The 553,559-nt window shown below is 37.6% G+C and overlaps 13 protein-coding genes and 1 pseudogene across 23 annotated transcripts; 6 read left to right on the top strand and 8 right to left on the bottom strand.

Moving 5' to 3' along the window:
- Window positions 1-34,340: 34,340 nt before the first annotated feature.
- On the top strand, window positions 34,341-108,482 carry LOC129245422 (putative fatty acyl-CoA reductase CG5065). Of its 3 annotated transcripts, XM_054883579.1 has the most exons (9): window positions 34,341-34,616; window positions 68,621-68,905; window positions 73,101-73,526; window positions 102,659-102,857; window positions 107,254-107,404; window positions 107,470-107,558; window positions 107,633-107,764; window positions 107,824-107,949; window positions 108,019-108,482. In XM_054883579.1, exons 2-9 carry the CDS (start codon window positions 68,629-68,631, stop codon window positions 108,137-108,139), a joined length of 1,521 nt encoding a protein of 506 aa, XP_054739554.1. In that variant the 5' UTR covers window positions 34,341-34,616; window positions 68,621-68,628; the 3' UTR covers window positions 108,140-108,482. The 3 variants fall into 3 exon arrangements, with proteins under 3 accessions (XP_054739554.1, XP_054739555.1, XP_054739556.1); XM_054883580.1 differs by lacking the exons at window positions 102,659-102,857; window positions 107,254-107,404; window positions 107,470-107,558; ... (1 more) ...; window positions 107,824-107,949; window positions 108,019-108,482 and adding exons at window positions 89,395-89,593; window positions 89,834-90,073; window positions 95,046-95,177; window positions 95,258-95,386; window positions 96,917-97,161; XM_054883581.1 differs by lacking the exons at window positions 102,659-102,857; window positions 107,254-107,404; window positions 107,470-107,558; ... (1 more) ...; window positions 107,824-107,949; window positions 108,019-108,482 and adding exons at window positions 80,881-81,079; window positions 89,834-90,073; window positions 95,046-95,177; window positions 95,258-95,386; window positions 96,917-97,161.
- Window positions 108,483-141,527: 33,045 nt separating this feature from the next.
- On the top strand, window positions 141,528-173,591 carry LOC129244544 (probable cytochrome P450 4aa1). The gene is made up of 5 exons (XM_054882231.1): window positions 141,528-141,831; window positions 169,514-169,685; window positions 172,011-172,391; window positions 172,462-172,531; window positions 172,612-173,591. Exons 1-5 carry the CDS (start codon window positions 141,814-141,816, stop codon window positions 173,486-173,488), a joined length of 1,518 nt encoding a protein of 505 aa, XP_054738206.1. The 5' UTR covers window positions 141,528-141,813; the 3' UTR covers window positions 173,489-173,591.
- A 678-nt stretch (window positions 173,592-174,269) lies between these two features.
- Window positions 174,270-174,935, bottom strand: LOC129244069 (histone-lysine N-methyltransferase SETMAR-like). The gene has a single exon (XM_054881684.1). The coding sequence runs from the start codon at window positions 174,933-174,935 to the stop codon at window positions 174,270-174,272; it is 666 nt and encodes a 221-aa protein (XP_054737659.1).
- A 10,771-nt stretch (window positions 174,936-185,706) lies between these two features.
- LOC129246318 (myosin light chain kinase, smooth muscle) lies at window positions 185,707-279,765 on the bottom strand. 5 transcript variants are annotated; one of them, XM_054885038.1, is made up of 21 exons: window positions 278,005-279,765; window positions 277,155-277,934; window positions 275,974-276,756; window positions 274,261-275,856; window positions 265,736-266,446; window positions 265,485-265,657; window positions 261,021-261,108; window positions 257,365-258,694; window positions 257,169-257,301; window positions 237,081-237,249; window positions 227,449-227,494; window positions 226,073-227,377; window positions 225,647-226,007; window positions 207,431-207,802; window positions 198,434-198,708; window positions 198,089-198,327; window positions 195,476-195,758; window positions 195,027-195,368; window positions 194,677-194,953; window positions 186,886-188,020; window positions 185,707-186,795 (listed from the first exon to the last, which is right to left on the bottom strand). In XM_054885038.1, the coding sequence occupies exons 1-21, from the start codon at window positions 279,755-279,757 to the stop codon at window positions 186,566-186,568; spliced, it is 12,381 nt and encodes a 4,126-aa protein (XP_054741013.1). In that variant the 5' UTR covers window positions 279,758-279,765; the 3' UTR covers window positions 185,707-186,565. The 5 variants fall into 5 exon arrangements, with proteins under 5 accessions (XP_054741013.1, XP_054741016.1, XP_054741017.1 ...); XM_054885041.1 differs by lacking the exons at window positions 225,647-226,007; window positions 226,073-227,377; window positions 227,449-227,494; ... (8 more) ...; window positions 277,155-277,934; window positions 278,005-279,765 and adding an exon at window positions 215,869-216,012; XM_054885042.1 differs by lacking the exons at window positions 225,647-226,007; window positions 226,073-227,377; window positions 227,449-227,494; ... (8 more) ...; window positions 277,155-277,934; window positions 278,005-279,765 and adding an exon at window positions 215,869-216,012 and having other exon boundaries at window positions 207,431-207,799.
- On the top strand, window positions 235,017-236,741 carry LOC129246319 (uncharacterized). The gene is made up of 3 exons (XM_054885043.1): window positions 235,017-235,284; window positions 235,356-235,549; window positions 235,616-236,741. The coding sequence occupies exons 1-3, from the start codon at window positions 235,136-235,138 to the stop codon at window positions 236,647-236,649; spliced, it is 1,377 nt and encodes a 458-aa protein (XP_054741018.1). The 5' UTR covers window positions 235,017-235,135; the 3' UTR covers window positions 236,650-236,741.
- A 910-nt stretch (window positions 279,766-280,675) lies between the features above and the next one.
- Window positions 280,676-357,059, bottom strand: LOC129244068 (titin-like). Its single transcript, XM_054881683.1, has 10 exons — window positions 356,874-357,059; window positions 336,357-336,528; window positions 310,252-310,543; window positions 309,688-310,172; window positions 309,420-309,511; window positions 305,284-305,496; window positions 291,793-305,216; window positions 284,577-291,531; window positions 280,814-280,865; window positions 280,676-280,715 (listed from the first exon to the last, which is right to left on the bottom strand). Exons 1-10 carry the CDS (start codon window positions 356,959-356,961, stop codon window positions 280,676-280,678), a joined length of 21,813 nt encoding a protein of 7,270 aa, XP_054737658.1. The 5' UTR covers window positions 356,962-357,059.
- Window positions 313,365-313,691, bottom strand: LOC129246320 (cytochrome c-2-like; annotated as a pseudogene).
- A 9,682-nt stretch (window positions 357,060-366,741) lies between the features above and the next one.
- Window positions 366,742-369,630, bottom strand: LOC129245210 (palmitoyltransferase ZDHHC3). The gene is made up of 4 exons (XM_054883248.1): window positions 369,422-369,630; window positions 368,931-369,338; window positions 368,652-368,864; window positions 366,742-368,269 (listed from the first exon to the last, which is right to left on the bottom strand). Exons 1-4 carry the CDS (start codon window positions 369,503-369,505, stop codon window positions 368,111-368,113), a joined length of 864 nt encoding a protein of 287 aa, XP_054739223.1. The 5' UTR covers window positions 369,506-369,630; the 3' UTR covers window positions 366,742-368,110.
- A 3,127-nt stretch (window positions 369,631-372,757) lies between these two features.
- Window positions 372,758-373,766, top strand: LOC129245211 (ubiquitin-fold modifier-conjugating enzyme 1). Its single transcript, XM_054883249.1, has 3 exons — window positions 372,758-373,153; window positions 373,245-373,412; window positions 373,562-373,766. Exons 1-3 carry the CDS (start codon window positions 372,899-372,901, stop codon window positions 373,631-373,633), a joined length of 495 nt encoding a protein of 164 aa, XP_054739224.1. The 5' UTR covers window positions 372,758-372,898; the 3' UTR covers window positions 373,634-373,766.
- Window positions 373,767-377,273: 3,507 nt separating this feature from the next.
- LOC129243764 (transmembrane protein 131 homolog) lies at window positions 377,274-384,722 on the bottom strand. Its single transcript, XM_054881048.1, has 4 exons — window positions 383,818-384,722; window positions 382,340-383,752; window positions 379,112-382,214; window positions 377,274-379,051 (listed from the first exon to the last, which is right to left on the bottom strand). The coding sequence occupies exons 1-4, from the start codon at window positions 384,430-384,432 to the stop codon at window positions 378,372-378,374; spliced, it is 5,811 nt and encodes a 1,936-aa protein (XP_054737023.1). The 5' UTR covers window positions 384,433-384,722; the 3' UTR covers window positions 377,274-378,371.
- Window positions 384,723-389,597: 4,875 nt separating this feature from the next.
- On the bottom strand, window positions 389,598-390,560 carry LOC129244941 (transmembrane protein 18). Its single transcript, XM_054882864.1, has 4 exons — window positions 390,418-390,560; window positions 390,235-390,352; window positions 390,021-390,169; window positions 389,598-389,961 (listed from the first exon to the last, which is right to left on the bottom strand). The coding sequence occupies exons 1-4, from the start codon at window positions 390,478-390,480 to the stop codon at window positions 389,818-389,820; spliced, it is 474 nt and encodes a 157-aa protein (XP_054738839.1). The 5' UTR covers window positions 390,481-390,560; the 3' UTR covers window positions 389,598-389,817.
- A 1,240-nt stretch (window positions 390,561-391,800) lies between these two features.
- Window positions 391,801-400,005, top strand: LOC129243898 (ubiquitin carboxyl-terminal hydrolase 35). Its single transcript, XM_054881326.1, has 5 exons — window positions 391,801-393,508; window positions 393,567-393,728; window positions 393,785-393,975; window positions 394,028-394,967; window positions 397,586-400,005. Exons 1-5 carry the CDS (start codon window positions 392,492-392,494, stop codon window positions 398,171-398,173), a joined length of 2,898 nt encoding a protein of 965 aa, XP_054737301.1. The 5' UTR covers window positions 391,801-392,491; the 3' UTR covers window positions 398,174-400,005.
- A 5,704-nt stretch (window positions 400,006-405,709) lies between these two features.
- LOC129243939 (pyruvate dehydrogenase (acetyl-transferring) kinase, mitochondrial) lies at window positions 405,710-473,097 on the top strand. The gene is made up of 6 exons (XM_054881420.1): window positions 405,710-407,400; window positions 460,052-460,259; window positions 466,999-467,189; window positions 467,262-467,611; window positions 467,688-467,912; window positions 471,330-473,097. Exons 1-6 carry the CDS (start codon window positions 407,298-407,300, stop codon window positions 471,477-471,479), a joined length of 1,227 nt encoding a protein of 408 aa, XP_054737395.1. The 5' UTR covers window positions 405,710-407,297; the 3' UTR covers window positions 471,480-473,097.
- Window positions 473,098-490,952: 17,855 nt separating this feature from the next.
- On the bottom strand, window positions 490,953-551,172 carry LOC129243635 (PTB domain-containing adapter protein ced-6). 5 transcript variants are annotated; one of them, XM_054880815.1, is made up of 7 exons: window positions 550,976-551,172; window positions 508,490-508,846; window positions 502,992-503,440; window positions 500,389-500,618; window positions 499,841-500,308; window positions 499,320-499,480; window positions 490,953-492,432 (listed from the first exon to the last, which is right to left on the bottom strand). In XM_054880815.1, exons 2-7 carry the CDS (start codon window positions 508,664-508,666, stop codon window positions 492,373-492,375), a joined length of 1,545 nt encoding a protein of 514 aa, XP_054736790.1. In that variant the 5' UTR covers window positions 508,667-508,846; window positions 550,976-551,172; the 3' UTR covers window positions 490,953-492,372. The 5 variants fall into 5 exon arrangements, with proteins under 5 accessions (XP_054736790.1, XP_054736791.1, XP_054736789.1 ...); XM_054880816.1 differs by lacking the exon at window positions 550,976-551,172 and adding an exon at window positions 550,191-550,615; XM_054880814.1 differs by lacking the exon at window positions 550,976-551,172 and adding an exon at window positions 549,567-550,118.
- Window positions 551,173-553,559: the final 2,387 nt, after the last annotated feature.

Raw genomic sequence — 553,559 nt, 5'->3', positions numbered from 1 at the left:
TCGAGCTCTCACACATCGGCTCAAACAACTGCATTTTTGAGCACCCAAAACATCGAATTATTGGGCCATCCGCCGTATAGTCCTGACTTGGCACCGAATGACTTCTTTTTATTCCCGTACGTAAAAAACAAACTGAGAGGTCAACGTTTTTCGACACTTGAAGAAGCGGTTGCGGCATTCAGAATGCATGTTTTGGAGGTACCTCTTCAGAGTGGTAAAAGCGTTTCGACAATTGGTTCAAACGCATACAAAAGTCTATAGATCTTCATGGAGAATATTTTGAAAAACAATAAAGTGATTTTCGATGATTAAAATTAGTTTTTGTTCTCTAATCCCGACATATAAAAGGCACCCTTCGTACTTCCGAGGCTAACATAAGACATTCGAATGTCCATTGGCATGGAGAACAGTATGTACGGCTCCGAAAACTGGTGGCATAGCTGACAGTGGCCAGTATTTTCGTCGTTTCTCCAGATTCCGTTCAGCTTGAATCTGTGCGCTGCCTTTATCGCTTCCTTTCGAGGGTCGTTCGAAAAGTTGATGCAACGTCAGAGAGATGTCACTACTGGCGCATATCGAGGTTATATTTAATTAGTAGCAGCTCTTGGAAGAAAACACACCAAGTTGCAAACAGATTGGTCTATTTCTTTGGTTTGAATCGAGGAAGTCGAGTGATTTTCCTTTTCATCTTCGACAACGCACCAGCTCATGATTCAGCAGTTGTGGTCGCAAACCTAATGGAGATATGGTTCTAACTCGCTTCACATCTCCCCCATTCCTGGCTCCCTATTTGCTATTTGTTCCCCTATTTGAATCTCCGTGCATGAAACTGCAAAATGACAGAACAAGTTTTTTCTAATAGCGGGCGGCCCTCGGCAGGCAATGGTAAACCTCCGAGTGTATTTCCGCCATGAAGAAGCTCCTCATAAAACCATTTGCCGTTCGGTGTCGGCTTAAAACTGTAGGTCTCTCCATTTGTGGAAAAATATCAAGCCGCACGCCACAAAATAGGAGGGGAGCTCGGCCAAACACCTAACAGAAGTGTACGCGCCAATTATTTATTTTTTTGATGAAATGGTTTATTTGAAGAAATGGTTGGCGAGAACAGATTTTTTCAAGGAGGAGGTTATTGCAGAAATGAATAGCTATTTTTCAGGGTTGCACCCATCCTACTATTCGGAAGATATTAACAATCTAGCGCTGGCGAAGTGTGTAAACGTATAAGAATATTATACGAAAAACAAAAAAAGGTTTACATTTAAGTAGTTTTTATTTTTGCATGGACCTTTCAAATGACCCTCATATGTAAATGGCACAATTCGACAATGGGTAAAATTGTATTTTTGATAACATCTAAAATTATTATTATTGAAGTGAAACTTCTTAGGCGTTGATGGACGAGCGATAATGGAGAGTAAAATTTCAAATTTCAAGGCTATGCAACGTTTTGGGCATTTTTGTTCCGCGAGAGAGAAAAAAGATGTAACGTAGAGGAAAAGGACAGAGAGAGCTATATCTTATATATATCTTGGATACACTTTAGGCTATTTTTCTTGAGTTTTTCCTTGTGGTTGCTAATTTCTAGTGAGAAATAGCACTGCCTACTTTTTGGCGCTTGCTTGTTGGTGCAAACTTGTAGGAAATATATTTTTGGTGCCTACGTTTTGGAGTTATATTTCCCAATTTCCCAATTTTTTTGGCGTTTTGTTTTTTTTTAGTGCCTGATTTTTGGCGTTATATTTCCTTGGTGCCTACTGTTTGGGGCGTTTTTTGGTCCCATTTTTTTTGGCGTTTATGTTTGGTGCCTACTTTTTGGCGTTTTGGCGCTAATTTCCGTTTCCTGGCTAGCGCTTGTGCGTACTATAAAGTGCTATCCATTGCGGCGTCGGATTTATTGGTATTGCCTTGCGGCAATTTGTGCAGTTGCTGCGGTCCTGGAATCGCTGCGTTTATGCGGGTGATAAACGTTCGGAGTAGTGAGTGTTGTTGCCACGGTTTGTGTCCGGCGTTTAACTACACCGGTCGACCCTTCTTCGTTTTTTGTAAATTTTGTCTATTTGTATTCTCCGCAAATGTTGTGAATTTATTTAGATACATATTCTTTTTCTCTCTCTCTCTCTCTCTCTCATCTCGCTCGGGTCTATCCCTCTTTCTTTGTCTGCCTTGAAAGTTTCACTTCTGTTATGTGTATATCGCTACACGCCCTTTCTTATGTTATCACTCGTAAAACAGTATGCATTTTTTTTGTTATTTAATCTTAACATAAGTCGACATATAATTTTTAATATTCTAAGCGCCGGGAATTTTAAAATTCTATGCACGGCATGTCACCACAGAATCTTCCCCAAAAAATCTTGCCCATTACCCTACCTTCTGTTGTTGTTGTTGTTGAGGTGGTTGAACATTTCTTAGCTGAAACGCTCCTAATTAGTGACCAGCACCGTTTTAATACCACTATCTCGTGAAATGATGAGTTGTGTTTTTTTTTTTTTTGTTTTTTGGTGTTTCCGAGTCAGATCCATTTAGTGAGGTCCAAGTATAGGAGCAAATCCTTTATCTCGATGACTGAGATCTCCTTAATTTGCTTGGGGAAGGCTTACCGAAGGATCGGAGTCGTGCCCTGGCTAGTCCCGGACATTCACATAAATAGTGGAACAGACTTTCCTTTACCCCTTCCGCTTGACAGCTTCTACAGATAGGATTGAAGGGTAGGTTGAGTCTAGCTGCATGATCCCCTACTTTCCAATGTCCTGTAAGGGTTGCAGTGATACGTGAAATGTTTGGCCGAGAACATCCTAACAGGTCATTCGTCCTTTGGATTTTATATGACGGCCATGTGTTTTTTGTTGTGATACATGTAGGTATTTGCTTCCATCTTCTTTCGGCTAAAGCATGATAGTGTGAAGCAATAGATGCTTTTAGTGTGTTCAGTGGGGTGGAAACTGCCACCGCCTCTGCTATGTCTAATGTTGAGCCCTTTCTTGCTAGCTCATCCGCTATCTCATTGCCTCGTATGTTCCTATGGCCGGGAACCCATATCAGGGTAATTTCAAGCCAATGGCTGAGCAGTTTCAGTTTCTCTCTACACTGTAGGACCAGTTTGGATGAAATGTAGTTGGAGTCTAAGGCCTTAATAGCTGCTTGACTGTCTGAGAAGATAGCTACTCTTGCACCAACTACCTTGTAGAGTTCTAGGGATTTGCATGCTTCTCTGATCGCTAACAGTTCTGTCTGGAACACGCTGGCATAATCAGGAAGACGAATTGATTGAGATAGGTTGAGTGGCTCCGAATGGAAGCCAGCTCCCACACCACAGTTCATCTTAGAACCATCGGTATAAATTTCGATATCGTGTCTTCCAATCACCTCTCCTTTGCTCCACTCGACTCTCGGTGGAAAACGTACCGTAAAGCCTTTCTTGAAGTTGAGGTCGGGGACTGTGTAGTCTGATCCGTTTTTGAGCAGCGGGGGTCCCTATAGGAGGATCTTGCTGTGACCGTACGGCCTTGTTGTCCAGCTTCCTATGTCTCTGAGTCTCACCGCGCTGCAAGTAGCTATTGTTTTAATATGTAAATCTAATGGCAATAGATGTGTTAGTACATTGAGCGCTTCAGTAGGACTGGTGCTAAGCGCTCCTGTAGTTAAGATACACGCTGTTCTTTGTATCTTGTTCAGCTTAGTTTTGTTGTATTTCCTTTCTGTTGCAGGCCACCAAACTAGTGCCGCATATGTTAGTATTGGCCTTACAATGGCTGTGTAGGTAGTTGGATAATTTTGGTTGGATACCCCATTTTTTTCCCAACATTCTCTTACATGTGTAAAGTGCTATGTTCGCTTTCTTTACCCTGTACTCTACGTTGGACTTCCAGCTGAGTTTGGGGTCCAGGATAACCCCTAGGTATTTTGCCTGTTTGGTTAGCGTGAGGCTGACGCCGTTTAGTTTTGGGAGATTAAAGTTTGGCACCTTGGTTTTCTTGGTGAATAGCATCAGTTCCGTTTTACTCGGGTTTACACTTAAACCACAGTCCGTGGCCCAATTGCTGAGTAATACCAGAGCTCCTTCCATAATCTCACTGATTGTGGTTGGAAACATTCCTGAAACCATAAGCACTATGTCGTCCGCGTACGCCACCACTTTAATTCCTTTTTGGTTAAATTTGGTGAGGATGTTGTTGGCGACTAGTAACCATAGCAGAGGGGATAAGACTCCTCCCTGAGGCGTTCCCCTGTTGACAGAGCGTTTTATCGTGCTGCTGCCTACCTCACCGATGATTATTCTAGTTTTGAGCATATTCTCTATCCATTCGTTGAGACCCATGTCTATGCCTAACATGTTAAGAGCCTCAATTATAGATCTTGTGGTAACATTGTTGAAGGCCCCCTCTATGTCGAGAAAAGCGACTAGTGAGTATTGCTTGTATTCTATGCTCCTCTCAATCTCACTTACAACCTCATGAAGAGCTGTCTCTGTGGATTTTCCTTTGAGATAGGCATGTTGAGATGGTGAAATCGTTGAGTTTGTAATGTTTTCCCTGAGATATACATCCAACAATCGCTCGAGAGTTTTGAGGATGAAGGAGGATAAGCTGATGGGTCTGAAATCTTTCGCTGTATCAAGACCGCGTCTACCAGCTTTAGGGATAAAGATTACCTTAACCCTCCTCCAGCTTTTTGGTATGTGCCCCAGCGTAAGGCTTTTCCTGAAAAAGACCTCCAGCCAAGGAATCGTCGTTTCTCGAGTGTTCCACAGCATGGCTGGGAATATCCCATCTGGATCGGCTGCCTTATATGATTCAAAGTTTTTTATCGCCCATAATATTCTATCTTGGGATACGATGTGGTTGATTATAATGGGTGATATTTTGGATGTTTGAACACTGTCAGTATTGTTCTCAATGTATTCTGTGTTGCCTGGGAAGTGTGTGTTTATAAGATGTTCTAGTGTGTCGGCCGATGATTTTGTCCACTCTCCGGTGTCTTTCTTCAAGAAGGAAGGGCAGGGCAACAACAACCCTACCTTCTAAATAGTTTGAAAGAGACTCTTTATTTTAATATTAGACTACAAAAAAAAACACCCTGTAAAATATACAAACATCAAATACTTATTATTTAAATTTTTATTCAACGTCGCCAAATCTCAAAGTAATACCTTGAATTAAGCACATAAATTATAAAATTAAAATAGAAAAACAATAATCAAATGTCGAAATCGAAACTCAGTTGCTACCAGTGATTGCAAATTGCAGAATATTTACTACCGCAAATGTTTATCTATTTATGATATATTTAATGGTGTGCGTGCGGTGGTCGTGCCAATTTGTATACAAAAATTTGTATCTTCATAAGTTGGCAACGCATTTCTAGTTCTAGTCACATCTGCACCACGTTAAAAGTGTGTCTGTATGTCATTTGCTAGACTTGGCGACAACAACTGAGCCAACAGCAGCCTGGTTTCCGCTTCATTTTCATGTGCAACCGACCAGCATTAAACATCCGCCCGTACGCAAAAAATGATCTTAACGACAGACTAAGCTAACTTGCAGAATGACCTTGACTAAAATAAAAATCTAAGTCAGTTTTTATACAGGGCCTCTAGAATTTTAATATTTTTTTTCTTTTTTGAGATTTGAGTTAAAAGGGGCGGTACAGCAGGTTATTATCTTCTGTGTAATAATTCTACTAGTTTTTATTTTGATTATTTGTTACTGGGACTCGCTTGTTGGTTAAATGCAGAGTTGCTTTTCTGCTGCGATTTTTCTCTATGTAATAGCTAATTGTTTCATTTGATATTCTACGTTAATTCACCAAGTTTTCTGATCTTTCAGATAGTCACACAGAAAGCGTTCAATCGGTGGCAGTTATGAGAAGTAACCATTTTCCAAATTTAGCGAAATGCTTTTTTCACAGATTCACCATTTTCGTAGTAAATTACTTTTTTCAACTCATTTCAGTAAACTGTAGATTATTTTTTATAATATTCAGTAAAAGAGATGCCATCGAAAAGAAGCCCGAACTGGAAAGACCCTATACAAATTGAGATCAGGTTATGTGATTTATGCGGCAGCCGAATACAGTCACAAGATAATTTTGGAAGTGGCAGTCCGGCAGGCAAGCAGGTTAGTAGACCAAACTTTAGATGAAGAAAGGAGGCAAAGGCGCAGGCGGTTAATACCAGCTCTAGATTTTATTATAATATTTTCTGTTTTGAAGTGCAAATAATTAATAAGCAGTGAATGATTGCAAACGTTTTTGGAAAGACTGATCACCGTCAGCAGGCAAATATGAGGAGAATGTGTCATAAAACCATATGTTTAGGAAAAAATCAAGTAGCAGTCCACAAATTGGAGGCGTTTGTGCAGATTCAAGGACGAAAGTATTCTGGAAATTAAATGTTAACTTATCATCCTGTCTTGAGAATGACGACACTGCAGAGCATTTCCTCTATAGCTGTCCGGCGTTTTCCAGAATCAGACTTAGGATATTGGGTTGGGATATATATATATTTTCCCGAGGCTCCTAGATGGAGCATAGGGCCTCAATAAACAAATAATAATTAATTTTATCTAAGGCTAAACATTTAATTTCGTTCCACGCACGGCCTGCTTTTCTTGCTTCTGCGTCGACCTGACGCCTCCACGTATTGGCTGACCTCCCACGTCTGCGGCTGGTTGCGATATACTGAATATACTACTGTGGGCAGAAAGTAAGGTGAATTTGGTTGTAAAATGAAAAATCTTTATTTATTCTTGTAAATCAATTTTATCCCTTTCAAAATAATCCCCTCTCGATGAAATACACTTATGCCAACGATTTTTCCATTCCCCGAAACATGCCAAATAGTATATACATTTCCGGTATAGCCATCCCACCTTCTTGGATTCAGCTTTTTAGCTCCTCAATCGACTCGAAACGCGTTCCCCGGAGTGGTCTCTTGAGTTTTGGGAATAGCCAGAAGTCACACGGAGCCAAATCAGGCGAATACGGTGGTTGCGGAATGATATGCGTGGAATTTTTGGCGAAATGGTCACGAAGAACGAGTGCAGTGTGAGACGGTGCATTATCGTTATGCAAAAACCAAGAGTTGTTGGCCCATAATTCTGGTCTTTTTAGACGAATTGCTTCACGTAAACGACGCATAACGGTCAAATAATATTCCTTATTAACAGTTTGGTCAGGTGGAAGGAATTCATCGTGCACCACACCACGAAAATCGAAAAAACTGTCATCATGACCTTTATTTTTGAACAACTTTGACGTGTTCTGGCCTCGCTTTTAGCACGATATTCGCTTGATTGGTCGGTTGTTTCAGGGTCGTAAGCATAAATCCAAGTCTCATCTCCCATAGTGATGCATTTGAGCTTGTCCTGATAGTCTGAAAGCATTGTTTCACACACATCAACGCGACGACTTTTTTCCAAGAAATTGAGAGTTTTCGGTACCAAACGAGATTTGATTTGATTCGTAGGCCCAAATGGTCTTTCAAAATGGTTTTCACAGATCCTTCTGATATTCCGATCATATCAGTAAGGTGTTTAACAGTCAACCGACGATTTTTGAGAACTAACTCCTTCACTTTATTGACGTGTTGGTCATCTGTTGACGTCGATGGTCGTCCGGAGCGCTCCAAGTCATCAACACGTTCTCGACCCTCTTGAAGTCTTTGTATCACTTATAAACATTTTTCTGGGACATGGTCGAATCACCAAATGCCTTCTGCAACATGCTAAACGTTTCCGCAGCCGAAATTTCATTCCGCGAACAATATTTGATGACACTTCTCTGCTCAATCAAATCAGACATTGTAAAAATCGAAAAATGCACAAGTTTGACAAATAAATGCACCTTACTTTTTGCCCACAGTAGTAGATAAAGTTCATATTCTTCCTCTTACGGATCTCTTAAGATTCATCAATGAATACAAGAGATTTGTGAAAGAGTGACCTCAAACTAATTTTTCCGTCTTACCACCCACATTGTATTTTTCTATTCTTTCTACAGAAATCTATCCGGGTGTAGTACAATGGTCTCCTGACTGAGCGCTTGGACTTGCCCAACCTCCCACAAATATAATCTAATCTATCATCTTAAGTACAGTAAAATTTAACGTTATGCGCAGTCTTTATAGCCTGAGATTTTTCATTAGTTTTTCCATAAACCCATCATTCCAATAACCGTAATCTCTAATAACGGATGCAAATACTATGTTTCACACCATTTTGGTGAAAAAATATCTCAAAAGGAACAAAAAATAAAAAAGATCTTAAGCCAGCCAGAAAAATGAAAACCCAGAAACAAAAAATTCCCTGGTTTTTGGATTATGCTGCGTTATCATCCATCTAAAAGAAGTAAATCTAAGTAGCGCAATACAAAGACTGATACAATGCCAACCTTGAAACCCAACGAAGAATCTCTCTTGCCAACAAGTGCTACTTTGGACTAAATAGGCAATTGAGTAGTAAACTCCTATCTCGACGAACAAGATTAACACTCTGCAAGGCTCTCATCATGCTCGTCTTAACGGATGGCGCAGAAGCTTCGACGATGACAATATCCGGTCCAATGGCGTCACTTGGAGTGTTTAAGAGAAAGATCCAGCGGAAGAGTTTTGGACTATTGCACGTTGGCGACGGCGAATATCGTAGGCGATGGAATTATGAGCTGTGTAAGCTTTACGACGACATAGACGTAGTGTAGCAAATAAAGATCCGACTGTGAAAGTATTTGATGCGGTACTAACTGGTGATAGCAGAGGAGGAAGAAAGTCTTCTATACGTTGGAAAGATCAGGGGGAGAAGGGAACTTGGCTTCACTTGGTGTGTCCAACTGACGCCGGTTAGCATGAGAAAGAAACGAAACTTGGCCAAAATCGCGCAAGCAGTTAGCGCGCCAATCTAGAAGAAGAAGCATGGGACAGAATGAAATTAATGAAATTTTACGGAATAAAAGTTGTGGTGGTCCAGTTAGTCCTAACGCCAGAGAGCAGCGCCGGCATCCAAAGACTTGGCAGAAATTATATTTTCGTAGGTGAGGCAGCTCTTAAGAATGTATGAAGAATATTTCGAAAATATATTTTCGAAGCAACTTAGTGTCATTCATAAAAATACACTGGCATTATCTCGCTATCTTTTGTTGCTTTACCATTTTTGCTCAGTCACAAACCTAATGAGTACCAACAATCAAGTGGTATCTCCCCTACCAGAAAAGTAGCGAAAACAGTAGTAAAAAAAAAAGTATTGACAAGAAATAACTGAATATGGGAAATTGAAACTCCAAAACCATGTGCAAAAAAAGCATATGAAATTCGATGTTAAAACCGTGCACACAATGATGCACAAAATAATAGAAAAAGATGAAAGGGGAGACGCAATAAAAATAACCTAATGAATAAATTTATTAGTAGGCGAGCGCACTCTTCTTAGTTTAGGTGTGTGCATGAGTATTTGTTGCTATTCAGCATTTAATTATTACTGTTCGAAAAATGATGAAAAAAATAAGACTTGAATAAACTAGATGCATATAAAGTGCAGCAGCAAGGCCTTGAGAGAACGTAGATCAAGGTCAGGCCGGTATGCATTTGAATTGATTAATAAATAAATTATCTTCATGAGAGTTGTTAGCCCATTTCAATCAGCGACTTGAACAAGATGCTCTTAAGTGCCACTTGGATAATTTAAAGAGGGAAAGTAATGAAAATATTAAATTAAATATAAAATATAATATATATATATAATATATATATATATATATATTTAATTCAATTAATAGTCTAAAAAATACAGTATTTCTTACAGACTATGAAAACAGACTAATGCTAAATTAATTAATCAAAGTTAAATTAAACTTATAATTAACTAGCTTCAATTGTAATGAGTAAAAGAAAGAGATAAAATTTCTTATAACTTACAGAGGAGGATTATTCATTTTAGTAAGTCAAGAAATACAAAGTTTCTTACAGACTACATAGAACTGAGAATATTTATATAGAAGTAATTAACAAAATTAAAGCTTAGGAAACTAAATTAACAAAATATACTAGGTAATTATTTAGAACTCTTACAAACGAAGAAATTTTTTAATTGGGTATTAAATACATGTTTCGCCCTGGAAAAGTCTAGATCCAAAAGGGAGGCGAGATAGCTAATGTCAGACAGCGTTCGAACAAGAGGCGCTTTGCCACTATATAATGTTCTCCTAACGCCAACATGAAAAATTTTGACACGGCGAAAGTTCCTGCAAGGAACATTAAAATGTATTCTTTCTAGAAGAAACGGGCAGTCAATTAGTCCATTAACGAGATCGAAAATAAAAGAAACTGCCAGAAACGTACCTCTGTCACTTAATGGAGAGAGACTAATCAAACGACAGCGTGAGTCGTATGATGGTTTGGGGTCTGAGAAATTAAGTGAATGTAGCGCGAAACGCACAAAAATTTTTTGAGCCCTCTCCACTCGATTTATATGAACTGCATGTAAGGTCTCCGAATAAAAGAGGCATAATCTAATTTGGACCGCACAAACGCAGAGTATAAAATCTTAAGAGTATATGGATCAGTGAAGTGCGATGAGTGACGTCTAACAAAAGCGAGCATAGCAAGAGAATTGGAAGCGGCATAATTTAGGTGCGCCATAAAATTAAGCTTTTAATCAAAGAAAACCCTAAATCTTTTATCACTTCAGACGAAGCAAGATATGTATAATTGATATGATAAGAGGTGTTGAGGGGGTTTTGAAGCTTAGAAAATGTGATTTTATGACATTTTTCAATATTAAGGGGTTACATCTAGTTAGAATTTTCAAAAAATCGATTTTTTTTTATTTCATTTTTGTAATGTACATATATTTAAGTAAACACTATGAAAATTTCAAGTCATTCCGAAGATTATTTTTGGAGTTATACGCATAAATGTAACGACGCGTCAGAGCACTTTAAATTAGCTTTTAAAACTTTAACCTTGTTTTTCTCAAAACTGTGTTTTGAAAGTCGGTGACCACGATTTCTCGGAAACGGCTAAACCGGTTAGTCTGAAATTTTTACACCGGCTTCTGAACTATATTTTCTAGTACTTAATCGAAGCTTTTTTAAAACCGATAAACATTTTTTTGTTTATACACAATTTAAGGCCAAAACTATTCCAAAAAATAGATTTTTTTTTTTTGAGAAGCCGCCATTTTGTCAATAAATTTTTTTTTGCTTATTCCTTCGATTAATTACAAGAATATACAATACTTTAATCAAATCCGTTAGGTTTTTTCATTTCAGATAATCCACTTCAGAGATATAGTGGTCACCGTAAAACGTCTTTTTTTGGAGGGGTTCCTGGAAATCTGCTGTAGCAGCTATAAAAACTGTTATTCTTGCAAATAAAATTTTTTTAAATATTATTCAAAGTTACCATAATCTGTGTACAAAGGCTAAAACAATTAATTCAGAAGTTTTCTCAGGAAAATTTTTTTAAAAACCTCATTTTTCAGGGTTTCTAACTAGATGTAACCCCTTAAGAAATATACGATTTATAAGGCACCAGGAAAATAAATTATTCAACTCGGACTGTAGGCTGAATCACTAAAATTTCTTATTTCAGCGTACACTTTTAGATCATCAGCATAGAGAAGAAAATTAGCGAAGGAAAAACACGAATAAATATCATTAATAAACAAAACAAATAACAAAGGGTCCTAAAATACTACCCTGAGGTACACCACAGGTGGCAGTGTAGTGTTTCGAAGAAACACCATCGATAACTACAGTGCAGCATCTCTTTATTAAATAGGACCGAATCCAATCAAGGAAAGTAGAATGAAAACCGAGACAAGTCAATTTAGTTACTAAAATCGTATGGGAGATTTTATCAAAGGCTTTAGAGAAATCCGTGTGTATCGCGTCAGTTTGGAAACCATTCTAGAAGCCTGCGTGGCAATCATCAGAAAAAACGGATAAGTTAGATAAGGTAGATCTTGCAGCTACAAAACCATGCTGACGTGGACTAACGTTTAACACTAAAATATTATATAACTTGTCTTTAACAACGCATTCAAAGAGTTTAGATACAGTAGATAATTTGGAAATTGGTCTGTAATTTACAATATCGCTTTTATTACCGCTTTTGAAAATAGGAGTGACTGAAGTCAGCTTCCAATCATCGATAAATATTCCTTCGGCCTAGGATTTGTTAAAAATTAGTTTAAGAGGTTGAACTAAAGAGCGACAGTTTTTAAACAAAGTTACAGAAAGCCCGTCTACATCCGAATGAGCCGAGTTTTTAATCTTTAACAATCCCTCAATGACATCATCATCTGATAGAACAAGCGAACCAAAGTCAACTGAAGAAGATACTTTCCCCAAGAAATTGTGGCGAATGGCTACCAAATGTTCTTCCTGAATATCTTCATCAGAGACGAAGTTAGAAGAAAAGAAATCAGCAAATAAATTAGCTGCATCGCTGACAGAGCACGCAGTTACGTCCCTATAAAAAACAGAATTAGGAATAGAAGAGGTCTTTTTAATCGATTTAATATATCGCCGAAAATTCTTCGGATTACCTTTTGTATTAAGCTCAAATTTGTGAATGAATTTGTTATACAAAGACTTATTTAAAGTACGAAACTTATTCCTGTGGAGGATAAAAAAATCATAATAGCGGGTTCGTTAGTTAACTTGAACTTCTTAAAAAACTTATTTCTCAAATTTTTATAATGTTTAAGTTCTTTCGTGCACCAAGGAATCTTATAATTTACACGCTTAAAAATTGGAACATGTTGAGAGCATATATCAAGGACTAAAGTTTTAAATATCTTAAAGCACTCAGCAACTTCAATATTGCCTAGAGATACTTCCCAATCAATTTCACGTAAGGCATTATCAAGAGTTTGGAAATCACAATTGGCAAAATTAAAGGGTCTGAATTCAAAAAATTCTAAAGATTCCAAGTCTAGCTTTAAAGGAATATGGTGAACGTTGATCGGCGATATAGAAGAAAAAGGCTGCGATAGAACAGAACTAATGTTGTCGCTTATAAAAATCAAATCTAATAAACGATTCATACTACTAGTTAACCCATTAATCTGAGTTAGACCCATGCCCAGTAAATTATCAATAAAAAAAGATTCAGTAGGACTATTGACGTTTGAAGGCGTTAGATATACGTTATTGTCTAAATATACCCAATTTATATTGCTTAAGTTAAAATCCCCTAAGACACATAATTGGTTATTCCCAATAACATCTTGAAGGGCTAACATGTTGTTCACATGCAACTTATATAAGTACTCATTACTTAAGGGTGGAATATAAGACACAAAAATATATATGTGTCAGAAAAAAGACACCGCGATTATTCATGAAGTATAAAAGATATATATTTAAACAATTTTTATATGAAAGTATGTACAAAACTACAATCAACTACTCAATAAGCCGTGTAGAGTCCATCGTTGTCGATTTTTTCGGCATGCTTTAAACCAATTTTTCTGCGTAGCTCGTCGACAAAGAGGACCAAATTTTGCGAACTTGACGCACGGGTTGCTTTGAATCGTGGACTAGCTTTCCGCAAAGATGCGTTTTCATAATTGCCCACACATTTTCAATGGGGTTGGCGTCTGACCATTACTGTGAGGCGATTTTCTTGTTTTGTTGTTTCTCAATATGTTTTTCTGAGAGCAGTGGCTTTAATGATGTGGGATGGTAGGATATGTTCGCCTCCTTCAGGCGACGTTCGATGATGTTGATACTCACATCTATTCACTTTTTACCAAGAACTGATCGTACTTGGCGTAGTCGCAAAGAAGAGCCCCGCTTAAAAAGTTGGACGATCACTTTATCCAGCTTTTTTGTCGTCAGTCGCTTCACGCCGCGCTCGGAAAAGTCATCAACACTTTTGTACGCCTTATATCGCTATTCCACATCACAACAAACGTTTTTGATTTTTTAATTACTTTTGCAGCCGTGGCACAAGATAATTTCGGCCCTTTCGAGTGCGCGCATAGAAATGCCGCCTCGAAACGCTTCGTGTACTTCTCACTCATTTTTGTTTGCGTTCCCTTACAGAAAATTTTCGAACGACACTAACCTGAGTTAGCAGCACTGGCGTCGTAGCCCTTGTGTGGGACTATTACGCCGAAAAAAGCAGAGCGAAATATATCTTGAAGTTACAAGAAACAAACTGGTTCTTTTCTTCTGACACAGACTGTAAATGTATGCATAGCCCTATTAATCCATTAAGGAGCAATAGGTCGAGCCTGTGTATTAGAGTTTCCGAAATCGCGGAGTTTTTTTCAGTTTTTTTCTTCTAGCTAAAGTATTATTTTTTATTTTTTTATTTAAGTTTATATTGCGACTAATCACAAAGAAAAAAATATTATTAACTAAAAAGCATTTTGTTTTGAATTTATAATATAAGGTATATACAACAACGTAAGGTGCGATTCCTTTTAGTCGGCCTTCACATTTGCGGGTTTTTTAATCTTTTATCGTAGACAACATGACCCAACTTAGCCGCTGGGTCTTTATTCGCAGCGCTATGTCTATGCCGTCTAAGGACTAAGTAGGCAACTGAGCAGTAAAGTCCTCTCTCGACGAACAAAACTAACACTCTACAAGACTCATGCCCGTCCTAACGTATGGTGCAGAGGCTTGGACGATGACAACATCCGATGAAGCGACGCTTGGAGTGTTCGAGAGAAAGATTCTGCGTAAGATTTTTGGACCTTTGCACGTTGGCAACGGTGAATATCGCAGACGATGGAACGATGAGCTATATGAGCTTTAGCATGAGAAAGAAACGACTGCGCGCTTGGTGGTTATCGCGCCAATTAAGAAGAGGAAAATGTCTATGTCGTCGTAAAGCTCGTACAGCTCATTTTTTCATCGCCTACGATACAAGCCGTCGCTAATGTGCACAGGTCCAAAAATCTTCCGCAGAATCTTTCTCTCAAACACTCCACGTGATGCGTCATCAGATATTGTCATCGTCGGTAGTACGGGCATGATGAGAGCCCCGTTGAGTGTTAGTTTTGTTCACCGAGATAGGAGTTTACTAGTCAATTGCCTAGTTAGTCCAAAGTAGCACTCGTTGGCAAGAAATATTATCCGTTGGTTTTCTGTACCTTATCCATGCATATCCACTCCCACAGAATTCGTTTTCCATATACATATACCCAAAAAGGGTGTACGCGCCAATTATATATTAATATAGTACACCCTTTTTGGGTGTTTGGCCGAGCTCATCTTCCTATTTGTGACGTGCGTCTTGATGTTGTTCCACAAATGGAGGGACCTACAGTAAAGCAAATATTTTTTATGAGGACCTTTTTCTTGGCAGAAATACACTCGGAGGCTTAGCATTGGGGGCTGAGGGGCGACCGCTACTGGAAAAATCATTTTCTTCATTTTGGTCTTTCACCGAGATTCGAACCTACGTTCTCTCTGTGAATTCCGAATGGTAGTCACTCACCAACCTACTCGGCTGCGGTGGCTTTTCTATAAAAGCAATTATTTAGTGATTATTTAGTGCATCATAAATGGCATCCACAACTATTTTGACCGCGTTATCCCTATTCTCACCTCGTCATCGTCGGGTAGCGGAACGACAGTTCCGTCTAAACGATTGAGGTGTCAGGGTCTTCACATTCCCTACGACATGCACAGTTATCACTATTTAACAGATTTGAGAAGTGTTCCCTCCATAATTTAAGCACGCTCTGGATGTCAGTCTCTAGATCACCGTCGTTTTTCTCAAAAAAACAAAAAGACCCCGGTCTTGAAACCTTTTGTAAGCTACCGAATTTTCTGGTAGAATTTTCGGGCGTTGTTTCTATTGGCCAGCATTTCAAGCTCCTCGCTCTCACGTATTTTAGTCTCTCATTTTTTCTTTTCTTCTTCCGATAATACGTCTCTCTTCCATTTTAGCTCCCGGTAACGATCTCACATAACTTGCGTTGCGTCCGATCGCAGCATGGCTCCTTTCTTTGCGCTCCAGCATAACATTCCTCGTCGTACCAATTGTTTTTTCGAACTCGCCGAATTCCGATTTGTTTTTCGGCGGTGGTACGTAAAAAACGAGAAATGCTGATCCAGGGATCGTGCATGCCGGATTGTTGGACAGTGCCCTCTGACCAACCACCCAACTAACTTTCTGAGAGAGTCGAGTGGCGAATCTTCTGGTTGTCAGTTCCGGTTGCAGCTTTCTAATGTCAAATATTCTTTAGGTAGTTGAGTCGATGTTCGGCCCTCGGATCCGACGTACATTTAAAACACTAAAAGTGTGTCTTCCATCCATCACAAAATGATCGATCTGGTTCTGCGTTTTTCCATCAGGAGACTGCCACGTAGCTTGGTGAACCTTCTTATGCTGGAATCTGGTGCTGCATACTACCATGTTTAGAGCCCCGGCAAAGTCGATCAGTCTCTGTCCGCTACCGGAACAAAAATTCACTCCTTGCCTACCCTAGCATTGAAGTTGCCAAGCACGTTTTTTATGTCGTGGCGTGGACATAATAAAAAAAGCTGCTCTAGTAAGCACCTATTCAAACGTGGTATGTTGTGAAAGAACGATCAATTCCTCCACTTATTCGGAATTCAGAGAGAACGTAGGTTCGAATCTCGGTGAAAAACCAAATAAAGAAAAAGTTTTTTCTAATAGCGGCCGCCCCTCGGCAGGCAATGGCAAACCTCCGAGTGTAGGTATTTCTGCCATGAAAAAGCTACTACTTCCGCTCGGAATCGGCTTGAAGCTGTATATCTGTCCACTTGTGGAACAACATCAAGACGCACACCACAAATAGGAGGAGCTCGGCCAAACACCTAAAAAGGCTGTCCGCGCTAACTACATATATACATACAGGGTTGCGCATATTCGAAGGACCCATCTGGCAACCCTGTATCTTTTGACAGAGACGTCAGATCGCTTAATGACATACCGCGTTGGAAGTGTCAGTCCAAGCAGATTTTTACCATGGAACAGTACACGCCACGCGAGCGCTCCCAAATTGTTGAAATTTACATTCAACAAAAGAAGTCAAAAATCATCATGTCCGATGAGGCTCATTTTTTATTGAATGGGATGGTAAACAAGCAAAATTGCCGTATTTATGCCACTGAAAATCCTCACGAAATTCAAGAGGTACCTCTTTATGACGAAAAAGTCACTGTTTGGTGCGGCGCTAATGCAAAAACGATTATTGGGCAGTTTTTCTTCGAAAATGAAGATGGTCAAGCTGTTACCGTCAATCAGGAGCGTTATCGCGATGTGATAACCACTTTTGTGATGCCAATTATTCGTCGAAACCGTATGAGGCAGTTCTGGTTTCAACAAGACGGCGCTCCACCACACACAGCTCGCACCACAATCGATTTTTTGACGAAATTGTTTCCTCGTCGTTTGATGTCGAAAAATGGCGATTTTGACTGGCCACCGCGTTCGCCCGACTTAAGGGGTTAGGCCACTCTAGGATTTTCAAAATATCGAAATTTTTTTTTTTTGCTTAAAAGATGCTTTAAACTCTTTAGAATATAAAACAAAAAGTCCTATGCGTGAAAAAATGTTTATCTCTAATATTTCGCACTTTTGCGCGAGCGCCTCTGACGTCTCTGAACCGACTATACAAATTTAAACCGTGTTTATCTCAAAACGTGATTTTTCAAAACGGCAAGCAGCATAACACAAACAATTTTTAATATTTTCACTTGTAATTGTACAAGGATCTTTAGAACATTATTCCGCACTGAAATACGTACGGATTTTTTTATTAATTGATTAGAAAAATTTTTATAAACAATTAACGGTTCCATTTTAGACGAAAAATTCTCCTTTTGACTTCAAACATCTGCAAAATACACAAATTTCAATATTTCTAAAATCCCGTACGTATTTCTACAGCTATACTCACGTCGATTGAGAAGAATGTTTTTAATTTGGTTTAGGTGGACATTTACGTCAGTTGTACTGCGTGCCGTGAAGTGCCTTTTTCGCAGGGCGCGTTCAGAGATTCACTCCAAAGGCGCCATTTTGTAATATTTTTCAATAAAAATATTTGTAATTACACTTAAATACATGCTTAATAATATACTTAAACAGTTTTTTCCTAGCACCTTTCTTTCAATGTAAAAAAAATCCTTAAAAAACTGCTTTTTTACAGTAGCTAGAGTGGCGTAACCCCTTAACGCCACCTGACTTCTTCTTGTGGGGATATTTCAAAGATTTATATTAATAAGCCAAAGACCATAGAAGAGCTCAGGAACAACATCAGTGAGGGAATAGCTGCTATTCCAGCCGAAATGTTAGCTAAAACTATGGAAAATGCTGCAAAACGGGCACAATACGCCGTACAGGCTCAAGGCGGCCATTTGAGAGACATCATATTCAAAAAGTGATGTGAACAAATCTACTTGAACCAAATAAAATGATTATTATCGTCAACATCAAAAAAATTGTGTTTTTCTTTGATTTAAAAAAAAAAACACATGGGTCCGTCGAATATGGGCAACCCAGTATATATACAGGGTGGCTGATGAATTTTGCTACATTAAGAAACTCAAATAACTTTTTTTTAGTGTATGGAATTCATTTATTTTTTTTTCAAGTTGAAGGTCATTAAATTTTATTAAATGTAGCTTAACTAGTTTTAAAAATAATTGAGTTTAAATGCTCCCCATGCTCGTTGACACAAGTGCGGAATCTTAGTAAAAAGTTGTTCATTGCTGCTTTGAGAGTTGCGACAGGAATAGCCGCAATTGTTGCCCGAATGGATTGTTTTAGTTCATCCAAATTTGTTGGCTTTGTTTTATAAACTTCTTGTTTACATAAACCCCACAAGAAAAAGTCAGGTGCAGTAAGGTCAGGCGACCTGGGGGGCCAACGAAATTCGGAGTTTCTTGAAATCAGTTTATTGGGAAATTTTCGTCGCAACTCTGTCATAACAGTCTGGGCTATGTGAGACGTTGCCCCATTTTGTTGAAACCACACAGAGTTGAAAGGAATTCTCTTTCGGCGTAGTTCTGGATAGAAAACTTCTTTCAGCATTTTTAAATAACGGTCTCCAGTAACCGTAACGGTGTGACCATTTTCTTCAAAAAAATAAGGCCCGACAATACAGCGTGAAGAAACCGCACACCACACTGTCACGCGAAGAGGATGCAATTCCGTCTCGTGGAGTATCTGTGGGTTAGAAGTACTCCATATTCGACAATTTTGTTTGTTCACATTGCCGTTTAAATCGAAATGGGCCTCATCAGACATGAAAAGGCAGTTTAACATGTTTTGGTCTTCTTCCACCATTTGCAGGATCTTCTGGCAAAATTCCAAGCGAATCGGCAAGTCTGCTGCATTCAGTTTGTCAACCATTTGAATTTTGTAGGGAAATAAGTCTAAATCTTTGTGCATTATTGTTTGCAAAGACTGTCGGCTGACACCAAGTTGAGCAGATAAGCTTCTTGTTGAAACCCTTGGATTGCTTTGTATAGCTGCAGCTACAGCAGCGATCGTTTCCTCCGTCCGAACTGGTGGGTTTCGATGATAAGGCCTTCTTGCGACTGTTCCTTGCTCAGCAAAATTATTCACCAGTCTCATTATGGTCCATCTGCTCGGGGGATCGCCGCCAAACATCCGCCTGTACTCTCTCTGTACCAAAACTACGGACTCCAGTGCGTGATAGCGGCGGACTATCCAAATTCTTGTTTGCGTGTCCCAGTTATCCATTTTAATAAATTTTAAAGATCAATCTGCAAATTAAAATAAAAATGGAACAGATAACTTAAAAAGAAAAAAAGTTATTCAATTTTTTTTGGTAGAGGCTTTCATCAGCCACCCTGTATTAAAAAAAAAGCCAAAAACTGTTAAAGTTTAGTCGTAACAAAAAAAAAAACTAAATAACGTCAAATTATACAACTTTAAAATCGATATCCTACAAATTGCCACATCTCATCTTTAATGTCACACAAAAAACAAAAACGGTTGACTTGTTTTACTTAACTCTTTTATTTTTAACTTTTTGCACAAAAACAAAACATACAAAGCATAGATACATAAATAATATATTCGCATCTATGCATATTAGGTTTGCCAAGGAAATGGCCAAAAGCTTGCAAAAATAGACACAAGTCGAATAAAGCGGAAAAAAATAAAAGCGTTAATATAATCGAAGACGCAAATAGTTAAAAACACAAATACATGCACAATGTAACCCAAAATAACTATGCAAATATAATTATGCTTTTGTTTGCTTGACAAAGTTTGCAAATTTCAAGTTAAGCAAATTTTCGTAAGAGTGAAAAACTAAGAGAATCGCGAGGCGCAAATACAACGCATAAACGCTTTCGCCACATTTGTTTTCTTACTATTGAAAATAATTATTGTAATTACTTTGTTTAAACCGAGAAAATGTCTGGAAGCGCGCCAAATGATTAACATTTTTTTAAATCAAATTGTGTTTTTATTCTTAGACAATTTTAAATATATTTTCACAGTGAAAATTATTATTATACGAAACCGGTGTCGCCTTAGACTAATCTAAGGCGGATTAGCGTAATTGATTTTTTTTATTTTTTTACTTCAAAGATATGTAATAAATACATAATTTATTCTATAAAAAATATCATATAATCAAAGGGTGCAAAACGTATAGAGATTCTAAAAATTTATATACAAATTTCAAACCTTTAATTTCGAATTTTTAAAAAATTTTGGGTATGCAGTTTTATAGCCTATTGAAATTTGACATAATAATGTGCTGAAAATAAGTAGCTGAAAATTCTCTTTGATTAATAATTTTTACCTGAAAAGAAAAAAAGACAAAGAATGTTAAATTTAAAGCCGACATCGGAAATCATACGAGTACAAATGCTTTGAAAAGTTCAGCGAATGCAACACAGATTTTATTTGTAACCAACTGAAAAAAATTATTTACAACCTAAACAAAATTTTTTTTTTCGAAATTTTACAGCTATCTATCTCCTTAAAAGAAAATAGTAAATAAAATTTTTGCCCGTTATGCTTAATTTTTTTTAGCAGGTTGTAAATAATTTTTTTTTTCATAAAATTTTAATATAATCCTTTAAAAATATGTCAAACAATTTAGATTTGTAATTAGAATGTAATTAGAATGTAAATTTAAGTATTTCTTATATTATAGATAGTCAACCGTGACGACTCTATTCTTTGCATTCGAGCGCTGGGAGAGGTATAGTTACGTAGTATTCAAACTTTAGACGCGTTTTTCTCAAAACTATATTTTTCGTAGCAAAAATAGTAGGAAAACTCGCCCCAAAATAAATTTTTTTTTAACATTTTATTCCGCGAATTTTTTTCTTTCTCCATTTTGGTTTAATTCATATAGAAATTATGACATTAATAAACAAAAAAATTTTTGGTTTTTTGTATTCAGGTCACTGACGCCGATGCTACAATACCCGCCGATTGAGAAGCCCCGCTGCGACCTTCCTGGAAGAATTGAGTGTACATCCGTCATTTTAAATGCTTAAAATAAAAAAAAAAAACAATTTATATATAAAAAAAAATATTTATTATTTTAATGTATAAATATACTGTATGCCAATTTTGAAAAAAATATATTCACTTCTTCATTTTAAATAATTTTAATGAAAATCAGGGAAAATATGGTCGTCTACAGGTGTCTGCCCCCTTAATAACTGATGATTGGGTTATGATCTTAGTCCAATTTTTTATGAGGATTTCAACAGTCACACAAGTCTTTCTTTAAAAAAACACACTAATATTTAAAGATAATCAAATTTTTTTTTAGTTTTAAGTTGAAAAAAAATTCTTTTGTTTAATTTTCTCGTTGAAGCTAAAGGCAGAAAGCTGTTCTGAATGCTCCAACAATAGTCAGTCACATGTGTGCGCGCCTGTAGCCTTGCCAGCGTTCCTTCATCGTACGAAGGTCCTGGTGAAACCATTCTCCTTGTTCTTCACTCAGATCCCCAAGATTGGCAGAGAAATAGTCGAGATGGTTATGCAGAAAGAGTAACTTGATGCTCATATTACATCCAAGACTTTGAAAGTGACTCATTCGTTTTTCGACGTGTTGGGAATAATCAGAACTTTTTTTTATTTCCCAAAAAATTTTGAACAAGCCAAACAGACTCATTCCATGCGTTTTTCTCGATCTCTATCATAACGTCCATAAAATTATTAATATTATTAATATATATAAAATATCTGAAAGACCGACCGTCAGCATTTGCATGTGACGAAGGTTTGAATGAAAGCATCTCCTTGAAAATGTCATCAGATGAGATGCCCAAATTTGGAAGTGAAGATATCTCAGATGAAAAGTCTACTTAGAGCCGAGGCATAGTTTCACATAAAAAAATTGCAAATAAATTAGCTGCTTCGACAGATGTATTGATTAGACTTTTCAACTTTGATAAAATTCCAAAACGACTTTGAAGTAGCTTTGATGTTCTACTTAGTGTTAAGAATACAATTTCGAGGCCGATTCCTGGCAGACCCCACAACACCAGTTCTTACGGATTAAAGCAAGTTTATTCTGATAGCAAAGGTCAGGCTAAAAACTACTAAATCAATCATTTTATGCAACATCTTCAGCTGTGAATAAATAATTTGCCTACTTAGCTGCGCGAGTTGATCTGTTTATTCAAGTGCTAAAATTGCAAATAGAAAAATATTTTAATACTAACTTTACTTACAAACGAAAATAAACCAGTCATTAACCGGATCGGAAAATGAAAAACAATTCCCATTACATTTAAATGTTAAATGTTTAATTAAACTTAATTATGACGCAGGCAGTGTAAACTTGTTTGCCCATAAATTAAATGGTACACTGAAACATGTAAAGTTGGCAGGCATTAACCGTAAGTACCTAATCACATGGACTGGATGTTTAAGTAGTTAAACATTATTTAATCAATACCTTATCTATGTCACTACATACATACAAATAATGATGGGGTCTTGTGAAGTTCTGCCCTCATAGCTAGAAAGCCATGAGTACACTAAGTAGCCTTGAGGCCATTCAAATACAAATAATAATAAAATTGAATTGAATTGCATTGAGGCAGTATTTAAATCCAAACGTCATAGAGCCGATTGCAGTAAGCTTTTGTTTTTTTAATAAATGCTGGAAGCTAACCTTTATAGTATTTATATAGCAAGCGACTTACCCCGTCGTTTTCATATAAAATATTTACTGAAATTATCAGTTAAAAATTATTACACTTTCATTTTGCTACTAAATACTTTTACCGTTTTAATTTTATGATTTTTAATTGAAGCTTATTTTTAATTCAAATTTGACTCTACTGTAACTGATCGCATGCAACTAAGTCTCGACATTAAGCAAAACTGGTGTCGGGAGACTTTCATTAAATACGAACAAATCTTGTGTGGTAACCTTCACCCGAAGGAGGAAATTAAGTCTTGAGACCATTAAACCTGGGGTTCGCCGACTTAACTCTATTTGGGGACATGAAATATTATATCTGGGAGTAATCCTTGATAAAACCTTGATCTGGAAAAATCGTACTTATCGTACATCGCATAAAGCCTTGAGAGCAATATATGTACCTACACTAGACAGAGCTAGTTTATTGGGGCGGCAGTCCTTCGTCGGGAAAAACCCGAGTCATTTCGGTACACACAGGACAAAACCGACAGAAATTTACTGGATCAGACAGTGTTTAGACAGTCAATAAACGACATTCACCGGGAGACCGTCACCACCTTCTTAAGCTCCCGTCCTGTGAATGGTGTAATCGGAGTCCAACCAGCACCTACAGCAGATGAAGCGCTCCAGCTTCCCCGTGAGACACGTGTAACACTGGGACAATTACGTTCTGGATACTGTAGCAGGTTAAACTCCTACTTATCCAGAATCGACCCCGACATACCAAACATGTGTCCGGCACGTCAAGGCACCCCGCACGACACTAACCACCTTTTCACATGCCCTCTAAAACCAACTCATCTAACAACCCTCTCCCTCTGGACCCAACCCCTCGAAACAGCATGTTTCCTGAGCCTACCTTTAGATGAGCTAGACGAAGACGACCGGTAATATGCCTTACACTGGCGGGGCTTCTATTACTGTTAACAAACAAACAAACAAGCAATATACGTATGCCAAAGGCTTAGAGAGACGATAAAACATGGGGTCTGCGGCCAAAGATGATGGCATGGTCTTATAAAACAATAATAGTGCCAATGATCACCTATGCTTCTCGGGTATGGTGGCCAAAAGTAGACCAAACTAAGGCTCAGATAGCACTTAACAGGGTATACACAATAGCCTGTCTGAGCGTAACGGTAGCAATGCGAACCTGTCCCACAGCGGCTTTAGGAATGGTCACTGGACTTATTCTACTCTATCTTGTAGCCAAAGGGACAGCAGTCAATGTAGGTCTAAGGCTTCTTCTATTCATCTCAAAGAAGGCAATTTTACAGGACATGTAAGAATTCTGGGTTCCATCCTGAGTGTACTTATGTACTTATGTCTCTCCGTGCCTGACAGTCCACGACAAGATGGAAAGGAAACTAGAATTCTCCTAGAAATTCAAAGTGGTCATTAGTGACCGCTCAGCGTGGAGAAACAAATCAATAGAATGAAATATCTTTAAAACAAGGCGCACAGGTGTGGTTTACTGATGGGACCAAAATGGAAGACGGGAGTGTCCGGCTGGCTGGAATTGTCGGACCACATTTCAATGAAGCAATTGCAATGGGAAAAACCCCCTCCATTTTCCAAACGGAAGTCAACGCCTTAGAGCTGTGTGCCAGAGAATGTCTACAGAGAGGCACGCGCGCTGCCAATATTAACATTTTCTCTGACAGTCAAGGAGATCTAAAATCGCTGGATAGCTTCTCATTCCAATCAAGGTTAGTCTGGGAATGTTTTAAAATCCTCAATGCCCTAGCATCAAGAAACTTTGTTACTTTGATGTGGATTCCAGGACATGAGGGCCACAAAGGGAATAAAATTGCGGACACTTTAGCAAAAAGGGGGACAAAAACTCCCTTCATAGGTTCTTAACCTTTCTGCAGGGTAAATAACAGCTTCAAAAGTGCCTTTAAGTGTGAGCAGGAACAACGAGGCCTTATCGATTGCTGAAGAGCCCAATCGGGCATCCGGCAATCGAAAATACTTACAGATCCAGAACAGATGAAGGCAGAAACAATCCTTAAAATAAGCAGAAAGAACATACAACTTTACACTGAACTACTAACAGGACACTGTAAACTTAATTATCACATGAAAAAGGTAGGCGGGATGAAAAACGATTCTTGTAGAGGCACAAGAAACGCCAGAACATATTCTATGCGTCTGCTCAGCAGTGGCACGACGCAGATTAAATCACATGGAAAATGAGGCTATAGATCCAAACCTCCTTGTAGAAATGAAGTCTACAGCAGTTTTAGGATTTATTAACAGCCTAAAAGTGTTTAAGTGGGCTACATGGCTGCACAATAGATCTTTTCAGGCCGCAGTGCACAAACAGGCTATCAACAATAATAACAGGTGATTTTTTAGCTATTATCTTTTTAAACAGTTGGTTTAAGCAGCTGACGCACGTTTCGTGTTTTGTTTCACTGTCAAACATCTTCAGTTTGGTCTATAATTTAACCATGAATCGTCTTACAAACGAACAACGCTTGCAAATCATTGAATTTTATTATAAAAATGCGTGTTCTGTTAAGAAAGTTTAAGATCCACTTTTTTATCGAAAAATTGTGTTCATCGACGAAGCTCATTTTTGGATCAATGGGTACGTAAATAAGCAGAATTGTCGATTTTGGAGTGAAGATCAGCCAGAAGAATTCCAAGAGCTGCCAATGTATCCAGAAAAGGTTACAGTTTGGTGTGGTTTATGGGCTGAAGGTATCATTGGGCCGTCCTTCTTCAAAGATGCTTGCGAATCGTAACGTAACTGTGAATGGTAAGCGCTACCGTGAAATGATATCCAACTTTTTTTTGCCCAAAATGCAAGAGCTTGACTTGCTTGACATGTGGTTTCAGCAAGACGGTGCCACATGCCACATCGCACGCGTAACAATGGACTTCTTGAGAGGCGAGTTCGGTGAACATTTTGTTTCACCTTCGGGACCTGTTAATTGGCCACCCAGATCGTGTGATACAGCGCCTTTAGATTATTTTTTATGTCTATTCAGACAAGTCTGCTTCAATTAACGCATTGGAAGACAATATTAAAGCATTTGTAAGTGAGATACCGGCCGAAACATTGGAAAGAGTATGCCAAAATTGGACTAAGCGGATGGACCATTTGAAGCGCAATCGCGGTCCACATTTGCATGAAATAATCTTCAAGCATTAAATTATATGGACTGTACTATCGATTCAAGTGAAAATTTCATGCATTTTTCTGAATTTTACGTGTGTTTTTCTTTTGAAAAACTTTCCTATAGCTCTTAAAAAATCACCCTTTATATTGGATGGGGGGATAGGTTCATGGAGCTTTTATATTTTCTTTTATTTTACAACCATTTGTTTGCTGTTTGGCGAAGGGTAAGTACTCATTAGTTAGAACTCTTTCTGCTCTACATACAAAACTATGTTAATTGTATTTTTGAGTTATTTAATTTTTTTATTAGTTTTGAGGTTTAGAAATGGAATACCCAGGCGGCAAAAATCAACATTTTCGACAACTGCTCTTCTTTGCTCTTAATCGAGGTCAAAAAGCTGTCGAAGCAGCCCGGAACAGTTGCGACGTGTAAGGAGGAGGTATCATAGACGAGTCTACAGTACGGAAATGGTTTGTAAAGTTCAAAAATTGCGACACGTCCCGCAGCGGAACGCCTTCTGAATTGGGTGAAGAACGTTTGAAATCACTTTTGAAGGAGAGCGATCTCCTAACCTGGTGTGAATTTACGGGAAAAATGAATTGCGATCATTAAACGATTCTCAATTATCTTCATCAATGGGGTTTACCGAAAAATTGGTAGTCTGGTAGAAAGTCGCCTTCAAATTACTTCTCAGCATCTTGCCCGTCATCGAGCAACACGCAGACATAAACAGGGCTTTTTGTACCGAATCGTCACGGAATATGAGAAATGGTGCCCATTCAACAATCTGAAGCAAAGAAATGAGTGCATGGCTCTAGGAGATATGTCAAAGCCGAGAGTTAAGCTGGATCTTCAAACAAAGAGGATCAGGATATGTATTTCGTGGACTGGAAGGGCATTGTGCACTGGGAAGTGCTCGAAAAGAATGTCACGGTCAACAGGGAGCTCTATATTGCTCAGCTGCACCGCGTGAATGAGGCTGTTCGACAGAAAGGACCTGATCGACATAGTCAAACCATACTCCTTCACGTAACTCCAAGCTCCATGTTGCACAAGCTGTCAAAACTGCACTTCAAGAGCTCGAATGGGAGGTCCTTCAGCATCCGCCGTATTCTCTGGACCTTGCACCGACCGATTACTATCTTTTCTATCATATGAAGGGCTTTACCTTCGATAACAAAGATGTCCTTAAAAACTGGCTCAACAACTTCTTTGACACCAGTCCAGCCGATTTTTTGTGGAACAGGAGCAACAAATTGATCGAGAATTGGGAAGAGGTTGTAAGCAGCACCGGCGAATTGATTAACTTATTGATATAATTATTGTTTTTTGGTTAAATAAAAGTTTTCGGTTAAAACGCTAGGAATTTATTCCCCAACCTAATAGAATATAAATAATTGAATACAAATAACAACACTTTGAATATAAATATTTATTCAATTATTTGAAATCAATACAAACAAAGATTTTATTAATTTTATATTTTTCGTCACTGGTTAATAATTAAACGAGCTGAAATTTGTTAAAAAGAAAACTAAAATCCGAAATCTGAAAAATGAAAAATGAGCTCGTAAATGCTCTGCAATAAACCACTATATTTCCGAGCCTTACTATACTGGTATCTGAGCCTATCATCAACTATTGCGACAAACGAAGCGTGACGTGCACACAACAAAAAAAAATAAAAACAAACATCTGAAGCCGCAGTACTTGTTCATATACTAAATATTAATGTCTGTATGTGATAAATCAATATTAAAACAACAAAATGAAATATATACACACAATCTTTCATATTTTCCCAGACAACAAAGTAAAAGATATATCAGAATAACAAACAAAGAGGCAAGCGTACAATCGGCCAAAGATACCTGTAGCTGAAAATCAATAACTCAATGGCTAATTATCAAACTGCCCGCTGGTAAAACAAAGTGTGGCACGAAACCTGCTGGAGCAGTGTGCAGCAACATGCCGCGCAATTGTACTTTCTGTAGCTGCTTTATGCAAGCAGGCCATTGCAGCGTTAACTGGTTCTATGCGATGGATCGGCGCTTGGAATTTCGACGTTCGAGCGCGTCAAATCACTGATTTCAACAGGCAAACGAATCGATTGGGTCAATAGATCGATTGGTTTAGTAGTAAAAGGCGCTAGGTGCAGGAATTTGGGAATGCAAAAACACTCGGGGCTACCACACATCAAATGGAGTTACATGCACAAATCAGGGAAATAAATGAATGCAATGTGCATTTTTATAATATTTCAGTTGATTTTTTCTGTGTAAATGATGATATAAATGTTTGTAGCTATGCCATTTTTGTTTGTTAAATTCTCTGATTAATTTCTATATGAAAATTCTTCTTTTTTTCATCCTTAGTACCGTTATCCTCAATTTGTGCAGAGATTCTTGTTTTGTTTAGGAAATAGTATGTAAAGGGTGTTTTTAAGAGCCTGCGAACTTAAAATGATAATACGAAGCAGAAATATTGTTGAAATGAATTTTGCTTTTATTATAATATCTGATATGTACAATGAATATGATATCCGGCATATGTCAGCCGCGGCTACGGGATGGACCATGTAAAATCGATCAGTCCAATTTTTGACTTCTGTTTCTCCTTCACCGGGGCGATCACTGCTTATGCGCTTTTGACCGAGTTTCTTTCTCGTGATAACCGCCGCCAGATGGGGACCCCAAATGAAGCCAAATCCTTCTCCACCCGATCTCTTCAACGCAGAGGACGCATTCCTCTTACTCTCATACCACCAGTTGCTACCGCATCGAATACTTTCAGAAACGGAGCGTTTGTATCCATTCTACTTCCAATAAATCTGGCCATAAGGCGTCAGTGGTGGCTTCAAAAACCCCAAAAAATTGGATTATGAAGCGCGCTGTATGGCAAGTTGCGTCACGTCGTTGGAACCAAATGCCGTCTATGTTCAGCTGATTAAGTTTTGGAAATAAAAATTCGGTAAATATGGCTCGATAGCGCTCACTATTCACTGTAACGGCAGCTCTTTCCTCATTTCGAAAGAAATAAGGACCGATGATGCCATCAGTGCTCTATGAACTAGCGAGCAGATTTATTGGGCTTGGGATTGAGTTTCCGTACTTTCTTAGCCAAAGTTACAAATTATTGAAGCAATTAAACCTTTGATATTATGTGAAAAATGTGCCATTGGAAGCTACAACTTTACTCCATCTTTCAGGCAGCATATGGATTCCTCTGATGAAAAATTCGAGTTCTTTTGTCTTGATCCATTCATTGAGCCAGTGTGCGATGCTCTCGTTAGAAGTGAACCGCGCTCCAAGAAGGGCTGACTGCATTGATCGGAACAGATGGTAATCCGAAGGTGCAATATCTCTAAATATTTCTGCGCCGATTTAGCAACGTGTGGCCTGGCGTTCGCATGCAGCAAAATCGGTTTGCCATGTCTACTGTCAGATTCCGGCCGCTTTTCTTTTCATTCAAACGCATTAGCAGTCGGTAACGATCGCCAATGATGGTTTCAGATGGTTTAAGGGGCTCATAATAGATGGCACACTTCTGATCCCACCAGATGCACAACATAACCTTTGAAGCATGAATATTTTATTCGTTGTCGATGGTCCTGGTTCACCTGGCTCTAACATTTTCGATGCTTAAGGTTATCATAATACATCCATTTTTCATCGCCAGTGACGATGCAGAAAACCTTGACTTTTCTACCATTCAAGAAGCATCTCATACGTCACCAAACATCTCTCGATATCCTTCTCCTTCAATTGATGTGGCACCCAATAACATGCTCTCTGCCATTCCCATCGCGTGCAAACGTTTACTGACGATTGATCTGTCAACATCCAACTCTTTAGACAAATCATCAAGGGTTCGCCATTGGTCTTCATCCAATAATTGTTGTAGTTGAGTATCTTCGAATTTTTTCGATGCCATTTCGCGATTTTTATCACTCAAATTTTGCCACTTTGGAAGCATCGAAACCACTTCTTAAAAGTGGTATTTGATGGAGCGTGATTACCGTAAATATTGATCAATATACGACACGTTTGGCTAGATACATCTGGCTGGTCTGAAGAGGGCTCATATAGATCACAAGAGTCCGTTGTGTGACCAGCGTGGTTGGAGTCGTGTTAAACATAGTTCGACAGCCTTGCTGAGTTTTAATAAGCAGTTTTGTCAGGAATATCCTTCAGAGATGAAAAGTATACCGATCACTGGATGTTTTAACGAGTTCTGCTTGCAGCAGGGCAGTTACAATGGAGGTATTCTAACGTACCCCTTTCTTCTTCACATAAGTTACACGCGTCGTTCTGAAACAATCCCATTTTAGCTGCGTGATATGGAGTAAGACAATGGCCCTTATTATGAGCAACATTCGATCTTCGACTGTAGTCGAAAGTGCTGATCGAACGAATTTTCATTTGGTATTATGGTGCTCATTCGTTGAAGAATAGGACTATTGTGAATTTCGATCGCTCGACGTATTTACAATAGATAGTTTTTTCTCAGCTGATATAGCAAATCAAAATAAAAGAACAGCCGATTGTGTTGAAATTCTTTGCTAACAACATTTTTAAAAGTTAAAAAAAGTATTTTTTGTGAAAATGAGTACAACGGAGTTATGATTCCACGATTCATCGGACGATAAAAGATTAGCGGAACTATTATAGCTAGAAGTAGAAAACAGTCGAGGGGCGCATCCAACCCCCTAGAAATGGCTTTCACTGAGTACGTTTAGAATTTTCAAAATGTGTTGACGCACTTAATATTACAGAAATTTCCTTACAGATTTTTAAAGAACTTTAGATTATATAAAGAGGCGTTTATGAACCTACTGTCCAGTAAAGAAAACCAGTTGCAGCAGTGCACCCGAGCCAAATCCATTCCAAATATTTTAAAGCTAGCCACAGTTCTGCGATTTTGTGCTCAGGGATCGTACCAATTGAGTATTGGTAATGAAGGTATGCTAGGACTTGCTCAATCCACTGTGTACGATGATGCTGAAGATATTGAAGTGGAGTCAAATAACGGAGAAGCAGAAAACATAAGAAATGAAATTCTTAGAATATTATAGAAAAATCTAAAAAGTATTAAATAGAAACCTTTACGCCACAGTTTCTGTTTTATTTTTGTTATAAATTTTCTTTATTCAATTATTCGTCATTCGAAAAAAATATGTATTTCAGTTCCTCTACGTATTTCAGTCCATACCTGCCAAGGGAAAATAAAAATGTATTTCTATAAACATCACAAAAAAAAAAACCATTATTAACCTTAATCCATTTTGCTGCCGTTCTAACTGGTGGTCCCAAGCAATTCAGCTCCGTTGTAAATTCCTTACATTTTTTTGCTGCTTGAACTTTGGTGCAAATTCCTTTTGCGTATTGTGGATTCTCTTCCATTAATGAAACTAGCCTTTCTAATTGCTGTTTGGTATTCAAGACTTTCGACCTGCATAAAATTAACAAAATTAGTATATATTTATTATTTGGTTACTATAAAACCATAAATAATCGCAAACAACTTACAATTTAACAAGTTTTCCCACAATACGCTACACAATCGAAAGCAAAATTGCATTCGACTCTAAATTCGGTATTCAACGAAAATTTCGACAGCATTGCACCGCTCATTTAGTATTAAATTGACATTCGATTTTCGATCTTCGACAACCAACGAATATCGAAGATCGAATGCAACTCATAATAGGGGCCAATGTCCCGTCAGTACTTCTACAAATATTTTACATTCCTTCCTTGGGAGTGGTAGAATAAAGTTGTTTGTTTTCGTGTTGCAAGTTCGTAGCACTTCTTTCGAAATCCTGTGGGAGGTCGAGGCTTTCCATATAGACTGTGTTTCTAGAGTTAGTTCCTAATCTTGTGCCGTTTTCAAAAGTGAAAGTGAGGGATGTAAGTTCGACGTACTCATTCTGGGCAAGCGTGTGCCTACCTTAGCAGGCTCATCAACTGTCTCATTTCCCTCTATTCCCTTGTGCCCTGGTACCCAGTAAATTATGACCTGTCTCGCACGTACATTTTGGACCTAAATACAGTGTTGTACGCATTCCGAGCTAGTCATTACAGGCATTGCTGATTTAATAGCAGCTTGATTATCGATGAAGATGTTTGTTGCCAATCCAAGAGTAAATTCCAACACTAATTTACTTGGTTTGGTTGCAGCATAAATCTCAGGTTCAAATATGCTACAGTGACTAAGAAGCCTGAAATACTTTTGGGGATCAAACTGCGGGCAGAAGGCAGCCGCCCCTACTCCTTGCGTCATTTTGGATCCATCTGTAAAAAAATGTATACCTGGGAATCGGATTCTAAGCACTTCTGCCAGCCATTCTGTTCTATAACAAAACCAGGCCTCTTGACAAAGTTTACTTGTAGAATAACGTAGTATGACCTTGCGTTTACGTCCTGTATGTCACTGTGATCAAAAAGCCTTTGTGAGAATTGTCCAGTCATCCTCAGTCTTAGTGCAGATCTTTTGGCTGAGTTTCTTACCACTAATTATTATTGGACTAAAATTGGATGAGCCATAAGACTGCATGTTCAGAAGAGTTTTAGAAGTTTTGATTACGTGAAAAAAGTCGGTCATTTGTTTGAATTTTCCTACATTTCGTACTCGTACAAAGTTGCGAATTTTGATTCGTATGACTTTTGTTATACCTCGAACTATATTTTTCTTGAAAATTTATTAAAATTAAATGCCAAAATTTATTATCACAAGGAGTGGACGGGTGTGTAATATTTGCACAAGAAGTGAGTTTAGGTTAAAGTTCCGCATGCTACACATTTATCAGAAGCGGAGCGTGGATTGGTAAGGGTTTCAGAGAAGCTGGTACAAAAATTCCGATACAGCTGCTAGAGTGAATGGACAAAAATATAGAATATCTAATTTTTTTTCAGGCGCCAATAATTATGGCAAAATTGCAGCTGTGGCAGACAGTTTGACATGGATGAAATTGTAGTTAAGAGAGAGAAAAAATACGCCTTACCTGGAGGTCAAGACTCATTGCAGCATGCCCAGAAGAATTTCGAAATCCCTCAGCTGCATTGATAAAACTTGCTGCTATTCTTATTGCTTTTTGTGAGCTTAACAGATATGAAAAGCCGGCGTAGACGAATGGTTTGGTGCGTGACTACTATTCGGAGTACGTAGGTTCGAATCTTCGTGCATGAAACACAAAAAAGAAGAAAAAGTTCTTTGTAAAAGCGATCCTCCCTCGGCAGGCAATGGTAAACCTCATAGTGTACATGGGGCATGCAAAAGATCCTAATATAAAATATCTGCCATTGGGAGTCGGCTTAAAACTGTAAGTCTCTCCATTTGTGGAACAACACGAAGACGCACAGCACGAATTGGAGGAGGAGCTTCGTGAAATACCTAACAGAAGTGGAAGCGCCAATTATATATTATTTTAATTTTTTATTTTTATTTTTAATTTTATTTTATTTTTTGTTTTTAGATATAAGTAAGCAATTGAGTAGATAACAGCTAAAATATAAAAAAAATAACAAACGGTTCTTATAAATTACTAAATTTTCAACATGCATTTTTTTGCTCTTTTTTGTGCCCATCTGTTGCAGCTACTGCCATTACATTTGCCATCAATCTTTGCAGCTTAAACCAGCCGCTTGCGGCGTTGCCTACAGCAAAGGCTCAGCACAACAACACTCAGTTTATTAACAGCGGTAATAAAATTAAATGGACACAATTTTAACTCAAACCACTCGCATGTTGGCCAAAAGCGGGGCAATCAAAATGGCAAATCCAAAACAAAAAAAAAAACGAAAAAAGAAACAAAAAACAAACAACTATCAAAAGCGCAGCACAGTTTTTGCGAGCGCGCTGATACGCACACACGCACACCCACACTCATGTATACGAGTACAAAGTAGTGGCGCATAGTTGCAGCAAATCGCTTGCGCTTATTTTTTGCAACGACTTGTAAACAAACCTGTTGTTTTTCATTTTGTTTTCGCCATAAAATCTGCGCCGCTGCTGGCTGCTACTTTGTTGCTCTGAAAATCCATTCATATTAGCCGGCAAGCTGTGGCTGAGGTTCAGTCTCCAATCGGACGTTGCTCGGTGCACAACTTTTATCTGCCAAAAAAGCCAAGTTACAGTGGAATTTGACGAAAAGAAAATTGTGAACAAATTTGTATACATTGTAAAAATTGTAGTTTAAAACTACTTTACAAACGTGAAAAGAAAAAAGAAGTTTAGCAAATTTGCAGTTAAAAAACTATTTTGCACTTCAAGCACATTTGTGGAGCTCAGCTTGATTCTATACAATACAGCAGCCGTCTGTCAAGCAAACGCAGTGTTTAGCCAACGCGTATGTACAATCCTAACTTTATATGCAAATACTTAGCAAGAAATAAGTAAATTACTGTCCTTATATTTATAAATTTATTTACGGCCTATTAGCGGTGTTGATTTTGTCGCGCGTCTGCTGTAATTACAGATTGCCAAGTGTCATCACACAAACGCGTATGTGTGACTTTCATGTGTGCATTGGGCAATTAATGCATGCGGCACTAAAAAATGAGCACGTAATAAGACTGGCGGAACTTTATTTACAATCGAAAAAATAAATATTTGCCATTGGCTTACATAAAAGGTGTAAAAATACAAAATAAAAAAATTGCCTAAAATTACAACAAAAAAAAACCAGTTTACATTTGTAAAATATTTGCCTATTTTGTATTGCCAAAAATCGTTTGAAAATGTTCAACTAGGTTTCGCGCAAGTGTGAGACACAAAATAATAAACTTGTTCATATTTCTTAAACACTTCATTGACGTTGGGTGCGAGAAGCCAGCTAACGCATAGTTGACATACACGCGCAGACGCTAAAATGACACGGCTTAACAGAATATAATATAATAAAGGATGGTTAAGTTTCCAGGGCCGGTGTTGATTTTGAATAAAATAAATTTTTTTTAGGAAATTATTGTCATTTCTCTTTATTATGATAATATTGGTATGGTTCAATTACGTATGGAGCAAAATATTGGCAAAATGGCTGCCGCGGTTTCGGCGGCACACCTCCATCCAATGGTCCAAATTTTCGATGACGCTGAGGCATAATTGAGGTTCTATGCCGTTAATGTTTTTAGCTCTTGAATTGTTGCTGACTTATCGACGTACACCTTTTCTTTCAAATAACTCCAAAGAAAGAAGTCCAACGGTGTCGTTGACATTTAGGTGTGGTTCACATTCAACATCAGCCGTTTAAATTTAATCACCCAAAAATATTTAAATAGAAAGGGTTGACAAATTTAGAGGTATCGAATTTTAAATAAATAATAAATAAAGCAACGAAAATCTAAATTAATTGGGCAGTTTGTATTATTTTAGTGTTGAACCATTTATGACATTTATTTTTTAAAGATAATCCCCTTGCATCGTATTTCGACCATCCGCAAACACCAATTTTGAATGACTCGCTGGACGGCTTCGGTCGGTATCTCGTGAATAATTTTAGTAGCGTTGGCTTCCAATGCCTGAATCGAAGCTGGTTTATCCACAAAGCATTTGGACTTTAGATACCCCCACAAATAAAATTTCAAAGGTGTGATATCACACCATCTTGGTGGTCTATTCACTACTTCGAGACAAAAAAAAATTGTCCACCGAAACGACGATGCAGTAAATCCATTGTTTCATGGGCTGTATGTCAAGTAGTGGCCATCCGCCGACCGCCATTATGTTGGCACAAAATGTTGTGAAGGTCACGGGCTTCCATTTTCGGCAGCATCGGCGTACGTCATAAGTTGACCTGAGCGCGCCATGAACAATTTCCATAGAGCGTGGATTTTCGTAATATAATTTTACGATTTATTAATGTTGTTGAGGCGTAAGTTTTTGCATGGTGAAAGGTCAATGAATCCTACAAAAAAATTGTGTATTTAGTTTGACAGTAGTCACGCGTAATCTTTCAAAAGCAACCCTATGGGGAAACCTTAACTCCAATCTGATTACCTTTTAAATGCATACTATTTAGTGTGATTTTTTAATATTATTTAGCACAGCCCCCGGCAAATGACAGCACTTGAATCGTTTCACTATTTTTCTTTTGTATTTTGAATATTAATAATTTTGTTTTTAAGTATAGCTTATTTTCCGTATAAATGAAGTTTGAAATTTTATACACCAATTTGAAAAATTCCACCATTCATCACAAGCTCAACGTTTTTAGTTAGAATTTCTATAAAAATTTCTGGTACACAACTTTATAAATTATTAAATTTTAACCTAATAAAGTGCAAGTTTGAAGTTGCTGAAAAATATCGTTGATTTTTTATAAATTTTTTAGCTGACGGTATAATACACTGTGCTTGCACGAAGCAATTTTTTATATTTTTCTGCTAAAAAGTGTGATATTTAAATGTATAATAAATTATATGGTTTTTGTTTGGCAATGGGGAAAAATGTACATTCAAGAAATGAAAAAAAAAACAAAAACTTTAAAACTATATTAATATAGTAAAAATATTGAGGTGCTATATTTTTATAGCAAGCAGTACGTGCACATATCGAGTTCGTTGCTTAAGTCTTTTGTTTTTCATTAGCTGGCTTCGCACTGCGTCTTTTAATAGCTTTTTTTCTAGCGCTAAATGTTAAACATGTTAAATATGACACAAATAAAATATGCCGTCTTGTTGTTTGAACTGCTCTAATGGCATATTCATACAAATGCAGTGAATGAAAAGCAAAGATAACAATAACGCGCATATGAATAAACAAGAGCAGTCAATAAGTCCCTCAAAATTTAAATGCGTAACATTCGGTTAGGCGAAAAACGTACTTTTAGCAAAATATACTTTATTTAACGTTTATTTGATAGTTTTTGGTTTTTTTTGCACTCCAGATAGAAGTGCAGTACAGGCGAGGTGGAGTGAACTAATTCGTGCTAAAGACCCTGAAAGTTAATTCATACTTTAAATAAACAAATTTCATTTAAAATGCCTTATCATATTCACATTTTCATAATTTAAACTAATATTTTCCAAAAAAAAATTTCAATATTGGCTCTCTCCTTTTTTCCTTTAAAATGCCCCTTTACAGCTTCATCACTGAAGTTTCGAGGTGCAAATATATTCGTGAGCTTTATCAAAAGCTGGGACAGATTCTGACGCTTTCAAAAATTCTTTATTCACTCTATAAAAAAATAAATAAATAAAGTTTACAATCTTTCCAAGTAGGTAGAATTAGAATGAGGGGAGTCACACAGCCCAGACACAATTAGCACAAAAGAAGCAATTTTGAAACACCACAGCCTTTTATTAGTCGACGTCGAAGTCTTGAATTGACTATGGATTTGCCTATGTCATCTATTTTCGTTTCTGCAATTTATTTCAAGTTAACCATTGAGAATTCCCCCAGCATTCTATGTCGTAGAACACCCAGACTTGAGCACTCACACTAAAAATAAAAGACTGTTTCCTAAGATTCTTCTTGATTGACTTCTAAAGGGTGGTTAAGTTTTAAGGGCCGGTGTTGATTTTGAATAAAATACAGTTTTTTTTTAAATTGTTGTAATTTCTCTTTATTATGATAATATTGGTATAGCTCAATTACATATAGAACAAAATATTGACCAAATAGCCGCCGCAGCCTCGGCGGCACACCTCCAAATACCACCAAATGCAAATAGTTGTTTATCTATTGTAAATATATCCTCCTGGCTTGGTCTCGCAAAAGCCAGTGACCAGTTATTGTTGACGTAATTGCAAATATGTCTGCTTCTTCATTTCTTAACAACTCACCAGTTCAGAATTTGTTGAAATTCTCCTACGTTTGTTTAGTTATTTTGTAGGTATCTGTGTTGGCTCATCTGCCAAAGGCCTGCTTCTGAAATAGCGAGAAGGTCACCCTTTTGCGCACGCCTTTCCTATCCATTTCTACTGCTTCGGGTTCATTATAAGATGCCCCCTTTTTTGCGGAATGTACTTCCTTAAATTTTACAAAAGTATCCGTTGGCGTTTATTTCAAAATGATTGTCACAACAAAACTAGCTCACAGGTCAATCAGAATCAATTAGGAGGCGTTGTTTTGAAAGCTATTTCTTGACTAGAAAATTGTTAGATAAGTCGTCCATTTGTGTTCTAATTTCCAGGGACCTATTGACACACCCTCGTGCGCTTCTAATCTATGCAACTGGCGAATTATTATCGATTTATACAAGCGGATGGACTTTGTTCACACTTGACTTATTATCTTAAATAAGGGTATTAACTGGTATAAATATTTCCAAGCTATAAATAAACTTTGTACTTAATAGCAGGCATTAAGTTTATTGCTGGATTAGTTGTAGTACGTGGATTATATTGTTGTTTGTTTACAATGAATAGTTAGTAACTAACTTTTTTCAATTTTATTAATGCACTTATTATCCTCAGTAATATTATTTTTTACGTATCAAAGCGATGCCATTTGCAGTTGTAGATAAAACAATGGGGAACAGCGCAATTAATGAGAACTATGAGATTTTTGTGATAAACGGCCAAACACTTGAAATAATTGCAGATTAAAATAAAACTATATTTACTTAATATGCAAGGTGACACCAAATTCATCAACCTGATGGTAATTTATAATTTTTGTAAATGACGTCGTACGCAAACACATTTGACACTTGGAATTAGACAGCTGCAGTACACAAACAGACAAGCAATGGAGTGCGTAAAGGTCAAAATGAAGATTTCCATCACTCAACAAATTTTTTTTATTCAGTAAAAGAGTTAATCAAAAACAAAATGGGTTGATGAATTTAACGCCACCTCTTATGTAATATTATGAATTGTTAGTGTGACATCTACAATGCGTTCCATAACTATAGCAAAGGGGTTTATTGACGAGTTTTGACAATTTATTGATTTCCTATTTAATTTTGCTTTCTTTTTTCTATCAAAATATAGTGCATTCTATTACAACAGCCATATAAATATAAGCATCAAACTTTGTCCAAATTAAAAAAAAAAATTAAAAACATTTTTTAGAAAAATCTCGGGTATGCAGTTTCATTGCCCATTGAATGTTAGTATAATAAAGTGCCAGTACCAAGGAGCTCAAACATTTTTGAATAAAAAAAATTCAACAAATTTAAATTTAATTTTTTTCAGAAATTTTAGAAACCTTCTTAGAAATTTTCTTAATATAAGGCACGCCCTAAATTTTACCCGAAAAAAGTCCCAACGCTGTCTACAAATCAATGCGATTTTTTAGCCGGTTGCAGCTCGCACTTTACTATACCGCAATTCGATGGGGAGTAATTATAATTCTTCTATAATTTTCGATTAAAAAGTTTGTTATTCGGATGAAAATTTGTAGAATTTTTTAAAATTTGCATAAAGCTGGAAACTTTGATTTATATGGTTTTAGGATAATGCACTATATTTTCATAAAAAGGTTGTTAAAATTAAGTGAGAAACAAACAAGTTGTCAGAACTTATCAATAAGCCCCTTTGCTGTAGGTGGGATAGGGTACACTAGACAGGGCTAGTTTACTGGGGTGGCAGCCCTTGGTCGGGAAAAACTCGAGTCATTCCGGGAACGTACATAGAACTGACTGCCATGGGAATGCTTGCTGTAGTTATTTGCCATAAAATGCATCGAACTCAATTTATGTTTCCCTTAATTTTATATCAGGTTATATTAATATATTGCCGCATATTCTGCAAAATGTATGTCCTCGCCATATAAAATATTATTTTCTAGAATAACAAAAAAAAAAAAAAATTTTTTTTTAGCTCTGCAATGCAATGTATGCTTCATAAAAAAAGTTTAAAAATTTAATTAAAATCCATTACAACGAAATTAAATCGCCAACAGCGAAAAAGCAATTACTCATATAAAATGGACAAATATAAAAATCAGGGGTTTTAGTTATTGTGAAATATTCTTCGAAATTCATTTGTAGCCGAGTTGAGTATTGACACAAAAGAAGAATAGTTGGAGTACTAAATGGCATTTTTTAAGTTATAAATGTTTTGATTAAAGAAGAAGTAAAACGAATGTGATTAAGCAAACGATTGCGATATATTGCTTTCGTGAAAAAAAAATCTATAATAAATCCATAAACTTGCATTTGTTAAGTTATACAATATTTTAATTAAAGAAGAAGTAACACCAATGTGATTGTTTTTTAAGCGATTGCGATATTTCAGTATGGGGACAAATTATTTTTGTGCAAAATTTTTGCGCCAATGGTTTCAAACTGTTTTATGGTGAAATTCTGGGCGATGCTATGACTACTATCATGCAGATCAACTTCAATTATTTCTGTGATTTTATGCACATTTTCGGCATTCTCTTTAACACCAAAAATGCCTGGGCAGATTCGACGAAACCAATATTGCAGAGGTTGCACGTAATTAGCTGTTACAGTATCGGCACCATAAACACCATTCACGATTTCAGCGGCCTGGCTTGCATTTTCTCATTTTCGCCTTTATCAAGGAAGAACTGTAAAATCTACCGAATTTTCTTTTTGTTGACTTTCATTCTTAACACTCTGTAACTCACAACTGAATGGAACAAAACAGAATTTTTTTAGTGTGAAATCTCACCTTGGCAATAAGCATAAACTTTAAATTGTTTGATCAATACTTCAGAAGACAACAAAAATGGGTCAAAATTGGCAAGATCCTGGAATAAATATAGTTTGCCATAAATCTGAAGCATATTCACCGAAGCGTATGACTCTTGTGCCGCACGTACAATCTTTACAACTACAACAGAAATCGTTACTTGGTCAACAGCTCCGCCAAGTGCCCGTTCTTATTTCTGTGAGAAGCAGTATGCTTGGCCACGAAAGTCTCAGCAAACTCAACTCATTCGTTCATGGAGTGATCATCAAAGTTAACTCGAAACTGTGTAAATATTCAGATTAGTACACCTGTCGTGCCACTGGGCTTTGGGAGATCAAGTCAGGATAATGGGGTGCCCATATAACGAGAGATGCAGAAGCTACAATCAAGAAGAGTATAAGAAAAAAGAATTTTACTACCTGTATGAGTACCCAAGTCTGGGTGCTCTATTACATAGAATGCTAGAGTTCACTTGAAAGAAATTGCAGAATGAAAATAGACAACATAGGCAGGTGCATAGTCAAGTCAAGTCGTAGACTTCGACTAATTAAAAGCAGTGGTTCTAGAAGTGGTGTATCAGAATAGCATCTTTTGTGCTAATTTGGTCTGGGCTGTGTTACTCAGGCAACAGCCTTCTCCTCCTAAGAGCAGACTCCGGAAGTTTTGTGTCAGTTCTTTTCCGCGCGTATTCATCTGCTTCCTTATTCCCCGAAACGCCATTATGCCTCGGAAGCAAGTATATATTTTAGAGATCTTTGACGTTATTGAAAGAATATAGATGATAATTGATCTTATATCTCCGATGTATTATCTATAGCCATAGTCTTCAATTTTCGTTCTCAATTGCACTCTTACGGAAAGGACTATCTAGTGACACTTTTCAACATTTCTTTTCCATGAAAGTTTCGAGTACTCCTTGCAGTTGACTTATACAACAATGTGAACTATGCTCGAGGTAGTGTGAAACAGAACTTCATTCAGCATGAGCCTCTAAAGCAAAAGATATGAACCCGCACTCCAAAAGGTGTCCCATATAGTCCATTTTCCTACTTCAGTGATTGCTCTCTACAGGCAAATGGGCTCCCTACCTCAATGATTGCCCGTTTCCCTTCAGTGGCTTGCCGTTTCCAAAGGGACAATTGAGGTTTATCCTTCTCAACATTCAGAGAATAATCAACAGGTGCATACAGACTACAGTCCACCAGCAACCATAGCGAAAAGAAACTTATGTAGTTAAAAACAGATGGCATTTAGTGCCAGTTCCATATAGCAAAAAACTTCATGCAGTGCCTGCCCTACCAATCTGCTATTCCGATGAGAATATTGAGCTGAAATTCTTGGCAGTAAGACAGCGCTTGATCTGTGTACACAGTATCCTCTCCATTAGGCCGATCGGCCGAAACTGTTTCTCAGTATTGTGACCCAAAGTGACCCTGCAAGTTGTGGTTATTCAAAGTATTACTGTGGCTTTTGTTCTTTGCAACAATACTGTTATGATACTTTATCTTCTATGATAATTTTATTGATTGAACCTTGCCTGTTTGTGTTAGGAGTTGGATGTCGTCTCTATATTACCACATCTAGTGCTTCAAACCCACTCTCTGTGCGACTTAGATAGATAGATAGATTTTCTTTGAGGTTTGCACATCGACCTCATGGCCATTTGTGCTCTCTGCTCATCACAATACCGCACCTAGATTCAATTCTCTTATTAAACTCAAGATAGAGCCGGGTTAGATTGAGCGTATGAGCCTTTCTATTGGCTACAATTGGTTGAGATGTCTCAATCTACACCGCACTATATCACTACATACAAGGAGAAGGTGCATTGCAGTCTCTTTAGATTAGTCACAGAAACTACAGGAAGCAGTGGACCACATACCGATCAAGTGCAGATGGCTACGCAGTCTGCAGTGGCATGTGAGAATGCCTGTGAGTACTCTCAGGTTATTCTTGAGGAGGGTTATGAGTCTTTTAAACCTCTTTTAGTTCTACCCTCCCAGTAGGGATTTCGCGTGGCGCAGTCCCATAGTTTGGCGCCTGCAAACCTGCCTTAAACTTAGTTTTTCCTTCCTAAGCTTCTCCTCGATGGTGTGTTTTCCCTTATAAAAGAAGTGCTCGGGTCCTACTTCGTCCCCAGTTATATCCCTGTATCGTGGGACCCAAATTAGCTGGATGCAATTGTGAGGTCCTAGTAGATTAAGTTTCTCGGTACATTGAAGGACCAGTGAGGACTTAATCGTACAGCACTAAGTCACACCTAAGCTTGTCAGAAAACTGGGAGGAGCAACGTTCTTGGAAAGATATCTACTCAATCGTTAGGCTTTGTAGTTGATGGGAGATATTCATAAAACTTGGGTCACCAAGCCCTTTTAACATTTTTTATCTATTTCTTTAATGTATTGACACTGTGACAAGAAACTTCTCAGTCCTCTGCATATCTAGTGAATTTGGCTCAGCTAGCTTTCTAGCAGGTGCTCTAGACAACTTAGCTCAGAGGCAACTTCACAGATAGGTATCACTAAGAGAGCTCGTAGGACTAACGACTGCTGCCTACAGATGGTCCGCTAAACAGTTTTTCTGAATATGAAATATATATTTTGGCTACCAGTTGATTGACCCTATTCCAATTTGCCTCGCGAAGATTCCTCAAATAATTTTTTGTCGGTCTGATAACGTGTAGGGGAAACACCATAAGACTAAGATCCAAAAAGTAGCATTTGGTAGTGGCGAATTTGTAGATTACAAAAAAAAAATATTAATAACAGTAAAACCAAACCCGTTTAGCAGTTATGTTATTCACTTCAAGTTATACTCAAAAGTAAACATTAGCATATTGAGGGCTAGGAAGTAGTCACAACTTAACCTTTTCAATTCAGTGAGCTTCGGTAGATACTAAAACAACAAAATGCTTTTATTAGAAATAAAAAAATCACAAAATATATGAAAATCATAAATGATACTTGCCACTGCTGTAGCAAAGAAATAGAGGCAAACAGCAGAAAGATGAATGTGCAGATATGTCGCTGGAGCAGCTTACAAACATAAACTTACCTAATACACAAGCTCGTACACATCTAAGGGCCTAGAAACATAGCAGGCAGTTGGGCGAGTTTATACCTACTTCGATATGTGCACAAGCAATTAAAAGCTGAAACGTTTAAGCTGTTGTGTAAATAACAAACTTTGATAGTCAGACGGTCTGGTGGTGAGCACGAGTTCATTTAGTTCGACTTGCCAGCCATTTTCGTTGTATTTACCCAATACAAAAAGTACAGTAAGTAAGACAAGGCCGTGTCATGAACTTGTGCCGCATCGTTGCATCATTTAAAAAGTGCTATTTAAGGGCATCGCGATCTCAGAAACGTTTAATCGTTAGCGCATCTGAGCAAGTTTTATCTTTCCTTATCCTCCTCTCCTGCCCCACTCGTTACAGAAATTGTTGGTTTTCAGCTGCCAATTAACTGAATTTTTAATGAATTATCGTTTTCAATATTTCTTTATATTTTTTTTTTATCTATTCTCACACTTCTCTTTCGTCAAATAACTGAATATTTAATGAATTGTTGTTTTCAATCTTTCTTTGTATTTCTCTACGCGTATTCTTCTCGCACCTCTCTTTCACAATCGTGCTTCATATGGGTCAGCATTTGTGGTTGTACAGTAATTATTTACAAAAAATCTTCGCCGCTTCTGCTCTGCTGCCAGTTAGCGAATGTGTGAGGCATTTTAGTGAATCAAAAAATGAATATTTAAAAAATTTTTTTTTCAGTAAGTAGCTGCTTAAGTTGTTTATAAATACAGGCTGCGTAGAGCTTAGTGACAGTTACGCGAATTTTTGGAGCCACGGTATAGGTTAGGTTAGGTTAGATTTGCCTAGGTGTCTAAGACAAGACACTCAGTGGCCCTAGGGACCATTGTGATATCAGCATTTGATTTTCGTCCCCTTACTTAGTTGCTCAAACCACTTAGATCTTTTTAAGAAGGTTACTAGTCCCTCCAGTGAAGTAGATAGGTGAAACGGTTGAATTGCCGGTCTGGCACTCCTCAAGTCCAGACAAACAAAATCTCAAACTTTTTATATTATAATTTATATATATGTAGCGGTATCGGATTTTAAACTGAAATAAAGCCACGGGACAATCTTTATTATTTTTGTGTAGAACCATTAATTACACTTATTTTTTAAGGGATGAGGGGTAGTCAGAGGCCCGAAAAAATGTTGATTTTCAATCATCTTTTTTTTTTGCTAGTCAATTGCTTTATTTTACAAAAATAAAAACATAGCACTAATACATCATGTTTCAACTTGACTTAAGCAAAATCTCAAAAAAAAAAATTTGTTTTTCTTTCCTTGTTAACTCCTCTCTGGAGCATAGGGCCTCGACAAGACTTGTCTTGCGTTGGTTTCGTTAATCCATTTGATTTCTGACAGGGTAGGTGATTGTCCTGCCTACTCTGGCTTCTCTTCAGTTGTCGAATAAATTTTTCGCCTTTTATTTCGCCTAGTTATCGCTGTTTGTGTAGAACCCGTTTCTCCAGAAATCTCTTGCGGTGATCATCACAAGTCCTTAGAGATTCATCTAAAATCAATCGGTCAAGAGAAATTAGTTTTATTAATAGATAATCTTGTGACTGAACGGAGCTCTTTTTTGTTTTCAAAATTAACAATGTGGCGGCCTGAGGAAATATTTTTCAGATTTTCGAGAAAAAAAACCAACAATTAAATGTTTAAAAAAATCGAAATTTTTGGAATAAAATCCTTCGATTAGGCACTAGTTTTTTATGTTTTTCAAATAATAAAAATTCAAAGTATGGAAATATACGAAGGGGTTTTAAAGTTACAGTCATCACCAGTTCAAAAACATAGTTTTGAGAAAAACGCATTTAAAGTTTTGCTATTGAGCTCCGGAGCGCCCGAGTGACCTTTGTTAATTGTTGTATAACTCGAAAAATATTTGTCGGATTCACTTCAAATTATTCACTTCATAAATTCAAAGATATTATACTTTAAGAAAATGCAAAAAAAAATTCAATTTTTTGAAAATTCTGACTACCCCTAACCCCTTAAAGATAATCCCTTTCAAATGTTGGCCGCAAGGGCGCAGTAAGCACCATTGTTAGCACCCTGTAACTCACAACTGAATCAAACAAACAAAAAACAGCAAAATATTTTTTTTAGTGTGAAATGCCAACTTGACAACGAACATAAACTTAAAATTGCTTGATCGCTAATTTCGATATCTCTCGCTGCAGCCATCTGCCGAGAAAACAATGGATTTCTTTTTCCCCAAACTAATAAATTGTCAAGTAGAGAAATAGTGAAACTTGTAAGAATCTAAATTTTTTCATATTTTATTTTAAAACAAAATGTAGGTGCGTCTTTTTAAAGATCCTCTAGTCAAACTACATTTAAAGTCACTCGCTTATGAAGAGTTGCAAAGCACGCCAGACATTAGCTGGTTTCTAATACATTTTTATTATTTCTATTATTACTTTTAAACATTTGTATTCTGCATATATTTGTGCAATATGTGTATTTATGTACATTAGGGTATATCGCTCTTGATTGACCTGCAGAAAGTTTGCTTTCTATCCCAGAAATAGCGCGGCAAAGTATAATATTTTTTGCCTTTGTCGTATGTTAAGAGACCAGACACCAATAATTAAAAAAAAAAAATACATCAAATTCACACTTTCCAGTTTTACCTCCCAAAATTGTGGACATACATACATGCGTACATATATTTGTATACTTGTATTCACTTCTGGTTGTTGTTAGCGTTCGAATTGATTTCAAAGCGTTGTCATTGTCTGTTTAGGTAACTCATAACGTTGCTTTGTGTTATAAGACGTATTTGGTGGCATCAAATGAATTTCAGGGACGAGTTGGCATTGTGGGTGATAGGTTGCACCTATTTGTATTATTTAATATTTAAATTATTTAAATTTAAAATCTTTGATATATGAAATAAAATTTCATTTTTTTTCCACCTCGAAACTTTATTCCAAGATGGTAATATTTTGTGATTTTTATTGACTCCAATAAAGGCAGCGTTTATTGTTGCTATGATATTCCAAAAAAAAACATTAAAAAAACAATTCCTTATATCATCGCTTCACCTTAATAAACATACATACATATATGGTTTTGCAAAATTAAATAAGATTAACTTTCAAAATCGAAACTAATTTGCAATGCAATTTTTAGTTGCCAAAAATAACACTGCGCAACACAAAAAAATAATCATGGCATAATATCAGCCAGACACCGTTTTTCAAGTTAACACACGAATTTATTTCCGGCGGAGCACCCCACTTACCTAACCATTAGTGCATTTAAGTTTAGTAAAGCGGATCGCTGGAAAGAAAAAATCGGTTGGTCATGCCCGTCTATTATTGCGACAAACTCAGTACAACTCGGAGAGAACTGATTACATCATCCCGACTGAAAAAGTTAAGTAGGAATTTTACCTCTTTTATCTCTTTCCATCTGAGGAGGAATGGAGTAAGGGATACTCACTAAACAGCTTCGAAATTATAGTCTCTACAGACGGCTCTCAAACGGATTGTGGTGTTCGAGCTGGTATACCATATGTTCTCATAGACTCAGAATTGAAAAATCTTTGCGACCTCCTAATGCTTGCAGGGTCTTCCAGGCGGAAGTACTCACAATTGGGGGCTCCTAATCGCAGATTTCTCTTTTAAGTGTAGCTATTCGCTATTCTTTTGGATAACCAAGCTGCAATCTAGGTACTAGAATAGGCTGCAGTAACCTATAAAACTCGGGGAAAGAAAGCAGGATTAGCCTTACCTCCTTGAGTGACATTCGGTCCCGGGACATCGGAACATTGGAGGTAACGAAAAAGCAGATAAACCAGCCAGATAGGGATGTGCCATCAATAACGTTCTTGCAGAATCAGTATTCACATGACTCGTGTGCAATCAAGAACACAACTTCCTCAAAATACCTACGGATCGCGGATTGTGGATGGAGTGATCAGACAACATGCAAAGTCTTTTGAAATATCAGCAGTACGTTATGGCCCATTATGGAGAATGTAAGAATGGTCTCATTGCAGTACGGATTTGAATTACCAAAAAGTCCGAATGGCTCAGGAATAGGGCGGGCAATACAATGACCCTCTCGGATAGCCAAGCTGCAATCCAGGCACAGGATTCGGCTATAACAATCTCTGAACTGGTGGAACAAAGCAGTAATAGCCTGGAATGAAAACTATAACGCCTGGGTACCGGGACATCGGAACATTGAAGGAAATGAAAAATCAGACGAATTAGCAAGATGATTGCACTAGGTGTAAACAAGAATGTAATGTCCTCAAAATATCTCCAAATCGTGAATTGTAGATGATTGATAAACGAGACTCATGGCAGTCATAACAGCCTTTTGGTCTATCGGCGAACAAGCAGCCAAAATTATTGTCATAGTTGTAAACAACCAGAGAAAAAGGAAACTATTTTCCATTTCTTCTGTGCATGCCCTGCCCTATGAACGCAGAGAAATTGAACTCTGCGCAAACCACTATTCGAGAGTCTCGAACAACTGTCTGGCTTAGACGTCCACAACCTAATAAGGTTCTTAAGAAACACATAACTGGACATTAAATAAGTTGGTAACGAGGATATGGCGACAAAATGGTACGGAAGTGCTAGGTGGATTCCGAATTAAGCACCACTTCAACTAACCAACCAACCCTCTTAGAATGAAATTTCAGATTCTTTGAATCTGAACATATTAACCCTCGAGGAAAATAACTAAAACTGCATACAACAGATGTATAGGAATTTGAAGTATAGATCACAAAATTGCAGCTCGTATCTTTTCAGGGTGCGTACAGTATTTGAGGACAACTTGAGAGTAAAACTAATTAGGTTTTATTTTGAAAAATATTTAATGAAACTTCACGAATTTTTTACACAACATTAGGTAGGGTAGGTAGGTAGGGTGGCTGTCGGAACGACACACTTAGACCTTTCGCAGGCCCATTGTGATACCACTGGAGCTTATCCTTACCCTAAGGGTTCCTTTTCAAACCATCCGGTAGCTTTAATAAACGAGCAAAGCTTCGTTAGTTTTATGTAGATGCGTTATGTCCGCTACATCAGTTAAAAATGCCGTACCAAGAGTGCGGGGCTTCCTTATAGCTAAACTTTCACACTCACATAAAAAGTGTCTGACTGTTTCCTCCTCTTCTGTATTAAGACAGCTTCAACAGAAATCAAAGTACGGGAATCCTAGCTTTCTAGCGTGGCTGCCTATTAAACAATGATCAGTTAATTACACAAAATTAACTGATTATTAGAGATCGGATTTTTATGCAAATTTAATATTTTATTATGATGAGTTTCTACCTAGGTGCGAACTTCATGTGATGTTAAACAAAAATATGCACTTGCATAAGAATCCGATGTCTACTTATTAATTATAAATCTATAAAATGGTTCAATAAAATTTCAAATAGCTACAATAACATCCTCGATCCGGGTCCAGAAATTATTGCATACCCGACTCAAATGCTCCTTCTTCATATTGACCATAACGGTATTAATTGTCGGCATAAGAAAAGAAATAGCGTTATGATGGTGCTTACTAGTTGCATGCTCAACCACGCCCCGTACCTAGTAGTCCAGGGGTTAAAGGACTGGGGATTTAGACGGCCATAAGTTGAGTGTTATGTAGTAATGGAAATTTTCAGCCATCCAATCTTGTATCGTCATCGCCTTGTGTGAAGGCTCAGAGTCTTGCTGAAAGATGTAGAAAGGCGTACACTATTAATCTAGAGTTTCACTAATGTCTCTAGAATCTCGATACACGCAGCAGAATTCACTCGAAATCCTTCATTAAAGAAGTGTAGCGGCGTGGCATGTCCTTTGCTGCTTATAACCATGTAAGCAATTTGCGTGATTGCACGAATCTCACTGGATATCTGAGTACGTGAACGAAACCGTCTGTATACAAGGCATGAAGCAAAACCAACAAGGGACCAAGGTTAGAACAGCGAATTGCATTAACGAATGGTGGCGAAGGTGGAATTTTGACCTTTCTAATTGGTAACGTTGAAGACATGGAGAAGTGGATTACTTCCTCTCTCAGATGCTGAGCGCATATGACTGCTTCCAGTGTTATCTGCATAGGCTTGGTCTCTCCGCTTCACCGCACTATCCTACCTGCCCAGAGGAGTTTGAAGACACGCGACAAAGTTCAGAAGGGTACGTGAGGAGTTAGCCACGATCTTTGGAAGACAGCCAAGTAAGACAAATTTAACTGTCATTTTGTCCAATTCAAAACATTAAAGGGATGATAGATGCAAGTTTGCCAAGCAAGTATTCCGTGTACTACGCAAGTGGGATGAAAAAAGACGAGACAAAGAGCTGTTTTTTAGCAGCAGCAGCTAGAGCTAAATAATATTAATGCCCTGGGCCGCGTCTGATCACAGCCGAGCTTAACAATAAGTGCTGAATTCAACACGAAACAGTGTTTCAGAGCAGGTTGACTCTGCCACCGAGGCCGTGGCGGCTATTTGGCCAATATTTTATTTTATACGTAATTGAGCTGCACCAATATTATCATAAAAAGAAAAATGATAATAATTTCTTAAAAAAATTGTATTTTATTCAAAATCGACACCGGCCCTTTAAACTTAACCACCCTTTAGATAAGGAACTATTTGCATTTGGTGCTCTTTGGAGGTGTGCGGCCGAGGCCGCGGCGGCCATTTGGCCAATATCTATGCGTAATTGAACGATACCAATTTTATCATAATAAAGAGAAATGACAATAATTTCTTAAAAAAATTGTATTTTATTTAAAATCAACACCGGCCCTTAAAACTTAACCACCCTTTATTTTGAAATATGCAAGAAATATGGGGTCTCGTCTTATTAAAAATATGTTGATAGATTAATTAATTAAGTAAAACTATTTTATGTTCAAAAAATTTAGTTCTTTTCAAACTTTTTAAAGTTTGAATTTCGCTATACCCTATGGTGCTATTATTTTCACCGCAGCTGTATATTTGGTAGATGGCTGCAGTGATCGATATCTAGTAGAGCATCAATCAAGCATTTTAAAGTTTATGCTCGTTGTTTGATGTTAAAGAATATGTCGGTACAATCGCAGAAATAATCAAAATATGCCGGCGTGTTAGTAGCTGCAGCATCGTCCAGAATCTAAAGGTCGACCATAAAACAGTTTTAAACAATTTGCACAAAATAAAAAAAATAATAGATTTCTTTTCCCCAAAATGTATTTCACTGCATTTGAATTGTGTTTGTTAAAGCTCATTTGCTACTAAAGCTATGGAATACAAAAATTAAAAAAGAAATCTATTTATGTAATTTTTTAAAACACCACAAATTTATACAATTCGATGACACCAAATTTACAATTTTACATTTTCACAAATTTTTTAGCAATAACGCATTTTTTCATTAACTTCCCCAGTAGTAAAATATCTACTCGTATGTTGAAGCATATTTTAAGCGCAGAAATATGTGCAAATCGTTATTGTTTTTTATAAATTAAGTATTAATTATATATGCAAATTGTTTTTTCGAAACTCAGTATATGCAAAATAGCAACAAAGAAAGGAAAGAAAAAACAGCAATACTTTGCGAGCTGACTAAAAACGAAAGTTTTGGCAACATAACGACAGACGTAATGATGAGATGCGCTGCTTTGGGTTTTCTTTGCGTTGTTTTGATTTTTTTTCTTTTGGTTTTGCTTGCATTCACTCCGAAAGTGGCTAAGTTTGTAATAGCTGTCAAAAACCCGATTTGCTTTTCTTTATTTGGCTATTTTTGGGGAGCTTCTCTTCTACTTGCTATTGATTTTTAATCGATGAACTTGAATAACCGGTGAGTTACACAGAGTTTAAGAAATAAAGATGTGGTTCAACGTAGCAACAAGCGAAATTAAAATATTTAATAACACTATACAACACAGTCAATCTTTTTTAAAAGTAGCAAGGCCAAGCAATAAATTCTGTCACACAGCGTTTTAAAATTTCCGTTTTTAGTTGTGTAAAATTTTGCCCCCTTTTAGGCTAAAATGTCATAAAATTTTATTTAAAATTACTATTTTATATATGTTTTTCCTTGAGAGCATATTAATTCTCTATTTTCTGCACGTAGGTGAAGATTCGCGACTTGAAAGTAAACAGAAAAAAATACAAAAAAACACACTTATATTTTATAAAGGGTTTTCCAATAACAGGTGTTAATGGTGAATGGATTGCGCTATCGAGAGATGATTAACGATTTTTATGGGTGGAATTGGATCGTATTGATCTGGACAACATTTATTTTCAACAAGACGGCGCTACGTGCCCCACAAGCAACAAAACCATTGATATTTTACGGCAAAAGTTTCCGGACCATGTTATCTCTCGAAGCGGTGATCACAATTGGCCACCGAGATCTTGTGATCTAACACCTTGTGACTTTCTTCTTTGGGGCCACGTTAAAGAGAAGGTCTAAGCCAACAGCCCAGGGTCGATTCAAGACCTCAAAGATGGAATTCGTGAGGCTATCGAGGACATAGGGCTGCCGCTTTGCAATTCGGTTATGGAAAATTTCATGAGAAGGATAAAGTCCTGTAAGCGTGGTCGTGGTGGTCATTTACCTGATGTTATTTTTGATTATTAACGGCATTCCTTCCTTTTTATAATGAAATAAACGTCCGATCATTTATATTAAAAAATAGCATTTTTCTTTGAATATCAAAATTACACCTCTTCAAACCCCAAAAACCCTTTATTATACGCATCTCAAATATAGAATTTTTGGATTGTTAGATATTCTGGGACCCACCTCAAATTTTTTATCGGTGTATATAACTATATACAGGGTGGCATATGGTAGTGGAGGACATGCGTTAATGTGGCTATAACTTTCCGAAACCATTATTTTTTTCAGATAAGACATGGAGGACTACCACAAACTCAGGAAATGAAGAGACATGCAGTAATCGATTCAGACACTGATTTAGAAATCTTTAATTCTATTATTCATTTTTAAAGATCGTCGTAAATGGGAAGCATCAGGCAGCAATGCGACATCCGTTTCAAAACTCAAAAAATACGAGGAATGTTCTGACACTGTTCGATCTGCTGAATTCACTCATTCAATAAGTGCAAGCGATCATTGATGAGAACTCCTCACAATCAATGAAGGCTTTTACAAGTGATGCTTCTGAGGGTATTATTCGCCAAGTTTCCCATGCAGATTTTCATGAAGATTTCAAACTCCTACGTTATGCCCAGCAGACAATTTATTTAGATCGAAGCAAATATGAGAATAGCGAGCGCTCGTTCCAATTCAAACGCCTTCTTTTTCTCACGAAAAACTTGTTGGCCAATACCAAACGACCAACCGCAGAAATGAGAGATGACTAAGCTCTAATCCTATAGAGATTTCTGCTGTCATGCAAACGTTCCTAGTCACTTCTTTTGTTTTTGGGACGGGGAGTATAAAAATGTCAGAAACATTCTGATTGACGCCGTTGCACAAATGATTTGTGGTACATGCTCCCGCTAAAACAAGCCTTCCTTCTTCAGCTGACTTCCATCCCAAGACCGCATTTGCACTACATCGAAGGTGAATCCTATCTATCACAAAAGAAACCTGCTCCAGGCTCCCTACCTATGACGTATGGAGGTTATACGTTGCTGATAGTCTCCATTATTTTCGTTATGAAGTAGATAAAACTTCAGTGAGCCGTTAACTCAAGCGTATGTAATTGTCGTCGGTACGTTTGAGTCCCATCCGATGGTCCAAATTTTCGATGACGGTGGGGCATAATTGAGGCTCTATGCCGTTAATGTACCGAATTATCTCATCCTTTAGCTCTTGAATTGTTGCTGGCTTATCGACGTACACCTTTTCTTTCAAATAACCCCAAAGAAAGAAGTCCAACGGTGTGAAATCACGTGATCTTGGCGGCCAATTGACATCGCCGCGACGTGAGATTATTCGGCCTTCAAATTTTTCGCGCAAAAGAGCCATTGTTTCGTTAGCTGCGTGACAAGTGGCACCGTCCTGTTGAAACCACATATCGTCCACATCCATATCTTCCAATTCGAGCCATAAAAAGTTCGTTATCATCTCACGATAGCGAACACTATTCACACCGGCCTCATTTTGGAAAAAATGCGGTCCAGTGATGCCACCGGCCCATAAATTGCACCAAAGAGTCACTCTTTGTGGGTGTATTGGTTTTTCGGCAATCACTCTTGGATTATCATTCGCCCAAATGCGGCAATTCTGCTTATTGACGAATCCACTGAGGTGAAAATGTGCCTCATCACTGAAGATGATTTTCTTCACGAAGTGCGCGATATGCATTTTGATTTGAACGCCCGTTTTCATAATAAGCCTGAATAACTTTAACTTATTTAACTCGTGGCTCGATTGTGCATCTTTCCATGGTTCAAATTGAGTTGGTCTGAAAATGTCAAATGAAATGCAGAAAAAAACTTGACGTTTGGGTGTGGTTCACATTCAACATCGGCCCTTGAAATTTTACATAGTTGGACTGCAAGTGTGAACTGCTTTTTTAACACTAGTCCACAAATTCTCAATTAGGTTGAGATCTGGAGACTGTAGGGGCCATTCCATTACGTTGATGGTGTTGTCCCCAAACCATTTTTTAGCCTTTTCGCCAATTCCGTTTGGTCAAGTTTTGCTGTGAAAAAAGTGAGCTGCTTGTTTTGGTGCTATTATTTTCACAGGCACTGTAAGTATATTTGACAAAAATAGTCCCCAAAAAATGCTTTTTACTCCCATTTCATCACACAGAGTGATTAAATAGCAAAAATATTTATTTACGAATGCGATAGCTTTGTAAGTTACGATCAGCTTTAAAAGTTTTTCAATTATATCTTTATATATATATTTCTTATGTTCGTGTGTTTGTCACTGAACTCCTCCTAAACGACTGAACCGATTTTGATGAAATTTTTTGTGTGTGTTCAATGGGATTCGAGAATGGTTTAGATTCACAATTTGCCGGGAAAATGGTCAAAACGTGGACCCGGGTAACCTTCGGATGTGTATATACAATATGGGTATCAAATGAAAGCTGTTGGTGAATGCTTTAGTTCAGAGTATTTTTCATGCCGCTCCGTGACTAGGGTCTCGAGATAGAGACCAAAACGTGGACCCTAGAATGTGTTTGTACAATATGGATATCAATTGGAAGCTGTTGGTGAATGCTTTACTACAGAGTATTTCTCATGCCGCTCCGTGACTGGGGTCTCGAGATATAGGTCAAAACGTGGACCCGGGTAACCTTCGGATGTGTATATACAATATGGGTATCAAATTGAAGCTGTTGGTGAATGCTTTAGTATAGAGTATTTTTCATGCCGCTCCGAGACTGGGGTCTCGAGATATAGGTCAAAACGTGGGCCTGGTTAACCTTCGGATGTGTATATACAATATGAGTATCAAATGGAAGCTGTTGGTGAATGCTTTAGTTCAGAGTATTTTTCATGCCGCTCCGTGACTAGGGTCCCGAGATAGAGACCAACACGTGGACCCTAGAATGTGTTTGTACAATATGGATATCAATTGGAAGCTGTTGGTGAATGCTTTACTACAGAGTATTTCTCATGCCGCTCCGTGACTGGGGTCTCGAGATATAGGTCAAAACGTGGACCCGGGTAACCTTCGGATGTGTATATACAATATGGGTATCAAATGAAAGCTGTTGGTGAATGCTTTAGTTCAGAGTATTTTTCATGCCGCTCCGTGACTAGGGTCTCGAGATAGAGACCAACACGTGGACCCTAGAATGTGTTTGTACAATATGACTGTCAAATTGAAGCTGTTGGTGAATGCTTTAGTACAGAGTATTTCTCATGCCGCTCCGTGACTGGGGTCTCGAGATATAGGTCAAAATGTGGGCCCGGGTAACCTTCGGATGTGTATATACAATATGGGTATCAAATGGAAGCTGTTGGTGAATGCTTTAGTTCAGAGTATTTTTCATGCGGCTCCGTGGCTAGCGTCCCGAGATAGAGACCAACACGTGGACCCTAGAATGTGTTTGTACAATATGGGTATCAAATGGAAGCTGTTGGTGAATGCTTTAGTTCAGAGTATTTTTCATGCCGCTCCGTGACTAGGGTCCCGAGATAGAGACCAACACGTGGACCCTAGAATGTGTTTGTACAATATGGATATCAATTGAAAGCTGTTGGTGAATGCTTTAGTACAGAGTATTTCTCATGCCGCTCCGTGACTGGGGTCTCGAGATATAGGTCAAAACGTGGGCCCGGGTAACCTTTGGTTGTGGATGTGCAATATGGGCATCAAATGAAAGCTGTCGATAAGTACTTTAATGTGGGGTAATTTTCATACCTATTGATGACTAGGGTCTCGAAATATATGCCAAAACGTGGACCCACCATGTCTTTGCCCAGCGAAGCGGGCCGGGTTTGCTAGTTAATATACAATTTTAGCATTTTTCAAGCAAATTGTTATTGTATTTTTCTTTGCGCGCTTTATCACCTCGATTTGGAACTCCAACAAATTGATTTATGCCTGATGCTACGCTATGTTGTTTAGGTCAAATATATTATAATATTTCAAATACTCGTAAATGAGTAGCGATTAATTGGAAGGCGAGTAGAAATCGTACAAAAACAATATACCGTAAGGTAATAATTTTGCTGCTCAACGCTAAGCCATGTAACTGATGGAAAACAGCGCTGCGCATAAAAAAGTTTTATAAAAATTTGCGGAAATTTTCCATGCGCCACAAATGCATGCAAAGAAAACAAAAACAAAATTATCCAAAATTTTCCATGCAATAAATACATTTATTTTTCAATTGAAATTCAATGCGTTTAAGGCCACGCATTTAAAAAGGCCAACTGAAATTGACTATATCGAATATGCGGGCTTGTGAGCAAGTAACTATGTGTGTGTGTGTGTGTGTTTGTGTGTATGTGTTATGATGCTAAACGAGTATTCTAACCAATTAAGCACACTTCCAATTCTACTTCTGTGTACGTACCTATGCGTGTATACTGCATTTCAATCTCCTTGCCACCGACTGGTTATTACAAACTTGACACTTGTGTTGCAAGCACGATTTGCAGGCAATGACTGCAAACAAACCAAACAAACTCTGTTGCAAGAGAATCGCTTATGAAACTTTGTAGTCATGGCATAGCGCCAAATTTGCTGAGCAATGCTGCAATTACCTGGCTGGTAGCGATTACCAGTAGCGATTAGCACGTGCGTGAAGTTCTTGGTTTCACACTGAAGTGGCGCCAAGGCAAAGTGGGAATTAAGAATTGAGTGTTGTTTGGTGCGATGAAAAGAAGTTTATCACTTAATCGCGCTGTTTGAAATGGTGACGATGAAAACGAGTTTTTTTGCTTGGGTTGTGCGCTTGAGATTCGCCATTGAAAAATCACTAATAATGAAAAAAAAACGCGCGAGGGGTAGGATGATAGCATCCCCAAGCGGCGGCGAATAACGCAAAAACATAGACACTCCATTAAGCTCCTTAGACGTAGTACGAATGTATGCCTGAATGGATTTTAGGGTACTCACTTTTTTGTTTTAAGCAAAACTTTTGGTTCAAAAAAAAAAAAACATGGAATGCTTCTGAGTGTATGCACGTTCCCTATACGTTTATGAATGTGACCAGGATAAATTAAATAAAATAAAAGGGTGAATGTTAAAAATCCTTGCACATTTCTGCCAAGAATAAGCACCAGAGAAAATTAAGGATATAGTTGTACTTCTCTACAGTGTTGAACACTTTAAGGCACGTACCCTAAATTTGAGGAGGAGCTGAACTAAAGACCAAGCAAAGTTGTATGCGGCCGCCGTAGTCGAATGGGTTGGTGCATGACTACCATTCGGCATTCAGAAAGGACGTAGGTTCGAGTCTCAGTAAAACACCAAAATTCAGAAAAAGTTTTATTCTAATAGCGGTCGCACCTCGGCAGGTAATAGCAAACATCCGAGTGTATTTCTGCCATGAAAAAGCTCCTCATAAAAAATATCAGTGGTTCAGTGGTTGCCTTCTAAAGGGATTCGAGTTTTTCTTCTTCCACGCACAGCCGCTCATTCTGAGTCAGACGCTGACCAAAGTGCCATTGAATCGATTTGTTTTCCCACTCGATGACAAAAATATTGCAATCGAGTAGATATTTGTCTGTTTTGTTTCACGGGTAGTATTTTATTATCCATCTACTCTACATATCTGCCGATCATTGTCCTGGAGACGCGTCTGATGGGAGACTGGCAACTTCACATGGAAGTGCAGCATGCAGCTTTATACCTCATTGCGTTTTAATACAATACTGTGTACGTTTTAAAAAGCCTTACAAATCTTGTTGATTTGGTTGATTTTATTCCAGAGGGTGTTGTGTGTTTCCATCCATCTAAGAAAATGTCGGGCTTTCGTTGTATGCAAAAAATGAAATAACAGCAGCAAAAAGAATTTGTCGAGCTGCACTTTACTATATCAAAATTCAATGGGCTATAGAACTGTATACTTGATTTTCTCTGAAAATCCTGATTTTAGGGCAAAATTTTTACCAAAAAATTTTGAATTTTTTTTTTGTAACTTGAATTTTTGAAAATTAGTAATCTTTCTAGAAGAACCTGGCAGTTAATTTTGCTATGGTCGGGATCAAAGATAAATGATACTACCTGAAGAGTACCCCTGTCACTTAATAGGAAAAGACTAATCAATCGACAGCGAGATTCGTAGGATGGTTTCGGGTCTGAGAAATTGGGTGAATGTAGTGCGAAAGAAGGTTTCCAAATAAAAGAAACATAATCTAATTTGGACCGAACCGCCGCAGAGTATAATATCTTAGGACTATATGGGCAAAGGGTTGTCGAGTGACGTCTTATGAAAGCGATCATAGCAAACGAATTGGAAACGGCATAATTAAACTGCGTGAGCCTTGAATAAGTCTTTAATTATAGCAGATGAAGCAATATATGTATAATTAAGATGGTAAAAGGTATTAAGGGAGGTTCTAGTCCAAAGGCCAAAAAATGTGTGTACTTTCATGATGGTTTTTTTAAGAGTACATTGGTATTTTTTTTTTAACTTTTGTGACATTTATTTTTCTATATTTTAAAAAGTTAAAAAAAAATGTTCGAGTAAAAATAATACAAAATGGCAGCTCCAGCCTTCACTGACGACGGTCGTGCGCGGATCACTCTACAGCCCTGCCAAGTGATCTGAAACGAAAAAACCAAAAAAAAAAAACTCAAGTTAGATGGAATTTTGGGCGCCTTATGAATTTCCGATTTAAAAAAAAACCTTTTTTGAAAAAAATGGGGACCCTCCTTTTATTTGTTTTAACTAAAAAAAAAAAAAACAATACTAAAAAATTTTTTTTGACAAAATAAATAAATAAATTGAATAAGCTTTAATTTGAGCCACCAAACGTCGAAATCGGTGTAGTCGTTTAAGCGAAATCGCACCGCGTGCGCAAAAAAATTGTGTTTCGAGAAAAATGCGTTTAAAGTTTGACGCCTTACCTCGAAGTGGCTCCGAGGGCGCGCTTCTACCTGTTTTTCGGCCGACGCGCTCTCTCTCATCTATAGGTACGCTATAGCTTGTAAAATCAATTAGATAGGGAAATATCCTTTTGCCTACACATTTTTAAGACCTTAGCGATGAAAATAAAGCAATACAAAAAATAAGTTTTTTTGGTCGATTTTGACTAGAACCTCCCCCTAAAGGGGTGTTAGAAACTTAGAAAAAGTGATTTGATGACATTTTTCAATATTAAGAAACATACAATTCATAAGGCACCAGGAGAATAAATTCTTTAACGCAGACTCTAGGACGGCGGAATCACTAGAATTTCTTATTTCAGCATAAACGTTTAGATCATCAGCCTAAAGAAGAAAATTAGCAAAAGTAAACATGAACAGATAACCTTAAGAAACAAACCAAATAACAAAGGTTCGAAAACACTACCCTGAGGTACATCAGAGGTGGCAATAAATTGTTGCGAAGAAGCCCCATCGATAACTACTGCGCTGCATCTCTTTTTTAAATAAGACCGAATCCATCAAGAAATGGCGCATGAGAGCCAAGAAATGCCAATTTAGTTACTAAAATCGTATGAGAGCTTTTATCGAAGGTTTTAGAGAAGTCCCTGTATATCGCCACTCTGCAAGCCTTTGTGACAATCTGCAGAAAAAACTGATTAGTTAGTAACGTAGATCTTGCAACTACAAAACCATGCCGCCTAGAACTAATCAGACTTTTTACCCTAAAATATAACTTGTCTTTGACAACACATTCAAAGAGTTTAAGTGCAGTAGATAATTTAGAAATTGGTCTGGAGCTCGCAATAATGCTCTTATTGCCGGTTTTGTGAATTGAAGTGACTGGAGTCAGCTTCCAATCATCAACAAAGTCAGCTTCAATATAAAGTGTACACCACAAATTGATAAGTTTTGACTATTTATTTATTTATTTTGTAACTGCAGCTATGGTTTTTTTATTTCTATACAGCTATTTTTATGCTACAACAACTATCATGTAACGCAAAGCTTCGAATTTTATTCGGCAAACTTTCATCAAAATTTTAAACCTTTTACTCAGTATTTCGATCATATTAATTAGATCATAGAATTTTTGTGTAAGTTTGAAGTAGCTCAAAAATCACACTGGTTTTTGCGAATTTTTTTCGAACACAGTTTTGTGTTTATTCTTCATTCAACGCTTACCTCAACACCGGCAGCAGAAATCAACGCGGCTTTTGACCCACTTTAAATTGAGTTTACAGTTTCATAATCCATTAGAGTTTAGTATAATAATGTGCAAGTTTGAAGTCGTCACGATTCAGCAGAATTTTTAAGAATTTTTTTCTTGCGCTGTTGTGAATTCCCTTCTTCATATTTAAATCTAATGTAATAAACTGTCAAGAATGTTGGCAATCCCACATGAATATATATGAAAAACGGTTTCCCTGTTTATGAAATTTCTTATTATTTATTGCTTTATCTCTTTCCGTTCGGCAGTAACAGACATTTTCCCACCCAATCAAGAAATACTCGCAAATATTGACGTCAGTTACTTGCTCAGGTTTGTTGCTTAAGTCTTTTGATTCGCTTTGTTTTGCTGCTTTAGTCTGTCTAATCGTACAATGAATGTTTAATTACGTCCACTTAACCATTTTAATGCAATTGCGTTAACATTATGGTGTAATCCACACATACATACATACACATTTCATATGAATGAAAAATTTCGTATTGCATTTCCTTTGGTAAACTCGAGCGTGCGTCAAAAATTGGACTACATAGCAAAGCAACTAAAATGTTGTTTGGCTTGAATTCCGTTTTAACCAAAAGACATTTCTAAACGAAAATTCTTTAATATAAGCTTTTGTCCTACATACCTCTGTACATATTGTCGAGTGATTTTACAATGCGCAAAAATTCCATGCGAGCAACGTAACGCAATTGGAGCATACCAAAGTGGTCGAGTGGCAATGCAGACAAACGAAAGTGGTAGCTGGTAGTCGCTTAGTCGCCCCTTAATAGTTGTCTGTATTCAACTAACCGGTGTGAGTAATGAAGCAATGTTTATATTTTATTAAGAAGAAAACGTGCATACGCACATACTTAAAAAAAACAAAAACAAATTGACTGCAGGTAATAGACTTTGAACGAGTCAGTGCAATAGCCTCACTTTAATACTCAAATATACTCGTACATACAGACATACATTCAAGCGCGCAGCTGTTATAAAAGTTGTGGCATCAGAGTTATAGCATTACAATTGAAGATAATAGTCATAAAGTCGTATTGTTGAATTGGACGTTAGTTACTTTGTAGTTGAATGACTTCGAGCATAGGCCTAGAGGCCAAAAAAAAAGTTCGGTTTTGTAATTTTTTATATTCATGTTTTCTGCCCCACAAGAAATTCAAAGGTTATATACTATTTTTGAACTGCCGACTTTAAATATTGTCACATTGTTGCTGTACCTGCTCTCTGAACTATACATTTTTTTTATTTTTCTATTTTTTTTTTTTACTTTTATTTTTTTATTTTTGTTTTTTGTAGTTTTATCTCAACAATACTGCCATTAAATTTAATTTTACACTATACTCGTATCTATAGATATCTATTATTCAGCAGTTTTCTGGCTGTCTCATTTACTGTGCCTAACAAGGCTCCTTAACCCTTAAGCATTATAAAAATTATAAAATAATTCAAGGTATTTTAATCAATCAAATATATATTCAGCAAAAATAAAACGCAAAAAAAAATTTTATGATTTTATGACATTTCCTAATAACCTCACTTTCATGCAAGTGGGTGAAAAGGCAGAATTGATGATTTGGTGGCTGCTAAAATACTCAGGCTAAAAAGTCCATTGTATTTAAAGCTCTGGAAAGGCGGTAGATAGTCAAGGAGGGAAGGAGAAAAGTATCTGAGAAAGAGATAGGAAAGAATAGAAACACAGATAGAGGTAGTTAGTCCTGTGAGAATTTTCTAGATTCTTTGGCAAATCTGTAAATATCCTCCAGTTTTAGAGAACGAATATTACTTATTCTCACGACATCGGAACCCAACCGTAGCCGTGCCCTAGCAAAGGCAGGACACTGGTGCAGTATTAAGCATCCACTTGAAGCACCGGAGGTTTGAATACTTGAATTTGTTTAATGTATTTCTACGGGTATAGGTGAAATTTCGTTCACCTGTTATTCAAATCAAGTTGAAGTTGCTTGCACGGGTTTCCTTCTCTTTACAATACCTTACTAGCAATACTTTACTTTAAAATGTGACGCTTCGAAGTCCATTAGTCTTCACTGATCTACAAAAGTTCATAAATCTTTAGCGGCCACTCTCCACCGAATACCCACCAAAACGGCTATAAAGAAGGCAAATATAAGTTTTTTTTTTAAATAAATTAATTGTGAATATCTGATTAATGGTATATTAACCAAATCAAATCAAATTAGTTGAAATCAGCTCACGCTAAGCTCTGATCTTTAGATCGATAGCACCTAATATGCAATATTAAGATTTCGGGGTAGTTGGCACAGAATACCGAATCATTCTTCTTACAAATAGGATTTAGTTGAATTTCAATACGCAGGTTTCTATTCGTATGCCCACATTTTACACTGGAGTTGATTTGCTAACTGCTTGCCTCAGAATTTGAATAACTCAGTTGGTGGTTCGTCAGCTCGCGCAGCCATTGATATCCATTTCACATCATAGTCGGGTAATCGTATACAATTTTTTTTTGTCAAATACAAGTATTAAGTGTTCGGAATATTAATTTTCCCCTCCCTCCTTTTCGCTGTTTCCGCCATTCAGCTGTGATTCTGTGTAAACTGTTTTTACAGACTATCCACAAAACTTGTGGCATTTGTGGCTAGGGATATTTAGGGGAAACGGAAGTAAATGAGGAACTGGCTTCGAACTATCCTTTTCTTATTATTTTTCGTCCTCCTTAAATCAGGTGCGTGTAAATGTGTGGTCTTTAAAAAGCTCCATATACTAACTAGTTTAAAATTCCCCGTATCCGCAATGTTGCACAGAAAAGACACTAAGCAATCTCAAGCGTCTTCTACACAGAGCCATGCACCCACATAGAATATCTTGACAGCTTCTACAATTTGATATATAAATAATAAACAGTTCATAACAAAATAATATTTATAAAAGACTTAAGCTATCTTTATGATAAAAAAAATTTTATAAAAAAAAAATTTGAAAAAAAATGCACAAGATCGCCAGTGAAAGGAATTTTTAAAATTAAGGCGATTTTCGAGCTTTTCAAATTTGCCCAAAATTGAATGGACATTAAAATTCCATATTTAAAATTTTTCTACACATTTCGAAATTTTTTTTATTAAATTTTGCGCAAAGTTTAAATTTTAAATTAAATGGTTTTTATTTTTTGAAATACAAACTGTATTAAAAAAAATTATTTTTATGGAAAATTTATTTTTATAAAATAATTAGTTTTATGAAAAAGATACTTTTATGCACAAATTACTTTTTTGGAAAAATGTTATTTTTATAGAGAAATTATTTTTATAAAAATTTATAAAAAATAAACTTATAAACATTATATTATTAAAAAAATTATCTTTAATTTTATGAAAAAAATATTCTTAAGAAAAAATTAATTTTATAAAAAAATATTTTTATCAAAAACATTATCTCTAAGAAAAAAATTATTTTTATAAAAAACAAAATTGAAATAACAAATGAATAAATGTCAAAACTTTGCAATATGTTTATATTTTTTCTTATGAAAAAAAATATTGTTGTGACAAATATTATTTTTATAAAAAAAAAAGAATTTTTATGAAAAAAAAAATAAAATTAAAAAAATTAATTTAATTAAAAAAAAAATTTGAAATTTCAAAGGGCACAAATTTTAGTTTGTTTTGGATACTTACGTATAAACATTTTAAACATTTTATGATATTAATAATGATATCAAACGAAAGAAGATATCCCGCTATTACACAATTTTTTTGTATATTTTTTTTTTCTTTGCATGCTTTATATCATAGGAGGAAAGTTCAACTTTTATCTTAACCTTTTTTTAAAACAGCAAGAAGAACGAAGTTAAGCTATGTACCACTACATATCCCATATATATGTACAAACCTTTATTTTATATAACATTTTTTCTACATAATTTATTAAGACATTTCAAGGAGATTTGGGAATAAATTTTCCAAAGAGCATTACTGCACTATTTTTGACCAGGCTAAAAGTAAATAAACATTTTTTTAAAAGTTGGATATATCTTCTTTCAATTGGTATTCATATTGATACCACAAACTGGGCAAAAGTATTTAAACCCATTTTTTGAAAAATGTAACTCTTTGAAATCTAAAAGTAATTAAAAAAATTATTAAATTGATGAGAGAATGAAAGAGTGAATATACAGCATATCCATGTAAAATCTATAGTTTCAGGCGCATATACAATTTTTCCTAAATAGCTTTTACTGTACAACCGTGTTGCAAGTAAATATATATGTATGAAACCGAAGCGCAATGCCTCACAGCGCCAATCTCGTTACTTCATAGCCACACCTTGCATACCGGCTGTGTGTTGGCACTAAAACCTAGCAATAAAAGTTTGAATGTGATCCTGGAATCCGCAATAGAACGTACATCGATAATTTCATACTTGCATGGGCGGGCATATTGCAACACCTGCACCACCAGCAAAGCCATCATGCAACTTTTACACATAAATTACAACATTTTCGTATCCATAAAGCAGATATTACACTCGCCGCAGCAGCAGGCAACGAGAAAAGCTGCGCAATAAATAGTAACGACTTCCCGCACCGCATGTTTTTGCAACTTCAATTGGCCATTTGTGCTGTGAACGGCGCGCGAAAATGCCGTCACTTCAGCGGCTAATTCTGCCAGACTCATAGCACACACAGCTGTGTGAAATATAGTCAGTTTACTTCATTGCGCACAAATTCTATTCACTTCAAAAGGGGATAGCAGCAGCCGATTCGCGCCACTTGTTGCTCACCCAATTCGCCAACTTCACCGCTGGACGAAAAACTGCTTTGCGGTTTACCTACATTTTGATTATTTGTAGTTTTTTTTTTTTCATTCATATATTGCCACTTTTCCAATTTAGCACTACTTTCGTTACATAATCTCGACGTAAATGCAATGCCGTAAAAGCAGCATGGAAATTGGCAATCGCGCGTGCAACTATCTGCCACTGCCAGACGATTACTTGTACTCGTTCATATTCGTCGCAACCTGTTTCACAGCTGCCACTACGCCGCGTGCGTATGTGCGCTTGTGCATTTTGTGCTATTTTGAAAGGAAAAGGCATTGTAAAATTTCAAAATGTTGCTACAATTGCACTCATATACAGTTAGCATATTTCTGCAATACCACGCGCAACGTTTGGTTGCAACCTTAGAAAATGTGATACCGCATGAATTGTAAATTCCGTTGTTATTAAATATAGTACAACAAGTACCTTTCATGCAGTGCCTCAAGTGCTTTGTAGTGCTACACTTTGCTGCTGCTTTTGCGTTTTCACTGCAGCCGAATATCACTTACAGCCGCATTAATGCCACTCAAAGGTAAGCATTCGTAATGCCTAATCAGTGACACTGGTTGAAGTGGCTCGTTGAAGTGGTCAGTGCCTTAAGTGGCAGTACTTTTGTGTGATTTTTGTGTTTAATTGTTGTGCCACTGTGCAGCCGATCATAGGCCATACATAAATCACCTGACAGCTGCTGCATTTAGTACTCATTCAGCCGAACCTTTCATTATGTGTCGTGACCTAAAGTGTTGTTGCAGGCAGCTGGTAGCCAGACCACAGGGCTTATAACAGGGTACTGTTAGCTCAGAGCGACAGTTGATTTATTTCAAAACTAACTGCTTTATTTATTCCTTGGAACATCTTAAAAGCATACAAACCATAACAATTCAACAAGTCGTGTATAAATTTAGAAGATACGCTCCTCTTAATTGGCGCATAGGGCGAAAACTAGTATCTTCCAACGGCTTCTATCATACACATAGTTCCTAATTTGACTTCAGAAACATAATCGCTTGCTTTCAGTGCGTACTGTCCTCACCCACATCATATTTGGGCTACGACCACCTCTTTTGCCTTGTGGATTCCATTCAAAGACCATTTTTGCGAATTTGCTGTAACGTAACGTGTAGGCAATCCAGCTACATTTTGCCTTTGTGATTTCCAGATTAGTGGATAGGTTGTTTGTGAGATCGTGAAGATTCTCGTTTGTGATGATAGCAGGCCAGAAAATCCGGCAGATTTTTCGGAGGCAGTTGTATACGAAAGCTTGTAGTTTATTGTAGTTTATTGCAGATTACTTCAGTCACTTTTCAAGTTTCTAATCCATACAGGAGACCAGGTTTGATGATTGTATTGAAGATTCTGAGTTTAGTCTTCCGCGATAAAACATTTGGCCTAAAAAAAGTCCCAAAAATAGCTTTATTATTTTTCAAAATATTACCCATGGAAGTCAATACACTTCCACATCGCATGAACTTAAAACCAATTTTCAAAGCACTTTTGCGACTTAGAAGTGGACACCTCCAAAACGAGCTGTTTAAATGTTCAACAGCTTCTACAGGCGTTGAAATCCTTTGACCTCGCATTTTTTGTTTTTTTTTTTTTTGTGAACGAAAAGAAGTAATTAAGTATCAAAGTTTGAGTGTTTGAGTGCTCAATAAACTCACTGGTGTGAGTCGATACGTGAGAGCTCGCATTGTGTTGGTGAAGGATGATTGGTCTTCGGCGGTTGGTTTTCCTTAATTCTCTGACAACTTTTGGCAAACAAATGATTGTGTATCACTCACAAAACTGACTATTTTAAGTTTCTCTGCGACATGACCAGATTTTTCGACAAAACAGGCGACCATTTGCTTTGAGGGGCTTCTTCCGCGAACAACTTTTGTTGCACTAACTGTCAAATTATGCGGTACTCAATGAGAACAAATCTTCTTTGCAGAACAATTGTTCATACAGACTTGAATATATGTTTGTCCCACTAATGCTCAAAGATGCCTCTATCTTCTATCCTGCACGGATCGACGACCCAGTTGGGGCTCATTATACCAGTATTTCACAGAGGCGAAGTGTGATGCATCAACGCCAAAAGCCGAAGTACGTTGATTAATGTTGCTCTTGCTCTTCTTTCGAATTTCCACGCCGAAAATCGTAATAAATTATCGCAAGAAAATTTTCACTAATTTATTCCATCTTCTGGCGAGTTGAATTTTTCAACTCACAGAAATAAGAACAAATAAAACTCGTGAGGAAAAATGTTCTATGTAAGTTAGTGCTCGCTCGCAGATCAACGAACGAGGAACCCATCCTTAGGCAAATCAAACGCAGAAAGTAGCGATGGATAGGTCACACATTGAGAAAACCACCAGATAGCATCACGAGAATGGCGCTGGACTGGAACCCGCAAGGGGGCAGAGGTCGCGGTCGACCAAAACACACTTGGAGAAGGTCGATTCTGCGCGAACTAGCAGATGCCGAGATCTCATAGGACCGTGCAAAAAACAACAGCATAGAACCGTGTACGATGGAAGAGTCTTGTCGAGGCCTTGTGCTTCCGAGAAGAGTGAACGAGGAACAACAACAAAAAAAAAATAACAGTTTGTGCTAAAAATACCAAAATTTTTAATAAAAATGCAAAGACGCAAAATATAAAAAGCAGCACTCGCATAAGTAATTTAAAAACAGTTGAATTTTCAGAATTCAAAATTTACATGGCAAGAACTACACACTTTTCACTGTAAATACGAATAAGAATCTGCTGGATTTGCAATACAGAGTGTGAACGTTGACATGAATGCTTTAACATTTAAATTTTCAAAATAGAGTAAAAGCGCGCTGGGTTTAAAAATGCAACAATTTTAATTTTTATGCAGATCTCAGATCTTTTTTTCTCATCTGAGCTCTAACAATATTTATACATCCTTTAAAAAACTAGCTTTAAAACCTTTTATTTTTTACAGATTTCTCAGTAAGAGAGTTTTTTTTTTTGCTTTTTTTTGATAATAACTTTTTTTCTCCACATAATTTCTTTTTACGGCTATATTCCTGCTACTTTTATTACTGTTGTATGTATTGTATGACCTATTACTGTTATTGTTATGGAAATGTTACACTATTGATTTACTCAATCCACTCTTATAAAATATCTTCTTTCTTTGTTTGCAGAATTCAAAATGCCCGAATTAACGCCAGTTCAGGAGTACTACAAAGGCAAAACCGTATTCATTACGGGTGCCTCTGGATTTATGGGCAAAGTTTTAGTCGAAAAGCTATTATACTCATGCTCTGCTTTAAAGGAGGTCATCATTATTGTACGTCCAAAGCGCGGAAAGAGCCCTGAAGTCCGTTTGGAGGAAATGTTCAAGTTGCCCATTTTCCAACGCATACGCGAGGAAAAACCAGAGGTGCTGAAGAAAGTTACCAGCTTCAATGGTGATGTGACTTATGAAAGTAAGTTGGGGGCTAAGGCAAATCTTTTTGCTTTCTTAGAAATAAGTATAGCTGCAAAAAAATGACATTGGTTTTATAAAGGGTGATCAATTTAGAGGTAGCAGATTTTAAATTGAAAGAAACCACGAAAATTTAAATTAATGTGACAATCCTTATTATTTTTAAAAATAATCCCTTCGAAATTTTGGCCGCAACTACACCGTAATTCGACCATCCGCAAGCACCAATTTTGAATGACTTGCTGGAGGACTTCGGTCGGTAACTCGTGAATAAATTTAGTAATGTTAGCTTCCAATGTCTCAATCGAAGCTGGTTTGTCCACAAAGCTCTTCAGCCCAAATACTATAAAAAAATTTGTATTTAGTTTTCCAGAAGTCACGCGTGATCTGTCAAAAAAACCTTATTAGAAAAAGTACCTCCAATCTGATCACCCGTTATATACCGGTATATACCTATGAAATGAGACTTTCAGCTATTAGTCCATAGATGTGGCTAGGAGTATTTTTAAACCTTCCCAAATGTCTTGTTTTTTTCGCCTGCCATCTGTCAACAATATTCAGTTCATTGTTTGCTACGTTTCATACAACAATGCATTTCTGTCGCTCTTAAAAATGTCGAATTTTGTGCCTTCAAACTATGATTTGCGGACATCGTTGATTTTCTGTTATCAATTGAGGAAAAACGCTTCCCAAGCTCATCAAATGCTTATAGAAGCTTATGGTGGACATGCTCTAAGTAGAGCACAGTGCTTCAGCTGGTTTGAAAAATTCCAAAGTGGTGATTTTAGCGTGGAGAACGAGGACTGTGGCCGGCCACCGAAAAAGTTTGAGGACGCCGAATTGCAAGCATTGTTGGATGAAGATGATGGTCAAACGCGAGAAATGATGGCAGCGCAGTTGGGACCATTTCAAAATGTTTGAAAGACATGGGCATGATTTTAAAGGTCGGAAGATGGGTGCCGCATGAACTGGCAATGTGACAATGCACCGCCACATCGAACAAGAGCGACCCGGGAATTGGTGGAGACGTACGATTGGGAACCGCTGGTGCATGCGGCTTACTCACCAGACTTGGCGCCTTCCGATTATCATTTGTTCGCATCGATGGGCCTCGCACTTTCCGAGCAGCGCTTCAATTCTCACTAAGAAACCAAAAAATGGCTCAATGATTGGTTTGCGGCCAAAGACGGCCAATTTTTTTTGGCGCGGCATCCGCAAATTGCCTGAGAGGTGGGAAAAATGTGTCGCTAGCGATGGCTATTATTTTGAAGATTAAATTTGCAACCATTTTTTGTTAATAAACGTTTGAAATTGAAAAAAAGTCTCATTTCATAGGTGTATACCGGTACAATGAAACTCCACACATATTTTCGTATAGGTGCCAATGAATGAAATATGTGTGGTTCCTTGCACAACCCACTTCTATATAAATGAGAGTATGCCTCCCACCAAATTTGTTAGATGTTTGATATTTGGCGCTATTAGGCATTAAATATTATTGAAATGATGAAATGAAGTGAAATAGAAGAATTTTCGGCCACCCGTCTTTCTACTTACAATTGCATGGCATAACTCGAACATTAATTGAGATGCCTTTACAGAAATGGCAATTTTAGTATGAAATGCCCTGCTATTTTGAAATCTTTTTGTAACACTGCAAGCTTTGTCATAGTATTTCAGTATTTTCGTAATCACACAAAGCTGATGCAAGTGACTTAAAATAACAAAACAACAAAAAAGAAAATAAATAGGAAAAGAAAGAAATATCATAGAAGAAATAAAAAGCCTCGGTCACTTTCAAATGTTGCTGTCGTCTAATCAAATTGCAGGTTAGGCTCGAAACAGGGACAGCGGGTAACGGATTGCTGGATGGTGATCAGCTGATCCACTTCCGTAGGAAAATTCGGTCGGTTAAGCACAATTGTGACGATGACGGTTTTCAGCCGTCATTTTTTGGTTACAAAAAAATTCATTTTGTAGTGAAATATTTTCGTTTGCTATATTTGTGACGCAAATCGTTGAAGCTCGTTGTTGTTTCTAAATTAGTGATAGTTTGCAGGGTTTCTTGTGCAAATCGAATATTATTGTTTCATCAAGGAATCAGAATCTTCAAGCAGTCGTAAAAAACAGAAATTAATTTAAGTATTTTGCCGCCGCAAAAATAACCGTTAGCAAGAAACCCGCTCCGCCGCAAAATCTGTGCCATTTCATGCTATAAAAATGTCTAATCTAATTTTGACAGCGACTACCCATTACCCGCTGCCCCTAACCCCTTAACAAAACGCACAGCTGTCTCGTTCTTGGTAAGCTCGTTTATTTTAGTGTTGTCTCTCTCTCTCTTTCTCTCTTAGCTTCACAGTCTGTGGTGGACCATAGCTTCATCAAAACTCCTCCTCCAATTCAGTCTCTCTCTTGCCTCATTTCTCCAATTACGAACGTTCATCGCTTTTAAATCTGCTTCTACGTCATCAAGCCATCTCTATCTTGGTCGATCTCTCTTTCTTCCTCCAATTGGATGCAAAGTAAACACCCTTTTTGGGGATTCTTTCGTTGGGCATTCTTATGATGTGGCCAATCCATCTAATCCGCTGCGTTTTTATAAAACGTATTACATTTTCACCACCAATAAGGTTTTCCATTTCGTTGTTATAACGGATGCGATTGGTGCCATTTTCACGCCGAATAGGACCATAGATTTTTCTCATTATGGATATTTCAAATCGCAATAGCTGGTTTACATCATTAGCTTTCAGTATGCTGATTTCAGCACCATAAGTAAGAACCGGACATATCAAAGTTTTATACATCATGATTATCGGCATTCGTGATAAAACCTTTGATCTGAACAATTTTATATTTGCATAGCATGTCTTAGTAGCAGTTCAGAGTTGTGTCGGATTCTAATCTTTCTTGAACATTTTCTTTCCATGCTAGCAATCAGCGCCCAGTCAGTAACTTTAAGAAGAGTCCATACCGCACATCCATACGTTAAGATTCTCCCGATAAGGGTCTTGTACTTAGGTAGCTTTGTAGTTTTAGACAAGAGCCGGGACTTGAACAAGTTAAGGTAGATAAAAAGGAACTATTTTTTGTTGGCGGCGTTGATGCGATTCCTGACTGCAGAAGTTCAATCACCGCTACATGCGAAAATAACTTCCAAAGACTTGAAATGTTGCACTGCTTCAAAAGGAGAAGCAGCTCCTACATGAAAATTTTGCACCTGTGTTGGCCGCCTCGACTTCATTTGGGTTTTACAAAAAAAGATTTCTTTTAAATTGTTCGTATTCCTCGAGAAAATAGCGTTGTCACCTGCGTAAGCACATATTTGGCTTGTTTTAATTAACAAGGTGTACCACTTTTGTTAACTTCCTTCACGACGAAGTGCAGCGTTCAATCGAATATGGAAGTTGAAAGGGCGTCACCTTGTTTTACACCTGTTTCAATAGAGAGAGAATCTGTGAGCTTCCCTTGAACGATCACTTTTCCTTTTGTATTTGTGAGCGTTGCCTTATTAGTTTCGCTGGTGTTCCAAGACTTAGCGGTCTCTTTTCACACTGTCGAAGGCTTGTTTAAAATCAACGAAAAGGCAGTGAACATATAGCCCGTATGCGTGATGTTTTTCAAACATTTGGCTAAGCACAAAGCATTGGTCGATTGTTGATTTTCCTCTACGAAATATTTAAAAATTGCACAGGCGTAAAATTTCTCACTTGTCTGAAAAACGCTTGCGAAATTACACAAAAATAAGCAGAAAATGGCAAAATTTAGCAAACGAGAGACCTTCGCGCGAACTGATTGAAGTATCTAATTTCAAGTTCTGACGGGCTGGTACTCAAACTGTTCCTCTAATATTAGTAAGCTAAATAGTGATAAATACTAGTGACTATCATTCAGTAGTGCTTGGTTTCGAATCTCCGCGCATGAAACACCAAAACGATAGAAAACGTTTTTTTCTAATAGCCGTCGTTCCTCGATAAACAGTGGCCAACCTCCAAGTGTGGAAAAATATCAAGGCGCACAAAAGCGAATTGGAAGAGGAACTCGGCCCGCCAACCCGTTACCCGCTATCTACTGCAATTTTGTTCAAGGAGTTTAAGTAGGATTTCAAACAAAAATCTATTATACAATACATTTCTTTTCTTTTGTTTTATCAGACAATTTAATACATGCATGCTGATATTCTTACTTTGTCCTAGATCTTGGTCTGAGTGGTGAAAACTTGAAGTATGTCACCGACAACACAAACATTGTTTTCCATATGGCAGCCACCCTGAAACTGGAAGGCAATCTCAAGGATGCCATTGACATGAACACCACCGGTACACGTCGCGCACTGGACATTGCCAAGCAAATGAAAGGCCTCGAAGCATTCGTACATGTTTCCACGGCCTTCTGCAACTGCGATCAAGAGGTAATGCACGAGAAGATCTACGAATATCCACACAAGCCAGAGGATCTTATGCGCATGGTCGAATGGATGGACGTTAAGACGCTGGACAGCATTACGCCCGAGCTGCTCAAACCGCACCCGAACACATACACTTACTCGAAGCGTTTAGCCGAAATATTGGTGCGTGATCACTATGAAACAATGCCGGTGATTATAGCACGTCCCAGTATTGGTGAGTACGAAGCATTCACTAAAAAGAAAGCAAATATTTTGAAATGACATTATTTTTGTATTCTACATATATTTGAATTTTACATTTAAAATGGGTTTGGCGCATAAAGCTTTATTTTACTTCTTAGCTGTTAAGCTCAAGTGCTTCAATGCTTTGCTGATTTTATTTTATTTTAGTGCATACATAAATAAGTAAATATACATTTTGGTTTTTACTAAAATACAGTTTAATGTGCAACACAGCTCTGGTAAAAACTCGTCTCCGCAGCATAAAAATGAATCCCATTACAAGTAAAAAAATCAAAAAACACTCATTCTGCTGCAGTAATACTAACTAATCTTAGCGCTTTTTATATTTCTCCAAATTACAAAATTGCATCTACAATCATTTGGAATAGACAGACAAAGCGAATGAATTATTCACTGCCAATTTTGAGCAAACCCCAGAGACGTACCATTTTCCTGATGCCAAATATCTTGATTGTGTCTTGAGCTGTCGCAACTACGAGTACTTTCACGAGTGGGTTGTTAGCAGTTGCGCAACATGTTGCTAAACATTGTTGCTGGTTGCGTTTATGCTACAATGAACGGCTGCTATGCCTTACAACATAAGCCCGTTTAGCAAATTAAATAGTAAATAACATAATTTTATGCAGCATTGCTTGTTTGATTGTGCATTTTTGCTCGATTTTGGTGCTTTTCGTTTTGCAATAAAAGGAAAAAATGAAAGTTGTGTATCACAGAAGGGTAACTTTTTTATTATAAAATTTTAAGTAAAAAAACTTATACTCTGGAGAACATTTTCTTTATTTTTTTATTTATCTTTTATTAACTATAATCAATTAATTTATTTGTCTTATTTATGTACATTTTCCTGCCAAATGTTTAGTATGTAAGTACCTGTGCTTCTTATCGAAGTTGATAGTCTAAAAATTTGGTAGTTATTCAATCTTGTGTGTTTTTATTTCTGACAGAAAAACAAGAAAAATACTTGCTATTGATATTTTATTGCTGTGCCAATGCTTTAATTTACTCCAACTGCATTAATATACATACTTATACATACAAGGTGGCTCAAAATTAATAACCCTATCAGAAAAAATGTCAATAATATTAGATTGGGGGAAAAGAAATGATTTTATGGTCGACCTTTAGCCCCTAGGTGATGCTATGACTACTCACATGCCGGTCAGCTTTCTGTGATTTTAACGACACTTCCGACATTTTTGATATTTTTGACATTATCGATATTTTCTTTAACATCAAAAATATCTCAACGGAACGGAAGAAACGAAAATTGCACGTAATTGGCTGTTAGAGTATCGGCACCATAAACACCATTTAAGTGGGAACACCCCTGTGAATGCGTGAAAATTATGTGATTTTCATGATTTTTTTTTATATGTAGGGATGATAATTTGAGGATCGAACGAACTATTATTTATTTAACATAGGTATACTCGTATTCAACTATACTGACACAAATTCTTATTAAAAATGTTAAAAAGTACAATTGTTATTAATATTTATGCAATGACGTCATAAAAAACTAATGCACCCTGGTGGCCACGATACAGCGGTGAAAAATCATTTGAAAGCAAAAAACCAAAAAAATTCTTAATCCATATAGCAATGGCTATCGTCGTACGTGGTGGCTTTTTTTTATTCTTTTTTTTTTTTGAGAAAATGGTGCAGGTTTGAAAAATGATTTTGTGTTTTTACCCTTTTTTGTTTTCGAAAGGTTTGAAAAAATATTATTTTTTGGAATTTTTAAAAACGGCTATGTACGACTGTAGCCAATACATGTACAAAAATTAAAAAAAAAAATTTAAATCGGTTCATAAGCCTTCGAGAAATCGAGGCCACCGTGTTCAGAATAGTCTTTTTGAGAAAAACGCGTTTAAAGCTGTTATTGGCCGTTGTAACTCACTACTTGCACTTATTGTATTGGGTATAACATCGTCAATTTTCAAGATTTTAAGTAAAAATTTTTTTACATATTTTTGAATATATCTACTTTAAGAAAATGCAAAACAAAAATCGATTTTTTTGAAAAAATCACAGTGGTGTTCCCCTTTAAGATTTCAGCGGTCTGGCTTGCATTTTCGCCTTTATCAAAGAAGAACTGTAAAATCTACCGAATTTTCTCTTTTTTGACTTCCATTGTTAACATCCTGTGACTCACAACTCGCAGAACGTAAATTTATAGAGAAGGCTCAGGCATGTTCACAATTAATTAATTTTCTACTGTTAACTTGTGGTGAAGTAATTTCTGAGTTGAATTTCTTACCCTTGTTTTGTTACTGCCCAAAATGAGGAACGGGCCAGGACTGAACCTTCTCTATAAATCTGCACAACTAAATGGAACAAACAAAAAACAGCAAAAGAGTTTTTTTAGTGTGAAATGTCACCTTGCCAACGAGCATAAACTTTAAATTAGTTGGCCGATACTTTACGAGATCTCGATCACTACAGCCATCTACCGAGAAAATAATGGATTTCCTTTGCCCCAAACTAATATTTGACACTTGTGAATTAATCTGCTGCAGTGTACAAACATATAAGCTGTCTCTATTGCTAAAAATAAATAAAGATTTTCATCCAAATAAAAATTTCCATCACTCAAAAAATGTTTGTTTTTTTTTAGTAAAAAAGTGATTTAAAAACTAAATCGATGCTTAATTTTGCGCCACCTTATATTCATATTTAATAGCCCCAAATTATATTTTACTTTCTTACATAATTTATATTAAAAAAAAAAACTATCAAAGCTTATTAGAAATTCTCTGAACAAAACTTCAAAAACCTTTTATTTCACCTCCTTTGCCATACGCTAACGAAATTCTGCGTGTATTTGTGTTAAGTGCTTTCGAACTAAAAATGCTTTACAAACTCCCAGGCTTCTTACTTGCTTGCCTTGTTTAACTAAGAAAAAATAAAACAAAAACAGAAACAAAAACAAAAAGCAAAAAAAAAAAAAAAAACAAAAAGTTAACACAAAGTGCTACATATATTTTTGCATCGGAATATAAAACCAAAAAATTGTGCATTACCAAATCGAAATCGGTTTGTGGACCCATTTGACATTTTTCATACATCAATCGAATATTTATTGCGCGACACAACATCAAATACTATTTTTTTATGTGCAAGTGCTGTTGAAATGCAGAAAAAAAATTAATTTGTTTTCAACATTCAAGATAAATCGATATGAAAATTAAAAGTTTCAATTGAAAGATAAAAAAAAAAACAAAAAAAATATTTATACATATTCATTTTGTGTCAGAGCTATCGTCACCGCAACGTCACACCGTCAAAATTGCTTATATACCAAACATGCAACATGCAACATGCTACATAATCCCCTACATGCATACATACATACATATGCGTACTATCGTAATCCTTCCGAGCTTACAAAATGCGCTTACAAATGACTTTTGTATGTTAAAAAGCTTCTGCTCATTTATACTTAAACATACAAACTAAAGCTTAAATACCGCCTCACAATCGCTCGCCCCACAACATCAGCATTCTTGTAACGGAATAAGAAAAAGTGTGAACCCTGCAAAAGTGCAAATGAAATCGCTGCCAATCTATGCCTACCCAGCTGATAACGCTAAATCGTACAATCACAATTACCAACAAAGACCTGTTCAGAGACAATTTACATTATCACCTATAAAAATAATCGTCGTTACCTATATTTGTTTTGCCCAGCGCGCAGTACAGTGCTTGATTTTTCTTTTTGAACCTCGCTGCCAGCTAATGCTTTCAATAAAATAAGAAAGAAACATTTGCAAAAAACGGTATGTTGAATGCCTAAAGAATATACAAAAAAAAAAAAACAAAAAAAAATCTTCCTTTTCCTACTCCTCTATTCCCCCGAAACCACATACTTTGTTTCTCTTTTTCTTACTCTATAAAAATCACTCACTATTTTCATAAAAACCACACCATCCGCCACACCTTTTTTCACCCGTTATTTTCTTTAAAATTTCCTAAACAACCGCAATTTCATTCTAAACAGTCGCATTTTCCTACACTTCTAATTTGAGAAAAATGCTGTTATTCATCACTTTAGAACCACCACAGCCCACTACAGCGACTCTACTAGAGTTCAAACAAACAACTAAGAAAACAACTGGCATCTATTAGAAACAGCTTATGAAGCAAAGTACATCTCCACGCAGAGGAACACCGCGTCATTCACTATCATCGCCAGCAGATACGAATACTTTGAGCGCTGCAGCGTTGTTTTTCACCCGCAGCTCATGACTTAAATAGCCCAGCTGAAAGATCTTCCTTTGTCGCCCATTGTGTCTTCGTAAATCTCAAAGGTGTACAGTTTGTTGTTCCATTGCCTGCGGTGCTTGTCGTTTTCCACCGTTCATGCAACTGCGACATGCTAAAGCATTGTCATGAGACAGATCTTTATTACTCAACTGCCAATTGAGCTCAAAGTCGAACTTATTTACCGGAGTCATTCTCAGATTTCAACGTGGACACCACAACCGGGGCAAAAGATGATTCCCAAATAAAAATTCCACATACAAGGAATACATTGTCAATATCCTTTAAGATTTTCTAGGAGTTATTTTTGCAAAGCATAGTAGTAGTCGTAGAAAAGGAAGGATGCCAAATTTAATACGAAAAGGTAGAGATTACAACTAGTAATAAAGTTTTGCTCCTTCGTTTGGTATAAAATAAGTCATGAGTCAACAGCGCGGCAAAGGAATCTATACAGCAAATTTTCATCCTCATAGATTTAGTTTATTCGACGTTGATTCGTTTTCTTACGTATTTTGCGTGTAAATCTATAATAGCTTGTTTAAATTTCGATCTGTAGATTATTAGTCTTGATTGGCGCGATAACTGCTTATACGATTTTGGCCGAGTTTAACAATGCGCGTCAGTCATTTCTTTCTCGTGCTAACCGGCGTCAGTTGGAAACACCAAGTGAAACTTAGTCTCTTTCCACCTGATCTCTCTAACGCTAAGAAAGCTTTCCTCGCATCGCAGCTGGTACCGCAGCAACTACTTTCAGAGCCGCATCATTTGTATCCATTCGGACGACATGACCCAGCCAACGAAGGCGCTGTACCTTTATCCGTGCACTATGCTTATATCATCGGAAATCTTATACAGCTCAATGTTGCATTACCTACGATACTCGCCGTCGCCAGCGTCCAATGGTCCCCACTCCAAAGAACGCCTTATCGGATATTGTCATCGTTCAAGCTGCGTCATACATCAGGTCGGGCATAATCAGAGCCTTTTGGAATGTTTGTTTTGTTTGTCGAGAGAGGCCTTTACTATTCAATTGTCTACTTAGTCCAAAACAGCATTTGTTGGCAAGAGATATTCTCTGTTGGATTTCGGTAATCCATGTAGAACGAGGGTAGTTCCTCTTCCATAGCTTGCATAAGAAACAACAGTTTAGGGCATCATAAACGACATCCACAACAGTTTTGCTTAGCTCTAGTCGTGGAACCGCTTCGCACTGTCGACAAAAACTCGAACGATCGCGATATTGAGGTTTTCCGATGGCCGCCGTAATCAAGTGGGATGGTGCAACTACCATTCAGGAATGCGTAGGATCGAATCTCCGTGTATGAAAAAGCAAAATTATACATAGAAAAAGTTTGTTCTTTTAGCGGCCATCCCTCGGCATGTATTTCTACCATGAAAAAGCTACTCATAAAAACCATTTGCGATTCGGAGTCGGCTTAAAACTGTAGGTCTCTCCATCTGTGGAAAAATATCAAGACGCACGCCACAAATGCGGGAAGGCTAGACGTACCTTTCCGAAGACGTTACAGCAGTCGAAGGGCTGTTATATAATATAGAAGGAAATTGTTCTGTTAGTACCTCGCTGCCTTTTTTTAGATCCTCAGTTTTGGTTTATCCCAATCAGATAAGGCATATTGATGTAAACAGATTTGATGAATTTGGTAAGAGGTACTTGTGATCCAATAAGAAGAGGCCGCGGGCTAATCAATGATCTTAGAATACGCCTCAGAGAGAGAGTACGCCCGTTTGTTATTAAATACACAAAAACCTAGTCTCAAAACTGTAAACTATTCTCCTTGATTAGTTTTGATAGTTACCCTGAGGTGTTATCGTTAGATCATAAATATCATAATCACATAGTGGCGGCAGCCATGTGTTATTAGCATTTAAGGTGCGTTTTTGTTTCACCTCTATTGAAAGTAATAAACTTCCGTCTTTCTTATTCGCCAAACCCTCGAAATGATGCGAGTTTTCTAAGGACGAGCTTGGATTTAGCGTTCTTAAAACAAGCAATGATGATGCTCTCATTCCCAATGTTTCTAAAAACTTAGCCTATTTTCCGTTTATCATCATCACAGAAATTACAGCTCGGGGTGAGCAAGTGTTTCCTGCACAATCGCGCTCCGTACGATTCGATTCATTGCGTCGCTTCTCCTAGCTTTTATAAGACGGTACTCTGCATCAACATCGTCTGCCCATCTTCTTGGCGGTCTTTCACGCTTTTTACTGCCTATAATAATAATGCCATCTATCTTGAGTAGGTGTCTACACCATTTCAGCCGCTGAGCCCCTTCGCGAAACGCACAATGTCTTGACCTGATATCAGCTGTTCGATCTCATCAATGATTCTCATCATCTAATTTTGTAAGATCCATCAGCTTCCCTTACTGGTCCAAATATCCTTCTTTGGATTTTACGCTCAAAGCGGAGAAGATAGTTCTTTATGTTAGATGTCAGTGCCCATGGTTCGCAGCTATATGTTGCTACTGGTCTTATTAGCATCCCGTAGATTTGTAGCTTACACGACCTCTATAGTAATTGATTTTTGAGAAATTTCAGGTGAGCAAAATAACTTCTATTGGCAACTTGCAGTCAGTCTATCATTCACGCCGATTAGAGGGTCTGCAGACTGCTAAGGTTTACACTCAGGTATTTAAAACTATCCACTTTGTGAAAAGAATATGGGCCGACCTCTCCAGGTTTCCACAGCGTGTGGCGCTTAAAGACCTAGTGAGGTATTTTGTCTTAACCATTTTCGGTTAGAAAACCAACATTTCATTAAAAATTCCTACTTACCACACTTTGTGTCAAAAGTTATTTTATTTTGCCATCCATTACATTTTCCAGCTATTTCATCGCATACATAAATATTTCACAAACATGATTTCTCCCTCATCGTCTTCATATAAGCCTTTCCTTCTCATATGCGCTTGCCATCCCTTTTACGCCACACAAATATTCCCATCCTCTTCTCTTTAAATATTATCCTATCCTCCTTACGTGGATTCCCTTCCTTTTAATCCAATTAACTAAATTTCGTTCCTAAATCTCCTACAATATAGTATCGCCTTCGGCGTATGAACCTGTTCCCGGTTGGGTTGACAATTTGAATGGGCCTACTGGTCTTTTAGTGGGCGCCGGTAAAGGTGTTATACGCTCTATGCTCATCGATACGCGTTTCAAATCCGAGGTTATTCCGGTCGATTATGCCATCAATGGACTTGTCGTTATGCCCTACGATTTCAATAAGCAGGAAACGCGGTATGCAAACCTCAGCATTGTCTGTAATTCATTTTGAAAGGAAAAAACCTAAACTTGTGCATTTACCAATTACTCTAGTCCGGCAACCGTACCAATTTTCAATATAACCGCAGCCGAGCATCGCAAATTGCAATGGGGTGAAGCCATCGAGATGGGCAAGAAAATTGGCTATGAATATCCTATGGAGCTGTGCTTGTGGTATCCGGATGGCTGTATTACCACAAATCGACTTCATCATCAGATCAACGTTATACTTTTCCATTGGTTGCCGGCATATTTGATCGATTTTCTACTGCTAATATTGGGTCAGAAACGTTTGTAAGTGGTAACCACTCTTTGAGAGAGAATCGATCGTAATAATCGCTCAACACTGACGAGATCTCAATCAATTTTAGCATGTTACGTGTACAGCGGCGTATTCAAATAGGGCTTGAAGTTCTGCAATTCTTCTCGATGCGTTCATGGGTATTCAAGTCTACGGCGTTCGATGGGCTCTGGAAATCACTAACTCCGGAAGATAAGAAAATGTATGTACCTAAGCGCTAAAAAGAACTATGAAATTTATATTTCCCAATGTGAGATGAATTAATGTGAGCAACTCTATACAGTTTCAACATGGATATGGATCCCAAGGAGTCTATTCAAGAATATATGCTCTCCTGCTTGCATGGTGGACGTCTATATCTGATGAAAGAGACACCTGAATCGCTGCCGCGTGCTCGTCGCAATCTCAAAATGTGAGCATAGAGAGTGGGAAATTAGAGAGTGTAACAGTGTCAATGAGCCCTAGAATGCATTAGGGTGGGTAAATTCTGTTTTCGACATACTGCCTAGCAGATTCGGATCCGATGTAATATTCAAAAAAAAAAAGTCTATTAGAGCACAACTCTAAAAGCAGTTTCGAGTCACTCAAAGCTATCTTTAATTTCCCGTTGGACACCGTTTTTAAAACCTTCGGTTGGACATTCGGATCTGGCCTTTTTTCGTTCTGTTCGAGGATCCTTTTTAAAAGGTTATATTCATAAATCGACAGAAAATTAAGTTTTAGGAAGCTACCTGGTACCTCAAGTCGTTAGCTATAATAGGAATAAGCTAAATTCACGACTAAAGTCGAAGAAGTCTGGTCAGACGCGGGTGCCGAAAGCAGGGTTAATTAATACGAAGTTGATATGAAAATTAATATTTACCAAAATAGTATGAATGTTAGCTTTTTGATACAAACCAGTTATTGGTGTTTTTTTAGAACGAAGTATTTATTTTTGATATTTTGATGACCTTAGAATGGCTGAACAAATCAAATTAAACGTAATTTTTCTATGTTTTTTGCGCATTCATTAAGTGCAACAACACCAAATAAAAAAAATATATAAAATCAGTTCATAGTCAGACTACTTTCGTACTTTGCGCCCCCGGCCAGCGCTCTAGCGAATAATAATAATAATAGTCAGACTTTTGGCAAACTTTCACTTTATCACAGAAACTTCTCCATGAAGTCCGCTTATCTTTCCTAACTTCTTACAAATAATAGTATATTCCTAATCCTGACTTCTACTCGTACCGTTCACTAGCTAAGGGTGACTTATTCGTTTTTGCTCTATTAAAAAAGCTACTAGTCGAAACCCTTAGTTCAGAGAGCTCAGTTGTCCCACGACAGTCAGTTCTACGTAACCGGAACAACTCGGTTTGATATTCCGCCAAGGATTGTCACTTCAGCAATAATTATGCTGCTACAACAACAACAACAATAACGGGTTGTTCTTAGGAGACGGTCTTACTGGGCAAGAGCTCTAAAAATCACTATTGCAAGCAGAGTTGGAAATCTCCACCAGCGTATCGATTCTATTCTTCAATATATGTAGATCCCAGTTCGCACACCTCAGAAGTATTTTTTTTGGCCGCGTTGTGTTGAGAGTGAATTTAGTAATCATCCGAAATGGAGAGAGCATTTAGCACCTTTCAGTTGGAGATTTGGTAGTTCATATGATTTGAAAATACCTTTTTTTTTAAATTGGTGCTTTTGAAATTGTCTTTAATGATTTTTTTTCATAGAATTTTGTGTTGCATCTGAATCTGCTTGAAAATATATCGAAATCGTTCCCTACAATTTAACCCGTCTTAATGCTCATACATAAAAAGAGAGTTTTAGCTCAGAGTAAATTTGTGTATGCTTAAAGAATTGCATAACTCCCGGATTCTTACTCATAATGAGAGCTCGTGCTCAAAGGGAGAGTTTGAATTTACGCTACATAGAAAAATGTTGAAAAAGAGTTAAGAAATTTGTATGCAAGCAAAATGCAAATTTAACTGAGAAAATGGAATCTTCGGCTCATTAACTTAGCACTTCTATGTATGTTTGTATGTATACATGTATGTATGTACATATTTGCCTTTTACAGCCTGTACGTGTTGGATCGCTTCTGTAAGACTGTGATATTAGGCCTGTTGGCTTATTGGCTGTATAACCGCATAGCATCCTTTATCAGCGGTTAGAAGTGCGTTGAGAGATTCGTGCATATGGAGAGAGCGAGAGCAGCTGATATGCTGAATGAATTTTGTTGTTATAAAATTTTACGCGCGGAATTTTTTGCTTCAATTTGCTTTATTTGCACAAAGTGAACATACTTAACAGTTATGCATATTATTATATCTTGGTATGTATGTATATAAATTTACTTGTATAGGTTGCATTGTTTAGGTTTAAGTGACACATACGTACGCACGTTTACACGTGCGATTATTTTTGATATGAATAAAAAAAAAAATGGCATATTTTTATGCAAATAAAATGAACAAACTTTTGATATATTTGTTTTTATGCGTACAAGTACATATATAAGTGATCTTTAAATGGTTTAATAAAGGTAATTTAAGCCTGAAAAATCTGTTCAAATATTTGTGAAACCTTTAATCGATTTTTTACTTGCCTACAAATTCAGTGAGTACGTGTAAAAATGCTTCAGAGTATGCATACCAATAAAAAGTGAAAGTGAAAAACGCGTGGCCAGAAGCACCGAGAGACTGGTACCTTCTACAACACTCAGACTAAAAAGCCCATTGCATTCGAAGCTCTGAAAAGTAAAAGGGTTGATAGTCGAGGAGAAAAAGAGAGAAGAGAAAGAGGTAGGATAGAATAGATTCAAAGAGAGAGAGATAGCTAGTTCTGTTAGAATTTTCCAGATTCTTTGGCAGATTTTACTCGTTCTCATGGCATCGCAACCAAAAATTCGTAGCCTTGCTTTAGCAACGGCAGGACACTCACAGAGAAAATGATCAGTGCCATCCGCCTCCTCCAAGCAAGACAGGCACATCGAGTCCCCAATGATTCCAATGGTGGTCATATACGGACCCCATGGATTGTTTCCTGTAATAATTCCACCCATCAATCGTAGGTATTTTCTAACAAGTTTTTTGAAGTGAGTCCGACAGTTTTCTGTTCGCGCTTGTCACAAAACACTTAACAGTTCTGCAGTGTTCTAGACTGGACCATCGCTCTTTATGTAAATTGCGTACATAATCGCTGATCCAATTCATGATTCTTGTAGAACTGATTCCGATAATTGGCTCTGGTCCCTGTGGGGGAACCGCTGCTGTGCAGTTGGCCAATTCATCAGCAATTTTATTCCCTTGAACATTGCGATTTCCTGGAACCGATATAAGTATTAGCTTATTCCGCCTTGGGAATAAGACCGTCCTTGTGTACTAAACTTCTAGTGAATTTAGAGCTGGTCTAGTTCGCAACTATCTCTTTCTAAATAAGCTATATTTAAGTTAGACGGCTGTCTTGCCGACAGTTAAGTAATGGTATCGTCCCTTAAGGTAACATACAAAACACACAATGAGGCAAGTAAAGGTTCGAGCTGTGAATATTAACTATAACGAAAATTAGCTTAAGGAGAGTGGAGGAACCGGTGATGGCAGGTCTGATACCTAAGCTTCTGGGTGAGCACTTTGTGGCTAAACATCTTTGGGTGAATTTATTGAGCCTTGGGGCTCGATAACTCTTGCGGAGCTTCTTGGTGAGCGCTCCCTCTAATTCCAATGTGTTGAAACCACTTCGTCTCTCTAATAAACGCTACAATACTGAGAATGGCTGCAGAATTTAAATCTACCAAACCTCTAAAGAAGTAAGAGTTTAGACAGCGATGTCGCGTTCAGGCAAGTGCCAGAACTTTTGAGCACTCTTCTGTTTCTCCTCGTCCCTGCAGCTGTGAGAGAAGTCATTATGGGAAAACCCATAAGTGAGTATGGAAAAAAGCTCTACTGGGCCCCAATGTAGAGGCATACAGGTCAATCCAGCATCCAAGTAGGAAGCTTTGTTTTCAAATAGTACATCCCCCCTCAAGCTTTCATTGAGGGAATGTGAGAAGGGAAAGATATGCGGTGGTCCAATGTAGATGTACACAGGCCAACCTAGCGGAAATGAGTTGGTAGGAAATATAGTAGTTCCTGTAGCAGAGTTACGGAGAGTTTAGGAATTTTATATTAAATCTGTAGCCCAGGTCTCATAGACTTATTACGGCAACGGCAGCCGCAAACTTGCCTGTAATGTCTTCTAATGAGAGTAACCAACGAAATCTTCTTCAGCGAATTTCACAACGCAAGCATTACATAAAAATGTATGATTTCATAATAGTTTCATATGGTCAATGTAACAAATTAGGGGTCTCAAGCCACGTGTCGTACTCTGGATATATATAATAACTTAAGGGTTCTGCCAATTTTGACAGATGGCTGCCTAGTCCGGTGGGTAGCTTTTCGGAAGGGCTATAAAAAAAAAAATAATTGGCGCGTACACTTCTGTTAGGTGTTTGGCCGAGCTCCTCCTCCTATTTGTGGTGTGCGTCCTGATGTTGTTCCACAAATGGAGTGACCTACAGTTTCAAGCCGACTTCGAACGGCAGATATTTTTATGAGGAGCTTTTTCATGGCAGAAATACACTCGGAGGTTTGCTATTGCCTGCCGAGGGGAGACCGCTATTAGAAAACTGTTTTTATTAATTTTGCTTCGGAAGGGCCATAACACCACTGAATTAGAGAAAGTGCAGAGAATTGCATGTATTGGCATCATCGGAGCGTGTAGAACCAGTCCCACTGTCGCCCTTAACGTCATTTTGTACTTACTTCCCGTTGATTTTGAAGTACAAACCATTGCTGCTCAGAATGCTATTAGGTTGAAGGGGGTTGGCCTCTGGAGGCAATCTCCGGTAGGGCATGGTTACATTTTGAAGCAGATTTCTTCTTCCTTCTCTGCACTTCGTACAGATGTCTCCATCCGCTGAGTTGGAGGGTTGTGCAATCCTAGGTTGTGCTTGGGCTATCTTTCCAAGAAGAGTAGATTGGAATTAGGGGACAGTCTGTACGAACATAGGTGCCTGTGTTTTCACCAACGGATTCAAGATGGAATCTGGAGTTGGAGTGGGTGTTTTCTCTAGATCAGCCAATATTTCAGTCTCCTGTAAACTGCCGAAAACTAGTAGCGTTTTTCAAGCAAAGGTTTTCGCGATCCTGTTAAAGAGAACTACACAATTTCTTTCTAAGACAAGCGCAAGACAGATGGAGGTCTGTCTCATAAAATTGTTGTTTTTTTTAAGGGTATTAGGATTTAAAATGCCTAACGCATCATCAAAACTCCTGCCCCAGCAATGACATGTCCGGAGACTGGACAGTTTTCAGATGCTGGTTAGTTAATTGTGATCGGAGTTTGGATTTTACGAATTTAAAATAGAACTCAGAGGAATCATTGTGAGACATTTTATTTGGATAGAAACGTAACAAATTCGTGACGATATAATAGCACAAAAATAAAAAGGGAACGCTCTATAGAATGGCTTGCGGAACGGTAGATGTGCCTTTACAACGATGTTGCAGGAATTTTGAGAGTAGGGCCCGCCATCTATCGTTACGGATTTGAACTAGGTATTATCTGAAGAATGGTAACACAACGCGTGACCGACCAAAAACCATGCGTACACCCGAAAATATTGCTGCTGTAGCCGAGAGTGTTCGTGAATCACCAGGAACATCAGTTCACCGTCGTTCTCAACAATTGGACATTTCGGAGACATCATTGAGACGAATTTTGCGTTAAGACCTTGGTATGACGCCGTACAAAGTCCATATGAATGAAGTTGTGTTCCATCATTAACCGGAACGATTGTACTTCAAAATACAAAAAACAGTTTGGAAATATATTGAGTAGTTTCTTTTTTATAGCGTTTTTAATTCCATAAAGTTATATGGCGGACCCTGTAGAAATAATAAAGAGGAGAAACGATTTCTTATCTTTTCTGTAATTATGTCGTTCTGGTTTTTAGCGAACTTAGGAACTGTGGTGAATATTTGTGTAAAATTATAGATCATTACTCAAACGGGGTACACCTCTTCAAACCATATAAAACACATTAAAAAAAATTTAAAAACCCGCCCAAAAATGTCACGGCTCTTGCTTCTTGTTCAGTAAGTTATTTCTAGCAGGCGCCTGTGTTGAGCAAATATTTTAGGCGAACTTGGACTTTTCCTATTTCGCGCTCTTCAAGATCGTCTCATTAGCTTAAGTTAATGTTTAAATTTAAAACAGGATGCAAGAAAAAAATATATGTAAATTAAAAAAAATTAAAATTCTTAACGCCGCGTTTTCTTACTATAGAAAAAAAAAAATTTCAGCTGAGCTCCTTCGCTTCTCTGTGAAAAGTTTTTAAAGAGCTACTGGCTGATTGACGATCGACTTTTTCTTATATCTAAGTTTATTGATTAAATTCTATTTTCGGTTGAAAACTTTTTTATTAATAGTTACGTGTCTGTTAGGCCGGGTCGATTTGTGGGGAGGCAAAAAAATCGGCCATTGCTCTGTGAAAATCATATTCTAGGGATCAAAATAAGAAACTTTGCCGAAGGAAGCATGCCTCTAAAACGAATTCTGATGTCCCCCAATTTGGGTCGAACTTTTTAGTTTCTTTTCTATAACTCACTTAAATTAATTTTTTCATTTACCGTCTCCGCTTCAAGTGTATGCTGTTCCAGAAGAAATGAACTTTGTTGTGGAAAACAGGTGGAGAGGCAGATCTGTACGTATCTGCAGCGACAGCAAAACTTGCGCTCCGGCCCTCCAACCACTTCAAGCGTAGTTGAGTCCTGTAAATCCAGGATGAATTATGCCGGTAGACATAATATCCTGATGCTAACATGGGTCCCGGGACACGTGGCTATCGTGGGTAACGAGACCTCTGACTCCTTAGGTCGGATGGGCTCTGAGGTCAACTTCTTTAGCTTGGAGCCCGTTCTGCTACTCCCTTCTGCAGCCTTTAAAGCCACGGTTAGGAAACGGGTTACTTCATCCCACAAGCGAGCTTGGCAGGCTGAGAGAGGCTGCAGATGGACAAAACTGATGTTACCTGTCATGTCTGACCGACTGGCGCAGTTCCTCCTGTCACTTAGCAGAAGGGATTGTAAGCAGTTGGTTGGACTGATGATGCGTCACTTTCTATGGGCATATCACAGTGCACTCTGCCTAGCATGTGGAGAGGAGAATGACACGGCGCACCACTTTCTGTGCGTCTGCCCGGCCTACGCTTGAATCAGGCTTGAGGTCTTTGGCACTGATGTGTTAAGAAGCAACCAACTTGGCTCCTTGGCACCACAAGATCTACTCAGATTTTTTCGGAGGTCGGGTAGATTTAAAAAGAATAGCAAAAAGGGCACCCGAGTGCAGTGCAATGGACTTAATGTGCTGTACTTGCTAGTTGTCTCGACAAAAAAAAATAATAATAATTGCGCGTTTCGTCTTTACTTGCGTGTTTACAAATAGTTTGCAATAATTCATGTAATAAAAAAAAAAAATAATCTTCTGTGAATGAAACTTCCCAAAAGCATTAAAATGGCTGCACTTCCACACAGAAATACCAACAAATACATAACAAATATTTTTCTTTTTTTTACAATATTTTTTTACCATTTTTATGCATAAACAGAAAAACTGTTACTTATTATTTTATACAAATACGCACACATACATACATAAACATATACTAGGAAAACCTCACACACTCTCAATAGACTCATGCATGGAAATTGAAACCAAACTCACACTAGCGCAATCCACATCTCACTCACACCCAACAACCACCTACTCACACAACCACACATACTTACATACATACATACATACATACATCTCTCAGCCAACTAATAAAATTATTGTGGCGCGGTTCACTGGTAAATATTTGTGTGTTTCAAGAAGTTTCAATGAAATGTTTTTAAAATAATTTTATTATTTTTAAATTTTTTCCAACAATCCTCTCACGACAACAAATGTGCAGTTTCTCCCGCTGCATTTGAGCCACAAAAAGGTTGGGTGGACAACTTAAATGGACCCACAGGTCTAATGATTGGCGTTGGCAAAGGTGTCATACGTTCGGTGCTCGTTGACGAGAAAAATCGATCCGAAGTCATACCCGTCGATTATGCCATCAACGGCCTGATTGTGATGCCATACGAATTTTACAAGAGCAGAAGACGGTTAGTGAAATCAACGCATAAAACACATATATAAGCAAATTATTTACCCCTGTTCTAGAGACAACGAACTAAAGTTTCCAATATTTTGGAGCGAAATTTTGTTTTTAATTGAAGACTTTTAATAAACTCAATGAAGAATTACGGTTAAAAGTGTTCAAAACGTGGTGCTGTTTGTACTCTGGAACTGGGGTGATGCATTGCAAATTCGTAATAATTATTTATTTGTACTATATTTTTTAGCCCTGCGGAGGTGCCAGTCTATAACATCACAAATGCCGATCATCGCAAGACGAAAATGGGTGAAGTTATTGGCATGTGCAAGCGTTTGGGGCGCGAATATCCACTCAATGTGGGTCTCTGGTATCCCGATGCTGTTATCACCACCAACAAGTTGTATCATCAATTCAATGTGCTAATGTTCCATTGGCTGCCTGCGTACTTTTTGGACTTTTTGCTTTTGATATTCGGACAGAAGCGATTGTAAGTCTGTTATTCGATTTGCGGTGTGTTTGAGTGGGATATTCAATTTAACAGAGTATTTTTATTAATACCAAAGTATGAAAGAGATGAGAAATTATGTAATATGGTACAATAGAGGGTGGTCCAAATACAAGTTTTTTTTTAAAACTTAGGTTTTTTGACAGCTCTTTGTGGTTCGAAATTTTGTTATAAATTTTCAGTATAATTTTTTGCTAAACGAAATGAGTTTGCCGCTAAAATCCATTCGAAGTTTAAGCAGGGTGCTAATTTAAAAGATGTCTTGCCTGAAACGAATCTTTGCACAACGTTAGTGAAACTACCCTGGTACTGAACAACACTCACGATCTTCGTCGTCATAAAGTGCTAGTGCCAAACTAGTTTCGCAGTGTAGAGAGGAAGTACAATTGTTTGGTCATTTGCTTCAAATTACTCTGGTATGGGTTCCCGGATGAGGGGGTTTAAACTGCTTAATGCATCATCAAAGCTGCCGTCGCATCAATGGTATGTCCGGGTACTAAAAAACTCTCCCTCGTTTGGCCCCGTCGCCCAGCCTGGAAACGCTTTCGCATTACTTCAGTATGGCGTTCCATCTTCCTTATTACAAAGATCTAAGTGCCTGTGTCCAGGTCCCTCCTTTTTTATAAGAATAATTCTTTCCGCAAAACCACTGATGATCTTCCACGTTTCCTCGCTACTTAGCATCTTGTCGATTACATTTCCAGTGGTTATGTGATCGACTGCATTCTCCAGCGTTCGACGTTCTTGTTCCCACCGCGTGCATTGGAAAAAGGTGTGTTCAGCGTCATCTTTGGCGGCATCCCCGTATATGCATTTGTGGTGCTCGCTTTTTCTTATTATGAACAGGTATTTCTGGAAACACCCGTGCCCCGGAAGCATTTGGGTTACATAAAAATTCACTTCATCGAAGGTCCTGCTGTTCCATGTGGCGACGTCTTTTATTAGCCTAGCCGTCCATCTGCCGCGTGTTTGGTTATTGCAGCGGTTTTTGCCCTATCGTTAACGTTTCATCCCTTAATTCACGCGCTGTAGGTTTGCTAACTCTCTATTCCATTCCTTCTTGCTTTAATTTTAGTGCCCTTAGCTTTTTCCTTTCAAATGATAGTAAGTCGGTCGGTATTGAATCGCTTATTACTTGAACACCTGGCCCTGATACTGTGCGATAGGCGGACACAACTCTCAGGATTGCCGTTCGTTGTACCAATGCTAAGAGCTTGCTTCGGTGATTTACCTTTAGCGCATTTGCCCACAGTTCAGCTCCGTATAAGAGAACGAAGACCGTGGTAGCCATCATTATTTCCCGTTTTATTTGGGTTGGACCCCATATGTTTGCCATCAGTCTACTGAGTAGGGATGCCATCTTAGCGGCTTTCTCTGCTGCGTGTTTCATTTGGGCCCAGAAGGTTAGTCCTGAGTCTTATGCCTAGGTACTTTAGGACTTTTTTTGTGATTAGCGTATTTGAGCAAGTTTCCACGCTAAATTCTAATGGGATCTGCTTCTTGATTAGAAGTATTAGTTCCGTTTTGTCTGTGCATAATTTGAGGCCACTAGAATCTAGCCACGTTTGAGTTCATATTATTATTTGGTTAAGTTTTCTACGAGCTTCGTCAAGATTTCATGCTGCGATGACTGCTGCGATATCGTAGAATATCTCTTCATAACTAGTGTTCTACAAGTCGGGACCGAGAATTGATAATTGGGCCGCTTCGGACGTAACGTTTATACAACGAGAACCCTCTGAAGTTTGATAGACGAGTTTCGTAAATAATTCTTCATTATGCGCTGTAGGTAAGCCGGAATTTTGAACTTTAGCTCTAACACCGCCCATCTTACGCTATTGGAAGCGTTCTTTACATCTAAGATAGCAAGAAGGACTATGCTTCTGGGTTGAATACTACCCTGTTCCGTTGCTTCTAAGCTGTTTAAGACAGTTTCGGTTGCCCCTATTGTAGACTTTTCACATCTCAAGCCGTACTGTCTTGCTAATTGTCCCCCAGTGTTATCTATAGCTACGGCCAGTCTAGGCTTGATCAATCTTTCAAGGAACTTGCCTGCTGATGCTGATGGGAGGTTCGGGTTGCCTTCTCCTTGCTTAATAGCACGAGCTGCTGTTTTTTTAGATTTCTAGGAATGTTCCATCTCTTAGGCAGGCGTTGTACATGTCTAATAAAACTTGTGGTCGCATTTTTGCGATTTACTTGAGGAGATAACCGGGACTTCCAACGACGGAGTATTCACTTGTAGCGTTCGATTCTACGAATTAATCTCTCCATCTATACAATTGCGCAGATTCGTTTTAGTTTACTTTTTTTTTATTTTTTTTATTCTATTTGAGTTTACTCCATCTCGGCTATGCCGGAGATTAACCATCCCAAATAAAATTGTCAAGGGATTGTGCGCTGGTGGAGCGCATCTCAAGTTCTACGCTACTGCTTATATATTTAAAAATCTTCTTTGGCAGTCCTACTTCTTCAAGTTTTTATTAGATGCTTAGGCACTAATGAGGCAAAGAAAACACGTCTCGCAGAAGATTGAAAAGGCTATAAAGATGCTCTGAGAATTTATAAGAAGGAAATCAGAAATGCCCAAAGGCAGATTGCTTTTTGCCATCCTTTTGCGAGGTTGAGGGGGCAACTGAGATCTCCAGACTTCGTTAGATATTAGCGGAAAGTCCTCATAATTGGAAACTGCTACAGAAAAGTGATGGCACTTTCACTACAACCAGTAAAGAGTCTTTAGAACTTTTACTCGACACTCATTTTTCAGGCTGCTCAGACATTACTGGGCATGACATGGAAGATACAGTACACTGTCGTGAAGTCAGAATAGACGCTATATCTGAGGATCGACTCTTATGGATGATTGAAAGTTTCAAACTTTTTAAATCACCTGGTCCAGATGGTATTTACCCAGTGGAACTGCAAAAGGCCGCCGGATATCTAGCACACTGGCTACTAGCAATCTTCAAAGGTTGCGGTCATATACCTCTTAAGTGGAGACAAGTCAAAATTGTTTTCATTCCAAAAGCTAGTAGAAATTCACATACCCATCCAAAAGACTTAAGACCGATATCTCTTTTTTCTTTCCTACTGAAAACTTTGGAGAGGTTGATAGAACTTCACTTAAGCCTAACTATAGATAGAAATCTTATCTCTACATCACAACATGCCTACACGAAAGGGAACTCGGTAGAGACAGCTCCACATAACCTTATTTACACGGCAGAGAGTTCATTGCACAAACAGGAAATAATTTTAGCTGCTTTTCTTGATATTGAAGGAGCCTTTAACAATGTTGAAGGGGAAACAATCACTGCAGCACTCACTGATTTTGGGGCTTGGTAGGCTTCATTGACAAAATGCTAAATAGCAAAATCATTGAAGCGAATCTAGGATAATCGGTACTCAGGAGATTGGATATCATATTACATTTACCATCTCTAGATCTCTTCTGCAAATACTCAACGGCCTGTTCCGCTTTGAGGCTCAGAGCGAGCTCACAATGGTAGACTGTCACACATGGATATTCAACCATCTTAGACTCCTATACGGATGTACCCAATGATTGTGATAATCTCACTCCCATTCTCTGCTTCGAAAGGAATTTCTTGATGAAAATCAGAATGGAACGGCTTGAAGAAGATCCATCATCCAACACACCCGTTAAGATCTACACGGGCGGATCTAAAATGGACACCGGTGCAGGATCAGAGTTATATTGCGAAGAGCTTTTTATCAGTGAATCCTTTAAACTACCGGAGCTTTGTAGTGTTTTTCAAGCGGAAATAAACGCTACTTATGCCGCCTTAAAATGGCTACAGATAAACAGAATATCATCAACGGATATCTGCATTCTATCAGACAGCCAAGCTGCCCTACGAGCCCTGGATGCATTCCAAATAACATTAAGGAGTGTCTTACGCTGTCGACAATATCTAAATGAGATGGCCAAGCAATATCGTATAATCTAATGCTAGGTGCCAGGCCACAGAGATATACCAGGGAACTGTAGGCTGACCAACTTGCAAGAGAAGGTACCTGTATGCCAGACATAAGTAATTTTATGGGGGTACCTCTCGCAGCTTGGAAGCTTCTTATTAAGGACGCACTATTCAGTTCTGTAAATCAAATATGGATTGGCGTTAACACCTGTGAAATTGCTAGGCAAACCCTAGCCAAGGCTAAATTTACGTCTGTCCAAGAGTATTATAAAACTAAATAGACTTCAAATCAGGACCTTAGTAGGGGCCCTTACAGGACATTGTCTCATAGGAAATCATGCAAGGAGATGAGGCGTTTACATGCATCTTTTCTGTCGTAGCTGCAGAAATGGGGAGGTGTGGAAGCAATTCAACACCTTTTTTGCACATACCCAGCAGTGCCAGTAGCCAGAAGCAGGAACCGATATTTAAGATACCACTTCTTAACGAATATAGATAATCTATACACTTTAGGTATCAACAACCTTTTACGCTTTGTCAAAAGCTCAGTATGGTTTAATATGCAAAGGGAAATGTAGCCCAGCCCCTGCGGCTCACAACGGATCCACTTCGTGGTCTAAATGGCATCGCTGTCTCTATGTGCGATGCAGCTGCCAAACCTAACTTAACCTAACTTAAGCACTACTCCAGTGGAAGATGTAATTATTGGAATTATGTTCACTTCCCTCGCTTTGTACATCCGTTTTAGTTCTATGGCCATCCGTTTTATTTTATGTTATCTTATCTTATTTAATTCAATTTAATTTTTTTTACCCTATTTACCCATTTTATTTATAAAAAGAAACTTGCATTTGTACCACTCTTCATCTACAGTAAATGTAGCCACTTAAACGTCAAAGAGTGACAACTCAAACTTGTCACATTAAAATAAAACTCTACACTGAAACCGCTGATATCCCTAGATTATATCTTCATCATCAAATTGATCATATTTTAATATTTCATCATTTCAGCATGGTGCGCGTTCAGAACAAAATCTCCACCGGTCTTGACGTTTTGCAATTTTTCACCCTCCATCCCTGGTACTTTAAGTCTGATAATTTTGCCAGTTTGTGGCAAAATCTATCGGTGGAGGATAAGGCCATGTAAGCATTACGAAAACTGGTTGCATATCGAAAAGTTAAATTTTGTATTATTATTTTCAATATTTATCTAAATAATTTAGCTTCAACATGGACATGAATTCCGATCACACCGAAGAAGAGTACATAATTAGTTGCATTAAGGGTGGACGTGAATACATTTTAAAAGAAAAGAATGAGGACTTGCCAAAGGCCAGATTCCATCAGAAGATGTGAGTATCGTTACCATTGTTTTGAATGATCATCTACATACGTATATTTATAACAGAGCACTTGTCGCCAAGGGTATTGTAATTTTATTAAATTTAAGATCAACTGCATGAAAAAATTGCTGAGAGGATTCGATTCCGCACGATAACTCAGACAAGAATTATTGTGATTAATTAAAATTTAGGTGTATACCTATGACTCCCTTTGTGGAACAAAATCAAGACGAACGCCTCAAATAGGAGGAGGAGCTCGGCCAAACACCCAATAAGGGTGTATGCGCCAATTATGCATACATATATACCTATGAAAAGAGACTTTTTTTCAATTTCAAACGTTTATTAACAAAAAATGGTTACAAATTTTATCTTCATAATAATAGCCATCGCTAGCGACACATTTTTCCCATCTCTCAGGCAATTTGTGGATGCCGCGCCAAAAAAATTGGCCGCAAACCAATCATCGAGCCATTTTTTTGCTTCTTCGTGGGAATTCAAGCGCTGCTCGGAAAGTGCGTGGCCCATCGATGCAAGCAAATGATACCCGGAAGGCGTCAAGTCTGCTGAGTAAGCCGCATGCACCAGCGGTTCCCAATCGTACGTCTCCGCCAATTCCCGGGTCGCTCTTGTTCGATGTGGCGGTGCATTGTCATCAAGAAAAATTACTTTGTGACGCCGATCGGCATATTCTGGGCGTTTCCGGTGAATAGCGCTGTTCAAAACGGCCAATTGGCGACGGGTAACGCGCACCGTCAACTGTTTCACCTGGTTTTAATAGTTCGTACCAAATCATACCACGCTGATCCCAGAAAACACACAGCATTGCTTTGCGGCCGAAGCGATTTGGTTTGGCCGTTGTTTTTGGCTTGTGGCCGGGCGGACCATATGATCGTTTACGCTTCGGATTGGAGAAATACACCCATTTTTCATCACCCGTAACGATTCGATGCAAAAAAGACTTCCTTTTGAACCGGGAGAGCAGCATTTCACAATCCGCAAATCGTAATTTGAAGGCGCGAAATTCGACCTTTTTAAGAGCGACAAAAATGCATTGTTGTATGAAACGTAACAAACAATGAACTGAATATTGTTGACAGATGACAGACGAAAAAACAAGACATTTGGGAAGGTTTAAAAATACTCTTAGCTACATCTATGGACCAATAGCTGAAAGTCTCACTTCATAGGTATATACGCTTTTTCTAAGGCAGTTTGGGACTGAAAATGTATCAGTAATGTATCAGTAATTTTCAGAAAGAAGTAAAACGTGATATCTCGGAAACAAAGCAAAATTACTTAAATTTGGTTTACAACTTTGAAAAAAAAAAACTTAAAATAGTTTGTAGTAAAACGTTGCCTATGATGTAAATGATGTATTTCCAACAGTTTCCATTTGACATTTTTTTTGTAATTCCATTGCAATCATACGTTTCAAGGCATACCTGTATATTTTATGAAATTTCAATTTATTCAAAAACTTGCGTTCTCTTTTATCCTTTAATTACTAAGACTAATTTTTACTCTCTTTACTTTCAGAATGTATGGCATCGATCGTTTCTGCAAAACCGTTATTGTGGGACTCTTCGTATATTATCTGCTCAAATGGACTGGCGTTTTGGCGCTGTTCTCAGGCAAAGAGCAATAAATTAAAAAAAATTACATATTTCCTTATCTTCCTGCCAGTTCGGAAAAATACTCCTTTTTAAAACAATTACTTGCCTACCTCTCTCTTAATACTCATACATATACATACATATTTGTACATACATATTTTACAACTCAGGTGAATGTATGTACTATATATGTATAGGTGAGGAAACTATATTAACACACATTTTTATAAAAAAGAACACACAGAGTTCCTCGTTGTTGATAATGAAATTTATATGTATGCATTTTTTGTAGGTTTTTTTACAAATAGGGTTTTATAATAAAATAAAAATTAATTATAAAAATTTATGTAAGCTTTGTTTTATTCCAATTAGAATTTGAAACTGATTTTCAGCACATAAAAGTTTTTCCAGAGGCAAATGTGCCTTGAAGGCGCTCGCCTCATTTAAAATGGTGTTTTTGAGTGTATCGTTAAAAGCGTGTAAAATGGAAAGGAAAAAAGATGTTTTATTTTGGTTTTGAGCATTTTATTTTTTGAGCTATTATTAAAAAATAAAAATTTTTCTTTGGCCATACGAGGTTCGTTCAAAAAGTTGTCAGCCTTTAAAAAATTGTCTTCCAAAAACGGTATGTCGCTGGCGACACGTATTCCGCGACTTACAGTTGTCTGAAATGAAAAAGACAAGAAGGTTATTGTTTAGCATAAATGATGTTTTCGTGTGAATTGCGAACTTTAAAAACAAAATAAAATTTGACAGAATGGCGGACGTTCAAAGATGAAAAACCGTTTTTGTACCCTATTTTTGACTTCAAAGGTCCGAAAAAAATACTAACATTTTATTTTTCGAAATAAATATCACACGATAACGACATCAATTCTACGTAATTTAAATTTTATTTCATCAAAATAGGTCCAGTAGAAAGGGCTATATTTGTACATTGCCCATGTGTAGACCATTTATTGGAGGCTGACAACTTTTTGAACGAGCCTCGTATGACCAAAAAATTTTTTATTTTTTAACAATAAATCAAAAAATAAAATACTGAAGACAAAAATAAAACATCTTTTTTCCTTTCCGTTTTACACGCTTTCAAAGAAACACCCAAAAAACAGCATTTCAAATGAGGCGAGGACTTTAAAGTAATATTTTATCTTATTACTTTAAACTAACAATTCTTTATATATAAATATTATATACTCGTATATATAAGTACACAGGTACATACGTACACAGGAAATCTTGGATATGATTCTAAAGATTTCATTTAAATAACATTTTATTATTTTTTAAGCTAATCTAAATGCGTATTATTCATGAAAATGCCTTTGAGCTTATTCAGTTTATTCACATAAATTTAGTCTACAGATACAAGTAAGAGGTACAAGTTTCCCACAGACTGGAGGCAAATAAAAAGTTATTACAAAAAGCACTAAAAATTAATTACAAATTGTTATGAAAGTAAGAGATTAAAGTAAAGTCCAAACTTATAACAAATTCATATTTCGCTTAAGTAAAATCAATGGATATTATAATAATGCGATCTTTTCGAAAGTTGCTTTATTAATGATTCCAAGATTGTATTATTCTTACAACGAAGTTCACAAATATTTATATAACTAGCTTCAACCCGCGGCCCCGCTCGCGTAGGAGAAGTTTTGAGGGATTTAGGATATGTATATAAAAGAATTACAAACAATAATTTCATAGAAAATAGTTTTTTATTAATAACCATAATATTACCATACCCGGCATCCGTTGCTATGCCTCGTTGAATAAAATCAAAACAACCAATCAGAAAAATATCAAGCAAAATTATTTTTATTAATTTTATATCTCAAACCGTTTTTGAACTTTGCATCATAGTTGGACTGCTTATGCGGATTATGAAGTCTAGAGTGTGCTATAAATAGTGGGAAATAGGAAAAACTAAGATTTTTTAAATTAAATTTAAGCAAATATTCGATTATTAGTGACGAATGAGAGTGGTGGCGCGGCCTGGGGGCTGTGGGAAGGGAGTTCCATCATAAAAAACATGCCTATAACCTTCATTGGGTGAAAATATGAATGTATAAAAATTTTTACGTCATTTGGTGTTGTCGTTTCGTAGTGATGCGCGGACAACGTACAGACATTCACCTTTATAGTACAGATTGGCACCCTTTTTGGGTGTTTGGCCGAGCTCCTCCTCCTATTTGTGACGTGCGTCTTGATGTTATTCCCCAAATGGATGTGAGCAACTAATAGCGAGAGTAAAAATGTAACTTGTTGTTTTTATATAGCAAAGAAAAATATATTTGTTTAGGTAATGCCATTAAAGAAAAGATGAGTTAGCAAGGGAGCAAATTAAAAAGCGTGAAGAAGAGACGTGAGAATATAAGCAGGAGAGATAAGGAGAGAATATGTAAGAAAGTGTGTGTTGTTGGTAGTGGGAGCATGGTTAGGTGACTATGCAAAGCTCGAGATCTTATTTAATTCACTGAGTGCGCGCGGAATTGGGGCATTACATACATACTCAGTAGGCTGGGTCGATTTGTGGGGAAGCAAAAAAATCGACAATTGCTCTGTGAAAATCGTATTCTAGGGATCCAAATAAGAAACTTTGCCGAAGGAACCATACCTCTAAAACGAATTCTGATGAGCAATGAGCGATTTTTAAATCGACCCGCCCTAATACTCAGCTTTCCAATTGGCAACATAAAACGGGAGCAATACACGTATGCTTTTTTGCGGAACATTAAAATTGACACGATCTAATGAAGAAAAACAATCTAAAGAGCTATTAACAGCATTAAACATGAAGCACAGTGAGAGTACAGTTCGCCTAGCTTGCAAGGTCTTAATGCTTATTAGAAGCAAGCGAGAGTTATAAGAAGGCTAAGGTTTAGAAAAATTCAAAGATCGTAAAGCAAATTTAAGAAAGACCTTCTGAACAGGCTCAGTACTCGGTATTAATAGAATTATTGCTACCTTTGCCGAGGTTAGCATCTATTTCAAATTATTAAGGGGACATATACCTGTAAACGGCCATATTTTCCTTGATTTCCATTAAAATTATTTAAAATGAAGAAGTCAATATATTTTTTTCAAAATTGGCATAGAGTTTATTTATACTCTAAAATAATATACAATTTTTTTTTATTTTAATCATTTGAAATGTCGGATGTACACTCAATTCTTCCAGGAAGGTCGCAGCAGGGCATCTCAATCGGAGGGCATTGTAGCATCGGTGTCAGTGACCTGAATACAAAAAACCAAAATTTTTTTTTGCTCATTAATGTCATAATTTCTATATGAATTAAACCAAAATGAAAAAAAATAGCGGAATAAAATGCTTAAAAAAAAAGAAATGAATTTTGGGCCAATTTTCCTACTATTTTTGCTTATTATTATTTTTTCGAAAAATTTTCGAATGGTAAATTCACATAGAAAGTAATATCATAAAAAAGATGTGTGCAAAATTTCAGAGAGATCGGTCAATTACTTTTCGAGTAATCGTGTACGCCAATTCGAAAAATATAGTTTTGAGCAAAACGCGCCTAAAGTTTGAATACAACGTCACTATACCTCTCCCAGCGCTCGAATGTAAAGAATAGAGTCGTCACGGTTGACTATCTATAATATAAGAAATACTTAAATTTACGTTCTAAAATGTTTTTGACATATTCTTAAAGGATTATATTAATATAACATTTTATGAAAAAACAAAATTTTTCTTTTGAAATTTTTCAGCTATCTGCTCCCTTAAAAAACTCATTAAAATATATGATTATGGAAATTATAGGAATTTTAAACAACTTCCAGTCGGAAATTCTTTTGAATAAGGTTACCTCAATTTTTATAATTATTAAAGCAGTAATGGAAAATAAGTATGCGTGGTTTAAGGGGTTACGGTGCTCTAGACTTCGAAAATTTAGGGTATTTTCAGGAATTTTTTTACGATAGAAAAAATGAAGAACGATATTTAAATTTTTTAGGCTTTTTATCAACTTCGTTTATATGAGAAAATGAGAAAAACAATTTTTTTTTAATTTAATAATTTAAAAAATGGCACTGAAGTTGACTCTCCCGAAAAATTTGACCTGGACGGTGTTGACCATTTTGGCTCCACTATTTATCTGAAACACAAAAACAAAAAAAAACAAAAATATGCTTGTAGCTATGCCCCCCTACTGGAAGAAAAATTTTGAATTCTAAAAATCGGGTTTTTTTCAGTTTTTTACTCAAAAAATACGAAATAATTGAAATAATAATATGATTCAAGTACTGGCGATAGCCATTGATGTTCTGAACAACATATTCAAAATTCAGACGATTCGGTTGTATAATTTTTTTTTGATAACACCAGGCCGAAAAAAGTCGTTTCGATATTAATGAGTTTAAAGTTTGAGGTACAGGAGCACGCGGACCGCCCTCTACCTAGTTAATGGGCTGTAGAAGTTTTAATATTGGGAATTTTCGCATGAAAATTAAGATACTACTCGTCTATTTTCGAAATATTGAAAAAAACAAAAAATCGATTTTTTGAAATTTCTAGACCACCGGGTCTGCCGTCTGTAGCCTACTTAAGGGTTGTAAGGGCCTTCCCGCTGTATATTCGCTGTCTGTGGAAATGTTAACAATTTTTAATAACACATTTTTTTTGATAGCGTTGCCACCGGATTTTTATTGCAAAGTTGCAAATTAACACTAATTTCAGTTCAATATTAAGGTATATGTATGATGTTATGTTAGGTATTAAATGAATAATATTAAACAAGCTTCAATACACAAATATTTTTAGCTGTTGTTGCCAGATATTTTTTTTTTGGAAATTAAAGAATTGATTACAAAAATATAATAATTGTAAAAGTTATATATACATACATCATTATAATGGCAAATAAAGCTTTAATTCAGTAAAAAAAATTAAACGGGGTTGCCACCTAATTTTAAATAAAAATTGAATTAACACTGTAATTTAAATAAAGGCTTGAACAAATGTGAAAATGCATGAACGAAGTTTCAACTAAAATTATTTCTTTATGGCGCTGCCATCTGTTTCTTAAGATGAAAATGGTAAATGACCTCAAATCATTCATTTGATGCCTATATCCTAATATTGAACTAAAATTTGTGATAAATTGCAACTTTGCCATAAATTTCCGGTGGCAACGCTCTCAAAAAATTTTTTTTGGAATAAATGTTACTTAAATAAATGAATTAAGTACCTAATAAAACATGGGTACGAGGAAAATTATGATTGAGAAAGTGGTATACAAAAATTATTTTTTGAATGGCGTTGCCACCTAATTTTAAATAAAAATTTAAATTAACACTGTTACTTAATTAGAGGCTTGAACAAATATAATGGTTAAAAAGAATAAACAAACATTTAATTAAAATTATTTCTTTATGGCGTTGCTACCTAATTCTTAAGATGAAAATGGTAAATGAACTCAAATCATTCATTCGAAGCCTATATCCTAATATTGAACTAAAGTTTATGATAAATTGCAACTTTGCACAAAACTTCCGGTGGCAACGCTCTCAAAAATTTTTTTTTGCAATATCTTCCTTATATTGTATATAAAAGTAATTTAAAGCTAAAAAAATTAATATATGTAAATTTAAAATTTCTATATTCAATTATTAATTAATTTCTATAAAATAAATATTCCACAAACAGTTACTCCAGCCGTACAAGAACCAGTCCCCGGTTGGGTGGACAATCTAAATGGACCCACTGGTGTTATGATTGGTGCTGGAAAGGGTGTCATACGTTCAATGCTGTGCAATGGTGAATTGAGGTCGGAGATAATACCGGTCGATATGGCCATAAATGGATTCATTTTGTTACCATATCGTTTCAGTACCATGGAGAAAAGGTAAACTTACATTGCTATGCTATTTCACAGGATAAATTACAGCACGCATTTTATATATTTGTAGTCACAAGCATTAACTGCATAAAACGACTTTAGAAAGAAATTATTTAAACTTATAATAAAAGCAAATATCAGATTAGCTATGGAATCCGCGTGACTTCAGTCATCGATAATTTCACTATCGCATCCATTTTTCTCGGTCATTCATTACAATATTTATTCGAATAATGGTCACCGCTCAGCAGACAATGCACATACATAAATAAATGCTACATGGCTAAAATATATAAATAACCCTCAGTTTCCATTTCTAAAAAATTGAAAATCGTTGATGTGTGCTCAAGTTCGTTTATGTTTATGTTGGTGCACAGGCTTGGGGTGTAGAAAAATACGAGCCAGTAGAGAGACTTTTGCGTTTCTTCATTGAAAAACTGATCTATTTGCCTGCAAACACGCCCTATTATATGATCCACATTGAAGGCAATCTGCTTCCGCAATATTTGCATACTCTTCGAGTTCTTATTTATTATGTTCATTCTTCAATAAATATCATATAATTCAAACTTTGTCTTAGATTTATAAAAAATAGAAAACTTTTAATTACAATTTCAAACCTTTTTAATGAGAGTTAAAAAAATAACTTGGGTTATCAATAGCCCATTAAATTTGAGCACAATAAAGTGTAAATTTCAAGTGGTTAAAAATTCTTATAGATTTAAAAAAATTTTTTTTTGTTGACGGAGTGGAGTGTTTTCTTCTATTATAAAAAAATGCAGATTAGGCATAAAATGAAGAGAATGCACAAAATCGCATCCGAAAAAAATACTCAAAAATCAGATTCATCTTCTTGAAACTCGCGCTTATTACACCGAAATTCAATGATTTATAAAACTGGGTACCAGAAATTTTTCTAAAAATTCTGTGTAAAAAGTTAGAAATTTTGATGAAAATTTGCCAAAGTTTTTTTTAATTTTGTATGTTTTTTTTAATGTTTTTTGGGTTTTTTTTTCATTTTTTTTATTTATTTAATCTTTCTTGTATAAGAAAGTGACAATAAGTTATCAAATCGTATGTGCTATTATGTGTTTTACGTTTCCTTGCCAGTGCTAACAAACTAATCAGAAAGTACCGAAAATATTTAAAATAAAAAGAGTTAAATTTCAGGCAAATTTATTTAATCTCCTTCAAAATATGACCCGTCTGAAGCAACACACATGTGCCGTTTAACCCGGTCCACCATACACCCCTGGTAGGTGAAGCGATGGCCTTCAGCCCCTTCGTGGCATTCTCTTTGATCTCCTCTATCGATTGAAATTTCCTTCCATGAAGTGGTAACTTCAACTTGGGAAACAAAAAAAAGTCGCACGGGGCAATATCAGGTGAATACGGTGCTTGCAAGATGGTATTTTCTTGGTGCTTGGTCAAATAATCCAGCACAATTTGGGCGTTATCATCATCCAAAATCCAAGAATTGTTTGCCCACATTCCCGACCGGCCAGGCAGACACTAATGATCCGACGTGGTATGTAAAGCGTTTTTCAGTAAGAGCGCTTCAACTTTTTTTTTTTGAATAAAACACAAACGGTTTGACTTTTTTAACTAATTTTTTTTTTTATTATCGAGTTTGAACATATACATTTAAGTATGAAATTCGATTTCTTTTGCATGACCACCGCGTGCACGTTTTACGAAGTCCAATCGTTGAACCCAATTTTCGACCACTCTTTTGCATAAATCGGCCGAAATTCCAGCAATTTCGCGTTCAATATTGGCTCTGAGCTCACAAACCGTCGCCGGCTTTTTACTGTAGACCAATGACTTTACATAACCCCAAAGAAAATAGTCTAGAGGCGTCAAATCACACGAGGGCGGCGGCCATTCGACCGGTCCATTTCTGGAAATAATGCGCTCATCGAACTTAGTCTTCAACAAATCAATTGTAGCGTGTGCTGTGTGGCTTGTGGCCCCGTCCTGTTGAAACCACATGCCATCTAAGTCCATACCATTCAATTGCGGCCAAAAATAATCGTTTATCATGTCGCGGTATCGATTTCCATTCACAGTAACGTGGCAATCGTTCTCGTCAACGAAAAAATATGGGGCAATTACGCCGCCGGCATGTAAACCGCACCAAACAGTGATTTTTTCGGGATGCAACGGTGCCTCATGAATCACGTGTGGATTGCTTTCTGCCCAGTAACGCATATTTTGCTTGTTGACAAAGCCATTGAGCCAAAAGTGAGCTTCATCACTGAAGATGATTTTTTGGAAAATCTGCTCTTAAAGTAGCAGCAACAGAATGATTATTTTCATAAAAAATTTGCACGATTTGCAATCGCTGCTCAAGTGTGTAGCGTTCCATGATGAAATGTATACTAATGAAGTTTAAAAATGACAAGCGAAAAATAAAAAATATTGCGTCGTTCGCCCTCCCTATCGGAAAAAAGTTGAAGCGCACCTATTGAAAAACACTATATATGCACAGAATTTTGTTTATGTACTCAGAAAATCGGCTGCCACATTATCTGTAAAAAATTGTTATAAGGAAGGAAGTCTTCTGGATTAGAGATTTAAAGAACTTGTTTAGTAAAAACGATGCCATTTGGCGAATAGATAACATATCATCAGAAAGCTGGATAGAAGATGCAAAATTGCTTTTAACAAACCACAACCAGGCTAGGATGAATGTGTACATACAAAAAAGCCGTAAGTATGAGTAGGATATATAAGGAATTAGATTGGTCAAAAGGTCTGGGTTATAGTAAAAAATATGATATAGAAAACATGCATGTTGAAGTCGATCGGTTGGTAAATGACAAAGTTATTCAACGTTTACATACCGGCATAAAAGATGGCGCACTCTGTATATTTTTTGTTGCTTTCCACAATGCATAATCTGTTTGGTCAGTAGGATTAAGATTAGAAAGACAGTCATGAAAATCCCTCTCCTTTTATTTTTTAAGAGCGCAACGCAACTTTACTGTGCAGTCAGACAATAATTTCTTGTATTTTGGAGAACGACATTGATGCCAAGACCTTCTCTGCTCTCGTTCTTCTAATCTTCTATAGTCTCATCAATGTTCCGCTTGGAAATAGGCCAACTTTTGCTATTTGTAGCCAGTGTTGCCCTAACAGCTCCATGCGTTCGTTCAGTCAATCTACATATATGCCTATCGATTTCTTTATCGTTCTTTAAGGAAACATTGGTTACAGGTGTTACAGGTGAATGGATTGCGCTATCAAGAGATGATTAACGATTTTTTATGGCCCAAATTGGATCGTATTGATCTGGACAACGTTTATTTTCAACAAGAGGGCGCTACGTACCACACAAGCAACGAAACCATTGATCTTTTACGGGAACAGTTTCCGGACAGTGTTATCTCTCGAAGAGGTGATCACAATTAGCCACCGAGATCTTGTGATTTAACACCTTGACTTTTTTCTTTGGGGCCACGTGAAAGAGAAGGTCTACGCCAACAGCCCAGGGTCGATTCAAGACCTCAAAGATGGAATTCGTGAGGCTATCGAGGACATAGGACAGCAACTTTCCAATTCGGTTATGGAAAATTTCATGAAAAGGATATTGTTCTGTTGTCCATTTGCCTGATGTTATTTTCCACTATTAACGGCATACCTTCCTCTTTATACTGAAATAAACATCCGATCATTTATATTAAAAAATAGCATTTTTCTTTGAATATCAAAATAACACCTCTTATTGGAAAACCCTTTATAAGTACTAATATATTTTCTGTACTTAAGCCAGTTTATATGATTGGGATTCGGGATCTCATTACTCGCTAAGAAATAAGTAGTCCATCTTATCAATATGTAGTGTGAACTTTATTTTGACGCTGACTGTAAATAAAAAAAAAAATAAATATAAAAAATTGGCACGTACACTTCTGTTAGGTTTTTGGCCGAACTCTTTCTCCTATATCTGGCGTGCATCTTGATGTTGTTCTACAAGTGGAGGTACCTACAGTTTTAAGCTGACTCCGAACGGCAGATATTTTTTATGAGAAGCCTTTTCATGGCAGAAATACACTCGGAGGTTTGCCATTGCCTGCCGAGGGACGAAGGATTTTAGAAAAAACTTTTTCGTTTTTCTGGTGTTTCATGCACGGAGACTCGAACCTACGCAGCCCCGTATGGTAGTCACGTACCAAACAATTCGAAGAAGGCGGTCGCTGACTTTACTCCTTTCATAAATATTAAATCTCAATCGGCTTTTTGGTGATTCACTTTCACTACAGAATGTCCCTTGCATTCATTCGTAAAATCATTCATTTGGAAAATCATAAATCTTGTTTTTCTTCATAATAACTCTCGCTTTATATCCAAAAGTTTCCATCATGACATTTAACTCTCAAACTTTCTAAAATTCATTTAGACCGCAAAATATACCAGTTTTCAATCTAACCGTACCGGACGCGAAGAAGCGCACTTGGAAATGGGTTATGGATGTTGGACGAGATTTGGGAATGAAGTATCCATTCGAAATCGGGCTTTGGTATCCGGATGGCAATTTGACCACCAACAAGGTAAGTAATTAACTTTCTGAATTATTATATTTTTCAATCTTCTCAATTGACCCCTTCATTTCTAGCTTTATCACTGGTTCTGCGTGGTCATGTTTATGTGGCTACCAGCCTACATCGTGGACTTATTGCTCACCATTTTCCGGCAGCGACGTTTGTAAGTGATAAATGTGACAATGAAGTTTTAACCAAAGCCGCTGCAGTTTTCAATTTGAATGTGTCTCCTTTTAGCATGGTCCGCGTACAAACACGCATCGCCATCGGCCTAGAAGTATTGCAGTTTTTCACAACGCGCAGTTGGAATTTCAAGTCACAAAACTTTGAAAAGATACAAGAAATCTTGAGCGCGCGCGATAAAATTATGTAAGTACTGCATTAAGGAATACATATAAACATATAAATGACTTTGCGTTTTTAAAAAGTTTCAAAATTGAAATGAATGATGTGGATGACTACGAATATTTGCGTACGTGCATTCTTGGCGGACGTCAGTACGTAATGAAAGAGCCTCTGTCCTCGCTGCCACGGTCGAGAACTCAACTGAAATTGTAAGCCTGCAAATTGAACTCATTACTCCCACATTTATTTAAAAAATCTATTCTCCTTTTATCTTCTAGTTTATACATTTTGGATCGGTTTTGCAAGTTCGTTTTTCTGGCTGGTCTGCTTTATTGGATTTGCTCCAAGTTTGGTGTGCTTGAGTACCTACGCGCCACCACGATGGAAAATATCAAATAAGCAAAAGAAAGCTATTCATTTTTTTTAAGTTTATATAATTTTATGTAATAATGCAATTTTGTGTATAAAAGTAGTATCCGTTTTTGTTATTTTTCTTTGTAAATAATTTTTGTGAGGTTACTAACCTTTGCTTGTTTTTAAATATTACATTTGTACAAAAGTAAATGAGTCAAAACGGGGCTAGAAAGTAGTTTGTAGTTGGTGTTATAAGTTTTCGCTGTTAGATCCCAAAACCTATGTAAAAAATACTTTATTTTAAGGTTCGGATATTACATTGTATTATTGCTGCCGTAGTGTTCCTAAATCATACCGAAATATACTTGAAATCGCTGAAAATGTAGAATGTCGATGTTTTTTCTTCAACTGTGTGCGACCACAAAGCTCTATGAAACAGTGTTATAGTATGGACCAAGTTCTTGGGTATGGGAATAAGTTTCCGCCCTCGTAAAAGAGGTGTCGTTGCTGTTACTATTATGTTCGCTCTAGTAATATAATATACTGGTGATTTGAAGGTGTATATGTGAGGTCTCGATCACACTAATTGACATTCGTTTGAAGCGTAAAGATCCTTTTTATCTGACGTCAAAAATGTCTTCGTTCGTCCAGAAAAAATAGCATTTGCGGAAAGTCATCACTGGCGAACGTTACTGACTGCAACTAATGCGTTTGAATTGAGCTCTCAAAGAAAAGCGGCTGAAATGGGACGGTAGACATGACAAACTGATTTTGCTGCATGGCCACGCCAGGTCACACGTTGCTAAATCGATCCAGAAGTATTTAGAGGAACTGAATTAGGAAATCGTGCCTCATCCGCCGTATTCCCCAGACATTGCACCTTCGGATTACCATTTGTTCCGATCAATGCAGTCAGCCATTATTGGAGAGCAGTTCACTTCTTACGAGAGCATCGCAAACTGGCTCAATGAATGGATGAAGTCAAAAGACTACGAATTTTTCGTCAGAGGAATCCGTATATTGCCTGAATGATGGAGTAAAGTTGTAGCTTCCAATTATTTAATTGTTTAAATAATTCGTAATTTTGGCTAAGAAAGAACGGAAACCTATTCCCATACCCAAAATTTCTTTTCAAAGCGGATCAAAAGTTCTAATAAGTATGTAAAAACGCGGGAAAAAAAATTTGAGCTCTATCGCCTAAAGTTACATTTTGGATACATAAAACAATTGTAAGGCCAATTTGTTGTACAGAGTCCCTGTCTGGTGGAACGCGCTGTAAAGGACGGCGGAGCAGTTAAGAAGCTGAAAAGGGTACAAAGGTCTGCCCTTATAGGAATCAGTGAGACGCTTCGGACCACTCTTACTCCAACGCGCAACGCTATGCTGAATGTGGCACCCATGGACATCGCAGGGCAAACTGCTGCTGCGCGAGCCGCAATCAGATTGAGCGGTTCGGACCAAAAGCTAGACTTAAGCTACGCACACTCTAGTACTCTTATAAACTTTGAGTTCATTCTCATCCTACTGGATCATTGTACACCCTCGCTGTGTCCGAGGGGTACTTTTTTTATTCATATTCCCTCAAGAGAGGAGTGGGCGATGTTCAGCATTTGGAGACAGGGCATGACAAATATGTTTGCGCATGGCGCGAAGTCGGATGAAAAAGTTGGTGGTGGAGTATTCTGCGAAAAGCTCCCTATTAAGCTCAAATTTAGGCATCCGGACGGTTACATTGTTTTCCAAGCGGAGGTGGCTGCAATTTAGGGAAGCAGTGGATTTGTTGCTTGCATCTGTAATTACAGTAAAGTACTTTAAATATCTACTACGACAGTCGAGCGTTAATTAGGGCCTTGGGCCCGTTGTTTATGCGTTTGGAATTAATTGGGGAACGCCTGACTTCTCTCTCGATTGCATCCGAATACTTCGATATAGAACTTATCTGGGCTCCCAGTCACGGTGACATAAAGAGGAACTACTGAGCTGATGAGCTGGCTAGACAGGCACCCTGGCGACGATTTCGTCGCAAAACGAGAGAATTGGAGTTCCCTTGAGAGCCTGTGCTCTACTCATGGAAAAATGGACTACGCATCAACTCAGCGAGCGCTGTGCTGGTGCGTAAACTTGCAAAGTTGCGCGTATTCTTTTGGCCACGGGTAGATCGAGGGCGCTCGAAGGAACTTCCAGGCTAATAAAGCCACGGCTTAAGAATTTGGTAGGTATCCTTGTCGGACATTGTTCGATAGGTGTACATGCGGTGAGACTTGAGATTGATTCAAGTCCTTTCTGCAGAAGCTGTCTTGAGGACGAGGTGGAATCATCTCAGCACTTTCTTCTCAGCTGCTCTGCTCTCGTCGGGCAAAGATTTAGACATCTGCGATGCGACTTTTTTGCTACACCCGCAGATATTGCAGCTTTAAATATCACACACCTTGTGAAATTCAAGCTTCAAGCTGTTAATAGAAACTTAATAAGCCACTGTTAGTCGTCATCCTCTCATCCAAAGCCCCTTCTTCCTTTTTCTAACTATTTGGTTCTTTTCCACCCCTCTTCCCCTATATGGTATCTCAACGGATGAATTTTGATTGAGAGGGGTGTACCTACAATCTCCATACCAAGAAGGAGTGCCCTCTCGTGCTTATTTGTTTGCCTTACAATTCCCTAGTATGTTACTATGACCAGGCACCCATATCAAATGGATGCGAAAATATTCGTTATTGTTTAGTTAAATCGCGCCGTTGATTACTTGCTGCAAGCCGATCTGCGGTGTTACCTGCATTCTGTTTAACAACCAAGTCTTTTAGAGGTAAGAAGAAACAAGTATTGAGAGTATTCAGTATGGCAGCTTGTGGTTCTAGGAGCGCCGCTATTACATATAAGCGCTATACGGTGAACTTTCTGAAGCCGGTTTCTAATCGTAGCAATAAGAGGCGAAACTTGAGTTCAAACTCGTGGTATCACAATGAACCTCCAGGCCTAAGTAGGCCCTTATGGCCTTATGGAGTGTGGCAACCACCGTAACCGAATCAAACCTATCGGTAGATGGCTTTACGAATAGTCGTAAGTATCACTGTCAGCAGTTACAACTTCGAGTCATGGTCAACATTAACAGCTTAAGTACTAGAAACCTCAAAATCTAACGGAATCCCACTTGTATATTGCTTTGTCGGATATCCTGTATATCTGGAAAGAAAGGTTCTCTACATGATTTAATCCTCTTTTCAAGTTGAATGCGGCGCATATTCCGAAGTTTCTATAGCGCCATCTTTTTAATGAATTAGTGCGTTCGTGCGTCCCCAGCCGGCTTCCAATGAAAGCTTGGTGACATTCGGTTCAGTGGAAACAAAGCTATTGCGTCTAAAGTGTCAGTATGTTTGCGTCTAAACAAGACTGAGCTAAAAAACAAACGACAGGAGCTTTGTTCTGATAACTTCGAGTTTATTTATTCACAATAGTCCCTCTGGCCTCGATACACTGTTTTGCGCGATCTAAAAGCTTTTTGAAAGAGACTTTCAGGTAATTGACGGGAATGTTCTTCAGGATGTCGGTGCAAGCCTTTTGGATGGCCTCTATGGGCGCAAAACGTTTTCCTTTCAAATGAATGAAACGTGCACAGACCTTTCGTAAGCCCAAATGATCAGTTAAAATGCGATAAATCGATGGTTTGCAGATATTCAACTCCGATTCCATGAATTTCAACGTTGATTTCAGTTCATTTTTGGTGATCACAACCATCTCTGAAACGTGTAAACCACACATGAACTCTGACACGAGATAGACAATCATCGCCATAGACTATTTTCATCAATTCAAATGTTTCGGTAAACGTTTTGCCGATTTTAAAATAAAATTTGGTATTAGCTGTTTGTTCGAAACTAATTTTTGTATCGATGACACAAGCATACTGAGACAGTAGGTGCAATAACTTCGCTTCCACTAAACCGAATCTCACCCAGCTTTCAGTGGAAGTCAGTTAAGGGTGTAACTTCCAAAGCACTAACTCATTAAAAAGATGGTGCCATCAAAAATATTTTTATGACACCAGCCTTGTTCATGACAGACAAACACAATTATGTGGATCTTAAGACTGAGCGATCAGTTTTTCATAGGAATTAGATGGTCTGGATCTTGAGTAAAAAAATCGTTAATTATTTCAAAATGTTATTAAATGTATTCTTTGACTTACTTGAATTTTACCGTTATGTGCAATTTTGGGCCTAATTATTGTCTGTTTGCTGTTGCTTAGGTTAAGTTAACGGTTGTCCACTATGGAATACACTCAGGCCCATAGGTCATTGTGATGTCGCGTAGGGAACTGGTCCTTATCTCTCTAGAAACCAATGTGAACTCTTTAGAAACTTTAGAAGGTCCCTGATTTCCATCGAGAAAAGATCCTTCAACTCATTGAAAAATTGTCTACCTCAAAGGGCATATTTGCATCTGGGTAGAGCAGGATAGTGGTACAGAAGATACAAAATCGTCTTTTCCTTTTCCTCATGTAGGCAGTTTGTGCGGAAGTCATGTGGCTGCACATGTATCTTCTAAGCATATCTGCCTATAAGGCAGTGCCTCGTTGTAATGGAAGTCAGCGTGCTTAGACTGTGCTTGGGCTGAGCACAGACTCTTTAGTATTCAGAGTCCGCCGCAATTGTTAGGCGATTCTGCAGATGGCTCCGATACAACATCGTTCGTTCGCTAATCTTACAATTTTCTCAAAAATAAGTAGCTTATATGGGTATTCTCTGGCCTATGGTACTCTCTGTGTATTCATCAGTCGGTTTGGTGCCAAGTCTAGCTGTAAATACAATATAAGGGGTGGTTAAGTTTCAAGGGCCGGTGTTGATTTTGAATAAAATACAACTTTTTTAAGAAATTATTATCATTTCTCTTTATTATGATAATATTGGTATGGCTCAATTACGTATAGAACAAAATATCGGTCAAATAGCCGCCGCGGCCTCGCCGACACTCCTCCATCCGATGGCCCAAATTTTCGATGACGCTGAGGCATAATTGAGGTTCTATGCCGTTAATGTACCGAATTATCTCATCCTTTAGCTCTTGAATTGTTGCTGACTTATCGACGTACACCTTTTCTTTCAAGTACCCCCAAAGAAAGAAGTCCAACGGTGTCGTTGACATTTAGGTGTGGTTCACATTCAACATCGGCCCTTGAAATTTAACCACCCTTTATAAGAAGCCATACCAACACCATACCAAAGGGCTGACACTTTCAGGCAGCCACAACTCTGTAACGATTAATCACACCAATACTACATTATTAAGTTGGTCTATGATTACATCGTAATGCAAGAAAATGTCTCCAGTCGATTTCTTATTCATCAACATTTATATGGTATATGATGAAAACATAGTATCACAAATCGTTTGACATCACGAAATTTCGGGTACCACGCATAAACCCATTTGGCTAAGGTTGCCACTTAGCACAAATGTGGAGAACAAAGATTCGTTTACTTAGCCATAGCTTCTTCTGCCTACACTTCACATTTCAACGCACTTTTCTGGTTTTCCTGTATGCTACACTTTTCTGTTTGTGCCGCATTTGCTGCCTTTGCCTCAAGTACTGTTGGCAACTTTGTTGTTGTGCGGGACTTTGCGCGTCTGTGTACAGAGGCCGCTATTTAGCAATGCGCAAGTGGCATTTGTGTTTAACGACCTGCCGTCGTGGGTCACTTGAGTTATTTTCGCAAATATTTAGTTGCATCTTCATTTGCCTTTCAATCATAGACTGTCAATAATTATACGGAGTTTTGCGTTTTACTTTGTCAACAAAATGAGTATTTGTTGCAGTTTGGCGCGTAATTGAATTGGCCAATAAAGCAAAACTAATATTTAAATCGATAATCATTTAATTTTTAACTTATTGCGAAAAAGGAAAACCTCAAAGCGGAGAAGTTTTTGTGCAACATATGGATCTTGGCTGCATGCGTGAGTGTATTAAAGTGACCGAGGGTACGTAAAAATTTCTTGAATTTCCATTTACGCGCCCATAAGCTCGTAGATTTATGTGGCGAAAACACCAGATCTCAGGATTTAAATGAATAAATAATTGGCACGTACACTTCTGTTAGGTGTTTGGCCAAGCTCCGCCTCCTATTTGTGGCGTGCGTCTTATTAATTGAAAATAGGCTCATCGGTATCAGATGAAAGAAGAATACTAAGGAAACTCAAAAATATATTTTTTCTCACAAAGAATCTTGCCAACAAGTGTGTAAATTGTTTTTGAAATTTTCGTCATAGACGAATTTAATTTTTTCCGATTATATTTTTTTATTAATTTCTTTTTATCATATATTAATTTTCCTTCTTCAATATCCGTGATGAATTTTCTTGGAATTATTCTAAAGAATATTACTACTTTACTATTAACTGAGAGATTAATGTTAGCCAGCCACTTTTCATTTCACAGTGTCAATGACTGCAGTCAACCGGTGTACATTAGGCCGCGTCGATTTGTGGGGAGGCAAAAAAATCGCCCATTGCTCTATGAAAATCATATTTTAGGGATCAAAATACGAAACTTTGCCGAAGGAACCATACCTCTAAAACGAATTCTGATGTCCCCCAATTTGGGGGGAAGAAGAAAAAGTTTATCTGTTAATATTTTTTTTTATTTTTTTATTATCGTTACTTCTTACAATTGCACCTTGTAGATATAAAAGGATACTTTTATTTGGTAATTTAACTTATTTTAGAAAGCATTTTACAATATAATCGCTACTCGCTCTCCATAAGGTCTATACGCTGAATGCGGAATCATTGACATGATTTCTTAGTCGCTCTTGGTGAGCTCTGGCAAATTGCTTCATTAGTTCAGCCACATTTGGTATGCCAAGATTACGATGAAGGTCGCTATTCCTTATCTAGCACGGCACGTTTACTACACCGTACGAAAAAACTCTAAGACCATGACCGTGACGGTAAAGCAATAGAAAAATGCCTCAGTATCGTTTCGTGGGTGGTATGTTTACAACGGTTTCTCAGAAGGGAAAGTAGTCCGCATTTATTACTTGTATTTTAGAAACATGCAAATTCTTGTTCTCTTTATCTCGTTTTTATATTTATGTGGCCGTTTTGGTTTAGAAATAAAAATATGTTGCTTCCGCGGTTTGTCTGAATATGAGCAGAGAAAAATTTGAGCATGGAGAGAAAGAGGCCTTAGAATGCGAGATATTGCTTCTTCATTTGGAAGAAAAGTACGAGTGTACCAAGTGATAGAAAACCAAAGCTTAGCGCTAGAGATGTTCGGGAAATTAAATGTTTACCTATAAACAAATCAAATTGCACAGCTGAAATTAAACACACTCTAGCATAGGCTCTAGCACGTCCGTGAATGAAATGCCAAAATGAGAGAAAAAGTCTAACAGCAGTCGCCCTTCGGTAGGCAATGGCCAACCTCCGAGTGTATTTATGCCATGAAAAAGCTCCTCATAAAAAATATCTGCCGATCGGAGTCGGCTTAAAACTGCAAGCCCCTCCATTTGTGGAATAACATCAAGACGCCCTCCACAAATAGGAGGAGGAGCTCGGCTAAACACCCAAAAAGGGTGTAAGCGCCAATTATGTATACATATATGTACCTATGTATTTTGAAATTACTACCCATCGTGTGCAATAAATATTGCTAGAGGATTCTAGTCTAGAATGTGTAAAACGAGTACCTAAACCTAAATTAACCACGACAAACAGGCCAGATTGACATTTGCAGAAAAGTACCAATTTTGGGAAGATGAATGCGAAAGAGTAATTTTTACGATGAAAAAAGAAAATTACTCTGGATAGACCAGATGATTGCCAAATGTATTGGCATGATTAACGGAAGAAAAGGAGGAGAGAATGGCTTTTATGGCGCTCTCTCAGGGTCGGGCAGCCATTAGTGTCAAAGTGTGTGAAATTTTAGTGTCAAAGGCAAAACGCCTATATATTTCATACCCACAAAAATAAGTAGTGTAAACTATGTACATAGAACTCCTAGACGAAGCACTTATTACGTTTTTTGATGATAGATTCGATGAGAAATGGATTTTCCAGCATAACAACGCAGCCGTTCATGCCTCCAAAGCAATAAAAGAGTTTTTGGCAACTCAAAAAATACCAATTTTAGAATGGCCTGCCCTGATCTTAACCCAATCGAAATATATGGACAATACTTTCTCAAATCGATTTTCAAAAATGGCAGCTCTAAAGCCCTTAGAAGTGCGATTATTGTCGATTCGTCAAAAATGTAACAAAATATTGTAAAAAATTGAATCAAATCGAAGCCTCGGCGACTTCAATAAGTTATAAGCAAAGGAGGCTCTAACTTAAATTATAAACTTATCACAAGAATTTTTTCCTTCTGTAGATTTTACTTTTCTTAATAATTAATTTAAGTTTTGTGAAATGTGTGCTTATTTCTGGACAGTTTTAAAATATTTATTATTAAAAGTTTAAATATTAAAAACATAAATTAAAAACGTAAAGCCCTAAACTGATCAAAAAATATAAGAAATTTAGCTGTTCTTAGAATTTAGATAAATAAATAGTGAAACAGATTTTAAATTTTCCTTATGTAAACACCGAATTCGTGAAATATACGTACGTATCTTCAGTTGAACATTAATTTTCAATTGTTTTGAGACAACATTGGAGCCTTTGACATTATTTCGTACTTAAAACAAGGAAAGCGTGGTTGTTCTTATATTCTTAATGAGCGAACAAAGCGTCGTATTAAACTTTTAGGAGTTCATAAGTCGTTAAGTGCAGGTGGCATTAAGTTCTAGTTATCATTAGAGGTCGCTTAACGTCAAATTCACCAAATTGTGAGTACTGACGATAACAACAAATACGCAAAAAGATACATAAACAAAAGTTAAAACCATGGCATAAATACGCTCGAACGCAATTCGCTGACAAATATAAATTTTGGTCGGAAGAGTGGCTTAACGTCATTTTTTAGTGATAAAATTTTGGTGACAGCTCTCTTATCGTTTGGGCAGCTTTTGGGCATCATGGGAAGTCACCTAATTGTTTTATTTCAAATCGAATGAACGCCCAAACGTATAGAGCGCTTCTTGATAATGTTTCAATCGAAGTTGGGGAAAGTTTTTGAGGAGAAAATTAGATATTTCAGCAAAGTAATGGTGAAATTCACGTGTCCCAACTGACTCTTAACTTCTTCGTTATGAGAAAAATCGACCGTTTGGATTGGATAGCTTGTAGCCCAGACTTAAACTCCATTGAGAGTGTTTGAAGACTACTACCTAGTAGACCGGAGTGAAATACGTAAATTTTTTCAAATCATATCGTAATAGCAGGGAAAAGTTGCTACATATCAATACAAATTTAGGAAAAAAAAGAAATTTCAAATCGGTTAATATCTTCCGTTCGCGCATTGCATTTAAAATTTACAAATTTTATCCCAAATCTAGCTGATTTACGAAAACTTGTAGAAGTTGTAAATGATTAAAGATCGAGCTCCCTTTTTATACATAGCACTTTCAGCATTGAGTAGTAGATTTTTAATTTACTAATCTATCCATTTCTGTGGTTCTGAGCGATTAACTTTTACCAATTTTACACCAAATCTACTAAGGAAGCCTATGCCAAATGAGGCTTGCGTGAAAGCGGCTTACGGCTACTACAACACGTCTGTGCTTTAGATCGTCTTCCACTTGGTTACTTGTATTCCATCGTCTTTCTTTTCATTTTGCTTTTGATTCTGGCATACCGATAAACGAAGTGCACGGAAGAGCTAGTACTCTCTGGTCATTACCAGTTCTGCTTTCACTCTTGTCGAACAGCGCTGCTTGGTCAAAAAAAATTCTATTCGATGTTCTTTTGAATTACATAGTTTACACAATTACTTAACATTAAATCTCTTGAAACATTTTATTCATGTCTCTTACTCGTAAGGACATACACTGCCCATTTTTTGGTGCACCTAAACCACTGCTGTCATCGGTCCTTCCCACTAATACCGACATTATACAATGTTGGCAAGAAGTGAGGTACAAAATGTCAGTAGAATCTTCTGCTGCCAGTTCTGGTCAGAAGTTAGGCTTCACAGTTGTAGCAGATACTGTAGCTCATCAGACTGAGTCCCTTTATTCCAAGGCTTCGATTCCAATAGTTTCCCACACAAGAGTTGTACAAAAGATTAAACATCTACATGATCGATACTACACTCTTCGTAAATCTTATTCAAGGGACAAAGACACACCTGAGAAACAAAAGAAGTACAATGATTTTATTGAACAATCTTCAAGTACATTATTTGACATTTCGTCCTGCAAGTGCGAGATGACACTCAATTGCTTTTGTCAAAGAAGCTTTGACAAGTGTATTTGTCCCAGGCCGGTAACTATCAACTGCACATGCCCTAAAGATAGAAAGATACCGCCATTAGAAATCAAATTTCTATATGCTCAAAGATATCTCGGACAAGGAAAGATTGGGACAGTAGATACCAAAGAAACTCAAAAGCTTACATTAAAATTGCAGAGAAAAGCTCGTCACTTAAAAAGGAAATAAACGTTATCAATCTATAAAAAAAGAAGAGCACATTTCAGTAATAGCAGAACCAGGCTCAAAGTACCTTTGTCATTTAGTACCTACTTCAAAAAGTGGAAAGGACACAGCATACAGCATTGTAAATTATTTTGAAGAAAATGGTATAAATAAATCTAGTGTTGTAGTGATTGGATGTGATGGTACGTCAACAAATACTGGGTGGAAGAATGGTGCAATAAAATTCATTGAAACGCGTTTAAAAAGACCAGTACAATGGGCTATCTGTCTCCTCCATTTTAATGAATTACCTCTGAGGCATCTAGTTGAAATACTTGATGGTAAAACAACAGGTCCTCAGTCTTTCAGTGGGCTTCTTGGCAAACAGCTGGCTAAATGTGAATCTTTGTCCATCGTTGCTTTTCAGAGGATCGAATGCTCTCTTCCACGAACGCTTGACGCAATAAGCTTAAGTAAAGATCAGAAATACTTACATGACATTGCCATTGCTATTGATGCTGGTTTTTGCTCCCCAGATCTAGCAAATCGAGATCCGGGACCAATATCACACTCTCGTTGGTTGACAATTGCAAACAGGTTCCTACGATTATACATTTCTTTGCAGGAGCCATCTAAAAATCTCATTCAAATTGTAAAATACATTTTGACTGTATACGCACCTCTATGGTTCGAAATCAAAACAAATTCGTCAATAGTTGACGGACCTAAACATATTTTAGAATGTATTAAAAAATGTAGAATCTTATCTTCAGAAGTCCAGGCAGTAGTTCATAAGGTTATTCAAACAAATTCCTTTTTTGCCCATCCAGAAAACATTCTTCTCTCGATGGTGGTAGATGACAGAGAGCATGTCCGCGATCTTGGATTGAGGCGAGTTCTGAAAATAAAAGAAATCCCTTCAAAAGACAAAAATATTAGAAACTTTTTGGTTCCTAAACTGAACTTTGGAGCAAATGAATATTTTGAGTTAATTAATTGGTTTGAAATGAAACTTACCTGCCCTCCAATTTTAGACAGCCTTTCTTCTGAAGATATCTTGCAATTAATTTCTGATAAAGAAAAACCTAAATTAACCATAGATTTAACAAATATTCCATGCCATACGCAAGCTGTGGAGCGTTGCGTAAAACTAGTAACTCAAGCGTCCTCAAAAGTGTATGGGAACGAGAGACATGATGGGTTTATAAGAGCAGCACTCACTTCTCGTACAGTTATGCCTCAATTTGGCACTAAAGCAGACTTTGCCACTCCCGAATAAATAATTTTTCATCTTTGGTTGGTTGGTTGGGAAGGGAGTGGGTGGAACTCGTCGTACAGTCACCTTCACGCGGTGAGTTCTGAGTCGTCCAAAAAGGGCGGGCCAAGAGCTGTACAAAACTTCTTTAAGATAGTGTGGTCAGTGGGCGCGCTAAGAGGGGAATAATTTATTCTACTTATATAAGTTAAGACCACCCGCACAAATTCGCTAACTATGTACAATTAGCTGATGTTATATTTTTTGTTAAAGCTCAGCTTACGCTTTACAGCACTACTTTTGCCTACGCGACCAAGATCGACTCAGCTTACGCTTTACAACACTACTTTTGCCTACGTGACCAAGATCGAGTGATTTTTTGATGGGGTACGCGCAGTAACAACCATTGCTCTCACACTTTACTCAAAACCAGTTTTGAGGAAAAACTAATGAATTATGGGTTGCATGGCCTAGCGGAAAACGTTGGTGAAATTCCATCGAGCTGGGGTTTGATTGAGCGAAGCATTTTAGTTAAAGAACAGAATAAAGATTGACATTGAAACCGAAGGTCCAACTTGACTTTTTATAAAGATATTAAGTGGCGCCCAACGTGGGGCCTGTCAAAGAAATATTTCGGATGCAAGAATAATTCCTATAAGGAAGGCCGTACAAGCGACAGGTCTCAAAAGAACCAGGAGGACCATCATCTACGGGAGCAGTGAATCATACATTTTACTTGGACAGTTGGGATACTGTGAAGCCTTTATCTTATCTTTATCTTTTCGTAATTACATATATATGTAAGTAATAATTAGATTTGATAATTATTTCATGTGAAAAAAAAAATATATATAAAATTTGAGACTAAAGTGTTAATAGTCCCTTATCGTGTCGTATTGAGGTGAAATTTTTTCCCAATTGCGTAACATACACGTGTTCAAAACTAAAAAAGGTTCAATATACTTGCGTAAGAAACAATAAAAAGTTATTTTTTCATCAATTGGTTTTTCCATCTTAAAAACGGCAAACTTGAAAAATTAAAAATCGCTATATCAGGCGATAACAAGATTTCACTGCATTTGTGCAAAGTTATTGAAACTTAGTTCCCAACTTACGTAACATACACGTGTTCTATTGTAACATTAGCTAAATATTTTCTTTCTGGAAAATTTCGCATAGAATTTTTCATTTCAATTAAAAACAAAAACTACAAAGTTTTCCATATTAAAAAATTGCTGTATCAGGCGAAAAGAAACATAGATTTCCGTGAATTATTTTGAAACATAGTAATATAATTTGTCAGATTACATAACATAATCTCGTTTAAAACAGTTAAAACAAATGGTACACCCAGTCTTTTAACTTTTACGGCTGTAAAAATACACATTTTCCATAGTGCGGAAAACGAACCATAGATTGTTCAGTTTACACATAGTTGTTTACAGCCACCAGAAATCATCGTGATATCTGTAGTTTCTGCAGAATGGAAATCACAAGAGAGCTAGTTTTAGATATCGTAAGAGTCTCAACCGAGCGTGCTAGGGCAGAGTTCACGGCCCAAATTCAAGAACTTACTCTAGCCTTAAATCGCCTTAAACCACCATGTGTTGAGCCCTACCAACCCGTTGCAATTAACCCTTTAACAGAGTCAGGAAATGCTAGTTTGGACTTAGTAAAGTCTTTACCCGAATTTAGTGGCGATGCCTCGTGTTATCCAGCCTGGCGCTCCGCTGCCGCCTTTGCCATTAATTACTACCCTGAAGGTTCCGAAAAATATTATGTGGCAATGGGCATTTTCCGGAATAAAATTACTGGTGCGGCGAATTCAACACTGTCGTCTTTCAATACGGTGCTAAATTTTAAGGCAATAATCGCCAGGTTAGACCAAACCTATGCAGATAAAAGACCAGTTCATGTTCTGGAAACTGAACTAAGTATTCTTAGGCAAGGTCATTTGTCAATTGCAGACTACTATGACTCGGTGGACAAACATTTGACGCTTATCATAAATAAGCAAATAATGACGAATAGTGGCAACGACGAAGTTATAAAGGCTCTAAACGATCGTGCAAGAGCAAACGCTCTACGAGTATTCATTTCAGGTCTTCGCCGTCCACTATGTGACATATTATTTTCCTCGTCACCAAAGGATCTGCCCACTGCCTTGGCCGTTGCACAGGAGCTTGAGATGAATCACAAGCGCTATGATTTCGCCCAAACCTTTGCAATGGGTAGTTCAGTTAAACCAAAAAAAGTAAGAGCGACAATGCCGCAATATAATTTTAATTCACAAAATGAACCAAATCGTTTACCAAATCACAACAATAGACCGAGTCCAATGGACGTTGACCATGGCACATCTATCTATCGAAAAATTAATGCCACTCAAAATAGTGCAATCATTTCTAAAACCCCCAATCAAGCAGTTGTATTTAAACGTTCTCGTGAGCCATCCGGTTCTTCCCAGAGACCTGGTGAAAAAGTATTTTTGAAGAGAAATAGACGTCTAGGAAATAAATTTAACAAGATATTTGTTGAAAAAGTTGTGGAAAAGGATCTAGGCAGCACGGTCTTGATCGATGGAAAAATCATTCATAAAAGCAACTTACGATAAGTGTTGTTGAGCCTTTTTTGTTTCGTATGAGAGTTTAAGTGGTGGAAGTTATATTGCTACAATGACGCGAAAAAGTTCGTAAGCGTAAAAAAAATTTATCTGAAAATGAAATATATTATCAGTTCTGATTATTTACAACTTCCTGATAAAATTAGAATTGTAAATAGACTCTTTAAACTAAGTTTAATTTTCACCATCCTTTGATGTGTTACATTCATTTTAATTTTAAGAAACGTAATCATAAGTATAATCATGTAATCATAGTATAAGAATCAAACAAATTTATTGTTCAAAAGTATGGAATTTAAGCTCAATCAAGCTTCAACATTAATAACGCTTTTAACTACCCATTTACAACTTTAACGTGCTGCGAATGACGATCCGGTCTACAAAGCCAACAAGTCGTATTTTGAACCTAACTATTCGAACCTCTGAGCCACAGCTTTTTAGTAGCTGAAACGGGGACGTTTCGAACTCGACAAGGAGAGTAGTTAAGACCACCCGCACAAATTCGCTAACTATGTACAATTAGCTGATGTTATATTTTTTGTTAAAGCTCAGCTTACGCTTTACAGCACTACTTTTGCCTACGCGACCAAGATCGACTCAGCTTACGCTTTACAACACTACTTTTGCCTACGTGACCAAGATCGAGTGATTTTTTGATGGGGTACGCGCAGTAACAACCATTGCTCTCACACTTTACTCAAAACCAGTTTTGAGGAAAAACTAATGAATTATGGGTTGCATGGCCTAGCGGAAAACGTTGGTGAAATTCCATCGAGCTGGGGTTTGATTGAGCGAAGCATTTTAGTTAAAGAACAGAATAAAGATTGACATTGAAACCGAAGGTCCAACTTGACTTTTTATAAAGATATTAAGTTATACTCAAGAAGACTTATACAAAAATTAAAATAGAGAAACTAACCACCCGCAATTACGTAAATTTATACAAAAAATGACATTTTCCACTTCTTTTCAGGGGCTGTAGGGGCTTTGATAGAGCGGTAGACGTTTTTCTTTTCAAACTATACCTGATGTTGTAATAGTCTACAAAAAATGAACTTTATCTAACATCATTTCCATCTCTTACAATTTTTCGAATATTTGTTCAATTTATTATAAAATTTGTAAATTTTAAATGCAATGCGCGAACGGAAGATATTAACCGATTTGAAATTTCTTTTTTTTCCTGAATTTGTATTGATATGTAGCAACTTTTCCCTGCTATTACGATATGATTTGAAAAAATTTACGTATTTCACTCCGGTCTACTACCTAGTAATGTTTACCAAAATGGGCGGCAATTTGAACGGTTGATTGACGTAAAAAAAGTAATTGTGCAAGAATGGGACAAAATTGAAGTTCATTTCATTAATGTCCGATCGATTAAATGAAGTTATTTCTAACAGAGGGGCACACACACTATGAAATATTTCGTTTATTATTTTTTTCTTTTATCAACTTTACAAATATCAGGTCAGTTCGTGTGATTTTTTCATACAAAAAATTATTCGCGGAATATAACGGAACTATTTATATTTTCTTTGATTATTGTGGATTCAACAAATGATTTTAATCGCGGATAGAAGCACGTGTTGTTAAAAAATAAAATGGAATCCCCGTACGCGCATAAGAGACATATTTTGTATTTTTTGTATAAAAGTGGTGTAAAAATTCAAGAACTGCTGCTGCAGAAATAAACACTGTTCACGGAGAGGATATCGTGAGTGTAAGGACTGCGCAAAAGTGGTTTTCAAAATTCTGGAATGGTAACTGCGACGTGGAGGATGCCCCGCGCGCTGGTCGTCCTTTAACTCCGACGCCTTGCTCGAACTCGTGGAAGCTGAGCCAAATTTGACAGACGATATGATAGCTCAGAGGTTAAATTTATCGCATGGAGCAGTTCACAGGCACCTGGTTCAGTTGGGAAATTTTTCAAAGCTGGGAAAATGGGTTCCGCATAGACTTTCCGTCGTGTGTGTTCTCAGCTGCTGTAACGGATTGAAAATGAAAGTTTTTTGTCCCGTATCGTTACTGGTGATGAAAAAAGGGTCCTTTACAATAATTATTATGCCGATTATTATTCCCATCAGCTATCAAATCTGAATGAGGCACTTAAAAAAATCGACTGTCTTTAGTGAATAGACGCAAAGTTTTGTTTCACCACGACAACGCAAGACCTCATACCGCAAGGCAAACATTAGGCAAGCTGAACGAGCTCGGATGGGAGCTGATGCCACATCCATCATACTCTCCGGATATTGCACCTTGTGATTATCACCTTTTCCGTGGACTTCAATCCCATATGAGTAACAAGAACTACTCCTCAAAAGAAGCTATAAAAAGGGATATCGAAGCGTATTTTGGCTCCAAGGACAAACAATTTTTTGGGCAGGGAATTACAATAAAAACTTGCCTAATCGTTGGGAAGACATTGTAAATAATGAAGGAAACTATGTTATTGATTAATAAATACTTTAAACATCTTTTTTATTAATTTTAAAACCACCTTTAAAAAACGCACGAACTGATGGACTGACCGATATTTGTTGCACTATTAATTTTGAATGGATATATTGTTTATTTATGTTTCACTTATGAAATGTAAAATGAATTTTTATGAAATGGTCCTCAAAGCCTTGTCCTTTGTTTCCTTTTTAATGTAAATTAGAATTAAAAAAAAATGAAGTACGTATTTTGGTTTCTTAAAAAAACTATTCGTTTCATTATTTATTTCGCTGAGGTACAATTTTGCTTTTAAACAAGTAATTTGTTGCGGATTGATAAGCTTGAGCGCCTACCAATAAGGTAATGTAGCTTATTTAATTTCAAGACCAGCGCTTTTCGTTTTCTCTTGAGATGAGCTCACCAACGCTGTTTGGCATCAAGTTTTATGCCCAGATATTTGGTCTAATTTCGAATGAACAATTTTAATGTCCGCAATATTTTAATCAAAATGGACATAAATTTGAACATTTCAGCTATTTAGATAAAATATCCATTTGTCTTTTTAAATTTTTATTTTTGTCTGTAGTTCATTTAAGTATAAATTCTTAAGTGCATGCATATACATTTTTGAGGGGAACGCCATATATAACCGAGCTTCTCTTCGAGGAGAAATCTATTGTTTGATGCCGACTGCGAAGCATTGAGAGGTGTGTTTTTTGTGAGCAGCTTTTCTATGACAGAAATACATTCAGAGCGATGCCTATTGGCAATTGTCTTACTGATGATAAGAATACTGAAATAGGCGTGCCAAATTAGCTCAAATTACAACAACCACTCCTCTGCTAACATCACTTTCCTTTATTATTCCATGTTGCATTATATTAACATGTGTTTGTATATATACATATGTATTTAAGTCTGTATGTATGTATATATGTATGCACATACCAGCATTCAGAAAATGATGAGACAGGCGTCATAAATTGACTTTCCCATTGAAAGCCATTAAATTTATAAAGTGTTTACTGTGGTGAGTGGCATAAATTCTAATGCAATCGAGATATGCAAACATATCATCGCATAAAGCAATGAAAATATCAATAAAACGGATATATTAATTAAACGAAAGTTAACTGTGCTTTTGCAATTGCTGAATTGAATGAAAAATAAATAAACAAACAAATAACAACAACGATCAATTTGCAATAGACATATCCATACATTCCTGCTTACAATAGGCATACATATATACAGGGTCTTCCAAGTTTGAGTTTCTGTAAGAAGAATATTTTACAAATTATTTATTTGTGAAATTTCGTTTAAAATTTAGCAATAATACTTCCTTTATGGTCTAAGTTCATAACAAATTTCCATATTGGCATCGATTAACGGCCAGCGTTCAATTGAGCATACGACAGAACGAAAGTGTATTTTTGCTTTTATATCTTAAAAATGTCCCCAATTTTGCGAAATGTACTTTTCACGGATCCACCATTTTTGTAGTAGATTTTAATTATTTTTACGTGGCAAAATTCTTCAGCAAAATTCAAATGTCATCAATCAAAAGGAATATCAACAGATTGTAGCAGTGACTGTGTGTTAAAAAAGTTATGTCTACAAAACAGTGTTAAAAAAGGTGTTCAAAAAACTCGCACTTCAATGACATTGTTTGCATTTTTAATTCGATATAAATAGCAATACAAAGAAAGCAACCAACTAGGACTTTTTTCCATAGCCCCTTGCAATGTAAGGTCGAACGCATGACGAGTGTTCAATGCAGCTCCGATGATAAAACATGCAGCTGAATTAAGTAAATAGATATTTATGAATAATTGGGTGTGGGATTGCATAGCTCCATTCATAAAAAACATTCCCTCGACGCATAGGCGCGTACGAGTACGCAGGTAACGTCACGTACATAAATATGTATGCGTGCTCAATAATTTGCGCCCTTAGCCGTGAAGCGTGTGCACGTTTAAATTTTGCGTCTATCACTGTGATGCAATTTTTTGTTTTAATCGTTTAATCATGCCGTCAATGCTTATTTATCACACTCCCAAATTAAGTATTTTATTCATCGCAAAAACATTTGCACTTTTTCTCTCATTCAAATCTCTATAATTAAAGTATTGAGTAAGCAATCAATGCTGAAAGCAATAGGTAAGCACAGAAGCCTGTGTGCATGTGTGTATGTACGTATGCATTTATATATGTATATACATATGTACTTATTTATGCGCATACTGAATATGCACGCATACGTTCAGTAACTAGGCGCAAAATTGAGAGGCAAACAAACATGAAGAAAATCCTCTATTCTTGTTGATGGATAAATAAATGTTCTAATGGTGTTGATGAATTAGCGATTATAGCACAAATAACAATGAAATAACAATACGCACATGTATGATACTTATATTTAGAAAAAAAAAACAGGTTGATCACTCTCACTTCGTTGGCTTTTGGCCGAGTTACTTCCCCTTTGCATGGTGTACGTTATGATTTCTCCTTACTTGTATTGTGTTTTTATGCCGCATTCGAAGAGGGACTTTTTTTCATGAGAAGCCTTTAAATAGCAAAATTGGGCTAAATTTGCCATAGGTTTTCGAGTGGCCACCACTTTAATAAAATTTTGATATTTAATATCTGAGATTCGATATTGAACCTACAACTTTCAGATTAATTTTCAATATTCTGCGCACAAGCTGTCTTGGCTTCGGCGATACAATATATTATAATTATGTATGTGCCCGTGCATACAATGTTTGTAAGGATGCCTACTTGTAATTACCCCGCAGAGATTAATTAAACAAGTTTCTCCTTCAACACTTGTACTATTTCGCCTACAACGAACCACGTTGATTTGTTGATTTTTAGCATTTTTTTAATAGCGGCCCTTCCATATAAAAAAATTCGAGTATGTAATATAGTAGACATGCATATTTACATTACAAATAGATACATACTTTGTATGGAAGAAAAATCGTGACACCGCAGCGAACGTTTTTGTTTTTTTAATTAACACGAAAACTTGCACTTTGTTATACTAAAGTTCTATGGGTTACAAAGCTGCATACCTTGAAAAAATCTTCTGATGAAATTTTAAAAAGTTCTGAAAAATGTTATGCTAAGTTTGAAACTTTGCTTTATATGGCTTTTGTTATAGTATGAACTATCTTATATATGATACTTATATATAAAAGCGTAGTGGTGGGTTTATAAGAAAAAAATTATAGGCATACAAATTAATAGTGGCTACCACAAGTAAAGGAACTTTCTTTAAACTGTGAGAAAAATAAAAGGTAAATTGTAAAAGTAAAAGATAATATCGCGTAATCGTAGAGAGCAGACATTTTGCAAGCAACGAATTACCTAATGTATTATTAAAATTCAAATAGAAAAATCGAATTGTGCCATTGGCGATATAGTCACCGAGACTAGGATAATCTCGGTGGTGAACACTTTTAAACCGTTCAAATCACCAGGTGCGGACGGATTCTTTCCGTCTCAAATATAAAACTCACTCAGCCAAATTATAGGGTAGTTAACTGATATATTTATGTGTTAAAGTTCCCTCATTCCTAAGGCAGGACAAAGTTAACATAAATCACCCAAAAACTTAAGGCCAATGAGCCTATCCTCATTTTTACTAAAAACTTTAGAAATAATCATATAAGAGTATATTAAAGCTAATATCAACTCCACTAAACGTAATATCTCGCAGCACGCGTATTGTAAAGGAAAATCTGCAGAAACGGCACTTAACTCACTTGATTTGGGTATTTTCGGGGCTCTGATTGATTTTATCAAAGACATGCTAATGAGCAGATTTGTTGCAAAACCCTTGGAGCCTCAAAATCTGAAAATAAGTTAGCAGAGGAGCACCTGAAGGCAGTGTGTTCTCCCCTCTTCTCTGGGTGCTAGCGATAAATGTTTCGCTAAAGAGACTGGAGAAAGTGGGCCCCACATCGTAGCCTACAGGAAGTGGTTGCTATTGCAGCAAGAGGATTTTTTTTTTTGGTGGGTGAGGTAGGGTTCAAAATGCTTCCGTACTTACAGTGGCCGTCGTCTACTGCGTCGAGTGGTGTTGCCACTAAAACAATTCCCCCACCTCTTCTGGGGAGACTCCCTTCACGGAAGGACTACTTTTTGCATTACTTCGGGAGGGCCCAGAATGACGCTCAAGAAATAAAACGTTGATACCCAGGAACGCATGGCAGTCTGTTCTATGTAACCGGAACGGCCCGTATTTATATCTGGGCAAGGACGGTCACCTCAGCAGTCTTCTCCGTATACGTATGGGGAATGTTTATGCTGCTACAACAACAATAACAACAATAACGTCCATGATATGGTCGAGTTCTATTCACTCATGTGTGGGTTCCCCGTGCGTGTAGCCAACTTCGTGCTATAGGCTCGTCTCTGTCTGTGAGGCTTCGCTTTGTTGTATTGCCCCGATGTCTATCTTTTTTCTCCATAATACTCCTTCAACGTATATTTTAGCCTCACTGCAGTTGTCCTCGCGTTCAAGCATCTTGCCGATCTCATTGGTCGGCACGATGTCGCCAATCCGCTCCCGCAGAGCATTTATTTGCACGAGCTATTCGTCGCAACTGAAGAATGTGTGTTCGGTGTCATGGCTCGGTGCTTCGCAGTATATGCACCTGGGATCGCTTACTTTACTCATGCGGTATAGGTCTTTCCGGAAGTATCAGTGGTCCGAGAAGAACTACGTCATGAAATATCCCAGTTTCTATAAGTTCCGTTGCGTCCATTTGCCTATTATAGGAATCAGCTTTGCCGCCCATCTGCTACTCGATTTACTGTACCATCGGCTTTGCCACCACTGCATGGTTTGGCATTTCCTTTTCGCTGGGCTAATGGTGGCATGATTGTTTTTTTTACCTGGAATCCCACGCATCCACTGGTTTCTGGGACATGCGGTCGATAGGTATCTCGTCACTGATCACAAAAACTGCTGCATCTGAGACAGTGAGGCTGAAGCAACTCTGAGTACCGGTGTTCGTGGTACAGCCTGCTTTTGTCTTGGTTTTGGACTTCTCCATATTTCGCTGCCGTACAGGAGTATTGCGTTGTCGCTATTATCAGCCTTTTTTACTTTGTGTTGGTCCACCTAAGTTCACCATTAGTCTGCTGGGAATTACCGTGGTCTTCGCAGCTTTAGTGGTCGCGTGCAGTATCTTGACCCAGAACGTAAGCCTGCAATGAAGTGGCCAGTTATTTGAATAAAATTGCATTGCGCGATTAATGGTAAAACTAACTGAGTATTTCCAATAAAAATCATTACACGATTTTCATGTGTCTTTTATTTTAAGTTGCATTAAATTAAATTCTTAAGTCTGCTTTGACTAACCTGGATAAATTATTAAATTAACAAAACTTTAGGGGTTAGAAAAATATAACTCTAAATTTGGTCCATTTATATTAGATAAAATATTAACTATAATAAAACTACATGTTTCAGGTTCGGTTACCCATGAGCAGGCACAGTTACACGGTAAATTACAAAATTTGTCCCTTGAGCCATTCCATTTTGCAATTTTGTTTTATTATTTAGAACAAAATATGCCTTTTTAAGTTTTGTTTGGTTGTTAAAAATTTTTGAGACAACATTTTTCTAATATATTTCCCAATCGTGATCCCAAATCGGTATTTCTAATAGCGGTCGCCCCTCGGCAGGCAATGGCAAGCCTCCGAGTGTATTTCTGCCATGAAAAAGCTCCTCATAAAAATATCTGCCGTTCGGAGTCGGCTTGAAACTGTAGGTCCCTCCATTTGTGGAAGAACATCAAGACGCACACCACATATAGGAGGAGGAGCTCGGCCAAACACCTAACAGAAGTGTACGCGCCAATTATTTATTTTTATTTATTTCAATCGTGAAAATCTTACCCACTCCGATTTTTTGCTATGCTCGTTAACCCTTTACTGCATAAATTTATAAAGCACTGAAAAAAAAAACAAAAAAAAAAATGGTTTCGCGGTGGAAATTCTTTATTTAATTATCAGTAAAACATATTAAATGGAAAATAATGAAAAAGTTTGTTTTTTTATATTTTTACGGATTCATACATAAAACCTAGTAGTAGAGTATAGAAAGCAGTTCAGAAGTCGATAAATTATTATCCGACGAGAAATATGAGTATATAGTCCCTATGAAAATATTTTTTTTTTATTAAAAAGTACTTACGTTTTAAGTTTATTGTATTTGTTACTCGCCCTTCATTTCTGCCTTTTCATCCTCTTTTAGAAAAGTGAGGTTATTTCGAAATTTCATAAAATCATACACATTTTTCTGCGTTTTATTATTGCTAAATATATATTTGACAGATTAAAATAGTTTGAATGATGTTATAATTTTTATAATGCTTAATTTGGAAATAAAATTGCATCAAAACTGCAATACCCTATATGGGCCCGTATGCTTTAAGCAGTTAATCCCAGAAATCACAGTGGGAGTCCATTACCTTTTTGAGTTATATTCAAATGAGTACAAGGAACTTGTTTTCTTTTTAAAAACATATATTTTGCCATAAAAACTAAAAAAATGTATAGGAATATTATAACGAATCGAAAATAAAGGGTTTCCAAACAGAGGTGTTATTTTGATATTCAAAGAAAAATTATATTTTTTAATATAAATGATCGGATTTTTATTTCATTATAAAGAGGAAGATATGCCGTTGATAGTGGAAAATATCATCAGGTAAATGACCACCACGACCGCGCTTACAGGACAATATCCTTCTCATGAAATTTTCCATTATCGAATTGCAAAGTGGCTGCCCTATGTCCTCGATAGCCTCACGAATTCCATCTTTGAGGTCTTGAATCGCCCCTGGGCTGTTGGCGTAGACCTTCTCTTTCACGTGGTCCCAAAGAAAAAAGTCACAAGATGTTAAATCATAAGATCTCGGTGGCCAATTGTGATCATCTCTTCGAGAGATAACACGGTCCAGAAATTTTTTCCGTAAAAAATCAATGGTGCTTGTGTGGCACGTAGCGCCGTATTGTTGAAAAAAAAAACGTTGTCCAGATCAATACCATCCGATTCCAGCCATAAAAAATCGTTAATTATCTCTCGATAGCGATAGATAACACCTGTTATTGGAAAACCCTTTATTTAAGTTTAAAAATTCCTTACCAAAAATATTCAACATTCAATAAATCAGAGAATTATACAATTATTTCGGCTGCTATATCAGCCGGTGTATCAAAAAAGCGAGAACTCTACAGCTGAGGAGAAGGTGCAGACAGCCGCTGAAGAAACGTCTCGAAGTAATACCATGTCTCACCATAAGGATGCTTTACTATTATAGTATTGCCCGAAAAGGGCAACCACATAGTTCGAGAACTGCAGCTTTTCCAAAATTATAAGTGCGCTCGAGCGTCTCTGATACACCCATGGCCAGAATGACTTTTCGCCCTTGCACGCTGATGCATTAGCCAGCACTCGCTGAGTTGGTACAACCAAATACGCTTACTTTGGAAGAATTTAACCTCGGGTCTGCAAAACTGCAGTGTTCGGTGTTGTTTCGTACTATCGAAAATTTACACTTCCTATGGTTTGTAGGGTATTTTGTTGAAGTTCTAAGTTCACTAGGAGCGTACAAGTTCGGTGCCAATGGATTTCCCTGCAAGGTATGTTTCTTTACGATTTCCTGCGAGTAAGTATTTATATGTTAAAAAAGTGAAGTGAACGGATTATTGACTTAGTTTTATGATTGCTCGTTTTATAATTACAAACTAATAGTTTATACGCACGCAGTAGAACTTTAAATAGCTGATTAACAGAATAATAACAATTTGAAGAACTAAGCTTAACAACTTCAAGTCACTAAGCAAATGTGCTGCTTAAAAGTGCCTGGATTTTGTTCCCAGAAATTGGCGTCTATGCACATACTCCAAGGTTCTTACAAATAGAGAGCTTAAGGGTTTTATGACACCTCCCAATAGGAGTTGGTTTTTTGTTAGATTAAAATTCATGCAGTGGAAGGCTTGTCGAGGGGTGGCGATTGATCATTTCATAACAACTTGGTATCGATCGTTCCCATGACAGTCGGCTTTACGTTACCAAAATGAGCCGGATTTACATCCAGCCAAGGAATGTCACTTCAACAGCATTTCCCATGCACGTATGGGGAATATTTAATGCAAAAAAATTAATATTTTTACATTTAGCGCCACATACGAATGTGTCAAAAAATAAGGTGAATTTTCATTTTTCTCTAAAAATATTTATTTATTCATCAATTTTTATTATATCTCCCTCAAAGTAGTCGCCCTCAGATATAATACACTTATGCCAGCATTTTTTCCATTCCTCGAAGCAGTTCTGATGCACCTTTAGGTATGTCATTCAGCTCTCTCAGCGATTCGGTTTTTATCTTCGCAATCGTCGCAAAACCCCGTCCTTTCGTGGGTCTGTTCAATCTTGGGAAAAAAGAAAAAGCGGTAGGGGGCCAAATGTGGTCAATACGGTAGCTGAGACATGATAACGGTGTTGGTTTTGGCCAAACGATCTCTCACAAGCAAAGATGAGTGAGCAGGTAATGCAAAAGTCATGCATTTTTTTCAAGATTCCTGGCGCGTTTTTCGTATTGCTTCACGCAAACGGCACATAACTTCAAGGTAATCCTCCTTATTTACCGTATGAACTTGTGATAAGAACTCCTGATGCACTACGCCTTGGTAATTGAAGAAAACAGTGAGCAAAACCTTGACATTTGATTGAACTTGGCGTGCTTTTATTGGTCTTGGCTCCCCTGGACTCTTCCATTGGGATGATTGGGCTTTGATTTCGATGTCATAATGATTCGTCACCAGTTATGACCCTTTCAAGCAAATCTGGACCATCGTTGACGTCATTCAATAATTCCTGAGCGATGCTCATTCGACGTTGTTTTTGGTCACAATTCAGCAATTTTGGAACGAACTTCGCTGCCATACGCTACATGCCCAAAATTTCAGAGAAGATTGCATGTCATGAGCCAACCGATATGCCGACATCCTCAGCAACTTCTCTAATTTGGATTCGACGATTTTCCATTATACTTTTCTGCACTTTCTCAATATTTTCCTCGGTTTTTGAAAATTCAACTTATTTTTTTGAACACACCCCGTACATATATTTTGGGTATTTGGCCGAGCTTCTCCTTCTCCTATTTGTGGCGTGTGTCTTGATTTTTCTAGAGTTTTAAGCCGACTCCGAAGAGATATTTTTTATGAGGAGCTTTTGCATAGCAGAAATACACTCGTAAGTTTGCCATTGCCTGCCGAGGGGCGACCGCTATTAGAAAATTTATTTCTTCATTTTGGTGTTTCACCGAGCTTCGAACCTACGTACTCTGATTGATAGTCACGCACCAACCCAATCAGCTACCGCGAGCAGCGCCTTATAAATAGGTAGATTTATAATTTTTGCAATTCGCGTCGTACGGCAATCATATTTGACACTTGTGACAGCTGTAGTATACGAACAAACAAGCAGTGGAGCCACGGTCCAAATAAAGATTTTCATCACTCAAAATGGTTTTTTTCATGTAGTAAAAAAGTTATTTAAAAACAAAAATGCATGATTAGTTTTGCGCCACCCTGTACATATATAATTGGCGCTAACACTATTTATTGGGTATTCGACCGAGCTCCTCCTCGCTCCTGGGAACTACATTTTGGTGCACCAAAAATGTTTACTTATCGCTTATCGACTTTCATAATTTTATCCATCATATCAATAGTAAGAAACATTTATTCCGTCTGAATTAATCAGCGATAAAATATTGATCCAAAAAAAAGCATATTGATAGGAAAAACAGCTAAATTTGTAACTGTAGATCGTCCACCAAGAAACCCATGCTGTCAAGGATCAATTAATCCTTTGATAGAAAAAGCTAGCTTGTCAAGAACAGATCAAGAATGGATCGATAATTTAGATATAAGCATACAATTTATTACGAGTTTTGAATATTGGAATGATGGGCGCCAACTTCCAACAGTCAATGAAAACGCCAGTAGATAGTGAAATGTTGAAGATGTAGCTTAATGGTGAGCAAAGTGAATAACTGCAGTTTTTAAGTAAAAAAGAAGATATTCCTTTAATGCCCTCTTCAATGGGGACTGTAAAGTTGGTACATCATTAATAATGTCTTGTTCAAATAACGACAAAAACTCAAAGGTTTTGGGTGCATCAAACAAAAATCATAGTTGGTGTTTACGGAATCCACGAAATAATTGGATTTCAAAAAGTCAGTAACAAGGTTTATGGAGTCAGCCAAACTCTCTGAAAAAGTGCTATTAAATTTCACGCTGGCTGGAGTTGGATTAGAAAAAAATTGGATTTTTTACATTTTTTTTAAGTATAATACCGTAAAAATATTGTGTGAAAATTTTAAGTGAATCCGACAAATACTTTTCGAGCTATTCAACAATTAATAAAGGGCGCTCGGGCGCTCCGGACCAAATCGGTATTTTGGAAGCTGCTATGATGCCTCAAGTACTATTGTATGGCCCAGGAATAGATGGCCCGGTGCAAGTAATTAAAAAAATCGTATAACTACATTAATCGATAGCAAAATTTTAAATGCGTTTTTCTCAAAACTCTGTTTTTTGAACTGGTGATCACTGTAACTTTTAAGCCGCTGGTTAGATTTCAATAAAATTTATACTGCTTTTGAAAAACATAAAAAACTCGTGCCTGATTGAAGGATTTTTTTTAACAATTAATTGACGGTTTTTTCTCGAAAGCCTGAAAAATATTTCCTGAAGCCGCCATATTGTTAATTTTGAAAAAAAAGCTACGATCAGGCAGAAGATTATCTATTAATAAAACTAATTCCTCTTGACCGATTGATTTAAGATGAATCTCCAAGGACTTGTGATGATCACCGCAAGGGACTTGTAGGGAAACGGGCTCCACACAAACAGCGATAATTTTCACAATTATTAATTTTTTTTTTTTTTAATTTTGCCAGCGATAACTTTTACATTTATTAATTTTTGTTTTTGAAATTTTGCCAAAGTCAAGTCGCAACATGATGTATTAATGCTAGGTTTTTATTTTTGTAAAATAAAGCAACTGACTAGAAAAAAAAAAATTATTGAAAAGCATCATTTTTTCGGGTCTCTGACTACCCCTAACTTCTTAAACAATCTTCGATAAAAATATTTGCAATTGTGTTTTGTAAATTAAGAAACTAATTATTGTATAAAGGTACATAATAGGTACTAATCGATCGGTCTTTTTTGCATGGAGTGTGTTTCTCCGCAATGTGCATTCATTTTTTTTATGAAACTGAAAGCTAATATTTTATAGCGAAGAAAAACGGAGGGTTATGTTGCATGTCATAGTCATAAATTTATTTTATGTCCGAGATGTACGGAGAACTTTTGCAGCATCCAGAAAGCAGCCCAAGCAAGTAGACTACGGGCTCACATTCAAATAAGTTTTCTGCAACTGCCACCACTTTCAAAATTGATACATTTAGCGCCGCATTTTTAACTTCCTTTAAAGTACCTTTTAGACTGAAATTGGTTGTCAGCGCCGAGACCGAAGTCAAGTTCATGCATAATTTGCGCTATCCGATGCTCAAAAAGTAAGAAACAAATAAAAGTTTCACTGATGATCCATTCCTGTTTGGGCATAGAAAATAAAAGAACAATGCTAGAAAATAACAAAGAGGTCGAAGAACAATAAACAATAAATAAATTGAAAATAAATTTGTTTACAAATCTCAGTTACAGTCTTGGAATTTTTATAAAATTGCTAATTTTATCCAACCCAACCTAGAAAACAATATTCTCTATCTTTCTCCATATATTTTATTCACATTTCTTAATTATAATGCTATCTTTTTTTGCAAAAATACTTGTTTTCAATGAAAGTCTCTAAGGTAACCATTGCAGAGTTTTTTACGCTTTCTGAGGTAGAATGATTTGGAATTAATAAAACATTCTGAGCGGCCGTGTCTAGACAGCGATCATCAATAACCAATATATATTTGTTTATAAATAATATTTGAAAAAGTAAAAAGTAAACAACTTAATAAATAAAATTAAACGCAATTATTTCAACTGAAAATGTACAAATATTGCGGTTTTTTTGTTGTCATTGTTTAGGGTTTGGTAATTTATGCAAATTCAAGCATCTAATCGCCGTTACACTTTCATTCTTTCCTTCTGCTTTGTTCGCCGTATTCCGGATGAACCGCTACTTCTGAATTCAGAATGGATGACTAAGCGGGTTGCATCGGGTTGAGAAATGCGCGAAAAAATTGGCATAAGCATCGGGTAAGCGCGGAGCACAGGGAGTCTTTTGGTGGTAATGCTTGAAGCAGGTACTGGTCTGGAACTTTGGTATTGGTAGCGACTTACCCGATTGCACATACGACACATATCTTACACCTTACAATAAGCCTTTTTTCGAAAAATAAATTGTTAAGCTTTGCGCTAATAAGGTGCGTTTCATAATCATAGGACACCTTTGGTATACAATTTTTGAACTACCATAAGTTCGCTTTTACTTTCCGGAGGAGCTTTTATTTGGTGTCATTTTAACAGTTACAGACTTAAGACTTCCATCAATTGTTTCTGATGCAAAAGCTCACTCTATTTTGTAGAACAGTTATATTTTTCCAAGAAGCTGCCCTTTTGCTAGTCTTTTCGGCGCAAGAGCCCTTTCTTATTTTTCAAGCGCAACTTCGGTGGAGCTTCTGTTATGGTTTGGGGTGCATTTACATCGAAAGCAAATCTTGACACACAGTTTACATCATCGTGAATGAATAGTGGCGACTACAAAAACGTTTTGAAAAATAGTCTCGTGCCTTTCATTCAGGATAATAGGGAAGTGCCATTCGATTTTCAGCAAAACCACGCCCGAATCCACCTAAGCAGGGAAACAAGGCAGTATTTTACCGATTATTCCATGGAAACCATAAACTGGCCGACGTGTTCTCCGGACCTAAACATTTGGGCTATATTAGTCCGAAGAGTTTACCCCAAAAATCGCCAATTTGACAACACTAACGAGCTTAAAGCGGCAACTAAGGCAGTATGGGTTTCTCCAAATGTAAATTTACTTAAAAAGTTAGCAGAATCGATGAAAAAAAGAATATTTTGTGTCACTAAAGCAAATGGTGCTTCCTGAGAATACTAAAATATTCTAGACGACAGAAAAAAAAATTCGAAAAAAGTATCCTTTTGTTAAACGATCACTTTAATTAAACAGTGTCTTATCATTTTGAAATGCCTGGAAATACATTTTTGGTAAAAATTTTCTTTATGTATTAAAAAAGTTCTAAATTCTGTAATGAAACAGATAACTTTTGTTACTTTAAACGATGTGTAAAATTTTTATTTTCCTCTGAAATCTATAAACTAAAATACTTTGAAAATTTAGCGGTGTCTTATGATTATGAAACGCACCTTATTTGCAATTCAGATATGAATCATGGACCTTTATCCTTATCCTTAGGGTCTTCTGAACTAGTGTCCAAAGTCAATATTAATCTCAACACTCGCTCTTGTAATTTCAAAAATCCTATTTTTAACTCTCTCAACTGCCACATCTCTGAAGTTTCTTGGAAGTCAATTTTCTATGCTAAAAATGTTTCGGAATGTTTTGAAGTGTTCTTGCATAAGTTGTTTGGAATATTTAGCAGGAATCACTCGTTACTCCCCCGTTAAATAGATATATAAACTACCCTGGTATACTGCGAATGATGAATTATGATTTTCAATATATTTTTTTTTTTTGCTATTACAAAAATAAAAACATAGCTTTAATACATCATGTTTCGACTTGACTTTGGCAAAATTTCGAAAAAAACAAATTAATAAATGTACAAAAGTTGTCGCTGTTTGTGTGAAGGCCGTTTCTCCAGAAGTCCCTTGATCATCACATGTCCTTGGAGTTTCACCTAAAATCAATCGGACAAGGGAAATTTTTTTTTTTAAATTAACAATATGGCGGCCCAGGAAATATTTTACAGATTTTCGAGAAAAAAACCGACAATTAATTGTCTCAAAAAATCGAAATTTAAAAAAAAATCCTTTGATTAGGCACGAGTTTTTTATGTTTTTCAAAAGCAGTATAAATCTTATTGAAATCTACCAAGCGATTTTTAAGTTACAGTGATCACCAGTTTAAAAAAAATAAGAAAAAACGCATTCAAAGCTTTGCTATCAATTTATGTAGAGTTATACGAGTTATTTAATTACATTCACTGGGTAATTTATTCCTGGGTCTCTAATAGTTCTTCAGCCATCATAGCGTCCTTTATTAATTGTTGAATAACTCGAAAAGTAAAGGGTGGTTAAGTTTTGAGGGCCGACGTTGATTTTGAATAAAATACAATCTTTTTAGCAAAATATTGTCATTTCTCTTTATTATGATAATATTGACGTATAGAACAAAATATTGGCCAAATAGCCGCCACGGCCTCGGCGGCACACCTCCATCCGATGGTCCAAATTTTTGATGACGCTGTGGCATAATTGAGGTTCTATGCCGTTAATGTGTCGAATTATCTCAACCTTTAGCTCTTGAATTGTTGCTGGCTTATTGACGTACACCTTTTCTTTCAAATAACCGCAAAAAAAGAAGTCCAACGGCGTCAAATCACATGACCTTGGCGGCCAATTGACATCGCCGCGATGTGAGATTATTCGGCTATCAAATTTTTCGCGCAAAAGAGCCATTGTTTCGTTAGCTGTGTGACAAGTGGCACCGTCCTGTTGGAACCACATATCGTCCACAACCATGTCTTCCAATTCGGGCCATAAAAAGTTCGTTGTCATCTCACGATAGCGAACACTATTCACAGTAACTGCCTGACCGACCTCATTTTGGAAAAAATACGGCTCAATGATGCCGCCGGCCCATAAACCGCACCAAACAGTCACTCTTTGTGGGTGCATTGGTTTTTCGGCAATCACTCTTGGATTATCATTTGCCCAAATGCGGCATTTCTGCTTATTGTCGAATCCACTGAGGTGAAAATGTACCTCATCACTGAAGATGATTTTCTTGACGAAGTGCGCGATATGCATTTTGATTTGAACGCCCGTTTTCATAATAAGCCTGAATAACTTTAACGCGTTGCTCGATTGTGTGTCTTTCCATGGTTTAAATTGAGTAAGTCTGAAATTGAAAATGTCAAATCAAATGCAGAAAAAAACTTGACTTTTAGGTGTGGTTCACATTCACCATCAGCTCTTGAAATTTAACCACTCTTTATTTGTGGGATTCACTTAAAATTTTTACACAATATTTTTATACTTAAAAAAAAAGCAAAAAAATCTAATTTTTTGAAAATTCTGACTACCCCTAACCCCTTAAAATTCCTTCATTTGATATATGTATCTTAGTGTTCAACAAAAATATCTGATCAATTGTTTATTTTGCAATAAAATTCTGGTGGCAACGCAATCAAGAAAAGTTGGTTTTGGAATAAATTTTTCTTAAAAATATTTGCTTCGATACGCATGCTGTAATACTTATGTTTGTTTATTTAATAACTTACTCTTTTTTCAAATCGAAACAGGTGGCAGCACCCTGCTAAAGTTAATGCTACACAAAAACCATCTACGACCAGGTTTTCGTAGGGTGTAAAAATTTAGGCAGTAGTGATGCTGAGTGTTGCTTTTTTGAAGAAATATTTTTCGTCTCTATATATACACACACACACATACATACGTATAAGTGGAGATAGGTCGAAATATTCCTTTACACTGCTTATTTTAATTAATGCAAAATAAAAATTACCAAATTTTCAGCGTTTATTATTCCAATTTAAATCGTTTTGCATACGTGCATACTCATATATGTATATATGTATGTATGTATGTATAAGTACATATATACGGGCATGCAGAATGAATTCTAATTGAGAATTTATACAAACAATTGTAATCCCAACTGTCTCAATGAGTTTGAGGAAAAAAAATTGTAAATAAAAAAATGTACGAGCGCAGAGCTAAATGCCTTTTAATGTTGTTGATTGTAATCTACAAGCGTAAATTTTCGGCATTGTTGTTTTTTATATCTCAATTTCCATTTCACTCCCGTACAACTAATTAAATGTGTGAAGTCCGTGATACCTGTATCTGTAAGTCCACAATAGCAGCCATGTGGGTATGAACATGCCGTAAAATGTCGTGAAAACTAAAATTTTCTTCCTGCAAATGTGATAATTTAACATTGTTAAGGGGATACTCGCTCACTGGAGAGCCGCCACTCTGTACAGCCCGCATGTTGCTCATACGCACAAGTACCCACTAGCACGCACGCACGCGCGAAATAAATTGCGGCAAATGACGGCGCTCTTCCTCCTCACATACAGCTAGCGCGTTGAAGTTGTGTTTTATTTACACTCACTTACTTACTTACTTACTTACAAACATACCTTCATACAGGCACGAGTGTAAGTACTTGTTGGTATAAGTACAAATGCACACTTTCGTCGCTGTATTGTATTTGTTGCCGCTGCTTCGCTTGCTGCTGAGATATTTCGTAGATTTTTTTGGGGTTATAAATAAGAGCAATGCCGGGTACTGTAGTTCATTTAAAGCCTTAAAGTCGCCGCGTATTGTACGAACAAGTTAGCGAGCCTAAGAAACGACGCAACGCAGCTAAAAAAGGGCAAACTCTAAAAACGAAACTGATTTTCTATAACTTAAGTGAAAAGGAATTATTGAATAATTGAGAAATGTGCTAATTAAATGATTTGAGTTAATTGATATGAAAAATACTGGGCACTCAAGCCTGAAGAGAAATAGAAATAAAATAACTGAAACTTAATTAACAGTTTTGAAAAAGTTTTAAAAAATTTTCATAGTTCACACAAAAAAAAAATATTTCAAATAAGCACGAAAATGCTTATACAAAAAATGGTGAGTGTTATGGCAGTGCAAGATTATGAATATTTTCAGTAACGAGTGGACTTAATTTATCAGTGGATTTGGGACATTTGACTGCGTTTTAAAATTATAAATGTATAGAAAATATAATTAAAAAATAATAACAAAAATAAAATAAAATAAAAAAAATAAAAAAATTTTAAAAAATTTAAAAAATAGAAGTAAATAAAATATAATAAATCAAAAATGTAAAAAAAATTACCAAATAAAATAAATTAAATTTAAATTAAAATTAAAATATCTTTAAGTTTTTATACAAATATACACACACACTCACACACATGCAAGTAAAGGGTGATTTTTTAAGAGCTATAGTAAAGTTTTTCAAAAAACCGCACGTAAAATTCAGAAAACTGCATAAAATTTTTATTTAAATCGATAGTACAGTCCATATAATTTAATGTTTGAAGATTATTTCATGCAAATGTTGACTGCGACTGCTCTTCAAACGGTCCATCCGCTTAGTCCAATTTTGGCATACTCTTTCCAATGTTTCGGCCGGTATCTCACATATAAATGCTTTAATGTTGTCTTCCAATGCGTTAATTGAAGCAGGCTTGTCTGAATTGACATGAGCTTTAACATAGTCCCACAAAAAATAATCTAAAGGCGTTATATCGCACGATCTGGGTGGCCAATTGACAGATTAACAGGTCCCCAACGTGAAATAAAATGTTCACCGAACTCGCCTCTCAACAAGTCCATTGTTACGCGTGCTGTGTGGCATCTGGCCCCGTCTTGCTGAAACCACATGTCGTGCAAGTCAAGCTCTTGCATTTTGGGCAAAAAAAAGTTGGATATCATTTCACGGTAGCGCTCACCATACACAGTTACGTTACGATTCGCAGCATCTTTGAAGAAGTACGGTCCAATGATATCTCCAGCCCATAAACTACACCAAACTGTAACCTTTTCTGGATACATTGGTAGCTCTAGCTCTTGCAATTCTTCTGGCTGATCTTCACTCCAAAGTCGACAATTCTGCTTATTTACGTACCCATTGATTCAAAAATGAGCTTCGTCGCTGAACACAATTTTTCGATAAAAAGTGGATCTTCGGCCAACTTTCCAATGGGCCAAGAGCCCATTCACCAAAAATTCTGCGTTGCGGTAGGTCGTTCGGCTTCAATTCTTGCACCAGCTGTATTTTGATAGGCTTCACACCTAAATCCTTTCGCAAAATTTTCCACGTTGTTGAGTAACAGAGGCCCAATTGCTGCGAACGGCGACGAATCGATAATTGATGGTCTCCATTAACACTGGCCGATACAGCTGCGATATTTTCTTCAGTTCGCACTCTACGTGTTCGTGGTTTGATGTCCAATAATGTAAATTTGGTTCTAAATTTAGTCACAATAGCTCGAATAGCCGCTTCGATTAAACTGACCATAAAATGGAAGAAGCGCGCGATAAACTTTCTTAACAGAACACGCATTTTTATAATAAAATTCAATGATTTACAAGCGTTGTTCGTTTGTAAGACGATTCATGGTTAAATTATAGACCAAACTGAAGATGTTTGACAGTGAAACAAAACACGAAACGTGCGTCAGCTATTTAAACCAACTGTTTAAAAAGATAATAGCTAAAAAATTACCCGTTATTTAAAAACTTCAAAACAAACAGCAGAAAAATATTTCACCAGCCTTTGATAAATTTAGAGTGGTGGTATTTAAAATACTTTCTAACTCTTCGAAAACTCATGAAACATTTGTGTTACTAACATAAATTTCGACTTGTTCCACGGCGCATTCATTAAAGGTGGTGGCACTAGGCCAACAACAATGTTTTGTACGTTTGATTGTCAAAGCAAAGTATTGGGAATTTAGAAAACAAATAATTAATTCGCCTTGTTTCTTTCGGGCAGACAGCCACATGGACACGGCGAAAGAAAAAAAAAAAACAAATCAGCTGATTTGAATTGAAATTTGAAAACGTCAAGCCAAAGAGCACCAGGAGATTTGGTGGCTCCTAAAACACTCAGGCCAAAAAGCCCATTGTATTTAAAACTCTGTAAAGGGGGTAGATAGTCAAGGAGGGAAGTAGAAAAGTATCAGAGAAAGAGGTAGGAAAGAATAGAGACAGAGATAGAGATAGTTAGTCCTGTGAGAATTTTCCATATTCTTTGATTCTTTGGCAAATCTGTAAATATCCTACAGTTTCAGAGAACGAATATTACTCATTCTCACGACATCGGAACCCAAAACTCGTAGCCGTGCTGATTTATCAACACCCGCTTTATTAGATTCGCTTTGACTTGATCGCAAACTTCTGTGAAAATTATATTTGGCATATTAATGCCTTACATTATCCCACGAACTGAATTCCCACCTTTTCAGAGATGTGTAATTCAAATTTATAATTCTCAAGTTTATATTCCACATCATTTTCCAGTCGATCTCATACCTTGTAGCAAATATTTTTGCCGGAATAAACTAAAATAAAAAACATATATTTTTTCTATCGCGCGCTTGAGAGCGAGAAGAAACCAAGTTTTGAAAATTGAAATGAAAATGACAGTTAAAGGTTAAAAGTTATCTTCTTTTTAGCATCACACTCCTTACCGAACCATTGCTTCATACACAACCTTGCGCCATCTCTCTCTATCTAAGGCTATCTCCTTTCACCGCTGCACGTTTAACGCTTTCAAGCTCAACTTCCACGTTTTTAAGCCATCTCTTTCTGCGCCATCTCTTTCGTCTTCTTCGGCCTCCAACAGAGCGTAATTCAACTGCCTTCCGAGTAGTTCTCTCCTTGGACACTCCAAACATGTATCCGTGTCCTTCTTACCCTCTGAGATTTTTAAAATCTTTTCACAGTTTCGTTTTTGCTACCGTCTTTTTCCGAAAATGAGACACTGTCGTACTTTCTTTTTTCGGCCAAAATACGCGCCAGAGGCTTATTTTCGGAGAAGGGCAAAAATAAAAGTATATTTCCATATTTTTATTCAATATTTATTTTACACAGAATACAAAAATTCAAATTTTTAATCAATTACATTCATATCATCTTCTTCTGGAACATCGTCGTGAATAAATTCTGAATTATATTCAGATTTTCTTCCAAATCCATCGCCTCTTAAATCATTGGCTCGAATCTTTCAAGTCTTGCGATTTAGCTATCGTTAAATGAATACTTCTTGTCTAAGTAATCTGTTCGTAGTGCATTGGAATCGTCAGTATCACTCATTTTGTTCCATGAATTTTTTACCCAATTCACATCTTCCTGTAAGCCTGGTTTTACAAAATTACCTCGATGATTTCTCACCATTCTGTTTTCAATATATTCATTGATTTCCATACGCAAATGATCCCTGAATGGCTTGTTTATTGCAATGCCAAGTGTCCGGAGGTAACCAGCCATCCCTGCCGTAATCATTATTTGATCAATCTTCCTCTCAGAAAGAAAGCTTTTCATGTCTTTAGCGCGGTGAGTACTGGCTGAATCCCAAACTAGTAATCCTCTATTCTGACCCCTCAACTGTGATGGCAGCATAAAACCGACCCACTTTCTTATAACTGCTTGGGTGCACCAAGTTTTTTCCCTTTCAATGACATAAACTCCCTGAAACACGTTGAATCTGGTCTTTTTCGTCTTTAGTGATTTAAAACATTATACTTTCTTGCCATCTAGACGAATCGCCAAAATACAGGCACCACGTGAACTATCGTAACCGGTAGAAGGAATGCAAATTAACGAAGAAGTCTTGTGGTGAACTGTCGTTTGAGCTCCTTGGCCTAGGAATACCGCGGCCTCATCCATAGCAATCATGTTGGAGAGTTGGTATTTCGAAAAATTATTGCCATCAACAAAAAGCTTAAGCGCAAGTGCACGCTTAACAACTTCATTGTCTTCCAGCTTAAACAATGTTGTTGATCTCCTTAGATACAGTTCAGATCGTTTAAGGAAGTTGTTCAACCGGTGTGTCGATGCTTTTCTAGGGCAATTTTTTTAATATCAGCCCTGCGCACAACCAAAGCCATTTTTCTCCTGCCTGCAATCCATTCCCAGATACAATCTTTTAACTCAGAATAACGGCTGCCGACCTGATCCGTCTTTTCTCATTTCATTGGTCCACCGAACCAATACGGAGATCCCGCATCTTCTAATCTAATTCTGATCTAATTCGTTAGGTACCGTCTTGCAGGCTTACAGGCCCATATATTTTTCGCAATATTTTTCTTTCAAATTTTAGCTTAGCTGATTAATCTCAGTAGTTTTTAGCGTCCATAGTCCGCAACCAAAGTAGGTACGCACGCGGCGGACCAAGGTTTTGTATATCCTAAACTTTTGGTCGCGAGGAAATAATTTAGACTTAAGCAGCTTCTTAGTCCAGGGAAGCCCTAGAGAGGACCTGGGAAGCCATAGAGAGACTAGCCGCAAGCAGACGGTTACACTTCTAAACGAAATTGTAGATGATATTGCCAAAATCGCTGTTTACTTTCAACGAACAAGAAAACGACATACTGAAACCTTTAAATACGGTATAAAATAACATCCTAATGACATCCATTTACCTACTTTCCCTGTTTCTATAGAAATAAAAATGAAAATCCTCCGATTCCATTCCTCAACCCCAAAAACTTAACCTTTCCATCCGTACTCCCGCACAATAGTCTGAGCATTATTTGCATTGTGGCTGCTAAAACAAACAAAAAACAAAGAAAAACAGACAGTAACACATCAGTGGTGCCAGCGAGAGGAAGCGGCCACTCGCGGTAATAGCGCAGACACACCAAATTTAGCGAAGTCCTCAACCATCTGTGTAATCCTTCTGCCAGAAACATGTGACACACAGATGGCGGCGCTTCAAGCAGTAAGAAGGCCTTGTTCCTATAAAACGACAGCTGGGCATTTCCACTACTTAGGACTGGTAGCGGCAGGCTAATCACCTACCCTGTCAGAAAGCAAAATAGATTAAGGAAACCAATGCAACACTGAGTCTTGCCGAGGCCCTATGCTCCCGAGTGAAGTGAAAAAGGAGAAAAAAATACAATGGCATCACTGCAGACATGAAAACACGGATAGACAGGAGGTGGAATGATCTAGCCACTTTTAAAACCGCGAAAATGATGTGCGCTCAGAACGTACTAGCCCTGTCCAGAAAGGACGGCAAAACTATCGTAGGTATACTGACAGGCTACAATTTGATAGCTGCAGATTTTTCAATGAACTAAATAACAGAGAAGGAAACTCTCGAACATCTTCTATGTTCTTGCCCTGCATTAGCTAGAACTCGAATTAAATGTTTAGGAGGTCTACAATATGAGTGGTTAAAATGTCTTTCGGGGTTAGAGCTTCAGAGCTTACTAAGATTCGCAAAAGACGCAGGCTTATTACAAGAAGCCTACGACAAGGAAACGTAAGGGTCAAGCTCCATCTGGTACCACTAAGGACCAATAGGTCTATGTGATGGCTTTCAGCCAGCCAGGTCAACCTAATCTAACCTAAGCAGCTTCAAATGAGAAAAGTAAGGCTGATTTGTTGCTAAAACTCTATCATTTATCGTCAATGATGTATCCTTTTTGGCTAATATTTTGATAGCGAGATAGATAAATTCTTGAATGCAAATTCTCGAATGCATAGTCTCCGATCGGCAGGCATTTTCTCTGTGTTAATGCTTAGCCCAGTATTTCGCATTATTTTTTCTAGTTTTAAAAACGCACTCTTTAAATCACTTCTGCTCTTCGCCATAATAAGCGTAGCATCCGCATAAGCACAAAGCTAGAATGGCTGGTTGTATTCACTCCCATTTGGATATATTTCAGTCATTGCTGCGTGTTGGACTAAGTAAAATTTATTTGTCGCTGGTGTTGATACATCAAAATTTGGCGTTCGAGTTTTGCAGCACTTTTTTCGAGTTCCCATGGAGTCAGTGAAAGTAAATTTTCCGTAGCCATAGTGGAGGGTCGTTTTCTAACTTCGCTACGACGAACTCAATGATAAGGCTGAATAACTTTTTAATAAACATTATTAGGCAGATAGGAATCTCAATAATAAATAATAATTTTATGAACAATTGAAAATTCAATAAAAATACCGCAAGACTTTTTTGACAACCTTATAATATAAATGTAACTTAATGCTTTCTTAAGCCGAGTGAAGCAGTTATTGCTTTGCAATTTCTTCAAACTGTATTTCTTGATTCGCTTAGTTTACTTGCTAAAATAAAAAAGAACGATTTGAGTAGAGGTGACTGATTACTTTCAATGCCTTTTCTGTGTTGGTGCTGGATGTAACGAAACCCTGTGAAATATCTGATCACATACAAGACTTTGCACCAACCCATTAGGTGCATGGAAGGCTTTAAGTCCATGTTTATGATTGTTCGATCCGGTTTTTCCAGTTAAATAGTCTTCTTTAGGATGGTTCCATGTGTAGAAGTCCACGCAAGTGGGGAAAGTTACTGATTGCCATTCACTTGGGAATGGTCAGGATGATTCATCTACATATGGTTCAAGCAGCTCACAATTTCCGGGATTAGCCCAAGTATCCTTTAGGTAACTTTCGAACTCCCGTTCGGGAGTGAACCAACGTGAAAAGGCGAAGCATCCTAAAATAGTTGGTTGTTGGTTGGGTTTGGGACCCCCTCAATTAAAAGACAACAAAGCCTCGAATGAGAACTTCTTATACTCATGACGACCCCTGCAAACGAACTAAGGACTACGATTTGAGGGCATGTATGGTCCCTTAATGAGGAAGGTGCCTCTACCCGGCTGGTTGATGTCCTCGTGAGAGTAAAGGTTGACATCACTGCCATTCAAAAGATGCGATGGACGGGGCAAGGCAAGAAAAACATATAACCTTGCGACGTCTACTACAGCTGCCATGTAAAGGAGCACAAATTCGGTGTCGGATTTGTTGTGGAAGAGAGACTTCGTCGCCAAATACTGTCGTTGACTCCGGTAGACGAGCGTCTCGTAATAATCCCCATCAAAGCGCGATTTTTTAGCATCTCGCTCATTTGCGACGGAAGAGAAGGACGCTCCGACCAAAGATTCCTGCTATGAGCGCCTGGAACGTTCCTATCAGCGCTGCCCCCACCACATCATAAAAATCGTGCTTAGCGACTTCAACGCCAGCCTGGGCCTGAAGGGAATTTTTGGTCCATTTGATTGGCGCGATAACCGCTCATCGATTTTGATCGTGTTTAACAAAGCGCGCCGTCGTTTCTTTCTCGTGCTAACCGGCAACATTTAACATTTAAATATCAAGTGAAACCAAGTTCTTCTCCACCCGATCTTTCCAATGTAGAGGAGATCTTTTTCTTCCTCTGCTATCATCAGCTGGTACCACATTGAATACTTTCAGAGCCGGGACGTTTTTTTTTTTACATTGACATGACCCAGCCAACGAAGACGCTGGATCTTTATTCCCTGCGCTATGTCTATGTCGTCGTAAAGCTCATACAGTTCATTGTACACTCAGCCTTATAGAGTGTTAGTTTTCTTCGTCGAGAGAACTTTACTACTCAATTGCTCACGTCGGTAATCGGTAAACCGAAAGGGAAATAATTTTGTGCAAGCAAAATACCGAACACCGAGTGCCAAGTTTGGTGTAAAGACACCTATTTTTTACATACTTATATACATAAACCTGGGGATACGTTTGGGTATTTTGAGTTTGCGGATTTTCATTGTGAGGATTCTGTGCTTGGGGATACTTTTCAAGCAGGGAATTTTGTGTGTGGGGATTAAATTTGAGAAGACTTCAAGCCTCTCCCTACTTGCATATATATTGAAACCTACAAATAAACCAATTTCAGTAAAATGGAGGACAATGTCCAAAATATTGTACTTGAATCACTTGACATGAAATCGCCCATTGGATCTTTTCATTCATCGAACGCTATCGAAGCCACGCCATCCAAGCTGTACAGCATTTTCTACTCGTTTGCGGTTGCTTCACAGAATCACTTAGGTTGTATTAAATAATAATTTATTTCTATTAGTACGAAAGTGTTAATTTCAAATGACAACAATGGAGCAGCAACTTCAAGGGAGATGCTTAGCGATAGCATTACAACAAAAACAATGCCATACGCATCGGCCGCAGCAACAATTGTTGCACAGCACACAGAATGTGTATACAGTAAGTAGCCAAAAAGCCAGAGTACAAAGGTGTAGAGTGTTTAGAGTTCTGCGGAAGACTGCATATTTTTAGCTTTTGCTGTTTACCTAACAAGTAAGCGCTACTTCTAAGCAAATAGGTGATGTTGATGATTTTCGATACATCGCAAAAACAGGAATAATTCTAAGAACGCCCGAGTAGTAATCAAGTGCGCGTTTACGCCTTTCGTGTGTTCGTGTTTGTCTGTGTGCTTGTGTGTTTGTGTATTTAAGTATTTTCCTGCTCATATTTTTCGGTTTCTTTATATTTGTCTTTTTTAGAAGTCAAATTCATACTCCCATGACACTGAACACTAATCGCTGCCAGTGTCATTGCCATTGCCGGTGTCAATAGCGCCTGGCTAAGGTATTAAATTTGCGCTCAATTCCAAGGCATGCAGAAAGACGCGATTATATTCCTGATTACCCAGAATTTTTAATGAAGTCAATAAATAAGTAATAGACACACATCTGCATGTGTATGTGTGTGTAAATATATTTTTTCTCTGTTTATATATTTAAAGGTACTTATACTCTTCTGCATTTAAATTTATGAACGAGTACAGTTTCTTCTCAATGTAAAAACAAATAAATGATTACTGCGCAGCTTACTCTTATAAATTAAAGGGTGATTAAAGCGCAAGTATTTCAAAGTCTTTTACTATTTATTACGTATTCTTCCAAAGCTATTTCGCAACCCTCAAAGTGGAAATCCTCAGATAAAATGCAGTACTCCAGAATTCTTCTTAATTGTAGCAACAGTAGTTAAACTCGATTTCTGAAATGGTTTTGAATCTATTCTTTGGGCTCCCAGTAGCACACACTTGATAGCGTGGAATGGTTTTTTATTTAATTGAATTCAGATGAATAGGGTGCTTGTAAACTTATGAAATGTGTCGGATTTTTGATCTTGGTCAGCTTAGGGAGAATGCTAAGAGGAGGACTGAGTGTTACCTGAGCTTCTGAATGAGCTTCTTTACGTTTTTCTTCATCAATGTGGTGTGGCTGAATATCTTTTGATAAATTCATTGAGCCTTGCGGCGCACAGTGCGGCCGATTCCCAAAAAGCTGGCCAAAAGTCGAAAAAAAAAAGTTTCTAGATAGAGTTTTTTTGTCTTTGGGTTGGCTACAGTAATGCCTTGAGTAGTGAAAACCGTTCATAGCAACGTCCTGTACCCTAAGTATCCTCTGTATTTTCATTCGCAACGTGGCCTTCGTTTGAGCATCGTATTACTGTCGATGAATAGTGAAAGTTGTACACATTTGAAAGATTTTGTAATGGAGTAAATTGAACAAAACCAAATGGAATCATCTTCGGAAGGTTAGTAAAATACGAGAAATCTTTAGTACATATCAATACCTCGACACAAATCTTGATTATGTTCTTGAATATACGCTATTTCACGTGAGGGGGTGGCCAATAGGGGTGGAAGGGGGTGGATTTTCAAAATTTTAAGATCAAATTCGTAATCAGCGACCCCGACAACCCCCGAGTAAGAAATTTTGAATCAATTACTTAATTTTTTGAGTTTTGGCCAGCTTTTCGGGAATCGGCCGCAATGTGCGGCGGTCGGCGACTCTTGGAAATAATCGTTCTTATTGGGATGATATTTTTGATGGCTCTAGAAGGTTCTCATCATGGACGCTCTAACGTATAGCGCACAAGCTTGATGACAACATCCGATGAGGCGTCCTTGAGAGTGTTTGAAAAAAAAATTCTGCGGAAGATTTTTGGACCATTGAGCTGCATGAGCTTTACGACGACATACACATATCTCAGCGACGAAAGATCCAGGGGCTACGTTGACTGGCTAATCGATGCGGTACCAGCTGGTGATAGCAGAGGAAGAGGAAGGTCTCCTCTCCGTTAGTAAGATCAGTTGGAGAAGGACTTGGATTTACTTGGTGTTTTCAACTGGCGCCAATTAGCACGAGAAAGAAACGACCGCCACGCTTTGTTAGCCGCATATAATTGGCGCTAATACTTCTGTTAGGTTTTTGGCCGAACTCCTCCTCCTATGTTTGGCTTGCGTCATGATGTGGCTCCACAAATGGAGGGACCTACAGTATTAAGCCTACTCCATACGGCAGATATTTTTTATGAGGACCTTTTTCTTGGCAGAAATAAACTCGAAGGTTTGCCATTGCCTGTCGAGGGGCGACTGCTTTTAGAAAAAACTTTTAGACATACGCTCCTGAATCGAAACAGCCAGAGGGGCATTCGGGAAGTTGTACCCTATATGGTGAAACAACAACCTGAGGTCCAGTATAAACGTTCGGCGCTTCAAATCAAATGTGCTATCGGTTCTGCTGTACATCAGCTCTACCTGGAAAATTACCACCGCTACTACAATAGTTTTTGTCAACCGCTGTCTAAAGATTATATTCCGAATTTCGTGGCCAAAAATAATGCCAAACAAGGGTTTGCTCGAAAAATCAAACATGGAATCGTAAAAACAAATGAGCATGAGTCTGGGGCCTACCATTCGGCACTTTGACGCTTAGTTTCAGGTGCATGTTGGAAAAACCACGTTTCATCACCAGTTAAAATGTTGTAAAGGAAGTTCTCACCTTTTCTCGCCTCTTTAAAGAGGTCTTTCGAATGTTGAATTCTGAGCAATTTGAGGTCCTCAGTTCACCTGTACGGAATGAAACGTTCACAGACCTTTCGTTAGCCCAAATTATCAGTTAAAATGCGATAAATCGATGTTTTGGAGATATTCCACTCCGATCCACAACCATCTCTGAAACGTGTGAACCACTCATGGACTCTGGCACGAGACAGACAACCATCGTCATAAACTTTGTTCATCAATTCAAATGTTTCGGCCACAGCTTTACCGATTTGAAAACAAAATTTGTTATTAGCTCTTTGTTCGAAACTCATTTTTGTACCGATGACACAAACATAATAACACTTTAGATGCAATAACTTCGCTTCCACTGAATCGAATGTCACCTAGCTTTCACTGGAAGTCAGCTAAGGATGTAACTTCCAACGCACGAAATCATTAAAAAGATGGTGCCATCAAAAATATTTTTATGACCCCAGTCTTATTTGTTTTGGACGTCACCTTGTATGTTAAGAAAACTTAGACTTGCCATATATTCTGTGACAAATTTTACAATGCATGTGGCGAGTACAAATTCGCAGAAAAAAGTTCCGTTATTTTTGCTTTTGTTCGTATGCATTGTCTACTCAATGCCCATTTACAAAGGGAAACATTTGGAAGGGGAACATTTTATTCGTCGAAGAAGGACCGATGGGGAAGAGAGAAGGAGTTTTATCTCCCGCACTGACGACACGCTTTGTGCTTCAATTTTTGACAGTTTTTGGCAGATTTCTGTTATGAGTTCTGTTTTGGTGTCCAATCAAATGAAAGAAATCAAAGATGACAAATTTAAGAACGCTGCTTGGGAAACACAGTGTAATTTTTGTTGTAAAGTAGGTATAATTTAAAAAACTTATGTAACATGTTTAAGTTAATTTTAATGTTGCATTCTTCATTGAAATATTTAAGAAACGGTTGACGAACATTCTCCGCTTTACATATTAGCGGGTTGTAAAATATATCCGAACCAGAAGATGCTAAAGAAGTAACCGTTAAAAGCACCGAATGTTGCCAATAGAGGGGACCTACAGTTTCAAGTAGACTCCAAACAGCAGATATTTTTTATGAGGAGCTTTTTCATGGCAGAAATACACTCAGAGGTTTGTCATTGCCAGCCGAGGGGAGACCGCCTATTAAAAAAAACGTTTCCTTCATTTTGGTGTTTCACCGAGATTCGAACCTACGTTCTCTCTGAATTCCAGATGGTAGTAAAGCACCATCCATTCGGCTACGGCGGCCGCCTCTGTGTGTAAATAGGCACTCATAAATTATACTCAGCTTGGTAGCAAATTTCGCTTGTAAACAATGGAGTGAGCAGCTAGGCGAAATCGCATTGCGCCGATTGCATTACAAAAAAGTGGTAAAAGTGCAAGATTTACGATTTACAGCGTCATTCTGGACCAATTCCATTTTAGCTGCCTGATATGGAGTGAGACAATGTCCCGACAGTACTCCCATTTACAACTTACATTTCTTCCTTAAGAGTGAGAGAATAAAGTCGGTTGTTTTCATGTTGCAATTTCGTAGTAATATTTTGGCAATCCTGTGGGAGGTCGCGGCTTCCCATATAGACTGTGTTTCTAGAGTTAGTGCGTCGTCTAGTACCGTCTTCAAAACTAAGAGTGAGGGATGTATGTATGTCGTACTCAGCCTAGGCAAGCGGGTGCCTACCTTAACAAGCTCGTCAACTGCATCATTTCCCTCTATTCCCTTGTACCCTGTTACCCAGTAAATTGTGACCTATGTATTATCGCAGAGTAGTTGTATGAGCTTTTCGACGACATAAACATAGCGCAGCGTACAAAGATACAGCGGCTATGTTCGCTGGGTCATGCCATCCGAATGGCTACAAACGCTCCGGCTCTGAAAGTATTCGATGCGGTATCAGCTGGTGATAGCAGAGGAAGAGGAAACCTGCTATGCGTTGGAAATATCAGGTGGAGAAGGACTTAGCTTCATTTGGTGTGTCTAACGGGCGCCGGTTAGCACGAGAAAGAAACGACTGACGCGCTTTGTTAAACTCGGCCAAAATCGGGAAGCGGTTATCGCGCCAATTAAGAAAAAGATTATTGCAGAGCTCGTCCATTTTGGACCTATAGTGCCGCACGCAATCCGAGCTAGTCATTACAGCCATTATTGCTTTCACATTGCCCGATGATCGATGAAGATGTTTGGGCGAGTGTCGAAGGGAGTGAACCCCAACACTAATTTACTTGATTTGGTTGTAGCATAAATCTTAGCTAGACAGTTACAGTTATTAGGAAGCCTGAAAGACTTTTGGAGATCAGACTGCGTACAAAAGACAGTCTCCTTCTGTCATTTTAGATCCATCTGTAAAAAAATTATGTGCGTGGTAATCAGATTCTAAACCCTTCTGTCAGCCATTCTATTCTATTACAAAACTCTCTCTTTGGCCTCTTGCCAAAGTTTACTTGTGGAATAACGTAGTCTGACCTTTCGTTTATGTCATCAGTAAAATATCGCCAATCAGTAAAATTTAAACTAAAAATGCCTTCAAATAATTTTTTTTTTTTTTTTTTGGAATATTAAAAGTTGTCAGCATGTTTTTATGACGCATATAAGTTCAGAATACATTTGCACGTCTAGGCGCCTCGTTACAGTCCGTTAACCTTTGACTGGCTTTACCTGCTTAAATAAACTTTGATATACCAAAAAATCTAAACGAGTGGGTATTTTTCCCTACATTAGAATTTGGGCCAACAAGCATGAATGAAATTTCCTGTTGTTGCCCAAATTAATAAACTACCGTTATGTCCATATATGCATTTTGTTTTCATAGTATAGAGTAAATTTAAGCGTCCATAGATGACTGCGTCTATGTAAACAACTTGAAGGCCATATTTTAACTCCTTTAAGTTAACCTATTTAGGTAATTATTTTTTTCGCCCATATTATATTCATATATGTATGTATGTATGTATCATAAGTGCGCGTATACTTTTATACTCCGAATTTATTGCTCTAATTAGCGTTTAGCTGACAATTACTGTTGCGCTTAGTTTGCTTTGAATTTAATTACATTGTTTTAAGTTATGAGCAGCTTTCTGCTGTGCCGTCTAAGGCCTATTTATACCCAGTGCATATGACTCCCTGTGACTTCTACCTATTCGGGAAAGTGCATTTGGGCATGAAACGAAAACGTTTTGCGTCCGTAGAGGACATCCAAAAGTCTTGTACCCTTTCGAAAAGTTTTGAGATCGCGCAAAACAGTGTATCGAGGTCAGAGGGGACTATTTTGAATAAATAAACTCGAAGTTATCAGAACAAAGCTCCTGTCGTTTCTATTTTAGCTCTGTTGTGTTTATTTAGGACTTTACCTTGCATATTTCAATTTGAAGATTTTTCGTTAAGTCTACTTAAGCACTTTTTACCTTTACCATCAATTTTAAAACTCCTGTTGTCCTTACACCATTGAACTCTTAAGTTACACGAAATTGGTGTACAAAAAAAACCGCGCAAAACAACTACAATGCAAAACACTTAAAAGCCATAGGACTTTAAACACACGCATGCACACACATTCATAAATTGCACATAAATACGTGTGGAAGTGCGTACTAATTCTCGCTTATTATGCAATAAAACGCCCTTCTGAGATAACAAGTTGTAATGCTTTTAGCATATCAACATTCCGACAGCTTCTTCCTATTTATCTTTGCCAACGCTTTGTGCCAGTTGTCAACACAAAAGACATGCCGAACAAAACCGGCCAAGACCCCAAATAAACTTGACCTGTCAGCCAGCCAAAAAGCGATGTGTGTAGGTGTTTTCACATGTTTTCACACACAACCGAAATATCGATGCACAAGATGTTGTGTTGTTAGCAACGTACGAGCGCGAAGGTGACATTTATGTATACGCACATACATACGTAGGTAATGGATTTTATTGGATATTTAGCGTTTAACATCGAGAAGAGATTAATATTATTATTAAATATAAGTAAAAAGTGACGAAGGTGCGAATATTTATAACAATAAAAAATTAATTACTTCAACGTACGCAAAGGTTCGAGTAAATCAAGGAGGATAGATACCAGGTTTTCTCGTTATTTATGGTGAAAAAAAATTTTTGAAGGGAACTTTGGATTGTACGGCAATCGTTTTGGGTTTCTCAAAATTTAGCTTTAGCTTAGTGAAACACAAAACGAATAAGGTCGGCATATCTGTCAAATTCGCTCAGTACACCTCTAAAATTCTTTACACCATGCGAGTAAATAGGCCTGCTAGTGAATTGGTACAAATTATCAAGCATTCGTGTTCATCTATCCAATAAACTTGCTAAGTAGGGGGGAAATGAGAGAACAAAATGGCATTTCATTTTGAGGGGAGTTGTATGTTTTTACTGTGTGAATTTTTACTTGTAAGAATTTGCAAGTGAGAAAAACAGCTGATTGCAAAGTAAAAATAAAAACGATTTAAAATTTGCGAACTGAGTCAAAGTTCTAAATTTAAATAAAAATCGGGATTAAAATGGAGAATGTAAGTAAATATATTTTAGATAAAATTTATAAATTTTATTTCAAGTCATACGTTAAATAGAAATAATAGGCCAATGATTTAGAGGTATGTGTTTCTGAACCATGGCTTCCAGTCACCGTTGTTCCACTTTCCGAAATACAAATCGAAAGCATTGAAGGTATCTTTTGTGTTTTATGCTTTGTACTTCTTGGTTATTAACTAATTTGGCAATTTATGAATATATATAAATGCATAGACGGAAGCAGATATGACGGAGGAAAATATGAGAAAGCTGTGATTGCAACAACAATACATTTGGTAATGGAATGTTCTTCATCTGACAGCGATGATGGAATGGAACAAATTATTGTGGACAAAATAAAGCCATGTGATGTTAAGATGGTTATTTTATATTTTATTTGCTTAATTTTTTTTTTTTTAATTTAATCCGGAGTAACGGACGCCGTCGCAGAATGGGTTGGGGCGTGACTGCCGTTCGAGGGTGCGTAGCTTCGAATCTCGGTGCAAACAGCAAAATGAAAACGTTTTCTAATAGCGGGCGCCCATCGGCTGGCGATGACAAACCTCTGAGTGTATTTTTGCCATGAAAAAGCTCCTCATAAAAAATATCTACCGTTCGGAGTCGATTTAAAACTGTAGGTCCTTCCATTTGTGGAATAACATCAAGACGCACACCACAAATAGAAGGAGGAGCTCGGCCAAAAACCTAACAGAAGTGTATTTTATTTTAATTATTTTAATTCAGCTTAACTGAAGCAATTTTTAATTTTTGTGATTTTCCCCGCCAACAATTTAATCAGCTGTGCGTAAAACTTGCAAATCGTTACTGGTTTTGCATTCAAATACTTTTTTTGATATTTTACTCTTTGAGACCGAATTCTCGGAAATTAAGTTACTGGCAAGTTACTGGATAATTTTTACATAAAAAGTTACTGAAACATTTTAACAAGCCACAACGCCTGAGAGGACTGGTGTGGCGTTCCCACGACAGTCGGTTCTATGTTACCGGAACGATGAAAAAGAGGTTTCCAACTCCTGTGGCTTTAACTGCTCCCCAAACCATTACACTGCCACCACCATGCTTTAGAGTCGGAATCAGATTCCTAGGATCCATGACAATGTTTGGTTTTCTCCAAACTTTGGCTTTGCCGTCGTAACCAAATATGTTGTATTTTGACTCATCAGTGAATAAAACTAGTTTCCAAAATTCTATTCCCTTATTAAGGTGCTTTTTTGCCAACTCCAGACGAAACTTTCGGTTTTTCTCGCACATAAAGGGCTTCTTATGAGGAGTTCTGCAGTTGTAACCTTCATTATTAAGGGCCCTGCGTATTGTACGTGGCTGAACAACAATTTGATACCTCTCGGTTACCTTCTGGGCCAAATCAGTAGCATGAATTTTCGGATTCTAATTCCCTGCTTTGCAAATAAAGGATACCTCTCACCGGTTGAGCTTCTTGGGCCGGCCACTACGCGGCTTACTCTCCAGGGAATTGGATGTTTCAAAGTTTTTACAATTAGTTTGTATCGTAGACTTGCTTAAATGCAATAAATGAGCTATTTCACCAAAGGATTTCTTATTACTTCTGTACTCAACAACTAATTTTCTCAAATCAGTAGAGATTTCTTTGCGGAGCGACATTCTCCGATCGTACACTTCTTCAAAAGATAGAATGCCATAAAAAACTAATCAATATTTTTTCAATTTTTTTTTTATATCGAAGATTGAACATTGTCATTTATGAATGAAAAATAATATCGTTCAAATGACTGCCACGACTGGATTTACAGTAGGCCATTCGATCAACCCAATTTTTAAGCACATTTTCGATTTTTTGGGCTCCAATTTCATGAATGGCAACTTCGATTTCGTGCTTTAAAGCATCAATCGTCTCTGGATGGTTCGCATAGCATTTGTCCTTAACGGCTCTCCACAAAAAATAGGCCAACGGGTTTAAATCACAGCTCCGAGGCGGCCAATTGATATCGGAATTCCGGCTGATTATTCGGTTTTCAAAAACGGTAGCCAAAAGTTCGAGTAGAACTTTGGCAATGTGACAAGTTGCACCGTCCTGTTGAAACCAAATGTCGTTCATGTCATCCTCTTCAATTTTTGAAAAGAACTCGTTGAGCATGTCACGGTAACTAACCGCGGCTCCTTTCTCATTTTCGAAAAAAAATGGCCCGATGATGCCGCCAGACCAAAAACCGCACCAAACAGTGACTCTTTGTGGATGCATTTGCTTCTCTACAGTAACGTGTGGATTTTCTCAGCCCCAAATCCGACAATTTTGCATCACTGCATTTTTTTTAAATGCTTTAGATCGGGAGAAATTAAGAAAAAAGGGGTCATACGGAGAGTTTTGTCCGCAACTGTATATTCGGCCTGTACTGTCACTTCAGCAGCATTCCTCATATATGTATGAGGATTGTCTATGCTGCTACAACAACAACAACTGGTGTGGAGTTTTAGTTTTCTAGTTTTAATACTAGCCTCGCACCATCGACAAATGATAACTAGTGAAATTCTCTAAAACTATACTATCACAGGTCGGTTCGAGTGATTTACCCTACGGGATATATAGTAAGATATTTAATATATGTTTTTCAAAGTTAGTGTTGTATTGTATAACAACAAAGTAATCACATTTTTTTTTCAAAATTTCGCATATTGACAATAGTTTTCGACATATTGACTGCCTCTCTAGTGCTAACAAAATTTCATTTGCGCTCAAGTGGCGAGTGGCGCACGCATACAAAGTTGACATGCGTGCAAACATTAATTGGGTTGTCACACTTCCAAAATGAGCCGAAAAACTTTAAGCTTGGCCTGAAGATTAAACCAAATTGAGTTGTAGTAAATCGTTATCATCAATCATAGATGACAAAATGGATTACTCAAAAACATTTATCAACGTTAATTGACATAATGTACTCATATTGATATATTATTTCTCTACATGTACAATAAATAAAAATGCGTTAACAAAAGTTTAAATGTCACAAATAAACGCTCATTAAGATCGCTTCAATATTTTGTCACACGTATTTTAGGTAAAAGTTCATAAGTCGAAAATTTATAACTTGCACTGAAATTTCTCATTCTTGCCTTAGCAAAAATAATGAGCTAAGCACATGCAGAAAAACTTGAACAGTGCTACATACTTAAATGAACGCACATGCACTCGCCCATTCACATGTTTTTTTATTTTTTTTTTTTATTGTTGAGCAAAGCATTGAAAGCCGAAAATTGTGGCTCACACACCAAAAACCCACCCCAGCTCCGTTTCCCTCCCTCCACGGGACAACCGTTAAGCATGACTTCGCGGGAGGGGGAGCGGTCTATTGCCATTCACATATGTGAGTATGAATGTATGTATGCATGTATGTAGAAAAAATAAATACCCATACACTACCGGCACCAACTCCACATAGGTAGTACCGCCATCTGCAAAGTGTATTAAAAATCCTAATACGAGCACTTCAGTAAAGCAATTGCGACTGAGCGAGCATAAGTACACATGAAAATAAATGTACAAACATAAATTCACCTACGTCTATTGAGATAATGAATTGAGCATACACCCACTTTCTCACTAGCGCTCGTACACATCCAAATAAAGACTTGCATATACAATGTATCTAGTTTTGTTGGAATAATTCATTTACACCTACTCACTGGTTGAATTCTTCTTTGATTTGTACTTACATATACATACATACAACTCTACATATTCAGTTGTTATGATTAAAGCGCTAGTTCCTACCACTACCACTATAAGCAGTATTTCTCTATTTCAATTTCGTCCCCTTTGCTGAACTTTCGGCTATTTTTTTGTAACAGTAACTATCGCAATGTGCGTTTTTTCCATACGTGTGCTAATGTATGCATACGTACACACATGTGTGCGTGAAGTGTAGGTCGTGTAGTGTCTTCGTTCTATTTGCTCATAAAATTGTGATTCGTTATTATGTTTACAACACACCTTCAATTATTGTAGTTGCACAGCATCATCCAACGCTCATCAAATTCCATCCTAACTCCATTTTTACCGCTCGTCTTCATTGACCGAAACGTATTTTTAGTTGTGAATTGAATTGTTTTCATGCTTGTACATATGTATGTATGTATGTATGTATGTATGTATGTTTCTAGTTTTCTGAGCATATAAAACTTTTATTTACAAATTTTTAAAAGAACGGAGTTTTCGCTTTTTGCTTCGCTCGCGCACGTGGCTTTGTGATACAAAATGATAGCATACATTTTTTAGCGCTTTTATAATTATTACGCATTTGATAATAATGAATCAATTGCCAATTCAGTAGTATTTTACATATTTTTTATATTGTAAAATGCTGGCAGGATCGCCATGTAAAAGGTGTAAGGCAGGATCGTCAAAGTATAAGCGTTATTATTTTTATGGAAGAGCTTTAGGGCAAACCTGCCGACTAAAGATTCCTTTGTAAATAAAAAAGATTTTTTTTTTCAGTTAGGGCAAATAACTGCCTTCCAACTATCAGGTTGAGACTGAGCTGCTTTCTGATAGAATGGCTTTATTTTATACTTTCTTTTTGCCTTGTCATCAATAAAATATACATATATAATTACAATCAAACATTGTTACAAGTAAAAATCAATAACAAAATTGTAAACACTTAAAAATACTATACAATGAAATTTTGCTTAGGTTGACTTACTTCACAGTAAGCTATGGCTTTGCTTTGGAGTGGGGTATCATATGACAAAAAAATGTATTTGGTGTGTGCCATGTGTTTACTTATGTTTCGGGTTTCAAAAAAAAAAGGAAAAGAACTTTTGTCATTGAAATTGAAATGAAATGAATTATGTCATTAAAATTGAAGAGTAGCGTGAATTGAAATGGTTTACATAATTTGAGTTTGAGTATTAAAGATATATTTAAAGAATTCGAATAAAGTTTGAAAGTGAAGTGGAGGTACTCTACACCCCTATGGTTAAGATTGAAAATTACTGTGCTAAAAAATTTGTTTAAATTTTGCAAGTTCAGTAGTTTTCAATAAAAATGACTTTACAAGTTTCTTAGTATATCTAAATCTATTTTTAATTCTATGTTTTATAGTAAATTTTTCTTAAATTTATTTAATATGATAATATTCTAGGTGATTTTGTATTTCTTAAGGGTATTATTATGATATTCCTTAAGCTTATTGTTAATTTGTAATACAGAATTGACTCCTTTACGCTCCACTATGAGATAAGGGTCATGATATGGACTTTGCTGTTTGCTACTTTGCTACTCTACAATATTTCGTAGACCTGCTACAGGAAAACCTGCCAAACAGTCTATTCATGAATGCCTAATTGTTGAGAGCGTCGAGATATATGTAGATGTTGAAGGTTGTTCAGGAACAACATTCTCAACAGATCGCCCAGTTGTTGGTCTGCCAGTATTTGTTCTATCCTCGCCAGAACCAATTTCTTGACATTTTTTCACCTTTGAATTGTCGACTCATTCGGAAGATTATTTCCACCAAAAAAAATTACGAATTTCGCGATATTTTGTTCCTAACTCGTTGTTCTATCGTGCAAAATTGTACATCTGGCCACTTGACAAATGTCAAAGAATATATAAAACTAGCAAACCCGGCCCCCTTCGCTGGGCACACTAAAATAGAATAGATATGGTTTAGAACAGAAAATATATGAATTTCATATTATTTATTTCTTTATTCTTTATTCAAGCGCTTTGGCATAAACAATATTTTCTGTTTTTCTATTTGTTTTTGAGTAAATATAAAATATAAATTGAAAATCAGGAAAAAAGAAGATTGTTTTTAAATTTCAAATCAACGCATATGAATAAACAATCGTCTTTTTTCCTGATCATCCATGAGTTTTTCGTTTCAATTTATATGTTTTATTAAGCATTGGAGCTTTTTTAACCATTATCCATTTATATTTTTCAAAAAAAAAAAAACGAAAAAAAAAATTTTTTTCCACGAAAACGTAATTTCATTCGGATTTCACATTAAATTCTCAAATTTCGTAAGAAATTATTCACTGTTCCAAAATCCACTCCAAAAAAATTCACAAACAATTTTTACATGTTGCACTTATTTTTTTTCCTTATGGCATCCAAATCAGAAAGAAATATTGACACATTGTAACTCACACTGTCAATTTGACATTTCAGTTCCGCCCCAAGCATTAAAAACGTAAGCGACATTATGGCTGGTTCAAAAGAACGCTGTACCCGTTGCCAGTGCTCCGAATTACAACCAAACTTTACGAAACCCATTTTCAATACTTACTTAACAATGTGCGTAAGTTTGGTTTAATTCGGTGCAAAGACACGGCGGGTCCACGTTTTGGCATATATTTCGAGACCCTAGTCATCAATAGGTATGAAAATTACCCCGTATTAAAGCACTTATCAACAGCTTTCATTTGATTCCCATATTGTACATACACAACCAAAGGTTACCCGGGTCCACGTTTTGACCTATATCTCGAGACCCCAGTCACGGAGCGGCATGAAAAATACTCTGTACTAAAGCATTCACCAACAGCTTCAATTTGATATCCATATTGTACAAACATATTCTAGGGTCCACGTTTTGGTCTCTATCTCGAGACCCTAGTCACGGAGCGGCATGAAAGATACTCTGGACTAAAGCATTCACCAACAGCTTTCATTTGATACCCATATTGTACATACACATCCGAAGGTTACCCGGGTCCACGTTTTGACCTATATCTCGAGCCCTATTTCCAAAATAAAATATAATCCATGTTACTCGTGGATGATGTAGCTTTCGAATGGTGAAAGAATTTTTAAAATCGGTTCAGTAGTTTTTGAGCCTATTCATTACAACCAAACAAACAAAGTTTTCCTCTTTATAATATTAGTATAGATCAGGGCTTCTTAAACTTTTTCATATAGCGACCCCCTTCAAGCTTAGGAAATTTCAAACGACCCCCTCCTCCATATAATGAAATATATATAATATTAACCGTAGATGTAGATGTAATATCGCACTATTTTACAATGTAAAAAAATAGGGATTAAAGAATACGTACCCATTCATTTCACATATATATAATTGGAAACGTTGACGGGATATCGGTCATGATAAAACACAATAAATAGAATGACATAAAACTATATATATATTTGTTCAATAGAAAAAATAAACTTTTGTAACAATTTTTTTATAAGAAAACATATTATTAACATCAAACAATATTAATGTGACGGATGTGATTGTTTATTTTTACACAAATAATTAAATCTAGGCTCAATTTGAGTTAGTGCAGATCGTAATCAATTTTCAACGTTTATTAAAATTGAACGGTATTTTGATTTTATGTATGTAAGTTAATGTGGAAAAGGCTGATTCACATAAATATGTTTTACAAAATGGCAGTAATTTGTTCATTGCCATTTCCGATAGTAGGGGATGTTCTGATTTGATTTCTATCCAAAATTCATGCACAGGCACTTGGGAAAATCTGCGTCGCAAGGTAGTATCACTTGTTAATTCGGCAAATTCTTCTTGTGCTTTTAAGTTTAAAAAATTAATTTCTTCCCCCTTTCAGTAGTCTCGCGACCCCCCTGGGGGTCGCGACCCACAGTTTAAGAAGCCCTGGTATAGATAAAGGTACCGTGAAGCAACAAAAAAGCGGTGTGACAAAAGTCGACACACAGTTCATTTAGCTTAAAAAAAATAACAAATTTATTCATTTTAAAACTAGCTTTTCCCTTACTTTAGTATTTAGTATCAGGTCAGTCCATAAGTTCGTGCGTTTTTTAAAGGTAGTTTTAAAAATAATAAAAAAAGATGTTTAAAGTATTTATTAATCAATAATATATTTTCCTTCGTTATTTATAATCTTCCCAAAGTTTAGGCAAATTTTTAATTCCCTGCTCAAAAAATTGTTTGTCCTTGGAACCAAAATACGCTTCGATACCCTTTTTATAGCTTCTTTTAAGGAGTAGTTCTTGCTACTCATATGGGATGGAAGTCCACGGAAAAAGTGATAATCACAAGGCGCAATATCCGGAGAGTATGGTGGATGCGGTATTAGCTCCCATCCGAGCTCGTTCAGCTTGCCTAATGTTTGCCTTGCGCTATGAGGCCTTGCGTCGTCGTGGTGAAACAAAACTTTGCGTCTATTCACTAAAGACGGTCGATTCATTCAGGTTTGATAGCTGATGGGAATAATAATCGGCATAATAATAAACGAAAGTCTGGTTTGGTTGCAGAAGTTCATAATTAACAATACCGGCCATATCCCACCAAATATCTCTAGGGGTCGGTTCTGGTGTTTCATCTTTATCTAACCATTGGCGTTTGCAAACAGGATTATTGTAAAGAACCCATTTTCTATCACTAGTAACTATACGGGTCAAAAAACTCTAATTTTCAAGCCGTTGCAGCAGCTGAGTACACACATTCACTCTCTGCTGAAGGTTGGCGACGGAAAGTCTATGCGGAACCCATTTTCCCAGCTTTGAAACCTTTCCCAACTAAACCAGGTGCCTGTGAACTGTTCCATGCGATGAATTTAACCTCTGAGCTTTCATATCGACTGTCAAATTTGGCTTAGCTTCCACGAGTTCGAGCAAGGCGTCGGAGTTAAAGACTTCAGGACGACCAGCGCGCGAGGCATCCTCCACGTCGCAGTTACCACTTCGGAATTTTGAAAACCACTTTTGCGCAGTCCTTACACTCACGGTATTCCTCTCCGTGAACAGTGTTTATTTCTGCAGCAGCAGTTGTTGCATTTTTACCACTTTTATAAAAAAATACCAAATATGCCTCTTATACGCCTTCGAAGATTCCATTTTATTTTTTAACAACACGTCTCCTATCCGCGATTAAAATTACTTGTTGAATGCACAATATATCAAAGAAAATATAAATAGTTCCGTTATATCCCACGAAGTCCGGAGAAGACAGGTCTGGGCTGTAGGGAGGGTGGGGAAGCACCGGAACCCCCATCTTGGCCAATGCAGAGGTGCAGAGGAAGGCGGTGTGCGCCGGTGCATTGTCGTGATGAAGGGTCCAATTGTTGTCGAGGTCGGGCCGAACCCGGGCGACGCGGTTTTTCAAACGGAGGAGCACTTTTTTGTAAAATGCCGCGTTTACAGTGCTTCCTGCTGGTACAAACTGTTTAGCTTTACGCAAACTTTGATCGAGTAACGTTGCTCCAACGATCGCTGCATTTTCGCCACTGCAAAATCCTAACACATTTTTAAAACAGCTTTTACGCGCGGAGCGATGTTGACTGCACCGCTGTTGCCAGCGGATTGGGACCAGTTTCTAGTGGAAGGGGAAGGTCCAACGATCATTTCCCCCCACAAGCCGATTCGGTTGATCGCTTGGCAAACGCTCTGCACGGGAAGGCTCATTACTTTTCAATCAAACCCTATATATGCCGAATTAAACTTCCTGCCGGTAGATCTGCAGGCAAAATATATCGCGCGTAGTGCGGCAATACATTTGTACATTTGTATATGAAAAACAATAATGCACCAGCGCAAGAACATCATCTTCCTTTCATATGTATGTATATATGCATGTATGCCCAAATAACCTCGAGTTATTTATTCATATGTCACAGTCCATCACATTCCTACAAGAAATCAGATACACATACGCCCTAGTGAACGAGCTTCTTCCTAACAAGAGCAAAAACAATTCTACTCTAAAGCGTATGTAGGTGTGTATGTATATATACCCACTCTAATTCCTAGCACGCACACATACACACATACCTACTTGCCTTCCAAGCTTCCTACAAAATAATTGTATTCATATGTAACTATGTATGTACATCCATGCACGTTCAAACATACATACATGCATATTTGCGCGAGCACAGCGCTCCTTTCTTGCTTCCGTGTACTTTTGTCTTCCACCAGTGGATATTCCGAACATTGCACTTACAAAAACAAAATGCCTTGATTGACGCAAAAGCAGCAGCAAGCACAACGCGAAGACCGCTTTGGCACCACGCATTCCAAAATGTTCTACAACACAACACAAACACAGCGCATTCACTTCAAGCCTCAATATGCGTATGTCCTCCAAGCCCGAAATCTAAGCCTAGCGACTAAAAAAACAAAATACAATTTAAAATATTATATGGTACAAAAACAAAAAAGGGAGACATGATTAGCCTAAAGTGTATCTAAGATATAAATGGTGGTTATGTTTCAAGGGCCGCTGTTGATTTTGAATAAAATACAATCTTTTTAGCAAATTATTGTCAATTATCTTTATTATGATAATATTGGTATGGCTCCATCCGATGGTCCAAATTTTCAATGACGCTGAGGCATAATTGAGGTTCTATGCCGTTAATGTGTCGAATTATCTCATCCTTTAGCTCTTGAATTGCTGCTGGCTTATCGACGTACACCTTTTCTTTCAAATAACCCCAAAGAAAGAAGCCCAACGGTGTCAAATCACATGATCTTGGCGGCCAATTGACATCGCCGCGACGTGAGATTATTCGGCCATCAAATGTTTCGCGCAAAAGAGCCATTGTTTCGTTAGCTGTGTGACAAGTGGCACCGTCCTGTTGAAACCAAATATCGTCCACATCCATATCTTCCAATTCGGGCCATAAAAAGTTCGTTATCATTTCACGATAGCGAACACTATTCACAGTAACTGCCTTACCGGCCTCATTTTGGAAAAAATACGGCCCAATGATGCCGCCGGCCCATAAATCGCACCAAATAGTCACTCTTTGTGGGTGCATTGGTTTTTCGGCAATCAGGCAATCACTCTTGGATTATCATTTGCCCAAATGCGGCAATTCTGCTTATTGACGAATCCATTGAGGTGAAAATGTGCCTCATCACTGAAGATGATTTTCTTCGAAAATTGTCTATTCACTGTTGCCATTTCCTGCTACCATTCTGACCTTTGACGGCGCTTGAAATGGTCAAGAGGCTTTAGTTCTTGAGTCAATTGCACCTTGTAAGCGTGTAAATGCAAGTCTTTATGCATAATGTTTATCGACGACGAGCGTGAGAGGTGCAATTGTTGGGCACGACGACGAGTTGATGTGGACGGCTCTTCAACTATCGCGAACAGCAGCAAATTTTCTGCAGTACGAGCCGTACGAGCATGCACTGATGTTTTCACATCTCCTACGGACCCGGTTTGCTCAAACTTTTGCACAACTTTTCCGATTGTACGCACATTTGGACGATCATTTTGATGGAAAAAATCACCAAGTGCGCGATATGCATTTTGATTTGAACGTCCGTTTTCATAATAAGCCTGAATAACTTTTACGTGTTGCTCGATATCCACTGTTCAAATTGAATTAGTCTGAGATTGAAAAATGTCAAACGATATGCAGAAAAAAACTTGACGGTTAGGTGTGATTTACTTTCAACATCGGGCCTTGAAATTTAACCACCCTTTATATAAAGTAAAGCTCTCTCTCTCTTTTTCCTCTCTCTCGCAGAACGAAAATGCCCAAAACGTTGCATGGCCTCGAAATTTTACTCTCCATTCTCGCTCGCCCATCGACGCTTAAGAAGTTTCACTTCAAACAAGTAGGAGAAATTATTATATATGTTTGTGAAATTTCATTGAATGGCTTGGTAATATTGTGATTTGTGAGATTAAAACTAAACAAACTAATGAAAACGAAAGGCCGCGAGTTAAATTGTTAAATCACAAATTAATATAAAGCCTCCAAATGCAGTTTGTTTGCGTTTTTATGCGCAAGACACCGTGGCAAGAATATATGTGTGTGTGCATAATTTCTTGTATTTGGTTATTTCCATTGCTTGCGCCTACTCTTCTCCTTCACAAACAAGTAATTCCCCTTCCGTTTGTTTTAATAATCCGTTCCCCATGAATAACGGGCTCTTACGACACGGCGTTTTCGGAAGGCGCAATCTTGTATTCCATCATTCTTGGGACCCATTGTGACGGGACAAATATGATTGATGTACGACGCCATTTGCAAAAATTATAAACACTCCAATTGGGTAATTAATTTTGCGCCACCTTATATTTCTATAATTGTTTAAAGAATCAAGATGGTACTGCATGCGAAAAAAAAAGAAACGCCAGCGATCGCCAGTTATGTGGCGAAAGTGCACTTCTTCTATAACAGAGTTAATCCCGTTATTTAGTAGCCTTACCTCGTATACCGAGAACAGTATTTCTGCCAAGGCGAATCTATTAAAGGTGTGGTGTTGGTAAATCAGCTGAATCAGCACAGAATAAAACAAGGCGAATTCATTTTTTGTTTTCTACTTTTCCAATACTTTGCCGTGGCAATCAAACGTACAAAACATTGTTGTTGGTCTAGTCCCACCACCTTTAATAAATGCGCCTTGATTTCTGCTCATTTTATTTTACCTTCAAAAATACCTTTTCTAATATTTATAAAAACCGTTTTTCCTTACCTTTCCAGTTCGAACACGTTTCCCGTTCTGAATTATGGAGCTTCGCCACATTACTGGTCATCTCACTTTGCTTGTATGCCTTGTGGGATTACATCAAATCGGTGCTGCTCTCGCTGAAACTATCCGGTCCAGAAGCATTGCCCATACTGGGCAATTGTTTGATTATAAAGGAGAAAGACAGTAAGTTACAATGGGAGTAAGCCCGCATCGGTTATCGAGCGCATTTATTTATTTAGAATAAAATAGAATTAAAAGGAGGGTTGTACATTCTGTCAAAAAAATATCGGGAATTGTTCATTTATGATAAAAAGCGCGCGTTACACATCCTTTTATGTCTAAATTTTTTTTTGCTGGAATGTTGGTACAAATGTCCTCTATAGTGTGGCAGAGTTTGAGTTTAAGCTTGTTTTTGTCACTTGTTTATGTATATCAGTCAACCGCAGATGGTCTCTGCGATGTTCACTATGGATAAAAACATCGAACAAAGAATTTGTCTTAAATTTTGTGTTTTGAACGGGATTTCATGTGCTGAATCGTTGAAAATGTTGCAGAAAGCTTATGGCGGTGTGCTTTATCACGGGTCTAAAAACACGGGTCTACGAGTGGTGCTTTTGCAGAGGGCCGAGAAGTCGTGGAAGATTTGGGCCGATCTAGTCGCCCATCAACGTCTTCAACGGATGAAAACGTCGACAGAGTCAAGGAAATGGTGCTGCAAAACCACCGTTTAAGTTTGAGGGAGGTACCTCGTGACCTTAGCGTGTCTCACGTATCAATTCGCAACGTTTTACACTATCAATTGGACATTAGATGCTAAGACGCGTGGCTGCTCGATTTGTTCCAAAAGAGTTGTATTTCTTTAAAAAATTCATCGGAAGAAAGTGGCTGAAGACATGCTTGAGCAAGTGTATTCGGATCCAACGGTGTTTATCCAGCGCATCATAACAGGTGATGAGGCGTGGGTATATGAGTTTGACATGCAAACCAGTCAACAGACGGCAGAATGGCGCTATCCACAGAAGCCGAAACCCAAAAAACCACCTCAAAGTCAGTCAAAAGTGAAAGTCATGCTAGTCGTTTGCTTTGACTTTCATGGTGTTGTGCTCGCGAAATTAGTTCCAAATGGTTCTAAGGGAAGTAAGAAATATTATTTGAAAGTCATGTGACGTTTGGGCTAGAGAGAGATAGAGAAATTGCGTAGAAAACGGCCCAATTTGTGGAAAGAAAACTCATGGATTGTTGCACTATGAAAACGCACCGTCTCACTAGGCTCAAATTGTGAACACTTTTTTGACCAAAACCTCGACAAATATCATCGAACAACCACTGTATTCACCGGATTTAGCCCCCTGTGACTTTTTTCTTTACGAAAAACTTAAACTGCCACTCTGCGGACGCCGCTTTGAGTCGATAGAGTCCATTAAGGGGGTAGTATGGTATTTTTTTTTTCATTTTTTTTTTTTTTTTTTAAATTATTCTATAACATCTTAAGATTATTGTGTGAAAGTTTGAAGTGCATTAGAGTAAAATTGACAAAGACACAAAGGATTAAGTATCTACCTCTCCAACCGGATTTCACAATCTTCACAAATCTTTAAACGCGTTTTTCTCACACTTGCCTTTTTTACGGTCGGTGTCCACTGTAGATTCATATCTACTGCACCGATTCTTTTCAAATTTGGTTTTTTTGTTTCTTTACTTTATTCACGAGGTAATGACGTCGAGTTTTTTTTTTTTTTTTAATTTTGTCATATTTTAAAACAACAAAGTTTTCAAGTTTTTTTTATGAAAAATCGGTGTTTTGACTTCAAAGCGCTTTAAAAAATTAAAAAAAAAAAAATTCGACGTTGTTACCTGCGAAACTTTATTAGCTGATGAAATCAATTTGGTTTTTTGATTTTAGTTGATCCAGTAATGAGTTCTGAGGGACACCGCAATAAAACTTTTTTATGAGACGTCCGCGAAGATTCGCTGCCACCAACTCATTTCTTCATAAAAATCAATGAAAATTTCACACAATATTCTTTAAATATGACTTTATAATGAAGTAATTTTAAAATTTTGAATAAATCAACTGTGTCGACAAAAAAAATTTCGAAAAATATGCTTGTTTTACACCGAATTAACCATACTACCCCCTTAAGGATAATTCGCTGAAGGGGCTGAAGAAGATCTCTTCAAATGCGTTTAAATGGTGCTTTGATGACTGAACTAATCGTGTTTGTGTTTTGCTTCGAATTGAGCCTATTTTGAAGGCGACGAAATAAATTTTGATGATTAAGCAATTATTTTGCGTTTTATTGAACAATTGCCGGTACTTTTTTGACAGAATGTATTTCAGCTTAAACATCTTTTGTGTCCTCTACTCAGCACAATACCTCATCTAAACCCAGTCCACTCAGAATAACTAAGAGCTGGAGCTGGGTTGTGCTGAGCGTGTGCACCTTTCTTTTGGCCGCACCAGGCTTAGATGTCTTATTCACTTTTTCCATTTATCCTTCTTTGCAGTGCTTGCGAAACGCGTAGCGACAGCTTTTGGCCTCTACGGCCCGCTAATACGTATTTGGGTGCTACTATTTCCCTTCTTCGCTGTGCTGCAGCCAGATGATTTGCAGGTCATACTCTCCTCAAAGAAGCACACAGAAAAGGTGTTTATCTACAAATTGATGCACAATTTTCTAGGCAATGGTTTAATAACGAGCAGCGGCGAAAAGTGGAATGCTCATCGAAAATTCATACAGCCGCTTTTCCACTTAACGATTTTGGAACGCTTCATTGGCACATTCGCGGATGCCTCAGGCGCGCTCTTTGAAAATTTACAGGCATCAGCCAATGAAGAGATCAACATCGCTAAATATATAAACAGCTGTGTTATGGATATATTAAATGGTATGAATTCAAATGCTTAAACATTTTGTTACATTTTCATAAATTTTTTATATTTTCTATCGCTGCATAGAGGCTGTTTTGGGCGTGCCAGTGAAGCGACAAGGTGCAATGGTGGACATGGAGCAGTCACCATTCAGGCAGTAAGTGCACAAATATAGTCGGGTTTTGCTTCATTTCAGCATTTCCTCACTTTATCTCTTTCTGTTTTTGTGCTTTCTAGAGGAAAAGTCGTTATCAGCGAACGTTTCTTGCAGCCTTGGCTATTATTTGAGAGCATCTACAAGTTCACCAAAATAGCCTCTGAGGAGCTCAATCAAAAGAAACGGCTCAATGAGTTTACGCGCAAAATGATTAAGCATCGCCGAGAGCTGTTGGCCAATGACAATTACACTGGCCGCAAATGTCTGCTGGATTATATGATTGAAATTTCTAATAACAATGCCGATTTCACCGAGGACGATATTGTAGACGAAGCCTGCACCTTTATGCTGGCCGGTCAGGACTCAGTTGGCGCCGCTGTGGCATTCACACTTTTTCTGCTGGCACAAAATCCCGAATGTCAAGAGAAATGTGCGATGGAAATCAATGATATTTTCATGGGCGATCAGCGGTCGCCCAATATGAATGATTTACGCGATATGCGCTACCTGGAGATGTGCATCAAGGAAGCCTTGCGCTTGTGTCCCAGTGTGCCGTTGATGGCGCGCAAATTGGGCGAAGAGGTGCGTCTGGGCAAATACACACTTCCTGCGGGCAGTAATATTTTCATTTGTCCCTATGCGACACATCGACTGCCACACATTTATCCCGAACCGGAGAAATTCGAACCGGAGCGTTTCTCACCGCAAAATACAGAGACGCGACATCCTTACGCCTATATTCCATTCAGCGCTGGACCGCGTTACTGCATTGGCAATCGCTTTGCAATCATGGAAATGAAAACAGTTATTTCGCGTTTGCTAAGAAGTTATCAGCTGCTGCCGGTGCCTGGCAAAACCTCCTTTAATGCAACATTTCGCATCACTTTGCGCGCATCTGGTGGTTTGTGGGTGCGTTTAAGGCCACGCGAACATCCATTGGCTGATTACAGCACCTAATTGAGCGCCGTGAGCAATGGCCCTTAAGGCTTCATAAATCATAAGTAAAAGTTGCTATAGTAAATAGGAACAAATGCACAAATAGCCTGAGTTCAAAGCCACTAGCTTTAATTTATTTCGCTTAGTTTAGTTATAACGGTAGCTATAAATAAATAGGTAGGTGGTAATCGTAGGTAAGACATTGAACCTCTGAGCGCAATTTTGGCTCTTCTATTTATCTGAAACGCAGAAACCAAAAAAATTATCAATCATTAGGGCTCTAGCTATGTCCCGTACTAGAATAAAAAATGCATAAAAAATTTGACAAAATGGCCGCAATTTCGAATTTGAGGCTCTAAAAATCGTTTTCTCAGTGTTTTAATCAAAAAAATACGAAATAATTGAAATAATAATATGATTACAGCACGGGCGATAGCCATTCATTTTGTGAACAACATACCTGTATTAAAAGTTCAGACGATTCGGTTAAATAGTTTTTTTTTCTGACCACCAGGCCGAAAAAAGTCGTTTCGAGATAAATGAGTTTAGAATTTGAGGTTCCTGTACCTGTAGCTCGCGCACTGCTCTCTAACACTTCGTTCAATAATGTGTGTGACTAATTAATTAAAACACATTTTTTGCCAAAATTCGTTTTTATTCATCAACATAGTCCCCTTTTAGGGAGTTACAATCATTCCAACGCTTTTCCAATCTTTCGATACCGCCTTTGTAAAACGATTTTTCTTTGCCTTCAAAATAGACCTCAGTTTCGGCGATTACTTCATCATTTGAGCCAAATCTCTTACCACCGAGCATCTTTTTGAGGTCTGCGAAGAGCCAGTAGTCGCTGGGGGCCAAATCTGGAGAATACGGTGGATGGGGAAGCAATCCGAAGCCCAATTCGGTCAATTTTGCCATCGTTTTCATTGATTTGTGACACACACGGTGCATTGTCTTGGTGGAACAACACTTTTTTCTTCGCCATATGAAGCCGTTTCTTTGCGATTTCGTCTTTCAAACGCCCCAATAACGCTATATAATAGTCCCTGTTGATAGTCTGCTCCTTCTGGAGATAGTCGATGAATATTATTCCATGCGCATCCCAAAATGCAGACACCATAATCTTGCCAGCCGACTGCTGCGTCTTTGGTCGCTTTGGGCGGCTTTCACCGGCTGCATGCCACTCAGCAGACTGCCGATTTGACTCTGGAGTGAAATGGTGGATCCATGTTTCATCCATTGTGATGTACCGACGTAAAAACTCCGACTTATTGCGCATAAACATGTCCAAACAGCTCTTTGAATCATCGATTCGTTGTTGTTTTTGCTCCGGTGTGAGCAAACGCGGCACCCATTTGGAAAACACCTTTATCATACCCAAATATTCGTGTATTATGGTGTGTACACTGTCTACTAATATCTTTAGAATGTCAGCAATCTCCCTCACTTTCACTTTACGGTCGGACATAATGATTTTCAGTGTTTTTTCAACGTTTTCCGGAATAACAACGTCATTTGGCCTTCCCGTAGATGGAATGTCACTAGTGCCGCCATCTATGTGTTAGTCACACACATTATTGAACGTCCTGGTACATAGTTAATGGGCTGTAGAAACTATTGTGTAATATTGGGAATTTCCGCATGAAAATTTCGCAGCATATTCTTAAGATACTATACTTTCCATATATCGAAAACACAAAAAATCGATTCGATCGATAAATATGTGTCATGATAACATACAATATATAATTTTGCCATTCATTTTTGCGACACAGTGCGTTACCTTCAAAGTGAGCAAACGCGGCACCCACTTTGAACAGAGCTTCCTCACGCTTAAATGATCTTATAATGTATAGCCAAGATGTTCTTTTGATATTTTTACGCAACTTCACTTTTCGATCATTCAAAACGATTTTGCGGATTTTCTGTTTGATGTTGCTGACGCTTCTGGTGTTTGTTACCGCCTCATTTAGACGTCCACTGCGTTGTGCATCAGACCGAGATCGGTGTCTTTACGATCACGTCAGTCAGTTTGTAGTCGGCAAACCATCGTTTTATTGCTGTTTCTGATGGAGCGATGGAGCGTCGCCCCCATAACACTTTTCAAGCCATTGCTGCGCTTGAACGGTATTTTTTCCCATCAGGAAGCAGTGTAAAATTAAAACACAAAATACTTTTTGATGCATTATTTTGAAAAATAAAATAAAAGTAGCGTCACTCTTAGCACAATAACTCACGAACTAAGGAATAGAATATCATGAAATTTTTACAGCTATCCTTTTAAGCTTAGTGCTAACTGCAAAAGAGGTGAATGCAATTAAACTGGGGTCATCTATATGTTAGTCCCGGTACTTTTCAGCCCGTGTGTTATTTGTTACTTTAAGTCACAGACTTAGAATTGTCTTCCAGTGCTCAGATGAAAAGAAAACTAAAAGTTTAAGGTAGATAAGCGGATTGGATCAGGCAAAAGAGACTTAGACCCGGAAAATAGCAATGCCAAAGTAAATACAAAGAGATCGTAAAAGGAGAGAACTTTTAATTATTTGGAAAAAATCTGCATGCAGTTAAGGAAGTTCTACAGGTGGCAAATAGCCACATCTACTAGGTAGTAGTATAATGGGTTAAGCCACTGTATCGGCGTGAAAATAAACATATTTTGGGAACTTTCTCCAGCGGAATAATGAAGCTAATAAAAATTATGAAAACGGTATTCTATGGTACATATCGTCCCCTTAGTATAACAATAGCCTATGTGCTCATAGGCTATTATTTTTTTTTTAAATTTTTGGATTCTCCATCATCGATTTTATATATGGTCAAAATTTTGTCGAATTCTAGTTCCACAAAGTGGGTCAAAACGTCAGTCAAAAAATAATAAATATTTACAGACATAACGAGATTTGAGTGAAAGCTACTTTCGACAAAAAGTTTGAAATTCATTTTCTCAAAACATCAAAAAATTTATAGGCTATTTTAATACTAAGGGGACGATATCATGGTACATATCACCTGTAAAAATTACCTTATTCAAAGTAAAATAAATGAAAATTTAGGTCACACAACTTTTCTTCGACGAGGGGTAGCTGTACCGGCTTAAGCTGTACCAGGGCCTAGTAATTTTTAATTTACCTTAAACATTTTTTTTTTGTTTAACAACGATTTTTGCAAACAAAATTTTTGTAAAAATTACAAAAACAAAAAATTATTTTTATTGTAAATAAAGCAAAATGTTTTTAAAAACTGCGTCCGAACTTTGTGAATGGGCAGTTAAAATGTTAAGTCAATCGCTCAATTAAAACCAAAAAACCTTCTCTATCTTATTGGCAGACACTCTATTCTGTCAACGAACATCAAACTACTGCTGTATAATCAAATTCTTAAACCGGTCTAGACGTATGACATTCAGCTATGGGGTTGCTCAAGCGAATCTTGCATGACTATTATCGAACGATTCCAAAATAAAGTGCTGCGGAACATCGGCAATGCTCCATACTATGTGAAAAATCTCGACCTCCACCGAGATCCTGGTATGCTGCTCGTAACAGACGTGGCGAAAAAGTGGGCCATGGCTCACAGATAACGTTTAGGTACATATGTTAACGCTGAAGCATTGGCTTTGCTCCAGCCAAATATTCATCGTGGGCGGCTCAAGCGTAAAACAATTGTAGACCAGATGGGCACGCAGTAGCAGCTGTACCTTATATAGGGTGGGCCATGTAAAATTTGCTTTTTGAATCGGCTATCAAAAAAAACTAATCAATATTTTTTCAATTTTTTTTTTTATTTTGAAGATTGAACATTGTCATTTATGAGTGAAAAATAATATCGTTCAAATGACTGCCACGACTGGCTTTACAGTAGGCCATTCGATCAACCCAATTTTTAAGCACATTTTCGATTTTTTGGGCTCCAATTTCATGAATGGCAACTTCGATTTCGTGTTTTAAAGCATCAATCGTCTCCGGATGGTTCGCATAGCATTTGCCCTTAACGGCTCCCCACGAAAAATAGTCCAACGGGCTTAAATCACAGCTCCGAGGCGGCCAATTGATATCGGAATTTCGGCTGATTATTCGGTTTTCAAAAACGGTAGCCAAAAGTTCGAGTGTAACTTTGGCAGTGTGACAAGTTGCACCGTCCTGTTGAAACCAAATGTCGCCCATGTCATTCTCTTCAATTTTTGGAAACAATGTCACGGTAACGCTCGTCATTTACTGTAACCGCGGCCCCTCGCTCATTTTCGAAAAAAATGGCCCGATGATGCCGCCAGACCAAAAACCGCACCAAACAGTGACTCGTTGTGGATGCATTTGCTTTTCTACAGTAACGTGTGGATTTTCTGAGCTCCAAATCCGACAATTTTGCTTATTCACGTAGCCGCCAATGTGAAAATGAGCTTCAACAGAAAAGAAGAAGAAGACTCACCACTTTGGAAATAGGTTTTCCATATTTCCCAATTTTGTTCAAGCGTATAGCGTCCCATTTCGTAAATGTCAAACCTTTAAGTAAATCATGAACACATTTGACATGTCATTTGTGTTACCATTCTCAAAAAATAGGTGGTTCAAAAAGCAAACGCTATATGGCCCACCCTGTATATTTATACATTCATAATGAATTTATAAATATTAAGGCATCTTAGTTTTCCTTTTTTTAATGTATTTACTATATATGTTCAATAAAAATTGCTTGTTAGTATCTTTATTTAGTTGTACTAGGTGAAATTTCTAAACGATATTCTGTTTATACTTTGAGATGCGTTAATAAAAAATAATCAAACAAACGCTCAAAATATATTCAGTTTTTGAGATTTTTGGGCCTTTGCACGTTGACGACAGCGGGAACCGTAGGAGAACTGTATAAGCTTTACGACCACATAGACATAGCGCAGCGAATAAAGATCCAGCGGCTACGTTGGCTGGGTATTCGATGCGGTACCAGCTGGTGGTAGCAGAGGAAGAGGAAGGTCTGCATTAGAAAGGTCAGGTGGAGGAGGACTTGGTGTGTCCAATTGGCGTCGTTTAGCACCAAAATTGCTTAAACCGCTATCACGCCAATCAGGTACAAGGTGACGCAAAAGTAATCTTGCAATGTTTTTTGGCTGTAATTTAAAAAAAAATGAAAAACTTTGATTCTTCTTGTGGATTATTTTTATTTGGTCTTTTAATTTTTTTTACATCAAGTCGAGAATATGATGTCATGTAAATGGCTCTTTGAGCCCTTTTTATGGCATTTTCCATCACTTTGGCCAAAACTTCCGGCGATAGGTCCTCACATTCTTGACGGATATTGTCTTTAAGAGCTGCAAGAGTCTGACATAAACTTCGAAGAAAAAAAAATCCGGTGACTCTTCCAGCGAAAACAATACACCATACAGTGACTTTGAGCGAGTGTAATGGCTCTTCGTGGGTTACACGCGGATTTTCAGTGCCCCAGAAGCGTAAATTTTGCTTATTTACGTACCCGCTAAGATGGAAATGGGCCTCATCACTCATGATTATTTTTGATGAAAAATCATCTTACTCTTGGTGGTGATTAAGGATGGCTTGAGCGTACGTTAGACGCGATTGGCGGTCAGCAGCTAACAGCTGATTCACCGTCTGGACATTGTACGGAAACATCTTCAAATCTTGTACCAAAATTCGCTGTAAAGACCGTCGACTGATATCCATTTGCGTGACACGTCGTTTGGTCGATGTCGACGGCGCTTCCATGACATCCTCGGCTACAGCAGCAATATTCTCTACAGAACGGCTACTCCGGGGTCTGCCAGGCCTGGCGTGTTGTGCCAGTCTCTTCGAGGCGAGCGGCTAAACGTCGCAGTGTTTCACCAGTAGGCGTTGGACGGCGAGGAAATCTGCGACGAAATTCACGTTGTGCCAAAGTCACCGACCGATTATTGGTCAAATAAATAGTCAGCAATATTCCGCGTTCTGGAGCAGTGTAGCGTAACATTGTTTATTAACGTGTATTTCGCATGTGTTTACTACACAAATGTCAAAATAGAACTGACATTAGGGGCCAATCGCATATTTATAATATAATATAGCATTTCCTGATAGGAGGATTACTTAAGCGCCACCTGTTAGAAGAAGGCATTTATCAAGTAAACAGATGTGCAATTTTAACCACGTTAAAGTTCTTGAGACTTATTATGAAAATGGTCGATCTTTAAAAACAACGTTTCGCAAATTTGATTTTTTTGCTGGAAATAATCGCCCCAATGAGTGAACCATTCAAAGGTTGGTGAAAAAAAAGTCAAAAAACTGGTGCTGCCGAAGATAAAAGAAGCATTGGCAGACTAAAAACTGGACGTTCTGTTGAGAATATTGCTGCTGTAGTGCAAAGTGTTGCTAAACGACTTTCAACTTCGACATCTTGACGTTCTCAACAATTAGCCACTCATGAATCGAATGTTTGGCGGATTTTGCCCGTAGACCTGCTCAGGGTGGACATTTAGATTTAGATTTATTGAAGGTTCGCACTTCACATTTCGCACTGGACATTTAAATGATGTAATTTTTCACATATAATTGTTAAGAGACGTATTTTAAATAAATGTAGTGAAACCTGCAGGAATTTAAAAATTTTAATAAAGGGTGGTTAAGTTTCAAGGGCCGGTGTTGATTTTGAATAAAATACAATTTTTTTAAGAAATTATTGTCATTTCTTTTTATTATGATAAAATTGGTATGGCTCAATTACGTATGAAAAAAAATATCGGCCAAATGGCCGCCGCGGCATCGGTGGCACACATCCATCCGATGGTCCAAATTTTCGATGACGCTGAGGCATAATTGAGGTTCTATGCCGTTAATGTGCCGAATTATCTCTTTAGCTCTTGAATTCTTACTGGCTCTTGCTATCGACGTATACCTTTTTTTTTTTAAATAACCCCAAAGAAAGAAGTCCAGCGGTGTCGTTGACGTTTAGGTGTGAATCACATTCAACATCGGCCCTTGAAATTTAACCTCCCTTTATTTTATTTTAAAGCAACGTCTAAGTGCGTCTTTTAAAAGGACCTTTATTTGTATTAGTATCGATTTTTCATTCTTTTGATACAAAAATATAAAAAAAGCTTACGATTGAATAGAAAAACTATTTACATAATAAATAGAGCCCGGAAAGAGAGTACAAAAACAAACAGATATTTGGATTGTATCGGAAGGCCAGATAACGGCATCTCTCCCTCTTATCCTTTTTCCCCTATTTTTTGTTGAGAATATGGGTGTTGAAAAAAAAAGGAATTCAAAAGCTATTTATTCGTTCCATTTTTCAGCAATAGGAAAAAGAGATTACTGGCAGCTGGCCGGCGAAAGGGCTCTATAAGAAATATTTTGCGAGAATGCTGAAGGAGTTGCAGAAATGACAATACTCGTACAATTGGTCTCCTCCACAATCCTTGAGGTGCTCAGCAACCTCCATTATTAAAATTGAACTCTTTCTGGTTATTACTCAACGTTTTGTTAATTTTGTTGTGGTTTACTCTTTCGATTCGATTTGGCAGCTAATTTTCATAAATTTCCGATAAAAATTAGGGAAGTCAACGATTGGTTCGCGATTCGCAAGGTAATTGGGACAGAATTACTTACAAATAGGTAATTCGCTCTCAAAATGTAAATCAATGGCGAATTACATAGTTCGAAGGGTAATGGAGAAATTAATTACGAGTGAGAGAGCGAACTGCATGTCGTGGGAACATAGCCTTAGATTATTCGGTAAAAATACTTGCTTAGCCGATCCCCATTAAAATTGTTTTCTTTTCTGCGTAACTATGATATTAGATCCTTCGAACTCTTTTGGACTACACTTTTAAATTAAATCGTTTGTGCTGTGCGAATACAGGGTGATCCTAGGAGAACGCAAGTTTTCTTCCATAAATAAAAAATAAATAAAATGTATTTTAATACATAAAACGTATTTTTTTTCATAAAAAATTAAAAAAAACATTTTTTCAAAAGAAATTGAAAAAAAAAAATTTTCATAAAAATATTTAAAAAATTTTGTTTTTTCTCATATAAAATTTTAAAACAAAAAATATCAAAAAATATTGTTTTTCTTAAAAAAAATAAATGTATTATGTATGGCAGTCGAAATCAAATCCATTATCATAGAATGCAAGTTTTCTTGCATAAATAAAAAATAAGTAAAATGCATTTTTTATAAATAAAATAAAAAAAAAATTAAAAAGTGATTAAAAACTAAATAACATTTTTTCAAAAAGAAATCTCAAAAACCATATTTTTCGAACTCGTTTCGAAAAATCATTCTTACTATGCGAGCCTACGAGAACGCAAATTTTCTTGTATAAATATAAATAAATAACACCTATTACAGAGAAATACATCCAACACCTACCCCTTCTGCCTAGGCACAGTCAGTGGGCATCATCTACTGGTATCCTGCCCAGAACTTGCTTCTCAAAGGCATCACCACTTCAGCAACAGAGATACTCTTCAACTTTTAAAAATGCCACTGAAGATAACATAAAAAAATATACACATTTCTAAAGGACACTGACCTACTCCGTCGTATCTGATCCAACACACATCACCAGACAGCCGAAAGCCTCTGCTGTTAGCGCTGCGTTTGCTTGAGTTTACTTATAATTTTGTTATCATGTAAGCTTTTAAAAATAAAATAAAAAATAAATAAATAACATTTTTTCATAAAAAAAATCGTTAGTGCCATGCAAATACAGGGTGATTCTACCAGAACACAAATTTTCTTTCAAAAATAAGAAGTAAATAAAAAATAAATAAAATGTATTTTTAAAAAAAAAAATATTATAAAAGAAAATATTTTTCTTAAAACAAAAATTAAAACAAAAAATTCAAAAGAATTAAAAAAAAATTCCATAAAAAAATTAAAAAATATATTAATATAAAATTTCCATATACAATTTTAAAACAAAAAATATCAAAAAAATAGTTTTTCTTAAATCTAAATCAAATAAATTCTCATAGGACACGAATTTTTTTGCATAAAAAATAAGTAAAATCTGTTTTTTATAAATAAAATTAGAAACAAAAATTAAAAAGTAAATAACAACTAAATAACATTTTTTCATAAAAAATTACAAAACCAAAATTTTTCGAACTCCTTGGACTACACGTTTCGAAAAATCGTTTGTGCTATGCAAATATAGGGTGAACTTACAAGAACGCACGTTTTTTGGAAAAAATAAGAAGTGAGTAAAAAACAAATAAAATGTATTTTTTATACATAAAATTCATAAAAAATTTCAAACAAAATTTTTTTTCCATAAAAAAGTTTAAAACAAAATATTGTTTAAAGAAAAATATCAAAAAAATAAAAGAAACAATAAATGTACAATATTATGTAGGGCAATCGAAATCAAATCAATTCGCATAAAAAATAAGTAAAATCTGTTTTTTAATTATATGTAAATAAAATTAAACAAAAAATAAAAAGTAAGTAAAAATAAATAACATTTTTTCATTAAAAAATAGTTTGTGCTATGCAAATACAGGGCGATTCTACGAGAATGCAAAATTTCTTGCATAAATAAGAAGTAAATAAAAAGTATTTTTTATACATAAAACGCATTTTTTCATACATTTTGTGATACATGAAGCTTCTCTGCAATCTCACGTGTTGTACTGTGACGATCCGAATCGATTATAGCTTTGAATAGGGCGTCATCAACTTCACCTGGGCGACCAGCGCGTTTTTCATTTTTGAGTGAATAATCCCCAGAACGAAATTTGGCAAACCGATTTTGACACTGCCATTTTTTTAAGGCTTCGTCCCCATAAACAGCACATAACTTTTTATGAGCTTGCGATGCGGTTTCCCTTTGCGGAAATAAAAATGCAAAATAGGACGAAAATGTTCCTTTTGATTTTTCATTTTTCCACGAACGACAAACGAAAACTACGCAACGGATCAAAAAACATTTTTTACTGATTGATAGCTTAATTGCCAGCTATCAAATAACAAAATGTGTTTTACGTCTGCAAACCTAAAATTCAACTGCAACCATCTACTGGGTTTGATTGAAAAGTAATGAGCCTTATTTTTTTTAAGCAGTTTTAATAAACCTTTTGGCTTATACAACTAATATTCTTCAAAATAGGACCCTTGAGCGTCAATACACCGCTGGTAGCGGTCCTTCCACTGCAGGAAACATTTTTTAAACTCATCCGCTGGAATCGCGTTCAATTCCGCAGTCACAGTTTTTTGGATCGCCTCGATGGAGTCGAAACGCCTCCCCTTCATCTTTCTTTTCAGGCGCGGGCACAAGAAGAAGTCCGGAGGGGACAGGTCTGGACTGTAGGAAGGGTGGGGAAGCACCGGAACCCCCATCTTGGCCAATGCAGAGTTGCAGAGCAGAGCGCCGGCGCATTGTCGTGATGAAGGGTCCAATTGTTGACGAGGTCGGGCCGAACCCGGGCGACGCGGTTTTTCTGCCGAAGGAGCACTTCTTTGTATAATGCCGCGTTTACAGTGCTTCCTGGAGGTACAAACTCCTTGTGGACGGTGCCTCGAGAGTCGAAAAAGATGATCAGTATGGTTTTGACCTTGGATTTCGACATCCTCCCGGTCTTCCTTGAACGACTTGTGGCACCGTTTTACCGGGGCACTGGACAGAGATTGGGCACCGTAAGCCTTCTTGAGTAGCCCAATGGTTTCGGTACCCGTTTTGTTTAGCTTTACGCAAAATTTGATCGAGTAACGTTGCTCCAACGATCGCTGCATTTTCGCCACTGCAAAATCCTAACACACTTTTAAAACAGTTTTCACGCGCGGAGCGATGTTGACTGCACCGCTGCACAGTGGTCCGACCAGAAGGCGTTGACGGACAAAATTCAAAAACTCATTTAATTAAGCTGAAAATATATATTTAGGGGTTTTAAGGATCAGTGATGACGAATCTGACCTTAGTTTTAGCAAATTTTAAATTCATTGAATACTATAAATACATTTTTACTTCTGTAATTAGCTGGTGAGTTCATTTTTACATTTTTCACGACCCCAGAGAGTACCACGTGGAGGTTTACGGTAAGGTTATTCTCTCCTCATTTTTTTTTTTTGTTTTTAGATTTTTTTTATTTTTTATTTTTTTTTTTTTAATTTTTGTTTTTTAATTTTAAAATTTTTTTTATTTTTAATTTTAAAATTTTTTTTTTGTTTAAGTTTTTAAATTTTTTTTGGATATTTAGTTGTTTTTTTGTTTTTCATTTTTAATTTTTTTTTATGATTCAGAATCCTCGGTTTTTGATGAGCTGTTTTCAGAGGCTGGATCATTTTTCAAATTTAAAAGCGCAAGAACCTTTTTTGAAAATGGTTTTGGCTTGTTTTTCGGAACCTTAGTTTTTGATATTATAACTACACCTGATGAACAAAGCAAAGCATTTAACAAATCTGTCATTGTGTCTCTTAATGCTGATGGGGTCTGTGATGTCTTTTTCTGTCTTTTACACAAAATTGCATAAGCCATATGTAACGTTTTGCCTGTGGGTAAATACACAAAAGCTACATTATTTTTAATTTGCGCAACTTTGCGCAACAAATTTCAGTTTGAGATCATAGCTGAAATATGTGGCTACATCACTCATGTTGATTTCAAGTGGACCGGTGTGGACCACTCCAAAAAATGATCTTTTCGAAAAATTTTGAAATTTCAAAAAAAAAATTGCATTTTGTACCACAACTTAAGAGAATTATTACTGTTTCCGTTAATATATTCAATTATCTTTTTTTTTTCAATATTTGGTTAACAATCAAATGGTAATATTTATTTGCAGACATGAAAATGAAACTCTTGTATGAAGTACGATTTGCATAGAATTTCATGTTTAAAGTCAAAAAACTACAATGAACATTTTTTTAAATTAAGTAATATTTTCAGGAAATCTGCCTTGAATATTTAAGAAAACATCTGCATTATCAAATTTGTATTTCAAAAATGTTGAAAAATTGAATTTTGTCCGGCCGCCACTGTGCGCTGTTGTCAGCGACCTGGGACCGGTTTCTAATGGAAGGGGAAGGTCCAACGATCATTTCCCCCCACCAGCCGATTCGATTGATCGCTCGGCAGACGCTCCGCACGGGAAGGCTCATTACTTTTCAATCAAACCCTGAATGAGTGAAATCTGCAATTACTTAGTTACCGACCCAATATTAATAAATGATTGACGAAGCAATATTTTTAATCTCCATTACTTTATTCATTCAACTCAGCGTATCGATAGAATAGAAATGTAAGAACATCATAAAATGTATTTATTATTTATTTAAGTATTTAAGTATTTACTTGTATGTGTGTAGATATGTATTTATGTATACGTAGGTATTATTAAACAATTAAATTCTACTCATTAACAATGTAGTGGTGAGTACTGCATTATATAAATTATAAGATATGTTAGGACGATTATTCTTAGCAATGGGTACACATTTTTTAAATAAATATATTTTTGTGTTTCGTTACAGTTAGCAAATACTTACAAACAAAACGTATTCGAAATGTAAGTACCATCGGAAATCATACATACGTACGAGTACGAGTCGACGCAGCTATGCTTACAGAGGGGTTTTCAAGGTTTCAAATAAAATATTGCATAATGCGTTGCTGATTTTGAATACTTTTACACCCACACTCGGGGTGCGGGTGATTGCAGCAAGGCATTCAAATATTTTACATTTTTATTTGTAGAATTATTCGAGTGTTCGTAGATTTAGGTAAAATAAAAGAGTTATTCGTAGTAGTCTAGTAGAGCGTTCAAGTGTAATAATTACAATAACAAATATGTTGTACAAAATTTAATCAAACTTCTATGAGATTTTTGGGTAACAAAATACTAAACAACAACAACAACAATTAACAATGCCAAATTTTTGTCGCTCCAATTCGGCAAGTTGAGGCGCTTCGAGGACAATGCGGTGATGGCAGCACCGACGAGGCAGCCGCACAACAGCATGTTTTGGTTTCCTTCATTTCACCGGTTCTCAGCTGCTTAGCCGCTTTAATATCCACATTTTAAGGTACAACTCTGTTTTATTATCTCTTAACTTACGCGCCTTCATTCCATCAGCCTCTACTGCTACCGCCGTCGTCGCCGCCGTTGTCGTCTAGCGTCGCGCCTCGCTGCGTCGCGCGCTGGTAGCGACTGTTTGCTGTTGCGCCAAGCGCTCGGTAGCTTCACGTACGCGACCGCTTAACCGAAGTGACGCTGGTGCGCGCCCAAGTAGTGGCGAATTGGGCATGGAAGAGCACTGTGTTTGCTGCTGCTGCTGTTGTTGTTGTTCTTGCTGCTGTAATGTTGAATTCGTTGATTTCGTTGTGGCACTTGCTGCGGTTGCTGTGTGAAAAAAAAGAAAAAATTTAATATATAAATCGAAGTGCAATCGATGAAAACAGTGAAATCATAAAAGCATATAAGGAAAAGTACTTTGGCTATTGCAGGCGAAGCGTTTGTGAGCGGCGTGCTTGCAGTTCGCGTTGAGCGCGTTTTTGTGAGCGTGCGCGCTCATAGGCAGCGGTGATGTTTGCGTAGGCGCCAACTTGGCATTTGTCGTTTTGCCGCTGCCGCTGCTGCTACTTCGATTGGCACTGGACGCTGTGTTAAATTTATTCTTCAGCTGTGACACTTTTCCTGCCGCTTCGAAAATCGGTTTCGATTGTGATTTGGGCTTCTCGCGCAACGCATTATTCTCCAGGGATTTCTTGCGCATCTTAATGGTGTTGGTGAAGTCGGAGCGCATTATAGGTTCACGGTGCGGTGGTGATACCAGTACTGCTGTTGTATCTAATGCACCCGCTTGGGGCGGCGAGCTGGGTGGAATTGTCAGCGTAAGCGCTTGGGACATTGTTGCAGTTACCGCATCCACATCGAGCGCTTTCAGGTCTGAATTCAGCGCGTTCCTACCCGTTGCTGGCGCTGATGCATTCAAACTCGCTTGGCGTATATGCTGCTCTAACGCGCTTAACGGCTCACTGTGTTTCCCAATATAATCCGGCAGCGACAAGCTTTGCGACTCCATTTCGGATGTCATTCTCACTTCCTCGCGCTTACTACTTCGTGTGCACTCGGAGTCTGACTGCTGCGCAATTTCCTCCAACTTTGACTTGAGCACATCGTGCGCTACACCCTGCGACAGAAGCGCCTCCTCGTTTGCTGCAGGCAGCGCCTCATCCGCTGCGCTATGCTGCACTATCACCGGCACTGCCGACGCGCCAACGCAGTGACATGGCAAATTTCCGCCTGAGCTACAATTCGAGCATTCGCTGTAACCAGAATCACTGCGTTCGCTGCATTGCGATTTGTCGCGCACTTTCAATGTTTTTTGTATGCGGCGCTGTGCTTCGAGTGTTATCTGATTCGGTAGCTCAATGCTAAAGTCATCGTCTTCTTCGTGTAGTGAACCCATTTGTGTGCAATTATGCGGATTGAACATGTGGTGCAGGCCGGATATGGAAGGGCGTGGACTATTGGGCAGACTGCCGGCGCCAGAAACGGCCGAGTTGCGACGCGAAGCAGATAGCGTGGCCATGCGGCCCAAAGCGCGTATAGCATTGCCGGTTTTCTTGGTGTTCAAGGGTAAAAAAGCGAGCAAAGCGTTTGTATTGTGGCGCAGGCGATTTTAGCAAATGCAAGCAATAAAGTAAATAAAAGTAATGAAATAAAAATTTATAGGAACAAATTTAAAAGGTTTTATTTATAATTTAAAATTCTATGCAGTAGCCTCAATGAAATTTATGCAGTTCCTTAGCCTGATATGTACAGCAACCGCAAAAAAAAAAATTAGGTTGGGGGAAAAAGAAATCCATTATTTTCTCGGTGGATGGCTGTAGTGATCGATATCTCGTAAAGTATCGATCAAACAATTCAAAATTTGTGCTCGTTGTCAAGGTGACATTTCACACTAAACTAATTCTTTTCCTGGCTTTTGGTTTGTTCCATTCAGTTGTGAGTTACAGAGAGTTAACAATGGAAGTCAACAAAGAGAAAATTCGGTAGATTTTACAGTTCTGCTTTAATAAAAGCGAAAATACGAAAGTGCAAGCCAGGCCGCTGAAATTGTGAATGGTGTTTATGGTGCCGATACTGTAACAGCTGATTACGTGCAATTTTGGTTTCGTCGATTCCGTTCAGGGGTTTTTGACGTTAAAGAAAACGTCGATAAAATCACAGAAATAATCGAAGCAGACTCACCTTCGAAAGGCTCTTCAAGACGAGCATACCGTCAAGAAGGGAGTGACAGACACCAATGCCATGGAGAAGGGGGGAATTAAATTTTTATAAAGATGGTTCCAAGCTAGACGACAAGGTTGGCTATGTAGTATTTTCGAAGGAATTAGGACTGGAGTTATCCGTTGGACTACCAGAATTCTGCAGCGTCTATCAGGCAGAGATTCTAGCTAAAAAAGAAGTGGATATTTATAATAAAGGGTGGTTGAATTTCAAGAGCCGATGTTGAATGTGAACCACACCTAAATGACAAATTTTTTTCTGCATTTCATTTGACATTTTTCAATTTCAGACTATTTCAATTTGAACCATGGAAAGACACACAATCGAGCAACGCCTTAAAGTTATTCAGGCTTATTATGAAAACGGGCGTTCAAATCAAAATGCATATCGCGCACTTCGTGAAGAAAATCATCTTCAGTAATGGGGCACATTTTCACCTCAGTGGATTCGACAATAAGCAGAATTGCCGCATTTGGGCGAATGATAATCTAAGAGTGATTGCGTGATTGCCGAAAAACCAATGCACCCACAAAGAGTGACTGTTTGGTGCGGTTTATGGGCCGGCGGCATCATTGGGCCGTATTTTTTCCAAAATGAGGGCGGTCAGGCAGTTACTGTGAATAGTGTTCGCTATCGTGAGATGATAACGAACTTTTTATGGCCCGAATTGGAAGATATGAATGTGGACGATATGTGGTTTCAACAGGACGGTGCCACTTGTCACACAGCTAACGAAACAATGGCTCTTTTGCGCGAAAAATTTGATGGCCGAATAATCTCACGTAGCGGCGATGTCAATTGGCCGCCAAGATTATGTGATTTGACACCATTGGACTTCTTTGTTTGGGGTTATTTGAAAGAAAAGGTGTACGTCGATAATCCAGCAACAATTCAAGAGCTAAAGGTTGAGATAATTTGGTACATTAACAGCACGGAACCTCAATTATGCCTCAGCGTCATCGAAAATCTGGACCATCGGATGGCGGTGTGCCGCCGAGGCCACGGCGGCTATTTGGCCGATAATTTGTTCCATACGTAATTGAGTCATACCAATATTATCATACTAAAGAGAAACGGCAATAATTTCTTAAAAAAATTGTATTATATTCAAAATCAACACCGGCCCCTGAAACCTAACCACCCTTTAAATCCGCATGCCGTTACAAAAACCGACTATAAATATATAATATTATCAGATAGCCATGCGGCCATGAAATCAATGAATGCGGCTATACTAAGAACGAAGGTTGCACAGGAATACCGGGCAACCCTAAATGATGTTAGTGTCGTATTCAAGGTCAGGCTTATTTGGGTTCCGGGGTGCATATATATTGAGGGAAACTGTATAGCTGATGAGTTAGCCAGAAAAGGTATTGCTCTTCAACTGCTCAGTGATAAACGTACCATTGGAATACCTTTGGCCACTAGTAAACTAATAATAAAAAACAACATTAGCCAAGAGGCCAATAGGTCATGGAGAGATGAAGATACATGTGTAACAGCTAGGCTATATGGCCGCAAATAAACATGAAAAGAACAAAGGAATTGCTTGGTCTCTCAAGAGATGATATCTCGAAGGTTGTGGCTTGTTTAACCGGTCACTGGCTATTTGGCAGGTATTCCTCAAGACTAGGAGTTTTCTCCCATGAATATTGCAGAAGTTGCAGAGATGAGGAAGACCAAGAAATTGTCCAGCCCTACCTAAAATCAGAGTAGGTTGTCTAGATAAATACTTTTTTAATTGTGGGGTTGGAAGCAATTCCACGTTTCATAAGAGCCACAAAATGGTTCCACGATGGAAGGTAAATGGGGTTCCCGTGCAGCACAGTGGTATCACAACGGATCTGTAAGGTCTAAGTGAGTTGGTCGAGCAGACCCACTACCACCATAACCGAATCTAACTTAATAATCGAAGCTGATCGGCATCTAAGTAGTGGTAGCATCGCCAGGAGATCGGCCACAAAACAGTTTTAAACCATTTGGATTTCTTTTTCCCCAAAATAATAGATCTCTTGAATACGTTGACGAGTTTGATTAATTATTTTTTAATTCGTTAATTTAAATTATTTTTTTATAAAAAATTAGTTAATTCTACAACAAATACCTTAGTAATCCAAGCTTCAAACTATTTAATAGATTTATAAAAATTCGGCAAAAATTCATTAAAAGTTTAAAGTTTTTAATCAGCAAAAGAAAAAATGGGGACCGCAGTTTTACAGTCCATCAAATTCCTGTATAGGAAAGGGCAAGTTGAAGTTCCCTAAAATTCTCGTTGGTTTTTGATCATTTGTTCCCTGACTGTGCTCGGTTTTCCCCCATACAGCTTCGGTCATTCTTGAGCTCACAGGTACACTATCGAGCTTACGCTTTACTATATTAAAATTTAATGGGCTTTTTGATTTTCCTTTTTTAGTTCTGATTAAAAATTAAAGAAAAAATTGTAAATTTTGCTCAAAATTTTCCCAAAATTTTCTAATTTTTATATAATATTTGAAATTTGGATTGTTATCGTATTTGTTGTATTTTCATTAAAAGAAATTTTAATTAAAAAATAAATCGATAAATAAAGAATGTACACGAAAAGGACTAGTCAAAAGATTTCCCAACGAAAGAATCCAAAACAGGGTGTTTACTTTTAGTCCAATTGGAGGAAGAAAGAGAGACCGACCAAGAAAGAGATTTCTAGATGAAGTAGAAGCAGACTTCAAAGCGATGAACGTTCGTTATTGGAAAAATGAGGCAAGAGAGAGACTGAATTGGAGAAGGATTGTTGATGAAGCTATGGTCCACCACAGACTGTGAAGCTAAGAGGGAGAGAGTTTATATATTTTCGTTTATTTTACAAAGATTTGCTTGTTATTTGGCGAAGGGTAAATACTCATTCGATAGAACTTTTTCTGCTCTACAAAACTATGTTAATTGTATTTTTGAGTTATTTAATTTATTATTGACTTTGAGGCTTAGAAATGGAATTCCCAGGAGGCAAAAATTAATATTTTGCTTCTTCTTTGCTTTTCATCGAGGTCAAAAAGCTGCCGAAACAGACCGGGATATTTGCGGCGTGTAATGAGAAGGTGTCAAAGGCGAGTTTAAAGCACGGAAATGGCTTGCAAAGTTCAAAAATGCCGACTTTGACGTCGATGGAAGGTCTCGCAGCGGAAGTCCTTCTGAATTCGATAAAGAACGTCTTAAATCACTTTTGTAGGAGAACGGCACCAAACCAATCATGAATTGCCAAAAAAAATGAACTGCGATCAGAAGAAGATTCTCAATCACGTCCATTTAAGGGGATAATTGGGAGCCTGGGTACCTCACGAGCTCAACGAAAAAAAAAAAACAAAGAAAGTCGCCTTCAAATTGCTTCTCAGCATCTCACCCGCCATCGAGCCATACGTCGTCATAAACAGCGCTGTTTGTACCGAATCGTCAAGGAACATAAGAAATGGTGCCTATGAAGCAAAGAAAGCAGTTAGTGGCTCCAGGGGATACGCCAAAGTCGACAGTCAAGCCGGAGCTTCACCCAAAGAAAATCATGCTATGTGTTTGGTGGGACTGGGAGGGCATGGTGCACTGAGAAATGCTCGGAAAGAATGACAAGATCAACAAGGAGCTCTACATAGCACAGCTACACCGCGTAAATGAGGCAATTCAGTTGAAAAGATCTGATAGATATGGTAAAACCACCCTCCTTCACAACAATGCCAGGCCCCATGTTGTACAAGTCATCAAAGCCGCACTCGAAGAGCTCGAATGGGAAGCCTTTCAGCGTCCGCCGTATTCTCCGGACCTTGCACTGATCGACTACAATCTTTTCCATTCCCTGTCAAACCATATAAAGGGCGTTACCTTCGATAACAAAAAGGTCCTTAAAAGCTGGCTCAACAACTTCTTTGACACCTGACCAAGTGATTTTTAGCCGAACAGCATCAACGAATTCGTCGACAGGTAGGAAGGGGTTATAAACAGCAACGGCGAATATAAAATTAATTAACTTATTGATAAAAACGCTACGAACCTATTCGCCAACCTAATGAATAGATTGTAGTACCCAATCCAAATGATAAACCAAATAAGTGCGTGGAAATTATACAGTCAAGACATGGCTGTGTGGTTATGGACCATGAAACATACGTCAAAACAGATTTTAAACAGATTCCGGACGCTGAGTTTTATGCTGCACCGAGATGAGGAGGAGTTCCAGGTGCCTTTAAGTTCAAAATGTTGGACTAGTTCCTTAAAAAATGTTTGGTTTGCCAAGCCATCTGTCAGTGTGGTATAAAAAGCTAAACATTCATTACCAGGGGCAAAGAAGTCAAGAAATTTATAGGAAGAAGCGTTTGCAACAACATTTGCTCCTTTTCATAAAAGAACATACAGACTCAGTTCTGTTCTGGCGTGATTTAGCATCGTGCCTTCAACTGGTATGAAAACCACGGGGTTAATATTCTTCACGTCTTTATTGACAGTTATGATTTCGAGGTTGTAAAAGACTTCATATATTTCGGAACCAGCATTAACACCGATAACAATGTCAGCCTAGAAATCCAACGATTTGCCAACGACTTGCCAGCAAGTGCTACTTTGAACTAAGTAGGCAATTGAGTAGTAAAGTCCTCTCTCGACGAACAAGATTAACACTCTACATGGCTCTCAAGATACAAAGAACAGCGTGTGTCCTAACTACAGGAGTGCTTAGCACCAGTCCTACTGAAGCGCTCAATGTACTAACTCACCTGCTACCATTAGACTTACACATTAAAACAATCGCTACTTGCAGCGCGGCGAGACTGAGAGACATAGGAAGCTGGACAACAAGGTCGTACTGTCACAGTAAGATCCGCCTACAAGGACCCCCGCTGCTCAAAAACAGATCAGACTACACTGTCCCCGACCTTAACTTCAAGAAAGACTTTACGGTACGTTTTCCACCGAGAGCCGAATGGAGCAAAAATAAGGTGATTAGAAGATACGATATTGAAATCTATAAGATGAACTGTGTTGTGGGAGCTGGCTTCCATTCGGAGCCGCTCAACCTATCTCAGTAAATTCGTCTTCCTAACTATACCAGCATGTTCCAGGCAAAACTGTTAGCGATCATAGAAGCATGCAAATCACTAAAACTCTACAAGGAAGTTGGTGCAAGAGTAGCTATCTTCTCAGACAGTCAAGCAGCTTAAAGGCCCTAGACTCCAACTCCATTTCATCCAAACTAGTCTTACAGTGTAGAGAGACTTGGATTCGCTTGGTGTGTCCAACTGGCGCCGGTTACCATGAGAAAGAAACGACTGACGCGCTTAGTTCAACTCGGCCAAAGACGCGTTAGCGGTTATCGCGTCAATTAAGAGGAAGAAGAAATATTGTTCAAAAGGATCACAACCCACCAAACTGTCCACAATTGCGACCCATTGAAAAATATTGGCCAATTGTTAAATGAAAATTGCTTAAAACAAAAAGAGAAATTAAAAATGAGCAGCAGTTTTAAGTGAATGGGCAGAGAGCGGCAGATACCGTGACAAAAACTAATGTCAATCGCCTAATGAAAGAAGTCAAATCTAAATGGCGCCATTTTGTTGATAACAAAGAGAATTTTTGGTTTAACAGAGTACGCTTAATAAAGCAGAAAATAAAATAAAAACTGTTTTGACAGCTTATACAAATTTTATGTTCTAATGATTTCCAATATTTTTCGTGTCCATTCTTTAGTCAAAAATTCTTAATATTTGGTGCTTCATAATTTTGCAGCGAGGCATATAAAGTTGGAATTAAAAAGCCAGAATTATAAGCATATAAACAAATAGTTACGACCCTTAATCTCCCTAGACAGAAAAGAAACTTTTAAAATTGATTTAAATTTGAACTTCCACGCGTAGTGATCAATCGAAATAAAAATGCACTACTTTTCCATAAAATCAAGCATGGAACACATGGAATAACATTCACGTAGCAAAAACTACTACAAAAACAAAAAAACATGCTTTCCATAATTACCTGCCACTTGCGTCGTATTATAAATTTCTTTAGTTTGTCTGTGCAGATTTTATTACTGAGGTTTTCGTCATGTTCCTGGGTCAGCCATTTAGAGGCCAAACACTGTTTGGCTGTCCAGCGATCCTCTTTGCGATGCACCAAAAGATTCGATATGAAGTCCTTCGCCTCTTGCGATACACAATCGAAAGATTCATCATCGAAATCGTAGTCGGCGCGTGTTATATTCGAGAAGGTGTCCACATCCGTATCACCCATGAACGGCGATAAGCCAGATAGGCTATATAAATGCAAAATGCAAAAACAAAAACAATTAAGTATTCATAAAATAAAGTAAAGCTTAAATGGCTTACAGCACATAACAGATGACGCCCACACTCCACATGTCCGATTGGAAACCAATTGGCTCGTAGCTAATTATCTCGGGCGGTATGAATTCTGGTGTGCCGAAGAGCACGCGCACCGGCGTATTCGTATTCAGCCGCTGTGCCAGTCCGAAGTCGATGATTTTAATTTGATGACTTGTGCGTGTATGGCACATAATATTTTCCGGCTTCAAATCCAAATGCACAATCGATTGGGTGTGCATGTAGGCGACACCTTCGCACACTTGCCGCAGGAAGAGTATACAGTCGCGTTCGGTGAGCGTAAAATCGTCTGCTACGACGCGTTCAAAAAGTTCACCGCCGGTAATGCTGCAATGCGGAAGAGACATCAAATTTTAGTATATAAAAAGTAACAAAAGTGAGTAGAAATCAGGAAGAGCGATGTCGCTAGTGCTCAGTAGGCATAGTTTACTTACTACTCCATCACCATGACGATTTCGCGTGCGCTCTCAAACGAAGCAGCGAGTTGCAACAATTTCGGATGTTGCAAAGATTTCATAATCGAAATCTCTTCCAATACTTTTTGACGGTCTTGTGATTTAATGCACTTGATCACCTTGGCGGCGAGAATTTGTCGTGGTTGCTCAAGTTCCTGTACACGATAGACGACTCCGAAGCGCCCCTTGCCCAACTCCTCGAGTATTTCGAAGCGACTTTTGAAATCGCCGCCTGACTTAACGCTAATCGGTCTGTGGAAATCTACAAAAGAAAGCAATAAAAAACAAATAAAAAATAAAAAATAATAAAAAAGTTTCTGATAATATTTTTGTATCAACTCTGATCAAAAAAGAATCCTCGTCGAAAGATATGAAACCGAAAGGCCTTAAAAAATATTAGTATATCGCGAAGCCTTAAAGCTCGGGGGCTCATATATCTTATAAAGGGAGATGAGATTGGAGGAACTTTTTCCATAAGGTTTCTTGACAGATCAAACGTGACTACTGACAAAATAAAAACATAATTATTTTCAATATTAATTGACATTTCATCATGGAACGACTTACGCCTCAACAACGTTTAAAAATCGTCCTGTTGCATTAGGAAAATCGACGCACTGTGAAAAGTATTCAACGCGCTGTCAGGCCGACTTATGGCGATCAGCGATGAGTCTCATTTTCGGCTTAATGGCTACGTCGATAAGCAAAATTGCCATATTTGGGCTGAAGAGCAAACCGAAACCATTCAAGAACAGTCATTACATCCGTTGAAAACAACCATTTGGTGCGGCATATGAGCTGGAGGAATCACCGGCCACATTTCTTCCCAGACGAGGCTGGCGCCAATGTAACAGTGAATGGCAAACGCCGACGCTGCCGAAAATTGAAGCCCTTGATCTCCACAACTCGTGTCCGTGGTTCCAACAAAACGGCGGATGGCGCTACTTGCCATACTGCTCGTGAAGCATTAGTTCTATTGGGGTGAGCAATTTATCTCTCGTCTCAGATCAGTGAATTATCCACAAAGATCGTGTGATATTATACCTTTGGGCTTTTATTTGTGGGGGTATCTAGAACCGAAATGCTTTGTGGATAAACCAGCTTCGATTGAGGCATTGGAAGCCGACTTTGCTAAAGTTATTTACGAGATACCGACCGAAGTCCTCCAGCGAGTTATTCAAAATTGGTGTTTACGGATGATCGAATTACGGCGCAGTTGCGGCTAACATTTGAAAAGGATTATCTTTAAGAAATAAATGCCACGAATGGCTCTACACAAAAATAATATCAAGACGCACGCCAAAAATAGAAGGAGGAGCTCGGCCAAATACCCAAAAACGGTATACTCTCCAATTACGTGTCGTATATTGATCAATATTTACGGTAATCACGCTGCATCGACGCTTCCAATTTCCACGTGAGTGATAAAGATCCCAAAGGGGCACCAAAAAAATTCGAAGATACTCAACTATGCACAACAATTATTAGATGAAACGCATTTCGAACCCTTGATGATATGTCTAAAGTTATGTTGGATGTTGACAGATCAACTGTCGGTAAAGGTTTGCACGCGATGGGAATGGTCCAGAAAGCAGGTAACTGGGTGCCACATCCATTGAAGGAGAGGGCGTATCGAGACACGTTTGTTGACGTGTGAGATGCTTCTTGAGCGGCAAAAAAGAAAAGGTTTTCTGACTCGCATCGTCTCTAGCGATGAAAAATGGATATACTATCATAACCCTAAAAGTCGAAAAAGTTGGAGCCTGCCAAGTGAACCAGGTACTTCGACAGCGAAAAAAAAGAATTCATGCTTCAAAGGTTATGTTATGCATCTGGTGGAATCAGAAGAGTGTCATCTATTATGAACTTCTTAAACCATCTATAACCATCACTGGCGATCGTTACCGGTCACTGGCGATCGTTACTAATACGTTTGAATCGAGCTCTCAAAGAAACGTGGCCGGAATGGCACAGTAGACATGACAAACTGATTTTGTTGCAGCCATTCATTGCTAAATCGGTTCAGAAATATTAAGAGGAACTGAATTGGGAAATCTTGCTCCACCCGCCGTATTCCCCAGACATTGCATCTTCGGATTACCTTCAGTTCCAATCGGATTCCGAATGCAGTCAGCCCTTATTGGAGAGAGGTTTACTTCTTACGAGAGCGTCGCAAACTGGCTGAATGAATGGATCAAGTCAAAAGAACTCGAATATTTCATCGAAGGAATCCGTATGCTGCCTGAGAGATGGAGTAAAGTTGTAGCTTCCAATGGCACATACTTCCTATATTATCTGGATATTATTTAATTGATTAAATAATTCGTAACTTTGGCTAAGAAAGGACGGAAACTTATTCCTTAATCTTGAAATCGCCCATCCTTCTCCGTTTAAATTGAGCTCTTAAGTTTTAATTTTAGGTTCTATCTTCAACTCATTTTGTACCGCTAGTCTGTTTGGGTCTAGATTTTTAACCATAAACCTGATAATTGAAATGAAATAAAATGCAAAATGCGACCCAGCTCATTCTACGTCACAGCACTTTACTCTTTTTGGTTTTTAGCACCGCAAAGTTAAACTAAATTCACTCACCTTCAGTTGAGACTTCTTGAGCTTGCAATTCCACCGCGTCACTGGGCAAAGTGGGTGCGCTGCAGCCGTGTACGTTTTTGGCGCGCACACGAAATCGATATGTGGCATGCGGTGTCAAATTCTTAACGGTGTACGCTAATGAGTCCACAACGGTAGCGATTTCACGCCAATCGCTTTCGCCATCAGTCAAATCATCGCTGTCAGCATTCAGTTCGGCAGGCAACTGCTGCATTTCAATGCTGAAATTTCAAAAAAAAAAAAAAAACACAACGACCATTAGCACACATGCAGCTATTCATATATCTATTTTTTTTTTCATAAAAATAAATTTAGACTTCTACGCACATAAAACCTGTTATCATACAGCCACCATCGTAGGGCGGGCCACACCATGCGACGGCAATGCGATCGGGTCCTTGCGATATGCTCGGTTTGCCGCTAGGCGCATCTGGTGGTCCTTCTACCGCCACCGAAGCGGCCGCTGCATCGCTGCCGAGTGCATTCATAATCTCCACTGTATATTTGCCACTATCATCGGCCGCAATATCTGTGATGAGAAGCGTTGAACGCTTGGCGCTGCTACGTATAGAAATGTTGCGCTGCTCGACAATGGGACGGCACTACAAAGAAAATTTGTCCAAAGGGAATGCGATTATTAATTAGTATGTATATAATGATAAATATTTCATGTGGTTTAAGGTGTTGAACTGACAGCAAAACATACAAGTACGAGTATGTGTTTGCAGCAACAAATGATCGAACGTCGCGTCGGTATTTGACACAGGTGGAATCTATGGGCACAGCACCACTGAGCAACGATCGATCAATCGATCACGGGCACTCAGGGGCACGGTTAACAAGACAACAAATCAGTGCGGCAGTTAACTCGCTAGTCTATCAATCAGTCGGTCACTCAGCGCCAGTCAACCACCCACCCAGTTATTTATGTGGCTGTTTGCCATTTTGCCAGTTTATTGAGAAAAAACAAAAAACCCTTGGAAATGTGAGCAGGCCTTGATTGTGAGTACAGCCACAAAAAGTAGCATTGTTCTTGTGGTTTTCGAGCCAATTACATACGCACGTACATAGGCACAAAGTAGATATATATATATTTATGATGTCAGGCACCTTCACCGCAAACTGATCATGACATTTTTCTTTTTTTTTACTTAAAATAATATTTTTAAATTTATCTAAGCTCTTTTTATTATTATTTATTATTACTTTACAAATATTAATAATTTTGCTGACGTCAGTCATTTCGAAAAAATGTAAAAATTAATGACCGGCTTTAAAGGTTTCAACTTACTATAACTCGCTTAATTAACAAAAACAAAAAAACAACACATTTTGTTCCAAGGGAACACTACTAACACATACCGTAAAGAAATTTGTATACAATGCAATGGCAATTTTTGCATAATCTTCACAAATTGGATTTTTTTTATTATGGCAGTCTTCCAGTCACTCAGTTAGGTGGTTCACAAGGTATCGTAAGTGCCGTAAAGTTTTTGGTTGGTTAAATAAATTAGAGGACTTGAAACCACAACCAAATACAGACTGATCAATTTAGAGGTATCGGATTTGGAATTGAAATGAAGCAATGAAAATTCAAATTGATTGGACAATCCTTTTTATTTTTGTGTAGAACCATTCATGATATTTATTTCGTAAAGCTAATTCCATTCAAATGTTGCCCGCAACTGCGCCGTAATTCGACCATCCGTAAACACCAATTTTGAATGACTCTCTGTCGGACTTCCGTCGGTATCTCGTGAGTAACTTTTGTGATATTGGCTTGCAATGCCTCAATCGATCCACAAAGCATTTAGTCTTTACATACCCCCACAATTCCCACAAATAAAAATCGAAAGGTGTGATATCACACGATCTTGGTGGTCAATCCACTGATCCGCGACGAGAAATAAATTTCGAAACTCGTAAATTTTTTTTAAATTTTTGTAAATTTCAAAATTTTTAATTTATTTAAATACGCTTACATTAAACTTCGTAATTTTTTCAAAAATTAAAAAGGAAAAAAAATACATTTTACCAGTAAATTCTTTGAATTTTTCTTTAATTTTAAATTAAAAATTCTAAATTTCAAAAATCGAAACTGCTAAATTTTTTTTTAAATTTGGTATATTTCAAAACTTTTGATTTATTTTAAATACGCTTAAATTAAATTTTTGTAATTTTTTTTTTTATTAAAAATGAAAAAAAACTTTTTACCAGTAAATTTTACGATCTTTTTTTTAATTTTGTAAATTTTAAAATTTTGCATTTTTTACCAGCAAATTTTTCGAATTTGTTTTTTCATTTTTGTAAATTTCAAAAATTTTGATTTATTTTAAAACGCTTAAATTAAACTTTGTAATTTTTGTGCGGCGGCCGCCGTAGCCGAATGGGTTGGTGCGTAATTACCATTCGGAATTCACAGAGAGAACGTTGGTTCGAATCTCGGTGAAACCAAAATTAATAAAAACATTTTTCTAATAGCGGTCGCTCCTCGCAATGGCAAACCTCCGAGTGTATTTCTGCAATGAAAAAGCTCCTCATAAAAATATCTGCCGTTCGGAGTCGGCTTGAAACTGTAGGTCCCTCCATTTGTGGAACAATATCAAGACGCACACCACAAATAGGAGGAGGAGCTCGGCCAAATACCCAAATAAGGGTGTACTAATATAGTTTACTAGTAAATTTCGAATGTGAATGTGAATGAATGTGTTTTTTAGTTTTGTAAATTTCAAAATTTTTGATTTTTGTTTTTAATTCGAAAAATTTACTGGTAAATTATTTTTTAATGTTTGTAAATTTCAACATTTCTGATTGATTTGAAATGGTTGGTTGGTTGGTTTAAGGGTGACCCCGCATCGGAGTGCCACATAGACGGCAAGTTGGGTCCGTTGTGTTGCCCTAGAGCTCATTATGTTATATGATTTCCCCACCTAACCGAGATTTTTATTGTGGATTTTGGTCAAAGATATTAATTCGTTTCGAGAATTTGATGAGAGATTCGATTTTCAGTACTGAAAGATTGTCAATTGTTGGAGAGCCAAGAAGAGCGAGGCGACTTCTGGCTAGACCGGGATAACTGCACAGCAAATGTCAGCTCGATACTTCCTCATCTTCGTCCTCGCAGTATCTGCACAGGTCGTTTTGAGGAACCCCGAGCCGACGTGCGTGAGTGCCCAACAGGCAGTGGCCGGTGATAAGAGATATTATATGCCTTAGTTCGTGTTTCGAAAGACTTATAAGGGTTTTTGTCTGTTTCAGATTGTAGGATGGCCAGATTTGTCTGGTCGTAACGCAAGTAGTTTCCACTCGCCACCTCCGATCAGCAATGCTGTGAAATTCTCGATCAATGAGTAATTTACATGTTGAGAGCGGAATGTGGATTGTGGGTAAGTTACTAACATTTGATTGCGCAGCTCCAGCTCTTGCGAGCTCATCAGCTTTGCAGCTACCTTCGAATCCACTGTGACCCGGTATCCAGATAACTTGATTTGAAATACTCTTAAATTAAATTTTTGTATTTTTTTCAAAAATAAAAAAAAACGCTTTTTACCAGCTAATTTTTCGATTTTTTTTTAATTTTGTAAATTTTTTTTTTAATTCGAAAAATTTACTAGTAAATTTTTTTTACATGTTAGTAAATTTCAAAATTTTAATTTTTTTTAATTCGAAAATTTTACTGGTAATTTCTTTCTACTTTATGTAAATTTTAAAATTTTGTATTTTTTTTTTTTTGAATTCGGTTAAATTAATTTTTTGTAATTTTTTCAAAAATTAAATATGAAAAAAAAACACTTTTAACCAGGAAATTTTTCGATTTTTTTTTTAATTTTGTAAATTTTGCATTTTTTGCCAGAAAATTTACTGGTAAAATTTTTTTAAATTTTACTAAATTTCAAAATTTTTGGGTTTTTTATGCGAAATTTTTTTAAATTTGGTATATTATTTCAAAATTTTTGATTTATTTTAAATACGCTTAAATTAAATTTTTTATTTTTTTTTTATTAAAAATGAAAAAAAAACTTTTTACCAGTAAATTTAAAATTTTGGACTTTTTACCAGCAAATTTTTCGAATTTGTTTTTTAATTTTTGTAAATTTCAAAATTTTTGAATTTTGCTTTTAATTCGAAAAATTTGTAAATTTCAAAATTTTTGATTTATTTGAAACACTCTTAAGCTAAATTTTGTAATTTTTTTGTAAAAACTTTTGTAAATTTTAAAATGTTGAATTTTTTTTGCCAGCAAATTTTTTGACTTTTTTTTTAATTTTTGTAAATTTTACTAATTTTGGTTTATTTTGAATACGCTTAAATAAAACTTTGTGACTTTATTAAAAATTAAAAAAGAAAAACAAAAACATTTTACCATCAATTTTTCGATTTTTTTTTTTTTTAATTTTATAAATTTCAAAATTTTTGATTTTCTTACCAGTAAATATTTCGTTTTTTTTTTGTTTTTTGTTTAATTTTGTAAATTTCAAAATTTTTGATTTCTTTATTATTAATTAAACCTTGTAATTTTTCCTTCTAAGTGAAAAAAAAAATATTTTTAACCAGTAAATTTTTTGAATTATTTTTTAAATTTTTTATTGAAAAATACGGCAAAATCCTATGCTAAAATTCTTAAATAATAAATCCTATATTAGTATAAATATTTATTTTGTTTTCTCTTAGATCGGCAGTTATTTGAGTTCAAAGAAAAAACTTGTGCAAAAAATATTAATTTGCAATTTGGGGTCAACAGCCACTTCATATTTCCTACTACCCTGCCCCCACTTACGTAATTAATCGTTGAAGTTTTTAGGCGCTTACACTTGGCGCGTTTTGCCTTATATGTATTTAAAAATGCTCAAAATAATCCATAGGGGAAAGAATTTAAACGAATACAGAAAAACATACCTGCGAGCGTAAATAAAAATTACTATGCTTTAGCCTCTAAAAAAGGACTTATGGAAGGACATTTAAAGATCTTGGAAGACTTTCGGCATACTCCTGTTCTTTATAGGGTTGATATCATAACTCCCAAAGCCATTCTCTTCAGAGACTCTCAAATTCTTATTAATGAACGTACGGACTGGAAAAATAATTTCTATCACCTTTAAACATGGGCCCCAGATATGATATGTTAATGGGTCGAAATTATAAGATGGTAAACAAGGGCGGGAATCTGCCCCTAAATTAAGCAATTAAAAAAATCCAGGCAGAAATACATACCATTGAAAAATGTGTGAGGGAATGTCTCCGTAAAAAATGAGAAGAACCCACATTTACATACCCTCAGATAGTTAGGCGGTTTCGAAAGCCCTTCTATCAACTGTTATCATCTCATGACTACCTAAACCTTCCCAATATGTTAGGGAACTTGAAGAAAATGAAATAGCGGGACATCTAGTTAAAAAAGAGGCAAGCATGTATCTAATTGGTTCTGAGCCTTTCTGTGGACTTACAAAGGGCCACATTAACGAATTCTTCCGTATGTGAGAAGAGAAGAAATTCGTTAAACTCTGAGGAAATTCTATCGGTCAGACTTAAGACTTTTAAGGGATTCTTTTACAGGCTAATGTGGCCTGAAATACCACTTAAACAAAATTGGTCGCACTGAAACCATCATCTGGCGATTCTGTGAAATGGGCACTGAAAATTTAGAATACATTTTTTGTAAAACTCTCTGCACTAGGCAGAAAGCGGTGGTAGTGCCATTCATCCATATAAATTATGGAACAATAAACAATAGAATGCGATAAAATATTTACAAAAGCCTTAAAATATAGGGTACTTCAGCAGGCTTTGTACAATAGATTTCTTTTAGTCGCAATGCGCAGTAGCCTAATGGTAATAATAATAGCCTCATTTATGAACCCACACGTGTTTTTTTATTATAATAGCGACTTTTCTTTTACAATAGCGATTGATTCAATTTCAGCCTCGCTCGGCCAAATATTTGCATTTCTACAAAGAGTAAAGTTTTCTACCGATGTGTGTAGGCAAAATATATGCATTCAATCCAACCAGACCTTTCGACTGGATTTGAAAAGATGTTTATGCACGTGGGCTGAATATAACTGAATAGAAAGGAAGCCTACACTGCGTTCACTGCACTAGAACTTATTGACAATTATTACAATTTGTTTGCTGCTTAATTAATTTTAAGAATTTTTAATGAAAATATCGTTAACTCTCCTGCAAAGTCCATATAAATCAAAGCTCCCAACTTTACGAAAATTAAAAAACAAATCAATAAATTTTAATCAAAATTCATATTTGGGTATTCACAAATTTCGGCTTGCAGTTTTGTTACCCATTCGATTTTAATATCATCAAGTGCAAGTTGGTCCCAGAACCAAGCGTTCTGTGCCGATGGATAATTTTCCAAGCATCTTAAATTAAACTTTGTAATTTAAAAAAAAAAAAAATATTTTACCAGTAAATTTTTCGAATTTTTGTTTTAATTTTGTAAATATCAAAAGTTTTGATTTTTGCTTTTAGTTCGAAAAATTTACTGGTAATTTTTTTTATAATTTTTGTAATTTAAAAATTTTTGATTTATTAAAAATAATAAATACGCTTAAATTAAACTTTGAAATTTTTTTTAAAACATTTTGTAAATTTTAAAATTTTGGAATTTACCATTAAATTTTTCGATTTTTTTTTTAATTTTTGTAAATTTTAATAATTTTGATTTATTTTAAATACGCTTAAATTAAACTTTGTAATGTTTTCAAAAATTACAAAAGAAAAAAAAAATTTTACCAATAAATTTTTCAGTTTTTTTGTTTTTACTTTGGAAATTTTAAAATTTTTCGATTTTTTTAATGTTATTGATTGTTATTGATTTTTTTAATTCAAAAAATTTACTGGTAACTTTTTTTTTAATTTTTCTACATTTCAAAATTTTAGTTTTTTTTTTAATTCGAAACAGGTAAATTTTCTTTAAGTTTTTGGAAATTTAAAACTTTTTGATCTATTTTAAATATGTTAAATTAAACTTCGTAATTTTTTTCAAAAATTAAAAATGAAAAAAAAGTATTTGTCCAGTAAATTTTCCGATTTCTTGTTTAGTTTGTAAATTTTAAAATGTAGGATTTTTTATCTGTAAATTTTTCGAATTTGTTTTTCAATTTTTGTAAATTTTTCGAATTTGTTTTTTAATTTTTGTAAATTTCAATAATTGTGATTTATTTTAAATACTACGCTTAAATTAAACTTTGTAATGTTTCAAAAATTAAAAAAGAAAAAAAACATTTTACCAGTAAATTTAACACCTTTTTTTTTTAATTTTGTAAATTTTAAAATTTTGGATTTTTTACCATTCAATTTTTCGAATTTTTCCACGCGGACGTGTATGCCATCTGTGTACATGCAGAGATCAATTTAGACAAGCATCTCCGGAATGAGCGCATTGCCATTCTGACGGACAGTCAAAGCATTGCCATCCTGTGAGGTTAAGTCCTCACTGGTACTTAAGTGTATCGGGAAACAGGATTTGTTAGTAACACACAACTTTCTTCTTCTTCTTCTTGATTAGTGCGATAACCGTTTAAAGGATTTTGGCCGAATTTAAAAAAGCGCGTCAGTCGTTTCTTTCTCGTGCTAACCGGCGTCAGTTGGACACACCAAGTGAAACTAATTCCTTCTCCACCTTATATTTCCAACGCATAGGAGGCCTTCCTCTTCCTCTACTACCACCACCTGGTACCGCATCGAATACTTTCAAAGCCGGAACATTTGTATCCGTTCGGACGGCATGACCCAGTCAACGAAACTGCTGGATCTGTATTCGCTGCACTATGTCTATGTCGTAATAAAGCTCATACAACTCATTGCTTTATCGCCTGCGTTACTCGCCGTCACCAACGTGCAAAGTTCCAAAAATCACTCTCCAAGGGAGGGAACCAAAAAACACTCTAAGGGACGCCTCATCGGATGTGGTCATCGTCCAAGCTTCTGCGCCATATGTTAGGACGAGCATGATGAGAGCCCCGTGGAGTGTTACTTTTGTTTGTCGAGAGAGGACTTCACTACTCAATTGCGTACTTAATACAAAGTAGCCCTGGTTGGCAAGAGTGAGGAACGAACAATCATATCCGGCCAGGTTGGGTCCCAGGACAGAAGTATTACAGGGAACCGAAGTAGTGGACGCATTGGCACTGCACTGCGACCAGAGCCGATCTATTGTGAAAGGCCTATTTTTGTAACCCTACAGTTTTAGGCTTTTTAAAAATTTAGCACAATTTTGGGTTTGTTGTTCCAAAGTTTGCTTGGAGATACTACGATACCACCAAGGTGATGAAGTCTCTGTCTGCCCAACGCTGGACATTCACAAAGCACATGTTCTGAGCTTTCTATGTCCATTTCGCAAAAGCGGCAGACATTGGTCTCAGATAGACCAATATTATTTAGATGATACCTCAGGCTGCAGTGACCTGTAAGATATCCTGTTAAAAGACACAGATCTACTCTGCTTAATGAGAGAAGCTTGTCAGATATTCCTTTGTTGGGGCTTAGGAACTGAGAATGCTCACGGGCATTTTCAAAGACCAAAGAATACGCAGTCATCTGCACAGAATTTGGATTTGGTGCACTGGCTCTCGTCGCTTTTGCGACCAATTCCGGGAGACCTTCTGCTTGAATGCAGCGCTGCAGCACGGATAAGGTTGAGACATCTCGACCACTTGCAGCCAGAAGAAAGACATATACGCTCAGCCAAACCCAGCTTCATCTTAAGTTTAATAAGGGAGCTGCGTTTGCATGAGGTACTGTGATGAGTAGTGGTCCCAAAAGACCACGAGGTCGAAGTGCGAACCTCAAATCAAATCTAACCTAAGCCAAATGTTTCGCTGAATGGAAAGGCTTGGCAAATGTGTATTGCTTCTCAAGATGGGAAAATCATTTTTTATTAACAAACTCTGGTGGAAGTTTGACCCAATAAACATAAAAACAAATGCGGCAAAAACCTAAAAGGCTATATTTGCCTCCAGTCTACTCTTACCCTCAAGTAACAGAATCGGCGTCAATGTGAAAAGTCGCCATTTTATTATTTCCACTCACAATGACGCAGTTTGTGCACTGGTTTCAAAGTGAATCGCCTTTAAAGGTGCGCCAACGTCAGCTAACCGCCACTAAGCCCTTTTAAGGTAAAACACGACAATACAGGCGCCGTTAAATAAAATGAAAATAATTCCAGAAAAGAATGCAGTTTCCGAAGTGGGCAAGAAGCCCACTCGACTTACAAATTTATGAAAAAAAAAACAAACAAAAAAAAAAAAGGTATGTAAATAAAAGCATTTTTTAGGTTACAACATATACTTGTACTACAACAACACTTACCCCTTTGAACCAGCTGATTTGTGCACGCGGCACAGCTTCGTAGCTGACGCTCAACTTAACGCTGCCACCAATGAGCGCCGTACAATCCTGTGGTCCTTCCAAAATGCATGCAGGTATCGCCAGCTGTTCGGGCTGTGTCAGAGCCTCAATAGTTTCATCAACGTCGTCCCTTGTGTATTGTGGGCTATTCGAGTCTGCGGACGCGCGTCCTGGCAACACAATAAGACTAGTGTAAGCGCGCAAAGTTGAGCTCGATTTGCCCAGATGTGTCACACTCAATTGCACTTCACCGCAATGACGCTGTTGGACGTTCTGTATACGGAGTATGCGTACGCCGTCTGATTCGTTGGAGACATGCGCCGTGCCCGCCTGCTGCAGCACCACGCACACGGCAAAAAAAAAAAACATAAACCAGCAGCCGAAAATGATAAAACAGCACCGAAAAAGAGAAAGCAGAGCAAACACAAACACGTCACATGAGACAACAATGCAAATATTAATTGTATGTAAACGGAATAATGAAACAAGTGTCGCGGTTATAAATACAAAATGAAAATCGTGCAAACGCATAGCCAAACAGTAACAGGCTAGGCAAACCACTACTTAGTATGCATTACCTAGAGATAGGTACCCTTAAAACTATGTACACTTAGTACGACACTTCTGCTGGATATTTGCACATATATAAATATCTATTTCAAACACATATGCACATACATACTATCTACCTATATCTATATGGGGTGCACCTATTTGCACAAACCGCCAATTGTTCGTATATAAAACAATAAAAAAGTTTCTTATTTGCGCGCCACCAGATAAAATAAAAAACAAAGAAATAAGAAAGCAATACAAAAACACGGAATGTTAAGCGGTACAAAACGCGAAAATAAAAGTAAACGAAATGGTGTGGAAAATTGCGCGACGTCACTATACAACGACAACTAGCACCGAACTGGCGATGCAAGACGACGCAACTGTGCTAATTAACTGCGCCCGCTCGGCCTCTAATTCTGACTGTGGGCCACGGCCACTTGACTTCTCTAGTATCACTGCCAGCAGAGAGCAGTGTAAGAAAAATGCAAAAACAAAAACTTCGGGCAGGTGGCCAATTGGGACGTCTGGAGCGTTAACGAAGCATCAATACGAGTGCGACCGCAAAATGTCAATTATGTACAGGTATGTGTGTGTTCTCACATGCTCACGGTCCATGCAGTGATCGACTAAGAAATTGAGTACAGCTGCTATAAGCTTCTTCAGAGAAATTCTGAGTACAGTAGGTTCTGTTTTTATGCGGCTTTTTTTTATGCGGTTTTGAAATAGTGCGGTTTTTTTTTAAATTACAAAATGCGTGTCGACCTATGGGGAATTGTACATATAAACAAGATTCTAAACCAGCTAAGCAAAAACTCATCACAGATTGCATCAGAAATGCTAACCCTACAAGTATGGAAGATATATAAAGATATAATTTTCAAAGATACAATATTTTGTTTATGCGATTTTATTTAATTACTTCAGATTCATGCGGTCTATGGAACGTATCTATAGTAATAATATGGGACTAGTGCCCTTTTTTATGCGATTATTTCAGATTTATGCGGTTTTAGCATTTGAAACGTATCTATAGTTTTACTATAGAACTAGTAGCTTTTTTTATGCTGTTTTTTCTTTATGCTGTTTCTTGCGGAACGTATCTACCGCATAAAAACAGAACCTACTGTATTAAAGTATTTGTATATGTCTGTATATAATTGAGATACTGAATTTATTATATTATCAAGGACTGATTGTGGACCACAGCCACTTGACTTCTCTAGTATCACTGCCAGCAGAGAGCAGTGTAAGAAAAATGCAAAAACAAAAACTTCGGGCAGGTGGCCAATTGGGACGTCTGGAGCGTTAACGAAGCATCAATACGAGTGCGACCGCAAAATGTCAATTATGTACAGGTATGTGTGTGTTCTCACATGCTCACGGTCCATGGAGTGATCGCCTGAGAAATTGAGCAATGCCGCTATAAGCTGCATCAGAGAAATTCTGAGTATTAAAGTACGAGTATTTGTATATGTCTGTATATAATTGAGATACTAAATTTATTATGTTATCAAGGAATAAAAAAACAACATTAAATAGAGGCATTGTATGCTATCACAGAGATGTAAATGCTTCCTTACATATAAATAAATATAAAGAAAAAAGTATTTTCTAACATCGGTCATATTTCGGCGGGCAACAACAAATCTCCTATTATATTTCTGCACTAAAAAAGATTTGCGTAAAAACCGTCTACCTTTGCTTCCCCCATGTCCTCCGTACACCACAAATTGGAGCAGAAGCTTAGCCTCAACACCTTACATGGATGGATGCTACAATCTATCTAATCTGTTATTACTAACTAGCGGAATTGCGAATTCATTGTTTATAGAACTTACAGTCCGGTTCACTTGATTAGAGGCAATAATTTGTACGAAATAAAATGGTTATTAAAGCAACCGTATTTGATCTGGTAATCCAAGCAAATTATGGTTTTTTAGATTTACTATTTACCTTGTTTATAAATTTTATATGTATATGTATATAATTGACGCGTACACCCTTTTTGGGTGTTTGGCCGAGCTCCTCCTCCTATTTGTGGTGTGCGTCTTGATGTTGTTCCACAAATGGAGGGACCTAAAGTTTCAAGCCGACTCTGAACGGCAAATATTTTTATGAGGAGCTTTTTCATGGCAGAAATACACTCGGAGGTTTGCCATTGCCTGCCGAGGGGCGACCGCTATTAGAAAAATGTTTCTCTTAATTTTAGTGTTTCACCGAGATTCAAACCAACTTTCTCTCTGTGAATTCCGAATGGACCGCACCAACCTATTCGGTTACGGCGGCCGCCGGGAATAAATGGATTTGTACAAATTCTCCAGATAGCCTAATGAAATTTTAGACCAGGCCGCTTTAATGATTCGAATTTAAAATGTTTGTCTTGAAATGGTTGCCCATTCTCATAAGCCTTACGAGCAAACCATCCCCATAGATTTTCAATAATGTTCAGACCTGGGGAATAGAGTGGTCATGCTAAAGTTTCAACGTTTTGAGACACAATCCAAGTTTTGACCACACTTGAAGTTTGTGGATGTGCATTAACTTGTTGAAAGCTCCTATAGGTAGGTAGGTGAAATGGTTGCAGTGCCAGTCTTGCACTCCTCAAGTAGCACTAAAGCGCTGTTTTGGTACCATTATGAGACCTCCACCAGGCAGATATCTACAGCCAGCCAGAGCTGTTGATATAATGGAGAAGATTGAGGGGATTTAGTTTGGCGCACTGCCCCAGGCTGTCGCAGATGAAAGATCCTTTTAGTAGGTCCAAATATTTCACGACTCCCGGAAAAAGATGGTTCCAACAAAGCTTTATAGCTGTTCCCGCCATTTTTTAGTATACAATTTTTACTCCCCATACCGTTATACAACCTTTACGACTGCGATGTCGACTCAAGTATCTTTCCCCCTTTCCTAAGTCATGGAAATAGTAATTGTATCCATCCGGCCCATCCAGATTGAACTTATTTTCGTCACTAAATACCACTCTTTTCCATTAACCAGGATCGTTATTTGTAACAGACCTCTGCGGTGTACAGACTGAGCGCGTCGCCATATAATCGTGGAGCATTAATATTGATTTATTTAAAAAAGAAAACCAGTTGGTTTAATTTAGTGTACTTTTTCAATAACACTGTTGAATTATGCTATCAAACCTTTATGAATGGGCAACTCGGCTAAAGCATTGAGTTTCATAGTCAAGTGCGTTATCTTGCGCCAAGACGATATGATAAGCTACCGATTTAGAAGCACAACATTCTGCTATCTAGGCATTTTTTGTTCGTATGCGAAATAACCAAACGTGGAAACTACAAACTAATGGGCCAAATAAAACCACTGCTTCTCGTGAGGAGAGACCTCAGCCAATGGATAAGGGTTGAGCAATAGACACCCTTTGCAAACCTAACCTCCTGCTCACCAGGACAATAATTTCCTAAGTTTTCGTATGGCTGACGGTGCAAAAATCGTTCTAGCGGTAGACACACCAAACGAAAAAATTATAAGACCAACTTAATTCCTTATATTTGTATTCCCAGTTTAGAGCGAACAATTTATGTTCTTAATATTTAAACTTTTAATGATAAATGTTTTAAAAATATTCACTAATAAGTACACATTTCGGGAAACTTAAATTAATTATTAAAATAAGTAAAATTTACAGAACGAAAAAAATACACGACCAATGTTATTATATTTAAGGGGTTAGGAGTAGTCAGAATTTTCAAAAAATTGAATTTTTTTGCATTTTCTTAAAGTATAATGTCTTAAAAATATTGTGTGAAAATTTGAAGTGAGTCCGAGAAATACTTTTCGAGTTATGCAAAAATTAACAAAGGGCGCTCCGGAGCAAATCGGAGCTGCTAAGACAGCTGAAGAACTATTATATGGCCCGGTGCAAGTAATTAAAAAATTCGTATAACTACATTAATCGTTAGCAAAATTTTAAATGCATTTTTCTCAAAACTCTGGACTGGTGATCACTGTAACTTTTAAGCCGCTTGTTAGATTTCAATAAAATTTATATTGCTTTTGAAAAACATAAAAAGCTCGTGCCTGATTGAAGGATTTTTTTTTAACAATTAATTGACGGTTTTTTCTCGAAAGCCTGAAAAATATTTCCTGAAACCGCCATATTGTTAATTTTGAAAAAAGCTACGATCAGGCAGAAGATTATCTATTAATAAAACTAATTTCTCTTGTCCGATTGATTTTTGATGAATCTCCAAGGACTTGTGATGATCACCACAAGGGACTTCTGGAGAAACGGGCACCACATAAACAGCGATAACTTTTGCAATTATTAATTTTTTTTTTTTTTTGGTTCTTTTTTTTATAGTTTTGCTAAAGCCAAGTCGAAATATAAAGTATTAATGCTATGTTTTTATTAAAAAAAAACAATTGACTAACAAAAAAAATATTGAAAATCAACATTTTTTCGGGCCTCTGACAAAAAAATTCTTGTGTTTAGTTCATAATTTGGATCTTAGTTATTTGCTTTGGATTCTCCTTTGATTATAATTTGTGGACGTCGTCCAGACTGACGCCTGATTGAATTGCTTTGATTAAGTTTTTTTATAATATTTTGAACAAATGTTCACCATCCGACGGTAATCGCACTTCTAAGGGTTTTAATGCCAATAAACTCTCTTCAATTTTTGAAAACCGATTGAGAAAGTATTGTCCACACATTTTGATTGGGTTAAGTTCAAGGCGGCAGGTAGGCAATTCTAAAATTGGTATTTTTTTCGCTGGTAAAAACTCTTTTGTTGCTTTTGAAACATGAACGACTGCTGGGAAATCCACTTCTCATCGAAATTATCAACAAAAAAGTTAATAAGTACTTCGTCTATCAGTCCCAAGCTATCAGATATGACGTGTTTTGTCTTTGACACTAATGGCTGCCCAAACCATGACAGAACCCTCTCGGAAATTAAAAGTCATTCTCTGCTTCTTTTTCTTCCGTTTATCATGTTCATACATTTGGGAATAAACTTATCCGAGTAGCTGGAATTTTTTTTCATCGCAAAAAATTACTCTTTCCCATTCATCTTCCCAAAGCTGGCACTTTTCTGCAAATGTCAAATGCACGGGCATCAGCTGTCTGTTAGTTGGCAAAATGGCAGTCCAGAGTATTGTTAACAAGCATTTTGCCAGGAGTAAACGTGAAAAAAACAGTAATGGATTTCAAACGTAATGAGATGATTGCATTATATTTGGCTGGCTCGAGCACCTTAAAGTGAATCAAGTTTTTGTTTATCGCACCATTACTCGTTACAGTGATACAGGTAGCTTCTCGAAGCGTCATGGAGGTGTTCATCAACAGACTGCAACGTCACGTGAAATGGTTCAAGAAGTGAAGAAGCGACTTGAGCGTAATCCCCGACGAAATGGCAATCAAATGGCGAAGGAACTCGTAGCATCTGCTGCATACTAAAAAATTATCTCAAAGTCAAGCCTTACAAGAGCCAAAAGGCGCATGATCTCACACCAAAGCAGCAACAAGTCAGACTTGAGGGAGCGAAGGAGTTGCTTCGTTTGGCCGAAAGTGGTCAATTTTCGAACACTGAGTATTCTGACGAGAAAATTTTTCAAACTCAGCAACTCATAAACTCCCAATACGAGAATTTGAGTAATTGATTGGGCACCAGGAGGCAGCACCCGTCACAGGTAATGGTTTGGGCCACCGTAACCGCAGATGGGCGTTCTCCAATCGTTTTCATCGAGCGTGGCGCGAAGGTAAATGCGAAATATTATCGGAAAAGTATTCTGGAGGTTGCTTTGAAGCCGTGGGCAGACAAACATTTCGGTGGCAGACCATGGACACTTCAACAGGACTCGACACCGTCTCACAAAGCTCGAGGAGACGAAATATGGCTAAAAAAACAACGTTCCGAACTTCATAACGTCCACACAATGGCTCTCAAATTCACCAGACGCGAACCCGGTGGATTATTCTCTTTGCGGCATTTCGGAGAGCAAGGTCCGCACTAAAATATTCACTAGTCTCGAGGCGCTGAGTGGGCCATTGTCCGCGAGTGGGCCAAAATACTTGCAAGTTACATTCGGGCAGCTTGCGATTCGTTTCTGGGCCGTCTCAAGGCCAGAGTGAAGGCAAAAGGTGGTCATATCGAGCAAAAGTAAATTGATTATTAATTTTGTATTATTTTCGCACATTTTTTACTTTGAATTGAATAAAAGTAATTTTCCAAACTAAATTTATAGCCTTTTTAATTGGTTACACTTCGAGTGCCGGGCCCTGTAGACTGGAATCTGCTTTCATAATAGCTTTCAAATAAAGAGTATTTTAATTTCAGCAGGGTTATTTTATTTACTTGTTAATTAATTTATTTAATTTAAATTTTTAGTTTATTTAATTTTTTTTATTTTTTTATTTATTTATGTTTTTATTTATTTATTTATTTTATTTATTTGTTAATTTATTTAATTAATTAATTTATTTATTTATTTATTTATTTATTTATTTATTTATTTATTTATTTATTTATTTATTTATCTATATATTTATTTATTTATTTTATTTATTTATTAATTTATTTCATTTATTTATTTATATATTTATTTATTTATTTTATTTATTTATTAATTTATTTAATTTATTTATTTATATATTTATTTATTTATAGCTAAACGTTTGATTTGCCGAACACCTCAAGCGCTAAGCTTTGGTTTTCTGCCACTTTTCTTGGTACATCCGTACTTTTTTTCAAATGGAAGTAACGGAAAACTACAGTTTTGCTTCTTTTTAATTTTGTAGCCATCTTCCGTATTGTAGGGCCTCTCTCTCTCTCTACATACTAAAATTTCTCCTTGCTCAAATTCAGAGAAAGCTTTTCCGCGCGGCAGGCATATTTTTTGTTTTTCAACCAAAACAGCCACAAAAATATGAGTACGAGATAAAGCTGTAAAAAGCAATTATAAAATAATAATTTTAACGTAATAACTTACACTGTTCGCTTTTAAATTGAAAGCAAACGCTTATAAATATTTTAGTTTGGCACAGAACAAGAATTTGCGCGTTACTAAAAGATCAGCAATTAATGCGAAATAATTTCTTTTATGAGATACTGTTTTAAACATTTAATCAACCAAATGCTATTGGGACATTTTTCTATTATTGCTTTTGTAGATAATATCACAGTCATCTTGTTCTTACAATTTTTTCGTGCGGTGTAAATTACTCTTTTTTAAATTTTTTATAACTTCAATTTATTTCGCCATCCTGTAGACAAAAATGTCCAAAATATGCAAATTTTTTCCGCCGCTACAGTATCCTAGCTTTTAATCCATGTTATTCACTCTCACTTCTCCTTAACGCATAATTTACCTCTCTTGCTAGTTAATCACTCACATATACACATGTATGTATGTATGTATACTCAGGCGTAGTGTATAACTTCCCAAATTTCTCTAAATTGCAAAGTGGTTATCCAATGGTTCACCAAAATTTACTGCTCACACTTGTAAAATTAAGTTATTTCTGGAGAAAATTTAGTTGGTAGATATCTAAAAAAATGTGCTCCGTATTTTCAACTGTCACTTGTGTCAACAACGTACACGAATGCTAGGCAAGGCAGGCAGCTCTCAATAAAGGTGGATAAATTAAGTTTCACAACAGAGATAGTAAATAAGCAATTAATCTTCAGCGAGACTTGCAGTGGCACCGCAACGCATACCTGCGCATATTTGATTTGATATGAGTTTATAATTTTTCATTGGAAATTACCAAATATGCGCACACTTATTTTATTAGATATGGAAATGGTCCCACAAACAACCCGCCACCCCTTTTTAAGTCATGACAATAGATAAGCGGGCACTTTGTATACCTTTTTAAGTAACATGTTGTTTTTGTTCGTACACTTTCTGGTGTTTTTAGTAAATTAATTGCCTAAACCGAATTTTGTGTAAACAAACATTTCATTTTGATAGCGCTATTGAAGCTCACGGCGTCGAAGTTCTGCGGCAACTAACCGATCGACAATTTAGTTTGGTGATTCAACGTGTTGCGGTAGCGGAGTTCCCAAAGTAGCCGCCATACAGGCACACACACACACACATATGTTTGTGCATGCATAAAATTATTATAGTAGACCGCGGTTAACCGATCAGTTGCGCGTTCAACCACTTGTCGGCCCGTCAAATAGTCAGACTTTGCGTGCGCTTGGTGGATACCAAGTGTAGGCATGCCGCCGCTAGCGTTAATCTTCCAGTGTCAATTGTTCGTAAGTGGGTATATCTGGCATTTTGCGAATGATTTGCTTTTGTGGGAGTGTTATGCGGCGTGCATTAATATCGGGCGGTTGTGCGTGCTGTGACGTGTTAAAATAAAGGAAAATAATTAAAAAAAACTATAAACAAAAGTACAAAATTTTTGATTTGCGAAAACAATTCGTATGAAGGTATGCGAGCCAGCCATACACTTAGATCAGAGCTTTTTGTATGCTTTGTAAAGGGTGTTTTTTTTAAAGGTTAGGTTTTCAAGTTGGCAATACTTTTTTCGTAGATGGTCTTTTTGACAGCTGTCACTTGATTTATGCTCAGTTTGGTTTGCCATTTCATAATGAATAGACTTACACCTGAACAACGTTTGCAAATCGTGCAAATTTATTACGAAAATAATGGTTCGGTTCGCGCGACGCATCACAAGAAAATTTTGTTCAGCGATGAAGCTCACTTTTGGTTGAATGGGTATGTCAATAAGCAAAATTGTCGCATTTGGAGTGAATATAATCCACAAGCCATTGCTGAGACGCCGTTACATCCTCAAAAAGTCACTGTTTGGTGTGCTCTATGGGCAGAGGGAATCATTGGTCCATATTTCTTTAAAAATGAAGCCGGCCATAATGTTACAGTCAATGGAGAGCGCTATAGAGCCATGATTAATGACTTTTTCGTGCCTGAATTGGACGATGTTGATGTGAACGACCTTTGGTTCCAACAAGACGGCGCTACATGCCATACAGCCAACGCAACAATCGATTTATTGAAGGAAACTTTTGGTGAGCGCATTATCTCGCGCCGTGGACCAGTGGCGTGGCCTCCAAGATCGTGCGATATAACACCGCTGGACTATTTCTTGTGGGGCTATGTGAAGTCGCTTGTCTACGCAGATAAGCCCGAGACGATTGACGTCTTGGAAGAGAATATTCGGCGCGTTATTGCTGACATACGGCCCCAATTGCTGCAAAAAGTGGTCGAAAATTGGGCCTCTCGGCTGGAATTTATTCGAGCCAGCCGCGGCGGCCACTTGCCCGAAATCATTTTTAAAACATAATGGCAAACCCTTATCTTTATAAGAAAACTAAATTCTTGGCCATAACATTAAATTATATACGTTTTATTTCATCTTGAAAACCTAACCTCTAAAAAAAACACCCTTTAGTTTGTTTTTAACTGCTACTCCACTTTCATTGTCGTTATTGCTCTGCTTGTGGCTACTGCGCCGCCAGCTGTCATCACTGACACAATGGCTGTCAATTCTTTTACTGCTTTTGTTGCACAATATTTGCTTTTATTTTATTTTATATATTCATTAGCATATTTATTGCTGACATGAGGTTCTTTTTTTTTTTTTGCTTTGTTGGGCAAGTTGGGGCAGTGGTAAAATGTAAAAACAGAGCAAAAAAGACACGCAGTTCACACTCATGTACGCACAACTTACACTCGACACGAATTGCGCAAAAAATTAAAAACCTTTTAAAAAAATATATTAAACACTTAACTCTGGAAGCGCCCTGTGCGCAACGGTGCTCATTTACGGTTTCTCTCTTGGGATTGTATAGCCATTAGTGGGGAAGTTTTTTTACGGTTTATAATAATTTTGTGATTTTCGACAAAAAAAACTCAAATCTGCTTTCTACTTGCCATGCAACAAACTGCTGGATGCGTCCATTGTACAAACTTTTAACTGCAGGGTCCGGCACTCGAAGTGTAACCAACGGGCATAAGCTGTCTGTTAGTTGGCAAAATGACAGTCGAGAGTACGGTTAACAAGCGCACGGAAGCATTTTGCCGAGAGTAAACGCGAAAAAAGAAAATCAGTAATGGTAATAGTGCGATTTCATTATATTTGGCTGGAAACTTACAACCAGCGATTGTTCGAGAGCTCGAGCACCTTAAAGTAATAAAGTTTTTGCCTATCGCACCATTACTCGTTGCAATGATACTGGTAGCATCATGAAACGTCATGGAGGATGTCATCAAAAGACTGCAACGTCACGTGAAATGGTTCAAAAAGTGAAGAAGCGACTTGAGCGAAACCCCCAACGAAGTGTCAATCAAATGGCGAAAGACCTGAAAATATCTGACCGTAGCATACGCCGCATACTGAAAAATGATCTCAAAGTCAATCCTTACAAGATCCAAAAGGCGAATGATCTCACACCAAAGCAGCAACAAGTCAGACTAGGGAGAGCGAAGAAGTTGCTTCGCTTGGCGAAAACGTTCAATTTTCGAACATTGTGTTTTCTGATGAGAAAATTTTTCAAATTGAGCAATTCGTAAACTCCCAAAATGGCAGGGTTTATTTGACCGACCGTTCTTACAAGAATTTGAGTCATCGGTTGGCCACCACGAGGCAGCACCCGTCACAGGTAATGGTTTGAGCCGTTGTAACCGCAAATGGGCGCTCTCCAATCGTTTTCATCGAGCCTGGCGTCAGGGTAAATGCGAAATACTATCGGGAAAGTATTTTGGAGGTTGCTTTGAAGCCGTGGGCAGACAAACATTTCTGTGGCAGACCATGGGCGTTTCAACAGGACTCGACACCGTCTCACAAAGCTTGAGTAAACCAAAAATGGCTAAAAAACAACGTTCCGAACTTCATAACGTCCACACAATGGCTCTCAAATTCACCAGACACGAATCCGATGGATTACTTTCTTTGGACCATTATGGAGAGCAAAGTCCGAACTAAAAGACTCACCAGCCTTATTTTCTGAAAAAAGCCATTGTCCGCGAGTGGGCCAAAATACCTGCAAGTCACACTCGAGCAGCTGGCGATTCGTTTCTGGGCCGTCTCAAGGTCATAGTGAAAGCAAAAGATGGTCATATCGAGCAAAAGTAAATTGATTATTAATTTTGTATTATTTTCACACATTTTCTACTTTGAATTGAATAAAAGTAATTTTCCAAACTACATTTATGGCCTTTTGAATTGGTTACACTTCGAGTGCCGCACCTTCTATTAATCTTGCACATCTGTGGCTGTGTAACTTTTTTATTACAAGTTGAATTAGAATATTAAATGAGACTCTGTGAAATTAAGATTTATTGATTTAAAAGCAAAAACTATGAAAGTCAAAGGAGCTGTTCTGTCAAGAGTCCACAGATAATGGCTGTTAACGCTTCCCAACGGCCAAGTCGACGTGTGCTTTTATATCGGTCTCATATGAAGCGGTGAGTGTCATGTCGGCCATTATGCCGCCGGACATGATGGCTTTCGAGCTGGGCAGAATATATGTGAAAGCCTAAGTAAAGTGAGAAGCCTAAATAAACGACTTACGGCTGACGAGCGCAATGAAAATATACAGAGGGCAAAATCGCTGGGACTTAGTAACAAAAGGGAGGAGACTTTTTGAGCGAAGACATGGCGAAACGGATTTCTACCCGACACAGTTCCTGACGGGGCATATCTGTTAATGGGGTAGTTAAGGGGACAGATACCTGTAAAGCTTCGAAAAAAAATGTTCATAAAATGTTAATATAATCCTTTAAGAATATGTCTAAAAAATTTTTAGAACGCAATTTTAAGTATTTCTTATATTATAGATCGTCAACCGTGACGACTCTATTCTTTGCGTTCGAGCGCTGGGAGAGGTATAGTTACGTTGTATTCAAACTTTTGACGCGTTTTTCTCAAAACTATATTTTTCGAATTGGCGTACATCGCGCGAATGGCGGCGAAATTTTGCACACAAATTTTTTATGATATTACTTCTATGTGAATTTAAAATTTCGAAAATATTTCGAAAAAATAATTTTTTCGATGCAAAAATAGTAGGAAAATTCGCCCCAAAATTCATTTTTTTTAGCTTTTTCTTCCGCGATTTTTTTTTTGTTTAATTCATATAGAAATTATGACATTAATAAACAAAAAAATCTTTGGTTTTTTGTATTTAGGTCACTGACGCCGATGCTACAATGCCCGCCGATTGAGAAGCCCCGAAGCGACCTTCCTGGAAGAATTGAGTGTACATCCGCCATTTTAAATGATTAAAAAAAAAAAAAAATTATATTATTATATTTTAATGTATAAATAAACTGTATGCCAATTTTGAAAAAAATATATTGAACTCTTCGTTTTAAATAATTTTACTGAAAAATGAAAATCAGGGAAAATATGGCCGTTTTCAGGTATCTGCCCCCTTAAAGAAAGACTTACACCAGACAATATAATGAAACACATTTGCAATCGAAGTTGGTGTAGGCCAAAATGAAAGACTGGTCCGCGAATGCGCTACAAGAGCTGTGGACGAAAGAATGGCAGCGCAGCACAGAAAGGAGACAACCAAACGATGGAGAGTAGACTAATGTGCATATGAAGAGATTAATAATAAAATTTTGTTCTAAAAAAAGTCATGTTTCACTGTTTGACTGTTGTTTAACTCCATATCAAAAGTTTCAAAATTAAATAAATCTCAAAATTATAAAATTGCTTATGTTCACTTGTAATTAAGCTTGAACAGAAATAAAATTAAAAAAAAAAAATTTAAAAAGCATATTTTATCCTAAAAAATAAAACAAAAAATATATAAAAATGCCAAAAAGAACCCATGATGATGTTTCTCTTTAAAAACCGCTATACCAAAATTTTCAACATTAAAACAAGCTCTATATTATTAAATTTTTTTTTTCAAAATTTTTTCAGTTTACTCCTTATTACATTCAAGCCTACAAATAAACCAATTTTCAAAAACATTTACATCACTGGCCAAAATATCATACTTGCATTACTTGACATAGAATCGCTCCACTGTAATACGATCAACTCTGTGCAATTAATTTGCCAATCGTGTCTAATATATGTATGCCTATGCATATGTAACTAATAGGCACGCACACATATGTGTGTATGTATGGCCATTAAGTAATTGCTCGATGGTAGTTTGTATGCGCGTAGATTTGTAACCGCCACATTTGCCTGGAGCAATGTGCGAAATGTTTGATACTCGTAAAATAAACATTTAAAAGCATCAAAAACGTACTGAGAGAGAAAGCAGCGCGCTAGCATGGCAACATTTGGTTCTGAGATGTTCGTTACCTTGACCTACATATGTACGAGTATGTATGTAAGAAGATCAGAGAGCATATGAGTGAGAGCATGTGGATAAATATGAACCTGCCCGCATAAATATGTACATACATACATACATATGTATGTATGTATGCACACCGCGATGGGTCGCGAAGAAAATATTAGTTGTGGGGAAAAAGCAATCCATTATTTCCTCGGTGGATGACTGTAGTCATCGATATCTCGTAAAGTATCCATCGAACAATTTAAACTTTATTCTCGTTGGCTAGGTGACATTTCACATTAAACTAATTATTTTGCTGACTTTTTGTTTGTTGCATTCAGTTGTGAGTCACAGGGTGTTAACAATGGAAGTCAACAAAGAGAAAATTCGGTACATTTTACAGTTCTTCTTTGGTAAAGGCGAACGTGCAAGCCAGGCCGCTGCAATTGTGAATGGTGCTTATGGTGTAACAGTTAATTGCGTGCAATTTTGATTTCGTCGAAGCAGTTCAGAAACTTTTGATGCTCCATTTAAAAAAAAATGTGCAAAATGTCGTTAAAGCCACAGAAATAATCGAAGTTGACCGGCAAGGAGCTAAAGTTCGACCATAAAACAGTTTTTACGCAAAAATAATGGATTTCTTTTTTTCTAAACTAATATTATTTAACTAATAATCACGAGTAACAATTTTTAAATTCTTTCAGCGCATTTTCAATGCGGGAATGAAACCTAATGCATTTTCCGCTATTAGAATTACCATTTATCAGGATTTTTAATGTATCCACTTTGTGCAGAAGGAATTATTCTCATAAATATTAAATTAGGTGCACAAAGTAACGTATCAAATTTGTCATCAAAATGATTTCGATTTTTTATAAAATAAAAAAAAAAATTACTTAAATAAAAAAACTGCTAAAACAAAATCTCAAATTTTGCTACCATATATCTCAGGTTAAAAAAATAAAAAATTATTATATATTAACAAAAAAGGAACTCTAAATTCGGTCTGTTATTAAGTCACCATCGAGATATGGTAGACGCATTTAAGGGCTTATAGGTATACAGTTAGAATTTTCAAAAAATCGAATTTTTTTATATTTTTTTTCTTAAGTGCATATATTTAAGCATACCTACACACAGAAAATTTTATATGGTTCCGGTGAATATTTTCGTAGTTACGCGCGAATGGAAGAGGCGTTTCAGAGGGCCGTAAAAGGTCGGAACAATGAAAATGCTAACAGATTTTTTTGGAAAAAGTTTATAAATAAAAATTTGATAGTAAATTGTATTAATTTTTATCAATAACTAATTTTTTGTCAAAATGGACTTAAACCACTTTTAAAGAAAACAGCTCATAGAGGCCACCGCAAAACGTCTTTTTTGAGAGGAACTCCCGAAGATCAACTGTAACTCCTTACCAAATAAATATTTTTACCAAAACTAAGTCTTAAAATACAGTTAAAAGATATGGGAGTTGGGCGTGGTTATTGACCAGTTGCGCTCACTTTCAATACCAAACTACCTGGGTGAAATAGAAATATTTGTAGCAAGTTTTATTCTTCACGGCTGGATGGCACAGTACAATCGAGGTTGAATGAACTCCGGCTTAATTGAACTGCTCGATTGAGTAAACACCAAATTTATTTTACTGTGCATTTTGTAGAGTATAGATTGAGTGGGAAGTGGATAGAGAAGTGAACAACGGGTAAGGAAAGCAAGAAAGAAATTGCTTTATATGCCTGTAAACGTATGCTTGGAAGGAGATGGGGCCTTCAACCCGAGTATACTTTATGGTTGTATAAGGCGGTTATACGACCAATTTTAACGTATGGCTCGGTAGTTTGGTGGAAAGCAAGCGGGATTTTTTAGATTCTTATTATTTCATGAGTTACAGCCTTTTTGGTGACATGGCATCGGTTCCGATCCGACCGCTTCAACTCAACAAAAGACGATTTTTCACAAAACTACTTTTTTCGAAAAGGTGGTAAGGATATCTCGAGTTCTAATGGACTGATTTACTTGAAATTTGGGGAGGGTGTTTTCATACATTCCTTTTTCGGATAAGCCTAGCACCAGGAGAGTTGGAATCATGCACGCCAGGACACACTCTTTTTTTTTGGACCCCTACTTTCACTGCACATAATTTTGTCAATTTTAATTTTTTTTGGGTTAGTTTTTAATGTAATAATCTTCCTCTGTAAATTATAAGAAATGTTATCTTTTTCTTTCACTCATTACAATTGAATCTAGTTAATGATAAGTTTCATTTTACTTTTATTAATTTATTTAGCATTCATCTGTTTTCATGGTCTGTAAGAAATACTGTATTTTTTTAGATTATTAATTAAATAAATAAATGGTAAAAAATGGATAATAAAATTGCTTTTTTGCTTCTTTTGTACAGCGCTTCAAAAACCGGGCGAAGTTAATGCCTCTACACTAGAATACTACCTTAAACTCAATTTTAGTTTCAATAAAATTAAACATTTTAGGAAAAAATTAATTTGCTTGCTTGGAAGTATTTATTTTACAGAAAAACTTATATATATTATTAAATTTTATATTTCTCCTTTAGCTCCTATCATATTTATGTACCTAGCAATAAAAGTAACTTTTCAGCGATATGTCACACTTTGAAATCTTGTAATGTTTCAGGAGTTAGGAGTAGGCAGAATTTTCAAAAATTTGATCTTTTTTGCATTTTCTTAAAGTATAATATCTTAAAAATATTGTGTGAAAATTTGAAGTGAATCCGACAAATACTTTTCGAATTATTCAAGAATTGACAAAGGGCGCTCGGGCACTCCGGAGCAAATCGATATTTTAGAAGCAGCTATGACGACTGAAGAACTATTATATGGCCCAGGAATAGATGACCCAGTGCAAGTAATTAAATAATTCGTATGACTCTACGTAAATCGATTGCAAAACTTTAAATGCGCTTTTCTCAAAACTATATTTTTGGAACTGATGCTCACTGTAACTTCAAACCCGCTCAATAAAATTTATATTGCTTTTGAAAAACATAAAAAACTCGTGCCTGATCGAAGGATTTTTTTTTTAATTTGATTTTTTTTTAACAATTAATTGTCGGTTTTTTTCTCGAAAATCTGAAAAATATTTCCTGAGGCCGACATATTGTTCATTTAAAAAAAAAAGCTTCGATCAGACACAAGATTATCTATCATATTAAAAAAACTAATTTCTCTTGTCCGATGGATTTTACATGAATCTCCAAGGACTTATGATGATCACCGCAAGAGACTTCTGGAGAAACGGGCTCCACATAAACAGTGATAACTTTTACAATTATTATTTTTTTTTTTTAATTTTGCTTAAGTCAAGTCGAAACATGATGTATTAATGCTATATTTTTATTTTTGTAAAATTGACTAGCAAAAACAAAATTTTTGAAAATCATAATTTTTTCGGGCCTCTAACTACCTCTAACCCCTTAAAACAGTTATGAAGAAAACATGATTTGGCTGCTTTTAGGGCGTGGCTGGGTGGAAATTTTTGTAATGTTGAAATTCTCTCAAGGCAAACATACAAACTAGAAAGCGTTGCTATAAGGTTTGTTCATGTAAAAATTATCTAGCAAACTGCCAGTAACTTAATTTCCGAGCATTCGCTCTCAAAGAGCAAAATCAAAAAAAAGAAGGGCATCAACATGAAACCAGTAACAATTTGGAAGTTTTACGAACAGCTGATTAAATTGTTGGCAGGAAAAATCACAATAATTAAAAACATGTTCACTTGAGCTACCTTGTATTAAATTAAAAAAAAATTAAAGCAAATAAAATGCAAAATAAGGAGCTTCGGAATCACATAATTTCGTCCACAATAATTTGTTCCATTTCATCTTCGCTGTCAGATGAGGAACATTCCATTAGCAAATGCAATTCGCAAATGTTAATTCGTGTTTGTTTTTACTTTGCGATCAACTGTTTTTCTCACTTACGAATTCCTACAAGTAAAGATTTAACCAGTAAAAACTTGCAGGTTCCCCTCAAAATTGAAGGTAATTTTGCTCTCACACTTTCCCCTACTTTGCAATGAACACCAAACCATGATGATTTGTAGCAATTGTTGCAAACTATTTGCTTCATGAACGGACCTATAAAAGCTTTTCTCTTGCATGGAGGCCGATCTGGTCTAATGTATATATGCTCGTATATACTCGTGCATATGTATGTATGTGTGAGCATGTTGCGCTTTATGGTGAACTATAGTATGCTATCAGCAGAACTCATGAATACAATGGATTATTTATGATGATTGCGAACTTCATTACAAACAGTTAGTCACCAACCCCAAAATATTATACCAATGCTAAAAATAACCGTATTTTGGTTAGTGAACTTACCTTTGTCATCGCGTCTTCGAGTGAGTCACGCGCATTTTCTTCAACTTCGCTGTCAGCAACAATTTCACGACCACCGACAAACCACTGTACTGTGGCTTCTGGTGGGTGCACTCGTGCGCAAAATGCTACTTCGGGTGCACCGTCACTCGTCAGCACTGGCAGCGGTGATTTCAGCAGTATTGGCTGACAGTCCTGATGCGTTGACAGACCATCTTCTTCGGCTTCAACAACATCTAGCCGACAAGCGGTGCTGCAGCTTAAGCCAGTGGCAGTGCGCAACTCGCAGGCGTACTCTCCGGAGTCCAAATCGAAAGCGTCGTTTATACGCAGGCAGAGCACGCCATTGCCATGATCGATTTGACTGTGGAGAAGTGTTTAGTGCATTAGGTTTAAGGTTGTGCAAAGAGTTTCTGGCGTGCTACTTACTTGAAGTCCTCATCGTCGGCCAGCACTTCACCGTTACGCGTCCAAGTGTAACTGTATGGCTCAGCGCAATCCAACTCGAAACATAAATCAATGGTTTCACGTTCATGCGCCTGCACTTGAACAGGCAGAGAACGCACAATGCGTGGCTCTTTTAGGCGTGCCGCCAATGCCACATCTGCGGTAGCTTCAAACTTCACCCAGGTGCTTGTGAGTAGGGGCTCATGATCGCCCTGTATAATGCATGTGTACAAGCCTTCATCGGCTTCTGTAACATCATCAACACACAGCAGCGCTTCGTGTTCATTCACCACGATTTGCACGCGCTCATCATCCTCCTCCAACTCCGACCCGTTGTGATAGAATTTACAGGATGGCACAGAGGAACCCCGATATCCGGTGGCTAAGGCCATGCGGCCACCAATCGCCGTCGATGGTCCCATAATGCGTCTGTGCAGATGTGCATTGCGTCGTGATGAGGAAGCACGTACGCTGCGTGCGGAAGGTGAACGTGAGTAGCGCGAACGGCCAATCACATCCAGACGCGCCGTAGCCTCAATGCGCCCATAATCATTTTCTAAGGTGATGCGATACAAGCCGGCATCGTCGAATGTGACTTCTTCAATCTCCAAGAAGCGCAAAGCATCCACTTCCTTCACGGCTATGCGTGCGGTGGGCGTAACGATCATGCCCTCCTTGTCCCATGTCGACCAGGGTGTCGGATGACCGGCTATGGCACATTGGAAACGCACACTATCGCCCTCTTCGACAACACGGCTGTGCGGAATGGCTAGGAATTTCGGTGCAGCTAAGGTGTGCGAGTCGAGCAATGCGCGTCGATAGCTGCCGATGCGGCCATCACTCAAATCGATTTGTGATGAACGATAGGAGAGACGGCGTGGCGAGAAGCCACGATTGGGTGTGGAGCGCGGTGTTGAACGTGGAGTTGAGTTGGCTGATAGTAGGCCGCTGGGACGCGCTAGCTGACGATTCAACATATTCTCTTTCTCTTCGGGCACATCGACAATAATGCAGGCGGCGGAGAGTGTGCGACCAAGATTGTTCTTAGCCACGCAAGTATATTCGCCTTCATCCTCTGGGTAAATGCGTGGTATGCTCAGTGTGGCTTTGATGCCGTCGTAGGACATGGTGAAGTCTTTGCCGCTCGGCAGTACGCGGCCATCTTTCTCCCAAATGATTACGGGTTCCGGAAGTGCCTCAACATGACATTCCAGGGTGATAGCGTCACCGTCACAGCAACGTAAGTCGCGGAGGTGGCGAATGAAGCGCGGGAAGGTTTCAACGTTGCTGAAATTTAAATGAAATAAAAAGTGCGTTTTGTGAAGGGGGAACACTTGTAGATGATGGAGGATGCTTACCCGTGACGAATTGAGCCTTTTTCCATTGGTAAATTATTCAGAATATCTGGAAAATAAGAGAAAATAAGTAAATGAAACTTATGGGAAAAAAATTCTAAATAATTTAAAAAATCTGCTTAAGCTAATTTATTCAAAAACGTAGAAAATAATTTGTGAAATATTTTCAAACTATTTTCTTTTATGACCACTCAGGAGGAGTTCAAATCTCTTGAGTTTGCATGTAACATATCTCTGATCTGGGTTACAGGACATATGAACATAGAGGGAAATAAAACTGCTGATGAGCTTGCCAGGAATTGGACTGAATTGGCCTCAGAGACCTCCTACCCAGCCATCGGCATCCCCCTGACAGTTGTTAAAGGGGAACTGCACAAATTATTTCTCAGAAAAGCGCAGAAAAGATGGAGCTCCATTTCTTCATGTGCTATTTCGAAAACCCTTTGGCCCCAGTACAATATACGAACGACTCAGAAAGTCCTTTGGACTCCTCGCCTCTTTCTCCGTAAATGTCCGGGTTTGGCAGCTAGACGATTAAGGTCACTGGGTGCTCCTTTCTTCGACAGTCTGGGACAGTGCTCTAACTTAGATCCCATCAATCATCTCCAATACACCAACAGCTCTCGCTGGCTGTCGACATCTGCCTGTTGGAGGTCTCATAATGCTATCAAAACGGCGCTTTAGTGCTACTTGGGGAGTGCCAGAGTGGTACTTCAACCATTTCACCTACCTACCTACCTTTATACTCAGGCTGTCTAGTACGCTGTAGATATGTAGATAGATACATAGAAAGATTTGAGGTTAGTACTTCGATCTCAGGGATTTTCCTGCCCTCTACTCATCACAATAACTCATCCAAAGCCAGTGGGCCTCCTAATATGAAACAATCGATTCTAACCAAAGCTTCTACTTCGCGCCAGTGCACTCTCAAGTCACCCAGCAAGGGACGTGCATCACCGCACGGAGTTCAACAGAGCAACTCCGATGAATTTGGTTATTTACATAATTCGCTCTGAACCAGTTTAACTAAGTATACCCGTGTGCTGATGTACTTAGTCTTCTGACAAGGCTCAGCAGCTTACTTTGCTTTTTTTTTTAATATAAATACCAAGCTTCGCAACTAAGGGGAGACGAAGAAGCACATCCATAAAATGCAGATCTAAGTTAGGTAAGAATGAACCGGTTTTTCACTGTGGGACACACTCAGGCTCATAGCCCATTAGGATGCCACGGGCGAGCTCGTCCTTATCTGTCCAAGGTGTATTTTTCACAAATTTTAGAAGCTCCCTGATTTCAGTACTGAGATCTTCGAAGATCGTCTCTCCCTCATATAAACAACTTCTGCAGCAGTCATGTATCTGCACGCCCATCCTCTGAGCGTGTCTGCCAGAGTGGCCAGAGCGTCGGCCAGAAGTGTCGGGCGATTCTGCGGGTGGTTTCATTGCGCCATCTTCATTCGCTGCTCTAATAATGTCCTCAAAGATAAGTAGCTCAGTGACAGTCCTTGGGCGGATATAAATCCGGGTCATTCGGGTTACGTAGAACCGACTGTCGTGGGAACGAACTTGGTGAACTTGGTACCAAGTCTCGCTAGTTCCCCCTTTCTCTCCAGTTAACCTCAATGTAGCAATGACCTGGAACCCACATTACCTTTAGATTAAATGACTCGGCCATCTCGTTAAGAGATGGTCGGCATTTCACATCTACCTTTGAAGTTGTTCATTGTTTTGTGAGGGATTTTATGGCAGCCTGGTTATTAGTGGAAATGTAGATATCATCTCCAGGTATGGCAAAATACTCTACCAGTGTCACGGCCTTTACTATTGCCATCAGTTCAGCCTGAAAGACACTACAGTAGTCGAGGAGCCGTAAAGTAAAAGAGATCCCCAGATGTGCAGAATATATGTACGTCTCCGTCCACCCTGTTCTCGCGCCTTGAGCCATCTGTGTATACATGGATGGACTCGCTCTGTCTTTCATCGTCCCGTTCCCACTCTTCCCTTGAAGGTAGGAGGGTCTTGAACGTAGTAATGGCTGGTGTAGGTGGGAGTGCATAGTCCACCAGTCTGGAAAGCCCCGAAATACCTGCTAAGATGTTACCGTGGCTCGTGTTTGAAAGTGTAGATCTGCAGGCGGGAAACCTTCATCAAGGAAACCTCTGTTGGAACAGGATTAACTCACATTATTCTTTCGAAAATGTATGTATGTGATGGGATGGGTAATAAATACACAATAGAGGACTTAATTCCGGCCAAATACCGTTGGTGAAGATTGACTTTTACTTTCCAAACTTGTTCCCTGCCAGAAAATTCGTAGCCAACCTACACGAAATGGCTGCGTGGGAATTGAACAATGGAAAAAATTAGTTAAGACTTATGGAATGAGTCCAAGTTTATTGGAAGGGTTAGGAAGAGTGGCAATACATGTACACCAAGTTCCTGCTTAGTGCGACTTTCATGGCAACGGCGTCATTGATCCTTATTTCTCCGATGCTTTTACTCAGAAGCTTTAAACAGAGGACTTAGGCGTTCGGTAGAAACTTCTTGTAGGAGGTAAGGTCTATAGAAATTAGAAAAAAAGGAATCATTTATGCAGACCAGATTTTTCAGCTTGATCTCAGAGGTAGAGCTTGAACTCACGTTGAACTAACTATCGGATGCATCGAGGTATTCAATTTTTGGTTGGTATTCTTGTTGTTCTAGGGAATGCGGCATAGATGATGGTATACGGACTTCAACTACTACCCGCTGCAAACGAAAAGCTTCAGCTTCGATCGTTCCCACGACAGTCGCTTCTACGTAATCGGAACGACCCGGGTTTATAACCGGCCAAGGACTGTAACTTCAACAGCATTCCCCGTATATGTATAGGGGATGTTTATGCTGCTACAACAACAACAAACTTCAGCTTCGGTAGTTTGCTCTCCTTTTCGGCACACACAACCGCAATTGCCACTAAAGTACAAAACCATAATAAGGACCTCAAATCGCTTGCCGGCAGTGTTTGGGGCAAAGATGAAGAAATGTTGCTGGCGACATTTAAAACAATTTGTCGGCCTGGTCTGAATTATGCCTCAACTGTCTAGTCGTCTGGCAATAGTGAATCGCAGTGCATAAAGCTTCTGCTGCAATCTCGCCAGCCACGGGATGCCTCTCGACTTCCATCCTACAACACCGACACAATGAGAAATCAATGCTTGCCGTCAGGGAGCTCAATAAAATGCTCAACAATCAGTTTCTCCTTGGGTACTACCGAAGGTATCACCCCTGCAGGCACTTGCTATAAACTGAGCCACCCCCAAGGCACCGTCAGAAGGCATCTCTTCAACTACTCTGATGAGATTCAGAATAAAACGCATTTACAACTACTGGACCGGACAGTATACAGACAAACAGCAAACGGCATTCATCGGGCGACACCTTATCACCTTCCTAAACTCCCTACCTCTGAACGTCGTAATCGAAGTCCAACCACCACCAGCTTAAGCTGTCTCGTGAGACCCGCGTAACTTTGGCTCGATTGCAGTCTGGATAATGTAGCAGGTTAAACTCCTACTTATACAGAATCGCCCCCGACATACTAAATATATGTCCGGCATATAAAGGCGCACTGCACGATAACCGGAACCCCTATCCCTCTCGGCCCAACCAGTCGAAACAGCACGTTTGCTGGGCCTACCGTTAGGTGAGTTAAACGAAGACGACCGCTAACTACACCGCACTGGCGGGGTCTAGCGAACTGCTACAACAACAACTACAACAGTCCTTGGTCGGATGTAAATCCGAGTCGTTACGGTAACGTAGAACCGAATTTTTGAGGAACGTCAACTTTCAGCCATAGTGTGAAAATAGGTAAATCGAACTTTTATTAGATTGATGAAAATGTGTTGGAATTTATATTTTTCCAGCAACACATGAAAAGCAAGTCCGGTAGGAGCTGGCTAGATGTAAAAACAATGTTGGTTTTATCCATAAGACCCTCTTTGCCTTAAGAATGAAAGGTAAGGTACAAAATATTATTGTGAAAAATTAACATTTAAAGAGCGCGCAGTTTACTAAAAAAACAACATTAATGATTTTTTATTAAAATAGAACAAAAAAGAATACCTATGCAATTTTCCTTTCAAAAAGCAGAATTGCATATGGAATTTTGACCACTTGTTACTTAATTAATTCAAAAAATAAGGAATAACAAAGTTTGGTCAACAATTTTTTAGAGAACAGATACCCAGGTAATTTTTTTGTTTTTAATTTTAACCCTCATCGGTTGTTAGAATTCGTATTACATATACGTTGTTTGGTATGCGCACGCATACAGGATTAAAATCCAATTAAAGAAAAAGCAGACCCATACATTATTTGCACGACTTTTATTGTTTATTCATTCCTCATTAATACAATGATTTTTAATTTCAAAACGATGTTAAATGAAAACAAAAATGCGAAAAAAGAATAAATATTTAGGAAACGTAAAAATTCAATTTGAAACTATTCGACAGGCACAATTATGGCAAATGGGATATTTATGACTAGCACAGATAAATCTCGCACACTTTTCACATCGGGAAGCGAAAACATTACGATTGTTTTTACTGGAACAAATATAACATCGGCCTCTTTTGTTGTTCGGTTGAAGATGAGACATTGATGTTTGAGGATGCAATTCAGCATGGAATTGCTGTGACATACGTGGTGGATGACTACGGTTTGTAGCAAATGGAACTGTAAGTGCTTCACCCAATTCCTCAAGAAACAATCTACGACGAATGTTAATATTTGTTTTTTTTCTATTCCAATCAGAGAAAATATGGGTGAAAATAATATATGCGTTCAATGCACTTATATCTAGCATATTGCAAAAGAGAGCCATTGGCCAACGATTAACTTTTCTCTTTGATCGAAATGTTCCTACCATTTGGTCGAGCGTATCTACTCCACCTTTAGTTTTGTTGTAAAAAGTAATCAAATTTGGCTTCTTCTTCGCTGATTGTTCAATTTCTAAGCCTCGATGATATGTGCTCAACAATGTCACAAATCGATTTTTTTTTGGAACATATGACAACAAAATGGCTTGCAATTGTGGCTCATAAACAAATTCTGTATGAAAAACTGGCTTTCGCTTCATATCGAGCAGTATTGGTGGTAATTCAGCTCGATTCTTTCGTATTGTTCCCACTATCGTCATTTTTTGCTTGTCCAAATCCTTAGCCAACGCGTATGTTGTAAAAAAATTGTCACAAGTAACGTTTCTACTTGTCAGCCCATGGCACAAATCGAGCACAACACGTTGCCCAACATTTCTTTCCACAGCAGTGTTTGCAACACGGCCAAGATAAACTTGAGCATTATGAGTGTAATAGGACTCTGAATCGCAAATTATCCAAATTTTTATTCCATATTTTGCCGGTTTTGATGGAATGTATTGGCGAAATGGACATCGGCCACGGAACGGAACAATTTGTTCGTCTATTGTGACTGTTTTTCCAACAGTATACAATGTCTTGAGATGTGCAGTCCATTTGTCAAACACAAATCGAATAGGTGAAAGCTTATCACGCCGATTACGTTCCTCGCGTCATCAAAACGAATGCACCTTTGAATTTTCTTGAACATGTCAAGGCTCATGGTTTTGCGAAAAATAGCTCTGCCTTTATCTACATTCCACAACTGCGTAACGCACTCGCCATATGACCGGTAAACACCAGCAAGAAGAAGCAATCCGAAGTACGCACGCAATTGCTGAATTGTCAAATGTTCCCAGTTGTTGCGATATGTTCTTGCACCAAATAAATTTGTCATTCTGAGAATATGCTCTTCAATTGGCGAAAGGATCAAAAGAAAAGCCGATAGAGGAGAATCAACCGCAGAAATAGCAAAAGCAGTGGGACCTGTGAGCAAAATGAACAAGAATGATAAAGTTACCAAAACTACCAAATCAAAAAAGGAGAAAAACAGAATAAAAAATACCTTTAGAAACATTCGATTGATGTCGAAAAGAAAATCTTCTACCACGTACAAATGGTTCTTTCGTATACTCGATCAATCCATTTTTCGAATTCATGCGAATATCGAGATTTACTGCGCTACCTTCTAAAATTTCTTGTGACAGTGGTTCGATATCCGATGAATCACTTTCAAGGCTATCGTCACTCGATCTTTCAGATCGCTCATCGTCATTTTCTTCATATTCACTCGATGTCTCAAGCTCTGAACTTTCACTTTCCAACTCATTTTCATCAAAAATACGATTTCGTATACTGCGGCGATTCATTTTCTTCAAAAAATGGTAAAATTCTCGTAAAATATCAAAGATATTCTTAGTGATGATTGATTCTCCGTTAATAACTCAACACAATATTTAACACTTAACAGAACGTACTGATAGAGAAATTTTGAATGAAAACATGCGAAAAAAGCTAACGAACACTCAAATATGTACCGGTACAAAAAGTCATCCCATTATCTTTGACACTGGTATGCGCACGCATACCAACAACAGATATGTAAGTTTTTTAGTTGGGGCATTTACAGCCCGCAGCGCCATCTGTCATTCAATGTAGTAGAAATACTTGCTAAAATATTTAGTTGGACAAAAATTCAAATCAATCGATGAATATTTACTATATTAAACAGAGTTCCAAAAAGTGAAATGGTATGCACGCGCATACCAACAACGGATGAGGGTTAAATAAGTTATGAACACACATTCCTGCACATTCCAACGAATGGCGTGTAGATGCATTCAAAAGCTAACAAATTAAAATTGAATAGTAGGAATTTAGGCGCTGATTTGCTTTTCCATCACCATCACTGTTTCAAGCGCCCTCTAGCGTGTATTATTACGCACACAATATTGCCACCTTACTTGAATGTAATGCTTTTCCAATTACCAGCGTAGCAGCCTACTAACATATTTTGCATGCTATTTGTTATTTATGGCGATAGAAGTAGAACATATGCACTTAAAATAATACATATTTGTATATGTGTGGGTTAAGAATTCGATTTTATTTTATTTATTTCAAATACAGTGTACTCTCTCCTAACGGGCACCTCCTATAAGCGGGCAATTTTTCAGTAAATACAAAAAATCGTTTAAATTTATTTTTAACATATTTTTTCTCTTCAACGGACAACCCTCCCATATCACCATAACCCTCTCATAATATATATTTTATTTTTTTTGCACTTAATATATCTCTCAAGCGGGCACCCCCACAAGTGGGAAAGCTTCTCAGTATATGCAAAAATTCCTTTAGATTTATTTTTAACCTTTTTTCTTTTGAACGGACAAACCTCTCATAACACCATAACCCGCCCATGACATATTAATTATTTTTTTTGCACTTTTCTCTCAAGCGGACATCCCCATAAGCGAGCAAACGCTCAAGAGAGCCTACACTGTATATACACAGTTTTCTGAACATATTGAGCAGATAGCAACCAGAGAACGTTAATGTTCTCTGTAACAGCATAGCAGCAATATATTTTGTTTCTGCTTTTGCTCACTGTAATGCGTGGCAACATTGCGAGCGGCAAATGAATTAAATACGTTTTCGCCATATGGCAGCATCGTAAGCATTTATCTAATTTTAGCTTCTTTTCGCTATTTCGTTTGTCCGTAGAAAATTTTCAATATTTTTAAAACTATCGCAGGCTAAACAACACAGTCTTCAATTTTTGTACCCAAAATGATTGTGATGCACATGGAGTTGGAACCGGGTTTCCACAAAGCGGACATTAATATGATACCAACAGTGCGCAGCGAGACAATATTCGGTTTTGTCACGAAGATTGCCACCAGCGGTGCTAGCGTAAAGAAGCAGCAGTCTAACAGCGCGTAGGTCTATAAAACTAAAGCTATTTTATAAAATAGAATACATTTACACCACAAATTAATTAAAATTGCAGTGGAAGCGGCGATGTGGATTTACGCGTAGATTTTGTGCAAGTTAGAAAAGCTGGCGATATATTCGAAATGCGTGCGGTGGTTTTTCCAGCAGCCACTGGCGGCAACCATGAGGCGCACATACGTGTCACGCTCAAAGTAGATGAAAAAAAGGACGAGATATCGGAGACTAGATGTGAACGTTGCCCGAAAAAAGGTATGTTTTTTGCTTCAGCTACAAAGTAGTGTTGGCATAATTGAAATCTCTTCCTCAACTACATAGATTCCTGCCCACATATACTCGCTTTCATTTTTTGGCTGCACCGCAAGAGTACGGACACTGAAGCGCCAGCCATACGTGACTTTTGGGGTAGTGAAATAGAAGCTCTGGCTGAAGAAGAACGCTCGGAGGCGGTACGAATTCGTGATATATTCGCTTGTGATGAATTACGATTAGAAGCCGATCTAGAAGCAGCTGCGGTTAGTGAAACAGAAGGACAGGCTTTCTTCGAGACTGTACTTGATGAAATGGAAAATCTAGGTTTGCGAGATTCGGCGCTATATCGTCACTGTCGATCTGTGCTAGATGAGTTCGAGCCACTTTTCATACATCACACAATGTTGGATGCCTCTAATAATGGTGTGAAAAATTCACGCTCCTTTGTGCAACACATGGAGGATCAAGCTAAGCAGGGACTATTCGAGCGTCTTGCCGAAGTCTCGAAAACCAGCTATAAAACACCGCTCTGGTTAGAAACTCAATACATGCGATTACGTTGCTCGCTCATACATCGCATTGCATCGCGTAAGGACTCACTGGAAGATGACAACATAATAGAAATGCTGTTCTGTAAGGAACGTGAGTACAATGCCGAGGAGAGGCAGCAATTGAAGCAACACAAACGCTTCATATTAAAACAGACTGAAAAACTTGAAAATAAAACGTACAGCGAATGCGGCTTGTTGCTGAACGAAAGCTATCCATACATTTGTGCATCGCCTGATGGCATCACCGACGACCACATCGTCGAAATAAAAGCACCCAAAACAGATGACGAATTTGAAAAGTATCTGGAAGGACGTGAAACTATCGCACCCAAGTACATGGCACAAATACAGATACAAATGTATATGGCGAATGTGACAAAAGCGCTTTATTGTGTGTTAAGTCCCACCTTCGATACTAACGGTGCACTGCACTATGTGTGGGTGCAAGCCGATATGGAATTTGTGGCGAGTCTGCTCGGTGCAGCCGAAGATTTTTGGAAAGATGTGGTATTTCCGCGTCTTGTCAAAATCTACTTAGGTAATTCATAAGTTAACGATTAAGAAATTAGATTAGCTGGCGCGCACATTAAGTAATCTTGTCGAACGCATACCAATACAATAAAGGAATGTCTTATTCACAATTGGCGAACTGTTTGAATGTAAAGTGCTTGCAAAGGCAACTAAAGGACAAAATTAGGTAGGACAAAAATTAAACAAAAATCCCTGCCTAGGAAGGCGTCCACCTAAGTGTTGTCATCGAATCCATCTAAGGGAAGGTACAAAAAAGCTGAGGAAAATGAAATGATACATTGGTTTCAAAACTTATGCTGCTTTTGTAGTAGCAACATAAACTTTTCCTACGAAATTCTTAAATAATGCTGCTGCAGTAAGAGCGCCGCTTCGCCAGTTTGTTCGGGCAACGCAACAATTCAAACAAATGCAATTTTAGTAATATAATAAAATACATGATTTCCATTTACCTTTAGCGAAAATTTGCAATGAAATTACGGCCTTTGCCTCACCATGACAATTGCTCGCAATGACGGAGTAAGTGCCGGTGAAGTCTAGCTTGGCACTAGGTATTTCCAAACGGTATTCCGGTCCGTCGCCGATGGGTCGGAAATGTGGTGCGTCTTTATAGTACTCCGGCTGCAATGAAATAAGCACAAAAAATACAGAAATCGGCTCTCTAATTAGCAATAAATTATCATTATGTCAATGTTAAGGGGTTAGAGATAGTCAGAATTTTCAAAAAATGTTTTTTTGCATTTTCTTAAAGTATAACATCTTAAAAATGTTGCGTGAAAATTTGAAGTGAATCTGACAAATACTTTTCGAGTTATTCAACAATTAGCAAAGCGCGCTCGGGCGTTCCGGACCAAATCGATATTTAGGAAGCTGCTAAGACAGCTTAAGAACTATTATATGGCCCAAGAATAGATGGCCCAGTGCAAGTAATTAAATAAGTCGTGTGACTACATAAATCGATAGCAAAACTTTAAATGCGTTTTTCTCAAAACTATGCTTTTGAACTTATGATCATTGTAATCACTTGGTAAATTTCAATAACATTTATACTGCTTTTGGAAAACATAAAAAACTCGTGCCTGATAAAAGATTTTTTTCAAAAAATTCGATTTTTTTTTAATTTCGATTTTTTTCAAAATTTCGATTTTTTTTTCAAAATTTCGAGTTTTTTTTTTTTGAAAAATTTCAATTTTTTGTTTTTCAAAAATTTGGATTTTTTTTTAAACAATTAATTTTCGGTTTTTTTCTCGAAAATCTGAAAAATATTTCCTGAAACCGCCATATTTTTAATTTTGAAAAAAAGCTCCGATCAGGCACAAAATTATCTATTAATAAAACTAATTTCTCTTGTCCGATTGATTTTAGGTAAATCTCCAAGGACTTATGATGATCACCGCAAGGGACGTGCGCGATAACTTTTGCAATTATTAATTGTTTTTTTTTTTTTTTTTTTTTTTTTTTTTTTTTTTTTTGAATTTTTGCTTAAGTCAACATGATGTATTAATGCTATGTTTTTATTTTTGTAAAATAAAGCAATTGACTAGCAAAAAACAGTTATTGAAAATCATCGTTTTTTCGGGCCTCTGACTACCTCTAACCCCTTAAAGTTAATGTACTGTCGGTCCGCTTTGGACCGAGACGAAAATTGTTTTCGTGGTCGTGCGGAGTATCCTCTCGTGTGTTCGATCAAAAAAAAGTATATATATGTATATTATATAGGATTATATAAATATATATATATTTTTTTGTTTTTATGAATTTCGATTTGAATTTCTTTTTACTCATTAAAAATTCACTGCGAAACTTTCAGACCACAGTTGGAAATTTGAACGAAGTTGTGCTACAGAACTGCATTGTTAGCCCCAAGGCCTTTTCTAGAATCAGAATTAGGCTGTTGCGTTTGGATTAGATTAGATTTGCGCGGGGTTGGACAAATCCAAGCACTCAGTCAGGAAGACCATTGTACTACACCCGCACAGATTACAGTGGAAGGAATGGAGAGACAGGATAGATTCAGCATGAATGGTAAGACGGAAAAATTGGTTTGCGGTCACTCTTCCGCGAAACTTTTGCATTAATTGATGAATCTCAAGAGATCCGGAAGAGGAAGAGTATGACACGCGTTCCCACGTCACTCGGTTCTACGTTACCAAAACGACCCGGATTTATATCCGGCCAAGGACTACCACTCCAGCAGCATTCAGCGTACACGCTTCGGGAATGTTTCTGCTACTACAACAACAACAACAGCAAGATTATGAATTTTATCCATACTCAGTACATCGCACCCCGACAGCCTAAGTCTGATTCTAGTAAACGCCGAGCAGCTACAGAGAAAGCGCTCTGCGTGTACTCATTGTCACGGCTGGATAGGCATATTAGATTGTCAATGATTCCCATGGTAGCCATATGCTGACCACAGCTATTGAACGCTGTGATTGCACCCACCAGTACTCTCAGGTCCTTCCTACTAAGTTTTAGGATTGTTTTAGCTACTCAGCAGGATCTCAACTAAGACCAGACTCAGTCTTCTATGAATTCGTCAATTCCGTTCCCACGATAGTCGGTTCTACGTAACCGGAACGACACAGATTTACATCCTTCCAAGGACTGTCACTTTAGCAGCATTCCCTGTATATGTATGGGGAATGTTTATGCTGCTACAACAGCAACATAGTCATCAATCCTTAGTTGAATCGGTGCAGAGTTCATGTCTAGAAAGGATTCAGGGCCCAGTGGCATGCTAATAGAGTCTTCAATAGCCAGTTTATCAGCTAACTCGTTCCTTCTAATATCACAATGTTGGATTGCGATGTGCTGACTATGGATAAGGTTTATACTCTTTCGGATCTCAAAAATAATTTGAACTGTTTTTAAAGCTTAGAGAAATACGGCGTTAACTGCCCAAAAATGCTGTCATGTCTCTTAAGAGGTCAGAGGCCAACCTCCTTTACCCTGATTGCACTTTGCGCAGCGATGGAAATAACGGTAAAATCGATGGGAAGATTGTGATTAAAAAGTAGAAAATTTTGATGACGGTTTTTTTTTTAACATATAATTTTAGATTTTATAAAAAAAACTTAAAACTAATTCGTTACGCTCCTATTATTTTAAACGCAGTTGTACAAACATTAGCTCTGAACCTTTTCCAGCTGTAAGTTTCACAAACCCAGCTCGCCTCAATAAAAAGAGCTTGAGTTACAAAACTATGACGGTAACGCCGACGAGTTATTCCAAAACAAACAAAAAACCCAAAGCTAACGGACTTTGAAAAACAATTGTTTTGCAGCAAGCAGAGTAATTAAAAAGTGCAAATATAATATTATAAAGAGGTGATATACATACACATACATACATTTACTAAAGATAAATCAGCTGAGGCGGCACAGCTAATCTCGCCTCGTAAGCTTCACATTGAAGCGGTAGGTAAGCACATCGGCGTACGTTCATTTCCTACATAGGTACATTTGTATGTACATATGTATGTAATTCAACATATACAACAAATTCAAAAAATTCTACTTCACTAGTATATAATGGTTTTTATCAAAGTAACAGTCTTAGGAAATTGAAATATTATATAAGTACATAGGTGCCAAAAAGTTTGGAGTAGCGACAGCAATAGATTTTGCCATGTCAATCCACCTGTATATGATCACCCGACTGATGGAAATCATTGCGGATTAAAAAATAATAGAACAAAAAAATGTATTATTATTTTATGATAAAACTTTGTGTAGCAACAATAACCATTAAAATTAAATTTATATTTTTTCCTAGCTTTTTCTTTTACTTTTAACTCTTTCCACTGAGAGATCATTTTCACTTTTTCGGCTACCAACTTAATAATAGGGCTGTTAATCAAGCAACAAAGCATTTATAGATATCAAGTGTTGGTGCTCATGCATTCAAACAACAAGCAAAGTAGGGGAACGTGAGAGAGCAAAATGGTGTTCATTTTGAGGGGAACTTGCAAGTTTTTACTGGTTAAATGTTTACTTGTACGGATTTGCAAGTGAGAAAAACAGTTGATCGCAAAGTAAAAATAAACACGAATTAAAATTTGCGAAATGAGTCAGAGTTACAAATTTAAATAAAAATTGTGTTAAAAATATATTTTATATAAAATGTATAAAGTTTATATGCAGTCATATATTAAATAGGAGTCGGCCAATCATTTAGAGGTATGTGTTTCTGACCCACGACCTCAAGTCACCGTTGCTGCAGTTTCCAAACGAAATTGAAAGCATAAAAGGTATGGATTTTCTTTTGAGTTGGGTAAAAGCAATAGGATTGGCTATAATTTCCGCTATTAAGGAGTTAGAGTGAGCTTGGAGCCTGAGATTGTGGGATCTTGTATATTTCTCTATTTCTTGCGCAACAGTGGATATTTGGCGGTCACGGTGTATTTGCGAGTTTGTAATATAAATAGTAGGGTGAGTTAGTAATCCTTCCTAATGTTTTTGACTGAAATCGTTGTAAAATTTCGATATTGGAGTTTGCCTTACTGCCCCAAAGTTGAATATCATATGTGCACACGGCTTTTACAACAGCTGAGTATAAAAGCAATTTGCTACGACAATTTGCGACAAATTTGGGAATGACGATTTAAAAGCCAGTGATGGTCTATGATTTTTGAAATTGAAATTTAATACCAAGTGCTTTTCTTTTTGAGAATATATGTGTTTTCCACATTAATTTGCTGTCCAGATTTTCTGTTCTAGATGCATTCCTAGATATTTGGTTTTATTGCTTTGTGGTCTTCCCATATCGTTGAGGTTGACTGGCAACTAATTTAGCAATATATTATATTTGTTTGTTTGTTAATATGTGCATACATGCATGCACGGAAGCAAGGAAAATATGAGAAAGCTGTGATTGCAACAACAATAAATTTGCTAACGGAATGTTCTTTATCTCTAAGCTATGATAAAATAGAACAATTTTTGTGGGCAAAATAAAATGTGTTGCTAAGCTCGTTATTTTGTATTTGATTAGCTTTATTTTTTTTTTTAATTTAATACAAGGTAGCTCAAGTGAAAATAGTTTTAATTTTTGTGATTTTTCCCGCCAACAATTTAATCAGCTGTTCATAAAACTAGCAAATTGTTACTGGTTTTGCGTGCATGCCCTTTTTTATTTCTCTATGAGAGCGTATTCTCGGAAATTAAGGGCGGTCTACAAATTTCAAAAAATATATATTTTTTTCGATATTTCGAAAGGCCTTGCCCGTCAAGATTTTGTGTACTAAATTCGAATCGGACGGGTGTCGCCCGCAGCATATTTTAACGTGTGAAATCATATTAATTTCTTTAAACTTGTAAACATAAAAATATTAGTATTGCTGCACATGGTCTTTTTATATTCTAGCTAAATTGACCTTAATATAGATAAGAGTTTTAAGAGTTTTTTTTAATAAACCACTCATAGAATTGCGCTAATTTTAATTGTCTGCACGCGTACTATTTTTCAAGATTTAATTGTAAGGCAAAGAGTTTAAATATACCTACTGTGAAATTTTCTATTAGAGGAGTACAGGGGCAGGAATGATGCTCGAAAATTCTATCAACAAGTCCAGCATCTGACACAAGGTTTCAAGACCGGAGCATCAGCCTGCAGAGATAAAAACGGAAATCTGGTTATGGATACACAGTCCACACTGGGCATATGGAGGAAACACTTCTGCAATTTACTTGCTGGCGATGACGCACACAATTCCGCCCCAATAGAAGATGACCCGATACCGCCAATCGACGATAATTTGGACGTTCCACCACCTAGTCATGACGAAGTCAGAGTTGCCATTCAGCGGCTCAAGAATAACAAAGCGGCTGGCGCTGACGGCTTGTTCAAGACTGGCGGCGATGTGCTGATAGGGAGGATGCATCAGCTCATCTGCAAAATATGGCTAGCAGAAAGCATGCCCGACGATTGGAATCTCAGTGTTATTTGGCCTGTACTGAACAAGGGTGACCCGACGATCTGCACCAACTACCGGGGCATCAGTCTTCTAACCATCGCTTACAAGGTCCTGTCTAGCGTCCAATGTGAAAGACTTAAGCCGTTTGCCAACACATTGATCGGGTTTTATCAGTGCGGCTTCAGACGTGGTAAGTCCACCATCGATCAGATTTTCACACTACGCTAAATCCTGGAAAAGACCCATGAAAAGCAAGTAGACACCCATCATCTCTTTGTCGACTATAAAGCTGCGTTCGATAGCCCGATAAGGGATTGCCTGTACGCCACCATGTCTGACTTCGGTATACCAACGAAGCTCATACGGCTTTGCAGAATGAAGTTGAGCAACACAACCAGCTCCGTCAAGGTAGGAAATAACCTCTCCGTGCCATTCAGTACCGTTCGAGGTTCCAGCCAAGGCGATCCACTGTCATGCAACCTCTTCAAGTCCGTGATGGAAGGGGTGCTCCGAAAAGCAGGTGTTCATCGTAATGGCACTATTTTCTACAAATGTGTCCAGCTCCTTGCGTACGCCGATGACATTGACATTGTCGGCCGCTGTAAGCGAGATGTCACCGGTGAACGAGGGTAAAACGAAGTATATGCTGTCTACAACGCGGAACAACTATACCTTCGAAGTTGTGCCAGAATTTATTTATCTTGGCACCGCCGTTAACAGCAACAACGATATCAGCCTGGAGATCAAACGGAGAATCACTCTTGAGCTAAGTAAGCAATTGAGTAGTCGAGCCCTCTCTCGCATGACCAAACTGACACTTTACAAGACGCTCATCATACCCCTGTTGCTTTATGACGCAGAGGCATGGGTATTGTCACAAAGCGATGTAGCCGCTCTTGGGGTGTTCGAGAGAAAAGTTCTTCGTAAGATCTTCTGTCCTGTGCGCGTTGGCGAAGACTACTGTTCAAGAATGAACCACGAGCTGTATGAGCTCTACGTCGACATTGACGTAGTTCAACGCATCGCCATCCAACGCCTGCGTTGGCTAGGGCATGTCGTGCGTATGGATGAAGAAGCTCCAGCAAAGAAGGTGTTCGAGGGCGATCCCCAGGGGAGCCGACACAGAGCAAGACCATTGTTCCGGTGGAAAGACCAGGTGGAGGAAACCCTATGCTCGCTTGGTGTGCAGAATTGGAGAAGGCGCGCGCAGAGCAGAGGCTCCTGGAAAGAGCTAGTGAGGTCGGCCGTAACTCAGTAACGGGTTGTTATGCCCACCTAAGTAAGTAAGTGAAATTTTCATACGGAAATATCAAATATTATAGCTTCTAAAGCCCATTAACTAGGTAGAGAGCGGTCCGCGCGCTCCTGTACCTCAAACTTTAAACTCATTTATTTCGAAACGACTTTTTTCAGCCAACTCAGCCGCCGATGAAAAAAAATTCAACTGAATCACTTGAAATTTAAATACGTTTTTCACACGGTGTATGGCCACGGTCGGAACAAGAATCATAATTTTATTTAAATAATTTTATAATTAAATATTTAAATAATTAAATAAAATACACTAAGAAACTAGTGAAAAAATACCCGATTTTACAAACTTTTTTTCAAAAGCGCACCATTTTGTCAATTTTTAATTTTTTTGATTTGTTCTAGTTACGACCATAACTGCACTCTTTCTGATTAAGAATCTTCTTGAATTTTGTATTTCAGTAGTTTGAGTAGAAGTCTCGAAATCACTTACGCCGTTCGGGTCCAATATTTCGAGTGGGTCATCTTCAGCGGCATTTTTATAATAATAAATATTGTTTTCATATACGATTTTTTTTATATTAATAAATATTTTTATAATAATAAATATTGTTTTTAAAATAAAAAAACGAATGTATATGATCAAAAGATGTTTTAATAAATATGAATAGTTGAAATATCGTTTTTTTTTTTTGTTTAATTTTTAATGGCAAAAAAAATTGTGAAAACATTTGAAATTTTAGTGCTCTAGACCACCGGGTCCCCTTAAGCTACTGGCAAGTTGCTTGATAATTTTTACATGAATAGATCTATACCTACATATTTTATTATGATTATTTAGTGTAGCTGTTAAGTTAACAAAAAAAAACATGAAAATACATAATTTTTACATTAATTTATTTAGAAAAATTGTAAAAAATTTTAAGCGTCGGCATATATTACTAAGGCAGCAATGGCCAAAAGCGTGCATATTAGTTCTCAGCGGCTTTACCTAATAAATAATCTTTCAATAATTATAAAAAGCATAAAAAGTAAAATAAATTGTATTTGTAGAATAATTTAACTGATTAACACCCTATAGAATTAGCCTTTTGACTGGGTCAACCGTTAAATTAGATAGACGACGGCGATCGATGGCATCACTGCGATCGGCAGGGATTTGCGAACTCCTACAACAACAACGAACAAGAATTTTATGAATTTCAACATCCTTTGGAGTCTAACAACACGTTAACAAAACTTATTACTCTTAATTAATTACTCAATTCCAAATTCAGTTAGAAAAACTATACTACAAAACAAAATCTTAACTTAAAATGCGAACGCCTGTGCATGCCAGTATTGTTGGATTTCTGTGTGCAAGGGATTAATTTCTCACTCGAAAATACTTATAACTTTATTTTTTCTTGTTCTTTACCAATAGTAACACTCAATTTTTGAAGGTTATCGTATTGACCCAAAACAATTATTGCATAAAAATTCCACTAATCGCCTTGACAAACTTTTACCATAAAAACTGTCATAAATCTTACAGTATTAACACTAAGAAGGCCGACATTTTGAATTACCTAGAAAGCTCAATGCTTTATTTATGTGTGTATGCATGTGTTATGCTATTATTTTTGTATTTTATTCATTATTAAATTAAAGTAGTGAATGAATTTAATATATAGTAAGTATTCAGAAACGTGTACGATGGAAGAGTCTTGTCGAGGCTCTATGCTCCAGAGAGGAGTGAACAAGGAAAAAAAAACAGAAAGTTAAATATTAAGGAGAACAATTCTAAGTACACTGTTGGTGTTTGAGTATGTTTTCTCAATTTACCGCTATGGCCTTTCTAGTGTTAGGCAAGAATTTAACTCCTTCTATGTGTGAGAAAGAGTAATAAAAAGACTTGTGTGACAAATTGTAACAATGAATTTGGGCATAAACCTGTTAAGGATGGTCCGAGACTAATTTATTATTATGAATTTTATTATCACATATTAAAGTTGAAACTAATTGAAAGATAGGCGAAAAAACTTGCATGCATGTATAAAAAAACAATCCACACTAGGCACACACATCAATACAATAACAATCAACTTCAAGGTCATCAGAGCGAACGAGCGCACTCTGAGGTGCATTGCATGAGTGTGTGTGTGCGAGTGTGTGCGAGTGTGTGAGTTTGTTTGGAGCAGTTGAAAAAAGAGTTTCAAGTTCAACATTGCACTGCCAAATAGCGTCTCGATGCATGCAGCCAACGCCACAGGCATATGTATGTATGTATGTGTAATGACGATGGTGACGACTAGAGCGCGGAACTGAATAGCGACAACAAATGCGGTAATTTAATACTACACCTATAACAACAATGAGATGCTGAGGCTTAAGCAAAAACAAAACAAAAAAATAAATAAAAAATTATATATTAAATAACAAGCGCGAAAAGTATATACGCAAGCATGTGTACGAGTATATATGTATGTATGTGTGCACAAAATCATGCAACATGTGCAAGAGGCTGGCGCTGCACACCAAATTGGCAAATCTTACTCCCATTGTGCACCGGTAAGCGCACGCTCGTTGTCTTACATGCGTGCATATTATGCATATTTACTCGTATGTGTGTATGTGTGTGCATACGTATGTATATGTTGCTATTGTGGTCGCGAAAATTTAAAATAAAAAAACATTATAATATAAGCGCCCCTTAGAATTTTTAGTATTTTTTTCTATTTTTCGTATTTACATTTTACTAAATTACATATTTCCAACTTTGTATTAGCCTAAAGATTTCATATGGCTTAAAAAGATTGCTTCGAGGCATTGTTAGCAACGTTGCAACGCGGCCACAGCAAACTTTGTTGTCACAGGAACAAAATGTTAGCAGACAGACAACAAATACTCGTTTTTATTGAACTGCGCTTATTTGGCGTTTATTTTGTGTATAGTTAATTTTAGCAGCACACACATACATACATACATACACATATGTATATGTTCATGTATGAGTATTTGTATTTTTTTGCTAATGGTGGCATTAGCAACAATTAACCAACTGGTATCTTGAGTCACTTGAGTAGCAGCGAAAACAAAAATCACACACATATAATAATTTTTTTATAATGTCCTTTTATTTAGTATTTTTTGGACGACTGTTTAATGCAGGTATTTATTATATTTTATATGTTTCTATGCGACGAGTTTAAGTGAGAAAATTTTTAATTTAATAAAAAGACTTAGCATTTAGGCAATTGAGTAGGTACATATCGAATCCGCCTAAGTCCACAGACGAGATTCTTTCAGATGTTTATTGCAATGCACACTGAGCGAACAAGTAAATAGTTTAAATTAAAGCCAAGCGCCTAACTAATGTCGGTTAGGAAAAAAAAAAACGTATTTAAAAATTAACGATTCATTCAAAGGTGACCAAGTCCAACCAGAGAATTTTAATGAAATGAGAAGGCGGAAATACCTGTAAAAATGTTAATATAATCCTTTAAGAATATGTCACAAAATTTTTAGAACGTAAATTTAAGTATTTCTTATATTATAGATCGTCAACCGTGACGACTCTGATCTTTGCGTTCGAGCTCTGGGAGAGCTTGAAATTTCATGTATTCAAACTTTAGACGCGTTTTTCTCAAAACTAAATTTTTCTAATTGGCATACACGATAACTCGAAAAGTTATTGACCGATCTCCCTGAAATTTTGCACACATCTTTTTTATGGCATTACTTTCTATGTGTTTCAAGTTTTCGAAAATTTTTGGAAAAAATAATTTTTTCGAAGCAAAAATAGTAGGAAAATTCGCCCCAAAATTAACATTTTTTTTTTAAGCATTTAATTCCGCGAATTTTCTTTTCCATTTTTGTTTAATTCATATAAAAATTATGACATTAATAAACAAAAAAATGTTTGGTTTTTTGTATTCAGGTCACTGACGCCGATGCGAAGCGACCTTCCTGGAAGAATTGAGTGTACATCCGCCATTGTAAATGATTAAAATAAAAAAAAAAATGTATAAATAAACTGTATGCCAATTTTGGAAAAAATATATTGACTTCTTCATTTTGAATAAATTTTATGAAAATCAGGGAAAATATGGCCGTTTACAGGTATCTGTCTCCTTAAGTTCATTGCAGCAAATTGCATTGCATATTTTCACTTATTTAGCGGGAAATCGAAAAGCTTCATAGTGCGTGTGTTTGAAAAAATCAATAAAAAAATAATGGCAATATAAAAATTTTGCCGTCCAATAAAGCAAAAAACAGGAGAATATTATTAAAAGTCAATGTTGAAACTTTTGGTATGGGGTTTTTAAAGTCAAATATCTTCGGTTCTTTCGGCGAATCTATTAAAGATGGTATCGTGTCCATGAATTCAAAAACAATTTTTTTTTTTGATGTTTTATAAATTCTCTACAGAGTTTGAGGAATTGAAGAAAATTGAAGTCTGAAGTCTTTTTCAGAAGCAAAAATTTTTTTTTTTTGATTTTATATAAATTCTGTATAAAGTTTGAGGTATTGAAGAAAATTTCACTTATAAAGACTTTAGCGGCGAAAACAAGTTTTTTTATTTCTAATAAATTCTGTACAAAGTTTGAAGCATTGAAAGAAAATTCACTTATAAAAGCTTCAGTGTTGGAAAAAGAATTTTATTGATTCATTATTAATTCTGTAAAAAGTTTGATGCATTCAAGGGAATTCCAGTCTGAAGTCATTTTCAGTGGCGTTTTTTGATTTATTATAAATTTTGTACAAAGTTTGAGGTATTGAAAAAAATTTCACATAAAAAGCCTTCAGTGTCGAAAACAATTTTTTTTATTTAATATAAATTCTGTACAAAGTTGACGAAAATTGAAGACCTTTTTTTTTGAAACCTTTTTCAGTTTTGAATTTTTTTTTGATTTATTGTAAATTTTGTAGAAATTTTGACGTATTGAAGAAAAAAAAAATTGTCAGTGTCGAAAAACAAAATTTTCATTTTTTATAAATTCTGTACAAAGTTTCATATAGTAGAAAATTTCACTTGTAAAGGCTTCAGTGTCAAAATTTTTTGATTTTTTATAAATTCTCTACAAAGTTTGGGGTATTCAGTGTTCAGGGTTCAGTGTTGAAAAAAGAATTTCTGCTTTATTATAAATTCTGTTCCATGTTTGAGGTATGGAAAAAAACTTCACTTATAAAGACTTCAGTCCTGAAGATACAATTTTTGATTTATTATAAATTTATAAAAAAAATCTATAAATTTTCATAAAAAATTTGAAACTTTTTTATCAGAAATTTGAGTGGGCAGTTTTATAATCCATTAAATGCAAGTGTAAAGCAGTTGAAAATTCGCATTGATTTTTTATAGAATTTTTTGCTGATTGTGTTGTGCAATTTCTTCCATATAACGATTGCTCGACATTTTTTTTATGTAGAGAAAATGCATAGGAGCGCCCGCAAGCAAACAAAAACGGCAAAACTCAGCGCAATTTTTGAGCCACTTCCAATTTGTGAACAAAGTGATGTTAAGATTTGGTGAACTCTGAAACTGCACAGTCAGATTTTTTTTATTATTTTTTTTTAATTCTAAAATTCATACTAAAATTTAATGGGATATAAAACTGCGTACCCAAAATTTGTCTAAAAATTCTGACTAAAAAGTTTGAAATTTTAATGCAAATTTATTCAATGCAAACATTTTTTTTTCAAGCTGAATTTGAGTTGTACATTTTTTGTTGTAGAATAAATTATATTTTTATAAAAAAAGTAAAAAAAAAATTAAATAAATAAATAGTCAGCACCTTGCAATATTGATTTTTTTTTAATTTTGTTTCAAGCTGAGTTTGGGTTATACATTTTTTTTTAGAATGAATATTTTTATAAAAAAACTAAAAAATAAATAAAAAATCAATACCTTGATATTTTTATTTTTTATAAAAACAAATGAAGGAAAAAAATAGTCAGCACCTTGCAATATTGATTTTTTTAACTTTGTTTCAAGCTGAGTTTGAGTTATACATTTTTTTGTAGAATAAATTATATTTTTATAAAAAAACTAAAAAATAAATAAAAAATCAACACCTTGATATTTTTATTTTTTATAAAAACAAATGAAGGGGAAAAATAGTCAGCACCTTGCAATACTGATTTCTTTTTAATTTTGTTTCAAGCTGAGTTTGAGTTATATATTTTTTTGTAGAATAAATAATATTTTTATAAAAAAACCAAAAAATCAACACCTTGATATTTTTATTTTTTATAAAAACAAATGAAGGAAACAAATAGTCAGCACCTTGCAATATTGATTTTTTTAACTTTGTTTCAAGCTGAGTTTGAGTTATACATTTTTTTGTAGAATAAATTATATTTTTATAAAAAATTCAAAAAAAAATAAATAAATAAATAGTTAGCACCTTGCAATATTAATTTTTTTTTAATTTTGTTTCAAGCTGAGTTTGAGTTATACATTTTTTTTTAGAATGAATAATATTTTTATAAAAAATTCAAAAAAAAAAAAATAAATAAATAGTTAGCACCTTGCAATATTAATTTTTTTTTAATTTTGTTTCAAGCTGAGTTTGAGTTATACATTTTTTTTTAGAATGAATAATATTTTTATAAAAAATTAAAAAAAAAAATAAATAAATAAATAGTTAGCACCTTGCAATATTAATTTTTTTTTAATTTTGTTTCAAGCTGAGTTTGAGTTATACATTTTTTTTAGAATGAATAATATTTTTATAAAAAATTAAAAAAAAAAAAAATAAATAAATAGCACCTTGCAATATTAATTTTTTTTTTACTTTTGTTTCAAGCTGAGTTTGAGTTATACATTTTTTTTAGAATGAATAATATTTTTATAAAAAAAACTAAAAAATAAATAAAAAGTCAACACCTTGATATTTTTATTTTTTATAAAAACAAATGAAGGGGAAAAATAGTCAGCACCTTGCAATATTGATTTTTCTAACTTTGTTTCAAGCTGAGTTTGAGTTATACATTTGTTGATGTAAATAGAATTAATTATATTTTTATAAAAAAAATGAGGAAAACAAAAGAGTCAGCACCTTGCATATGTCGACTGTTATTATTGTGAACACAGGCCCAGAAAACATTTACATATAAACTCATATCTGATATTTATTATCATTTTAACGAAGATTACCTGCACTGGCGTTGTTAATGAATTCAGGTGATAAAATTATTTTTATAGCTCCACCTAAATAATTCACTACGTTAAACACTTTGCATTTGTTGACGAGCACAGATTTTCACTTTAGAGAAGGTTTTTTTTGTTTTTTTTTTTTTGACAAAGTATAATCAAGAAGGAGCACAAAAATCTCTTGCACACACAAAGCAACTGTAAAACCAGGATTGAGCTGCGTCTGTTGCAGTTTTACGCACGTCTTCGCAGCGTGAAAGTTTCAACAGTAATGCCCATGTGGACGCACAAAAAGTTTGAGGCAAACAACGACAAGCCAATCAATGCCACCCAAACGCTGTTCATTGCTTTAATAATAATTTATATTTCCAATTACAATTTCTTTTTTGTTGTTTTTGCTGCTTTACTTAAAACAAAGTATCAGCTAATTAATTAGTATTAGAATCCAATTTTTTCATATCTACACTGTTTATTTCCACTTCACTTCCCATTTGAGTGTCGGGCGCCAGCAAAACAAAAACATGTCCGCAGAGGGCGAAAAAACAGCCACGCACGTGCAGTAGAAGCAGTTACACCATTTTTGGACGCACTGAGTGACGTAGTAGAAGTGCACCACCACCCAAGCTATAAACGGTTGAGCACTGAGCACACACACACACACATACACGCACGTACGCACGAGCAGCGCCAGCCCAACAAATGTGCAAATTAATTTATTGCTGCAAATGGAATTGTCAGCGTAGGCCGTTGGGATGCAGTTGGCTGAATCTGCATTGAGGCGTTTTACAGTTACACTCGGGTGTATTAATGTTTTGTATTTTTTATTTTTTCGTTTTGCTTGTAATATATTTGTATGTATATTTATTTGCGCATATGTTTTTTACATGTATGCGTGTATGCGCATGTATTTGAAATATTTATTGGTAGGCGCGCGCGCGTTCAACCCACATTTGCTTTCGTAGCGCTCAACTGTTAAACTGAAATGAAATTTGAAGCTAATAGCGGCCAGCAACCAGTGGCCAGCGACTAACGCTCACCTGTCGCATTTTGTTTGCGTCGCGTCGTGCCGCTGTCAGTATGCAATGCAATGCAAAAAAAAAAAAGCAATGCGTCAATTAACGTCACGAAGGCGACAATAGCGAAATTCTGTCTGCTTAGTAAGAGCAAAAATGATTCATTTTGTTGTGCTACTGTTGGAGGCCTCATTGCAAGCGGGAGTGGCGTCAAGTGGGGCGAAAAAGTTCAATCAGCTGTTGTTGCGTGCACTGGAAACCGTTTTGTTTGCTTTACTTCACATGCGCATTCGCATTAAATTCACTCAATGGTATTTAGAAATTTATATGCGTGCGCCGATGTGAATGAATCTCTGCGTGCTTTGAAGGAGTGGGACAAGCAACAACAATAACTATTCAAAAATTCTTATATGCCAACTTTTTTATACAGACTCGTTTGTATTTGTTTATATTGGGTTGTACGCAAAGTAATTGCCGATTTTACATATAGACGGCGTTGATAATTGTTTTGAGCAGCTTGTGACTATTTGAATTTTTTCTTATGACAGTTATTAATATAGCTGTCACTTTTAGCTTGCTTTAGAAAAAAGAAGCGAGTAATTTCGTTTATATTGGGTTGGAGAAAAAGTAATGTCGTATTTTGTCAATTGAGTGCGACTTTTAAACATATCTTGCGTTGTACTTATTGCAACGGGTCACACTAAACGGCGATTTGAAGACGATTATCTGTACTACAAGTGTCTGTTTGACAATGTTGTGATCGTATATTTCAGTCTTAAGTTATAGCGCGTCAAAGATGGAGTCCACCAAGCAAGAAATTCGTCATATTTTACATGTTTACTACCTTAGAGGTAAAAATGCAACGAAGGCGGCTGCAAAAATTTGTGAAGTTTATGGGCCTGATACTGTAACGATTCGCACAGCACAGCGTTGGTTCGATCGATTTCGTTCTGGTGTAGTAGATGTCGCTTGATGCACCCTGTACTGGTAGGCCAATCGCCGTAGAGATTGATAAAATCGTTGAAATTATCCAAAGAGACCGGCATGTGAGCATTCGCTCAATTAGTCAAGAACTAGGTGTAGATCAAAAAACCGTTTGGAATCATTTGCAGAAGGTTGGATTCCAAAACAACCTGGATGCTTGGGTGCCTGACGTGTTGACGCAAAAAAATCTCTTGGACCGAATCAACGCTTGCGATTCTCTGCTAAAACGGAACGAACTTCACCCATTTTGAAGCGGATGGTGACTGGCAATGTAAAGTGAATCACGCACGACAACGCCAAGCGAAAAAGATCGTGGTCGAGAAGCGGCGAGCCGGCCCAAACCATCGCCAAGCCCAGATTGACCGCCAGGAAGGTTTTTCTGTGTTTTGGTGGGATTGGATGAGAATTATCCACTATGAGCTGCTCAACTATGGCCAGACCCTTAATTCGGTCCTCTACTGTGAGCAACTTGACCGTTTGAAGCAGGCGATTGATCAGAAGCGGCCAGAATTGGTCAATAGGAATGGTGTTGTGTTCCACCAGGACAACGCTCGTCCTCACACAACTTTGATGACCCGCCAGAAGCTACGGAAGCTCGGATGGGATATCCTTTCGCACCCACCATATAGTCCGGACCTGGCACCAAGTGACTATCATCTCTTCCGGTCCATGCAAAACGCCCTTGGTGATACCAAGTTGGCCTCAAAAGAGGCTTGCGAAAACTGGTTGTCTGAGTTTTTTGCAAATAAGGAGGGGGGGTTTTATAAAGGGGGGATAATGAAGTTGCCTTCTAAATGGCAACAAGTTTGCGAACAAAACGGGGCATATTTGACTTGAGTCGGATAATTCTAAGTACGTTAAATAAAGCGTCAAATTTCGATCACAAATACGACATTTCTTTTTCCCCAACCCAATATTTGTTTGTTTGGTGTCAATTTTAATAAATAAATAAAAATAAATAATTGGCGCGTACACTTCTGTTAGGTGTTTGGCCGAGCTCCTCCTCCTATTTGTGGTGTGCGTCTTGATGTTGTTCCACAAATGGAGGGACCTACACTTTCAAGCCGACTCCGAACGGCAAATATTTTTATGAGGAGCTTTTTTCATGGCAGAAATACACTCGGAGGTTTTCCATTGCCTGCCGAGGGGCGACCGCTATTAGAAAAATGTTTTTATTAATTTTGCTTTCACCGAGATTCGAACCAATGACCTCTCTGTGCATTCCGAATGGTAATCACGCACCAACCCATTCGGCTACGGCGGCCGCCGAGCCCACAAACAAATAATTTTCGTCATATTTTACTTTACTATTTCCGTAAAGGAAGAAGCGTAGAGAAGGTTGCTAAAAAGTTGCGTGATTTATATGGCGATAAAGCCGTAAAAGAAAGACAGTGTCGAAATTGGTTTATCAAATTCCATTCTGCAGATTTTTCACTTAAAGATGAGCAACGTTCAGGCCGGCCAATGTTGTTGATGAAGACGTTATCAAGGCTTTAATCGAATCGGATCGTCATGTAACTTTGCGTGAGATTGGAGAGAAGTTAAATATACCAAAATCAACCGTTCATGGGCATATAAAGAGTCTTGGACTGGCTTGATATTTGGGTGCCACATGAATTGAAGGAAATTCATTTAACAAACCGAATCAACGCTCGTGATATGCATCTTAAACGCAATGAAGTGGATCCGTTTTTGAAACGGATTATCACTGGTGATGAAAAATGGATTGTTTACAATAACGTCTATCGAAAACGAGCATGGGGTCCAAGTATGATGAAGCGCCACAAGCCCCTTAAAAGGCTGAAGATTATGTTGTCAGTTTGGTGGGACTGGAAGGGTGTGGTATATTTTGAGCTGCTTCAGAGGAACCAAACAATTGAACAAATTGAATACAGCCATCAACGAGAAGCGACCAGAATTGATCAATCGTAACGGTATCATATTTCATCAGGACAACGCTAGATCGCATACATCTTTGGCCACTCGCCAAAAACTCAGAGAGCTTGGCTGAGAACTTTTGATGCATCCACCATATAGTCCTGATCTTGCACCGTCAGACTACCCTTTGTTTTGGTCTTTGCAGAACTCCTTAAATGGTAAAACTTGACGGCAATGACGAGGCTATAAAATCGCACTTGGTTCAGTTTTTTTTGTAAATAAAGGCCAGAAGTTCTGTGAGCGCGGAATAATGAATTTGTCGGAAAGATGGCAAAAGGTTATCGCACAAAATGGGAAATATATAATTGATTAAAGTTCTTTCTAAGTTTTAATAAAAATGTATTTACTTTCTTTTAAAAAATCGGCAATTTCTTTCCGGACAACCCAATAGTAATTTATTCTATGTTGCTGCATTAACCCTAAACTTGCAGTGGGGTCTGGGAGACGATTTTGAAAAAAATCGCTTCGACGTTTTTGTTTTCTGAACATCTTTTAGTAAATTGTTTCATACTTTTTTTAAGTTTCACGGCGTTCAGAATACTGACGAAAACGCAGAACACGTCATGTTTTATTGCGTCCGCTTCAGAAAGGAACCAGCTATCCTGGAACAAGCCCGCCATATTGATTGGGAACGCAAAGCGATGCAGCAACAGTTGCAGCAACAGAGAAGGCGGACAGTTTCTGACGAACCGACAACAAGCACAGACGTTTGAGTGAAACACTCAATACAGTATCGTACAGCGGGCAAGTTGCTTAACAAACATCCGGTATTTTAAAGGTGAGCTTTGCTACCTCCGCTGCTGATCTCTACGCGCGCACTGTTTTAGTTTTAATTTAGACCCAAAGTCGGCGCCTCTTAGTGGTCATTTTTAAAAAACTCTTTCCCATTATTAATTTTGGTACTCTTTCGGTAACTATCGATGATGTTTGTGATGGAATGCGGGGTATTAAAAGCTCTGATCTTATTTCTTAAAAAAATGTCCTGCCTTTGCAGCCCTGTTTTTTGATTTTTAATTTGGGATTTTATGGACACGCAGAAAGCTATATCTATCACTTGGCACTAAGTCGTATTTGACGCCCAGAAAGGAAAATATTTTTCAGAGCCTTGCTGAAAAGGTATTTCTGCCAACTCTCAGACTCAACGTCACAGATTTGTATATTACTTTTCGTGAATGCTACAGGGTGGGCCATATAGCGTTTGCTTTTTGAACCACCTATTTTTTTGAGAATGGTAACACAAATGACATGTCAAATGTGTTTATAATTTACTTAAATGTTTGACATTTACGAAATGGGACGCTATACGCTTGAACAAAATCGGGAAATATGGAAAACCCATTTCCAAAGTGGTGAGTCTTCTTCTTCTTTTCTGATTTTCACATCGGTGGCTACGTCAATAAGCAAAATTGTCGATTTAGGGCTCAGAAAATCCACACGTTACTGTAGAGAAGCAAATGCATCCACAACGAGTCACTGTTTAGTGCGATTTTTGGTCTGGCGGCATCATCGGGCCATTTTTTTCGAAAATGAGCGAGGAGCCGCGGTTACAGTAAATGGCGAGCGTTACCGTGACATGCTCAACGAGTTTTTGTTTCCAAAAATTGAAGAGGATGACATGGACGACATTTGGTTTCAACAGGACAATGCAACTTGTCACACTGCCAAAGTTACACTCGAACTTTTGGCTACCGTTTTTGAATTCCGATATCAATTGGCCGCCTCGGATCTGTGATTTAAGCTCGTTGGACTATTTTTTGTGGGGAGCCGTTAAGGACAAACGCTATGCGAACCATCCAGAGACGATTGATGCTTTAAAACACGAAATCGAAGTTTCCATTCATGAAATTGGAGCCCAAACAATCGAAAATGTGCTTAAAAATGGGTTGATCGAATGGCCTACTGTAAGGCCAGTCGTGGCAGTCATTTTAACGATATTATTTTTCATTCATAAATGACAATGTTCAATCTTCAAAATAAAAAAAAAAAGTTTGAAAAAATATTGATTAGTTTTTTTTTTATAGCCGATTCAAAAAGCAAATTTCAAATGGCCCACCCTATACAAAAAAAAAATCATCTAAAACGCGCTCACACAAACCACATTTTGCAGGAATAGTTTTCCGCGCAGTGTTCGAGCTCAGATAAAATAGACGCAAGCCATATATTTTGAGATATTCTGGGTGCCAAACTTGACTCTTGCCGACAATAATTTCACTCATAATCATCTCTACGCTTTATTGAAAATAGGTCCAGCAGAATCTTACTGCCTTATAATTCATAAGGAATTAACTTAAGTACTTACATTTAGAAAATCACGCAGCCACACCACTTCCGGTTTTGGATCGCCAACAACTTCGCAAAATATAATCACCGTGTCGCCTTCATAGGCTTCGCTAGAGCGCGGCTTAACAACAAACATTGGCTCTTTGGAGTACCTGAGAAACGAGTGAACATAAAAATATAGCGGTATCTACTCACTATTCTACAATAACACTTACGGTAAGTCACACTTCACAATGGCCGGTATCTGACTGGCGGCACGCTGTCCCTGCTGTAGTTGCTCTTCATCGGGCTCTTCTATTACCACACGACAACTACTCTCCACCTTGCCGACTGCATTTGAAGCGGTGCACACATAAATGCCAGCATCGTGCGGTGTGGCATTGGCAATGATTAATTCTACAAAACCATTGGTGTCCAGGGTGGCGCCTATGCGTCGGCTGGGACGCAAACGTACACCATTACGATGCCAGGAAACACCCACAGTAGGGTAGGCCTCCACTCTAGCGGTGAGGCGTATCTCCTGCCCCTCTTGATATATGTACAAGGGATCGAGCGGCATATAGAATTCCGGTGATATATAAGCACGTATACCTTTATCCACGACTAACGAACAATGGCATGAGACCGAGCCGAGTTCGTTCTTAGCTGTGCAGGTGTAAATTCCACTATCATCCAAAATTGTGCTAGCCAATTCTAGTGTATGGAACTGACCGTCGTCCGTAATGAGGCAACGTCGATTCTCTACGATTTGCTGATCATCCTTGTACCAAATCACTTCCGGTGTGGGATAGCCTACAACTTGACAAGTCAAACGCACGGGATAAGTCATTTGTACGCGTCGATCACGCAAACGCATCGTGAAAATAGGAAGTGTGTCACCAACAGACGCCACCTTGTCGGAGTGAATGATTTCCTTTAGCTTTGTATCGGCTTCATACAGACGTGGATCTGAAACGATTTGAAGTCGCGCAAAGGTCGATACTCTGCCCTTCGAATTGGTCGCTTCACAAGTGTAACGACCTGCATCCAACTCAGAAACTAGCGCAATGATCAGCGTGCAGGTGGAACCGATTTGACGAATTCGAATGCGCTCCGCTAGTGGGCTGATATGCATGCCATCCTTATACCAATCGATTTGTGGGCGCGGCGCACCACGTACCGTACACTCCAGCACCAGTTGTGTGCCCAGCAATGCCTTCAACTGGCCCGGCAATATCTTAACGAACTCTGGCAGGCACTCTGCGCCGCCTACCTGTAATGGACTGCTAGTCTGTACCGATGGTCCCCATCCATAGCGATTTTTGGGCGTGACACGGAAGTGATATTCGACATTCGGTTTCAAATTAAAGGCGTCGAAAGAATTGATGGGTGTCAAACCCAACTCCTTCCACATAGCGCCACCTTCATGACCAACAATCCAAGCATCCACGCGGTAGGCGATAACCGGCGCAGAATTATCGCGTATCGGCTTACCCCAAGAGAGTGAGATGTGCGTGGGACCTGAATCGACTACCAATGGCTCGGTAGAGATGGGGCCTGGCGGATCTGCGACATGTTGAAATAAAGAAAGTTGATGATTACTTAGTTGTCAAGTGGACGCAAAAATATCAAGTGGGGTTTGTGGTGGTGCCCTAACGACCATAACAAGTAAAGTTGAAAATAACTCTCGAAACCTTCGAAAATTGATGGAACTCAATAAAACACCATGCGATTCCCCGGAGAAACATTTTTATTTATTTTCATATTGTTTTTGTATCTAAATGTATAAGCTGGATATGATGTAAACCATATAAAATAATTTGATCACGTTGAACAGGAAATATCGTAATACAATTGTGACTAAATAATTGTAAAAAAGTAAAAGATGCAACTTATCAATTGGAATACTAAAGAAATTTAAATACAATATTTTCAAATCATAAATTTTCAAGAAATTCAAATCTCTAAACAAAACAAATTAAAACAAATTCAAATCCATAAAGCGCTTTTGAAAAATCTGCAAAAAGAAGCATACGGAATAGAAGAAGTTTTAAGAAGTGGAAATCTTCAAAACGTGTAACGAAAATTTCACAATTGACCGGACGAAAATTCAAGGCTGACATACAAACTACATTTCAAACGAACGATGCAGCAGGAAGAACTGAAAGCCCAGTTAGTCTAAACTTAACTTAACTTCGCGTAAGAACGATTGTTAACTTTCTTATATATATAAGTATATACATATATATTTCCTGTAGCTTCTAGGTGGAACGAAGGGCCTCAGCAAACAAGTTAAAACGCGATTTATTTAAAGCTAAAAATTTCATTTGTCGCCAAGTGCGGCCAGCTGTTCGCGCTTCTGCTTCCACTGCTCCACCTGTTAGATGGCCTACCGCATCTCCGACTGCCTGGCGGATTCCAGTTTAGTGCTGCTTTTGAAGGACAGGTATCTGCTTCGCAAATGCCCAGAGGTCGGTATTAGTGGTGATATCAGGCCAGAAAAGGCACACAATTTTTCGACCAGCTGTTCGCGCTTCTCCTTCCACTGCTCCACCTGTTAGATGGCCTACCGCATCTCCGACTGCCTTGCGGGTCCCAATATAGGGCTGCTTTTGAACGACGGGTATCTGCTTCGTCAATACCCAGAGTTCGTTGTTAGTAAAAATATCAGGCCAAAGCACGCGCACAATTTTTCGAGACCTACGATCCATAAATACCTGAAGTGGTTGTATACTCTACAAGGCTCTCCACATGCTCGTCCTAACGTATGGCACAGAAGCGTGGACGATGACAACATTGGATGAGACGTCATTTGGAGTGTTTGAAAGAGAGATACTGCGGAAAATTTTTGGAACTTTGCACCTTGATGATGGCGAGTATCGTAGGCGATGGAACAATGAGCTGTATGAGCTTTACGAAGACAGAGATATAACGCAGCGAATAAAGATCCAGCGGATTCGTTGGCTGGGTCATGTCGTCTGAATGGAAGCAAATGCTCCGGCTCGGAAAGTATTCGATGTGGTACCAGCTGGTAGTATCAGAGGAAGAGGAAGGCCTCCTCTGCATTGGAAAGCTCTGGTGTGTCTAGCTGACCCCGGTTAGCACAAGAAAGAAACGACTGGTGCCCTTTGTTGAGCTCGGCTAAAGTCGCGTAAACGGATATCGCGTAAGTCAAGAAGATGCAGTAGGTTGTATATCACGCAATGTTGTGTTCCTTGTCTCACACCCATACAGAAGAACAGACTTTACAGTAGATTCAAAAATCCTCAATTTCGTGCGCCTAGATATACGTGATGATCTTCACAGTTTGTCCAAAAGATCAAACACAGGGCGGCCCTTTAATACTCGACCGCGAATGTCGCCTGCTGACCCGCTATTTTTGTTGATGGCGCTTCCGAGATAGCAGAACTCGTCTACTCGTCTTAGTGACATTTAACTTTTATTTTTATCGGCAAGCTCTATGTATAATTCACTCTCGAGGGACTTTGATTGAAGTTGTTCGGCACAGTTTTCATTGGAATTCGCGCGAAAGTGGCTTACAGAACCTGCTGTTATATTTCATTTTTCAGCTTTTCGACAGTTAACCGTCGATGATGCCATATCAGGTGAGTTGGAAAAATTAGCATCTGAAAAGCCATATTATCTCATCGCTCTCAATTTAACAAAATAGGCAAATTAAGACTTTGAAATCTACGAGTTCTCAAGCTTCTTGTGGTGGCGTGATTTCTGTCTAAGCTTTCCATATCACAGATTTGGTTAAGTTAAGTTACGGTACTTAATTCTAGACTAACTGGGCCTTACACTACAAACTCGCTCAGTTACTAACACGCAGGACAACAAGAAAACAGAAGACAGATTTTGTTTTTTTTTTACATTTACTACGAAAACTCACCTCTGAAATATGAAACGTCAGGGAAACTTTCGAGGCGCTGACCCCAGCGTGGCGATGTCGGCGTTTCGGAGCGTGCGCGTGGCATTACCTAGTGAATCGAAATGGTGTGCACACACAGGCACCCAGAAAAAAAAAATCAAAAACAATCACTTACACAAACAGAGATGGGAATAAGGATATCAACTGAAAAGGGAACTAGAAATACAGGACAACAAGACATACAACAAAAATAGCTGCCTCATGTAAAGAAGCTTTATTATTTGTGCAGAGCTTTTTTTGTTTTGTTATTTTATAAGAGGCGTGGCTTGCCATTTAAGCATAATTTTTGGGATTATTCTTTCCTTTTGGGAGCCTTAACCTATAAAAAAGAGTGCAAGAAAGCGAATAGTGGTTAGTAATGGCAAAGAGCGATTAAATTGCAATTAAAAAGCAAGTCATTTTAGCACTTAAGGGGTTAGGTCACTGTAGAAATTAAACAAAAAAAAAAAAAAAAAAAATTTTTTTTTGCTTAAAAGCCGCCCAGCTACCCTACAGAAGGCATATGCAAAAATTTTGTCATAGTCCACCTCAGTCCGTTGGGTACGGATGATTTTTTCGATACATTACATATACAAAGTATTTTTTTAACTTTTTTCGTTCTATTATTTTTCAAAAAATATATATTTTTTGTGTTATCACAAACGATCGGCAACGGTCTAGGTTAGGTTAGGTTATGGTGATAATCGGTCTCACAACCAACTCACTTAGACCTTACAGGACCGTTGCTGCACGGGCACCCCATTTACTTTCCTTCGTGGAACCATTTAGTGACTCTTATGAAACTTAGAGCTGACCCCCGCCAGACAGCTCTGTAAGGGAATTGAAAAAGTATTTACCTAGACAACCTGCTAGGGCTGGACAATCGCAAAGGAAGTGCTGAACTGTTTTTTCCTCTTCCTCATTCGGCAACGGTCTAAGTGAGTTGGTTTAGATACCGACTGCCACTTCTGCCTACCTAACATTCTCGTGCTTACGAGAATTTAAGCCTACGTATGGCCACTCGAAGCAATTTCCCATCGCAAGTAATGAATGGTTTGGGCCGCAGTGATCGCTGATGAACGCTCTCCAATCGTTTTTATCGAGCCTGGTGTCAAAGTGAATGCAACTTATTATCGGGAAAATGTTTTAGAAACTACTTTAGAGCCGTGGACACAAAAACATTTCGGTCGTAGACCATGGATGTTGCAACAGGACTCGGCACCGTCTCATAAAGCTCGTTTGAACCAAGAATGGTTAAAAACTCATGTTCCACACTTCATTTCGTCCACACAATGGCTTTCGAATTCGCCAGACGCAAATCCGATGGACTATTCCATCTGGTCCATTTTGGGGAGCAAGGGGAGGACTAAAAAATATGCCAGTATGGATGCGCTGAAAAAAGCGATTATACGAAAATGGGCCAAAATACCTCAAGATCACATTCGTGCAGCGTGCAACTCATTTTTGACCGTTTGAAGGCTATAGTCAAGGTAAAAGGTGGTCATATCGAGCTAAAGTGAATATATGTTAAAATTGTAATAATTTTTGAACAATTTTGTCTTTGAAACAAACTAATTTCACACAAAAAAGTTATGGTGTTTTGAACTTGCGTTCATTTACTGAGCGCAGAGCCTTCGAATGTTTTCTTTTGAGCTTGACGGCTTGGAGAAAGGCTTGCTACTCAGTGGCAGTCTAATGCGAGTATATGGGAGGCTATGGCATCCTGTGGTGATCTTTTTAATACTATCTTCATATGGACGCAAAGAAGCAAAGCTCAGCGCTGAGTCTTTTATAAAATCTAGAAAAACTAGAAAAAACTATCCGTATCATAAGCCTGCTGATATTTTTTTTTTTTTTACTAATGGATCACCCAAGTTTTACTCTATCTTCGAGAGCCCGTGAGTGACATTTAGAGCAACATTTTAGTTTAAGAAATAGACTTGAAAGTGGAGGTGGAGGTGAAGGTGCTTCATTACCTCCAAAGAGGCGAAAAGCAATAATTTTTCTTATACTTTTGACGTTTCAGATCGTTTTGCACTTACTTGCCATCGACTAAAAGTCGTTGCTCTAGTAAAATCAGGTTAAAGAAGTTTGGCCACTGGAGGCAATCTCTAAAGAGACATGGTAGTATTGGAACGAGAAGAAATCTGCACCGAAGCTGGTGCAGCTGTCCCCACTGACGGCTCTAAGATGGAATCGGGAATTGCAGCAGGGGTTTTCTCCAAATCAGTCAATTTTCTAAAAACTGCCGAATACTGCTAGTGTTTTGCAGGCATGCAAAATGCTTAGGGAACGGGAGAGCAAGGGAGATTTTAACATTTTTTCCGATAGTCAAGCCAAGATCAAGGCTCTGACGACGCCATGGTGCATATCGAAATTAGTCAACGCCGGTAAGAAGGAGATCAAATCTCTTTTGCGTGCAGATAACATTTCTCTGATCTGGGTTTCAGGATATAGGAGCATAGAGAGAAATGAAATTGCTGATGAGCTTGCCAGGAATAGGGCTGAATTTGTCTCAGAGACTTCCTACTCGATCATCGACATCCCCCTGACTGTTGTTAAAGAGGAATTACACAACATATTTATCAGGAAAGCGCAAAAAATAAAAAAAAATATGGAGCTCCATTTCTTCGTGTGGTATTTCGAAAACGCTTTAGCCCCAGTAAAATAGACGGAGGACCCAGAAAGTCTTGGGGACTTCATGCCATTCAAAATTCAAACACGTAGTTGTGCCAACAGGCCAATAATCGTTCGACACCCCCGCGGAAAAGTTAGGTTTACCATTTAATCTTCATTGCATAAGCTGTGGAGACCTTTCAGAGCAGGAGAGACTATTGAGCACCTTCTCTGTAAATGTCCAGGTTTGTCAGCTAGACGATTGAGGTACTGGGTGCTTCTTTCTTCGACAGTCTGGGACAGTGCGCCAACCTAAGTCCCATGAATCCTCTCCATTACATCAACAGCTCTGGCTGCTTGTAGATAACTGCCTGTTGCAGGTCTCATAATGGTATCGAAACGGCGCTTTAGTACTACTTGAGGAGTGCCAGAGTGGTACTTCAACTATTTCACCTACCTACTGGAACACAAAAGAACAAATCAAGTCCCTGCCCCTTATCTGAAGTTATGGTATTTCATGAATTTTCGAATAATTATTACTTCCTCTTGGTAGATACCGCAATTCGGTTTCAGTTTCGGAGTCTAAACTGCTCTTGCGCACCGTGTTCGTGGATCTGAAATGCTTGGGCTCGCTAAACTTGATAAGAGATATATTTAGCTTCTAAGAAGAGTCGAAGGAGAGTGATCCAAAGTATTTAAAATACAAATTGAGCAACTGAGAAAAAAGCGAGTGCAAAATCAATATAATCATCTATAGACGAGTGTCCACTGTATGTGTTCCTAACTATACCATCTGCAAGAGTATGAAAGCAGGAAATACTCAGCTGCAACCATAGTCTCATTGTTCGTTAAATTGGTGATTCATCCAGAATCCAATTAGCGCTTCCACAACATTTTATTGCCACCTCCGTGCTACCAACTTATTTAATGGTTATTTACAGCGTAACTATGTCCAGTCTGTGTGGTTTAAGAACCTTATTAGGTTGTTGACGTCTAAGCCAGATAGGTATTTGAGGCTCTCGAACAGTGGTTTGCCCGGGGCTGACATTCTCTCCTTCCATAGAGCAGGGCATTCATAGAGGAAATGGAAAATCATTTCCTTTTTTCCTCTGGTTGTTTACAACTGCGACAGTGTGCGTTGTGGGGGATGCCTGTTTTTCCACGATAGACCAGAAGCCTGCTATCACCGCCCTGAGTCTGCAGGCAACCCGTCGTTTCATGTTTGTTGGTGGTTGTAGGTGGGCCAAGACGTTCTGCTTACTTTGCATGTTATCTGATCTCTCCCTCTACAATCCGCGATTCGTAGTTTTGTTTTGGGGAGATTGCATTCTTGATTACACCCAGTAGTGTGAATACCGATTCTGCAAGAATCCAAAGATTCATGACAGCTCCCCCGCTTGCCAGTGCGTCCGCTTTTTCGTTACTTTCAATGTTCCGATGTCCCGAGACCCAGATGAAGGTAACTTTATGGTTTACACTCAAGGTGGTAAGGCTATTCCTGCTTTGTTCCACCAATTTAGAGGTTGCTGCGACCGAATGCAGTGCTCGGACTGCAGCTGGGCTGTCCATAGTCCCATAGTATGGATGCTTTTCCTTTCTATTGAAAGCTACTTCGCAGCAGACATGCCAAATACGAGGCGTGTTCAAAAAATAATTAGCTCTGCTTTAATTATTATCGCTCTAACTCACCGTCAGAACTCCCTTAAGCACATAAATGACTTGCTCTTGCTTAGAATGTATTGCATTATATATGTATGTGTGAGTGTATTAGTTTATCAATAAAATCATTAGTTTAGCTAAATTTTCACTTCACTTCACTCCACAACTTACCGCAATGGTCACAAATACTCTATCGGTGCCAAAGTTATTGCGCGCAACGACGAAGTATGTGCCCGAATCGGCGATTTGTGAACTTTGTACCGTAAATCTTGTATAGTCATCCGACACCTCCTTACTAACTCTGTCCGACTTGGTTATATCCTTGGTTCCCTTCAAAAACGTCACTGAAAAGAACAAAATCCATATATACAAATTATTTAAATTACCCAATTTGTACTTCCCACTCCACTCATTTTACTCACATTTTGGTTTGGGCTCGCCCGCAATACGGAACGAAATCGAGAATGGATCACCGACTAATATTTTCATTTCCGGTTCTGGTCGTGACAAAAACAGCGGTGGACGTTCATTCTTCGGTGCACCGGTAGCCACATCAACACTCACATGCGATTCAATACGACCGAAGGCATTCGAAGCACGACATGTGTAGGTACCCTCGAGTTCGGGTTGTGCATTCAGTATGGCTAATGTATATACACCATTTTCCATGAATGTTTTTATACCCGCCTGACCAGCGACAGGTTGACGATTGCGTAACCATTGTATTTCCAAGGGTGTGGACGACTGCATGAATTCAGCCGAAATGGCAACTGTACCACCGGGACACACAGTCTGGTTGCTGAGCGGTACACTAAAGTGTGGCTTATTTGGATCGCGATGGAAGTAGCCATGTGTCTTCTCGAGTGCAAAGCGTTCACGTCCAACAAAGTCCACTTGGTGAGTAATCTTATTTTCGGCACCCTCGTTGCGAGCTACGCACGCATAGAGACCGGAATCCTTCTCAGTTGGATTATTAATAATCAACTTTGTATAGCCATCCGCAGACTCAACAATGTGATATTGGTCGCTTTCGTTGATCAAATCGGAGCCCTTCATCCATTGGATGTCAGGACGTGGCTTACCGCGCACGCGACAATCCAGCACCAATGTATTCTCGTTAATCGAATAAGTATCTGGAGGGACAGATGTGTACATAAATACTCGTAAATTTAAGAAATGTTATTGCGGATTTGAGTAGAGCAGGTGGCAATCAAAATGAATGAATGGAAAATTTTCTAAAAACAAAAAATGGCCGGTAATTTTACAAAATCTTATTGCTGAAAATAGCTCCTCGAATTTGACTGCCATCTACCCAAGCATGCGTACATAAAACAACACTTAAGCACCGAACACGACAAAAAATATATTTAATTAAAAAAAAGAGAAGTTGAGTTAAAAGTCGGAGCAAATTTCTCTATTTCGCTCCCGCATATCGGTCAGAAACTATTTATGTATGTAATAACCTATAATAGACCTATTTCAACAATACTCCACCTCTGATTGACTGCACAAACGCCGAAGGCTCCACGGCATCCTCGTAGTGCTTGTAAATGCGTAATTGCGCATGCGTAAACGTTTCGCCGTAATCATTGATGGCACGACACGTATAATTGCCACTATCCTCCACACTCGTCACACCAATTTCCAATGAGGCTATGCCATTGCGGAACATGGTCAGAAAACTGCCGTCGTTAGGTAGTGGCCGATGATTCTTGAGCCACTCAATACGCGTATCGCCGTCGCAAACCACATTGCAACTCAGCCGTATGCTGGAGCCCTCGGTAACCGTGCGATCATGCAACAAAGTGCTAAACAATGGTTTACTCTGGGCAATCATGCCCAATGGTCGGCGTTCTCTCGCGCGTTTGATGGCTGCTTCAGTAGTGCTGTGCGCTGACACTTCGCCATTACTGCGCACGGCTTCGTAAGGAGTTTGGGATGAGCGCCGGCTATGCGATATATATTCACCGTTAGTAATAGCTTCTGTAGTTGTAGATATTAAGCGTTTGAGATCGCTGGTACGTATGGATTTGCTGATGGCATGGATGAGATCGTTGGTCTCGGCGAAGCAGGAGAAAGTGCCACAATCCGTGGGAATAGGATTGCGTATGATCAATTTCCGTATGCCACCCAACGCTTCGATAGACTTGTAACGATTATTGGAAATGCTGTGATCATCGCGCAGCCAAGTAACATTCGGACGGCCGTGCACTTGACAGGTGAGTGTGATCTCGTTGCATTGCGCGTCATATGATTCTGGAGGGGAAAGTATATATCAAATGGGTTACTACTTGCCCTAACCACTACCAATTCATACCACTACGATTTCTTCTCACAAAATTAAAAGCATACCACTTTTTTCTTACTACAAAAAAAAAATCAAATAACGCAAAGTTTCAAGATTTGTAAAAAATTTTGCAGAACTTTTCAAAATTCCATGAAAAATTTCACCTTTTTAAATAGGATTTTTTGAACCTTTTTGTGTCTGCTTTATAGTCCATTCAAGTTTAGTGCAACAAATAGCAACTTATGGCCAGTCTATTATTACGAGAAACTCAGTACACTTCGGAGAAGACTGATTACAGCATCCCGACGATAACATTCAATAGAAATTTTGCCACTCTCTTTCCATCTAAAGAGGAATGGAATAAGGGATTCTCACTAAACAACTTCGACACTATAATCTCCACATCTGGCTCTAAAATGGATTGTGGTGTACCTGCTCCAAAACATTATATTCTCATAGACTTAGAATTGAAAAATCTGTGCGTTTTCCTTATATCTGCAGTGTCTTTCAGACGGAAGTATTGGCAATTGAGGAAGCCTGTATGTAGGCTACTAATCGCAGATTTCTATTTGAAAGGCAATTTCGCGATTCTTTCGGATAGCCAAGCTGCAACCCAGGCACTGGATTCGCCTACAACAGCTTCTAAACTGGGAGAACAAATCTGCTACACAAAGCAGGAATAGCCTTACCACCTTGAGTGTAAACCATAAAGTTACCTTAATCTGGGTCTCGGGACATCGGAACATTGAAGGTAACGAAAAAGCGGACGAACTGGCAAGCGGGGGAGCTGTCATGAATCTTTGGATTCTTGCAGAATCGGTATTCACACTACTGGGTGTAATCAAGAATGCAATATCCTCAACATGCCTCCGAATCGCGGGTTGTAGATGGCGAGATCAGACAACATGCAAGGTTAGCAGAACGTCTTGGCCCACCTACAACCACAAACAAACGTCAAGATTGATAAATATGAAACGATAGACGGTGATAACTAGCTTCTGGTCTATCGGAGAAAAAGCAGCCAGAATGGGTATCCCTCACAACGTACACTGTCGCAGTTGTAAACAACCAGAGGAAAAAAGGAAACGATTTTCCATTTCCTCTGTGAAGGGGTTATACGCAGTTATGACTTTCAAAAAAATCGATTTTTTTTATTGCATTTTTGTAATGTACATATATTCAAAAGTATACGCACGAAATTTGAAGTAGATCTAAGCAATACTTTCGGAGTTATACCTAAATATGTAGAGATGCCTCGGCACGTTTTAAGGTAGGTATTGAAACTTTAAACGTGTTTTTTTCAAAATGGCATTTTTCAAGTCGGTGTACACGATATCTCGAAAACGGCTTGTTTGATCGGTCAACCGTTTTAAGGGGGGCCTCTACTGTAAAACTTAAAAAAAATCGATTTTTTACTTTTTGTTGAAACATACTCAGAAACAACTCCAGAATGTTCCATGAAAATCTTAAAAAGAAATCTTGAATAGTTTTCAAGTTATAAAAGTTTTAGCAAAGCAGGTATAAACTGAGCGCTCAAGCGGTTTACGGTCATATGCGCTTGATCAAGAGATAAGACGTTCCCTACTCCAACCTTCTACTTGGTTACCCATGTCAGAATATCTATAGATTCTCGTACAGAGGCTCTTCTTGAAGAGGATAATGAAATAGTAAGAGCAGACGAAATGTTATATGGGGCAGGAATAGCTGATTAAGCTGTAATTATGAAAAATTGTTTAAGCGTGTTTTTCTCGAAACCACGTTTTCAAAATTGCCCACATCACAGCTCCGTGAAAAATTAACATATCAAGCTCAAACTTTGATAGTATATTTTTAACAATATTTACTAGTTTTTAAAGCTATGGTGGGAAAAAATTTATTATTTATAACCCCTTTTTTAATAACAAAATGCAACAAAAAAATGTCGATTTTTTAAAAAACTTCAAAAATTTTACAAAAAAATTTTTTTTTTGCAAGTAATAGGCTTAACAACTAAAAATAATGATATATAATAAAAAAAATTTGGTTTTTTTCATTTCAGATTTTTTTTAAATGCGCGACAGTGTGGGCAGATTTCAAAAGGCGTTTCGGGGGAGCGGCTGTACAGCTGCCATTTTGAAATGAAAATAAATTTAAAAAATTTTTTTGTACACTCAAGACCTGTGTTTATGTAACCCTAAACTTTTTTTTACTAATTAAATTAATACAAGTATGAAAACAAAATCCATGAAAATTTGATTTTTACAGTAGAATCCCCCCTTAACTCAATCTTTAAAGATACATTTTCTAGTAATTAATCGTTCCTTTTGTAAATCTGATACTTATTTTCCATTTTATAATCAATTTACGGTCAAATTTTAACGTAAAAATCGAAATCATTTCTTTTAAAAGCTGCCATTTTGTGAAAATTCACTATTTTGATTAGCCGAACGATTAATTACTAGATAATCTAATATATTAACAAAATTTGTTTGGTTTTTTGATTTCAGATAATCCAATCCTGATTTATGATGTACACCGTAAATCGCCTTTTTTTAAAGGAGGTTCCAGAAATCGCCTGCAGCGCGCTCTATAATCAACATTTTCATAAATAAAAAATTTTGTTACGTTCTTGAAGGATGCTTTTATAACCGCCAAAAATTTTCAAATTAAAATATTCTGAAGTTTCTTCAGGATAAATCCTTGACAACCCGTCTTTTATTTGCTTCATAACTGCGTATAACCCCTGAATGCCCTGCCCTATGGAAGGAAAGAATGTCAACCCTGGGCAAACCACTGTTCAAAAGTCTCGAACTACCTGTCTGGCTTAGACTTCAAAAACCTAATAAGGTTCTTAAGAAATCCAGACTGGACAAAGTCATGCTGCAAATAAACTGGTAACTAGGATGTGGCAATGAAATGTTGCGGAAGCGCTAGTTGGATTCTGAATAAATCCTCACTTCACTCAACCAACCAAATGCAAGTTTTAATTAACTAAAAAATACCACCCATTTAATTTTTTTTTTTGTTGTTGATAGTGCTTCTATATAAAAAAATTCGAGCAGGTACTAGAAGAAAAAGCGTGACACTTCGGTGAAAAAATTGTCAAAAATCAACGGTATTCAGTAGTCAGTTGGAACTTAGGTAGATAGATAGGTAGACATAGCAGTCGAAACCAATTCACTTAGACCGTTGCCGATCCATTGTGATACCACAGTAGCCGTTTAGCTCTTACTCCTAGTTAAGCCATTTTGTTTTAAGTGCAAACCCATTAGTCAGGCCGACACTTATATCCCTAAGGTCATCAGTGTCATTCAAGAACGATGCGCCAAAGTATATTAACCTAGCCTCATGCCACTTGGGGACAGTAGCAGAGAAGGTGTCTAACGGACTTTTCCTCCTCGTCATTCTTGCAGCTTCTGAATGAGGTACTTTCAATCTTTGAAATCAGTGATCAAATCAACTAACATAAAGACATTTTTCTTTGACCGATTAAGTAGTGCCTTTGAGCGCCTAGCGTCCCATTTTGGTCAAATTTTTTTTGCAGCATTACATGTCAACCCATCTCGTGTTGGCTGTAGTGGCAATGCTACTTGCAGCACGCAGTTTGTAGGTTGAGAGGGGTGCACCTACCATCTCCATATCAAGAGGGTGGCGAGTGGTAGTGCCTCCTCTCGCTAATGTGTCTGCTTACAATTCTCTGGTATGTCACCATGCCCTGAAACCCATAGCAAATGGATGTGGAAATATTCAACCAACTCGTTAAGAGATGCCCGGCATTTGCGAGCACTGATGGAATGACAAGCCCACGAGAGACAATCCCACCAAGAGATTTAATCCCACTTGGCTATCAGAAGAGATATGGATTACTCTCTAAAGGTAGTCACATGTTAGCCTAACCAAACAGCAACATCTTTAATGGCTAGAATTTCAGCCAAATCCAACTTTATCGTTAGGCTTTGAGTCATCAGTAAAGAATCGTAGGCAGTTTTTCCAACCAAGTATTTGTCAACCCACTCACATCTCGCTGGATTTATAGTACTAAATAACCTTTTAACGTATGGTTCACTCAAACAAGAGGCAACAAGATTGTTTGGACCCAGACCTAGTGTTACGGCTGCGGGTCCAACCCCTAAATCGCACCATTGATTAGTTGCGGCAAGCCGAGCAGCAGTGTTACCTGCATTTTGTTTGCTAACTAAAACAGCAGCAGCAACACTTGGAACTTGCAATTACTAAAATTTAATGGGCTCGAAATTGTATTATATATCCAGGAAAATTCTAGAAATTCTGATGAAAAGGTTGAAGAATTTGATAAAATTTTAAAGAAATATGTACATGAAATAAATCTCCATGATTTTTGTTGTAGTAAGTACTTTATTGGCGGCCGCCATAGCCGAATGGCTTGGTGCGTAACGACCATTTGGAATCCAGAGAGAACGTAGGTTCGAATCTCGGTGAAACAACAAAATGAAGAAAAACATATTTCTAATAGCGGTCGCCCCTAGGCAGGCAATGGCAAGCCTCTGAGTGTATTTCTGCCATGAAAAAGCTCCTCACAAAAAATATCTGCCGTTTGGAGTCGGCTTGAAACTGTAGGTCCCTCCAATTGTGGAACAACGTCAAGACAAACGCCACAAATAGAAGGAGGAGCTCCGCCAAACAGCCAAAAAGGGTATACCCGCCAATTATATACATAAGAACTAACTGTTTCACTGTCAAACATCTTCAGTTTGGTCTATAATTTAACCATGAATCGTCTTACAAATGAACAACGCTTGCCAATCATTAAATTTTATTATAAAAATGCGTGTTCTGTTAAGAAAGTTTAAATTGTGTTTAGCGACGAAGCTCATTTTTGGATCAATGGGTACGTAGATAAGCAGAATTGTCGATTTTGGAGTGAAGATCAGCCAGAAAAATTCCAAGAGCTACCAATGTATCCAGAAAAGGTCACAGTTTGGGGCAGTTTATGGGCTGGAGGTATCGTTGGACCATACTTCTTCAAAGATGCTGCGAATCGTAGCGTAACTGTGAATGGTGAGCGCTACCGTGAAATGATATCCAACTTTTTTTTGCCCAACATGCAAGAGCTTGACTTGCATGACATCTGGTTTCAGCAAGACGGTACCACATGCCACATCGCACGCGTAACAATGGACTTGTTGAGAGGCGAGTTCGGTGAACATTTTATTTCACGTTGGGGACCTGTCAATAGATTATTTTTTCTGGGGCTATGTTAAAGCTCATGTCTATTCAGAGGCAGGCTTGCTTCAGTTAACGCATTGGAAGACAACATTAAAGCATTTATATGTGAGATACCGGCCGAAACATTGGAAAGAGTATGCCAAAATTGGACTAAGCGGATGGACCATTTGAAGCGCAGTCGCGGTCAACATTTGCATGAAATAATTTTCAAACATTAAATTGTATGGACTGTACTATCGATTTAAATAAAAATTTCAAGCATTTTTCTGAATTTTACGGGTTTTTTTGAAAAACCGTCCTATAGCTCTTAAAAAATCACCCCTTATATTTTTATTAAAAAAAAGTAGTGGTATGCTTATAATTTCGCAACGTGGTAGGGGTATTAATAGTGTTTAGGGCACGCATAATGAAAATTACTACAAATTTTTCGAACCAACTGCGGCTGAGTACCGCTTAACTTGGTAATCTGCTTAAACTTATACTCTTTCTGCTATATAAAATTTACCTTTGATATCGCTCGCAAAACTACTCGGCAGCTGGCCACTTGTTTGATCGTAGACCGTCAAATGACAACTGCTTTCGATGGTGTTCTTACTATTTCGCACCACACACTTGTAAACGCCTGTGTCGTCGACCTTGGCATTGTGTATCTCCATGCTGATCGCACCGTTAATGTTGTACATTTTGTGGCGCATATCTTTTGTGACGCGCTCGTCGCCTCGTAACCAATATACCTCCTCAATGTAGCCACTCACATAGAATATCAGTTGCGCCTTATTACCCTCGGCAATGGACATTGGTTTCATTACCGTGTCCGCATTCAACTTCAGTTTCTCTTCTTTAGCCTTCGACTTCAACTGCGCGCTAGTTTCGCGTTCATCTTCTCTGGTGGCGACAGCTGGTTCTGGTTCTTGTATGGCCGTTTGTAGTGTGCGTTTCTGCGTTAACTTTTGTTGATAGTCGGAAATGTCCAGGAATTTGCTAATCTTCATCTGTCCACTCTCGTTCTCTGCATAACAAGTGTAAAGACCAGTATCTGCCTTATTCGGCGCAAGTATGAATAGTTGTGTGACCCCATCTTCCAAGTCCACATATTTGTACTTTTCCTTGTCCAATGGCAGCAAAGTGTTATCTTTTTGCCAAAATATGTTGGGCTTTGGATTTGCCGATACCTTACATTCGAGCGCTATTTCATTTTGTTCTTTGTCATAAGAATCTATGAAATGGTTTGATAACAAAGCGAGACACAAACAGAATGAAAATGGAGATCACAAATAATAGACGATTACGCTGCATTTGAATAACTAGACTACAAATATGAAATGCATTAGTACGAGCAGCGAGCTAGGCATTAACTTCTACTCTTATACAATAGCATACCTGCGTTACTTCGACACAACCATTGGACGCACAGTTCGACAACACAAGTCACACATTCCCAAAATCAGCTTATAAATACATGCAAATTCGCTTTACCTTTGATGCCGACAGTGAACACGGGTGCTACTACCTCCTCCACACCGGTCTTGTAGACGAAGAGCTCGCATGTGCTAACTACCTCGTTCTCTGAACCTTTGACGCGCAGTATATATTGGCCGGCATCCTCTTCAGTAACGCCTATCAAATTGAGCCATGCAATGCCATCCTGGCAGGACATTTTGCTCTTCGGCCCGAAGGCGATGGGTTGTTCACCATGGAACCAGCGTGCAGTTGGCTCAGGTCCATCAATATTGACCATCCATTTAACGTTACTACCCGCTTTGACGGTACGATTCGAGAGGAAATTTCTCAGGTATAGGTATTTCTTAAGATCTGGTGGTGGTGGAGCCTCACGCCTGCTACTGCCTTCTTCATCATCCTTGGCCTTCTTCTTCTTCTTCTTTGTTTCCTGTTCTTCACCCTCCGTCTGCTCGTCCTCAGTTGGTGGCTTCACTGGTGGCCTAGCTTCCCTAGGTGGCGAAACTGGGCGCCGACGTCTAGGCTCGACATTCACCAGATGACTGATCTCAGCTTTTCCCTCACGATTTTCAGCCTGACATACATATTTGCCACTGTCTGACGGCAATGGATCGAAAATAAAAAGCTCGCTTAGTCCATCATCGTGGTCGATCTGTTGATACTTTTCGCTCGACTCAATTTTGACACCATCCTTAACCCAAGTTACTGAGGGCGTGGGCAGACCGCGCACATGAACATCCAACTGTAGCTCATTTATTTTGCCATGATAGGTATCCTTGATGTTGCGTGTGAAAGTGGGTGGCACATCGCCAGTACCTGGATCGGCATACACTTCCAATTTACAGAAAGTAGAAGCCTCGCCGGTCTCGTCGCGCGCCCAACACTTGTACACACCGCTGTCCTCTGCCGTAGCGCTAGCAATTTCCAGTAGGCATAAGCCTTCACTATGACGACCCCTAATTTTGGGACTATTTGCGATGGGTTCCTCGTTCTTGAACCATTTAACTTGTGGCTCCTTTGACTCCAAGAAGCAGGATATCTTCACTTTGGAACCCTCAGCTACAACGCGATCTCTAAGAGATGTGGCGAAATGTATGCCGATTACTTTTTCTCGTTTTTTAAGACTGCCTGCATCCGAAGCGTAATCGGTTGCCGATGAAGTGGCCTCCTCCTCTTCTTTCTTCGGTTTCTTAGCCTTACTCTTGCGTTTACCTTTACCGTCTTTTTCCTCAGACTCACCTTCCTCCCCTTCAGCTGCTTCGACAGATGTTGCGGTCTCTTCCTCTTTTGCCTTGGCACGCAGTAGACTCTTATCAGCATGGAATACACCATGAATATTCTCAGCGATATGAGAAGCCTTCCCTTCAAACAGGACACTATGCGAAATTTCCATTTTACCAGCACTGTTCTCCGCGCGGACTACATACTTTCCGGAGTCTTTGGAGTCGGGTCTGTCGATGATCAACACACAAGTACCATCTTGATGCTGTAAAATTTGGTATCGTCCGCCACTCTGTATTTCGATACTATCCTTAGACCATTGAACTTTTGGTGTGGGCTGACCGCGTACTCCCGTCTCCAAAATAAGTTCATTTGTATTCAAGTGATAGATTTCTAACAGAGAATAATAAGAAATGATTAACTTTTACATAACTCACTTGATTACGAAGATTACGAAATCGCGACAAAGTAGTGCGCACAGCGAATTGTTCGTCGTGTTAAGGTACTTACCTTTCAGAGAGCGTGAAAACGTTGGCTGTACATCGGAGCTGACCTTCGGAGAGTACACATGCAACAAGGCCGAGGTGGTAATTTTGCAGTGTTCATTCTGCGCAGACAGCGTGTAAACACCTGAGTCTTCGGCCGCTGTATTTAGGAATTCTAAACAAGCCATACCCTCGCGGCTCATATTGCGGATGCGTGGACCAAAAGGCACATTTTGTTCGTCTTTCTGCCATTTGAAAGTAGCATCCGGACCACCCACAACCGCTTGGAATTTAACTTTAGATCCCTCGGCTACGTATCGGTTCGACAGATTGGCAATAAAGTACAATTGCATTTTCGGTGCGGGATCAGGCATGCGGCTGCGGCGCTCATATGTGCCCTCCTCCTCATCGCCGCCCTTCTTCTTGCCTTTTGGAGGCCGACTGCCTTTTTCGGCTTTCTCGCCCGCCTTGCCGCCTGCTTCTCCAGCGCCAGCTTCGGAATCTGATTCCGTCATAATGTTGGATATTAAACTCGAATGACGCGAGGATTGCACAACATCCACAACAACTGTGTGTGTGGTGGTCTGACTGCCCAATTTATTTTCAGCTGTACAAGTGTATACACCGCTATCACTCGACGTTGGCTTGTTAATGATTAGCTCACAGACACCGTCCAAATGTTCGATCTGTACGCGACGATCATCGAGTACAACTGGTAGATTGTCCTTTACCCATGTGATCTTGGGGCGGGGGTTGCCGCGCACCTTCGTGTCGATAATCAAATCGTTCTGGGATGAATGGTACACATCTGTGAAAGCGAACAGAAAAACATCAAAGCGATGCTCTGTGACAAATAAATGCTAGAACACAAAGAAATCCCGACAATTTGAAACACAATGCGACTCTCGTAAATGTGAAATGCCATGTGTCTATTTTGGGAATCGACACCTCGACCCCAATTGGGTATTTGCTTGATGTTTCGAATAAACGATTGAGCGATTGTTGTGTAGTTTAATGATTTAATTTTTCACCAACCAAACAAACAACACCAATTAACAATACAATACACGAATTTTGTCCGTGAGTGTGCGATTACCGAAATGTTACGATAATGAAATACATCACAAGTGGAGTGACATGCTTCGTACACATCTACTCTAATGATCTCTACAAGTACACTTGAACAAACACGCTCTCTTCCCATACCTCTGAGTGGCAGAGCGAACATCGGCTCTTGCTCGTCGCCATCGGCCTGTGCGCTATACACCTTGAAGTAGCATTGCGTGTCAATTTCGCTATGTTCGTTTTTGGCCACACATTTGTACACGCCTGATGCTTCGGATGTAACCTTGCTCACCTCGAGTATAGCCTTGCCCTCCTCGGACAGATTCTTAACAGTGGGCCCGGCCACTACCCATTTGTCGTCTTTCATCCAGCGACACGTAGGGCTAGGTCCGATAACGGTGCACACGAACCGTACTGTGCTACCTTCCATAGCCATACGATCACGCAGTTGTGTGGCAAACTTGAGTTTTTGCTTCGGTGAAACCAATGGTTCGGGTGAGGCGCGATGGATGCGCTCCCTTGCCTCTGCAGCTGAAGTAGTGCGTTTTTGATCTGAGGCCGCCTTTGACTGAAGCGCCTCATCCATGGCTTTCTTTGCTGCTAATTCCTTGTCCTTTTGGAAACGATCGCGCGCATGGAAGATGCCACGTGCATGGAAATGCCTATTTTTGGCCACTTCAACATGATGGCTGATTTGCACCTCGCCACAAGAGTTGGCAGCTCTACACACGTAAGTACCACTGTCCTTGCTGTTCGGCTTGTAGATGAGCAACTTGTAGATGCCGTGAGCCTCTTCAAGCATGGTAAACTTGAAACTTGGCTTGATTTCAATTGAGCCTCTCAGCCAAGCGACAGCTGGCCGTGGCACACCGTGTAAGTGACATTCGATGGTTAACTCATCGTCGCGTAAGTGATAGTACTCTGCAATCGAAACAATGACCATCAAGACGACAATTAAAAAAAAAGAAAGTATTCCTTTGCGAATTCTTACCTCTGACTAGCTTGCATGAAGGGGGTGCTGGTTCATCCTTGAAAACCTCATAAATCGTCACATAACAAGACGAGGTTACGGTGTCGTTGACATTCGCCACTACACAAGAATACTCGCCGGAATCTAAGATCGTGGTAGCGACCACCTCCAAAACCAAGATGTTGTTGTTGTTAATAATACGATGTTTTGCATCACGCTCCAGTTGACGACCGTCCTTGAACCATGACACAGATAACTCGGGTCCACCAACCGCACATGAAATCCGAACATTATGGCCTGCTTCAACCGTGCGATCCGTAAGGAAGACAATGAAATGTGGCAAGCGGGCTTGCTCTCGTATACGCTGCCATTCGGCGTCACGTTCTTTCTCACTTTTGTATATGCGCATGCTATATTTGCGCATTTGTTGCATAAACTCCTCACCCTCCTCCTCGGCAATAAGCTTCCAGCGTTCCTCATCGTAGGGATTGGGTCGTGTAAACTCCTCGGATGAATTACTGCCACGTCGCTTCTTGCTCTTGGGCAGTTCGGGTACCACGTCTACTTCTTCGCCATCCTCCTCATCTTCACGATATTCGCTGCCAAGCTCGTCTCCATACGACTCCGTGCCGGCAAAGGATTCATCACCTGCATCGTCTTCTTCCTCATCAACATCTTCCTCCTGTTCCTCAGTTTCTTCTTCCTCTGCACGTTCAGCCTCTTTCTGTGCGCGTAATGCAGCACGTAACTCGGCCTCAATGCGGTCCTGCTTTTCTTTCTCCTGCTTCAAGCGCTCTTGGCGCTCGGCAAAAGTCTCACCTTTGGGTTTGCTTGCTGCCTTAGCCGCTTCTTCTTCTGCCGCCTTGGCAGCAGCTCTGGCCTGTTCTTCCATTTGCAAGACAAGTTTGCTCTTCTTTGGTGGCGGCTTTGGTGCAGGTGCTTTTGATTGTTCCTGTTGCTTTTGCTGCTCCTCAAACATCTTCTTGCTGGCCTTCTGGCCGCCGCCCATTTCCAATTTCAAGGTCAACTTTGGACTAGGCGATTTCTCCTTCTTTTCCTTCTTTTTGGGGGCAGCCTTCTTTTTCGTTTTCTTCACAGGCTCATCTAAATCATCCGGTTCCACACTCTCTTCATGATCAGTGCCGCGACTCTCACCGTTTTCACCTTCAGTTTCCGAAATGATAGAGTCGGATCTTGCTTCCCTTTCGAGGGACTTGCGTGGTGTGCGCGCCTTCTTGCCTTTAGCCTTTTTCTTTGGTTTCACTTCCTCAATGATTTCCTCCTCCTCCTCGACTTCCTCATACTCTTCGATCAAGTAAATAACCTCAACATTCGATACATCCATTACGGCAGCACGATCAATGACAGACATATCGGTCGTTATGTAACGCACAGGTTTTTGAATTTCCTCGCTTTCTGTAATATCCATAATTAGTGCTCGATCAAAAACGGCTTTATTGCAAGTAATTTGAGTTTTAATGTCCCTGCCGAGCTCGAAAGGAGTTTTCTCCCTTTCCTCCCGCTTTAGGAAGGGTGTAATGCTGCGCCATGTCGAAGGCGTAGCGCTGCGACGGTTCAGGTACAGTGAGAATGGGGTTTGACTCCTGCCACGTATGGGTGTAGCGCTGCGACCGCGCAGCGTACCAGGAGTAGGCGATTTCACTTTTCGACGTTTTTGCACCGGCACCGCTAACGTATCCTGTACAGGAGTCGATTCAGGCTCCTCAGATGGTCGCGTATCAGCCGCACCGACTTCACCTTCCGTCTCTCCCATCGTTTCGAGAACTTTTTTTTTTATCGATCAAGGATCAAACAAACGAGGATAATCAGGGTAGCGCGTTGGCGTTTATTAAACACACAAAAAAACAACAAAGTATTTCGATTTATTAACAAATTTAAAACTTTTCGAAGCGTTTAACGATTTCAGAGTTCATAAATCAATATATATATATATATTATTTTCGGTAAAATTTCAACGTATCGGATCGATTGGGAGAGAACATTCGATTCCGTTCGATTAGAAATTTTAACTATAACTGAATTGAACGCGCCGAACAAATTTTGAAAACGTTTTCGTCTATGTCGAAAGATGACGACGATAGACGACGGTTGTTTTCGATTAAACTATGCACATCGAAGTGCTCGATTTCGAAGTGCAGCAACGCACAGGCAGCATACAAATATTGGTCACGATCGAGCACAATCGATCGGTGGAACGACGAAGCATTTACGAGCTCTTTGCAACAATTGCCAATAGTCTAAATTTACCAAATTGTCATAGATTCACGCGTTATTTTTGTTTTATTTTTTCTCTTCATTTGTAATTATGTAAACAGGCAGCCAAGCTGCAGCGAGGCTGCATGGGGAGGTGCAGCAAGCGGAAAGTTTGCTGCGAGGGAAGTGTTTTAACTACGCGCTGTATTTTTAGCGAGCTATTTTTTGCACTCAGTTGGCGTGTAAAAAATTCAAAGATTATTTCTTTTTGTTGTTGCGACGATTTGCAATTCTAAATTTTTCTGCCGATCGCACTGACACTAAAAGTACGAAATGCAAATCAATCGATTTGATAATTTGGCTAAGAGAAAAAAACTATAGAAGTGTAGGCAAATGGCATTAGCAGAGCAACGGTAAATGCAACGGCATTGAATCATACCACGTGAAAACGCCACTTCCCGACTATTTCGAAATTTGCTTATACTTCATCATGTGAATGTTTAAGAACCGTTTTATTTCTATGGATTAGTAATAAAAAAATTGTCTTAAATAAATTCGTATTTACATACATAAATAATCACGAGACAATGAATACTTAGAAACACAAACTGTTTACCTGTAGCATCCAGTGATTTTCCGTTCAATTTGAATAAAGGAAATGATAGCGGCTAAGAAGTATTGCTGGTTATTTTATAATTTTATATAATTAAGTATTTTTTATCAAAATAAAATGTCTTAAAGAAACATACAAATGTAATATAAAAAATTATGCTCGAAACGATCACGCAAGCTGGGCTTGGAACTGAGAGGGCAATGTGAGCATGGAACAGGCACTAGAGACACTAATTTCCTGTAGACAACCCACTACCTCGAAGAAGAATTTTGAAAAAGAAAAAAAATTGTTTGAAGGAAGAAGTCTCCTCTTTACATGTTTCCTCACATCTTCGGTGTTTATAGTCGAATCTTACGAGCTTTACAGCTACCTTTATCAGACTACCCAGTAATTCACAGTCGACCACAAACGCAATCGTGTAACAACTTCACAGGAAGGTTTGGCGTTATTTAATCGCAATATGGAGGAGTTTTTGCGCCGTTTTGTAACCGTGGACGAAACATGGATCCATCACCACACACCAGAGACCAAACAACAGTCGAAACAGTGGGTTTCTAAGTGTGAATCGGCGTAATAAGCACACGAAATTCAGTTTTTTTCATTTTCTCCTCAAATTACTGGGTAGTCTGATAAAGGTAGCTGTAAAACACAAACTAACTGACGCAACACATTCAAATTTTGACAGGTGTCAACTGACAGATGCCTGTTGACAGGAGTAGTATTTCTTTTTCAGTAAAGAGGTCAGAAATACAGAAAGACACGGACTTACTGACCCGGCCTCGTAAATTATGATATATCGATGCTTTGTCGCGAGATGACAATTTTTTGTTCCAAAGTTCATTGTTGGGTACCCGAGTGCTTCCACACCAGATCTCAGTTCCTGCCACCCTAACGTAAAACATTAAAATCAGAAAATCAAATCTCGCTAAAAATCAATCAACCTTTTTTTTCTTTGAAAGTACAACTTTGGCGGCCTTCATAGATATAGAAGGTGCTTTTAATAACATCAGCGTGGAGTCAATTGTCACTGCATTAGATAGACTAGAGGTGGAAAGACCTATTTGTCTCTCAGGAAAGTTAATGCGGTCGCAAGAGAGGCTAAAGTCACTATATTCCTTCACAGGGGGACGCCGCAGGGTGGTGTCCTTTCGCCCCTACTTTGGCTATTTGCCATTGACGAAGTTCTGATAATGCTAAATAAGAATGGGGTTAAGGTAGTAGCATACGCCGTTGACTTGGTCCTGATGATATCGGGACCGTTTCCCTCAGTCATGAGGCTGAGATCTTGGAAAGGCCTGTACTCAGTCGCTGGGCTGCCACTTGCAGCCTCCGAGTCAACTTTGACAAAACGGAGCTGGTGCTATTTACCAGAAAATATAAACCTCAACCTTTTCAACTTCCCAAATTAAACAACCACGTCCTCCCGCTCTCATCCGAAATTAGGTATCTTGGAGTGATACTTGACTCCAAACTCCATTTGAAGCTACACATGGAAAATCGGGTAAAGAAGGCCAGTAGAGCTTTCTACACCTGAAAATCCATGTTCAGAAAAAAATGGGGACTCAAGCCACACGTTGTGCTGTGGATGTACCACGCAGTGGTTTTGCCAATTTCAACATATGGATGCTTAGTATTTCGCCGAATTTCGAACAGATTTCTCTATCCGCAAAGTAGAGTTTGAGGGTCGTGCCAGGGCAATCTTTCCAAAAAAGCAGGATTGGATCGAGGGGAAAATCTGCACCGAAGCTTGCACCTCTGTCTTCAGTGATGGTTCCAAGATGGAATCAGGAGTCGGAGCAGGCGTTTTCTCTAACTCAGCCAATTTATCTATCTTCTTTAAACTGCCGAATACTGCTAGTGTTTTCCAAGCAGAAATCTTTGCGATCCTGCAGGCAAGGAAAATGCTTAGAGAACGCGGGAGCGAGGAAGTTGTTAATATTTTCTGCGATAGTCAAGCTGCGTTCAAAGCAGTGAGGACGACATGGTGCAGATTCAAATTAGTGAACTCCTGTAAAGAGAGCAAATCTCTTGGGTGTGCATGTAACATTTCTCTGATCTGTGTCAAAGAACATAGGACCATAGAGGGAAATGAAATTGCTGATGAACTTGCCAGGAGGGGGACTGAATTGGTCTCAGAGACCTCCTACCCGGTCAACGGCATCCCCCTGACAGTTTTTAAAGAAGAACTGCACAAATTATTTCTCAGGAAAGTGCAGAAAAAATGGAGCTCCATTTCGTCATGCGCTATTTCGAAAACCCTTTGGCCCCAATACGGTATACTAAGGACAAAGAACATAGGACCATAGAGGGAAATGAAATTGCTGGTGAACTTGCCAGGAAGTGGACTGAATTGACCTCAGAGACCTCCTACCCGGTCCTCGGCATCCCCCTGATAGTTTTTAAAGAAGAACTGCACAAATTATTTCTCAGGAAAGCGCAGAAAAAATGGAGCTCCATTTCGTCATGTGCTATTTCGAAAACCCTTTGGCTCCAATACGGTATGCCAAGGACTCAGAAAGTCCTTTGGACTCCACGCCATTGAATTTCCAAACTCGTAACTGTGTTTACCGATCACTGGACGATCGGCGCAGACCCGGAAAAGCTAGGGTTACAATTTAACCCTCATTGCAGAAGCTGTGGGAACCTTTCAGAGAAGGAGACTGTTGAATCTCTGTAAATATCCGAATTTGCCAGCTAGACGATTGAGGTCACTGGGTGCTTCTTTCTTCAACAGTCTGGAGCAGTGCTGCTACCTAAATCCCATTCATCTTTATCAAAACAGAGCTTCAGTGCTACTTAAGGAGTGCCAGACTGGCACTTCAACCATTTCACCTACCTAACCTGTAAACAAATTTTTTGGGGGAAAAAGAAATCCATTATTTTCTAGGTAGGCTGTAGTGATCGATATCTCGTAAAGTATCGATCAAACAATTTAATAATGTTTATGCTCGTTGTCAAGGTGGCATTTCACACTAAACGATTTCTTCCTTCCAAACTGCCTTTACGATACGGTGTAACGGGCTCACGCTAAAATAAGTTTTTTATTATGAATATGTGAACTATGAACTGAAATTTAAAGCGATTGAAACTGGTATAATCTTGTTTGCATTTTTCTAAGTACTGGATTTTTTAAAAGTGCAGGCTTGTTTTTTTACCTGCATTCCTAAATACTTATGTTCTGTTCGATTCGATTCGGCGTTAAAAATCGATGTTCGGTGATTCTCTGCTTATTTAAATTTGCATTCACTGAACCACCCACCCTCGTTTGTACTACTACCTTCTGGTACTACCCACTAAAACGACTTTTAAGATCAAAGAAACAGCTGTGAATGCCTAAGGATTATTAAAATTTGTAATTTGTTGCTGCTTAAATTTTGATTTCATGCTTTTTCATTTTGGAACAGCCCATGCATTCCAGATAATCGTCCAAATTTTCACTTAGAGCATCCACAAGCACACTTCACAGTACGCATCATATAATTAGGCGCACCACATATGCACATACATACATTCATACATACAAACAAACACAGGCAGAACCATTATTTCATTAACTCGAAAAAATAACAAATGCGATTGTTTACTTACAATAATAAAATAAAAGTATTAAAAGGTAATTTACTAAAACTTAAGTAACTTAAAAACAGCGGAAAGCAAAGCTCCTAGACAAATCAATGAATTTCAATATATGTAATTTTAGAAAATGTTAGAGTAAATAATAAAAGTGTTGCGAAGGAATCTCGAGAATTAAAAACAATTTGCATACCTCTGATGTTGCGCGTGAATATTGGCGTTGTGCCAAATTTAGTTGTTGGTATATCGTAAACAGTCACAAGGCAACTCGTCTCCACTTCTCCATTTCGATTGGCTGCCACGCATCGGTAAACACCCGCATCGGCCGCATCGATTGCTTGAATTTCCAAGCAAGAAAGCCCATCGCTGAAGGTCGTTCGATATTTGTTGTTATTCTCAATGCGTGTTTTGTCTAGATACCAGTCCACTTTCAGTTCCGCGCCAGATATACTGCATGTAAGTTTTACATCGCTACCGGTAGCAGAGTTTCTGTTGGTTAATTTTAACTCAATATTGGGCGCACGCCTAGCGCTTCGAGGCTCCCGTTTGTCTCTGTATTCCAAATTGCTTGGCTTATCTGTGGGTTGGTTATCGGCAGCCATTGAAGGCTTTGATTTCTCCGATTTCGCATCCTCTCGCCGTGTGCTTTCGCCATCCAGCTTCTCTTGACCGACGGTAGATTTTAACGGTTTGATTTCGTTTTCTTCAGCCACCTTAATAGTTAGCTCTACTCGTTTGTCTTCCCCAGCCTTTTCTTCAGCTGCACTCTTCCTCCTCTTGTCCTTTTTCGGTTTTTCCTCCAGCTTATCAACTGGCTTGAGTTCTTCAGATTTCTTCTCAACTGCTGTCGTCTCCTCTACAGCACTTCTCTCCTCAATTTTTTTAGTAGGTTCTGATCTCTTTTCTGCAGCCTTAATTTCTTCAGCATTACCTTCATCTATTTTTTTATCTTCTTCAGCACTCTTCTTCCTCTTTTCCTTTTTCGGTTTCTCTTCAATCTTTTCAGTTTCTTCAACAGATTTTTTAGCAGGTTTTTCTTCAAGTATTTCAACAGACTCTGGCTTCTTTTCTTCTGCCTTAAGTTCCTCAGGTTTTTCCTTGTCTGCTTTCTTCTCCTCTTCAGCGCTCTTCTTTCTCTTGTCCTTTTTCGGTTTCTCTTCAACCTTCTCAACTTCTTCAGCGGGCTTCTTAGGAAGTTTCTCATCAAGTTTTTCAACAGACTCAGATTTCTTATCTTCAGCCTTAAGTTCCTCAGGTTTTTCCTTGGCTGCTTTCTTCTCCTCTTCAGCACTCTTCTTTCTTTTGTCTTTTTTCGGTTTCTCTTCAACCTTTTCAGTTTCTTCAACAGGCTTTTTAGCAGGTTTCTCTTCAAGTTTTTCAACAGACTCTGGCTTCTTTTCTTCAGCCTTAAGTTCCTCAGGTTTGTCCTTGTCTGCTTTCTTCTCATCTTCAGCACTCTTCTTTCTTTTGTCCTTTTTCGGTTTCTCTTCAACCTTCTCAACTTCTTCAGCAGGCTTCTTACGAAGTTTCTCATCAAGTTTTTCATCAGGCTCAGATTTCTTATCTTCAGCCTTAACTTCCTCAGCTTTTTCCTTGTCTGCTTTCTTCTCCTCTTCAGCACTCTTCTTTCTTTTATCCTTTTTCGATTTCTCTTCAACCTTTTCAGTTTCTTCAGCAGGCTTTTTAGCAGGTTTCTCTCCAAGTTTTTCAACAGACTCAGATTTCTTTTCTTCAGCCTTAAGTTCCTCAGCTTTTTCTTTGTCTACTTTCTTCTCTTCTTCAGCACTCTTCTTTCTCTTTTCCTTTTTCAGTTTCTCTTCAACCTTTTCAGTTTCTTCAGCAGGCTTTTTAGCAGGTTTCTCTCCAAGTTTTTCAACAGACTCTGGTTTCTTTTCTTCAGCCTTAAGTTCCTCAGGTTTTTCCTTGTCTACTTTCTTCTCTTCTTCAGCACTCTTCTTTCTCTTTTCCTTTTTCAGTTTCTCTTCAACCTTTTCAGTTTCTTCAGCAGGCTTTTTAGCAGGTTTCTCTCCAAGTTTTTCAACAGACTCTGGTTTCTTTTCTTCAGCCTTAAGTTCCTCAGGTTTTTCTTTGTCTACTTTCTTCTCTTCTTCAGCACTCTTCTTTCTTTTGTCTTTTTTCGGTTTCTCTTCAACCTTTTCAGTTTCTTCAACAGGCTTTTTAGCAGGTTTTTCTTCAAGTTTTTCAACAGACTCTGGCTTCTTTTCTTCAGCCTTAAGTTCCTCAGGTTTGTCCTTGTCTGCTTTCTTCTCATCTTCAGCACTCTTCTTTCTTTTGTCCTTTTTCGGTTTCTCTTCAACCTTCTCAACTTCTTCAGCAGGCTTCTTAGGAAGTTTCTCATCAAGTTTTTCATCAGGCTCAGATTTCTTATCTTCAGCCTTAACTTCCTCAGCTTTTTCCTTGTCTGCTTTCTTCCCCTCTTCAGCACTCTTCTTTCTTTTGTCCTTTTTCGGTTTCTCTTCAACCTTCTCAACTTCTTCAGCAGGCTTCTTAGGAAGTTTCTCATCAAGTTTTTCATCAGGCTCAGATTTCTTATCTTCAGCCTTAACTTCCTCAGCTTTTTCCTTGTCTGCTTTCTTCTCCTCTTCAGTGCTCTTCTTTCTCTTTTCCTTTTTCAGTTTCTCTTCAACCTTTTCAGTTTCTTCAGCAGGCTTTTTAGCAGGTTTCTCTTCAAGTTTTTCAACAGACTCTGGTTTCTTTTCTTCAGCCTTAAGTTCCTCAGGTTTTTCCTTGTCTGCTTTCTTCTCCTCTTCACTGCTCTTCTTTCTCTTTTCCTTTTTCAGTTTCTCTTCAACCTTCTCAACTTCTTCAGCAGGCTTCTTAGGAAGTTTCTCATCAAGTTTTTCAACAGACTCAGATTTCTTATCTTCAGCCTTAAGTTCCTCAGCTTTTTCCTTGTCTGCTTTCTTCTCCTCTTCAGTGCTCTTCTTTCTCTTGTCCTTTTTCGGTTTCTCTTCAACCTTCTCAACTTCTTCAGCAGGCTTTTTAGCAGGTTTCTCTTCAAGTTTTTCAACAGACTCTGGCTTCTTTTCTGCAGCCTTAAGTTCCTCAGGTTTTTCTTTGTCTACTTTCTTCTCTTCTTCAGTGCTCTTCTTTCTCTTGTCCTTTTTCGGTCTCTCTTCAACCTTCTCAACTTCTTCCGCAGCCTTCTTAGGAAGTTTCTCATCAAGTTTTTCAACAGACTTTGGTTTATTTTCTTCAGTCTTAAGTTCTTCAGGTTTAGTTTCCTTAACGGATTCAGCGACCTTTTCTTCGCTCATTTTTTGATCAGCTGTAACTTCTAAGGGCTTTTCATCCACTTTCGTTTCTTCTTTGACTTTCTTCTCTTTCATATCTTTCGTGTCTTTTTCTTCGTCAGCTTTTTCTACCACTTCAACAATCTCTTTGGTCTTCCTCAGAATTTCTTCTTCTTTTGAAGTTTTTACATACCGACACATACTTTCAGAAACGTTATGTAGTTTTTCACACAGTTTCACCAGTTGTTCCAAAACCTCTCGTGAATTTACTGATCGTACACTCTTATCAATGGAATCATATAGATTCAGTGCTAAATGCTTAACTTCTTCTAAATCTTTTTTAAATCCTCCAACATTTACGGATAGCAAATCGTCATAGAGAACGAAAATGTCCATGAGATTCTTTTGCAATGTAACAATTTTTTCTTTTGACTTCTCAACACTGTTCGCACCCTTTATAGATTCTGCACATGACACAACGCTTTTAAGGGTAGAGTTTAATGGCATCAACTTCACTCGGAATTCATGGTCGTCCATACTATTTAATTTGGTGGACGTGTTTCCAACATACTCAACTATTTCGTTATAACACAGCTCCAAGTTTTTATCAACTGGTTTTTCGGACTCAGTTTTGGGTGTCTGTTTTTCTTTATCCTCTTCCGAAATCAGCTTCTCTTCTGTTGCTTGTTCAGCTATCGCCTTATCTGAAGGTTTCTCATCTATAGCTTTGTCGGTTTTGTCTTCGATAGAAGTCGTCACAGTTACCTTCTCGGTTTCTTTTCGAAGTCCTACACAGGTGTCTACGACTTTCGAAACCAAATCTGAAGTTCTTTCCAAAATTTCCTCAGAATTTACATGGCTCGGACTACTTTCGATCAAATCATATTCAGCTAAAGCGTTTGTCTTTATTTCTTCGATTTTAGATTTCAAAACATCTACTTTTAAATCATGCAGATCATCAAATGTGACGAAGAAGTCCATAAGCACTTTTTGAAGGTTTACGATTTCTTTTGAGGCTTTTTCTACTTTATCCACGTTCTTAATTGTTTCAGCAACCGAAATAAGGTTATCCATCTGTAGTTGAAGACCACTTAATTTTCTGCTCAATAAAGAATGTTCAGCTACCTCTATTTCCTTCTGCAGACTATTTATGTTGTTAATAATCTTTTGATACTGTTCTTCCAGTTTTGGATTTATCGTCTTACTTAATTTTTCATCCGCTTTGCTTTCCTCGACTGTTATTTTTTCTTCAATCTTCTGTGCTTTCTTTTTAGGTTTTTCCTCAATTGGTTTTTCTTCTGCTAACTTTTCTTCCAGTTTGCCGTCTTCTACAGATTGCTCTATTATAGCCTCTTCTGGTTTCTTTGGTTTGTGCTGAGTTTCGATTGCCTGCTCTGCTTCCGGCTTTTTCACCTCCAAGATATCTTGCTCTTCAGGTTTCTTTTCCTCAGACTTCTTTCCAGTGACTTTCTCTTTTGGTTCCTTCTTCTCATCAGGTTTCTGCTCAGTAACTTTCTCTTTAGGTTTGTCCTCGACCGGTGTTTCTTCGACTACCTTTTCGTGCTCATCAGGTTTCTTTTCCTCAGACTTCTTTCCAGTGACTTTCTCTTTTGGTTCCTTCTTTTCATCAGGTTTCTTCTCGGTAACTTTCTCTTTAGGTTTGTCCTCGACCGGTGTTTCTTCGACTACCTTTTCGTGCTCATCAGGTTTCTTTTCCTCATACTTCTTTTCAGTAACTTTCTCTATTGATTTCTTCTTATCAACAGGTTTCTCCTCGGTAACTTTTTCCTTAGGTTTGTCCTCAATCGGCTTTTCTTCTGCTAACTTTTCTTCGGGTTTTTTATCTTCTATAGATCTCTCTATTATAGCCTCTTCTGGTTTCTTTTGCTTCTGCTGAGTTTCGATTGGCTTCTCTGCTTCTGGCTTTTTCACCTCCAAGATATCTTGCTCTTCAGGTTTCTTTTCCTCAGACTTCTTTTCAGTAACTTTCTCTTTTGGTTCCTTCTTCTCATCAGGTTTCTTCTCGGTAACTTTCTCTTCAGGTTGGTCCCCAATCGGTTTTTCTTCGACTAACTTTTCTTCAGGTTTTCCGTCTTCTACAGATTTCTCTATTATAGCCTCTTCTGGTTTCTTTGGTTTGTGCTGAGTTTCGATTGCCTGCTCTGCTTCCGACTTTTTCACCTCCAAGATATCTTGCTCTTCAGGTTTCTTTTCCTCAGACTTCTTTTCAGTAACTTTCTCTATTGGTTCCTTCTTCCCATCAGGTTTCTGTTCAGTAACTTCCTCTTTAGGCTTGTCCTCAACCGGCGTTTCTTCGACTAATTTTTCTTGCTCATCAGGTTTCTTTTCCTCAGACTTCTTTCCAGTGACTTTCTCTTTTGGTTCCTTCTTCTCATCAGGTTTCTTCTCGGTAACTTTCTCTTTAGGTTTGTCCTCAACCGGTTTTTCTTCGACCAACTTTTCTTCAGGTTTTCCGTCTTCTACAGATTGCTCTATTATAGCCTCTTCTGGTTTCTTTGGTTTGTGCTGAGTTTCGATTGCCTGCTCTGCTTCCGACTTTTTCACCTCCAAGATATCTTGCTCTTCAGGTTTCTTTTCCTCAGACTTCTTTTCAGTAACTTTCTCTATTGGTTCCTTCTTCCCATCAGGTTTCTGTTCAGTAACTTCCTCTTTAGGCTTGTCCTCAACCGGCGTTTCTTCGACTAATTTTTCTTGCTCAGCAGGTTTCTTTTCCTCAGACTTCTTTCCAGTGACTTTCTCTTTTGGTTCCTTCTTCTCATCAGGTTTCTTCTCGGTAACTTTCTCTTTAGGTTTGTCCTCAACCGGTTTTTCTTCGACCAACTTTTCTTCAGGTTTTCCGTCTTCTACAGATTTCTCTATTATAGCCTCTTCTGGTTTCTTTGGTTTGTGCTGAGTTTCGATTGCCTGCTCTGCTTCCGACTTTTTCACCTCCAAGATATCTTGCTCTTCAGGTTTCTTTTCCTCAGACTTCTTTTCAGTAACTTTCTCTATTGGTTCCTTCTTCCCATCAGGTTTCTGTTCAGTAACTTCCTCTTTAGGCTTGTCCTCAACCGGCGTTTCTTCGACTAATTTTTCTTGCTCAGCAGGTTTCTTTTCCTCAGACTTCTTTTCAGTAACTTTCTCTTTTGGTTCCTTCTCCTCATCAGGTTTCTCCTCAGTAACTTCCTCTTTAGGTTTGTCCTCAATCGGTTTTTCTTTGACTAATTTTTCTTGCTCATCAGGTTTCTTTTCCTCAGACTTCTTTCCAGTGACTTTCTCTTTTGGTTCCTTCTTTTCATCAGGTTTCTTCTCGGTAACTTTCTCTTTAGGTTTGTCCTCGACCGGTATTTCTTCGACTACCTTTTCGTGCTCATCAGGTTTCTTTTCCTCATACTTCTTTTCAGTAACTTTCTCTATTGATTTCTTCTTCTCAACAGGTTCCTCCTCGGTAACTTTTTCCTTAGGTTTGTCCTCAATCGGCTTTTCTTCTGCTAACTTTTCTTCAGGTTTTTTATCTTCTATAGATCTCTCTATTATAGCCTCTTCTGGTTTCTTTGGTTTGTGCTGAGTTTCGATTGCCTGCTCTGCTTCTGGCTTTTTCACCTCCAAGATATCTTGCTCATCAGGTTTCTTTTCCTCAGACTTCTTTTCAGTAACTTTCTCTTTTGGTTCCTTCTTCTCATCAGGTTTCTCCTCGGTAACTTCCTCTTTAGGTTTGGCCTCAATCTGTTTTTCTTCTGCTAACTTTTCTTCGAGTTTGCCGTCTTCTACAGATTGCTCTATTGTAGCCTCTTCTGGTTTCTTTTGCTTGTGCTGAGTTTCGATTGCCTGCTCGGCTTCCGGCTTTTTCACCTCCAAGATATCTTGCTCTTCAGGTTTCTTTTCCTCAGACTCCTTTTTAGTAACTTTCTCTTTTGGTTTCTTCTTCTCGTCAGGTTTCTCCTCGGTAACTTCCTCTTTAGGTTTGGCCTCAATCTGTTTTTCTTCTGCTAACTTTTCTTCGAGTTTGCCGTCTTCTACAGATTGCTCTATTGTAGCCTCTTCTGCTTTCTTTTGCTTGTGCTGAGTTTCGATTGCCTGCTCGGCTTCCGGCTTTTTCACCTCCAAGATATCTTGCTCATCAGGTTTCTTTTCCTCAGACTTCTTTTTAGTAACTTTCTCTTTTGGTTCCTTCTTCTCATCAGGTTTCTCCTCCGTAACTTCCTCTTTAGGTTGGTCCTCAATCGGTTTTTCTTCGACTAACTTTGCATGCACTTTTTTCTCGAATATGTTGCACACTTCCAGAATACTGCCAGCCAGTTTGACTAAATCCAATAACACCGTTTCTGTTTCCATATACTTTTCTGATTTTTCAATCTTGTCGTAAAGCTGCAAAGCGACTTCTTTGACTTGTTCTAACTGCGGCTTTACTTCGTTTGCCGCTATTTCGTGAAGATCGTCAAATGCAACGAAGGTATCCATCAATGATTTCTGTAGGGTTACTATTCTTTCTGCGGACTTTTCAATGCTTTGGACAGTTTTTAGATTTTGCGAAATCTTCACAATGCTTTCTAATATAGGAGGAATCGAAACTAATTTCTCGTTAGTTTCTTGAGCTTCTATATCGGCAATCTTTTTTGAAGTCTTGTTAACAGAGTCCACAATATTTGAGAAATATTCTTGTAATTTGATGCTCAATTCCTCTGATGGTTTCAACTTTTCAATATCTTTTTTATCAGCAGAAGTCTCTTCTGTCACTGGATGCTCATCAGCAAGAGTCGCAGTTACGCTTGGAGTCTCTTCCGTCAATTTCTCATTCGCTACTTCAGCTTTTTGTTTCTCTGGTTCACATTGTTCTTTTTTCAATTCTGATTTCTTTTCTAAATTATCCAGAGAAGGTGGCTCTGTAATAGTTGGCTCCTCACTTATTTCTTCAACATGAGATTTCAATTCCTCGGGCTTTTCAATTTCTTCTTGTTCTTGTTTTAGCTGGGATTTAGGCTTTTCGATTTCTGTAGGCAGATCTTCTAAAATAACGTTTTCCTTAATCTCTTCTTGTTGTTTTTGTTCTTGAACCTTCTCGTCTCCTTCTGGCACATCGTGGGTTTTCTCTGTATCTTGAATTGCGCTGCTACTTTGTTCTTTCTCTGCTTCAAGGTTTTCTACTTCTGCTGCTTCTTGATGGATTGGTTCTTCTCCGCTTACTTTATTTACTTCTGAAGTGGAGATTTCAACTGAAGAGTCCATGTCTTTTTCTTTTTTTTCCACTGAATCCTGCTGCTGTACGTCAATCTTTACCTCGAATTTTTCATTTTTAACTTGTTCAATTTCAGTAATGGACACTGCACTGACCTGTTCTTCTGCTTTTTCCTTCGCATCTTCTATTTCGGATATCTGTGCCTCGGATTCGGATTTCCCAATTTCCGTTGTGGTCTTAGTCTCCGATTTTGGTGTAACTTGTTCTTCAACTTTTTCGGCTTGAACTATTTTTTCATCAACTTCCTCTATTCCTTGTACCTCTTCTAGCTTTTCTTTTCCGGTTTGCGTTTCAGATTTTGAAGTTTCCAGCTCCCCAATCTTCGTTTCTGCAACGGATTGTTCGTCAGCTTGCAAAATTGTCTCAGGTTCTTTTTGTTTCTTACTTTCGGCCTTCTGCTCTTCAATTACTGGTTGAACTTCTGTGAGCTCTTGTTTTTGAGGCGTCTGTCCATCAAGAACATCCTGTTGCTTCTCGACTTCTTTCTTCGGCTGTTCAAGTATTTGGGCATCGGTAGAGGAACTGGCTTCCTTTTCACGAATATCTTGAGCTAGAGAGACATCAACCGCTTCTTGCAATGGTTTTTCTTCAACCTTCACTTGTGTCTCTTGTAACATGTCTTCCTGTTTTAGCGTCTCGGCCGACGGCTCGTTTTCTGCAACATTTTCTTCCATTTCTGGAGATACTTGTGATTTAAGTTGAGTTTGAGACTTTGCTGCATTTTCCTCGTCAATGCTTTGCTCTGCTAGAACTGCTTGTTCTTCAACCTTCGGTTTATCCTCTTTTGTATCTGGTTTCTTAGGTTCTTCAACCACTTGTTCTTCCGTTTTCTGCTCTAAGAGTTTGTCTTTTTCTTTCTCTTCTTGTTGCTTTGCTTCGATTATAGCTTGCGCTTGTACCTCGGGCTTCTCTGAAGCTACTTGTTCTTCAGCTTTGGTTTTATCATCTTTTACAGTCGACTTTTCGTTTTGAGGTATGGATTCTTGATCATGAACTATTTCATTGGTTTCCTTTACTTCCACCTCCTTCACTTCCTTTTCTAAGGCTACTTCTTCGACTTTCCCTTCTACTGACTTCTCTTCAATAAATTCCTGAACTTCTGCAACACCTTGGCCAGTTTGCTCTACCTTTTGCAATTCGCTGCAGACATCAAATATGAGTTTTAATAAACCTAACGTATCCAGTAAAATATTCTCTGAATCCACGGCTTCCGAGCTATTTTCGATTGCTTCATAGCCATGCAAAGCCAAATTTCTCACTTCTCCAATTTTACTTTGCAGCTCTTCAGCTGTGTGTTGTTGCAGATCATCGAAGATAACGAAGAGATTCATAAGTACCTTTTGGAGTGTAACCATTTTCTCTGAAGACTTGTCAACATCATTTGCCAATTTTAAAGTTTCAGAGACCGTTTCGATTGTGTCCAGCATTGCAACGATTTGTGATAGTTTTTCGCGTATAATCAAATTTTCGGTTTCTTGAATCTGGTGTCGAATTTCACCGGCCATTTTAGCGACGTTCTTGTAATGCTGCAACAAATTTGGGTTAACAGGTTCTTTAGGAATTGGAGTTGTTTTTTCTGTTACTGATTTTTGTTCAGTTGCTTTTTCATCGATATCGGGCTTGGATATCGGCGCTTCAGAAGCTATGACTGGCTGAGGCACTTCCGCTTCCTCAGTAGCTCTTTCTTCAGTAGGCACAGCAAATTCGGTGGTTTTTACGGAGTCTGTGGACAGCATTTCAGCCGGTACCTCAGGTAAAACTGGCTCACCTTGGGCTTCACCAATTTGCTCGCTTTCTTCAACAATTGCAATTGTTTGTTCCGTCTCTCCTTTTAACTGGGTATCCTTGCTTTCCGCAGTTGCGCTTTCAGCTTCCTTTTCTGGTGTTATTAGAAATTCTGCTCTTTGCAGTCGCTTACACAAGTCGAGTAGGCCACTGGTTAAGAAATATGTGTCCAACAAAATTTTCGGCGTTTGTGCGGCTCCTTCGCTGTTATTTATGTAATCAAATTCCTTTAGTGCGATCCTTTTGACTTTTTCTATACTATCACGCAAATCCGCGCTTTGTGTTTGATTTAATTCATCGCAAAATGTAATTATTTCCAACAGCTCTTTTTTAAGATCCTCCAGTTTCTCCGCAAAATTATTCGCCGACTTGATCTCTTTAACGGCTTTAGCAGTTGTAGCTAGTGATTTTAGTCTGGGATTAATTGTGGTCACTTTCTTTCGTAACTTCACATCCTCTATTGCCTTAATCTTCTCTGAAATTTCCTTTATGTTACCTTTTATATTTGAATAGTATTCCTCCGTCAATCGTCTAGCAGCTTCAGGATTACTGCCAAATAAGTTATCGATCAGGTCTTCCAATTTTTTATTGGTTTCGTTCGCAGAAAGTACACCACCGTCATAAGTGTGCACAATGTGTTCCCTCAGCTTAAAAACGAGTTTTGCAAAGCGCTCGTCGTCAGTGGGATTTTGTAGGGACTCTTTAGCCTCACTCTCTATATCCTTTAAGCTCTCATCGCCAGCAATAACGGCCAACACATTTTTAATTTCCTCTTTCAGCCCATCGTCAGCAACTTTTAGTGGTTCCACATCTTTGCTGTCGTCTTGCCGATTAGTGACTGGTTGTTGCGACATAGTTTTCAGCGCTTCCAACAATTGTACAAAGAAATCTTTCATAACCTCAAACTCCTGTAGAATCTCTATAGCATCTGTCACCTGAGCCTCATCCACAGCTGTACAAAGTCGATCTAAGCTCTCTTTTTGGCGCAACAAAGTTTCTGTTTGCTGTTCGTTACAAATCGCATCAAAGGCGTTCTTCAGCTCGAATAAAGCTGATTTTAGATTCTGATAAGAACGTGTCCCCGCGTCCATATTTGGCGCATTTGTCTTCTTAATCACATTTATTTCTGCGGCAATACATTGTATTGCGTGAGACGTGGCACACAAATTGCTGTCATTCGGAAATACTTGCGTTATAAAAGATACGATACTACCCATATAAGGCAATATGGCCTCGGCGATGTCGAGTACCATAGCGCCTCTGAGACCTTGATGCCCATTCAAAATTTGAAGCAGCACGTTGTTGGCATTTTGTAGAACTTGGCGGGACTCGGCAGCTTTCGTCACGTCTTCCATTGGCGTTCGCTTGATAAAGGCTATTAAATCCTTCAACTTGAATAGCGGCAGAAAAATATGGTCTTCGATTGCGGTTGACGGTTGTGTTTTTAACAAATTTTTTATCTCACTTAAAGTAAGCTCCACCGATTTGTAGACTTCTGTTGTGGCCTTACTCACCTGCTGGCTACTCACATTCTGTGTGAGTGCGAGTGTGGCGTTTATCATTTCTTCAGCTATTTGTAAGTATGGCTCGGTTGGTAAAGAGGGCTCTTGCGTTTCCAACTGTATCTCTTCTTTATCTTTCTTTTCTCCTGAGGCGGATAATTGTGGTTTCGTGTCATCTACTAACATTTCTCTCTTTTCTCCTGAGGCGGATAATTGTAGTTTCGCGTCATCTACTAACATTTCTTTCTTTTCTTCCAATATTTTCTCGACTGTCCCCACTTTCGAGTCTAGCGAAGCTTCAGGCAGGCTCGCGCTATCTGCTACTGCTATTATTTCGGTTTCGATTGGTGCGGCTTGCTTTTCAACTATTGTTGCAGTTAAGTTAGACGCGGCTAATTTTTCTGTTTCTGTTTCGGTCTGTTCCAACCCCTCGCTTTTTTCAGACTTTTCTATTTTAGTCTTCTCGCCCTTCTCAGTTATAGCCTCGCTTTTCTCAATATCACTATCAAGAGCTTCCGAAACGGCAACGCACTCGTTTTCTTTCTTCGCCGCTGCATCTTCAGTAGCTGCCAACTCATGCAACTGTTTTGGCACACCATTGTTTATGGCAAGCAATTTGTCTTCCAAATTTTTCAAGTGCATACTTAGCTGTTCGACTAACATACCATCTGCGGCTGAAGGATTTTCATTTTGCAACTTCGGAACTATTTCATTTTCCATGCGAATCAGCGCAGCTTGCACGCTTTGAATATCTGAAGCGTTTTCTTCGGCTAACTTCACAAATACCGGATTATTCCGCTTCAAACCATCCTCAATGCTAACTAAGAAAGCTTTGCCCGAAGCTACACTTAGGCTAAGTGCTTCTGAAAATGCTTGTTTGCCTTCATTTGCCTTAGCAGCGTTTACTACGTTGGCCACAAAACTTAGCTGTGGCATTAGAGCATCCACTTCCTGGATCAATTCAATAACTCTCAGTGTATTTTCGCTGGTATCAATGAACTCCGAAATTGAAAGTACAGCATTTTGTAGGCTCAGAATATTTTCTCGTTCGTTTACTATTATCTTCTCACTAATTTCATCGAGCGCTCTAAAGACTGCCATTAAATGCGACTGCAGCTTCGCCACAGCCAATGTGGATTTCTCCACCTCTACTAACTTGAGCTCACTGATAGCTCTAGTGCTGTTTGAAACAAGCTCGAGCGGTTCTATTAACTTACGGAAATCTACCAAATATTCCGATTGCGTGCATTTTGAGGCGAAATCCAGTATGGCCGACTCGAGTTTGGCTACCATCTCCTGCGATAATTGAACTTCTAAAGAGGGTATAGCCTGCAGGATGTCGGCGAAGGTTTTCTCAATATCATCTACGGATTGCTCCACACCCACTTCATAGGTATGAACGAGACATTCTTTTAATTTAAACAAAATCTTGGCTACTTTTGCTTGGCTCTCTACCGCATTTTGTTGTTCAACTGGTTTCGAAAGCTCGTTTTGCATGTTTTGTAGTTCATGCTGGAGCTCCTCCATAACGGCGTTAACTGCATGAAGTTCTGGTACCTCGGATGCTGTAGCGTTTTCTAGACAAATCTGGATTTGCCTAATGCCTTTCGCAACACATTCTCGAACATCGAAGAATTTAACGCTTTCTGCAGCTATCGTAGCAGCGGGTTCGAGTTGAGTATCTACAGACTTTAGCTCTACACAGGATTTCAGTGCGGACACATCGGCTTGGGTAGACATATCGACAACATTCTCCAAAGCATTCATATCGACTTGTTCGCAATATTGCAGCAGATGGTATATGACATCGGTCTTTTCCTTTACCACTTGCAGTACCGGGCATTCTTCCAATGTTGAAAGTGGTGTTTCTTCTTGAATGTGTAGTAAAGCTTCTCTGATATCCCAAATTGGTTTTGCACATTTTTCCAGATTGGCTATGCTTTCCTGCCTCGAAATACTCTCGGCCTGAGACAAGTGTACCTGCTCAATATTGAGTAGAATCGCGTTTTCAAGCTCTTGTATTGGTTGTATGAATTGCTTCAGTTGGGAGAGTGATTCATCTTCTGCCAAAGACTGTAGTGTTTCCAAAGCGTGGCTTTCCTTGATCGATAGCACAAAGGGTTGTATGTCCTGTAAGACTTGAGCACTGGTTAATTGCATGCTTATTGTGGGCAAACTGAGCACTTGTTCCAACTCCTCGTTATGAAAAACTTTAATGCATTCTCGAACATCGTGCAGTGGTTGTGCTAATGTTTTTAGTTCAGAAATCTCATTCGTACTCAAATCTTGCAGGTTACTATCAGCAATACACTCTTCGACTTGCAAAACGCATGCTTCCAAACTACACACAGCATCCGCAAATGTCTTGCATTCACTAACATCGGAGAGGGATAGGAGTGGTGGCTCAACGACAGTGGGTTGACGAACATCAGCAAAACAATTATTAACGTTCTCCAATTGCGCTAAACTTGCCTTAATCTGTTGTGCAGTTTCCAGCTGCAAGGAGCCAACATCTACTTCGGAGCCATGTGCCAACACTGAGACGATGCTACTTTTGAGTTGTGACAGCAACACATCGATCTTACCTGGGTGAACTGAAGCTGATGGTATTTCTTCGGCTTGGGAAAGTGGCGGTGAACTAATCAGCGACTCGATGGCCGAAATATCTTCCAAAGTAGAGACTTCCTCCTCAGCAGGCAAAGCAGTTTCGTATTGCAACTGCGGTTCTTTTCTTTCCAAAGCCTCCGCTGGTGTCGAGGAAGCTAATGCGTCTAAAGTGAGTTGCTCTTCCCTCGCAATAGGAGCTCGTTGTTCATCCAAGTGTTGTGTTTCCAATATAGGAGTCTCCTTATTGAGTTTGGCGTAGCTATCTTGCAAAGATGTCAAATGGACCGCCAACACGTCGACCAGCGCATTATCATCCGCGGTTGGCATCTGCGTTTCTAACTTCGGTATAACTTCTTTCTCAATGCGTATGAGTGCAGCTTCGACACTGCTTATATCCAATTCATTCTCCTCTGCTAACCTATAAAAGATGGGATTATTGGCGTTCAATCCATCCTCTATGCTTTGTAGAAATGCTTTTGCCGATGTAACTCGTTGCATTAGTGTTTCGAGCAATGCTTGTTTGCTTGCCTGCTCTTTGGCTAATGCAAGACTTTCGCAAAGAGCAGCAACGTTCGGGGTCACACTATCGATCTCCTGCAGAAGCTCAATAATTCTAATTTGCTCGCTAGCTTCGGCAATGAATTCGTTTGCTGCCAGTACGGCATCCTGCGCTTTTAAAACAGTTTCACGTCCTTGCCCACTTAAAGATTCACTAACTTCATTTAGCGCTCTAAATGCAGCCATTAAATGCGATTGCAGATTCGCCACAACCAGTGAAGACTTCTCAACATCTATGCTTTCTAGCTCACTAATCGCTTTGGTACTGTTCAAAACGGCCTCAAATGGTTCCACCAATTTCTGCAGATCGTCTGCTATATCAGGTTGTGAGGTTGTTGCGTTAAATGCACCACGCAGTCTTGTCTCAATTTTCATATACATCTCTTGAGCCAGCTGTATTTCCAGTATTGGCAGTGCTTGTAGTATGTCCTCGAAAGTTCTCTCAATCTCATCAAGTGACTTTTCAACACCCGCTTCATAGGTGTGCACCAAACACTCTTTCAATTTGAACATTGTTTTAGCCACCCTTTGATTGGCTTCAGCCGCATTTTGTTGTGCTGGCGATTTGGACAACTCACTTTGCATATCTTCTAAATCGCTCTTAAGCTCCTTCATAATTTCGCCAACATCTTGCAATTCGGGTACTTTGGTCTTTTCAGTTGTTGTCAAACACACTTGAATCTGCTTGATGCCATCGGCTATGCAATCTTTTACGTCCAAGTACTTTACGTCTTCTTGTTGTACTCTGGCGGCAGACTCCAGCTGTGTCTCTAGAGACTTCAACTCGGCACAAGAATGTAGTGCAGAAATATCAGCCTGCGTAGACATATCGGCCAGATTCTCCAAAGCATTCAGATCCACTTGTTCGCAATATTGTAAGAGATTAAATATGACATCGGTTTTTTCCTTGACCACCTGCAATGCTGGGCAATCTTCCAAGGTGGATAGTGGTGTTTCTTCTTGCACGTGAAGTAAAGTCTCTCTAATGTCCATGATCGGCTTTGCACACTTTTCCAGTACCGCAATGCACGCCTGCTTTGGTAAGCTTTCAATTTGAGACAAGTGCACTTGGTCAACAGTTGTTAGCACTGCAGTTTCCAGTTCTTGTATGGGTTTTATAAACTGTTTCAGAAGTCCGAGTGACTCATCCTCCGCCAAGGATTGTAGCGTCTCAAGCGCATGACTCTCCTTGATCGAAAGCACAAAGGGTTGTATATCTTGTAGAACTTGCGCACTTGTTAGGGGTAAGCTCGTTGTTGTCAAGTTTACAGCCTGCTCCAATTCTTCATTGTGAAAAACTTTAATACATTCCTTAAGGTCTTGTAATGGCAACGCTAATGTTTTCAATTCCGAGATTGGATCTCCACTTAAGTCTTTCAAATCGGTATGGGCCAAACACTCCTCGACTTGCACCACGCACGCCTCCAAATGGCACACAGCATCGGCGAACGTTCTGCATTCACTTGCGTCGGAAAGTGAGTACAATGGTTCAACAATGGCTGGCTGATGAACATCAGCAATGCACTCAGTGACATTTTCTAGCTTTGAAAGACTTGCTTTAACTTGTTGCGCCGTTTCCAGCTGCAGTGAGGCTACGTCTACGTCGGCGCAGTGCATCAATACTGATGCGATGCTATTTTTCAATTGTGACAGCAATACGTCAACTTTGCCTTTATTGGCTTCGAAGGCTTTGAGATGATCCGTTTTATCTTCTGAAGCAGACGTTTGGCTATCTGCTGGCAATGATTCGGTGATGGATTTCATGGCGGACATGTCTTCTAGCGTTGAAACGTCTTCCGCGACTTCTTTTACCGGCTTCGTTGCAGCTGCAGAGCTCGCAGCTTGTTGCGCGTCCTCAGAGGATGTTGTAGCCTTTTCCGTGGCGTCTTTCGCCACTGATTTCGTTTCACCTGTGAAGCCTGCAGTTTGTTGAGCTTCTACAGTAGCTATCACAAAGGGTGTCGGTGCTGGTTCCAACACCTTTTCATTGGTATCCATTTTTTGTTTCTTTGCAGCACCGCTGTCCAGTTCCGGTTCTCCTTTCTTTTTCTCAGCAGCTGCTGTCTTTGTTATTGCGGTCGCTGCTTGCGGCAAATCTGTGATTGTTTGCAGCGCGGGCACAATTTTTAGCACCGATTGCACAATAGGCAGCGCTTTCAATTTTATACGCTGCTCATTTTGCTCCGGTATATTCTCTACGACCTCATTCAATTCTTCCACAACTGCTCGCAGACCCACATTTTGTGGTAGTGACTCTACTTTAAGCTCCTTTGCTGGCGTTAGTGTGATGCGTAATATCTCAGCGGCTGCTTGTAGTGGTTTGGCAATGTCAGTTAGCACTTTTGTAGCCGCTTCGGTTTCTTCTCTCGTGCTCTGTGACTCTTTCAATTTTTCCACATCGGCAACTAGGCCGGTGAGGCCTTGATCTAGAGCAGACAATACCTGCTGTGTTTGAGTGTCCAAACCGGGTGTAGCTTCAATATCTGTAACTGTGTGCAATAGTTCTTGAATATTTTGGCCCGCCTCATCTTGTGCAATCTTCATTTCCATTGCTTGGCGCATATGAAGGAATAACTTTTCTTCTTCGGAGGCGAGTTTCTCATCAAGCTCAACTTCACGCTGTATCATTTTGAATTCATGTTCCTCGATATCGATCTCAACACGCCTAATTAATTGATTCATTTTCTCTAGAACCTCAAGATTCTTCTCGTTTTGTTTTGTGCCAGACATATGCATGATCTCCTTTCCCAAGTTAACTCGATCACTCAGGCTGTGTAAGGGATCGATGAAATCAGTTAGTGAGCCAGATATTGATTTGCCTTCAATTTGACGTATACAGTAGTTGAGCTCATCAACGGGGCGTTTCAAGTTTTCCAGCAGCGTCACGTGATACTTGGTAATGTTATCGTTTAGCACATTTCCAATCAAGGCGGACATCTCCTCTTTGAGGCTGTACAAACCGGCTTGCACATTAGGCGATAAACGTGTCGAAATTCTTTCTATATTCGTCTCGAAGTGCAACACAGACTGCGCAATAGTTTGGAGCAACTTTTGCGTGTCCGCTACGTCCAGCGCGGTTTCTTCATTGAAATGTCCACTTTCTACATCCTGGCTGAGCTGTGCCAGCCCGTTTTGTATCTCTTGCAATGGCGGCACCATCGACTCTACAGTGCTAACAGTCAGCATGCCAGCTTGAACATTGTCAGGGGACTCATTCAATATAATCTCCATACCTTTGTTCAGTTCGAATAGTGCCGGTGTGACAATATCCAATATGGCCATATTGACTTTCTGTTCTGTAGACTCAGTGCCGGCGAGTGCCTCTGCCTTTCGTTCGATTATCTCCAACACCGATTGTAGCTCCTTAATTGGTTCTACAATATTATCAAGCACCTTTTTGTGCACTTTTCTGTAGATCTGTTCTTCGTTTTCTTCGAGACTCAACTCATTCTCTACCTTCTCTAAAGCGGCTTGTATATTAACCACCGGCTGGCAAATGAGCTTCAATGCATCAGCTTCATCGGGTAATTTGGCATCCGAAATTTTGGCAAACGATGCTGGTTCTGATTCAGGCATTGCCTGTAACTTAGCGACCGTTTCCGACAAATGCTTAGCCGCCTCCAACTCTTGTGCTTCCTGCAGCAAAGCCTGTGACTTAATAGTACCCTGCGTGATTTCGAGACCTTGTTTAATATCGTCTGCCGTTAGGTCAATGTGTGTACGCAAGCTCGTCGACTCGAAAGTTTTTGCTATATTCTGCACCTCCTCTAATGCCTTTATCAGTTGATCGCCCACACTGTCAATGATGCACACGCTGGTGCGTTGGATTAGTGTGGCACCAGTTTCGTCTATCTCGACGCACTTCTCGATTACCTGTAGGCTGGTGTGTAGCTTTCGTATATCTTCCTCCATCGTTTGGAAGAGCGCATCCACTGGCGTTTCTCCCGAGTAAGCGCGCAACTTGCTCTCCACCTGTTTTACCGGATCAATAATGTTGCGTATGATAGCGATGCTCTGCTCAGCAGATGCTGGAGTCATCAGCATTGCCGACTGCTCGACCACTTCATTCTCCACAATGGTTAGGTGATGCTCAACGGTTTTCAGTAGTTTTGCTAACGGCAAGAGAGACCTCAGATTTTGGTCAATCTCCGTTGCACTTGAGATTACTTTTACCGGCTTCACTGACATCAAGCCATCGCCAACTGCGCCCGATATATCTTGCATTTTCGCATCATCTTCAGTTGTCTTTGATGAATCACTGTCGGTTTGTTTTTTTCCTTTCTTGCGCTTTGGTGGTTGCACACCTTCGTCGGGTTGTGTTGCGTCGTCGGGACCAGCAGCAGAATCAACGCGCGACGACATTTGTGTTGCACTAGCGAAAGTTTGTAAATCGGATGTGTCGTCTTCATCGCCAACTTGACTGTCGGTGGCCTTTGATAAACTATAGAATTCTTCTGTCGTTTCTGTAGGTCGCGACTTTTTTCGCTTGCGTACTGGTGCCGTCAATGACAACTCTTCTTCCATTTTTTCAAAGCTACGTTGTGCATAAATTTCAGCTTTGCCATCTATGTCACCTTCATGGCCTGAAGAGCCATGCACGGTTATCTCCGTGATGGAAATATCATCCAGACCAGCCTCGGTACGCATGTCCTCCTCATGTGTAAAGTACTCCGGCGATATATCAATGACCACAGCCTCCATTAAAAGTTTACCTGATTGTGAAGTCTCTTTAACAAAACGCAGAGGGGGCAATTCCACCACATTGTGTTCGGTTACATGCTCTGAAATCTGGTCTGCGTACATTTCAACGATTTTCAACGCCTCCTCTTCGGTTAGATCAGGAGTCTCGTACAAAGAAACAGACACCTCTTTGCCATCAAAAGAGAAGGATACTTCGCCCTTCGAATCAATCGTTATATCGCCAACAGGTGTTTCGTACAATTGCGAGGTGCGCTCTTCTTGTATGGTAGACAGCGAGAAATTACGCTGCAACTCATTTTCCTGTGCCTGTTCCTGCTTTTGATTCTTGTAAGCTTCTTCGAAACCAAGCAGCGAGGCAGAGCTCGCTACAATGCCCATACAGTTTCTGGCCTCACAAGTGTAGGTGCCCAGGCAGCAAGTGCCATCCTGTCCGGAAATAATTCTGTGTATGTCACCTGGTTTCAATTCAACACCATCCTTATACCACTTCAGTACCGGTTGCGGTACGCCAATGACTTTGCACTCTAAATTCACAGCGCCCTCTTCCGTCAATACGGCTCTCAGACATTCCAGAAAACGTGGTTTCTTGTAGTGACGTGGTATCTGTAATTTTAGATAACTGGAAGTTACACTCGTTCCAAAATCATTCACAGCCACACACTTCCACTCGGCCTGATCAACAAATTCCACCGAGCGTATATCCAAGTGCCAGTTTTCTTGCTCGCCACGGTAGTGATTGTAACGTTCACTATTCTCGATTGGCAACTCATCACGAAACCAGGAGAGCTTTGGATCTGGCGTGGCTTTGACATTTACGGAAAACTGGAAGAACTCATTGATCTTAGCTTCTTGACTCTTCAGTCCGACAACGAATTTAGGCGGTTGATTCTGATTGGCAAACGTGAGACGCTCCTCGTCGTTAAGTTGATTTTGTATATCCTCTACAGTGAGCACCGCAACGCTACTGTTCTCGCCCATGCAATTCTTAGCTATGCAACAGTAAGTGCCCAGTGAGTTAGTACCGGTTAATTGATAAACATCGCCAGGTTTTAGTTCCTGACCATCCTTGAACCACTTCAGTACAGGCGTAGGAAAGCCAACCACTTTGCATTCGAATGAGACAAGTCCTTCTTCGGTGAGCACGGCGCGTAAACTTTCCATGAAGCGTGGTTTTCGATAGTTTTTCGGAACTTGTGAAAAGTAAAAAATAAGAGAGTGAAATAATGCGAAAAATAAGAAACCGATATCTCTACTCACTGTCCATTGTGACGTTACAGGTTGATATGCCCACACAACCTTCATAGCTAGTGACTACACATTTCCATTCGCCTTCGTCGCAACTCTCAGAGGGCTTAACCTCGATCATATAGACGCCCAAGCCATCTTCAATTAATTTGTATCGTTCGCCAGGCTCAATGCGACCATTTTTATTGTACCAGATGACAGTTTTCGGCCATGGTGGTACCACAACTGAAAATAATTACGAAAAAATTACAAATTACGTACTTAAGATAGAATCGCTTTTAATGTTAAAGTACCCTAAAATATTCCAAAAAAACATTTTTTTTTCTTGATGTACCCCCGCATTTTTTCTATGGCCCAAAAAGTAAGTCATCTATATACATTTATATTATTTTTAATACATATTTACCCATGCCGCCAACGCTTTAAAAATTGCTTACCATTCAATTTGCATGGTAAAAGTACACTTTTTCCGTAAATTTGGTATAAAGGATCGATATTATTTAATTTTCACTTTTAATTTCTCTTCATAAATGTCCAAAAAATTATACCGCAAATAATAAAAGCCGGATTAATTATTATTTATTTTAATTTTTTTATTTTTTTTTTTTTAATTTTGCGCGGGTTTTAGAGTCACTATAAAAGTATTAAATTTCTTCATTTTTTTAATAAAAAAAATCTATAAATTTTTGAACGTTTTTGATTGAAAGTTAAGAGAGGAGATTAAATGCCATCGATCTGTAAAGATGTACTAAATTTAAGGAAAAGCTCATTTTTGTCTATGCAATTTGAATGGTAATTTTCAAAGCGTGGGTGGCTAGGGTGTATATCAAGGGGACAGATGCCTGTAAAATTTCGAAAAAAAAAGTTTTTTTTATAAAATGTTGATATAATCCTTTAATAATATGTCAAAAAATTTTAGAACGTAAATTTAAGTATTTCTTATATTACAGATCGTCAACCGTGACGACTCTATTCTTTGCATTTGAGCGCTGGGAGAGGTATAGTGACGTTGTATTCAAACTTTAGGCGCGTTTTTCTCAAAACTATATTTTTCGAATTGGCGTACACGATAACTCAAAAAGTTATTGACCGATCTCACTGAAATTTTGCACGCATCTTTTTTATGATATTGCTTTCTATGTGAATTTATAAGTTTTCGAAATTTTTTCGAAAAAATAATTTTTTCGAACCAAAAATAGTAGGAAAATTCGCCCCAAAATTCATTTTTTTTTAGCTTTTTCTTCCGCGATTTTTTTTTTTTGTTTAATTCATATAGAAATTATGACATGAATAAACACAAAAATTTTGGTTTTTTATATTCAGGTCAGTGACGCCGATGCTACAATGCCCGCCGATTGAGAAGCCCCGCTGCGACCTTCCTGGAAGAATTGAGTGTACATCCGCCATTTAAAATGATTAAAATAAATAAAAAATGTTTATATTATTTTAATGTATAAATAAACTGTATGCCAATTTTGAAAAACATACATTGGCTTCTTCATTTTAAATAATTTTAATAAAAATCAGGGAAATATGGCCGTTTACAGGTATCTGTCCCCTTAAAAATCATACATAGTGGTAAAACCATAGCTTGAATATTTTTGATTAGAAAAGGAGAAAATCCATCCATAAATTGGAAGTATACATCCGTTTTCAAAGACAGTTTAAGTTTAGCAATCCCATATGGGACATCATCGGAAGACAAAATCAGAGAGTCAAAATTGGCAAGAGAGTTTTAATGAAGAATCGAATATGCATTGAGCAATGCCAGTGGAAAAATTTAGATTCCACAAAACTCCAAAATGGCATTGAATTAGCTTTATGGGGTTAAGTACGCCCAGAATTTTCAAAAAATCTATTTTTTTTTTGTCAATACTTCGAAGTATTGTATCTTCAGAATATACTCTAAAATTTTCATGCGGGAATTCCCAATATTATAGCTTCTATAGGGTTTTTCAGTAAGAGCGCTTCAACTTTTGAACTTTTTTGAATAAAACACAAACGGTTTGACTTTTTTAACTAATTATTTTTTCTTTATTGTCGAGTTTGAACATATACATTTAAGTATGAAATTCGATTTCTTTTGCATGACAACCGCGTGCACGTTTTACAAAGTCCAATCGTTGAACCCAATTTTCGACCACTCTTTTGCATAAATCGGCCGAAATTCCAGCAATTTCGCGTTCAATATTGGCTCTGAGCTCACAAATCGTCGCCGGCTTGTTACTGTAGACCAATGACTTCACATAACCCCAAAACGGGACGGCTTGTTAAAAGGACCGTAAAATGGCCGTAATGCTCTTAAAGTAGCAGCAACAGAACGATTATTTTCATAAAAAATTGCTCAAGTGTGTAGCGTTCCATGATGAAATGTATACCAATGAAGTTTACAAACGACAAGCGAAAAATAAAAAATATTGCGTCGTTCGCCCTCCCTATCGGAAAAAAGTTGAAGCGCACCTATTAAAAAACCCTATACAACCCATTAATTAGGTAGAGAGCGGTCCTGTACCTCAAACTTTAAACTTTAATCGAAACTACTTTTTCCGGCAGTTTTTAATATTTTTTGATGCGGTTTTTTTTAAATATTCGAAAGTGTTTTCTCTATAGAATCGATTTTTGAAATTTGTGATAAAATCTTTTCTAAACATAATTAATGTGTGACATTTATGACGTAAAACGCATACTTTTTTTTTTAAATGCCGTATTGGAAAACCCTTTATAAACAACTCATGAGAACAAAACACAGTCGCTAATAACAGACTTTGTTACAGTGCAAAAAACAACAGAAGCCGTTAATAATTTGAATAAAACCCGACAGATGGGCTGGACATATCGGACATATAATAGTATCTGACATATCTACTAATGGTAGCATTTTTGGTCCAATCCATAATAAACGTGCACGATTATTATCAAGTAGCCATTAATTTTAGCGAAACTGATTTTTTGTTCCTAATTTTAATTAAAATTTTTATATGTTTTGTACTTATGACTTGAATTTTCACTGTACACTACTTTTTTTTATTTTTTTTTGCAATAAAAATAAATTGTTTTTGAAGTGAATTTCATTATTACTTTTTTTGCATGCGTTTTTGGGAAAATATTTAGTTTTTATAGTTTTTTTCATCTTACACGATTTTTTAAAATTGTGGAACATACCCCAAAATGTACCACATATCGCAAATATTTTTTACACGATTTTTTTCACGCATTTTTAAGGAACGTATCTTCCATGTAGAAATAAAGTTGGGTGCATATATAAAAAATATAAAAGACAAATTGAAAATTATCTGCAGCATACTGATTAAAATTACAATCATCTGCAATATCTGCATATGAGAACTCCAAAGTATGTCTGCATAACTGTCTATATTTTTGCCTATTCACATGCAGTCATACTCGCACTATACCTGCGAGCAAGAATCCCAACGGGCGCAAAACACGAAAGCGTTCTCGGTTCTCATTCTGCCTATATGCATGCGCTCCCCCATTAATCTCAATTCGATTGCTGTACCATTTTCATTTGACATCCATTTGTTTTGATCACCGAATTCGCTTTTGCAGCACACGTAGCCACTTACCAACACAAGCAATAACACACACACATACGCGCACATGAGCACAATGCTCAACACGATCAAGCAAAAATGTAGCTGACCTACCACAAACACGTCAAATGTTCCAACAATTTAGACGAGTTCAAGTTTGAGATTTTCAATGTTTCCGTGAAAAGAATCAATTAAGTGCCTATTGCGCATAGCAAACTTGGCAAAATACTTACATACACATATGTAAGTACTTATATGCAGATATGTAGATCACACAGGCTACTTATGTAGGTGCGAACGTCAATCGCAAGAAACGTCAATGTGACAACAGCCATTTGTCGGTTTAAACGCCAGCAGCGACAGCTACATTCGCGCATAAACGCGCCTGTCTCAGACATAGGTACATACATACATGCATGCTTATACTGAGTAGTGACGCAAGTTTGCGAAAACATTTTGTTTGTTTTTTCGTGCCCACCTCATTATTTTGCTCGTTGCTTGTCGGGCAACTGTGTGATTGGCTATGGGCCAAAAATTGGGAGTATTGAGCAACGGCACAATCATGATCACGACTACTACCAACAAAATCACACTTACCTTGGCATCCGAGTACAATTGATTCACCAATGCGGACACTCGCGTTGCGCAGCTCGTTCGTAAATATCGGCGGGGGTGCATTGTTGGGGATGCTATGCGCAAGCGATGAATATGTGAGTGAAATGTAGAGCATGAATTTAATGAGCGCGAGAGAGGCGTAAAAGAGAAAAATAATAAGAACCAATTACTTGTTGTACTGATAATTTTATAAATGCCATCAAGTGATGTGAGTGTTAATGAGCTCTTCTTACAATTGTCTTGTGCTTACCTGTCAGCTGGTTTAAGTGAACCTTCTCTACTGCCACGTCCCACTACATGCACCTTTGAACTGGAATATGATTTGCCCATACAGTTGACCGCCTCGCAGGTGTAGGTGCCCAATGATGTGGGATCGTCAACATTGGCGGTTAGCGCAAATACATCACCAGCCTTAATTTCTTTGGAATCCTTAAACCAACGCAACTGTGGTGTGGGCACACCAACCACCTTACACTCGAGTGAAACAGTGCCTTGTTGTGTGAGCACGGCACGTAACTCCTCAATGAACTCTGGTGATTTGTAGGCTTTTGGCACTAATACATTTAAATGAGCAATGCATGAATTGCGTCCACCCGAATTCTCAGCCAAAACCATCCATTGGCCGCCATCCTCCAAAATAACGGGACTAACTTCCAGATAGTGGAAATTACCCTCATTTATCTCTTTAATTCGATCGTTTTCACATATTCGGCGATCATTTCGGTACCAGGTGAGCTATACGGTATGCATTTACGAGTACATATATGAAAGTATAATAGCATTCCTGTAAGTAAAGAAGTCAGCCAAAGCTTACCTTTAACTCTGTGGAACTTCGTATTTCGACTAACAATCGAGTACGCGTTCCCACCTTCACCGATAGATCGACCAGTCGTCGTAGAAATATAGGCGGATCCTCACCCGTCGATCTGTCCTCGACAATGAGCTCTACATCTTTGCGAATAACATTGTTGCCTTTCGTTCTAGCTATCAAAGTATAATGACCGGCGTCCTCCCGTTGCACGTGCTCCACGGCCAATTGCACAGCGGTGCTGGTCTGTGTTATTCGAAAGCGATCGGAATTCTCAATTGGTAATTCTCCACGGCTCCTATAGGCAGAAGAGATGAAAGACAATGTAAATAAAATAAAATTACAATAGGTATAAACAAAAATAGAAACAAAAAAAAAAAATTCACTCACTCAAACACTCAAAATGTCTAACTATGACTTTTATAAAAATCTTTTTTTATAGATTTTGACTTTCCAGGGACCGAAAGAAAGACACAAAATGCATTGCTACTACTCGTAGCTCAAAGCTTAAAGTAAGCAACGAGTAGACACAATTTTTGTCTTCTTTTAATGAAGCAAAGGGCTTCAAAGTCAGGTCAAATGTCACGAGTTATCACTGATCTAAATCGGAAAGGGCACAATTTTTTATAAGAGCGTACAACTATTAGCGTATTCCAATGATACCGACTGCTTTTTTGACGACAGGAGGTCCTTCGTTTTGTCCTCGTTCACCCGCAGATCCATTCGCTTTGGTATAGCAATAAACAGTAAATCAAGGAGATCAAATCCGTTTTAAATTTTTCGTGAAAAAAGTAATTGGAGAGTCTTAAAAATATGGAACGAACATGTAAAAAACTATATTAGATTTTTCTAATATTAATCTTATTTAGAGAAAAAAAATGTGTTAAAAAAACAAGACGTAAATCTATAGGAACTTTCGACTCAGATATTGTGGAAAAATTGGAGGGGGAGTATTTTGCGAGGAACTCCCCATCAAACTCAATTTTAGGCTTCCGGAGATAGCCGCAATTAAAGAAGCATTGGATTGGTTGCTCACTTATGTAATTACTGTAAAGGACATAAATATCTACTCCGAAAGCCATCGGCAATTAGGGCCTTGGTCTCGTTGTTTGTGCGTTTGAAATAAGTCGAGAAATGCCTGGCTTCTCTCTCGACTGCATCCGAATACTTCAATATTGGACTCATCTGGGTTCCCGGTCACAGTGGCATAAAGAGAAACTGGGCTGGGCTGATGAGCCGGCTAAACAGGAGACCCCGAAGCAAAATGAGAGGATTGAAGTTCTCCTGAGAACTTGCGGTCTACTCCTGCAAAATGCGACTCGCGTCAACTCAGCGAGCACTGGGATAGTGCGTAAACGTGCAAAGTCGTGTGTTCCTTTCAGCCACGGATAGATCGGATGCGCTCGAGTGAACTTCTAAGACTAACAAAGCCACAGCTCTCGAATTTGGTAGGTAACGGTAGATACCGGACATTGTCCGTTAGGTATTCATGCAGTGAGACTTGGGATTGCTTCAAGTCATTTGTGCAGAAGCTCAACACCTCCTTCTCAGCTTCTCTGCTCTGCTCTCGTCGGGCAAAGATTTAGACATTTGTACTCTCACTTTTTTGCTACAACTGCAGATATTGCGGGTTTAAATATCACACACCCTTTGAATTTCATCAATAGCTTGAAGCGGTTAATACCATCGTAGTTAGTGGGGGCATTCATTTATCCCATGCTTCAATGCTTTGGAGTTATATTAGGTACCAGCCATTTAAAACTAAAAGGTGTACCTTTGCTCTTAAAAAGATGCGGTAACCTTTGCCTTAGTGGCAAATGTCCATTGAATTGATTTACTGTGTTTATATTAGATTAGATCAGTCAGGAGATCATTGTACTACACCCGGATAGATTTCAGTAGAAAGAATAGAGAGACAGGATAGATACATTATGGATGGTAAGACGAATAAATTAGTTTGAGGTCACTCTTCCACAAATCTCTTGGATTCATTGATGAATCTTTGGAGATCCAGAAGAGGAAGAGTATGAACTTTATCCATACTCAGTATATAGCAACCCAATATCCTTAGTCTGATTCTGGAAAACGCAGGACAGATACAGAGAAAATGCTCTGCAGTGTTATCATCTTCAAGGCAGGATGAGCATATCGGGCTTTCTACGACCCCCATGGCAGCCATATGCTGACCACATGCGTTGTGCCCAGTGATTACACCCACCACTACTCTCGGGTCCTTTCTGCTGAGTTTTAGGAGAAAGCTCGCTATTTTTCTGTTTGGTTCTTTCCCAAAGCACTTGGCTACTCTGCACGAGTTCAACCCAGACCAACGTCCTCTATGGGTAGACTTCATGATGTCCATAGTTGAATCGATGCGGAATTAACACCTAAAAAGGGTTCAGGGCTTAGTGGCATACTTGCAGAACCTTCATTAGCCAATTTATCAGCTAACTCATTCCCTGTAATACCACAATAACCAGGCACACAAATAAGATTAACTTTGTTGTGTTTTGCAGAAATATTCAGTTTTGTCTTACATTCACAGACTAACTTCGAAGAGCGGCGTGGGTTAGCAAGGGCTTTCGGTGCAGCTTGACTGTCACTACAAATTCCAATACTGCTGCCCCACCACTTTTTCTCGATTAGCCAGTATGCCACATTCAAGATGGCATAGACTTCTGTAAGGAATACCGTGGTCATCTGTCCTGTGGCATAGGAGTACTTAGTGTCTTCGTTTAAGTACCATCCAGATCCGCTACCATCACTGGTTTTGGATCCGTCGATGTAGAAAGTGTGCTGATATTCCGTTAATAGGTTCTCTGGACTTAACCATTGATCTCTATAGGGGATCAAAACATCCTACTTCCTAGCGAAGCTAACGACAGGCACCCGATTGTCCACTGGCATCGAGAACAGCGTGCACCACTCCGACAACTGGTGGTATATCTGACAGTGGTCAGTGCTTACTTCATTTCCCCAGACTCCGTTTAACTGGAGCCTTTACGCCGCCTTCGCCGCTTACTGTGTTTAAATCCTTAATAACAAAGGGTTAAGCATCAATGAGGTGGCTTACTTTTCGGCAGCTTATTTTACAGTTCTTGATAGTTTTTGGTGGATTAGATTTACTTGGTAGCTGCTTTCAGGTAAGCAATACGACCAGCACGCTCGTTGGGCTTTTTCAGCCCGGCGAATATCACCTTTGTGCCTGGGTTGTATTTCTTGGGATTCTCTAAGTACTCGAAGAGGGTATCCGCATTCCAAGTAATACCTTTCACTTTGTTGGCAACTGTGTAAGCAAAACCCGCAGACTGATCACTTTTACGGCCGGTCTGATCGGTGCAGGTTAGGGCCGACCTTGTGAGTGCCACCAGCTTCGATAGTATGACATTGAGTACAATGTTGGGTGAAGAGTTTATTGCTCTTTTAACATGACCAGCTCGTACGCCCATGCTTGCCCTTTTTAGTGGATGTTAAAAGATGCTGGATATTGAACATAAATACAGTGAAGATAAGCATTTTTGCAAGATTTTAGCGGGAACAGGGTTTAAGTTTTGCAAAAAGAATAAGAGTTATATGTATACAGTTAGAATTCTCAAAAACAAAATTTATTTTATTTTCTTAAAGGGGGAAGTCCATGTAAAATTTTCAAAAAATCGATTTTTTCCCACATTTCGAAAGTATAGTATCTTAAGAATATACTGTGAAATTTTCATGCGGAAATTCCTAATATTATAGCTTCTATAGCCCATTAACTATGTAGAGAGCGGCCCGAGCGCTCAAAAAGTTAACGACCGATTTGTTTGAAGTTTGGTGTGGCCTTTCTGTACATTATTATCGGAAGGATAAACTTAAAATTTCAGATATTTCGCGTTGATAAATTACTTTTTGGGGGTTAAAAATGTCAATAAAATAGCCCTAAGTTCTGCCCTTTTTTTCAAAGGCTTATTTTATAATTAATTTTATACTTGTTTTTTTAATTTATAGGTTCATTATTTCCGTTAATATGTTATAAAAAAAACCAATTTCATGTTTTTGTTTCCGATCGATAGATTAATAGTAATAAATAGAGCAGTTTGGGGTCTCGCGCCGTAGGCAGCCGACAAGAAATGATCCTGAGCCGCCATGAAAAATGAAAACAATTTTTTTGTACTCTCAAAAGGTTAAATGAAAATGCGTTAGAGCTTCAAAGTAATATAATTATTTTATCACCTTTAAAAATATGTTAAAAAATGACCGATTTTGAGGCTTCTACATGGACTTTCCCCTTTAATGTACATATATTTAAGAATACCCACAGACAATTTACTATCGTTCCGGTGAATATTTTCGAAGTTACACGCGAATTGGAAGAGGCGTTTTAGAGGGCCGTAAAATGCGGTAGAGCGTTTTTCTCAAAATGGGGTTTTCAAAGTCGGTGACCAACATTACTCGAAAACGGCTTAACCGATTAGTCTGAAATTTTAACACGAGCTTCTTGAATACATTTTTTAGTAACTAGTCTCTTTTTTTTAATTTTAATTTTTTCTCACCGATAAATATTTTTTTATAAGCAATTTAAGGCTAAAATTTTGGTCAAAAATCGATTTTTTTTTTTTTGAGAAACCGCCATTTTGTCGAAAAACTTTATTTTCCTTATTCCTTTGATTAATTACTAGATTTAACATTACTTTAACGAAATCTGTTTGGCTTTTAATTTCAGTGGATCCAGTTCAAAGATATAGTGGTCACCGCAAAACGTCTTTTTTGAGAGAAGCAATCAGCTGTGGCTCCTTTAAAAATAAAAGGGTGGTTAAACTTTAAGGGCCGATGTTGAATGTGAACCACATCTAAATGTCAAGTTTTTTCTGTATTTCATTCCAGATTTTTCAATTTTAGATAAACTCAATTTGAACCATGGACAGATACAGAATCGAGCAACGCGTTAAAGTTATTCAGGCTTATTATGAAAACGGGCGTTCAAATCAAAATGCATATCGCGCACTTCGTGAAGAAAATCATCTTCAGTGATGAAACACATTTCACCTCAGTGGATTCGTCAATAAGCAGAATTGCCGCATTAGGGCGAATGATAATCCAAGAGTGATTGCCGAAAAACCAATGCACCCACAAAGAGTGACTGTTTGGTGCGGTTTATGGGCCGGCGACATCATTGGGCCGTATTTTTTCCAAAATGAGGCCGGTCAGGCAGTTACTGTGAATAGTGTTCGCTATCGTGAGATGATAACGAACTTTTTATGGCCTGAATTGGAAGATATGGATGTGGACGATATGTGGTTTCAACAGGATGGTGCCACTTGTCACACAGCTAACGAAACAATCGCTCTTTTGCGCGAAAAATTTGATGGCCGAATAATCTCACGTCGCGGTGATGTCAATTGGCCGCCAAGATCATGTGATTTGACACCGTTGGACTTCTTTCTTTGGAGTTATTTGAAAGAAAAGGTGTACGTCGATAAGCCAGTAACAATTCAAGAGCTAAAGGATGAGATAATTCGGCACATTAACGGCATAGAACCTCAATTATGCCTCAGCGTCATCGAAAATTTGGACCATCGGATGGAGTTGTGCCGCCGAGGCCGATATTTTGTTGCATACATAATTGAGCCAGACCAATATTATCATATTAAAGAGAAATGACAATAATTTCTTAAAAAAATTGTACTTTATTCAAAGCAACACCGGCCCTTGAAACTTAACCACCCTTTAAATATTTTTACTAACAGCAACAGTTAAAAGATAAGATAATATGTGTACAAATTTTTAGATCACTAAATTTAAAAATTTTCTCAAAAGAAATTCTGGAAAAATCGCTTTCTTTCTGCCTTCTAACTGTATATAATCCCTTAACCCTCCGTTGGGCAACGGGTCTGGCCAGACATCCTCGACTTTGGACGTGAATTCAACATATATCTATTATAGCTAACGACTTGAGCTGCCTAAAATTGAATTTCTATCGATTTATGGAAACAACCTTTTAAAAAGGGTCCTCGAACAGGACACAAAACGGCCAGACCCGGGCGACCAAACGAAGATTTAAAAAAAGCTGTCCAACGGAGGTTTAAAAAAGTGTATAAATTTCCAACTTTTCTGTAATTTTTTTACCCTTAAAACGATTTCAAAAGATCATATAATTATGTGAATATAAATGTAATAGCCGCACTTCCTTGGTCTACATCCATTAATTTTTGGCACACACTCACAAAAAAACAATTATAAATAAATATGTTTTTATTAAAAGTAGTAAATTAAATTTATTACAAAATCTGATAGTTCAATGTACCTTCTTCTATAAACGGACGAGGCTGATGAAAGTGTGCCGTGGTATTGTTTGTGTTCGTTGCATTGACAACATTTCGAACAACCGTTGCCCATTTTTTCATTTAGTTTACGAATTCAGCAAAATTAAATTTTTTCTTTCTTTTATGCTGTTGTCTATGCGGTTGTTGTTTTTGTTAGGATATATAATTTATTCACTATTCGCATAGAATTTTCGCGCTGCCAACCCCACTTGTAAACTCATTTAAAACCAAAAACAAAAATTATAAATTTGCCGGCGAACAGATGCAAACGATATTTAAATTCTATTGGCGTGGGTTGGCATGTCACAGCAAAGAGCTCTACAAATCACTTTTTTATCACAGACACACTTCGAACTGTGTTAAGTATACACATTAAATATAGTAGAATGTCGTTATTTTCTAGTTTTCGTTCTTTTTATATTTACTTTTGTGGTTTATTTCAATTTTTTAGACATTTAATATATTATAAATTGGTTGAAATAAATGATGAGCCACATAGAAATGTCATGTTCTGATAGGCAAGAATCTTTTAGTTATTTTAATTTTTTTTTTTAATTTTCATTAACATTTTTTTCAATTAAACCACAGCGCTTAGTGCTGACAGCAAGCGCACAAAAATAAAAAATAAAAAATATTTGGTGTATAAATCAAAAATATAAAAAAAATTATGAAACATCATTCCTAATTTAGGAAGTCAACTAAATCTGAATGAGCATTCCCGCTCACTATTTTTCTTTTTCAACAGAAGGCCCACTTGAACACTTGTAGCGTCAGTTCTTGATACCTTTTGGATTTTTTTTTTGTTTTGGTTTTTATTATAGTTAATCTCTCTTTTGTTTCTATTTCTTTAAAACACACACTTTCAAAAATCAAATTGCAAAATAATATTAACAAAAATAGCTAAATTGTACCGCTGCCACATCGACATTGGCAGCATTGAAACGAAAATGTGTTTGTTCTTTTAATTGGGGAAGTTGTGCGGCCGCACAACTCAATGAATCGCGATCCGCTATGCCCTTCGCGCCAATTGTGCCACTTACACAATTCAACAAGATTTTTTAAATTTTTCTAACCAAAACAAAAAAAACCAGAAAAGAAATTTAAAAATGTGTGACTAAAGGGTGTTTTTTTTCTCATATGGAAAGCTTTAAATTGAAGATTTGAACTCATATAGAGAGAAAATAAATCAAGCAAAGAAATATTTCTAAAATTTTTACACCTATTGAAAACCAGCAAGTCGCAGCAGCAAATTTGGAAGAGTGTCTTGAGGTTGCGAGTACGGCGTCAAAAAATAATTGCAACAAAAGGGTATAAGCCATAGTTTTAAAGCTGAAAGTGGAGTAGATGTAATAAGTTTCCACGTAAAGGATGGCATAACAACATTTATCCATGTGCATATAAGAGAAGTCCTCAACCATCTGTGCGATCCTTCTGGCAAAAAATTGTGAAACACAGATGGCGCTCCAAGCAGTAGGAAGGCGTTGTTGCTAAGCAACGACAGGTAGGCATTCCCACTATTTAGGACTGGTAGCGACAGGCTAATGACCTACCCCGTCAGAAATCAAAATAGCTTAACGAAACAAACGCAAGACTGAGTCTTGTCGAGGCCCAATGCTCCCGAGAGGAGTGAACAAGGAAAAAATATATATAAGAGAATAAGGAGCAGCAGTTTCACCAGATATCTCGAGAACCTAGACTTCGCCGATAACATCTGCTTACTCCCTCACAAACTCACTGACCTGCAAGCGAAGACGGCCAGGCTAATCACGCTGACACGCTCTGTCGTACTGGAAGTTAACACCATTAAGACAAAGACTTTGAGAGTCAGCCAACCGGTTGCCCGGTGGAAATAGTCTATAGCTTCTGCTACCTCGGCTGCACTATCACGACAGACGGCGGAGCAGATGAAAATGTCAACTGCAGGCTAAACAAAGTAAGGACGGCGTTGCATACAGTATGAACGAGTTCGCGAATCTCCGGACGCACTAAACCGCGAATATACAGATCATGTGTGAAGTTATTTTGGTTGTACGGAAGGAAGCATGGCTGATCTCTTCGTCAACAAATGACTCCGCATCATCTGTAGAATATTCTGCCCGAACAACATCAGTAACGACGCGCTGTAGAGATCAACGAATGAAGAGCCCATCGTATGGCAAATCAAACGCAGAAAGTGCCGATGGATAGGTAACGCGCTTAGAAAACCACCAGATAGGATCGCGAGAATGGCACTGGACTGGAACACGCAAGTGAGCAGAGGTTGCGGTCGGCCAAAGATCACTTGGCGAGGGTTGTTGTTGCGCGAGCTAACAGACGCCGATATCACATAGGACGGCGCAAAAACAACAGCTCAGAACCGTGTACTATGGAAGAATCTTGTCGAGGCCCTATGCTCCCGAGAGGAGGGAACGGGGTATATAAAAAATATAAGAGGAGCAGCTTGACATGAAAAAATTGAAGTGGCAAATGAATTTTTCAAGGAAAACCCAGCGAAAACTTCGCTTCTTATGGAAGACCTAAGTGTCAGAGTTGGAAATATACAACAAAAAGTCGAAGGCATGTGCGCAGCTACATTCCCAGCAGATACTGGAAAATAGCAGCTCATGAGACGCGGTATTTAATAATAAAGGCAAAGATTTTATGGATTTCTGTAAGGACTTCGGTCTAGTAATATTGCTTGCAGAACAACTGGTGATAAGGAAGGCAATTTTACATTCATAAGCGCAGTTGGTAACTCTGTAAACGATTTATATGTAGTTTCCCAAAAAGGTTTGAAATACATTGAAAGTTCGAAATTGACTTAAAAGTATGGTCCAACCATATGCCAATTAACCCTCCGTTGGGCACCCGTATGTGGCCAGACTCTTTTGGCTTTAGACGTGAATTGAACATATTTCTATTATAACTAACGCCTTGTGCTGCCAGGTAGCTTCCTAAAATTTAATTTTCTATCGATTTATGGATAGAAACTTTAAAAAAGAATAATCGAATAGGACGAAAAAAAGGTCAGACCCGGGTGCAAAACCGAAAGTTTTAAAACAAGGGGGGTTAAATTAATATTAAAAATTAATATGGCGCTAAACGGAAAGTATTGTAACAACTTATTGCCGAAGGTAAGGCTTAAAGAAAAAGATACGTCAAAGTACCAACTAAACCTAAACCAGGATTTGAATAAGTTTAAAAATGGAGGAGATATAATGGATGTGTATAAAACTTGTCAACATAATAAAAATGTCAGTGCCACCTGCCACCTGCCAAAAATATTTAAATCACTCTTAAAAATGCATGGTTCAATTTCCAATGTTTAAATGCTGGGGAGTGCTGGCCATCCTTCAAATATCTGAATGCCTTCAGAAAATCTAACAGGGCTGACAATAAACAAAAATATGACAAAACAAGAACAAAAATATGAAAAGGAATGAAAGATTATTATAAAAAATTGAAAAACGAATCAACAAAACTGCAAGGGAATGGAGGAGTTTAGCGAAGGATATAAGAGGAACTTCATTTCAAGTTGGTACAGATATTACAGCGATGGATTTTAAAAACCATTTCCAAATCGGAATTAATTGAGATATTTTTTACGCAGCTGCGCTATGTAAAGATGAATATAACTTTCACGGAAGTCGGAAAAACCATCGAAAATGCTAAAAGAAATAAAGCGCCGGGAGAATATAGAATACCTTATGAACTGCTAAAGTTTGCTTCACCAGAATTTCTGTTGGCGTTAACAAAGGTAGACAACATAATTTTTGGGACCGGAAGAATCGATGAGACTTTTGAAAAAACAATAACTTTCCCGATTCTCAGATTGACAACACTCGTTTCCCTGGCAACCTATTTGGCAGTTCTCAGTTATTTTGCGATTAGTCCGAGACGCATTCATTAAAGGTGGTAGCACTAGAGCAAGAACAATGTTGTGTACGCTTGACTGTCAAATAAAAGTATTGGCAAAGTGGGAAACAAAGAATGAATTCGCCTTGTTTCATTCTAGGCTGACAGCCACATAGATGTGGCGAAAGAAAAAAAAAATCAGCTGATTTACCGATACTACCTTTAATAGATTCGCATTGGATTAGTCTGGCCTGGCAATTCAACATGAATAGGGCCAAGCTGGAGTTATATAATTTGCGAATCGCTCATACTTTTTAAATTTTGAAAAATATGATGATTATCCATAAGCCATTATTGAAAACAGTAAGCCAGTAAAACATTAAAACTCACTAGATAGTGCAATTTATGGGTTGTGCAATCATCAACCCTTTATCGCATATGGGCCCATGTATGGTATTGCAGTTCTGATTCAACTTTATTTCCAAATTAAGTATTATGAAGGAATTCAAATTATTTTAATCCATCAAATATATAAATATTTAGCAATCATAAAACGCAAAAAAATTGTCCATGATTTTATGACACTTTTGTGCAAAGGGGTGAAAAAGCAGAATTGATTCATTTTCAAAAAACGATGACAGAGTAAAACGTTAGCACTTTTTGACAAAATATTTTCATGGAGTCGGTTACTCATGTTTCTCGATGGATCATAATTTTTCCGATTTTCAACTGTTTTCTATATATTACAACTGGTTTTTATTTATGGTTCTGGTGAAAAATATGAAACTTTTTCTTTATTTTCCTTTTAATACTGTCTTATTGATAATTAAATAAAGCTATGGGTGAAACGTGGGATAATTTTTTTTCAACGCTTTATTAATTCATGCAGTAAAGCGTTAACCACTTAACGATTTTGAACGAACGTTCCGCTCGCGTGCGGTGGCCATACTGTAACGCACCATCCCGAGTGCTGCGCGCAGTTTTCGACATTTTGTATTACATACAACACATGACACTCCCACACGACACTTATCAATCGCCTGTTGTTATTTGCACCGGCTTCTGCATATGATTTTTTTTGTTATATTTTATAAAACGCATGAAAAATCCTGCTTAATAATTTTTATTACTTATTTTATTTATGTAAAATTAAAATAATAAAACAATTTTTTCTATTTTTAATTATTTTTATTTTTAAATAATTTAAGCTTTTTAAATACAAAATTATAATGCCTGAGGTTTTTGCTTACATTTTTGTTAAAAAGAGGTTGTCTGTAAAGTCGGTTTACTGACGATAGTTTAACGTGACAACGTCATAAGAAAATACTGATTGAATGGTTGCATTTTTCAAAAGAAAATTTTAATTTTATTTGTTTGATAGATATTTTGTATGGATATAGAGAATGAGGTAACATTAACATAGCATAACATAACATAACATAACATAACATAACATAACATAACATAACATAACATAACATAACATAACATAACATAACATAACATAACATAACATAACATAACATAACATAACATAACATAACATAACATAACATAACATAACATAACATAACATAACATAACATAACATAACATAACATAACATAACATAACATAACATAACATAACATAACATAACATAACATAACATAACATAACATAACATAACATAACATAACATAACATAACATAACATAACATAACATAACATAACATAACATAACATAACATAACATAACATAACATAACATAACATAACATAACATAACATAACATAACATAACATAACATAACATAACATAACATAACATAACATAACATAACATAACATAACATAACATAACATAACATAACATAACATAACATAACATAACATAACATAACATAACATAACATAACATAACATAACATAACATAACATAACATAACATAACATAACATAACATAACATAACATAACATAACATAACATAACATAACATAACATAACATAACATAACATAACATAACATAACATAACATAACATAACATAACATAACATAACATAACATAACATAACATAACATAACATAACATAACATAACATAACATAACATAACATAACATAACATAACATAACATAACATAACATAACATAACATAACATAACATAACATAACATAACATAACATAACATAACATAACATAACATAACATAACATAACATAACATAACATAACATAACATAACATAACATAACATAACATAACATAACATAACATAACATAACATAACATAACATAACATAACATAACATAACATAACATAACATAACATAACATAACATAACATAACATAACATAACATAACATAACATAACATAACATAACATAACATATCATAACATAACATAACATGCTGTTCAAGCAAGGTAACGACGCAGTTTTTGATGCGTGCAGCCGGCTACATAGAATTATAAGACGTTATTACGTCAAAAAATTATAATAACATTAAAACAACAGGTATTATTAACAAACTTGGTTTTATTTTAAATTCTTCAAGTAAATCAAATTAATAATAATCAATAAGAAGGCATATGCAAATACAAATACGTGAATTTATATATGTACATATGCGCATATACATACACATATACGCTCACTTAAGTAGGAGAGAGCAAGATGTCGAACGTTGCCGTTCGTTTGCTTTGTTCGTTCCGCGCTTTCGCTTGCAGTTCATTCAAGGTAACGGCAATGAGCAAGGTAACGACAAATGAGCAAGGTAACTACAAATAAGCAAGGTAACGACAAATGAGCAAGGTAACACTAGTGAGCAAGGTAACGACACATTTTTTCGTGCGTGCAGCCGGCTAAATCGAATTATAAGACGTTATCACGCCAAAAACCCCGAGTGGCAAGTGGTTTAACTCCGCGTCCATGCGATGTGACGTCTTTGGATTATTTCCTTTGCGATATGGTGAAGAAGTGAAGAAACAGTTTTTTCGTTTGAAACGTACAAATACCATATACAAAAGCTTTAACGTATAAGGGTCGGAGAAATTAGAGCTATGACGCCTAACAAAAGCAAGCATTGCGAAAGATTTTGTAGTAATAAAATTTATATGACTAGCAAAAGTAAGTTTCGAATCAAATATTACACCCAAGTCTTTCAGTTCACTATGATAAGTGATACGATGTTAGACACTGTTGAGCGGCCCGGAAAGAAGCCATGCTGCTCCGGACGCACCATGCTCTTGACAGCAAAAATCAATTTGTACTGGATGATGCATTCAAAAAAGCTTCCACTTTACAAGCGTTTGCCACAGTAGTTCTTAAAATCTTCAAACACTTAGAAATGTGAGTATGTATGGAAAAATGTACGCTTTCACTTCCCATCCTACGTCAGACATCTTTTTTAAAACCTTCGGTTTTGCACCCGGGTCTGGACTTTTTTCGTGCTGTTCGAGTATCCTTTTTAAAAGGTTATATCCACAAATCGATAGAATATTAAATTTTAGGAAGCTACCCAGAAGCTCATGAGCGATAAGAGCTGATTCCGATAAAGCGCTTGACCAGTTGGCATTACACAGGTTAAAATCTCCCAGCACACAAAGATTGTCCTCGCCTACTTTATACAAAGTAAAAAAAAAAGAATGTTGTCGACATGGGCTGTGCAGAGGTTGTAGTTACTGTTAGGCGGAATATACGAAGCACAAAAAAAAATATATTGAATATATATAATACCACACAAAGTTGGTCGAGCAGCGCATCCTTATTTTCAAGTGCAACCTCCGAAGTGTGATTGCTACATTTCAAAGCGATTAGAACCCCTTCTCATCTAGCATAACCAGTTAAATTGACATCTCTATCCTTCCGAAAGACATTTTAGATGTAGGAGTCAAAGCACTCCTCGCTGAAGAAGTTTCCGTTCAACCACGTCTCGATAATAACAATAATGTCGTATCGAAAATGTAAGTGGAAAAATTTATATACAACCCGCGAAAAAAACTATAGCACTTTAAAATTTTGATATTTATACTATTTTTCTTAATTTTTTTATGTTCGTTATTTTTTTTACAAAGTATAGCTTAGTGTCTAACAAAAACCAGGTCAATGTAAATTTCGAACTTTATACTTTTCAATGGTAATGAATTGCAATTTCTAAAAATAGAGTGCAGTTTTAGAGCTTATTAAATTTTAGTGCAATAAGTGCAAGTTTGAAATATAATTTTGATCTTTTTGTTCCTAGACGGTATTGCGCATTCTCTCCATATAACAAAAGCAAATGTTTTCTGTTTTAAAATGCAGAAAATACACCAAACCAGCAGGGCAAAAAATAGTCAAAAATCAATAAAAGTTTTAAGTCATTTCAGACTTTCACTTTATTGCACTTAAATTTAATGGGATGTGTATCCAAAATGTACCTAATTTTTTTTTTTTTGAAATTCTGATTAAAATTTGTCGAATTTTTGTGAATCTTGCATAAATTTTGTAGCTGGAATTAATATGGCCTTTGTTTTATAATTAACTGTGCTTTTACAAAAAAATATTTTACATTAAAAAATAAATAAATAAATAGTCAAAGCTTGTCAAAATGTTGAGGCGCTATAGTAGTTTTCGCAGGCTGTGCAAACTTATTTTCTAATTCTTTGTTAAATTTCTCCAACGCTTAACTATTTAGTCGATATTCGGATATATGAATGTACAATAATTCTTTAAGCGTTGGATAATAGATTTTGTTGCTGTTTTTACTTTGGCACGGGAAAAATTGCAAGTAATTACAACAGCGCAACAACATTTGCGGAAAATGAATGATACGGTTCTGAATCCATGAGCTACAGAGCATCCAAATGAGTAGCCGTGTGAAACTTTTAAAATATATCATTCTTCCAGCTATCCACATTGGAATTTCATTATTTAAATCCATTTCTTTGCTTCTAAAATTATCAATTTCATAAGTCTTAGCAACAGTTAAAATGGCTTCGACTCGGCTATTTTAGAGCTCTTCACTCTTTCTAGTGGTAGGTGAATCTAAAATAATCACTATTGAATTCGAAGTCAGTGGAAAACATTATCGAATTCGAAGGCAGTAAAAGTAGCTCGGTAAGAAAAAATACTTTATAAAGCAATTGAATTAGATGAACTTTAGCCCTCATAGCGCCCCTGCATGCAGCACTGCTACTTAGTATAAATGCAAACTCAAAATTGCGTTGTACTTTCAATACAAAAACAAGTATTCAAATTTATCTTCCTTATTTATTCATATTTACCTATCTTAACACTGATCCACACGAGTCTTTGTGTGAGTGTGTAAGCGAAAAATTAAACGAAGTTGCAACAGCAGTGCCTGCTCCACATAGTAAAATTACGCATACGCTCTGTAGGACATAAATTTAGTACAAAGTGGTCTCACTTTAGAGAAGCGAAGAAAGAATGCTAATAATTACAATAATTTTAAAATTTAAATACTTTGAGTATTGAAACCAAATTTATTTTAGTTTGAATATTTAAATTAAAATTCGTTAGTACAAACGAAATAATTGTAATATTCATTTATTTGTTTCCACGTTTGCGAATAAATTGCAAATTTTTTCGAATACCTACTATTTTTGTTCACATTTTTGCTTTGTGTTGGCTTTAATTTAACCCCCGAAAATAAGTCAATAAACACCTGAATTAATGTAAATATTTGTGTATTTTGTTTAAATAAATTTGTATCGCCAACATCAAGTTGCCGGAAAAGACTTTTGGCAATTAAGTTTGGAAAGCTAATTTTAAAGTCTTACAGATATGGGCACACATACATACACTTATGTATTCCAAGCAGATCATCTGTCTCATCTCATCTCACTTCTCTCATCAATTAATTGATTAAAATATTTATTAGCAAAAACACCAAAATTGTTTTTCAATGGACATGAAACAGTTAAGAAACTTTAGCAATTTCTTTGGTTATTTAAATAAATTGGGTAGAGTAAATGAATTTTTTTCTTAAATTTTAGGGAGTTTTTTATACATTTTTTTTGTTATTTTCGGGGATTTTTTTTAAATTAAGGACATTTTTATAAATTTTGTTTTTAAATTTAGGGAAGTTTTTCTAAATTTTTTTTTTTGATTTTAACCCATTTTCGGCAGCTGGTCGATTTTTCGACCACCAACTTCGGACTCCAATATCTCAGAAACTAAATGTAAATTTATTGATCAGTTTTCACAAGTTTTAAATTTGGAATTTAGTTAATTTCCAGAGCATAATTTTTTAAGAAAAAAAGGTTCAGGACAGATTTTTGTAAAAGAATGAAATTATCACTATTTTTACGTCTTTTTTGTGCAGATGAAAAAATAATGAAAAACAAAAAAACAAATAATTGTTACCAATTTATTGTGAAGAGAAATGATGAAATTAAGAGAATCAAAAAAGTAACATATCGATATTGCAATAATTTTTACTGTTTCATGGACGTAAACTTTAGTGGTCGAGAAATCGACCGCTGGCCAGGAACTGTCATGTAGGATAGAACAAAATCTAGCAATATTTTTTTCTTATTGGAAGAGATGGAAGTGATTATCTTTGTGGTATAGGAAAGGTACTACCCCTGCAGGGAAAATCACTACTAGTGAACCAAAATTCTAGTTCAGCACTAGTACCTTACCTCCAAAATCGAACCTGTCCTATATTGGATGGTACGGGACTATTAGAAAATACCTACAAATCGAACTAGTTCTCATTCGTCTAATATCGAACTAGGGTGGAACTATCCTAAAAGGGATGCAGCGGTGGAATGTTGGCATTCTGCTAAGATTTTTAGTTCTAGAGTTTTTCGCTTGAGTAAATCGGATTTTGCCCGTCCCATATGGGGAAAACCCAGAGATTTTCAATACACAAGGACCGCAATAAATGTGGAAGCAATCAAATTGGAAGAAATGTTTTCTGAAATTGGTAAGCAATCAATCCTTTTTGTATACGTATATATAATTGCACTATTTTGTAGGCTCAAAATCCCCCTATGATCTCTTTACATTGTTTTTTGATCACAAATGTTACCACTTTCACAAATGAGTATGCAAACCAACACTATGCTCCAATTAACATCACGCCACATCAGGCGCACAAACAGTCTTAGACTTGCTTGCCAACGTATCTGACCCTGAGTGCCACATCATTTTCTTTGATAATTTTTCTCTCTTCATACCATCTAATGTGCCCTCTGAACGAACGTCGATTTTTTGCAACTGGTACTATACGCGAAAATAGAATGGGCAATTCTCCTTTGAGAAATTTAAAAAAAGAAATATGAGGAACATTTGACCAACTACTTGATCATCAGCAAGAAATATTTACTGTTCGGTGGAATGATAATGCTGTAGTCAATATTATAACTAATAACTCCACAGTCAATCCAATTATTAGCACTAAAAGATATTGTCGGAAGAAAAAACAAACTATCACTATCCCGCAGCCAAAAGCTATTCAAGAGTATAATCCATGACATGGGTGGTGTGGATCCCCATGACAATGCGGTGGCAAGTTATAGAATAAAGTCACAACAGAATTATTGAATTACGACAAGGACGAGGACGAGTATGAAAACGAACATGGAGATGAAGGTCCATCGAACCTTCCTCGGATCAATGAAAAGGTACACGCCGTCATGAGAAGCATTGAAAACAAATTTTGGCGGTGTAAATTTTGCAAGACACATACTATTTTTACTTGCAAAAAATGCAATATTCCTTTACATACTAAATGTTTTGATGATTATCATAAAAATTTTTAAGCTGACTTTTCTATCAATAAAACAACAAAAAAATATTTGTGTTTGAAATAAAATGAAATAAATTGACTTCGTGTGAACTTGTAAACTCCTATGTTAAAATGATTTTGGGCAATAAATGAAATGAAATGAAAAAAAATGAAATGAAATAAATGTTGCATTTTTTTTTAATATATTTGACGGTTTTTGGCCAGTGGTCGATTTTTCGACCAGCCCATATCTAAGACACCGATGGTCAGAATTTTTTTTTTTAATTTTTCTTGATTATGGTCTTATAAGCACCTGACTAAAAAGGAAATGGAAAAATTATGTCGAATTCTTGTAGCGGCCGAAGATGGGTTAAGGAAACTTATATAAATTTTTTTTTTTATTTTAGGGTAATTCTTATACATTTTTTTTGTACTTTTAGGGACAATTTTATAAATTTTGTTTTTAAATTTAGGGAAATTTTTATAAATTTTTTTTTTAATTTTAGGGAAATTTTTATAAAATTTTTTTTTTTAATATTAGGGAAATTTTTATAAAATTTGTCTTTAAATTTAGAGAAATTTGTGTAAATTTTTTTTTAATTTTAAGGAGTTTTTTTTAATGATAGACATTTTTTTATAAATTTTGTTTTTTTGGTTAGGGAAATTTCTATAAAATTTATTTTTTTAATGTTAGCGAAATTTTTATAAATTTTTGTGTGTTAGTTTTAGGCAAATTCTTTTTTTTTGTTTTGTATCATTTGTAAAAACACTATCATTAAATAAAATATAAATACTTTAATTTCTGTTTTAAGTGTATCGCTCGTCCGATTTGAAGAAATAAACTTCCTTTAGTGCTGAAAAGTTAACCACGATACATAAGGGCCGTGACATCTGACATGTAGATCAAAATGTGAGAACCAATATATCTCTAGAACCAGTTAAAGTAGGAAAGGGAAAGTTTTCAGCTCAGGGATCCCAAACAAGCACTCTCACACTTTGGTATTTGCCAAGAAAGTCATTAGGGTTGATAGTTTATTTGAAATTTTATAGTTTAATTGAAACCTATTACTTACAGTGAGAATTGTTATTGTTCGAATTTTTGACCACCGGCGATATTAGTAATAATAATTCTTATATTCTCCAGGAGGAGGAACCTTTAGCTAAACGCCTCTATAACTGCTACTCCTCAAATTTTTGCTACCATAAAACCAACAATTTCCAGCGTCAATTGCTTAATGAAAATTAAGGGGAAAAATTGGCATGATATTTAAAAAATACATAAAAACGCCCAAGAACATAAAACAAGCGCCACTTTGTCAAAGAAAAGTACACATGAGAGCAAAACTTTACGGCTCACCTGCATGAATGAATAAAGCGTCGAAAAAATTGATCTGTTTCACGATGGAAATACTTTTTTTAATTATCAATAATTTTAAATTAAAAGAAAAATACTGAAAGAGTTTATATATATGTATATACATATATATTTTTTTTTTACGGAACCATAAATAAAAACTTGTTGCAAAGTATAGAAAACAGTTGGAAAGCAGAATAATTATTATCCATGATGAGTATATCGACTCCATTCAAATATTCAAAAAGTAATAACTTTTACACTGTTATCGATTTTTTGAAAATGAATCACTCGCTGATCTCTCACAACCCTTCAATTCTGCTTTTTCACCCCCTTGCACAAAAGTGTCATAAAAGCATAGAAAATTTTTTTGCGTTTTATATTTGCTAAATATTTATTTGATGTACTAAAACAGTTTGGATTATTTTTTAAAACTTAATTTGAAAATAAAATTAAAGCAAAACTGCCATACCATATGTGGGCTCATATGCGGCAAAGGGTTAAGGACAAAAGTGAATAATAATTGCCAATCTATTTTAGAATGACAATCTCATTAGTGGCAATGCAAAAATGCTGCTGCCTTTGCCAATGCCGAGGAAGACTCACTAATATTCGATTTGTCTGCTTGTTTATTGCCGCATTTTCCCCCTATTTTCACTTATATATTTTCTGAGTTCTGTTTAGCTTTTATTTAATTTATTTATATAATATTTATTTATATTATTATGTGCGGATTTCGATTTTATATCATTTCTATTTTTCTGCTGTTGCTGTGCTGCCTGCAAGCAGGTATTGTTACGTCTTCTCTTTTGTTTTACTCGAGCACAGTTAGGGCGTTTGCTTGTTTTTGTTTCAAAAGAGATGTATTATATATACATATACACACACACATATAATATACTTAAACATATATTATGCGACTTTTCATCGTTGACGCGAGCAGACACACATTCCGATGCCATCACTGAAGACAACAACCGTCAGCAGCCGAAAGCACAAAATAAAGCAGCAACAACAACTAATTATACTACTACAGAGTATTGTCGCGTCAAGCGCAAATTCCATTACGTAATACTCGTGTAGACTCGTAAAAATGTTTTGAAAATTTTTAAATTATTTTTACATTTCAATCCCATTTCATTTCCAAAAACACGTACATAAAACCATATACAAACGTTTATGTGAGGCTTGGATGGCGCAGTCGGCGTACGGCCTGCTGCAGCAATGTGCGGTACGTCGACGTTGGTGGCGGCTCGCGGCTGGCAGCTGGCAGCTGGGAAGCTGAATGTACAAACAGAGTTGCAAGCATCTAAATTTAGTGCAAGTGGGCAACAGCGCTATTTGGGGCAAGTGCCGTAACGGGAAAGTAGAAAAATTAGGGCAATATTGTTGAGATCACACGAAAGCAGGAATAGACAAACTTATGTGTGTGTGTGTACATGTTTGCAATGGCATTTCATATGGTATGCCATTTTTCAGCATTATATGAAGCACAAAATTTATGGCTCTTAAATGCTTGTTGGGACCTACTTGCAACTTTGTTTTTATTTAACGTAGTGTTGTTGCAGTGGAAGCTCGTACGCGGCAAAATGCACTTTTCTCTCACATCGAAGGGCTTTTTGATAGGCTATTTTTGCTTTTCAAATTTGCTCAAAAATATTTTAAGTTAAACTATTTAGTTCACTACAAGTCCGATATTACGCTAAGTAGCTAATTTTTGGGTTATTTTTTACTACCCGGAAAAAGGCACCTATGGGGCAATACCATATATGTATAAGTTGCAGCAGTTCACTCGGAATTCGGAGAACGTAGGTTCGAATCTTCGAGAAACATCAAAATGAAGAAAAAGTTTTTTCTAATAGTGGTCGCCCCTCGGCAGGCAATGGCAAACTTCCGAGTGTATTTTTGCCATGAAAAAACCCCTCATAAAAAATATCTGCCGTTCGGAGTCGGCTTGAAACTGTAGGTCCCTCCATTTGTGGAACAACATGAAAACGCACACCACAAATACGAGGAGGAGCTCGGCCAAACACCCAAAGGGGGGTGTACGCGCCAATTATATATTTAAAAATATATAATACATAAGTTTATAAAAACAAATACAAGGTGGCACAAAATTAATCAGACTATTGAAAGATTTATAATTTCTGCAAATGGCATCGTGCGTCAATCATATTTGACACTTGTGAACTGCCAACTGCAGTATACAAACTGACAAGCAATGGAGCGCGTGAAGGTCAAAATATAGATCAACATCACTTAAATAGTAGAATAACAAAATTTTATGTTTATTTTGCTTACACCAAAGCCGTCACTTCCAAATTCTAACAGTTGATATTTTTGGCTTTTTAAATTTTTCCACATTTTGCATAAAAAATTATTTGTACTTTAACAGGTTAAACAATTTTTTTTTGTATTTAAAAATAATTTTTCTTTTTAATTTTTTTTTTTTATTTTAACCTTTTTTTGTAATTAAAAAAAAGAACAAATTTTAATTTAATTCTTTTTTATTTTTTAATTTAAATTTTTTTAATAAAATTGTTTTTTTTATTTTAATTTTGTTTTTTATTTAAAATAAAAGTTTTTTTATTTAATATTTTTAGTTTAAATTTTTTTAAATTTAAAGTTTTTGTTTTAATTTAAATGTTTTTTTTTAATTAAAATTTCTATAATTTTTTTTATTTTAATTTTATTTTTTATTTAAAATAAAAGTTTTTTAATTAAAATTTTTTAATTAATATTTAAAATAAAAGTTTTTTTATTTAATATTTTTAGTTTAAATTTTTTTAAATTTAAAGTTTTTGTTTTAATTTAAATGTTTTTTTTTAATATAATTAAAATTTCTATAATTTTTTTTATTTTAATTTTATTTTTTATTTAAAATAAAAGTTTTTTAATTAAAATTTTTTAATTAATATTTAAAATAAAAGTTTTTTTATTTAATATTTTTAGTTTAAATTTTTTTTAATTTAAAGTTTTTGTTTTAATTTAAATGTTTTTTTTTAATTAAAATTTTTATAATTTTTTTTATTTTAATTTTATTTTTTATTTAAAATAAAGGTTTTTTAATTAAAATTTTTTAATTTGAATATTTTTTAAGTAAAAGTTTTTTTTAATTTAAATATTAAAATTTTTTTTTTAATTATTTATTTTTTATATAAATTTTTTTATTTTGTAATTGGCGAAATCTGTCCCTTTGGCAAAATCTGTCACACATAAGTTATATAATATATAAAATATATGTATATGTAGATATATATATTTTTTTTAGTTTTAGCCACACTTCTCGTTAACAAAATTGTATAATGAAAAAAATCAAGTACGGTGCAGTGATTGAATTTCTATTTTTGGAAGACTTAAAAGCAAAGGAAATTTGTGAAAGAATTTTAATTGTGTAAGGACTTTTCGCCAACAATCAGAACAGCAGAAAGATGGGTTGCTGATTTTGAACGTGGTCGTACTAGCCTTGATCCACGATCCACGTCAAGGACGTCCAAAAACAACAGCAGCACCAGAAATCGTAAAAAAAATCAGGATAGTAAAACAGGATATCGTCTTGAAATTTTGTCAAATGACTGAAAGAGATTTAATAGAAGCCGTATTGGGGATCGGAACGTCTCATAAGGCAGTGTAAGCAATATTTTGGGAAGTTCGAGTATTGACCGCATTCGCTAACAATGGAAAAAAACTCATCCGAATGCGACTTTCTCAGCAACATTTAGAGCATTTTCGAAAGCATAAATTGAATTTTGAGCGTCGATTCATGGCTATGGATCAGACTTGGGTCTATCACCATAATTCTTAACCAAACCAACAGGCTAAAGAGTGATGTGAACTTGGTTCTTTGGCTCCGAAACGAGTTCGTGTTCAGAAATCGGCCATTAGCATCAGTTTTTTAGAATGCAAAAGGAGTTTTGTGTTTGGATTACTTGCGAACTGGTAAAACAATAAATGAAGGAAAAAAATTGTAAAAAAATACTCAGTTTGCTAAAGAAAAGAATAATATTTTGCATCAGGTCAATAAGGATGGCATCACAAGAGCATTTTGACATTGACTAAAATTTATGAATTAAAGTTTACATTGTTGGAGCACCCATATTCACCAGACTTGGTCCCGCTGGAAGTCGCTCCATCTGTTTCCAGACCTAAAAAAAATCAGGCGTGGAAAGCATTTTTCATTAAATGATGAGGTCATTTAGAAGTCAGCTGTGGAAACGTATTTTGCAGCCCTTCTAGATTCTCACCTCAGGAATGGAATTCATTGGAACTGGAATCTCGTTGGAACAAATGTATGGATGCTCATGGGGACTATACTGAATTCCAAAATGTATTTCAAACCATAAAATTGTGTGTTTTCTTATCGAACCGCAAAACTTATTGAACAACCTAGTATGTATATATTATATATATATTACATAATCTCATTTAGAAGGATCTACCAAGTATAAACAAAACTTATTATTAAATGGAATTCATTTTTGTTTTTATTTAATTTATTTTTTTGGTTTTATTCACACTTCTTGTTAGCAAAATTTAAAGAATTTCTAATTTGATTTAGCAATTTTTAGATGTTTAATTATTCGTGTTAGCCACACTTGCTTTTGATGAAATTTTCATACTTAATTTTACAGATTTCATCTTATTTAGAATTTTTTGGGCTTGAAACACATTTCACTTCAGTGGCATTTACAATTACAAAAAACATTTACAAACAGTTTTATTTCTCTATGATTTAGTTTCTTTTTTAAGCTTTGATTTTTTGCTGTATTTTTTTATAGCCACGCTTTTTTTTAATTTTCATAGTTTTAACTCTCTCTTAACTCTCATAAGGGTAGGCTGCTGATAACTAAATGAAATCGCGCCTTATACCCTTATACCTAAAATAAAATCATATTATTTTTCGACATATTATTTAAAGAAAATTTGCCGTGTAAAATATTTTTTTTTTTGCAATTAAATGCAAATTGGCAAGCTCCCTAACACATAAGAACTATTAATTTAAATCTCTTATTTAATTTTGTTATCTTTAGATATCCTTTTTGTGTCTCAATGCGTTGGTTGAGTAGCCTTAAATAAGGTTTTCACTCAAAGATTATTAGAATTTGTTGGTACTTTTGTCTTTTTTTGATTTTCGTGCCACATTTCGCAACAAATTTTTAATTTTTCATTTTATTAATCCTCTTCGGATATTTGTCATTTTAGCACTTCTAGACAGCTACAGCTAATATGCGTATTTGTTCCGTAACCAATTTAGTTTTAACAAAATTTTCATGGTAACACATACATATGCATACACACATTTATTTACATATGTATATTCATATATTTAAGAGATATAAACACAAAATAGTGCCTTTCTGTTAAACAAATCTTCTGGATGTTTTCAGTTATGGGCATTTCAAGGCATTTTTGTTCCCAAAACTGTACAACTTTCGGCTCTATATTTTTATTAGAAAGCTATGTTTTTTTTATTTCATATATTCATTATTTTTCCAACAACGGTTTCTTTTCTCTTTTCCATGTTTAACACTTCTTTTATTTACTCATGATTTTTGAAAATACGCAATATATTTTATGCAACTTTCCACAATTTTGTTGCACAACTTTTGTATTTCCTTTTTTTTTTGTATTTTGTAATCTTCAACTTCCCACTATTTCCGCTTTTTTTTTAATATTTTCTAACCTTGCATACGATGTGCATTTAGTTTTCCACATTTTCACCCCTACACAAAAATGCATTTTGAACTATTTACATGACGCCATTTTTTTCATTTTTTTTGTTATTTGCTGCTCAAAAATATATTTCACAACAAATTTTTCATTTGTGATTTTATTCATCCTCATCGCATATTTATCATTTTAGCACCTCTACACAGCCTGCTTTAGTGTATGCATACATACGTACATACATCACAATTTATGCAGTAAATCATTTGTCTATTCCCACAACACAAACTCTTTAAAATATTATTCTTTTTTAACTTTCTAACACTGATCACTTAGGGCAACGGCAATCCGAGCATATATCTCTGAACGGGACGATCGACGAAGTAGGACTAACGAGAACATCAATGAGTAGGGCTTTTCTTCACCATAGCATGCATACATCCTCCCACCAATACAAACACGCACACACACCCATATATTTATATACACGCCACATTACAAAAACATCACTTTTGCCATTGTGATTCTCAGAAATTCACCCCATTGCACGGTGTCATCAATTTTTCTTCTGTCACTTGTGCGAGCTCTCCGAAAATCGCATGCTCGCACTTATACACAGACGCACATAATTGCGCGGCCAACACTGGTACACGAATGTACACTACTTCGGTAACGCTAGTTTTTTCTTGCAAAATCACGCAGCGCTCTTTCCGGTCAACTTACTCAACTACACACGCACACACATACACATACACCATCTCAATTCTATTGACAGTAGGATACTCTCAGCATGGCGGCAGCGCCACCAACTGAAGAATACGCATAAGAACATTGTCAAAAATGTGTCAAAGCAAATTGTTCATGTTCACACATGCATACATAGGTACATGGATCGTGCTGTTCATACATATGGTATGCATGTATGTACATATATATATGTAGTGGAACGTTGAGTATTCGTTTTTGTACGCGTATATCGTGAGTTACGCGCTGGAAAATGGCCAAAACATGCTGTTTCGGCAGTTAAAACAACTACAAGGCAACATGCCGTTGCGACGATCTCACTTGTTCTCGTGAGCGTAACAATGGGAAGCGCCAGACAAGAGACACATAAGAGATAGAAGTGAAAGAATTCATATTTTCTTCAAATTTGAAGAATTTTGCATTTCCTTATCTTCGTCTAATACTGAGAGCCCCAAAAATTTTCTTCGCTCCACTTCTAAGTTTTTACTCATACTCACCATTCAAATTTTAATGGCAACAAATCGGAGTCCTCGTCACAGTCGATTTTCACGAATAATGTCGCTCTTTCGTTCGGTACACAACGTATTAGCGAACTCGAATTTTCGCTAAATGAAAGTTTCGGTGGCGGCTTTTTTTCATGCACGCCTTCAAGAGGAAAACCCCGGGGATCTGGAAGAATAGAGGAAAGCACACAAATTTATTATTATTCATACACATAAATACTTACATATATACTTTATATACTATGCATACATATAGCGATATTTCCGAAAATAAACGGAAAGAAACAAAACTGCAAATGCATCGCAAAGCAAATATTTACGATTGTGTAACAAATTTTCAAATAAATATGCAATCACGCGCAAATAACGAGCAGTTCGTTAAGTAAATAAATCAGCTAGCGGTTTCAGCTGAATTTGTGTTTTTATGTCTTCCTGGAAAAATTTCAATAGCAAATGGGAGGTATGCCAATAGCGTTTCTGCTTTGAAAAAGCTTTTAAACAAAATCAGCTGCCGTGGGAGGTGGCACAAAACTTGAGAGCTCGTAAATAAATTTGGCAGTAACTCTCATATATGGCGTTAAAGAACTGACTTATTGATAATTATTTTTTTTTTTTTTGCTTTCTTATTTAATTTTAATGGTTTATTTATGAAAATATAATTCATTATCTTGCAAATGCCATATAAATCCAAGTTTCAAACGTTATACAAATTAAAAAAAAAAATGTTCGTCAAAATTTCACATTTTTTAAGCAGAATTTTTACAATGAAAGTCACGCACAGTCACATCAACGCACTTTTTGAACCATTTGAAACTTGCACTTTATTTACAAAGTTTCATTTATTTTCAAAAATTGGGTTCTAAAATTGAACTAATGAGAGAATAAACTAATTGTAGGAGAATGAAATTTTTTTCTTTACTATCAAATACAGCACTCAGACAACATTAAGTCCATTGTACTGCACTTGGGTTCCCTTTTAATTTCCTTTAAATTTACCCAACCTCCTCAGAAATCTGAGTAATTTTTGTGGTGCCAAGGAGTCAAGTTGGTCGCTTCTTAATACAACATTGCCAAAGACCTCAACCCTGATTGGAGCGAAGGCCGGGCAAACGCACAGAAAGTGGGCCGCCGTCTCATCCTCCTCTCCACGTGCTTCGCCCATAGAAAGTGGCCCATCATCAGTCCAATCAGCTGCCTACAGTCCTTTCTGTTTAATGACAGGAGGATCTGAGACACTCGGTCAGACATGACAGGTAACATCTCTTTTGTCCATCTACAGCCTCCTTAGCCTGTCTAGTTCGATTGTGGGTTGAGGTAACCCGTTTGCTAAGCGTGGCTTTGATGAGTGCAAAAGGAAGTGGCACAACGGACTTCGAGAATGAACTATAGTGTTACAAAAAAATTGTTAAAATTAAATAAGGAATAAATACTAGTTTGTTCAATAAGTTTTGTGGTTCGATAAGAAAAGCACAATTTTTTGGTTTTAAATGCACTTTATTATTCAATATAGTCCCCCCGAGCATCAATACATGTGTTCCAACGAGATTCCAATTTTTCAATTCCATCTCTGAAGTGAGAATCTGGGAGGGCTGCAAAATACGCTTCCACAGCTGTTATGACCTCATCATTTCATGCTTTCCACGCATGACTTTTTTTAGCACTGGCAACAGATGGAGCGACTTCCAGCGGGGCTAAGTCTGGTGAATACTATGGGTGCTCCAACAATGTGAACTTTAATTCATGAATTTTAGTCATTGTCAAAATGCCCTTGTGATACGATCCTTATTATCCTGATGGAAAATAATTTTTTTCCTTTGTAAACTGGGTATTTTATTACAATTTTTTTCCTTCAGTTGATCTAAAAGCTTACAATAATATTCAGAATGCATTGTTTTACGAGTTCCTAAGTAATCCAAACACAAAACTCCTTTTGCATCCCAAAAAACTGATGGCTGATTTTTGAACACGAACTCGTTTCGGTGCCGAAGAGCCAAGTTCACACCACTTTTTAGTCTCTTATTTTGATTTCGGCCCAAGGATAATAGGTCCAAGTCTGATCCATAGTGAATTTTCGACGCGCAAAATCCACTTTATGCTTTCGAAAACGCTCTAAATGTCGCTGAGTCGCATTCGTATGAATTTTTGTCCCATTTTTAGCGAATGCGGCACAGAAATCTATGTTCTGAAACCCAATACTTCCGTCATATTATTGCTTACACTGCCCAATGAGATGCTTAGATGCACAATAGGGCTTCTACTAAATCTATGTCAGTCGTTAGACTAAATTTTAAGACGATATCCCAGGGGTGCTGCTGGTTTTGGACGTCCTTGACGTGGATCGCTTTCAAGGATTGTTCGACCAGGTTCAAATTCAGCAACCCATAATTCTACTGCACTAATCTATGGTGAAAAGTCCTTATATGCTTTCAAAATTTGTTCTCAAATTTCCCTTGCTTTTAAGTCGTCCAAAAATAGAAATTCAATCACTGCACGATACTTGATTTTTTCCATTGTAGAAAATACTGTGGCACGCCTATACCAAATGGCTTGTAAACAAAGCATGAATTGACAGATTGAAATGAAATGAATATGAATATGAAGAGAGTACCAACATAACAAAAAAAGTGTAGGCCAGTAGGAATGCCCTCTATTACCGAACCGCAAAACTTATTGAACAACCTAGTAGCCTATTCGACTTGCAATTAGACCTCTACAAACTACGATTTCGCATCTTTGAAGGCTCCACGTAAATTCTTCCTCACTTCCATCACCTCGAAAGTGGAATAGCCTAGCACCTAAAGCTGCAGGATTGGATGGAGAGCTTACAGGTAAATGTCATCAAAGAGGTGGCCGGGGACTTGATGCGCACAAGCAATATATTTTAGGCGATTAAGCAGTAACCAAGGTTTCGGGTCCACTACGTACGAAATTAGTCAGAGAATACTCGTTTTCACGGTCGGACGCTTCTAAATACCTTCTTATCAAAAGCTGGTGTAGAAAATTGTGTTTCGGATGACTTAGCATAGCTATGGCACACGCGATAAATTGCCTCTAAACAAAGACATTCCCACATTCTGCGACATGCCGAAGATTCCTACTCCACTTAGATCTGTGGACTTCAGAGCAGCTCAGCAAGCCTGTACTATAGATGGGACAGAAAAAGTTTCAAAGCAGTTTCTTAGACAGTCTTCATTGGATACTCTTTAAGAAGAAACTATGCTATCATGCCCATTTTTTGGTAGTTGCTTGCAAATCGATGAAGTAGTGCCTTCTCATCATAAATCTCTTCGACCTGTTTTTTGAGACGCTAAGACTCACACGCCTTGACTTTTATTTCACCGTCACTCCTGAAGATTTATACTGGATCCAATATATAGTTCGTCCTCTCTCTTTTTAACTTTCTTTTCTACTTTCTACCTTCTCTTATGTCTCCTCTCTAATGGCATCCCAAAAGATTGGTGCTCATTCAGATATAAAGGTGTCTCATTCAGCGGTGTTCACCTTACTTTCGTATTGGGCTCTCTTAACTGCTTTGTGGTATTTCCAACGCAGCGAAGATCTTCTTCTATCTCTATTAACACCAGCAGGTAACGCATCGCTTACTCAAAGAAATCAAGCGTTTGCATGGCATGAACAAAATGGAAATGGAAAGTGTAGAGAAGTCTATGAAGGTACAAATATTTATTTCTATCATTTTCCTGGGAATAGCAAAAAACAAATGTTTTGCAGGCAGTTCAAACAGGTCACAACTTTCAATGGCCAGCAATCCTCAAAACTCAAACCTTAAACTCAAAACTCAATTTTCCTGTACGGCTGCGAAGTAAGGGGAGATGCGGTAAACTGTAAAGTCAAGCGCAAAGCACTGGAGTCTTTGCAACGAACAGCGGCATTCAGAGTTGACTCAACCTACCGCACCGTGTCAGGCGCCGCATGCTTTCTGATCAGCGGGGAGATAACCGTCGTCCTGATGGCCCAGAAATGAATGGATACGTGGAACTCCAAGAAGAAACAAGTCACCACTAGCGTTGCAAAACGGAGATGTCAAACCATGCAGTGGTGGCAAAGCCGATGGGAAGCGCGTGGCAGATGCACGGCAAAACTCATTCCATCAATAGGCACCCATTTTCCAAAGGAACTTCGAGGAAGTGAATTACTTCTCGGACCACGGATACTTCCGAAGATACTTATACCGCATGGGCAAGGTAAGCGATCCCAAGGTCATATGCTGCGAATCGTCGAGTGATGACGTTGAACACACGTTTTTTACTTGTAACTCGCAGAAAGAGATGCTCTGAGAAAGCAGATTGGCGACGTTGCGTCGCGCAACATAATCAACAAAATGCTCTAACGCGAGGACAGCTGGAACGCGCTAAAGAGATACGTAGAGGACGTACTACGAAAAAAAGATACATCTCGACACAGTGCCACAAACCCAAACCTCACAGGCAGAGACACAAGAAAACGAGACGAAGACACGGAAGCTGGCTACAAATACGATGAACCCAAACGTGGGTAAATAGAATTGGTTCTTTAAGGATGCCATTCTAGACCCTCCCGAAGTATTACAGAAAGTAGTCCCGGGAAGGGAATCTGTCCAGAATGAGAGGAAAGAGAGAAGGGATTGTTTTAGTGGCAGTGGCCACACCACTCAATGTAGTAGACGACGACCGTTGTAAGTGCGAAGGCATTTTGAACCCTACCTCATCCACCACAAAAAACAAATGGCTAGCAATCCATATGTTTAAAATTCCATTTAGGCCGAAGTAGAAAGTAAATGAGAGACCTGAGTCCACTACACCGACATCATCGGCCTAAGGCTCCCAGTAAATGGGACTGAAGGCGGGATTATGTCCTAGAGAAAGCTGATCATTATGTGAACTCTTGTTTTCAAACAAGTGCACTAGCATGTGCGTTAAGCCAGCCATCAAAAACCATGTTCAACGAGAAAACGAAAACAAAACCTCGCGCCGAGTGGCATAAAGCCAATTAATTTCCTCAGAAAAAAGCCCACACTCTTGACCAATGACGGCACTACAGCCATACAACTGGTAACTGATAATTTTTTTAATTCTACCCTCAATATTGAGTTTACACAATAATTTTCCATCGACGATCAATTCCAGCATTAAATCCACCTTGTCAAAAACCACAGCGATTGAGATGGGTAGGGGTCTGAGGATCTTATATATCATTGAAAATATATCCTCAACAAATATAAGAGCCACTAAGCACGGCTAGAACACATATTCAACTCGTATTTCTAGTGTAATAAAAATAAGATATTTCTACTTATTTTTTACCCTGTCATATCGGGGTTTCACGTCCAAGTAGTCAAGCACGAACCAATGACTTTGGCACTACCGCCACAGCTGCATACGCACAAATGTACTTCCCCACTGGGTTAATTGTTAAATATTTCAACGGATTTCGAGTATATTTTGTAAAATCAAATTTACTTGGCTCTGGTCGTTTATAGTTTTAGACCATGATGTCACACACGCACACCGCGTGCGTCATGTGGTATGAGCAACATCAATTAGATCTGCCAAGTCCCCAGTGCCATAAATTTAACACTACATACAAGCCAAACTACGGCAAGATGAAAAGAACGCACTGAGTGCAATTTAAAAAACAAATCATCACAAATAATAAGTGGAGAGGGAGCGCGAAGATTCACATTAAGCAGATGCACATAACTAAATCAACAGCTAATAATTTTTTGAGTTGATGAGTACTCATACGCCATGTCGTACGAGCATTGAAAAAGTTTATGGGGTGAAAATTGGCAATTTGTTGTAAACTTTACGCGCAGTATTTTGAGAATATTTTTTATTATTTTTTTTATTATTATTATCTTCCTTTATTTCGTAAAGTTAAGAATACTAGAAATTCCTTGGAAAATCAATGGCCATATAAAAAAATTCAAAGTAAGCCTATTAAAATCACAATGCCTTAGGCAAATTGATATTGCTGATATATTTAAATCTCTTTCAGTACATCTCGTTAGGCTCTCAATATTTTGTTGAATATATCACTTCTGAGAAATTTCACCTACTTTTCCGGGAAAAACTGCTCATAACTTTGCTAGCTTTGGCAGCGTGCCTACCCTAGATTTTAACCGAGTTCAATGAAAGTTCTTTCTTTACTCTTTCTCGCTCAAATATGTAAGGAAGAAGCTGTTAGAGTAAACGGCTACCTTTGAGAGAGGCCCATTTGGACAAATATTCAAAATTCGTCCAATGTGATGCCATACAGGGGAAAGGAGAAGGAAAGGAACCAGATAGGTGGAAAAAAGGAGGTCGCATAACCGACAATGTCCAGTAAGAATACTTACCGAATTCTAGAGCTGCAGCTTTGTTAGTCTTAGAATTTTTCTCGAGCGCCCCCGATCTACCCGCGGCCAGAAACATTTCGCAACTTTGCACTTTTGCGCATTAGCCCAGCGCTCGCTTAGTTGACGTGAGGCCGATCTTTCTAGGAGCAGACCGCAGGATCTCAGGGGCACCCCAATCCTCTCATATTGCGATGAAACCATCTCCAAGGTCCCTTGTCTTGCCAGCTCATCAGCCAAGCAATTTCTCTCTATGACGCTGTGACCGGGAACCCAGATGAGCCCAATATTGAAGCATTCGAATGCAGTCGAGAGAGAAGTCATGCATTTGCCGACTAATTTCAAACGCACAAACAGCGAGCCAAAGACCGTAATTGCCTCTTGGCTGTCCGAGTAGATATTTACAGCCTTTAGTGTAATTGCTGATGTAAGCAACCAATCCACTGCTTCCTTAATTGCGGCTACCTCCGCTTGAAAAACACTACAGTGGTCCGGAAGCCTATATTTGAGCTTGATAAGGAGCTCCTCGCAGAATACTCCCCATCAAGAAGCTGCTTAAATAAGCCGGGAAATTTACTCCAATCTCCAGCGGAATAGCTGAATCTAAAGTTTATGTCTTTGCTATTGTCAAGCTAAACAAATCATTAGTCAAATGATTTTTGGATGGAGCGACGCAAATACAATATAATTATTGGATTTGTTTTACGATTTGGTAGTGTGAAAACGTCATGCATGGGCACTCAATAAAGGGGTAAGCACCTTTGAAAACGATCTCACCCAGAAGGTCAGGTAGTACTCACTCAATCCTCGATTGCACCCCTCTCCCTAAGCTACACGATCGGGAATATTGTTAAGAGCAGTCTTCATAATGCAAGGAAAGTTGTTAATCTCTTCGATGACTGCTGCGATCACAGTTTTTCGTAGTGAAGCCTCTCAAAAATTCTTTTAACTTGCTTCGATTTGAAACGTCTTTCTTTCGCCATAGTATCTCAGAGAAATCTCCCAACACATAACCTTTACATTTTTTGCACTGTCCGCCACTGAATCCCCATCAGCGACTTATTGTTGCTGATTTCTTATGGAGAATCGTTGATGCCTTTCAATTACTGTGTGTGAGCCACTTTCCATCAGGCAGTCATATGGTAACAACTTCACCTCCTCGACAACAGTAAGCACGATTTATATAATGGAATAGGAACAGAGAAATTCAGGGAAGAGAGAGCGTACTTAAGAAACCAAAAATATGGTAGAGTACGCTTTACGAGGGCGATTCAATAAGTGCGCGTGTTAGATGACAGAGAGCGTTCTTGAGGAAAGTTGGTATTAGAATTGTGAACTGCCATATATCGAAACGACGGCAAAACTAACTTCAGACTGATTGATAGGTAAGTTTCGATTTGGCAGCTATTCGAGTAAGACGTGTTTCGTGCTTTTCGTTAAGATGGAAAACGAGCAGAATCGTTCGGTAATTCACTTTTTGTTTTTGGATGGGAAATAATGCGAGGATATGGAAAGTTGGATGCTGTCTTTGAGGTCACTTGACCCCATCTATGACCGCAGTTAGATATAGGTTCAACGAATTTAAATGTGGGCGAACATCTGTTTTTAATGAGGAGCGACTAGGGCACCCGGCAGACGTGGTTACCGAGGAAATCATGCAAAAAGCCCACCACATGACTCTCGCTGATCGACGTACGAAAGTGTGCGAAGTAACAGAGGTCAGGGGTGTGTCGGCCGGAACGGCAATTGATATTTTACATGATAAGTGGGCGCTGAAAAAATTGTTAGCTCGATGCGGCTGTTAACTTCGAAATAGTGTTTGGAGCAATTTAAGCGAGATACGAAAGAATATTTGCATCGAGTTGACACCGTTGATGAAACCTGGATTCATCATTGCACTCCAGAAACTAAGCAGCAATCAAAACAATGGATTTGTCCCGGTGAATCTGCTCCAAAGAAGGCGAAGACAGTCCCATCGGCCGGCAAGATCATGGCAATGATTGTCATCCTTGTGATTTTTTTTAGAAAAAGGAAGAACGATCACTGGACAATACTACAGGGAGTTATTGGACCGCTTTCACAAAAAATTGAAAAAGACACGGCCGCGTTTGGCGTAAAAGAAGTTGCTGTTTCCCCACGATAACGCACCAGCAGAGTGTCGCCGCCAAACTGCACAACTTGCGTTATGAATTGCTGGCGCAGCCCCCGTATTCAGCCGGTCGGGCTCCCTGCGACTTTTTCTTGTTCCCTAACGTGAAGAAATGGCTCGCGGGAAAAAAATTTAGCTCAAGCGACGAAGTTATGGCCGAGACAGAAGCGTATTTTGGAGAGTTCGAAAAATCCTATTTTTTGGAGGGGTTAAAAAAATGGACGATGCGTTTGTAGAAGTGTATCTTTCTAAAAGGGTAGGTGGATAGGTGAAATGGTTGACGCGTCAGTCTAGCACTCCCCAAGTAGCACTAAAGCGCCGTTTTGATAAGCAGAGGCAGATATCTACAACCAGGCAGATCTGTTGATATAATGGAGAAGATTGATGGGATTTAGGTTGGCGCACTACCCCAGGAGAGCCCCTGAGAAAGGAGCACCCGGTGATATGAATCATCTAACTGCCAAACCCCGACATGTACAGAGAAAGTGCTCAACAGTCTCGTTCTCTGAAAGGTCCAGCTTTTTGCATGTGTGCCGATCATACAGTGACTGGTAAACACAGCTATGAGTTTGGAAATTGAATGGCGAGGAGTCTAAAGGACTTTCTGAATCCTCTGTATATTGTACTGTGGCCACAGGATTTTCGAATTGAAGAAATGGAGCTCCATCTTTTCTGCGCTTTCCTAAGAAATTATTTGTGCTGTTCCCCTTTAACAACTGTCAGGGGGATGCCGATGACCGGGTAGGAGGTCTCTGAGGCCAATTCAGTCCCCTTCCTGGCAAGTTCACCAGCAATTTCATTTCCCTCCTATGTCCTGGGACCCAGATCGGAGAAATGTTACCTCATCCTTACAGGAGTTTACTAGTTTCGTTCTGAACCATGGCGTCGTCAGAGCCTTGATCGCGGCTTGACTATCGGAGAAAATGTTTTGCATGCCTGTAGGATCGCAAAGACTGCTGCTTAAAAAACACCAGCAGTTTCTAAAAGGAGACTATGTTGAAAAATAAAAAAAAGTTTGAAAAAAGTGAAAATGGCTAAATTAAAAACTGACATCTTTTCTTTAAGATTAGTCTGTAATTACGGGCATCATTTTTTTACCACTTTTAAAATTTGAAGTAGCAACTGTCACTTTCCTTTCATCGATAAAGATACCAGAGGCTAACGAGTTATTGAATATTAACTTGAGTGGCAAAGAAAGAGAAAAACATGTTAATCTCCAGATTCCATTTTGCACTCTCTGAAAAGTCACAAACAAGAAATAGACTACTCTATTCCTAGACTCACCTTCCAAAGGCTCTTCAAGACGAGTATACGAGAAGGGAGTGGCATACACCAAGGCCATGGAGAAAGGGGGAATTAAATTTTTATACAGATGGTTCCAAGCTAGACGATAAAGTTAGCTATGGAGTATTTTCGAAAGAATTAGGACTGAAACTAACCAGACTACTACAGCGTCTATCAGGCTGAGGTTCTAGCCATAAAAGAAGTGACTACATATCTAAATACGCATGCCGTAACCTGCCGGCTATACTAAGATCAAAGGTTGCACAGGAATGCCGGGCGTCCCTAAATGATATTAGTGTCTTATTCAAGGTCAGCCTTATTTGGGGTCCGGGTCGTAGATATATTGAGGGAAACTGTAAAGCTGATGAGCTAGCCAGAAAAGACACTGCTCTTCAACTGCTCAGTGATAAAAGTACCATTGGAATACGTATGGTCACGAGTAAACTAATAATAAAAAACAACATTATCCAAGAGGCCAATAGGTCATGGAGAGTTGAAGATACATGTGTAACAGCTAGACTACTATGGCCGCAAATAAATATGAAAACAAAGGAATTGCTTAGTCTCTGAACAGACAATATCTCGAAGGTCGTGGCTTGTTTAACCGGTCACTGGCTATTTGGCAGGTATTCCTCAAGACTAGGAGTTTTCTCCCATGAATATTGCAGAAGTTGCAGAGATGAGGAAGACGAAGAAACAGTTGAATACTTCATTTGCAATTGTTCAGCCCTAGCTAAAATCAGAGCAGGTTGTCTACGTAAATACTTTTTCAATTCTCTTACAGAGCTGTCTGGTGTGGGGTTGGGATCAATTCTACGTTTCATAAGAGCCACAAAATGGTTCCACGAAGGAAGGTAAATGGGGTTCCTATGTAATATAGAACAGTGGTATCACAACGGACCTGTAGACCGACTACCACCATAACCTAACCTAGTGTCCAGAAATATTCCTAACGATGCTATTTAGGGTCAGATACGGTTCATATTCAAAAGAAAGCGTTTTTCAGTAAGAGCGCTTCAACTTTTGTACTTTTTTGAATAAAACACGAACGGTTTGACTTTTTGAACTAATTTTTCTTTTATTATCGAGTTTGAACATATACATTTAAGTATGAAATTCGATTTCTTTTGCATGACCACCGCGTGCACGTTTTACGAAGTCCAATCGTTGAACCCAATTTTCGACCACTCTTTTGCATAAATCGGCCGAAATTCCAGCAATTTCGCGTTCAATATTGGCTCTGAGCTCACAAATCGTCGCCGGCTTGCTTGTTACTGTAGACCAATGACTTCACATAACCCCAAAACGAGACGGCTTGTTAAATGATCCGTAACATGGCCGTAATGCCCTTAAAGTAGCAGCAACAGAACGATTATTTTCATAAAAAATTTGCACGATTTGCAATCGTTGCTCAAGTGTGTAGCGTTCCATGATGAAATGTATTCTAATGAAGTTTACAAATGACAAGCGAAAAATAAAAAATATTCCGTCGCTCGCCCTCCCTATCGGAAAAAAGTTGAAGCGCACCTATTGAAAAACGCTATTTATAGTGGCTAGCTGAAAACAAATAGTTTTCCAAAAAATTTTATGGATGGCACTTGGATCGAGTTATTTCGAAAAATAATATTTCTGGTGCATTATACATACACTTGTGCTCATATAATTAAGTCACTTTATTCATTTTTTTTTTACAATTTCATGCCAAATGTTTTTCGTTAATTTTGTCGGACAACTTTATAATCAGAATCTTTAGAAAACGTCTGGATATGCAGTTTTGTAGTCCATACGAGTATAATATTTAAATTTGAAATTTGAATTGGTCGAGCCAAGGAGCACCAAGAGATTTGGTGGCTCGTAAAACACTCAGGCTAAAACGCTCATTGTATTAAGAGCTCTGGAAAGAGGGTAGATACTCAAGGGGGAAAGGAAAAAAGTAACAGAGAAAGAGATGGAAAAGAATAGACACAGACCATATAATATTAGTATAACAGTTTAAGTTTGAATTAAATCCAAAACAAAAAAAAATACAAATTTTCATCAACGTTTCTAACATTTTTTTTTTTTTTGTTTTTGGATTAACTCCAAAATCGCATCAATTTTTAATTTTTTTTTGGCATTCGATACAAAGCTTTTTCTTCCATATAAAAATAATTTTTTCTTAAAATTCTCATTAAAAAGTTAGAAACGTTGATCAAAATTTCTCGAACTTTTATAAACCTTGCACAAAGCTCAAATTTTTACAAAAAAAATGTAGCGTGAAAAATATTGCGAGCATTGCAAAACGAGAAGATGACTTAATTATGTGAGCACAAGTGTATGTCCATACAGAAATCCTATCTTATTGCATTTTGCTTGCCCAAACATCGTCGATCCAAGCAAAGGAAATACATTTCGGCAGCGTTGAAAATAGCGAAAACAGCAAACTTTAGTGTTTCTTCGATAGGTTGACAAGAGCGTGAAGGCAAATAATAATAAAAACTACCGAATTTCTGTGTCATAGCTGGCTACATAGCCGCCGAGTGCCTGCCTTTCGCTTACACAGAACGCCGTTGTTTGCGAATCGCCAATCAGCAGTGGATTTTCGCTCGACGCAATAGTGAAATGTACTTTTCCAAACTAAAAATAGTTCAACAACTTCTTCGCTGGCTGCGGTTAATAAGCGACAAAAACAATCACAACAGCGACTGCTACAGCTACGGCGGCAGCCATTACCCACAACCAGTGCAATAGCATTATTCATATTTATACTAAGTTGAAGCGATATGAGCTGGCTGAAAGGCCGAATGGAAATTGTTTGTCGCGAAAGTCAACGATAGGGGCGAGAGGGAGGTGTGAGAGAAGAAAGTCATGTGAAATTTTAAAAGTCTAATGTTGTGCGAAACTAATTTGATGAATGTTGGCAGAATACATGCACATGCATATACAGGGTGACTCAAACAAATGAATAAAAATACAATAATTTTGTATGCCTGTCATTATTTTTCAATATTTATAGAACACAATTGAGTTCATTTGGAAGTGCACAGGTTCGAATTTCCACGCATGAAACACCAAATGTGGTAAGAAGTTTTTACTAAAAGCCGTCGACCCTCGGCAGGCTATGGCAAACCTTCGAATGTATTTCTGTCGTGGAAAAGCTTCTCATAAAACACATCTGTCATTCGCAGGCGCCGTAAAACTGTAGATCACTCCATTTGCGGAACAACATCAAGACGCACACCACAAATATGAGGAGAAGCTTGGTCAAGCACCCAAAAAATGGTGTAAGAGAGATGATGTGGCCACTTCGACTGGTTTTGCAGTAGACCAAAGCAGATCAGTTTCAATCTGCTCGTTATTTACGAGCTGCTTAACATTCTGCGCTGCCCCATGAAGCTGAATACAAAGACCCTCCAAGCCCATACTCAATTTAAGTCCACAAAAAGGCTCAGATGGTTATGGTTCTGTAGCGCGCACCGTTGACTGAAATGTAGTTTCGACATTCCGAAATACTGGTCAAATTATCACTCTGATCTTTAGATATGAAATGAAAATGCATTCGAAGTGTAGGAATTATTTTTCAAAAAAAAAATTTCAGGTCTACTCCCAGCTACTCTAAGGTCCAAACTGAGCACTGTTTCAATTACTTACTTACTTTGGATCTCGGAAACCAGTAAACGGATATTAGATAAGGCAGGAGCGCGTAAAGTTTATTTGGTGAGATGGATATAGAGAAGCTGTTCAGGTTCTAAATTTCATATTTTCTGCAAAGGAGGTTAACTCCTCACAGGTCCTTGATTGTATCTAGAAACTGAATTTGTTAGTAACGCACAATCACATCCGACTGATTTGGTCCCATTACCAACGACACAGATGTATAACTGGGAAGTAGCGGACGTATTGGCAATAGAGGCTGCAACCTCGTTACTAATAGAACCAGGACCCATCCTTGCTATAGGACAACACACCATCAGGGAGAAGCTCAGGAGTGAAGAGCGAAGGCTAAGGTTAGTTGACACCAAATTATGGAGCTACGCTAGGCGGAACTCTTACTGGGGGATACAATTAAAAAACTCATAACTCTCCCCAAGGATGAACTGTGAATGCTCACGGACATTTTCACAGGCCACTGCAGACTGTGTAGTCATCTGCATATGATCGGGATATGGTTCACTAACTCTTGACGTTTCCGCGACCAGCACTCGGAGACTCCAATACATCTTTGAGACTTCAACCCAGCTCTATCTTAAGTTTAATGAGGGAACTGGGTCTAGATGAAGTACTGTGACGAGTAGAGGGCAAAAAGACAACGAGGTCGAAGTGTATATAAGAAATTGGAAAATATTGATAAAGGTTTCAAGTTAAAATATTCAGGAGCTTGTAGATCCACTCTCATACTCATATTATATATATATATATATAATTGGCGCATACACCCTTTTTGTGTGTTTGGCCGAGCTCCTCCTCCTATTTTTAGTGTACGTCTTGATGTTCTTCCACAAATGGAGGGACCTACAGTTTCAAGCCGATTCCGAACGGCAGATATTTTTTATGAGGAACTTTTTCATGGCAGAAATACACTCGGAGGTTTGCCATTGCCTGCCGAGGGGCGACGGCTATTAGAAAAACCTTTTTCTTAATTTTTTGATCTTTCACCGAGATTCGAACCGACGTTTACTCTCTGAATGCCGAATGGTTGTCACGCACCAACCCATTCGGCCACGGCGGCCGCCCGTCGAAGTGCAAGCTTCTAAAAAGTCTAAATTTAAAAATCTATGACACTGGCTGAGAGTTACCTATAATTAAAATATAGCGCAGTAATTGGACCACCCTGTTTTTACAGACACACTTATGCATAGATGCTTGTGCTACCTAGCGATATTAGCTAAATAAAACTCCTTATGGGCAAATGGTTCAAAAATCTCTGAAAAATAGAACAAATTACGTAACCATCTCAAATTTTGCCAAATTTCCAACTAATCTGTCAAATCGGTTTGTTGTGGCAGTCATTTCAAATAGATGCCAAATTCGTAAAAAAGTAAAAAGTGAACCTCGTGTGCTCATTGCCATTTTTACGTAAAAGAAATTACGTGATGATGAAACAAACTAAAGTCTGAAAAGTATTATGAGAACTCTACCATGACAACTCACCATCAATCGGAAGCATCTAGAACTGGTTTACTCAATTTTGGTGTGGTGGAACTAGCGCCCCTGGTCGCTCCAAAAACGGTAGAGAAGATCCAAATGGCGAGTATGATAATGGCCGATCGATGAGTATGGCTGCGTGGATCTGTGAGCTTAGTTTTAGAAAAATAATTTCATTAATATCGACAACGTATTTTACGGCATTCAGGGCTGAACTCAAGAATATGACTAATCCAACCTTTGACAGCTTGATGCACTGATGCATCCCCAGAACATCGCATGTGCCGAGTGTTTAATAGCATTGAGAGCTTTGCCAACGCTTTATCACTTGTCGCCCTACCGTCTCGTTCACAATGTGCTAATGGGAGCCAAACAAATTAAATTTGGTTTTGATTATTCCTAAATTCCAATCTTCGATTGTCCAATTTGGGTGCTGTTGGTACCTTAGAAATCTGTAAGATCTAATCGTTTTATGAGTGTCGTCTGCCTGGTAGTATTCTGTAACTTTAATCCCATTTCTTTCAAAGCTTTTTCTACCGTATCTACATCACTCAGTTGAGATTTTATCACCTCGCTGTGTAGTTCTGTTGCAGGTTCAAAAGTATCTGTTCATATATGAAACTTTTTTTCTCGATTTGTGCGGCCTTTGCTCACAATTGACATCAATTCCCGTCGTTTGAGAACTGCAAAGAAGTGTTTTGGCGACATTTGATCCCAATCTGATTGATTCTTTGAGTCGCTTCGCAATCGGGGATGAAGCACTGACTCATTACAACTCACTAGAGGTGAAGAACCATGCGGAGCAATAGACTCCTTGTGATGACTCGCAGTCGGAAAAAGCCAAGGTGGAATTAGCGGATCATCAATTTTATAATGTTAGCTCTTCAGCATATCATCAGAGCTGTTTCGACGGATTCGACGCCGGCTGTAGGTAAAGAAGGAGAGAGATTCCAACCTACGAATCCATTCACCTTCATATTAAGTGAAGTAAAATGTTCTGAATTTCTTATGCTAGATAAAAGAAGTGCTCCTTCGGCTGAAAAACCGCGTCGCACGGGTTCGGCCCGACCTCGTCAACAATTGTACCCTTCATCACGACAATGCACCGGTGCACACCGGCTTCCTCTGCACCTCTGCATTGGCCAAGATGGGAGTTCCAGTGCTTCCCCACCCTCCCTATAGCCCAAACCTGTCCCCTCTGGACTTCTTCTTGTTCCCGCGCCTGAAAAGAAAGCTGAAGGGGAGGTGTTTTGACTCCATCGAGGCGATCCAAAAAACTGTGACGGCCGAATTGAACGCGATTCCGGCGGATGAGTTTAAAAAATGTTTCCTACAGTGGAAGGACCGTTACCAACGGTGTATTGACGCTCAAGGGTCCTATTTTGAAGAATATTAGTTGTATAAGCCAAAAGATTTAATAAAACTGCTTAAAAAAAATAAGGCTCATTACATTTCAATCAAACCCTGTATTCTCGTAGACCAATCGTCGAAAATGATTTAAAATGTTTGGAAATTATCCAATCGGCATTCGAGCAGAAATAGAAAATCAATCTGAAAACTTTTTGGAACCATTAGCAGAAATGTAACTATGATAATTTCATTGTCGAAATAAAACGAAAACACACCCTTTGAGGAGGAGCCTCCTATTTGTGACTTGCGTCTTGATGATTTTCCACAAATGGATGAATCTACAGTTTTAAGCCGACTCCAAACGGTACATGGTTTTTTATGACGAGGTTTGACATTGTCTGCCGAAGGGCGGTCGCAATTAATATATAAAAAACTTTTTTTATAATTTTGAATATATATGCAAAAAAATTGGAATCAAGATTTAGTTAGATACGTAAAAAAAATTGCAAAATAAAGGCATGAGACGAATATTAAAAGGTAGCATCTACACACCTGTCAAAACAATGCATGAAATGCTGAAATGGTTAAATATAACACAAAGGCTGCAATGTGATGCCTTAAGGGGACCCGGTGGTCTAGAAATTTCAAAAATTGGTTTTTTTGTTTTTTTGATATTTCGAAAGTATAGTATCTCAGGAATATACTGTGAAATTTTCATGCCGAAATTCCCAATATTATACCTTCTACAGCCCATTAAAAAGGTAGAGAGCGGTCCGCGCGCTCCTGTACCTCAAACTTTAAACTCATTTATCTCGAAACGACTTTTTCAACCTGGTGTTGTAAAAAAAAAACTATTAAACTGAATCACCTGAAACTTTAATATGTTGTTCACAACATCAATGGCTATCGCCCGTACTAGCATCATATTATTATTTCAATTATTTCGTACTTCATTGATTAAAAAACTGAAAAAAAAAATCGATTTTTAGAGTGTCAAATTTTTTTTATTCTAGTAGCGGGACATAGCTACAGGCATACTGACTAATATTTTTTTTTGGTTTTTGTATTTCAGATACATAGCAGATCCAAAATGTACAGCACCATTCAGGTCCAATTTATCGGGAGGGTCAACTTCAGCGCCATTTTTAAAATTAATAAAATTAAAAACAAATTTTTTTGTATAGTATGTAAAAGAAGTTAAGGGACGCGTCATTGGAAGGTCTTTACTACTCAATTGTCTACTTAGTAGAAATTAGCACTTGTTGGCAAGAGAGATTCTCCATTGGATTTCAAGGCTGGCATTGTTATCGGTGTTAATGCTTTTTTTCCAGAGGAGGTTAAAATCGAAAATGTCAGAAACATCATCAAAGGTGCCGTCACCAGTAATATGTGGGGCATGCTCCCACTAACCCTATAACATTCCACCCCTCTCGGCTAATTCCACTCTGTAACTGGTAAAAGCATTCCATCAAGGTGAAGCCGTGTTTATGCCTTTTAGACACACCAGGTACCTGTGTCCAGGTTTCTTTCTTAATTGCGTATCGAGGTTATACGCTGTCGATAACATCCATTTGTTTGTGACCAATGGGGCATCGGTAAATTGCAATATCGTTACTCCATATCGACTTGGCGTCTGTTTGGGTTCGTCTTGAGGTTTTACCTCACGCATTCGTGCCTGTCGTCTGTTCGTGAATACAGTCACCCCCAAAAAATGGGGGCTTCTGTTTATCAAACGACCAAGAGTGCATTTTTCGATTTTTACAATGTCTGATTTGATTGAGCAGAGAAGTGCCATCAAATTTTGTTTGCGGAATGAAATTTCGGAAACGTTTAGCATGTTGCAGAACGCATTTGATGATTCGACCATGTCGCAGAAAATATAAGTGGTACAAAGACTTCAAAGAGGGTCGAAAACGTGTTAATGACTTGGAGCGCTCCGGACGACCATCGACGTCAACAGATGACCAACACTTCAATAAAGTGAAGGAGTTAGTGCTCAGAAATCGTCGGTTGACTGTTAAAGACCTTACTGATATGATCGGAATATCAGAAGGATCTGTGAAAACCATTTTGAAAGACCATTTGGGCCTACGAAAAGTCAAATCTCGTTTGGTACCGAAAACTCTCAATTTCTTGGAAAAAAGTCGTCGCACTGATGTGTGTGAAACAATGCTTTCAGACTATCAGGACAAGCTCAAATGTATCATTACGGGAGATGAGACTTGGATTTATGCTTACGACTCTGAAACAACCGACCAATCAAGCGAATATCGTGCTAAAGGCGAGCCCAGACCGTAAAAAGCACGTCAAAGTCGTTCAAAAATAAAGGTCATGATGACAGTTTTTTTCGATTTTCGTGGTGTGGTGCACTATGAATTCCTTCCACCTGGCCAAATTGTTAATAAGGAATATTATTTGAGCGTTATGCGTCGTTTACGTGAAGCAATTGTCTAAAAATACCAGAATTATGGGCCACCAACTCTTGGTTTTTGCATCACGATAATGCACCGTCTCACACTGCACTCGTTCTTCGTGACCATTTCGCCAAAAATTCCACGCATATCGTTCCGCAACCACCGTATTCGCCGGCTCCGTGTGACTTCTGGCTATTCCCAAAACTCAAGAGACCACTCCGGGGAACGCGTTTCGAGTCGAATGAGGAGATAAAAGCTGAATCGAAGAAGGTGCTGATGGCTATACCGGAAATGGACTATTTGGCATGTTTCGGGGATTGGAAAAATCGTTGTGTATTTCATCGAGAGGGGATTATTTTGAAGGGGATGAAATTGATTTACAAGAATAAATAAAGATTTTTCATTTTACAACCAAATTCACCTTACTTTTTGCCCACAGTAGTATATATCTGGTATATTGGTCGCATTCGCTTTGCTTGCGCTTTGCGCTCCCATTCTAAGTTTCGTAGTTCCGGCATTAATGCTGGTTCTTAGATAAACGAAGTCTCCTACAACCTCGAAATAATAACTGTCAACAGTGACATGGGTGCCGATGCTGTGTGTTTAATGCCACCGGCTGTGTGTTTGATGACAGGACGTACTTCGTTTTGTCCCCGTTCACCACCAGTGATAATAAAAAAGTGTGTTAAAAACGTCATTTTTTATTATTTTTTCTTTAATATATGGCAAGAGAGTTTCTCAAACAGTAATGATGCAATTTTTGCGAGTTAAATTGTTGCAAAACTGTGAATATATAATAAATAAATAACAGGACTAATCCCGATATTCCGAAATTGTAATTACGATATACCGAAAATTACGGGAATGTAGAAATCAACAAATTGTACATCTGCCTACAAATAGCAGATAGTTTTCACGGAAAGCCATTTCATCACAGAAATGCACTGAGACGTTTTGGTATTTCCTGTCGCGGGCAGAAAATTCTTTCCTCTCACTTGAACTTGCATGCCCACATTTTGCTTTGAGCCCATGACCAACTTAATGCTGCAGGTAGGCACCCACTACCCACCACCCACCGCATCAGCAATGTCGCCCGGCATAAAGAGACTGAAAGTAATCCGTTAAGGGGGAAGTCCATGTAAAATTGTTCGATATTTCGAAAGTATAGTATTTTAAGAATATACTGTGAAATTTTCATGCGGAAATTCCTCATATTATAGCTTCTATAGCCCATTAACTATGTAGAGAGCGGCCCGAGCGCTCAAAAAGTTATCGACCGATTTGTTTGAAGTTTGGTGAAACCTTTCTGTACATTATTATCGGAAGGATAAACTTAAAATTTCAGATATTTCGCGTTGATAAATTACTTTTTGGTCTTAAAAGTGTCAATAAAATAGCTCTAAATTCTGACTTTTTTTCAAAGGCTTATTTTATAATTAATTTTGTACTTCTTTTTTTAATTTATAGGTTCATTATTTCCGTTAATATGTTATAAAAACACAACCGATTTCATTTTTTTGTTTCAGATCGATAGATTAATAGTAATAAATAGAGCAGTTTGGGACCACGCGCCGTAGGCAGCCGACAAGAAATGATCCCGAGCCGCCAAAGGAAAAAAAAAATTTTTTGTACTCTCGAAAGGTTAAATAAAGTTGTGTTAAAGCTTCAAAATAATATAATAATTTGTATATCACCTTTAAAAATATGTTTAAAAAATGACCGATTTTGAGGCTTCTACATGGACTTCGCCCCTTAATTTTGCATTGACTTTGCTCAAGCGATCACTGCTTGCATAACAAATAGCCACAGATGTACTTTAAAGTGTGTGTTTTTGTTTGTTTTTGTTGTTGTTTTGTTACCTGTTGTGTTTGTCGTAATGTCGGTTGATGCTGCAACAACACTTTGATCAGCTACTCCACCGATCGTCGGTTTATCTGCGGCATCCATTTGTGATCACGGCGAAGATGATTTGGATTGATGCGTCCTGGTCGCGGATGCCAGGATTGAGCTGAAACACTGCAACTCTATAACTTAATACACTTTAATTCGATAGATTACTTTTGGAAAGACACTTTTTGCTATTTTCTCCACACAATTTTTTTTTTATTAAAAATACTTATTTTCGTTTATAGATGCAAGCACAGCAAGTAAACTGACTGGGGTAATGAGACACAGAATTACAAAAGCACAAAATTAAAGCTAAAATATATACTTAAAGCAAAAACAACTTTTATTTTAACAACTTATTGCCATTATATTAATATTTTAAATATTATATCTTGCTTCTATTTGATTTTAAATTTTTATTTTATTTTTTATTTTTATTTTTATTTTTGTATTTTTTTACAATATTTTTTTTTGTGTATTTTTTATTTTTTTCTTTGGATTTTTTTTTTCTTTGTATTTTTGTTTTTTTTTTTTTTGTAGCGAACACAACACAATCTCGTGTACAAGCAAAATTATTAGGCACAGCTACAACCAACCAAAATATGCACAATATTTATATTTAGCATGCCAGTGTATAACGGAACTCGTACACATGTATAGGTGCTTGAGCGCCGCACACTGGCACACACACACACGCACACTTGAACTACAGTGCTTCGCCCATGGCTGTACTCGCATCCAGCCCGTCGCCTCAGCGCACTTTTACACAGACAGCGTTTATTTTTTTTTTTTTCTTTTTGCGCTGCTTTCACGATATTTTTAACATTTTGAGCTTTTTAATATTATTGCTTTCTATAAATTATTTTCAAATTTTCCATTATATTTTGCAAAAATTTTCGAGATTTCGCGAAACTCGCAGTGAATTGTGAGGGATTTTTTTCGAATTTCACTGAACTTCCATTCCACATTTAGGGACTTTGGCTTAGGCTGCTCGATACTTGGCTTCATCCTAGCCCGGGCACCACTCGCATTACCACGCCGCGACACATTTGACACATTACTCACATACTATACACACATTTACACACGAACGAGTACAAGAAGCGCTGCGTGACTTCCTCGCTATATGACTATGCGTAAAGGACTGCTAACGGTTAATTATGGGTAACGGGTTTTCTATGACAGAATTCTAGAGTACTACAATTCCTGCAAAAAAGCGATATACATATGTACGAGTATAGTCTTTACTTTTTATATAAGTGTGTATGTATATGTATGTGTACGCAACGACGGCACGCCTGCAACTGATCGACTTCTGCAGCGACTTGTTTGTTCACCTCGCATGCTAAGGGTATTTCTGTAGTATTTGTATGTAGGTGCGCATGTAGTATAGTAGGTAAGCACAAAATCACACGGTTAGACGCAATACTCCGAATCCAGCGACGGGACCTCCTGGATCTCCGATAGTTTTCCTCAGACTGAGTGAACGGCCAAACCGGCCGGCCGCCGGAGCAATGCATGATGGCTCGTCGCCATCGCTGGCACACATACCCGCTTATGTATGTGTGTATATGTATGTATGCCTTTTCCGTCGTCTACTCAGCTATTTTCGGTCGAGATGCGAACGGCGCGGTCCGCACTGTGGAGACTAAGACGACGGACGTTTTTCATGTGCAGGTCGCGCACCGCGAATGCGGAACTCTTCTGCACCCGTGTTCATGTATGTTTGTTTGTTTCTTGGTTTGTAGGAATGCAGTAGGCTCGTTAGTTGTCTGATCAGTTCACATGCAGGGCAACAGACAGCGCTAGATAGGTTGCAGGATCGACGCACAGTGGTGCATGAGTGGCGAAATTCGGTGGTCATGATGTTGTTGTTGTTGAAGTGGTTGAGTATTTCCACTGAAATAATCCTAATTACTGACTAGCACTGTTTTACTACCACTGTCCTCGTGTGATGATGTTTTTTGTTCTAAGTCAGATCCATTTAGTGAGGTCCAAGTATAGCAGCAAATTCTTTATCTCAATGTCTGAGATCTCATTAATTTGCTGCAAGAAAGGCTCACCGTAGGAGCGGAGTTGTGCCCTAGCTAACCCCACATAAGTAGTGGAAAAGACTTTCCTTCACCCCTTCCGCTTGTCAGCTTCTGCAAATGGGATCAGAAAAAAGAATGAGAAGCTTCAGATGCTAGAGAATAGGAAAAACGCCCGAAAATTCTACCAGAAAGTTCGGCGGCTGACAGAAGGTTTCAAGAACGGGACGTTTTACTGTACACACAAAGACGGTGATCTGATGATCTGACATCCAGATTTCCTTAAATTATGGAGGGAACCCTTCCCGAGTTTGTTAAACAGTGACAGCGGCGCATAGCACAGAGAATATGAAGATCCCGATACCCAAATTGTTTCGACGGGACTGTCTTTCCGCTACCCGACCATGACGAGGTGATATTAGCTATAACGCGGCTAAAGAACAACAAAGTCGCGGGAGCCGATTGACTGCGAACTGAGCTATTCAAACACGGCGGCGAGGAGCTGGTAAGGTGCATGCATCAGCTCCTATGCAAAATATGATCGGATGAAAACATGCCTGCCGATTGAAATTTAAGTGTGCTCTGCCCAATCCATAAGAAGGGTGTCACTGCATTCTGTGCCAATTACCGCGTGATTAGTCTTCTAAATATCGCCTATAAGGTTCTAGCGAGCGTATGATGTGAAAGGCTGAAGCCCACCATCAACTAACCTGGAAAATGCAACATCGACAAAATATTCACAATACGCCAAATCTTGTTAAAGACCCATGAAAGAAGAATCGACACTCACCATCCCTTCGTCGATTTTCAAAGCTGCATTCCACAGTACAAAACGGAGTTACCTGTATGCCGCGATGTCTGAATTTGTTATCCCCACAAAACTAATATAGCTATGCAAGATGACGTTGCTCAATACCAGCAGTGCCGTCAGAATTGGGAAGGACCTCTCCAAGCCGTTTGATAGCAAACGAGGTTTCAGACAGGGTGACTCGCCGCCGTGTGGATTCTTTACCCTGAAGTTGGATAAGATCTGCGAGCCGCAGAACTTAATCGCTCAGGCACAATTTTTTATAAGAGGTCTCAACAACTGCGCTGTTAGTTCTGCCTTTTCCAAACTGAACAAAGAAGCAAAATGAATGGGTCTGGTGGTGAATGCCGACAAAACGAAGTACTGTCCTACCATCAAATAAACAGTCGGCGTACTCGCATATCGGCACCCATGTCACTCTGACAGTTATCATTTCGAGGCTGCAAGAGACTTTGTTTATCTAGGAAGCAGCATTAACACCGACAACAATGTCAGCCTTGAAATCCAACGGAGAGTATCTCTTGCCAACAAGTGCTACTTTGGACTAAGTAGGCAATTGAGTAGTAAAGTCCTCTCTCGACGAACAAAATAACACTCTTCAAGGTTCTCATCATGCCCCTCTTAACGTATGGCGCAGAAGCTTGGACGATGACAACTTCCGATGAGGTGTCCTTTGGAGTATTTGAGAGAAATATTCTTGGCAAGATTTTTGAACCTTTGCACGTTGGCGACGGCAAGCAATGGAACGACGAGCTGTATGAGCTCTACGAGGCGATAGGCATAGCGCAGCGAATAGAGATCCAGCGGCTACGTTGACTGGGTTATGTCGTCCGAATGGATGCAAAGGCTCCGGCTCTGAAAGTATTCGATGCGGTACCAGCTGGTGGTAGCAGAGGAAGGAGAAGGTATCCTCTACGTTGGAAAGATCAGGTGGAGATGGCCTTGGCTTCACTTGGTGCGTCCAATTGGCGCCGGTTAGCACGAGAAAGAAACGACTGACACGCTTTGTTAAACTCGGCGGAGCTCGCTTAAGCCATTATCGCGCCAATCAATAAGAAGAAAAATAATTAATTCCACTACACTTTACTGCATTTTAAACCAAACTACAAGTTTGAAGGTCACATTAACTAACCTGAAAATAAATATATCGGTTGCGGCGATTAACAAACTTTGCATGATGAATTGAGCTGTAATTTTGCCATAAGCCCACAGATATTTATGCGCACACTTATTGCATTTTGATTTGAAATTATGTAGATATATTTAAATTTTAAATTTTTCATCCACTGTGCGCGCCGGGTCTAAAAATCGAAACGGTGGTGTGCTGTATGAATTTTTAAGAAATTCTGTTTGCGCCTACGTTTTTCAAATCGTTTTTAATAGCAGCTGTTGCCTCATTATTGCCGTAATTATAGAAATTCCAAACGCTGCAACAGCATTCGCATCCTAAAATTATAGAAAAGCAATCAAGAGGGAAAGAGATTGAGAGATTGCGAGAGAGCCATAAAGGCACAAGAGAGCTCACATTCAGCATGAGCGCCACAAATTATTATATTTAGGATTCATATGGTCGAACGTGCATATATTTATGTATTATATATAATAGACTTTTTGTAATGATATAGTAGTTTGTATTTTTTATTTATTTTATGTGCCAAGGAGTCAATAAATTTCTCTGTCAAGTGAGTTCAAAAACCGCGAAAATCCGAAAATTTGTTTTTTAATCATTTATTATTGGACAATTTGTTTTGAAACACTGTTCCTTTGTAAATTAGAATTTATAAAACTAAATATGTTTGCGATATTTTCATTTTAAATGTTCCTTTATACCATAAAAAGGGTCTTTCAAAAGACACGCCTAGTTATTTCAAAATAAAACATTTGAAAATTTAGATTCTCTCAGGTTTCACTAATTTTATTCAAAGTACGGCTCTTATGAATTATATGTGAAAATGACATCACTTAAATGTACACCAAGGCACAAAAGACCATAAGGTCGAAGTGCGAACCTCCAATAAATCTAAATCTAAATGTCCACCATGAGCAGGTCTACAGGTAAAATCCACCAAACAGTCAATTTATGAGTGCCTAATCGTTGAGAACGTCGAGATATCGGTGTTGATGGTTGTTCAGCAACACTTTGCGCTACAGCAGCAAAATTCTCAACAGAACGTCCAGTTTTTAGTCTGTCAGTTCGTTTTCTAACCTCCAGAGGACCAGTTTCTTCAAATTTTTTCAACAACCTTTGAATTTCCGGCTTATTTGGACGATTCTTTTTCTTCTTAATTGGGGCAATAATCACTTAAGCGAGCTTGGCCGAGTTTCACAAAGCGCACCTGTCTTCTTTCTTTCTCGTGCTAACCGGCGCCAATTGGATAGACCAAGTGAAGCCAAGTCCTTCTCCACCTGATCCCTTCAACGCAAAGGAGGCCTTCCTCCTCCTCTGCTACCACCAGCTAGTACCGCATCGAACACTTTCAAAGCCAGAGCATTTGTATCCATTCGGTCGACATGACCCAGCCAACGTAGCCGCTGGATATTTATTCACTGCGCTATGTCTATGTCGTTGTAAAGCTCATACAGCTCATCGTTCCATCGCCTGTGATATTCGCCGTTGCCAACGTGCAAAGGTCCAAAAATCTTGCGCAGAATCTTTCTCTCAAACACTCCAAGCGTCGCTTCATGCCATAGGACGGGCATGATGAGAGCCTTGTAGAGTGTAAGTTTTGTTCGTCAAGAGAGGACTTTACTACTCAGTTGCCTACTTAGTCCAAAGTAGCACTTGTTGGCAAGAGAGATTCTACGTTGGATTTCCAGGCTGACATTGTTATCGGTGTTAATGCTTGTTCCTAAATAAACAAAGTCTTTTACATCCTCGAAATCATAAATGTCAACAGTGGCGTGGGTGCCGATATGCGAGTGCGCCGACTGTTTGTTTTATGATAAGAGTTACTTCGTTTTGTCCTCGTTCCCCAACAGACCCATTCGCTTTGCTTCTTTATTCAGTTTGGAAAAGGCAGAACTAACAGCGCGGTTGTTAAGCCCTCTTAAAAAATTGTGCCTGAGATATTAAAATCTGCGGCTCACGCGATCTTTTGCAACATCAGGCTAAAGAAGTCACACGACAGCGAGTCACGCTGCCTGAAACCTCGTTTGGTATCAAGTGGCTCGGAGAGGTCCTTCCCAATTTTTGCGTCACTGCTGGTATTGAGCAGCACCATTTTTCATAGCCGTACTAGTTTTGTGGGGATATCAAATTCAGACATAGCGGCATATAGGTAACTCCTTTTTGAGCTTTAAAATCGAAAAAATATGGTTTGTATCGATTCTCTTTTCATGGATCTTTTCCAAGACTTGGCGAATTTTGTGACTATCTGGCCGGTGTAGGATTTTTCAGGTCTAAAACCAGCCCTCTTAAAAAATTGTGCCTGAGATATTAAAATCTGCGGCTCACGCGATCTTTTGCAACATCAGGCTAAAGAAGTCACACGACAGCGAGTCACGCTGCCTGAAACCTCGTTTGGTATCAAGTGGCTCGGAGAGGTCCTTCCCAATTTTTGCGTCACTGCTGGTATTGAGCAGCACCATTTTTCATAGCCGTACTAGTTTTGTGGGGATATCAAATTCAGACATAGCGGCATATAGGTAACTCCTTTTTGAGCTTTAAAATCGAAAAAATATGGTTTGTATCGATTCTCTTTTCATGGATCTTTTCCAAGACTTGGCGAATTTTGTGACTATCTGGCCGGTGTAGGATTTTTCAGGTCTAAAACCACACTTATAAAGTACAATCAGTTAGTTGATGGTCGGCTTCAGCCTTTCACACAATACGCTATGGGCGACATTTAGAAGACTAATCACGCGGTAATTGGCACAGATTGCAGGATGACCCTTCTTATGGATTCGGTAGAGCACACTTAAATTTCAATCGGCCGGCATGCTTTCATCCGCCCATATTTTGCATAGGAGCTAATGCATGCGTCTTACTAGCTCTTCGCCGTCATATTTGAATAGCCGGGTTATCGCTATTCTCACCTCGTCATGGTCGGGTAGCGGAACGCCTTGTTCTACCGTGTAAAATTGTGAAGCAGTGGAATTACTGCGTCGTCATTCCGGGAGCAAGCAATTTATCTCTCGTCTCAGACCTGTAGTTAGGCCATCAAGATCGTGTGTTGTCACACCTTTGGACTTTTATTTGGGGGGGGGTTTGTAAAGTCTAAATGCTTTGTGGATAAATGAGGAATTGTAGATTCGATTGAGGAATTGATAGCGAAGATTACTTAAGTTATTCACGAGATAACGAACGAAGTCCTCCAGTGAGTCATTCGAAACTGAAGCTTAGAGTAGAGAAGGGCTCTGTGATCGAGGCTAAGCCGGGAACGGGCATTGATTAACCAATGGAGATCTTTCGTTTTTAGCTTCATCTGTTCACTTTTGGCATCTACGTGCCTTTTCCATGTCAGGCGCCTGTCCATACGAACACCAAGGTATGTAACTTCTTTAGAATGGGGTATGAGTGTGGAGTTTAGATATACACTGGAGCTGTCACTCCTATTTACCGGTCACACGGTCACGGTTAAAAGTCACATGCTTACACTTTTACTCATTCACTTTGATGCGCCAGTCTGCCAACCACTTTACTATGTGTTTCAGATGACTGTTGAGTTCACCCGACGCTCTTATTGGGCACTCGGAGCGACGTAGGATTGCAGTGCGGTCAGCAAACGTGGATGTAAATATTTGTGGCTTTGTTGAAAGGTCAGCCGTGTATATTACATATAAAAGCGGGCACTACCTTGTGGTACGCCGATTTTAGTATCGACTTCATCAGTTAGGTAGTTTTTATATCTTACCAAAAACAACCGATTTGTAAGATAAGATTCTAATATTTTTTGTGAGCTTTGTGGCAGTGTGCGTTGGATTTTGTAGACAAGTCCTTCGTGCCATACTCTGTCGAACGCTTGAGCTACATCGAGATACATGGCTGAGCAATATTCCCGTCGTTCAAAAGCATTTCTTATTTCGGAGCTGATGCTATTGACTTGCTCAGTTGTACCGTATTTCTCACGAAAACCGAACTGATGAGCTGGAACAATGTTGTTTTGCTGCAAATACGGCACCCGTTTTCATTTTAGCAATTTTTCAAATAGTTTGGAGAGAGATGGCAGTAGACTTATACAGGGTTTGATGGAAAAGTAATGAGCCTTCCCGCGCAGAGCGTCTGCCAAGCGATCAACCGAATCGGCTTGTCGGGGGAAAATGATCGTTGGACCTTCCCCTTCCACTAGAAATCGGACCCAGTTCGCTGGCAACAGCGGTGCAGTCAACATCGCTCCGCGCGTGAAAGCTGTTTTAAAAGTGTGTTAGAATTTTGCAGTGGCGAAAATGCAGCGATCGTTGAAGCAACGTAGATAATACTTTAGACAATTGTATGACAGGAGATGAAACCTGGTGCTTTGAGTACGATCCTCAGGGCAAGAGAGAGAGTGCGGAGTGGCACTCGAGCTAGTCGCCACGACCCAAGAAGGCGCGCATGTCGAAATCTAAGGTCAAAACCATGCTTATCATCTTTTTCGACTCTCGAGGCATCGTCCACAAGGAGTTTGTACCTCCAGGAAGCACTGTAAACGCGGCATTATACAAAGAAGTGCTCCTCCGGCTGAAAAACCGCATCGCACGGGTTCGGCCCGACCTCGTCAACAATTGGACCCTTCATCACGACAATGCGCCGGCGCACACCGTCTTCCTTTGCACCTCTGCATTGGCCAAGATGGGGGTTCCGGTGCTTCCCCACCCTCCCTACAGCCCGAACCTGTCCCCTCCGGACTTCTTCTTGTGCCCGCGCCTGAAAAGAAAGATGAAGGGGAGGCGTTTCGACTCCATCGAGGCGATCCAAAAAACTGTGATAGCCGAATTGAACGCGATTCCAGCGGATGAGTTTAAAAAATGTTTCCTGCAGTGGAAGGACCGCTACCAATGGTGTATTGACGCTCAAGGGTCCTATTTTGAAGAATATTAGTTGTATAAGCCAAAAGGTTTAATAAAACTGCTTAAAAAAAATAAGGCTCATTAATTTTTAATCAAACCCTGTAGGTCTGTATGAAGCTGCCTGGGCTTTACTTTTTCCTGGCTTCGGCTGGCCTGAGTTGCAGGCAATTCAAACCTATTAGTTGGTGGGTTGTGTTAAAACACCATCCTCAAATGCTCAACACACACATTGGCTACTTCTGCAGCAGTCCGAGCCCAGGCGCCTTGATTATCACGTATTGGTACCTCAGATTCAGTTGGTGGCCTCAATTTTTGTGCCTTCCATAAGGACAGATTAGCTCCCGTTGGCGATAGGTTTTGTATTAAACGTCTGTTATTATACTCTTTTTCTAGTTCAGGCGCTTTTCTTAAAGCTTTTTCAGCGTTTTTGAAGCACACCTTAGATGCAGGGGATCTATACTCTTATCAATCAATTTGAATTTTCGTTTTTTTTTTATTTCGATTTAAAATTCGATGCCTCTAAATTGCGCACCCTTCACATCTATCTACTTGAAAAATGTCAAAAATGGTATAAGGCAAAGGTACCGTCTAGGAATCATTTCCCACTGGCATCGAGGCGCCACTTTGGCAAACCCTTTACATGCAGAAAAAGTTGAATGAAATATCTCCGAAGCAGTTACTGCGTTTCCTTAAAGAACTTTTTTGATTTTTCTTTAAACAGAGTTAATTTTCTGAGGCGGCTTTCTTTGGTCGGTAAAAACTCGGAGTCTATCTGGTACGTAGAGCTTACTGCCATAGAAATATTACTCACTCATGGACACTACAATTTTTTTTTCATCGAAGATCAATTATTTCGTTTATATTTTTCTAATTTCAACAGTTCTCAAATCAGACGATTTGTTTAATTTAAATTAGACCAAATGAAATGTGTATTTATTTTGTTTAGTATTTATTTGATTCTTAAAAAATATGCCTATGTAAATATCACTGTATTTACTATAGTAAAACAACAAATTAAAAATACAGTCATAGTTTTATATTTAAAGCTTAAAGTCAAGGTAAAATTATTTTTTGTCGTGTGGATGATCGATAACTGAAATAATTAGAAATTAGATTTATTATTGCAGCGTATGTATGTATGTATATATAGTTAATAGCAAACATAAAAAAATGAGTGACTTCCAAGTGTGATGAATGAAATATTAAAGGTGGCCTTTTTTATATTTCAAGTATTAAACATTTCCTTTCTATCAAAACTTCAAATTTTCGGATCCCAAAAAATGCAAAAATGTATCGGATATTCTTGTAAAAAAAATGGAACAAATTAAGTTATATTGAACGCTTTTGGAATTATGTAGTTAAAATTGTTCAAACCATTTGTGGAGCACTTTGCTCATTACTTAAAACCTCAATGCCAACCGCATAAGTGCGCTCAAAGTGATGAGCAATCAACATCACTTAGATAATAAATTAATGCACTATTTTTTTGTTTGTGGCACTCAAAGGTATATGAAGTTAGTTTTTGAATTTGCTTTTTTTTTTGTAAAATTTTTTTTCCGGTTTCAACACTGGTGTGGTGTGGGGATTGGGCCAATCCTTCCACTTCACAAGTGCCACAAAATATTTTCACGAAGAAAAATAAATGAGGTTTCCGTGTCGCACAGTGGTATCACAACGGACCTGTAAGGTCTAAGTGAGTTGGTCGTACAGATCGACTACCACCATAACCTAACCTCACAACCTAACACGGAATTCTGTGACACATTTTATTTAAATTCTTATTGCATTAAGTGTAGTAAGCCGCCTAAATCCAAACCAAAAATAAGTATACGGTTCGAAATTGTGGCATTTGTAATCAATCCTCTTCATATAGGCATAAATTTAGTATATCGTATTAATTAATTTTTTCAGCAGACTTTACTCTTTACTGAATGTCAACTTACATATAAACAAATAGATTCGCATTTATTCTTAACATAAAATTCGTAAAGCTAAAGTAATGATATTACGTTTTTGCAAAGCAAAGTGGAAAACCGGGTTCTGATTTCACATATTTTACGCTTAAACAAAATCAAGATTTGCTCTTTGGCTACTGAACTAAAAAGTATACATATATGCGTATACTCGTATATGTGCATACATACGTATATGTATTGCTAAATCATTCTTGCCGCAGAATAGTTGCAAGCACTTTTCACATATTTTGAGCCATTTAAAAGTTGAATAACTATTGCTTATAGATTATTAACATGCAAACGGACGGGCCCGGCTAAATCGTCGCCGCTCTTCGAACTTGCTATTAATGAGACTTTTTTTCCTTTCTTTCGATTTGGTTACTTAAAGAAATGTTGACGTGCTTTTGTTTCACAAAAACTGGAGCATTCTAAACGGAATAAAAATGTGAATTAAATTTTGTTTGCCATGACGGTTTAGTGAATGGTGAGAACCAGGCCAGCGAAAAACGTCCAAATACTGAGTGAATGCTTTTTAAACGAGATTTTTTTACCCAACGAGCTTCTTCCTTTTTCAATTGCTCAATACCCTGGAAAGAAAAAATATATAAAAAAAATTAAATTAAAGTTTACATATAAATATAATTATTTTTAAGTCTTAATGATTTTAGTTCTTCATCAATATATAGATTTGGGAAAAGGTTTAAAAACTTAAGTAGTTTCGGTGCTTAAAAAAAGCCAAACTGATTGACCCTTTTACTCGTATTGTACGCAACTCCAATCAAACTTAGCAAACACAATGAATAAATGTCACTTGGCATAATAAATATCTAATCACAAAACTACAAAACGAACTCATTTGATATCTCATTACGTCCGTAATTTTATCATGTCTGCTCGCACTCACTTTTTTTTTTTTTTACAAATCGTGCATACATAGATATAAATGATTATTATCTTTAATGCCCCTACCGTTTGGTCATTAAAGATGGCAGTTAATTGCGTAGCCAGCATTATAAGTGTGAAAATTGCAAATAGCAATGCTTCAAATGATAGGAACAGCAATAAGAATATAGTTGCCGGTGGTGAATAAGGTGAACATTGACGCCATTCAGTGTTAACGCATTGGGCAAATTCGGTGACAACCAAAAACATGGCATGTATCGATATGGCGGCAATATAAAACTGTAAAAAAACACATAGGAATCTTTATCATAAGCTCATACAAATCCACGAACGATGGATACGTACCGTAAAAAGTACGAAGTACTTTTGATTATTTTCTCCTACACAATTATTTACCCATGGACAATGATGATCCATTTTACGTATGCAACGTTGACATACTGAGCAATGATGTGCGCGTTCCGGTTTGATGCTGCAGCATTTCGGACATTTGAAAAACATCTCACCTTCACGATAGCCCATCTGCTCGATCATTTCTTTTGTTGCATTGCCCCGGGGAACTGCGCCAGGATCTGACAACATAGTGCGTATGTGCGATGCAAAAGCGAGAAAGGCAAGTGCTTGGAATATTATTATATTTATACCGCTGAAGACCGGATAGGGACTCGGCAGCAATATGACGCGCATTACGACAAATTCCGCAAACAATATCAGCAGCCAGGTGAACACGGCACAGACAATGCCGCAAATGTCCTGAAATATTAAATAAATTTGTAGAGAAATGCAGCATTTAAATGCAATAATCTTTACAATTCGAGGATGAGAAACGTACTTACCTTCACACACCAAGCACGTCCGCCACAGCAACGATTGTGCATGTCTCTGCTGCCGCCATGCACTGCGATATATTGAGAATGCATTATTATGTATCCAAAGCCTGGTGCACTAAGGAACTTAACAGATGGTTCTACAATAAATTTGCCGTGCAATAATACAACTCGAAACTTTTGTGTTTTACTAACTACAAAGTCAACAGCTGTTTCATGTCGCTGCCACCTGTTTGATGACAGCTGTGCAATTAGTAGAAGATGCCAAATAGGAACGAAAATGTAGTAAAGCGGTTAGACCAGTAATATGGGCTGCCATTCGCTAGATATACTTATTTTGGGAAAACTCACGAAATGTGTATGTACTAATTAAGAAATCGAGAAATGTAGATTACCAGGCTTGACAATCTGAAGCAAAATTGTTGTCTACAATTTCAAGCCGACTCCGAATGGCAGATATTTTTTATAAGGAGCTTTTTCATGACAGAAATACACTCGGAGGTTTGCCATCTTTCACCGAGATTCGAACCAACGTTCTCTCTCTGAAATCCGAATTGTAGTCACGCACCAACCCATTTGGCTGCGGCGGCCACCTAACCAATGAGAACTAGACAGCGGAATTCTGGCTGCTCATTTCACAAGTATTCACACCTGCGTCCAATCCGTGATGATCGAAGATTGTGTGGAGATTTTTGGTTTATCACTAAATTCGTTTATCGCAATCTCAGTCAAAGCGCCGTCGCAGCCTCCATGACGTAAGCATATCAACTAATTCCTTCAAAATCGCTGAAAGCCGGTTAACGGTCTCGTGCCACACCTCTGCATCGTGTTTGGAAATTAACAATTAAAAATTTTTATAAAACAGTTTAATGCAAAAATTTATTTTTGTAATACCAAAATTTAGCCAAAACACAGGCATATATTGCCCCAAACGATACCATGTACTCGATTTCATTTTATTTATTTGTAGCAGTTCCCCATAAGAGCGAACCCAGAGGTTGTGTGTAAGGTCATCATCATCATCGTATCCTTGTATACGCTAGCTGAACATAGGGCACCAACAACACCTACGCGCCATCTCGGCAGATAACTGGATAACGCCCGTTTCCAAGACAGTCGTTTCTACGTTACCGAAACGACCCGGATTTATATCCGGCCAAGGACTGTCACGCAGCATTCCACGTATGTAAATATGGGGAATGTTTATGCTGCTACAACAACAACTGGATAACGCCTTCACCTGCTTCTAGCTTAATCCGAGCTGAGCCGTCTCGCGATCCACAGTTTTTGTCCAGGTTTCCCTTGGCCTGTCAGGTGCTCTTCCGCTTGCTGAAAATAGGTTCCATTCCATTGCCTTCTTTGCGTAAAATTTGACCAATCCACTTCCATTTCTGTCTTCTAATCCAAATTTCTAGTGGCTCCATGTTTGCTTTTTCGAGCAGTTATTTTTGGTCAGAAAATTTGGCATTATTTTTGTTCAGAAAATTCGGAACATAATCCTTAGACAACAGTTCAAAAAAACTTGTAAGCGACTGGTTATAGCGGTGGTGATTTTCCAGGTAGAGCTACTCTACAGCTGTACCGACAGTACATTCGACTTGAAGAGTCTAACCTTTCGCTTGTTTCGCCATACAGGGTACAACATCCCGAATACCCCTCTGGTGTGTGAGCTAATATTAAATAAGTAATTTTTCTTGTTATGTAAGCCATTATGCGGCTTGGTTGATGGCCTTGCAACTACCGTAACATATAACCGTGCACTCAAACTATTCATAATAAAATTCTGCCATTTACACATATTGCCCAATCGCATAACTCTCAGGGGAATATTGACATTCTTGACTGAATAATAAACTGCACATTTGACAGGTACAATCAAAAGGGTCGACTCAGCTTGGTCCGCGAACTATCTGAGCGGTCGGCACTCGTCAGTGATATTTCGGGATCAAACGTCAAAGCAGAGAAAGATTAATCAAGGTGTACCGCAGGGTGGTGTCCTTTCTCCCTTGCTGTTCAATTTCTACATCTCGAAGCTCCCCCAACCACCAGCGGGAGTTTCCCTGATCTCATACGCTGACGACTGCACGATAATGGCGTCGGGCAATGACATCGATGGCCTGTGTTCCAAAGTGAACAACTACCTCACCGACCTTTCTCGCTTTTTCACTGGGAGAAATCTCCAACTCTCCCCCACCAAGTCCACGGCGACCCTCTTTACCACCTGGACAAAGGAGGTCAAGCCGTACCTTAAGATAAAAGTCGATGATACACCAATTCCGACGGTAAATAACCCCAAAATTTTGGGTGTAATCTTCGACAGCTTGCTCTCCTTCTCTGCGCACACAACCGCAATTGCCACTAAAACCCAAAATCGCAACAAGGTCCTCAAATCGCTGGCCGGCAGCACTTGGGGCAAAGACAAAGAACTGTTGCTTTCGACATTTAAGGCAATTGTCCGGCCGGTTATAAACTATGCTGCGCCTGTCTGGTCGCCTGGAACTAGTGATTCGCAGTGGACAAAGCTGCAGACTTGTCAAAATACCGCCATTCGGACAGCGACCGGGTGCCTCCTGATGTCACCCATCCAACACCTACATGACGAGGCACAAATGCTCCCAGTAGTGGAGCATAACAAACTGCTCAGCAAGCAGTTTCTGCTTGGATGTTACCGTAGGTTTCACCCCTGCAGACACTTGCTTGAGCCTGAGCCGCCTCCCAGGCACGTCAGGAGACATCTCCTAGACTACGCTGACGAAATCCAGGACAAAACTGACCGCAACCTACTGGACCGGACAGTATTTAGACAGTCAATAAACGACATTCACCGGGAGACCGTTACCACCTTCATGAACTCCCGTCCTGTGAATGCCGTAATCGGAGTCCAACCACCACCTATTGCAGATGAAGAGCTCCAGCTTCCCCGTGAGACTCGTGTAACACTGGCACAAATACGTTCTGGATACTGTAGCAGGTTAAACTCCTACATATCCAGAATCGACCCCGACATACCAAACACCGGCATGTGAAGGTACCCCGCACGACACTAACCACCTCTTCACATGCCCCCTTAAACCGACTCATCTAACCCCCCTCTCCCTCTGGGCCCAACCTGTCGAAACAGCATGTTTCCTGGGCCTACCCCTAGATGAGCTAGACGAAGACGAACGATGATGTGCCTACACTGACAGGGCTACCTATGCTGTTAAAATAACAACAACTCAGCTTTACGAGATCAACCCACGCCTATTGGGGAACCCTTTGGCTTACAAATTCAATCGTATGGAAAATTTTCATTACCTCCTTTTTGTAGACATCCAGCAACTCTCTGCTTTTAGTACACTTTAACGTGTCATATTTTCCAATTAGCAGGTGAAACTTGTTATTCCCTTTTTGTTGTTTGTTGTGATCATTTATGTCCTTGCCATCGAGGATTTTAAGAAGCGAGAAGAATAGGAAATATTAATAAATTACTTTATTAACGCTACAATGGTTGACTCAAGCACAAGAAAAACTCTCAGCAACATTCCATTGCTACAAACGCGAGCCGGACCACGCGATAAAGACTTGTGGGTGCAACGTCTGAAGGAAGAATATCAAGCACTTATCAAGTATGTGCAAAACAATAAGGAATCTGGCACTGATTGGTTTCGTTTGGAATCGAACAAGGAAGGCACACGTTGGTTTGGAAAATGTTGGTGCATGCACAATCTACTGAAATATGAATTCGATGTGGAGTTCGATGTAAGTGGGTGTGAGACAATTCAAGAATATCGTTTTTACATTACATTTATGCTCTTCCGCTTCGTTAATTTTCATTTAAATCAAAATACAGATACCGGTAACTTTTCCCACGACAGCGCCGGAAATAGCATTACCTGAACTGGACGGAAAAACTGCAAAAATGTATCGTGGTGGTAAAATATGCCTGACCGAACACTTTAAGCCTTTATGGGCGCGTAATGTACCGAAATTTGGTATTGCACATGCAATGGCTTTAGGGGTGAGTTAAAAAATCAAAAATCAATTTAATTGGCTAACCCTTTTTTTTGCTTTTCAATACATACATACATATAAGCTGGAATGCTTTAAATCGAATTATTTGAAACTTAATTAAAATGTATGCAACTTTTTCATCTAACTTCTTTTAAGCTGGCGCCATGGGTTGCTGTCGAAATACCAGATCTTATAGAAAAGGGCATTATCACCTACAAGGAAAAATAATTTTCGCTCCTCCTATGAAAATCCTTATTAACTTGATCAAAACTACGTAGAACAAAAATGCTAATGAAGAAAGTTTTTAAAAATGTTAACCGGCCCGGCAGCAACTGTAATAAATTTTGGTATAAAAATGGTACTGAAATGTGTTTCAATAATTTGAGTTTACACATTCTTTAAAAAGTAAAAATTATGGCAAAATCTAAGTATACAAAATTAAAAAAAGCACTGTCAATATATTCAAGAACATAACTTAGAGCACTTATTCAGAATTTGAAACGTGGCAAATAAAACAATATAAAACCAATGCATGCAGTTCTGCTCCGTTATTGGTTTTATCGGGCTTCAGACTAAAACCTATTTATGGCTCATGCTGCAGTACAGTATAATTTGGTGCCTCGATGGTATGGAATTCGTTTTCATAAAATGCCTTCAGTGAGTGGTAGAATCACAGTGATAAACTCAAGACAACTCCTTTAGATGCTATGCACTCTAATACCGTGCGTCAGAAATAAAGGGTTTTTAAGGGGTTAGGTGGGTTTCAGAGGTTGAAAAAAAGAAGATTTTGACTATTTTTTTTTAGTATTGTATATAAAATCATATAATTTATTTAAGCAATTCACTGTATCTAAGATACATTATATAAACAGTATTTTGTGAAATTTTTATTTAAAAATTTCGAAAACTCAGCCGTTGGTACCTCATCTTCCTTGACGTCTCAAAAAAAAATGCTCTTGCCGTGGACAGCATAGCTCATTATTGGTTCATCTAAAATCAGAAAACCAAACGGATTTCGTTAGTACATGGATAAATCTCGTTGTTGTACGTGGAAAAAAAAAAATTAAAATTTGAATTTATGACAGGCTTTGAACCAAAAAACACATTTTTTAGTGAAATTTTCGACATACATTGGCTAAAAAAAAATTGTTGTAATTAACAAAAAAAAAATCCTTCGTTCAATAACTAGATAATGTTATTTCAAAGATTTGTACAAAATTTGAACCAAATCGCTTCATAACTTTTCGAGATATCGTGTCCACTGACTTAAAAAATGGAGTTTTGAGATAAACACGTATACGAGCGAAGCGCTCAACTGACGTGGCCTAATGGGCGGAACTTCTGAAGGGTCTATCTCTTAGAATTTTACTCGGATTGACTTAAAATTTTAGGAGAATATTTTAAACATACTGTACTATTTAATGAGACAAAAAAAACAAAATTCGATTTTTTGAAATTTTCAAACCCACCTAACCCCTTAATAAGAGGTGTTAATTTGATATTCAAAGAAAAATGCTATTTTTCAGTATAAATGATCGAATGTTTATTTCATTATAAAGATGAAGGTATATCGTTAGTAGTGGAAAATAACATCAGGCAAATGACCACCACGACCCCACTTACAACCGAATTGAAAAGTGGCTGCCCTATGTCCTCGATAGCCTCACGAATTCCATCTTTGGGGTCTTGAATCGACCCTGAGCTGTTGGCTTAGACCTTCTCTTTCACGTGGCTTTAAAGAAAAAAGGCACAAGGTGTTAGATCACAAGATCTCGGTGGCCAATTGTGATCACCTCTTCGAGAGATAACACGGTCCGGAAAATTTTCCCGTAAAAGATCAATGGTTTCGTTGCTTGTGTGGCACGTAGCGCCGTCTTGTTGAAAATAAACGCTGTCCAGATCAATACCAACCGATTCCGGCCATAAAAAATCGTCTCTCGATAGCGTAATCCATTCACCTGTAACACCTGTTATTGGAAAACTCTTTATATGGCGAGAGTTGTATGCTGATATGAAAATAACTAAGACTCTTTACCCTGACTGACTGAAGAGTACATGCTATCAAAGCAGCCCGTTCAAGAAGTTCCAGCTTTCCAGCAGTACTCCACTAACTGCTTATGCACAGGAATGCTCACCTCAGCAGCATTTCCCAAACAGCTATAGAAAATGTTTAGCGCCATTGCAATAACAACATGAGTCGGTTCAACGCCACCGGAACGGCCCGGATTTATATCCAGCCAAAGACTGTCACTCAAGTAACATTTCCCAAACAGTTATAGAGAATGTTTTGCGCTATTGCAACAACAAACACTCGGCTACATTCCCGCGACCGTCGTTTCTATTTTGCCGGGACGACCCGGATTTATAAGGGGTGGTTAAATTTCAAGGGCCGATGTTGAATGTGAACCACACCTAAACGTCAAGTTTTTTCTGTATTTTATTTCACAGTTTTCAATTTCAGACTTACTCAATTTGAACCATGGAAAGATACACAATCGAGCAACGCGTTAAAGTTATTCAGGCTTATTATGAAAACGGGCGTTCAAATCAAAATGGATATCGCGCACTTCGTGAAGAAAATCATCTTCAGTGATGATGTACATTTCATCAATAAGCAGAATTGCCACATTAGGGCGAATGATAATCCAAGAGTGATTGCCGAAAAACCAATGCACCCACAAAGAGTGACTATTTGGTGCGGTTTATGGGCCGGCGACATCATTGGGCCATATTTTTTCCAAAATGAGGCCGGTCAGGCAGTTACTGTGAATAGTGTTCGCTATCGTGAGATGATAACGAACTTTTTATGGTCCGAATTGGAAGACAGGACGTTGCCACTTGTCACACAGCTAACGAAACAATGGCTCTTTTGCGCGAAAAATTTGATGGCCGAATAATCTCATGTAGCGGCGATGCCAATCGGTGGCCGCCAAGATCATGTGATTTGACACCGTTGGACTTCTTTTTTTGCGGTTATTTGAAAGAAAAGGTATACGTCGATAAGCCAGCAACAATTCAAGACCTAAAGGATGAGATAATTCGGCACATTAACAGCATAGAACCTCAATTATGCCTCAGCGTCATCGAAAATTTGGACCATCGGATGAAGGTGTGCTGCCGAGGCTGCGGCGGCCATTTGGCTGATATTTTATTCCATACGTAATTGAGCTATACCAATATTATCATAATAAAGAGAAATGACAATAATTTCCTAAAAAATTTGTATTTTATTCAAAATCAACACCGGCCCTTGAAACTTAACCACCAATTATTTAGTCAAGGACTGTCACTCCAGCAGCATACCGCGTAAATGTATGGCGAATGTTTATGCTGCTACTACAACAAGAAAGACTCGGCTACAACTACTGGACCAGACAGTATTTAGACAGTCAATAAACGACATTCACCGGGAGACCGTCACCACCTTCTTAAGCTCCCGCCCTGTGAATGCCGTAATCGGGGACCAACCATCACCTATTGCAGATGAAGAGCTCCAGCTTCCCCGTGAGACACGCGTAACACTGAATACTGTTCTGGGTACTGTAGCATGTTAAACTCCTACTTATCCAGAATTGACCCCGATATACCAAACATATGTCCGACATGTGAAGATACTCCGCACGACACTAACCACCTCTTCACATGCCCCCTCAAACCTACTCATCTAACACCCCTCTCCCTCTGGACACAACCCGTCGAAACAGCATGTTTCCTGGCCCTACCTTTAGATGAGCCGAGACGAGACGAAGACGATCGGTGATATACCCTATACTGACGGGGCTTCTATTACTGTTAAAATAACAACAACAACCACTCGGCTACAACAAAATCCAATCACCAATTCTCCAAATAAATAGACAATGTAAGGTTTGCAAATAAATGATAGTGGTTTTAATGTATGCTTGAAAGTATGTATGTATGTATTTGGTTTGAATGCATGTAATTATATATGTATTGAAATCTGTGCGTTAACTGCACTTAAGTCCATATAGTTTTCATTTTTCCTCAAATTATTTAATAATTCCAAGTGTTTATTCTAATGTATTGAGGTTGCGGCTATTGTGTGGCAATATGCTGTTACTTGTTTTTTAGGCCGTGTTGAGCAAAACTCTTGCGTATGTACGTAAGTTTGTACGTTTATACATATGTATGTATGTTTACAATTTCACGACTTCATTGCTACATTGTATAGTTTCTTTTACTTTTTGTTTTCAAGTAAAACTAAAATATCCAAAATAAATTATTATTTTCGTTTTGCGACATTAAAATTAAATAACAACGTCAAGTCAATGAAAACTATAAATAAAAGTAAAAAAAGATCAAAAATCCAAAATTTTATAATTTTCTCATTGTCTCAAATTGATTTCATTTTCTTCATCCAACGTTCATTGTCCTCATCAAATACCAGTTTTAAGAAAAATTATCGGCAAAGAAAATATACATAATATACATAATTGAGACAATTTAACAGTAGTAACCATTCGGTTAAAAAAACATCGAATTTCATTGGTTCGAATTTCGAATTTTGTTCGTTTTACTGCATTTCCACATTTCCGGTGTTCTTTTGCTACTTTTTTTTTTGCGTTAATCTCTTTTGTATTTTTCGCGTGTTGGTTGTGGACGGCCAGGTTGTTGGGAAATAGAGGGAAGAGTATATGGCAACAAGTTTCAAAATATAAATCTAATTATTAAGTTCAGTTATTAGATGATTACAAACAAAAAATAACTCAATGAGGGATTAGCGAGAGTGGTTGGCGCTCATAACTTGCTGTGCTGTCAAAAATTTTAGAAAATCGTTAACTTCATTCGCGGTGCGTTAGTTTGTCGTTAAAAAACAAAATTATATAACCAAAAGAGCTATACAAAGAATCACTTCCGCCAACCGATCAATCGCTCAACCTAACGCCTTGACGACAAACATTCCATGCAAGCAAGCGCTCGCGCATACTTCTTACATCTAACAACTTCAATTCATATTTCCGCCGCCCGTATTGCTGTTATTGCTGTTATTACTATTGTTGCGTTTCTGCCAGCTATCCGACCAAATAGAACTAAGTGAACTAAATGGATCGAATGTCTGCATTTCGGCTGTGATAGCAGCATCTGCATCGTTGGCCAACACATTTAATGGCTGCTGCTTTTGCTGTTGTTGTGCGGTTGATTGTGTATTGTTGCTAATGCCCTGAAAGTTGCTTTCCAAGCCGGGCGGTGGACGTATAACCGTTGAGCTAACGCCACCACTGCTATTGACGGCACCACCAGCCGATGTGGCTGCCCCACCAATGGGCGGCCAAGCGGATGCTGTGGCACTACCGCCGCCTGCCATCGGTGCACTCAAACTGCTCACTAATCCAGCACTAGCGGTTGCGCTATTTACAGCAGCAGCTAATGCACCACCACTGCCACTGACACCAGGACTATCGTGCTGCCCCAAATACGCTGCCATTGGTGACCAAGTGCGCGAGTTGAGACGTGCCCAGTCGACACCTTGCAGCAGTTGCTGCTGCTGTTGTTGCTGTTGTGCCTGTACTTGAGCCTGAACATGTGCCTGCACTTGAGCCTGCAGCTGCTGTTGACGTAAATTGTACATGTATTCGAAGTACTCATCTTGAGCCTTTTTCATTTCGTACGGATCGGCATCGATACCTAAAATAAAGTTGGTAATTAATATTACGGCACAATAAGAATTGATCACTAGTGCCTTACCACTCAGTTGCCGATTGCCGTCGTATTCGTATGTGGTCAAAAGATTCGAGAAAAAACTACAGTTGCCTGTGGACACAATTGGCTTTGGAATTTGCAGTCCATTGCCACCATGGCTGCTGCTACCGCTACTGCTGCTGCTGCTATTCACGGGCTCCCAGACGGGTGTAGAAGAAGGTGACTTCTTTGAGCCGATCGGACCCAGCTCAGTAGAATTCAAGCTTGGCGCCTTTTCCAACCCCATACCAATTGAGTTTTGTCCGACAACCTGTTGTGGCTGCTTCTGTTGCGCTGACTGCAACTGCTCTTGCGGTTTAACGCCAAAGCCCGATTCGTGCTCTACAGCGCGCTTTTCTTTGTCGGCGAAGGCGAAAGCCGATCTGCTATCAGCCATAGCCACATTAGATGGATCGCTCGATTTAGGCATGTTTTTCCCCGGCACAGTAATGGGTTGTGCTTGCAATACATCGCTGAAAGTCGCCTGATTGCCAGTGTCCCAAGGCGTACTTAAACAGCTCAATAATCCACCCATAACACTAGCGGCACCGCCACTGCTATCTTTTCCACTCGTGGTCCGTGGACGTGTTACTGGAGCAATAGTTGGTGCCGCCGTTGTGGGCGCATCATTGAAATTCAACGATCGCAATGCGGCCGCTGCACGTTGGCGACATCTGCGTTCAGCACGGCGCGATGCGCTCGAACCGCCAGAATTCGTGGATGATGAAGAGCAATTCGATGGAGTCGCATCATTGCCATTGTTACCAGAGTTTCCACTTTGCGCATCTTTGCGGCGTTCGCGTCCCGGTGTTTTGCCATATTTGGACGAACTTTGTGCACCGGCTTCCTTCGCTGGCGGCGAGTGCATTGACGCTGTGCTACAAGCGACACCCGTATCTCGAACGTTGGCAATAGGGCTGAGCGTTTCATTAGCGTTCGCCTTATTGGTATTACCACGCGCATTTTTGCCGGTGCACACCTGTGGCTTTTGATGGCCGCTAGCTGTCTCTTTGTCGTTTTTCTCGTTCGCTGCCACTGAAGCGCCGCCCACATTTTTCACTTTGCGCGCGCCACGCGCTTGTTGCTGTGGTGAGGTTAGCTCTTGCGGCTGTGTTGCGGACAACTGGGTTGGTTGCTGCTGCTTCTTCCCTGCGCCATTGGCATTATTGGCACTACTTGTCGCCATTGTTAAAGTTGTACTAATTACGTCCCCACCTCCTCTATTCACTTTATCATTGTGCGTTTGTGCTTTGGGTATCGTGGAAGTGGTAGCGCTCTTCTTCCCCACGCTTTCACTACCAGCCGGCTGCTGCATGCCGCTTGTGACGCTGCTGAGGCTGCTCTTATCGTTCTCGCTCGCGTTTTTTATCATCGTTACGTTGCTCTTGAACGCGTTTAAATCCAGCGACCAAGGTAAACTGGCGCGGTTCGCCGTCGCATTGCTGTTCACGTTGTTTTGCCGCTTCAAGGTGCGCTTTTTCACACCACTATTACTGTTACCGCCGCTGCCGTTGCTGCCACTACTGCTACTACTGCTGCTGGTACTAACCTTCGGGTGTTGCTGATGTTGCTGTTGTATTCCACTTCGTCGCGGCGGCTGTGCATGCGTTGCCGAATCAATATGCTGCTGCTGCTGCTGCTCGTCGTCCACGGCATTCGCCGCTACCTGCGCTTTCAAAGCAATATTGCGTAAATTAAAGGTCGGATGCACGGAGCCTTTGTCGCGCGCCTCATACAACGCTGTCTGACTAAGCAATATGTTGTCGAAATCAATGCTCGCGGCGATAAGCACGAAAACAAATGTTGTGGCCAACAACACAATGGCTGCATTACGTATGCGTTCCTCCCAATCGGGACGCGGTATCAAAGCCGAACACAGCTCAAGCGTGCTAGGAAGCAGGCGCGCCTCCAATCTATATTCCACATTGTAAGAGAGGTTCGTGTGTATTTTCAGCGGTATCAGGATATTTGGCATAGTGTAATCGGGAGTGAACACAATCTCAATCTTTTTTGTTTCATTTGCCTTCAGTGGAAAACTGCTACAATCCGATATACTGAAACCATAGCCGGTGCACATATGATTGCCAATTTGAAACGTCTCAATCCAAATGGGTATTTCGCCTGTGTTTCGTGCCGTAAATGTGCGCTTTAATACCACCTTTGGGTATTTCCGAACAACCAATTCATCGCGCTCATTAGATCCTTGTTGATGAATCGGAGACTGATTGCAAACCGAAAAATGTTTTTCTGTTAAGTCAAAAACCAGCGTTGCTTTCGAACCGGGTTTGCGATTGCCAAGGCGAAACTGTGAGTGCACCACTTTCGCACTCAGCCAAACCGCTTCGTAGAGTGTCAGATTATTGCGTATGTGCAGCAGCGTGCAATACGTATCGGCAATGGGTGCCTCAAAAGAAATCGTCACCGGTAAACTCGTATGCGGTGGCAACAACACTGGTTTAAGCGGCGCACCGCCTGGCAGAGAAAATACATCCTTATCGGTTAAATAGCAATGCGGCGCAATGTCCACTACTTCTAAAGGTAACGACAAGTGCGTTTCCTTCGCAAACGCCGGAACCGAGAGAAAGTAATCGAGTAGCACTGGTGTATCCGCTGGATTTCTCAATAGCACCTGGACTTCCTGCGGTTTGTTCACCTCTATTGTGGGCAACACTTGTTTTCCAGTGACAAATTTCGGCCACTCGATGTCAATTATTAGCTGTAGTAAAAATTGCCGCACTTCATTGCTGTTCAATGTGAAGGCAATGTTCTGAAAGTCGTATTTTAGGCGGCGAAACAACTCGGTGCGTCGCCGCAACTCCGTCTCGTCGAAATGTAGATTGTTGTTGAGACCGCCACGGGTATTTTGCGGGGCAGGGAAAGCAATCATATTAGTGCGCTCATCTTGCGGTATATAGCAACGCAGCTGACAAAGCAACGCTGGTTCGAAGTGTATGCGACCTACTTTAGACATCGCATTGCCTTCGATTATCGAGCCGTTGACGTTGTAGTCCTCGAAGCGTAGACCTGCGTCAGTAAAATTGATCGAGGTAATGTGTATAGGATGCTGAAAAGTTGAGCGTATAGCCAATTCGGCTGAACAGTGTTTTCCCTGCGCAAAAAAATTGTACAATTTAATTTTTTATAAATACAATTAAATACGGACAACACAAAGGAAGATTTCTTGAGTTAAACAACTCAATAAATAATGCCTTCCGAAGTTTCAATAATACTTACCGGAAAACAATTTTTGAAGTACAGTTTCTCTTGATCCACTTCCAGTTTACCAATCCAGGTGCGAAAACGTACCGTCGTCGTTATTTCCTCGTATGTCGTCCAAATTTTGAGCGTGCACTGGTGTTGCTCGGTTATATATGATTGTATGGTCACTTGGAAAACAGCTACATCGTCTTGTTCCAATTGCGTGCATAGCTTGAACTTCGCACTCTCCAACTTGAGTGTAGCATTGCGCAACAGCCGCAGTGAATCTGGCCTCAAGCAGCCACGAAATGTCGTATGAAAGTATACTCCTTGCGGTGATTTGAAATTCCAATTGTTCAATTTAACAGGCAAAGGGTTGCGATTACGCAGCACAATATAGCCATTGTGCGACGTCTCTGCCAATGGTATTGCGCCCAAATTCAAATCCACTTTATACGGCGCATCGGTCTGTAGACGCGCTGTATCATAGGTGGACACATGTAAACGGCCTCCACAAACTACCAACGGCACCACGATGTGCGTAATATTCGTGCGTATGAGTAAATTGGTCTTGTAGACCATACTTGAGTTCAGCATCTGTAGTTGCAACAAAGCCAAAGAACCACCGCGAGGCAGCACCAAAGCACCCGATGTTCTGCTGGCTAAAGCATCAAGGTAATCACTACTGTATTGCGCGCGTAAAGCAAGACCCTCTGTGTGCTGCGGAAGGCTTACATTCAGCAACGCTAAAGGCGTTTCAAAATCATTGCGCACCACCAAGCTGCGTTTATTGCCGCCCCGTGTACCAAGCGTCGCTTGGGTTACAAAAGTGGTCGCATTGGCATCGTAGTGCAGCGCTCCTCTAAACACTTCGGCACGTATTAGCACAGTGAATTCATGTGCAGTTTGCGTGTTGTTCTCCAGCAGCGGAGCACGTGGTATGCTGCGCAATATCATCACCTCGTCCAATATTGTTGAGCTATCGAAGAGCCACGATTCCAATATGACAACACCACCTTTAGGGTCGAATGTTAGACCTGGCACATTGCGAAGCGTATAGTCGTGTAATACGTGCTGTTGCCGCATATGCGAGCTGTGAAGTTGTAACTTCAATTGTAACGGTTTCATGTTGTGCCCAACAACTGTTGACAAACGGCCGAAATTAACAACTGGATTATCTGCGTACAGACCGTGCAATGGTAGAATTTCAATTTCGACAGGTATAACCAGCACATTTCCACTGTTGCTTGTGGAATCCGCATCATTTTCGTTAACCTGTTCAGAGATCTTTATGCGTATATAAGCCGTGTGATTACCGACGGTACGCGCGTGAAAACGTATACGGATGATAGATTTCGTTTCATATGGCGGTATCTCCCATAATGTTTGTGGACCTTCCTGACCACCACTCGGCAGTTCTAATTGGAACTGACCGCCACTGCTATAAACCTATAAAAATAATAAATAAATAAATAAAATGCAATGCAATACAACAGAATGACTTTTTTGTTTACCTCGAGTATTTGAAGTGGCTTATTGTGTGGATTGTACATTTGGATCTCGGGTGTGAGCGTCGCATTAAGTGGTGCCTTGATCCCCACTAACGGTTTCAATCGATACGGGCAATCACGTCCCTCGCCGCGTACTTGCAAACGCGCCTGCCCAAAGGACGTATGTATTAGTAGATCCGTTGTAACACTGCCATGTACGCGCGGCAGAAAGACCACATTGAAGGTAGTATTGCCTTGCGGCGGCACTACTTTCGCCTCAAAAAAACTCGAGTAAAATGTTGGTGTACGTCCCGACACAGAAGTCAAATATACGCTACGATTCGCATTCTGATTCACTAATGTCACCGTGTGTGCACGCGCAGTTCCCACCGGGCACGCTTCGCCGAAATCCAGCAACGGAGGATCGAATCGCAGGCTACGCTGCAACTCGTCACTAACTGTGTCTGCCACCGGTGCCGATGCTGAAAAAGCAGTCGGTTGAACAGTTACTGCGTGAAACGACTGTTCAGCACTACCACTACTACTAATATCGCCGGCTACCCGACTAAGCAGCAACATGAGCACCAACAGCAAGGTCGATGGTCCTGACATTTTCACGCAATAGGATGCACTATGCATATCGTTCTTCAATAAAAATGTCTTACTAGCCGGTTGTTACCGTTTGATGCGCTTAATGGCCTCCGTTTGTCCTTCTACTTCCTTTTTGCTGCTTGATTGCCTTCGATTTGACGTCCAATCAGACCACAACTTTCAACCCTTGCTCCTGTTCTTATTTTCAAACTAAATCTTCTATTGTTATCTTATTTTTAATGTTTAAATAAATCTTTTTTGGCAATTCTTTTCACATTCTATTAGTTTTATTTTAATAATTTTTATCGTCTTAAAGTACTACACTATCAGCCAATCGTCTGTAAAAGTGCAAAAAATAATAATAATCAGCCTATCAAACGGATGTCATGAGGAGGCAAAGTGTTAAAAATACGAAAGATAACAAAAGAAAACGCGATGGGGGGTAAAAAAACGCTTCGGTTGTCTTATTGGAATTTTGACGTTTTAGAACACTTGGTAATGCAAGCAGCAACGCAATTTAAATGAATAGCGCGGTATATATGTATGTATTGCCTGGAGGGAAACAAATTTGATGTCAAAACAAAAAATTTAACATGTTGATTTAGAAAAAATCATCTGTATGAAGTCATAAGCATACCAATGCGATTAGTTTGTAACTTTAAGCCGAACCAAGTGAACGCCGCAGTCGAATGAGTTCGTGCGTGACTTCGAGTCTCAATGCAAGGAACACCAAAATGATAGAAAAAAGAGGATGTCTGTAAAGTCGGTTTACTGACGATAGTTTAACGTGATAACGTCATAAGAAAATACTGATTGAATGGTTGCATTTTTCAAAAGAAAATTTTAATTTTATTTGTTTGATAGATATTTTGTATGGATATAGAGAATGAGTTAACATTAACATAACATAATATACTTTAACATAACATAGCATAACATAACATAACATAACATAACATAACATAACATAACATAACATAACAAAACATAACATAACATAACATAACATAACATAACATAACATAACATAACATAACATAACAAAACATAACATAACATAACATAACATAACAAAACATAACATAACATAACAAAACATAACATAACATAACATAACATAACATAACATAACATAACAAAACATAACATAACATAACATAACATATCATAACATAACATAACATGCTGTTCAAGCAAGGTAACGACGCATGAGCAAGATAACGACGCATTTTTTGGTGCGTGCAGCCGGCTACATAGAATTATAAGACATTATCACGTCAAAAAATAAAAAGAACATTAAAACAACAGGTATTATTAACTTTATTTTAAATTCTTCAAGTAAATCAAATTAATAATAATCAATAAGAAGGCATATGCAAATACAAATACGTGAATTTATATATGTACATGTGCGCATATACATACACATATACGCTCACTTAAGTAGGAGAGAGCAAGATGTCGAACGTTGCCGTTCGTTTGCTTTGTTTGCTTTGTCGTTCGTTCCGTTCATTCAAGGTAACGACACATGAGCAAGGTAACGGCAATGAGCAAGGTAACACTAATGAGCAAGGTAACGACACATTTTTTCGTGCGTGCAGCCTGTTAATCGAATTATAAGACGTTATCACGTCAAAAAGCTATTTTCTAAAAGCGGTCGACCCTCGGCAGGCAATAACTAACCTCCTAATGTATTTCTGCCATGAAAAAGCACCTCACAAAAATATCTGCTTATCTTAATTCAAGAATGGTATTTTTTTCTTTTTTTTTTTTTTGTCATATATTTATTTATTAGAAATGTACTGACGAATAATTCTTTTACATTACGAAAGGCACTAGTAGTAGCTAAGACTGTCAGCCTAAAGTAGAAAAGTATTTATTTGATATGGCATTATAGGAGGCGAACTGTTAAGCAGACAATAACAAAACATTGGCGTGCTGAGTAATCGCTGTCAATTTCTTAAGTTACGTCTTCACTAAATGTAACTTAGCTTTCAATATTAGCCAGTAACTAAATTTCTGACGATTTGACAACACTACCTCAAAAGAAAAGGTATCAAATAGACTACAAAAACACAAATTTTGCAAATTTTTATGGCGCGCAAATCAAAGATGTTAAGTAATTTAAAATTGCCAATTATAACTTGAGCCAAGTTCAGTTATACTACAATTTCCATATGTTAATATGTTAATAATAGGGGAATATATCACTTGTAAGTTTTTTGGGCGCGTGATCGCCGAAATGTGATAGTTTGTCTTCATATATTTCAATGAAGCTTTGAACACAAATGTAGATATTTTTATTTGTCAAAGGTAGTTTGGTATTAAAAATGAACGAAATCTACAGGGGCCGTCGAGGTAAATCCAGAAAACATATCGAAAGCTCTGGAGCAGTAGCGTTAAGTCTAAAACCGCTGATAAAGGGACATATAATATTTTTAGTGTATTGATTCCTGATTGACATTGGAGTGCCGGAGTAAGTGCTAGTGAAACGATGAGTCGAGAGCAGGACAGAAGAGCTGCGATACTAGAGTAACTTAGCGCCGGTAAAAGCCCTAAAGAGATAATTGAGGAAGTGATGATCACAATGGACAAAGAGGAGGTAGCTCGCGCATGTGGGCGCTTCAGGTCCCGGCTGTAGCAGGTAATTGCACGAGATGGAGGTTATACAGGGTGGCTGATGAAAGCCGCTACCAAAAAAAATTGAATAACTTTTTTTCTTTTTAAGTTATCTGTTCCATTTTTGTTTTAATTTGCAGATTGATCTTTAAAATTTATTAAAATGGATAACTGGGACACGCAAACAAGAATTTGGATAGTCCGCCGCTATCACGCACTGGAGTCCGAAGTTTTGGTACAGAGAGAGTACAGGCGGATATTTGGCGGCGATCCCCCGAGCAGATGGACCAAAATGAGACTGGTGAATAATTTTGCTGAGCAAGGAACAGTCGCAAGAAGGCCTTATGATCGAAACCCACCAGTTCGGACGGAGGAAACGATCGCTGCTGTAGCTGCAGTCCAAGCAATCCAAGGGTTTCAACAAGAAGCTTATCTGCTCAACTTGGTGTCAGCCGACAGTCTTTGCAAACAATAATGCACAAAGATTTAGACTTATTTCCCTACAAAATTCAAATGGTTAACAAACTGAATGCAGCAGACTTGCCGGTTCGCTTGGAATTTTGCCAGAAGATCCTGCAAATGGTGGAAGAAGACCAAAATATGTTAAACTGCCTTTTCATGTCTGATGAGGCCCATTTCGATTTAAACTGCAATGTGAACAAACAAAATTGTCGAATATGGAGTACTTCTGATCCACAGATACTCCACGAGACGGAATTGCATCCTCTTCGCGTGACAGTGTGGTGTGCGGTTTCTTCACGCTGTATTGTCGGGCCTTATTATTTTGAAGAAAATGGTCACACCGTTACGGTTACTGGAGACCGTTATTTGAAAATGCTGAAAGAATTTTTTTATCCAGAACTACGCCGAGAGAGAATTCCTTTCAACTCTGTGTGGTTTCAACAAGATGGGGCAACGTCTCACATAGCCCACTGTTATGACAGAGTTGCGACGAAAATTTCCCAATAAACTGATTTCAAGAAACTCCGAATTTCGTTGGCCCCCCAGGTCGCCTGACCTTACTGCACCTGACTTTTTCTTGTGGGGTTTATGTAAACAAGAAGTTTATAAAACAAAGCCAAGAAATTTGGATGAACTAAAACAATCCATTCGGGCAACAATTGCGGCTATTCCTGTCGCAACTCTCAAAGCAGCAATGGAAAACTTTTTACTAAGATGCCGCACTTGTGTCAACGAGCATGGGGGGCATTTAAATTCAATTATTTTTAAAACTAGTTAAGCTACATTTAATAAAATTTAATGACCTTCAACTTGAAAAAAAAAAAAAATGAATTCCATACACTAAAAAAAAAGTTATTTGAGTTTCTTAATGTAGCAAAATTCATCAGCCACCCTGTATTGAATAATTTTCAACTATGATATTATATGTGTACTCACATTATACAAAGTTAAATGCAAATAAAATTAGTTTTGAGTAAATATCCAATAGTTTTGTTTTTAAGTTCAACACTCCGGATTTACCTCGGCGGCCCTGTATACTATAAAGGTGAATGTCTGTACGTTGACCGCGCATCACTACGAAACGACAACACCAAATGACGTAAAAATTTTTCTACATTCATATTTTCACCCAATGAAGGTTATATGCATGTTTTTATGATGGAACTCCCTTCCCACAGCCCCCAGGCCGCGCCACCACTCTCGTTCGTCACTAATAATCGAATATTTGTTTAAATTTAATCTAAAAAATCTTAGTTTTTCCTATTTCCCACTATTTATAGCACACTGTAGACTTCATAACCCGCATAAGCTGTTGAACTATGACCCAAATGCAAAGTTCAAAAACGGTTTGAGATAGAAAATTAATAAAAATAATTTTGCTTGATATTTTTCTGATTGGTTGTTTCGATTTTACTCAACGAGGCATAGCAACGGATGCCGGGTATGGTAATATTATGGTTATTAATAAAAAACTATTTTCTATGAAATTATTGTTTGTAATTCTTTTATATACATATCCTAAATGCCTCAAAACTACTCCTACGCGAGCGCGGCCGCAGGTTAAAGCTAGTCTGGAATAATGTTGATTTTCAGAAATGAAAAAAAACTGAGATCTCTGTTTAAATGAAGAAACATTACTAGAATTTGCCTAAAGTGATAAATGTAAAAATAAAAATAGGATGAAAGAAAATTTTGCAAAGTGTACCCGCATCATTTATACAAAAATTAAGTCAGTCAAATTAAATTATTTGTCACTAAAATTTGCGGGGTTATAAAAAGGTCCTTGTATTAACCATTCATATTTTAAAGAAAATTTGTTTACATTTTAAATGGAACCAAGTCCATTTTTCCCATTTTATTTATAAATTTCTCCGTCTCATTTAAAGGAAATTAAAAGAGAACGTCCCATTTTGTGGCTGTTGTTGTTGTAGCGGCATAAACAGTTGCCATACATATACGACGAATGCTTCTGAAGTGACAGTCCTTGGCCGGATATAAATCCGGGTCGTTCGTAGAACAGACTGTCGTGGGAACGTCATTAACTTACTTTCTGTGATTTGAACATTTGTATGCACATGGAGAGAGCCTCATCAACATCATCGGGAAGACTTTCCATCTTTGTAATAAAAACGTTTATAACGCTATCATTTTACATGTATTGAAGTTTTAAGCACATAAAACTAAACTAAATCAATTTACATATGCACGCGCTTATAATAAATCTCTACTACTATTACCGTACAATATTGAACCTTCTACCATTATTTCATATCGAAATTAAAAAATATTTTAAAATGGCCTATTAAATAGATTGCGACAAAACAATTTGTCAACTGAAGAATAATACTCAAATCACTCGGATTTGATGTGCTCTGCGTTGGTAGTCTCTTCCTTTTGCAACTCTTGCTCTTGCTCTTGCTCTTTCTTAACTCTCTGCAATAGCTGTGCTCTTTTTAACTTGACCATTATTTGAAAGGAGTTGTACATCCAAGCACCCTACAAAATAAAAACAACCCATTAGTTTTTACCGGATTTTCATAGTTATTTTTTCTTACCACTAATAGCATACAATTCAACAAAATAGGTATTGAAAACACTGTTGAAATGAATAGACCTTTACTATCGAAGTACTGTTGTTTTGAGAAGCTTTTCCATCTCGCTGCCGCAAATTCATTGATGCTTTCCGAGCAGTAGGCTGCCGATACTATAAAAAGAAAAAAAAAAAAAATTAGGGGGGCAAACCGACCAACGCTTTGGGAACCAACTTACACAGTATTAGAAAAAGAAACATTTGGAAATTAGTGCTGTTCCTTGTCATCAAAGTTGTCACCGTTGTCAGAACATGCAATAGTATAAGCCCAATTAGCCAAGGATCCTTCCAGTCAATCTGCGCAACAAAACAAAATGCAGGTATTATTTCATGTTTATTTGTATTATTTAGTATGTTCCTACGCTTGCCAAATATGTCCAATAACCAACGATCTCGTTAACTTCAATGAAATTTGGATCCACCATGGCTAAAATTATTAATTTATTTAAGTAAATCAACAACACGACACAAGACGGTTGAATTAAAACATAAATAAGTTTGGCAGCTGTCAAATTAACCATTTCTGGTGTTACCAGAAGCAAGAAAATGGTTTCTAAACCAGAGTTGTTGAACTGCTCACTATCCGCTATCTATGTGTCTTTCCAAGGATGACAGATTTCAATGTTTGCTCGATAGGTATGGTGAAAAAAAATATTGAGGAGACCTTTGGAATTCACGTCACTTGGGATGTGTTTGACAAAATTTAGCTTGTGGTACTGATATACGATAAAAATCAACACAGCCAATGCTTTGTTTACGAATACAGTGAATACAAAGCTGCAAAATGCGAATGCTCCTGCGTGGTTAGCCAATTGGAAAAAGTTTTGTGTTTTAAATTAAATTTGGCTATATTTGCAAATCAATTAAAGTAAAAATTTTAATTAGACAAAACAATTTGTACTTTGCACGTTTGTATTCACCGAATTCGTTAACAAACCAATAGTAGAAGCACTGGCTGTGTTGATTTTTATCAGTACCACCAGCTAAATTTTGTGAAACACATCACAAACGACGTCAGCACATCTGTCACATTCGTTCATAGCTGAATAACGCTCTGCTACGTAGTACACCTTTAAAAATCCTTTCACCAGATGTCTTTCGTAACGCTATTTCTACCATGTGGTGTCTTGCTGACATCTTAGCGATTTTACAAAATTTCTTTATAAATTAGAATTGAAATGGTGCTTCCAATATTATTAATATTAAGGTTATTTAAAATTTAAAACTGTTGAAAAATCGTTAAGGTGCTAAAAAGACACCTCATGAAAGAAATAGGCATATCAAGTACGCATATTCAAATCTGGCATAAGCTAAAAAATTATACTGCAAAATAAATTAAGTAAATTGACAATTTTTTTATAAAAAGTCGAAACATGAATTGGGAGAATGTGGTTATATTAAGAAAATAATTTTAATGAATTTTTGACACCTTTTGTAGAAAAAGTGTTAAGAGTTTGCAAATTATTAAAATCAGATCTACACGTTCTTCTCCTTCATTGTTTTGGCAGTATCTCCCTAATCGCTTGCAGAATGGCATTTGGGGTGGTGTTCTCTTATTAGATATTTCTTTGCACATTTCCTTCGTAGTTATATATTTAGTCAAATCAAAAGCTTTCGGGGAAGAAACTCTTCGCTGTTTCCTGATTGAAATAAATTGAAATTAAAGTTCTTGCTTTTAGTATTAAAAAATATACCAAAATTGAAAATGCAGTTACATATGTATGTACATATATCATGGTGAAATTACTTAGGATTAAATTTCAAAGCTGGCAGTTCCCTGTTCCAATTGCTTTTCATTTGACGTGCATGTATTCGCCTTGATGTTCAACCCATCTTCGCCGCAAAGGGGCAAGAGAAGCGTGAAAATTTTCGCGAATTGCTGGTGTAAATTGATAAAAAAAAAACAATTTGACAAAATTTGGTAGACTTTCAAAAAGTGAAAAAATTATAAATTCATTATAAAACCATTTGTGTAGCAGCAGTATTGGCAAAAAGTTTCATCAGAACGTCTTAGCTGTATATAGTGAGAAAAATAACACTCATCGGAGACATACGCATAGAGCAAACAAAGTGACTTCCTCACTAAACTGCATAATATAATAACGGGAAATCGTGATTAACTAACTAGAGCGCAAACTGTCATTTGCATTTCTTTTTGAAAAACATAGTTTTTGTTGCAGATTCCAAAGTAACTACGAATAACGCTGAGTTTAGCGTTTTAAGGTCGGCGGCCGACCATCATTGGGCACTGTCCTCGAAATTGTAGGCGTGTGCGTGCGTTCAGTGATTCCGTCTGATTTTAGCTGTGACCTTTAGCGTTATCTAGTGTTCCAAGTAACGGAACCGTGCGAACGGCAGACGCCAGCTAACGCTAGGAACTCGTTCCCGGGGAACGGCAGACGCAGACGGCGCGTACCCGTGCCCGTATCCGCAAAGATGGCTGTGAAGCAAAATAACACGGAAGCGAACGCTGCGCCTGCACCCGCAAATGGGAACGCTGTGGGAGGAGGCGGTACGACAGGCGGATCTATGGCGGGCGTATCGGGCGGTGGTGGAGTTGGAGGCACAGGTGGAATAAATGGTGTCGGTGTTAGCGGTGTTGTCGGGGCTGGTGGTGGCACTAAAACCAAGAAATTAAGTTCGAATATGGACATAGGTGGCAGTGGCAGTACTAACGTCGAATCTGTTGAGCCCGGTTGTAGTGGTGTTGGCACTAGTGCCCCTATCAAACCCAAACTAAACATGAAAGGCGCCACCAAAGCAAGTGGTAACATTGGCGGTGCCGCAGGCCTTGGCAATATTGGTGGCCAATCCAGTAAAAACACTACTGATATCGCGCATATACTATATCTAATCGAATTGGTTGAACTGAAGCAACAACACATAGCGTTTGGCCACGACATAGTTAAAATTTATCACCATTTATTAAGCGAACTGGCGCGAGTGCAGATACCACGACAAACGCCAAAAGAACTTAAACGGTTTAAGGAAGACATCGTTAAGGTGGGCGCCTTCTTCGGCAAAGTTAATGAGAAGCGGTTGTATCTTTTCTATCTGCGCGTGGTATGCCAGCTGATAACACAGGACGATGGTGAGGAGCCCTCTTGTGCTATTGCCATAATATTCCAATTGTTTAGTTCCGAGATGGTGTTCGAGGCGGTGCAGTCTATGCTAGACCACAAAATTCCCGATCAGAATATTAGAAAGACTGTAAGGCTACTCAGTGAATGGCTGCGAATGTGCAATTTTTGTCAAAATCTCAATTTGTGGATCATAGCCATACTGACGGGGCTACAGGACCAGCAAAAACACGCACTGTTCCGGGACATTGCGTTGGAGAACATTGAACCTTTGTTCACATCTCTAATATTGCCAGTGTTACGACCAAAAATATATCCCATCGTATATCACATGTTGTCCTCCATTGACCAAACACCAACCGTGTTCCACAAGGTTTGCGCAATAAAGCATTTCATTAATATAAATTCTATAAATAATTATTTATTGCCAGATATTGCCCAAGTTCCCACGTGTTATCACTTGTTTGAAGCAACAGTCGAATAGTCTGGAAGACTATGCCGAAGAAACCAAAAAGATTCTACAAAAGCTGGTAGACTTGACCAAGTCCTTGATGGTGCGCTTCCACGGTTACGATGATTTGTACGAAGCAGTGGTGAGTTGTTGGACTGCCTCTTTGTAGAATTTCGGAATTCAACCTTTACTTTATAGGAGTTCGCTATCAAAGATATACCCTATTCTTATGGCTTACCAAGCTACGGTAATAGTGCTAAAAGTGCCGATGATACCAATGTGGGTGCCGAGGTTATACCACACGACAGCAATGCCAAAGTCGGTCTAGTTAATTTAGGCAACACTTGCTACATGAATAGCGTTCTACAAGCGTTAGCTATGACGAAAGAGTAAGTACTTCCTAATATTTCACCTTTCACAGACTTAATCCTTTTTATTCAGGTTTAGTAGAGAAATATTACTGTCACACAGTAAGTCTCCATTGCTAATAAAAATGCAACAACAGATTGCACTGATGCTGTATTCGACTCGATTCGAACTAACACCGTCACGTGTTTTGAATGCCACGCGACCCCCTGGTTTTTCACCAGGGCTGCAACAGGACAGCTCTGAATATTTGGGCTATTTGCTGGAGACGCTCCATGAACAAGAAACATTGTTTTCTAAAAAACAAGCAACAGAAACTGCATTAGCTGTTAAGGAAGCTACTGAGACACAAGCAGCAATAGCAGATAGTGAACCAGCTGAACCTATTGCTAAAACTGCAAAGCAAGCTGACAAAGATAACGGTTGTGCCAGTAGCGGCGAAGGTGCCACAGCATATTTTAATACAACGCAGATGCAGGAACCCACTACAAATGAAAACCCCACCAACACCACCAGCAATAGCAGCAGCAGTAGCAGCATCACCACCAACACCACCACCACCACTACCACCACCGAGGCTGATAGTAACACAAACGCGCAAAATGGTGCCAGCAGTACATCAAATGTCTGTAAAGACAAAGCAGTGGGTTCTACTACCATTGAAAAAACATTTACTGGAAAATTGGCTACCACGTACGAGTGTTTGACCTGTGGCTGGAAGAGCCGTATTGTCGACGGTTTTCGGGACTTGCAACTTTCATTCCCCGAAGTGAAAAACGATTGCGCCTCCAATTACTCCGTCCAGGATCTCATCGACTATTATTGTTCGCCCGAGAAACTGTATGGAGACAATCAATACTTTTGTGAACGGTGCAAGAAACTTAGCGATGCCGAACGTTATATCAATGTTATCAGCGCACCAAAGAATCTAATATTGACATTGAAACACTTCAAATATGATCAAAAATATCATACACGTGCCAAATTGATGCACAAAGTGTTTCATGATGAAAAGGTGCGTATAACACATCGGCTGAAAAGTCCCGGGTCTAACAAAGAAAACACGTTTTGTTTTGGTGTGCAAAATTAGCTTTATTCATCAACGTAATTTCCATCAAGAACAACGCAATTATTCCAGCGCCGGCACTAAAATTTCAATACCACTTTTGTAGAACGATTTAACGTTTGCCTAAAAAAAAAAAAAAAATACCAGTCTAACGGTTAGACGCGATAGAAGTGAAACCTTCCGTAAAACAAACTGAGAGAGAATGAGACGAAAGCAGCAGCGGGATAATTATATGTTCATTATAATATTGCTATAAAGTTCATATTTTATTTTCTTCATTTTATTATTATTCATCCTCAATGTTTTCAATTTCAACAAATGATACGAGTGGCTTATGATAGCTAAAATATGATACAAATGCTTTGGTTTCGATGTTGTCAACATATCTTTGAAATACCGCGTCAATGGTTGTTTTTGATCGTGTTGTCGATTCAGTGCGATTGTTACACATTTTTAAATTGAATGTTGTATTGAGAAAGTCAATTGAAGGAACCGCTGTGCCCAATGCAAAATTTACGTTAAAATCGGCACTTAAGATCATTGGAACTTTATCGTAATCTTTTCTAAGTATCCGCGATACTTCTGGTGTATACTTTATTAAATTTTCGTGAATGAATTCCGTGATGCTATTTATTGATTTTTTTTCTGTCGATATTCACGATACTTTTCTGCATTATTTTTCGGCATAATTGCGGTAAATATTTAAAAATGAAAATATTTACGAATATAAAAATACACACGCGGTTGCTATTATGAGCGTCCCCAGCAAAACGTGCGTGACCGAAACTCTAACACAATTACATTTTTTTGAATGTTACAAACACATATGCACGCAGGTTTTGCTGGGGCGTGACCGAAACTCTAGCACAATTACACATATGCACTCGTATTTGTTTGAAAATCGACTTTTTTTTTGGTTCTCCGTCACCTTTGGAAAATGTGTAAACAGTAAGCAAACTTTATTCAAATATTTTCCCTCATTTTTGCATCAGTAAAATTAAACAAACGCCGTAGCCGAATGGGTTGGTGCGTGACTACTATTCAGAATTCACAGAGAGAACGTCAGTTCGAATCTCGGTGAAAACACCAAAATTAAGGAAAACTATTTTTCTAATAGCGCTCACCCCTCAGCAGGCAATGGCAAAACACCGAATGTACTTCTGCCATGAAAAAAAGCTCCTCATAAACATATCATAAAATAAAATAAAATAACTGTATAAAAAAATTTTTTTTCTTGTGATTCGAACCAAGGATTTTGGATCGGAAGCTCACATTGCTAGTCGCTTGGCTACCGCGCCATGCTGTCAGCGCTGGCCTAAAAGTTATTTAGTTCGTCGCTACGTTTACATCAACATATAATATAACGCTTCGTAACTAAATAACTTTTAGGCCAGCGCTGACAGCATGGCGCGGTAGCCGAGCGACTAGCAATGTGAGCTTCCGATCCAAAATCCTTGGTTCGAATCACAAGAAAAAATAAAAGTTATTTAGTTCATCGCTACGTTTATATCAACATATAATATAACGCTTCGTAGCCAAGAGGGTCGCTTTTTTCGTTTCACTTTTTCCCAAATCACTCCCAACGATTCTAAAGAAGTTTTCACTTCAAAAGAGGTTGTCTGTAAAGTCGGTTTACTGGCGATAGTTTAACGTGACAACGTCATAAGAAAATATTGATGGAATGGTTGCAATTTTCAAAACAAAATTTTAATTTTATTTGTTTGATAGATATTTTGTATGGATATAGAGAAGGAGGTAAATGGAATCGCAATGGAATTGATCAAGTTACATTTACACAAACGTGAAAAATGACGAAACATTTATCAAATTCATGAAAGATATGTTCAATTTCGATTGTGCATCAGACGTTAATAAGTCAACAACACTAAGAGGCACCATCATCGATTTGCCTTTTTCAAGACACATTACACTCGAAACACCCCCTTTCATTTCCTACTTTTCCTATCATCGTCCTATTTTCAACAGAGAAATGGTTCATTACCATGCACACAGGAAGAAGGCATATGCAAATACAAATATGTGAATTTATATACAAATGAGCATATATTCAAGCCGACTCCGAACGGCAGATAGTTTTATGAGGAGCTTTTTCATGACAGAAATACAATCGGAGGTTTGTCATTGCCTGCCAAGGGGCGACCGCTATTAGAAAAATGTTTTTCTTAAATTTGGTGTTTCACTGAGATTCGAACCTACGTTCTCTTTGTGAATTCCGAATGGTAGTCACACACCAAGCCATTCGGCTACGGCGGCCGAACTCACGAACTAACGAATAGAATATCATGAAATTTTTACAGCTGTTAGGATAAACTGAAAAAAGAGGTGAACGCAATAAAACTAGTGCCATCTATGTGCTAGGCCCGGGACTTTTCGCCCATGTATTGCTTGTTAGTTATTATATGAAAGTAGTTATTTTATTTAGCAGAGCGAAATCAAATCGTTTTAGCTCTTCAATGCCTAAACCAAATTGGTAATGGTGCACAGCTCACTCACCTACTCATAGTTTTTCTTATAGCGACTTACATTGGCATTTTTTTATTTTTCAGGTGTCTGTAAAAGTTTGCGCAGCTGACACCTTAGAAGAGATAGCTTCCGTGCATTACGATCTGTATGCTGGTGTCGTTCATTCGGGCTTCAGCATGGATTCGGGACACTATTACACTTACGCCGCTGATGTCACCAATAAATGGTTTAAATTCAATGACAACGTCGTCACACCTTCCAAATCCGAAGAGCTGCACAATCTTACACCGCCTAATACGCCGTACATACTATTCTACCAAATGGGTGCACGCTCCAATGAAGCGGCGTCCTTCGAAGGTTCCACCACAAAAGTGGTCAAAGTAGATGTGCCAAGTCCATTAACGATGGAGGAGCTCTCACTGGAGTTGCGTAACTATATTGATCATGATAATTATGTTTTTGCCGAGGAAGTGAAGGAGCGCATTTTCAAGAGCGGCGGTCGAGCAGCATTGCAGAATGCAATGGCAGCAAAGCGTGGTGGCGGTGGACGAGGAGGGGGCGGTGGACGTGGTGGTGATTACGACGATGATAACGATTCAGACCAACCGCCACCAACCAGTGGCTGTGGCGGCAATGCGCTCGACATTAACGTTAATCGCTTTGTATACTAAGCAACACCACGAGTCAACGATACTCGAGAATAGACGATAAACGAAACTTTGATTTATTTTGCATTGTAGCTTGTGGCGAAATATGTCGTACATTGTATGAAATTGAAGAATATATAGAACTATGGTACGAATGATGTGCACGAGAAAGCATAAATGGAAATTGTGTGAGTTAGTTATGAGACTTTTTTATGATGAATGCCTGCGATCGGCAAATCGTTGTGGAGCAAATCGTTAAATTTACCTATAATCCCCAACAATATTACTACCTAGAATCAACCGCCTATTAACATATTTATATATGAATGTAATTATTACTGTAATCCTTATATAATTAATGTTGTAATTTTGTAGTACGTACGTTCGCCAGCAAAACGACACAGCAGCGAGCGAAAGTTTCATGAAACGTGAAAAAATGGGCAACTTTACATTAAAAAAAGCAAAAAAAAAATTATAAATAATAATTAGGCACAATGTTAGAATTTCCGCAAATGCGCAGCATTTAAACGGAAGTGCTAAAACGAAAACGAAAAAAATCGATAAAATTCGATTATAAAAATTTGTACTTGTTATCTATAGAGAGAAGAAAGAAGCCAACTATGTATAACTCCTACTATTACTAATATAATGCAAATAGCAGCAACTACAACAACATCAACCACAGAACCTACATATATGAATAGCAGTTGTGCAACAATAACTATGCATATGTGCGTATTTGAGTAGAGACGCAGTTAGAGAGCGAGAGAGAGAGAGAGAGAGAGAGCGAACCAGCAATGGGGATCAGATGAAAGTGAAAGTGAAGCGTTGCAATTAATTTTAAAGAGTACTGCAGCTGAAGATGATAGCTTAATTTTTCGACTGGGTTGATGTGTGTGTTTGATTGGATTTGAATATGGATATTTGTATGCATGTGCGAGTCGAGTGTGTGTTGTGCGAAAATGCTGTGTATGCATATTCGTTGTGTTATCCTTGTGATTCAGTATATACATATATATACATACATATATTGTATAAATATTTTCCTTTGTTGTATTTTGAATATCATTTGGCGAGCAGAAACTAAATAAGAGCACATATACCGTAGGTATATAGTAGTTACTCCCCGCCCACTTGTTTTCCCCAGCTGCTGTACGCTTATTTGTATATTTATATGCATGTTTGCTAAAAAAAATTTATTATGTAAACTTTTCGATTGCCCTCTCAAGCAATTAGTGTGTAATTCAATGACAAATAATTAAAACCGATGCTAGACGACTTGTCTAAATTCAAATGCATATAACCTGAAATGTTTAGTGAGCATAAAATCCGAGCTACCCATAGCTAAGCTTTGCCATCGGCCATTTAATTTTCAACTTTTATTTAATTTTTGTTTTTTTATATCCCTTATTAAGGAAATTAGAGTTTTATGCGCAAAAAATAAAATAAAATAAAAAAAACAAATAGCGTGATAAGTATAACATATACCTACAAACATATAAAATCCGAGATGAAATTTTTAAATAGGGCACTAGCATATACATACATACATACCTTAATATATAAAATGTGTATTGCAATGAAATTGGAATACATACTAAACCACATAAATATACATACATACATATATACTTATGAATAATAAATAAAACAATATTTAACACGTCATCATGTGCTCGTAATATTAAATATTATTTATCTCAATAGGGGGCTGTCATGTGGAAGGCTATTACATGTAATGCATAAATATTTACTTGTTAATACATACAAATACAATTTTTCTATTTAAGTTTCATTTCAAATTTTACATGAAAATTTTCTTTCGGTTAAGTTGAATAAAGAAAAATATGACCTAACATCGGCAAAATCACGTTTTGTTTATCTACCTTATATTCGATCCAAAATATTCCTTCCAACAGCACTGTTAATATGTTAGAGAAAAACTATATGTTAAGTTAAATATTATTAAATACTTGTCAAGCAAACGCTCGCTAATTAGCTAAACTGTACTGATTAACGTGGTAAAAGCCCTCATCCTATCAACCATTAATTACGGTCTAGCTGTTTATGGATTACACGCTAAACAAACACTAAAGGGGCTTGCTGCCCCCTACCATGCCGCAGTGCGCAGTTCCATACGCACTTTTCCGACATCGCCTCTAAAGGCCATTCTTGCCGAATCGGGCCTTCCGTCTCTATACGACAGCATGGTGGACAAAATATTCAGGCTCTATCCAAAGCTTACTCTAAGCCTCAACCTTCTTATTGGCAAAGACTTTCAATCTGCAACCTCACGCGTATCTACACCTAAAATACTGCGCCTTATTTGCTAAACATGCGGAACTGCCCTCTTAACCACACACTCTGCGGTACACTAATCACCCACCGTGGGCCTAGCTTATTTACGGAAAGATAATACTCCAAACGCCGTTTACAGGGCCAAGTTCTCCGAGTCCATCGCAGACTATAAATTTAACGGGTGGCAATTGGTTTTTACTGACGAGTCAAAAGGTTCCCACACTTCTTACGCAGTGGTAAAGGAAAATCAGGAAGTTATCTCGTACGGCCTTCTATTTTCGTTCTGCTCGATTTTCACCGCTGAAGCAACCGCTATATTACAAGCCGTTCAATACTGCGCCAAAAGTAATGGTAAACATATAATTTGCTCCGACAGTTTACCTGCTTCCAAGCCATCCAAAACCAAAAAATCAAGCAAAATCATCGACTGTATTGAAAACATACTAATTACCCATCGTAGTAGCATCAAATTTATGTGGATACCTGGGCACTCCGGCATCCAGGGTAACACACTGGCAGATACGATTGCCAAGGACATTTCCATTACACCAACAGTCATATCAGATGGCATCCTACCCAGCGACATAGACCGAATTATTCATGAACAGAGGCAAACTAAGTTACTTCGTGAATGGTCGTATTATAAACAGCATTATTCGAATATTAATCCGAAACGTACAAAACCTGCCTATCCATCATCGGTACCCACCAACCACATTACCCCATACACACGACTCCGTATTGGGCACACCATAATTACTAGCGTACAGCTACTGCAGGGTAATACATCCAACACCTGACCCTTCTGCCAAGGCACGGTCAGTGTGCATCATCTACTGGTATCCTGCCCGGAACTTGCTTCTCAAAGGCATCACCACTTCAGCAACACAGATCCTCTTCTATTTTTAAAAGATGAAGATAACATTAAAAAAAATGTACAAATTTCTGAAGGACACCGACCTACTCCGTCTTATCTGATCTAACACACATCACCAGCCAGCCGAAAGCCTCTGCTGCTAGCGCTGCATTTGCTTGAGTTTACTTATAATTTTATTATCATGTAAGCTTTTAAAAATAAATAAAATATCAACACATAAACAGTGTCATAGCAAAGGAGGAGGTAACTGTGTGTACCTTATTAACACACAGGCCGTAAAAAAAACCACCAGAAATATCTTCGCGGACTGTCAGGCGGCCGTCAAATCAATGGAGACAGTTATGCTAAGATCAAAGGTTGCTCAGGAATGCCTGGCAGCTCTGAATGAGATTAGCTCCATCTTCAAGGCCAGTCTTATATGGGTTCCAGGACATAGAAAAATATTGAAGGAAATTGCAAGGCCGATGAGCTAGCCAGAAAGAGTACTAATCTTCCACTGCTTGAAAACAGAGTCAATATTAGAATTCCTATGGCAATTTGCAAATTAAAGATAAGAAAATAATATTCTCCAGGAAACTAATGGGTCATGGAGAGAAGAAAATACGTGTGCTACAACCCGCCGTGTGTTTCGCCGCAAATAGATAAGAAAAGGTAAGAGGAGAATTGCTTAACCACTCAAGAGCGAGCTTCTTGAAGACAGTCGGCTAGGGATATTTTCGCATGAATACTGCAGAAGTTGTAGAGACGCGGAGGAAGAAGAAACAATAGAACACTTCCTCTGTTATTGTGGAGCCTTAGCTAGGAGTCGAATGAGGTTGTTAGGAAAATGCCATTTTGACTCTTTTATAAAACTATCCGGTGTTGGGATATAAACTATTCAACGCTTCATAAGAGAGTCTAACTGGTTTCATGAAAAATAAACAATAAGGTTTCCGTTGTTGTAGCAGTATACTTATCCCTGTCAGTGTTATGTAGATCACCGGCGTCTTCGTTTAGCTCATCTAATGGTAAGCCCAGGAAACTTGCTGTTTCGACAGGTTGGGTTCAGAGGGAAAGGCTGTAAAATGGCTGTGAATTATTATTGGTTTAAATGTTACATTATTAGCGGTTGTTTCTCGGCAGGCAATGGCAAACTTCCGAGTGTATTCTGTCATGAAAAACCTCTTCATAAAAAACCATTTGCCGTTCGAGGTCGACTTAAAACTGCAAGTCTTTTCATTTGTGAAACAACATCAATACGCACGCCGCAAATAGGAGGAGGAGCTCGGAGCCCTCAAAAGTGTACGCGCCAATTATTTTTTTTTTTTAAGGGATAGTTTTTCCGTGCTGGGCCGCAAGATTTACATACATTCGAAGTTACTACACACCCACTTGTAGGCGGAAGTTATCGAATTCAGATAACTCTCACAAGTTTTCTGCTCTTGTGATACTTTTAAGCTTACAGGGTTAGATTGAAAAGTAATGGGTCTTATTTTTTTAAGCAGTTTTATTAAACCTTTTGGCTTATACAATTAATATTCTTCAAAATAGGTCCATTGAGCGTCAATACACCGCTGGTAACGGTCCTTCCACTGCAGGAAACATTTTTTAAACTCATTTGCCGGAATCGCATTCAATTCGGCTGTCACAATTTTTTGGATCGCCTCGATGGAGTCGAAACGCCTCCCCTTCAGCTTTCTTTTAAGGCGCGGGAACAAGAAGAAGTCCGGAGGGGACAGATCTGGGCTGTAGGAGGGTGGGGATGCACCGGAACCCCCATCTTGGCCAATGCAGAGGTGCAGAGGAAGGCGGTGTGCGTCGGCGCATTGTCGTGATGAAGGGTCAAATTGTTGACGAGGTCGGGTCGAACCCGGGCGACGCGGTTATTCAGCCCTGTTAACTTTTTTAGCTCCCACAGTTCACTGCATCTCAAGCTTAAAAAATTTTAATTTTTATAAAATCACTTTCGAGTTAGCACTAAATAAATATAAGCAACTTATACATGTATGTGTGTGTGCCAAACAGAGATATATGTATAAACACATACACTAGAAGACAGCTGACTATCATATAAGCACTCATATCATCATCACTCATTACAAAAGTACTCATTAAACTACACATTTTTTTAAGCTAGGGCAAAAAACTGATCGTTTCCCCTTGTCGGTGTGATATGCTATCTCTCTTTTACAAATAACAATTTCTTATAAGTGGGAAATATATCTACTGTGCCCTAAAAGGCATTTTATTTTTATAATGTAATTACTGCTGACGACTAAACTGATCATTGCCGTCATTACAAAGTTCTCAATCAGCGCTAGTAGCCAAACTAATCATATTTGTTAAAGTAAGACGTTTTATTTGGATATTTTTAGATACACTATATTATAATAATAATATTTTTTCCCATTCACTAGCAGACTTTTATATATCATTTCGGTGTTTCACCCACGGATATTCGAACCTACGCGCTTCCAAATGGCAATCACGCATCTACTCATTCGGCTATGGCGATCATACAAAAAAGCAACGCAACTTCACACTAGTACCTTTTTCAGAGCAGCCAGATTATAAGCATACAAATGAGTTGCCTTGTCGTTTAGAATACAGTATGTATATTTTTCTCTTATATGAAATCGCTATTGGCAAAAGAGAGATAGAATATCAAACCGACAAGGGGAAAAAAATATCCACTCTAAAAAACGTTGCCATTCTGGTAATGCGTATGTATTAGAGACTAACAAAATACTTCTAAATGTGTTGGTATTTTTGCCGAAAGTGCTCAGCATTGTCTTCCCTACAAAACAGCTGACTATCATATAAGCACTCATATAATATTATCATCTTCACTGTCCTCATTAAACTACACATTTTCGCTCTATCCATGGAAAAGTACTGATAGTTTCCTCTTGTCGGTGTGATATTCTATCGCTCTCTTACCAATAGCAATTTCTTATAAAATATATCTACTATGCTCTAAAAAATCATTTTTATTCTTACAATGTAATAACTGCTGAGAACTAAACTCCTTATTGTCGTCATCACAAACTTCTCCGCACTAATAATCAAACTTCTAATTTTTGTTATCAAAAAGTAATCAGCACTGATGGGCCAAACTACTCATTTTTGGTATCAAAAAGTAATCAGAACTGATGACAAAAACTACTCATTTTCGTTAAAAAGTAATCTGCAGTGATGACAAAAATTCCTCATTTTCGTTATCATGAAATGTTTTGTTTAATAATATAACGGGTGGGCCATATAGCGTTTGCTTTTTGAACCGCCTATTTTTTTGAGAATGGTAACACAATGAACAAAATTGGGAAATATTGAAAACCTATTTCCAAAGGGGTGAGTCTTCTTCTTCTTCCGCGGTTACAGTAAATGGCGAGCTTTACCGTGACATGCTCAACGAGTTTTTGTTTCCGAAAATTGAAGAGGATGACATGGACGACATAAGGTTTCAACAGGACGGTGCAACTAGTCACACTGCCAAAGTTACACTCGACCTTTTGGCTACCGGTTTTGAATTCCGATATCAATTGGCCGCCTCGGAGCTGTGATTTAAGCCCGTTGGACTATTTTTTGTGGAGAGCCGTTAAAGAAAAATGCTATGCGAACCATCCAGAGACGATTGATGCTTTAAAATACGAAATCGAAGTTGCCATTCATGAAATTGGAGCCCAAACAATCGAAAATGTGCTTAAAAATTGGGTTGAACGAATGACCTACTGTAAAGCCAGTCGTGACAGTCATTTAAACGATATTATTTTTCATTCATAAATGACAATATTCAGTCTTCAAAATAAAAAAAAAGTTTGAAAAAATATTGATTAGTTTTTTTTTTATAGCCGATTCAAAAAGCAAATGTTACATGGCCACCCTATATAAAATTAATATTTTTTTGTATTCATTAGAAAACTCTTACATATCAATTCGGTGTTTCATCCACGGAGATTCGAACTCACGCATTTTCAAATGTTAGCCAAGCATCTACTCATTACAACTGTAAATGTGTGTTGATATTTTTGTCGAAAGTGCTCAGCATTGTCTTGTAGGGTACCTATGCACATGTAAATATGTATGTATATGTACACATATATATTATAGAACAAAAAAATATCACTTTCATTGCTTTCTTTATATAGCTTGAATTTTTTTGAATTGGAAGAGCAATTGCATATCATTAATTCCACCACTCTAGTAAACTTGTGCAAAATTTGTCCAAGTTTATTTTAATTATTTAATATATAAAAACACTTTGTGGCACACTGTGCAGCCGCGACATAGCGACGACCGAGCTGTCAAAAACAGCTGACTGAGCGCTAAAAGCTCCAGCGCTCCAAATTCGACTCAGGTAAAGTTTGCAGTTATTGGATGTGGAAAAGATAACATTGGGAGTGCGCAAGCATGTGAAACAAGTTTTTTGGTGGCTGTGCCTAATATAAATAATAAACATCCAGCAGCAGCAGCAGCAGAAGCAGCGGCAGCAGCAATGCCCACTTTGGAGCGCGAAAAACCAAAACAAAAATAGAACAAAAAAACAAAGAAGCAAGCAAGAACTCTCGTATATAATAAACGCAAGTAAAGTGTTGGACGAGTTGCGGAAGAGTCAGGCGGGCGCAAAATAATAATCCAGAGCGGCAGAAAAAAGTGATGAACAGGCAGAGAAATCAGTCAGTCAGAACTGAGCAAAGCAGCGCAACAGAACGCCCAAAAAACCCAAACGGGTACATCAACAAAGGCAGCGAATTACAGAATAAAATAATTTTTATTGAGAAAGGAATTAACTATACATAAAACTGTGGCAAAGTGTTGTGCAAAAGCGCATTAATTCATTGAATTAGCGTTTTGTGAATTCTACGAATTTAGAAGAAATTACTCAAGTAGCGAAGGTGAATAATCCTCGAGGAGGTGCACATACACGCAAACACGTACACACCCTTCAGTTTTGTAGGGGTGCTTTCATATGCAAAAGGACGGTGGCCTATTGAATGTGACGCGGCAGAAACGTGACGGCGTCAGCGCTTTAACGACTACGACAACAACAGTTCGGCAGTAGCGGAGCAGCTGGACTTCACATGCGTGATTTTGGCGTTATTTAATCAAAAATTATGTTACTATAATTTTGTAAAAGCGTTAATAAGAAGTCAAATATTGGAATGATCAAATGTGGATTTTGCGCTGATATTAGCAAGACGAGTGAGGAAGAAAGTAACCAACCAGGCGTTTCTTATTGGTGCAGTGTCTGCTAGAAACTGCTAGAGAAACAAGTGCGATTGAAGACTGAGTGAAGGGAATTTTGCCAGACATACCAGCAACAGCTAACCTGAGGTTGCGCTGCAAAGGACACGTAGGCACAACGCGAAGTCGGGCAAAAATACCTACCTACTTTTTACTACATCAGGAGACCACTTGCTGTAGAGGTGAAAAAGGACATATGTGCGACAAGTTATACTACATAAATGAACTGTGGCTGAGCAGACGACGAAATTGATCAGAATCAGTCGATATGCATCTTTATCAGTGTACAGTTTTGTGTTTTTAGTTTTGGAATTAATATATTTCTATTGACGTCAGCAAGCAGCGCGGTGTAGCAGTCAGCGTATGCAGAATAACAAACAAATTTTGCCTAAACAGTGGACAAAGTTGTTCAACACAAAGCATTAAGCACGCATAAGACAGCATTAAATTTTTAAATTTATAGAATTGAAAAATAAATTAAAAAACGACAAAGACGATTAAACAAAAACAAACAAAAAATCCCGGCTGCATTTTAGACTGCAGTAAAGTTTAAATACCAGTGGAATCATAATGAAATAAAAAAAATAATAAAAATCAACTAACGTTTAAGCAAAAGTTAACAGTGTTACCGAAAATTATCGCATTTTATAATAATAATCGTATCACGACTGAAGAAAGAAGCAACGCGAAAGCTTCAAAACATATTTTATTAGTAGCCACACAAAAAACAAAAACAACACAAACACCAAGATGCGGTTATTTCCTGTGCGCTTATCGAACATAACAAAAATGCTCGACATGTACTCGCAGTTCAATCCGTCGCCGTTGTCAATAAAACAATTTATGGATTTCGGTAAGTTATATTTTGCACGCTTAGTGCAGTGTTAAATATTTACATGTACTTACACATACATACATAATACTCTGCTTCATGAAGTGGACTCAAATATAATGGGAATAATATTTATGGCTGAATATGCAATTACAAGTTCATGTTTGTTTATTGCATTTATTAATTGGAGAACAACAATAACTTTCACACCGTTAGAATACTATCTTATTGCAAATAACGAAAGTCCAGTCCACAGAAGTTTTTAATAAAATGCTTATAAATATATAAAATTCCTCGTGGGAATATATATATTTTTTTCGACTCTATTGTTCATTGCTATGCCAGAATACTTTAGAAACTGTTCCAAGTTATAACAAATTCTAAATTCAAACTGGGCGTAAGTAACATACCTACACTCATGGGCAATAAAATAGGTGTGCGAAATTTTGACCAGTTTTGGCATTTTACTTTTGTTTATTTATTGTTTATTTTTTATAAAAAATAGGGGGATTCTGCTGTTTCCGTGGCGCCGCAATCGGATGACGGATTCTTATAGAACTCGACAAAAGAAAACGAAATGAAAGAGTAAAATTTTTTGATATCTCGCTTAGTTTTCGAGATATTGAATAAAAAAGGTCTCAAAATGCCCTTTGGAACTTCACTATAATTTGCCACATTACACTATATATTTTTTAACACTTCACTAAAATTCACGAAATATACACTCACACGCGTGTTTTTACTTATTTTTATCCTTATATTCGAATTATTTTTACTAAAATAAAATGCAAATGCATTTGTTCATACAGTCACTTTCCAATTTTAAACGCGAATAAGAAGAAGATTGCAATGACAACAGTATGGTGTTGCCGGATGCATGCAAATGAAACAAAAATATGAACAAAAATTAAGTGTTTAAGTTTAGTGTTAATGTTGGGGATGGGGGTTATTGTGCCTCCTTACTACATACACGCATATGATGTTTTAATTTTGGGTTCAATGGTTTTAACACGGAAAGAAGTTCTACGCAAAAATACGGTGGATTGCGTAGCCGGAGTTGGACTGATGAGGGTTATTTTTTTGAAGCGCGGCCGAAGGCCGCCCACGCGAAAAGAAGTTCTACCCTAAAATACTGTGGATTGCGTAGCCGGAGTCAGACTGATGAGGGTTATTTTTCTTCGAACTTCGTTTTTATTTCAGGTGTATGGCAACACCAACTTTTCGCTAAATTAGAGAACTTTAACATTAAATTACTTGAAAACTAAGCGAGATATCAAAAAATTTTACTTTTCATTTCGTTTTCTTTTGTCGAGTTCTATAAGAATCCGCCATTCAATTGCGGCGCCACGGAAACAGCTGTATTGCCAAAAATAGGAGTCTCGCGTAAGTGCACTAGTCTGCCATCCCAGGATTGTGAGTTCAAAACCCACGTAAAACACGGCCCCCGCACGTTTCCAAATTTAACTACTTTTCCTGTTTCTAAACAAAAACAATCTCCTCTAACCCAAAAACATATATGTACTTTTCATCCTACTCCCGCACAATTGTAGCTGCTAAAATAACCAAACAAAAAAAAAACAGTTGCAAACATTGCATCAGTGGCGCCTCCAAGAGGAAGCGGGCAACCGCGGTAATAGCGCAGATATACCAAATTTAGCGCAGTCCTCAACCAGCTGTGTGATCCTTCTGCCAGAAAAATGTGAGACACAGATGGCGCTCCAAGCAGTAAGAAGGCGTTGTTCCTAAGCAATGACAGGTGGACATTTCCACCACTTATGACTGGTAGCGGCAGGTTAGTCACCTACCCTGTCAGAAAGCGAAATAGATTAACGAAACCAACGCAGACAAGTCTTGTCGAGGCACTATGCTCCTGAAAGGAGTGAATAAGGAAAAAAAAAATTTAATAAAAGTTTAACTCATTATACAAAAAAAAAAAAAAAAATACATAAAAAAATCATAACAATTGTTGCTTCAAACCTGATGGAAAAATAAAAAAATAGAAAAATTCTGCAAATTTTGTAACTTTTTACACAGAAATTTTAGAATAATTTTAGGTATGCAGTTTTATTTTACAGCCCATTCAATTCTGGTGTAATAAATTGCTGGTTGCAAGTGACTACAAAATACCGTTGATTTTTGGCAATATTGTTTGCTGATATATCCGAGTACATATATAGATATAGTAAAGGGTGATCAATGTGGAGGTATCGGATTTTAAATTAATATAAAACAACGAAAGTTCAAATTTATTGGGCAATATTTTAATTATTTTTGCGTAGAACCACTCATGAAATTTATTTTTTTTAACCCTTTGGGGACGGAGCGTCGCTAAGGACGAGAGGTACTGGTGGGCACAGTAAAACAATCTGGGGAAAATTGTTATCATTTGAGTTCTGCATTTATAACAGCAGACCAACGATATGTAAAGATCAAACTAAAGATCTACATCACTCAAAATCATTTATTCTTTATTTAGCAAAAAAAGTTATTAAAAAAAAAACTGGATGATTAATTTTGCGCCACCTTGTTCATACGTGTTTTTGCATACAAAAAGAGGCCTGACTAATTTTATCACACTTTAGGAATGTTAATTTCATCTCTTTTATGGCAAAGGCTATAAAAAATATGGTCTTTTAAGGCTCTAATAAATCGGCTATCACTTTCAAGTCACTTTTATCACTCCGTAGCAATAAATATTAACTAACGCGATTTTCATTATTTTGATATACATTTCCGTTGAATTGTTTTGGCAAAATTTCTGCTGATAATTCTTGTTGATTGTGAATATTATTGCTGGTCAAGTCATAAAAAATATATGTAGGTACACACTGCAAACACTTATATGTTGTCTATAACATACTCGTATGTATAGGGTTATTCAATAGGTGCGCTTCAACTTTTTTCCGATAGGGAGGGCGAGCGACGCAATATTTTTTATTTTTCGCTTGTCATTTGTAAGCTTCATTAGAATACATTTCATCATGGAAGGCTACACACTTGAGCAACGATTGCAAATCGTGCAAATTTTTTATGAAAATAATCGTTCTGTTGCTGCTACTTTAAGAGCATTACGGCCATTTTACGGTCCATTTAACAAGCCGTCCCGTTTTGGGGTTATGTGAAGTCATTGGTCTACAGTAACAAGCCGGCGACGATTTGTGAGCTCAGAGCCAATATTGAACGCGAAATTGCTGGAATTTCGGCCGATTTATGCAAAAGAGTGGTCGAAAATTGGGTTCAACGATTGGACTTCGTAAAACGTGCACGCGGTGGTCATGCAAAAGAAATCGAATTTCATACTTAAATGTATATGTTCAAACTCGATAATAAAAAAAAATTATTTAAAAAAGTCAAACCGTTTGTGTTTTATTCAAAAAAGTTCAAAAGTTGAAGCGCTCTTACTGAAATACCCTATATATGTATGTATGTGCTTTATAATATCTCTATACTTTGATCATCAAATTTCGAAATTTTAATGCTGATGGTTTGTTTTTCTAAATTTTGAAAATTGATAAGCTTTTGATTTGATGGTTTAAGTGCATACTAAGTCATCGAGAGAGCAAACCTTATCACTTTGTGCTAACAAATCTGTGACTAGGTACTTTTGGTTTTTTGGGTGTGGGAATGATTGTTGACTTATTTTTGCTGACTCTTACTATATGTGGCTAATTATTCTACTCCATACTTTTTATACTTCTAAGCTCTTATATGGTGAACACTTTGAAACACGTATCAATTCCAGAATGTTGAAAAAAACTGCCTCAAAGTTTCAATTTACTATGTCTTCCTAAGTTAAAGTAAAGACACATTATCATCTAGTGAGATACTGAATTTTTTTTACATCGCAAAAGAAGAGCTTGCGGTCATTTCTGCATACTAATTTAAACATTGTTTTTTTTAATTATGTCACTACTGAGGTAAATACATACAATGTAGCCAACCAAAACATAAACATTCACGCCTGCCGTTTTATTATTTGTTTTGTTTGTTTCTAGAGTCACTTAACTTCTTATCTATTCCGGCGGGACAAGTTTTACTAAGTTTTTAATAGACTTATTTACATGCATAAGCACATATACTCGTGTATTTGCATAAATCTATTGCTCTTAAAATCTCCAGCCTAATAAATTTGAGATAATTCATTTACTGCTCAATGTTTACTTGTATTTCGCATATTTTTCGAGACTTAAAGCGGCAGCCCGGGCTAAGCTTCACAAAGAACTTTTGACTTGTTTTTGTGCACACATTTTATTAACACTATTTCGCTTTGTTTTTTTTTTAAGTTATTTTGTTTTTGTCGATTTTTTGAAAGCCGGTATCTTCTTTAACATATTCGCAACTACTATCGTACAATTGATTGACCACAAAGGTTTTACACTCTACTCTCAGCGTGGTGAATGTGAATGTTTATGACTGAGTGTATAGGTACACTCTCACCATGACTCTCAGTGTATTGGAGGGGTATGGAGGCCACGGCTTGATGGTACGTGTAAATTAATTTTGTAATTTAATTAACATTAAAATGAAATTATGGGGTTTGCGTTTGTATGTACTTACATACAAAGTTCATGCTCCATTTATTACTGTATATAGAAGAAAAGCCTAGTTATATTCACTTCACATTTGTACTTATAGAACTGAAAAAAGTTGCAGAAAAATTCTAAGAACTCTGGTTAAAGGATTGAATAAATATAATATATGGAGGAAATTTAAAATGTTTATGATTTTATTTATTTTTTTTTTTATTTTTTTTTAATTTTTTTAAACTTTTTTTTTTTTAATTTTCTCTTTTAAATTCTTTTTTTTTAAGATTAAATTTAACTCTTTAATATATAATATATTTAAAATATATTGATGAAATTTAAAAAAAAATTTTAATTGGTTTTTTTAAATTTTTCTTAACTGTTTTTAATTTTCTCTTTTAAATTGTTTTTTTTGTTTTTAATTTTGTAAAAGGTCTGACATTTTGCGTTATCTTGTTTTTGTTGTACTAAGAAAATTGTTTGTGGTGTGCTTATAATTTTTCACTGGAGTGTACATGAGGAGAAATTGCATAGAATAAGGGCTTGTTCGAAGCACGTAATAAAAGCGGCAATACTGCTGCACTGATGACAATTTGCAACACTGTTGCAATTGCTCAACTAATACTTTTCTGATGTTCGGCAAACAAAAAATGTTTGATTCGCGCGCAACATTTGCCGAACACTTCGAACGTGATGATTTTGACAATGTTCCCAGAATTTTACATCGAACGTGATACTTTCACAAATCATGCAACACTGCGGCTGTGATTGAAACTCGGACAAGCCCTAAATCTGCGATACGTTAAAAACACTTTGAAGAACATACTATTTTATGCTTTTGATAAATTTTTTTGTTTTAAGTGTTTTTAATGTTAAAAAAAAATTTTTTTAATTAAATTAAACAATTTTTTTTTAATTAAAAATAAATTAAATTTTTTTAACTTAAAAATAAAAAAAAAATTTTCGATCGTTTTTTATTTTTAATTTTTTTAATGATTTTTTTATTAATTTATTTTAATTAAAAATTTTTTTTTTTAGTTTTAGTCTTTTTCATATTTGTTTATTTTTATTTAAATTTTTTTGTTGTTGAATTTGGTACAAGATTTGAACTTTTCGTTATCTTAGTTTTGTTGCAGTATGAACTAATTGTTTTATAAAGAAAAGAGTGGTGTGCTTATAATTTTTCGCCACGGTGTACATGAAAAGAATTTTTTCTTAAGAAATTTTTTAATTTTTCTTATTATTTTTTTATTTTAATTTTTTTAATGTTTTTAAAATTTAAATTCAATTTGTTTTTTAGATTGTTTTTGGATCTTCGTTTTTTTAATTTTTAATTTTTTTTTTATAACTTTTAAAAATATTTTTTTACTTTTTTTATATTTTTTAATTTTTATTTAAATGGTTTTTATTGTTAATTTAAATTTTTTTTATAGGTTCTTTGTGTAAAACATTTGGCGTTATCTTGTTTTGTTGTAGTAAGAACTATTAGCTGTATAAAAAAATTGTGGTGTGCTTATAATTTTTAACCGGGGTGTACATGAAGTACAAGTAAATCTGTGGTAGACTAAAAACATTTTGTTAATATTTTATGATTATTTTTATAAATTTTTTTTTAATTTTTTTTATTTTTATTTTTTTATATTGTAATATATTTTTTAATTTCTATTTAACTTTTTTTTTTAAATAAATTTGTTTTTTGTTTAATTTGGTACAAGGTCTGACATTTTGCGTTATCTTGTTTTTGTTGTAGTATGAACTATTTGCTTTATAAAAAAAGAGTGGTGTGCTTATAATTCTTCACCGGGGTATACATGAAAACACTTTTTTTTATGAAATTTTTTATTTTTTTTTTCATTTTAAGTTTTTTAATGTTTTTAAAATTTTTTTAAATTTGTTTTTTAGATTTTTTTTTTTGGATTTTCGGTTTTTTAATTTTTTTTTTAATTTTTGTTTTGTATAATTTTTTTAAATTTTTATGTTTTATATTTTTTAAGTTTTATTAATTTTTTTTTTATTAAAAATTTTTTGTTCAAGGTCTAGCATTTTGCGTTATCTTGTTTTTGTTGTAGTAAGAACTATATATTAGTTGTATAAAAAAATTGTGGTGTGCTTATAATTTTTCATCGGGCTGTACATGAGAAAAATCGTATAGAGTAAATCAGCGATACGCTAAAAACACTTTGAAGGAAGCTTTACTATTCTATACTTTTGATAAAATTGAACATTTTTTTTAATTTCTTTTCTTTAAGTATTTCATTATAAGTTTTTTTAATGTTTTTAAAATTTTAATTTAAAATTTTTTTTGTAATTTTTATAAAAATTTTTATAAAATTTTTTTTTTCAATTTTTAATGAATTTTTTTTAATTTTTATTAATTTTTTTTTTAATTTTTATTAAAAAATATTTTTTTTTTGAAACGATGCGATACGCTAAAAAGACTTTGAAAAAAGTTTTACTATTCTACGCTTTTCGCTTTTTGCCTATTTTTATTTAGTTTATTTTCCTTGCTTGCGCGAACGTACCGCAGTTATCGCATAACATATTTTTATATCATCATCATCATCATTATCTATTAGCGTTACAGCTCGGAGTGGGCTTTAGCTACCTCCGCAAACTTCCTCTATTCAACACGATTCAGCGCTAGAGATTTCCACTTTTTGACGCGTAATTTTTTCAGGTCCTCGATGACTTTACGCATTATTGAGGGAGTAACGTTTCACTGTGAAGATGTGCAGGCGGCATCGGAAGACATCCCGTCGCTCTTTTGAGCGCAGTAATTTGGCAGGTTTGAAGCTTCGTACGACTCAAATGTCGCCAGTAACGTTTCTTTGTTTGGGAAATCGATTATTATAAGAAGCTTATTATGGCAGAAAACGCCTTAGAGGTTTGTCATTAGCTGCCGAAAACCGACCTCTGTTAGAAAAACACTTGCTTTGGATATCCATCGTGGATATCAAAATTGGGATACTGCCTGTATAGCAAGCACAAACTCAATAGATTTAGATTCATTGGAGGTTTGCACTTCGACCGTCGACAGGTCCCTTATTAAAAAATAAGGCGGCGGCTAAATAAAGCGAAAAACGATACGTTGTTGTGATTGTAAGTCATTTATTTCTTGTTTTGCTTAACGTGTCACTTTTCACGTCACAACAGTACTTTGTGGCTGCGGTAGCACGTGGGATGGAAGTTGACAAGACGGAATCTGTCGAAATCTGATGTTTGTGAATTGTAGGACGGAAAGGAAGATAACGTAAATTAAAAATGCATATAAATATTTATTATAAATTACGTTTAAATAAAAAACAAACAGAAAATCATCGCGTTCGCTGAACGTAAAAATTATTAATTCATCAAACGTTTCACTAATTGATGATTTGCATTACTAATCAGTTATTTTCTTAATACGCCTTGGCGAAAATGTCAGCGAATATTTAATGATAATAATACATATGTATTTGTATACTAATAAAATGCGAGGTGTGACCAAATGCTGGCGAGCGTAGTGTTAAACATTCGGCTTATTCTTGCGCCGTGTGACTTTTACTTGTGTTCTTAGGAGAAATTTACATTGAAAGGTACGACACTTGGGTCACACTGTGCGTATTTATTAGGTAGAATCTACACATGGTAGAAAAAGTCTGCGTTCACCCACTGTTACAAAGTATTAAAATAATTTAACGTGTTTATCTTAAAACTCTCAGTTATTTCTTTTCACTTATTTCAAAGAAAATTATTCGTAGAGGGTATGAACAAAATTTTTTGGAGTTTGAGCTGCGTCGTGTTCAGATAACGGAATTGTAGTACAGTTACTTAAATAGGCTGAGAAGAAAAAGTGTGCGTTCATTTCGAATAGTGACGATTATTTGCATGGCAATTACGTTAAATTTAATTTTAAATCATTCATGCAGTTGACGCGGTTAAGAACAAATCTAAAGAGGGGAAAATTGATATTAGAAATACATTTTTTGTTACTATGGGCCAAAGGCGAAAAGAAATAGATATTGGTGAAAGGAAAATCATTGTAAGTTTGTGGCAAAATAGTAAGAGCTATCGGGAAATCGCGAAAATTGTTGGGAGGCAATACTCCTCGGTCCAAAGAGTGATAAACAACTTCAAGCAAACGAATTGTTTGGAGTCTAAGCCACTTTCTGGGCGTCCAAAAAAACTGACGGAAAGAGAAGAACGCAACATAATTATTCTTGTGAAGTCTAATCCACGAGTAACAGCAAGCCAAATTTCAAAAGACATAGAAGTAAAATACCAAAAGGAAGTACATCCAGATACAGTAAGAAAAATTCTAAAAAGAATCGGATTTCACGGCAGAGTGGCCCGAAAAAACCCTTCATATCGCGAGTAAATCGACTTAAGCAGATGGCTTTCGCCAAGGAATACGTAAACAAGCCACCTGAGTTTTGGAATAGTGTGATTTTTTCAGATGAAAGCAAGTTTTGCATTTTCGGGATAAAAGGTCGTAAAATTATTTGGAGGAAAAACGGAACGGCACTTGGAAAGCAAAATCTGGTACCTACGGTAAAGCATGGGGGAGGAGGTGCCATGATATGGGGGTGTATGGCTAGTTCGGGCGTTGGAAATATACAGTTTATTGAGTCGATAATGAACAGACATGATTATCTCGATATTTTAAAAACGAATTTGAGAGAAAGTGCAATCAAACTGGGATTCGGCGAATGATTTGTTTTCCAACAGGACAACGACCCGGAACACACAGCAGAGATTGTTAGGTTGTGGTTGTTGTATAATGTTCCAAAACAACTTCGCACACCCCCACAATCACCTGACCTTAACCCCATTGAGCACTTATGGGACGTTCTAGAAAAAAAAAATACGAGAGCGTACAATAACTAGCAAGGAAATGCTTAAGAACGCGCTTAAAGAGGAATGGGAAGCCATAAGTCCAGAAATAACAGCCAAACGAGTTGGAACAATGTAAAGACGCCTTCTAGAAGTCGTAAAAAGGCGTGGATATCCAACTAGCTATTAATTTTAAAACATTTCTATGATCTTAAGCCTTTTATTTTATTATTATTGAAGTGAACGCAAACTTTTTCCGTTTAGTTTGAATGGCCTTTTTAATTTTATGTGATCTCATTTTAAATTTGATTTTGTTATTAGTAGCGAAATATGTGGGATAGTTACGTTTAAGTGAACTAAATAAAACTCGTTAAAAAAAAATTTCTGAAATATTTATTGTTTTGAACTTTTTCTAATGCAAAGAATATTTGCATAGGTGAGCGCAGACTTTTTCTACTATGTGTAAATAAACTAAATGACAAACAAATATTTTATTATTGGCAAGTCATTAATGCCGAAAAACAAAAAAAAAAAAAAGAAGAAATTCACCAGCCGATTCCCTACGCTCCACAATCAATCACAAAGGCATTAGTTGACAGTGGCCGTCAGCGTACGAGTATTAAGCCCGTCGGAAGTGGTTTAGGGAGCAAATCGTTTTATCTTAAATCTATGCGAAACTCATTTGCGGAAGCAAGTAAATTACAGTACCTGCTGAAGAATATTGAAATTACAGTCATTCGAATTTCGCGATATAATTCGCAAAATAATAATACAATCCACCAACAATGGCTTGGAAGTTTGTTGCCGGTTGATTTCCATAATAATAAAAAAGTGTTTAAAAAGCCTTTATTCGCAAGTTTCCTTTACTGTTATATGCCTTGTACCTATGTACGTATGTATGTTTGTGCGGGTATACAAAAAGTTAATACGCACGTGTGGATTTATGGGGCCTGGCATTGTTTCTTTGCAAATACTCGTAATACAGTGCGACTAAATTTAACTTTTTCTCACATCGATATGTGCGCCATACTACATACATATAACTCAATGGGAACAAGTCTGTTCTTTTAGTTTTTCACCATTTCGTCAGGAGTTTTTTTTAAAGGAAAGTTTGACTTAGGACACAGCATTAAGAAAATTATCCTACGTAGGTAGCAGAAATGGTTGAATTACCAAACTTGCACTCCCCAAAGTAGCACTAAAGCGTCGTTTTGGTACCGTTCTGAGCCCTCCAACGAGCAGATATCTATAGCCAACGAAAGCTGCTGATGTAATGGAAAATATTGAAGGGATCTAAGTGGGAGCGCTGTCCTAGCTTGTCGAAGAAAGGAGCACCCAGTGACCTTAATCGTCTAGCTGACAAAGCCGGACATTTGCCGAGGAAATGTCAATAGTCTCTCCTGCTCTGAAAGGTTGTTGTGTTTTGTAGCAGCATAAACATTCCCCGTGCATATACGAGGAATGCTGCTGCAGTGACAGTCCTTGGCCGAATATAAATCCCAGTCGTTCCGTTTACGTAGAACCGACTGTCGTGGGAACGGTCCGAAAGGTCCCGCCAGCTTCTGCAATGGGGGTTAAATGGTAAATCTAGCTTTTTCGCGTGTGTGCCGATCATCCAATGTTCGAGTTTGGAAATTGAATGATGTGGAGTCCCCAGGACTTTCTGAGTGCTCCGTCTATTGTACTGGGACCAAAGGGTTTTCGAAATAACATATGAAGAAATGGAGCTCCATCTGATCTTTGCTTTCCAGAGAAATAAGTTGTGCAATTTCCCTTTAACTGCAGTTAAGGGGATGCCGACGACCGGGCAGGAGATATCTGAGACCAACTCAGTCGATCTCTTCTTGGCAAGCTAATTAGTAATTTCATTTCCCTCTGTGTTCCTATGAGCCCTTGGAACCCAAATCAGAGAAATGTTATCTGTACACCCAACTGGTTTTATCTCCTCCCTTCAAGAGCTGACTAGTTTGGATCTGCATCGTGGCATCGTCAGAGCGTTGATCGCGACTTGACTGTCGGAAAAGAATATTTAATGGTAAAAGTAGTCAACATTTTAATGGTAAAAGTAGTCAATCAAAAAAAAAAAATGCCATGAAATTATCTACCAGATTATAATACAAAAAATGCATTCGAAAAATATTTCTGTTTTGTATTGTCATTTTATGTTCTCAAGCTCTAATAAAACACCCTCTTTATTATATGTGGATGAACTCCTTTACTCAACTGGCCAAGTGTACACCTTGGGGGCAGCCACAACCTTACCTAAGCTCCGTTTGTGCTAAGAAACTAATAAAAGTAGGACCACTAATTCTTCTTCTTTGATAACTTTTTTTATTATTATTTTTTAGTTTTTGTTTTATAAATTTTTTATTTTTTTATATATATATATTATTTTTTTATTTATTTATTTATTTTTTTTTAATTTTATTTTGTTTTAATTTTTTTATTTTTTTTATTTATTTATTTTTTTTTTTTAATTTTATTTTGTTTTAATTTTTTTTAATTTTTTTTTTATTTTATATTTTTTTATATTTAAAAATTTTTTTTCTATGTTTTTCTATTTTTTTATTTATTTAAAAAAATTTTTTTTTTAATTTTTTTAATTAATTTATTTTTTTTTATTTTATTTTTTTTATATTGTACTTGCTATCCGGTCCTAGATGAAATTCCGTTCACGCTAACGCAGCTTTGTACAAAGCAAACACACCACTTAGTTGAGGGACACAAAAGCCCCTAATTTTTTCGCACTTTTAATATTTCGTATATATTTTCGACGCCTTAAATCCTACAAAAATTTTTAAATAATGACAGAATTTTCTATTAGGGCAAAAATTATGAAATGAGCTTTCAGTTTTACTCATTCTTACGAGCTACTTCTATTATAATTTGCTATTACCCCGTGGAAAGACTCACAGACTGACGACTCAGTAATGTTTTATTTATTATTTAAATTTAAATTGAAAAACGGTCGGTGAGGAAAAGTCGTTATTTGTCGTTTGCATTCTACTGCTACATATCATAAAGCACTCCACACACAAAGTGATTTATCGATCAATCAGTTGAGCGAGCAGCAGGAGTGATATCATGCACACCACACCACTTGAACAACTTTCGTAAAATGCTTGCCAAAATTTAATGAGCATTAGGCGATTATTTTGAAAAACAGTAAAGCAATTTTCGATGATGATTTTTGGTATTCATTCGCTTTCCCCAACCAAAGAAATTGCACTTCGCGAATCACATCGCCTCCCACATTGGGTTTGCATATTGCAATTGCAGCACCCCGCGAAGCGCCGATGACCGCTGTATTGTCAATAATATATTTGGACTTTAGTAAATTAAATATTACTCTTCCTTTTTTATTTTGCGAAAAAGAACTGAATAAGAAACTCAAGCAAGTGGAAACAGCTGATCAAATAACACTCAAATGGCACAATAAATTTATGGAGTAAAATAATTTGTTGTCTTTGTTTGCATCGATTCAGAAATGACATTTTAATGTTTTACAATCACATGACACGAGTTTTAACTAATAATAAATTCAGAAACCAACAATCTTTAGAATACTGCTTATTACTCCGTGTAACAGTACTTTTCACACATGAGAAAACCAATTATTGCGCAAAAGTGCAAGGTAAAGTCCAAAATAAATAAGACTGAGCTAAAATAGAAACGACAGGAGCTTTGTTCTGATAACTTCGAGTTTATTTACTCAAAATAGTCCACTCTGGCCTCGATGTATTGTTTTGCGTGATCTAAAAGCTTTTCGAAAGAGTGCTTTAGGTCATTGACCGGAATGTCCTTTAGGATGTCAGTACAAGCCTTTTGGATTGCCTCTACGGACGCAAAACGTTCTCCTTTCATGACCAAATGAAATTTTTCGAATAGATAGAAGTCACAGGGAGCCATACCAGGCATATCCGGTGAGTGATTGATGGTTAAAATGCGATTACTTGTCGAAAAATCAATCACAAGAGTGGATCGATGAGATGGTGTATTATCATGCAATAAACGCCAGCTTCCTTCTTCGCGGTATTCAAGGCGCATTCAACAAATGCGATGCAACAAACGCTTCAAAACACCAGCATAGAAAATTGCATTGACGGTTTGGCCCTTTGGCACGAACTCCTTATGAACAATTCCCTTGGAATCGTAAAAACAAATGAGCATCGACTTAATTTTTTACTTCTCCAAAGGCGATTTTTTGGGTGGTGGCTCGTCTGGGGTCTCCCATTCGGCACTTTGACGCTTAGTTTCAGGTTCATGTTGTAAACCCCACTTTTCATCACCAGTTACAATGTTGTAAAGGAAGTTCTCATCGGAAGTTCTTTCGCCTCTTTAATGAAATCTTTCGGGTGTTGAATTCTGAGCAATTTTTGGTCCTCAGTTGTGCGATGTGAAATGTGCACAGACCTTTCGTAAGCCCAAATGATAAGTTAAAATGGGATAAATCGATGTTTTGGAGATATTCAACTCCGATTCCATGAATTTCAACGATGATTTCGGTTAACTTTTGATAAATTTACGAACAATTTCGATGGGGTTTTTGGTGATTACTGATTTTGAGCGGCTCGTATGTTCTTTGTCATTTATGTCCTCACAACCATCTCTGAAACGTGTAAACCACTCATGAACGAGATAGACAACCATCGCCATCAACTTTTTTCATCAATTTTTCGGTAAACGTTTTACCGATTTTAAAAGGTAATTCGATATCAGCTCTTTGTTCGAAACTCATTTTTGTACCGATGACACAAACATAACTTTAAACGCAATAACTTCGCTTCCATTGAAGCGTCTTTTCAAGTCAGAGTATCACTTTGACTATTGCACCCACGTTGATGAATTATACTGAAGGACGAAAACTAAGCAAAAAATGATTGTATGAAAAAAAAATTGTAAATTCTCTTAACATTTATCTTTCACTCGATACCTAACCATGTTCTCCCGCTCCAAACATCATTGGAAACTACACATTGAAAATCGGGTGAAGAAGGCCAGTATAGCTCTCTACTTCTGCAAATCTATGTTCGGTAAAAAATGGAGACTCCAGCAAATTGCTCGTTCTTTGGATGTACAACCTGGATGCCTGGTTTGGCGGGAAGGCCTTCGGAAGGGCTATAATATCGCTAAACTGTAAAGGGTGCAAAGGACTGTTAGCATTGGCATCACCAGAACTTGTCCCAGTGCTGCCCTGAATGTCGTTTTGCACTTACTTTCCAACGACTTTCGTGTTGTTGTTGTAGCAGTAGAAACATTCCTCATACATGAACGGGGAATGCTGCTGGAGTGACAGTCCTTGGCCAGATATAAATCCGGGTCGTTCCGGTAATGTAGTACCGACTGTCATGGGAACGTCGACTTTCGCGTCATTTCCATCGCTGCTCAAAGTGCAATCAGGTTAAAGGATGTTGGTCTCTGGAGGCAATCTTTCAAGGGACATGGTATCATTTTCGGGCAGTTAACACCTTATTTCTCTAAGCCTCGTAAAAATCTCTATCCGAAACTGCAGTTTGAGGGTCGTGCCAGGATAATCCTTCCAAGAAGGCAGGATTGGAACAAGAGGAAAATCTACACCGAAGCTGGTACCTGTGTCTTCACTCACGGCTCCAAGATGGAATCAAGAGTCAGAGCAAAGGTTTTCTCTAAATCAGCCAATTTATCTACTTCCTTAAAACGGCCGGATACTGCTACATATTTTTTTCAGGCAGAAGTCTTTGCTTTTTAATGCTTCTTAAAATGCTTAGGGAACGTGGGAGGAGAGCGAGTTATTAACATTCTTTCCGATAGTCAAGCCGCGATAAAGGCTCTGACGTCGCCATAGTGCAGATCCAATTTAATTAACTCCTGTAAGGATTAGATCAAATTTCTTAGTTGTGCAGCTAACCTTTTTCTGATCTGGGTTCCAGGGCATTGGAACATAGAGCGAAATGAAATTGCTGATGAGCTTACCAGGAATTGGTTGTTGTTGTTGTAGCAGTATAAACATTCCCCATAAATTCCATATATTTATATACGGGGAATACTGTTTAGATGACAGTCCTTGGCCGAATATAAATCCGGGTCGTTCAGGTTGCGTAGAACCGACTGTCGTGGGAACGGGTTTCAGAGGTCTTCCACTCGGCCATGGGCATCCGCCTGACTGTTTTTAAAAGGGAATTGCACAACTTATTTCCCAGGAAAGCACAGAAGAAATGCAGCTCCATTTCTTCATGTGCTATTTCGAAAGTCCTTGGGCCCCAGTGCAATAGACGGAGGACTCAGAAAACCCTAGGGATTTCACGACATTCAATTTCCAAACTCTTAGCTGTGTTTACCGGTCATTAGACGATTGGCACACACGCGGTAAAGCTAAGTTTACCATTTAACCCACATCGCAGAAGTGGAGAGAAGAGACTGTTGAACACTTTCTCTGTAAATATTCGGGTTTGACAGCTATACGACTAAGGCCACTGGGTGCTCCTTTCTTCGACAGGCTGGGACAGTGCTCCAACTAAGATCCCATCAATCTTTTCCATTACATCAACAGCTCTGGTGGGCTGTAGATACGAGGGGTGCCTTTTATATTTCGGGATTTGGCAACCCTGGTGTTGCAATCTGGCAACTGACAGCTGTATCGCAAAGTTTGACATTTTTTGGCTTTTACGTACTCAGAACGTTTTGAAATACCAGCGCTATTTGTGTTGTTTACAGTAACTTAAAAGATTCATCTCGGTCCAAAAATGGAATTAAATCGTGAACATTTTCGTGCGATTATTTTTTACTACTTTCGACGTGGATTAACTCAGCAACATTGCATGGATGAACTTAATTCATTTTTTGGCGATGAAGCTCCATCAAGGACCAGTGTTTATCGATGGAATAGTGAATTCAATCGTGGTCGTAGTTCACTCCAAGACGAATTTCGTGAAGGTCGTCCAAAATCAGTTGTTGTTCCGAAAACCATTGATGCTGTGCGCGAACTGATATTGCAAGATCGTCATGTGACCTATCGTGAGATTGAGAGAATCTTAGGCATTAGTGGGACCAGCATACATTCAATATTGCATAAATATTTGACTGTCAAAAAAAAATTGTTCGCGTTGGATCCCACACAATTTGTCAATCGCTCAAAAAAAGGGCTCGTGTCGATTGGTCGAAGGAAATGCTCAAAAAATACGATCGCGGGGCTTCGAAACACGTCTATGACATCGTGACAGGTGATGAATCATGGATTTATGCGTATGAGCCCGAAAGTAAACAGCAGTCGACTGTATGGGTGTTTCAAGATAAGCCAAATCCAACAAAAATTGTTCGCGCACGAAGCACTTCCAAGCAAACGGTCGCCTGTTTTTTCGGAAAAACTGGACATGTCGCAACCGTACCACTAGAACAACGCAGAACAGTAAATTCTGAGTGGTACACAACCATTTGTTTGCTAGATGTCTTCCAAGAAATTAGGAAAACCAATCGCCAAAGACGGATCACTCTTCACCAGGACAATGCGAGCTCTCACACATCGGCTCAAACAACTGCATTTTTGAGCACCCAAAACATCGAATTAATGGGTCATCCACCGTATAGTCCTGACTTGGCACCGAATGACTTCTTTTTATTCCCGTACGTAAAAAATAAACTGAGAGGACAACGTTTTTTGATACCTGAAGAAGCGGTTGCGGCATTCAGAATGCATGTTTTGGAGGTACCTCATTCAGAGTGGCAAAAGTGCTTCGACAATTGGTTCAAACGCATGCAAAAGTGTATAGATCTTCATGGAGAATATTTTGAAAAACAATAAAGTGATTTTCGATGATTAAAATTTGTTTTTGTTCTCTAATCCCGACATATAAAAGGCACCCCTCGTATCTGCTCATTGGAGGTCTCAAAATTCTATGAAAATGGCGCTTTAGTGCTACTATAGAGAGTGAAAGCCTGGTACTTGAACCATTTCACCTACATACCAATTTTTTTTTTCTTTATTTCTAATTTTTTTATGTAATTTTTAATTTAATTTAATTTAATTTTAATTTAATTTAATTTAATTTAATTTTAATTTAATTTAATTTTATTTAATTTTATTTTATTTCAATTAAATTAAATTTTAATATATTTTATTTTATTTTATTTTATTATTTTATTTTACTCTATTTTTATTTCTTTTAATTTTTTGTTTTTATCTTATCTTATCTACCATATCTTGTTTTATCCGCGTCTGTCTATCTTTTTGATATTTAAATTTTTTACAAAGTCCCCCAAAAATTACATAAATTATTCCCGTGTCGCTTGGTCTTGTAAAGGCGTGAGGCGATCTCAAGCCGCGTAAGCCCAGCTGTGTAGCGTCTGCAAAGTTTTTGTCGAATGTAATTTCCTTGGAATAATTCTGCCAGTGCACTGCATATTTAACAATATTACAGCAAATGTTTTCTCACCAGCGTAAATGAGTAGAGGCAAGCCAGTTTTTGCGAATGCACAGCGCATCAAGCCGGATGTGCTCAATATTGATGCATTGAAAATTTCCGCTTACAAGTCACACAGAATAAAAAATAATATCTTATTACTGGAGATTACAAATTACTTAGTATTTTATATAGTATAGCATGCGACCTCAAAAGTATCATTTTTCATTTATCGCAATTTATTTATATTCTTTTAAATATACGAATTAAATGTAGGCATACATACGCACATACGTATGTAAGCTGCTTAGTAGTACTCATCCAAATAGCAACAATAGTGCGTTCTGCTCGCATATATCTACATACTAACATAGTTATTTACTTAAGCGTCAAGTGTGGCCTAGTTCATTTGTGCGCAATGTACAGGCTTTCAGGCTTTAGAATCGGGGTTCGACGGCCGCCCCTGAGTAGGCAAGACGCACCGCACCGCACCAATTCGAGGTGAAGCTCGACCTGTACACCTTTCAAGGACGCATTCGCCAGTCTATTATAATATTCCGCTTACTTATGGCTATATTACTTAAGGTTGTTTCAAGGACGATTGGCAGCGATAGCAAACAGTAAATGTGGACGTGTAGGTAAATAGAAAAATCATCATGCACATTTCTCTGCAAACACAGACCTCCCACCCACTGGCATTTTCGTGCGCCTAAGCCTTCTATTTTGTGTCTGGCGTTGTTTCTACATTTCTTTCACACTTTCGTCTCCTCCTCCGATTAGGCAAACAGACACGCGCTGAGGTTTTTCGAGAGTTCATTAAGTGTCAATTACGTTGTTATATTTTGGGCTGCTCCCAAAGTTGGAATAACTGGTTGGTGTGTTTGAACAGCTGTGACTTAAAATCAATAAAAACAAGAAGTAGAGCGAGTCGCTGAAAGTAGTGATTTCAGTCGAATGTTAGATTTTATTTTAAATTTGATTAAATATTTTACTTGTCTTCTGCTCCTAGATTTTCTATATAACGCAAAGGCTTCAATTATTTATTCACAGAATTTGTTTTTTGTATACCCACAAGATATTTGGCACGGCGTCTTTGAATTGCACATAGAAGGTGTTGTACTGACTCAATTTCTTCCTCATCTCCACAGCTCCTGCTGAAGTCATTGTGAGGTACACCCATTCCACCGGCTAGGGTGCCAATCGTGAGGACGCTGGTAGTTGGTCTGTTGAATCCAAGCAGACGGAGCTTAAGCTCAACCTTCATGCTTGCGGTGAAATGTTTTGCCGAAACAAGATATTCGTCTTGTTATTGTTGTTGTTGTTGTTTTTGTAGCGGCATAAACATTCCCCATAATTACATACGGGGAATGCTGCTGGAGTGACTGTCCTTGGCCGGATATAAATCCGGGTCGATTCGGTAACGTAGAACCGACTGTCGTGGTCTATTCGACTTCAGAGTATCCTGTGTTACATACAGTGCGTTTCATAACTATAGCACAGGCACTAATTCTTACCCCAAAAAGCGAGTTCATTACGGACGGCCTGGAGCCTAAGCACATCCTTCTTATTGAGGTTAAAATTTCCAAGTCATCGGCATTTACAGGGTCCGGCACACGAAGTGTAACCAACTTCAGACCGCTCGAACGGGCATAACGTCATGGAGGTGGCCATCGAAAGACTACAACTTCACGTGAAATGGTTAAAAAACTGAGGAAGCGGCTTGAACGAAATCACCGACGAAATGCCAATCAAATCGCGATAGAACTGAAAATATCTGACCTCAGCATCCGCCGCATACTGAAAAATAATCCCAAAGTCAAGCCTCACAAGATCCAAAAGGCGCATGATCTCACACCAAAGCAGCAACAAGTCAGACTTGAGAGAGCGAAGGAGTTGCTTCGCTTGGCCGTAAGCGGTCAATTTCCGAACATTGTCGTCCGAGAACACAAAATTTTTCAAATTGAGCAATTCGTAAATTCCCAAAACGATATTCGGTTTACTTGACCGACCGTTCATAGGAGAATTTAAGTCATCGATTGGCCACCAGGAGGCAGCAACCGTCACAGGTAATGGTTTGGGCCGCTGTAACCGCAGATGGGCGCTCTCCAATCGTTTGGAGCATCGAGCTTGGCGTCAAGGTAAATGGGAAATATTATCGGGAAAGTTTTCTGGAGGTTGCTTTGAAGCCGTGGGCAGACAAACAATCCCGTGGCAGATCATGAACGTTTCAACGGGACTCGGCACCGTCTCACAAAGCTCGAGTGAACCAAGAATGGCTAAAAAAACAACGTTTAGAACTTCATAACGACCAGGCTCTCAAATTCACCAGACGCGAATTCAATGGATTATTTTCTTGGAGCCATTTTGGAGAGCAAAGTCAGAACTGAAAGATTTGTCAGTCTCGAGGCGCTGAAAAAAGCCATTGACCGCGCGTAGGCCAAAATACCTGCAAGTCACATTTGAGCAGCTTGCGATTCGTTTCTGGACCGTCTCAAGGCCATAGTCAAGGCAAAAGGTGGTCATATCGAGCAAAAGTAAATTGATTCTTAATTTTGTATTATTTTCATAAATTTTTTGCTTCGAGTTAAATAAAAGTAATTTTCCAAACTAAATTTATGACCTTTTTAATTGGTTACACTTCGAGTGCCGGACTCTGTAATGCTAAAATCCATTCGATTACAGCGGCCACTTCAAGAAATAAAATAAAAAATAAAAATAGATGTGTCCTCATTTCCAAAACATGCGCGTGGCAAATTTATAATATAATGACGAATTTATAATACCGTTAATATTTTGGATAGCAATTAATTGCAATATATGATTATCTAATTACTTAGTCTGCATCATAAATATCTCAACAGCCGGACTGGTGATAAAATGATGTGCGACAAATGAAAGAAAACACGCGAGCGATAAGCCACTCCATTTGTTTGTCATTGGCGATGTGTGGCGCAGATTAGCACATTGGATAATTTATTGGCGTAATTGCAGTTGCACGCAATTGTCTACTCATCACTCTGAAGTGTTTTCTACCCGACGTTTCGTCGTTCTGCTAGTTTTGCAATACACGCGCACAAATGCTCCAGTTCGTTCCATTCATTTTTCACGTGTCTGGCTGGCGAGTTTGTGTGTGCATGGCAGGATGTTGATTTTAAATTGAGTTCTATTAATCGCCCTTTTCACGGCACTCTCTTCATCTTCATCAATACCAATACATATTTGTATGTGTTCACCTTCGCGAGACGTGTTCCGGTTTCCACTTAATGAGCCACTCGCTCTAGTCGCCTCGCTCAGACGTGCACTCAATGCGATTTGTCAATTGGCATTAGCTGTTTGACGCTGTTAGCACCGCCGCCTTCATCGTCTAGCCCTCTTGATCGTGGCGCAGTCACTGTATATGAAAAACACGTAACAATGGATGTTGCACTTTGTCTTGACGTTGCAGTCGATTGGAAAATGCCGATGTACACATTTGTATATTCGTAAGTCCATATAGGTATGTGTATGTATTTATTTGTATTTATTTGTGCTTATTGTTGTCTTGTTGAATTGTTGGTGTCGTAGAACAGCTGCTTCTCAGTTAAATGGTTACAGCTGATGACGCGCTTCGCTTGAAATAGCGGCGGTATTTCGTCAGTAAATGCTTGTAAGTAGAAACACACACACGCATACATACATGCATGTGGTTGTTTATTCTCTGGTTTATACACCCCCACGCTCGTCGTTTGGGCGACCTTCTGTTATATTAGAACGCCCCCGTTCGTGCGTTGACACGAAAATTTGATTTTTTAACGCTAGCCTCTTGTATTTGTTGGACAATTTGGCGCGCCAAAGGGCGAGGAAATTGTGTTCGCAGTCATTTCAGTTGTTTTGCCTTTCATTCAGTTGTTGTTTCGCCTTTCATCATCCCTTCCGACATTTCACTCAGCCAATTCCAAGTGGAAGACATTTTCAAGTGAAATAATAAAATAAAAAAATAAAAATGACTGACAGCTGGACAGTAGCACAGAATATTATAGCCAGAGATGAGTGAGCGTGTGGTGGATATATTGTAAAAATATTAGCAATGCTTACTTAATTTCGCCATAATTAATTTTGCATATCATTTTTTGCGCTTTGGGAATGTGTTGCGTATACGCCACGTACCCGCCGCATACCATTTAGAAAAATAATAAATAGCCGTTTATGATAATTTGCTAATTGGCGTCATTTGGTACATTTGCTAGGCATTATTTATTTTTATTGCTTATAAAACTAATCGATTATGAATAAATTCTATTTTGGGGCATCGTTGCGTGCATGAAAAGCTGGCAGGTGCATAGTTGGCTTGCATTTAAAGGGTCATAGTTTTCAGCAGTTGTGAGAATCAACTACTTTTTTATTATACACTAGCTGTACCCGGCGCGCGTTGCTACGCCAACAACTGAAATAAATTTAAGAAAAATAACTTTGAAGAAAAATCAATACACAAATACAGGGTGGCTGATGAATTTTGCTACATTAAGAAACTAAAATAACTTTTTTTTAGTGTATGGAATTCATTTATTTTTTTTTCAAGTTGAAGGTCATTAAATTTTATTAAATGTAAATAGCTTAACTAGTTTTAAAAATAATTGAATTTAAATGCCCCCCATGCTCGTTGACACAAGTGCGGCATCTTAGTAAAAAGTTTTCCATTGCTGCTTTGAGAGTTGCGACAGGAATAGCCGCAATTGTTGCCCGAATGGATTGTTTTAATTCATCCAAATTTGTTAGCTTTGTTTTATAAACTTCTTGTTCACATAAACCCCACAAGAAAAAGTCAGGTACAGTAAGGTCAGGCGACCTGGGGGGCCAACGAAATTCGGAGTTTCTTGAAATCAGTTTATTGGGAAATTTTCGTCGCAACTCTGTCATAACAGTCTGGGCTATGTGAGACGTTGCCCCATCTTGTTGAAACCACACAGAGTTGAAAGGAATTCTCTTTCGGCGTTGTTCTGGATAGAAAAATTCTTTCAGCATTTTCAAATAACGGTCTCCAGTAACCGTAACGGTGTGACCATTTTCTTCAAAAAAATAAGGCCCGACAATACAGCGTGAAGAAACCGCACACCACACTGTCACGCGAAGAGGATGCAATTCCGTCTCGTGGAGTATCTGTGGGTTAGAAGTACTCCATATTCGACAATTTTGTTTGTTCACATTGCCGTTTAAATCGAAATGGGCCTCATCAGACATGAAAAGGCAGTTTAACATGTTTTGGTCTTCTTCCACCATTTGCAGGATCTTCTGGCAAAATTCCAAGCGAATCGGCAAGTCTGCTGCATTCAGTTTGTTAACCATTTGAATTTTGTAGGGAAATAAGTCTAAATCTTTGTGCATTATTGTTTGTAAAGACTGTCGGCTGACACCAAGTTGAGCAGATAAGCTTCTTGTTGAAACCCTTGGATTGCTTTGTATAGCTGCAGTTACAGCAGCGATCGTTTCATCCGTCCGAACTGGTGGGTTTCGATGATAAGGCCTTCTTGCGACTGTTCCTTGCTCAGCAAAATTATTCACCAGTCTCATTATGGTCCATCTGCTCGGGGGATCGCCGCCAAACATCCGCCTGTACTCTCTCTGTACCAAAACTACGGACTCCAGTGCGTGATAGCGGCGGACTATCCAAATTCTTGTTTGCGTGTCCCAGATATCCATTTTAATAAATTTTAAAGATCAATCTGCAAATTAAAACAAAAATGGAACAGATAACTTAAAAAGAAAAAAAGTTATTCAATTTTTTTTGGTAGCGGCTTTCACCAGCCACCCTTATTCAATTCATTCTAAACCATTTTATTGATTTTGTTTATTTCGAAAAAATTGTGACATTACAAAGTTTAGTTTCAATTCAATGTTTATTGAAGTGCTGTGGGATACACGATATTTCTTGTTTGCCATCTGGTGCGTAGACGAATAAATCAGAAGGTATTCCGATACGTGAGCAAGCCACCTAGAGTTGTCCATGTGATTCTCAAAATGGATTCTTCATGGATTCTCCAACTTTTAAGCCACACACTTGTAACGACTGTCCTTGTGCTTTGTTAATAGTCATTGCGAAAGCGAGTCGCACCGGGAACTGTAAACGTTTGAATTCGAATGGCATATCTGTCCGGATCATTAGGATACGTGGCAACAGTACGTCTTCACCTTTGAATTTTCCAGTCAAAACTGTTACCTCGATAACATGGTTCATCGTTTTCTTGACTGAGAGTCTGGTGCCGTTGCAAAGTCGTGGTGGATTTATGTTTCGAAGAAGAAAGATGGGTACGCTAATTTTCAATGTAAAAACGTGCGGTGGCATGCCTGGCAAATCAAGCGAATTCAAGAACTAAGTTGGATAGTTGACAACCTCGTCTTGATTCTCCACAGTACCGATGGACTTTTATGTTGTCGTTTCACTGGGTATTCCATGCATGCTGAATGGTGAAATTGATGGTATTAAGTTAGGTTAGGGTGTAAAGGTCCACGGATCTCTGATCAGCGCACCTTATTAGTTCGACGCGGGATTGAAACCATCCCGCATCCGAGCAACTGGGTGGAGGTCCTGGGTTCTCTTTCAGGATGTCCCTGCACACCTTCCAAAGACTGCTCTTTATCAGGTCCCAGTTTCCTTGAGAGATCGCACCATCGTGGGAACTGCGATCAATCACCGCCCGTATGTAGCTTTCTTTCGCTATATCCGCGAAGGACTTCTTTGCCGGGACATTGATCGTCTGAGTGGCGAGCATCTTGGTTCTTTTGGCTACAGCCGATGCCCCTTCACTCGATCGTTTGCGTTTGCCTTGCGCAGAGTCTATTTTGGCCTTCTTCCGGTGTTCGGTGATGAAAGCTTCAGCCCACGCCTTGGAGTCTGACTGTTCCTCAGTCAGGTCCTCTAGTCTGATGTCCTTCAGTCTCTCCAGGATTCTGAAGGCGGATCGCCTAGTACGTTAGTACCTTTCTGAGGTACTTATTTGCTTCCGGGGGTGGGTACTGCCCGGGGCTGTGATAGTGTCAGAAGGGCATGCACCAGGAGCCATTGGCTGAACCATGTGGTCCGGTGCTGCCGACGTTGCTGTGGGTGTTTCTACTCCCGGAGCTCCCGTGTCAACTGGAGTGACAGGGACAGCAAGATCCGGTTGTCTTTTGACAGGGCAGATTTTACTTCCAAAGAGTTGTGGTACGAGGAAGGGTCTACTGCTGGCACCAGACGAGGATGGAGTGTCGTCCCCAACTTGTCTTATGACAGGGTTGGGATTGTTGCTATGGTGGCCAGCAAGAGACTTCGCTGCCGTGGAGGCAGTCCCTGAAGGGACGGAGCGGGAGCTATGCCCTGGCTTAGCCAAAGGCTTCACTCCGCTTGTGTGAGTGGTATTTTTTGTGGAAAGACCTGACCTTCCCGAGATATTGGGTCTTGGTTTTGTTGTGCCTTGGTTTTCCGAGGCTAGCTGTTTTTTGTTGATTGCATATTTCATAATCGTCCGCGCTGCTCGACGAGGCAAGCGTGGCGGGTTAAGTTGTTTAGGGCAGGAAAGGGGAATCGTCGACCATGGCAGTCCCCTCTACCATGGTAAGGTCATTCTACCTCCTGAGGTGACTCAGTTTCAGGAGGGTGCCATTAGAATACAGTCGGGTATCCCTGGCTTCAAACCATCCATTGGGCACGGTAACGCGTAACATCCTGGATTAGGGGGGGCAAGGGAAGGAAATGATAGGATACCAGGATACCACCGAAGATTCGTATGTTTCCTCTCAAATCTTGCAGTGTACGATCAAGCGCTTCCAATGCTTTCATTGGCTCAAACAATACCAAATTTGTATCTTTGCGCTGTTTGCAGGAAAGAGGTTTTCGAAGACCGTTAAAAATTTTACAATTTTAAAGACTTCGATTTCAACAGGATGTATTGCGTAAATTGTAACGCATGCCTGCCACGGTGGTAGCCGAATGGTCTGGGACTGCTTTGTCTTCAGCAGAGTCTAACAGATGAAATAGAAAAGGCCGTCATATACCTAGGCTACTTGAGAATCGATGGAAAATCACCATTCACGGGTAAACTACCCTCTTTTTTAAAACGATTGTTTAGCTCGTCTTGGTGACAAAATGCTAATCATTCAATATAAGCTAATTAATTAGCACATTTTAAAGAAAGAGTTCTGAGTTTGGTGTTCGTTTCTTTTTTTAATTTAAAGCTACCAAAATTGTAAGTTAAAAAAAATGTGTGTAATTAATAAAAGGCTAACAAAGGATACTCATGCATTGAACGGTTATGCTGAGAAGATTTCAGTGCTATTGAAAATTTGTTCATTCTTACGAAATTTGTGGTTTTGAAAGAGAAAATCTAATTTTTTGCGCCTTTTGAGGATATACAAGATTATTGGATCTTCTTCTCTCTACTCTTGTTAACATTTAAAACCTTTTTATAAATTTTAAAAAGTCTTTGAAAGTGGCCAAAAAGTTTATTGCTCATTTTTTATATATGTATATTGTTACAAAAGCATAATATTTTTAAGCTTTTTTTAAGTAAGAGAAAAATTGTTAAAACTCCTCTGGAATTTTCAGCAATATCAAACTTACGCTATGCTACAGTATAACTAAATGGGCTAAAAACGGCATACCAGAAAAAAGTTTCACAATTGCGGGTAAAAAAAAAAATCCAAATGCCGATGAAAATTTCATGCATTTTTTAATGAATTTTGGGCAAAGTTTGAAACTCTTTATTATACTGAAAGCTATATATTTCATACAAAACCAACAAAAAAATGTAGCGGGACAAAAATCCATATGCCCGAACTTTTTTGACTCACTGCAGATGTGCACATACTCGTGGAAAGTAAACATTCGATTCGCACATTTAATCTAAAAGTTAGTAAAATCGCTTCTACTGTATTTAAGACTCACAGAACCTACATTCATTTTATTTTATTTTCCACTTTATCTTTTGCACTTTGAGCCCACTTGTAGAATATACCCACATACCTCCGACATATTCTCCGACTTTGTACCTTGCACTCAACTCGAAAAAAGCGGCGATATTTGCCAATTTTTATATCCAATGCGGTATATAATAATTAATCGTGTGTGGTTTTTTGCGTATGAAAATTTTGCAATGACAAAGCGAACATTCTGGACCTCCCCCCCAATCACCGCACTGACCGCTAGTTATGTATTCATAAATCTGTCGACAGTGCCGCTGTTGATGCCGCCTCTTTAGTATTCAGCTTTGGGTGTTCGTATTGAGTGAGGGGGCGTCTCCCAACAAAAATGTAGTATTGAATTGTTTCCTCTTCAAAAATATCAAATTTTGTATGTTTTTTGTTTTTTGTTTTTTTTATTTATTTTTTGTTTTTTTAGTTTTTTTTGTTTTTTCAATTTGCCATTTTTTGTCATTTGCCTGATCTTGTGATGTTTGTTATCGTTTTTTTCTGTTTTCCCTGAGTTGAGTACAAAGTTCAACAGATAAAATGGCGCAATATAAAATTAATTTCGCCTTTGCGAATTTTAGATAAATGCTTATAATGGAAATATTTGAGGGTGCAGAGTACTTATTATTTCAAATAATATTTTTTTTAAATCCATTCAGGACTACGTAAAAAGTCATATACAGTTGCGTGCAACTAATTAGAAATGCGATATTTTGACTAATTTTCTTTTGTTTTTTATTTTCATTAAAAGTTTATAAAATCATTGTCCTTAGCATCATTTTGGCAGTTTCGTACGAGGTTGAGTGCTCTCATATCGACTGCGTTTCCAGAGCTAATTCCTTATTCAGTTACGTTTTTAAAAAGGAGAGTGATGGGTATTTGTCTGACGTGCTCCATCTCGGCAAGTGAGTACCTGCCTTAGCGAGCTCTCTCATTTCCTTCCATTCCTTTGTGTCCTGATATCCAGTAAATAATAGCCTCCTCCTATCCGCAGAGTTCATGCATTTTGGAACTGCATGGTTGAACACATTCTGAGTTACTCCAAGGAGCCATAATTGCTTTAATAGCCGCTTGTCTATGAATAAAAATGTTTGTTCGAGTGTTAAGAGGAGTTAATTTTAGAGTTGTTGTTGTAGCAGTTAACTTTGCCCTATCATTGTAGCGTAAATCACCGGTCGTCTTCGTCTAGCTTATCTAACGGTAGGCCCAGGAAACTGGCTGTTTCGACGGGTTGGGTCCAGAGGGAGAGAGGTGTTAGATGAGTAGGTTTGAGGGGGCATGTGAAGAGGTGGTTAGTGTCGTGCGGAGTATCTTCACATGTCGGACATATGTTTGGTATATCGGGGTCGATTCTACATAGATAAGTAGGAGTTTAACCTACTACAGTACCCAGAACGTAGCTGTGCCAAGGTTACGCGGGACTCTCCGATACGTTGGAGCTCTTCGTCTGCGATGGGTGGGGGTTGTACTCCGATGACGGCATTCGGGGGTCGGGAGCTTAATGGTCTCCCGATGAATGTCGTTAATTGTCCGTCTGTACACTGTACCATCCAGTAATTGTCGATCTGTTTTGTCAGGGATCTCGGCTGCGTAATTGATGAGACGCCTCCTGACGTGCCTGGGAGGCGGCTTAGGCTCATGGGTGGGATCTGTGGTAACACCCTAACAGAAACTGCTTGCTGAGCAGTTTGTTGTGCTCCTTCACAGGTAGCATATAGGCCTCGTCGTGTAGGTGTTGAAGTGGGGACATCAGTAGAAATCCTGTTGCAATCCTAATGACAGTGTTTTGGCAAGTCAGGAGCTTTGTCCACTGCGTGTCACTAGTTCTCGGCGACCAGATAGACGCAGCATAGTTTAAAACCGGCCGGCCTATTGAATTAAATGTCGATAGCAACATTTCTTTGTCTTTGCCCCAAGTGCTGCCGGCAAGCGATTTGAGGACCTTGTAGCGATTTTTGACTTTAGTGGCAATTGAGGTTGTGTGCGCTGAGAAGGAGAGCAAACTGTCGAAGGTAACTCCTAAGATTTTGGGGTTGTTAACAGTCGGTGTTGCAGTGTCGTCGACTTTTACCTTAAGTTGCTGTTTGACCTCCTTTGCCCAGGTAGTGAAAAGGGTCGTTCAGGAAAATTTTAGGTTCCTCGCAGTGAAGAAGCAAGAAAGGTAGGCGAGATAGTCGTTTACTTTGGCGTACAGGTCATCAATGTAATTGACAGACGTCATTATCGTGCGGTCGTCGGCGTAGGAGACCAGGGAGACCCCTCTGGTGGCTGGGGGAGTTTCGAGATATAGAAATTAAAAAGCAAGGGACACCACGCTGCGGGACTCCCTGCTTTATTTTTCTCTGTTCTGATACTTGGTCTCGAAATAGCACCGACGAATGACGACCACTCAGGTAGTTCGCGGTCCACATCTTCAGCCCTGGCGGGAGTGTCGAGTGTAAAATGTCATCTAGTAGCTTGGAGTGCCTGACAATGTCGAAAGCCTTCTTCAGGTCCAACGCTACTAGGACAGTCCTCTCGCAGGGGCAGTTTTGGTTGAGCCCACGCTTGATCTGAGTGTTTATGACGGTGAGTGCTGTGGAGGTGCTATGCACTCTTCGGAAGCCATGCTGGATCGGCCTAGCGTAGGTGGTCACGCTCGTTTGCTAGGACAGCTTCTTCAGCTGGGAAATTGGGACGCATGTGCCGGACCCTTCCAGCAGGTATGAAGAGAGCCGTTACAGGTGTGAGCACCTTGCGGAATGCGCGTTCGTCTCTGCGCACATCGGTGGGGAGGGGGAGGCGGCGAAGGTGTCCTCGGTCAATTCTGCGAATCTGGCCCAATTAGCTTTGTTAAAGCTAATGTATGACCGGTGATCCGCGGGAAAAAAGTCGGCAGGTCTTTCGATCGAGATGATAATAGGCAAGTGCTCTGATGCAAGCGATAGCATAGGTCGTCAGGTTATGCTATTTATCTGGCCGATGCTCGCAATTGTTATGACAGCTGCTGCAGTCGCCCACTACCCTGGTGGGAGCATCGTTGTTTTTGTTGCTGTTGTAGCAGTAAGAGCGTCGTCGTTTACTGTAATGAACGTCGAATTGTATATCTGCTCTGCCAATTGTGACCAAAAAGCCTTTGTGAGAATTGCCCTGACATCTTCAGTCTGATAACAGATCTTTTGGCTGAGTTTCTTACTACAAGTTTGATTGGATACGAGCTGAGAATTCTTTCTATATTCTATTCCGAAATTCGATTTTACATCGATCTTGTTGGCAAGTCATTACTTCAAAGTCAAATCAGGCAATAGTGGCGTGGGCGCTGAGAATCGGAGGAGCTGACTATTTGTTTGAGAGAGAGAGGAAAGAGAAGAAGTAAGAAATAGCGTCAAGTGCGAAGATCTTGGCCAATGCAATGCTGGATTTTCACATGCCTCGTTGATCTATGTAATTCTCCATGACAAAAAAAAAGCCAACGTCGGTGTTCCAAAACAAAAAAAGTACCCTCCTCACGCGACACAACTAATGGCCGCATAAATGTTATTGAATTGATTTTTTAGACACGATTCAACAGCTTCGAGTGTAATTTACGATCACGAAATTCAATTTTATTCTCATTAACAATTTTTGCGACGATTATATTATTAAAAAAACCTCTCTCGACAAAATGCTAATTTATTGAAATTGATGCGTTTCTCCGATACGAGTACACAATCGATAAACTCATCTGGTACTACACACACCCATACAGATGGAAGTTGGCTGTGTCTCAAATGGTAGATCAACATTGCTGTTGTTATTGCTATTTATTTTGTAGGGTGGCGGCATACAAGTGAATTAATCAATAAACAATTATTTAACAAATATTTTAGATTGCATTGTATGCTGGCTTGTGATTAGCTTATCAATTCCAATAGCAGCAGTAAATTGTTGCTTAGCACGTTGAGTAAGCTAGGGAAATCGAAAACGAGTACAGTTGCCTTCTATACGGCAAAATCACGTGCCATGATGCTCAAGTGTATAGTAAACATGTCGCTACAGGGTCCGGCATTCGAAGTGTAACCAATTAAAAATGCCATAAATTTAGTTTGGAAAATTATTTTCATTCAATTCAAAGCAAAAAATGTGTCAAAATAATACAAAATTCAGAATCAATTTACTTTTGCGCGATATGACCACCTTTTGCCTTCACTATGGCCTTGAGATGGTCCAGAAACGAATCGCAAGGTGCCCTAATGGCTAGTTTACTGGGGCGGCAGCCCTTGGTCGGGAAAAACCCAAGTCATTCTGGTAACGGTGAACCGGCTGCCATGGGAATGGTGATTTGCAGATATTTTGACCCACTCACGGCCAATTTTTTTTTCAGCGCCTTGAGACTGGTGAATCTTTTAGTTCGGACCTTTCTCTCCAAAATGCCTCCAAGAAAATAATCCATCGAATTCGCGTCTGGTGAATTTGAGAGGCATTGTCAGGACGTTATGAAGTTCGGAACGTTGTTTTTTAGCCACTCTTGGTTCAGTCGAGCTTTGTGAGACGGTGCCGAGTCCCGTTGAAACGTTCATGGTCTGCCACGGAAATGTTGGTCTGCTCACGGCTTCAAAGCAACTTCCAGAATACTTTCCCGATAATATTTCGCATTTACCTTGACGCCAGGCTCGATGCTCCAAACGATTGTAGAGCGCCCATCTGCGGTTACGGCAGCCCAAACCATTACCTGTAGCGGGTGCTGCCTCCTGGTGGCCAATCAATGACTCAAGTTCTCCTATGAACGGTCGGTCAAATTAACCCTATCGTTTTGGGAGTTTACGAATTGCTTAATTTGAAAAATTTTCTCGTCAGAAAACACAATGTGGAAATTGACCGCTTTCGGCCAAGCGAAGCAACTCTTTCACTCTCTCAAGTCTGACTTGCTGCTGCTTTGGTATGAGATCATGCGTCTTTTGGATCTTATAAGGCTTGACTTTGAATCATTTTTCAGTTTGCGGCGGATGCTATGGTCAGATATTTTCGGTTCTTTCGCAACAAAAACTTTATTTACCTTAAAGGGCTCGAGCTCACGAAAAATCGCTGGTTGTAATTACGTTTGAAATCCATTACTGATTTTCTTTTTTCGCGTTTACTTTTGACAAAATGCTTCCGCGCGCTTTTAAACAATACTCTGATCTGTCAGGTAGCCAACTAACAGACAGCTGATGCCCGTGTAGCGGTCTGAAGTTTGTTACCCTTCGAGTGCCGGACCCTGTATATTTATATAAAAAAATGTGTGGATATAAAAAATGTGAATTTCTGCCTGAAAACAAAGTAATTAGTTGAAATAACAGCGAGATAAATAAAAATATTTACATAATCGCAAGGCAAAAAAATTGGAATTTATATTCGTACCAATTTACTTATTACAAAAAAAAAAGTTCGTTTGCGAAAAGCTCAAATAACAGAATTCTGAATCAATTGTCACAGTAATAAATTTGACCTCGAAACGAGCTACTTTGCTCACGGGCCGCTGAGGCAAAATCGCTAGTAACCAAAATCCTCACTCATGCTAATTGGCTGTAAAGTCCAAACAGACGGATATACATACATAGGCTTACGTCATGATTGAACAAACATATTTCTCAACATAATTCTCATTGTCATACTGAAATCTATCTTTAAAAGCACTAATTAGTGCCTCTTCACATAAGCTCGCAATTTTTGTGTGTTTTAGAATGATGAATCATATCGAAAGTGGTACTGTTCGAAGGCTCGATTTTCGTTAATTCTACGAAACTGGTGTTATTGAGCTCGAATAGCTTTTTTATAATGGTGAATTCAATTAATAATTTTAACTAATTTCATAGCAAAGTGCGTGAGTACTTCTTCCAGGACATCTAGGAAAGGGTAAATGGGTGCCAACACGAGCGGGCCCACTTAGACAAAGAATCAAAATTCTTTGTGATACCATAGGGAGGGGGGAAAAAGCAGTGGGGAAAGAACCAAAAAGCTGATGTAAAAAGAAAAAAGGGACTTTGGATTAGTGGATGACGACCAACAGCAACTAATTACGTTTAACTGCTTCAAGCTGATGATAAAATTCACCAGGTCTTTGTAAATATACTAAGCGAAAATTTTGTATGAACCTGATGCTAAAAGTTAATTGAGTTATTTCTCAAAGCCAAACAGTTTTCAAGCAAAAATTTTCCAATCAACAAAAAAACAAAATTGAACAAACTTCGAAGGAACAAACTTTCTTTTATGGAACACATTTTTTACTCTTATGAAGGCGACAGCAACTTTCGCATGCATCAAAACTTGCACTCGAAGCTGTTAAAGGGTTAAATTCGAGCACTTTAGACAAAGAGTTCCACTAAAATTGCGATTGGTTCGCTCGAGAACTTCATGCTCTAAACACTAAGCCTGTTAACGTCACAAAATGGATAAGATACATATGTAATTTATTTTATATTATATCATTTTGTTTTTACTTTTTTCAAATTTTATTTTACTTTTTTTGAAGTGAAACTTCTTAGGCCTCGATGGACGAGCGAGAATGGAGAGTAAAATTTCAAGGCCATGCAACGTTTTGAGCATTTTTGTTCCGCGAGAGAGAAAAAAGATATAACGTAGAGGAAAAGGAGGGAGAGAGCTGTACCTTAAATATATCTTAGAGACACTTTAGGCTATTTTTTCCGAGTTTTTCCTTGTGGTTGCTAATTTCTAGTGAAAAATAACACTGCTTACTTTTTGGTGCTTGTTTGTTGGGACAAACTTGTAGAAAATATATTTTTGCTGCCTACTTTTTGGCGTTATATTTCCTTGGTGCCTACTGTTTGGGGCGTTTTTTGGTCCCAATTTTTTTTTGCGTTTTTTTGGTGCCTACTTTTTGGCGCTTATTTCCGTCTCCTGGCTAGTGCTTGTGGGTTCTATAAAGTGCTAACTATCCATTCCGGCGCCGGATTTATTGGTATTGCCTTGCGGTAATTTGTGCCGTTGCTGCGGTCCTGGAATCGCTGCGTTTGTGCGGCTGATAAACGCTCGGAGTAGTGCGCGTTTTTGCCACGGTTTGTGTCCGTTTAGGCGTTTACCTACACCGGTCGACCCTTCTCCGTTTTTTCGTAAATTTTGTCTATTTGTATTCTCTGCAAATATTGTGAATTTATTTAGATATATATTCTTTCTCTCTTTCTCTCTTTCTCTTTCTCTCTCTCTCTCTCTCTCTCTCTCTCTCTCTCTGGGGTCTCTTCTCCCTCTTTCTTTGTCTGCCTTGAAAGTTTCACTTCTGTTATGTGTACTACGCTACACGCACTTTTTTATAATATTTTTTTATTATTCCATCGATCCACATTTCCAAACATTCATTGGAGAGCTACTGTCGTAAGGCACAAACGTCAGTATAAGTTTTTTATTTGAAGCGTAAACAACAATATTTTTACCACACTTGAAAATGTCGAATTTCGTGCCAAATAATGTGTTTTTGCGGGGAATTCTTTAATATGAAGAAAAAAGCAGCCGAAAGTCATCGTATCTTGGTGGAAGTTTATGGTGAGCATGCTCTAGCTGAGCGAACGTGCCAGAAGTGGTTTGCACGCTTTAAAAGTGGTGATTTTGGCCGCGCCGCCAAAGTTCATGGATACCGAATTGGAGGAATTGCTCGATCAAGATCCGGCTCAAACGCAAGAAGAGGTTGCAAAAACTTTGGGAGTTGATCAATCAACCATTTCCAAACGTTTAAAAGCCATGGGAATGATCCGAAATTCAAATTTCGAAAAAAAACCGCACGAACTTATTCATAGACCATTGTATTTTATTTTTATGTTACTTTTTGTAATTATGTTTTGTTTTAATTTTAAATTATTTATGTATTTTCTTTTACTTTGTTTTTTACTTTATTTTATTTTATTCCATTTTTTATTATATTTTTTATACGATTTTATGTTCCTTTATGTTTTGTTTCGTTCTGTTTTATTTAAATTTATTTTACTTTGTTTAAATTTTATATTTAATTTTATTTATTTTGTTTTACTTTGTTTTTTACTTTACTTTATCGTATTTCGTTTTTTCTTATATTTTTTATACGATTGTATTTTCCTTTATGTCTTTATGTTTTGTTTTACTCTATTCTATTTAAATTTTTTTTTTAATTATTTTGTTTAATTTTTGGATTTTATTTTATTTGAATTAATTTATATTAAGTTGGTTTTACTTTATTTTATTTTTATTCATTTAAAAGATGAATTATTTCAATTTATTTAATTTAATTTTATTTTATTCCAATTAATTTTAATTTATTTGCTCTGTTTTTTTATTTTAATTTTGTTTATTTAAATTTATTTAACTTAATTTAATTGGGTTCTATGTATTTCTTCTATTCTATTTAATTTTTTTAATTTCATTTAATGTTATTTTTATTTTATTTTATTTTAATTTATTATATTTTATTTTATTTTTTTATCTTATTTTATTTTAATTTACTTTATTTCAATTATTTCAATTGTTTTATTGGTTTTATTTTATTTTATAAAAGCTTACATAACAATAAAATTATTAAATAAACTACACTAACGCAGCGCTCGCTATGGAGGCTTTCTGTTAATTTATTTTATTTTGTTTATTTTATTTAACTTAATTTAATGATATTTTCCTCTACTTTGTTTAATTTTATGGTAATATATTTAAAAAAATTTAATTTGTTTTACTCTATTCTATTTAAATTTTGTTTTTTTTAATTATTTTGTTTAATTTTTGGATTTTACAATATTTTATTTGAATTAATTTTTATTAAGTTTGTTTTACTTTATTTTATTTTTATTCATTTAAAAGATGAATTATTTCAATTTATTTAATTTAATTTTATTTTATTTCAATTAATTTTAATTTATTTGCTCTGTTTTTTTATTTTAATTTTGTTTATTTAAATTTATTTAACTTAATTTAATTGGGTTCTATGTATTTCTTCTATTCTATTTATTTTTTTTAATTTCATTTAATGTTATTTTTATTTTATTTTTTTATTTTATTTTATTTTAATTTATTATATTTTATTTTATTTTTTTTATTTTTTTATCTTATTTTATTTTAATTTACTTTATTTTAATTATTCCAATTGTTTTATTGGTTTTATTTTATTTTATAAAAGCTTACATAACAATAAAATTATTAAATAAACTACACTAACGCAGCGCTCGCTATGGAGGCTTTCTGTTAATTTATTTTATTTTGTTTATTTTATTTAACTTAATTTAATGATATTTTCCTCTACTTTGTTTAATGTTATGGTAATATATTAAAAAAAATTTAATTTAATAATTTTTCTGATTTTGTATTGATTTTATTTTATTTTTTTTTATTTATATATTTTTTGAATTTATTTAATTCTATTTCATTAATTTTTTTTTTTCAATTTACTTTACCTTATTTTTTTATTTGATTTCATTTTATTTTATCTTACTTCAATTTATTTTTATTGTTTAAATTTATTATTATTATTATTTATTAGAATAATAAAAAATAATACACTAACTTAAAAACAAAAAAAGAGCATACTAGCTGTTTAATTAATTTATATAATTTATTTTAATTTTAATTTATTTGATTTTATTTTACTTACTTTTATTTGTTTATTTTTATTCTATTTTATTTTTAAATTTATTTGATTCAATTCAATTTAGTTATGTTTCAACTCAATTCAATTTGATTTTTTTATTTGATTTATTTTTTTTAGCTTATTTCAATTTATTTTTACGGTTTTAATTTAATTTTAATTTTTTTTTAATTAATATTTTTAATTTTATTTTAATCGTGAAACGTCGAGTAGCTCAATAGCTAAAATTTTAATTAGATTTATTTAATTTAAGTATTTCATATTATTTTATTATTTATGAGTTACGCTTTCTATTGCTGTCATTTTTTGTCTTTACTTTGTGCACAGCACTCGCTGCCTACGTGACATGACAGTACAATACGAGTATATTTGTATGTATGTATGCACATATTATACATACGCTACGTTAAAATAAAAAAATTTAATTGAAATTTATGTTCGGGCGTTCATATTCGTAACAAAATAAAATGTCTCGTTGTATTCCCCCACTTAAATTCACTTAAGTACACTTACTACTAAATTTCTATAATAGCTGCGCGTGCACAAAAATCGTAGCATTTCAACAATGTATTCATTTTCTCCTCTCTATGCCTTCATCTAGGAAGCGCAGCCGCCACGCGCATAGCTATGCACAACCACATCCCAACATTCCCGTTCTTTTTCCCAAACAAAACACTCGTCTTTGTCTATTTGTTGTTATCTATTTACCTTTGTTATTACTGCTATATTGTGAGTGCGAATGGTAGCTTATCAAAGGCCGACAAACAAACAAAACAAACGTAACAAGAACAAAAATTAAAAAAAAAAAAATGATTAGTTTTCATTTGGTTTGCATTAAATGAGCGCAAGATAATAGAGAACTACCATTTTTGGAATAAAATGTAGCAGCGTCATAATGAAGTTTATTACGATCTGTACACATATGTATGTCTACACATATGTGTATACATATATGTATGTATGTACACAAAATGAGAGCATGATGCAATTATCCAGTTACGTTTTCTCTGCTTTGTTGCTCGCCTGCTGCAATTGCAATGTTTTGTTTTTGCTCCAATAAGCTATGACAAAAACTGACTCAACAAAGCACGATTATCTGCCCACAAACGTACATGGAGTGCATGTGCATACATATGTATATGACTATAAAATATTTGCAGTAGTACAGTGGAAATGAATATTTATGCACATAATAAATAGAATTTTATACTTATGTACATACGAAAGTATATATGTACATGTGACCTTTTTAAGTGGCAAATTGTGCATACTTACATACTTATGTATGCACATACATATACATATGTACATATGTATTAACATATTTCTTATGCGTTTTGTTACTGAGTCTATTACTGTGAGAAAAACCTGTGAAAATTACTGTTTTAAATTGCAAACTACTTTGCTGAAATCTTGGAAATTTAACCTGTTAGCACTTAAAAAAATTGTGTGTACGCTCTCCATTATCTCCCCAGCAACGTAGTACATATGTATTTATAGGCACATAGATATGTATTTGTTTACAGTTTTGCTTCGGTTCCTTAGATATGATTAGATTAACACTACAAAAATACTTCAGAAACCTTCAAATGTACATAAATACATTAAATATGTACTTGAAATTATTAATGAGGTTTTTATTTAATTTTTTATTCTGCCTTGTAGAAAGAAAGGGGAAATAAGTACTAATTTCATCACTTTTGACACTCGGGCATCAATCAGATGATGCAACAATATCACCTCGTACTTCAGAAAAGCAAATTTTACTTCAAAATTCGTTAGATATGTTCCAGAGAGCATAACATTTAATTCGATTCCATTGTGTGAACTTTACCAAAAATATTCTGAAATACATTTGACACTTTCTGAAGTCGATTCTGAAATACCATTAATCAAAACTAGTCAAGTGTAGCCGTCTAAAAACTTCATCGTTTCTATTTTGATGAATTTGGTGAAGATGCTCTACCATACAATAGCATTGATTGTGGGGATGTAAATATTCACCGGTGGCCGATATGCATGGGATACCAGCTGGTGTTTTCTAACCACTGTAGGTTGATCATTAGCGAAAGAGTGCCTTCGAGATCAAAATTGAATCATGGAACTTTATTTCTCCACGAACAGCTGGGTATCATTTTAAAGTAAAAATTTTAAGCTTTCATTTGAGCATAATAAAAAAAAAATTGAAAAAAATAATCATTACAATTTTTAAATAAATAAAAATTAAAAAAAAAATTTAAAATTGTTTTTAAATAAATAAAAAAAAATTTGTTTTTAAATAAATAAAAAAAAAATTTATTTAAAAAATCGAAAAATACAAAAAAAATCCTATAAAATCATTTATTTTGTTTTCTCTTAATGCTAAACAAGCGGTGCCATACCATAACGCTATAGCCTTAACAGTAGCCTTAACCATAACAATATTTACTGTCTTCCATTCATGGTGCCAGAACCAAAAACAGTAGATATTTACACACGTAATCATTTAATTGTTCATTTCGAAAGTGCAGAAACTAAAGAAAAGATACCGACATGAGCCCTATAAGTCAAAAGAATGGAACTGAAGCGCAGAATACGCTACCGTCCCACCCACCCCATTAATGTGGATCGGTTTGTCACACAAACACGGGCAGCACCGCATCAAGTCACATTTAAGCTAAGGTTCCAAATAAATAAAAACCATGAAAATTAATAGAAGCGCAGGTGAAAATTGCAAATCAAAAATCACCAAAATAAAGTAAAGTGAACGCGAATAATAAAATCTCAATAAATGCAACGAATCGGCAATCAGCTGCTTATGGTTATGGAGAAAAACCAAATGGAACCATAATCGAATGCAGTGTTGCCCTGCCCCTAGGGTTGCTCGAAACAGTTGATTTATGTGGTTGTGATTATGGCATCACATTTTTAATCTTTAGATCAAAGACAGTTTGCTTTATAATTCAAAAAAATCAAAAGTTTTAATCACTCGATATTTCCTGTCCTGTATAGTAGAGCATAGACAAATTTTTGGCATGCAGTTTTTTTTATAGCTTTTTAAATTTTATTACAATAAAGTGCAAGTTTGAAGTTGCTAAAACATTCCGTTGATCTTTTATAATTTTTTTACTTTGATGGTGTCGCACATTTTCTCCATATAAAAAAAATGTCGTGCATTCGCATTAAGCTATAAAACTGCAATAAGCTATAATTTTAGAAAGGAATAATGAACATTAAAAATTTTTCAATGTTTCAAAATTAAGAAAAAAATAGAATAGCAATGGGCTCAAAATGATGAGCGAAGTCTATTTAGCCAAGTCTGAGTTTCCTAAAACCATTAAAAAATATCAGACGGTAAATCTACAAAATTCTAATTCTGCGTTTTCCTCACTAGTGCAAAAAAAATAATAATGTATGTAGTGAACCTATGGTATATTAGTTAGCGGTAGTTTTTTGATTTGTTATATAATTTCCCTACTGTCAGTTGAAGAGAAAACAATTCGCTACTTTCGGGGAAGCAAAAATTGGAACAGTCTCATAAACGAGCCGATACTTTTCCATTCATTAAATTTAGATCATTTAGGTGATGCCCACGTTTGATGTATTTAATTTTTGCAAGTCATGCGGAATTTTTTAGCAAATGACAAATGTAGGTCGATGAATTCGCACAAGATTTTCATAAAATAAATGTTATGCAATGTTCTTTGTTTGAGTTGCGGAAATAACTTCGCTTAAAAGCATCAAATTTTTACCCTTTTAATATAAACAAAAATTGCTGCAACCACTTATATCCGTCCATAGAAAAAGTGCATACATGTTAAGGTGTCTGAAATCTTACGCCTTGAAATGAAAAGAAAAAAAAGAGACGTCATCAAAGCAAACATTTAATAAATAGTTCGCTTTTAAACCAATATACATACATGCATAGCTATAAAAAATAATGAAAATAAAAGATAAGCATATAAATAAGTATACGCATGCACACATACATGCATACAAATGCGCACGAGCCCGCAGACACTTGCGTGCTTGTGCTCGTTCATTGGTGGTGGTAGTTGGGGGCTTGTTCGCCGGCGAACATATGATTTTTAGAAAATGAAAAAGACACAACTTTTTTCTAGAATTCTCATACATACACATACATACATACATACGTATTTTTGTTATGTTTAACTTATAGCAAAATAAATAAAAAAACAAGACAAGCAACAACAATCCCAAAACATATTTTGTTTGGTTATTTCCTTTTGGATATGGACTGTTGATGAGCTCATTCTTGTTATTGTTTTTTATTCATCTATTTTATACTATATTTTATTCTTTCTGTTGTTATGATATTTCTTTTTCACAAACTTGTCCTCCAAAAGTAACTTGACTACGTCAATCGCTGGTAGGCAGCGCAGTCGAGTTCTCTTGCGTACAGTTTTGAGTGAACGCGCGCGCTCACGCTCACTAATGTACAAGTGAGTTATATATTATAAGTAACTTTCCCCTTTCGCTCTCGCTCTCTTCATTATCTAACTGTAATAATTAGCTATGTAAGTTATATATTTAATTGTTGTAATTGTTGTAATAGTAAATGGGGAACTCTTTCTCTCTTCATTTTAAGTATAAATCTAACTGTTAAAATAAATTGAATAAGTATAGTTTTTAATGTTAAAAGTAGTCTTCAAAGTCACCTTGAAGAGTAAAGACAAATTCAAACTTGTGCTATTTTAATAAAGATAAATTAAATTATAATAAACTAAAAAATAAAACTTCAACAATTTATTTTATTTTCAAAAATAAATTTAACTGGCGACGAGGATGGGATATGTTAGTTAAAACATATCCAGTGATAATCGGCAAAAGAAAAGAAAAAGTACGGTTAAAATTGTAAAAGTGATCGAAAAATATATAAGAAGGACGAATTGGTAAAAGTCGCTAAAGTGTGGCAAAAAGCGAAATTTTTGTAAACTTAAAAACTAAAAACTAAACTAAAAAATATTAAGTGTAATAACTAATCCGAAAAAAAAGAATTGCAAATAAGAAAAAAGATTTGCTTCGTAAAAAAAACAAAAAAAAAGGAAAAGAAATTACTAAAAGTTAAAAGTTAACGGAAAAAGAGAAGAAAGTGTACGGTGTGCATTCCAGTGCTAACGGCGTGAAAGACGAAAGAGAAAGCAAGCCAGCTATCATTAGAGAAAGCAGCAGAGCAGCGTGTGCTTAGAACAACAACAACACCCACAATGGCTTTGACGTTAGCTGAGAGCTTGCGTGAAGCGAGGAGCTTGCCTGCATTTAACGGGAGCAGTGAATATACGCTCAGCAACTACCTGAGGGACGTCGCAACTGTGTTGCAGCTAACGCCAGCAGAACATGTACAGACAATAAAAACAGTATTAAGCAACAGACTGCAAGGTAAGGCGTTAAAGGCGGTTGAAACCTTATTTAACCCTACATGGGAGGGTATAATAGTTAAGCTTAAGGAGGAATTTGGAGTAAAAAGAAGTTTTTTTAATTTAAGAAGTGACGCTCTAAACGAAGAAGCTAGAAACATTGAGGAATTACATTATAAATTAAGTAAAATTTTAAGTTTAATGAACACAAAGTATAGCTTAGAACCTGACATTTTGTATACACCTGAAAATAATGAAAAATTAATTTTTGATATTTATGTAAACTACTTACCTATTAGTATTAAATCTCTTTTGCTACAAAATAATATTAGATCTATTAACATAGCTTATACATTTTATTTAGAAAATAATTTATTAAAAGATATAAAACTAGTAAATAATAAACAAGCGAATAGTTTTGCGTATAAAAGTTTTCAAAACAATAATGATTTTCGAAATAACAATACCTTTCCAAATAATAACTTTCAAAATGCAAATAATTCATTAAATAGGAATGGTTTTCAAAGATTTCAAAATTCAAGCACCTTTCCTAATTATAGTAGCCGTAATAACAGAAATAATAGTGGTGGTTTTAATAATTGTAACAGAAATTTCAGAAATTTTCAAACGCAAACTTTTAACACTTTTAACAGAAATAATCAGCAACAACAAACCCAAAATTATGACTTAGAAAATTTTAGTAATTTACGACAAAATCAACAAAATTCATATAATAGACATTTAAGTAATAATGAAGAACCAATGGAAATTGATGCAATTCACGTTACAGAAAATTTTCCTGTGCAGCCTCGAAATTATCATTACCCATAGTAATATTAACTATAAATAATACAAAAACAAGATGCCTAATTGATAGTGGTGCTGCTACTACCCTCGGAGATTATAATTTTTTTTCCAATATAGGAATAAAGAAAAGTTTAATAAAACCAATTTTATTAAATACCCTGGTCGGTAATAATATTATTATAGATGAAGTGATAGTAAATGTGCCGGATGAATTTAAAGAAAAAAATAGCACCATGTCTGTTAAATTAATTAATTTTATTGATAAAAAATTCGATTGCATAATAGGAATAAATATTTTACAGCCCTTTGGAGCTATAATAGATTTTCAAAATAATAACGAAATAAAACTAATTGACTATAAATTTAACATTTCTTATGAGGAAATTAATTATATAGAAAAATTTGAGCTGGATAAATTCAAAGATTTAATGCCTACAAACTTAAATAAGGAAGAAAATAAGTTATTAGAAAATTTTTTACATAAAAATAAAAAGACGTTTTATATTAAAAACCAAAATTTAACTACAACTACCTGTGTAAAACATAAAATAATAACTACTTCTAATAAAATAGTATACTGCAAGAATTATAGGCATCCACAGATTTTAGAAAATGAAATAGAAAAGCAAATAAATGAAATGTTAAAAGAAAATATAATACGCCCCAGCAAATCGCCTTATAATTCCCCTTTGTGGATTGTTAAAAAGAAGTCCGATAATTCGAACCAGCAGAAATGGCGATTAGTTATAGACTTTAGGAAGCTAAATGAAATAACTGTGGATGACAAATTTCCTCTGCCAAATATAGAGTCATTATTTGACAAGTTAGGTAAGGCGCAATATTTCTCGTCCTTGGACCTTGCGAAAGGCTTTCATCAGGTTTTGATGGAGGAAAACGACATTGAGAAAACGGCTTTTTCAACGCCCCGTGGTCACTTCGAGTTCATTCGAATGCCCTTCGGTCTCAAAAACGCGCCCGCTACATTTCAGCGAATGCTAAACTACATTTTGGCTGATTATATAAATAAAATTTGTATAATTTATATGGATGATATACTAGTCTTTTCAACCTCGCTAACCGAACACTTAGAAAGCTTGCAAAAGGTATTTAATAAACTGAATGACTACAATTTAAAGGTTCAAATAGATAAGTGTAGATTCTTATCGAAAGAAACAAACTTTCTTGGTCATATCATAACAAATAATGGGATAAAGCCCAACCCCGAGAAAATTAATATAATACAAAACTTGGAGCTACCAAAGTCAGTAAAAGAAATTAAATCGTTTTTAGGTTTAACCGGATATTACCGGAAATTCATTAGAAACTATTCCTTTGTTGCTAGCCCTATAATAAAATATTTAAAAAAAAATAGTAAAATTGATATTAATGACAAATCTTATATTGACGCTTTCGAAAAATTGAAGAAAATTTTAACAAATCCACCAATATTATGCTATCCAGACTTTAATAAAAAATTTGTATTGACCACGGATGCAAGCAATGCTGCTATTGGCGCGGTGTTGAGCCAGGATGGCAAACCAGTAAGTTACGCCAGTAGGACTTTAAATGGACATGAAAAAAACTACTCAACGCTGGAAAAAGAATTATTAGCCATTGTATGGTCAGTGAAATATTACCGTCCATACCTTTTTGGTCGAAAGTTTCTAGTTCAAACTGATCATCAGCCTTTGAAATGGCTTTATTCACTTAAAGAGCCCAATTCTAGAATCATCCGATGGAAAATATTATTAGATGAATTTGATCTCGATATTGAATATATTAAGGGAAATGAGAATAAGGTAGCTGATTTTTTGAGCAGAGTTGAAGTAAATCATAGTACGGAAGAAAATGTAAATATTAATTTCTTTAGAATAAATAAAATTGTTAATAAATATAGGACGCAAATAAGAATAGTTAAAAATAAAAATAAAGAAACCGAAATACTTTTTAAAAAATATAAAATAATATATGTGTCTGAGAATGACTTAAATAATACTCATTATTTGAATGATTTATTTAGACGTGAAATAAAAAGAGGAAAAATTGGGGTATACTCGGAGCTTGACAATAATAAATATAATATAATACAGAACAAATTAATTGAATTATTTTCTAGTAACAATAAAATAAATTTCATAAATTGTACAAAAGTTGCTAGTGATATTGAATCCGAGGAATCTTTATTGAATATCATTGATGATATTCATATTAAAGGTAACCATAGAGGAATCCAGGAGAATTTCGAAGAATTAAAAGATAATTATTATAATCCTAAATTATTAAAATTTATAAATAGATATTGCAATAACTGCAGAATATGTAATGAAAACAAATATGACAGAAAACCAATAAATAAAATATTTCAACATACTCCAACACCAGAAAAACCAAATGAAATAGTACATATAGATATTTTTCAGATACAAAAGACTAGTTTTTTGACAACAATAGACAAATTTACGAAATTAGGAACGGCACATAAACTAAATGACAAAAATATGGTAACAATTAAAACTAAAATCGAAGAGCGAATCGCATTTTTAGGAAAACCTGATAAAATTATTATGGATAATGAATTTAATAATGCACTTATAAAGCTGTTCTGTCAAGAAAATAATATAGAAACTCATTTTACAACACCGAATTCGCACACAGGAAATTCAGATGTAGAAAGAATGCATTCGACTCTCTTAGAGCATATAAGAATATTAAAAAACGCTGAAAATATTAATGACTCTGAAGAATTAGTACTAAAAGCAGTTAATTTCTATAATAATACAATTCACAGCACGACTAAATTAAAACCAATTGATTTTATAAATAAGTTACACATAAATTTAAAAGAGGTTAAGGTAAGATCTGAAGCAATTAAAAAGAAAACCATTGATAGAGAAAATATTAAAAGAGAAAATATTACACTTAATTTACAAAAATCTAATTTATATATTAAAAATCCTACTGCAATTAGACAAAAAACTGCTAAAAGATTTAACAGATACCACCACAGCAACCCTAATAAAGTAGACACTGCACAATTTAGACGCCCATTAAAGTCTATAAAATAAAATAAAAATAAATAAAAAAAATAATAATAATAAAAAAAAATGAAATGGATTTGTAGAGCAAAACATGGAAAACTATTCGTTAATATTTTTTTTATATTAAATCACACTATATTTATTTTTTTAAAATGTAAACTATAGAATAAGAAATGAATATTTATGGCTAATATAGTTTAATATTTATCTTGGAAAAAAAACCGCTAAACAACTTAAATATATTTCAAGTTATTAGTTAAGTGTGATTTAAATCTGTATCACTATAAGAAACTATTAAATTTTCGGATTGTATATTATATTTGTAAAAGATTCGACGAGACTCGAATTCTTTAAGGAGAGGCGAGTTATATATTATAAGTAACTTTCCCCTTTCGCTCTCGCTCTCTTCATTATCTAACTGTAATAATTAGCTATGTAAGTTATATATTTAATTGTTGTAATTGTTGTAATAGTAAATGGGGAACTCTTTCTCTCTTCATTTTAAGTATAAATCTAACTGTTAAAATAAATTGAATAAGTATAGTTTTTAATGTTAAAAGTAGTCTTCAAAGTCACCTTGAAGAGTAAAGACAAATTCAAACTTGTGCTATTTTAATAAAGATAAATTAAATTATAATAAACTAAAAAATAAAACTTCAACAATTTATTTTATTTTCAAAAATAAATTTAACTAGTGCTTATGTACCCAGCAGGTAGAGCTTATCACTGGTAATCGAGTAGGAACACCTGTAAATCACTCGCGTTATACGTATAGTGGTTTCAAAATTCATTCATTTAGTTTATGTTTGACTACTGTGGTTACGCATCGATTTAAATGCCCATATTCGAATGCAATTGTTGTTGTATCAAAGCGCACAAAGTCTCTTCCAGAATTGTGTTAATACAATTTTGCTGGCCTAACAGAAAATGTTATGTGAACAGTGGTGGTCGTATTACACAGATCTACTTTTCTTAAGAAAACCGAAAGGGTCTTAATAGAAGATAAATAATTATTTAAGTTACATTTGTGTGGTAGAATTTTCATTTAGAAAGCTACATTTTCCTTTATTTTTGGCAAATTTATATATTTTCTTTGACAAACGAATTAAATCCAGCCATTATTGAGAAATAAAAAATGCTAGAAAATAAACCACGAAACATGCAACTTGCAAAAGTTCGTCTTTAGGTAGATAGGGTAAATGGTTGAACTACTACTCTGGCCTTCCCTAAGTAACACCATAGCGCCGTTTTGATATCGATATGAGACTTCCAACAGGCAGAGATCCACAGCCAGCCAGTGCTGTTGATGTAATGGAAAATATTGATGGGACTTAGGTAGGCGGATAACATAAAAATACAGGTTGCTTCATGTGCTACAAAACATATGTTCGGAAGTCTTTCATGTGAAAGAAGTGCTCAACATCGTATGCACTATGCACAAAATTAAAAAAAAATCAACGCGAGTTTTGAGCGACTTCAAACTTGCACTTTATTACACCAAAATTGAATGGTCTATAAATATGGTCAGCAGTTTTCGAAAGATTCTGTTTAAAAAATTTAAATTTTTTATGAACATTTTTTGAAATTTGTTAAGCTTTGAGAATTTTGTACAAAGTTTTGAACTTTGATTTCAGCTTTTGTTATACAATGAACGACGATATTTTTACAAAAAATTAAAAAAAAAAAATTACCATGAAAGGGGTGACTCAAAAAATTACCATGAAGGGGGTGACTAAGGCCTATTGTGATATCTGCATTTGATTTCCATCTCCTAAATAAGTTGTTTAAACCACTTAGGTATTTTTAAGAAGGTAACTAGTCCCTCCAGTGAGACATTTTGCAAATTTACCAGGTTTTCCTAAAAAAAATCTCCAAGATATTTGGCACGACTTCTTTGAAGTGCAGGACATTCACAGAGAAGGGGTTGTACCGACTCAATTTCTTCTTCATCTCCACAACTCCTGCAGAAGTCATTGTGAGGTGCACCCATTCTACTGGCTAGGGTACCAATAGTGCAGTGACCCGTTATAACACCTACGAAAAACAAGAACAGCAAAGAACAACAAATTTCATATGCCCTTAAAACCTACTCATCTAGTACCTCTCTCCCTCTGGACCCAACCTGTCGAAACGGCATTTTTCCTGGGCCTACCTTTAGATGAGCCAAACGAAGACAACCGGTGATATAGCTTGCATTGACGGGCTTGTATTACTGCTGCAACAACGACAACAGATTTCATAGTTTATACAAAAATATAGTTGAAGAAATTATTTTTTTAGTCCTTGAAAAATAATTATGTAATTTAGTCACAAATTTCACAATCTATCTATTGTTAGCTTTCCTACAGGGTATTCGCTGCTGCTTTTGTACGCGTTCTCGTACTTTCTTGACCTCACTTGATAATTTTGTGGCGCTCTCTGGAATAATATTTTTGTCGTTGGTTGAGTTTTCTCTCATCAAATATGCAATCGCTCTTTCTCTCGCTAACAATGTTTCGCGATCATTCGTACATATTATATGGACACATACATATGTATGTATAAGCATGTGAATGCAGTGGCTCAGAGGCTACACTTTGTCTGTACAGCTGATCAGCGCAGCAGTGTGTTATATGTATGTATGTATGTAAATGGCTTTATCAATATTGTCAGGAATGAAAAAATTGGTGTCGAATGAAACGAAAGTATTTACATACATATTTTCAACTTGTTTTCTTTAAAATGTTTAGTCACATCTAAATTACGAAGATTTTGGTTTCATCTCTGACACGAAATTTGCTACATTTCCGACAATTGTTTGAGCTACTGTATCCATATATATAAGTATGTATGTAAATGCATTTACTTGAACCGCCTTCTCTTGCCGAGTTTTTTGTTTTGTCAATTTTGTCTCATATCTCTCCACTTTGCCCGCTGATTTCATTATCTAATTTTATGTGGAACTCAATTGATTGCGTGCGGCCCCGTAAATGCTAGCAAGTAAAAGCGAAAATTGCTCGAAGGTGCTGTATATCAGCTACAGTGGTTGTATTGCCAATAACTCTTATCTGGCAACTCGCAATAAGGCCATGCGTGTATGTGAGTTTGTAGAATGCCTTGGTAACGTCTGGACAGACTCCATTCACCCGCCTCACTTGACTCACTTTATTTCAAGTGTTTGATGTTATCGTAAAACTGAGAGTCATAAATAAATATACATATAAACAAAAAAGAGTGTAGTACTTAACTCTTTTTGTATATCTGGTATACTGTTATACATACATACATATATGGATGTAGATAATTTGATTGAGTGTCCACAAAAGCTACTTACAAACATGCGTTTTTTTATTTACAGACGTACAGACGTACATATTTACTTAATATTGTTGTATTACTCATACGAGTACATTTTGACGAGTATTCTTGTTTTGATGAATTTTAAATTGTTTTTATGTTTTACTTTTGCCTTAACCGGTTATTGACTTCATTAACCTGAAGAAATGCAAATACCCATTTTGGGGTTCAAAGTACGCACACGAAAGAAAGGTTGTCGAAATGGAGTGAATTCATTAAAATGCAATTTTGGTTACTTCAAACTGGTTGTGAATTTCTTGGAAACTGCATACCTGCCGGCACATGGAAGACATGTGGCTGCTAGGCTTGGCGCTTAAGTGTAACTTTCGATGAAGTAAACTTATTAAAATTTTAAAGGGAGTGCCAGCGCTAGTTTCGTGTTTTATTAAGAAAAGTAAACCTTTCGATTGTCATTCAAATGGCTGCCTACTCTGACCCGTCCCATTCTGTTAACTCAATTTTCCACCTCTGCAGTATTTATGAATATTTCATTTGCTTTGCGGCGATTCGAGGGCTGATGTGCGTTTGTGTTAAAAAAATAGGAGTGCGACGAATTACCAAGTTTTAAATATTATTTTTTTTGTATTCAATGCATTCTATAATAAAGCCCATATAACTCAAAGCTCCAAATTTCGTAACCAAATCACAAAAATTCAACAAATTGGTAAGAAAAAAATTACATTGAGATCTCGAACTTTTTATTCAGAATTTTTAGAAAAATTCTGGATATGCAGTTTTATAGCCCATTCAATATTAGGTCAACAAATTGCAAGTTTCCAGTGGTTCGAAATTAATGTACAGGGTTGGCCATATTAAACTGACCCATTGAGTAACCCTATAACTTTTTACTGTAATTTGAAATCTAAGGTTTACGTCAACAAGCCAAAGACACTAGGCGCACTTAAGGCCAATATCCGACGGGAAATAGCCGCCATATCGGCCGAGACGCTGGCCAAAACTATGGAAAACGCCGAAAAACGGGCACATTACGCTATACGAGCTAAGGGCGACCACTTGCGCGATATCATATTCAAAAAGTGATGTAAACGAATCTCCTTGAACTAAATTAAATGTTCTTCACAATGAAACACAAAAAAATGTTTATTTTTCCATATTTTTTTAATAATCACATGGGTCAGTTTAATATGGCCAACCCTGTACACATCCAAATACGTGCTAAGGGCGACCACTTGCGCGATATCATATTCAAAAAGTGATGTAAACGAATCTCCTTGAACTAAATTAAATGTTTTTCACAATGAAACACAAAAAAATGTTTCTTTTTCCATATTTTTTTAATAATCACATGGGTCAGTTTAATATGGCCAACCCTGTAGATTTTTGCCAATTTTTTTTTTCGCTGAGGGTTGACATTTTCTTCGGTGTAAGCAAATGACTTCCGAATATGTATAAAAAAAGTTGAAAGAAATAGAAAATAAAAAATATTAAATATAAATAAAAAAATATTAAATACAAATAAACCAAAGAAACAAAAAAAAAATAATTAAATAAAATAAAACCAAAATTTAATGAGGTTAAAAAACCGGAAAAAAACAAAGAAGGATTTAGAACAATAAAAGAAGGTTTAAGAAAATTAAAAAAATATTTAAATAAAAACAAAGACTAAGAATAAAAAATGTTTTTAATGGGTTTGCTTTTAGTTTCTAATTATAACAATAAATAATTTGATTTAAAACGAACGTAACGTATATTACATTAAATAAATAAATATTAATTAAAACAAAAAAAAAACAAATTAAATCCAAGAAAAATTTCAAAATATTAAATAGAATTAAACAAAAATTAAAGAAAACAAAATTTAGAAAAAAAAAATAAAAATAAATAAAAAAAATATTAAAAAAAAATTAAAAAAATAAAAAAAAAAATTAAAAAAAAAAATATAAAAAACATAAAAAAGTTAAAATAAATTAAAAAAAGAATTAAAAAAAAATTGTTTAAATTAAAAAAAGATAAAAATATATTTAAAAAAAAAATTAAAAAATTAAAAAATAAATAAAAAAAAATAAAAAATAAATAAAAAAAAATAAAAAATAAATAAAAAAAAATAAAAAAAATTAAATATAAAAAAAAAATAAAATATAAAAAAATAAAAATAAATTAAAAAAATAAAATTAAAAAAAAAATTAAAAAGATATTACAGAAAAATGTAAAAGAAATAAAAAAAATTTAAGATTCAAGAATTCAAAATATTAGAGGAAAACATCAAATAAAAAAACAAGAATTAAAAAAAATTAGAAAGAAAGTAAAAAATGTCGAGGAAATTAAAAAACACATTGAATAAAAAAATAAAAAACAAATAAATAAGGAAATATACAATAATATTAAACGTGAATTTAAAAAAAAAACAATTAGATATAAAATAATGCAAAATAAAATTTAAAAAAGTCAAACAAATTTAGAAAAACAAAAATTAAATGGTTTAAGGGGTTATATACCTTGTGAGCCTGAAAAATGGACGATTGTCATAATTTTTTTTAAATATGTTTTAGAACTTTTATTCAAATGAGGCATATATAATTTTGGTGTTTTTATTTTAAAAAATGTTATTATTTATTGTTGTTATCGCCCCACCCCCGAAACGCCGTTTTTTAGAAGAGGCTTGCGGTGATCACGGTAGCGCATGAGCAGCTCAACTGAAATCAAAAAAATTAAATGATTATTGTAGAAAACTGCTTTTTAGTGAATCTGAACGGTTTATTTACCCAAAAGAATTTTTTCTCGATATGAAAACCGTTTTGCACCAAAAAAAACATTTTTGAGGGGTTGAAAAATTAAAAAAAAAAAATTAATTTTAGCGAACTATGCAAATATTTATAAAAAGTGAACCAACCGTTCAGATTCACGAGGTTGCAACTTCGAATAATTAAAAAAAAAAAGTTTATGCAAACGGTCAAATAGTTTTTCATAAATAATGATCACCGCGACGGTAATTTTCAAAAAACACGACTTCGAGATAATCGCGTCTAAAGTTTAGCGTACACTTCTCGTTCCAAGAAAGGTCGCGCGCTTCCACAGTCGGTAACTTTCGTTCTAGCGCTCCGATCTTTATGATTTTTTCAATTTATATTTTTAAGATGATGTACTTTTAGAATATGCCATAAAAAATTTTCGATATTTTAGTCCAACACAAGGTATACTATATAACCCCTTAACTTCAAAAGATTTAGAAAACTAAAAAAGGATTACGAAAAAAATAATAATATAATAAAAAGATTAAAAAAAAAAGATTTGTAGAAATAAAGAAAATGTTTAAAGAAACAATTAAATATAAATAAAATAATAAAACTTAATAAAAAAAAATTAAACATTAATTTAAAGAAGGCATACAAAAAATCTAAAGTAAAATTAAAAATAAATAAAAATTTTAAGAACAAAAATTAAATCAAGTAAAAAAAATGAAAAAAAAGATTTCGAAAGGATAAAAAGAAATAAACTTAACTAAAAAAAAAATTTTAATAAAATTTTTTTTAAGAAAAATTTGCTTAATGGGTTTTTTTTTTTAGTTTTTATGTATCATAATAATAAATATAATACTAAAATAATTTTATTTAAAGCATTACGTTCGCAACGTTCGCAAAATTAAAAAAATATTAACTACAAAATAAATCAAAACGAAAACTAAATCTAATCGAAACACAGACCTTCAGTTTATAGGTCCCGTAAAATTGGGCTCTACTACGGTGGGCGTGGTTTTTTATCCATTATTAACTAAAACATTCTAACTTTCTAAATTTATTTTTTTTATTAAATTTTATTATAATTATTAAATTTACTAAATTTGTTATTATTATATTTATTATTTATTATTATTATTTATAAGAGATATATACAATATATCCCTAACTTAATATTTATTATTTATTAGTATAAATTTATATTAAAAAATTATTGTTATAAAACTTTCTTATTCATTAATTTCTCTCTCTTCCAGGCCAAAATGCATGCGAGAAAAAATCATTCATATTCCTGCGCAAAGAACTGCCCGTACGTTTGGCGAATATCATGAAGGAGATCGCACTACTGCCCGATCATTTGCTCAACACACGTTCCGTCAGCCAAGTGAGCTCATGGTATGTGCAGAGTTTCGAGGAGGTACTCGAATTTGAAAAGGCCGATCCGACACATAGCAACCTAGAGAAGTAAGTAATGCAATATGAATGACAACAATGTCCGTCCGGCAATGTATTCATTTTAAGATAATAACAATTTTGTATTTATTTCCATGCATTTGCGAATTTTTTTAATACACACATTTTTCGCTTCGTTTACAAACGAGTTAGATGTACTTAGCTCTCCCACTTTCTTGGTGTTGATTTTAGCACTTGAATTCACAGTAAACTGCAAAGTTTCTACATTTTAGCATCTTGAATGACTAATTCATTGTACGAGCCGGCATGCGGACAAACATCGCTCAATGCTAATAAATGAAATAATAAATAAAATACTTCTGAAAATGTGCTCGTTATGGAAGAAAATACTCAACATTCAACGTTTGCTAAAAGCGTTGTCCAAAATCAACGCGATTTTTGAGCGACTTCACACTTACATTTTAATGGACTAAAATTTAATGGGCTATAAAACTGCATACCCAGAAGTTCTTTGAAAATTCCGATAAAAAAGTTTGATTTAAAAGCTTTTTCTTATAAAGGGTGGTTAAGTTTCAAGGGCCGCTGTTGATTTTGAATAAAATGGAATTTTTTTAGGAAATTATTGTAATTTTTCTTTATTATGATAATGTTGATATGGCTCAATTACGTATGGAACAAAATATCGGCGAAATGACCGCCGCGGCCTCGGCGGCACACCTCCATCCGATGGTCCAAATTTTCGATGACGCTGAGGCATGATTGAGGTTCTATGCCGTTAACAGTTAAACTCGGTGGAATAAGTGTTATGGTCTGGGAGTGTTTCGCGGCATCTGGTGTCGGAAAGCTCGTGTTCATAGATGAGACAATGGATAAGAATGTGTATTGCGACATTCTTAAAGAAAATTTAAGTCCAAGTATCGAAAAACTGGGCGTTAATGGGACAACTTGGCAATTTCAACAAGATAACAACCCAAAACACTCGTCTTATCTTGTGCAGGAGTGGTTGATATTTCATTGCAAACAGCTTAAAACACCCCCCCAAAGTCGGCCTTGTGGCTAAGATCAAAGTGCAGTTTAATATCTGATAGATCCTCCATCGGAGGACAACAAATGCTAAATTTATTTTTGAAAATATAAGAAAGCACCAGGTCCCGATGGTATTCTAAATAGAGCCCTGAAATTAGCGATTTCCAAACGCCCAAACATATTTCAAGCAGTATTCCAAACCTGCACTTTCTTAAAGAGGTGGAAAGGGAACACTCGTGCTTATACCCAAGGGCAACAAAAAGCCTGGCGAATCCGAATCTTACCGACCAATATGTCTACTAGAAGCAATGGGGAAAATTCTGGAGAGAATTATTTGCGACAGGTTATCGTCTTTCGCTGAGGATAAAGGTATTCTATCCCCATACCAGTTTGGCTTCAGGAAATCTCGCTCAACAATGGATGCTATTAAATGTGTGGTAGATTTAGCAACAGAAGCCATTGAAGGCAAGATATGGCGCGGCAGAAAAAAGGGATACTGCGCTGTGGTAACTCTGGACGTTCGAAATGCTTTTAACACAGCTAGTGTATACTAGAAACACTCACAAATATAGGGTCACCTAGTTATGCTATTAAAATAATTGAGAGCTATTTCACGGACCGTAAACTGAGGTTTAGAAGTGACAAAGGCGTTGAGGAGTATGTAGTGTCAGCAGGGGTTCCTCAAAGATCAGTTCTGGGCCCACTGCTATGGAACCTAATGTATGACGGGGTTCCTAGAACTGAATTCATTGGATGCGCGGATGATATCCCGGTGGTAATGGTAGTAAAGCAAATCCACGGAATTGAGTGCATTGCCAGCGAATCAGTAAGCAGGATCAAAGCTTGGCTAAGGTCTATGAAGTTGGAATTAGCTGAGCATAAGACCGATGTAGTTCTAATAAGCAGCAGAAAGATAATGGAAACTATAAATGTAAATGTTGGGACTGTAACTATTAGTTCAAAACCCGCTATTAAATACCTAGGAGTGATGGTTGACAGTCGTCTAAACTTCAAAACGCACCTAGAATACGCTGTGAAGAAGGCATCGAGTGTGCAGTCCTGTCTGTCGCGAATAATGCCAAACAATGGCGGACCTAGCCACAGCAAAAGAATACTAAAGGGTGATCAATTAAGAGGAGTTTTTTTCATTTGCGTTTTTTTTACAGATCGCGCGCGAGTTGTGGCAAACTGTCATGGTGGATTTGTTGAACAGCGTTTGGCATTTCATCATGGAAAGACTCACACCGCAACAACGTCTACAAATTGTTCAACTGTATTATGAAAATCAGCGTTTGAAGAAGATCCGCTGTTTTCGAGCAAAATTTTGTTCAGCGATGAGGCGCATTTCTGGCTCAATGGTTACGTCAATAAGCAAAATTGCCGTATTTGGGATGAAGAGCAACCAGAACAGGTTCAAGAGCTACCTTTACATCCAGAGAAAACAACGGCTGATAAACCAGCTACGATTGAAGCTCTGGAAGCCAACATTACGCGTGTTATTCACGAAATGCTCGAACGAGTGATTGAAAATTGGACCTTCAGAATGGACCACCTTAAGCGTAGTTGCGGCCAACATTTGAATGAAGTCATATTCAAAAAGTAAATGTCAAAGAATGTCCTTTCAAATGATAAATAAAGGTTTTGAACATAATTTACATTTTTGTTTTTTTTTAACTATTGAAAAAAGCACCTCCTGATTGATCACCCTATATATAGCAGGGTAGTCAGCTCGGTTCTTTTGTATGCCACACCGATCTGGGCTAAAGCACTGAACTTAAATAGTTTCACAAAAAAACTGACAAACTGACAGCCGTCTATCGGCTAAGCGCTTTGCGGACTATCTGTTGCTTCCATACAATTTCGGACGATGCTTCCTTCGTTATAGCAGGACTAATCCCCGTAGACATTTTGGCGAAAGAAATGCAGAGAGTGTATATAAGCCTATCTGAACACGACGGTAGCGCAAGTCGTAAAACTATTCCAGAAGAAGAAATGCGTCGTTCGATCACCCACTGGTGGGACAGATCACCGAAAGGTAGATGGACGCATGGGCTAATTCCCATTCTTACGACGTAGTTAGAAAAGAACCATGAGGACACAAACTTCCACCTAACCTAATTTCTTTCAGGTCACGGAGTATTTCGAATATACCTCCATAAATTCGGCCATGACAGTTCACCAAACTGCCGAATCTACACGGAGAGGGAAGAAGACGCTGAGCACGTCTTGTTCCAATGCCCACGTTATGCTCCCGAATCCTGTGGTATATTAAACGAAAAAAATCTTATAGATTTTATGCTAAAATCGGGCGATAACTGGAAGCGAATCTGTGCGCACGTTAAATACATATAATATATGCACAATGATCTAAGACGTGCGGAGCTTCGTAGACGAAATAACTCTGAGCTAACCAGCCCCGTGAGGTAATTCCTTTTTGGACAGTTCCGCGGGGAGAGTGGTAGATAGTGAGGAAGTGATTAGTATGTAGGTGTAGCTGTGACACGGGCGTCATCCTGAAAAAAAAAACCCCAATCGCTGGACTTACAGGGTTTGATTGAAAAGTAATGAGCCTTATTTTTGTTAAGCAGTTTTATTAAACCTTTTGGCTTATGCAACTAATATTCTTCAAAATAGGACCCTTGAGCGTCAATACACCGCTGGTAGCGACCTTCCACTGCAGGAAACATTTTTTAAACTCATCCGCCGGAATCGCGTTCAATTCCGCAGTCACAGTTTTTTGGATCGCCTCGATGAAGTCGAAACGCCTCCCTTCAGCTTTCTTTTCAGGCGCGGGAACAAGAAGAAGTCCGGACGGGACAGGTCTGGGCTGTAGGGAGGGTGGGGAAGCACCGGAACCCCCATCTTGGCCATTGCAGAGGTGCAGAGGAAGGCGGTGTGCGCCGACGCATTGTCGTGATGAAGGGTCCAATTGTTGACGAGGTCGGGACGAACCCGGGCGACGCGGTTTTTCAGCCGAAGGAGCAATTCTTTGTAAAATGCCGCCTTTACAGTGCTTCCTGGAGGTACAAACTCTTTGTAGACGATGCCTCGAGAGTCGAAAAAGATGATCAGCATGGTTTTGACCTTGGATTTCGACATCCTTTCGGCCTTCCTTGAACGACTTGTGCAACGTTTTACCTGGGCACTGGATAGAGATTGGTCCCCGTAAGCCGTCTTGAGTAGCCCAATGGTTTTGGTACTCGTTTTGTTTAGCTTTACGCAAAATTTGATCGAGTAACGTTGCTCCAACGATCGCTGCATTTTCGCCACTGCAAAATCCTAACACACTTTTAAAACAGCTTTCACGTGCGGAGCGATGTTGACTGCACCGCTGTTGCCAGCGAACTGGGGCCGGTTTCTAGTGGAAGGGGAAGGTCCAACGATCATTTTCCCCCATCAGCCGATTCGGTTGTTCGCTTAGCAGACGCTCCGTGCGGGAGGGCTCATTACTTTTCAATCCAACCCTGTAGGTTCCTTGCCTGTTTTTCTTCACGCAATAAAAATTGCATTTCATTATTCGATTAACGATAAAATTCATTAAAATCACATTAAATAAAATAAAATATAATAGCAAGAATTTCTTGTTTTTTATCCTTGTTCCCTGCACTTACTTCCTCACCACATAACGTCAAAGGATTCCCTAAGAGAGGCAATAATTGCTGAATGGAATAAAATAACACCTCCCGAAACTTCAAATCTGGTAATAGTATGAAACGACGTTTGCAGGCCGTTATTCAGTCTAAAGAAGAACCCACCAAGTAGTAGCGCGTTACAGCTGCAATGGAGCATGCTGATTACGCTACCTAAGCCAATACTTTTTTGATGTGAATTTGTGCCTCATTTTAACCTTTCAAGGTTGAAATTGTAAACCTAAGTGGAAATTAATTTTTTTTTGTTCAGATACGTAATAAAAAAAAAACATATAGAAAATACCTTTTTCTATTTTTTTTATACTTTCATTAGAAGAAAAGTTATAGCACTGCGAACTTTGATTTTTCGAGTGTGCCAATACTTTTTTGACTCACTGTACGTAAGCATAGGCGTAGCTTTAAATAATTTATAACTGCACTTACTACGTAGATACAGGGTGACAAAAAATAACTGTATACAAACTACTCTGTGCAATTAGATGAATGCAAACTTTTTTTTAGCGAATGCTTTTATTTTGTAATTGTTGTGTGTGATCTGAAATACAAAAAAAAGTATTCGTTTCTGTTCCAGCTCTTTTTAAATACTTTGTGTAACGATGTCAAGTAGTCGCTCAGCTATTACAGCCCTGCATCAGCTAGGAGCACGCAACTGCGAGATAGCACGTGCAATCAAACGATTTAATGAGCTTTGTAATGAAGGTGACCGTCCTGGAAGAGGAAGAAAACGAACTGTTAACACCAACAACCGAAAAATCATCAAAAAAAGAATTCAACGAAATTTTATGGTCTCGATGAGGAAAATTGCTCGTGAGACAGGCATCAGTTCGTCTTATAGCAAAAAAAGAGCTTGGATTTAAGCCTTATACTCGTAAACTACAAAAATGTTAGCTGCTCACGGATGAAAACAAGAAATTAAGACTTGAAAGATGTCGCTCGTTCCAACGTCGGGTCGCAGGTACGGGCTGGGAAAAAATCTTATTTACGGATGAGAAGCTGTTTACCGTTGAACAAGCTCAAAATCATCAAAAAGACAGAAATTGGTCTACAGAAGCCCCTGGACCTTCGTCTATTGTTGAACATCGTCAAAATCCGCGATCTGTGCCCACAGAGCAAAAACAACCCAAAAGTGGGGCAAACCCAATTCTCCCTCTTTCATTACTTCCCAAGAATGGCCACCAACGCCACAAAACTTTGGAGTCCCTGAAGCAAGCGTTGCGTCGAGAGCGGGATCGCATAACGGTAGACGATCCGGCCTATAGCCCAACATTTTTTGAAACGTTTGAGCTTGTGTATTCGTACTAAAGGTGACCACTTTGAAACTGGCTGAATATAATGGTACTCAAACATTGTTTATTAAAATTTCACAATTTGTTTTGAGCTACTACACTGCCCTGCAAATTTCAATTTTACTGTGTACTTATGTCTACGGGGGTAGGGAAAAAAATGAACATAGGAAAATTTGAATTTGATTTTTTTTTATTTCTTTTTAAGTGGAATGTTTAACTTCAGATTTGTAATCAGCGACATTAAATACCTTAGGAACACTGCACTTTTCATTATATCTTATCTTGGGTGTAGATAAGTTCCTATGTTAATTTTTTTCTCTACCCCCGTAGACATAAGTACACCCCCTACTCTAAGGGTGCATGCTAACAATTTGGGTTTGGGCTTATTTCAAAGAGCAAAGTTCAACCTTCAATTACTAACAATAACGAAGATCGTAGCACGTTAGGGTTCTGCTCCACAATTTTTGAAAAATGGCCAAATACGCTATTTTTAGGGGTTTCAACCCCCTTTTTCTCGAAAACCTGACGTGATGGAAAATTTTTGAACTCGGATTCGTGCTTAGCGCGAAAATTCCCTTCGGGATCACTAGGTCCCATCTTATTCGCAAAACCGATGCAGGGCAGTGCTATCAATGATAAATTTTTTTCATTAAAAATGTTGTATACATTAATTTTTTGTCACCCTGTACTTACCTATACTTGCATTTTGCATTTAACTGCATATGCAACATACGAATTAGGTATGCGCATGCAATAATAATATCTACATTTACTTAGGCATTTAATTATTCAATTCGATTATACTCATTGTTCATTGTTCTATTTTAGGTTCTGCAACACTTTGGTGCACATTCGCAATCGTCACAGTGACGTGGTGCAAACCATGGCGCAGGGCGTCATCGAAATGAAGGAGCATCAGGGTGGTAGCGTCGATTGCGGCATGGAATCATCGATACAATACTTTCTGGATCGCCTGTACATGTCACGCATCAGCATACGCATGCTAATCAATCAGCATAGTGAGTGGACTGGCTTATGCGTTAACTGGTGATTTTTGTAAATCTTAATAATCATTTATTATTTCCACGCAGCTATACTATTTGGTCAGTTCCCCAATGAACAGGGCCGTCATATCGGTTGCTTAGATCCGGCTTGTCAGATCTCGTCGGTGGTAAAAGACGCTTACGAAAATGCACGTTTTCTCTGCGATCAATACTACCTGATCAGTCCGGAGCTGGAAATTACCGAACATAATCCGCATGATAAAGAAAACAAACCCATACGCACTGTTTATGTGCCCTCGCATTTATATCATATGCTTTTTGAGTTGTTCAAGAATTCGATGCGTGCCGTTGTCGAGAATAATGATCAGGACAAATGTGAAAGGCTGCCATCTATCAAGGTGCTGATAGCGGAAGGCAAGGAGGACATATGTGTGAAGGTATATAGTAGAAGCGGATGATTGATAACTTTTTAGTAAATATGTGTAATATTTTTGAAATTGTTTACTACCTTAGATCTCCGACCAAGGTGGCGGCATTCCACGCTCTCAAACCGATCAGCTGTTCAAGTATATGTACAGTACAGCGCCACAGCCATCTAAATCTGATCTACACACAGTGCCGTTGGCCGGCTATGGCTATGGATTGCCTATTTCACGTTTGTATGCGCGCTACTTCCATGGTGATATAGTGTTGTTGTCGTGTGAGGGCTATGGCACCGATGCAATCATTTACATGAAGGTACATATTTAAAATTGAGAAAAATTGTTGTAAAAACCGTTTTGGGGATTTGCGAAAGTGTACTGCGATTTTCAAATTAATTTTAGTCAGAGCTACATTTATCAATGTATTTAAAAGATTAGAGCAAGCAAACTAGAAATTGTTGTTGTAACAGCTTATTCAACCCTGCCAGTGCGATGTAGTCACCCACCGTCTGCGTCTAGCTCATCCAACGGTAGGCTTAGGAAACGTGCTGTTTCGACAGATTGAATCCAGACGGGGAGGAATGTTAGCTGTGTAGGTTTGATGGGGCATGTGAATAGCTGGTTAGTGTTGTTGTTGTTGTTTTAGCAACATAAATATTCGCCATAATGTACGGGGAATGCTGCTGGACTGACAGTTCTTGGCCGAATATAAATCCGGGTCGTTCCGGTAACGTAGAACCGACTGTCGTGGGAACGAGATGGTTAGTGTCGTGCGGTGTGCCTTCACATGCTGGACATATATTGGGGTATGTTGAGGTCGATTCTGGATAAGTAGGAGTTTAACCTGCTGCACTATGCAGAACGCACCGTACTAGAAGTTTTTGCGAAATATATTAAAAAAAAATTTTGTGCTGTTTCGTAGCTTTTGAAGTTCCTAAAAATCTCTTTGATTTTTTATGACTTTTTTTTATAATTTTCTCCATATAACGAATGCACAACTTTTTTGTATGTGGAGGAAATGCGCAACATCGTCACAGCAAAAATTTTTTAGGAACTTCAAAACTGCATACTAAAACCTTCTAGAAAATCTAATTAAATTAAATTTAAAAAAATTAAAAGTAAAACAAAATGAAATTAAATATAATACAGGGTCGTCATCTAGTATTGGCATTTAATTTAATTTTCTGAAGAAATGCCTAATAAATATTTTGCAATGACTTTTTTCTATCGAATAGAGTAAATTTCATCATTAAATACAGAACACAATTTTATTCAAATGACTTCCTTATTGTCTATTCTATCAATCTATGAACGGATAAAAACTCGCATGTAATAAAATAATATGAAAGACTCAAATGTTGTTATCCACCTCAGCAATTATTTAGTGCTTTTATAAGAACTGCTTAACTGAAAAAATTTAAATGGAAAAGCCTCGATTTTAATTTTGAAAATTAATTTAAAAAATTTAAATAGAAAAGTCTTAATTGGTTGTTATGTGATTGCAGATATTAAATTTTTTTATATTAAACACATTTTTGGTTTTCCACAAAATCCTTAAAATAGCTTCTATTCGTTGTCAGACATTAAATAAGAAACAAACAAAAAAAAATTAATTTTTAATTTTGAAAATTAATTGAAAAAAATTAAATGAGAAATGGCTTAATTGGCGTTATGCGACTTTTTTATATTAAAAAAAAAAATGGTTTCTAAAAAAATCTTAAATGGCTTCTATTCGATTTCAGACATTAAATAAAAAAAAAAAACAAAAAAAAAAAATTTTAATTCTATTCGATTTCAGACATTAAATAAAAAAAAACAAAAAAATAATTTTTTTTAATTTTGAAAGTTAATTGAACAAATTTAAATTAGAATGACTTAATGGCTGTTATGCGATTTTTTGTATTTAAATTTTTTTTTCTTTTCCAAAAAAGCCTTAAAATGGCTTCTATTCTATTTCAGACATTAAATTAAGCTTTAGTTCATTAATTTTATGGACTACTCTATGAACCTGCTGGATTGTTGAATGATTTCGTGTAAATCCAAATTAGTGTTGGGGGTAACAGATACTTGCAAGTTTTTCGAAAATTTTTGATATTGTCTATAGCAAGCTGATTGGTCGATATGATGTCGTTTTTTTGGCTTTGGGGTCGCTATAATTTCAGCTACTTTCCAAGTGCTAGGGAAATATTTGAGTCCTATCGTTGAAAATATTTCTTAGATAAATTATTGCCTTATCCGGCATAATTGTTCCCGAAATTTGATCGTATCAAGTCGATTTATTGCTCTTTAGAATTTTTATTGATTGTTTTATCTCTGTAGGTGTGATTTTGTTTTTTAATTTGCCTCTTATCTTCGTTTCCTGTATATGTAAGGGAGATTTATGTCGTTATTATTATTTTCAAATACATCTTTGAAATGCTGAGCTAACAGTGGTGGCTTTTTTCGAAGAAGTTTGGGCCCATTTTTCATTTGCTGTTTTTATTGGTGGTAATTAATTTGCCGTAGCCGAATGGGTTGGTGCGTGACCACCATTCGGAATTCACAGAGAGAACGTAGGTTCGAATCTCGACGAAAGACCAAAAAGCAGAAAGGTTTTTCTAATAGCGGTCGCCCCTCGGCTGGCAATGGCAAACCTCCGAGTGTATTTCTGCCATGAAAAAGCTCCTCATAAAAAATATCTGGCGTTCGGAGTCGGCTTGAAACTGTAGGTCCCTCCATTTGTGGAACAACATCAAGGCGCACACCACAAATAGGAGCAGGAGCTCGGCCAAATACACAAAAAGGGTGTACGCGCCAATTATATATATGTATAAAGAGTGGTTAAGTTTCAAGGGCCGGTGTTGATTTTAAATAAAATAAAATTTTTTTGGAAATTATTGTAATTTCTCTTTATTATGATAATATTGGGATGGCTCAATTACATATGGAAGAAAATATCCGCCAAATGGCTGCTACGGCCTCGGCTGCACACCTCCATCCGATTGTCCGAATTTTCGATGACGCTGAGGCATAATTGAGGTTTTATGCCGTTAATTATCGAATTATCTCATCCTTTAGCTCTTGAATTGTTGCTGGCTTATCGACGTACACCTTTTCTTTCAAATAATCCCAAAGAAAGAAGTCCAACGGTGTCGCTGACGTTTAGGTGTGGTTCACATTCAACATCGGCCCTTTAACCACCCTTTATAATAGATAATCGAAGCTTGGAAATAATTTTCAGATTTTAAGATTTTTGTTTAAAAAAATCGAAATTTTTGAAGAAAGATCCTTCGATCAGGCACGAGTTTTTTATGTTTTTCAAAAGCAGTACAAGTTTCATTGAAATCTTCCAAGCGGTTTTTAAGTTACAGTGATCAGCAGTTCAAAAACATAGTTTTGAGGAAAACGCATTTAAAGTTTTGCTGTCGCCTCCGGAGCGCCCTTTGTTAATTGTTGAATAACTCGAAAAGTATTTGTCGGATTCACTTCAAATTTTTACACAATATTTTTAAGATACTTTATTACTATTATACTTTAAGAAAATTCAAAAAAAAAAAAATAAATCCAATTTTTTGAAAATTCTGACCTTATACTTCTTCTAGCTGTTGCGGACTAGTAGAACGCAGTGAACGAAACTATATGCAAATATCTAAAATACACAATTCTACGAATTTCTACAAAAAAAAAAAAAAATTCAAAAAAAATATTAAATTTCACCCAACTAACTAATTTCCATCTATTCTTCACTCCACAGGCGCTTTCAGATGAAGCCAACGAACTATTGCCGATATTCAACAAGACGAGCTCCAAATTTTATCGCGCCACAGTGCCCACCGGCGATTGGTCAAATCAGGTAAAACATCCGAAAAAGAAACCGAATGAATTGGATGTACTTGCTGCGTAATGAATGAATGTGTGATATGTGGAGCCCACAAACCACTCGCTCATCCCCCTCAATCATTGCGCTCCCTGTTTTTTTTGTTTGTGTTTTAAATAACCTGTGGTTTGTCAGCCGCCCAGAAAGAAATCCCAAAAATCCAGCTGAAACGCATTACTAAACGAAACTCTCTTATTGTGTTCGGAACAAATTTGAAGAAACTAATGAATAACGAATTTGTGTAATTTCTAGAATCATCGGAAGACATACATACATACATAATACATATTTACGTTTTTTGTTATATTTAGTTATACACGAATAATCGTACACATCGCATAAAATATTTGGTTACGCTAAAAAACGACAAACATTTGTACGCACGTAGACACACAATTAGGAAATGATAAGCAAATTGTGTTTGTTTTATTTATGACTATCGCTTTTATTTTGAACAAATATGTAAATATTTGCATTTGCATTTGCATGGATGGATGCGCACGTAGGGACTCTACATTCAAATAACGGGCGCTTATGAAATAAATTCTTGTTAATATTTGTTAGTAATAGGCACGTTTTTTGTTTTTGTAACCATCGCTTTTATAAACATGAAAAATTTCGATTTTATAGGCTGTTATAAAGAAAATTTATAAAATTAGGTTTACATTCCAAAATTTGTAAAATTAAAAAATGAAAAAAAAAAATTCAAATTAAATAGCAAACCTAGGCTGTTTAACAAAAAAAACGTATGTAGTCAAAAAATTAGCTACCAACGAGACTTTGAAGCTTTTAAAATTGTGATTAGAAGCAATACACAACAGTGGCGGCCTTATTCTCTCTCGCTCGCTGCGCGTGGAATTGCCTTTAATGCAATGTCACATAAATATGCATGCATGCAAGGTTCATGTACAAGTGCACATACATATGTTAGTATGTACATATGTACATAGTATGCCAAACGATCGAGTGTTTGAGCATTTAAGGGGGACGTGTCTTCCCCCCTCTACCGCGCAGCTGACTATTTTTTTTATTCTACTAAATGTCAAAAATACACACAAAAAAAATTTGAGCCGGTATAAAATGAGTTGGTAGAAATGTTTTTTCGACACGTTTCGTACCCCGCCAAAATCACACCCACCGCGGGTGCGCCAGCTGACGTTCACTTTCGTTATTCATGAAAGCTAAATCACAAGTATAGTCAAGAATTTAACGGTATAAAAACGCAGTCCAAAATCGACCCCTGGCTGCCGGACTAAAATATGTAGTTATGAAAAGAGTACTTTTGTACTGTGTCAATCCTGTTTCAAGTAGCAGGTAGCAAAAAATATGATAGTAAGTCTTGAACTACCCTATATTAATAAGCAGCCACTGCAAAAAGCTAAGCTATAAGCATCAAAAATAAAAAAATGTAAATTTACAATTTACGAAAAATGAAAAACGAAAATTATTAAAATTCACTAAGCCAAAATTGTTAACTTTTTAACTATTTTAACTATTTTAACTGCAACTATTTATGGATATACTATTTTTTTTATGTTTATTTAAGTGAAATTTTACCTATATTTGTTGTTATCTACGCTTTTACTATTTATTAAGAAATAAACACAAGCATGCATACCTACAGACATCTATCAAGAAATGTATTTGAGTTGAAAAATAAAAAAAAAATTAAAAAAAAAATATAAATAAAAATTTGTTAAAACCATTTGTAGTGCTTTTCTTTTGATTTTTATGTAAGTTTTATTTGTGTGCTGTGCCCTTGAGCTGCTTTGTTGTTATTTGTAGTAATTAATGAGCTTATTTTCAACACAATTGTCGCTCAAGCTACACAAAAAATATTAGTTTGGGGAAAAAGAAATCCATACAAAAATTGTATTATGGTCGCTCTTTAGCTCCTGAGCGATGCTACTACGACTACTGAAATGCCGGTCAATTTCGTTTATTTCTGTGATTTTGTTTTCGACATTTTCTTAAACATCAAAAAATGCCCGAACGGCATCGACGAAACCAAAATTGCACGTAATTAGTTTTTACATTAATTTTTATATAAGGTAGTAGTCTAGTGTAACGACCGAAATTTCGACGTTTTTTCAAGAATCTTTTTTAAAAAGAAAATAAAATGCGATCGTTTTAAAGTGTTTACATGTTTTTATCGGTGTTTTGAAGTATATACAAAAATTTTTTTAAAAGTTAATTTTATATTAATTTGTTTAAAATTTTTGACGTCAAAGTGGAGTCCTTAAAAAAGAGATGAGTTGGTTCGGGGAAACACACAGCATTCCAAAGTCATCTGAAATAAAAAATTCATAGAGATTATTATTCTGTAGACTTTATTTTAGGTCCCGAACCTAAAATATACATAAAAATAAAAAAACAAAAACAAAATGGTGGACTTGTGAAAAAAGTTCTCAAAATCTAATTTTTTTTCTTCATAAATTCTTTAAAGTAAATAGTTTATGATTAAAAAATTAAATGTTTTAAAGATCCGGGATCTAGATATGTGTGCCTAGAATAACGGGTTAAATTTTTAGCCAAATCGGTTGAATAGTTTTCAGTCAGTGATTCCCCGAAATTTCGAAAACATGGTTTTGAGAAAAACGCGTTTAAAGTTTCGACAACAGCTGCTGCTGGCGTGTCACACGCTTTCATACACACTACGGCGCGCTCTCTTATTTTGGCTATAACTTTAAAAATAATTAAAATTTCTATCTGAAATTTTTATGGTATATTTTTAAGATGTGTTTCTTCCGAAAAATGTAAAAAAAAATCGAGTTTTGAACCCGTCATACCGGGCTACTACCATAATAGTATCGCGGAAGCCGTGGTCCACCCAGGACTGTCATGCTAAGAAAGAAGAAAGAAGAAATTCTTACAGCATCAGCACCAGAAATACCATTCACAATTTCAGCAGCCTGGCTTGCATTGTCGCCTTTAAAAAAAACTGTAAAATATGCAAAATTTTCTCTTTGTGGACTTCCATTGTTAACACCCTGTAACTCACAACTGAAGGGGTTAGGGGTAGTCAGAGGCATGAATATATGATGATTTTCAATAATTTTTGTTTGCTAGTCAATTGCTTTATTTTACAAAAATAAAAACATAGCATTAATAAATAATGTTTTGACTTGACTTTAGCAAAATTTCAACAAAAAAAAAAAAATTAATAATTGTAAAAGTTATCCCCATTTGTGTGGAGCCCGTTTCTCCAGAAGTCCCTTGCGGTGCTCATCACAAGTCCTTGGAGATTCATCTAAAATCATTAGGACAAGAGAAATTATTTTTATTAATAGGGAATCTTGTGCCTGATCGAAACTTTTTTTTTTTTCAAAATTAATATGGCGGCTTCAGGAAATATTTTTCAGATTTTCGATAAAAAAAAAGACGATTAATTCTTAAAAAAAATCGAAATTTTTGAAAAACACAAATCCTTCGATTCGGCACAAGTTTTTTATGTTTTTCAAAAGTAGCATAAATTTTATTGAAATCTATCAAGCGATTTTTAAGTTACAGTGATCACCAGTTCAAAAAACATAGTTTTGAGAAAAAACGCATTTAAGGGGACAGATACCTGTAAACAGCCATATTTTCCCTGATTGAAATTAAAATTATTTAAAATGAAGAAGTCAATATATTTTTTTCAAAATTGGCATACAGTTTATTTATACATTAAAATAATATAAAATTTGTTCTTTTATTTTAATCATTTAAAATGGCGGATGTACACTCAATTCTTCTAGGAAGGCCGCAGCGGGGCTTCTCAATCGGCGGGCATTGTAGCATCGGCGTCAGTGACCTGAATAGAACAAACAACAATTTTTTGGTGTTTACTAATGTCATAATTTCTATATGATTTAAGCGAAAATGGAAAAAAAATTCGCGGAATAAAATGTTTCAAAAAAAAAGAAAAAATGAATTTTGGTTTGAACTTTCCTACTATTTTTGCTTCGAAAAAATTATTTTTTCGAAAAATTTTCGAAACTTGTAAGTTCACATAGAAAGTAATATCATAAAAAAGATGTGTGCAAAATTTCAGGGAGATCGGTCAATAACTTTTCGAGTTATCGTGTACGCGAATTCGAAAAATAATTTTGAGAAAATTAGATGCGTTTTTCTGCATCGGCAACGTAACTACATCTCTCCCAACGCTCGAACGCAAAGAACAGAATCGTCACGGTTGACGATCTATAATACAGAGTCCGCCATATAACTTTACGGAATTAAAAATGCTATAAAAAAGAAACTACTCAATATTTTTCCTAACTGTTGTTTTTATTTTGAAGTACAATCCTTCCGGTTAATGATGGAACATAACTTTATTCATATGGCTGCCTCGGCTAGCCATGCACCATCCCATACGATCGGTCCAATTTTTCAACACATTTTCGATTGTATGCGGCTGTATTTCAGCTATGACATCGCGTATGTTGGTCTTCAGTGTATCAATTGTTGCTGGTTTGTTGGCATAACACTGGTCTTTGACGGCACCCCAAAGATAATAATCCAACGGCGTCAAATCGCAGCTCCGAGGCGGCCAAACGATATCAGAATTTCGGCTGATAATGCGATCTTCGAAGACAGTGCGCAAAAGATTGACACATTCTGCAACATTACCATGATTTTCAAAGTAATATCGCAATATTTCCCAGCGTTCTTTGAGTGCATACACAACCATTTTCGTTCAGCGGAAGAATAAAACTAATTTTCTTTGATTGACATATTCGTAAAGGATTCTATTAACATTTTATCTGGTATCTGCCCCTTAAAGTTTAGCGCCCGGTCGCCCTTTGTTAATTGTTGAATAACTCGAAAAGTATTTTTCGGATTCACTTCAAATTTTCACACAATATTTTAAAGATATTATATTGGCTGTACAACTATATTAATTAATTTCGTATTTTTGTTTGTTAAAAAAACCATTTATTTAAGTATAAAAGTGAAAAAATATTTTATTCAAAATATTGTCCATCCAAGCGGCAGCGGCAACTTTTTCCCATCTTTCAGGCAATTTATGGATTCCTTCCCAAAAAAACTTCTCATCCTTTGCGCCGAGAAAGCCATCAAGCCATTTTTTAATACATTCATCATTGGTGAACCGCATTCCAGAAAGGTGATTCTGCATCTGGGCTATAAGGCGGGTGAGGTAGAATTCCCCATCCGGCATTTCCCAAATAAGTTTTGACCGGTACTGCAACATGCGGCCCAGCATTGTCATGATGGAAAATCAATTTCTCATGTCTGGTCGCCCATTCTGGCCGTTTTTCGGCTATTGCTTGCTTCAAACCTATCAATTGTTGCCCGTAGGTATAGCTCTCCCGTCTGGTCTGATTTTAAGGGAGGGGTCTAGGGTTTGAGCATTTTTTTAATGAATTTTTGAGACTTTGCTTTAGAGATATGAATAGTGAAAATGTATTTAAACTTTTTGTACATTATAAAGCATCATTTCAACAATATTGTACTAAATTTTTGTAAGAAAATATCGGGAAATAAGCCGGTGAGGTAACTTTTCCGAAAACGCCTTTTCCAAAAGGTGATTTGCGGTGACTATCGTATCTAGTTGTAGAATCACCTGAAATAAAAAAAACAGAATTATTTGGTTAAATTATCACCAAAACCTCCCCCCCCCCACTGGCTCCGGTTTTTTTTTTTAATTTTTACGTTGCCAGCGCGTTTTTGAAGCAAAAAGTGCGATTTTCACTGATTTTTTCGCTGTATAAGTGGAAACCGCCCTTAATGTAAAACAAAAAAGTGAAACATCTCTCAGTGGGGGGGAGGTATTTTATATATAGAAGTTGTATACCAAATTTGAAAAGGATCGGTTAAATATTGTTGAAGTTCTAATAGTCACGGACTTTGAAAAAGTGGTTTCGAGAAAAACGTGTAACGCTCCGCTTCAAACGCTCGCAGCTGTCGCAGAGGAGTGGGGACAAAAACGTCTATAACTCCAAAAGTTTTGCTCCGATTGAGCTGAAATTTTGGGACAATATTTTTGAGATGATTTACTATAAGAAAAAACTATTTCCAAAAAATCGATTTTTTGAAAGTCAAACCCTAGACCCCTCCCTTAACAGCCCTTCTGATCCCACCAAATACAGAGCATTACCTTCCAGCCATGAATATTCGGCTTTGGTGTCGATTTGGCTGGTTGGCCTGGCTTCACATAGGATCTTTTACGCTTTGGGTTATCGTAATGAATCCACTTTTCATCGCTAGTGACAATACGATGCAAAAACGATTTCTTTTTGTGGCGATGAGCAGCAATTTCCTTGTTTGTGAATGTATCCGGTTGATTTTAAACGTTTAGAAATGGCTTGTTGAGTGGATTCCAATGTTTTTCCAAGTTCTTCTTGAGTTTGACATGGATCTTGATGGAGTAATGCCCCCAATTCTTCGTCTTCAAACTCTTTTGATGGACCTAATCGCTCTTTGTTTTCTGTGTCAAAATCACCACTTTTAAATCGTGCACACCACTGCTGGCATACTCTAACCTCTGGAGCATATTCAGGATAAACTTCTGAGAGTAAACGATGTGCTTCTGTTGCACTTTTCTTTAAATTGAAGAACAAAAGCAAACCCCCCGCAAATGCTGTTTTGTTGGAGCGTCATTTGAAATTTTGACTGTAATAAAAAAAATCTGTATGTTTACTAATATTCACTGTGACATATCAAATTTACTTGATTTTTTGGCGTGCTTTAACATAGAATAGCTTTCACTGTCAAAATATTGACTACATAAATCGATATGAGGTTAGTAACAAATACGAAATTAATTAGTTGTACACCCGATACTTTAAGAAAAAAAAAAAAAAAATAAATAAATACAATACAATTTTTTGAAAATTCTGACTACCCCTAACCCCTAAATGGAATAAACAAAAAAACAACAGCAAACGAATTTTTTTAGCGTGAAATGACAGCGAGCATAAATTTTAAACTGCTTAATCGCTACTTTACGCGAAGTCGATCACTACAGCCAACTACCGCAAAAATAATGGATTTCTTTTTCCCCAAACTAATATTTTTTGGTTACGCATTTTCAGCTATTTGTTTTATATTTTATTTTATATTTCGTATTTGTTTAATTTTTGCTTGTTAGCCGTGCGTGTACCCACAAATATCAATTAATTCCCACAAGTTGACGCCTTAGTTTTCTCTCTCTTTCATCTCTATTGCACCCTCGTCCATTGTTTCCTTCACTGCTTTCATCGTTTATCCTTTTTATTATTAATTAATTCAATTAATTCAAATTTCAAAAAATTGTGCTCTACTATTCACAAATGTTTTTTTTTTTATATTATATATTTCAGAATTTTTCCAACCGTTGGCGTTATATTTATAGTCTCTTCACATCCAAAAACAATTAGCGTATGTTTTTATCGAAAAACCCACAAAAACCAAAAAAGAAAAAAATGCTTGAGTCATTTGAATTGACTTTTATTTTTGGTAAAACGTAGTGCAAAACATCCACACACTCATCCCATTTTAATGGCATGCTTTTTTAATTAAAGAAACGCTGACGATTTTTTTATTTGAACACTTGGTTAAAAGGTAATGAAAAAAAAATTATATGAAAATATCGAAATTTTGAACATTGCACAAATTTATTGTACAAGTAAAAAGTCTAAGAAATCCATTCATTGGTGTATTTGGAGTTATCAGTGTGTGAATGCTCCGCTAGCGGGCGGTTGGGGGGGTCGGCTGTTAGCAACGGATGGGAGAAGTTAATATTAAACTTGCGTGTTGTAGCTCCTGAGGAATGTACCCTCTTATTGTAGGGTAAGTTGATGTTGGAGAGATGAAATGCATTTTGTTGAGTTTGAAAGAGGGGGAAGGTCGTGCTTGCTGTTGTGCAGCAGCAAGTCTACTGTCTTGGGAGGCTCTTAAGACGTTACATACGTCCAGCAGCGACAAAAATGTGCTTACTTTCAGAGGCGGAGCGCTTGTATCCATTTGGACGACGACCCAACCAACGTAGCCTCTAAATCTTTATTCGTTGAGCTATGTCTATGCCGTCGTTAAGCTCATACAGCTCATCGTTCCATCGCCTGCGATATTCGCCGCTATCAACGTGCAAAGGTCCAAAAAAAAAAAGCGCAGAATCTTTCTCTCAAACACTCCAAGCGCCGCTTCATCGGATGTTGTCATCGTCCACGCTTCTGCGCTATACGTTAGGACGGGCATAATGAGAGCCTTGTAGAGTGTTAGTTTTGTTCGTCGAGAGGACTTTACTACTTAGTTGCCTACTTACTTCAAATCAGCTATTGTTGGCAAGAAAGATTTTCCATTGGATTTGAATGCTGATGCTGGTTCCTAAATAAACCCTGATTCTCTTACAACCTTGAAGTCATAACTGTCAACAGTGACGTAAGTGCCGACACGCAAGCCCGCCGACTGTTTGTTTGATAACAGGAGGTAACTTCTCATACTCTCATCATCCCTGACAAGTTGAAAGCAGGGAGAGTGACCCTTCTACTGAAACCTGGGAAACCCGCCAACACAGGGGAATCTTATCATCCGCTAATTCTCCTTTCTCCAATGCTATACGTCGCAAACGGTCGGAAATGTGGGCAGACAATTCTTGGATTTTGCATGATGATAATGCGCCATCGCACCGAGCCCTAATTGTGCTGGACTATTTGACCAAACACCAAGTAAATACCATCGTGCAAGCACCGTATTCACCTGACATGGCCCGTGCGACTTCTTTTTGTTTCTTAAGTTGAACTTACCACTTCGTGGAAGGAGATTTCAGTAGATAGAGGAGATGAAAGAGAATGCGACGAAACAGCTGAAGGCCATCCGTTCGTCGGCCTACCAGGGGTGCATGGAGGACTGGGTTATACGTTGGCGCATGTCTGCTGCTTCAGACAGGTCATATTTTGAAGGAGATAAAATAAATTTGCTTCAAATTTAACTCTGTTTTGTTTTATTTAAACATTCCCCGTACTTTCTGACCATGGGGTATACTTTCTTGCCACGGCGTCTTCCGCATAAAAACGCGAACAAAATGCATTTTGAGGCTTTATTATTAATTTGAGCGTTCACAATTTAACACGCGCCACTTCGTTTGCATTAGTTTGTGTGTTGAATGGGGTGGTAAAGAAGCTATAGTCACATTGTGTTCGCGAGCTAGATCAATAACTTCTATATTGCGTGTGTGGCTATAATGCCCATCTTATATAAGAAGCAGAGGTTCAGACGGAGATGGTTTCGTTACGCTTAAAAAATGCTTGAACCATTTCGTGAAGATGGGAATCTGAACCCATCCAGACAAATGGCACGCCGAGTTTGAGCCAGGGGGAGCGTCTTTCATTAGAAGAGGGTTATGGTTTTTTTCGTGGAAAGATGAAAAATGGTGGTACGAAACCACCTCCTGCGCTCAATGCAAGTGATGACTGTAACAAGCGATCCTCGCTCAGCTGAAGTCATTGTTCCAATCTGTTTTTTCCTTTCCGAGCGATTATTTGTGCCTGCTGCGAAGGAATTACTGATATTCCGGTTTCGTCAACGTTCCAGATATGAGTAGGTGGAAAATTATGTTTTGCGTTTTCTTCTTCCAGCACTTTGAAAAATATATCAACATTTTCTCGAGAAAAACCACGTGCACGGTCGATGCTTGTTCCACTGGGCTTTCGAAAACTCAGAACATTTCGGTGTCGATTACAGAAGCCTTTTAGCCAATCCTTGCCAGCGTACTCTTTAATAACGGAGAACTTATTGGGAATGTTGTTTCTTGTGGTAATTTGATAACACAATGACCGCACGTCTGCGCGTGTTAGTCCCCAGTACCTTGACTCCATTTCTAGTAAATATTTAACTAAGTCATTTTCAATTTCCGCTGTTAAAATCGGAGCCCGGCCAAGTTTAGTTGTCAACAGCTCCTCGATGGATTTCTCGCTTCTTGACATGCGCTGCAGAGTGGTATGGGGGACACTAAATGTCTTGGAAGCCAAGAGAATACCCATTTCACCTTTTCTAACCGCTTGGATAGCTTTTTTCATATCCTCTGCTTTCCATTTTCGTATTTCACCTTTCTTCGGCATTTTTTTGATCGAGAGGGTAATATGGTACACTATACCACTTTAGCCGCCTTTACCTATACCACAATAGCCGCATTAGAGTTTGAACAAATTAATTTTGAATAATTAAATATCGACCAAATATACAAAAATATTGCTTATATGCTTCACTAGTATTAAACTCACTTATTACTTCCCGATGAATAAATGCAGTTTAAAGCACAGGATTTTAATTTGCCAGAAATTTTCCACTGAGCACAAAATAATGCCAACCACACGACCACGCGATTTTTTTACAACTGACTCACGTATGCCTTGCAAAACACAAATCAAATCACGCTTTCTTAAGATTCTGAGAATGCCGAAATATCTAACTTGGTCCCGTTATTTTCACGTCTTTAGTTTTCGAATAAGGCTGGTATACCACATTACCCGCCTATACCACAATACCCGCAGTTACCCTACTACCAAGCATCATACCAGGTTTCGCCAGAGGTGAACGGTTCAAACCGATGATTTTCTCAGAATATTTAGTCAGTTTGAGTGGATCGAAAATCTGATTAAATCAAATAGTTTCATCTTCATTTCCCATAGCTTGTCGAAAATGCGTATGGTTCCTCACACTTGTACCAATGCTTTTCGCTTTACCAAATTTCTCAATCAATTATTTTATATTCTTATATAAATCCTCTTAACTTGCAGAGCTCCGACATGAATGCACGACAGATGAACGCATCGGCACCAAAGCGCTACAATGGCGTGTTATAGGCCGATCCAAGGCGGCACGCTGTGGAACAGCAGCCAGAACAGTCTGCAGCGGAAGCAGAACCAGCAAACATTTTAATATCACAAACTCAGGAGCCATTGGGTAATAATATCGATTGCGTAGAGAAATGAGGAGGAAAGAGAAATATTCGGCTTTTCGTACAAAATGGGGTTATTCGAAAGAAAAAATATGACGCGAGGTACGAAAACGTTCCACAATTTATAAACTTATAAACTATAAGTAGAGAGATGTTAAGAGAGATCAGTATATCAATGAAGAAAATATGATCAATGGTTTTGTATAAGAAAACAATAAAAATTTTGCAACAAGTAGTAATAAAAATCTTACAAAAGAAAAAATCGAAACTTATATACTCGAACATACACAACCACATAAATTTTTGCAACAAGTAGTAATAGACAAATAAAAGCCCGGAAAAAACTATAGCGACTCAATATTTTCACCTGAATAGAATAGAACGCCAGGATGATAGATATCCAGGTTTGCTATTGAGCTATGGTGGAAAAGAAAATTGTGAGGGGTACTTTTGAGATTCGGCAGCCGAGTTCTGCACGATCATTTCACACGTATTCACACACTCCACACACTCATCCAATCAGTTGCTCAGACGGCAACGAAGTGTCATTGGTTGATTTTTTTCGCGTCGTACAAGCACAAGATAAATTTTGTGAAAGACAACCCAAGTGATGTCAGCCTACAAATTGATTCACTCAAGTTCGCTCAGAGCCGAGTAACGGTCTGTTAAGGGGGTGGTAGAGTTTAGCGCTAAAAAAAACACTTTTTTTTTGAATTTTTTACAGAAATATGGCTTAAGATACTTTAATAAAATCAGTTGCATGTTATTGTACATCTTTTCAATAAGTTTTTAAAAAATATTAATAATAAAATATTGACAAATAAGCCCATGACAGAGTTTTTTTGGAGATATGTTTTTCGAGAGGTGCTCTGCGGTGCCAATCGGCATTCGTCGAAGAATCATCTGAAACTAAAAAAGTCGAATTTTTCAGTTAAAGTATGACGTAATGCTCCCCCCCACCTTTAATAAATTATTATTATTATTTTTTTTTCATTTTTGTAGTTTTGGTGGCAAAAAAACGTAAAACGAGCATTTTTGGCGAAAAATTTCGCCATATTTGTAAGTGAAAAACAACCTTAAAAAAAAAAACAGTGGGGGGGGGGGTATTTTTGATTTAGAAAACGTGTGCCAAATTTGAAAAGAATCGGTTGAATAGTTTCGGAGTTGTGATTGGCACCGACTTTTAAGAAGTCGTTTCGGGAAAAACGCGTTTGAAAAAATGAATACCTGCTCGCCGACAGCAGAGCCCTTGGGAATTGCCAAGCATCTATCGATGCTCCGCATTCGAGGTAGAGTGCCTACAAAGGCTATAACTTTGAGAGTTCTGCTCCGATCCACTTAAAATTTTGACACAACATTCTTGAAATGATTTACTATAAGATGAGTGAAGAAAAAAAATTTCGATTTTGTGACCCTACCCGCCCCTTAAATAGCACACCTTTAAAAATCTTTTCACGATGACGAGGACAATATTAAAATTTATAGATACAGTTGTACTCAGAGTAATACTTGTACTCTGAATCCATGAAGATTGCACAATAGATGTTCCAGGCCGTAGCGCTAAATCTGCTCATAATAATATAAATAGAAATTTTATTATTATTTTTTTTTATTTTTTATACAAGTTTAGCTCAATGTCTAACAAAAACTGTGTAAATACAAGTTTCTAGCTCTACAAGGTGAAGTCCAAAATAAACAAGACTGGCGTCATAAAAATGCTTTTGATGGCGTTGGAAGTTGCATCCCTAGCGGACTTCCAGTGAAAGGTTGGTGACATTCGCTTCAGTGGAAGCGAAGTTATTGCGTCTAAAGTGTCAGTATGTTTGTGTCATAGGAACACAAATGAGTTTCGAACAAAGAGCTAATATCAAATTTTGATTTAAATGGGTAAAACGTTTACCGAAACATTCGAATTGATGAACAAAGTTTATGGCAATGATTTACTGGGTTGCCCATATTCGACGGACCCATGTGTTTTTTTTTTAATCAAAGAAAAGCACAATTTTTTTGATGTTGACGATAATAATCATTTTATTTGGTTCAAATAGATTTGTTGACATCACTTCTTGAATATGATGTCTCTCAAATTGCCGCCTTGAGCCTGTACGGCGTATTGTGCCCGTTTTGCAGCATTTTCCATAGTTTTAGCTAACATTTCGGCTGGAATAGCGGCTATGTCCTCACGGATATTGTTCTTGAGCTCTTCTATGATCTTTGGCTTATTAATATAAACCTTTGATTTTAAATATCCCCACAAGAAGAAGTCAGGTGGCGTTAAATCGGGTGAACGCGGTGGCCAGTCAAAGTCGCCATTTTTCGACATAAAACGACGAGGAAACAATTTCTTCAAAAAATTGAGCTGTGTGTGGTAGAGTGCCGTCTTTTTGAAACCAGAACTGCCTCATACGCTTTCGACGAATAATTGGCATCACAATTTTCTGCTTTTCTTCTTCTTCTTTTCACAATTGACTCCTTTTATTGAATGTAAATTTCAACAATTTGGGAGCGCTCGCGTGGCGTGTACTGTTCCATGGTAAAAATCTGCTTGGACTGACGCTTCCAACGCAGTATGTCATTAAGCAATCTGACGTCTCTGTCAAAAGATACAGGGTTGCCAGATGGGTCCGTCGAATATGGGCAGTACAGGGTTCTGTCTCGTGCCAGAGTTCATGAGTGGTTTACACGTCTCAGAGATGGTTGTGAGGACATAAATGATAATGACCATACGGGCCGCCCAAAATCAGTTCATAAGTTTATCAAAAATGAACCGAAATTATCATTGAAATTCATGGAATCGGAGTTGAATATCTCCAAAACATCGATTTATCGCATTTTAACTGATCATTTGGGCTTACGAAAGGTCTGTGCAGGTTTCATTTCGCACAACTGAGAACCAAAAATTGTTCAGAATTCAACATTCGAGAGACCTCATTAAAGAGGCGAGAAAACTTCCGATGAGAACTTCCTTTACAACATTGTAACTGCTGATGAAACTTAGTGTTTCCGACATGAACCTGAAACTAAGGGTCAAAGTGCCGAATGGAAGGCTCCAGGCGAGCCACCACCCAGAAAATCGCGTTTATATATATGTATATATGTAATTGGCGCGTACACCCTCTTTGGGTGTTTGGCCGAGCTCCTCCTCCTATTTGTGGTGTGCGTCTTGATGTTGTTCCACAAATGGACGGACCTACAGTTTCAAGCCGACTCTGAACCGCAGATATTTTTTTATGAGGTTCTTTTTCATGGCAGAATTACACTCAGAGGCTTGCCATTGCCTGCCGAGGGGCGACCGCTATTAAAAAAAACGTTTTTCTTAATTTTTGATCTTTCACCGAGATTCGAATCGACGAATGGCAGTCACGCACCAACCCATTCGGCCACGGTAGTCGCCAAAATCGCGTTTAGAGAACTCAAAAATCAAGTCGATGCTCATATGTTTTTACGATTCCAAGCGAATTGTCCACAAGGAGTTCATGCCAATGGGCCAAACCGTCAATGCAATTTTCAATCTTGGCGTTTTCAAGCATTTGTTGCATCGCATTCGTCGAATTCGCCCTGAATACCGCGAAGGAGGAATCTGGCGCATTAAAATACACCGTCAAATCGATCCACTCTTATGACTGATTTTTGACTAGAAATCGCATTTTAACCATCAATCACTCACCGGATACGCCTGATATGGCTCCCTGTGACTTCTATCTATTCGAAAAATTTCATTTGGCCATGAAAGGAAAACGTTTTGAGTCTGTAGAGGCCATCCAAAAGGCTTGTACCGACATCCCGAAGGACATGGGCAATGACCTGAAACACTCTTTCGAAAAGCTTTTAGATCGTGCAAAACAGTATATCGAGGCCAGGGGGGACTATTTTGAATAAGTAAACTCGAAGTTATCAGAACAAGCTCCTGTCGTTTATATTTTAGCTCAGTCTTGTTATTTTGGACTTCACCTTGTAGAGCTCATTTAAATCACCTTCTTCTGCAACCGGTGTGGCCTTCAAGTGGTTCAAAATTCTAGTTAATTTTTGATAAATTTTTCCCCTTGCGGTGTTGCGCATTTTTTCCATACAACGAATGCACGACATTTTTATTCCTATTCTGTTTAAAATGTTTGAAGCGTTAATGAAAATTTTTCGAAGTTGTATAATGAATTTTGTACAAAGCTTGAAACTTTAATCATATAAATCAATTTGCTGTAGAATGAACTACATTTTTATAAAAAATATATGAAAATTAAAAAGACAAAGGAAAGTGAGACAAAACTAATCAAAATATTGAGGGGCTATAGTTTTTTTCGCGGGCTGTACTGATTCATATATCATACATATAATTGAAGAAATATTATATCCAAAAAAAAGGAAATTCTGTGAAGATAAATTTATTAAAGTAAGAAAATAAATTAAGAAATTGAGTGAGCAAGCATTAACAAGATTAATGCAACAAAGAAGAAATGAAAATAAAGGTTAAAAGCAAACGCAAAGTAACGAGGGAAAAATCTATAAACTTTCGAAGCAATCGTGGGGAACTTTGATTTTACTTTGTATGTCTGTAATGAATTTTTAACACATCGTAGACTTGAATTGCATACATACATATATACATACATACTTATATGAGCAACAAATATTAGTATTATTAAGTAAGCAGAAACATTTTTAAAATCCCCTAAATGTTGTTAGCATAAAAACATTCCCCGCAAATACCTACTAAGCGCTTTTATCACACAGTCACATGTATGCACATTTCTTTGTTGTATGTAGAGGTGTAGTTGTAAGAGAAAATGAGAAACTATTGCAAATGTTAAAGTTAACACTGCTTCTTAAGTACATACGAGTACATACATACATACACACTTATTTAAATGTGACACATTTCTAGATTAATTGAAGCTCTGTTAGTTTTATTCGGTAACTGAAACTCTGTTAGTTTAAGGTAAAATTCCTTTTTTTTCACGTAAGTTAGTGTTTCTCACGAAAGTAGGTGATAAAGGATAGTAAATAATCGACACAATAAAAATATTTCAATTTATTGTTATTCGAGTAGGCACATTCTTAATTTATTCTCTCTTTTGCTTGATAGCGTTGTGAACTGAGAAGGTAAATTGGACGGACAACCGGCCAACGGAAGGACTAGTGTGGGTGGGTTGTAGAGATAGGGATTATTGGGTGAAACAGCGCAATTTCGTAGCTTTCTACGGAAATTTAAATAGATGTTAGCGCAGCTCCATATATTTCTTGTACAATAGGGCTGTCACAATGGGTCCTTTGCGTCACCTGTGGCAACGCATTTGACTGACGTGACGTGTAAAACGTACCGTGGTGCCACAATGAAAGCGTTGCCGATTATAAACCAAAAAGCAACAGGTTTTTGTTGGTTTTGAAATATAAAGGGTGGTTAAGTTTCAAGGGCCGGTGTTGATTTTAAATAAAATACAATTTTTTTTTGGAAATTATTGTCATTTCTCTTTATTACGATAATATTGGTATAGCTCAATTACGTGTGGAACAAAATATCGGCCAAATGGCCGCCGCGGCTTCGGCGGCACACCTCCATCCGATGATCAAAATTTTCGATGACGCTGAGGCATAATTGAGGTTCTATGCCGTTAATGTGTCACGAATTATCTCATCCTTTAGCTCTTGAATTGTTGATGGCTTATCGACGTACACCTTTTCTTTCAAATAACCCCAAAGAAAGAAGCCCAATGGTGTCGTTGACGTTTAGGTGTGGTTCACATTCAACATCGCCCCTTAAAATTTAACCACCCTTTATATGTACAAAAAGAAAATAAAATAAACATCCAATCAACATACAATGATTATTGCAGAAGCTGTCAGAAGAGGAAGAGGCAATCGAACTCCTTCCATGTGGGTACATGGTTTGTTCCAAGGGCCCTCTAACTGGGCTAGAAGGAAGGAAAAATCTTTTTTTTTTTAATTCTAACTGTATATAACCCCTTAATAAAGTACAACTTTTAAATAGCTCGAAAATCCCGTTGATTTTTCACAACTCTTGTTTTACTGGCGGTATGGCTACGCCAGCAGACTGCCACAAAGAGGAGTTAGGGCAGCTTTTCCAAAGATGATGCAGTGCTTGCAAGACGCTGAGAGGAGGCAGCAACAATTCGTCAAACTGTGCATTTTTAGCCATTCTAAGGGCCATTTCTTCAACTAATCTTTAACTTTGCAAACTACTTTGGTGAGACTGTAAACGCATTTTCTTTCGTTCTCTCAAGCGCTTTTCAAAATCTCACCTAATTCACTCACCATTTCACTCTAACCTAACTTAATTGCAAACAAACTTTTCGCTAAATACCGGGGTCTTGTGATTTTTATTTCAATCCAAAAATCGTGACCTTTTAAATGCGTTATTTGTATGTGGGTTTTTTTTTTTGGTGGGTTCAAAATGCTTTCCTACTTACAGCGACCGTCGTCCTCTCCTTCTGGGGAGACACCCTTCCCGGAACTGCTTTCTACGTTACTTAGTCATTAGCCACTTACTCACTTAGATTTATTGCAAATTATTCTTGCAAATGGCATTTTACGTCAATGATAATTGACAACTGCAGCAGAGAAACGTTCATTGTAGGTAGAAGCTTCTGGAATGAATCGGCAGGCTAAATGACAAATTCTAACAAAACGCGGCTAAAAAATGTTTATAACATCCGAGAGTTAACATAACTGAGCGTAGGCAAAAGAATTAAATATGGTGAATTATATTTTATAATATTTAATGAGCAATTTCTGAGGTGAATTTCACAGACAGGTTTTGTTGCTCTCCAAAATGAGGAACGGGCCAGGACTGAAACTTCTCCATACATCAATGTTCTCTGGCTACGCTGTAGAGCGCGGAAAGATAAAAATAAAGATTTCCATCACTCAAATTTCATTTCTTTTTTATTTAGGAAAAAAGTTATTAGGTGCGCAACTAAGTACTCGCAGCTTTTTTCATGAAAATATAACTTTATTCTAAAAAAATGGTTACAAACGAACCATTGAAAGTATTGCCCATCGCTGGCTACTACTTTTTCCCATCTTTCTAGTAGATCTCGTATACCGTCGCGGTAAAACTCTTCATCTTTTGAGGCTATCCACGGATTAAGCCATCTTTCGATGTCTTCATATGAATGGAACTGCTGGTCAGCTAGACCATGTGCCATCGATCGGAACAGGTGCTGATCGGACGACGCAATATCGCGAGACAATGGCGGGTCGGGTAGGATTTCTCATTTCAGTGTTTCTAGGTAGGTTTTAACGGGTTTGGCGACGTGAAGCCGAGTGTTGTCATGCTGTAGAAACACTTTTTCAGGCCTCTCCGCGTATTGCGGCCGCTTCTCGTGTAGTGCTCGGCTAAATCGCATCAATTGAAGTCGATATCGATCCCCAGTGATGGTTTCGCTACGTTTTAACAGTTCATAATGAATAACACCAACTTGGTCCCACCAAATACATAGCATAGCCTTCGTAGCGTGAATATTCGGACGAGGCGACGACGTAGAAGCATGACCGGGCAGTCCTCATGACTTTCTTTTCTTTGGATTGCTGTAATGAATCCATTTTTCATCAGCCGTCGCGATGCGATGAAGAAAACCCTTCCTTTTTTGCCGCTGGAGCAGTTGTTCACAGGCGAAAAAACGACGTTCAACATCCATTGGTTTTAACTCATAAGGAACCCAAGCCCCCTGTTTCTGAATCATTCCTAAAGCATGCAATCGCTTGGAAATGGACTGACGGTAACTTCTAATACTGAAGCTAGCTCTTCTTGCGTTTGACACGGATCCGCATTGAGCAGTGGCTCCACTTCACCGTCTTCGAAGGTTTTTGGCCTTCCTTCACGCGGACGGGCGTCAACATTAAAATCACCGTCTTTGAAGCGACGGAACCAATCTCGGCACGTTGTTTCACTTAAAGCAGCATCTCCGTAAACTCTTTGTAGCTCTCGATGCGCTTCAGCCGCCGTTTTTTTTCGCAAATGACGATTATTCGCCACGAAATCAGACATTTTCACAAAACCAAAAGTTTATGATACCAAAACGAAATCACTAATGTTGTTTACCATGTGTCTCAGCTTGGTTTATGACGTTGAGGTTATGTTAGAATCGACTAGCACACACTGCTGGCGGCATCTATTGACAAACAGCGGGCACTTAGTTGCGCTCCTAATATAAAAAAAAAAAAAAAAAAAATGAGTGATTAATTTTGCGCCACCTTGTGTTTAGACACCAGCTCGAATGTATACATTTTTAGAGAACCAATTTTTGTTACAAAAAAAATTTGCGTAAAAACAGTCATAATATTTATAACTTTCATTATGGAAACCCTACCGATCGATGAATTGTGAATTTGTTATAAGTTTTTGTAAAATATTATAAGCAAAAAATTATCGAAGTCATTAAGGTAAATAAGTTTTTATGTGCCTTTGCTTTTATGTATTGTTTATGCTAATTTATTATATTAAATAAGAATTTGCGATTTGATTGTAAACAAATTACTTAAATTTCTTATGTTTGCACAATTGAAATGAAATGTAAGAAAACGAGTATAGCAAAAAACAAAAAAAAAAAAATCAAACAAAAAAATGCATTTCCAAACTGAAAATGAAATAAAATATGAATAAAGAATATTTTACAAATTTTTTTCTTTATTTATTCTTCGCTAGCAAATAACGTACAATATACAAAATTACAATAATAATAATAATCACCAACTTCTGCATCATTATCAACATCTTAATCGATCATCTTCGGAAACATACAGGCATCCTCGATTTCATACTCTTTTAACATAACAATGCGAATTACATAATTATTACATATTTATTTACTGTAGGTGTGTGTGTGTGTGTGTTTTGCTCTCTTTTCTAACATTATTCATTTAGACAAATCATCAAATTTGCAGCAGTATTGTTTTTTTGTTGTTTTTTTTTCTTTAATTATATTACATAACGTTAAAAATATTTGTAATAATAGCGATCATTACCATAATAATAATAACTTTAACTTGTTTTTTTTTAATATAAATTATATGCATGTATTTAGTTATGCGTGTATGTATAAGTGAGTGTAAGGGGGAAGAGAAAGTAGTAGATACATACATACATACATATACACTTTTATAAGGAGGAAGGAGTGTGCTTTACTATCACTTTACTCAAACAACATAATTATATGTAACTTTTAACTCCACATCGACAACATCTACATCATCATCATCATCATTGTAATCATCATCATCATCATCGCTGCCCTTATTATAATTAACGACTTTAATTGCGGCTACAAAAAATCAATAATCAGTATTTCATAATTATCATAATAATATAGTAATAATAATTCAAAAGATTACACATACATATATAGTATTTATGTTCATGTTAAAAAACGTAATAAATAAAATAATACATATCATATAATTTTCATAGTTTTATATTTAGTTACATACATATATGCATAATTGGGTTATAATTAGCTGAACTGCAGCGGATGAGGGGCAAATACCATACATTTTGTTATTGCAACTGTTAAACTTACTACAACATACTCTCGCATGTGCATACGTCATGCGATTACAGAAACAATATTAACATAAAGAGAGTGTAAGGAGTACAGCATTTTAACGGAAGTACGAACTGAGTTTAACATTTTTTTCTTCTTCTCCCAATGCAATGTGGCTATACATATTTATATGCTCTATGTGTGTGTGTGTGTGTGGTGTTACAAAGGGGATTTTACATATGCATTTGGAAATGCCATGCATGTATGTATGTATATCCACACATACATATATATATAAGTAAACGTATACAAATATTCGATGCAAACATATTACAGTTTTATGAAACGTTGTTTGTTTTTTGTTTTCAATTTTTGTTTTGATAGCTTTCACATTCATTGAAAATTCGTGCCCAAGTAAGCGTTGTAGAGATTCACAGCTGAAGATGTTCTTGTAGTAGTAGTAGTAGTAGTTGGTATGAAGTTGAAAGCGTTCAGGCCAATATTAAGAGGAGTCAGCACTGCAGCGGGAAGTCACCGGTGTGCCGTCCTACTTTCGCAGTGGATCCAAACTTTCTAACGTAAAGTCGTCTACGGTCAGCATCTTACTCTGTAAAAATATGAAAAGTATTTTGTTAAAGAAAGTTTTTTCTACTATATTTTTCTGGTTTAAGGTAATGAACAATATGGGCCAGTTTTCTATGTTCAAATAAGAGCAAATTGCGTTCTTGACTACAACACAGTTATTTAATGATAAATTTTGAGAATTTATTTGTTTCTTGTACGATTTTAATAAGTTTATTTAAATAAAATTAAATGAACTAAAATGAAATGAAAGGAAATACATTTTTTTTTAATTTTTTCCTTTTTTTTCAAAGGAAATAAATTTTTTTTTATTTAAATTTTTTTTTTTATATTATAAAAAACTGGAACAGAAGAAAAAAGTTAAATGAAATAAAATAAATAAAAAAATAAGTTGAATTAAAATAAATTGAAATCAACTAAGTTAAAATAGAACAGAATAAAAAAAAATAAAACACTATAAAATAAAATGGAATAAAATAAAATAAAAAACAAAATAATTTGTTGGTGGCGTTGTAAATTTAGTATTATAAAAAGGAAAAAATATATCATTACGTCCCCTTAGTATTAAAATAGCCTATAAATTTTTTGATGTTTTGAGAAAATGAATTTCAAACTTTTTGTCGAAAGTAGCTCTCACTCAAATCTCGTTATGTCTGTAAATATTTATTATTTTTTGACTGACGTTTCGACCCACTTTGTGGAACTAGAATTTGACAAAATTTTGACCACATATAGAATCGACGATGGAGAATCCAAAAATGCAAAAAAAAAAAATAATAGCCTATGAGCACATAGGCTATTGTTATACTAAGGGGACGATTAAATCCATGCGACTTTTAACTAAAACTAATTTAATTTCTAAATGTTAAAAAAAATATTAGAAAAATTGTGGCTAAAAAGTTTAAAATTTCAATGAAACTTTTCTGATATTTTCATAATCTTTATATAAAAAATAAATACAATAAAAAAAAATAAAATAAAAAAGAATGAAATATTTTTTGTTTTTTTGGTGGTGTTGTACATTTAAAGATAAAAAAATGTTGGCCCATTCCTTATATGGAAGAAAATGCAAAATAATAATAAAAATATCAAAAACCGGCTGTTTTTAATTAAAACTAACCTATAAAAAATTAGAAAAATTCTGACTTAGAAGTATGAAATTTTGATGAAAATTGCATGATTTTTTTGTAATTTTTATAAAGAAAAACATTTACATAAAAAAAAATTATTAATTTTTACTAAAAAAAATTGTCAATAAATCGACACGAGTTGAACTTAAACTAACTTAGAAAACTGTATACCCGGAATTTTTCTCAAAAAAAGAAATTTAGAAAATTTTAATTTTTTGAGAAAATTTCAATTTTTTTTTATAAGAAAAAAAAATTATTTTTATTAAAACTAACTTAGAAAGCTGCATACCAAGAATTTTTCTAAAAAAAATTTTGAAAATTTCTAACCCAAATTTTTAAATTTTGATGAACATTTTATGATGTTTATTTAATTATTATAAATAAATATGTTTTTATAAAAAAATAAATTAATTTTTATTAAAAAAAAAATTAAATAAATTATAATAAATCCGTGCGATTTTTAAATAAATTCAGAAATTGTTTACATATTTTTTGTAGAAAATAATGTTTCTAAAAGAAATTAGAAAAATTCTGACTTAAAAGCTTGAAATTTTTATGATTTTGTAATTTTTATAAAGAAATACATTTTTATGAAAAAATAATGAATTTTTATTAAAACTAACTTAGGAAACTGCATACCCAGAATTTTTCTAAATTTGTTTTTTCAAAAATTTTTTTCTACAAAAAATTGTAAAAAATTTCTGACTTGAAATTTTGATGAAAATTCAATAATGTTTTTTAATTTTTATGAAGAAATACACTTTCAAAAAAAAAATTGGTTTTTACTAAAAAATAATTATCAATAAATCCACACGAAATTTAAAAAAATTTATTTTCTTAGAAAATTTGATTTGTTTTTTTAATTTTTATTAAGGAAAACATGTTTATAAAAAAAATAATTTTTATTAAAACTAACTTAGAAAACTGCATAACCAGAATTTTTCTCAAAAAGAAAATTAGAAAAATTCTGACACAAAAAAATTTTAAATTTTGATGATGTTTTTTTAATTTTTATAAAGAAATACATTTTTATAAAAAAATAATAAATTTTTATTAAAACTAACTTAGAAAACAGCATAAAGAAATACATTTTTATAAAAAAATAATAAATTTTTATTAAAACTAACTCAGAAAACTGCATACCCACAATTTTTCTAAATTTGCTTTTTTTTTAATTTTTTTCTACAAAAAATTGTAAAAAATTTCTGACTGAAAATTTTGAAATTTTGATTTTATGATGTTGTTTATTTAATTATTATAAAGAAATATATTTTTATAATATAAAAAAATTAGTAAATTTTTATTAAAAATAATGAGTGAATCCATGCGATTTTTAACTTAAACCAACTTAGGAAACTACATACCTCGAATTTTTCTCAAAAAAAAAAAACAAAAAATAAAAAAATTCTGACTGAAACTTTGATGCAAATTTGCTGATGTTTTTTTTTTAATTTTTATAAAGAAATGCACTTTTATACAAAAAAAATAATTAGTTTTTACTAAATAATAATTATCAATAAATCCACACGAATCTTAATTCTTCCATTTTTATAAAAATAAATAATTTTTATTAAAACTAACTTAGAAACTGCATACCCAGAATTTTTCTCAAAAAAACAACTTCTGACTTAAGTTTGATGCAAATTTGCTGATGTTCTTTAATTTTTATAAAGAAGCACACACCTGTAAAAAATTTATTTATTTTTATTATAAAACAAAAAATTAAAAAAAATATCAACAAATCCATACGATTTTTAACTAATATAAAATTGACTTAGAAACTGCATGTCCAGAATTTTTCTCAAAAAAAAAAAAAATTTCTGACTTAAAAGTTTGAAATTTTTAGGTTTTTTTAATTTTTATAAAGAAATATGTACATTAAAAAAAATAATAATTAATTTTTATTAAAACTAACTAAGACAACTGCATACCCAGAATTTTTCTAAATATTTTTTTTTAATTTTTTTTCTATACAAAATATGTAAAAATTTTTGGCTATAAGTTTGAAATTTTGATTAAAGTTTAATGATTTTTTTGAACTTTTATGAAGGAATACATTTTTATAAAAAAAAAATTAATTTTTATTAAAAAAAAAATGAAAAAATTATCAAGAAATCCATACGATTTTTAACTTAAACTATCTTAGAAAACTGCGTGCCCAGAATATTTCTCGAAAAAAAAAGAATTAGAAAAATTCTGACTTAAAAGTTTGAAACTTTGATTGAAACTTGATAACGTTTTTTTTTTTAATTTTTATAAAAAACTACATTTTTATAAAAAAAATTAATTTATTTTTAATAAAAAAATTTGAAAATAAAAAAATTATCATTAAACTCATGCGATTATTAAATAAAACTAACTAAAAAAACTAGAATCAAAGGTTGATTCACTGCCTATCAACATAAGTTCTGTTGGTGAACTAGATGAGGCAGCGTTTCAACTAAGGGATACAATAATTTCAGCATACCACGAAAGCAACGTAGTCAAAACACGTAATGTGACTAGAAAGGTCCCATGGTGGAATGATAAGCTTGCCAAAATGCGTAAAGAAACAAGACAACTTTTCAATCGTTGTAAACATACAAAGGTATGGGACGACTACAGGGTTGCTCTAACAAATTACAACAAAGAATTGAGAAAGTCTAAACGCGAGTCATGGAGAAGATACTGTGAAAGTATTATCGAAGCGCCAGAGGGCGCCAGGCTCCTTAAAGCTTTGTGCAAGGAACACTCAAACGGTGTTACAACTTTAAAAAGACCAGATGGGTCGTATACAAAAAATCGGAAAGATACTTTGGAATATATGCTTCAAGTACACTTCCCGGGATCTATAGATACGTCATCGACAGTGGGGGAGGATCAGTTAACACCAGACCAAGGGGTCGTGGCTAACAAAAAATCCTGGAGTCTGTCAGGACGTATCTTTACCCCAAACAAAGTACGATGGGCCGTTGGGTCCTTCCAATCATTTAAAGCACCAGGGGTAGACGGTATTTTTCCAGCCCTCCTCTTACGAGGGATAGAAATACTAATAAAACCACTTGTTGCCATTTTTAGGAATAGCTTTAGTATGGAATACATACCAAACGTTTGGCGTAAGGTCAACGTGATATTTATTCCAAAAAAGGGCAAGAGGTCCAGTGAACTTCCAAAGTCATACAGACCTATTAGTTTAACTTCGTTTCTCCTAAAAACAATGGAAAGATTGGTGGATCTTCACATTAGAGAAAATCTAGAAAAGAACACACCTTTGCATAAATCGCAATACGCATATAATAAAGGGAAATCTACAGAAGGAGCTCTTCACTTTCTCGTATCAAGGATAGAGAAAGCTCATTTTTCTAAGGAAATCGCCTTATGCGCATTTTTAGATATCGAGGGTGCATTTGATAATACAGATTATCGCTCGATTGATAGAGCATTACAAAATAAAAACATTGACAAGCCGACCATAGGGTGGGTAAAGGCAATGCTGGAAAGCAGAGAAATCAGCTCATCTCTAGGAGATGTATCAGTCTCAGTCAAAGCATTAAAAGGATGCCCCCAGGGTGGTGTTTTGTCACCTTTATTATGGTCCCTGGTTATTGACGACCTCCTAGTCAAACTAAGTGAGTTAGGCTTGGAGGTAATTGGCTATGCTGACGATATTGCAGTGATTATTCATGGCAAATTCGACAGAACAATATCCAGTATTATGAATCAAACATTAAATTTCATTCTAAACTGGTGTCGTGCAGAAGGACTTTCTATAAATCCCAGCAAGACTATTATTGTACCCTTCACAAACAGATATAAGTTGGACCTTGGTCCAATTACTGTCGAAGGAACAAATATAAACTATTCCAATGAGGTCAAATATTTAGGAGTTGTTCTGGATAAAAGATTAAATTGGAACTCTCACCTTAAATCGGCGATAGATAAAGCCACCAGAGCCATGTGGGCATGTCGCAGTCTCCTGGGGAGAACATGGGGTATTGACTCCAAAATGATTCATTGGATGTATACAATGATGATTCGACCAATCATCACCTATGCGTCCCTTGTTTGGTGGCCCAAAACCACACAAGAAACAGCCAAGAAATTACTGGCAAGTCTTCAAAGGCAGGCCTGTTTGTCTATAACAGGTGCCATGCGAAACTGTCCCACAACTGCAATTGAAGCGATAGTAGGACTATCCCCACTGCATATATTCATATGGAAATGTGCAGCCAGAAATGCACTAAAAATGCAAATCTTGTCAAATAAGGAATACAGTGACTTTGGTCATATGAGTATTCTAAGAAAAATACCGGATAAGGATATTAGCTGTTCAGTAACAGACTACATGATTCCGAAACGGGTCTTCAATAGAAATTATGAGATAATTATCTCAGACCGTGATGAATGGGAAATTGGAGGACCTTGGGTTAACCCAAAAAGTCTAATATGGTTCACTGATGGTTCAAAAACAAATACTGGAGTTGGTGCCGGGATCTTTGGACCCAACACAAAAATTTCAGAACCCATGGGCAAATGGCCCAGTGTCTTCCAGGCCGAAATCCAAGCGATTTCGATCTGTGCACTGACAAATCTAAAAAGGGGTATCAAAGGGGCCCACATAACTATATATTCGGACAGCCAAGCGGCACTGAAAGCACTAATGTCTCACTCTTTGGAGTCGAGACTAGTGGAAGAATGTGTAAACAATCTTCAAAAATTAAGTACAAAAAATACGGTTGTACTTTGCTGGGTTCCAGGTCACTCTGGAATCGAGGGTAACGAAATTGCTGATGAACTGGCAAGGGCTGGATCGACATCAGACCTTATAGGACCAGAACCATATTGTGGTATCAACTGGGCGGAAGCTAAATCCAGGGTAGACCAGTGGGAACATACTCTCAGAATAGCTTACTGGGAAAATAATCTGAAACTTCGTCAAGCCAAGAGGTTGGTTAGACCCTTTACCTACAAAAAGGAACTGAATAACTTACGAAAAGTAGATATCAGGAAAATAGTAGGCTTTCTTACGGGCCACTACTATCTAAACTATCATCTTAACAGAATTCAACTCCTCAGGGACACTGAGTGTAGACTCTGTCTTGAAGATGATGAAACAACGGAGCACTTATTGTGCGAGTGCGTTGCACTGGCTAGAACCAGAATGCAAATTTTCCACCGTGATCAACTGGATCCGGAAGAAATAAAGAAAGCTCCTATTACAGATATACTAAGGTTTATACGTATAGCAGAAAAATTGCTGGAAGAACATGGCTTTCAACCAACTCCTTTCCAAAGGCAGAGAACAACTAGGCAAACTAGAACCTGATGTAGTGGTCGGGCAACTTTCGCGGATGATCAGAAGGATCATCCATATTAAATTAGGTAGCTTGACACAAAAGATCTTTTAGGTCGCAGTGTCGGTCATTGGACCACCTACTAGGATAAATTAAAACTAAAAAAACTGCATCACATAATTTTTTTAAATAAGAAAATTTTGTTTTTAAAAAAAATTGCAAACATTTTGACTTAAAAGTTAAAAATTTTGATGAAAATTTGCTGATAAATAATATACATTTTCATAAACAAAATAGTCAATTTTTATAAAAACAGTAAAAATACAAAAATAATTAAAAAAAAAAAATAAAAAACTAAATACAATAAGAAACAAATGAATAGTCAACACTTTGTCATATGTTGGGTTGCTATTATTGTGAGCACAGGTGTATACCCATAAATTAACTCAAAATTGAAGCTGCGGCATGCGAGCAGTAGCAGCCGCATCATCATCACAATTAACGCTCACCTTGAAAATACTGGGCCCATTATTTATTTCGAATGGATCTGAGCCGAATAAATCCGTATTGCCGTTGGTCATGGCAATGTTATTATTGTTGTTGCTGCTTGTGATGCTGTTCGTGACCGATGTACTGCGCCTAGGTGCGGCCACTTTAGGTGGAGGTGCCACTATCGATTAAATCAAGATTAAATAGCATGAAAAGAGAACAGACAAAAAGACGTTAGCAAAATAAACAAAGGGGAAGAGAAAAAAATTACAAAAAGAAAAACAAAAAAAAAAAATATAACAACATACTACAATTTGGCAGCAAATGAATATGGCGGAATACAAGCATAGGAAATACTCGTACATGATAAAAAATGTGAACAGGGAATTCAAGCAAAAAGGCAATGATTTTGTAAAATGGCAAATTAAATTTAAATGCGCCGAAATTGTAGTGCATGTGCTTACACATGTGTTTGTATGTGTGTATAGGTGTGTGTGCATGTGTGTATCTATAAACAAAAGTATATTTCGGAGGCACTCACATAATGGTGGCGTCAGATTCAAATCATTTGTAAAATTATTGTTGCTTAATTGGTTGCTGTTGCTGCTGACGCTGCTCAGATTCAAGCTGATGCCATTGTGATTATTGTTAATCGATTTAATGTCGTTGTTGTTGTTAACACTATTATTGTTTACATTATTATTCTGGTTGGTGAACAATTGCTGGCCATACGTTTTGGATGGCTCGAAGCCGAACAGATCGTTGCTGATGTTCTTGCCACTGCTGGTACTGCCGCCATCGACGCACTCATCGGCACGCGGATCAAAATCACTATCCGAATCGGAGTTGAGTAGCAACTCCTCCATTTTTTGGCTATTCGATTTGTGTATAATTTGGCTTGGTATGTTGTTGCGTGGCGGCACAATTGGCACAAAGGATGACGACGAGCCCGATGACGATTTCATCGAATGCGTCGAATTGGTGTCGATCAGCAGTTTGTCTTCAAGCACTAAAATAGGAAAATCGTATGAATTTATATATATTTTTTTATCATTTATAGGTATACAATGAGGTCGAGCCTGCACTTACTGTTTGCTTTGGTGGCGTTGCCGTTGGTTAGAACGCCATTTTCAGCGGCAGGCAACTCGAGTATATCTTTGATGCCCATTTTGAAGAGCATCGAATCCAACTCGGATTTTGGCAGTTTTAACGATAACTCACGCAGTCGACTCTTATAGATGGCGAGCGCTTTTTCCAATTCGGTATTCTGTTGCTGCACTTTACCCAGATCCGTCTTTTCAACGCTGTTTATGTATTTTCTGTATAAAAAATAAATAAAAAAATTAAAAATAATAAAATCAAAGTTATAAAATAAAAAGTAAAAGAAGAAAAGTAAATTCATTAATATCAAATCAAGAACAACAAAAAGTAGTGTCATTTTTAATTTCCTCTGTTTCCAAACTTCATTGCCCAATTTTATTACTATCGGGCAAGGCGAATCTATTAAAGGTGGTGTTGGTAAATCAGCTGATTTGTCTTTTTTCTTTCGCCGCATCCATGTGGCTGTCAGCACAAAATAAAACAAGGCGAATTAATTTTTTGTTAGCTACTTTTCCAATACTTTGCCGTGACAATCAGACGGACAAAACATTGTTGTTGGTCTGGTACCACCACCTTTATTGAATGCGTCTTGTTATCGGGCCATAGCGCACTGCAACCTCGGATATACTCTGGTATACTCTGCTTGACCGTGAGTCAATAATTGGTGGCTTCAGAGGCATTAAAGCTTCTTCTCAGACGTTGTGCTCCTTATAACTAACAAATTTAGCGCCACCCCTGCTAATTATGCGAGTTTTCGTCTTGCGTGAGCTGCCCGTTCGCAGAAGCGTCTCATCATTCAGTTCGCAAAAGCGGCAGACGTTTGTTTTTACTAATCCTAATTTCTTGAAAAGATATCGAGAACTACGATGTCTTGTATAGCATCGAGTCCAGCATTAAGAGCCCTTGCTAACTTGCGCTGCTCTTCGAAATTAGTCGGTGAATGTAAGACAAAACTAAACAGTGTAGTAAAATACAACAAAGTTTGTCTTATTTGGGAGCCTGGACATTCTGGTATTACAGGGAACAAGAGTTGGCTGACAAACAAACCGGCTAATTAAGGCATTGCAATCACACCACTAGACCCTGAACCCTTTCTAGGTGTTAATTTCGCATCAATTCAACTATGGGTTAGAAGACGTTGGTCTGAGTTGATCTCCTGCAGAGTAGCCAAGTGCTTTGTGAGAGAGCCAAACAGGAAAGTAGTCTGAGTTGGACTTCTCCAGAGTAGCCCAGTGCTTTGTGAGCGAACCAAACAGGAAATTAGTCTGAGTTGGACTCCTGCAGAGTAGCCAAGTGCTTTATGAGAGAGCCAAACAGGAAATTAGTCTGAGTTGGACTCCTGCAGAGTAGCCAAGTGCTTTGTGAGCGAACCAAACAGGAAATTAGTCTGAGTTCATCTCCTGCAGAGTAGCCAAGTGCTTTATGAGAGAACCAAACAGGAAAGTAGTCTGAGTTGGACTCCTCCAGAGTAGCCAAGTGCTTTGTGAGAGAGCCAAACAGGAAATTAGTGACCTCTCTCTTAAAACTTAGTAGGAGGATCCTGAGAGTACTGGTGGGTATAGCTACAGGGCACAACACCTGTGGTCAGCATAACCATTGGCGTCCCAATATGCCTATCCTGTCTTGAGAATGAGGACACTGGAGAGCATTTTCTCTGTAGCTGTTCGACGTTTTCTAGAATCAGACTTAGGCTGTTGGGGTGCGATATACTGAGTATGTACAAGGTCCATACTCGTCCTCTTCCGGATCTCTTAAGATTCATCACTGAATCCAAAAAATTTGCGGAGCTCAAAATTTGTGAACCCAAAAAAATTGTTCCGTCTTACCATTCATGCTGTATCTAACCAGTCTCTCTATTCTTTCTACTGTAATCTATACGGGTGGAGTACAATGGTCTTCCTGACTGACAGCTTGGACTTGTTCAACCTTCCACAAATCTAATCTATCTAATCTAATCTAATCTAATCTAATCTAATCCAATATAATCGAATCGAATCGAATCTTATCTAATCTAATCTAATCTAATCTAATCTAATCTAATCTAATCTAATCTAATCTAATCCAGGGAACGTTAGTAAGTCCTCTGTATCCACGTTTAGGATCCTACTTGATGCTCTGTAGATAAACTGTTTTTTCTGCCTGTGTTCTGGACTCTCCATTCAGTGTCGTATGAACTCTGTGTGCTCCGAGTTCTTTATAACTCGCTAAACCCACAAAAGGGTTTAAGGAATTTCGATTAGACGGTCTATTTTTGCTAGACAGTCCACTTATTCGATGTCGTCATAACATTAATGTCCTGGTAACCATCCCAGCAAGACTGTGTTCTGTGTTTCCAGGGCAACAGATACCAGAAAATTACTGAGCATTAGCAATTTGATATCAAAACTTAGACTGTCATACTACAGACCATGCCTTTGCGGCAGGCATGAAGAAAGTATAGAAATTATCTTGGACAATCTCTAAAGAATCCTCTAAGAACAAGCATCACGCACAAAACGGGCTGCGGTTGGACTAATTTGTGTGCTAGAGACTAGTCGTTTGCGCCACGAAAACTAAAATGATATTTGTTTCATTAAATCCAAAAAACTCACTTGTAGGCTAAATCGAATGCTTGTCCAATGGTCAATGTAATGTCCGACGCCAACTTATTCGATATGAAGACGAAGCACTCATGTGTCTCCTCTGTGTTACTGCCACCGGTGCTGTTGCTGCCATTCGAGCTACTCACTCCATTGCTGGTGCCGTTAATGCCGCCATCCAGTGGCTTAACTGATTTCGCAATAAAACTGAAGAATTTCTTCACACCCTTCTCATCGGCACAATAGGAAATGTTGTGCAGCGGGAATTGATGAAGAATTTTTTGTGTGCGTGGCTCCTGTACGGCCACACCATCCACACTGATGGTAATCTCTACTTTTTTACATTTTTCCTGAGTACCTGTTTCGGCCTTCTTCATCTCCTGCGCGAATTGCAACTTCCGTATGGCATCTTTGACAACTTCAATGCCTTTTGCCTGCTCCACGGGCAAATTACCAAAGAACTGAAAAAAAATCAATTTGATTAATATGCATTTCGAGTGATCATGAAGAGATTATTTGAAGATAGACATGCATACATACAGCTCCTTACAACTATTTAAGGACAACATGAAAATACCTATATTTACAATAAAGCGAATATTTTGATATTTTTCAAAGCGTAAAATTAATAATGTTTTCTTCTAAGAGAATGAGGAGGAAGAAGAGTCTGTCGAACATCTTCTCTGTTACTGACCCGCGTGTCATGCCACTAGGTTTGGATACTTTGGCTCATCGTTATTGGATGATACTGATGACCTTAGGGACATAAGTAACAGCCAGATCAAGGAGTTTGCACTTAAAACAAAATAGCGATGAATAGCAGATAAACTGATATGGATCAGCAACGGCTTAAGGGGGGACCCTCATTTAGACGGTCGAAAAATGCATCATTTTTGGGAATTTTTTTCTCAGGTAAAATAACTTCAAACGTTTTGTAATTCATAAAGTACTTTAATAAATGTCTTGACTGTCTACAAAGAAGAAGAAAAAAAACATTTTAAGTATGGAAATATACACCTCGTCCATGGCACCTCATTCTATCTGTGTACATTCTAGCGCTCTGAATTTTTTTCTGAAATAAAAAAACCAAATTTTTTTTAAAACTTTAGGATAATACCTTCGATGTGACATTTTGATTTAAAAAAAAATGTCGAAATTGATATTTTTTACCCAGTTTTATGTTAAAAGTGATTTTTCATGCATAAAAATTGACTTTAAAATTACAAAAAAATAGGAAAATCTTTTTTTTTAAAAAAACACTTAATGTCACATTGAAAACAATTTAATTATCTTTAAAATGAGCTATTGTAAAGCCTGATTGGTTCAATACAGCGTTCTCAATTGTGTACACAAAATCGAAAAATGATGTTTCGAGAAAAACGCGTTTAAAGTTTTGGATACAGGCGATCAGGCCACCCGTCGCGTCCTGTTAAAAATTTTGTCACTCCTTCAAAAATACAGATATCGACTTGAAATTTTGAAAGTATATTCTTAAATAGTTGTAGAATAGATTAAAATTATTTCCAAAAAATCGATTTTTTTGACCCGATAAATGAGGGTCCCCCCTTAAGTGAATTGGTTTAGAGACCGACTGCTACTTCGGCCTACTTACCTATGTACCTATGTTTCATAAAACCTCTTTACAATACTATGACGTCACACCCTTATTCTTAATACAAAATATCACATTATGGGTTCTTAATCCCAAACTTCGGTAGCAACAAAAAGTTTTCACAATACCAACCTCGATAAACTTATTAAACTGCCTAGCATACTTTTTCGACTCAATCGTAGGCAACGATAGAACTACGATTGAAATTTAAAGATTTCCTCTTCTTTTTCTTCTTCTTGATTGGCGCGTTAAGCGCTTAAGCGATTTTGATAGAGTTTAACAAAGCGTGCCATTTGTTTCTTTCTCGTGCTAACCGGCGCCAGTTGGACACGCCAAGTGAAGCCAAGCCCTTCTTCAACTAACCTTTCAAACGCAGAGGTGTCTATCTGCTCCCTCTGCTACTACCAGCTGGTATCACATCGAATACTTTCAATGCCAGAGCGTTTTTGTATTCATTCGGACGACATGTCCCAGCCAACGAAGACGCTGGATTTTTATTTGCTGCGCTATGTCTATGTCGTCGTAAAGATCATAAACACTCCGGACAAAAGACTGAAAAAATTATAAATGCTTCTAGATATGTATTTAAGAATAGATACTATCGATGGGTCGATCAACCAAAAGTCTACTTCCCAAAGTTCTACACAAAAGTAGTCGACCCGAGCTGCTCTTGAGTATCATAAAAGCCTACAGCAGCTTAACGTTAGGATGATTATCCAATGTCTCTTAAAGGTAAATTTTATCCACTCTAGATGCAGATGGATGAGGAAGTTTGCCATTGCCTGCTGAGAGGCGACTGCTATTAGAAAAAACTTTGTCTATCATTTTGATGTTTCATGCACGAAGATTCGCATCTACGCACTCCCGAATGGTAGTCATGCACCAACCCATTCGACTACGGCGGTCGCTTAGGTTCCCTGAGGATCATGCGATTTGGCAACATAACATTCTGCATTATGTTCTCATAAATATTGGTGTCCATCATGCCATCAATGGGGTGTGAGGGGTCTGCGCCATAATCTGTTGAACCCAAGCAGACATTTTGTCCTTTTAAGATTCACTTTTGGTCAGAGCGCTTTGGAGACCCTGCAGTTAGTAGTTTGAGACTAACTTCTATTGGTTTCCGCGATTGCGCTCAAGTCAATCGGAGTGTCCAGTTCGTTTAGGGCAATGCTTATGTCCGCTACCACTCGCTGAAGGTCAAAATCAGAGCCTTTCTTTACACATTCATCACACGCTCTTTCGTTTTTCTGCACTCCAGAGTGGCCGGGGACCCAACAAAGTGTGATGTTGTCTTGCTGTATAAGCGAGAGGGATCTCCTGCATTCTTTAACATATTTTGAGTTGATGCGGGCTGAGCCGCGTGCTGAAGACATTGACTTGATCGCTGCTTCACTATCAACAAAAATGGCAAGGTTTGCTGGAGGTAAGTCCATTAGTCTTATTGTTTTTGCTGCTTTGTCTATAGTGTAGATTTCAGCTTAGAAGCCACTACACCGGTTTGGGAGTCTAAAGGAGCAATTTAAGGATTATTGTTTCGAGTGCACTACCGATCCAGTGCCAATGTTCATCTGTGAGCCGTCAGTATAATCTGATTTGACTCTGGCCTGCCAATCCGTTCTGTCGGGTATTCGTACTTTATAGTATTTTTTTTCAGATCTATCTTGGGAACCAGATAGTCTGTTTTCGACGTGTCTTGCAAGTGCTCCGCATATAGTAGAACTGATGCCTGATCGTGCGTGTTTTCGTTTGGTATGTCTGCTGCTTTGATCCTGGAAGCAGATTTGGCCGCTATCCCTTCCACATATATGGAGGATCACTTCCAGCGTCGCCTGAAGCTTCGATCGGTGCGCAAGTGTTATTCCTACACAAGCTAATCGTTGGACTTGAACGTTGAAATTCTTTAGGTAGGATTGCTTCTGCACCGTCTCCCACCACACGAAAGCTCCAAAAGTCTGACGAGCGCAATTACTTTCGTCTACATCTGTGTAACATTTTATTAATACAGAGTCTGGCACTCGAAGAGTAACTAACTTCAGACCGCTCGCGCAGCTGATGCCCGTGCATCAACTCTCTCTTAGTTGGCTAAATGACAGTTCAGAGTATTGTTTACAAAGCGCGGAAATATTTTGCCGAGAATAAACGCGAAAAAAAAGAGTAATAGATTTGAAATGTAATAGTGTCATTGCATTATATTTGACTGGAAAATCACAACCAGCGACTGTGAAAGTGAACGCCACCCGCCACAGGTAATGGTTTGGGTCGCTGTAACCACAGATGGGCGCTCTCTAATCGTTTTCATCGAGCCTGGCGTCAAGGTAAATGCGAAATATTATCGGTAAAGTATTCTCGAGGTTGCCCTGAAGCCGTGGGCTGACAAATATTTTGGTGGCAGACCATGGACGTTTCAACAGGGCTCGGCACCGTCTCACAAAGCTCGAGTGAACCAAGAATGGCTAAAAAAACAATGTTCCGAACTTCATAACGTCCACACAATGGCTCTTTAATTCACCAGACGCGGATCTGATGGATTATTTTCTTTGGGCCATTTTGGAGAGCAAAGTCCGAAATAAGAGATTCAAAGGTTTTCCAATAACAGGTGCTATTTTGAATAGGATTGCGCTATCGAGTGATGATTAACGATTTTTATGCCCGGAATTGCAGGGTATTGATCTGGACAACGTTTATTTTCAACAAGACGGTGCTACGTGCCACACAAACAACGAAACCATTGATCTTTTGCGGAAAAAGTTTCCGGACCGTGTTATCTCTCGAAAAGGTGATCACAAGTGGACACCGAGACTTGTGATTTAAGACGTTGTGACTTTTTTCTTTGGGGCCACGTGAAAGAGAAGGTCGACGCCAACAGCCAACAGCCCAGGGTCGATACAACACCTCAAAGATGGAATTCGTGAGGCTATCGAAGGCATAGGGCAGCCACTTTGCAATTCGGTTATCGAAAATTTCATGAAAAGCATATTGTCCTGTAAGCGTGGTGGCGGTGGTCATTTGCCTGATGTTATTTTCCACTATTAACGGCATACTTTCCTCTTTATAATGAAATAAACATCCGATCATTTATATTAAGAAAACAGCATTTTTCTTTGAATATCAAAATAACACCTCTCATTGGATAACCCTTTATAACCTCAAAAAACTGAAGGCACTGCTATTTCAAGGTTGCACTTAAAACGTACGGCGTCAATAAGCCAGATTTATTATCACATCTGATATCCCTCAACCCTTCGGAGATGTTTGGCCTCGGTAGTTTAGCGTAAGTGTACTAGCTTGCCATCCCAGAGGCTGTGGGTTCGAATCCCAAGTAAAGCACTGTCCTCGCACATTTCCAAAGTTACCGACTTTCCCTGTCTAAAAAAAAAAAAAATTCCTCCGATTCCATTCCTCAGCCCCAAAAATATATCCTTTCCATCCTTACTCCCGCACAATGTCAGCGCATTATTCGCATAGTGGCTGCTGAAACAAGCAAATAAAAAAAAACAGTTACACATTGAATCAGTGGAGGCAGTAAGAGGAAGCGGGCAACCGCGGTAATAGCGCAGACACACCAAATTTAGCGAAGTCCTCAACCAGCTGTGCGATCCTTCTACCAGAAAAATGTGAAACACAGATGGCGCTCCAAGCAGTAAGAATGCGTTGTTCCTAAGCAACGACAGGTGGGCATTCCCACTACTTAGGACGAGGCCCTATGCTCCCGAGAGGAGTGAACAAGGAGAAAAAAAGATATTTCGTATTGAAATTTTCTTTTGTATGATTTATAGGGAAAAAAATTATTTCAAAATTATTTCGTAAGGGTACTCCTTTTTTCGTGTGCACAGCTGTACATGCATACATACATACAAATGTCATCGCTAACGGTGCGACAATTGTGGCTACTCACCTTGACTAGATAGACGACGTGGCCATTCACAAGCGCATCAGGCGTATGCAACCAATTGCGCTTATCCTTCTTTGCATCCTCTGTCGTACCGTTATTATTGCTCTTGCCATTATCATTTGATTGATTTTTTATGTTATTGTTGTTGTTCTGCTTATTCCAAAACATCAACTGTGACATGTTGCTGAGTGGTGCGCGACTATTGTTGCTGAGGAGTTGGTGTGTCGGCTCTGCAACGTTTTTGCGCTTGAGTGGACTGAATTTCTGCGCCGTTTTGAAAGAATTTATATGACAACTACACCGAAAAAAAAATTTTTATACAGTCAAATATGAACAGCTTATGATTTGGCGTGGAGAAACCTGTAAAGAGAAGAAACAATAGGAAAATATTAATAATTTTAATTAATTTCAATGCAAATACAAATAAAAAAAAGGCAGTCAGATTTGCATGCGATTACCACAAAATAAAAATCGGTATGCGAAATATTATATTAAAATAAAGCCAGCAGCATACAGGCAGCCTATTAAACTCGACTGAAATAGCAGTAATATTTTTGCATTTATACTGGGTTCAGTGTCAAACGTCGTTGGGGCATTGTCAGCTGGTGATGGTGAGTTGGTTTCTCTGCTCAGCCAGCAGCAAGCAAGCAAGTCGACGACACAGCTAACATCAGCCAGCAACACCTGAAACGCCATTTAGCGAGTTTTTTGTTTTTTTACTGGAATCTAAATAATTTTTCTAACCTTTGTTACAAACGCCGCTTGGCAGGAATTTTGTTTTCTTCATAATCTTGAAATTGGGAAAATCCACTTGCTTACAAAACACCAACAGTATGCGGTATGCCAACGCTAGCAACAACAAAAGCATCCACGTCCATAAGTACGAGTTAGTTAGCCGCAATCAACAGTCGCCATCTCATAACTCATCCCCACATACGCGCTGAAGTGCCAATGCATACCATACATACATATATCACAGCACACAGCAGCGCACATAGCACACAGCACACAGTGCATAGCACAGCACAGCCCAACTAATTAACTCGAACCAGACGAATTGCTGAAATTCTAAGCTTGAATACTTGAGCGTTGCAGCATTGCATCGTGATTCTAAATGCGGCTTCAGTTCGCAAACTCAAATGTATAAAAGTGCAAACATAAGTGCATGTGTATGTATGCATGTATGTGTCTTCGCATTTGCATTTCATGGTTGCAAAACGACGTAACCACACAACCTCATAATCCCAGACAACAAACGGCAAGTCCCCGCCATTCAGCCAGTCAGCGAACGAGTGACGTGCGATCACTTGTCACGATCAGCATTCGAATGTTGAATTTTGCGCGTTTGACGCTCCTATTTACGTTTCAGAGCTTTTTTGTTTTCGTTTAATTTCTAATGTATGAATATTAAGTAGGCATAATAGAAAATAATAAAATATCAAAAAAAAAAAACAAAAAATGATCGCACATAAAGAAGGCAATAACCGCCAGCGCCAGCGTCGATTGACACCCGAATAACTTGATCTGATTTCTAACTACGTAGTAAATTGTTTTCGGTATATCTATCGCTGTAACGCGTTCTTTGCTTAGAAAAACAGCAAACAGAAAAACAAAACAAAAATACATAAATAAAGCGATTCTGCGAGCTCCAAAAACGATAATGATTCTATAAAACAAAAAAAAAAAATAAAATAAAATGAACCAATAAACTGTTGTAAGCTGACGCTGGCGTTGTACTATATTTGTTGCATCATGCAGCTGTAATGAAGTAATTAAAGCGCAAAAATGCTATCGAAAATAATGTACATAAGTGTACAAGGCTGAAGCGATAAAAGGATCGGAATTTTCTGCCAAAAGAATTAATATCAGGCCAGTCCATAAGTTCGTGCGTTTTTTAAAGGTGGTTTTAAAATTAATAAAAAAATACCAGTCTAACGGTTAGACGCGATAGAAGTGAAACCTTCCGTAAAACAAACTGAGAGAGAATGAGACGAAAGCAGCATTAGGGGCGGGATAATTATAGGTTCATTATAATATTGCTATAAAGTTCATATTTTATTTTCTTCATTTTATTATTATTCATCCTCAATGTTTTCAATTTCAACAAATGATACGAGTGGCTTATGATAGATAAAATATGATACAAATGCTTTGGTTTCGATGTTGTCAACATATCTTTGAAATACCGCGTCAATTGTTGTTTTTGATCGTGTTGTCGATTCAGTGCGATTGTTACACATTTTTAAATTGAATGTTGTATTGAGAAAGTTAATTAAAGGAACCGCTGTGTCAACGCAAAATTTCCGTTAAAATCGCCACTTAAAATCATTGGAACTTTGTCGTAATCTTTTCTAAGTATCCGCGATACTTCTGGTGTATACTTTATTAAATTTTCGTGAATGAATTCCGTGATGCTATTTATTGATTTTTTTTTCTGTCGATATTCACGACACTTTTCTGCATTATTTTTCGGCATAATTGCGGTAAATATTAAAAATGAAAATATTTACGAATATAAAAATACACACGCGGTTGCTATTGCGAGCGTCCCCAGCAAAACCTGCGTAACCGAAACTCTAACACAATTACATTTTTTTGAATGTTACAAACACATATGCACGCAGGTTTTGCAGGGGCGTGACCGAAACTCTAACACAATTACACATATGCACTCGTATTTGTTTGAAAATCGACTTTTTTTTTTTGGTTCTCCGTCACCTTTGGAAAATGTGTAAACAGTAAGCAAACTTTATTCAAATATTTTCCCTCATTTTTGCATCAGTAAAATTAAACAAACGCCGTAGCCGAATGGGTTGGTGCGTGAGTACTATTCAGAATTCACAGAGAGAACGTCAGTTCGAATCTCGGTGAAAACACCAAAATTAAGGAAAACTATTTTTCTAATAGCGCTCACCCCTCAGCAGGCAATGGCAAAACACCGAGTGTATTTCTGCCATGAAAAAAAGCTCCTCATAAACATATCATAAAATAAAATAAAATAACTGTATAAAAAAATTTTTTTTCTTGTGATTCGAACCAAGGATTTTGGATCGGAAGCTCACATTGCTAGTCGCTCGGCTACAGCGCCATGCTGTCGGCGCTGGCCTAAAAGTTATTTAGTTCGTCGCTACGTTTATATCAACATATAATATAACGCTTCGTAGCCAAGAGTGTCGTTTTTCGTTTCACTTTTTCTCAAATCACTCCCAACGATTCTAAAGAAGTTTTTACTTCAAAAGACGTTTAAAGTATTTATTAATCAATAAAATATTTTCCTTCATTATTTACAATGCCTTCCCAACGTTTAGGCAAATTTTTAATTCTCTGCTCAAAAAATGTGTTGCCCTTGGCGCCGAAATATGCTTCGATATCCCTTTTTATAGCTTCTTTTGAGGAGTAGTTCTTGCTACTCATATGGGATTGAAGTCCACGGAAAAGGTTATAATCACAAGGTGCAATATCCGGAGAGTATGATGGATGTGGCATCACCTCCCATCCGAGCTCGTTCAGCTTGCCTAATGTTTGCCTTGCGGTATGAGGTCTTGCGTTGTCGTGGTGAAACTTTGCGTCTATTCACTAAAAATGGTCGATTTGTGTTAAGTGCCTCATTCAGGTTTGATAGCTGATGGAAATAATAATCAGCAGTTATCATCTGGTTTTGTTCCAGAAGTTCATAATAAACAACATCGGCCATGTCCCACCAAATAGACAGGAGAATCTTCTTGTGGTGAAGGCCATCTCTAGGAGTCGGTTCTGCTGTTTCATGTTTATCTAACCATTGGCGCTTGCGAACAGGATTATTGTAAGGTATCCATTTTTCATCACCAGTAACGATAAGGTTAAAAAAATTTTCATTTTCAAGCCGTTGCAGCAGCTGAGAACACACATTCACTCTCTGCTAAAGGTTGGCGACGGAAAGTCTATGCGGAACCCATTTTCTCAGCTTTAAAACCTTTCCCAACTGAACCAGGTGCCTGTGAACTGTTCCATGCGATGAATTTAAGCTCTGAGCTATCATATCGATTGTCAAATTTGGCTCAGCTTCCACGAGTTCGAGCAAGGCGTCGGGACGACCAGCCCGCGGGGCATCCTCCACGTCGCAGTTATCACTTCGGAATTTTGAAAACCACTTTTGCGCAGTCTTTGCACTCACGGTATCCTCTCCGTGAACGGTGTTTATTTCTGCAGCAGCAGTTGTTGCATTTTTACCACTTTTATAAAAAAATACAAAATATGCCTCTTATACGCGTTCGAAGATTCCATTTTAGTTTTTAACAACACGCTCTTCTATCCGCGATTAAAAACACTTGTTGAATGCACAATATATCAAAGAAAATATAAATACTTCCGTTATATTCAACGAATAATTTTTTTTTATGCAAAAATCGTACAAAAGTGAAATTATGGGCAAAATACGCACGAACTTATGGACTGACCTAATATATAAAATAAATTAAAAAAAATTTTAAAAGTAAAATAAAAATTCATAAAAATGTATAAATGTGACAAGGCGAATCTATTGGGTTGGCAGCTAAATTATTGCAGATTTTGTTAGAAAATCAAAGACAATTTTTGCATGGATCTAAATAACCTTATTCTGTAATGTATTGCCCATTTTGATCAATGACCTTTTGCCATCTTTTAGGTAGCATCATAATCCCAAGTTCATAAAACTTCTGGTTTTTATTAGCAAAAAACTGAATTAGGTACGATTTGACATCATCATCATCATATTGAAATTTTTACCATTCAAGGAGTTTTGTAAAGATCGAAGCAAAATGTAATCAGTTGGTGCAAGGTCAGGACTATATGGTGGTTGTGGCAAAACATCCCAGCCAAGCTCCAATAATTTTTGCCTAGTGGCCAAAGATGTGTGTGACCTTGCATTGTCATGATGGAATCCAATACTTTTTCGATTTGTCGATTCGGTCGCTTTTCTTCAACTGCGTTGTTTAATTTCGTTAGTTGTTCAATGTAGACATCAGAATTGATCGTTCGTTTGGGTGGTAAGAGTTCAAAGAAGATAATTCCTTTATAATCCCACCAAACTGATAACAAAACCTTCTTTTGATGAATATCAGCTTTTGATGTTGTTTGAGTTGGTTTACCTGGGCTGCTCTACGATCTTTTCTGCTTGATCTTGTTGTAAACAACTAATTTTCCATCGCCAGTTATCTGCCGTTTTAAAAGTGTATCATTTTCATTATGTTTCTTTAGCAAATCGCAGCTGTTGCAATACGTTGCGTTAAATGCATTTCTTTCAGTTCGTAGGGAACCCGGAAGTATCGAGTTTTTGAGCATAGCCAAGTGGTTTTAAGTGATGAAGCTTCTCTGCAATCTCACGTGTTGTACTGTGACGATCCGAATCGATTATTGCTTTGGTTAGGGCGTCATCAACTTCAACTGGACAACCAGAGCTTTTTTCATCTTTGCGTGAAAAATCGACAGAACGAAATTGGCAAACCAATTTTGACACTGCCGTTCTTTTAAGGCTTCGTCACCACAAACAGCATATAACTTTTTAAGAGCTTGCGATGCGGTTTCCCTTTGCGGAAATAAAAAAGCAAAATATGACGAAAGTGTTCGTTTTGATTTTCCATTTTTCAACGAACGCCAAACGAAAACTACGCAACCGCTCATAATAGTCCCCTACAAATATTTCAAGTCGTGATATTTTGAACATTGCCAAAAGACAACTTTTGCATATAGTGGAAGATGCTTTTACCAATAACATTAAATTATGAAATTTATACATACATATTATATCATACAATTTATATACAAGAGAGATTCTACGATGTTCTATGACTCTTGTAACGAATTGTGTTCGTTAATATTAGATTAGAGTTGTCAAAACCATAACCAGCTAAATCTGCTGATCGGATCAACCTTTGGGCATCACTGTAATCGATTCGAGGCGACATGCCATAATGTAATGGAAGAAGCTTCGCAGTCCCACGTTATCTGATTCTTATCACTAGCAGCTATCTAAGCCAGCGAGTCCTGTTTTACAACACAGCAGAAGGTCAAAAGATACATAGTAACGGGAGGCGTCCCATAAGGCAGATGATATTGCTCTAGTAGTAACTGGTAAACGTAACGACTGCTTGAAGCATCTGTGCAATGATGCCGTTGCGAGAATCCAAAGGTGGTTGAGCAACGCTAATCTAGAACTGGCAGCGCAAAAAACTGAACTGCTCCTTATCAGTAAATGTAGGTGCTGCGAGAGCCTCACTATTTCGGTTGGAGGACATGACATTGCATCCCAAACATATGTAGGTAAAGTATCGTGGAGTAAACATCGACGAGAAGCTAACATTCAAGGAGCATCTAAAAATAACCAGTAACAAGGCAATGAGAGTGAATAACGCACTCATGTGTATGCTACTAAACGTTGAAGGACCACAAGAAAGTAGAAGGAAGAGGTTAGGTTACTGACTCTATTCTCCTATACGTCGCTCCAGTATGGTCAGGAGGATGAACGAGACGTTGAAAGGAGGTACTGCAAGCTAACATTCTTAGCGTGCTCAGAGTAGCATGTGCGTACAGAACAGTATCTGCTGATGTCATCTGCGTCATAGCGAGTAAAGTTCCCCTGGATATACGAGCAGAAGAACTTAAGCGACTGTATCACTCACGTGGGCACAAGCCAACATCTGAAGATAAAATAACCGAGCGCGAACGGGCGATAGCAAAGTGGCAAAATAGATGCGATCACTCCTCCAAAAGACGATGGACGTATAAGTTGATCCCCGAACTAGATGAATGGATAAGCACGGCGAAACGGATTACTATCTAACCCAAATCCTCAGCGGACATGGTGGATTACTTGCGTACCTAAAAATAAAAAAATAAATAATTGGCGCGTACACTTCTGTTAGGTGTTTGGCCGAGCTCCTCCTCCTATTTGTGGTGTGCGTCTTGATGTTGTTCCACAAATGGAGGGACCTACAGTTTCAAGCCGACTCCGAACGGCAGATATTTTTATGAGGAGCTTTTTCATGGCAGAAATACACTCGGAGGTTTGCCATTGCCTGCCGAGGGGCGACCGCTATTAGAAAAATGTTTGTATTAATTTTGCTTTCACCGAGATTCGAACCAACGACCTCTCTGTGAATTCCGAATGGTAATCACGCACCAACCCATTCGGCTACGGCGGCCGCCACCTTGCGTACCTCCACCGTTTTAATCTAGCAGATAATTCCACCTGCCCAGAATGCCACAGCGAAGATGAGAGTGAAGAACACGTGACTTTTCACTGCGCCAGATTTTTTGAAGTGCGCTTCGAGCTCGCAAAAGTCCTCGGCGTCGTCCCTACACCAGATAACCTTGTAAAGCAAATGCTGAATTCAAAAGAGAAATGGGAAGCAGTAAAACAGTTTGCAGCACCACCCCCGATACGCAATGAAGAGAGAAACCTGGACGCGGGTACCTGGTGTGTCTAAAAGGCAGTCCCAGGGTGGGATCAGCCGAGAGGGGAGGAATGTTATAGGGTTAGTGGGAGCATGCCTCACATATCACTTTGATGACCTCCTCTGCAAAAAAAAAAAAATGCCCTAATGTCGTAGTCATAACCGTAACCGTACAGACCAACTGATTTTTGGTTTTTCGCCGTAACCCTATACAGCCGATTGCTGGTTTGTTACATTGTGGTATATGTATAAGACCACAATGTTGGTGAAACGATTTCAAAGACGAGCTCTTTATTCGGCTCTGAGCGAATTTGACAGAATCAGCTGATGAGCTGACGACTTTTGAGGGGTGTTCCTACAAAGAAACTGAGATTGTGGTGGTAATATACGAAAAAAATCAACGAATGACACTTCGTTGCCGTCTGAACAACGACTGATTGGACGAGTGTGTGAATACGTGTGAAATGATCGGGTAGAATTTGGCTGCCGAATCTCCTAAGTGACGTGGCGGCAAAGTTCCCCTCACAAATTTCTTTTTCACCATGGCTAAATAGCAAAATTAGCAACAACACTACAGCAATGAACCAATTACTAATTTCCTCGTCACTGCTCATGTTGTTATCTTTTACTATGCAAGTTTCTGCACTTTCGAAATGAATGCATTTAAATATCAGCTGTTTATGCCTATGGCAGCAATAATAGTTGACAGTAATTGTCGTTATGGTTAAGAGTGCGGTAAAGGTTAAGGCGTTATGGTATGTCACCTCTGATCTAAACTTTAACCGAGGCAGCACTGTGCTACTAAAGCGGAAGACATCTCTTTCTTGAGGTTCTCTTCCCAGCCGTTTCAATTTGGAAAACGTGACGTTGACTACTGAAAGAGAAATCACAAAATAGTCAATCAATCACAGTAATTTCTCAAACTTTATGTCGATTTTAATTAAAGGCACACTCCACACATATGAATTGGAAGTGAAGCTCGGTCAAGCACCTAACACAAGAGGTGTGAGTGACCAAGGCCATTTTGATTGAGTTAAGTGAATTAGGGTATTTTTATGAATTCACGTGTTCCCATACGAGCATTCGTTACATGATTGAAGGCCAGTGGAAATTGAAATTTTTACAAACTGAAATGCGTACACATGTACATATAAGTAAGTACTCGTATATATAAGTGTGAAATGAATGAAGTTCTGTAAAAGCAGTGTTAGTTCCTGATTTCAATTAAAATATTTTTTTTTATAGGGTGTTTTTTTTAGAGGTTAGGTTTTCAAGATGAAATAAAACGTATATAATATAATGTTATGGCCAAGAATTTAGCTTTATTATAAAGATAAGGGTTTGCCATTATGTTTTAAAAATAATTTCGGGCAAGTGGCCGCCGCGGCTGGCTCGAATTAATTCCAGCCAAAGGCCCAATTTTCGACCACTTTTTGCAGCAATTGGGACCGTATGTCAGCAATAACGCGCCGAATATTCTCTTCCAAGACGTCAATCGTCTCGGGCTTATCTGCGTAGACAAGCGACTTCACAAAGCCCCATAAGAAATAGTCCAGCGGTGTTATATCGCACGATCTTGGAGGCCACGCGACAGGTCCACGGCGCGAGATAATGCGCTCACCAAAAGTTTCCTTCAATAAATCGATTGTTGCGTTGGCTGTATGGCATGTAGCGTCGTCTTGTTGGAACCAAAGGTCGTCCACATCAACATCGTCCAATTCAGGCACGAAAAAGTCATTAATCATGGCTCTATAGCGCTCTCCATTGACTGTAACATTATGGCCGGCTTCATTTTTAAAGAAATATGGACCAATGATTCCCTCTGCCCATAGAGCACACCAAACAGTGACTTTTTGAGGATGTAACGGCTTCTCAGCAATGGCTTGTGGATTATGTTCACTCCAAATGCGACAATTTTGCTTATTGGCATACCCATTCAACCAAAAGTGAGCTTCATCGCTGAACAAAATTTTCTTTGATGCGTCGCGCGAACCGAACCATTATTTTCGTAATAAATTTGCACGATTTGCAAACGTTGTTCAGGTGTAAGTCTATTCATTATGAAATGGCAAACCAAACTGAGCATAAATCAAGTGACAGCTGTCAAAAAGACCATCTACGAAAAAAGTAGTGCCAACTTGAAAACCTAACCTCTAAAAAAACACCCTATACTTTAGTATTTTTTTCTTTAAGAAAAGATTTTCCATAGAATAAACCGTAAACGGTTTATATTTACAGATGATGGCAGATTCCGTATAAATGTAAATAACTACCCTTCTGATTAACTCGCAAACTACAAATCTACATACAAACTTAGTTCTATTTCAGCGATTAGGTCATTGTCTACTTATAACAAGTCTTAATAGACTTTGATATAAAAATATTTATAACATACGAGTATTTGCTTATCTAAAGTGGCTGCGATGAACATACAAAATAAATTCATTCATGCATAGATATGGACATACATACGTCGCTATCTTATCTACCAGCAGCTTAGCAAGCGGCGGATTTTCTTTCCCACCCCCACTCCGAAACTGCTGTAAAGACTTCCGGTTCAGTAACGGTAATAGCTAATGCGAGTACTTGCCCATGGATTAGGGTATGCGGGTGGTTGGGTACAGTTGCACTTCTGTACGGCCAGATAAACTAAGTTTACTTACTATGAATGACTCTATGTATGTGAGTCTACATATGTATGTGTGTGTGTGTGTGTGATTGTACGTACTTCTCTATGCCGAAAAAAACCGCATTTTTTTCCATAAATAAACGATCGGACATATAATCGCCACACATTCGTATCTACTACAGCGTTCCAGCCCTCCCAGTTGCTGTCACTGCCCGAGATTGGCCTTAACCGTCAACCACCTACTTGACGAATGTCCACATTCCGCAGCAATTGGGAAAAATATCTTCGATAGCCAAACCCCTTCTTCGCTATTAAATACTACTTCTCGAGAAAACATATTAAAAATATCGGAATACTTATTACGAACAGGATTAAAGCCCTTAATTTGATATGGACAACCAATTCTTAATAGCTAATTTCATCATACCCTCACTCTTACGTTTAAGTCTTAATTAAATTATCCTTCTTTATATCCGCATCAGCGAGCCGAATGCCCTGGCAGCCAGCGCTCCTTACTTCGTGTAAAAATAATTTATTGTTTTTCCTCGTTATAAATAAATAAATAAAATAGTCTATGAGTTTTTCTATTAATAAATGAATACTCATTTTTACACATTTTTCTTTATCATTTATCAAAGCTATCCATGTCCCTTGAATGATAGGGAGGTAGGTGAAATGGTTCAAGTACCTATCTGACTCTCCGCAAGTAGCACTAAAGCGTCTTTTTGGTACCATTATAAGGACTCCAACGAGCAGATATCTGCAGCCAGCCAGAGCTGCTGATGTAATAGGGAAGAATGATGGGATCTAAGTTGGAGCACTTTCCCAGCCTGTCGAAGAAAGCAGCACCCAGTGACCTTAATCGTCTAGCTGCCAAACCCGGACATTTACAAAGAAAGTGCTCAATAGTCTCACCTTCTCCGAAAGGTTCCTACAGCTTCTGCAATGGATATTAAATGGTAAGCCTAGCATTTCCGCGAGTGTGCCGATCGTTCAATGACCGGTAAACACAGCCACGAGTTTGAAAATCGAATGACGTGGAGTCTCCATGACTATCTGCGTTCTGCGCCTATTGTACTGGGACCAAAAGGCTTTCTTGTGTTGTACAAGAAGAAATGGAGCTCCATCCCTTCTGCGCTTTTCTGAGAAGTAAGATGTGCAATTCACCTTTAACAACAGTCAGGGGGAAGCCGATGGCCGGGTGAGACACCTCTCAAGCTAATTCAGTCGACCACTTCCTGGCAAGCTCATCAACAACTTCATTTCCCTCTATGTTTCTATGTCCTGGAACCCAGATCAGAGATATGTTATTTGCACACTCAAGAAATTTGATCTCCTCCTTACAAGAGTTGACTAGTTTGGCCTTGTTTCCGGCTTAACTATCGGAAAAGGTGTTAACATCTCGCTCGTCTCCCGCGATCCCTAAGCATTTTAGATGCCTGCACGATCGCAAAGACTTCTGCATGAAAAAACAAAAGCAGTATTCGGCCGTTTTAAGAAAGTAAATAAATTGGCTGATTTAGAGAAAATCTCTGCTACGACTCTCGACTCCATCTTGAAGCCATCAGTGAAGACAGAGACAGACAATCCAGATTACTATCTTCGGTGCAGAATTTCTGGTTGTTCCAATTCAGCCTACTTGAGAAGTTTACCCTGGAACTTATACCTTGAATGACTTTAATCGATTCATGACGCTTTCCTTTCGTCAATAGTCGCACGCTGCCAAATCTGGTGAATGCGACTGTGAAGGGTCAACGAAACGATTTGCGTTTTTATCTCAAAATTCACTCACAACTCTAGACCGCTCGATTGATGTTTTGGCTATTTGCTTTGTTTATGTGGCACAAATGTTCAACTGAGTTTACATACATACGAGGGAACTAACAGAAGTTCGGTAAGTCGATGGTAGTTTTTATTTTTTTGAAAAATTTTAAAATGCCATTACTTTTGTTATAGTTTTGCGTTGTTTCATTTATAGTTTCAGAAAAATCGGTTTGAATAGAGACGAGAAAAATAAAATACGATGCAATGCCAGTACCACCCACATTTTATTTTTCCTATCTCTCTATTCTTTCACCTGAAATCTATCCGGGTGTAGTACAGTGGCCTCCTGATTGAGAGCTTGGACTTGCCCAACACCCCACAAGTCTTATCTAATCAAATTTAATGTCAGTAGGAATTCCGCGATCGACGCCGCAGGAAATTCGTTACTCAATACATTACGGCTTTCGGCGTCAACTCAAGCTTGAGGAAATTTTCAATGAGTTCCAAACTGCATCTCTTACGACTATTTGTAAGTGGTATCAAAGATTCCACACTGGGTATTTTCCTTTGGAGGACGAATCTTGAGAAGGACGGGTAAAATCGTTAACATTTATCACGTCGGTTGACGATTTTAGCCTGGCCCTGGTGAAGCGAAAAATTGGCAGAGATCCACGAATGACACAGGAAATGATATGTAGAGAATTGGGCTTGAGTGCTATGGTAGTAATGCGAATATTGCATAATGATCCCAAAAGAAGATAGAGTATATTTTTAAGATACTTTGAAAATACAGAGTCTAGCGAATTTAATATGATCGTAATAGGTGACGAAGCGTAGTTTTTTAATTATGACGCGGAAACTAAATAGCAGTCCATGGTATGGAGACAACTTCGAAAGGAGCAAATTTCCCTATGAAAGCCAGGCAGCAAATGTCAAAACAAAAGTGATGATCTCGGCTTACATCACTAGAGCAAAAATAGTTGCCGCTATTCCATTAGATTTCTAAATTCTTCTCAGGCAGTAACTGTCAAATGATATATTGAACACTGCTTACCAAAAGTATTAAAAAATTTGGGTGAAAAACGAGGAACTGCGCCGGTACTTCTTACGCCACGATAATGCGCCAGCTCACACTGATGAAATGATAAGTAGCTTCATAGCGGTTTTTGGCATTGAAGAAATTTGTGCTTCGCCACATTCTCTAGATCTGGTGCCGTGTAATTTCTGGTTATTTCCAAAAGTTTAGAAAAATTTGAGCGGAAAAGTCTTTGCTAGCAATGAAGAAATAATAAATGCGGTGAATGCTGAACTTAAGAAGCTGCAAAAACGCGACTTCGAGGACTGTTCTCAATAGTGAATTTACAGATTAAAAGAATGTATTCAAATTAACAACGGTTGTGTGGAGAAGATAAAAAATAATGAAGATTAAAAATAAAAAATAAAATGTTTCCTTTTTTCAAAACAATTTACCGAACTTTTGTTAGTCCCGCAGAGATACTACGAGAAACTACGAGAAGTCCAAAATAAACAAGACTGAGCTAAAATAGAAACGAGGAGCTTCGAGTTTATTTATTCAAAATAGTCCCCTCTAGCCTCGCAACACTGTTTTGCGCGAACTGAAAACTTTTCGGAAGAGTGTTTCAGGTCATTGACCGGAATGTCCTTCAGGATATCGGTACAAGCCTTTTGAATTGCCTCTACGGACGCAAAACGTTTTCCTTTCATGGCCAAATGCAATTTTTCGAGTAGGTAGAAGTCACAGGGAGCCATATCAGGCTAATACGGTGAGTGATTGATGGTTAAAAAGCGATTTCTAGTCAAAAAATCGGACACAAGAGTGGATCGATGAGATGGTGCATTATCATGCAATAAGCGCCAGCTTCTTACTTCGCGGTATTCAGGGCGAATTCGACGAATGCAATGCAACAAACGCTTCAAAAAGCCAAGATAGATAATTGCATTAACGGTTTGGCCCATTGGCACGAACTCCTTGTGGACAATTAATTCCCTTGCAATCGCAAAAACAAATGAGCATCGACTTGATTTTTTGTGACTTCTCCAAACGCGATTTTTTTGGGTGGCGGCTCGTCTGGGGCCTTCTATTCTGCACTTCGACGCTTAGTTTCAGGTCCATGTTCTGGTTGGAAACACCCCGCTGCATCACCAGTTACATTGTTATAAAGAAAGTTCTCATCGGAAGTTTTCTCGCCTCTTTAATGAGGGCTTTCGAATGTTGAATTCTGAACAATTTTTCGTCCTCAGTTGTGGGAAATGAAACCTGCACAGACCTTTCGTAAGCCCAAATGATCAGTTAAAATGCGATAAATCGATGTTTTTGAGATATTCAACTCCGATTCTATGGATTTCAACGATGATTTCGGTTCATTTTTGATAAATTTACGAACAATTTCAATAGAGTTTTCGGTGATTACTGATTTTGGGCGGTCCGTATGTTCATTCTCATTTATGTCCTCACAATCTCTGAAACGTGTAAACCACTCATGAACTCTGGCACGAAACAGACAATCATCGCCATAAACTTTGTTCATCAATTCAAATGTTTCGGTAAAGGTTTTACCGATTTCAAAACAAAATTTGTTATTAGCTCTTTGTTCGAAACTCATTTTTGTACCGATGACGCAAACATACTGACACACTCTAGACGCAATAACTTCGCTTCCACTGAACCGAATGTCACCAGGCTTTCACTGGAAGTCAGGGATGGATGTAAGTTCCAGCGAACTAACTTATTAAAAAGATGGCACCATCAAAAATTATGACGCCAGTCTTATTTATTTTGGACTTCACCTTGTAGTATACACCGCAAAACTATTTTTTTCGAGGCGCGCCCTCTCACTTTACTCATTCACTAAATTTGTTATATTTTGTGATGAAAATTAAGTTGGCCCTTAGGTAGATGATTTGCTCAAATGTTGCATTGTTATGTGGAAATACGCCGAATAAACTAATACTATCTGTATTGCCAGAAAAAAATTCTTAAACACAGGCCTCTTTTCACCGAAATCACTTCATCCACAGTGCAGCAATGCTAAACTTTTATGTCGAATTAGACATTTTTCAAAAGTTGGCGCGCTAAGTTCTTTCCAATCCTGTTATATGGAGTCGTTGTCTGATGGAACTCACTGGAAAGGACGACATCAGTTAAAAAGCTAGAGAGAGTTCAGAGGTCTGCACTCATTGGAATCAGTGGGGCGCTTCGAACTACTCCTACCCTGGCGCTTAATGTAATGTTAAATGTGGTACCTATAGACATCGCAGGCAGAACTGCCGCTGCACGTACCGTAATCAGACTGAGGGGCTTGGGCTATAAGCTCACTCTCACATATGGGCACTCAAGCATCCTCAGAAACTTTGAGTGCATCCCCTCGACGCTTAGTCCAAGCGGAACTTTCTCCACCCATATTCCAACAAGGGAGGAGTGGACCGGGGGCAACGCTTGGGGACAGGGCCTAGTTAACCTGTTCACGGATGGCTCGAAGCTGGACGGAGGGTTGGAGGAGGAGTATTCTGCAAAGAGCTCCCCGAAAAATTTAAATTCAGGCCAAGAAGTGGGCAGTGTGTTCCTAGCAGAGGTGGCCGCAATTAAAGAAGCATCTGACTGGCTACTTACTTGCGTAATAACTGTTAAGAAGGTAAATATTTAGGCTCTATTATGGTGCATTCGAAACTGGTCAGGGAATGCCTGGTCTCTCTCTCGATTGCATCAGAATTCTTCTATATAAAGATAATTTTGGTACCTGGTTACAGTGACATTACTGGAAACTGCGAAGCTGACGAGCTGGCCAAACAAGGGACCTATGAGGTAGTGTGCCCGCGAAAGGAGAGGATCGGGATCCCCTTGACAACCTGTGCTCTACTCCTGGAAGGATGGGCTTTGTACCAACTCAGCGGGCACTGGGCAAGTACACGAACATGTAAGGTCGCGAAGTCCTTCTGGCCACGTTTGGATAGAAGGCGTTCGATGGATATTCTGAGGATGACAAAATCTCAGCTCTAAAATTTTGTGGGCATCCTCACGGGGCACTGTCCGCGGGGTATACATGCCGTGATACTCGGAATTACTTCGAGTCCGTTTTGCATCAGCTGTATGGAGGATGAGGTGGAATCATCTGAGCACCTGCTCCTCAGCTGTCCAGCTCTCGCGGGACTGAGATTCAAGCATCTTGGTTCTCACTTCTTTTCTGTGCCTGCTGATATAGCAGGTTTTGAAAACAAATATCTGATAAACTTCATCAGCAGTATAAAGAGGTTAAGACAACCGCAGACTAGTCACCGTTCATAGTCCACAAAACACTCAACCCTACCCATTCCTTTCCCTTTCGTCCTTTTTTCCTTCACCTCTGTTTCCCCTCTTGCAATGGTATCACAAAGGATGAACCAAACTTTTTTCGCCCAAGTGGGCCCACTCTCTGGGCAACCATCACTACCTAACCTAACCCAACCTAAGTTCTTTTTACTTACTAAAAGTTCGGTTTTTTTGGAATAGAGGTTGTGTGTAATCGATTATGTGAAAATATTTTTTAACAAGTATACATATTTACGGTTAAATATATATATATATATATATATATACATATGTGAGCTTAGCATTCGTGCATTCATTCGCTTTACAGAAAATTTCTGAATTGGAGCTGCTTACTGCAAGGCACGACTGCATTCACTTTGATTAGATTAAATTTGTGCGCACACACAAAGCGAAGGCGCAGCAGCAGCCTTTGCATTGAGAAACCGCTCTCCCACCCTTTGCATTGAGCAGCCGCTTTCCCACCCAGGCAGCGCATATCAATGAAAAGATGCAACAACTAAGCCCTGCACATTTGTCGCACACATTTGCATATAAATTTACGATATTAGCATTGCAAGTGAGTGGAAAAACAAATGCACTGGGTAATATTTAGAAACAATTCAATTTAGAATAATTAATTTATTTATTAAAAGTTGTATGTTTTGCATTCAAAACGTCTGGGAAGAAATATTAATTAGCAGAGCGAATACCCAATACAAAGTAATGTGAATATGATTTTCTATGATGCTAATACCGAGTAAACGTTTTTTAGAAGAATCATCAGCAGTTTGGAATCATGTAAGGATGTATGTATCTACAAGATCGCAAAAAGCCGGAGATTGCAAATCTTCGTCCGCTGTGGCAGTCGAAGCAAATGCACATTACAACAAAAATACGGATTTGCAACTCCAATGTTAAATCAGTTCTGCTCTAAGCCTGTGAAACATGGTGCCAGGCTGCGGAAATTTTACAGAAGCTTCAAGTGTTCGTGAACCGCTGCTTGAGATGCATTCTACGTACATATCTGGTGGCCAGAGAACTGGATATACCTATGAAATGAGACTTTTTTTTGATTTGAAATGACAAATTAACAAAAAAATGGTTACAAATTTAATCTTCAAAATAATAACCATCGCTAGCGATACATTTTTCCCATCTCTCAGGCAAAAAAATTGGCCGTCTTTGGCCGCAAACCAATCATCGAGCCATTTTTTGACTTCTTCGTGAGCATTGAAGCGCTGCTCGGAAAGTTCGTGGCCCATCGATGCGAAGAAATGACAATCGGAAGGCGCCAAGTCTGGTGAGTAAGCCGCATGCACCAGCGGTTCCCAATCGTACGTTTCCACCAATTCCCGGGTCGCTCTTGTTCGATGTGGTGGTGCATTGTCATCAAGAAAAATTACTTTGTGACGCCGATCGGCATATTCTGCGTGTTTTCGGTGTATAGCGCTGTTCAAATCGGCCAACTGTCATTGGTAGCGTGCACCATCAACTGTTTCACCTGGTTTTAATAGCTCGTACCGAATCATACCACGCTGATCCCAGAAAACACACAGCATTACCTTGCGGCCGAAGCGATTTGGTTTGGCCGTTGTTTTTGGATTGTGGGCAGGCGGATCATACGATCGTTTAGGCTTGGGATTGGAGAAATACACCCATTTTTCATCACCCGTAACGATTCGATGCAAGAAAGACTTCCTTTTGAACCGGGAGAGCAGCATTTTATAAGTGGTTTTTCGATGTCCGCAAATCGTAGTATGAAGGCACGAAATTCGACATTTTTAAGAGCGACAAAAATGCATTGTTGTATGAAACGTAACAAACAATGAAGTGAATATTGTTGACAGATGACAGACGAAAAAAACAAGACATTTGGGAAGGTTTAAAAGTACTCGTAGCGACATCTATGGGCTAATAGCTGAGAGTCTCAATTCATAGGTATATGCATGGATACCAATTGCAACTGAAATAACAGAACGTAAATGCAGTTGGCTTGGCCATACCCTACGGAAAGGTGGCACTAAAATCAGCAGGCAAGCGCTGGAGCGGAACCCCCAAGGACAGCGCAGAAGAGGCAGACCTAGGGGCTCTTGGCGGCGCTGCATCGAAGAGGTATATGTAGTCGTGGACAAAACAATGACCTGGCAGCAAGTGAAAAATATATCGGAGAATCGCCGAAAATGGAAAAATTTTACTTTTGGCTCTATGCTCCGCAACGGAGACGAAGGAATGATGATGATGATCTGCCGTTTGGAAATTAATGAAAATTGTAAAAGACCTGTTTGTAAGACAAAATCAAGGTGCACGCCATAAATAGGAGGAGGAGCGCGGTAAAAAACCACACAAAGGGTGTTTTTCAGTTCATATTTTTTTTCCTTGTTCACTCCTCTTGGGAGCATAGGGCCTCGACAAGCCTCAGTCTTGCGTTGGTTTCGTTAATCTGCTTTGATTTCTGCCTGCCGCTACCAGTCCTAAGTAGTGGGAATGCCCACCTGTCGTTGCTTAGGAACAACGCCTTCTTACTGCTTGGAGCGCCATCTGTGTCTCACATTATTCTAACAGAAGGATCGCACAGATGGTTAAGGACTTCGCTAAATTTCGTGTGTCTGCGCTATTACCGCGATCGCTCACTTTCTCCTGCTGGCGCCACAATTTATAACCGCCTACTCCAGTTCATTTGCTTCGTAAGAAATTATTTGCCTACAATTTCGGGATGTTCGTGACTATAAAATTTATATCCCGGGATTTCGGGATTACCATCCCTAATATATACCTACATCGCTATATCACCACAAGTTCCGCACTTTTCGACTCATTTGTATACAAAGTTCTTGTTCACCCCAACAAGTGGTTGGTTCAGAAAAAATTTATATGCGGAAACCCAAAGATGATCTCAATAATCGAAATAACGAAATTCGAGCTTTTTATGGCAATTTTCCAAGGGATTGCAATGAACGTCACCAATGAGAATGACACTTTGATAACAAGCATTATTTTATATACCACTTCGATTAGTCCCGATTTACACACACAGATACATTTAGAAGGGAGACATTGGAAATTATCTTTTGATGCTTCAAAAATTGATGTTCAAAATTGTTTTTGGCAACATTCGTTGCTTTCGACGTTTACTTCTTAGAGTTTGACAATACGAATAAGAAGCATAAAGCGTGTCGTCTGTATGGGAAACAAAAACCACTCTCTCTCCCCCCTCCGTCCTTCCTCCACGAATTAAATGTTTACTTCCAAATGTTTCCCTCTGTAAATCGGGACTTACTGTCAATAAATGACGTTGGGGACGAACTTATATCTTGGAATTAGGTCCATGCATTCTATGTTGAGTACTTTTTACCTGCATGAGAGCTATCAGCTTACTGAACAACACATGACGGACAAATGCTGGATATTATATTAAAAGAATAAATGCAATGAAAATATCTAGGAGAATGACGACCAACGACCAACGAGTGGCGATTTACGTTTGTGTTATCCGCTTCAAGCTGCCGATGAATTTTACCAAATTTGTGATATTTAAGTCCGTAATATCCGTTGGTGTAGCGAAAAAGTGAGAGCCCAAATGTTTAAACCTTGGCCCGACGAGAGCAGGCCAGCTGAGAAGAAGGTGCTGAGATGATTCCACCTCATCCTCCAGACAGCTTCTGCAGAAAAGGCTTGACGCAATGCCAAGCCTCACCGCATGGAAACCAAACGGACAGTGTCCGTTGAGGATGCCTACCAAATTCGATAGCTGTGACTTTGTTAGCCGTCAAAGTTCTCTCGAGCGCCCCCGATCTACCCGCGGCCAGAAGGACCTCACGACTTTGCACGTTTGCGCACTAGCCCAGAGTTAAGGCGAGGCCCATTTTTTCAGTAACAGACCACAGGTTTTTAAGGGAATTCCAATCCTCTCATATTGCGATGAAGCTATCTCAAGGGTTCACTGTCTGGCCACCTCATCGGCCCAGCAGTTTCCCTCTATGGCGCTGTGACCGGTAACCCAAATGAGCCTAATATCGGAGTAATTCGATGCAATCGAGAGGGAAGTCAGACATTCCTCGACTAATTTCGAACGCACAAACAGCGAGCCCGAGGCTATAATTGCCGCTTGGCTGTCGGAGTAGATATTTACCTCCTTTACTGTAATTACAGAAGCGAGCAGCCAATCCACAGCTTCCTTAATTGCGGCTACTTCTGCTTGGAAAACACGTTAAGTAGCGTGATTCCGAGGAAATTTTTCATAGGAGATTTTGTAGCTTTTTTTATAGATGATGGCTTCTCCCCACATGCAAATCATGCACAAAGTATTCTAAATACCATAGTTGTAGGATAAAACGCTGCATAAATTGAAGCTCTTCTTCAACTAGGACTTTAAGTATTTCGAGTACCTTTTTGGTTTCTTAGCGGTGTATAGCTCATTCGAAGCAACAGGCACCTTCTGACAATACTATTCGTCATTTGGTGTCGAATTTTTTTGAGCACGGGACAGTAGAAGATCGCCAACATGCCGTTCATCAACGACCAAGACGTTCCAATGAACTTGTTGAAGCAGTGAGGGAGAGCGTTGCTCAGGAGCCAACAGTGCCGTATCGTCGTCGCGCTCAGCATTTTGGCGTCAGTGAAACCACAATGCGGCGCATTTTAAAGACTGATTATTTCCGTAGAAAGTGCAATTGACACAAGGAATATTGCCGACAGACCATTCACCTCGCTTGGAATACGGCCAAACAGTCGCTCGAATAGTTGACACTGAACCCAATTTTTGGAAGCAAATTTTAATCACTGGCGAGGCACATTTTAATCTCTCTGGCAGCGTGAATAAACAAAATTGTCGCATTTGGGGAACTGATAATCCACACAAGATCCATGAAACGCCATTGCATGACCGGAAAGTAACTGCTTTTGCGTCAAAACCATCATTGGGCCATATTTAGATCGAGAAAACGAAACGGTCGATGAAAACCGATATCGGTGGATGTTGGCTCATTATGTCTGCTCGCAAATGCGTGAGAAAGGTTTAGAGGGTTACTGGTTTCAACAAGACGGTGCGTCATGCCACACTGCGAATGTAACAATTGAAGTTCTGCAACGAAAATTCCCGGCACGTCTAGTGTCAAAAAGAGGCGACATCGACTTCACCCCCCGGACTTCCTTTTGTGGGATTATCTGAAAAGTAAGGTTTACGCCAACAAGCAGCAGCCTATTGACCAGCTTAAGGCAAACATTCGTGCCAAAATCGACGCTATAAAACCCGAAATGTTTCACAAGGTGATGAAAAACGCAGAAAACAGATCGCAGTTTGTGATTGCTAATAAAGGTAGCCATTTGCGGCCAAATCAGTTGTTTTTTTTTTTCAAAGTTATTCAATGTTTTCATATCGACATAAAAGATGGCGCGCCCTGTAGATCAGTAAAAAACTCTTTCCAGCGTTCGATGAAAGCTCTTTCTTCGATTATGAAGCTGCCGTGTTTATCTCTGTAGATGTTAAATCGTACAAGATTTATAAAAATTCTACAAAATTTCAAATTTTTTAATGGGATTTACAAAAAAATTGGCTGTGAAGTTTTATTGTTCATCAAATTTTAGTAAAACAAGTTTGAAGTGGAATAACGAATTGACAAAGAAAATGTTGTATTTCGAGCAATGTTTTAAATTCCAGGGTCTTACTGATCTACGCTCATACTTCAGTAGAAATGAAACTTATTAAGATGGCCATTTAATTGAGAGGCCTTGAAAATCAAAGTACTGCGCCACTTCATATGGCAAGTATGGTAAGCACAAGTACAAGTGCACATATATGTATACATACATATGCACATACACATATCTATTGAAACCAAGAAACAAAGAACGATATTTGTTTTTTTTTTATATCATAAATTTTCCAACCTCTAATTTAAATATCTTACATACACACACATACATACTTATTCAGCTTTGTTGGCCTACGAAAATGTCATTGCCCGTTAATCGAATGCAAATTGACCGATTTGCGTGGGCTATTAATTTCTCGACACTCATTCAAGCGACACTCTTATCAGCGTGGCTATGAAATGTCAAAGCAGGAACAAAGGCGGAAACAAAGAGTGCATGCCTATATGTATGTATGTATTTATGTATGTATGTATGCATGCATGCAAGTGTGTTTGAACAGTAAACTGATAATTGCATTATTAAAATATTTACCAGTGATTTTAATATTTCTGGGAAATGATAAAGAACACAACAAACAGTTGTGTGCAAATGCCAAGAAAAGACTAAAAATTATGCCTGCCGTAGGAGTCAAAGACCAATGAAATTATTTGGTGTTGCAAAACTAATCATTTCATTATAAATTCATTTGTTTTTAAATAACTTTTTTGCTAAGCAAAAAAACAAAAATGATTGTGAGCAATGGAAATCTTTATGTTGAGCTTTACGAGCTCCATAGCTTGACTGTTTGTCGCGATTTATATAGGAACAATTTTGTTTGCGCGAGAAGGTCGTATGGAGAAGAGAGAAACGATTTTATTTCCCGTACTGGCGACACGCTTGGTGCTTCTTATTCGTATTGCCAGACTTAAAGAAGTAAACGTCAAAAGCAACGAATGTTGCCGAAAACCATTTTGAACATCAATTTGTCTCCCTTCCAGATGTCTCTGTGTGTATAGTATATCGGGACTTCGTATACGGGGCAGCTGTCTAGTTCTCAAATGTCATACAGTCGACTTTCATTAATTCAAAGTTATCACGAGTCCTCTACAAAAACTCTTTATATTTCGAATTATGTCCATACATTTGTCATTGCTACGACGCGGTAATTCGAACTCATATGGTCAAACACTCGACAATTCAAATTTGCAAAGATTTTTGGTGTGTTAGTAAGAACTTTGAATTTTGGGACTCCCCTGACGCACGCTTCCGCACGAATTCCGGATCATTTGCATGCATTTCAACGACCCAATCAGCAAAGACACGACGTTGTTGATGATCAGGCGGCTTGAGTTAACTGGACTTTATAAGCCTTAAGACCCAAATCTTTATGCAAAATACGGTGTAATGACGTTTGTGGAATGCCTAATTCCAAAGAACAACGAGAAATGGACAAACCTGGGTTCGGCTACAACAGCAACACCTTCGGCTGTTCTTGAGTGACCTGTACGGGTTTTATTCTTCACATCACTAACTTGTCCCAACAGCTCGAATTTTTTCACCAATTTCTGTATTGCGGTCCGACAAGGTGCTTCACGCTGACCCAAGGTTAGGTTAGGTTGGTATGGTTGCCCAAGGAATGAGCACACTTGGACGAGGAAAAAACGGTTTCGATCTTTGCGGTACCATTATGAAGGGGTTAGGTGAGAGAGGAAGACCGATGGGATGCGGGGTGAGGTGGTGCTGGGATGGTTAGAAGGGTGAGTTTAGATTGTGTGGACTACGAACGATGACTATGTTGCGTTTGCGTCAACCGCTTTGTGCTGCTGATAAAATTCATCAGATTTTTAATGTCAACGTCAGCAGGCGCAACAAAGAAGTAAGAGCCAAAATGCCTGGATGTTAGCCCCGCCAGAGCAGGGTAGCTATGGAGAAGGTGCTGAGATGATTCCCCCTCATCCTCCATACATCCATCGCAAAAGGGACTTGAGGTAATTCCAAGTCTCACCGCATGCATTCCTCGCGCATAGTGTTCTGTGAAAAAACCCACGAGATTCGAGAGCTGATATTTTGTCAACCTCAGAAGCTCGCCCCCCAGTCCAAACGTGGCTAGAAGGACTTCGCGACCTTACAGGTTTGTGTACTTGCGCAACGCTCGCTGAGTTGGCGCGATGTCCATCTTTCCAGAAGCAGACCGCAGGTAGTCAGGGGGATCCCAATTCTCTCCTTTCGCGGGGAGATCACTTCACATGCCCCTTGTCTGGTCAGCTCATCCGCCTCGCAGTTTCCCGCAATGTCGCTGTGATCAGGACCCCAGATGAAGCTAATGTCAAAGAATTCGAATCAGGCACTTTTTCTTCCTAAAAAAAATTATTGAAAAGTCTGAGCAGCAGCAATGTGCTTCGAAGCAAACTCGTATAAATCGAGTTCTTTTCAAAGATTAATTAATCCACATTATTATAATCCAGATATTGTTAAACATTAGCAGTTAAATAAAAACACTTGAGAATTCCAAGTTTTATTTATTTTCTCTCAAAAATTTCGATCCATTTAATATTTCAAATTCTCGATAATTCGTAATATTTTAAGAGTCCCTCGAATTTCGAATTAAGGAGAGTCAACTGTATATATATGATTGACGTGCGCCGCCATTTGCAAAAAAAAATTATAAATTATTATTCGGATAGGGTGATTAATTTTGCGCCACCTTGCAGTTCTGCGCCACGCCTGCAGTGGTTAGTTGCTATTATATGGAAATATAAAGGTTAACTTTCAAGGGCCGATGTTGAATGTGAACCACACCTAAACGTCAAGCTTTTTATGCATTTCATTTGACATTTTTCAATTTCAGACTAACTCAATTTGAACCATGGAAAGATACACAATCGGGCAACGGGTTAAAGTTATTCAGGCTTATTATGAAAACGGGCATTCAAATCAAAATGCATATCGAAGAAAATCATCTTCAGTGATGAGGCACATTTTTACCTCAGTGGATTCGTCAATAAGCAGAATTGCCGCATTTGGGCGAATGATAATCCAAGAGTGATTGCCGAAAAACCAATTAATCTACAAAGACTGACTGTTTGGTGCGGTTTATGGGCCGGCGGTTACTGTGAATAATGTTCGCCATCGTGAGATGATAACGAACTTTTTATGGCCCAAATTGGAAGATATGGATGTGGACGATATGTGGTTTCAACAAGACGGTGCCACTTGTCACACAGCTAACGAAACAAAGGATCTTTTGCGCGAAAAATTTGATGGCCGAATAATCTCACGTCGCGGTGATGTCGATTGGCCGCCAAAATCATGTGATTTGACACCGTTGGACTTGAAACCTAACCACCCTTTATATGAATAAATCGTTAAACCTACCATAACACTGGTAACAATAACAAGAACAACTACACAATACAAAAGCAATAAAAGGCAAGTTTGAAAGTGTTATAAATCGAAAGCAAAGTTCACCTAAAAGGTGAATTGTTGCTTTGGCCAAAAAGAATAGTTGTTGCGAAATGAATGTGAAACAATAGCAGAGACCAGCAACAATGCCTTAATGAGCGAACAGTGAGTGGAGGAAGAGAAATCAAAATATTGAATCATAGCAACACAATCACGAATTTTGGTCTGTTATTGAAACAACAGCACTACAATGCGAGTGCATAAATGCTTACACAGCACATACATGCGCACATACATACATATGTATGGTATCACTCGCTCGACTACTTTTGGACATTAGAAAAGAAATCAAAAGTGCACACCCTGTATGGGCATAGACCACAAACAAATGTGTAAATGCTACAAATTTAAGGTGTTGTGTTGTTGGCGAACGTGTACGCATGCGCACATACCTATATACATATGTAAGTATGTTTGTATGCATATCAAAGATGGATATTTAAATAATTCCATGTGCACACATAAAAGTCATACATTATGTGCTGCAAGCATTTATTTATGTGTATATTTACGCATTTTTTCACCAATGCCATAAATAGTTAAATGATAACTCACTCGCCATTTCGCCATAACGTCAAAAAACGCTTCGCCTAACTATTTAGAGGGGTACACAAACGAGCGGCCTGATTGGATGACGATAAGCGGGTGCACGATAATGGCGTACAATTACGCTTTGATTGCGGAAGTCATAGTTTCATTGCCTTCTGCACTTGACTGATGATTATTGCTGTCGCTGTTAATATTAATTGGCAGTCAGTGTTTGACTAGCGACTTGGCTAAGACAATAGTTAGTTTCTTTAATATTCACAAAGAGTTTGCTAAAGATTCACTTAGTGTTGGAAAATATGTAAAACATCATTTCAGCTACAATCCAACCGATTATAGTCACAATAAACACAAACAAACCAAATAGGTACTCTAGTCGTCGAGTTGACTGATTTATTTAGCTTTCTACTCTTAAATAAATAAAGCGGGAGAAGAGCTACTCACTGGCTTGGCAGCTTGGCATATGTTTGTATGTACAAGGAAAACACCCATCTATCTATTTATGACTTGTATTTGTATTTACTTAAGTCAGGATTTGTAAAATTCTTACTAACTAATGGAAAAAACAACGTCTATGCAAATTTATTTGAATTACTATTTAACACTTTTTTCACTGAATGAGAAATTCGCACTCTTAGGGATAACTATTGGGTTGGGGAATAAGTTTATAGCGTTTTTATATTTGCTTTTATTTTACAACGATTGGTTTGCTGTTTGACAAAGGGAAGGTATTCATTCCATAGAACTCTTTCTGGTCTACAAAACTATTTTAATTGTATTTTTGAGTCATTTAATTTTTTATTAGTCTTTGCTTTTCGTCGAGGCACGGGACATTTGCGACGTATATGGATAAGGTGTCAAAGGCGAGTCTTCAGCACTGAAATGGCTTGCAAAGCTCACATATGGCAACTTTGACGTCAATGACACGTCCCACAGCGGAAGAGCTTCTGGATTGGATAAAGAACGTCTCAAATCACTTTCGAAGGAGCGGAGGAATGGTCGCCAAACCAGTCGTGTATTGGCGGAAGAAATGAACCGCGATCATAAAACGATTCTGCGAAGCCGACGAGTTGGCCAGAAAAGGACCTGTGAGGTGGTGTGCCAGCGAAAGGAGAGGATCGGGATCCCCTTGACAATCTGCGCTCTACTCCTGGAAAGATGGGTTTTGCACCAACTCAGCCAGCGCTGGACAAGTACACGAACATGTAAGGGCGCGAAGTCCTTCTGGCCACGTTTGGATAGGAGGCGTTCGAGGGATATTCTGAGGATGACAAAATCTCTTTTCTTAAATTTCGTGGTAATCCTGCCCGCAGGAGATACACCTGCTGTTCAGGAGATACACCAAAGCCGAAAGTGAAGCCGGATCTTCATCCAAAGAAGATCATGATACGCGTTGAATGAGTCTGGGAGGGCATGGTGAGCTGGTGCATGCTCGAAAAGAATGCCACGGTCAACAAGGAGCTCTACATTGCCCAACTACACCGGGTGAATGAAGCTATTCGACTGAAAAGACCTGATCGATATGGTCAAACCATACTCCTTCACGACAACGCTAGGCCACATGTTGCACAAGCGGTCAAAACCGCATTTTAAGAGCTCGAACGAGAGGTCCGTCAGCATCCGCCGTATTCTCAGGACCTAGCACCGACCGATTAACATCTTTTCCGCTCGCTATCACTCTATATGAAGGGCGTTACCTTCGATAATAAAGAGATCCTTAAAACTGGCTCAACAATTTCTTTGACACCAGACCAGGCGATTTTTAGCGGAACAGCATCAACGAATTGCTCGAGAGGTGGGAAGAGGTTGTACGCTACGAACTTATTCCCCAACCAATAATTTCAACTAAGACAAATGCACTCAACATACTGGCCAATCATAATCAGGTCTCACTGATTTGGGTACCAGGACATGAGGAACACGAAGACAACGAGAAGGCAGACTTTTATGCCAAAAGCACCAGAAGAAAGGGGCAGAAGGGCTATTTATTAGGCCAACCCCATTTTTCGGCTTTAATAAAAATAATATAAAACAGGAAACCAAAAAATGGATCCAAGCTAAAATCAGGCAACACTGGAACAGCACAAGCGGCCTTAATCACTCCGTTTTTGAACTTCAATGCCAACAAAGCAAAATCTGCTGGTTTGATCCCTTGCTATACTAAATAATTATAATTAACTATTTAGGGGCGCACAATAGATCAATCTGATCGCAGTGCGTAAAGGCCTTAGCCTAACCGGTACAACCATTACCATTACCAATACCAAGACAAAACATTTCCGATGCAAGAATTCCGGAAATTGTTCTTGGAGATTTTTATCTATTGTAGTAATCGTAATGGTACTTTTTGCGCTTGAACATATTTGCTGTGATTACATTCATTGAAATGCGTTCATTTATCTACTTCCGTTGAAGGGTTCGCATAGCTTTTTAGGAACATTTAGGAGCACTGATATTATTCAGAGAAATATAATTAAGAACGATTCGATCTTCGTCCAAATGTTTGTGAATTGTTTTCTGTTTTAAATTTTAACTGGTAACAAGGTGAATATACTAAAGGGAGTATTGATAAATCAGCTGATTTGTTTTTCTTTTTCTTTCGCCGTGTCCATGTGGCTGTCAACACAGAATGAAACAAGGCGAATTCATACTTTGTTTTCACTTTGCCAATACTTTGCTTTGACAATCAGGCGTACAAAACATTGTTGTTGGTCTAGTGCCGCCACCTTTAATGAATGCGCCTTGACTGGTAATTAAGTAAAACTAAAGTATCTGGAGTATTCCTAAACATAAAGTAAACACTTTAATTGAAACGTTTCAATAATGTTCAGAGGAAAAATTTAACCCCCAGCCAAGGTGGATTTATTAAGGTGACAGCATTCACCCAGCTGAATTTTTCACCGTAGGTATGGCTTACGTCAAAATGATATGCTTTGTTTGTATGTATTGGTATGTTTACATTCGTATGTTTACATTTGCTTGCTGATTTTGACGTGATGGTTGGACCAAACGCAACAACAAATACATATAGGGTTTTACTTATATGTGTTTGCTGTCACCTGTAATAAATTCGCCTTGCCCCCAGCTCTACAAAAAGCAATCATAGAGTTGCAAAACACCGAATTCAACACAAGAATTTCTACATAATTAAACGTTTCAATAGCGATGGGTTTTAATGCCTTGGAATATTTTTCTGAGTATAAAACAGCAGAAAACGTTTTCAGAAAAAGAAAGTGCGCAATATTACCAGCCAGATTGAAAAGATGTTCGTTAGATTGACAAAACAGGATGCTAGGAAGAGTGATTCTAACATCTATTGAGAATTTTTTTTTAACCTGGAAAAGTCATTAAGGAAAAGAACAGTTGCGCTTCGATTGGCAGAAGCAGGGCTTTTCACACCTTTGGTAACAGCATCGCAACGACAGCGCCAAATTGAGTTTGTTCGGGAGCAGATTTCTTGGACTCAAAATCAGTGGCGTTATATTTTATTCCGCGATGAAATGAAAATAGCTGGGTGAGGTTCAATCATAAAGCAAGGGAGAACCTTAATAATGGGGTTGGGCTGCTTTTCATGGAACGATATCAGGTGAATTTATCGTAGGTAAGCTGGAAGTTAATATGGATACTTCAAAATGTTCAGCTACTTCAAAATGTAATGCCACCTTATGCGGAAAAGAATTTATCGGTGATTTGGAAATTGCAACAAGCCAATGATCCAAAGCACCCTTCACGTGTTGCAAAAAAGTTTTTCGAAGACAATTCGATCACCGTTCAGTACGCAGAATTTCACAAATTCGGATCAGTTGTTTGAAAAAGTCAACACAGCATGGGAATCCATTGATGTTGAACGTTAATAATCTCAATGCAAAGCCGCTGTGCAGCAGTAATAAATCGAAAAGGATTTTTACCAAAATATTAATGTAAAATTTTCCCTTTTGCCTGCATTTTTTATGACTTGACTATTAATTTGCTTCGTTCTTAAGTATTTTTCTCGACAGGTTTTCGAAAAAATTAGGTTTTTCTTAGATAAAAAAGACTCGTACAGATTGAAAACACTTTAAATATTTTAAATAAAACCTAACATGCAAAACATTTATTGTGATTTTATTGAAAAAAATCTCAAACGTAGAGGAGTGTGTATCGTTCTTGAGTATTTTTCAACGGCTGCATGCATATAATTGGCGTTTTCCCCATGTTGGCCGAGCTCCTCCTCCTATTTGTGGTGTATGTCTTCATGTTTATCCATGATTGAGGGACCTAAAATTTTTTATGCCGCTTTCGAATGGCATAGTTTTTCATGAGGATCTTTTTTCGTGGCAGAAATACACTTGAGGATGCCGTTGTCTGCCGAGGAGCGACCCTTATTAGAAACAACTTTTTCTATCATTTGGTATTTCGTGCTCGGGCTGCCGAACTTGTGCACTTCTGAATGGTAGTCGCGCCCAAGCGTATTCGACTACAGCGGTCGCCAGAAGATGTGTATTTTTCTATCATCATCGTTAAGCTGCCCAAGAAAGCCGATTTGCGTGACTGCGGTGAGGAATAGCCCTGCTTAACGCCATCTACCAAATTATATCCACGATCATACAAACTAAACGCCAATGTATCGAACGCTCCTTAAAGACGAACAAGCTGGATTTCACCCTCATCGAAACTGTGTTAACTAAGCCAACAGGCGTACGGCAACGTTGTCCCCTGCCGCTCGTTCTCTTCGCCATCGTCCTAGACGACGTCATGAGCCAATTGATCAAACACAAAGAGGCATTGTATGGAGCATCACAGACACCTTGAGCACCTGAACTTCGGAGATGACATCTATCTCCGCTCAAGCAAATACACTGTCATGCAAGTGAAGGCGGACAGACTAGTCACGCTGGAATGCACTATCATGGCAGACGGTGGAGCAGATGAAGATACCAACTGCAGGCTAAAAAAAACAAGTGTCCCGTTTGGGCGAATGCATGCAGTATGGGGGAGGTCGTAAATCTTTAGGCGCTCTAAACTGCGAATTTCAGTTCATATGCGAAGTCAGTTTGGTTGTACGGAAGTGAAACATAGCTGGTCACCTTCACACAGAGGCTACAATCTTTAAATTTAGAAGTCCTAGAATTTGTCTGGGTATGCAATTTGAATTTTTTTAATAATTTTAGATTTTAGTATTTTGAATTTCAGTATAACAAAGTGCAAGTTTCAAGTGACTACAAAATACCGTTGATTTTTGGCATTTTTTTTCGTTGAGGTGTCATGCTTTTTCTTTTATACACAATTTTTTTTATGTGAAGACTTGCCGTTGTCTGCCGAGGTGCGAGCGCTATTAGAAAATACTTCTTCTATCGTTTGCTGTTTGGTGACCACAGTGGCTAAGCGAATGATAATCACGCAAAAATCCATTTATATTAAAATAATATGTCGGAAATAATATTTTGTTAATTTTATTTTGTGTTTAAATATAAACTTTTAGTTGGACTGCACTTTATATATGTATGTATGTATGTATTTACATATATTTATATGCATGCAGGCATACGAAATTTGTACTCAAATATGCATAAGAAAGTCTATTACAACGTGAAATCAGCGCGAGATGCCCACCAATGGATATGAAGAGGTTATAAAAGTGGAGAAGCACTAAAATCGTTCTAGAAAAACGCATTCATAAAACTATTATATGTACATAGGGAACATATGTACATATGTATACATGTATGTGTGTATGTACAAAAGCCAATGCATGTAATAAATCGTCACTGAGACCTGTCCATGAGCGGAAGCTGGGCCACTCAATTAGTGGTAACAGGATTTTCAGGTTAAAATTCGCCGCTCTCGCCGCCTTCCATCTTCACATTCGCGCAAAGCCGTTAGGACAACGACGAAACAATTTTGCTGCTGCAATGATAGAGGAGTGAGCAGCTGTTTTTATTTTCAAATTTTTGTTGGTTTGTTTGTTTTTGCTTGTTTTTTGTTTTTTTTTTTTGTTTGCTCATTTTATTACTTCTCTTCTATGGGTCTGTCGGTCTACAGTTGTGTTATAGGTAGGCATATCAATTTTGTTGCTCTCTTCAAGCAAATTTCAAATGGGACTTTCCAATAGTTGCTTTATTTTTGATTGTTTGTTGGTTGGTGTTGTACAATAGTTGTAATTTTTCGTATACGCACAGATGTTTGTGCACGCATAAGTATGTGCATATGCATGTATGTATGTATGTATGCGTGCAAGTATGAGAAAAACGGAGGATAGGTAAAAGAATGCTTGGTATTTGGTTGTCGGATCGGCTGGCAACAGGTAGCAGCCATTTCGTACGTCAGCTAGGAAGCCACTTTGAAGTGGTAACCAATATGCAAGTGAAATAAGTCTATAAATATACACAGATGCATCTGTACCTATGCACACATACACTTGTACGTATGTACATATATGCATAGTTTGGTGGACATGTCTTGCGCATGTGTGTGTGCGCGCAAATTTAGCAACAGGTGGTCAGTTGCAAAAAAAAAAATAATAAAAACACAAAAAAATAAAATAAAAGGAAAAACCGAAAGCAGCAATAGTTGGAATTTGGCTTTTATGGTAGCTGCGCTGAACGGAGCTGAGTTTCACGGTCTTTCTAAAAGTGAATATGCACATAATATAATATATCTCTATATATACTGATTTATGTGCATAAGTATATACTTTTATGTACACACACACACAGGCGCACACAAATTTGATTCACTACAAATTCACCGGGTAGCGCACCGTTTGTGCTGTTGGTAGTTTGGAAAAAAAAATTTCTTTTTCAACTCAGCAAATTTGTTCTCACAATTAAATGCAGTTTTTCTATTGTTTCTCATATTTTTACACAACCTTTCAAGCTGACTGTAAGGTTTATTTTTCAATACAAGCACACGCACACTCACATAAATCTCTCGGCGTAGCAAAAATTGTAACTCCGAAAATTCCTCAAAAATTTTATGTTTAGAAAAATTGTGATTTTGAGAAAACTCCTTTACTGCTGACACCACCTTCGTTGTCCCAGCGATCACTCTCGCCGTCTTTATATTGCAAACATTTGATTCACGCAGCTCCAAAAAATAGCAGCAAAAACACAGCTAAGCGCAATAAACGGCTGGTATATAACAAATCACAGGTTCAAGACGGCAATCGAGCTAACGAACGATTGAACAAACGAACACGTCTTACTCACCATTCGAATAGCCGCGAACTAAAACTCAACTAAAACCTGCAAATAAACACGACAAAGGCAGCAAAGCAGCAGCAGCAGCAGTGACTGTATTCCAAGCTGAGCTTCGACTGATGACTGGCATCCAAGTCTGGTCGTGTAATCCACCACCGGCTGCGAGAGGTCTTTTCGCATACTCGTACATACGTACATACATACATTCCTATACATAGCTAAATGCATACATATATACATACATACGTAGATATGCATAACGAAAGCAATGTAGGCATTAAAAAATGAAATAAAACAAGAAGCAAAGAGATAAAGAAAAATTAACTGCTGTCAGCCGATCAAACAAGTAAGCAGCTCTCCAGCTCACCAGCACGATCGACCGACGAATCGACCAATCGACCAATCGACCAACCGACCGACTCAACCAGTACTTGTGCGAACAAAAACAAAAATAATGACAGCAATGGCAGTAACAACAAAAGGTAGTAGCGATCAGCAAACAGCAAATCATAGCAAAAGCAGCAAACTATTAGCTCTACACTGGCAACGGCGGCAGCAACAATATTAACAACAACAACAAAAATAACAACAATGTAAAAGTCAGCAATAACTATTGTAGTAATCATTTCGTTTGTTCACTTGTTGCATGACAGCGTTACCAGATTTGCTCTAAAAAATAAGCAATCGAGTGAGAGACTAACTGCCTTCGATTTCCCACTTCTCGGCAGGCCAAGCAAAAAATTTGTATTGAAAGCAATAGCAGTTGCTAAGTTGGCCAGTGTTTCCAAGCATAAGTGGGAATCTGTTTTTTATTGTACTTTTTGTAATATTTCTTAACAAATTTCAGCCAAGCGAGAAATTTGTATGGAAAGCAATAACAGTTGCTTAGGCCAGTGCTTCCAAGTATAAGTGGGAATATTTTTTTAAATATATTTTTTAGTATTTTTTTTTTTTTTGCAAATTAACGCCAAGCAAAAATCTGTATTGAAACCGATAACAGTTGCTTAGGCCAGTGCTTCCAAGTCTAAGTAGGAATATTTTTTATTGTATTTTTTGTAATATTTTTTAGCCAATTTGCGCCAAGCGAGAAATTCGTATCGCAAGCAAGAACAGTTGCTTAGGTCAGTGCTTCCAAGCATAAGTGAGAATATTTTCTTTTATTGTATTATTTGTATTTTTTTTAGCAAATTTACGCCAAGCACGAAATTTGTATCGAAAGCAATAACAGGTGCTTAGGTCAGTGCTTCCAAGTATAAGTAGGAATATTTTTTATTGTATTTTTTGTATTATTGAAGTGAAACTTCTTTTGTCTCGAAGGATGAAACGCTGTGAGGAGTAAAACCATAGCGTTTCATCGATATGTGACGCTACGCCAGCGCCATCTGTTAAAAGCGTGGCGTGGATGAAACGCTGTGAGGAGTAAAACTACGCTAAACTACGTAAAACTCACGCTATGCCAGCGCCATCTGTTAAAAGACTGGCGTGGCGTGTCGTCGTGAATGTAATGCGGTCGTTTATTATTGCATTCTTATCGAATGTAATTTGTAAATATGACATTTGATTGACGGCCGCCGTAGCCGAGTGGGTTGGTGCGTGATCACCATTCGGAATTCACAGAGAGGTCGTTGGTTCGAATCTCGGTGAAAGCAAAATTAATGAAAACATTTTTCTAATAGCGGTCGCCCCTCGGCAGGCAATGGCAAACCTCCGAGTGTATTTCTGCCATGAAAAAAATCTGCTCATAAACATATCATAATAAAACAAAATGAAATAAATGTATAAAAAAAAAAAAAAAAATTTTCTTGTGATTCGAACCAAGGATTTCGGATCGGAAGCCCACATTGCTAGCCGCTGGGCTATCGCGCTGTGCTGTCGCCGCAAAATAATGTATCATAAATCTGTTTACCATACCAAAGACCATACACTTTGCGAACGCATTTCGGTGGAAACAGTTGACAGTTATCCCAAACACAATATTATTAGTAACGCGAGACGCGTCATAGAGTGTGTGTGTAGTTTTGAGCAAATCTTACAAACATATTTTGTTTTGTTGATTGATTTCTGTTAAATATGGCATCAAATCAACAAAAACGGAAACCGAAAACAGGTGCTGAACGGCAACGTGAGTATTTGGAGCGTAAAAAATTAAGAGCTACTGTTGAACACCGTGACAGTGAATCCTCCGGTTGTACGATAAGTGATAATTTGTAGTACCAACAACAAGATGCGGAACTACCATTGATGCAGTATTTCATCGATACCTTGATAGATTAGAATGTAGATCATTTTTTACGTATTTCAGTTACCATAAAGCCCTTGTTTCATTTTTGGAAAACGAATCCAATAATGATAATGACAATGCCGAGAACCAAATGTAATTGAGTACAATAAATTCATTTCTTTTTATATTAAAATAAATAAATAATTCTGTTTAATAAAATTCCATTCCATGCTTTCCATGACTTCTGCATGCATTATATTGAAATAATAGTTAAATTATTGATTTGTTGATAAAAGAAGTTTCACTTCAATCGTGCGGGTTCCGTGAACTACCACACACTTTCTTTTTTTTTTTTAGCAAATTTACACCAAGCGCGAAATTTGTATCGAAAGCAATAACAGTTGCTTAGGGCAGTGCTTCCAAGTATAAGTGGGAATATTTTTTTATATTTTTAGTCGACTTTCTTACCAAATTAAACATCAATTGCGCCTTTATAGAGATTTAGAGGTATTTTCCAATTTTTTATCATAAAAAATTGCTTTAAAATATTTGTCTTTGCGAAATGTCAAAGCAAAAATAATGCAGTGCTGCCAAGTTATAAGCAACATTGGATTTACCGCTTGAACAGAATTACAGCGGGTAATAGGCTGACGGGCACCTGCTGTCAGAACTGCGATGCGTTTCTTGCCGTCGGTTATTTTTACAGCGGCAAAATAATTAAATTAATTTCTTTTTTTTCTCCGACGGTTTGAAGTCTCAGGGTGGCTTTTCTGATTACTTAATGACTTTTTATTTGTTTACAAGCCACAGCAGGCAAATAACAAGCGAGTAATATTCGATTTACACAAGAAACCCTGCAAATTATCAATAATTTAGAAAGAAGTTGTTTTTTTTTGCTTGTAACAATGAGCTTCAACGAGTTGCTTCACAAATACAACAAAGTAAAAGATTTCACTAAAAAAATTATTTTATTGTAGCCACAAAATGTCAGCTGAAAGCCAGCCCTTTGCCAATTGCCTTTAATCGACTAAAGTGGATCAGCTAATCACCATAGTCAACCCGTCAACCTGCTGTCCAAATTGTCAAAGCGGATGCTGGCTGCTACAGTTAGGTAGTCATTTAGTTTATAAGGTTTTGAAATTAGTAACAAAAATTCTCATGAAGTGCAGATCTAAACAAAATGCACTTCTTGTTTTGGTTTGCTTTCTAGAGATGTTACCGGCTTTTAATTCATACTAAATTATATTCATCTCATCCATAATCAATCCTATCATATGCCGCAGAAGCTTGGACGCTGACAATATTTGACGAGGCGTTCCTTGGAGTGTATGAGAGAAAGATTCTGCGGAAGACATTCGGACCTTTGCACGTTGGTGACGGCAGGTGAAGGAACAATGAGCCGTATAAGTTTTACGGCGACATATGTAGACATAGTTAAACGTACAAAGATATAGCGGCTCCACTGCCTAGGTCCTATCATCCGATGGATACAAACGCTCCGGCTCTGAAAGTATTCGATGTAGTACCAGCTGGTACTGCATTGATAAGATCAGGTGTAGAAGTACTTGGCCTCATTTGGTGTGCCCAACTGATGCCGGTTAATACGAGAAAGAAACATTTTCTAAGCTTCAAAACTCCCTTAATACCTCCTATCATATCAATTATACATATCTTGATTCGTCCGATGTGTTAAAAGATTTAGAGGTTTTCTTTGATTCAAAGCTTAATTTTATCACGCACCTAAATTATGCCGTTTCCAATTATCTTGCTATGCTCGCTTTTGTTAGATGCCACTCAATGCACTTCACTGACCCATATACTCTTAAGATGTTATACTCTGCGTCTATTCGGTCCAAATTAGATTACGCCTCTTTTATTTGGAGACCTTATCATGCAGTCCGCATAAATTTCTCAGACCCGAAACCATCGTATGAATCCCGCTATCGTTTGATTAGTCTCTTTCCATTAAGTGACAGAGATACTTTTAAGGCAATATCATTTATCTTTGATCTCATTAATGGCAAAATTGAATGCCCGGTCCTTCCAGAAAGAATACAGTTTAATGTTCCTTGCAGAAATTTTCGCCGTTGCAAGATTTTTCGCGTCCTACTAAAGTAGGATATTATATAGTGCCAATGCGCCTCTCGGTAGAACGTTGTCTGACCTTAATTATCTCTCCTCCCTTTCGGATTTAGACCTTTCCATGTATTTCAAACGCATGGAACCGATGCTTCCCAGGACGGAATTTCTTCCCATTTACTGATAGAGCCAAAAGATGGTTAACGAAACTAATTATTTCCCATAGCGAGTAAAGTGGTGCGAGCAGAATACGGGTTTAATCTGCTCCACCCTCGATCTGATATTGTAAAGAGAAATATTCAAACCACAAAAGCAAACTCATTAGGTTCTTTAGAAAAACAAATGAAAAATATTAATACTTCTTCTCAGTTATTTTCACACTTTTCGTCTGTCCATATCACTCTCGAAGCACAACGAAGAGCGACCCCTCGGCGAGCAGCTTCAGTTGCTAATACATTGAGGCCGGCTAAGCAGTTCGAAACTCGGTTGGTGCGAAGTTCAATTTCCAACGTGGTTTTCTTAAACTTGTGGAACCTCGGCAGACAATGGCAGTACTGCGTAAACTGTAGTTTTCGCTTTCGCTTTAGCGAAACCTCGGTGAAACACCTAATAAAGTATAAACGCGCTAATTATATACAATTTCCGGTAATTTCGCAATATGGGTACAACAGATTTGTTAGCTTATTCTAGACGTGATCTATTCATATACCTTTTTCTCTCCTTAACTACCTCAGTGGTCGCCGAAGCGAGTTTGGCAAGGTACGCCATTCGTTTTTTTCCTTCTTGTGTATGTAAGTTGGTGCAAAAATTAGAAAAGCCAAAGAGATTTTGGATAATATTTACGAGCTTTGCTCATTTAAATTTCTTTGGTTATTTCAGCTCTGAGATGCGAAGGTATCTCGGTCCATCAAAAGAAAAGGCGATCTCAATGAACACATTTCTGATAATGTATTGAGACTGAACCACTTCGTCGGGACCTAAAATAATGCAGCTTGTAGTACCAGCTTTTGACATAAGACAATCCAGTCATCTACCTTGTTGACTACTGATCCAAAATTTCAAAATTAAAGTGTATCAGTAGATGTGCACTATCTTGTTGCCGGGAGGATCCACATACATACGCCTTTGGGAAGCAAAAATATGTGTCTTAAATATTAGAAGGCGAGCTCGTCGTTGGTAAGCTGCAATTGCTTATTCTGCAGGCAATCAGATAGAGTCAACGGCCATTTCCGTATTTCACGCCTGCTTTTAGAGAGCTGAGTTACAGAAACGGCTCACATTTTTCACGCCTTGTGTACCGCTAAGCAAGAAGAAATAGAATTACTATCAAAAAGTTTAATGGCTTTCAGAGGCTTGTAAGATGAGGCGATTTTCTATGAGAATAAAGACGATGGGCTGGTGGCATACTTGACTTATCGCGAGGATATTCCTTCACACTCCTGAATGGTGACAATTGTGGCTACTCTCATGCTCTGCTACTCAGCTATGAAGAAATAAATGCGTATAAGAATGGCGAAGTTAAACGGAAATAAATCAGAGGTAGCTGATGAAGTGCCGCCCGCTGGGCTGTTTAAATTTATATTTCATGCTGTGAATTCTCTCTGAATCAATGCATTGAGGCTTTTGGAAAGGACGGATAGATATCCTGTGTGATTGGCTATGTATAAGGTTGTCAAAAAAGTTTTGCGGTATTTCCGCAAGCTTGTCTTTGCAAGCGCGTAGTTCTAGTTGTATTCGTCGCATCGGTTCACGCTAGAGCTTTTTGGAAAGCTCTTTTCACGTGCTAACACGTGTTTGATTAATTGTTGTTTTCTTTTAGTCGTTCGTGAGTTATAGCGTCGCAAACATGGAGCAAAATAAAGAGAAAATACGGCATATTTTACAGTACTACTACGATAAGGGCAAAAATGCATCTCATGCTGCCAATAAAATTTGTGCAGTTTATGGACCCGATACAGTTTCCATTTCCACCGCACAACGATGGTTTCAACGTTTTCGTTCTGGTGCAGAGGTGATCGAAGATGCGCCACGGTCCGGAAGGTCTGTCGTCGAAAATTGCGATAAAATCGCTGAATTGATCGAAAGAGAGCGGCATAGTAGCAGCCGTAGCATCGGCCAAGAGCTGGGCATGAGTCATCAAACCGTTATAAACCATTTGAAGAAGCTTGGATTCAAAAAGAAGCTCGATGTATGGGTGCCACACGACTTGACGCAAAACAACATTTTTGCCCGTATGGATGCATGCGAATCGCTTCTGAATCGCAACAAAATCGACCCGTTTTTGAAGCGGATGGTGACTGGCGATGAAAAGTGGGTCACTTACGACAACGTGAAGCGCAAGCGGTCGTGGTCGAAAAGCGGTGAAGCTGCCCAGACGGTGGCCAAGCCAGGATTGACGGCCAGGAAGGTTCTTCTGTGTGTTTGGTGGGATTGGCAGGGAATCATCCACTATGAGCTGCTCCCCTATGGCCAAACGCTCAATTCGGACCTGTACTGCCAACAACTGGACCGCTTGAATGCAGCACTCATACAGAAGAGGCCATCTTTGATCAACAGAGGCCGAGTTGTCTTCCATCAGGACAACGCCAGGCCACACACATCTTTGGTGACGCGCCAGAAGCTCCGGGAGCACGGATGGGAGGTTCTTTTGCATCCACCGTATAGTCCGGATCTCGCACCAAGTGATTACCACCTATTTCTGTCCATGGCGAACGAGCTTGGTAGTCGGAAGTTGTCCACAAGAGAGTCCTGTGAAAATTGGCTCTCCGAGTTTTTTGACAATAGGGAAGCGAGCTTCTATAAGAGGGGCATTATGAAGTTGGCATCTCGTTGGGAACTCGTCATCGAACAAATCGGCGCATATTTGACTTAAATCGCATTATTATAACCAATTTTATGAACAATTGAAAATTCAATAAAAATACCGCAAGACTTTTTTGACAACCTTAATGTTATTATATTTGTGTTGAAGATCGATCGTCCTCTCCATACCAAATTTGGAATGAGAGAACCCTTTAAAATGCAAAATTCAATAGTCCAAGCCTCGACAACTTTATCTGTTATATTAGTTTGGGGGGGGGGGGTTTAGGTGGCCGCCGTAGTCGAATGGGTTGGTGCGTAACCACCATTCGGAATTCACAGAAAGAACGTAGTTTCGAATCTCGGTGTAAGACCAAAATGAAGAAGAAAGTTTTCTCTAATAGCCGTCGCCCCTCAGCAGGCAATGGCAAACCTTCGAGTGTATTTGTGCCATGCAAAAGCTCCTCATAAAAAAATATGTGCCGTTCGTAGTCATCTACCATATAAAATGGAGGCTCCTCCATTTGTGAAACAATATCAAGACGCACAGCAAAAATAAGTGGAGGAGCTCGGCCAAACACTCAAAAAGGATGTACGCCCCAATTATGCAAATAATGAATTTCCTTTTAAAAATACCCGTTTCATTTTGCATGCCAGCAAAAAATACCGAAATCTATCAGTTTTTCAGCACTTATAACGTTACGTTTGCAATCTGGCAACGTTGTAATGCATTTTGCATTCGCCAGCGCCGCCATCATTGTGATTTTCTCTTTACTAAAATCGCAAATTAAGATGATTTTTTCACAAAGGCGTTGATTTCAGCTGCAAAATAGTATAAAAACGAAAATCTTGCTCAATTAATTTTTTGATAAAAAGCTTTCTATGTACGTAGTACGTATTTATTGTACCGCACACACACATACATACATATGTTTGTATGTCGAAACACTAAACATACAATTTTTTTAAAAATACTTTTTTGTGCAGCAACGGCAGGCGAATATTTGCAAATTAAATACGAAATATCTGTTACTGTTACTGTTTAATTCGTACCCTTTGGTTTTTGTTGTTGCTGGTTTTATTTCCAATTTCGCAAATGTTACGAGTATTATTCACCTAGGTGTTTAACCACAAATACAGACATACATACATACGTGTATGGCATGTAAATATGTATGCGCGCGTTGTTGTTTTTGTTGGCCGCTTGAGTGAGTGTTGTGCGCGCTGACGGTTTTTAGCAAAGTTTCGACAAAGATCTTTACAGACCTTGTTTCTGTTTCTGTTTGGTTGCTTTATTATTTTATTATTTGTTAAGTATTTGTTTGCTTAGGTAGAGTTTTGAAAATTTCCTGTGAATTTTGCGTTGTTATTTATTTATTTATTTTTTTTTTTTCAATTTAATGTTAACTTGAATTTTTGTTTTTTGTATAATTTTTTGTGAGTGAAAAATTGTTATTGCTGCTGCTTCTTGAATTGCTATTCGCCTACAAAACCAGTTTTTGTGTTAAAACTGCAAATTTCGTGCTAAATTTTCACTTCGCAATAGATTTGGTTTTTATTTTTGTTTTTGTTTTTTGTTTTTTTTCCTCTAGGAATACCCTCTTTATTATATTTATATATTTTTTTTTTGTTTTGTGGTTCGAAATTTTCGCGAGTTCGCTAGCGTAGCATACACACCTTTCCAATCGTAGTAATTATGACTCGAGCTTTCCAATTTACTGCATTTACTGCTTTTTTACGTTTTTACTTTTTTTTACTTTTCGAAAGAATTTTATGTGGCACGAAAGTCGGTCGTTGTTAAAAAAGAAAATTTCTATTATGCTCCACGTTTATTATTGTATGTAATAACGTTTTTTTGTTTTGTTTTTTTTCTTTCTATTTTACTTTACGGCAGCATTAAATTCCAAATCACGGCGCAACCAAGTATTCAATAGTCGACGGACGAGCCGTGTTGGGAAAGACGGAGGACAGCCGAGCGACGCGCCGAGGATGACAAGCTCAATTGTAGCTCAGTAGCAGTAAATAGCGAATGCGAAACCAACGACGCAACGATGCAACAACACGACCAGATTCGGAGCACTTTGACCAAATACTGAAATGCTGGTCGAACGTTGGGCTGGCAGATGGGCTCGTTTGGAATGGTTTTTGGGGAATGAAGCGAAACAACAGGCGGCAGCGTGATAAAGAGCGAACGAGCCAGCGAACAAACAAGGTATTCAACAATTGAGCTTCAGCGCTGACGAACAAGATACCAGATTGGCATTACCAACAACATAACATACAACAACAAGTAGATACATATAAGACGCCGCCACGCTTGAGCATGAGCATGAGCTTCGCAGAGAGCATTACAGCGCCATACCACACCAACCGCTTCATACATACATACATACATACGCACATATGTGCCTAAAGCAGCACTAATAACAATAATAATAATAACAACACCACAGTTAACTTACCACGATCAGCAATGCTTTGCAGCAAGCAACTCAGCTATTTACACGTAGAAAAGTTGGAAAAGATGTTGTTTTTCCGCAGTTGCTTTGATAATTTTTGTCGTTGTCTGTCGAAAGAGCGTACGCTAACGGCTCAGGCTGAGGCTGAGGCTTCGACGCGACTTGGAGGCACTTTGTACGGGTTCAATACCGAAACAGCAACTGGCGCTGTGTCTGCATGGGCACCGCGAACGATCCGCTCGTTTCAACTTAGTTGCTGATCTCACCACTTTGCTTATGCTGAGCGCTGGCTGCACACGGCTCCCAGCTGGGTATTCATTTTGGCATGAATGAGCGCTGGACCCTCATTTTTGTAGAGGCTTTGTACTTACATCTTGTTGTTACTTGATTACTGTGTGTGGTGGTGGTGGTGGTGTTGTTGTAAAATGTTCATATTAGAGTGCAGTTGTTAGAAAAGAGAAAGGGGCGGCCAACAACAAAGCCTAGCCGCGGGTGGAAGTTGAATATATGTACGTATGTATGTATATGTAGATGAGTTGTAGCGAAAGAAAATGGGAATAGTAAAAAACAAAAAAAAAAAGAAAATAATTTAATAACTATGTAAATATACATATATGGGAGTGCAAGCAAATCATGCGCTTGTACATATGAACACACGTACATATGTATGTACGTACGCTTCGTAGCTACTTTGGAGCTACTTATCCATGCATGTACGTTTGCATGTGTGTGTGTGTGTGTTTGTGTGTAAGACGTCACATTTGCTTCTATGTACATTTGAACGCGTGTACGCCGAGACGCCCCCAAAACAGAGTGCTTACCGACATTCGTACAAGGCACAACGCTGATAAGCGCTTCCATTTATTGGGAGTAGCAAGCAACAACAACAACAGCAACAAATGGCGTATGCTGTCGAGAAATTACGCAGTTCCCAGCCACTATGTAGACATAATGGGACTTGAAAAATATTTATATTTGTTCGAGAAATATTTGCATGGAACAAGCTTTATTCGGTTTTCTTTTCTTCATTTATCTTTTATTTTATCTTTTTTTATTTAATTTTATTCTTTTTTAAAGAAATTCAAAACTTATTTCGCCTTTTCAAAGGTTGCTTTAAATACAAGTTTCGTCTTAAAAATAAAACAAAACTACATATATGAGAATTTACATTACCGTTGGCAAATTGCAAGGCATAAAACGCAAATGTTTTTTTTTTTTGCTTTTGCTAATAAGCATAGCTTTTTGTTGGTTTAGTTGCGAAAAAACGACGGTAATTCATTGCACACATTACCACATACAAGCACACACATATATGTACATCTGTATGTACACCCTTTAGTGGAAGAAATCCAGCAAAGTTGTTGTAGCCAAATATAAAGTTACAATTTTGCATTTAGCGCACACAAAAAAGTTGATTAGTTATATGGAAAATTAGAGTGAGAGAGGCCGACCATAAAGCGCCGCCGCTCATCTGAATAGGCGCGACTTAAATGTTCTTTTATCATCAATAACATAATAACTCATACATAACTCGCGCAAGGCATTTCTTAGGTTAAAATGTGAATTGTGCAAAAAATAGAAGCCGCGGAAAAATGCGAATTTATTAGTATTCAGATTAAAAAAGAAGGAATATTTTAGATAAAATTTTTTTGCTAGTGAATTGCGTTATTTTACGAAATAAAAACACAGCATTAATATTTACATAATGTTTCGACTTGACTTTACAAAATTAAAAAAAAAAAATTAATAATTGCAAAAGTTATCGCTGTTTGCGTGGAGGCCGTTTCTCCAGAAGTCTCTTGCGGTGTTCATCACAAGTTCTTGGAGATTCATCTATATTAAAATCAATCGGACAAGAGAAATTAGTTTTATTTAAAGGGGCAGATGCTTGTAAAATTTCGAAAAAAATTTTTTTTTTGTTTTTCATAAAATGTTAATATAATCCTTTAAGAATATGTCAAAAAACTTTTAGAACGTAAATTTAAGTATTTCTTATATTATAGATCGTCAACCGTGACGACTCTATTCTTTGCGTTCAAGCGCTGGGAGAGGCATAGTTACGTTGTATTCAAGCTTTAGACGCGTTTTTCTCAAAACTATATTTTTCGAATTCATGTACACGTCTCTTAACGAACACATCTACGAAAGAAATTGGAGGTGACATCCCGCAAAAAGCTCGAAAAACATGTGTTATCCAGGAAGGTGCTCCTTCAACCGCAAAACGAAATGCGCCAAGTCCTGCCGCACCCGACTCTTCAAAGAAACTAAGAGTTCGAGAGGCTGAGAAATGGCAAGTGGTAGGCCGGCAAAAATCTAGGCCCAATAGCGTGCCAAAAGGAAACGATGGAGCGCAGAACGATGAGGCAAGGAAGGCTAAGGGGAATCCAAAGAAGAATGAGCGAATATATAGGTACATATACATAATGGGGCGTACACTCTTTTTGGGTGTTTGGCCGAACTCCTCCTCCTATTTGATGCTGTTCCACAAATGGAGGGACCTACAGTTTCAAGCCGATTCCGAACGGCAGATATTTCTATGAGGAGCTTTTGCATGTCACAAATACACTCGAAGGTTTGCCATTGCCTG

Source organism: Anastrepha obliqua, chromosome 4, assembly GCF_027943255.1.
Source record: "Anastrepha obliqua isolate idAnaObli1 chromosome 4, idAnaObli1_1.0, whole genome shotgun sequence".
NCBI classification, from domain to species: Eukaryota; Metazoa; Arthropoda; class Insecta; order Diptera; family Tephritidae; genus Anastrepha; species Anastrepha obliqua.
Note: the sequence above shows the minus strand (reverse complement) of the source record. Positions and strands in the feature narration are given on the sequence as shown.

Coding starts and splice junctions, on each gene's coding strand:
- LOC129245210 (XM_054883248.1), bottom strand. CDS start 369,505: ATGCATTCTCAATATATCGCAGTGCATGGCGGCAGCAGAGACATGCAC. Junction 368,865..368,930: donor AGTACTTCGTACTTTTTACG/GTACGTATCCAT, acceptor GTTTTTTTACAG/TTTTATATTGCCGCCATATC. Junction 368,270..368,651: donor CCATCTTTAATGACCAAACG/GTAGGGGCATTA, acceptor TTTTCTTTCCAG/GGTATTGAGCAATTGAAAAA.
- LOC129243635 (XM_054880815.1), bottom strand. CDS start 508,666: ATGTCACAGTTGATGTTTTGGAATAAGCAGAACAACAACAATAACATA. Junction 503,441..508,489: donor ACGTCGTCTATCTAGTCAAG/GTGAGTAGCCAC, acceptor ATTTTTTTTCAG/TTCTTTGGTAATTTGCCCGT. Junction 492,433..499,319: donor ATGGGCCCAGTATTTTCAAG/GTGAGCGTTAAT, acceptor ATATTTTTACAG/AGTAAGATGCTGACCGTAGA.
- LOC129243898 (XM_054881326.1), top strand. CDS start 392,492: ATGGCTGTGAAGCAAAATAACACGGAAGCGAACGCTGCGCCTGCACCC. Junction 393,509..393,566: donor CACCAACCGTGTTCCACAAG/GTTTGCGCAATA, acceptor ATTTATTGCCAG/ATATTGCCCAAGTTCCCACG. Junction 393,729..393,784: donor ATGATTTGTACGAAGCAGTG/GTGAGTTGTTGG, acceptor TTTACTTTATAG/GAGTTCGCTATCAAAGATAT.
- LOC129243764 (XM_054881048.1), bottom strand. CDS start 384,432: ATGCATAGTGCATCCTATTGCGTGAAAATGTCAGGACCATCGACCTTG. Junction 383,753..383,817: donor AGCCACTTCAAATACTCGAG/GTAAACAAAAAA, acceptor TTATTTTTATAG/GTTTATAGCAGTGGCGGTCA. Junction 379,052..379,111: donor CGGCAATCGGCAACTGAGTG/GTAAGGCACTAG, acceptor ACTTTATTTTAG/GTATCGATGCCGATCCGTAC.
- LOC129245422 (XM_054883579.1), top strand. CDS start 68,629: ATGCCCGAATTAACGCCAGTTCAGGAGTACTACAAAGGCAAAACCGTA. Junction 68,906..73,100: donor TGGTGATGTGACTTATGAAA/GTAAGTTGGGGG, acceptor ACTTTGTCCTAG/ATCTTGGTCTGAGTGGTGAA. Junction 102,858..107,253: donor TTCAGTACCATGGAGAAAAG/GTAAACTTACAT, acceptor AAATTCATTTAG/ACCGCAAAATATACCAGTTT.
- LOC129244068 (XM_054881683.1), bottom strand. CDS start 356,961: ATGGATGCCGCAGATAAACCGACGATCGGTGGAGTAGCTGATCAAAGT. Junction 310,544..336,356: donor TTGCCATTAAAATTTGAATG/GTGAGTATGAGT, acceptor TTCTGCCTATAG/GAGCCGTGGAGAATTACCAA. Junction 280,716..280,813: donor AAAATCACTGGATGCTACAG/GTAAACAGTTTG, acceptor ACTAATCCATAG/AAATAAAACGGTTCTTAAAC.
- LOC129244069 (XM_054881684.1), bottom strand. CDS start 174,935: ATGTCCGACCGTAAAGTGAAAGTGAGGGAGATTGCTGACATTCTAAAG.
- LOC129246319 (XM_054885043.1), top strand. CDS start 235,136: ATGATTGTGATGCACATGGAGTTGGAACCGGGTTTCCACAAAGCGGAC. Junction 235,285..235,355: donor AAGCAGCAGTCTAACAGCGC/GTAGGTCTATAA, acceptor TTAAAATTGCAG/TGGAAGCGGCGATGTGGATT. Junction 235,550..235,615: donor TGAACGTTGCCCGAAAAAAG/GTATGTTTTTTG, acceptor TCAACTACATAG/ATTCCTGCCCACATATACTC.
- LOC129244941 (XM_054882864.1), bottom strand. CDS start 390,480: ATGGTGGATCCAAATTTCATTGAAGTTAACGAGATCGTTGGTTATTGG. Junction 390,353..390,417: donor ATTGGACATATTTGGCAAGC/GTAGGAACATAC, acceptor TTTGTTGCGCAG/ATTGACTGGAAGGATCCTTG. Junction 390,170..390,234: donor GTTTCTTTTTCTAATACTGT/GTAAGTTGGTTC, acceptor TTCTTTTTATAG/TATCGGCAGCCTACTGCTCG.
- LOC129246318 (XM_054885038.1), bottom strand. CDS start 279,757: ATGGGAGAGACGGAAGGTGAAGTCGGTGCGGCTGATACGCGACCATCT. Junction 265,658..265,735: donor GGGCGAGCCCAAACCAAAAT/GTGAGTAAAATG, acceptor TGTTCTTTTCAG/TGACGTTTTTGAAGGGAACC. Junction 257,302..257,364: donor ATTGTGAAGTGTGACTTACC/GTAAGTGTTATT, acceptor CTCGTTTCTCAG/GTACTCCAAAGAGCCAATGT.
- LOC129244544 (XM_054882231.1), top strand. Junction 169,686..172,010: donor GATTATAAAGGAGAAAGACA/GTAAGTTACAAT, acceptor CCTTCTTTGCAG/TGCTTGCGAAACGCGTAGCG. Junction 172,392..172,461: donor TGTTATGGATATATTAAATG/GTATGAATTCAA, acceptor ATCGCTGCATAG/AGGCTGTTTTGGGCGTGCCA.
- LOC129245211 (XM_054883249.1), top strand. CDS start 372,899: ATGGTTGACTCAAGCACAAGAAAAACTCTCAGCAACATTCCATTGCTA. Junction 373,154..373,244: donor AATTCGATGTGGAGTTCGAT/GTAAGTGGGTGT, acceptor ATCAAAATACAG/ATACCGGTAACTTTTCCCAC. Junction 373,413..373,561: donor CACATGCAATGGCTTTAGGG/GTGAGTTAAAAA, acceptor ACTTCTTTTAAG/CTGGCGCCATGGGTTGCTGT.
- LOC129243939 (XM_054881420.1), top strand. CDS start 407,298: ATGCGGTTATTTCCTGTGCGCTTATCGAACATAACAAAAATGCTCGAC. Junction 460,260..466,998: donor ACACATAGCAACCTAGAGAA/GTAAGTAATGCA, acceptor GTTCTATTTTAG/GTTCTGCAACACTTTGGTGC. Junction 467,612..467,687: donor AGGAGGACATATGTGTGAAG/GTATATAGTAGA, acceptor TTACTACCTTAG/ATCTCCGACCAAGGTGGCGG.